This window comes from Symphalangus syndactylus, chromosome X, assembly GCF_028878055.3.
Source record: "Symphalangus syndactylus isolate Jambi chromosome X, NHGRI_mSymSyn1-v2.1_pri, whole genome shotgun sequence".
NCBI classification, from domain to species: domain Eukaryota; kingdom Metazoa; phylum Chordata; class Mammalia; order Primates; family Hylobatidae; genus Symphalangus; species Symphalangus syndactylus.
The window spans coordinates 115295403-115872118 of record NC_072447.2 but is presented as its reverse complement, the minus strand read 5'-3'; the positions used below and the strand labels follow the sequence as shown (position 1 = coordinate 115872118).

General features: G+C 39.2%; 4 protein-coding genes and 1 pseudogene across 21 annotated transcripts; 3 read left to right on the top strand and 2 right to left on the bottom strand.

Moving 5' to 3' along the window:
• The first annotated feature begins 98169 nt into the window (after positions 1-98169).
• Positions 98170-405495, top strand: TRPC5 (transient receptor potential cation channel subfamily C member 5). Its single transcript, XM_055268235.2, has 11 exons — positions 98170-99067; positions 217448-217846; positions 255185-255706; positions 315443-315779; positions 317414-317553; positions 322392-322714; positions 333551-333746; positions 391201-391404; positions 392130-392171; positions 394255-394344; positions 396338-405495. The coding sequence occupies exons 2-11, from the start codon at positions 217469-217471 to the stop codon at positions 397028-397030; spliced, it is 2925 nt and encodes a 974-aa protein (XP_055124210.1). The 5' UTR covers positions 98170-99067; positions 217448-217468; the 3' UTR covers positions 397031-405495.
• On the bottom strand, positions 264291-293168 carry TRPC5OS (TRPC5 opposite strand). Of its 2 annotated transcripts, none has more exons than XM_055268238.1 (4): positions 293028-293168; positions 272607-272752; positions 272207-272295; positions 264291-266741 (listed from the first exon to the last, which is right to left on the bottom strand). In XM_055268238.1, exon 4 carries the CDS (start codon positions 266429-266431, stop codon positions 266096-266098), a length of 336 nt encoding a protein of 111 aa, XP_055124213.1. In that variant the 5' UTR covers positions 266432-266741; positions 272207-272295; positions 272607-272752; positions 293028-293168; the 3' UTR covers positions 264291-266095. The 2 variants fall into 2 exon arrangements, with proteins under 2 accessions (XP_055124213.1, XP_055124211.1); XM_055268236.1 differs by having other exon boundaries at positions 292944-293036.
• Positions 405496-419404: 13909 nt separating the features above from the next.
• ALG13 (ALG13 UDP-N-acetylglucosaminyltransferase subunit) lies at positions 419405-498635 on the bottom strand. 17 transcript variants are annotated; one of them, XM_055267328.2, is made up of 28 exons: positions 498454-498594; positions 497454-497616; positions 494660-494798; positions 471432-471798; positions 470777-470860; positions 468115-468165; positions 467308-467354; positions 466538-466610; positions 461898-461979; positions 461550-461712; positions 459645-459720; positions 458560-458668; positions 457441-457505; positions 456423-456523; positions 455257-455384; positions 453300-453546; positions 452920-453033; positions 452595-452751; positions 452063-452183; positions 449949-449981; positions 449796-449851; positions 445914-445985; positions 445225-445296; positions 443462-443627; positions 435377-435625; positions 427485-427525; positions 422575-422749; positions 419405-420316 (listed from the first exon to the last, which is right to left on the bottom strand). In XM_055267328.2, exons 1-28 carry the CDS (start codon positions 498532-498534, stop codon positions 420054-420056), a joined length of 3495 nt encoding a protein of 1164 aa, XP_055123303.1. In that variant the 5' UTR covers positions 498535-498594; the 3' UTR covers positions 419405-420053. The 17 variants fall into 17 exon arrangements, with proteins under 17 accessions (XP_055123303.1, XP_063490339.1, XP_063490342.1 ...); XM_063634269.1 differs by having other exon boundaries at positions 445225-445257; XM_063634272.1 differs by having other exon boundaries at positions 497454-497512; positions 498454-498556.
• Positions 498636-509778: 11143 nt separating this feature from the next.
• On the top strand, positions 509779-509898 carry LOC129476650 (uncharacterized; annotated as a pseudogene).
• A 36923-nt stretch (positions 509899-546821) lies between these two features.
• LOC129475377 (uncharacterized) lies at positions 546822-553875 on the top strand. The gene is given in 6 exon segments (XM_063634588.1): positions 546822-546913; positions 547882-547960; positions 549596-549812; positions 552966-553049; positions 553225-553320; positions 553323-553875. Coding segments are annotated over 6 exon segments (1089 nt in total). The 3' UTR covers positions 553844-553875.
• Positions 553876-576716: the final 22841 nt, after the last annotated feature.

Genomic DNA, 576716 nt, shown 5'->3' with positions numbered 1-576716 from the left:
TTTACCGTGAGACATTTAAAATTTACTCAGTTATTTTGAAACACATATTATTGACTATAGTCACCCTGCTTCGGGCTGCGGGAGCGGCATGCTTTTTTATTCACTCCTATTTATCATTTCCTTTCTGTTTCCACACAGTTAACATTCTAAACCTTTATCCCTTTCCCTAAATTCCTTAACATGGCATTCGAGACCCTTTGCAATCCATTGCAATCCATTGCTAGCCTAACTCTCAGAGCTCTCCTTCAACTCTCTCACTCTCTCCCAACATACAAAACACACATAGATACACACTCCCTCAGTTCCACATTTTGAAAAATTATGCCTTCTTTCTCCCTCCACCTTCCAATTCAGTAACACACTTGTCCAGTCTAAATGCCCACCTTCTGCAAAGTCCTGCCTCCATGCCTCATACCACCCAAGCTGAAAGCATTTACTTAGTACTTGCCACCTATTAAGCCCTTATGTGTGACTTACCCTCCCATCCCCATGGCATTTTTATGTACTTTTACTACAGTACTTATATTGTATCATAAATAGCTGCACATATATATACTTCTGGAGGGCAGAGACTGATTTATCTCATACATCTCTGTATTCCCAATGCTAAGCTCATTGCTTGATGCATAAGAAGTTTAGATAAAGCTTGTGGAATGAATAAATAAGATGACTATGTGACTTTCCCAAGGTACACTATTAAGTTACTTGCAGAGACAAGTCTAAAACCTAGATCTACTTCCCCCAGTGGACTGTGAGTTCCTTGAAGGCTCAAACCTCTTAACACATATCTAGCAAAGCAGAGACACACAGTAAGTGTTTAGTACATATTTCAATGAAATCGTCAACTCCACAAATACCAATAAACAGCTACCAATTTATACGCCTCTGCTCCAGGTTAAACTCATACTGATAGGCAAGATGTATTCAGATTCTGCCCCAACACTAATCCCTGTATAACTCAAAAATATTAATACTTATCCTCTGCTTCGGGGACATAAACAACATGCAGCCCTAAGAGACAGGACAACACACAACAAAGCAACAGTTGGTAATTAGGCTTTAAGAGGTAGATGTTCCATATGAACTTTAAAGTAGTTTTTTCCAATTCTGTGAGGAAAGTCATTGGTAGCTTGATGGGGATGGCATTGAATCTATAAATTACCTTGGGCAGTATGGCCATTTTCACGATATTGATATTTCCTACGCATGAGCATGGAACGTTCTTCCATTTGTTTGTATCTTCTTTTATTTCATTGAGCAGTGGTTTGTAGTTCTCCTTGAAGAGGTCCTTCACATCCCTTGTAAGTTGGATTCCTAGGTATTTTATTCTCTTTGAAGCAATTGTGAATGGGAGTTCACTCATGATTTGGCTCTCTGTTTGTCTATTATTGGTGTATAAGAATGCTTGTGATTTTTGCACATTGATTTTGTATCCTGAGACTTTGCTGAAGTTGCCTATCAGCTTAAGGAGATTTTGGGCTGAGACAATGGGGTTTTCTAGATATACAGTCATGTCATCTGCAAACAGGGACAATTTGACTTCCTCTTTTCCTAATTGAATACCCTTTATTTCCTTCTCCTCTCTGATTGCCCTGGCCAGAACTTCCAACACTATGTTGAATAGGAGTGGTGAGAGAGGGCATCCCTGTCTTGTGCCAGTTTTCAAAGGGAATGCTTCCAGTTTTTGCCCATTCAGTATGATATTGGCTGTGGGTTTGCATTGCTCTTATTATTTTGAGGTATGTCCCATCAATATGTAATTTATTGAGAGTTTTTCGCATGAAGGGATGTTGAATTTGTTGAAGGCCTTTTCTGCATCTATTGAGATAATCATATGGTTTTTGTCATTGGTTCTGTTTATATGCTGGATTACATTTATTGATTTGCGTATGTTGAACCAGCCTTGCATCCCGGGGATGAAGCCCACTTGATCATGGTGGATAAGCTTTTTGATGTGCTGCTGGATTCAGTTTGCCAATATTTTATTGAGGATTTTTGCTTCGATGTTCATCAGGGATATTGGTCTAAAATTCTCTTTTTTTGTTGTGTCTCTGCCAGGCTTTGGTATCAGGATGATGCTGGCCTCATAAAATGAGTTAGGGAGGATTCCCTCTTTTTTCTATTGATTGGAATAGTTTCTGAAGGAATGGTACCAGCTCCTCCTTGTACCTCTGGTAGAATTCAACTGTGAATCCATCTGGTCCTGGACTTTTTTTGGTTGGTAAACTATTAATTATTGCCTCAATTTCAGAGCCTGATATTGGTCTATTCAGAGATTCAACTTCCTAGTTTAGTCTTGGGAGCGTATATGTGTTCAGGAATTTATCCATTTCTTCTAGATTTTCTAGTTTATTTGTGTAGAGGTGTTTATGGTATTCTCTGATGGCAGTTTCTATTTCTGTGAGATTGGTGGTAATATCCCCTTTATCATTTTTTATTGCATCTATTTGATTCTTCTCTCTTTTCTTTATTAGTCTTGCTAGTGGTCTATCAATTTTGTTGATCTTTTCAAAAAACCAGCTCCTGGATTCATTGATTTTTTTAACAGTTTTTTGTGTCTCTAGAGCCCGCATTGCCAAGTCAATCCTAAGCCAAAAGAACAAAGCTGGAGGCATCAAGCTACCTGACTTCAAACTATACTACAAGGCTACAGTAACCAAAACAACACAGTACTGGTACCAAAACAGAGATATAGATCAATGGAACAGAACAGAGCCCTCAGAAATAATGCCACTTATTGACAACCATCTGATCTTTGACAAATCTGACAAAAACAAGCAATGGGGAAAGGATTCCCTATTTAATAAATGGTGCTGGGAAAACTGGCTAGCCATATGTAGAAAGCTGAAACTGGATCCATTCCTTACACCTTATACAAAAATTAACTCAAGATGGATTAAAGACTTACATGTTAGACCTAAAACCAGAAAAACCCTAGAAGAAAACCTAGGCAATACCATTCAGGACATAGGCATGGGCTAGGACTTCATGTCTAAAACACCAAAAGCAATGGCAACAAAAGCCAAAATTGACAAATGGGATCTAATTAAACTAAAGAGCTTCTGCACAGCAAAAGAAACTATCATCAGAGTGAACAGGCAACCTACAGAATGGGAGAAAATTTTTGCAATCTACTCATCCGATAAAGGGCTAATATCCAGAAACTACAATGAACTCAAACAAATTTACAAGAAAAAAACAAGCAACCCCATCAACAAGTGGGCGAAGGATATGAACAGACACTTCTCAAAAGAAGACATTTACACAGCCAAAAGACACATGAAAAAATGCTCATCATCACTGGCCATCAGAGAAATGCAAATCAAAAGCACAATGAGATACCATCTCACACCAGTTAGAATGGCCATCATTAAAAAGTCAGGGAACAACAGGTGCTGGAGAGGATGTGGAGAAATAGGAACACTTTTACACTGTTGGTGGGATTGTAAACTAGTTCAACCATTGTGGAAGTCAGTGTGGCAATTCCTCAGGGATCTAGAACTAGAAATATCATTTGACCCAGCCATCCCATTACTGGATATATACCCAAAGGATTATAAATCATGCTGCTATAAAGACACATGCACACGTATGTTTATTGCGGCACTATTCACAATAGCAAAGACTTGGAACCAAGCCAAATGTCCAACAACAATAGACTGGATTAAGAAAATGTGGCACCTATACACCATGGAATACTATGCAGCCATAAAAAAATGATGAGTTCATGTCCTTTGTAGGGACATGGATGAAGCTGGAAGCCGTCATTCTCAGCAAACTATCACAAGGAGAAAAAACCAAACACTGCATGTTCTCACTCATAGGTGGGAATCGAACAATGAAAACGCATGGACACAGGAAGGGGAACATCACACACTGGGGCCTGTTGTGGGGTGGGGGAGTGGGGAGGTATAGCATTAGGAGATATACCTAATGTTAAATGACAAGTTAATGGGTGCAGCACACCAACATGGCACATGTATACATATGTAACTAACCTGCACGTTGTGCACATGTACCCTAAAACTTAAAGTATAAAAAAAAGAAGAGGTAGAGGTGAGGAAGAAAGGATCTATGAAAGCTGAAAAAGAGATACTCCATGGAAGTGGCCCTCTATGTGGACCCTGGAGGACAGGAAGTATTTATATAGGCATGAGAAAGAGGAGGGGAAAGATCGTTGCAAGTGTGGAGAAAAACAGAGGTGTAGAGACTGCTACAGAGAATGGCACACATGGGAATCCTGAGAAGACCAATCTGAATGGAATGCATTTGGAAGAGTGGGGAGAAGGGCATGGAGCTGTTTGGAAGCAGATTAAGAGTCTTCATTGCTAAGGTGGGGAATCTTGGACTTGATTGGAGACAATGAAGAACGACCAGAGGTTTGTGTAAAGAAGAATAAAGTAATAAAATAAGGTGAATAAAATGATCCAGTGTTTACCTTACCTTGGCCAGTCAATTATAAAATACCCTATGTACAATTGAGCTTCTGAGTTTACTTGAATCTAAATATGCTGGCATCAAGAAAGAGGTATTTTTGCTATTTCCCCGCTGGATGCCTTTGGTACATGAGATTGGCACTGTAAAATGACAGTATTTGGGAAGATGGATGTCACATCTCAAATCAGCCACTGAACTTCACAGCGATGCTGGGTAAGCCACCGAACCTCTCTGGGACTCATTTTCATGCTCTCAAACATGTCTATCCTGCCTCTGGGCTCCAGTCCTGACTTGCAGTGATGCTGAAATAATAAATGAGCAAAAGACTCTACTCCTGCCTATAACTGAAATTGGCTAGGACAGTTGTAGTGAAACCACTTTATACCTCTGTTTTCAAAACCTCATTAGAAGATATTGCAATCAATGTGACAGAGGCAAACACGCTAATGGAGAAATGGGCAGAAAAACACAAAAAGCCAATTCATAGAAAAAGAAATACAAGTGGCCAATAAATATATGGCAAATTTAAAAACCTCAGTGGTCATCAAAGAATTCAAATTAAAGCAAGAATGAAGTAGTAATTTTTTTTCTAACAAGTTTGTAAAATTTTAAAAGATAGATAATATTCAGGATGTCAAGAGTTCCCCCAAAATAGCCTTTCTCCAATATGCTGGTTAGAGTGTATATCTCTGCAAACCTTTTGAAAGTCAGTCTGGCTATACATTTCAATGGCCTTCAAAATATGCATATTCTTTAATCCAGTGTTTTTGCTTCTAGGAATTGATCCTCAGAAAATTATCAGAGAATGATACAAATATTTAGCCAGAGGGAGATTAATACCATAATTATTTATAATAGCAAAAAACTGCCGATAATTTACATATTCAACAATAAAAGTGTGGTTAAATTATATCTTCTTAGATTGAGAGTAGAATACTATGCAGCTATTGAAAATGTTATAGAGGCATGCATAATAACATGGAAAGATGGACATCATATATCATAATCAAGTATGATGTTTAGGAAAATATTATATACAAGCCAATCCTGTTTGGTAAAAGAATTCGTATTCTATGTGTGTATGTATGTGCACATGTGTATATATACACACAGATATATAATGACCTTCATATATACATATATCATATATATGTATTATGTATATATGTATATATGGAGAGAGAGCGAACACCAAAACATATGTACCTGGATAGCACTCGTCTTCAGTGAAATAGTATTGCAAGTACTTTTTATTATTTTCTTTTCACTACTCTGTATTCTACATTTTACACAATAAAAACTACTATTACATTTTTAAAAGACTATTTTAAAATCATATTAGGTGCCTTTTAAATATTCATTAAAGTGGCTATTGTTTGGAAAGATATTAGCTCTTTTAGAAGACTTTCTGCTTTAGGCTGAGATTATATGAATCCTTGGTTTTATCAAACGCGGGGAGCTTCCCTTCATCATTGGAGGCTGGAGCCAAATGAGAGTCAATTTTCCTTTCTACACAGCCACCTAGGAGGCAGTGGGACATGGCAGGTTGGGCCAGGCCAGTGTGGTAAAGGCAAGCTAGATCCCAAGAATGGTATGGCCTCAGGGAGCCAGGGACAGGGGCCAGAGCAGTCACAAGTAGTATCCCACAGATCCAGAGGGAACAGGCTAAAAGCAAGATCTCAGCAGGGGAGACTGGCAAAGGTGAGTTTTTGAACAGCCAGACTGGACTAAACTATAAAGGCAGGAGCAGAGTCTGCATTTAAAGGAAGGTCCAGGGTCAAGGCTTCAGATCAAGCAAGAAAGAATAGCTGAAGAACAGAGACTAGTCAGGCTGAACAGGGACAGCAGCTCAGGAAGCAGCAAAGGAGGCTTTCCATGCCAGGTTTGAGTAACACACTGCTCCCTGCTGTGCACAAACATAAAAATGTTGCCAGATGTGTTACCTATCTGAATGCAGTGCTCAGATAAGAGAGGTAGTTGTTGCGTAGACAAACGCATGGCACCTTTCTATGATTACCTACCTGTACTAGACCAGCTAAGCTATTGACTGAACTGAAGATGGTAAGCAGAGAAGAAACAAGAGTAGACGAGCTGAGAGCTTAGGGTGGGGTAGGAGAGATCACAGGTTTTTCCAAAGTTCATAGGCCTTAGGCTGCGGCTATATAGCTTCTCTTTCTTTCAGCTTCTGTCCTGTGGAAAACATCCTAGTCTCACAAAACATCGGAGCTAGAACTATACTTAGGGATCATTTAGGCCAAACATCTTAGATTTATACATGAGAAAATTCAGACCCTAAGAAATAAAGGAACATACTTAAGGCTTCACTTAAAAAAATGGGGAGAAAATAATCAAGTTTGTTCAACAGCCCCATGTCCTGCATTCAGTGGTAAAACATATTTTTAAATATTTACAGTGAAAAATTGAGGTCAATATATTAAAGCTGATATTCTGGGTATCTTTTTGGTTATTAAATTGCTAAAACACAAAAACACACACGCAAACACACACACACACACACACACACACAAACAGTATAACAGACAACCATGTACCCAACACTCACATCTAACAAATTTTAATACCCTGCCAGCTTTGGTTTTTTGAATGTCAGTTTGCAGTCTCAATTTAAATTGGAGCAATCAATTTGTTTTCTTTTATCAAACCTCTCTTCTTAGTAAATTTGTAGTTGCTTCTACTCACTAACACCCCAGTCTCTACCCTCCAGTCCATAACCCAGTGGCTTAAGCCTCTTGTCCTGATGTGATATTGGTGGTATTGCAGATATAATTATTGAGCCATCCAGGAATTTAGTCTGAGTCGCTAGGCTGTGTCTGCTTCTTCCCATTTCCTTGGTATACAGCTTTATACAAGTCATAATGACAAGCAGTGGTGAAGCTGTTTTTAACTTTTTTCTAATGCAAGAAAGACTAACCAACCCCTACCCACTCCAGCCTCTGCTTCTGAGCAGCAAGCCTAACTTTAGTCTTTCATCCTATCAAGCACTTTTAGTGTCTGCTATTCCAAAAGTCAACCACTTAATCACCTCTTCCTACATCTGGACCAAGAGTGCTATGGCCCTGTGATATCAACCTTGCTTTCAGTTTCCTGTGTTTCTGTCCAGATTTTCCACCATTTAAATATATATCTTTTTAGAGTGCAGTTATGTCTTCTAAATTTCCTCTAAATTTTATCTAGCATTGATATGTTAGCAGAAGGATTCTCCAAATATGAAATAACGATGCCATTTTGAATGCCTCCTGAAGTGTCTTTCATTTACTTTTATTTCTGTTACTTGATTTTCAAATAAGTTAGCTTTTTGACTTGAAACTCATGGGTAATATGTAAAATAACTGAAAGAAAAATTCCTTCTGGAGTTCGTGTCTGAAGTAAGGATGTTGCTTTCTCTCTCTTCAGGAATAGTGAAATGGATTGAAAAGGAAGACAAAAAAAGAAGGTGAAAATACTATGGAATTCTTTCAGAACAGACTTTGAAGGAGGATAACATCCTCAATGATCCCACAATGATTCCTTGGACTGACACACAATAGCCAACACAATGGCCAATAGCCACTAAGTGCTGTAAGTACAATTTGATGCTGAGCTGCCAGAAACTTGGCCTAAAACTACCAGAGCCATCCAGAATAAGCCAAAAGAAGCATTTCCTTGAAGTCTAAAGTTAAACCATGACATATTAATCAAATACTAATAACAAGATTAGTAATACCTAGGGGATACTTAGGGGAATGATTGTTGGCAATAACGTAAAGTAAGGATGTCCAAAAAGCCACTCCTCCATAAAAGCAATAAGAACACTGGAAAAAAATGGCAAAATCAATTTTTCCAGAACTCTAGAAATTAACCATAGACTTGCAACAATCTAAGAAGCATTTATTCAAGAAAAGTGGCTGAATCTTAGTTAAAAACTGTGAGTTTTGTGGCATTTAAACTTGCCTTTTTCACAGTCCCACCCTATTCCCAGCTCCACAGTAGCTTTGAAAACCAAAAGCCTCATGATCTTGGTGAAGATCAGCAGGCTAGTGGCCACTGGAAGGGAAAGAATGAGTTTAGAACCTCCCAAAACAACTATTCTTAGAACTGTCATTATTTGACTTGTATGGCATTTCCATTAAAACCCCAATTCACAGGGCTTATCTTTATTTTACCTAACTCAGACCTCGCTCAGTGCAAATAGCCTTTTCCTTGGAGTACTGAAAACAATCAGTGGCAATTGTTTAAATATTGCAACTGCCTAAGACAGCAATAAAACTTGGGGCAACTAAGAAGCTGATCAAAAAATTTAAAAAGAAAAGCCAGGGAATAAGATATCCACAGTAAGCTTTGAAAAGCTTCAACATTTTCCTAGTTATCTAGAAGGCCATTTTCATAGTCCCCTTGTGCTGCTATAATAAAATATCTGAGACAGGGTAATTTACAAAAACCAGAAATTTATTTCTCAGTTCTGGAGGCTAGGAAGTCTAAGATTGAGGCACCAACAGATTTGGTGTCTGGTGAGGGTCTGCTCCACTGATGACATCTTCTTGAAGAGCCATCCTTACATGGCAGGAGATGGAGGGTCAAATGAATGAATGAATGAATGTTATGTCCTCATATGGCAGAAAAACATAAAGGGCTGAATGCTGTGTGAAGCCTCTTTTATAAGGGTCTAAATCCCACTAATGATGGCCCCACATCTTAATACTATCATATTGGCAATTAAATTTCAATACATGAATTTTGGAGGCCATTCAGACCATAGCAGTCATGCAAATGGCTAGGACTGTGTGCTTGCCCAAAAAAAGACCTAATAAGGTCCTAATCTCTCATCTTTGCTGATCTTGTGGTTCTTCATTTGAAAGCAAGAGGTAAAGGCTAAGGAAGAGTTGTAAATTGCTGAATGGCTGAAGGCATGTCCCAGCAATCTTACAAAGCCCCTCTGCAAAGGCTGAGATAATTTTTGCTTCCAGTTATTTAAGGAAATCTCTGTTTCATCATTAGCTGACCACTAGAATAACTGAGCAGAGACTTTAGTGATCACACATGACACAAAATACATGCTCTATGGAATTAGTCCAGGAAAGTCATCAAATAAACAGCAGGATTAACAAAAATAAATCGAAACAACAACAAATCCTGGGTGGGGTCTGATTTCCAGACTTGCCACATGCAAGTCAGGTTTTCAACAGAAGTTTATAGCACAAGCAAAGAAATAAGAAATTATGGCTTATACATATGAAAGAAGCGATCAGTAGAAATTGTCCCTGAGGAAGCTCAAATGTTGGCTTTATTAGACAAAAAAATTTAAATCAACTACTTTAAGTATATTTAAAATCTAAAGAAAATCGGGTGTAGAAAACTAAAGGAAAGTATGAAAATGATTATCAGAGAATGTCAATAAAGAGATAAAAAAGTATAAAAGGAACCAAATAGAAATTCTGGAATTGAAAAGTACGGTAAATAAAAGGAGAAATTCACTAGAAGGGCTCAGCATCAGATTTGAAAAGGTGGAAGAAAGAATCAGCATACTTGAAGATAGGACCATTGAGATTATCCACTCTAAGGAACACAAAGAAAATAAAAATGAAAAATGAACAGAGACTAACAGGCCTGTGGACATCACCAAGTATATCAACATATACATAATGGGGGTTGCAGAAGAACAGGAGAAAGAAAACGGGACAGGAAGAATATTTGGAGAAATAACGACTGAAGCCTTCCCTAATTTGATGAAAAATCTTAACTTACACATCTAAAAAGCTCAATTAACTACAGGTAGGATAAACTCAAAGAGATCCACACCTATACACACCACAATCGAATGGTACAAAAAGAAAATCTAGAAATTATGGTACCTAGTTTCCTCTACCTATTTTTTGTGTAAAAATATATACTTTAGGATTATCTAGGTCATTCTATACTAAAACAGCCAAACACATGCTTGAAAGACGTCTCACCTTTCTAAAAATGAACACTTGTATGGGAAATTGTACTTATTTTTCTGTTATTATATTAGCTTACAGAAAGCCTAAATGTTTGGATCGTGGATGCCTAGTCAAAATTCTTGCAGACAGCAATTATCTCAGAGGGAAATAAAATAACCTTAAATAGTCAGTAAATAAAGACATAAAAAGTATGACAAAAACGTCTCAACAATCAACTTTCATTTATTCACTTTGATTGGGAAATGGAATATTTCTTAATTGATCACTCTGGGCAGCTAAAAGTTATCAGCTCTGTCTACTTTACATAAATTGACATTTGTCAAATAATCAGGATATAACGATTACATGGAAAACAGAAAATCTACTATGAATGACTATTTTTTCTTCAGTAATTGGTTTCTGTTTATGGCTTTAATGTTCCCATGGAGAACATAATTTCTCATCATCCAGTACTAGAGATATAACAAGTTTTAGAAACTTGGACAGAATATGCAGTAAGTCCCAAGTCCTGGATATTGTTTTCAAAGAAAATCAATTCTGATGTCAGATTGTTTACTCTTTCTCATCAAAATAGAGGGCAGAAAATGCCAACAAATTATTTATTATTATTTATTTGACCTTTTCCATGGTTTGGACTTCAGATACATAAACAATTGTTGTACCTGGCTGTAAATTAAGCACTCTAGAATGCTTTTAGGCAACTAGGGCAGAGTTTATAGGCTTTTGCTTAGGATCTTTAAGGACCTATGGAGACATGAGGGACATGAATAAGTTCATGTAACTTCCTAAGGCATCTTCATTAAAGCTAGTAAGACTTTGATGTAACAGAAGAACCTATTTCAAATGGTTTGAAAGAACTGAACTTTGTTGAAAAAAAATGCAATAAAGACCCAAAGCCTTATGTTTATTAAGCCTAGCTCTCTAGTGGAGAAAAGGGTAGTATAAACCTGTTGGGAAAATATGTCAGAAAGTTTATAGGACGTGAAGTAGGCAGAGGCTAATTCTTCCAAACTTCTTTAATAGGACTACTACCTAGCTGTGTTTATCTAGAGAGCAACAGTTTCCTTCCCTAAATGTGTGACTGAGCAGAAGAGGAGAAAAGGTCAAGTTGCTATCAGGGCAGTAAGTCATTCATCCAATAATTATATAGTAGAAAGCTATGATGGGCCAGGCACTATAACTAGGTCTTGTGGATACATTAGTGAGCATAAACAGACACAGGTCTACCATTATAGAGGTTACAGTCTAGTGAGGAATAATTATTATTCTCCAAGCTCCCAATTATAAAAACTTCCATTGAGTTTCCGAAATGCCTTTCAAAGTCCACTTTAAATCTATGTTAGCCATTAACCACTGAAATCTGGAGTCAAGAATGAAATGATTTCGTGGCACATTTCAAGTCTTAGAATACTGTGCAAAAATTAGAAACTTACACTCCTACCTCAGCCCCATTTACAGCCCTGAAGATCGTAGTACTATATCCTGCAAAGCTGTTAGGGGTAACTATGGCTGTTTTGCTTGTTCGTCCTAGGCCTAGTCTGAAGGTAGCCCTCTCATTTCAACTACAGAAGAAAGTGCCCCGGTCCAGTTATCATAACGTTATCCTGTTGTTATTTCTGACTTGTCCTTGGAAGCCTAGAAATCTGACAGATAGAACTGCCCCGCTCCCAAATGGTATTTTGTTTTTTGAATTTAATCAGACTCTCAATGAGCACATGAACAACTGTGTTGTCCCACAGGGGCTACTTCCCCTTCGTTTCCTTGTAGCATTCCATTTGTAAAGATGCATGGCTGTCAACATGAAAACTTTGTGATCAAAGGAGCTCTGGGGTCAGGGCTTGAAACAGAATTGCTGAAAAATAGTTAGATTAGTCATTGCTTTGAATGGATTAAAGCAGCATGAACACCTGCCATGCTGAGGGGACAAAAGGTGAGACTGTAGGAATAAATTAAACTCATCTTACTTCCAGGGGAACGTATAGGGCAAACTGAACATCATCAAATCTCTTTCTTCCTCTTCTTAGAGACTAATGAATGGAAACAGTGAAAAGACATTCAGCACTGACATGAAATCATTAGACTTCTAGCTAACTTCATTGCTAGAGGAGTAGCACAAATGTTTTTGTTACTGCTATTTCTCTACAAAACATTGACATGATAAAGGCAGATTTTGGTAATCAGCCAATATAAACTGAATGGTTAGTGCACACCAGGTTGTGGGATGGAGTTGGGGAAAGGAGTGGAAAGACAAGGAAAATAAGCATCTCCAAATAATTACCACTTGTCAGTCTCCAACTCTATTAAGTGCTTCATAATTGCCTTTGGCTCAGCCTTGAGCTTTTTCCATTGAATATTTGCTGAGAGGCTTAAATATCATGCACAAAAAAGGAAGCTTCTAGACAAAAAATAAAATGTATCCCCAATGTGAGACCATGCTCTGTGAGACCATGCACTGATATCAGCATTCACAGCCAGTCTGAAACTGTCTTGTGTGCCTGAACCTGGTTGAGAATGATATCCTTCCATTTGGAAAAGTTATAAAAGAAGGAGATTTAAATTCTTTGATGTACTGTGACCACTCCTCTGTTTCTTTACTTTATTTCAGACAGCGTGGCCAGATCTCTTTTCTGTGGGAAGGAGAGAAAGCAGAGGGATCCTCAGAAGCTCCTGCCTGATCTCCCTCTACAAGTCTCTTGTGTAAACCAGATGGTCAGTGCCGAGAAGAGCAGAAACAAACAGTGCTTTTCTGAGTCCAGAGAAAATGGATAGGTGGGAAAATAACCTCAATTAATGCAAAGAGAGTAGTGGTTCTCTACTGTTTCCTCTCATAGTTCTCCATGTCCTACATTTGCCTCTATTAAAGCAAAAACCCTGGCTGATCTCTTTGCACAGTTATTTAACCTGAATTCCATCCATGGATGGACTGTGGGTACTGAGGGGGTCTATGAATCTATGCAAATACTATGCAAAAATTCACGTGCATATGCCCATAGGTGCTTTTCTAAATACAGAGATTTCATAGCTTGTATCAGATTTTCAATGGGATTTTTTACTCTGAAAATTTTAAAAATCATAATCTTAGATGTCACCATTACTGAACATTTGTATGTTTTTCCTCTTGAATTTCAGCAGATTTAAAGGGAAGGGGTAAAAAAGAAAAGAAGAAAAGAAAAGGGAAAATAAAAGAAAAGAAAGTGGGACCTCACAATGGTGTGTCTGGACAGGTGAGAGGGCAATTCATCTCAGTCGGAACAAATTGGTTGGGATAATTAAAAAGAGATCGATCCACTGCCTAGGTCTCTGCCGTGTTTTTTTAATCTCTTTAAGATTCCTGTCTTCTCCATTCCCTCTGTTCCTTCCAGAGGGAAAGAAATCTCCAACTCCAATACAGACAAGCATTTTCTTAGAGGATCACCATTATTTATTTCAGCAGATAAATTAAAAGCCAAACTCATTACAATGACTACAAGGTTTACATGCTAGCATTCCCCTTCCATCCACTATTTTTCTGACCTCACCTTCTGCCATCCTCCACCTGGCTCATGCTGCTCCCACCACACTGGCCTCCTCACTGTTCTTAAAACACACAAGCATGCTCCAGCCTAATATCCTTTATATTGGTCATTGGTTGCTCCCTCTATCTAGAAATAATCTACCAGAAATCCCCAAAGCTGGCTCTCTTGCTTTCTTCAGTTCTCTACTTAAATATCACCTTCTTAGAAAGGCCTTTTCTGTCTACCTTACTTAAAATAGTGACTAACCCCCACCCCAGATTTCTCTTTCCCCCTTCCTTGTTTCATTTTTCTTTTTAGCATGTCTCACCACCTAAAATGTAACTATTCTTTTCTCTTCCCACTAGACTGACTGTAAACTCCATATGAAGGCAGAAACACCATCTGCCTTATTCACTGCACCTTATACCAGTACCTAGCACAATGCCTAGCACATAGTAGGTACTCAATAAATAGTTGCTGAATGAACAAGAGCAGGAAATGATGAGCAAAAGGTTCAATATCAAAGGTGTTCCTACTATTGCTTCTGTTGTTTACTCAACTTCTGCCACGTTGGCCCCTTTGTTACCCTGTACATGCACCAGTCATTCTCCTGCTTGAGAGCCTTTGTGCTTGTCCTATACCCTCTGCCTAGAATGTTCTTTCCCAGACATTTGTGTGTCCTTCAGCCTTTTACTCAAATCTCATCTTCTCAGTGATCCCTTCTCTGGTCTATCTAAAACTGTAACTTTGTCACTTAAGATACTTCTGATGTAATATTTCCTATCACCTCTTCCTGCTTTATTTCTTTTCCTAGCACTTATCATCATCTCACGTATAATAATATATTTCACTTATCATTTTTATTGTCTATTTCCCTCAAAAAGACTGTCAGCTGTATGAAAGTGAGAATTGTTGTCTCTCTTCTATCCCTAGTGCCTCAAAAAAGGTCTCACTCATAGCAGGAACCTATTAAATATCTGTTAAAGGAAGTAACAAGAAAACAAGTAAATGATTCATCTTATACACTAAGCTAAAGTAATAATCATCTGGGTTATTTTTTCTTTCCAGGAGAAAAAATGACTAAATTGTTTAACCAGTGGAAATACATATACTTCCATACACAGACAGATACAGGAGATTCTAAGATACTTGAGGGATAGGAGCCTACCATCCCTCCTTGTCCTTAGAGGCACCACTAACACCCACTCCCTCTACCTGAGGTCCTTAGTGGAAATGACACATCAATGGGATGAGATGAAAGTACTGCTTCTGACTGCCTCCTCAAGTGGGTCCCTAACCCCTGACCCCTGAGCAGCCTAACTGGGAGGCACCCCTGAGTAGGGGCAGACTGACACCTCACACGGCCAGGTACTCCTCGGAGACAAAACTTCCAGAGGAACGATCAGGCAGCAGGATTCGTGGTTCATGAAAATCTGCTGTTCTGCAGCCACCACTGCTGATACCCAGCCAAACAGGGTCTGGAGTGGACCTCTAGCAAACTCCAGCAGACCTGCAGCTGACGGTCATGTCTGTTAGAAGGAAAACTAACAAACAGAAAGGATATCCACACCAAAAACCCATCTGTATATCACCAAGATCAAACACCAAAAGTAGATAAAACCACAAAGATGGGGAAAAAACAGAGTAGAAAAACTGGAAACCCTAAAAAGCAGAGCGCCTCTTCTCCTCCAAAGGAATGCGGTACCTCACCAGCAATGGAACAAAGCTGGATGGAGAATGACTTTGACGAGTTGATAGAAGAAGGCTTCAGACAATCAAACTACTCTGAGCTACAGGAGGAAATTCAAACCAATGGCAAAGAAGTTAAAAACTTTGAAAAAAAATTAGACGAATGTATAACTAGAATAACCAGTACAGAGAAGTGCTTAAAGGAGCTGATGGAGCTGAAAGCCAAGGCTTGAGAACTACGTGAAGAATGCAGAAGCCTCAGGAGCCGATGCAATCAACTGGAATAAAGGGTATCAGTGATGGAAGATGAAATGAATGAAATGAAGCAAGAAGGGAAATTTAGAGAAAAAAGAACAAAAAGAAATGAACAAAGCATCCAAGAAATATGGGACTATGTGAAAAGACCAAATCTACGTCTGATTGGTGTACCTGAAAATGACGGGGAGAATGGAACTAAGTTGGAAAACACTCTGCAGGATATTATCCAGCAGAACTTCCCCAATCTAGCAAGGCAGGCCAACATTCAGATTCAGGAAATACAGAGAATGCCACAAAGATACTCCTCGAGAAGAGCAACTCCAAGACACATAATTGTCAGATTCACCAAAGTTGAAATGAAGGAAAAAATGTTAAGAGCAACCAGAGAGAAAGGTCGGGTTACCCACAAAGGGAAGCCCATCAGACTAACAGCAGATCTCTCTGCAGAAACTCTACGAGCCAGAAGAGAGAGGGGGCCAATATTCAACATTCTTAAAGAAAAGAATTTTCAACCCAGAATTTCATATCCAGCCAAACTAAGCTTCATAAGTGAAGGAGAAATAAAATACTTTACAGACAAGCAAATGCTGAGAGATTTTGTCACCACCAGGCCTGCCCTAAAAGAGCTCCTGAAGGAAGCACTAAACATGGAAAGGAACAACCAGTACCAGCCACTGCAAAATCATGCCAAATTGTAAAGACCATCGAGGCTAGGAAGAAACTGCATCAACTAACGAGCAAAATAACCAGCTAACATCATAACGACAGGATCAAATTCACACATAACAATATTAACTTTAAATGTAAACGGACTAAATGCTCCATTTAAAAGACACAGACTGGCAAATTGGATAAAGAGTCAAGACCCATCAGTGTGCTGTATTCAGGAAACCCATCTCATATGCAGAGACACACATAGGCTCAAAATAAAAGGATGGAGGAAGATCTACCAAGCAAATGGAAAACAAAAAAAGGCAGGGGTTGCAATCCTAGTCTCTGATAAAACAGACTTTAAACCAACAAAGATCAAAAGAGACAAAGAAGGCCATTACATAATGGTAAAGGGATCAATTCAACAAGAAGAGCTAACAATCCTAAATATATATGCACCCAATACAGGAGCACCCAGATTCCTAAAGCAAGTCCTGAGTGACCTACAAAGAGACTTAGACTCCCACACAATAATAATGGGAGACTTTAACACCCCACTGTCAACATTAGACAGATCAACGAGACAGAAAGTTAACATGGATACCCAGGAATTGAACTCAGCTCTGCACCAAGCAGACCTAATAGACATCTACAGAACTCTCCACCCAAAATCAACAGAATATACATTCTTTTCAGCACCACACCACACCTATTCCAAAACTGACCACATAGTTGGAAGTAAAGCTCTCCTCAGCAAATGTAAAAGAACAGAAATTATAACAAACTGTCTCTCAGACCACAGTGCAATCAAACTAGAACTCAGGATTAAGAAACTCACTCAAAACTGCTCAACTACATGGAAACTGAACAACCTGCTCCTGAATGACCACTGGGTACATAAAGAAATGAAGGCAGAAATAAAGATGTTCTTTGAAACCAACGAGAACAAATAAACAACATACCAGAATCTCTGGGACACATTCAAAGTAGTGTGTAGAGGGAAATTCATAGCACTAAATGCCCACGAGAGAAAGCAGGAAAGATCCAAATTTGACACCCTAACATTACAATTAAAAGAACTAGAAAAGTAAGAGCAAACACATTCAAAAGCTAGCAGAAGGCTAGAAATAACTAAAATCAGAGCAGAACTGAAGGAAATAGAGACATAAAAAACTCTTCAAATAATTAATGAATCCAGGAGCTGGTTTTTTGAAAAGATCAACAAAATTGATAGGCTGCTAGCAAGACTAATAAAGAAGAAAAGAGAGAAGAATCAAATAGAAGCAAAAAAAAGATAAAGGGGATATTACCACCGATCCCACAGAAATACAAACTACCATCAGAGAATACTACAAACACCTCTATGCAAATAAACTAGAAAATCTAGAAGAAATGGATAAATTCCTCAACACATACACCCTCCGAAGAAACCAGGAAGAAGTTTAATCTCTGAATAGACCAATAACAGGCTCTGAAATTGTGGCAATAATCAATAGCTTACCAACCAAAAAGAGTCCAGGATCAGATGGATTCACAGCCGAGTTCTACCAGAGGTACAAGGAGGAACTGGTACCATTCCTTCTGAAACTATTCCAATCAATAGAAAAAGACGGAATCCTCCCTAACTCATTTTATGAGGCCAGCATCATCCTGATACCAAAGCCTGGCAGAGACACAACCAAAAAGGAGAATTTTAGACCACTATCCTTGATAAACATTGATGCAAAAATCCTCAATAAAATACTGGCAAACCAAAACCAGCAGCACTTCAAAAAGCTTATCCACCATGATCAAGTGGGCTTCATCCCTGGGATGGAAGGCTGGTTCAACATATGCAAATTAATAAATGTAATCCAGCATATAAACAGAACCAAAGACAAAAACCACATGGTTATTTCAATAGATGCAGAAAAGGCCTTTGACAAAATTCAACAACACTTCATGCTAAAAACTCTCAATAAATTAGACATTGATGGGATGTATCTCAAACTAATAAGAGCTATCTATGACAAACGCACAGCCAATATCATACTGAATGGGCAAAAATTGGAAGCATTCCCTTTGAAAACTGGCACAAGACAGGGATGACCTCTCTCACCACTCCTATTCAACATAGTGTTGGAAGTTCTGGCCAGGGCAATTAGGCAGGAGAACGAAATAAAGGGTATTCAATTAGGAAAAGAGGAAGTCAAATTGTCCCTGTTTGCAGATGACATGATTGTATATCTAGAAAACCCCATTGTCTCAGCCCAAAATCTCCTTAAGCTGATAAGCAACTTCAGCAAAGTCTCAGGATACAAAATCAATGTACAAAAATCACAAGCATTCTTAAACACCAATCACAGACAAACAGAGAGCCAAATCATGAGTGAACTCTCATTCACAATTGCTTCAAAGAGAATAAAATACCTAGGAATCCAACTTACAAGGGACGTGAAGGACCTCTTCAAGGAGAACTACAAACCACTGCTCAATGAAATAAAAGAGGATACAAACAAATGGAAGAACATTCCATGCTCATGGGTTGGAAGAATCAATATCGTGAAAATGGCCATACTGCCCAAGGTAATTTATAGATTCAATGCCATCCCCATCAAGCTACCAATGACTTTCTTCACTTAATTGGAAAAAACTACTTTAAAGTTCATATGGAACCAAAAAAGAGCCCACATTGCCAAGTCAATCCTAAGCCAAAAGAACAAAGCTGGAGGCATCACGCTACCTGACTTCAAACTATACTGCAAGGCTACAGTAACCAAAACAGCATGGTCCTGGTACCAAAACAGAGATATAGATCAATGGAACAGAACAGAGTCCTCAGAAATAACGCCGCATATCTACAACTATCTGATCTTTGACAAACCTGACAAAAACAAGAAATGGGGAAAGGATTCCCTATTTAATAAATGGTGCTGGGAAAACTGGCTAGCCATATGTAGAAAGCTGAAACTGGATCCATTCCTTACACCTTATACAAAAATTCATTCAAGATGGATTAAAGACTTACATGTTAGACCTAAAACCAGAAAAACCCTAGAAGAAAACCTAGGCATTACCATTCAAGACATAGGCATGGGCAAGGACTTCATGTCTAAAACACCAAAAGCAATGGCAACAAAAGCCAAAATTGACAAATGGGATCTAATTAAACTAAAGACCTTCTGCACAGCAAAAGAAACTACCATCAGAGTGAACAGGCAACCTACAAAATGGGAGAAAATTTTCGCAACCTACTCATCTGACAAAGGGCTAATTTCCAGAATCTACAATGAACTCAAACAAATTTACAAGAAAAAAACAAACAACCCCATCAAAAAGTGGGTGAAGGACATGAACAGACACTTCTCAAAAGAAGACATTTATGCAGCCAAAAAACACATGAAAAAATGCTCATCATCACTGGCCATCAGAGAAATGCAAATCAAAACCACAGTGACATACCATCTCACACCAGTTAGAATAGCCATCATTAAAAAGTCAGGAAACAACAGGTGCTGGAGAGGATGTGGAGAAATAGGAACATTTTTACACTGTTGGTGGAAATGTAAACTAGTTCAACCATTGTGGAAGTCAGTGTGGCGATTCCTCAGTGGTGTAGAACTAGAAATACCATTTGACCCAGCCATCCCATTACTGGATATATACCCAAAGGATTATAAATCATGCTGATATAAAGACACATGCACACATATGTTTATTGCGGCACTATTCACAATAGCAAAGACTTGGAACCAACCCAAATGTCCAACAACGATAGACTGGATTAAGAAAATGTGGCACATACACACCATGGAATACTATGCAGCCATAAAAAATGATGAGCTCATGTCCTTTGTAGGGACATGGATGAAACTGGAAATCATCATTCTCAGTAAACTATCGCAAGGACAAAAAACCAAACACCGCATGTTCTCACTCATAGGTGGGAATTGAACAATGAGAATACATGGACACAGGAAGGGGAACATCACACTCTGGGGACTGTTGTGGGGTGGGGGGAGCAAGGAGGGATGGCATTAGGAGATATACCTAATGCTAAATGACGAGGTAATGGGTGCAGCACACCAACATGGCACATGGATACATATGTAACAAACCTGCACATTGTGCACATGTACCCTAAAACTTAAAGTATAATAACAATAAAAAAATAGAAAAAATGCTCATCATCACTGGCCATCAGAGAAATGCAAATCAAAACCACAATGAGATACCATCTCACACCAGTTAGAATGGCAATCATTAAAACATCAGGAAACAACAGGTGCTGGAGAGGATGTGGAGAAATAGGAACACTTTTACACTGTTGGTGGGACTGCAAACTAGTTATACCATTGTGGAGGTCAGTGTGGCGATTCCTCAGGGATCCAGAACTAGAAATACCATTTGACCCAGCCATCCCATTACTGGGTATATACCCAAAGGATTATAAATCATGCTGCTATAAAGACACATGCACACGTGTATTTACTGCAGCACTATTCACAACAGCAAAGACTTGGAACCAACCCAAATGTCCACAACGATAGACTGGATTAAGAAAATGTGGCACATATACACCATGGAATACTATGCAGTATTAAAAAAATGTTGAGCTCATGTCCTTTGTAGGGACATGGATGAAACTGGAAATCATCATTCTTAGTAAACTATCGCAAAGACAAAAAACCAAACACCGCATGTTCTCACTCATAGGTGGGAACTGAACAGTGAGAACACCTGGACACAGGATGGGGAACATCACACTCTGGGGACTGTTGTGGGGTTGGGGGAGGGGGGAGGGATAGCATTAGGAGATATACCTAATGCTAAATGACGAGTTAATGGGTGCAGCACACCAACATGGCACATGGATACATATGTAACAAACCTCCACATTGTGCACATGTACCCTAAAACTTAAAGTATAATAATAATAAAGATAAAAAAATTCAAGAAAAAAAAAAGAAACTACTGCTTCTGGCGCAGGTAAAAGAAGTTTAATTATTTTATGCTATTAGAAATTGAGAAGTTACTATGTGCCAGGCCCTTCATACAACCACGCAAAATTCTCACACTAACTTATCAAGATACATATTATTATTCTCATTTTATAGAAGACGAAAGTAACACTTAGAGAAATCGAGTAACTATCGAAAAGTCTCATGCCTACAACTATTCAGAACTGAGTTTCAAACCCACGTCAAAAGTATATAGAGACTCTGTTCTCTCTGCTTTATTGTGCTGCTGCAGGCGAAAGGAGGATATGTATCTTTATCCGAGGTTTCCATTCTGACCAGTAGGTCAGACTCCTCAGACTTGACATTACTTCGCATTTTCAGTGAGTATTTTCAGTTTCCAACTACATAAGGCCTCTGAACTGTCAGGAATTAAATTGTGGCCCTGCTCCACCCCCTGAAGTATATCAGAACAAATATCAGTGTTCTCCCTTGCAGGCTATTGCCTGTATTTCATTCCAGTAGCACAGCTGGAGCTCCAAGATCAAACCCAGATTTTTTTTTTTTTTTTGCACTCAGTCACATGGCAGTTAGATCACATTGGGAGAAGAGGAACACGTATTTCTTCTTGGTTGTGGCATGTTAATAGGCTTGAAGGAATCCCAAGTTCACATCACTGTACAGAGCAAGTTTCCAGAGACAAAATATTCCACTGAACAGCAAATGAGCAGGAAGCACAAAGATCCTGTGATATCTGTCAAATAATGCTCTTCCCATTCTTACAAGTACCTTCTCCCCAAAAGGAGAGTCTGTTATTCATTCAATGTATGTTGGCTGACCAGGTCCTGTGCTAGGTGAATGTGACAGAAAGGTGAATGTGATTCCATCTAGTGGAGAACATAGACATGTAATCAGATGATTAATTACCACCCAATGTGGCAAAGACTATGGTGGGGTTAGGAAGAGAGTTCAGGGAACACATAGAGAGGGGGAGGTCTGACTTTTACAGGCTACATAAAGAAAGGTTTTCCTAAAGACATGATGAAGAGCCTGCCTCAGCCTCCCAAGTAACTGAGATTACAGGTGCACCCCACCACACCTGGCTAATTTTTTGTATTTTTTAGTAAAGATGGGTTTTCACCATGTTGGCCAGGCTGGTCTTGAACTCGTGACGTCAAGTGATCCACCCATCTCGGCCTCCCAAAGTGTTGGGATTACAGGTGTGAGCCACAACACCCAGGCCAGAGCCATTTGATTCTTTTTTAATCAGTCAAATAAACCCAATTTGTTTTAAGGTATGGTATTGGGCTGTATTCATCCAGAGGTTTACTTCAAAATGAGGACAGTGAGGAGCTTACACTGTGACCAGTTCACTGAAGTGCAGTGGCCACAACTCTGTCCCATATGGACTAGTGGCTCTGTGATGTGTGGTCCAGAGCCACAGAATTTCCTAGCACTGACCAACCACCCTGTAATTTCAGCACTTGGTCACAAGGGGGAGGGGGTAGCTGAAAATCTGAATTCTAGGATTCTAAAAGCTGAAAGTCACATAGAATCCACCCAGTTGAGTGCTTTGCAAGCCACAGGGCAGAGAAGGGGAAGAGGGGAGAGAAGTCCCGTTCGGTAGATAGGACTACAGATCCTACACTCAAGTTTGAAACAGTGCAACTCTGCTGTTTTATGTACTGAGTTTCTGTACCTACTTTTGAGATGAGAGGGTATCGTTGCTGAAAAAAAAAGTAAAGTAATTCACTTGCTCATTTTAGAGACGAGAGAAATTCCCTCAAAGAAGGGAAATAATTTGCCCCAGATCACACTGTGTGACTTTGGAGCAAGGGACTGTACATCTGCGAGCCTCACTCAGCTCCCCCTTCTCTGAAACGAGAATAATAGAGTGTACCTCATCTGGTTGTCGGGACGATTCATTGAAATAATGCAGGCAAACACTTAGCACAATGCCTGAAACATACTAGATATGGACAAATATTGCTTACTATTACCATTTTGATGATGATGATGATAGTGATAATAATGATGATGATTATACAGTAGTTCCAGTTAGTCCTTAAAACTGAAGTTCTCTGTGTTGCAAGCCAGCATTCTGTTCCAGCACTGGTCTTTCAGCAGAACTTGTCTGTATGACTTGACACAATTGACCATCCCCTCCTCCTGGATTCACCTGATTCATTAATATTTCAGGGAAACACACTCACTGATTTGTCCTCCTACCTCACTGACCCTGCTGCTTCCTCTTCATTTCCCTGACCATTAGCCTTTGGATTGCCTCAGAGCTCAGGCTTCAGATCTCCCTTCCCTCTTCTATGCTGTCTAACTCACTCAGATTTTAAATTATCTCTATATGTTCAAAAATCATAAATGTGTATCTCCAGCCCGAAAGCTCTTTCCTGGGCTCCAGAATTGTGATGCCAACTCAGCATCTTTGCTATGTTATAGGCCTATCTCAAAGTAAATGTGATCATAATAGAATTTCTGATATCCCTCCCAAATTTGCTCCTTTCCCTATTGTTCCTCATTTCAGTAAATGCCCCCAACTTCCCCCAAGTTGTTCAAACCCAAAACAGGCACCTTTCTCTCTTCCTTCTATCCCATCTCCAATTGATCAGCATGTCTTGTTATGCCTCTAAAATTCGCAATCTTCACAAATTTGCCTAATTATCACCCCCTGCATTGCTAAAATCTTAGGCTAAGCCACCATTATCTTTGGCCTAAATTACCACAACAGCCTCCAATCTGATCTCCCTGAATTCACTCTTGCCACCATTTCTATAGACCATTCTTCATGCGGCAGCCAGAGTGATCGTTTTAAAATCAATAATCAAGCAATTTGATTCTTCTGCTTAAAACATCCCACAGTGCCTTCTCATTGAACTTGTAATAAAATTCAAACTCTTTAGCACAACCTACAAGTGCATATATGATTTGGCTTGAGACTCTCTCCTTTGCTTGTTGGCTTTTTTTGAGGGTATGTCCCTTGAATTTACACTTGTTTCTTCTGCTGGGATTCCTTCTTTCTCATCATTCAGGTCTCAGTTCAGATGTCACTTTCACAGAGTTTCTTTTTCCCTAGGTAAAGTAACATGTGCCTGTCCCCATTCCCAGTGTATTCTCTATCCCATTGCCCCACTTCTTTTCGTCACAGCACTTATCACAACTAAAAATTATATAGACACTTTTTTACTCGTTTACATTTTTAATGTCTCCTCCTCACACACTAACCAATAGAATGCCATTGCCATAAAGGCAGAAACTTTACCTAGTCCACTACTGTATCCCCAGCACCTAACAGTGCCTGCACAGTAGACCCTCAGCAAATATTTGTTGAATACAAGAAAGAAAAAACAAACTTAGAGATTCAGCTTGACTCCTTCTCAACATCCCCCTTGACTGTGTCTGTGAAGTCCCCTTTCCAAATGAACTTTCATTCTAGATTAGTCCAGAGGAAGTCAGGGAAGAACTTGTTCTCCATCCCACTCACACCCTGACATTAATTCACTCTGGTGAATTAAGCATCAGTTGAGCTCTCTGAATATATTCTTTTCATGGCAAAATGATTTTTCCAGTCTACAAAATAGAGTAATTAAGAAGGATCCATCATGATCAAAAAGTGTTGTTCCTAACTGTGGTCATAATGAATGTACATAAGGTATTCCAACTAGCGTCATTTGCTTGACACACTCCAGTTAAGTAGGATGCTATAAATAAAGAGGTTCAAAACATCACCTGTTGCAAACATTCTAAAGGAAAAGAGCTCCTGAACAGAACCCTTCAGGATAATAGGTCTGATGATGAATGGTTTATTGCTACAGGGAAAAAAAAGGACTTGTAGAACCATAGATACAGAGAAGGAGGGGAAAAGCATGCTGATGCACAATGTCACCCTGATCAAGCATCAGGAGCCTTGAAAATAGGCCATATTTGGGATTAGAAATCAAGATTGGCCCTAAGCAATATAGTTAAGTGAAGGAACTTGTCCAACGGAGGAAGTAATGACTGCAGGGGTTTTTCACCTTTTCCATTTGTTATTCAGCTACATGGGAGATATGTGGAGGAACAGAAGAGCGTGTGGCCTGGAACTTCTAGCAAAGTGGGATGTAACATTGAATTCACATTAGAATCACCTGGGGATATTAAAAGACACTCATACCTAGGCTTCACTTCCGGTTATTCTGATTTAATTAATCCGGAGCAAGTCCCAGGCACTAGTATGTTGTTTAAGCTTCCCAGGTGATTCCAATGTGCAGTCAGGTTTGAGAGCCATTTTTAGCTGGTCCAAATCTCAGGCAGGCAGCCTACGTTTGTTCCTTTGAGAACTCAGTGGTTCTCAAAGTATGATCCCCATACATGCAGTATCATTACTCAGGAACCTATCAGAAATGCATATTATGTGGTCCCTCCTCAGATCTACTGAATCAGAAACTCTGGGGACAGGGCTCAGCAATTTGTGTTTTAACAAGCCTTCCAGGTGAAAATGATGCACCCTCAAGTGGAAGAACCACTGCTTTAACCAGCAGTAACAGATTAAATAAATATACCCACTCTGACTATAATGGAGTTAAGTAGCTGGAGCTAAAAGGAGCAACTAGAGGCAATTTGACTCCAAACTGAACTGAAGTACTGCAGCCAGAGCTGTTTTTTTTAGGGAACCCACCCCAAGAGAAGATGTTAGCAAATTAAATGAGCACTGAACCAAAATGCAACTCTAAGGTTAAATCCAATGTTAGAAGATGATATACCTGGAAATATTTAAGATAAACAAAAAACATACTGATTTGTACACAGAAGATTCTTTTCTTTATAAAAAATAAGTAGTTCTATGTGAGGTGATGAATGTTAATTATCTTGATTTAATTATTTCACATTGTATGCATTATCAAAACATGTTTTACGTTGCAGATAAGTACAATTTTTATTTGTCAGTTATGCCTTAATAAAGCTGGGGAAAAATCTTAAAAAATAGTTCTAAAGATGTGCTTTAAAAAATTGTTAGCTTGCAACAGAGATCTATGGTCAGTTTGTTAAAAATGTAGATTCCTGGGATCCATACCCAGAAATTCTGATTTTGCAGGTCTGGAGTGGAGCCTAGAAATTTACATTAATAAGGTCTATAGGTGATTCTATAGTAGGTGGACCTCTTACCAAACTTTAAGAAATGCTGTTCTATATGAACTTCATCTGCTTTATTAATGGCTGATAAAAAAAATTCTGATTGAAAACTAATGTCAGTGATCTAGATGAAACATGATACCTCATAGATTTAATCATGTGACCTTGCAAATAAAGACACCTCCTGGAATCATTCTAATGACTGTATCCTAATTGGGAACAAAGGAACTGACAGGAAGCATCGAATCTTGAGTGCTGAATCTACATCCCCAGGAATACAGAGTAACAATAGTAATGGCAAAAGCAAAACCCACAAGGTGATCATGTGGAAAGTGACTGCAGCTTGCTTTATATTTTCTATTCTTACTTGAGACCTACTTATTTAAAATCTATGAAAAAAAATGCCTAAGTTCATCTGAGAGTAATTTTGAGGTATTTTTTTAATACCTCAAAACATGTAAAGGCATAAAGAGGTCACAGCTACTGACTGACTTATCCTACGGCAGCTTAATACCATACATCTTCAGCTATAACTATTGCTATATAAATATTCAGTAATACCAATATAACATCTAAAACTTTCTTCAGGCTGGGTGCGGTGGCTCACGTCTGTAATCTCAGCACTTTGGGAGGCCAAGGCGGGCGGATCACTTGAGGTCAGGAGTTTGAAACCAGCCTGGCCAATATGGCGAAACCCCCTCTCTACTAAAACTACAAAAATTTGCCAAGTGTAGTGGTGCATGCCTGTAATCCCAGCTACTCGGGAGGCTTAGGTAGAAGAATCTCTTGAAGCCAGGAGGTGGAGGTTGCAGTGACCCAAGGTCACATCAGTGCACTCTAGCCTGGGTGACAGAGGGAGATTCTGTCTCAAAAAAAAAAAAAAAAAAATTTTCACCTTTGTCTTCAGGATATGCCTAGCTGTATGCTAACATAAGCCATAAATGGAAGATGAAATAGTCTACCATTCAGCTTAAACAAGATATACTGCCACATCCTAGTTACACACACACACACACACACACACCCCTATTACAGGACTTTGTAAACTCCATGCAGCTTTGTAGTCTCCCATTCCATGGTTTGGATACTGATTAGAACATAGACAACTCATTTATTGTTTTAGACCATGGCCATTGTTTAGTGTCCTCAGAACCCTGCTTTGGGCATGGCCAACCTAGGCAGTTGTTCAGGCTCTGATCTTTGACTACACGTGGTATCAGGGAAAAAAAATTATTGGGGAAGAAGGAGATGGTTCCAGATACCTATATTAATAAGTGCTCATAGGTAGAATTAAACAATCAACCCATTAAATCTTTCCACCATCAGGATAGGAAGATTATAGTCCCTGTGGATTATATTTTGTGGATTATATTTTGTGGCTTCCATGAAGCTGAGCCTGAAAGAGATTTTGAGTTCACTAAGACAGACACACTGAGGACAGGAACCTGTCATGCAATGTAGTCTGCCCTATCCTTCTCTGCTCTCCTCACCCTCATGGGGACAACCCAAAGTCAGTCGATGAGGCAGCCCAATGATAGTGCTGGTCTTCTTGTCTTCAAAGGTTTTATTTGATTTGTTCTCTGGTAGTTCTACTGATTTGTATGAAAGACCAAGTTGCCATCTTCTCTGATTTGGCTATATGACCCTCTGCTTCGTTCAGCATCCTTATTTACTGTTGGCAAATACAGATGGCAATATTGTAGTACCAAAAGAGAATGCAAGAGATTATCTTCCCGGTTCCTTGTCTCCTAAAAGGTGTATGTCTAATATGTCTAGAGAACCATAGAAATAAATACTATCTCTTCTCTTTCAAAAAATCACCAGTGATAAAGATTCCAAAACCCTTAGTTATTAAACTTTAAAGATATTAGACACCAACTACCAATTTCCAAAGTAATGGAATTTATTAAGTCTAAACAAAATAAAAATTAAACATATGTGTCACTGAAGCTACCCATGTCTCCACCAATATTTATTTCCTTTTTTCCCAGCACATTCCCCCTATTCCCTCAAAGCAGCCTGATAGTGTCCTAGCTTAGGTATTACTTGATATACTAGATATCTCTAGACCACGTAATATATGAACCCTCCAAGACACCGTGGCATTTAAGAAAAGAATTCTTGAGGCCACAAATAACCTTCAATACCAATAGAATTGGATCTCCAAAAGCAGAATTAGAGGGGACAGGGTTGATATTTGGAGGCAGTGGACTGGAAGCTTACACTGTAGACATCTAACATCACACTTAACAGTGAAAGACTGGGTTTTTTCCCCCTGAGATCAGGAAACATTGTGCCAGAGGATTTAGCAACTATATTTAGGCAAGAAAAGTTATTGAGATTGAAAAGAAAGATGTTAAACTATCTTTTATTTGTGGATGACATGTAGAAAATATTTATGTAGAAAATTCAATTCAATCTACAAAAAAAAAAAAAAAGAACGAATGAATGGGCTTAGTAAGGTTGAAGATAAAATATCAATATAAAATTGTATTTATGGCCGGGCGCAGTGGCTCACGCTTGTAATCCCAGCACTTTGGGAGGCCGAGGCGGGCGGATCACGAGGTCAGGAGATAGAGACCACGGTGAAGCCCTGTCTCTACTAAAAATACAAAAAATTAGCCGGGCGTGGTGGCGGGCGCCTGTAGTCCCAGCTACTCGGAGAGGCTGAGGCAGGAGAATGGCGTGAACCTGGGAGGCGGAGCTTGCAGCGAGCCGAGATCGCGCCACTGCACTCCCGCCTGGGTGAGAGCGCGAGACTCCGTCTCAAAAAAAAACAACATTGTATTTATATAGATTAGCAATGAACAATCATAAATTGAAACAAAAATAGAAATACCATTTACCATAGCATTAACATATATTTAAGTACTTAGGAATAAATTTGACAAAAGATGTACAAGAGCTATGCACTAAAAACAACAAAATATTGATGAGAGAAATTAGAGACCTAAATAAACGGAAACACATACTGCATTTCTGAGATAGAATCAATATTGTCAAAATGTCAGTTCTCCCCAAACTGATTTATAAAATCAATGCAATCACAAGCAAAATTCCAGCATGAGACTGTAGTTGTAGAGAAAGAATTTACTACAAAGGGACAGAACTGGGCTACAGCTATTCTGTATTATATTCTGTATTCTGTGGTTGTGGATGCATGTCTGTGCATTATCAAACCTCATGGAACTGTATAACACACAGAGTGAATTTTGCTGTATGAAAATTTTGAAAAATGGGTTAGTATACAGACATATTGCTATGGTATCAATATTGGTGTCTCTCCAAAAATCAAATGTTGGAACCAAATCCCCAGTGTGATAGTATTAAGAGGTGAAGCCTTTAGGACTTGGTTAAGTCATGAGGACAGAGCCCTCATGAATGGGATTAGTGCATTTTTAAAAAAGGCTTGAGGAAGCCTGTTTGCCCTTTTCACCACCGTGAGGACTCAACAAGAAGGTGCTATCTGTAAGGCAGAGCAAGCCCTCACCAGACACTGAATCCGTAGATCCTTAATCATGGACTTCCCAATCTCTAGAACCTGTGAGCAATACATTTCTGTTGCTTTTAATTACCCACTCTAAGGTATTTTGTTATAGCAGCAGCCACAAATGGACTAAGACATATACATTTCTAGCTCTGTCCACTAAGAGATAGAAGCAGTGACAACCTAGCAGCAATGAGTACACTTAGAGCCCAGATATTCATTTTTCATACCATTTTCCAATCAAAGGAACCAGGGATACTTGGAGAAGTGTCTGATTTTGGGACTGGGACAGGGAACTCACTAGGTGGGCCTGGAGCATCTTGTAGTGCCAGAAAGTAAAGAAGTTCTTAAAAAAACAAAAGATGGGGCATGTCAAAAGAAAACATTAGTCAACCTGAAAAAGCTTTCAATGGCCAAAATTTGAACAATTTGAGCAACAAACTATATAATAATATTATTGGATTATAACTGTATTAGTCCGTTTTAATGCTGCTGATAAAGACATACCCTAGACTGGGAAGAAAAAGAGGTTTAACTGGACTTACAGTTCCACATGGCTGGGGAGGCCTCAAAATCATGGCTGGAGGTGAAAGGCACTACTTACATGGCGGTCGCAAGAGAAAAAGGAGGATGCAAAAGCAGAAACGCCTCATAAAACCATCAGATCTCGTGAGACTTACTGACTACCAAGAGAACAATATGGGGGAAACTGCACTCATGATTCAAATTATCTCCCACTGGGTTCCTCCCACAACATGTGGGAATTATGGGAGTACAATTCAAGATGAGATTTGGGTGGGGGCACAGAGCCAAACCATTATCAATAACCCAAAGAATAAGGCTGGGCGCGGTGGCTCACGCTTGTAATCCCAGCACTTTGGGAGGCCGAGGCGGGCGGATCATGAGGTCAGGAGATTGAGACCACGGTGAAACCCCGTCTCTACTAAAAATACAAAAAATTAGCCGGGCGTGGTGGCGGGCGCCTGTAGTCCCAGCTACTCAGAGAGGCTGAGGCAGGAGAATGGCGTGAACCCGGGAGGCGGAGCTTGCAGTGAGCCGAGATTGCGCCACTGCACTCCAGCCTGGGCGACAGCAAGACTCCGTCTCAAAAAAAAAAAAAAAAAAAAAAAAATAACCCAAAGAATAAATATCTGTAATTCTATGCTGAGACAAATGATTCAATAAATAAAGAAATGAGAGAGAAGTAACAACTCTTCCTTACTGAATAATTCAAATTAATAAATGTAGAAGGAATGGGGAAAATAGAAAATAACATTTAGAACACCACAGTACCAGCTGCTGCAGGCAAAATACACTGATAAGTGCTAAAATGAGTAGATAAAACTTTAAAGTGAAATTGAAATTGGGCATTAACATAACCTCAAAGTGTATCTTCCAAAATATTTATTAATTACTGTGGTAGTTTTAACATGTGCCCACAATTTTTTAAATATTCCTACCTTCTGGAGATGGAGGGAATTTAATTTATCTCCCCTTGTGTGTTGGCTGAATTCTGTGACTTTCTTTTTAGAGAATGGAGTATGGAGGCTGGGCGCGGTGGCTCACGCCTGTAATCCCAGCACTTTGGAAGGCCGAAGCGGGCGGATCACGAGGTCAGGAAATCGAGACCATCCTGGTTAACACGGTGAAACTCCGTCTCTACTAAAAATACAAAAAATTAGCCAGGCGCGGCAGCGGGCGCCTGTAGTCTCAGCTACTCGAGAAGCTGAGGCAGGAGAATGGCGTGAACCCGGGAGGCGGAGCTTGCAGTGAGCCTGGATAGCGCCACTGCAGTCCGGCCTGGGCGAAACAGCGAGACTCGGTCTCAAAAAAATAAATAAAATAAAATAAAATAATAAAATGAAATGAAATGAAATGAAATAATAAAATAAAATAAAATAATAAAATAAAATAAAATAAAATAAAAAAATAAAGAATGGAGTATGGAAACAGAAAAATACAAGTTTATAGTGGAGAAATCCATCAGACACACCTTTAACCAAGTGATCAAGGTTAATATCACCCATGATAAGTCATTTTGATATCATGCAACCCCTGATATTATGTGATGTGTATGGCATTTTATGGTATTCCTCCCCAAAATCCATACGCTCAGTCTAATAATGAGAAAACATCAGAAAAACTCAAACTGAAGGATACTCTACAAAATGCTTGACAAATATGCTTCAAAAGTGTTAAGATCATGAGAAACATGAGAGATTGAGGAGCTGTCACACATTGGAACGACAACTAAATGCAATGTGATATCCTGGTTTGGATCCTGAAGCAATAAACAGACATTATTTAAAAACAGAGAGAATCTGAATAAAGCCTATAGTTAATTGTATTGTACCAATGTTAATTTCTTAATTTTGGTCATTGTACCATGGTTATGGAAGATGTTAACATTAGGAGAACTTGAGCAAAGTGTAGATAGAAATATTATGTACTATTTTTGCAACTCTTTTCTCGAAAGTTATTTGTTAATAATTTAAAAAGTATTGCAAGATTTACTGTATATAAAGCTAATTCTAAAATTTGACAAACTGATTCTAAAATTTATTTGCAAATGCAAAGACCTGAAATAGTTAAAACAACTTTGGAAAATAAGACCAAAGCTGGAGGATAAACACTATGTAATTTCAAGACTTAAAAAAACACTTTATTGAGGTATGACTGATATTTTTAAAAACTGTACAGATTGAATGTATACAACTAGATGAGTTCCTAGATAAGTACACTCTAGTGAAACCATCATTACAATCTATTGCATAAACATATCTATCACCTCTAAAACTTTTCTCTCACTGTCTTTATTATTATTATTATTATTTTATAAGAACATTAATATAAGATTTACCTTCTTACCCAATTTTGAAGTGTGTAAAACAGTATTGCTAACTATAGACACTATGCCATACAGTAGATCTCTAGGAATTACCCAGCTTTCATAACTGAAGTTTTATACCCTTGGACAAATAACTCCCTGTTTCCCTCTTCTTCAATCCCCTGGCTACCACCATTCTAATCTCTGCTTCTATAAGTTTGACTATTTAAAAAAGCAGTATCATATAAGTAGTATGATGTAGTATTTCTCCTTCTGTATATGGCTTATTTCACTTAGCATAATGTCCTACAGGTTCATCCATATTGTTGCAAAAGGCAGGATTTTCTTCTTTTTTAAGGCTGAATAGTATTCCATTGTATGTATATACTGCATTTTTTAAATCCATATGTCAGTGGACATTTAGATTGCTTCCATGTCTTGGCTATTGTGAACAATGCTACAATGAACATGGCTACGCAGATATCTCTTTGGGATTCTGATATTAATTACTTTGGGTATATACCCCGAAGTAAGATTGCTAGATCAAATGGTGGTTCTATTTTTAATGTTTTCAGAAACCTCCATACTGTTTTCAATATTGGCTGGAACAATTTACATTCCCACCAACGATGTACAAGATTACCCCTTTCTCCACATTCTTGCTAACACTTGTTATCTTTTTAATATATAATAGCCATCTCTTATGGTTTGGCTCTGTGTCCCCACCCAAATCTCATCTCAAATTATAATCCCCACGTATGGAGGGAGGGACCTGTAATCCTCACATGTTGAGGGAGGGACCTGTAATCCCCATGTGTGGAGAAAGAGAGGCGATTGGATCATGGGGGCGGTTTCTTCTATGCTGTTTTCATGATAGTGAGTGAGTTCTCACAAGCTGTGTGGTGTCTGACAATTCCTCCTTCACACACTCACTCTCCTGCCACCTTGTGAAGGATTTGCCTGCTTCCCCTTCCTCCATAATTGCAAGTTTCCTGAGGCGCCCTGAGCCATGTGGAACTGTGAGTCAGTTAACCTCTTTCCTTCATAAATTACCTTGTCTTTGACAAACAGTGTGAAACGGACTAATACACTATCCTCACTGGTACAAGATGATTATCTCATTGTGGTTTTGATTTGAATTTCCTTGATGATCAGTGATGCTGAGTACCTTTTCATTTACCTGTTGGCCATTCGTATGTCTTCCTTGGAGAAATGCATCTGCAGTTTTTTGCCCACTTTAATACAATTATTTGTGGGTTTCTTTTTTTTTAATATTGAGTTCAGATTTATATTTATATTTATCAGATGTATGGGTTGAAAATACTTTTCCCCATTCTGGAGTTTGCCTTTACATTTTGTTAATTGTTTCCTTTGTTGTGCAGAGCGTTTTAGTTTGATATAATTTCACTTGTCTATTTTTGCTTTTACTGTCTATGCTTTTAGTGTCCTATTGAAGAAATCATTGCTAAGGCCAATGTCAAGAAGATTTTCCTTATGTTTTCTTCTAGAACTTTTACAGTTTCAGGTCTCCATTTTGTTCCATTGGTCTATATGTCTGTTTTTATGTCAATGCCATACTGGTAGAAAACTGGCATAAAAACAGTTTTAATTACTACAGCTTTGCAATATCTTTTGAAATCAGGAAGTATGGTGCCTCTAGCTTTGTTATTCTTCCTCCAATCTGCTTTGAGTAGCTGGGATCTTTGTTGATTCCATTTGAATTTTTGGACCGTTTTTTCCAGTTCTGTAAAAATGCTACTGGGCTTTTGATAGGAATTGCATTTAATCTGTAGATCACTTTGGGTAGTGTGGACATTTTAACAATATTACTTTTCCAGTCCACGAATATGGGATGTTTTTCCATTTATTTGTGTCTGCTTTAGTTTTTTCATAAATGTTTTTACAGTTTTCAGTGTACAAGTATTTCACTTCCTTGGTTAAGTTTATGAAAACACTGCAGCTAACATCATACTTAATGGTGAAAAACTGAAAGCGTTTACTGTATGATCTGGAAAAAGGCATGGATATCCACTCTCACCATTGCCATTCCACATAGTACTGGAAGTCCTAGTCAAAGCAATTAGGTAAGAAAAAGAAATAAAATACATTCAAATTAGAAAGTAAGAAGTACAATTATCTCTGTTCGTAGATGAAATAATCTTATATGTAGAAAACCCTAATGATAGCACAAAATTGTTCTAACAAACAAATTCAGTAAAGTTGCAAGATACAAAATCAACACACAAAATAAATTGTGTTTCTATAGACTAACAACAAACTATCCAAAATGGAAATGAAGAAAATAATCCCATTTACAATAGTATCAAAAAGAATAAAACACTTAGGAATAAACTTAACCAAAGTGATAAAATACTTGTACAGTAAGAACTATGAAACACTCAAGACCCTTTATAAAGCTAAAATAATCAAGCCAGTATGATATTCATGTAAGAATGAATAAATGGGTCAATGGAGCCCAGCAGAGAGCCAAGGTATACATATATATGTATGTATTATATGTATGTGTATATATATTTATATATAAATACATGTATATAAATACATTTGCCAAAAATTAATTATATAGTCAATTAATTTTTGGCAAAGAGTCAAAAGAAATTCAGTGGGAAAATGTATTTTCAGTAAGTGGTGCTCTAAAACTTGGATATGCATATGCAAAAAAATGACTTCAATCCATATATCACATCATATACAAAAATTAACTCAAAATTAATCACAGATGTGAATGTAAACCTAAAACTTTAAAACTTCTAGAAGAAAATGTAGGAGAATATTTTTAGGCAGAGATTTCTTAGGTACATTATAAACCATAAAACCCATACAAAACAATTGATAAATCAGACTTTATCAAAATTACAACTCCTTATCTTTGAAAGAGGCTGATAAGAGAGCGAAAAGACAAGCTATAGACTGGGAGAAAATCATTGCAAAGTTTATCTAATAAATGAACCACAAAACTCAATAATAAGGAAAACAATTGCCCATATTTTTAAATTGACAAAAAACTTTGAATAGTCACTTCAACAACGAAAGCATACAGATGACTGATAACCACATGAAAAGATGCTTAACATCATTAGTCATTAGGGAAATGCAAACTCAAACCATAATGAGATATTACTACACAGCTCTGAGAATGCCTAAAATTAAAAAGGTTGACCTTACTAAGTGTTGGTAAGGATGCAAAGCAATTAACAATCTCATACAATGTTGTTGGAAATGTAATGTGGTGCAGTAACTTTGGTAAATAATTTGGCAATTTCTTAAAATGTTAAAAGTTAAACATACACAGATGATATGATTTAGTCATTCTATTCCTACATGTTTAAGAGAAAGGAGGGCATGTCTTTACAAATATTTGCATATGAATGTTCATAACAACTTTATTTGTAATACTTAGACATTGGAAACAACTCAACTGTCCATCCATATGCTAATAGACAATGTGGTATATCCATACAATAAAATGCTGCTCATCTATGAAAAGGAATAAGTTGTTGATACACATTACAACATAGATGTACTTCAAAATAATTACATTGAGTTAAGAAACCAGACCAAAAAAAAGTACATGTAATAAGATTCCACTTATATAAAAATCTAGGAAATATAAACTAGTTTATAATGACCAAAAGCCATTCAGCAGTTTCTGAGGGCTAGGAGGAAAATCCAAAGGAGCTTGCTGAAATTCTGGGGGGTGATGGATGTGTTTCATTATCCTTATGGTAATAACAGTTTCAGTGGGTGTACACATATGTAATAATGTGTCTAATTGTACAGTTTAGATTTTACGGTTAATATTATATCAATTATGCCTCTATAAAGCTATTTTTTAAAAGTACTATGGGAGTTCAGTGGAAGTAGACTCTAGATGGATCACAGTCGTAGGACATGAAGGCCTACCTTTTCTTTCCAGTGAGTGTAAGAATGATCTATAGGAGTGCGATGTCCGTTTCTACAATTTGCATTTTTCTTAAAATCATGAGAGTAAGGATACGAAACTGTATGTCCAAGTCCGAAATAATTTAGTCCCACAGAATCTAATATTTGTAAGAGTGTTAGCGGTCCAGTGGTTTTCCAGTGCTTTGCTCCACTCCACAAAGCACTGGAGTTTCTCTCAAGAGTATATGGTTGGAGGGATGGGAATCTGGTGTTGTAGAGGATTTAAAAGACATAGAAGGTAATCCTGCTCAATCAGAGAGGCTCCACTATTATCTGCTTTATATACTGAGTTTCAGAGTGATAATTTACTTAAAAATTAAAAGCACTCCACAACTAAAAAGAAGAATTTGAAAATCACAGGTATAGCTCAATCAGTCTGCTATGCGACTAATTTTTCACTACATTTGTTTATTGCAGTGTGGCTAAAACATTAGAGAGATTGGGAGGTCCTGCTTAATAGTCTAGTTATATTAGCTCTAGCATGGATTAGGAAAGAAGAAATTACTGAGCAAGAGAGCCGAATGGGAAAGCTAGGTGAACTAATTCTTCATGAGCAAAGCCTTTGTTTAAAACTATACAGATCAATAATGAGAATACAGCCAATATTTATTGAACAATTATCATGTAGCAGGCACTGGGATAATCACTTTACATATATTAATTCACTAAATTTTCACAACTTTATGTGATAAGAACTATGTTAAATACCCATATTTTTCAAACATAGAAAATGAGGCACAGAGGGATTAAGCAGTTTGCCAAAGGCCCTGAGCTATTAAGTGTGAGAAGCCAGAGCTAGAACCCATAAATGCTTAACTCCAAAGCACGTGCTTTTGACTGTTATTAGTGTATTGCTCTCTTGATCAACTGTTTTCAAACTGCATGGATGTGCTTCATGGGTGTGTCAGTGGTGTGAGAGAAGGATAAGAAGGGAGGGAGTCGGTCCCTTGCCATCGCTTCATCACATTTTGATCCCAGCAGTTCTATTTTTATCTTTATTTTCCTATGAAAAGTTTGTTCATTTTAATACATTTGAGCATCTCATTTCCCCCCGAGAGTAGTCAAAGAAAACATTTTATCATTATTTTTATCATTATTATTCTTGGTATATCAAACTACATATTGGCATTCTGCTCAAGATTTCCACTGAAACGAAGATTTACACTACTAAAGAATTTTTAAAGAGATTTGAAAAGCACTTATAGCAGTAGCAATCACTTCATGTTACAGAAGAAAATACTGAGGGTACAAAGGAAATGTCTTTTACCTGCAGTAAGAATAACACAGCAAATTAGTGGAAGTTTTGGCTCTTCTTTGTCCAGCATTCTTTCCTATATGCCACTATTTCACCATGAACCCCAACAAGGCCTCATCAAAATTTTAGTGGAATACGTGAGTTTTAAGAAATTAAAATTGAATGTAAGAAATGTCTAGAAAGAAGACTCCATTTTGAATTTAAGAGTGAGCTAGCCTCCTCCAGGAGGTAATAGCCATCTATAACATTCAAATACTCAAGGCAAAAGATTTGTCTTTGACCGCCAGTGGGCACTGGAGTGTATGAAGAATTTAATGCCATGTCGGAACTATGGAACTTACCTTATTGTAGTGCAAATCAATCAATAAATTTGAGTATAGGAAAAAATTTAACCTTCTTACATAAAACTTTTCATAGAGACATGACTTAAAATGGGAGAGAAGACAACCATATCCAACTTTGTATTTGAAAAGGATTCAAGAAAGTCCTGGCAGAGCCAGGGTGCTAGGGTTGGTGCTCATCTTCTGTCTCAGATTTCACTGTAATTCTCTTTCTAGTTCCAGACTCTAAGACTCATCTCAGATGCAAACCTCAGGACTTTGAGGGGGTCAATGAAACTCTAGACTTGTCATGCAAAATGTGTATGTACGTGTGTATGTGTATTTTTCTGGAGAGAGGGTCCTAGCCTTCTTCAGAATCTCAAAGCGTTCCAGAAAATTAGGAAATACTGGTTTGGACCTAGTTTTTATGAGTGGAATGGGCTTTATGCCCTTTGTGAGATCAGAGGGAGGTAAGCTGTCTGATTGACCTGAAAACTCCAGGAAAAGGGAAAACTGAGGATATGGCAATATTTTTTCTGTCTGCCTGCCTGCTTATCTTCCTCTCAAAGCACACTAATCAAATTGAATCTTTGTAAGTGGTGGGGACCCTGAGGAGAGGTAATTAAGGAAAATAAAAGTTAGGGATGATGATAGGTTATTTTGTGTTGTGTGGTATATTTATATGATGCCAAATAACCTGTTTAACTTATGTTTTTGCCTATTAACCTGTTGTTTCAGTATCATATAGAGGTAACCTGATACAGTGGGAAAAATATGGGCTCTAAAGACAAGCAGACCTGGATTCAGATCCAGACTCTGTCTCCTTGGAGCTAGTTTCTTAATTTCTTTGAGCCTCTTTCTTCATTTATAAAATAATAGGTACTACTTCATAGGTACTACTTCAGATTAGACGTTATATAGCAAAATAGCTGGTAAACAGGAACATAATAAATAGTAGGGATTTGTATTATAATTTACTGTTATCGCCATAGATACAATCTTCTTTCTCCTGTTTTGTATTCCCTCTATTTATTTCTCTCCGTCTCATTATCTCTATTTATTTTCCTATTTAGACTGTTCCTTCTCTCTTTACTTCCCCCTCTTTCTTTTCCAATTTCTCCCTTTCTCTATTTAATATGCGTCTTTTCCTCACACCCACTCTCTCTCCCCTGCTATCCACCTGCCAAAAAGAGGAAGACATGAAACAACTTGAGAGATTTAATAGTACGAATACTGAAGGGGGAAAAAAGGCATTTGTTAAGTCAGATTTCAAGAAATACCAGGTCTCATTATTGAAGTCCTGCATCTTCATCTGAAATCTCATATACAATATGCAATAACTGCTAAACTTATGCTGTCCCCTTGTATGGGTAAATCTCAGCCTGTCAATATCAGTCTTCCAGTTGTACTCAGAGCTAAAAATGAGGCCATGGGTGCCATGGAGATTTGAAGTTCTCCCAGAGCTCTTGAGCTTTTACTTAAATGAAAAGCCAAGTATCCAAGCAATATTTACTTAGGGATTTGTTTGCTAAATTAATTAAAATACAGTACAAGTTCCCTTATCAATGGAATTGCTTGACTAACTTAAAAGTCTCCTTTAAAGCAGAAACTGGTAGAAAAAAAGGTACTTATATACTTTAGATGTTTTATTCTAATTTAAAACATAAATGTACATTCAATTCTCAATATTTTTATGTAAGGCCAAGACCTATACTACAATTTTTCTTTTATAAAACTCACCCAGGCAGGACGCAGTGGCTCACACCTGTAATCCCAGCAGTTTGGGAGGCCGAGGCAGGCGGATCACGAGGTCAGGAGATCGAGACCATCCTGGCTAACACGGTGAAACTCCGTCTCTGCTAAAAAAAAAATACAAAAAAAAATTAGCCGGGCATGGTGGCGGGCGCCTGTAGTCCCAGCTACTCGGGAGACTGAAGCAGGAGAATGGTGTGAACCCGGGAGGAGGAGGTTGCAGTGAGCCGAGATCACGCCACTGCACTCCAGCCTGGGCGACAGAGCTAGACTCAGTCTCACACACACACACAAAAAAAAACCTCACCCATAAGTGTCATCAATGATATCTAGTTTCAGTTCCTTTCACATGGAGTAAAGACATACAGTACTTGTAGAGTATATTGAGTAAAAAAGCCTTCTAAATTTTACAATCTTGTTCCGAATTTATAGTTGTCATACTCCCATTTAGTTTGACAGAAATATTTTTAGTAAAATTAATTTACTGAGTATTTCTAAATCATTTTACTTAGTATTTTTTGTATTATTATGTCATACATAAAAATAAATGTATCTAAAGAGTAAATATTAAATGAGCATGCATGCATTCACAACCTACTTTAAGAAATACATCATTACAAATAACTTTGAAGGCTCTTGTGTCAGGAAAAGTAAAGGGTCTGAGATTTTTCACCCACCTCGCAAGCTGGCAAGTTGGCCTAACACAGTTGCATGGATGCTGGCAAAAACTGATCTAATTGTCTATCTACACTAATGGCATACTGTCTTGATTACTGTAGCATTATAAGAAGATTAGAAAAATCGACTCCGTCTCAAAAAAAAAAAAAAAGAAAAATCAACTAGTGCAGATTTTTCCTCCAACTCTGTTATTTTTTGAAGTTGTTTTGGCTAATCTAGGCCCTTTACATTTCCATGTAAATTTGAGAATCAGCTTGTCAATTTCAAAAGACCCTAGCATTTTTGTTTGGATTGTGTTAAATCTATAGATAAATGTGGAAATAATTGGCATCTTAGTAATATTGAGTCTTCCTTCTGATTCATAAAAACAATATATCTCTCTACTTATTTAATTTTTCCCAACAACAGCTTTTCATTTTCATTGAATGGGTCTTATATATCTGGTGTCAGAATAATCCCCAAGAATTTAACATTTTTATGCTACTGTTAATGATTTTTTTATTTTAATTTTGGATCGTTGTTAGTAAATATAAATATAACTGATTTTGTATGTTGATCTATCCTGTATCCTTGCTAAATTCACTTATTACTTTTAGTAGCTTTTCTGGTATATTCCATCAAATTTTCTACACAGAAGATCATATAGTCTGAATAATAAAGACAGTTTCTGTTTTAGTTGTTTCCCATCTGGATGCCTCTTTCTTGCTATACAATAATGGATACAACTGCAAGTCTACTGGTGAAATAAGTGGTGAAAAATTATATCCTTGCATTGTTCATGATTTCAAAGCAAACACATTGAGTCTTTCACCTTTAACTAAAATGTTAGCTGTAGTTGGTGTGTTTTTTTTTGTTTGTTTTTTGCTAATACATTTTATCAGGTTATGAGAATGTCCTTTGTTCCCATTATGATGAGAATTCTTATCAGAAATAGATGATGGATGTTGAAGTTTTTTAAATGCTTTATCTTGTCTATTGTGATAACAATATGATTTTTCCTTTTCAGCTAATAACATGGTGAATTACATTGATAGACATAATGTTAAACCAATCTTATATTTGTCATTATGTATTATTTTTATATATTGTTGGAAACAATTCACTAATATTTTGTTCAGAATTTTTTGCATCTGTGTTCATGAAGGATATTCATTTGAGTTCTCTTTTCTTGTGAAATCTTTGCCTAGTTTTGAGATCAGAGTAATGCTGGCCTAATAGAGTGAATTAGGAAGAACTTTTTCCTCTTTAATTTTCTGGAAAGGTTTGTTTAGAATTGATTTCATTTCTTCTTTAAATGTTGGTAGAATTTAGACTTTAAAAATCTGTGGAGAAATTTTATGGCTCAGAATTTGGTCTATCTTGGTAAATGTTCAGTGTCTATTTTTAAATAATATGTATTCTGCTGTTGTTTGGTGGAATAGTTTATAAATAGCAATTAGTTCAAGTTTTTTATGGTGCTCAAGTCTTCTACATTCCTTCAATTGTTCTTTCTACATGTCTTATGAAATATTGAGAGCCAAGTGTTTAATCTGTGACTATAATTGTGGGTTCATTTATTTATCCTTGCAGTTTTATCAATCTTTGCATAATATGTTTTGAAGCTCAGTTATTGGTTGTATAAATATTTAGGCTTAGTATCCCTTGATAAGTTGACACAATTATCATCATGAAATGACATTCTTTATATCATTTGCTCTGAAATTTATATGTATTACTTAAAATAGCAACTCTCATTTTCTTTTGATTAGTGTTAGCACAGTATGTCTTTTTGCTATTCTTTTACTTTAAAATATGTTTGCCGACTCCGTCTCAAAAAAAAAAAAAAAAAAGTTTGCCTTTATACTTAAAGAAGGTTTTTTACAGGCAGTATATAGGTGAGTTTTGCTTTTTTATTCAAACTAATAATCTATACCTTTTAATTTGTGGTGTTTAGACCATTTACATGTAAGTAATATTTTCACATTACAATATTTCAAGTTCACAGTTCTTTTCTCCTTTTAGCACTTTAAGGATGTTGCTCTACTGTTATCCAGTTTGCATTGTTTCTGATAAGAAATCTACTACCATCCTTTCTTTATTCCATAAGTAATGTGTGTTTTTTCCTTGGCTACTTTTAAGATTTTCTCTTTATCACTGACTTAAACAATTAATTATAATATGCCTTTGTGTATTAGTTCTCTATCACTGCATAAAAATTGCTTCCAGAACTCAGTGGCTTCATTAAACATTTATTATGCAAAAGTTGTCAGAATAAAAATGGAGTCACTTTTGTCAAACCCTGACAAAATGGAGCTGAAGAAGGTCATGAAGGGAGGGTTCTCACGTACATATGCCTGATAACAAGTACTATCACAAAAGATTGTAAAACCCACAACCTTGCACAATGACCACTGCAACCTTACACAGAAATACAGCAACTGCCTGTCCAGCCTTGAACTGACATCACCCTTGTTATTGATCCTTGTAGTCAAGGATAATTGATTCAAAGCAACTTATGCAATCCTCATTGTTTTGCCTTTAAAAACTTCCCCTTTTCTCAACCTCCTTGAATTGAATACACACATAGTATACTATGGTGCATACATTCCCATTGCAGTGCTACTCGTCAATAAACATAATTTTGTTTTAGAGAGTCTCCATCTCTATTTATTATTTTGTTTGACAATTATCTCACTCCATTCTGTGCATTGAGAATCTGGGTGTGGCTTACCTGCATCTCTGGCTTAGTGTCTCTCACCAAGCTGCAGTCAAGTTGATGACTAAGGCTGCAGTCATCTCAAAATTCAACTGGGCTAGAATCTGATTCCAAGCTCACTCATTAATTCTTGTCAGGACTCGTATCTTTATGGATTGTTGGACTGAGGGCCTCAGTTACTCACTAGATGCTGGCCAGAGGACAAGATCCTTATGTATGTTGCCATGTGGGCCTCTCCATCCTGCAGTTCACAACATTGCTGGTTTTATCAATGTGAACAAGAGAGGGCTAGTGAGATAGAAGTCACAATCTTTTGTAATCAAATCTCGTAAGTTTCATTCCAATATTTTTTCTATATTCTATTCATTAGGTTCAGCTCACATTCAAGAGGCTGAGATTACACAAGGGCATGAATACCAGAAAGTGGGGGTCATTAGGGTATATCTCAGAAAGCTGGCTAACCACACTTGGTGTAGTTTCTTCATATTTCATGTGCTTGGGTTTTGTTTAACTTTTTGTGTAATTTTCTTTAAATTTGGGAACTGTCACCCATTATTTCTTCAAATATTTTTCTGTACTCTCCTCCTGTCTTTTGAGGATTCCAGCTACAGATACACTAGGCTGTTTTAGGTGGTTTCCAGAGCTCACTATTCCATTCTCCTCTTGGTCTTTTATGTCTGTATGTTTCATTATGAATAATTTCTACTGGAATGTCTTCAACTTCACTACTTTTTTCTTTCACAGTATCTAACCTAGTGTTAATCTCATCCAGTCTATTCATCATTTTAAACATTTTACCTATTTTCTGTAGAAGTCTGATTTGATTATTTCATATATATAAAATATAACATATTATATAAAATATGTTTCATATATTATATATAAAAGATATATATGTATTATAGATATTAAAAAGACATATACATGTATTATATAATATATATTATTTATTACATAATTATTTTATATTATATATTAATTATATAATCATTTTATATATTATAATACATAAATGTATTATATGTTACATAATTATTATGTATTATTATATTTTATATAATTAATATATCATTACATATTACATATATGTAATACATATATAATATATATCTTCTATATATAATATACAATACATATATAATATATATCTTCTATATATAATATACAATACATATATAATATATATCTTCTATATATATTACATATATGCATATATAATACATGTATATATACATATATGTATTATATATAATATACCTATTATATATTATATATAGATGTATATCTTCTATATATAAGAAAATATATATATCTTCTATATATAATATATAATCCATAAATATATGCATATATATACACATATATATATCTTCTATGTCTCTACTAAACAGCTTCCATCTTTCTTCTAGCTTCCAAAAATATGAAATATAGTTATAAAAACTGTTTTAATATACCTTTCTACTAACTTTATCATCTGCATGACTTCTGGGTAGTTTCAATTGCTCTTTTTTTCCCTTTAATGGGTTTTATTTTTCTCCTTCATTTGAATATATGACTTATAATTTTTTATTGGATGCTAGATATAGTGAATTTTACCTTCTTGTGTGCTGAATATTTTGGTATTCCTATAAATATTTTTGAGCTTTGTTCCAGGAAATGTTCAAATTGATTGAAAAGAGTTTGATCCTTTTGAGTCTTGCATTTGTGCATTCTTGGGCATGACCAAATCTGTGTTTTTAGGGCAATTTTTTTCCCCTATTGAAGCAAGACCTTCTGAGTACTCTACCCAAAGACCCATTAATAGTGAGTTTTTCCACTCTGACTGGTAAGAATAACGATTATTGGCCAATGTGAATTTAAGGAATTACTGTGTGTAACCCTATCAAATGATATTTTCCCATCTTGGGTAGATTCTTCACATGCATGTTTTATCAGTACTCTCCTAAATGCTGACAGGTGAACCTCCGCAAATATCTTGAGTTCATTCCCTGTACAGCATTCTCCTCTCTGGTATTCTGCCTTGTGAACTCTAAGTACACTGGCCTCCCCAGATTCTTTCAGCAACATCTCCTCAACTTACAGGGTCTACTGGGCTTCACCTGTGTTTCCCTCCCTGTGCCATGGGTTAAACACTCTCTCCAGTCAGAAAACTAGGGCTCACCTAATTGTTTCCCTCTATCTCTCAGGTATTATCATGCTTCCTTGACTGACACCCAATGTCTTGAAAATTAATGTTTTATATGTTTTGTCCAGGTTTTTTATTTAACTAGAAGGGTAAATCCAGCCTCTACTATTCCAGCTTGACCAGAAGCAGAAGTCCCTGGGTATTGAATTTGTCACATGCTTTCTCAGTATCTATTTATAGGAATTTATTTTTTTCTTATTAAGTCTATTGATGTTGGGAATGTTGTTTGTTTTCTGAATGGGAAATCAACCTTGCATTACAGGGATGAAACTAAACCACACTGTAGTATATTTTTCTGTATACTGCTAGATTCTATTTGTCAATATCTTGTTATAAATTTTTGTGTCTTTGTTCAGGAGGGTATTTGCCTGTAGTTTCCTTATCTTGTAATGTATCTTTTTTGGTCTTCATATCAAGGAAATGCTGGCCTCATTAAATGTGTGGTGCAATGTTCCCTTCTCCTCTATTTTCTGAATGATTTTAAGATTGATATGATTTCTGTCTCAAAGTTTTGGCAGAATTCACCAGTCAAGCCACTTGAGACTTGTTTTCTTTGTGTAAAAATCTTTACTTATAAATTCAGTTTATTTAATAGATATAGAAGTATTTGGATTTTCTTGTGTAGTCAGTTATCATCCACTGACTTTTAAATTTTAGTTACAGCATTTTATATTTCTAGAAATTATATTTAATTACAATTCCAATCTGATGATTTTCTAAGTCACTGTTCCCTACAGATATTTTAACATTAACTCATATTTATTTAAACATAGTAAACATATTTTTATAAACATAATTTTTTTGAGACAGGGTCTTGCTCCATCACCCAGGCTGAAGTGCAGTGGCATGAATCTGGTTCACTGCAGCCTCGACCTCCCAGGCTCAAGTGATCCTCTCCCCTCAGCCTCCCAAGTAGCTTAACTACAGGCATGCACCAACACATCTAGCTAATTTTTTTTTTTATTTTCATAGAGACAGTCTCACCATGTTCTTCAGGCTGGTCTCAAACTCCTGGGCTCAAGGGCTGGGATTACAGGCATGAGCCACTGCACATGGTCCTATAAATGTAATTTCAAAAACTAATCCATGTCTCATAAATTCAACCTCTAAAGTCTTCTGAAGCATTTTTCTACTGCCGTTTGTTTCTGCTGATTCTCTTTTATGGTAGTTTGTTACATTTTGTGCATAATCATTTTGGCAGTGGGTGCTCATTTTTTTGGAAAATTACTTCCAGAATTTTCTAAAATCAGTTTTTGTTGAGGTGAAATTAACATAACATAAAATTAGTCATATTAAATAATATCAGTGATATTTAGTAAATCACATGTAATCCAATTATCACATCTATCTAGCTCCTAAATATTTTCATCAACCCCAAAATAAATCCTGTATCTATTAAGCAATCAATTCCCTGGCAAGCACCAATCTGCTTTTAGCATTTATATATTTACCTATCCTGGATATTTTTTATAAATGAAATTATATCATATAATTTCACAGATTTTTGTGTCTGGCATCTTTCACTTACAAAATGTTTTAAAGTTTCATCCCTCTTGCAGCATGTATCAATATTTCATTCCTGCTGATGGCTGAATAATATTCCATCGTGTAGATGTGCCATAACTTATTTACCCCAGTCATACATTAATGATAATTTGGGTTGTTTCTACCTTTTGACTGTTATGCATAATGTTGCTATGAACATTCATTTCGTTTAAAAGTTTTTGTGTTGATAAATGTTTTCAATTCTGTTAGGTATATACCTATGAGTAAAATTGCTGGATCATCAGGTAATTATACATTTTACTTTTTGAGGAGCTGCCAACTGTATTCAAAAATGTATGAAACACATTACATTCCCATCAGCAATGCAAAAGGGTTCTAATTTCTTCATCATCCTTGCCAACCCTTATTTTCCATTAAAAAAATTATAGTCATCCTTATGGGTGTAAAGTGTAAAGTGGTATCTCATTGTGGTATTGATGTGTAGTTCCCTAATAGCTAATGATGTTGAATATCTTTTTATTTCCTTCTTGGCCCTTTTTATATCTTGTTTGGATAAATGTCTGTTCAATTCTTTTGCCTACATTTAAGTGGATTGTTTGCCCTTTTGTTGTTGAGTTCTAAGAGTTCTTTATACATTGTTGACATTAGATCCTTAGCAGACATATGATTTATAAATTTCTCCTGTTGAGTAGGCTATCTTTTACATTTGTTGATAACGTCCTTTGATGCACAGAAGACAGAAGACTAATGTTGATGAAGTCTAGTTTATTTGTTTATTGCCTAAGCTTTTGGTGTCATAGCCAAAGTTTTATTCTAAGAGTTTTATAGTTTATCTCTTATATTAGGGTTAGACTTAATTTGGGTTAATTTTTGTATATAATAGAAGGTAGGGACCCAACTTCCAAGTTCTTTTTCTCTTTTTTTTTTTGTGAGACAGAGTCTCACTCTGTCTCCCAGGCTGGAGGGCAGTGACAAAATCTCTGCTCACTGCAACCTCCACTTCCGGGTTCAAGCGATTCTCCTGCCTCAGTCTCCCAAGTAGCTGGGACTACAGGCGTGTGCCACTGCGCCTGGCTACTTTTTGTATTTTTAGTAGTGACAGGGTTTCACCATGTTGGCCAGGCTGGTCTCGAACTCCTGACCAGATAATCCACCCGCCTTGGCCTCCCAAAGTGCCACGATTAGAGGCGTGAGCCACTGTGCCAGGCCCCAAGTTCATTCTTTTAAACGTGAATATCCAGTCATGCCAGCATTGCTTGTTGAGAGAATATTCTCTCCTTATTGATGGCCTTGGCACCCTTGTCAAATCAATTGGCTCTAAATGTACAGGTTTATTTCTGGAGTCTCAATTCTATTACACTAGTCTACAGATATGTCTTTATGCCAGTACCACACTGTTTTGATTCCTCTAGCTTTTTAATAAGATTTTAAATTTGGAAATATGAGTCTTCCCACCTCTTTTCTTCTTTTTAAGGGATATTTAGGATAATTAAGTCCCTTTGTAAATCCTTAAGAATTTGTAGGTCAGCTTTTCCATTTCTACAAAAAAGGGCAATGGAATTTTGATATATATTACATTGAATTTGTAGACTACTTCAGTTTATATTGTCACTTTAATGATATTAAATCTTCGAATCCATGGAATATCTTTCCATTTATTTAGGTATTCTTTAATTTACTAAGCAATGTTTTGCAGTTTTCATTGTACAAGTCTTTTCCTTCCTTGGTTAAACATTTATTCCTTTGTATTTTATTGTTTTTGATGATGTTATAAATTGAATTATTTTCTTAAATTACTCTTCATATTGCTCAGTGTGGGTATACAGAAACACGAATTTTTGTGTATTGGTTTTGGGCTCTGAAACTTTGTAGAATTAGTTTATTAGCTCTAGCAATTTTTATGGGGCGATTCCTTTGAGATTTTCTATATATACAATCATGTCATATGTAAACAAATAGAGTTTTACTTCATCCTTTCCAATCTGGATGCCTTTTATTTCTTCATCTTACCTAATGGCTCTGGTTAGAACTTCCACTACAATGTTAAATAGCAGTGGTGAAAGCAAACACCCCGTTCCTGACCATAGGAAGAAAGCTTTCAGTCCTTCTCCGTTAAACATGTGATGAACTGTGGGTTTTCATGAATACCCTTTATGATGTTGAGAAAATTCCCCTCTATTGCCAGCTTTCTTGGTATTTTTTTTTTTGTAATCATGAATGGTTGTTGAATTTTGACAAGTGCTTCTCCTGCATCAGTTCAGATGATCATGTGATTTTTATACCCTTCATTCTATTAATTTGGTGTATTACATTGACTGATTTTCTTAGAATGAACCACTCACTCTTGCATTTCTGGAATAAACCCCAATTCGCCATGGTGTATAACCCTTTTAATATGCTGTTAGATTTTGTTTGATATTATTTTGCTGAGGATTTTTGCACCTATGTTCATAAAGGATATTGGTCTGCAGTTTTATTTTCTTATGATATATTTGGCTTTGGTATAAGGGTAATGCTGGTATCACAAAATGAATTAAAAGTGTTCGCTCCTCCTCTATTTTTTGGAAGTTTAACAAGGATTGGTGTTAATTTTTCTTTAAATGTTTTGTAGAATTCACCAGTGAAGCCATCTGTTCCTGGACTTTTCTTTTTTGGGATGTTTTTGATTACTGCTTCAGTCTCTTTATGGGTTTTTAAAAAACTTTTTATAGGTCTATTCAGAATTTCTATTTCTTTTTGAGTGAGAATTGGTAGTTTGTGTGTTTCTAGGAATTTGTCCATTTCATCTAGGTTATCTAATTTGTTGGGGTATAATTGTTCACAGTATTGTCTTATAATTCATTTATTCCTTTAAGGTTAGTAGTATTGTCTTCACTTTTATTTCTAGTTTTAGTTCTTTTCATCTGTCTTTTTATTTTAGTCAGCCTACTGAAATGTTTGTCAATTTTGTTGATCTTTTCCATTAACCAACTTTTGGCTTCATTGATTCCATTGTTTTTCTAGTCTCTCTTTGTTTTATCTTTAACTTTTATTATTTCTTTCCTTCTGCTAGCTTTGGGTTTAATTTGCTTTTCTTTCTCTATATCCTTGCTGTGCAAAGTTAGGTTATTGATTTGAGATCTGTCTTTTATAATGCAGGTTTTTACAGCTACAAATATTCCTCTGAGCACTGCTTTTCTTCATGCCATAAATTCAGTATGTTGTGTTTTCATTTGTGGATATTCTTTGGGAGTTAGGATGAAGGTACTTTCCTCCAAAGAGTATTTGTGTTTGCCTTGCAAAGCACTTAGGTACTTTTAAGGTACTACTTTAAATTACATTCTTTTCTTCAATTTTTTTTCTACATTCATTTCTTGACGAGTTTTGTCCAACCAGGTGATAATTTCAATTGCAAATATGTGTGAGGACCAGCTTGTGTTAACGACTTCTTAGGGACCAGTCATCTTATCCCCATATTTTGTTCAAGGTTAAGGCAACTATTCATGCAGTCTTCTGAGGGGGTGGAATTGCTGGGATGGGATGATCACCCTTACTCAAAGGCCTAGCTTCTTGCGATTCACTTTAATAGAGATAGTCTCCTACTAAACTCCCCACCTTAGGCCGCAGGCCCCATGTAACTTCTCTCCCACCTGCCACCATGAGGCCATCAAAAACAAAAGCTCCAGATCCCTAGTTTGACAAATCTCTTAAGGACAAAAGTGGCTTTGGGGCTCAGCTTATAGCTCACTGTTCCAGTGTTATCGTAGATGTTGGCCTTGTAGAGTATTGATATCTAGTCACCTCTTGGTTGCCTTTATGATTTTAAGCAGTATTTTATACACAGTTTTTAATTCTTTAAATGGGGGGTTGGTTTAAATAAATTCACCCTACCGGTAGCTCTGTTTTTCCCTATCTCCTTTATCCCAAAGACCTAAATGTTCAATTACTGAGGAATTTAAATGAAGTTGTGACCACCTCCATTGGCGGGCAGGGCTCTAAGTTAATCGTGCAATTGATAATTGACTTTCTCAATGGCTCTGTAGTCATTATTAACGTGTCTTCTCTCTTCCCCATAAGGACATAGGACATTTCTGTCCTTAAAGTTTGAACAACAGATCAGATAATCCAAGGGGCATGTTCTATTTTCCAAGAATGATTGACACTTTGGTGCTGGGGTTTTGTGGGGGAAGTGGTGGTTTTTGTTTAACTTGTGTGGAATTGTGCGTGTGAGGTAAGGTTTTGATTGGTGCTTTTTTCTTTTTCCTTTGTGAACTGATAACGGAAGCAGAACAGTACATCTTCAAGTAAAGAAAGATTTCTTAATCTACTTTCTGTGATGTCAGACTATAAGAGAAAACCTTGCAATTGTTTTCTAGATTTAACTAAATTCAGTCAGCTATTTTGGATTAAGAAATCTGAAGTCTCACGCCTGTAATCCCAGTACTTTGGGAGGCCAAGGTGGGCAGATCACGTGAGGTCAGGAGTTCGAGACCAGCCTGGCCAATATGGTGAAACCCCGTCTCTATTTAAAAAAAAAAAAAAAAATTAGCCAGGCGTGGTGACATGCACCTGTAGTCCCAGCTACTTGAGAGGTTGAAGCAGGAGAATCGCTTGAACCTGGAAGTTAGAGGTTTCAGTGAGCTGAGATCACACCACTGCACTCCAGCCTGGGTAAGACAGCGAGACTGTCTCAAAACAAAACAAAACAAAACAAAACAAAACAAAACAAAACAAAACTGAAGTCTTAATAGATTACATACTCCAAGAAAATACATCAAGGGCAGATAATTGACAGAAAATACTGACGCTTCAATGTGAGACATATTTTTTTTCTTTAAGTTCCAGGATACGTGTGTAGAATGTGCAGGTTTGTCACATAGGTATAGATGTGCCATGGTGGTTTGCTGCACCTATTGACCCGTTCTCTAAGTTCCCTCCCCTCAAATCCCGCCCCCCCAACCAGCCTTGGTGTGAGTTGTTCCCCTCCCTGTGTCCATGTGTTCTCATTGTTCAACTCCCACTTATGAGTGAGAACATGAGATGATTGGTTTTCTGTTCCTGTCTCATTTTGCTGAGAATGATGGCTTCCAGCTTTATCCAAAATGTCCCTGCAGAGGACATGATCTCATTCCATTTTATGGTTGCATAATATTCCATTTTCATATGTACCACATTTTTTTTATCCAGTCTATCATTGATGGGCTTTTGGGTTGGTTCCATGACTGTGCTATTGTAAATAGTGCTGCAATAAACATACGTGTGCATGCATCTTTATAGTAAAATGATTTATATTACTTTGGGTATATACCCAGTAATGAGATTGCTGGGTTAAATGGTATTTCTGGTTCTAGATCCTTGAGGAATTGCCACACTGTCTTCCACAATGGTTGGACTAATTTATATTCCCACCAACCATGTAAAAGTGTTCCTATTTCTCCACAGCCTCACCAGCATTTATTGTTTCTTGACTTTTAATAATCACCATTCTTTCTGACTGGCATGAGATGGTATCTGATTGTGGTTTTGATTTCCATATTTCTAATGGTCAGTGATTTTGAGCTTTTTTCATACGTATGTCTTCTTTTGAGAAGTGTCTGTTCATATCCTTTGCCCACTTTTTTATGAGGTTTTTTTTTTCTTGTAAATTTGTTTAAGTTCCTTGTTAATTCTGGATATTAGACCTTCATCAGACGGGTAGACTGCAAAATTTTTCTCCCATTGTGTACATTGCCTGTTCACTCTGATGATAGTTTCTTTTGCTGTGAGAAGCTCTTTAGTTTAATTAGATTCCATTTGTCAATTTTGGCTTTTGTTACACTTGCTTTTGGTGCTTTTGTCATAAAGTCTTTGCCCATGCCTATGTCCTGAAGCTGGAGCATCATGCTACCTGACTTCAAGCTATACTACAAGGCTACAGTAACCAAAACAGCATGGTACTGGTACCAAAACAGACATATAGACCAATGGAAAAGAACATAGACCTCAGAAATAACACCACACATCTACAACCTCTGATCTTTGACAAACCTGACAAAAACAAGCAATGGGGAAAGGATCTCCTATTCAATAAATGGTGCTGGGAAAACTGGCTAGCCATATGCAGAAAACTGAAACTGGACCCCTTCTTTACACCGTATACAAAAATTAACTCGAGATGGATTAAAGACTTAAATGTGAAACCCCAAACCATAAAAGCTCTAGAAGAAAGCCTAGGCAATGCGACACATTTTTATAGAACATTTCTACCTGACTTGACTTCTCCTATTAGGATCACACTGTGTTTGTGTTTAATTTAATGCAATTCGTGTAACTTGTAGTTGCATATCTTCAAAGTTTCTCATTTTTATAAACAAATTTGAAATCATGCCAGTAAGTTAGATGCTGAATGTATGTAAGTAGCATTTGGTAACTGCTAAGAGGCTACAAAAACATTATTGGCAAAGAAGAGTTTAGTTCTGATTTGGTTGGATAATATTTTATTATGACCCTTTCTTGGTCTCAGGCTCTAATGTTTGAAAAAGAAGGGAATATATTGGGTTTTTAAAAATCAGTGTATTGCAACTTGAACTGCTGTAAGTTATTCTTCCACAGAGCTATTAGTGCTTTGTATATTTATATATTTTTACTTTATTATTGTGAAAGAAAAATATACTGACTTTATGAAAGCAAGTTTCTCCTAATTAACAAAGGTTAAAATTTTACCTCTACCAATTAAAATTACAATAGATATTGAAAAATTTAAAAATAAATAATAAATTGACAGTCATTATTTCTAGAAAATAAGGTGTCATACAATATACAGGCATATAAACACATAAAATTGATAGAGATACTAATTTTCTCAGATATAATCTAATATAATCTCTAATGGATACAATCTTAGAAAAAATAGTTTTGTTTCTTTTGAACTTTGTTATAACTTCTGTTTCTTTACCTTGTCTTACTCTTCTGGCTTACATATCCTATCAACTATATTTTTAGGGTATTTATTCACCTCAACCATTTTTTCTTTGTGTTTCAAATAATCCAATTATAGTCAATTATTTTAAAATGTACAGGTATTTTTTACTATAGTCACCTACAGTAAAAAATTGTTGGTGCTATCAAATACTAGGTCTTATTTATTCTTTCTAACTATTTTTTGTACCCCTTAACCATCCCTCGCCTTCCCTCACCTCCCCACTACCCTTCCCAGGCTCTGGTAACCGTCTTTCTACTTTCAACCTCCATGAGTTCAATTGTTTTAATTTTTAACTCCCACAGACAAGTGAAAACATGTGATAGTTGTCTTTCTGTGCCTGGCTTTTTTCACTTAACATAATGACCTCCAGTTCAATCCATGTTGTTGCAAATAACAGGATCTCATTATTTTTATGGCTGAATACTACTCCATTATGTATATGTACTCCATTTTCTTTATCCATTCATCTGTTGATGGACACTTAGGTTGATTCCATACTTTGGCTATTATGCACAGTGCTGCAAAAAACATGGGAGTGCAGATATCTCTTTGATATACTGATTTCCCTTCTTCCTATAAACTATTGGATAGAAGTGGAGTTAGTGGCATCCCTGTCTCAAAGGGATGCATTTGGAATTCAAACATTAAGTATAATGTTTGTATTAGGTTTTTAAAATCTCCTTAATCAAATTTAAAATATTTCCTTCTATGCCAAGCTTGCTAAGGGCTGATTTTTATTGTGAACATATGTTAAATTTTATTAAATGCTTTTACTGTATCTACTGTGATAATATGTGGTGAATTATATTAATAGATTTTCTAATATATTAATTGCATAGATAAAGAATTCTCACAAAGGAACCAAAAGTTTCTTTTCCTAGCATTTCTGAAATAAGACCATGCATGTCTGAAATAAGACCATCTGGATCTTAATGAACTATCTTTTAAGATGTTGCTGAAATCAATTTGTTAATAATTTAAAAAATATTTTACCTATATTAATGGGTGAGTTTAACCTATAATTCCTCTAACATATATTGTACTTCTCTGATTTGTTATCATGATTACATACTAACCTCATAAAATAATTTGAGAAGGGTTGCCTCTTTTTCTGTCCTCTAAAATACTTTATGTACAATTATTAAACCTTCTGGATCTCCTCTTTTACCTATGGAGAGATTTTCAACCAGTGAATAAGTTCCTTAAATGTTATCATAGTTAATAAATTTATTTAGTTCTCTTTCATAATTTATACTTTTCTAGAAATTTGTTCTTTTCGTTGTTAGTGTATCAGCATAAGGTACTTCATGAAATTATCTTATTAATTTCTGCTGTATCACTAATTAAGTCCCTTATTTTATTCATTCCTAAATTTTTCATTCAACTTAGTTTTTATAGAAAAAATAATTTCATTTTCATAGTCATGGTTTCATTGGTTTTCATAATACTAAAATTGAAGTATAGAATTACAAAATTAGGTTCAATTGACTTAACTGTGGGAATAAATACAACTATCTTTTTTAACTTTTATGTTAAGTTCAGGGGTACATGTGCAGGTTTGTTATACAGGTAAACCTGTGTCATGGGCGTTTGTTTTACAGCTTATTTCATCACCCAGGTATTAAGCCCAGTACCCATTAGTTATTTTTTTCTGATCCCATCCCTCCTCCCAACCTCCACCCTCTGGTAGGCCCCAGTTTATATAACTGTATGTTGACTCATATCTCTCAACTAGCGGCAGCAAGAGCATTCTGGCTTAATAAAGAGGCACTTACTAACTGTAAGCATTCAGAGTGTGCTGGGCATCAGCCAGTAAGTTTTACAGAGGGACTGAAATGCACATACATAATTTTTACTGTATGTCAAATTCCATGTCCTTATGCAGCAGGAAAAGAGTTATGTTTCAATTTGCTGAAAAGAACTTTTAACATACTTTTCAGCCACTGCACTTAGGTATTTAGTGTCTTTTGTGTTCTTCAGTAACATAAGGTTTTGGTGTTTTTTTTTTTTTTTTTTTCTAGAAAAATGGAAACTACTAGGCTTGAGGACTTGTTTTAAATGCCTATGATCTTCCAAGTGCTAAAAAAATACCCAGGCCAGGCGCAGTGGCTGATGCCTGTAATCCCAGCACTTTGGGAGGCCAAGGCGGGCAGATCACGAGGTCAGGAGATCGAGACCATCCTGGCTAACACAGTGAAACCCCGTCTCTACTAAAAATACAAAAACTTAGCTAGGTGTGGTGGCGGGCACCCATAGTCCCAGCTACTTGGGAGGCTGAGGCAGGAGATTGGCATGAACCTGGGAGGCGGAGCTTGCAGTGAGCCGAGATTGCGCCACTGCACTCCAGCCTGGGCAACAGAGCCAGACTCCATCTCAAAAACAAAACAAACAAACAAACAAAACCCTAAGTTTTATGTACTTATGTGCAAACTCTTGATCTGTGTAATGCAGTCATTTCCACCTAAAACTATTTCATGTTGCCTACATAAAGTATCCTCGAAAAGATCCTGTATTGGTGGCCACTTGGAAAAGAAGACCACAACTTTGCTTTTGGTTTGGCTCCAAATAGACTAATAACTCTCATCGTAAAATTAAAGGTAGATACATCATGGGCTTTCTATAAATATAATTCAAGAAAGCCAACCTAGCAAGTAGTAAGGAGAAATGCTATGAAAACATGTTACATTAACTCATTATAATTTTCAAAAAGATGTAAAGCCACCCCAGAGGCTTGCCAATAACATGAAAGGTAGCAAGCATTTTAATGATTAACAGATGAACATTATTACACATTAGAGTTAGTAATGTTCTTTGAATTTAAAGATGACATGAGAAAGACACAAATATTATCATCTGGGCTCTGAAGTTCTTTCTACAATCCTTTCCCTGGTTGGTGCTCTTGCCCATTACAAACAACAGATGTTTTAAATTTGCAAAACCCTCTCTAGGTCTTTTACCCATCACAATTAGACTCCACAGAATGCTTTGCTTCCTTTATCAGTGAGGAAAAGGGAACCATTAAGTGTAAACTTCATCAACTTTCCTACCTTAATACTCTAACATTTCTAATAATGGCACTCAATTTTTCTTCCTCTCATATTTGAGAGGCATGTGTGTTTCCACTCCAATTCAAGCCTAACTATTATTGACCAACGCTAATATGTCCTGTACAAGGTGTACACATTCTCATGTGTAAGGCCAATGGGTTTACATATCTACCCTTTCATTATTGCTCACTGCAATCATGACAACTGTCTCCACCTCTACGTTGAAGCATACTCCCTCACACATCCATCAATGGCCCCTTTTCTCTCCTGTTTCTGACCTTGACCTCACATGCAGATCCTTCCCCTCAGCCTACAAACACATTTTTCGTTTAAAAAAACACAGTAATCAACCATGACTATTTCCGAAACTAAAGAGTTTACCTCTCTGTCTTCCCTTGACTACCAGACCTTTTGAAAGAATAGTCTATACACACTGTATTTCCATGCCCGGCTCCTTCTTTTTCTTTAGAAAAAAGTACAAAATGGGTCTATAATCCCACCACTTTGGGAGGCTGAGGTAGGCGGATCACTTGAGCCTGGGAGTTCAAGACCAGTCTGGCCAACATGGCGAAACCCCGTCTCTACTAAAAATACAAAAAAAAAAAAAATTAGCTGGGTGTGGTGGCACACGCCTGTAGTCCAGGAGGTGGAGGTTGTAGTGAGCTGAGATTGCACAACTGTACTCCAGTCTGGGTGACAGAGCAAGACTCCATCTCGGAAAATAAAATAAAATAGTACAAAATAAATGGTTGCTGGTTTTATCAAACATCAGTAATCCATTTTCATCATAAAAATTGGAAAACTGATAAAAAAGAAACTGTTTTAAAATATCTATAATCTCATCATAAACATTCTTGACACTTTGATGTCTCTTTTTCCGCTACATCTTCATACTCACAAATACGTGCATATTTTTCTACAAAATTATATCATAGCACACACAGTTGTAGCATCCAGCCTTCAAGGTGACTCCCCATGATCCCATCTCCTGGTATTAACACCCTGTATAATTCCCTCCCACACTGTAACAGGGTTGATCTGTGTGACAAATATCATATAAATGAAGTAATGTCATGATCCTTAGGAGATTAAATGATAGAAGACCGTAGCTTCCTTCTTTGACTGTGTCCCTACTCTCTTTTGGATTCCTAACTCTAGGGGTTGTCAGCTGCCACGTCATGAGGACAATCAGGTAGCCTATCACTTGGCTCACGTGGCAAGGAAAAGACTCTGGCCAATAGCTGGAGAGAAACTGAAACCTGCCAACAACCATGTGAATGAGTTTGGAAGTGGTTTCTTCAACACAAGTCAAGCCTTGAAATCAACATCAACCCAACATATTGCTTACAGAACAGATCAACATCTCGTCTGTGAACTGATGAAGGACTCTGAGACAGAACTACCCAGCTAAGCAACTCCCAGATTACTGACCCTCAAAAACAGTGTAATAAATGTTTGTTGTTTTAAACTGCTAAGTTTTGGTGTGATTTCTTATGAAAGCAAAAGATAATTAATATATTAGTGCTCTGGAACTTGTTCTCTCAATTAATAATCTGTCAAGTACATATTTCCATTTCCATAAATATAAGCCCTACATTATTATTTTTAATGACTGTATTATATCTTATTTTAAAGTTATACCATAATTTGCCCAGACAGTCCTCTACTGCTGCACACTTAGATTGTTTCCAAACGTTTACTATTAGAAACAATATTATAATTATGATTAATATACCTGTACATTACACATTGCATATTTATAGAATTATTTCCTTGGAATAAATTAGTGAAAGTGGAATTGCTCCTTTAAAGACTACAAATATGTTTTTAAACTTTTTAAAGACATAGTCAAAATGTCTTACACAAAGCTTGCATGACTTTATTACCCACTAATTGTACACATGCCCATTTCCCCATTCCCATGCCAATACTACATACTGCTGTTCTCTTTAGCCTGTTGTCTTTTTTAAAAAAAATACATTTCTCTGATTTCAAGTAAGGTTGAACATTTTTCTCGTATGAGTTCTAGTAATTTGCATTTCTTTTCTTTTTTGTGAATTGCTTATTAAGATTGTTTACCCATTTCCATATAAGATAATTAGCTTTTTATTGATTTATAAGAGCTTAGTATATGTTAAGGGTATTAACACCATTTTTGACATATATGTTGAAAATATTTTCGCCAACTTTTGAAATTTTGTATTTACCATATAACGATTATATGGTAAATAGTGTATTTACCATATAACGATTTTTAAGATTATGTAGTCAAATCTATTAGTTTTTTCTTTTTAAGATATGCTTTTTGTAACACACTTAGAAGTATGACACAGTTATCCATCCTGAGATTACAAAAATATTTACTTATGTTTCTTTTAGTCAATCTATGTTTTCATTTTATGTTTAAATGTATAACCAGAGCTCCTTGTATGGCCTTTAGTGACATATGGTCTTTGTGACATTTATCTTCATGTAGGCCCTCTATAATTTTATTTCCAGGTATTTTAATTTTATATTAGTATGCATTGAACAGGTCCATCATATACCCTCAGGGATTTCTGCTGTTCTACAGGCAATGTGCTCATTTTTGCCACTTTGTTGGACTCTTAGTGAGGTGAAGCCAGCTGGACTTCTGGGTAGGGTGGCAACTTGGAGAACTTTTCTGTCTTACAAGAGAATTGTGAAATGGGCCAATCAGCACTCTGTAGCTAGGATTGTAAAACGCACCAATCAGTGCTCTGTAGCTAGCTAGAGGTTTGTAAAATGCACCAATCTGTGCTCTGTAAAAACGCACCAATCAGCACTCTGTGGCTAGCTAGAGGTTTGTAAAATGGACCAATCAGCACTCTGTAAAATGGACCAATCAGTAGGATGTGGGTGGGGACAAATAAGGGAATAAAAGCTGGTCACCCCAGCCAGCAGCGGCAACCCACTTGAGTCCCCTTCCATGCTGTGGAAGCTTTGTTCTTTCTCTCTTCACAATAAATCTTGCTGCTGCTCACTCTTTGGGTCCGTGCCACCTTTAAGAGCTGTAACACTCACTGCGAAGGTCCGCGGCTTCACTATTGAAGTCGGTGAGACCAAGAACCCACCGGAAGGAACCAACTCTGGACACATCTTGGCGACCACAAAGGAACTATCACCAAGTGGTGAGTACCACTGGAACACCTTTGCTTGCTATTCTGTCCTATTTTTCCTTAGAATTTGGAGGCTAAAGATCGGGCACCTGTCGGCCAGTTAGAAGCAACTAGTGCAGCTGCCAGACTAAAGACATGGATGTCAGGCTTTCTGGGAAAGGGCTCTCTAACAACCCCCGACTCTTCGGAATTGGGAGCCTGGTTTTCCTCTAACCAGCTTCCGCTTTTCCTGTACTTCTGGGCTGAGCCGAAGGTTGATGGAGAGGAAAGCCATTCAGCTCCGGGGTCCGGACAAAAAGATGGTTGACCCTGCAGCCATGAGCAGAACTCTCAAAGTCACTCGCCCAAGGGAGACTCGCCCAAGGGAGACTCGCCCAAGGGAGACTCGCCCATCTATCCTATCTATCCTGACCCTTGGCTCCTGGGTCCTAATACCTGTCAGACAAACTTCCTCCCGCCTCTATTCTCCGAGGCTAGTCCTGCTTCTAAAAAACACTCCCTGTTTCTGGTGCTTTTCTAGTTTCTCCTATAAGAATGATTTCTACTGTAAATTTCAGAACTCTGTTCCCTTCCTTAGGCACCCGGTCTCACCAATCAGAAAGGCATAATTTTTGCCCAAAGCCCTGTCGGCGGCGGGGGGTGGGGGGGGGGGGCGGCAGGGTTACTATCTGGAATTTTAGGATCCCTCCTCAAACTAGCAGGCTTAACAAAGGCTATTCCCAAAGCTAGGATATGGGGAGCCTCAGAAATGATATCCTTCCTATTCATATGATGAGAAGTGAGGACAAAAGGTGTCACTCTTCCAACCCTGGAGATCCCTTCCCTCCCTCAGGGTATGGCCCTCCACTCCATTTTGAGGCATACCATCTTTATAGGACAAGGGTAAGGTCCCAATACTAACAGGAAAAAATGCTTAGGACTCTAACAGGTTTTTGAGAATGTGTTGTTAAGGGCCACTAAATCCGATTTTTCTTGGTCCTCTTTGTGGTCTAAGAGGAGAGGGGTTTCTGCTGCTGCGTCGGTGAGCGCAACTATTCCTATGAGCAGGGTCCAAAGACTGTTGTGGGTTCTTGGGTGGTGGGGAAAAAAAACCAAAACTGCAGGCGGTTTTTTCTTTCAGATGGGAAACACTGAGGCATCAACAGGCTCATCCTCGAAATGCATCCTAAGCCATTGGGACCAATTTGACCCAAAAACCCTGAAAAAGAAGCAGCTTATTTTTTTCTGCACTATGGCCTGACCCCAATATTCGCTCTCTGATGGGGAAAAATGGCCACCTGAGGGAAGTATAAATTACAGTACTATCCTGCAGCTTGACCTCTTCTGTAAGAGGGAAGGCAAATAGAGTGAAATACCTTCTGTCCAAGCTTTCTTTTCATTGAAGGATAATCCACAACTATGCAAAGCTTGCAATTTACATCCCACAAGAGGACCTCTCAGCTTACTCCTATATCCTAGCCTCCCTATAGCTCCACTTCCTATTAATGATAAGCCTCCTCTAATCTCCCCTGCCCAAAGGAAACAAGCAAAGAAATCTCCAAAGGACCACAAAACCCCCTATCAGTTACCTCCTCTTCAAGCTGTAGGGGGAGGGGAATTTGGCCCAACCCGGGTACATGTCCCCTTGTCTCTCTCTGATTTAAAGCAGATCAGGGTAGACCTGGGGAAGTTTTCAGACAATCCTGATAGGTATATAGATGTCCTACATGCTCTAGGGCAAAGCTTCGATCTCACATGGAGAGATGTCATGCTATTGTTAGATCAAACCCTGGCCTCTAATGAAAAGAATGCGGATTTAGCTGCAGCCCGAGAGTTTGGAGATACCTGGTATCTTAGTCAAGTAAATGATAGAATGATAACCAAAGAAAGGGACAAATTCCCTACTGGTCAGCAAGCCGTTCCCAGTATGGATCCCCACTGGGACCTCGACTCAGATCATGGGGACTGGAGTCATAAACGTCTGCTGACCTGTGTTCTAGAAGGACTAAGGAGAATTAAGAAAAAGCCCATAAATTATTCAATGATGTCCACCATAACTCAGGGAAAGGAAGAAAATCCTTCTGCCTTCCTCGAGTGGCTATGGAATGCCTTAGTAAAATACACTCCCCTATCATCTGACTCCCTTGAGGGTCAATTGAGCCTAAAAGATAAGTTTATTACCCAATCAGCCACAGATATCAGGAAAAAGCTCCAAAAGCAAGCACTGGGCCCTGAAAAAAATCTGGAGGAATTATTAAACCTGGCAACCTCAGTGTTCTATAACAGGGACCAAGAGGAACAGGCCAAAAAGGAAAAGCGAGATCAGAGAAAGGCTGCAGCCTAAGTCATGGCCCTCAGACAAACAAACCTTAGTGGTTCAGAGAGAATAGAAAATGGAGCAGGCCAATTAACCGGTGTGGCTTGTTATCAGTGTGGTTTGCAAGGATACTTTAAAAAAGATTGTCCAATGAGAAGCAAGCTGCCCCCTCGCCCTTGCCCACTATGCTGAGGTAATCACTGGAAGGTGCAATGCCCCAGAGGACAAAGGTTCTCTGGGCTAGGAGCCCACAACCAGATGATTCAACAACAGGATTGAGGGTGCCCGGAGCAAGTGCCAGCTCATGTCACCACCCTCACTGGGCCCTGGGTACATTTAACCATTGAGGGCCAGGAAATTGACTTCCCCCTGGACACTGGCGTGGCTTTCTCAGTGTCACTCTCCTGTTCAGGACAGCTGTCCTCAAGGTCCGTTACCATCCAAGGAATCCTGGGACAGCTGTAACCAGGTATTTCTCCAACCTCCTCAGCTGTAATTGGGAGACTTTGCTCTTTTCACATGCCTTTCTCATTATGCCTGAAAGTCTCACACCCTTATTAGGGAGGGACATATTAGCCAAAGCTGGAGCTATTATCTACATGAATGTGGGTAACAAGTTACCCATTTGTTGTCCCCTGCTTGAGGAGGGAATCAACCCTGAAGTTTGGGCATTGGAAGGACAATTTGGAAGGGCAAAAAATGCCCATCTAGTCCAAATCAGGCTAAAAGACCCCACTATTTTTCCTTATCAAAGGCAATAATCCTTAAGGCATGAAGCTCATAAAGGATTACAGGATGTTGTTAGACATTTAGAAGTTCAAGCCTTTGTAAGAAAATGCAGCAGTCCCTGCAACACCCCGATTCTAGGAGTACAAAAACTGAAAGGTCAGTGGAGATTAGTGCAAGACCTTAGACTCATCAATGAGGCAGTAATTCCTCTATATCCAGTTGTACCCAACCCCTATACACTGCTCTCTCAAATACCAGAGAAAGCAGAATGGTTCACTGTTCTGGACCTCAAGGATGCCTTCCTCTGTATTCCCCTGCACTCTGACTCCCAGTTTCTCTTTGCCTTCAAGGATCTCAGAGACCACACGTCCCAACTTACGTGGACGGTCTTGCCCCAAGGGTTTAGGGATAGCCCTCATCTGTTTGGTCAGGCACTGGCCCAAGATCTAGGCCACTTCTCAAGTCCAGGCACTCTAGTCCTTCAGTAGGTGAATGATTTACTTTTGGCTACCAGTTTGGAAGCCTTATGCTAGCAGGGTACTCTAGATCTCCTGAACTTTCTAGCTAATCAAGGATACAAGGCATCTAAGTCAAAGGCCCAGGTCTGCTTACAGCAATTCAAATATCTAGGCTTAATCTTAGCCAGAGGAACCAGGGCCCTCAACAAGGAAGGAATATAGCCTATACTGGCTTATCCTCACCCTAAGACATTAAAACGGTTGCGGGGGTTCCTTGGAATCACCGGCTTTTGCCGACTATGAATCCCTGGATACAGCAAGATAGCCAGGCCCCTCTGTATTCGAATCAAGGAGACCCAGAGGGCAAATACTCATCTAGTAGAATGGCAACCAGAGGCAGAAACAGCCTTCAAAACCTTAAAGCAAGCACTAGTACAAACTCCAGCCTTAAGCCTTCCCACAGGACAAAACTTCTCTTTATACATCACAGAGAGAGCAGGAATAGCTCTTGGAGTCATTACTCAGACTTGTGGGACAACCCTACAACCAGTGGCATACCTAGTAAGGAAATTGATATAGTAGCAAAAGGTTGGCTTCCCTGTTTATGGGTAGTTGCAGCAGTAGCCATCTTAGTGTCAGAGGCTATCAAAATAATACAAGGAAAGGATCTCACTGTCTGGAATACTCATGATGTAAATGGCACACTAGGTGCCAAAGGAAGTTTATGGCTATTAGACAACTGCCTGCTCAGCTACCAGGCACTACTCCTTGAGGGACCAGTGCTTCAAATACACGTGTGCAGCCCTCAACCCTGCTACTTTTCTCCCAGAGGATGGAGAACCAATTGAGCATGACTGCCAACAAATTATAGTTCAGACTTAAGCCTCCTGAGAGGATCTCTTAGAAGTCCCCTTAGCTAATCCTGACCTTAACCTATATACCGATGGAAGTTTATTTGTGGAGAATGGGATACGAAAGGCAGGTTATGCCATAGTTAGTGATGTAACAGTACCTAAAAGTAAGCCTCTTCCCCCAGGGACCAGCACCCAGTTGGCAGAACTAGTGGCACTTACCCAAGCCTTAGAACTGGGAAAGCGAAAAAGTATAAATGTTTATACAGATAGCAAGTATGCTTATCTAATCCTACAGGTCCATGCTGCAATATGGAAAGAAAGGGAGTTCCTAACCTCTGGGGGAACCCCCTTTAAATACCACAAGGAAATCATGGAGTTATTGCACACAGTGCAAAAATCTAAGGAGGTCGAAGGCTTACACTGCCAAAGCCATCAAAAGGGGAAGGAGAGAGGAGAACAGCAGCATAAGTGACTAGCAGAGACAGGGAAAGACCAGCAGAGAGGAAAGAGAGAGAGAAAGAGAAAGACAGGAAGTCAATGAGAGAAGGAGACACAGAGGAAGACACAGAGACAAAGAGGGAGTCAAAGAGAGAGACAGAGAGAGGAAGAGAAAGACACAGAGAGAGAAAGAAAGTCAAAGAGAAAGAAAGAGAAAGAGAGAGAAGTAGTAAAGAAAAAACAGTGTATCCTATTCCTTTAAAAGCCAGGGTAAATTTAAAATTTAAAACTTATAATTGATAATTGAAGGTCTTCTCCCTGACCCTATAACACTCCAATACCACCTTGTTGTCAGCACTGAGGCCACTGACAACCCATAACCTTCCTATCAAAAATCCTTAACCCAGCAGGTTTCCTAACAAGGGATCTAAATCTTAATTAATTACCATACAAAGGTCCAACCAGATCTAGGAGGAACTCCCTTCAGGACAGGACGATAGATGGTTCCTCCTGGGCGATTAAGGGAAAAAGACACAATGGGTATTCAATAAGCGATAAGGAAACTCTTGTAAAAGCAGAGTTAGGAAAGTTGCCTAATAATTGGTCTGCTCAAACGTGAGAGCTGTTAGCACTCAGCTAAACCTTAAAGTACTTACAGAATCAGGAAGGAGTCATCTATATCAATTCTAAGTTAATATGGACTGACCGAGGTCTTATTAATAGCAAAGAATAATTGAAATCCCAAACTTACAAGGTAAGTTTTTACAAAAGTAAAGTTTGCTAAAAGTTAACAGTGTAATATGTATTATCCTAAGTTCTAATCTTGTGGTAATCAGACCCTATCAGTGCCCCTCAGAGCTCAAGTCTATCAGCACAGGGCCATACAACTAATACCCCTACTTATAGGGTTAGGAATGGCCACTGCTACAGGAACCAGAAGAGCCAGTTTATCTACTTCACTAACCTACTACCACACACTATCAAAGGATTTCTTGGACAGTTTACAAGAAATAACAAAATCTATCCTTATTCTATAATCCCAAATAGACTCTTTGGCAGCAGTGAGGCTCCAAAACCACCAAGGCCTAGACCTCCTCACTGCTGAGAAAGGAGGACTTTGCACCTTCTTAAAGGAAGAGTGTTGCTTTTACACTAACCAGTCAGGGATAGTACAAGACACTGCCCAGCATTTACAGGAAAAGGCTTCTGAAATCAGACAATGCCTTTCAAACTCTTATACCAACCTCTGGAGTTGGGTGACATGGCTTCTCCCCTTTCTAGGTCCCGTGACAGCCATCTTGCTATTATTCGCCTTTGGGCCCTATTTTTAACCTCCTTGTCAAATTTGTTTCCTCCAGGATCAAGGCCATTAAGCTACAGATGGTCTTGCAAATGAAACCCCAAATGAACTCAACTAACAACTTCTACCAAGGACCTCTGGACCAACCCACTGGCCCTTTGACTGGCCTAGAGAGTTCCCCTCTGGAGGACACTACAACTGTAGGGCCCCTTCTTCGCCCCTATACAGCAGAAAGTAGCTAGCGCGGTCATCGCCCAATTCCCAACAGCAGTTGGGGTGTCCTGTTTAGAAGGGGGATTCAGAGGTGAAGCCAGCTGGACTTCTGGGTTGGGTGGGGACTTGGAGAACTTTTCTGTCATACAAGAGGATTGTAAAATGTGCCAATCAGCACTCTATAGCTAGGATTGTAAAATGCACCAACCAGCACTCTGTAGCTAGCTAGAGGTTTGTCAGTGCTCTGTAAAAACGCACCAATCAGCACTCTGTGGCTAGCTAGAGGTTTGCAAAATGAACCAATCAGCACTCTGTAAAATGGACCAATCAGCGCTCTATAAAATGGACCAATCAGTACTCTGTAAAATAGACCAATCAGCACTCTCTTAAAATGGACCAATCAGCAGGACGTCAGTGGGGACAAATAAGGGAATAAAAGCTGGCCACCCCAGCCAGCAGCAGCAACCTGCTTGGGTCCCCTTTCACACTGTGGAAGCTTTGTTCTTTCCCTCTTCACAATAAGTCTTGCTTCTGCTCACTCTTTGTGTCCAGGCCACTTTTAAGGGCTGTAACACTCACCACAAAAGTCCGCAGCTTCATTCTTGAAGTCAGCGAGACCAAGAATCCACTGGAAGGAACCAACTACGGCCACAATAGCACTCTCCAGAGATTGTCTCCTCACAGAAGCATCGATTTGGACAGCCTTCTATGCACAAAAATACCTTTACCAGTGCTAAGGAAACCAGGTAAGAGAGCAAAACACCTGGATGTAGCACAACAATAAGAAAAGACACATTAAAGAGAGTAATAAGAACAGTTATACATTTCCTACATCACCCCTCCCTCAACCCCAGGCAGTACAGCCTGAAAAGAGATACCATCTGCTTGAGGGAAAGAGAAAAAAATGATCACACACCTCAATACTGGGCCCGCCACAGTAAAACCCAGCACTGGGTAAGCCCACATAGCCCCACAGCTTAGGCTGGTACCCACAGACTGAGCCTTCAGACCTGTCTCAGGGCCAGGCCAGACCCCACAGCCCCAGGTTTTAGGCCTGCACAGTGGACTTTATCTCCAGTCTGCACTACTACCAGGATGAATTCAGATGCCCCAGATTTCAAACAGCACTCAGCAGCATGTCAGCCCAAGTGGCCGAAGACTTGAGGTCCATCCCAGAGCTATGCTGGCCTCAGCAGCTCTGGGTTTCAGTACTGCCCCAGTGGACATGGGCTTCAGGCCTATACCAGAAGAGTCAATCGATAGGTCTACCCAAGTAGGTCCAGTTCCAGGCCTGCCCACCTGTTGACCCATGCCAGACAGCCCAAAGACTCCAGCAGCAAGCCTTTCCATGGACCACACCAGATAGCCTGCTGAGAATCTCTGTAGAGGCGGACTGTTAAAGGGCTCTCCCAGACAAAGGCAGTCTGAAAAGACTGGAGTAGGTATCTACCTCTTAAAATTTGCAGATCCCAATCAAAGAGCAAGAATAATCATGGAAACATGACGCCACCAAAGAGAAAATATAAAACATCAGTGACTGACCCTAAAAATAGAGATGCATAAACTGCCACACAAAGAATTCAAAATAACTGTTTTAAGAAAGCTCAGTGAAATTCAAGAAAATACAAAGAAACAATTCCATGAAATGAGGAAAACAGTAGGTGACAAAAATGATAAATTTAATGGAGAGATTAAAATAATTAACAAATAAAAATTCTGAAGCTGCAAAGTACAATGAATGAAATAAGAAATGCAGCAGAGAGCATCCACAGAAGAATTGATTAAGCAGAAACAATCTGTGAACTTGAAGACAGGTTATTTGAAAATATACATTAAGATAAGAAAAAAAGAAAAAAAATGGAAGGAAGAAAGCTTATAAGATTTACAGGACAGCATCAAAATAGAGCAAATTTTTGAAGTAAAAAAGATAAAAAAAGTGAAAGAAAAGGAAGTAGAAATGTTATTTAAAGAAACAATAGGAGAAAACCTTCCAATCTGGAGAAAGATGTAAAAATTCAAGTATAGGACAACCAAAGATTTTTAATCAGTTTCAGTCAAAACAAGACGACCCCAGGACATATTATACTAAAACCATCAAAAATCAAAGACAAAGAGAACACTCTGAAAGCAGCAAGAGAAAAGAAGTAAACAACATAAGGGAGTTCCAACATGGCTAAAGGCAGATTTATCAGCTGAAATTTCACAGGCCAGGAGAGAGTGGGATGATATATTCAAAGTGCTGAAAGAAGAAAACCTTCAACCAAAAATACTGTTCCCAGCAAAGCTGGCATTCAGAAATGCAGGAGAGATACACTTTCCCAGACAAACAAAAATTGAATGAGTTCATCAACAACATATTTGTTTTATAAGAAATGCTAAAGGGAGATCTTGAAGATAAAAGAAAATGATACTAATGAGCAACCAGAAAATAACAAAAAGTTTAAAACATGCTGAAAAAAGTACGTATAATACAGTAAAATTCAGAATACTCTAATAGTGCTGTGAAAATCACCTATATCTTTAGTACAAAGGTTAAAAGACAAAACCATTAAAATAATAACAGTTACAAAAATTTGTTAAAATATAAGCATTATAAAAAGATGTAAATTCTGACATCAAAAATTCCAAATTGAGGGGAAGTAGAGTAAAAGTGTAGAGTTTCTTCTTGTGTGATCAAAGTTAATTTGTCATCAGCTTAAAATAACCTGTCATATCTGTAAGAGGTTTCTTGTAAGACTCATGGTAACCACAAAGCAAAAACCTATAGTAGTTTTTTGGATAAGAACTCAAAACCACAGGCAACAAAAGCAAAAATAGAGAAATAGAATTACATCAAACTAAAAAACTTCTGCACAGCAAAGAAAGCAATCAACAAAGTGTGGAGACAGCCTGCAGAGTGGGAAAAACATTTGCAAACTATCTATCCAACAAGGCATTAATAACCAGAATATAAATGGAACTCAAACAACTAAATAGCAAAACAAAGAAAAAGTAATCTGATTTAAAAAGGGCAAAAGACCAGAAAAGACATTTCTCAAAAGAAGACATACAATTAATCATCATGGAAATGCAAATAAAAATCACGAGACATCATTTCACTGCAGTCAGAAGGGCTATTATCAAAAAAACAAAAAATAACAAATGGATGCAGAGAAAGGAGAGTGCTCATAGACTGCTGGTGGAAGTATAAAGTAGTACATCCATTGTGGAAAACAGTATGGAGGTTACTCAAAAAACTAAAAATAGAACCACCATGTGATCCAGTAATCCCACTGCTGGATATATTTACAGAAGAAATGAAATTGGTATATTGAAGAGATATCTGCACTTGCACATTTATTCCACTCCCATGTTTATGGTAGCATCACTGCTAAATTCTAACAAACATTTAAAGAACTAATACCTATCCCTCTCAAGCTACTCCAGAAAATGGAAGTCTAGGGTATACTTTCAAACTCACTTTACGAAGCTAGCATTACCCTGATACCAAAGCCAAACAAAGACCTGATGAATATAGATGCCAAACTTCTCAACAAAGTACTAGTAATCTGAATTCAACAGCACATTAAAAAGATTATTCACCATTATCAAGTGAGATTCATCCCAGGAATTCAAGGATGATGCAACATACACAAATCCACAAACGTGATACACCACATGAACTGAATGACCAAACCATATTAACCATTTCAATAGGTACACAAAAAGCATTTGGCAAAATTCAAAATCCTTTCATGATAAAAACTCCGAAGAAGGAGTAGAAGGCATGTGCCTCAACACACTAAAGTTAACCTATGACAAACCCATGGATAATATCATATTTAACAAGGAAAAGTTGAAAACTTTTTCTGTAAGATCAGGAACAAAATGAGGATGCCCACTCTCACTGCTTCCGTTCAACATAAAACTGGAAGTCCCAGTCTGAATAGTTAGGCAAGATTAAAAAATAAAAAGATGTACAAGTTGGAAAGGAAGAAGTTCAATTTTTTTTATTTGCAGATGACATTAACTTACATACAGAAAACTCTAAAGACTCCACCAAAAACCTATTGGAACTAATAAACAAATTCAGTAAAGTTGTAGGATACAAAATCAACATACAAAATCAGTAGCATTTCTATAACTAACAAAATTTTCAGAGAGAAAATCAAGAAAATAATCTCATTTACAATAGCTCCAAAAAAATAAACATAGGAATCAATGTAACCAAGGAGGTGAAAAATCTATATTCTAAAAACTATAGGATAATGATGAAAAAAACTGAAGAAGGCACAAATAAATGGAAAGATAGCCCACAATCATGCATTGGAAGAATTAGTCTTGTTAAAATTTCCATACTACACAAAGAAATCCATAAATTCAATGCAATTCCTATCAAAATACCAATGATATCCCTCACAGAAATATAACAAATAATACTAAAAATTTGTACAGAACAATAAAAAAACCCAGAATAATCAAAGCAATCTTGAGCAAAAGAACAAAGCTACAGGCATCACACTGTACTTAATTTCAAAATATGCTATAAAGCTATAGTAATCAAAACTATATGGTACTGGCATAAAAACAGACAGACTGATGGAACAGAATAGAAAGCCCATAAATAAATACAAGTATTTACAGCCAATTGATTTTAGACAAAACTACCAAGCATACACAGAAAGAAAGCATGGTCTCTTCAATAAATTATGATGAGAAAACTGGATAACTAACATGCAAAAGAGTAACATTAGACCACTGGCTCACACAATATACAAAAGTAAACTCAAAATGGATACAGAATTAAATGTACGATCTGAACCTGGAAACCTATTAAAGAAAACATAGGAGGAAAGCTTGATGAAATTAGTCTGGGCAATTATTTGTTGGATATAAATCCAAAAGTACAGGCAACAAAATCTAACATACACTGTGGAATTATTTCAAACTGAAAGGTTCTGCAGAGCCAAAGAAACAGCAATGTGAAGAGACAGTCTACAGAATGGGAGAAAGTATTTTTAAACCATGGATCTGATAAGGGATTAATATTCAAGATATATAAGAAACTCAAACAACTCAATAGTAAGAAAACATATAACCCAATTAAAAATGGGAAAAGAATGAAAATAGGCATTTATCAAAAGAAGACATATAAATGGCCAACAAGTACATGAAAAAATGCTCAAAGTCACTAATCATTAGAGAAATGCAAATTAAAACCACAATGAAGTATTACCTCACACATGCTACAATGGCTACTATCAAAAAGACAAAAGATGAAAAGTGTGGGCAAGGCTGCGGAGAACAGAGAATGCTTGCACACCATTGGTAGGAAGGTAAATTAGTATAGCCATTATGAAAAACAGTGTGGTGGTTCCTCAAAAAATTAAAAATAAAATTACCATATGAGCCAGTGATCCCATTACTGAGTGTATTTCCAAAGGGAATGAAATCAGTATGTTGAAGAGCTATCTCCACTCCAATGTTTACTGCAGCGTTATTCACAATAGCTAAAATATGGAATCAAACTATGCGTCCATCAAGAGATGAATGGATACAGAAAATGTGGTATATATACACAATGGAATACTATTCAGCAATAAAATAAGGAAATTCTGTCATTTGTGATAACATGGATAAAACCTGGAGGACAATATGTTAGATAACATAAGCTAGTCATAAAAAGACAAATACTGAATGATTTCACTACTTTGTGGAATCTAAAAATTTGTTCTTCGAGAAGTGCAGAATAGAATGGTGGTTACTAGGATCTAGGGCAATGGAGAGAGGTAGAGGCTTGGAGATATGTTGTTCAAAGGATACAAAATTTCAGTTATACAGGAGGAATAGGTTCAAGCGATCTGTTGTACAACATGGTGACTGTGGTTAATGATAATATATTGTGTTGTTGAAAATGCTAAAATATAAATTTTAAATGTTATCATTACAAAATTGATACATATAGGAGGAAATGCATGTGTTAATTTAATTAGCTAGATTTAGCCATTTCACAATGTATATATATTTCAAAACATCGTGTTGTAAACAATAAATACATATAATTGTACCTGCATATTTAAAAATAAATATTAATAAAATATTTCCTAATAAACTGTCTGCATTATTGAAATTAATCCTTCTAGATCATTAGTTATTATTCTTTTCATCCCTGTTATATTCACTTGAGTATCATATTACCTAGAATTTTAAATACATATTCATAAGTGAAGTCTGTCTGCTTTTTTTTTTTTTTCTTTCAGTTTCAGGGTACATGTGTAGGATGTGTAGGTTTGTTAAATAGGTAAACGTGTGCCTTGGTGGTTTGCTGCACAAATCAACCCGACATCTACGTATTAAGCCCAGCATCCCTTAGCTATTCTTCTTGAGGCTCTCCCTCCCTCCACCCCCACACCCAACAGGCCCTAGTGTGTATTGTTTCCCTCCTCATGTGTTCATGTGTTCCCATCATTCAACTTCCACTCACAAGAAAGAACATGCAATGTTTGGTTTTCTGTTCCTGTGTCAGTTTGCTGAGGATAATGGCTCCCAGCTGAATCCATGTCCCTGCAAAGGACAGGGTCTCATTATTTTTATGGCTGCATAGTATATGTAACACATTTTTTTTATCTCGTCTATCACTGATGGGCATTTGGGTCAATTCCATATCTTTGCTATTGTGAATAGTGCTGCAATGAACACACTCGTGCATATATCTTTGTAACAGAATAATTTGTATTCCTTTGGGTATATACCAAGTAATGGGATTGCTGATTCGAATGGTATTTCTGCCTCTAGATCCTTGAGGAATTGCCACAGTCTTCCACAATGGTTGAACTAATTTACACTCCTACCAACAGTGTAAAAGCGTTCTTTTTTCTCCGCAGCCTTGCCACCATTTGTTGTTTCTGGACTTCTTAATAATAGCCATTCTGACTGCTGTGAGATGGTATCTCATTGTGGTTTTGATTTGCATCTCTCTAATGATCAGTGATGTTGACCTTTTATTCATATGTTTGTTGTCCACACATATGTCTTCTTTTGAGAAGTGTCTGTTCATGTTCTTTGCCCACTTTCTAATGGGGTTGTTTGTTTTTTTCTTGTAAATTTGTTTAAGTTCCTTGTAGACTGTGGATATTAGTCTTTGGTAAGTGGATAGATTGCAAAACTTTTCTCCCATTCTGCAGGTTGTGCTTTTCTTTTTCTTTTTGTTCTGTCTTTGTTGGATATGATTTTCCCAGATAGGCTAATTTTATAAAAGATTTGAGAGACATTCCTTATTTCTAGAAAAACTAAAATTTCTTTCTTTGAAATAACTCACCTATGGAAGTTTATGAGGTGTTATTGCTGTTTGTTTTGTTCTGTTGTTTGCTTTGTGATGGAAGAATTGACAGTTGTTGAACAACTTTTTATGGTTATTAATTTTCTACTTTTCTTGAGTCACTTTTTATAATTTCCCCAGGATTTTAAACTTATAACATTCTCTCTCTCCGTGTGTATCTCTCTCTTTTAAAAATCTACTATGTTTTGCTATATAAGATAGGAAGTTACATGTGGTGACTTAGACCACAGGCTTTGAAGTCAATCTAAGTTTGAATTATTTGCTTGGACAAATTACTTAAACTCTCATACGTTTATCTATAAAATAGCACCCACTTCATTAGATTCTTGTATGGATGAAATTAGTTAATATATATAAAAGTGTCAAACACATAGAGTCCCTCTACTGTATTTTGCCATCAATTATTAAGCTTTTATGTATATTTGTTTCCTAGGGCTGTCATACAAAGTATGACACACTGAAGGGCTTAAAACAAAAGAAATGTATTCTTTTACAGTTTTGGAGGCCAGAAGTCTAAAATCAAAATCTATAAGCCCACAGTCCCTTGAAAGGCTGTAGGGGAAGGGTTCTTTCTTTCCTCTTCCATCTTTTGGGGGCTCCAGGCAGTTCTTGGTGTGTGTCAGCATAACTCTAATCTTTAGCTCCATTTTCACATGGCCTTCTTCCTTACGTCTCTGTGATTTTCTATATGTCCCCTCTATTTATAAGGACATCGGTCATTGTATTTAGAGTCCACCCTAATCCAGTATGACCTCCTCTTATCTTAATTACATTTGCAAATATCCTATTATTAATAAAGTCACATTCTGAGCTTCAAGATGGACATAAATTTGAGGGGGACACTATTCGCTTCACTGTATTACATTTCTAATATGCTTTTCAAAATTCTTTTTTTCTTATATTCTTGATTACTCTTGCCAGGAATTTTTCACCTATGGGTCATTTCAAAAACTGGTTCTAATATTTATTTGTCAGTTTTTCTGGGTTTCTGTTCTCTGTTTCATTTCTTCTTTCATCTATAATAATTTATGCTTTCCAAATTTTCCTTTATTTTGCCTCTTCTTTACAACACGATGTTTTGAAATATATATACATTGTAAAATGGCTAAATCTAGCTAATTAAATTAACACATGCATTACCTCCTATATGTATCAATTTTGTAATGATAACATTTAAAATTTATATTTTAGCATTTTCAACAACACAATATATTATCATTAACTACAGTCACCATGTTGTACAATAGATCGCTTGAACCTATTCCTCCTATAAAACTGAAATTTTTCTCCTTTTTTGTTTGACAAAAAGTCATGTAGCTTTTCCTTTGAATAAAGCACTGGAGATGTTCCCTAAATTGTTAACATGCTTCATTCACCATTATTGTTTAAATAGAATATGCTTGAAGTTTTTATTTCTATCTTTGACTCAAAAATTATTCAGCAGAGTGGTATTTTTATGTTCTGCATGGTTTGATTTTGTTTATTTCTCTTTGGATTTTAATGTCTAGTCTGAATTGTGATCACAAACTATGAAATTATGGCCTAAACTATTTCTGCTTTCTGTAATATATTGTTTCCTTTGTGGTCTTAAATATGAAAATTTTTTTAGTGTTTCATGAAAATTTAGTAAAAATATGTGTTCTGTGTAGGGCACAAAGATTTAGTTATAGATATATGTATAGAGTCAAACTTACTAATTGGATTATTCAATTGACCTGTTCTTTTTTTGTCTATTTGGTCTGTCAAAGACTAAGACAGTTGTAAGGCAGAAGCTGCTAGTTATCAACCCAACATCTGATCTTACCTTTCTTCTTGATAACAGAGGGCCTGCCTGATTTTTACATGGGCATATTGACACCCAAAATAAAAGACTACATTTTCCAGCCTCCCTCACAGCTCCCATCTGACTAGGTTCTGGCTACTATGATTTAAGTGTGCGTGGTGGGGGTAGCTCCTCTTCCTCCTTCCTCCCACATGGAATGTAGATATGATAGCTAGACTTCAAGAAGTAATACATTAATGATGGCAGAATAGCAAGATACACAGCTCTAGAATGAATACATCCAGACTCTTTTTTCCATGGAAAAAAAGCCACTATCTAGTTTATGCCCCTGCTATTTTAGGTTTTTCCTTGCATGAAGCTAAAATAAATCCTAACTAATACAGGTATGATGATGTCTCCAATTAGGATTATAATGTTGCCAATGTTTTCTTGTAACAGTCTTTGTTTTATAAACTGTCATGCTGCATCATTCCATGTATATACATTCATGACTCATGTTTATCGTAGACTTTAGCTTTTGTCAGTAAAAAATAACCCTCCTTTTTCTAACAGTCTGTGTCTTGCTTTTTCATTTAATTCATCCAATATTAACTTTAGTATCTCTCATTTTTATTCTTTGAAAATCTCTTTGATTCTAAGTTTTCTCTTCTAAATTTCAAACAGATGCAATCTTATGTCTGCTCCCACCACTGCACTGCAAGTGCTCTTGTTAAGGTCCCTTCATTGCTAAACTCCAGTGGCCTGTTTTCAGTCTTCATTATACTTTATCTTTCTGGAACATTTCACACTTTTGTGTTTCAAGATGCTATTATTTTCTTCTGGTTTTCTTCTTGAAGCCCAGAGCCATATTTTAACTGCCTAGCTGAATGTCTCATAGCCATCTCAAAATTGAGTTGATTTTATCACCTCTGAAACCTACTTTCTTCAGCATGCTTCATTTTGGTTAATGTCTACACAGCCACGCTTGATGTCATCCTTCATTTTTCTTTTTGCCTTACTCTATATTTCCAACTAGTTATCAAATCTTGTCAATCCTACCTCAAAAATGTATCACAAATTTTCTTAAATATCTATTTTAGGTCAGACCTTTATTGTCTTTTGCTTGGACTACTCCAAAATCTTATCTCCATGCCTCTAGTCTGTCTTTCATTCTCCACAAAGCTATGCCAATCCCATTCTCTGAAAAATAAAACCAAACATATTTGATCACATATTCATTTTCCTTTAAAAAGAATCTCTGTTGATTCCCCACTGCCAAGCTCTGTAGTAGGGTGTACAAATTCTTTGACAATCGGACACACTCTCTCTCCTACTTTATCTCCTGCCACACCTTCCCCACCCACTTCCTAGGCTCCAGCACAGTAGATTTCTCACACCACTAAAAATTTGCTTTCTGTAACTCCTTTTATGGCTCCATAGTTTTGCACGTGCTGTTCCCTCTACATAGAGTACTTTCTCTATAGCCTTTCTTTGGCACACTTTGATTCATCCTTCAAGTCCCAGTTAAAATTTCACCTATTCCATGAAGCCTACCCTGGCTGACAGACTGAGTTAGAAATTAGTCATTCTCTCTCTCTGCTCTAGACTCTCACTATGCTGCCCACACCACTGCTATAGCACTAATGCATGTAGTGACTATCTTTCATAGCATCTATTTCCCTCCTATAGGCCACCAGCTTCTCAAAACCAAGAACTGTTCATATCCTTCACCCATTTTTTGATGGGGTTGTTTGTTTTTTTTCTGCTAAATTTGTTTGGGTTCATTGTAGATTCTGGATATTAGCCCTTTGTCAGATGAGTAGGTTGCAAAAATTTTCTCCCATTCTGTAGGTTGCCTATTCACTCTGATGGTAGTTTTTTTTTTTTGCTGTGCAGAAGCTCTTTAGTTTAATTAGATCCCATTTGTCAATTTTGGCTTTTGTTGCCATTGCTTTTGGTGTTTTAGACATGAAGTCCTTGCCCATGCCTATGTCCTGAATGGTATTGCCCAGGTTTTCTTCTAGGGTTTTTCTGGTTTTAGGTCTAACATTTAAGTCTTTAATCCATCTTGAATTAATTTTTGTATAAGGTGTAAGGACCAGTTTCAGCTTTCTACATATGGCTAGCCAGTTTTCCCAGCACCATTTATTAAACAGGGAATCCTTTCCCCATTTCTTGTTTTTCTCAAAAGAAGACATTTATTCAGCCAAAAGACACATGAAAACATGCTCGTCATCACTGGCCATCAGAGAAATGCAAATCAAAATCACAATGAGATACCACCTCACACCAGTTAGAATGGCGATCATTAAAAAGTCAGGAAACAGGTGCTGAAGAGGATGTGGAGAAATAGGAACACTTTTACACTGTTGGTGGGACTGTAAACTAGTTCAACCATTGTGGAAGTCGGTGTGGCGATTCTTCAGGGATCTAGAACTAGAAATACCATTTGACCCAGCAGTTCCATTACTGAGTATATACCCAAAGGATTATAAATCATGCTGCTATAAAGACACATGCACATGTATGTTTATTGTGGCACTATTCACAATAGCAAAGACTTGGAACCAACCCAAATGTCCAACAATGGTAGACTGGATTAAGAAAATGTGGCACATATACACCATGGAATACTATGCAGCCATAAAAAATGATGAGTTCATGTCCTTTGTAGGGACATGGATGAAGCTGGAAACCATCATTCTCAGCTAACTATCTCAAGGACAAAAAACCAAACACCGCATGTTCTCAATCATAGGTGGGAATTGAACAACGAGAACACATGGACACAGGAAGGGGAACATCACACACCAGGGCCTGTTGTGGGGTGTGGGGATGGGGGAGGGATAGCATTAGGAGATATACCTAATGTTAAATGGCGAGTTAATGGGTGCAGCACACCAACATGGCACATGTATACATATGTAACTAACCTGCACGTTGTGAACATGTACCCTAAAACTTAAAGTATAATTAAAAAAAACAAACAAGAACTAACTTATTTAAATCTAGAATCTTAGCACAGTGTCTAGCTCAAAAAAGAGGACCAATAGTCAGGGCCAAATTGAAAAAAAGATTCCTGGTCCTCAAAACATCCAGCCCCTTCCAGCTCACTAATGTTAAAATTCTACCTTTCCACCTTTGGCTTAAGGCATTCACCATTGTTAATAGATGTCTCCGGAATGGGCCAGAAGTGCTCCTTGTCATTTTATCAGACATTTTCCAAAGGGATATTTAAAAAGTGCATTTTCAGCACTGGGCATTTATTAGGGAAATGGGGGGAAACAGACATTATACTTTGTTGGCAGAGTCTTTGTTTCTCTTTCTCGGTCTGTCACCCAGGCTAGAGTGCGATGGTGTAATCTCAGCTTATTGCAACCTCTACCTGACAGGCTCAAGCAATCCTCCTGCCTCAGCCTTCCAAGTAACTGGGACTACAGATGTGCACCACCACACCTGGCTAATTTTTGTATTTTTGTAGAGGTGAGGCTTTACAATGTTGCCCAGGATGGTCTCGAACTCCTGGGCTAAAGTGATCCTCTTGTCTCGTGCTTCCAAAGTGCTGAGGTTACAGGCTTGAGTCACCATGCCTGGCCTGTTTCTCTTTCAATATAGTCTTGTGTCATCTTGGCAGGTAATAATGAAGTAACTCATTATTTTTAAATAAATTACCATGATTCTTTTGGTTGAATACACTGCTATGTAGTCCCTCCTCCTTTCTTCACACTAACTAGACTGTAAATTCCACAGTGACGGGGATTTTTGTTTGGTTTGTTCACTAATATGTCCCAGTAAATAATTATTTGTCAAATGGATATGTGAATGAATAAATGAATGTATGTGAGGGTGGGGGTAAGGTTGGTTACATTATTTGATTTCAGAGTTCCCATACACCTCAATAGTCAAAGATGTTGCATTCTGTTATATAACCTTCCCAATTTCCCAATAAAGGCACACTTTAATCTCTAAGGCTTCTTCTACATCTCAGAGTCTATCATTTTATTATTAGAATCACCTCATGGTGGCATCTGTTAGGGGACACTAAAGAATAAACGCTTACTTTGGGACATGCCTTAAAATGTTAAGTCATGATGGCATCTTCCAATTGTACCCTCCAGGACAATTACTGATTTATAGTGATGTGTAACTCTCCCTCACAGAGTATCTACCTGGGTGTGGCTTCATCCTCTTATCTTCCTTTCCAACATCCTTGCTTTGCTATGTAGTGCAGGGCTCTCATAGTGTGGGGATGGCTAGTTGGTTTGTGATTTGTGATTTCCCAATAGGAATGACTATACCATATTGTTTAGTGTAGATGTAAAGCTGCTGATGAAGCTCTTGTTGGGTCATTCTGTATATAATAAGTCTAATGTCACTACCAATATAGCCTTTGGCAAGATAGCTGATACATTTCCCATCAGTCCCTTGTTCAATAAAAGTGGGCTTCAGAAAGCATGGCATCCATGCTGTTGATGTGCCTGGATCTGAGGACCCACTACTGGAATGGGCCATTACTGATGTAGTTAACATATCTATGATAAAACTAGGTCACATATAACTGGAATAAAACCCCTCATTGACAAATGGGATGCCTATAGTTGGTCGCAACCTTCTATGTGAATATAATCAGAGCTGGGCACACAGCCTTCTGTAAAGTAGAACCCTACATGAAAATTGGCAATTGTGTGGCAATTACTATAACCCAGCTACTGTTCTAAGTGTTCTTCAGCTATTAATTCATTTAATCTTCTTAACAACTCTATAAGGCAGACTCTATTATCATACCAATTTTACAGGTAAAAAATGTGAAGCACAGAGGCTACATAACTTGGCAATCGTCACTCAGGGTGGATGGAGCCAAAATTCAAGCTTGGGCAGTTTGACTCCAGATCCCATATAAGCTCTGATACTTTAGGGCACCTATCATTTGGCTAAATAGCCTCCTAACTTTCTTGTTGTTGTCATACACCAATATCTCTGTCACTTTCTCGCTACCACTCCACCATCTCTATCTTCTGCTGTTCATTAGAAACTTAAAGTGCTCAACTTCCTCTACACACCAAATCCTTCCATCACCTTGGGTGACATCTATGGCAGTATAGATGATCCAGCCAACGCCCTGACCCTTCAGTTATATTTCCAATTATCTCTTCCTTCACCACTGTACCTCAGCCACCCACTCTTACAGCCACACCCTTGACTTGGTCAGTATCAGAATCTGCTCCTTCTCTAAAATGATAAATTCTGGCCCTATTCTCTTACCACAAGTTCCTATGCTTCCATTGCATGCACTCTATCATTCTCAAGACAATGAGTCTCTTCCATCTCATTGGGACCACCTGTATATTGAACTCTCTCTTTTTACCCTATCCATAGATTTCCCCTGCCTTCATTTCTCTATATATTGGGATTGGATTCAATGATCCATCACATTCCCAGCTCCCTGGATCCATTGAACTCCTATGATACCCACTTGGTAAAACCCTGGATAAATTAACCATTTTCCTTCTCTGTATCTGCACTCAGTCTGTAGAGTAGTGTCAGAAGAACCACTAACCTGCTCTCAACACTGCCTGGTGATTCCAATTTTTACTTAGCTGGCTCTCTCATTCTCAAAATTATTTTATCCACTCTCATCAAACCTCCTAGCTCTCACACCTTGAACCCTCCCTCAGTAAATGATCTCATCTCCTACTACTATACAGAAAATATAAAAGGGTCAGAAGGAAATGGCCCCAGCTTTGTGCCATGAAACCTACAAACTTATCTGAATCCATGTGGATACTTTTTGCTCCTTTCTTCATGTTACAATGGAAGAGGTGTCCTCCCTCCTCTCTAAGGTTAATCCTGCCTTTTTCTTGATGCCATCATATTATCTTCTGTTTCCTTCTCCTCTCTTTTTCTACTAGTTCTTTTATGTCAGCATATAAACATATCAAATGTTTTCTCATCTTAAAAACAAGAAATCCCAACCTCTCTTGACCCTACATCCGCACTAGCTAGTCTCTCCAGTTCCTCTTTTCTGCAGAATCTCTTCAACTAGTTATTTACACTGTTTCTATTTCCTCACCTCCCTCTCACTCCTCAGTCCAGCGCATTTTAACTAAAATCAAGGAATCAATCACCATTGTGTTATTAACCCTAGTAGTCACTTTGTATCCTTATTTTGCCAGACTTCTTAGCAGCATCAAATACTGTCGATTACTCTCTCTTGAAACATTCTTCCCTTGGTCACCATATTCAAATGTTGTTTGAATATCAAACTATTCTGAGTTTTCTCCTTTCTCCCTAGTATTTTCAGTCTCCTTTGATGGCCTTTATTTCACTACCTGATCTTCAAACACTGAACAACTCCACAGCTCAGTCCTCCTCTCTCTTCTATTTATTCTCTCTCCCTAGGTGATATAATTCAATCACATGGCTTTACTATCTACATGGTGACAACTTCCAAATCTTGTTACTGACCTTGACCCCTCTTCTGCATTCCAGACTTATACGACCAACTCTCTAACATCTCCCCTTGGATGTCTAACATCTTATACTCTCCACATCCTAAACTGAACTCATATTCTCCCCCTAAGATACACATATCCTTCAGTTTCCCCATTTCAGTGAAATGGTATCACTATTTACCTACTTGTTCAAGCCACAAACTTGGAAGCCATGTTTGACACATCTGCCTGCCTTACCCACCATATTCGATCCATCACTAAGTTTTGTTGATTGTATTTCTTAATTATCTCATGAGCCTGTCATCTTTTCTACATCCCAGTGGTGACTGGCTTATTCTAAGCCACCATTACTTATTTCTGATATTATTTCAATACACTCCTAACTAGTCTCTCTGCTTCTATGCTTCTTCCCTACCAATCCATTCTTCATAGCTAGAGTGATCCTTCTAACATGAATTTCTAGTCATATAAGCCTCCTTTTTCAATGGCTTCTCATTGTTCTTATGATGAACTTAGCATGGCAAGAAGCCCTCACATTACCACACATAATTGCAAAACAGTCCCTGACTATTACTGCTGTTAATCTTTCTCTGTAGAATCTATGTGGCAGTTGCATTTCTTTTATTTCACTTCCTAGAACAGATTGTGCTTTTGCCTAGGTGTTCTCACATACGCTATTACCTTTGTCTGGAATATCATCCCAAATCCTCTCTACCTGGCTAACTTTTACTCATTATTTATGTTTCACTTTATAATAACTTTGGTAGAAAAGTTTTTCCAGGACTCTGAACTAAATCCTGCTATCAAATCCTTCCTCTATTTTAACAACTATCACACAGTATTTAAATTACTAATTTACTGTTTATCTTCTGCAACAGATTATAAGGTCTATGATAGTAGGTACCAATAACAGCTATATCCACAGTATCTAGCATACGCCTTGGCATACAAGAGGTATCCAACAAATATTTGGGGAAGGAAGAAAACTCTCTTGAAAGATGATTAAAGAGGCAAAGGAAGAGGGATACGCTAATTAGCATGAACAATGAATGTTGGCTGGTCAGTGATGGACTCTTACATGACATGAGAAGTTCAACATACCTTAACAGTGGTTGGGGAGAAGGTTACATAAACTTGAACCTGATTAGAGAGGGCTGGGAGGTTCCATGACTTGAACTGATAGGCCGTGTATTAATAGTTGTTATGAATACTTAAGTAAGGAAGTGTCTTGATTTAAAAGGATACTTTCAGAAGATTACTCAAGCATGATATACTGGAGGTGCCAAAACCCAAGGCAAAGAAATGATTCAGAAGTCTTCTGCAATTATCCAGGTGTGGAGCAATGAATATAGGAGTAGTAGTGGAAATGAATAGAATAAATTTAATCCAAGTGACAGAGAGGAAATGGCAATTGCACTTAGCGGTTGTATGGGAGTGGTGGACTAAGGGAGAAGGAGGAGGCCAAGATAGCCTTAAGCCTTGAGGACTGGGATAATAGAACTCCTAGTTATATTTCACTTACTAAAGTGAAATGAATTTTCTGGTGTATTAGTCCATTTTCACACTGCTGATAAAGACATACACGAGACTGGGCAATTTAGAGGTTTAATTGGACTTACAGTTCCACATGGCTGGGGAGGCCTCACAATCATGGCAGAATGTAAGGAGGAGCAAGTCACATCTTATGTGGATGGCAGTAGGTAAAGAGAGAGCTTGTGCAGAGAAACTCCTGTTTTTAAAACCATCAGATCTCATGAGACCCATTCACTATCACGAGAACAATACAGGAAAAACCTGCCCCCATGACTGAATCATCTCCCATCAGGTCCCTCCCACAATACGTGGCAGTTATGGGAGCTACAAGATGAGATCTGGGTGGGGACACAAAACCAAATCATATCATCTGATGAGACACAATCAATTTCAGAACCACTGATGAGATGCAATCAATTTCAAGAACCAGTGAGTTTGAACTGATGGTTTAACATTTAAGTGAACAGATATGGGAGTGAGAGGCAGACTTGCACGTCTCTGAGAGAAAATGAGGAAGTACATATAGAAGTGGGGGTTTTCTATTTCATAGTTATTGCATGAATATATGAGCAAGAATAGATTTACAGCTTTCCCATACTGGTCCTTTACAAAGCAGAATCCCAAAGCAGAAGAGAAAAATCAATCAAACCCAAAAGCAGGCAAATGAGAAACTGAGGAACAAAAAATATTTTACATATAGACAAAGACAGCAACATGGCAGAAGTAAGTTCTTTCTTACAGTAATTACTCTAAACATAAATTGATTAAACTGTCCAATTAAAAGGCAGAGATAGGCAGAACAGACTTTAAAGCCAAGATTCAACTATATACTATCTAAAAGAAGTAGACTTTAGATCCAAAGAAACGAAAGTGAAAGGACAAATAAGATATTGCATGCGGATAGCTAACAAGAAAGGCTTAGGATACCTATAATAATCTCTTACAAAATAAACTGTAAGTCAAAAATTATTACCAGAGACAAAGAAAGATATTATATGTATAACTAGAATAACCAATACAGAGAAGTGCTTAAAGGAGCTGATGGAGCTGAAAGCCAAGGCTCAAGAATTATGTAAAGAATGCAGAAGCCTCGGGAGCCGATGTGATCAACTGGAAGAAAGGGTATCAGTGATGGAAGATGAAATGAATGAAATGAAGTGAGAAGGGAAGTTTAGAGAAAAAAGAATAAAAAGAAACAAACAAAGCCTCCAAGAAATATGGGACTATGGCAAAAGACCAAATTTACGTCTGACTGGTGTACCTGAAAGTGACGGGGAGAATGGAACCAAGTTGGAAAACACTCTGCAGTATATTATCCAGCAGAACTTCCCCAATTTAGTAAGGCAGGCCAACATTCAGATTCAGGAAATACAGAGAACGCCACAAAGATACTCCTCGAGAAGAGCAACTCCAAGACACATAACTGTCAGATTCGCCAAAGTTGAAATGAAGGAAAAAATGTTAAGAGCAGCCAGAGAGAAAGGTTGGGTTACCCACAAAGGGAAGCCCATCAGACTAACGGCGGATCTCTTGGCAGAAACTCTACAAGCCAGAAGAGAGTGGAGGCCAATATTCAACATTCTTAAAGAAAAGAATTTTCAACCCAGAATTTCATATCCAGCCAAACTAAGCTTCATAAGTGAAGGAGAAATAAAATACTTTATAGACAAGCAAATGCTGAGAGATTTTGTCACCGCCAGGCCTGCCCTAAAAGAGCTCCTGAAGGAAGCCTAAACATGGAAAGGAACAACCAGTAAAAGCCACTGCAAGATCATGCCAAATTGTAAAGACCATCAAGGCTAGGAAGAAACTGCATCAACTAACAAGCAAAATAACCAGCTAACATCATAATGACAGGATCAAATTCACACATAACAATATTAACTTTAAACGTAAACGGACTAAATGCTCCAATTAAAAGACACAGACTGGCAAATTGGATAAAGAGTCAAGACCCATCAGTGTGCTGTATTCAGGAAACCCATCTCACATGCAGAGACACACATAGGCTCAAAATAAAAGGATGGAGGAAGATCTACCAAGCAAATGGAAAACAAAAAAAGGCAGGGGTTGCAATCATAGTCTCTGATAAAACAGACTTTAAACCAACAAAGATCAAAACAGACAAAGAAGGCCATTACATAATGGTAAAGGGATCAATTCAACAAGAAGAGCTAACTAGCCTAAATATATATGCACCCAATACAGGAGCACCCAGATTCATAAAGCAAGTCCTGAGTGACCTACAAAGAGACTTAGACTCCCACACAATAATAATGGGAGACTTTAACACCCCACTGTCAACATTAGACAGATCAACGAGACAGAAAGTTAACATGGATACCCAGGAACTGAACTCAGCTCCGCACCAAGCAGACCTAATAGACATCTACAGAACTCTCCACCCCAAATCAACAGAATATACATTCTTTTCAGCACCACACTACACCTATTCCAAAATTGACCACATAGTTGGAAGTAAAGCTCTCCTCAGCAAATGTAAAAGAATAGAAATTATAACAAACTGTCTCTCAGACCACAGTGCAATCAAACTAGAACTCAGGATTAAGAAACTCACTCAAAACTGCTCAACTACATGGAAACTGAACAACCTGCTCCTGAATGACCACTGGGTACATAACGAAATGAAGGCAGAAATAAAGATGTTCTTTGAAACCAACGAGAACAAAGACACAATATACCAGAATCACTGGGACACATTCAAAGCAGTGTGTAGAGGGAAATTTATAGCACTAAATGCCCACAAGAGAAAGCAGGAAAGATCCAAAATTGACACCCTAACATCACAATTAAAAGAACTAGAAAAGCAAGAGCAAACACATTCAAAAGCTAGCAGAAGGCTAGAAATAACTAAAATCAGAGCAGAACTGAAGGAAATAGAGACATAAAAAACCCTTCAAAAAATTAATGAATCCAGGAGCTGGTTTTTTGAAAAGATCAACAAAATTGATAGACTGCTAGCAAGACTAATAAAGAAGAAAAGAGAGAAGAATCAAATAAATGCAATAAAAAATGATAAAGGGGATATCAGCACTGATCCCACAGAAATACAAACTACCATCAGAGAATACTACAACACCTCTATGCAAGTAAACTAGAAAATCTAGAAGAAATGGATAAATTCGTCCACACATACAACCTCCCAAGACTAAACCAGGAAGAAGTTGAATCTCTGAATAGACCAATAACAGGCTCTGAAATTGTGGCAATAATCAATAGCTTACCAACCAAAATGAGTCCAGGACCAGATGGATTCACAGCCGAATTCTACCAGAGGTACAAGGAGGAACTGGTACCATTCCTTCTGAAACTATTCCATTCAATAGAAAAAGAGGGAGTCCTCCCTAACTCATTTTATGAAGCCAGCATCATCCTGATACCAAAGCCTGGCAGAGACACAACAAAAAAGAGAATTTTAGACCACTATGCTTGATAAACACTGATGCAAAAATCCTCAATAAAATATTGTCAAACCAAATCCAGCAGCACATCAAAAAGCTTATCCACCATGAGCAGGTGGGCTTCATCCCTGGGATGCAAGGCTGGTTCAACATATGCAAATCAATAAATGTAATCCAGCATATAAACAGAACCAAAGACAAAAACCACATGATTATCTCAATAGATGCAGAAAAGGCCTTTGACAAAATTCAACAACGCTTCATGCTAAAAACTCTCAATAAATTAGGTATTGATGGGACGTATCTCAAAATAATAAGAGCTATCTATGACAAATCCACAGCCAATATCATACTGAATGGGCAAAAACTGGAAGCATTCCCTTTGAAAACTGGCACAAGACAGGGATGCCCTCTCTCACCACTCCTATTCAACATACTGTTGGAAATTCTGACCAGGGCAATTAGGCAGGAGAAGGAAATAAAGGGTATTCAGTTAGGAAAAGAGGAAGTCTAATTGTCCCTGTTTGCAAATGACATGATCGTATATCTAGAAAACTCCATTGTCTCAGCCCAAAATCTCCTTAAGCTGATAAGCAACTTCAGCAAAGTCTCAGGATACAAAATCAATGTACAAAAATCACAAGCATTCTTAAACACCAATAACAGACAAACAGAGAGCCAAATCATGAGTGAACTCTCATTCACAATTGCTTCAAAGAGAATAGAATACCTAGGAATCCAACTTACAAGGGATGTGAAGGACCTCTTCAAGGAGAACTACAAACCACTGCTCAATGAAATAAAAGAGGATACAAACAAATGGAAGAACATTCCATGCTCATGGGTTGGAAGAATCAATATCGTGAAAATGGCCAAACTGCCCAAGGTAATTTATAGATTCAATGCCATCCCTATCAAGCTACCAATGACTTTCTTCACAGAATTGGAAAAAACTACTTTAAAGTTCATGTGGAATCAAAAAAGAGCCCGCATCGCCAAGTCAATCCTAAGCCAAAAGAACAAAGCTGGAGGCATCACGCTACCTGACTTTAAACTATACTACAAGGCTACAGTAACCAAAACAGCACGGTACTGGCACCAAAACAGAGATATAGACCAATGGAACAGAACAGAGCCCTCACAAATAACGCCGCATGTCTACAACTATCTGATCTTTGACAAACCTGACAAAAACAAGCAATGGGGAAAGGATTCCCTATTTAATAAATGGTGCTGGGAAAACTGGCTAGCCATATGTAGAAAGCTGTAACTGGATCCCTTCCTTACACCTTATACAAAAATTAACTCAAGATGGATTAAAGACTTACATGTTAGACCTAAAATCAGAAAAACCCTAGAAGAAAACCTAGGCATTACCATTCAGGACATAGGCATGGGCAAGGACTTCATGTCTAAAACACCAAAAGCAATGGCAACAAAAGCCAAAATTGACAAATGAGATCTAATTAAACTAAAGAGCTTCTGCACAGCAAAAGAAACTACCATCAGAGTGAACAGGCAACCTACAAAATGGGAGAAAATTTTTGCAACCTACTCATCTGACAAAGGGCTAATATCCAGAATCTACAATGAACTCAAACAAATTTACAAGATAAAAACAAACAACCCCATCAAAAAGAGGTCAAAGGACATGAGCAGACACTTCTCAAAAGAAGACATTTATGCAGCCAAAAAACACATGCAAATATGCTCATCATCACTGGCCATCAGAGAAATGCAAATCAAAACCACAATGAGATACCATCTCACACCAGTTAGAATGGCCATCATTAAAAAGTCAGGAAACAACAGGTGCTGAATAGGATGTGGGGAAATAGGAACACTTTTACACTGTTGGTGGGACTGTAAACTAGTTCAACCATTGTGGAAGTCAGTGTGGCGATTCTTCAGGGATCTAGAACTAGAAATACCATTTGACCCAGCTATCCTATTACTGGGTATATACCCAAAGGACTATAAATCATGCTGCTATAAAGACACATGCACACGTGTGTTTATTGCGGCACTATTCACAATAGCAAAGACTTGGAACCAACCCAAATGTCCAACAACGATAGACTGGATTAAGAAAATGTGGCACATATCCACCATGGAATACTATGCAGCCATAAAAATGATGAGTTCATGTCCTTTGTAGGGACATGGATGAAACTGTAAATCATCATTCTCAGTAAAGTATCCCAAGGACAGAAAACCAAACACCGCATGTTCTCACTCATAGGTGGGAATTGAACAATGAGAACACATGGACACAGAAAGGGGAACATCACACTCTCGGGACTGTTGTGGGGTGGGGGGTGGGGGGAGGGATAGCATTAGGAGATATACCTAATGCTAAATGAGGAGTTAATGTGTGCAGCACATCAACATGGCACATGTATGCATATGTAACAAACCTACACATTGTGCACAGGTACCCTAAAACTTAAAGTATAATAATAATAAAATTAAATAAAAAAGAAAAAAAAAACACACACACAAAGAACAAAAAAACCTGCAGCTAGCTGTAGGTAGAAAGTAGTAATTATGAGACAACAGATAAATAAAACAGATATTAGAAAAACATTACAGAATATTAACAAAAGTAAAAGTTAATTCTTTGAAAAGATTAACAATATTAAGAACGTTTAGCTAGACTGACAGAAAAAGAAGGAAAGATTCAAATTATAAAATCAGAAATGAAAGTGGGGACATTACTGCCAATATTAAACAAATAAAAATAATCATAAGAGAAAACAATGAACAATTATACACCAAGATATTAAATAACCTTGATGAAATGGAAGAATTACTAAAAATACACAAACTATTAAAATTGACACAAGAAGAAATAGAAGTTCTGAAAATATCTATAACATGTAAGGTGATTGAATCACTGATCAGTCCACCCCTTGCCCCCTTAAGAAGCCCAGGACCAAATAACTTCATTGGTGAATTCTATCAGATATTTAAAGAATAATTAACAGCAATTCTTGTCTAAATCTTCTAAAAAAAATTTTAATAAGAGAGGATACTTCCTAACTCCTCCTATAAGGCCACCATTACTCTGATACCAAATCCAGACCAAGATAGCACAAGAAACAAAACTACAGACCAATATTACTTATTTATACAGATACAAAAATCTCCAACAAAATGCTAGTAAACCAAATCTAGTTGCACATTAAAAAGATAATACACCATGACTAAGTGGGATTAATCCCAGGAATGTATGGTTGATTAAACATTTTTTAAAATCTATTAATATCAATGTGATATACAAATTAACAGACTGAAGGAAAAAACCATATGAACATCTCAATTAATGAGGAAAAAAAAGATTTGACAAAACTCAACACCCTTTCTTGATTAAACCACTCAACAAAGTATGAACTGAAAGCAACTCCTTCAAACTGATAAAGGATGTTTATTAAAAACCCACAGTTAACATCATAGTCAGTGGTGAAAAATTTAAATCTTTTCCCCTAAGATCAGGAACAAGACAAGGTTATTCACATTTTTACTTCTATTTAACATGGTACTGGAAGTTCTATCAAGAGCAATTAGATAAGAAATAATAAATGACATCTAAATTAGGAAGAAGTAAAACTACCTCTATTCACAGATTTTATATATATAAGATTCTTATATATATGATCTTATATATAAGAATCTTATATATATGATCTTATATATAAGAATCTTATATATATGATCTTATATATAAGAATCTTATATATATAAGATCTTACATGTAAGATCTTATATATATATGATCTTATATATATGTGATCTTATATATATGTGATCTTATATATAAGAATCATATATATATGTTCTTATATATAAGAATCTTATATATATGATTCTTATATATAAGATCACATATATATATGATCTTATATATAAGAAATCCTAAAGAATCCATAAAACAACTATTAGAACTAATGAAAAAATTTGGCAAAGTTACAGAGTACACAATCAACATGCAAAAGTCATTTGTTTCTGTAAACCAGTAATGGAAAATCAAAAAATGAATTTCAGAAAACAATTTAGTAATCAATAGTATCAAAAAGAATAAGATATTTGGGAATAAATTTAACCAAGAAGGTACAAGACTTCCACACTGAAATCTACAAAACACTGCTGAAAGTAATTAAGGAAGAACTAAATAAATGGAAAGACATCATTGTGTCATGGATTAGAATACAACATTGTTGAGATGGAAATATTTCCCAAGACTATCAACAGATTCAATGTACTCACTATTGAAAGCCTGAAGGATTTTTTTGAAGAAATGGAAATGCTGATCTGCATTTGGATTTAAGGAACCCTGAACAGCCAAAACAATCTTAACAGTCTTGAAAAAGAAGACCAATGTTGGAGGACTCACACTTCCCATTTTCAAAACTTAATTCAAAGATAATAGTAATAAAAACGGTGTGGTATGGCATAAAGGTGGATCTATAGACCAGTAGAATAGAATTGAAGATTCAAAAATAAGCCCATATGTCTATGGCCAATTGATTTTTTACAAGGTGCCAATATCATTCAATCAGGAAAGAATGGTCTCTTCAACAAGTGATACTGGGAGAACTAGATATTCACATGCCAAAGAATGAAGTTAGACCCCATCTCACACCATAAACAAAAATTAACTTGAAGTGGTTTAAAGACCTAAACATAAGAGCTAAAACATAAAACTTAGGAGAAAACACAAATCTTTATGACCTTGGATTGTGCTATGGTTTCTTAAATATGACACTGAAAGCATAAGTAACAAAAGAAAAACAGATAAATTGGGCTTCAATAAGCTTTAATACTTTTGTACATCAGAGGACACTATCACAAAAATAAAAAGACAACCTAGAGAATGAGATAAAATATTTGCAATATTTAGATATATTGGATACGGGATGAGTTTATGGAACATTTAAAGAACATCTGTAACTCAACAACAAAAAGACAGTCAACCCAGTTTCAAAAGTGGGCAAAGGACTTGAACAGAAGTTTCTCCAAAGAAGATATACAATGGGTGCATAAGCATGTGAAAAGATGTTCAGCATCACTTGTCACTAAGGAAATGCAAAGCAAATTCGCAATGAGATACCACTTCACACATGCTAGGATGGCTGTAATCAACAAAATGGAAAATAACCAGCGGTGGTGAGGATGTGGAGAAACTGGAACCCTTGTACACTATTGATAGAAATGTAAAATGGTACAACCACTGTGGAAAACAATTTGGTGGTTCCTCAAACAGTTAAATATAGAATTACCACATAATCCAGCAATTCCTCTCTTAGGTATGTCTCCAAAAGATTTGAGAACATGTATTAAAATGAATACTTGTACACTAATGTTTGTAGCAGCATTATTCATAATAAAAAAGGTGGAAACAAGCGAAATGTCCAACATCTGATGAATGAATTAAGTGAACTATATTATATCTATACAATGGAACATCAGTAGGTTGTAAAAAGAAATTAAGTACTGATTATATGCTATAACACGGATGGACCTTTGAAACATTATATTAAGTAAAAAAGAAGCCAGACCCAAAAGGTCAGACATTGTATGACTCCATTTTTTTATGAGATATCCAGAATAGCTGAATCCATAGAAACACAAAGCAAATTAGTTGTCAACAGCTGGAGGGGGGCGGAAATGGGGGAGTAATTGATTCAGGGATACAGCATCTTATTTTGGTATGATGAAAATGTTTGGAGCCAGGCGTGGTGTCTCACGCCTATAATCCCAGTTCTTAGGGAGGCAGAGGTGGGAGGATAGCTTGAGCCCAGGAGTTTGAGACCTGCCTAGGCAATATAGCAAGGCTCTGTTCTCCACAAAAAGGGAAAAAAAAAAAAGACAAAAAAAAAAAAGAAAATGTTTTGGAACTAGATAGAGGTGAAGGTTGCACAACATTGTGAATATACCGAATGTCACTAAATTGTATAGTTTAAGATGATTAATTTTATGTTATGAGTCACTTCAATACAAAAAGGCAGAAAGGGAGAAGAAAGGAAATTAGCAGCTAGTGAGCTCCACTAAACAACACTGTGAGTCATCGTCCCCAGCTTACAGATAAGCAAACCAAGATCCATGTAACCTAATTTCCATAGCTAATAAACATGAATCTGGAATTCAAACCCAGGTCTGACTCCAAAGCCTACATCCTTTACCACCACCTACTCTCTAGGAATCTCCCACAGCTTGCCTCTCATTACTCTGTCCATAAGGACTTATGTCTTTGATCAAGAATAAAGCATGGCTCACCAACTACTCCTTCACAGTGACAAACTTTCCAGAGAGAAATGCTGAAATTAAAATTTCATTTTTGCACCAAGCCCTCCCTGATATCAAAAATTGCCCATTCTTGAAAAGGTGGGAAAAACAAACTTTCATGGCCCTACTCCCAGCCTCCATAGATTTTACGAAACATGATCTGCAGTTGGGGTGATTTTTAGGAGCTTCAGGAAGTCCTCATGCCAAGGACATACGTGTTCCCTCATGCTTGAACTCTTTTCATTAAAGAGATAGAGCCCTTTTCCCCATAATTGGAAAAAAAAAATGCTGAAGACCAATCTACTCCTGGGAGAGGGAACATAGTATAGTGATTAGGACAGATTATATCATTCCATGAGGGTAGTTTTTAATAAGCTGGGGAGGGGGCAGGCAAAGTAAAGACTAAACCTACTCTTCCTGAGGTCCCACAGAGTCAGTCACAGACCAGCAAGTCACAATTGGAGCCTTCTCTGTCACTATCCTCTAACCTCAGGCAAGGTGCTTCTCAATGGTCCAATATTCTGCAATGTCCTGTGATTCTTTAATTACACTTTACAAATTTGCTCAGAGCTGGCCCCATTTGCATTGCTATTAATGGTGAGGACAGAAAAGTCCTTAGCTAATCCATGAAGTGAAGCTCTGTTTACACATCTTTTATTAAGATTAATCATTAATTAATGTAAGGCTTTATCCCTTGATTACAGGGATCCCATTCTGATATAACAGTTTAAATGTTCTCTTGAAAAATGAAACATATTTTTCGATTACAGTCATTCATCGTCCCAATTCAGGCAAAACTTTTATTTAAATAAATAATTAGACTTGACAATAGCATCATAATTTATGAATGTGTAAAGTTTGAATGTGCTAATTGTTGGTTCCTGCATTAGTCTTTATGAGTGACATGTTGCTATGTATATACGTGGTATTGGGCTAAGAATTATCCAAAGCAAGTAACACTGATGCAGTCCTGCCTGGCTCACCGGAAACTTATTTTCTAAGGCAGAAGCTTACTCAGCTGATTTGAAGAGATATTCCACGCTTTCTCCTGCATTTTCCTTTGCTGAATTCCTGATAAGATCCTACAACTTGCATTAGTGTTGTTTGACTTCCTGAGGTAGAGCTAGTGCTGAGTGTTGAAACCCGTAATCACACTGAGATATTTTTTCAACACTCCACAGTATTTTAAGAATCACCTCTTTTTACATTCCATTTCTTTTGCTTTTGCCATTGTGGAGTATTTCTCTAGCATGCAAGTAGTTAGAAACTTTCATTGAAAACAAAAACCTGCCTTCAAATTGCCAATTTGTGATGTTGTAGTCATTTTTATGCTGGATACAGTGTTATGACACAAATGCCGCATGCTGAGAAGTCACAAAAAATTGTAGTAGGACTATGCTAATTAGCAAAACAAAATGCAATCTCTACAAGGCAGAACCTCAAAGAATAAGTCACTGTTTGGGGACAAATAGGAAATAGAAGAGGGAAAAAGCCAGGTTGGATTCAATCCAGAAATTGGTTATCTATGAAAATCAGTAACCCTTTCCCTTTGGGGAAAGAAAGGTCAATAGTTTCTTAGCATACTGAAGGCTGGGATTATGTCTTATAGATCTTTGCTATAATCAATACCCTACTCATACTGTGTGCTTGACAAGAATTTGATGGTAACCAGAAGATGGCATTGTTGATAACAATGAATTCCACCATTTGTCAAAACTTAACTAATTTGTGAGGGTTCCTTTTTATGTTGTTTCCTCACAAAATATTCATTATTTTCTGAGACTTTGTTCAACGCAAAGTCTGGACATGCCATGTGGGTAGAATTAAAGTTAAAATATGGTCTTTGAAATGTGACATTACCTTAAATGGCACTCATTCGACATGGTGAGGGGATAATCTTGCTCCCCAGTGGACATTTGGCCATGCCTGGACACATTTTTGGTTGTCACAAATGGGGTGTGGGTTGCTACCGGAATCTAATAGATAGAGGCCAAGGATGCTGCTAAACATTCTACAACGCACAGGACAGCCCCCCACCAAAAGGAATCATCTGGCCTAAAATATCAATAGCATCAAGGTTGCGAAACCCTGCTTAATGACTGGGAAAACCCCACTCTCTGGGTTCCTCATAACAGTTTCTCTTCACCTACGATATTACATTAAACTCTGGTCTACATATACCATTTACCACTATGGTCAAGGCTGTAAGAAGAGAGGAGAAAAGAGTATGTCTCAATTACATTTTCACAGTCATACCTGTCATGGTATTTGAATAGGCCAGGCCATGTAAGTAAACCTAGTCTAGAAGCTAAGTAGTTCTGGGCTTAAATTATTCAGATAGTTGCTTCCATTTTTGGCTTTGAGCCACTTTTGCAGATGTAGCCTCTAGGTGCAAACTACCCTGGGAGACATACACTCTCAGCCACCAAGCGGAAAACCAGAATATTTCCCTATTGACAGAGAAGATGAGCCACCCAGCCCCAAGGCTGACAAGCAACCTAGACAAAGCTTGGGTCCCTGCCTAAGTCAGCTTTCTAATTGAACTAGGAGATACTCCGCTAAGTTTGTTTTGGAATTTGTATAGTAATGCCTGGCATTTGCATGGTGCTTTTAACTTTTGAAAGGATTTTTCTTTATATATCCTTGATCTGAAGAGGTTAGAAGGATAGGGCAGAAACAGGATAGGGCAGGAGCAGAGAAAGAAATTTTAACCTTATTCACAGTCCACTGGGAAAGCTCCAAATTTCAGAAGCACACAAAATCCTCGTATGTTAAAGACAAGTGCATTGTATATAGGGCCTTTGAAGGAAACAGCTCACAAGAATAAGGCTTTTGCTCTCCCTGAGCACTGCTTCTGGTTGCATCTGGGCTTGGAGTGGAAGTCTCAGCTGGACTGCAGTTTGGCTAAAAAAAGGGAAATGCCTCCAGAGTTTTATCCACAGTCACATATTCTACTCACCCTCATGCCAAAGACGGCTGAATCACAACATAGACCTCCCTTGTTTGGGAGACTGTATATTAGTTTGCTGGTTCGCAGTAAAACTGCCTTTGAATGAAAGGCAAAGAAACAAGTGATTTTTTTTTTCAGCGACCCTCTTGGCCAATCTTTAGAAACATTTCCTGAAGTATTTAAGTTGTTAGGAGGTGGAAGCTCCACCCTCACTTCTTCCTCCCCAACACCCTTCCCCCAAGACACAAACTCTTCATCCCCCAGGGTAATAATTTTCTTTTCTCCAATACCTTGCTCCCATAAAAAAGCTAAATACTCTCCAGAATATTGGACTGCCTCGGGACTAGAAGGACTAAGGACAAGGGGAAAATTTGTCTTGCTTGGTGCACCGAGCGACTTTTCCAAGGTAGGCTAGGAGGAGAGTGCTTAGGGCTTCCACTAAACATAACTAACACCAGCTTCACAGGCTCCGCAATGAAAACACTCGGCCATTTAAGCAAGGGAGATGATTCTGGCATTTTCGGGAGCTTACACTTAGGCTCCCAGGGCGTGCAGAGGGGGTTAAAGAGCAGCAGGAAGTAAAGTGGAGTTTTCTCAGAGCTAGGGATTGTTCTGAGAATGGGTAGGGAAAGGTTTTCAGGTACCAGCCCGGCGTCCAGAAAGGCAGAGACTCACATGCCCGTTTCCTGAGAGCTAGGAAGGGAGATAAAAGACAAAGCCGAGATGTGGGGCTGTGCGGCCGGGCCATGAGATGCTGCCAGCTAGTGGACCTATGCGCCTGCAGGTTGCAGGTAGAAGTCTCAGGCTTGTGGTGGGGGTGGGGCTATTTGGCCCCTTCCAGTTGGGCTCAAGAGGGTGGACATTCTGGGCGCCAGGCTATAAGGTGAAAGAAGTGGAGAGGTGCTTCATGTGAAAGGGAGGCGTAAAGATCAAAGAGTCGCCCAAGTGTCCGGTGACACTGCCCCTCTCCCTCCACCACAGATACCACTAAGCAACTTAGCCCCCCCGCCCCCATCCTACAATGTCACTTTCCCTCCCTGCATCAATCTAGGCTGGATCTTGGGAGACCGACCCTATGGGTGAGAGGGGCACGGATGGAGAATTAGGTAGCTCCAACTAGATTAATCTAGATCTATCAGGGATCCAAGCCCGCCCCATAGGACCCCAGGTCAGTCCCTGGCGACTCAGCGCTCCGCTGTCTCCCTGTCCTACCAGCCGCCCCACCGCCCTTACTCCCCCAGGTTCAACTCCCCTTCCTCCTGAATGACCCATGGTCGCCGGAGCAGCCTGGCCACCACCGGCCCAGAGCCCAGGCTGAGGGGGGTGGGCAAAGGTCACTGCCCAAAGCAGGGGATATTCAGGCCAAGGGGCAGAGACTCTGCTAAGCCATATGCTCCGAGGGACTCCTGTCCCCTCTACCGGCACCCGCGCTTAGCCTCCCACCTCCCCTCCCGTCTCTGCCACCACCCAGGGGAGGGAGAGGTCTGGGGAAGCAAACAAACGAGACAGAAAATTCCGTACCGAGGGGGGAGAGATGAGACGGTGGGACGGGGCAGCGGGGGTTGACTTGGGACTGCGGCTGCGGCTTCCTTCCACCCCTGGCCGCGGAGCTGCAGAGAAGGCAGGAGCTGCTGCCCCTGCCGCCTGCCCCGTCCTCCCTCTTTCCCTCCCCCCTCCCCGCCTCCCCCGCCCCGCCCCGCCGCCGGGAGATTGAGAGAGGCTTCGGCCCGGGGGCTGGGGGAGGTGAGGAGTGCTTTTGCTTACCGCGGTTGTCTCAATCTGTCTCTCTCTCTCTCTCTCTCTCTCTCTCACACACACACACACACACACACACACACACCCCACATCACAACCACGACGGGCTGTCCGCAGCTCGCAGCCACCCCAAAGGGAAGAATAAAGAACAGGAGCAGAGGGAAGCCGGGCGCAGAAAGAAGGGAAAAGGAAGAGCTCAGGGTTGGACATTTTTGGAGACAGGGTGGGGAGGATAAAGGGAGCGTGCCTCCTTGATTTTCCCCTCCCCACCCCTCTTTGCTTTTCTCTCCCCTTCCCTGTATAGCATATTCCAGAAACGGCAGCAGAAGGGGACAGAAACCTCTAGTGTAGAAAAGGGTTTTGGAGGGGTAGCCAGCGCTCCCGCCAGCCGCTACCTAACAGCTGGAGCTTGAGTGTGCGTGTAAGAGTGTGAATGCGGCTCTCTCTCTTTTTCTCTCTCTCTCTCCCCTCTCTCTCCATCCCTTCCTTCCTCCCTCCTTCTCCCTCTCCTTCACACTACAGTGTCAGCTACCCCTGTCAGTTTCCCCGTGTCAGTTTCTTCCCTAGCTCTTATTGTGTGTGGCTGGCTGCGTGAAGGGAGTGGGTGCGCCTGAAGGGGCTCAGGTTGGGTTGGAGAGCTGGGAGAACAGGGTAGGGACATTGGTAGAGCAAAGAGTTTCGGGGCACTGGCGAAGGTGAAAGGTGAGGAGGGCCGATCTGTTACAGGCAAGTTTGGGAATAACTGAGCATCCAAAGGGGAAGCCAAGGTAGGAGCCAGTACTTGCGCTCATCTTTACACCCCGCCCCTTTCCCTGTGCTCATCCGCCCACCCACCCATCAGCCTAGAGGCCCCGGGCTGTCCCAGTCGGCTGCTGTTTGCGCGCCGCAAAAGAGGAGTCCGGCAAGGCGCCGCACCACGCATCCTGGCCCGTGGACACCCAGACGACACAGATCTGATCCGAAGAAACCTCTTGGCTCAGGGTAAGTCTACAGGCGGCCAGTGCGGTCCATTACGCTGCCTGAGTGCTGCTGAGGGGCAAGGAGCAGGGAAGTGCAGGTTGAATGAAGATGCTGGGCTGCTGTAGGCTGAGAAGCATTGACTGGCTGGCTGTGGGCTCAGGGTGGTAGGGAGCAGAGGGAGGCCAGCAACAGATTGTTTTGGAAGAGGAAATGCAATGGGGAGGAGCTCCAGGGGTGATAGGACAAGGTGCTGCCTGCGATGACCAAAAACATCCTTTCACTGGGAATATTTTCCTGAACCACAGCTTTGTCCTATCCCTGGACAATGATTTGCTCCATTCTTGTGTAGATTTTAAGATCCCTGGGGAACCTGCTCCCAGGCCTCCTTAAAATCGATTAGTGTGGCCCTCGGACCAAGAATACCTGCCCTTCGTCAAAAGCCACCTTCAGAAATAGAGAGCCAGGAGCCAGATCATGAAGGTTCAGGAACCAGGGTCCCCATGTACCTTCTTTGTCTTATATCCTTCAAACTTAAGAAATGGCCAGATTTGTTTGCCTGTCTTCCTTAAAGGAACCAAGAAATGCAAATGGAGGGGCATCAGACAGATCTCTGCTTCAAAGTGGACACCTCCCTCCCTCCCTAGACACACATCGACTCGGACAAATGGTCATGATCATGTCCCACATATGCAGGTACTGAGCTGAATTCACAGATGCTGATCTTTCTCCATAGTCTCTTAGAATGAGACTAGAAGGGCTTTTTCCCTATTACAACTTGGGCTCTTTGGATCACAGTCATGTATCTGGTGATGGTTAAGTGTTTAGCAAGGTTATTACTCCCTCAGGAAAAGCCTGAAGCGGGGAAACCAGCCTGAAAGATACAATCTCTGAACTTTACCCAAGTTTATCATAAGAGTAGGAGAGACATAGACTAATTGATAATGCTCTTTTTAGAGACTGTGTATGTTAACCCTTGGCTTCAAATGTGAAATGATTACTACATTGACATGGCACACCCAGACCCACTTTGCTATTGCCATATATTTATCTTCATGGCGTTTAACAAGAATGACAGATTTATATATCAGCATTCATAATTGTCTATTGTTGGTCTCCTACGTTTTTTGATGTTTTATTGATGATTTCTATTATGTCTTCTTTCCCACAAACTCTTTAAAAACTGAGATATAAATGATGTCACATGGTACCTTTCATCATGTCTTTAAAATCTGCTTATTTTAAATCAAAAGGCATGTTAATACATTTACATGGTACGAAGTTCGTTTCAAAGCAAATATATAGTCTGGGATAAAAGAAACCCACAGGGTCAAGGAGTCTCTGAAGCTCTCTCTGTGAGGTCAAAGGAAGAATTGAATGTCACCTAAAATCCACATTTTGGTCCCTGGAAGATGCTGTTTTCATAAACTTTCACCATATACATAGGGAGAGAGAGAGAGAGAGAGAATCTGTGTGTGTGTGTGTGTGTGTGTGTGTGTGTGTGTGTGTGTGTGTGTATGTAGTTTTTCAAGGACCTCAATCAACCCCATACAATCCTGGCTCTGCTTTTGTAACAGAGGGGAGCAGGAGGTGAATTTGTGCTTCCAAAGCACCCAGGTTCATCTGTTAAACTTTCTATATATTTCTACATTACCAAAATGCAATGAATTGCCTCCTTCCAACTCAGCAAATAAGAGAAACGGATTCTGCATTAAGTGAAACTGTTTGTGTTGCATCAGGCAATTTGTTCTAATGTTCACTGCTGAGAGAGAGCAGAATAAGGATTACTCAAGTAGGATCTGAAAAGGTGCCCATTCTGTTACTTTTTAAAGCAACCATAGTAAGTATTTTCTTAGGTTCAAATTACACTTTCAAATAGATATACTAAAGACCGGGTTGCAGACAGGTAGGAAAGAACTGGCAGCACCATAATTGGGGAAAAACTCAAAATATCAGCACGAATGAAGCCTACAGTGTAGGTTTTGCTCTGTTCTTGGTGATGTGAGTATCTGGCTGTTGAGGTAAGTCCTGATGGTTACCCAGGGGATAAGCATGTGAGCAGGTTCAGGGATTCAGAACCCATGTAGCCCCCAGCTTCACTGATACTAATTCACCTGGCTTCAGTGTACGTCTCAACATGGAGACCTGAACCAGATATCTGCCATCCTTCCCAGCCATAAGAGCTATAATCCTAAGATTCTGTTCTTTCTATAGCTAACAACTAAAACCGGAATGGCACGCGGAACCACAGTACTTAGAGAAGCCTAGGCCAGGAAATTAGAGATGCAGAAGGGAGGAAGATGAGAGGAATATGAGAGAACCGAAGATGTTTTGAAACAAACAGAAAGAAAACTATCCAGGTGCTTGCTTTGACTGGGAACGGAATTAATCCAGAAATCAACTCATATGTGAAGCATCTTAAAATTGCCTGTATTTGACTTGCAAACACTGTGTAAACAATGATAGAATTCCATAGTACCAGGGAATTGGGAACCTTGGAGTACATTTTCAGTGTTGCCGTCTCATTTCTCTCCTTACAATATTAAATTCCAATCTGCAAGCCATTCAGGTGCTTAATTATTGAATGGATATTTCAAATGTGTCATGATGCTTTCCTGTAGCCTGTTTTCAAATATTCTAATTTATCTTTTGCCATGGCTCCATCACTGAAGGTGGTAGATTGAAGCATTTCTGCCTGCTTTACTTCTGCTAAAGGTTCCTGTTTTCACCTTAGTATACTAAGCTGTTCAGATGCCTCCTGCTAACTGATGAAGAATATAAGGTGCAGACTCTCTCTCCCCAAGGCACTCTGTGCCACAAGATGCCACTGGCCTAATCTGGCCCAATCATTTTCCAGGTTTTCAGGGAAAGGTATGACAAAGTTTGCAGCCTATAGACAGAAATAAAGCCTCATTCTAGGCAGAAGTTATTCCTCATCCCACAGATGAGGGATAAGCTAAGGCCAGCCATCATGTCCAGAGCCTAGTAGCTGATATATCCATAGTGTCATCCTTTCTAAAACTCACGAAGCTTTTCTTCTGTTGATGGGCCCCTCAAACTTTGTCCAGCGAGACCAGCAGAGCCATACTGCCAGCAAGGAATGATTCCTGAATGACTCAACTGTGGTCTTAGAAACAAACATGTACATCATGCTCAACTGAGTGAGAACAGACGATTTAAAGAAATTATAAAAGCTGATAGGGGCTAAGCAAAAATTGCAATTTGCTGGGTGAAGGGAACTTTGCAAGTTTCTTAGGTTTGGTTCTCTGTCACCAATTGTGGAGTTGGCCCTTGGATGGTGGTGGCCAATGCAATTGCCCCAGGTTTTTGCCTTAGCAAAAGGAAAGAAAAAATAATGATAAGAAACAAGTGGGGATCTTGGCGGGGTCAATCCTCTCATTTCACCTATAGAGAAATTGAAGTCCAGAGGGTAGAAATGACTTGCCTAAAACAGACTACTAGCTAACAACAGTGACAAAACCACAACCCAGGACCATTTGCTGATACTAAATACATTTTCTGAAGCTCTCTGGAGATCTTCCCAAGAAATCGAGAGGTAACTAAAGCCAAGTTTACCAAGATCACAACCCTCTACTTCCATTCCATATGTATGTGTACATGTTTATATTACATGCTACTGTCATATCTTTGTGACTTACCTTCTTAACCACCACCTCCCCCTAACACACACACACTCACACACACAATCCTATCTTGCTAGCTAAGAAAACATTATATGTGCCTACAGCTAGCATATTCAGATGGAAGGCAGAATTAAACATGACAAAAATTTAGCTGCTCACTTTTATGTGTCTGATCTGGCTCACACCACCATCAGCAGGGCATCTAGAAATCCCAGTCTGTGCTGCACCATGGTAGTTTTGGGGAATGGAAGCTAGCAGAATCCAGTGACTATGGCTCTGGTTTTGTATACTCAGTCTCAGAATCAGCCCCCCAAATGCATGTGCAAATACACACACAGGCACACGCACACAAACATGCACATACAGTCACACACTTTCCAAAAAATTAAAACAAAGAAAATAGAAAAGATAAGGCAGGTGCTTTTTAGAGCAGAGTACAAGAAGAAGGAAATGTTTGCAGAGGGATATTCTTACCTTCCCCCATTCTTTAGCCTTATTGCCTAATTTTCATTAATCCCACCCTAATTTATTTTAGGATCTGAGAAAATAGACCAATGCAAACATGTTTACTACAGCCCAGAAGGATGATCTGAAAAACCTCCACATTTGAGTGAGAATATCACAAGGATAGGGAAAAGGCTAGGATGTAGTGAGCTAGAGCCTTGCTACTCCAAGTATAGTCCTCACACCAGGATTGCCACCATCCCCTGGGCGCTATCTATAAATGTAGAATCTCAAATCCTTCCCCAGACCTACTGAATAAGAATCTGCATTTTATGAAGATCCCCAGTGATTCATTTTTATATTAAAATTTGTGAAGCACTGGGCTAGAGCTTATCCAAAAAGCATCTGAAAGATATTTGAAAATAAACAATTACCTACTGAGCATGTAGGGACAATTCATGTGGCTTATCAATTAAAAAACAAAATATAAACTTTTTCCAGGTCCACTTATCTTATTATTCACTGTAAAACCCTTAAGTGTGGGCAAGAGAATTCATGTAAGGGGAGTGAGATCATAGGATTTGTTTATTTACCAGGACGACTTGGGTGTGGGAACTCACACAGACCGGAGTTCAAATCCTGGCCCTGCTCACGAATTACTAGCTGTGTAAACATGCACTTTGCCTCTAAGCCTCGCAGTCCCCACCTATAAAATGGGATTAATAATAGTACCAACTGGCACTGGGCTGTCATGAAAAATTAAATATGACAGTATAATGCACTGGGATATGGTGAACAATCAATAAATAGAAGACAGAATTCATATGATTTGGCTAATAATTTTAGTTTGGTAGAAAACCAACCACTAGATGTGATATCTTGGGGCGCCTAGCATTATTTCTAATTGACATGAATCTTACTGGGTTTTCTACAGATAGAATGCTAAGATATACAACAGTAAAATATATTTAAATATAATGGAGGCCACTAGAAACAAATATTTTTTCAGAAGGAATTACAGGTGTCCCTAGTGAAATGACTCCACGGAAGAAGACTGAAGTCAGAAATGGCCCTGTTCTATGAAGCATATCTCAAAATATTACCAAGTTAGAAAGTCAAAAGTGAGGCATTTTCTGCATGTTTGCATATATATGCAGCATGAAAACACATGGATACACACACACATACACACACACACACACGGACGCATCATTTGATGGACAAACTATAAAATAATTCAAGGCCAAAATGACATTCTAGGAGCAGAACTAGGTTTCCGCCTGATAAAATCTTTAAAATGCACGAATAATAACCTCTACTTTGTGACTTGCTCATGTTGCACAGTTTAATGACTTAGGTATATACTGTAGCTATTACTATTTTGTAGGTGAAAAAAAATGAGCAACTCCTACCTCTTCCCAGCCCATGGTGCTACCTACCTGCTCAATTTTCTCACCAGTAAAATATGATACACGTAGTACTCATAAAATCCAAGAAATCGCTAGGCACTTGATTCTATAAAGACTTATCAACTGGCATGTGCAATCTGGGCAACCTGATTGTAAAGACACAGAGACAGACACTACCACCTCTGGGTCCCAGTCCTTTGGTATGTTCCGGACCTCTAGCTTCCCCTGATTTTCAATAGTATCAGATTAGTAAGGTATCAATCATCTTATAATAGACAATATACATATCTAATTGCTAAGATTTCTGTGATCACCCTAAATAAACAATAGCAAGTGTTATCAATTATTAACTATCTTTATATTAGTTTTCTATTGCTGCCATAACAAACTCTCACAACCCTATCAATTTAAAACAACACAAATTTATTATTGTTATAGTTCTGTAGTTCTGAAGTCTGACACAGAGATCACTGGGCTAAAATCAAGGTTTCAGCAGGACTGCCTTCCCTTCTGGAGGCTCTAGCGGAGAATCTACTTCCTCACTTACTCAGATTGTTGGCCTAATTCACTTCCTTGAGGTTACAAAACTGAAGTCCTAATTTCTTTGTTGGCTATCAGCTGAAGCTCATTCCTAACTTCTAGAGACAACTCGCACTCCTTAGTGGATGGCCCCATTCCTCTGACTTCCAAGCCAGCAAGGGCCTGTTAAGTATCCCCTTACACTTTGATGAGGGGGAACTCAGCTGGCCAACTCCTGTCTCTTCTCCCTTTGCATCTCTGTCTGGTTGACCGTTCTGCCTTCCTCTTCTGCTTTGTTTTGTGCTTACATTGGGCCCACCGACATAATCCAGGATTATCTCCTATTTTAAGGTCTGCTAATTAGCAACTTCAATTATATCTGAAAAATCTTTTTCACCATGTAACATATCATATTCACAGGTTCTGGGGATAAGGGTATTGACCTATTTAGGGGTTGGCCATATCTTGTCTACCATAATCTTCTATGTGTTAAGTGCTACAAATATGTGGTTTTAAATGACATTCACTACAGTTTCTCTGTAAGAGGTATTATTATTATTCCCATTTAACAGGTGAGGAAACAGGATCAGACAAGTTAACTGGTATGTTTAACATTGCGCAGCTTGTGAGTGGTGGAGGCAGGGTTGGAACACAGGTCACTCTTCCTCCAAATCTTGAATTTTCCCTATTGGCCTACATTATGCTGAACATGGCCTGAAAGTTTGCAACTCACATAAAATATTTAACCTCAAGAACCACCAGAAAACTTTATCCTTTTGATTGTTGTCATCTTTACATAGTGGTCATCTCCAGAAATGTTTTTAGTAGCTTTTAGTCTAATGATAAAGACCAAACAATGAAGAAAAATTGAGAGGAATATAAAATGTATATTTGTTCATACATCTAGGAAAAGGCTGATGAAGTAGTGATGGGTAGGTAAAGATTGTCGCAGGATGTTTGATGTTGCGAAAGAGAGGATTTTCACATTTGTTACGGGGCAATTATACCAAGGAAGAAGAAACTGAGAGGGCTAGTTGGAAGCATAGAAACAAGAGAGTGTTAAGGAGTAATTAAACAGCTCAATCCTCAAAGTGGTAATTGAGCCCCTACTATCAATCACTTGACGAATATTCGCTCAGTGTGCACTAGGTGGAAGGCACTGTTGGGAATGCAAACAGGCATGCCGTTCCTTTTCCCTCCAGGAACTTTCGACATGGTCAGAAGTGAGTGGGATGATGGGAGCAAACATGAAGTGAAATCCTGGTGTGACCAAGTAGGGCATTATGCTTTAAGCCATTCATGGAAACAGAGGCAGGTACTTCCAAGAGATAGAGTGGGGAAGTTCAGTCTGTAGAGGCCTTTAGATGTTCAGGCTGTGCTGGATTTAATTTAGTGGATGAAAGGAAGATATGAAAGGATTTTGAGATTTAAAAAAAGAAATAATGATAACAATGTTTGGGAATGATTATTCTGGAGATGGTGTGTAGGAATTCCGGATTGGTGGAGGAGCAAGCAATGGCAGGCATACCAGTTAGGAAGCAATTATAGAAATTTAGGCTTTTTGTCCTTGTGATAGTTTGCTGAGAATGATGGTTTCCAGCTTCATCCATGTCCCATAAAATATATATATATAATAAAATAAAAAATAAAGATGACAAAGAGGACTTTGCTACTCAAATAAAAATAACTGATATGACCTTCAAAAAAAAAAAAAAAGGAAATTTAGGCATGAAGAGTAGCACTGTGGTTAGGTACAGAATCTAGGTCCAGATTCGTCTCGGTGTGATTTTAACTGTGCCACTCTGAGCCTTAGTTTTCTCTTCTATGAAAAGAAAAAACTAAAAATACCTGCCTTAAAAGAATACTGTGAAGTTGAAATGAGTTACATGTACAAAGCACTTAGCCCAATACCTGGCCAGAGTAAACGTGTGCACGTTAACTGTTATAGTGTTGTTATTGCTGTTGTTACTGTAGTGGTGCACTTGGAAAGGATGGGGTATAAAATGCACTGTAAAGAAACAATAATGTTGAATGGCTGTGTGATGTGTGATGAAGGTAGTCAGAGATGACTGCAAGTTTTACCTCCTTGCTAGGTAACAGAGAAATGATGCCATAAGAAAATGCGAAGGCAAGGTGAGATAATAAGGTGAGGAAGATAATAAGTTGGTAATAAGCTTTGATATAAAATTAAGCTCAGAGTCAGTGTGAGACATTCCAGTGAAAATGAAGTTTGGAGTCAGTGTGAGGCTTGGAGTCATTTGAAAATGACTACCAAAAAATTTTAGATGTGACACTGGAGCTCAAGAGAAAGTTTAGGGATGAAATGAAAATTTGGAAAGTCACAGATATAACAATTTTTATCTCTGGGCTGGGCGTGGTGGCTCACATCTGTAATCCCACCACTTTGGGAGGCCAAGGCAGATGGATCACCTGAGGTCAGGAGTTCGAGATCAGCCTGACCAACATGGTGAAACCCTGTCTCTACTAAAATTACAAAAATTAGCCGGGCATGGTGGCACGTGCCTGTAGTCTCAGCTACTCAGGAGGCTGAGGCAGGAGAATTGCTTGAACTCAGGAGGTGGAGGTTACAGTGAGCTGAGATCATGCCACTGTACTCCAGCCTGGGCAACAGAGTGAGACTCTGTCTCTAAAAAACAAATGAACAAACAAACAAACAAAAATTTATCTCTAAGAAATACATGTAAAATCTCCAAGAAAGAAAGAAGAGAGACAAAAGCAGACAGTTAAGGTTTAATCGGTGGCCCATGATTAGTGGGGGCAGAAGAGCCACAGGAAGAATGATTGAGGGCAAAAAAGAGATCTGTGCAAGGCACTGTAGGGAATTCACAAGAAGAACATGCCCTGCTCAATACAACTTATAGACCCAGGACAGAAAGCATTATAAAGTATGAAATATGTAATAATGACATTCAATTTAAAAATATAAATTATCAGTTTCAAATATACCTTATTTTGTTGACTAGAAAAGACAGGAAGTCTTCATAAGTATTTTAGCCCTTGAATGATGAGTGACATTTGGAAATATATCAAGGAGCACATTTCAAATGAGAAGAATTATATGATCAAAGGTGAAGAGTTAGAAATGGGCACACCAAGTTTAAGAGAGAGAGAGAGAGATCGATCTGACAAGAGTGAAGGAAGATAAGGAAAGGTAAGAGAGGAAAAATGTTCAAATCACCCACATAGCTAATCTCAAGTCCCAACTCAGTCTCATCTTAGCTTTAAAGCTGGAAGTTTCATGTCATTTTTTTCTGACGTGAAACTCAACTCCCAGCTTTCTCAGTTAAGTGATTGAGTGGACAGTGATGCTTTTAACAAGAATAAAGTGATAGAAGAAAAATAGCAGGTTAGGGTGAGGTGATAGGAGGGTAGAAAAGGGATGATGAGTTATGTTTGGGATATGTTGAAATAAAGGTGCCAGTGTGACATCCAAGCACAGATGTTAAACAAGCAGTTAGTTAAATGGGTTTAGAACTCAAAATAGAAGTCTGAGCTGTAGATATAGATTAGGGAGTCATTATCCCATAATAACAGGACAATAATAGCAGTGATGATGACAAATACTTATGAAGTATATACTCTATCAAAGGCATGGTTCTAAGAGTTTTCCAAATAGTAAATCATTTAACCTTCACAACAACCTTATGAAGGAAATGCTGTTTTTATCCTCATCCAACAAAAGGACTAAAACCAAGGCTCAGAGAGATCTCATGCCCAAGGTCACTCAAGTGGTATCTATTGGAGACAAGATCCAAACCCAGGCAAGTACATATCCAAAGTTCGTGCTCCTCGTTACCATACTAAGAGTGAGTGTTAGTAGTCATAGAAGTAGAGTCACTTACTCTAGCAGAGCAGAGTAAAATAGGTCAGCTACTGATCCTTGAAAATACCAATATTTCAGAGGTAAGTCCGGGAAAAGAATCTTTCAGAAGAGACTAAGAGCAATCATAGAGATAGAAGGAAAACTAGGAGGGAGTGATGGCCTTAAAGTCACTGAGGAGAGAATGCCCCAAAAGGGGAGTGGATATTAGCAGCATTAAGAGCTGCAGCCATTGGATTTGACAATTCAAGGGGCTTCGAATAATGCAGTAGTTAGGACAGGGGACAGCAAACCACAAGCCATGGGCAAAATTGGGCCTACCACCTGTTTTGGTGTGGCCTCAAGCTAAAAGTGGTCTTCACATTTTTAATGCCTGGAAAAAATCAAAAGAAAATACATTTCATGATGTAAAAGTTATGTGAAACTCAAATTTCAATGTCTATAAATAAAGTTTTATTGGAACACAGTCATTCTGATACATTTATGTATTGTCTATGACAGCTTTCCTACTACAATGGCAGAGCTGGGCAACAGAGAGCATATGGCACAAAAACCCTAAACTCTTCTCTATTTAGCCCTTTACAGAATTAAGTTAGCCAGCCCTTAGGTTAAAGGATTAGCTGAGAGTCAGACTATCTCAGTTCAAATCCCAACTCTACCACTGACTACACAATGTGACTTTGAAAAAGTCACCAAACGCTCTAGTGACCATTGTCAGTAAAATGGAGATTAAAATGGTATTTATCTCATAGGATCCTATTTATTTATTTATTTATTTATTTATTTATTTATTTATTTTTGAGACAGGGTCTCAATCCGTCACCCAGGCTGGAGTGCAGTGGTGTGATCATGGCTCACTGCAGCCTTGACCACCCCAGGTTCAGGTGAATCTCCCACTTCCTCGAGTAGCTGGGGGTACAGGTATGCGACACCATGCCCGGCTAATATTGTGGGTTTTTTGTTTTGTTTGTTTGTCTGTTTTTGTTTTTTTGTAGAGAGGGGAGTTACACCATGTTGTCCAGGCTGGTCTTGAACTCCTGGGCTCAAGTGATCCACCCACCCTGGCCTCCCAAAGAGTGGAGATTACAGGAATGAGTCACTTATCAAGCCCAACTTCACAGGATTTTTTTGAGAATCAAATAAGACAATTTGTGTAAAGGGCCTAACAAAGTGCCTGGTGCATAGTTAGAACTTAATGTCAGCTGCTGTTGACTTTTGATATGGTAGAAATGAAGCCAAATTGCAATAGGTGGCAAAAGGAATTGGAGATGAGGTCTATACAAATAGAAACTATACTTTTGAAAATTTTCACAGTGGATTTGAGGATGGAGGAGGAAGTAACTTTGGGGGGGCAGTTTTCAGTTTTAGTGGAGAGACTTGAACTCAGGGAAGGGGAGAAGTGAATGAAGATTGAGCATCTAGGAGGAAAGAAAATGAAACAACAACCTGATGAGGTAGGAAGATCAAGAGTAGAGATCAGAGATTAACCTTAGAAAGGAGCAGGAATAATTCTTCCTCAAGAAACAAAATCGAGTTGGATGCAAATATAAGATTTTACGTGGGGTGGGGGAAATTCATATCTCAAAGACTCTTTCCTCTGTAAGGTTAGAGACAAGCTTTTCTGTTATGGCGCATGGGTAGGGGAACTTGATGGAACACTGGCTATGGAACTTTCAGAAAGAAATTGGCCCAGGAGATGCCAAAGAGGAATATGTATGAAATGGCCCTGTGGGCTTGATGGAGCTTGGAAAATCGAACTTGGTGGTGTCAATCTGCACAACCATGTGAATTACTCTAGAAGTGCTGAAAAACCTGAAAGAAGAAATCCAGAAACTAGAGGGGTGAGTTAAGTCATGACTTTTAGTTGTGTTGAAATACTTGGAAAAGTTAACGCCACCATTGGCAAACATTTGAATCCCATACCAGCCTGTCATTGGAACCACTGCCTCTGGGACCCTGGTCTTGTCAAAAGGCTCTGCAGCTTGCTCATCTTTATCCTGCCTGGTGTGGTATCATGTTTGCACAATGGCACAGCCTCCCCAGACATTTCTGGATTTCTTTCCCTGAAATCTCATTGCAACATAACAGAGACAGACGGTACATTGGAAAGCTCTGAGGAGGAACATAAACTGTGACTTTTGTGGAGAGAGAATGATACTGCTGAAGGATGGGGGCTAGTGCTACAGAGCCTGAGTACCTTTCAGGACTCCATGAGCCTAGCAATAAAATCCCTATTAATTTGAGAGATGCAGGACACAGGTTTTATGGTGTCCAGGATAAATCCAAATAAAATGCTACAATGGCTGGTGTGCTAGGTTTGGCTCCCTTGAGACTCCAAGGGTAAAGTTACAGGGCTAACAGGCCAACTCCTGTCTGGGCAAAATAAAGGCAGAGCAGAAGTCAGGGAAGGAGACATTGTCTGAGGAGGCTACAGATTCAGAGAACAAATGCTTTGGCTAGAAATTGAGATGGCAAGGAAGAAATGGAAGAAGTTTTCCTAAAAAGGTGCCCACTGAGCCCCCTGGAGGCTCGCAGCTCAGCTAAAACTTAGCCAGGGCAGCTCTGAAGATTCCATTCAGACTTCCTCTAGAGAGCATGCACCTTCTGCTGGGGAAAACAGGTCTCCCGTAGGCATCTCCCCATCTTACCCTGACCTTTTGGCCTGGGACTCAGACAAGAATGCATTCCCCTTAGAGGCTTCCAGGCTCATTTGGAGGTCTGCTAAAAGGATATAGAGTGCCAGTTTACATTCAGATAGCACACACACGCCCAAAGCACTTTCCCATCCAGCATTTTAAGCAGACTAGTATGGTGTCAAAAGCACTATACTGGGAGTCAAGAGTCCTAGCCCTGCTACTTACTAGGAGTGTGACCTTAAGCAAAACACTAAGCCACTCTGAACCTCAACTTTTAGCATTCATAAACTAAGAATAATAGTAGTGCTGTCCTAATAGAATTGTTGGGAAGATTAAATAATAGTGCTTAGCATAGAGTCTGGCTCATAATAAGCACTCATTAGCTGCCATCCTCATCCTCATCATCCTCATTTAACATATAAAGAACTTGAAGCATATATTAGGCTTGAAGCCTGGCTCTGACACTTACGAGTCATAAGACCTTGGGCAAGTCACATCACCTCTCTGAGCCCATTTCCTTCTTCTCAGTTTAAGGTAGACTTGGCTGATCCTACAAGATACTATGTGTGAAAAGTATACAGTACTTTTCAAATGCTATAGTATTCGTTTTCCTTTTCAGAGAGCATCATCTCTTTTTAAAGACAGGGAAAAGGACCTGAGAGGTAAAGGCATTTACCCAGCGAAGCAACAGAAAGCCTGGAATGAGAACCCAAGGCCCTCTACTTGCAACCCAGAGCTCTTCCTAATTATATTCTCTGAGAGCAGTTTGGTCTGGTACTCAGAATAGAGTGTTCCACATGGTCCCAGCAGTGCGGGCTGTGCTGATGATGTGTGTGTTTCCCTGATGCTCACCAGCCAGAAGGCAGCAGTGCTGACTGTGCCCCTTGCAGGCAGATGTCAGAAGCCAGAACCTTAAGCTCTTTGTTTGCCCCTGTAGCAAGTGACTGGCATTCAAAAATAGAGAGTTGTGGCCATCTTCATACCCAAAATACTTTCTTCTCCCCACAACCACCCAACCTTGGTGTATGAATCCCCATCATTCAAGCTTTGTCCTTCTAAGCTTCAGCCCTTGTTCAAAAGGTGAACTCCCTAGGACATGCATACAATGCCTGCTACCAAGAATCAGCAATCAGAGCAACAGTATGAATTAAATTATTCAGTGCTTTTTCTCTCTGGAAATGGGAAAGAGGGAGATTTCAAGTGCAGGACACTGTTCAGTCTTCCTGGATAGCTATAACAAACTAGAGACAGCAGGAAAGATATTATAAATGGAGAGAGGGGCACATAAAGAGTGGGTTGTAAAAGCAGCCCATCTCTACCCATTTTGAAAGTGCAGGAGCAGGACAGACAGAAGAGACATCCCTGGAATGGTGAAAAGAGCATCCATTTAGAATGACAAGGTCAGACTTCCAAAATTATGGCAAATTTCCTAACCTGCCTATGCCTCAGTTTCTTCACCTGTAAAATGGAGTGATCATATCATCTACCTTGCCAGGGAGTTCTAAGTGTAAGAAGAAAAAAAATGTGTGTGAACATGCTTATAAATCGATGCCCAGATCTAAGTGATCATTAAGGATTCAGTTAACTTCTCAGAGGAGGCTCGAGGATGCAGTGACCTTGCAGCTAAATGGCCAGGTGAGATGCACCTGGCGTTCCTCCCCTCCCCTTCACTGTTAAGTGGAGCATTTCATGCACCTGCCATGCTTCCTCTCTGAGTCTGCCTCTCTTCTCATCTCTGGCAAAGTGGAAGCATTTAGTAGCTCTCCCTGGGGCCAGCAGTAGGTCTCAAGAGCTCTGATCTGAGAGCAGTGGAGGTGGGCAGTTGGCAGAGGGCAAGGCTCTTCTGAGACTGAATGCGTTCCCTCTTGCAAGCTGTGGCCTCCAGACAGATACGGAAGTCCTGCCACCAACCTAGGGTAGCGGAGACAATTAGGATGACTTCTCAGTGACAAGACTCTGGAGTCATTAAAGCAGTGACATAATTGGCCTGACAAAGCTGAGACGGCAGACACACAGTCCAGCAATATGGCAAAATAGTTGTCTCAAGGAATAAATAAAGCAATCTATAAATAATTACTGAGGCTATTAGCTATATTTTGTCTTCTCCCCTATCCTGCTTCCTGACGCTACTGGATTCAGAGGCCCCAGAGGGGTGGTAGTCAGAGTAAGAGAGGCGACAAGGGAAGGAATGGCTGGGGCCAAGGACTCCAGTTGGCTAGAGGCTATTGGGGACCCTGCAAAATATCTACCTACCAGTTCCAGGGACCCCCCAAAGTCTTCTGTGATGAAAGCAGGCAGGAATGGGTGAAGAGTCACCTCTAGTGAGGAATGGAAGAGAGAAGGGACTGCTAATAGGACAGAGAAATACCTAAGGCCCACTTATCAGGTCGTGACTTAGCCCTAGCCACTACAGAGGTGACTGACTCTGGGCAAGGCTGAAGCTCCGGGTATGTGTGGGAAGTAAGTTGAGAGGGTGGTAAGATGCCAGGCTGTATAATTACCCTGAAAGGCCATTCTCACAATTTCCTTCTCTTTGCTTTTATTAAATAAGCCCGGAACTGAAAGTGACAGAAATGGGGAAAATCATGTATGAACAAGTAAAATCAGAACTGGTAAGGAGAAAACAAGGCCAGCCACATTATCCCTCAAACTGAGAAATTTAAGTTTCTTTGTACTCTGCCCTAAATTTTATTTAATTCATTTTATTAAACACTTGGCATATTCCAGACACTAAGTGCTTTACAAATATTGACTCTCACAACCCTCATCACAGCCCTCTGAGATAAAGACTATCATAATTCCCATTTTACAGATGAGGAAAACAAGAGACAGGGACATTAGGTAAATTGCCTGAAATAGCACAGCTAATAAATGTTGAAACCAGGATTCAAACCCAGGCTAGCCCAATTCTGGAGAAGAGACCATGCTCTTCACCTCTATGATATGCTTCCTGACAACTTACATTCAAACTGTACACCTACCACGTTCTGTTGATATTTGATATTTATGGGCGGGTATCCCCTACCAGTCTAAGCATTGATGGTAGGCACCATGAAGGCCAGGGCCAGACCTCTCTGGTTCACCACCATATTCTCAGGGCCTAACACAGGGGGTGAATGATTAAATGAATTCATTAATGAAATATAGATTTCATGAGTATTCAATGAAAACAACTAAATGCCAAAAAAATTAATTGCAATAGTTTGAGAGAGGAGCTATTTTCAATGTATGTGCAGAACTGTAGATGATTCTGAGCTATAGGAACACAGAAGCAGAAGGGTTTGGTTCTGCCTGGAGAAGTCAGGGAACGCTGTACAGAAGGTATGTAACATAAGAGCTGGGACTTGAAGGAGAAGTAGGCATTCACAAGCAGAGAACAGCCATCAGGTGGAGGTATTCTAGGCCAAGAGAAAGGCATGAGGAAAGTCAGAGCTGGCTGGGGACAGGTAGTTGGTGTGGTTGGAGTCTAGGATATGCACATGGGGGTAGCCAGAGGTACCTTTGGAGAGCTAGGCAGGAGCCTACTGGTCAATTCAAACTTGATCCTATAGCCAGAGCAGAACCATCAGCCAACTTTTTTTTTCTTTTTCTTTTTGGAAATAGAGTCTTGCTCTGTCATCCAGGCTGGAATTCAGTGGTGCCATCTCAGCTCACTGAAAGCTTTGCCTCCCAGGCTGAAGCAATTCTTGTGCCTCAGCCTTAGTACACGACAACTCCCAGCTAATTTTTCATATTTTTTGTAGAGACAGGGTTTCGCCATGTTGGCCTAGCTGCTCTTGAATTCCTGACCTCCAACAGTCCACCCGCCTCTGCCTCCCAAAGTGCTAGGATTACAGGCATGAGCCACTGTGCCCGGCCCCATCAGCAAACTTTTAAGTAGGACAAAGATAGGATAATCAAATTTGTGTTATGGAAATATCATAATACTCAAGGGAAAGATGGAAGAGACCGTGAAGCCAAGGAGACCAGAAAACGGAGGTTTGACAGCAATATCCTGAATCGAGGATAGAGATTGTTAGAGGCTGTATTGATAGCTCTTGGTGATAGGATGTGGAAGAATAAGGGAAAAGGAGGACTCAAGAATGACTCCCAGTTTTTTGGCCTGGGAAGCTGGATAGATGGTGTTACCAAAAATGAATATGAAATGTGTGAGGTAGGTTAAGATGAGCATGATGTTAAATTTGGTATTGAGTATGTTGAGTTTAAGGTATGTGTGGAGGGAGTATATACCAGTGGTGATGCTTAGTAGGCAGTTTGACACATAGATGTTAAACTCAGGAGAGAGATATAAAAAATTAGATTTGATTCATTGCTGTGCAAGATCAGTCATTGAAACCATGTGTGTGAATGTGTGAATGAAACTAACCTTTTTTTTTTTTTTTGAGACGTAGTCTCGCTCGTCTCCCAGGCTGGAGTACAGTGCAGTGGTGTGATCACTGCTCGCTGCAAGCTCCACCTCCCAGGTTCACGCCATTCTCCTGCCTCAGCCTCCTGAGTAGCTGGGACTACAGGCGCCCGCCACCATGCCCGGCTAATTTTTTGTATTTTTAGTAGAGACAGGGTTTCACCGTGTTAGCCAGGATGGTCTCCATCTCCTGACCTCGTGATCCGCCCACCTCAGCCTCCCAAAGTGCTGGGATTACAGGCGTGAGCCACTGCACCCGGCCTAATCTTTTCTTTTAAACTCACACAGATCATGATTTGATCCAACCTATGATGAAAGGAAACTCTCTAGGTCTTAGGATAAAAGAGAGATGGCTTCCCTTTCAAATACTCATTCCTAAACTTTTCAGTAGAGAGATTATTCCTGATACATTTCTAGATGCTTAGGGAAAGTCAGTCAATGATTATGGACAAACCAGAGGCTTGGCTCCCATTCTGAGAGGTTGAGCCAAAGACTCCGGGTACTTCCTTTGCATTTTGGAAGCCAGCTGTCAGAGGTGTATGAAGCTGGCACAATTGGTAGCAGCTCTATGGTCTCCACATTGCAGGAGGGAATATATCTTTCTTCCAGTTGCCCCCTACACTTGTTGACTGACTGGCTATTGTGGCCCAAAGCAAAGGTTGGCAAATAGCCTTTCCTTTTCAGAGAAAATGAAAAGAATTTTTAAAAAGGGCATCTTTGCTAAAATGCTCAGTGAACTTGGGTGAGTAATTTATCCTCTCCATGGCTTGAGATATAATGCTATCTACCTGACCTACCTCACAAGAAAGTTGTGAGGATCAAATTAATCATGGAGTGTGAAAATGCTTTTAAAAATACACTACAAGCAAAATATATTATAATTTCAAGCACCAAGATCTCTGGGCTCTAGTTTCCAATCCTTCATTGTTCCAATTAAAAATGGTATTTTACTTTGCCTTCGTTTACTTTCCTATATATGACAGAAATGACCATAGACCTTTCATATTTTGGAGTGTGCATGTGTTTGGGGGGCAGGATGTGTGCTGGCTTGTAGACAAATGCAATGATCATAAATGGCTTTAGAATAAGTAAGCACTTGGCCGGACACGGTGGCTCACGCCTGCAATTCCAGCACTTTGGGAGGCCGAGGTGGGTGGATCACGAGGTCAGGAGATCGAGACCATCCTGGCTAACACGGTGAAACCCCGTCTCTACTAAAAATACAAAAATTTAGCCAGGCATGGTGGCGGGCACCTGTAGTCCCAGCTAGTTGGGAGGCTGAGGCAGGAAAATGGCGTCAACCCGGGAGGCGGAGGTTGCAGTGAGCCGAGATCGCGCCACTGCACTCCAGCCTGGGTGGCAGAGCAAGACTCCATCTCAAAAAAAACACAAAAACAAACAAACAACAACAAAAAAGAATAAGCACTTAAAAATGCTAAGTAGATTTTTATATACTACCTGACATTATTCTTTTAATCTTTCACATCTCTTCCTCTGATATCTCTTTTTCTTCAAAGAATTCATACAAACATACACTACTGAACCCAGTCCCCTGTGAGGAAAGGGAGGAAAAATGTCGTCCTGTGCCCTGATCTAGAGACACAAAGTGCTCCTTTATTTAAATTAACAAAACAAAAATAAAATTTTTATTAGTTGTCTATGGTTGTATAAAAAAGCAGCAAATCACAGTTCCTGAAATGTCTGCAGTTCTCAAAGGCCAAAACAAGCATGAAGACATGAGCTAATATCAAGCAGAGAGGCTGTGCCGCACAGAAAAATAAGGAAGAAAACATACCAGTGGAGAAAAGTTATTCAGCCCCTGAATGGATTGCCTAGAAAGGTAATTTGGGGCAGGATCAACGGACTTGAAATCTGAATGAAATAGCAAGAGAGATGAATCAGGAAACAATGGAATTGATCTGTCATAGTTTGGTTTGACCCCTACAGGCCAGAGTTCAAACAAACCAGTCTAGAATCTCTAGGTCCCTTCAAGCCTCAGAGTCTCAGGTTATAATTATATGAAATGCACTGAGACTAATGTTTTTGCAAACCAGCCTAAGACATCATTAAACAACTTCTAAGCAGAAATAAAAGACACCTGTAGTTAATGCCACCACTATTCCTCAGTCTCATGGGCTAGAAGTTGAAGTCATCCTACCTTCCACTGCTCCTTTGCCCCATATATATAATTAAGCCGCTAAGCACTCTTCATTTGAATTCTGCATTTTGTTACTGCCTATCTTACTGCATTTTCCACTGCTATTACCCTACTTACTGCCCTTATCCGCAAGCTAAGCCTCCAAGCTGGTCCAACTGCCTACAATCTCTCCCTGTCAATCCATTCTGCACATAGTCACTAGATTCATCCTCCCTTGACATTACCCTTCTACCTTCAGTAGTTCCCCACTACCTATAGGATAAAGTTCAAACCCTTTTCCCATGGACCTTAGGCCTTCCATTATCTGGCACCAACAACATTTTGAGTATGATCTTTCTCTATAAATCCTCTGCTCTAGAAAAACTATTTGCAGTGTCTCCCAGCACAACCTCTGCTTCCTCTGCATTTACCTATACCAGTATTGTAGCAAGAATATAGCTCCCATTCTAAACTGCCTCTGGAAATACTATCTATCCTTTGAGATCCAGCTCAAATTCTACCTTACCCAATAAATATATATTGCATGTCTAGGATGCACCAGGCATTTTAAAGTCTTGCTAGCTTTCCCAGTCTTTTATTGCTCCCTCCTCTGGGTCTATTGAGCAGTGTCTAAGTATCACAACTGGCCCTTTGTAGTGATTCTCTTATATAATTATTAGCCATTGTTTTCTGTCTTAATGTTTTTTGTACCCAAGTACACTGTAAGCTTCTTGAGAGCAGGAACTTGGTTCTGTATTTCTTTCTTCCCTCACCCCTTACTCTACACCCTGAAAGTAACATACTGCTTTGCATTTTGTAGGAAGGAAATGTATATTATTTTAATTATTTTTATAACAGCATATTTCCAGCCAGAAATGCTGTTGACTTGAGAGAGAGTTACTACATCAGCATCAAAACAGCCTAAATGAAGCAGAGTAAAAGTAAAACCAATTGGCTCTCTTGGAGCCAATACAATTAAATTCTAAGTCTAGAAGGAAAACACATCTGTTCTAGTAAAATGGAATGGCCTGGAGATATAAAGAATGCCTATAACATATAGGAGGAAGAGAAAGATGACTATAGCGCATAAAAGAAAATCAAACCATTGTATCATTGAAATAAACTGTTCCTGGTTTTAGACAGGAGAACTAATTCAAAACTCTCAATGACTTCCAGTTATAAGTTCACTTTGCGGTTCCTTGCAGATTGAAAATTAGTGTGAAGAAGGAGCAAAGAGGTAGCTAGCACCAGAAGAACCTGCTTCTGGACTTTTTCTTTTATTCCCTTTCCCTCCTTCTCCCACTATTTTCTCCCTGCTACATCTCCAACTACCACTAGACCCCCTACACACACACATACACACATGTTTTTAATAGTCATGCGTGTGTGTAAACAAGTGTATTAGCTGCCTTTGTAAAGACTGCTCTTCTCTGTTTCCTTGGAGGATTCCAGTTAAGGAGGGACCACAGCCCTAACCCCAAATCAAATGCCAGAGAGTCTCAGAGACTTCCTGACCTGCTCTGCCTTCACAGCTCCTCCTCTTCTTTTGCTTCAACTCTGTTTCAGGCCCCACCCTCATCTCAGATCTGAAGACTAATATGGTCCTCAGTTTTCCCCCTCAGTATTCCTCCTCAGACATGGCTTTGCATTCTCCCTTAGTTTCAACTCACGCTTGGCCTCCCAATGAAAGAAGCCTGTTTTTATATCCAAGGACCATCTCCAAGGATACCCCCAGGACTTGTACACCACAGGGAATCTGACAGGGCTGAATGCTGATGGTCAGTAGGAGATGAAGATACCCTCTCTCAACTCTTGTCTCTTTTTTGCCACCCTTTCTGTAGCCTTCAACACAGATTTGATCAAAATGGATCTTGGCCATACAGTAAACACAGCTTGATATAGTCCAAGAAACTCTGTGGATGTTTAATTAATAAACGGTTGTTGAACAGCTTCAATAGCCTACAAGCTGAATCAGACATAAATCAGGACACAGTCAACCCAGGAAGTGTTTTCCCCAATATCGGAAGGAAGTTTCTAAGGAGGAAACAGAAAATTAAGGTCCAGGAAATGGCCAGTTGTTGGAGGGTCCAGACGAAAGCCAAGGCTGAGCCAGGAGGCATTTTCATCTAAGAGTCCACAAAATTAGAAAACCAAGAAAGAGAGGTTTTATTTTCCCCATTTCACAGAGGAACTATAGAGGCGTGAGTTCAAAGAGAAAGCATATTGCAGCTAACAAAGCACCCCTTTTGGGGGAAGACTTTCCAAATAGGCTCTGTTGATGGTTCTCAGTCATATATTATTTTGGTGGGGGGAGGATATTCATGCAAACAACAAACTGCAGTTAGCAACATATCATATTGCACAAAGTGATTTACAGTAAGAACTTCGCTTGGGAAGTGCCGATAGATTCATGTGCACCCCCAGTGGAGAAACACTGAGTTAAATCATAGGGATCAATCCAACCAAACACAGGAACCAGAAAACACCAATGTTTTTGACAAAGAACCTCAGATAACCTCAGATAAGATTCTTTATTTCAAATCTGGTCATATCTAAGTAATTTATTATGCTAAATATATTACATGAATAGGAGCAGCCTCATGTTCATCAATATTGGAAAACATTACATCTTAGATCCTTCAAAAGAATATTACTATGACTCACAACCTCACTTTATTTTGTGAGGGAAATATCTTTTATTTCCCCTTGTTTTAAGTTCTGAATAGGTGCAGGTTGCCCTGGGTGGTCACCTCTCCCTGCATTGGTATATAATTTTGTCATTCTCAGGTAGTTTGGCAGGAGTTGCAAATGTAAATATCCTCAGGGGTCAGGCAGTAACATAAAACTGTGAAACTATTGGGTAGGAGATAATTGGGAGTAGTAAGAACTCTGGTGATCAGCAGAGGGCATGCCCAACCAAGAATTTAAATTCAAAACTTTTTAAGGCCACATGCTGGTCAAACATGTTTCTAAGTTTTGGACTCAACCTCTGGCACCTAGTTTTCTATCTCTGGTTAAAACTCGAAGGAAAGAGGGATGGGCTTGATAAGTCCTCAGTGTCTTTCAGCTTGAATATTTGTTTATTTTGTATTAAATGTTGCAAATCAGTCAGAATCCCCTTTACTGGACAGATTCTAAGTGGGATTCAGTACAAATCCATTTTATCATACCTTAATATCACTTCCCTTATTCTATTCCTCAGAATAAAAAAAATTGCATGGTTTTCCTTTGACTGAAACATCTTCATAAAATTTCCTTTATTTACCATCAACATTGGTCCCTACCTGCTTTCTGTGAGAGCTACTCTGGCATTTTGGAGACTATAGAGCTGATGCCCTAACTTGGTCCTATTCTGAGATACACATAGGTGAAAATTTGGAAACAAACACTTTAGCCTGAGTTTATGATGGTAGGGATAGATGTGGAGATTTTGGGTTATCAGAAAACCCCTGACTTGGTGTTGGCCTCTCCTTTCTATACCTTCCTAACCTTCCGTCCCTTAAACTCCAGGGTGATATAACTCAGAAGCTCCAGAAAACAACCTTGTCCACTGAGTGCATACCCTTAACCAGGCTCTTTGAATGGGTTTTACGTCAAGAATCTGAACAGTTCTAGAAATGGAACTGCGTCATGTGGCAGAGACTGTAGCAACCAAAATAACAGTAGGCAAGGAGAAGCTCTGCTGCCCATGCAGCTGCAGAGATGCTTCAGATGTACAGTTTCTTGTAGAGCAGAGATCATTCCATGTGTTGTGCATAGAATAGCACCAAACACATTTCATTAATGCTGAATAACCACCCAGAAAAGGCAGAATGGGCTTCATTGGATGGTAAAATCCAGGAGTGGCAATGTAAGATGTGGGTGGTGAATTGGGGTTCTCATTTCACCATATTTGGGGCTCCTCAGAAACTAGTGAAGCTAGTTAAGATTTAACATTGTTGAATCAGAATTCAATGTCAGTTTTTGAGAATGGAATTAACATGATGGAGAGAGTTTGATAAAGATTATCTTGGTAATCCTACCTGTTGTGTTTGAGAGACAGGAAGCCTAGTGGTTAAACCCATAGGCTCTCGAGCCAGTCTGTCTGGGTTCTTCTAATTCCAACTCTAAGGTCATCTGTGAGGCCTTGGGCAATTTGCTTAACTTTTCTGTACTTAGTTCCTTCATCTGTAAGATGAAGAGCATAAGATCCACCCTATAGTATTGTTGTGGGGCTTAAATATGAAGCACATAGAACAGTGCCTATTATGTAATGACTACTCAAAAAGATTATTAAAATGCTTTCCTCTTAAAAGCTTTTAAGAATAAGAATAAAATTGATGCTCACTGTTCAAAGATTTGAAGAGATCTTAAGCAAGTCACATCGCTTTTCTGAGTCTTAGTTTCCTCTGTAAAATGGGATGATGAGAGTATATAACAAGATTTTTCAAGCATTTTCCGGTAGTACAACCTTTTATTCAAGATTAATGATGCTTCTTTTTATTTAAATCTTGGTATAAGGGAATAACATCCTACATATGCCTTAGATACTTTTAGTCCACAAGACTGAGAGTTACGCTTTCCTCTCTGCCATTTCTTGGTTTCTTAACCCTATGACATCAGAGGCATGGAATCAAAGGCTCCTGCCCCCAGCTCATCTGCTCACACCAGCTGTTAGGGGACAGTAGAGATTTTCCTTTAGAGTGAAAGCTGCAACAAGCATCTGAGAATAATGTGTTATTTATCAAGTGTTTCCTTTTGTTCACCATCAAACCTGACACTGGTTATTGGAATCACACAAACCAGCTGGTGAGTAAACAGACTGAGTTTAGTTTTGGCTTGCGTCTCATCCTGGCCTGTTATACCGAATGTCAGGGTAAGTCTGCTCTGAAGCCTAGGTGACCAGCTCCAAGTTAGGAGAGAAAACTCAATATTGTTCTTTCTTCACTGGGTAGGGGCTCTGGAGAAATCACTTTACCTTTGTAAGTCTGAAGAAAACAGAGTTTGCAATCACTGTCCCTCCTTCTCTCACAAAGACACTACACAGAGAACAGAAACAAGAATAGACCCAGGGCTAGAGAAAGGGCAAGCAAGAACAGGCATAGGTGGTGGTCTCTCTCCATTACCATCTTTTGAATAAAATGTTTCTCCAACAGTGGACCACTAGCCACCTGAAATGAAACCGTCTTGGGTGCTTGCTAAAATAATATTAGATTCCTAGGCCTCACCCAAACCCATTGGATCTGAATCTGTGGTAGTGGGGACCAGAAATTTGAATTTTAATAAGCTCCTTTAAGGATTCATTTATCCACTAAGAAACTTGCTGAAGCACCACTGGTCTAGTCAATCACCAGCTCTTTGAATCCAACTGGAAACGATGATCATCTATTTGAGATCTCAGTTATGGACAAGTTAGTTATGCACAGAAAATAAGTGTTAATTGTAGCTGGAGATGATTGAATGGGGTAAAAGGGAAGATTTTCTGGCAATGTGATTAGACACATAGGAACGTGGAATCGATAAAAGCTGTAGAAACTCAGCACACATTTCTGTTTTGAAAATAAGATGACTAAGTTTGGTAGTTCAGGGAAAAGCCTGCACTATATGAAGCTTGAACTACCTGAAGGGAGGTTCATATTTCTGTCTCCAGGAATAATAATAAAAAAAGTGTAAGCAAAAACATCCCTTTAATTGTGCTGTATACATTTCGTGAGCCCCTTGAAGCCAAACAAACTTATTTTACAACTAAGAAAACTGAAGGTTAAAGAGAGAACGTCCTTTTTCCCAGGTCACATAGCTAGTTGATTGGTTACAAATCTTTATTAAATCAGTCATTGATGGGAAGACAAAACTTACTTGATTTATTTGCCTATCTGCCCACATTTCCCTTTCCTCCCCCAGTTTTGAGAAGAAAACAGTTTCTCTCACTATATTTTTGCCTTGCAATTAGGCTTTAATGCTTGTCAGCTGAAGCAGAAACTCTTCCGAGCATTTAGGCAGAGCGTCTAAAGGAGATCTAATGACCCTCGTGACTGAAAGTGAAAAGATTCAAAAACCAGTGTTCACAGATCTTCAGCTGCTCTGATCAAGCCTTAAAATTGCTGAAGCTAGACCTTTGGTTGCACAGCTATCTACAGGAGCAGCCAAGGAAGAAAATGTTTTCTGAATAATTTACAAGATATATGAGTAAATGTGATATTCAATTAAGCATGTAGTCATATGAAGGAAAATCAAACAATTGAAATTGCCACTCAATGGTTGGCTGTAAATGCTGCCTATGCCACTACCCCACTTTAGAGATGGCTGCTAGACACTGGCAAGAAGAAGACAGTGCAGTTAATGGTAAAAATGGCCCCTCTCTAAAAACAGAGTTAGAGTGAACATATGCCTTCAACCCTCTTAGGAAAATGAGCCAAAACCAGCCAGTAAAATGTAGCTGCACAGGCTGCCTGGCAGAGAATTTTCATACATTGCTAAGCAGCAAAATGCATAGAACATACGGTGCTATGGCTGGAAAGGACCTTCCAGATCATCTAATTCTACTCCTTTCATTTTATAACTGAAGAAACTGAGGCTTCAGAGAGGGAAAGTGATTATCTCAGTATCACACAGCTGGATAATTGGTTCTAAATATTCCCTAAATCAAACTCCTTCGTATGGAAGCATGTTTGATTTAGTGAGATGTCAGAATTACAGACCACTTTTTAAAATGCATTTCTTTTAAGAATTCTACAAAGTTTATAGAGTAAATAAGTAAACATTATGTATCCCAGTAATTCACAACCTTGGCTTGTTATCAGAATCACACGGGGAGTCTTTTAAGGTAGCTCTGCTATCAAGCATTCTCATGCAGGGCCACTGTATACAATTGTGCAGGCTATGCACTGCATGAGAGTGTCCACTGATGGAGCTGAATGGGGGCCCAACTTGAGCCCCTGCACAGACTTACCAAGCTATGCACCCTGATGTAGGGCTGCACCTGCTCAGAGGAAGATGTACCTTTCTCTACTTTGTGAAAAGGGTCAATATGGATTAGTAGCAGCACTATATTCTTGGCTCCCCACCTCACAGGTATCACTGCAACTTCCTACTTCACCCTATCTTGATGCCCCAATATACTTTGAATCCTCTCCCACTCCTGAAATAGGCTCAATTGGTGATTGCCTCTTGTGTGTCTCTGGACAGAAAAAGTCCTTTCAATGTGTGGTACAATTTCTCCCTTCCCCTTACTACAACTATGCAGTTGTTTAATGCAATGACTTTCATGTTTTCTTGATTTCTAACTCAACTACTAAAAAAGCCCTCCCAATATATGTATAAATATATATATAAATTATATGAACATAATAATGTATATCGTATATAAACATATATTTATAACTAAACATATACTACTGTACTATAAAGACACAAAATTTCTTTAACACATGCAAAAAGGAAAATTTAAAGTATGTAATAAGGATGAAATTAACCATATTTAAAAATAATATATAATATGTTACAGTCTGAAAATCTTTTTGGCTTTCACTAAAAAATTAACATTAAACTAATGTCTTTAGAGAGAAAAATGTTCTTTAATAAGCTTCATTTGTTATAAAAAAACTTCAATCTTTCATAATGCAGTAATCTGAAGTTCTGATTCTAAATTCAGCAATTTCAATTCTTGGAATTAATGGCTGTCAACTACCCCCCCCCACCCCAAAAAAAAAGATACGTCACAAAGACTTACAGCAAATCTGTTTCGCCTACTTCTTATCAGTTTATTAATTGGAATTGTGCTGTTTTGACTTGGTAATGTGGCTGACAAAGAGCTCATCCTACAAGTAGAACCTTCTAGAAGCAGAATGGCGTTAGCTCTGCCATTTCCTTATTATTTTCTTGTGCTTACACTAAGTTTCTCCTCAATCCCTGATTTACTTGCATGAAAAATTGCAAACTACTTGCTCATTTGTGAGGATTAGGTTAATTAAAACTAGACAGTATGATATGTAATTTCACATAAGCAGGCACACACAAACTGCAATATATTTTAATATGAGGAGAGTAAATGAAGGCATGAGGATAACTTCATCAACCTCTCCTTATTCTGGAATTTCCATGCTTCCCTTAGGATCCTTCCTGTATTGTTCATGACTTGTGACTGGCTTAGTTCCTTCAGTTCCCCTCTGAACTTGAGTCCTCAAGTTTCCTCATATCCTGTCCTATAGTAACTACAGGAGACATTACAGCAGTTAGGAGGAAAACATGAACCAGGGAGGACTTCTCAGTGGAGGCTATATCTAAGCTGAACGCTGAATAATGGGGAAGATTTTCAAGGAGATGGAGAGAGAGGGCTTCTCAAGAGGAGGTGACAGTATGAGAAATGTCATAAATAGCAGAGTGGTTATGTTCTATAGGCTTTAAAGACAGGTAGACTTTGGGGTTCAGATCCCTAGTTTTGGCTGTGGTCTTCACCTCTCTCACATGTCGTTATTCAATCTTTATGCCCACCTCCCTCACGCCCACCGCATGAATCAGGATTTTTGAACATGGCACCAGAGTATCTGTATTTTTTAGGGCAGGTTTGAGAACTGCCATGTATACCATGTTCATAACTATAGTTATGTATTATGTTTACCCACATCTTGACCCTCTCTCTTGCAGTATTGTAGAGTGGCTCCCTATTACCTATTGAATTACATCCTCAGTCCAGCCTCTAACACCCTAACTGCAACCACCTCATCTTGGTGTCCTACAGTGTTTCCTTGAGCCCTTCAACCACAACACATTCCCTCCCTTTAGTATTCTTTAACATATGATAATCCCCTACCTTGACAGTTCATCCCCTTCCACTACCAATCCACGTCACTCCCTTCAAGGCTCTGCTCAGAACACACTGCCCCCAAGAGGTACTCTCTGTATTCCTCTGCTCCACCCTGCCTACTTTCTAATCCCACATCACCTCAAAGTGTTGTAACATCTTTGTACCACAATCAAGCCTCACCTATTTTAGATGAATTGAGCATTCCAATGAATGAAGAAAAAGATCACATTTGAAGAATATGGAATGTATCTTTTAAGTACATATATCCACCCATACCACTGACTCACAAAGTATTACCAAATAGTAGCCTAGTCATGTCTGCTTTATTCGGATTTGGTAAAGCTATAATTTGTACAACTTTAGATACATGTAAATCAGGTACATGTGAGCTAATTCAATATATGTGACCTAATAGGTTACTTAAAAACTGTTTTATGATGTTAAGCACACTCCTATATGGGAAGGCTGGAACCTGGTTCCATATCTATCTCCCTGCTGTCTCCTTTCTTCAACCTCAGGGAAAGCATGCACTTGCAGTGCTCATCATTTTTTTTCCCACTTAGTTAATAACACCAAGAAATTATTTTATACACACACACAAACACACATATTTTCTTCCTCCCTCTTCCTATATCTCCATTCAAGCCATCCCTTACACCACCAGGCCATCTATTACACCACCAGCAAAATCTCTTCACCACTCACCTGTACAGCCCCAACTAGTCATTCCTCTTAGCTCTCAATAATGGGGTAAAAAATGTGCTTTTGAGACACTAATATTAGTACTGGTGCCATTAACCTATTAAGCCCTTTCAATGTAAGGGAACAGCATTTATTAACACTAACTACAGACCAAGTTCTGTGATAGATGCTAAGTATACAGAATTTCAGTTAGTCCTCACTACAACACCGAAACATAGGCACCACTGTCACCATTTTATAAATGAAACTGAAACTCGAAATATCGAAGTCACATAGCTAGACAGTAGCAAACTCTTCATTTCTACAAGAAAATGCATGCCAGGTTCTCCAAACCAATTTAAATATCACATTCTGGAATTTGAACCATTTAAGGATTTGTATACCCATGAGTAAACTCCTTTGTAAAACGTGTCCATTTAATACCTCCAGTTAGACTGCTTTTTCCTTGAGTACACTCATGGTGTCATTAACCAATAGGTTTTCTTCATAATGCCAAATATTTCCATCTGATTTATCCCCTGACTCTTATTGCTACCCCACCCCTCAGCTCCATACTTCAGTGGGTGAGGGGAGTCACTTCTATACTACAAAAATTATTTAGAACTTTTCATAAAAGTTTTCTTGGCACACAAAGGCAGACGTATATGCCAACGGAATAGAATAGAGTACCCAGAATCACATATATGGCCAAATGATTTTCGACAAGAGTGCCAAGACCATTCAATGGGGAAATAACAGTCTTTTCAACAAATGGAGTTGGGAAAAGTGGATATCCATATGCAAAAGAATGAAGTTGGACCCTTACCTTACACCATATACAAAAATTAACTCTAAATAGATCAAAGACCTAAATGTAAGAGTTAAAAGCACAGACCTCAGGGAGGAAGCTTCGTGATATCAATTTGACAATGATTTCTTGGATATGACACCAAAAGCACAGGCAATCAAAAGTAAAGATAGAGAAATTTTACTAAATCAAAATTTAAAACATCTGTGCATCAAAGGACTCAACAGAGTGAAAAGGCAACCTATAGAGTGAGTGAAAAATATTTGTAAATATCATATCTGATAAGATGTTAATATCCAAAATATATAAAGAACTCCTACAACTCAACAACAAAATATTCCCCCAAAAAAATCAATTTTAAAAAATGGACAAAAGACTCGAATGGATATTTCTCTAAAGATATACAAATGGCCAGTAAGCACATGAAAAGATGCACAACATCCCTAATCATTAGGAAAATACAAATAAAACCCATAATGAGATACCACATCACACTCATTAAGAAGGGTAATTTAAAAAAACAGTATTGGTGGGAACTGGAAATATTGGATCCCTTATGTACTGTTGATGGGAATGTAAAGTGGTGCCGCCACTATGGGAAACAGTATGGTGGTTCCTCAAAAGATTAAAAATAGAATTACCAGAGAGTCCAGCAGTTTTACTTCTGAGTATGTACCCAAAATAATTCAAAGCAGGGTCTCAAAGAGATATTTGTTCATCCATGTTTATAGCAGCATTATTCACAATAGTCAAAAGGTAGAAGCAGCTCAAGCACTTGTTGACAGATGAGTGGAAAACAAAAATGTGACATATACATACAATGGAATATTATTCAGCCTAAAAAAGGAAAGAAATTCTGACACACACTGCAATGAGGATGAACCTTGATGACACATTCTAAGTGAAATAAGCTGCTCAGAAAAAGCCAACTTCTGTATGAATCAATTTATAAAAAGTACCCAGAGTTGCCAAATTCATAGAGACAGAAAGGAGAGTGGTGGTTGTCAAAAACTAGGGGTAGGGAAATGGGAGGTTGTTTAATGGGTGTAGTTTCAGTTTTGCAAGATGAAAACAGTTCTAGAGATTGATTGCACAACCATGTGAAATGTACTTAACACTACTGAACTGCGTACTTAAAACTGGTTAAGATGGTAAATTTTATGTGATGTGTACTTTATCACAATTTAAAAAACAGTTTTCTGGCAAAGCTGGCTTCAAGATCAGTTGGAGCAACGCAGAAGACATTTTTTTTTTTTCTCATGAGCATTAGGCTTTTGCGTTCACTTTCATCAACTTTTGAACAGATGAACATTGCCCTGGAAAACACCTCTAATTTTGCTCTCACTTATTGACGCAGACAGTGGATGGGGAAAGCAGTGGATCTTGAGAAGATACACCGTATTAGGCAGGGTTTCAGCAGAAAACAGAATTCACCCCAGACAGTCAAATAAATTGTAATAAAGGGAATGGACCAAGGGATGTGGTAATGCATCTGTGGTAAGGCACCCACACACTAGCAGCAGTAGGACTCCATTGTCAGCCCCAGAGGTGGAGAAACAAGAGAAGGAAATAGTAGGAAATGAAACCTTGAAGGAGCTACCTGGCAGAAGCAGAAGTCCTGGCACCAAGGAAACAGCATCAACGCAGACAAGAAATATCCTGACCTCTATCTCTTCCCACCCTTCAGTCTTCTGGAGAAAACTTCCATTGGCTGAACCAGCCAGCAAAGAACCCAGGTTATACATTCTGCTGCAGTTAGTCTCTCAAAGCGCAGAGCAGGGCAGAGAAGGACAAAGAGTAGATATGGGGTATACATGTTGGGGGTGACAAACAGAGTAAGTGGCACACTTGGATTATAGTCTTAGGCCTGTTACTAACCATGGGAACTTAGACAAGTCAGTTAACTTATTTTGATTTTTGGTCCACTTAGAAATTTGCTCATAGTAACCCTTGTCTTGCCCAGCTGACGGGCTCTGTGAGTCTCAAATAAAATAATGGACGACAGACTCCTTTCTACCCAACAAAGTGCTATTAAACATAGAGGAATAATGTTTCTTCCACTCTTTCCTTGGACCTTCTCTCCTCTATCTGAGAAGGTCAGGAAACAACATAGCAGAGCAGGAAAAACTAAACTGGCAGGTGGAAGACCTGTGATGTCAAGCAAGTAAGTGACTTTTGCACTCTGAGCCTCAGTTTTCATATCCATAAATATCTGAACTACATGTTCGTATTAATGCCCTTTCTGACTCCAATGATTTTCTTACTGAAGAGTAGGTTAGCAAGATGTACACATACACACACACACACACACACACGTGTGTGTGCACAAGACCATGCACATATGCACGCAAATAGTCCTTTTCCTTCTGCCTCAAGTCAGACACATTTACACAAACCTATATGTTTGGCTTTCATCAAACCAATACTGCTATCCATGAAAGCAGGAACCAGGCCATTAATTACTGCTTTGTCTTTCATGTCATACCATGTGAGAGACCTTTCCTGGGATAATCGCCTAAGGCGGTGTTGCCCAGCATGGGTTCCTTCAGAATGTTAACAAGTGTTACAAGAGGAAAAAGTCAATTCAGTCTGGAAAATGCTGGGATAACAAAGCAGCACTTCTCACAGCCTTTTTTTGTTTGTTTGTTTGTTTGTTGCTGTTGTTTTTGAGATGGAGTTTTGCTCTGGTCACCAAGGCAATGGTGCAATCTCCACTCACTGAAACCTCCGCCTCCCGGGTTCAAACAATTCTTCTGCCTCAGCCTCCTGAGTAGCTGGGATTACAAGCACACGCCACCACGCCCAGCTAATTTTTTTATTTTTAGTAGAGATGGTGTTTCGCCATGCTGGCCAGGCTGGTCTCAAACTCCTGACCTCAGGTGATCCGCCCACCTCAGCCTCCCGAAGTGCTGGCATTACAGGCGTGAGCCACCGCGCCCAGCCTAGCCTTTAATATTCTAATGTACATTGTGCATCTCTGAGAGGGTAGTAAACGGTGGGATTTTTTATTTGCCAAACTTATTTGACTGTAGAATCCTCCCACCACCCTACCCACAGCACCTCAAATTCTTTGGAATGATATGAATTGTTGGACCAAATCCTGTGTTCACACAGCCTTTCTGTACATTCATGCTTAGGCCCAAAATACATTTTGTTCTATTTATACATTAAGAATATATTTTTATTTTAAGTCTCAGCTACTCAGAAGGCTGAGGTGGGAGGATCACTTGAGCCCAGGAGTTTGAGCCCAGCCTGGGCAACATAGCGAGATCCTGTCTCTTAAAAATATATATATATTAAATATATATTTATGTATTATCGATTAATTACTATATAATTAATTATATATTTTGTATAGTAGATATGTGTGTGTGTGTGTGTATATATATATATGTATATAGTAGCCTATAATACATGCTTTATCTCTCAGTTCCTGCCTTGGTGCCCCATGCAGTTGGTGGTGCTTCCAGATGAATATGGAGGGCAGGGCAGCATAAGAAGGCATCGTTCCTTACCCAAATCAGGAATAGGCATTCCAGAATGCCTTTAAGATAAGGCAGTCTCTTGGTATTTGGCATTGTTTAGGCAAGATGAAAAGTTGCTGTCATAATAACAATTCACATAGGAAGAGCAGTTTACAGTTGCAGAGAGCTTTCACATAAACCATCTCATTTCTAAACAACTGAGGTCAATAGGATCATCATCATTTTACATATGAAAAACAGCAAGATTATTTATCTCTTGCAAGGTTACTCAGCAGAGCCAGGACTCAATAGCAGGTCTAGAACTTCCATTTCCAGTGCTTCTTTTAATGAACCAAGATTGAAGGCGGAAAGACTCCCTTAGCTTTCTAATGACCCAAACTCATTGGACACATAGTGCTGAGCATTCTGCTGTTGGAGAGGCAGGATGAGGTTGCCCTCTTGCTTCCAGGGAGGGAGGGACAAAGAGTATTTTTTTTTTGAAGGTTTCCTTTATTGTTTGTTTTTCTAATCCCGTGAGTTAACCACGCTCATTACAGAAAGGTCAGAAACTACAAATAAGCAAACAGGAGAAAAAATTAAAATACCAATAAACACCTACCAATTCAGACACAACTACTGTTGACACGTTGGTGTTCCAGATACTTTTCTATGCACGTTAGAGTCTATGATACATTTTCTTTCATATTCTAGTGTTTCTGGAATTGGGCTGTATCTTCTAATTGATGTTCATAGCTGATGTACTAATCCTTCCTTCACAAATATGGTTAGGGTTATCATACTGATGATGTGTCTTAAAATCGTGGCATCTTAGAGTCTATGAGGGATCTTATATTTTTCCCCCAAATTATGTCAGATTGCTGTTTTGAAACCTGCTTTTATCACTCATCACTCTCCCCTCCTTTTTTTTTTTTTTTTTTTTTTGATACGGAGTCTTGCTCTGTTGCCAGGCTGAAGTGCACTGGCGCGATCGCGGCTCACTGCAACCTCTGCCTCCCAGGTTCAAGCGATTCTCCTGCCTCAGCCTCCCAAGTAGCTAGTACTACAGGCACATGCCACCACGCCCAGCTAATTTTTGTATTCCCCTCCCTTTTATTTCTTGGCATGATGCCATGTCAGTAGATATTTTTCTACCAAAAGTATATTTAATGAATGCAAAATCACTCCACTGATTGGTTGCACTGTATTTTTTTTAACCAAACACCTATGGCTGAGCATTTAAATCATTTACAACTTTTCCCAACTACAAACAGCATTGGCGACAGATATCCACTGAAGAATTGAGGTTATACTAGGTGCCAGACATAATACTGGGTGCTAGAGATAGAGAAATGAACAAAATAGATGTGGACTCAACGCTCCAGAAGTTGATAGTCTAGTAGAAACAGCGGGCATCAAACAAGTAAACACTTTCATGTATATTTGTAGAGATTTATTAAATATTGAACACTGTGAAAGATAAGAACAGTCTTTCTTTAGATTAGACAATCAGGAAGGGGCTTTCTAAGGAAGGAGTAATTAAGCTGAGATCTGAAGGATGAGAAAGAAATAGCCAGTGAAGGGACGGCTGCACCAAACTAGACTCCCACAAGTACAGCAGGAAATGCCCACTCTCTTGCTGATATGGAATAAATAGTCTCCTTTTTCTTTACCAATCTGGTGGAGGATGAAAGGGTTCTCATTATTTTTTTTAATTAGTATTTTACAAATTATTTCTAAGGTTGAACATGTGCTCTTACTTCATGTTGTTTTGTCTCCCTAGAAGAGCTCATCAATAACACTGTATTCACTGCTGTGACGAGGTCATTATCTACTATACACCACAGCATAAAGCTAGGGCAATGGCTGTTGAAATGTGCTCCCTCTGGAACCTCCAGAGTATATCAGCATCACCTGGGAACTTGTTAGAAATGCATATTCTCAGGCCCTACCTCAGACCAACTGAGTCAGAAATTCTGGGGGTGAGGCCTAACAATCTGTCTTAGCAAACCCTCCACATGATTCTGATATATTATAAAGCCTGAAAACCACTTTCAAGAAAATATTCAATGGATATTTGTGGATGGATGCAGTTCCGACATCCTAGGATCCTAGGATGCTCTTCCAGATACATAAATCACAGAATATAGACCTCAATTGAAGCACAAAAGGGCCTGAAAAGAGAGTTCATTCATTTATCCAGCAAATATTTCTGAGCACCTACTATGCATCAGAACTTTGCTACATACTGAAGATTTAATAAGGAAATAAGACAAGAGTCCCCGCCCTCACAAAGCTAATCGTCTAGTGGAGCGATTCCTTGTCAAAGGGGGATGGACGGCCAAGGAAAGTTCTAGCATGCACTGTTTTTGAACTCTTGAAAAGCAAGAAAAATGGAACAATGGTAATATAAGCACATTGTGGTCAGGATAAGTGACACAAAAATGGAAAGAGAGAAGCAGACAGAGATGGTCTGTCCATCTTGGTCCTGCTGAGTCTCCTCTACAAACTGCTCCAGAACAGAGGTAGATTCCAGATGGGAGAAATGCCAAGGTCCAACACAGCTATTATTATTCACATATTTCTCTAAATTGTATGCATCATTTCCCTTTTCTAGGCAGCATAGTCTCAGCTTCCTTAGATTCCTGAAGTGTGCCCCAAGGATTTGTAGCTCTATGTTAATGTGATACATAAAATAGAGTCACCTTGACTTCACATTTATCTGGCTTATATAAGCTCTAACCTTTTACTGCAGTGCAACAGAAATGCCAGACCCATTTTGTATAGGCACACAAACAAATACTCTGATTCTAAATAATATATTGGGGACCCTGGTGACTATGAGAGCATGACAACCTACAGGGAGTTAGGAATTAAGCTACTGATCCAAGCTCTGGTGTGGAGGGAAGCACCAGGCTCGCTCCACTTCTTTTCCCAAGAAAGATGCTCATTGCAGTAAAGTCTCTGGAAAGAGCTTCAGAATTTTTCCTTCCATTGGCTATAAATCAAGGAAGCTATCTAGAGAAGGGGTCTGATGAGATCACCCTCCCACCAAGTCCAATAGCCTTGAACAAACTCTTTATAATCCTTTCTTCTAATCTAAAAGTAATAAAGCAAAAAAAAAAAAAAAAGGTGGTGGCGGTAGAGGGGGCTAGTTATGATGCATCTAGTTTTCTTTCTTCCCTAGAGCAGGGTTTCTCAATCTCTACACTCTTGACATTCTAGGCAACATAATTATTTGTTATAGGGCTGTGCATTGTAATAGGTTTGGCAGCACCCCTGGCATCCACCGACTAGGTGCCAGTAACTCCTCCTCAAGTTGTGACAACCAAAAATGTATCCAGACATCACCAATGTCCCCTGGAGTGTTGGGAGGAATCTCCTCAAGTTGAGAACCACAGCTCTGGAAATTAAGGCAGTTAGAAATCCCAGATATTAACCCCTGGAAAGCCATGTGGACTTTATTTTCCCAATTTGGTAAATCGAATTAGTCTAAATACAGAAGACACCACTCAAGGGTTCACAAAAATAATTTGGATAGTTATCTCACTCCCACTTATGATAAACCCTTAACTGCCTCTATTGACTTTAAATAACTCAACATTACCGAGCAGTGAGCTGAATTACTGAGGGCCAACAACTGGGGGACTCAAAATCAAGTTATAATGATTACTCCTTGCAAATGTATGATAGTTCACGTTTTATACATCTGTCACTTTGAATTCATTTTAACATTCATTGGTTATTTCTGTGCACCAGGAGCCTTTAATTTTCATATCACCTGTATTAGTTTTCTGTGACTGCTGTAACAAATTCTGCTTAAAACAACATAAATTTATTGTCTCACAGTTCTGAAGGCTAGACGTTCAAAGTCAGTACCACTGGGCCAAAATCAGTGTCAGCAAGGCCACACTACCTCCAGAGGCTCTAGGGGAAAATCATTTCCTTGCCTTTTCCAGCTTCTGGTGGCTGTCAGTATTCCTTTGACTTGTGAACACATCACTTCCATTTCTGTCTCCAAAGGAACCTTACCTATTCCTCTTCTATGGGTCATCAAATCTCCCTCTGTCCCCCTTTTATAAGGTACATGTGATTGCCTCTATGGCACATCAGATAATCCAGGATAATCTCCCTGTTTCTAAATTCATTATTTGATTACACCTGTAAAGATCTTCCCCCACACCCCATCTCTTTGCCATGTGAGGTAACATTTACAGGCTCCAGGGATATGGATATGGGGGAACGGAAGGACTATCTGTTATCAGCCAATTATACCACCCTTGTGACGCAGGCAAAGATTACTATTTTCAGTTTATAGATGAGAAAATAGTGGCATAAACAAGTTAAATGGTTTATAAGGAGTTACATACTGTGAGAGATTGGCACAGATGGGACAAGAATCCAGGGCTTCTGATTCCTCTTTTGAATTACCCATGGCCCAGAAGGATAGAGACCTATTCTCCCCTTCCTCCAGGAAACAGTTAAAAGGCACTGTGAAGTTAGTATAATCATGAAGGATTAGAGGACGGAGTTTACAGGCTAGCGAGGATTCTGGAAAGCCTCATATCATTCTGAGGGGCTTAGGGGTGAGAAATCACACAGAATTTTCCAAGATATTAGAATAGCACAAAGAAAATGAAAGGAGACAATATGGTATGAGAAGAAAGCAAACTGTAGCCTTTTAATATTCATTGAGTCCATGACAGCATAATGTTTCACCTGCTATTTAGCATTTCACATTGGCAACACTGAGTAGGCATATGCTGTGTAAAATTTTACGAAGCTCTTTAACAAAATAATCTATAGTTAAATTTTCACAATATCTCTGTATGGAAGGGCAGTCATTATCATCATTCCATTTCATAGGTGAGGAAACTGAGGTTCGGGGAGTTAAGAGATTTTCCTAAGCTAGAATAAAATCCAAGCCTTTTTCCTTTTATGATAATTGTCTTTTCTAATTATTATCTCTCATGTAAGAATGATATATACAGGTGTCTCATAAAGTTATAACCCATCTATACTGAGTTATCAGTATAGATGACGAATGCTACTTTGTATTCAACCCTCAGGAGACCCAGTACCCTTCAGGCACTTTTCATGTAATTCAGATACACAAACAACAGGTGGCAGTAAGTGCCTTAGGTAAGTGGTTTGAATGGACAAATTTAAACTTCAATATACTTATTTTAAACTATGACAAAAATGGTAGATTTTCAGGATTTCAGTTTTATTGTTTACAGTTTGCTAGTCTATCTTATTCTATGCAATATGTTCAGATGTGTTTAAAGGTCAAATGTATAAAATAATTTCAAGAAAATAAAAATCTGTTATTTGCTGTCTTTCAAAATAATTCCTGCTAACTGCAATTAAACTAAAGTTTTGTCTTATCCTGAGACTAAAATTAGAATATTCATTTCCACTTTACTCTAAATATTTTTAAAATCTAATTTCTTCCTGATTAGTACATGGCTTCAAGATTTCTATTTGACTTACTGACAAAAGAGCCATGGGATGTTTTACTCAAGTGGAAAAAGCTTTTACCATTTCCCATTTTCTCTCTAAGTTTTCAGGGAAAGGACTTAAAGAATGAGGAAATAGTAGGCAAGGACATTTCTCCTCTTGAGTTCCCTATCTCTAGCTTTTTTTTTTTTTTTTAACCTCTTCTCAACAGAGAAACTATCAAACAGCAATGTGTTACCACTGAAAGTACAGAGTCTTTTAACTTTTTTTTTCTATAAGAATGAAGCAAGTTTTCATGCTAGGTCCTAAAATGATAGCAACTAGCAGCATTCCCCTTCCAAACACGTATTTCCAAAAGTAGCTACTGGCTTAGTGTAACTTGAAATTTGCATGTGATAAATTTCCCTAGCAAATCTTTAACTACCTGTAACATCCACAGAGTGGCTTCTGCCACAGATAGGCTCCTTTCTTCAGGGCTATGAGATACAATCATAGAGCTCACACCAACACAGCAAATCAAAGAACCCACACATTTAAGTACTTTTTATACTAAGATGTTCATTTGTTACATTAAAGATACACTGGCATTTGTAGTAAACAATATCCACATTGTCAGTCAACTTTAAAAGTAACACTAATCTAGGGTTGGCTCTGCACTAGGGACTTTGAGATCTCAGGAGAAATGTAAACCACAGTTTGTACCTCAAAAGATTTACAGCCTAATTGAGGAGATGGCATTTCTAAATGATGCATTTGTATTATATGTCAGTATAATATGTACATAAGTTCATATTCAAAAGAGTGGTTACAGATACCATGAAGTACAGTGCATCATAGTAGAAAGGAAGGTTTCATGGAGAGGAACTTCAAGGGTGAATATATTTTGTATAAGCATATAAAAAAGGCAAGAATAGTTCAGGAATAGAATAAGTCTCACAAAGGCCAGGGGGTTGAGAATGAACCTGGTAGGATTGAAGGTCAGATGGCACTTGCCTGGAAGGAGGGGAAATTTGGTAAAAAAAATATAGCTAAGATATATTACAGTCTTAAAGGTAGAGAGTTTGAAAAATATGATCAGTTTATAATACTTTTCATCTGCCCCTATATAGAGACTGGATCTAATAGTTAAAAATGAAAGTTTAAGCCAGAGTAGTAGTTAGGAGTAGTGGACAGAAGAAAAGCCAGACGGTGGGAACTGAAGAGGGCTAATCCATGAGATGAGAAGAAAAGACAGGGGCCATGACCTTGAGGAGGTAAACTACAAAGGATCAGAAAGCCATTAGCATGAATAGAAGCCTAACAAAAATTGAAAAAGGGTGATGAGTTCTATTTGGCATGGTGAGTCTTTAAGAGTGATAGTACCTTTACAAAAGAAACCACAGAAGACGGGATCCCACATAGAGGAAGACAGTTAAAGGAAAAAGCATCCTTGCCTCTTGAGCAACTAAACACAACCCATCATTAACATCAGAGTCCCCAGGTCCAATGTGGCACCTTTTATTTTTCCTCCAAATGTTCAGCATCATTTATCTTCCTTTCTCACGGATCCTGCATTTAATGGCTGTCACATCACTTGGGAAACTTGATTGCAACACGGTCATTTCATGGGCACCAGTCAGAAGACTTGTACCAAGGTCCTTGCAAAAGACAATTTTCAGATAAGACATGTACTTGTCATATCTGCAGTGAGCATCTGTCAGTCTCGTCATAGGCTGCACATAGAGAATTAGTTTATAATCCTTAACACTCCAGCTTCCCATGCTGCTCCTCCTGAGTGGATTGAGATATGCAAATAAGCTTGTTTTATTTGATTTGCATTTGAGTAATCGCCTACTGTCCATAAAGTAATGATAAAACAAAAACCCTTTCCAAATTGACCAGCTTACCTAAGACCATTGAGAATAAGAGAGAGTTGAGCTATAAAATGCCTTTCAGAAATAAGAGGAGCCACGTTCATAAAACATGTTGATTTCTTTCCTACTACAGAGCTATAAGCAATATAACCTGTGAAAAAAAGTAGATCAGAGATTTCTGTCATTTTCAAGGCACTGGTCTGGAAATCAGCAAACAAAACCTCAGCAAGATATCCTAAATCCTCTTTACCAGCTGAAGCAGTTGGTTGCAAATGAAAAATTAAAAAGATAGGATCTTCAAGGTCACCACTGAGACTATGTCAACCGCTTACCCCCAGAGTTGTCAGTAGGTTATAGCAGTTTTAAGGATGTGGACTGGATAATTTGACTGCTGGTGTTCAAATTTCAAATTCAGGTCTGCTCACCGTTAACTGTGTGAGCTTGGGCAAGTTATTTCACCTCTCTGAGCCTCAGTGCTCTTCTCTGTAAAATGGAGATAACAATATTTAGTTCACAAAGAGGATTAAATGAGTCAATGTATTTAAAACTCATAACATGGTGTCTGGCACACGGTAAGTATTCAATGAATGTTGTGATTATAATTTCAGTTTCTTTCCAGCCGTATGGCCCTTTGTCATTGGTTTCATAGGACTTAGCAGGTAACTATAATTCTAATGCTTATAATTATTAACTTTTCTTTATACAAAAGACATTCACTTATGGTCTTGTGCCAAATGTAGCAGATGCTGTCATACCAATACTTCTTTACCCTTACCACTTCAGTGCATGCCACCCCCAAATTCCTACTGCCAGCGCCTGCATTTCTTTCCCTGGGGACTTTTTCTGGATACCAAACTTGTTTTGCCAACTTGTGTGGTAGGCTGGACATGCTGAGAAATTAATGGCCCCAACCAAAGACTGATAGGAGTCAGGGTACCCTCACCTCTCACTCAAGTGGGATAACTCTGAAGGAGATGTCTTAAACTGCCTCCAAGACTTTCCCCTGAAGACTTAAGACCCAGACACTCTGTCTGTGGCAGCAAATTTGATAATGTTGTCTTTAACACGTGCTTACTTCTCTTGTTTCACTGCTCCATTCTTCTATCACTATTTCCTTCAACTCTGAAACAAACTACTTATACTTGAATCCCTGTCTCAGAGTGTATTCTTGTGGGAGCCCAAACTAAGACCTTCTCGCAAACCTGTGAGATAATTAAGAGTAGACATCATAATTTTGCAGTTTCAGTAAGAAAACCGAGTTGCAGTTCATGTGGGTAGTTGGTAGAAGAGATTGGCCTAGAACCCATGTCTCTTGATAAACTGTGTTCTTTTTCTGTTACCAAGTATATATCACAGCTTTTTCCAGCTGCACACAGACTAATAATGTCAGTAATTCCCTATTATCTTCCTCCTCATTGTGTATCAGTTGGCCTCTGAAAACTCTGTCTGGACCAAGCAGGAAATGGTCATATTCCAGCTGACTCTTACCACTGAACTTCCCTAAGTGTGACATGCGTATTTATCAGTTTATTCTTTAAGTGTATGATCTTAACAAGCCCTCTACCTAATGAACACTACATTATCTGCCAGAGTCTGGAAATGGATTGTTCTAGATCATCAAGACTCTAGCTAATAAGGAAGTTCTGAATTAGCTGGAACTGATTTGTTTTTAAAGTAGCACTTAGCATAGCGGCTGCACTAAAAACACATTAAGGTCCCTTTGATGATTTGGTCTCAGGGTCATGTACGAACACATCAATTCTTATTAGATTGAAAGACCTACAAAAGAGTTGTTTTATCTTTTTAAGACCTTCCCCCACAACCCAAAAGGAAGGTACCCAATAACCTTGGGTACCATAACTGAAAGGCTACTTAAATAGAGCATCTGTTAGATGTAAGAGTACAAGAAGATTCTGCCCATTGAGGGCTCTTATTTGGAGAGCCTCCTTAATTAATGGCCATCTGGTCCCCCATGAAGGACTATAATTAAGAAAGCAATGTAGGAGCAGATACATCAGTTAAAAACTCGCCTGTGCTTGCCTTTCCTCCAAGATATTCAGTAGTCAGGTAAATGCCAAGGTCACATTGAGCTATTTGTCTTTTTCATAAAAAAATGGTTTGGGTGCAGAGGTTGGGATAAAATAAATCACTGATTGAATTAAGTGGCAGACACAGGACTTGCTAACATCTGAATGCCCCTCACTGACTCTGATTCAGCACAGATCTGCTGTTTTCATTGTCTCTGTGTTTTTCCAGTTGATTTTAGGCTCTGTATGACAGTAATAGAGGCACCCTGGATAGATTAAAGAACTGACCAACCTTGATCCTTAGCTTTGTCAAAAGGATCTGCACAGGTCCATTTTTACTGCACACATGAGGGAAAACTCCTGTCGTGGTTATTCCTTAAGATAATAAAGATATGTTCTTCACCCAAGCTCGCAGAGAGCATCTGCTGAGTTAAAAATCATCTCTGTTGCAATGTTCAAACCTAGGGATATGACCAAACCATACGCTTCTCTAAGTATTTGCAAAACAACAAAAACAAAAGGAGTGGCAACCTACCCCTTGCTGTCTAATGTCCTCCATCTGCAAGACTTCCAGGTGAAAGCCTTAAGAGCCCCAGGCATTAGGTACAGAGCGTTCCTATTATCAGAAAATGGGGTTGCAGGAAATGGCTACAAGCTACTAGTATGCTTAAATTATAGCCCTCCCTCAGCTATACCTTTTATATATTTCTCTGAAAAAGGTGAAATAATAAAAGTATCATTTTAGAATAGTGGAGAGCAACATGAAGCACATTGTCAATTACCTCCTGGCTTTACAGTAAGTTTAATGTTACTGTACAAAGTGACCCTTCACCTTTCTGAACCTTACCTTACAACAATAGCAACATTACATACCTGTAACATAACTAAGAACCAGGAGGTAAGCAAAGAGGACATCCGAGCACTAAGTCTGTGCACTTTAACTCATGTGCTTCCTTAAAAGTGAGGCCCTATAGGCTGGGTGTGGTGGCTCACGCCTGTAATCCCAGCACTTTGGGAAGCCAAAGTGGGCAGATCACGAGGTCAGGAGATCGAGACCATCCTGGCTAACACGGTGAAACCCCATCTCTACTAAAAATACAAAAAAAAAAAAAATAGCCAAGCATGGTGGTGGGTGCCTGTAGTCCCAGCTACTGGGGAGGCCGAGGCAGAAGAATGGTATGAACCCAGGAGGCGGAGCTTGCAGTGAGCCGAGATCGCGCCATTGCACTCCAGCCTGGGCAACAGAGCGAGACTCTGTCTCAAAAATAAAAATAAAAATAAAAATAAAGTGAGGCCCTATAGGACTTCATTCAGAATCTATATACATTTGTATTGTATGCATAATTTTAACCAAGTTTGAATGTTTTATTTCCAATCTCACCAAAGATTAGAGACATCCTGTTAAAAGCTAGTCAGTGGATGTTAAAACAAAGATAACAGAACACCTACAGCACAGGGAGAGAAAAACTACGGAAAAGCTGGCAAAATAACTCTGCAGTCAGAGAACATTTAGTGTTTGTGCAAACGTTCATTCTTACAGCCTGTAATAGGCTCTGAGGGCATTGCTGGATACAGCACACTGAAAAGCTGAAAATCACAGTGTGGACCTTGAGTCACCAAGAAAAGATGAGACTATATTCCATACAGTCTGCCTAAGGAGGCAAGGAAGTGTACAATACGTGTTAGAAAACGTTATAACAAAAGCAGTTAAATTAAAACTTGTTGAAATGTAAAGACGTAAATTTCTACACCAGAAAACTCTCCTATCCAGAAAGACTCCTTTTTCAAATCTCTATCTCTTGCTGAAGTTTCAACTGTTCTGACTTCATCATTTACAGCCTTGGTCATCTCTTCGTGGAAGACGATGATTTTGCATCTCATACTCCCTTTTGCAGTGGAAAAATACATGTGCATGGTTTTGCCAAGTTTTTAAACTCTTGGAAGAAGGGGGAATCTTTATTTTTAATTGCATATTTTGTATGCTTCTTGGGGTCACAAACTGTCCCCATTCTTATATTATCAGTGAATTTCCAATAAAAAACTAGTGCAAATTTAGACACCTCCCAAAATGAAGGAAAATTACCCACAATGCATCTTTGCAGTAGAAAGTTGCTCCAATTAGATTATGCAGCAATTTGTGTGATTTCTCATCTGGACACTCAGCACTTAGTTCCCATTTCACCTCTACCAACTGCAGCTTTGACAATTTGTCTGACAAGTCCATAACCTAACTTTTTTAAAAAAAAAATGCCAAAGAAATAGAAGCTACCTATGTTTGTAAGGTACAGTTTAGAGATTGTGGAAAAGGGTAAGAGTAATAGACCCAGAGCAGAGGGAAACAGAATTAAGACAAAGAAGAAATTGTATAACTTAGTTCTAAAAGCTACTGTGAGGGCTAAAAAGGGACCTATAGGGGATGGCAATGCTGGAAGAAAGATTTAGGGGGAAAAAGATAAGGTCAAGATGGCAAAAGAAAATTGGTATGAATGTCCCAATAAATAAAATAGTCATATTCTAGAGGAAGTAGACAGCACAAACTGGATAGAGCAAATATGATTAACTATTTTTGACAATCTTTGGTGATAGTGGTGCATAGGGGCATTAGAGAAGCAGCAGGTGTAATCTTTGAATGGATCTGGGCCTTTAGTGTTAAGGAGTCCAGACTAGAAAAGCTAGGTGAACTGTGAAAAAAGGATAAGTAAGGTCTAAGAGAAGACCCACCAGGTAAACCTAGAATACCAGAGGAATTACCTAGGATGATAGGAATGTAATATTTCAGAGCTGTGCTTAGGAAAGAAGTATATTTTTCACTGAACAAACTGTTTACAATTGATAGAGAAAGAAGGAAGAAAAAAGAAAAAACGACCCAAGGAGATAATAAGTGCATCATTGAAAGCAATTCTGGGGGGACACATTTTGAAAGAAGACAATTTAGTCACCAGACTTTGCTTGAAGCCTTGCTCAATTTCCTTTCCCATTGCCTTGATCATTAGTAGAGTCTTTCTCACTACTCAGCAACATTCAAATACCCATGAGTATCCTCTAAGTCTAAGCAAGGATTTCTGTGTAGGGAAGACATATGGAGACCAGGGTTGCTTGTAAGGGTCTCTGTGGAGAGAAGGGTCTGTAGTTGGCAGAAGTGATAGTCTTCTCAAGCCAAGCCTTACAAAACAAGCCCTGGATTCAGTGGCCCAGATAACTGTTTGTTGGTAAGAGTGACATCAGCAAAATAGCAGAATAGGCAGCTCCAAACTCCCATTGCTCCACAGAAACATTGAAAAGCAAGCAGAAACTGTCGCAACCTTGTCAAAACTCTGGAAAATAGTCAAAGATGTACAGAAACCAGGTATATGCTGAATCAAGAAAAAGGCAACTTCCTACACATTAGGAAACTTTTGTGGCATTTATTCCAGCTCTCGTCCCACCTCCTCCCTAGTTTGGCAGTGGTCTTGAAGGTGGCAAATCACATTTCTTGTGTGGGACCCTGGTCCCCGATTCCAGAGGGAGTGGAACTGACCTTATCAAAGGATTATTGTGTTTGTCTGTTCTAATCTATGTATGGGCTCCCCAAAGGGCTGATGCAAGGCACTCATCTTCATTTCACCTAACTCAGAAGTCACTCAGTGTGAAAGTGGTGGACATTTCTCAAAGGTGTTGTAAGGCAAATGAAAATCCTGTACCCAACTGGGGTGAAAGATTATGGTTGAGGCAAATAGTAGACCACCTAAAGCCTAGAAGAAAAATCGGGGCATAAAATTTCTTTGGGAAATTAGGAGATTCAAAATCACCCATGTATACTGGGGAATTAAAAAGTCATGCATATCCCCAGAGTAGGACACGTGTTCAGAAAAGACTTAAGAAGACTCTAAGCTTTCACGTCTAGCTGCTTTCTGGGCTCAGTATAAGCAGGAAGTGAAGGCTAAGGCAGTTTTAGACAGCTGGCTAAGTGTTGAAGGAATGCCCCAACACAGAGCTAATCTTATATATATATATATACATATGTGTGTGTGTGTGTGTGTGTGTATGTGTATAACATATAACATAATATAGGCTGGGCGCAATGGCTCACGCCTGTAGTCCCAGCACTTTGGGAGGCCGAGGTGGGTGGATCACGAGACCAGGAGATCGAGACCATCCTGACTAACATGGTGAAACCCCGTCTCTCCTAAAAAAAAAAAAAAAAAAAAAAATTAGCGGGCGTCGTGGCGGGCGCCTGTAGTCCCAGCTACTCGGGAGGCTGGGGCAGGAGAATGGCGTGAACCTGGGAGGCGGAGCTTGCAGTGAGCCAAGATTGCACCACTGCACTCCAGCCTGGGTGACAGAGCAAGACTCCATCTCAAAAAATAAATAAATAAAGTAAAATAAAATAAATGACATATACACATAAGATAATAATCAAAGATATGTTCTTCACCCAAGCTCCCAAAGAGCATCTGCTGAGTTAGAAATCATCTCTGCTGCAATGTTCAAACCTAGGGATATGACCAAACCATACGCTTCTCTAAGTATGTGCAAAACATATATATATGAGTTCAAGGAAATCTCTGTCAAAGCACTAGCTAAACACAAGATAAAGAAACAGAAGACTTAACTGACCACACATGACAAATAATACAGTCTTTACAAAAATAGTTTGGAAAAGTAATTAAACAAATGGATGACTCTAGCTTTCCACAATCAAAAATAGCAAACCCTAGAGAAAGGGGAGGATCTGATATCCAGAGTAGCCACCTTATAATATTCAAATATCCAGTTTTCAACAAAAATTCATGAAGCATACAGAGAAACAGGTAAGTATGGCCCATTCATGGGGTTGTGGGGAATAGAAACTGTCCCTGAGGAAGTCCATTGTTAGGGAGATTTATAGCTCTAAGCTCTTACATTAAAAAAAAAAAAAAAAAGGAAAACTTCAAATCAACAGCATCACTTTACATCTTAAGGAAATAGAAAAAGAAGAATAAAGCAAACCCAAAGCTAGCAGAAGGAAGGAAATAATAATGATTAATCAGAAGTAAAATTAAGGACATAAAAATAATAAAGAGAAACAATGAAACCAGAAGTTAGTTGTTTGATAAGATCAACAATATTGACAAATCTTTGGTTAGACTGAAAAAAAAATGAGAGAAGATATTAATGAAAAAATCAGAAGTGAAAGCAACTTCATTACTACCAACTTTACAGAAAATAACAAGGATTATAAGAAACTACTATGAATAATTATGTCACAACAAATTAGATGACCTAGATAAATGGAAAAATTACTGGAAACACACAAATTACCAAAAAGATCATATTAAATATCATATATTAAAAACATTATACACTATGACTAAATGAGATTTATCCCAGGAATGAAAGTGTGGTTCAACATAAAAAAAAATCCGTCAATGTAAAACATTACATTAAGAGAGGGACAGAGAAAAACCACATCTTCATCTCAAATGATGCAGAAAAAGCTAACAAACAAATTCATCGAAGCTTCAGAACAAAAATCAACATACAAAATCAGTTGTGTTTCTGTACATTGGCAATGAAGAATCCAAAAAGAAAATATAAAAATAATTTAATTCACCATAGTATCCAAAAAAATCAAATGTCTAGGAAGAAATTTAACAAAAGAGGCGCAAGTGTTATACCAAAAACTAAAAAAACAAAAACAAAAACAAAAAAATGATAAATTAAAGAAAATCTCAATTCTGTGTCATGGATTGCAAGACTTAATATTGTTAGGATTTCAATACAGCTTAAAGGGATCTACAGATTCAATGCAATTTATATCAAAATCAATGGCATTTTTTGGCAGAAATGGAAAACCTTATCCTCAAATTCATATCAAATTGCAAGGGTTCTGAAAAAAGTCAAAACAATCTTAAAAAATAAGAATAAGTTTTGTGTGCTCACATTTTCTGTTTTTAAAAACTTACTACAAAGCATACTCGTAAAAAATAATGTGGTACTGGCATAAGGAGAGACATACACATTAATGAAATAGAATTGAGAGTCCAGAAATAAACTCATAGATCAATGGCCTATTGCTTTTTAACAAGGGTGCCAAGACCATTCAGTGGGGGGGAAACAATAGCCTTCTCTTTTTTATTGAGATGGGGGTCTTGCTCAAACTTGCTTGTGGGCTCAAGCAATTTTCCTGCCTCAGCCTCCTTATTAGTTGGAATCACAGGCACATGCCATTGTGCCTGGCAAGAATAGTCTTTTCAACAAATGGTGCTGAGATAACTAAATATCCACATGCAAAAAGATGAAATTGCACACATTTCACACCATATACAAAATGGGTCAGCAACCTAAATATAAGAGCTAAAACTATAAAACTCTTACAAGAAAACATAGGGGTAAAATCTTCATGAAGTTGAATTTCACAAAGGATTCTTAGATATGAATACCTAAAGCATAAGCAACAAAAGATAAACATAAATAATTAGGACTTCATCAAAATTAAAACCTTTGGTGCATCAAAGGATATTATCAAGAGAGTAAAAAGACAACCTATAGAATGAGAGAAAATATTTTCAAATCATATCTCTAATAAGGATCTGGTATGCAGAATAAAGAACGCTACTCAATAACAAAAAGATAAAACCCCTGTTTTTTTTATTATACTTTAAGTTCTAGGGTACATGTGCACAACGTGCAGGTCTGTTACATATGTACACATGCACCATGTTGGTGTGCTGCACCCGTTAACTCGTCATTTACATTAGGTATATCTCCTAATGCTATCCCTCCCCCCTCCCCCCACCCCACTACAGTCCCTGGTGTGTGATGTTCCCCACCTTGTGTCCAAGTGTTCTCTTTGTTCAATTCCCACCTATGAGTGAGAACATGTGGTGTTTGGTTTTCCGTCCTTGCGATAGTTTGCTCAGAATGGTGGTTTCCAGCTTCATCTATGTCCCTACAAAGGACATGAACTCATCCTTTTTTATGGCTGCATAGTATTCCATGCTGTGTATGTGCCATATTTTCTTAATCCAGTCTATCACTGATGGACATTTGAAAACCCCTGTTTTAAATTGGGCAAAAAACTTGAATATGCATTTCTCCAAAGAAGATATATGTATGGCCAAAAAGCATATGAAAAGATGTTTATCATCATTAGTCATTAGAGAAATGAAAATTAAAACCACAGTGGGAGAGCTCACACCCATCAGGATGTCTTATAATTTTAAAAAAGACAAAAACAAGCATTGATGAAGATGTACAAATATTGGAACCCTTGCACCTTGCTGGTGGAAATGTAAAATGGTTCAGCCACTATGAAAAGCAATTTGGTAGTTCTTCAGGAAGTTAAACATAGAAATGCCATATGAATCCATATTTCTACTCCTAGGCATATATGCTATGTAATTGAAAACAGGTACTCAAGCAAGCATATGTACATACATTCCTAGCAGCCCTATTTATAATAGCCAAAAGATGGAAACAACCCAAATGCCCATCAATGGATTTATGTATGGATAAACAAAGTCTGGTTGATTCCATATGTTGTCTATTGTGAACAGTTCTTCAATAAACATAGGAATGCAGGTATCTCTTTGACATACTGATTTCCCTTCTTATGGATACATATCCAATAGTGGAATTACTGGATCATATGGGAGTTCTATTTTTTTTTTTTTTTTTGAGGAACCTTCATACTGTTGTCCATAATGGTTGTACTAATTCACCTTCTCACCAGCAGTGTTTAACAGTTCCCTTTTCTCCACACCCTTGCCAACATTTGTTGTCTTTTGATTTTTTTGATAGTAGCCACTTTGACTGGAGTGAGGTAATATCTCATTGTAGTTTTTATTTGCATTTCCCTGATGATTAGTGATGCTGGGCATTTTTTCATATGCCTATTGGCCACCTGTATGTCTTTATTGGAGAAATCTTTATTCAGCTCTTTTGCCTATTTTTAAATCAGGTTATTGGTTTATTTGTTGGTTAGTTGCTTGAGTTCCTTACCTATTTTGGATATTAACCTTTCATCAGATGTATAGTTTGCAAATACATTCTCTTCTGCAGGTTGTCTCTTTGCTCTGTTTATTGTTTTTTGAGATTATATATATATATGTAATATCAAAGTCTATATGAAATATATATATACAGTGGAATATTACCTAGATTTAAAATGAAATGAATTACTGATACATGCTACCAGATGGATGAACTTTGAAAACATTATGCTAAGTAAAAGAAGTCAGATACAAAAGGTCACATATTGTATGATTTCATTCATGTGAAATATCCATAATAGATATATATCTATGGATATGTATATACATCTATGTATATAGATATATATCTATGGATATGTATATACATCTATGTATATAGATATATATCTATGGATATGTATATACATCTATGTATATAGATACATATCTATGGATATATATACATCTATGTATATAGATACATATCTATGGATATATATACATCTATGTATATAGATACATATCTATGGATATATATACATCTATGTATATAGATACATATCTATGGATATATATACATCTATGTATATAGATACATATCTATGGATATATATACATCTATGTATATAGATACATATCTATGGATATATATACATCTATGTATATATCCATGGATATATAGATACATATCCATGGATATATATACATCTATGTATATATCCATGGATATATAGATACATATCTATGGATATATACACATCTATGTATATATCCATGGATATATAGCTATATATCCATGGATATATATATACATCTGTGTATATATATATCCATGGATATATATATACATCTATGTATATATCCATGGATATAGATATACATCTATGTATATAGATATATATCTATGGATATATCTATAGATATATATACATCTATGTATATAGATATATATCTATGGATATATCTATAGATATATATCTATGGATATATCTATAGATATATATACATCTACGTATATAGATACATATCTATGGATATATATACATCTACGTATATAGATACATATCTATGGATATATATACATCTACGTATATAGATACATATCTATGGATATATATACATCTACGTATATAGATACATATCTATGGATATATATACATCTACGTATATAGATACATATCTATGGATATATATACATCTATGTATATAGATACATATCTATGGATATATATATATACATCGATGTATATAGAGATATATGGATATATCTCTATATACATCGATGTATATAGATATATATTGATGTATATAGATATATATCTGTGGATATATATATACATCAATGTATATAGATATATATCGATGGATATGTATATACATCTATGTATATAGATATATATCTATGGATATGTATATACATCTATGTATATAGATATATATGTATGGATATGTATATACATCTATGTATATAGATATATATCTATTTATGTCTATCTATGATAATATTATCTATATCCATAATAGGTGAATTTCACCTCAATAAATTATTTTTTTAAACTTTGCTGGTGCTCAATATGTATTTCAAATGTGAATTTTTTAGTTAACTCCTGTTAACATAATTAAGAATACACAGCTTCAGCAAACTGAAAACAAAATTAGCCAATAAGCAGGTGCAGAAATTGGAAACAGTAAGATTGGAGGGAATGCTCACAGTTAAAATGACAATAAAAGCACTGTCTGAGTTTCATAGCCAAGAAGCCATTCCCAGATGCTTGTCCTTGGTTTGAGTAGAGCAGGGAAGCTATTACTCAGACCTTTCATTCAAGGCAGGGACTGGAGGGAGCAGGAAATAATCCTTTAATTCCATGTCTCAAGGAGCTGTGGGTTTTGTCCCCTTTTCTTTTCTGCAGAAGATAGTTCATTGTGTTCTTCTGCCCTAGGGGAACCTCCAGAGAGTTGGAGCCAGGATTTAGAAAAAACTAAGAAAGATCAAGATTTCCCTGCTTATCAGGACTCTTATGGAAAGCAATAACTGTGCTTTTAATGGAGGCTGAGTAGTATAATGGAATAGACGTCAGGTTGTAGAGCCAAAAAGACATGATTTCAAATCCCAGCTCTGCCCCTTAATAGCCGTGTGATGTCAAGCTATTTACTTACCTGACTCAAACTTCAGTTTCCCCTTCTGTTACATGTAGATGTATAACCCTGCAGGATCCTTGTAAGGATTAAGTGAGATAGATATAAAATACCTAGCACAAAGCCGGCACACAGTGGGTACTCAACATTAGTTATTTTTCTTCAGTCAAATAGCAGATGTCCTCTCCATCCCACTCCACCTCCCTTGCAAAAATAGTAATTAGAATCGATTGATGATGAAGTATAGTAGGCCAAGATTTCAATTACAAAAGATACTTAAACAATTATATAGGTGATGGATGCAATGCTTTTTCACCTGGTAAAACATTCTGTGTGAAAGGATAGAAGCAGATTCCTCCAGGAGAGATCAGCAAAATGAAAGACAAGGCTGATGGACAAATCCATCCCAGAAGTCCTGTTTTTTTCTATTGGCCCCACAAGAAACAAAAGCTATCCACATCCCATAAGCAATGAGAAGCTCAACAAACAGATTCATCACAATTAAATTATTTGAGCAAGAAGAGTAATGGTTTTCTTATCCTCCTTATGAGGCTCCAGGATTCGGAATGCTATAGCGATTAACAAGAATGTGTGTGTGGGTTGAGAAAGATGTTGGTTCAAATTCCAGATCTCTCACTTACTAGCTATGGACTTCGGGCAAGTCACATATCTTCGAGGCTTAGAGTTCTCATTTATAAATAATAATACTTAGGTTCTAGGGTTATTGTATGTATTACACAAGATGATATATGTAAAGTGCTTAGCACAATGCCTAGTACATAGTTAATGACCAAAACATATTCATTTCTGCTCTCTTTTTAATCACATAAAATTCTACTCTGTTTTACAGAAAGGAGCTCTTTTTAAAGATGAGGCTATCAGCTGGGTGCGGTGGCTCACACCTGTAATCCCAGCACTTTGGGAGGCCGAGGTGGGTGGATCACCTGGGGTTGGGAGTTCCAGGCCAGCCTGACCAACATGGAGAAACCCCGTCTCTACTAAAAATACAAATAGCCAGGCATGGTGGCACATGCCTGTGATCCCAGCTACTTGGGAGGCTGAGGCAGGAGACTCGCTTGAACCCGGGAGGCAGAGGTTGCAGTGAGCCGAGATCGCGCCATTGCACTCCAGTCTGGGTAACAAGAGCGAAACTCTGTCTCAAAAAAAAAAAAAAAAGATGAGGTTATCATGAAAACGACTCATTAGTTTACCTTTTTTCTAATTTTGAGTATCATTTAAGGGTTCTCTACTTTAGGTTATATAGCTACCTATTATTCTGCCTCAATTTAAAAGTTGAGAGACAGTTCACTCCAGTTAAAATGGCTTAATACCAAAAAGACAGTCAATAACAAATGATGGTGAGGATGTGGAGAAAAGGGAACTCTCTTACACTGCTGGTGGAAATGTAAATTAGTACAACCGCTATGGAGATCAGCTTGGAGGTTCCTCAAAAAAACTAAAAATAAAGCTACTGTACAACCCAGCCATCCCACTGCTGGGTATAGACCCCAAAGAAAAGAAATCAGTACATCAAACAGATGCCTGCACTCCCATGATTGTTGCAGCACTATTCGCGATAGCCAAGATTTGGAAGCAACCTAAGTGTCCATCAACAGATGAATGGACAAAGAAAATGTGGTACATATACACAATAAAGTACTTTTCAGCCAGAAAAAAAGAATGAGATCCTGCCATTTGCAACAACATGGATAGAATTGGAGATCATTATGTTAATTGAAATAATCCAGGCACAGAAGACATTATATTACATATTCTCTCTTATTTGTGGGATCTAAAAATCAAAACAATTGAACTCACAGACATAGAGAGTAGAAGGATGATTACCAGAGGCTGGGAAGGGTAATGAGGGGCTGGGGGAAGGGTGGGGATGGTTAATTGGCACAAAAAAAATAGAAAAAATAAGTAAGACCTACTATGTGGTAGCACAAGAGGGTGACAAGAGTCAATAATACATTGCATATTTTAAAAGAACTGAAAGTTGAAAGGCAAGAAGCTTTTGTCAGCAGAAAATTCAACAAATTAAAAGTTAAAAGCAACAGATAAACAACAGATGCTGGAGAGGATGTGGAGAAATAGGAACACTTTTACAGTGTTGGTGGGAGTGTAAATTAGTTCAACCATTGTGGAAGACAGTGTGGCGATTCCTCAAGGATCTAGAACTAGAAATAGTTTGACCCAGCGATCCCATTACTGGGTATATACCCAAAGGATTATAAATCATGGTACTATAAAGACACATGCACATGTATGTTTATTGTGGCACTATTCACAATAGCAAAGACTTGGAACCAGCCCAAATGTCCATCAGTGTTAGACTGGATTAAGAAAATGTGGCACATACACACCATGGAGTATATGCTGCCATAAAAAAGGATGAGTTCATGTCCTTTGCAGGGACATGGATGAAGCTGGAAACCATCATTCTAAGCAAACTACCACAAGGACAGAAAACCAAACACCACGTGTTCTCACTCATAAGTGGGAGTCGAACAATGAGAACACATGGACACAGGGCAGGGAACATCACACACCAGGGCCTGTCATAGGGTGGGGGCCTGGGGGAGCGATTGCATTAGGAGAAATACCTAATGTAAATGACGAGTTGGTGCATGCAGCAAACCAACATGGCACATGTATACCTATGTAACAAACCTGCACGTTATGCACATACACCCTAGAACTTAAAGCATAATTTACAAAAAAAAAGAAAAAAAAGTTAAAAGCACCAAGTTTCGTCCCAGCTTTTCTAATAACTAGCACAGCATCTTTCTGGGCCTGTGTCTGTATACAGTGAATAAGGATCTTTGACTTGAGTATTCCTTCCAGTTTTAAACTAGCATGAAACTAATTATTCAGGCCAACAATAAAAGACAAGTCACCACTTTGCTAGCAATAAGAAAAGAAATACGTACATAGGGATATTTGAGGGACCTTGAGAAGTCAACCAGTTTGCTTAATGCTAGGATGATTTAAGTCTGACACCTGGGATACAGATCCCATACATTCTTTGTTGATGTTCTCTAAGGTTTTTCTCCCTGAAAGTAAGCCTCTGTGATTTATATGTACGGAATAAGTAAAGTATGCAAATATCATGAGTATATAATAGTCACTGCACTGATGCAGTGAATCAACCTATATTCTGAGACATGGTGGGCTCTGCAGTATGAAATAACTTTGAGGTACTCAGCCGGGCACGGTGGTTCACACTAGTAATCCCAGCACTTTGGGAGGCCAAGGTGGGGGGATCACGAGGTCAGGAGATCAAGACCATCCTGGCTAACACGGTGAAACCCCGTCTCTACTAAAAATACAAAAAATTAGCCGGGCGTGGTGGCGGGCGCCTGTGGTCCCAGCCACTCAGGAGGCTGAGGCAGGAGAATGGCGTGAACCCGGGAGGCGGAGCTTGCAGTGAGCAGAGATCGCGCCACTGTACTCCAGCCACGGCGACACAGCGAGACTCCATGTCAAAAAAAATAAAAAATAAAATAAAATAAATAACTTTGAGGTACTCATAAGAGGATCTAAAAAGATAATTTGTTATTTAGTCTGAAACTTAATTTGCTCTCAGGGCTGAGGGTGTTTTCTCCTATTATCAAGCCTATGTAGTTAAACTTTGGCCCATGTATTTCGAAAGATGAAGCATAACTAAACTTACAAAACTTCCCAATCATGCACACACATGCGCATACACACACAACACACACACACACATTTTCCTTTCCTCCTAAAGGAGACAGGATCTGTTTTTCAAATTACATCAGTAAGATTTGATTCAAAGAACAGATGAATTATCTTCACCTTATAGGTGGAGCAATTTACCAATACTACCAAGAATAGAGCTTCTAGAAAGCCAAAACTTAGAGAAGGTCACTAAAGGGCAAGTTCAGAGTCTCAGGATCAAGGACAGAAATGTGGTAACTGTTGCTTCTATCTCCCTAGTCCAGGAAAAAGGCAAGAAATTTCTTCAGACAAACAGAAAACTAAATGCCTCCATGGAAGCTTGTCCTCCTTGACCCAAATTTATTTATTTATTTATTTATTCTTTCTTTCTTTCTTTTTCTTTCTTTTTCTTCTTTTTTTTTTTTCATGGTCTCACTGTCACCCAGGCTGGAGTGCAGTGCCAAATATCTTAATGTAGCAATTTCACTCCACAAGGCAATATATAATCTAGAAATTCAACGTCATACACAATCACTGCCATTAAGAAGCTTTCAATCCAGCCAGGACTCTACACATGCACATAGAAGCATTGACTATAGGGTTCCATGATGGTCAGGAATGAGAAAATCAAAATTAAAAAACAACAAGCATAGACCATAAGAACTGAAAGAGGTTCTTAGAGATAGTCTAGTCCAGTGGTTTTCGTACTTTTTGGTAGAATTTTTTAGGGTTCCATAGAAGGGCCTCAAACTATTGAAAAAGAGTCTAGAGCATTTCTTTGCACGTAGGAGGCTCTAGCTTCATGGCCTTTTATTTAACTTTATTTATTGTTTTATTTAACTTTTACTTTATCTTATTTAGTTCTACTTATATTGATAGCAGAAAGGGTTCCATGACCAAAACAAAATGCTTGAAAACCATAGCTCTTATTCAAATTCTTCAATTAAAATATAAAGAAATGAAGGCCCCGAAAGGGTCTAGCAATCCGTCCAAAGTTTTTCTGTAATTAGCCAAGCCATGAAGTGTTGAAGAGAAGATACATTACCTTGTGACAGCTCTGCTTCTTTCAAGTGCCAAATAAGTGCTGGAGACAAATCATGTAGGTGGATACAATCACAGGGGGACTTCAGTGGACAGAGAGTGCTTCATAAGGGAGATTGGGCTTGAACTGGGCTATGACCTGTGAGGAGAGTTTCAAGAGTTGGAAGGAGGGTATCATGGCAGAAGTGCAGTCTAAATGTAGGTGCAGGGGCACTGATGCATCCAGGAGTGCTCTTATAACTGTTTCTTGTGGAGATGGTATGATTATGAAAGCTGTTAAATAATATTGAGAAGAACAGTATGGTGTGTTTGTGTCAGGTAAGACACAATGAGGAAGTAAAACCAAAATGCATGAAATGAAAGAAGTTTATTACTCACAAGTTCGAGAGGTTGAGGGTGCCAACAGGAGGCTAATAGGAAGCCTGGAGATAGCAGAGTGCTCAACCAGTGGATGGGGAGTGAGAAAGGGGGTATATCTGTGGGACTATGGCTTTATTTTTATCTATTTATTTATTTATTTATTTATTTACAGACTGCATGATTTTATTTATAGTCAATATTCAGAAAAACAAAAACTAACGTATAGTGAAAGAAATCAGATCACTGGTTGGAATTGGGGGTAGAGGAAGGAAGGGATGGGTTACAAAAAGGCAAAAGGAAACTTCTGTAGGTGATGAAATTGTTAGGTAGCTTGATTGTTGTGGTGATGCTGTGAGCATCTGTCAAAACTCATAGAATTGCACACTGTAATTGGACAAAGTTTATTGAATACAAATCATGTCATGATAAAGTGGATTAAAATATCACTACATTAGTCATCTCTAGGGTTTCTTATGCGTTTAGATATAGTAAGTCAGATCTAGAATCAACTAGAGCTAGATTTAAGTACTGGCTCTGTGGCCGTGGGCAAATCACTCAGTTTTCCCACTTCTAAATATGGAAGGAAAATAGTGCCATGGCATTGATCCACTGTGTGAATTCTATGTGATAATAGAAATAGAGAGCTTCGCTCAACCCCTAGCATATCATAAGCTCTCAATAAATGGCAGCTGCATTTATAATTCTATGATTCCAAATAATTTTACAGACTTAGTTTTACAAATTCGGAGGTGGCATATATATGATCTAAATTCTAATTTGGGACTATGGCTTTATTAAAGTCCATGGGCATTATCTCTTAGGTTTTCCTGTGAGAATTGTGGATTGGCTAGTTTAAAGAAAACACACATGAAGAGGGATCTTATTCACATGACTCTGGTGTTCATTAGGTTTTATCATGATTACCAGCTGTGGAGTGTGCTGGATTTTGGGTTAACAAGATGTGGAATTTGTGAACTATATTACAAACAAACACATAGGGAGTGGAAGTTTTAACTATGTCAAAGGTGATGGGGGCATGACTAGGTTACCAATAACTTATGTCAGGCCAAAAAAAATGAATGCCAAGGCAGTGATTATATTAAACAAATTTATGGCATGGTGTTAGTGACCTATGTTTCCTGCTCACCAAACATTTTGATTCTCATTCTGACAAAATCTATTGCTACTGATCTTTTCAGAATGGTGTCTGTACTGGAGGATTCTGTCAAATCAGCTTTGGTATGAACCTTAATAAGCTATAATTTCTATAATTGGCTAATTTTTGTTTTCATATCCATCAGCAAGCTTAGAGATAAAATACCAAATTTTATCCCATATACTGAAATACCATTATTTACAGTGCGTTTTGATTATCTGCAGCTAGACTTTTTTCATAATATCTGGGTACCCACTTCCAACACATAATTCTGTTTAATTGTCATGACCACAAAGACCATTCTTCCTGAAAGGCATTGTATCCCCATTTCTATTTAAAAGATACCAAAGAAAGCAAGGGGTTTGTGTTGTATTTGGTATGAATAGTTTCAGGGATGATTAACAAATGATTCTTGGCTAAAAGAAAGAAATGTTGGGAGTTAATATTATTGCATATTAGTGATGATGTAATTGCTTTACTTTTTTAGCTTTACTATGGCATAGGCATAGAGTGAGAGAGTTCATTAGGATAATTTCTCTCTTTACTAAATGGAAGTAATCCCAGGGAGGTGACTTACCCAAAGTCATGTCACACATAAATTGAGTCAGGATTACAGGTCTCTTAATCATTCACAAAAATTCCTGTCTCTAAAATCACCCTAATTTGAAATATTTTCTGAAGTCTAGTAAGACTGCTTGAGCAGCTAGACTTTACTGTGGAAGGGCAGGTGTATTAGTCAGGGGCCTCTGCAGATACTTATTAAAAAATTGACTTGCATGATTATGGAGGCTGAGAGTCCCAAGACCTGCAAGCTGGAGACCTAGGAAAGCTGATGGTATAGTTCTAGTCTAAGTCTGAAGTCCTGAAAACCAGGAGAGCTGATGGTACAAGTTCTGGCCCAAAAGCCACAGGCTTGAGATCCAAGAAGAGCTGATATTTCAGTTCAAGTCTGCAGGTAGGAAAAGATTGATGTCCTAGTTCAAGTAGTCAGGCAGGAAGTATCCCCTCTTACTCTCAGAAGGGTCAGCCTTTTGTTCTATTCAGGCCTTCAATTCATTGCATGAGGGCCACCCTCATTAGGTAGGGCAATCTGCTTCACTCAGTCTACCAATTCAAGTGTTAATCTCACTTCAAAACACCCTCACAGACACACCCAGAATAATGTTTGACCAAATATCTGGACACTCTATGACCCAGTCAAGTTGACAGTAAAATTAACCATTACAGTCAAGATGAGGCAAACTCTTCTTTTTGTAAAGGGAGATAGAACTTGGGAAATCATTAGTCTTCTGTCCTTCCACTCATAGAATGACCAGCATCTCCAAGCAGGCAGGTTCATTTTTAAGATGATTTAAAGCTGGATGAAGCTTCCAAGACCAGAGTTCCTATAAAAGAGATTTCTAGAGATTGAAGACACCATTTCCCTAACTCTATAAATGAGGCAGGGGTGTAATATTGCTAGTTGGAACTGCTGTCACCCCCTTTTCAATTTTTATGTATTTGGGCTGATCTCACCATGCATTTTTCCCTCTGCTGGGGCTTGGGCAGAGTTTGGAGTAGCAAATATATGACGATATTCAGCAAGGGAACCATAAGCCACGGAAAAACATGGAAATATAGCTGTAAATGGAAGCAGATTATAGAAGCAGAATATAGGAACACGTCAGGAAAATAGTCCAGATATAGGAAGTTCATGGCAATTGCAGATAATAATGAGATAATAGGTCAGAGCCTGACAAGTAATCAGTAGGAGACTCTAGAAGCTAAATGGCAAGCCAAGTCCAAGGAAAGAGTCAGAATAGTATAAATTGACACAAGGCTCCAAAGACAAGAAGATTTATAAACCAGACAACTTCTGTCTCTGACAGGAAGCCTCTTATACTTATTTTTATAGTAGTCTGGGGCCTGCTTGCCAGGATCTAGCCAGTTCAGGACCAACATTGCTGCAAGTCACAAAATCACGATCTTTGTCAGAAGTACCTGCCAAGGACTGTGAGAAACCCACAAGAGGCTAGAGGTCGGAAACAGATTTCAGTGGAAAGAGGTAAATTTGTAAAAAGGAGGCCAAAAAGAAAGGAGACAGAAAAGATTTTTAAAGTAACTAAGTCCTGTTTGTAAAAAAAAAAAAAAAAAAAAAAAAATCGGCCGGGTGTGGTGGCTCACGCCTGCAATCCCAGCACTTTGGGAGGCCGACGCTTGCAGATCACGAGGTCAGGAGATCGACACCATCCTGGCTAACACGGTGAAACCCCGTCTCTACTAAAAATATAAAAAATTAGCCGGGCATGGTAGTGGGTGCCTGTAGTTCCAGCTACTCGGGAGGCTGAGGCAGGAGAATGGCGTGAACCCGGGAGGCGGAGCTTGCAGTGAGCCGAGATTGCGCCACTACACTCCAGCCTGGGTGACAGAGCAAGACTCCATCTCGAAAATAAAAAATAAAAACAAAAAATCTTCCTCAATCCCCACAGACAAGTTTAATAGATGGCTTCACATTGTTGGAATCAGACTACATAAATGCTAAACAATAAAAAGATAGAAAATGTTAGTATTGTTGTCAGTAAAATTCATAGCAGTTAATCTTGTCCCAGTAAAATGTTACTTACAGTATATCCCTTTTACTTGAGCTTAAGCAAAAGTAAAAGGCATTACCAGTCGAATTTTCTTTTTGTGGTTGTAATTTTGAAACTACTGTAAACTTTTCTTCCTCTCATAACCATGCCTTTTCTAGAGTCCGCATTCCCACTCCATGACAATTACACTACAAAGCAATGTACAGGTGTTAGTTATGATGTTCTGTCTGGAATGGTGAATGTGAACACTCATTCATCCATGCAACAAAGGTATTGAGCTTCTACTCTGTGTCAGGCATTGTTCTATGCTCTGGAGATACAGCAGTGGAAAAATCTACACAAAACTCTCCTCTCTCATAAAGCTCATGTTCTGGTGAACTTTCTAATGTGCTGTTTAGAGGACCTGATAACTAGGACTTCTGGCCTATCGTGGTACACACATGAAAAATCAGCTTTTCGTTTCAACCAAAAGCTCTTTCCTCTCTGCCTGTACTTTAATGGTTTAGTGGAATATCTCAGGTTTAGAAAAGCATTCCTATCTCCATCAAAAATGATATAAATATTGGGAAAAACAGAAATCTGAGTGTGACTCAGATCATACTTCTTATTATATAAATACAGTATATCCTACCTCCATAGATTTCTTGTACTCTTATATACTCCAGAATGTATACCTGGGCTTGACTTCAAGCTCCTGGGCCTGCTGAAACCAGACCCTTTAGGGGCCATCATTCAGAATCTACAGATATTTACTGAACACCCATTAAGTGCTGGTCACATGGCTAGACACAATCAAATCATCATCCCATTTATTCCTCACACCAATTCTGTAAAAGGTAAAGAACAGGTATTCTTAATCTTCATAGACTTTGGGTTTCTCAGCAAGATGTGCAATGACTTACCCAAGATCTATAAACCAGTAAGTATTCCATTGGAATATAAAAATCATTCTTTAACTCTATGATCTTTGCCTCCTAGTGTTCTTATGGGGGGACTCTTTTTCCCTATTGATCACCTTCATTGGAAACATGCATGCCAACATAACACACACAGTAGCCTTGGTCTTTATTTAGAACAGGTATATTCAATTATCCTGACTGTTCAATGCCTGTTATTTCCTTTAGATTCCACATTTGCATGGGAACATCAAGTGCGGACAGCAAGGTATTGGTGATAATGAAAAGACCATTCACTAGTATATGACTGAGAGTTTGAACATCTATCCCTATTCCATTTGGTATCGGTAAATCTGAGGCCTGAGCAGTTTCTCAATAGAGATTCATGCAAAAACAGAGGAAAAGTCCCAGACATCTGTATGAGTAGCGAAATTTATGAATATTCTATTGTACCACTGGTTAGTAGGGAAAAGCCTTCAGTTATGACTCAACCTCAGAAGTTAATTAGATGGAAGCACCTATACTAATCTTCCGCAGGCCTCCCTGTGTTCTGTTTTTGTTTCATTTATTCTACATGCCTACTATACTTACTGTATGGGTTGACATAGTGGACATCATTTGATATTGTGAATCCAGAGGGTTTTGTGGACCACCAAGTCTGTTCTCAATTATATGTAAGGATGGGGAAGACAGAAAAAAAAAAAGAGAAAAAGCTATAGGTGATAAATAATTCCTCATGGCTCAGTAGAATCAACTGTTTGTTTCTACCCCAGCTCCCACCGGACCTTTCCACAAAGCTTCTAACAACCAGAAAGCAAACTGATTTTCTGCCAGTTTCTTCCATTCTCCTGTGGCCCTGTCATGGAGGTGGTAATGAGGAAGATAAAGACCCTAAAGGCCAGTAGCAAATGGAAGTCATTAAGTGGCCCGAAGCATCAGGCAACTAGATAAACATCCCCAGAAGAGTTGAAAATTGACTGCTGTCATGAGTGGGAAAAGTCAGCTGCAGTCAGATTATTGATTATTTTGTAGTGGAAAAATTATTCCCAGTGTCTGAATCCTTGGAAACATGAACAATGAAAAGAAAAGATTTTCAATAAATAACCTAAGCTGATTTGACAGGGATCTGAATCAGGCCCCTGCAAAGGTAAGAAATATAGGAGGCAACCATACCTTTAAATTCAGTCTTTGACAGAGTCAAATATGATCATTGACAGTCACACTCCAGAAATTTCATTATTTTTTCTGCCTCTGCAAAAATAATACTTGCTCATCTCATCACATTGTTAACGTACTGTCAACACTGGAGGAACAAACTGTGTGTGTTTTTTACATTCAGGCCTAAGAATGTCACTCAGGTAATGTTCCTTCAAGACCCTAGGATATTACATTTCCTTCTGTGTTCCTCATCAGATCCTTTTTAATGGTCTAATCAGAGAACTTTGAAGCTCAAAGGTTATTTCCATCCTAAGCTGTTATGATTACTCGCCTTCAAAGACCCAGAACCTCTGAGTCCCTGTCCTTAAAAGACTGTTCTCAAATAATTCCATCACTACTTGGTCCTGAAAGAGAAATAGAGCCATGTCTTTGCCCAAGATACTCGCCTCTTAAACAATTGGTTTAAATAAAAATATACATCTGAAAAATGGAAGATTCAGCACAATTCATGATTTAACAACCAGCATTGCTGGGCATGGTGGCTCACACTTGTAATCCTGGCAGTTTAGGAGGCCAAGGCAGGAGGATTGCTTGAGCTCAGGAGTTCAAGACCAGCTTGGGCAACATAGTGAGACCCTGTCTCAAAAGAGAAAAACCCAGTATATTCAATGTTAGATACAAATGAGAGGATGAATCCAATGTTATATACAAAGTAGTTTTCTTTTTATAAAACTCGAAGAATAAAAGTGTTGTTAGGCTTTAAGTTATTTCAGAATGCAGGTAGTCATGGAGAAGATGAGAAAGTTAGTTTGATCAGAGATTTTAAGCTCATCAGATCTCAAATGCTCCATTTGCCAGCCCTTCCAACAGTCAGTAGATTCTAGAAAGAAAAAAAAAACATGAGATGGCTGCCAATGACCGCTACCAGAAGGCTTCCACTTGCTAGGCCTCCATTTCCTCATCTGAAAAATGGCGGAGTTATTGGCCAGGTACGGTGGCTCACGCCTGTAATCCCAGCACTTTGGGAGGCCAAGGCGGGCGGATCACGGGGTCAGGAGATGGAGACCATCCTGGCTAACACGGTGAAACCCCATCTCTACTAAATATACAAAAAATTAGCCGGGCGTGGTGGCGGGCGCCTGTAGTCCCAGCTAGTCCGGAGGCTGAGGCAGGAGAATGGCGTGAACCCGTGAGGCGGAGCTTGCAGTGAGCCGAGATCGTGCCACTGCACTCCAGCCTGGGCAACAGAGCGATACTCCATCTCAAAAAAAAAAAAAAAAAAAAGGAAAACTGGGGGAGTTATTTTATATTACATTTAACATGCGTTCCAGTGCTGGCATTGCCTTAATTCAAATGCCCCTTCACAGTTCCTGTGGCTACTTCCTCAATAGGCTTTCTCTAGCTTCGAAAGAATTGGCTCCTTCTGTAGACTCAAAGTTTCTTCTCATAATTTATTTCTCACTGAAATGATGGAGGCCCTTGTCAGAATTTCTGTGACAGGTGGAATTCTAAGATGGCCTGCCAATATTCTCAATCGCTGGTGTATACACACCTTCTCCCAGTTATTCAATCCGACGCCAATCTAGATACTGCTATGAAGGTATTTGCAGATGTAATTAAGGTCCCAAATCAGGACCTTAAGATGGTATGATTATCTAGATGGGACTAAACAGTTGCATAAGCGCTTTAAAAGCAGAGTTTTATCTGGCTGGTGAGAGAGGAAGTCAGAGAGACAGGATCCAGCTGACTTGGAAGAAAGCAAACATTTATCTTGTGAACTGCCTTTGGGGGCCACATGGCAAGATACTGTGGGAAGCTTCTAGGAGCTGAGAGGTCGCCAGCCAACAGCTAGAAGAAAACCAAATTCTGCCAATAAATCGAATGAAATGAAAAGAGGCCTTGAACCCAGATGAGAAATTCAGCCCCGGCCAGACACCTTGATTTCAGTTCAGTGAGACCATGAGCAGAAAATCAAAGCATGCTGTACCCAGACTTCTCACGCACAGAAACTGTGAATTAATATGTTTATGCTATTTTTAACCTTTAAGTTTGTACTAATTTTTATGCTGCAATAAAAAACTAATATAGGTCCTTTTAACCATCAAGGCCTGGCTTCTCTTGGCCTCCCCACTTTTCTTACTTTAAATTTCCCTTAGCTTGGGAATTATTTATTCTTCTTCACATCTCTTCTCTGAAAAGACATGAGAAAGATTTACACATAATATATTTGTAAATGGAACAACATTACATCACGTAGCCACAGCCACAACTTCCTGTCATTAGTGAAACTAAAGACATGAAATATAGTAATATGAGTTAAATACTCAGTCACCTAGAGGAATGGAAAAATAAATCCAAAATGATTCCATGAACCTTTTAGCCAAAGTTTCAGGGTTCAATACAAACCTAGATATAACATCAATTCCTTTATTCAATTATTTAGAAATATTTAGCTAGCACTTTGTCAGATAGCAGGGACACCATGACGGGCAAGACAGAAAAGGTTTCTGCCCTCATGGAGCTGACAGTCTAGTGCAGTGTGGTCCAGTAGAAATATAATACAAGCCACATTTGTATTAGGTTGGTGCAAAAGTAATTGTGGTTTTGCCATTTGCATTTATTACCTTCAAAGATGTCAATAAAAACCAAGTGAAATTATGTCAATGTACTTTATTTAACCCACTGTATCCAAAATATCATTCAACATGTAATCAATATACAAAATTATCAATGAGATATTTAGCATTCTTTTTTATTGTACTAAGTCTTCAAAATCTGGTCTGTATTTTATACTTACTGTGTATCTCACTTCACACTAGCCACACTTCAAGTGCTCAATAGCCACATGTGGCTCATAGCTACTGTACTAGTTTAATAAGTGTTAACCAGATGAATGGCGGGTAAAACAGTGTTCTAGAAGAAGGAAACAGCATAAGCAAAGGACCAGCAGTACAAGAAGATGAATGTGCCCAAAGGCTAGAGGAAAGAAAGCAGAACATTTGCAGAAAATCACAAGTATTTCAGACACTGCTGGTGTGTGGATGGGGAAGGAAGAAGAAAGGCCCAACGCCCCAAGGTCTAAGGCCCAACACCTCACTGCCTGCTGAGATACTCTGTCAGCTCTGCTTCTTTCTATATTAGGTCCCTCATAAGTATATTCCTTTCTCTGCTTGGAAATTTTATTCTCTAAACCTCTCCTCCCAAGAGTATCTAACCTCTCATATCCCGTAGAATAGTAGGCTTAATTCTGCCACATTGTTAGTGGCAATCACCCAAGGAAAAGGCTATCACTGGGGCCCAAAATAGTTTTGCAGTGCCTCAGACATTTAGTTTATATCGCCACCACTCTGGGCTTCTCTACCTGCCCCAGAAGTTTCTCTCTTCCTCTGTAAAAGTAGTAATAATCGTGGCCGGGCGCGGTGGCTCACACCTGTAATCCCAGCACTTTGGAAGGCCGAGGTGGGTGGATCACGAGGTCAAGAGATCGAGACCATCCTGGCCAACATGGTGAAACCCTGTCTCTACTAAAAATACAAAAAATTATCTGGGTGTGGTGGCACGCACCTGTAGTCCCAGCTACTCGGGAGCCTGAGGCAGGACAATTGCTTGAATCCGGGAGGCAGAGGTTGCAGTGAGCAGAGATTGCGCCACTGCACTCCAGTCTGGAGACGGGGCAAGACTCTGTCTCAAAAAAATAAAGAAAATTTAAAAAAAAGGAGTAATAATGATAAACAACAACTGCCACGTATTAAGTACTTAAAATGTGCCAAGCTAAATGCTTTACACGGATTATCTCTTTTAACCCTCACAAGAACCCTCTATATCAGGCTGCTTCATTATCCTTTGTTTGAAGGCAAAAACAGAGGCTTAGAGTAGTGAAGTGATTTGATCAAAGTAATGCAGCAAATAGGAGGTACAGTTGGGCTTCAAACCCAAGGAGGCTAAATTTGGATAGTTTACATTAGGTTATACTGTTTCACCTCCCTCTAAAGTACACACAGAGCAAAAGCTAAGGCTCTGAGAAATACATGGTCAAGTTTGACCGAGCCCTCCAGGAAGGTGAGCTGGTGGTCATTCTGAGGAAAGAGAGATGAGAAGATGGTCTTAAAGTACTAGGATGTGGGACCAGGAAGAGAAAGGGTATCAGGACTGACCTGCCAACCATGCTTTCTGAGTACCCCTGTCTGGGCCAGGATTTATGCCACCTCATCCTTACCTTGGACTATACAAGAGAAACATGGGTAAGAACGACTGAATTGCTATTAAAGTTGATATTGTTGGGCCAGTCTCTCCTTGAGATACACACACACACACACACACACACACGCACACTCCAACCTTCCAGAGGTGCTTCTCTGTACATTGTAATGTAATTGGTGTCTCAGGGCTACTGGGCCCATTTATTGCCTCTGTTCTTGCCTTTGACCCTCTAGAGAAGAGGTGATGGATGGCAAATGCAGGAGCCACCTTACCAGTCATTCTAAGCAAACAATCACTAACCAATTTCCTCCCAACCTCATCATCTCTATCTAGTTGTTCCCCACCCCCGTCTTTGTGGAGAATAATTAAACTTGCAAGCACTGGGCATCGTTACTTAAAGCTAACTGCAATATTCAAAAACAACCCCAAAGCTTTTTTTTCCTGGTCTGCCGCCCTGGATTAAGGGTGGCTTTGATTTGTTTTGTTCTGATTTCTTGCTGCCTGTGATATCTAATTTGCCATTGTGCTTTAACAAAAACTCTCTTTAAATTCTAGAAAACATTTCTAACCATGGCAGGGGCAGATGGAGGCAGACGCCCAAGCTCTACAGAGACTGAATCAGGATAAACATCCTAATTATTTAACTCTTTCTTCAGCTACTGGCCTCCTTCTATTACCCAGGAGAACATTTGCTTAGTTCCTCTAATGCACACCATTTGTATTTCATCTGTCTTTGCAAGTGGATACTTGGTAACTTTAATACAGCTCTACCCAACACAGCTGTGTGGGTGTGCACACCCTTATAATGCTTGAAAATTGTCATGGAGATTGAGGTCTAAAAAAATCAGCCATCAAAATTGTCTTTTAAGGGGCACCGGATGACGAGAATTGTGCCCCCTCCAACAGTGGTTTACAAAGTGTAATCCCTGAACCAGCAACATTCACACCACCTAGAAACCTAGAAGTCTAAATTCTGGCCAAACATGGTGGCCCACACCTGTAATCCCAGCGTTTTGAGAGGCCAAGGAAGATAACTTGAGGCCAGGAGTTTGAAACTAGCCCAGGTAACAAAGCAAGGCCTCGTCTCTACCAAAGAAAAGAAAATCCAGATTCTTTGATCCCACACCAGCCCCACTGAATCAGAAACTCTGAGAGCGAGAAAATCTGCATGATTCAGGTGGTTCTGAAGCATGCTAAAATTTCAGGACCACCGAATCTAGAGTTAGAGAACCTGTGTTTAAAAGGCATCTCTACTAAAAATACAAAAAATTAGCCGGGTGTGGTGGCAGGCACCTGTAATCCCAGCTATTCAGGAGGCTGAGGCAGGAGAATCAGTTGAACCTGGGAGGGGGAGGCTGCAGTTAGCCAAGATCATGCCATTGCATTCCTGCCTGGGCAACAGAGCCAGATTCTGAGACTATGTCAAAAAAAAAAAAAAATGGCAAGAAGGCAGAGTAGAGGGAAAAGTGGCTTTATTTTTAACAGTGGTTGTCAACATTGGATGCATACTAGAATCATCTGGAGAGCTCTAAAAATACTGATGCCCAGGTCTTACTCCCAGAAACCCTGACTTTGTTGGTCTGATATGGGGCCTAGGCATTAGTATTTTTTCAAAGCTACCCAGGTAATTCTAATGTGCAACCAGGACTGAGAGCCACTATTTTTAGAAATATAGGAGAGGATGTCATCTGGAGACCTTTACCTTTTCAGTTATCACCTGGTCCATGCCCTGTTTTAGTTCAGGGGAGTGCTAGGATGGCTCATGAGAAATCAGGAGGTATTACCAGTTTGAGAAGGGGAAGGAAAGGCAGCTAACATGCACTGAATGTCTGCTACGCACCAAGCACTATGCTAGGCACTATGTCCACACATCCTTGAACATATAGATTTGCTGGCAGCAATCGCTGTTGAGCATCCAAGGGAAGGAATTAGAATAAGGAGATGATTAGTTCACAGGAGCACACGCAGAGAAGCTTCTCATTATAACCACTCAAGGAATAAACGAACAAAAACCTGTAAAGAGCCAAGCATATATTTGGGATGAGTTAGGTAGATCCCAGTTTAGATGCAGAAGGCTGGACTAAATGACCTAATATCTTTTCAAAATTTATTCTAGAATACTATGAAAAGGCATAATGTCAGATACAATCTGGAAGCTATTTCTGCACATTCACAATGATGGAGAAAACTGAGGTACTATCTCCCAAACCATTCTCACTGAAAACTTTGAGATGGCTCAGGCAACCTTAAAGAGGAACGAGGTTAAGTATTACACCCATTTTATAGACAAGAACAGTGGTTCTCAATGTATGGTCCCTGGACCAGCAGCACCAGCAGCACCTGGGAACTTGATAGAAATGCAAATTCTCCATCCCCATCCCACTTCTACTGAATGAGATACTCCAAGCATGGGGCCTTGCAATATGTGTTTTAACATTCTCCCAGGCAACCCTGATGCATGCTTGAGAACCGGTTTCAGAACCACAGTTTAGTGAGTTCCTTCAACTGATCCTCAAGGGAGGAGTCATTTTTAAAACTTTTTTCACATCAGCAAGTATTCACTGAGGAGCCTGCCTATCTATACCCCAACCATGCCCTTCTCTGAATTGTACTGGAAAACTAAGAGAAGCAAGGCTGCAGTGAGGACTGGCAATGTGGCTGGCAGGAAATACTAGAGACTGAGGCTCCAAATCATATAATGTGTTTGTAGTGTGACCCTGCAAAGATTACCTAACAACTCTGAGTCAAAATCTAGCACATGGCAGGTGTTCAATAAAGATTTGGTAGCTAAATACCTGTAAGGATGATGGTGCTGAAGGAGACAGGATATAATGAAGGAAGCAGGAGTCAGACATATCTCAGTTTGGGTCCTGGCTCTGCCTTTGAACTAGCTCTCTGATCTTGAGTAAGGCACTTCCCATTTTAGCCTCAGTTTTCTCAGCTATAAGATGGGGGAGAGAGATTCTGATTACATGATCTCTATAGGTTCTGTTGACATCGAAACTGTTCTGTTTCAAAATGAGCCAGGCACTGTGGCTCATGCCTGTAATCCCAGCCACTATGAGAGGCTGAGGCAGGCGGATCACCTGAGGTCGGGAGTTCAAGACCAGCCTGGCCAACACGGTGAAACCCCGTCTCTACTAAAAATACAAAAATTAGCTGGGCATGGTGGCGCATGCCTATAGTCCCAGCTGCTTGGGATGCTGAGGCAGGAGAATTGCTTGAACCTGGGAAGCGGAGGTTGCAGTGAGCTGAGATCACACCACTGCACTCCAGCCTGTGTGATAGAGCGAGACTCTGTCTCCAAAATACATAAATAAATAACAACAACAACAACAAAATCTACGCTATGATCTTGAGACAGTTTAGTGATCCAATTTCTATAAAGATAGGGCTATATAAATACAAAATGTACTGAAGCCTCAAGATACATTTTATATACAGGATCAATTTTCAGCACCCGGCAAAATACTGCTATTTAACACCAAAGGAAGTGGCTTACAATAACTAGAGCTTTCAGTTGTCTGAGTAGTACACAGGAGTATTTCCTCATGGTAGGAAGTTGTTTGGAGTAGCTGGGAAACGTTACGCACAAATAACTGGGGCAAGCTGCTTGTGTTCGTTAGGATCGTAGAACTGGAGGAACCCCTCAATAACCTTTAAACTTTCGAAGGTGAAAAGTATTAGCAAAGGGTCAAGAAAAACCCTACATACAGATTAACAGGAAGAAATGCAAATAGTGAAAAGAGATAGGGCAATGGAAGGAGGCCAGACCGAGATTCAAATCCCTGCTCACAGTAACTGTGTGAACTCAGACATGCCATTTAGCATCTCTAAGCCACAGACTCATCTGTGAAGAGGGGATAATAACACCTGCCTCATAAGGCTGTTCTGAGCATTAAGTAGAACAATGGACTACGTAAGAGCCCAGTAAAGACACACCCCCATCCCACCAATGTTAAATGCTCCATCAATTAGAGATGATGTTATTATTCTGAATTGCCTTTGCATGTGAAAGCAAAGAGAATTGTGAGATCCTGGCTGCCTGCAACTTCATCAAAAAAAGAAAAGAAAAGAAAAGAAAAGAGACTTGACAAGAACCTGCTGCCTACTCTGTACAGGATATTGTGAGGCATAGCCAAGAAATGATAGGTGGAATCATACCGAATTGCAGTATTTGACCATTTTACCGACAAACCCACCAATGTTATGTGGTTCAACCTAAGATAGGAGGCTGTCCCTTATTTTATATAAAGTCTGATCCTGTCAGGAAATGATTGATGCCCAGGAAAACAATATCCATCCCCAAATGTTTAACCAAGTCCTAAGTTGAATATACAGTAGACCCCGTTATCCACGGTTTCTCTTTCCGTGGTTACAGTTAGCTGTAGTTAATGGAGGTCTGAAAATATGTGAGTACAGTAAGATATTTTGAGAGAACATTTACATAACTTTCATGACAGTATGTGTAATAATTGTTCTATTTTATTTTTGATTACTGTTGTTAACCTCTTACTGTCCCTAATTTATAAGCTTTGTCATACGTACGTATGTATAGGAAAAAACATAATGCTGTATACATGAAGTTTGATACTAGCTGCAGTGTCAGGCATCCACTGGGGTCTTGGAACATATCCCTCCAGGGTACTGTAAAGCAAAATGTGCAGTGCAGGGAGGCAGTTGGTGACCCTAGAGGTAGCAAATGCTCTATTTTGGCTGAGTGAATGACCGGACTCACCACTATTTTGATATCAAAATAGCCACCTTTTAGCCACCCACCTGGCCCTACTCTTTTCTTTCTCAGTCATGGATATGAGGGCAGTGGAACACTGAGCCCCTGCTGCAGAAGCCCTAGCATGCCAAAGCCCCCACTGGGGAGCCCCCCAGTTCCAGGCAAAGGAATTCAGCACAGCCAAAGCAAGGTTGAGATGAATAACTGGATTTACTCCTTGAGATTCCAGGAGCCTCCAACGGGAACAGGCTGTTTCATAGAGCCAGTCTCAGCTGATAAGAGGCAGCAGATGACTCTTTCCAAGTCACAGTCATTATGATGCCTGTAACCTTTTTATTATAAAAATATGTGCATATCCCGCAGAGCCCTACTTACTTGTGCTTTCTTGGATGGCTGCTGGGTTGCACACACGCCAGATTAGATACATTCTGACTTGTTCAGGCACTGCCAGTTTAGGTCCCTTCCTCCCGGAAGCAGTAAAACCAGGCAAAGAGATTAATAAGGTCCACTACATATAAGGAGAAATTGGGGGGCACTTTCTTAGCCAGAGGTTGCTCAAAGACAGCCCCATCCAGGTTGATGAACCAGTCTACCATGCACATGGTGTCTAGCTCATCCTTTTTGCCCCCTGCACAGCCTGCTCAGACACAGCCTATTTTACCCTCGTCAAACGGGGGAGGGTAGCATGTTCCTTCTGCAGAGGATTAAGACCACACAGTTTCCAGCCTGGACACTGCTCATGCTCTCCCCTGAGGGAAGTGGGTAGTTTTCTGGCTGGCCCTCTCACAGGCAGGAAGTTTGGCTGCCATACATCCCCGGTTTCACGTTTACTTAACAAACAATTATGTAACAGTTTCCATGTGCCAGGCACTAGTCTAGCCACTATACACATATCAACTCATTTATTATCCTCATAAGAACCCTGAGAAGTACAGTCACATGCTGCATAATGACATTTCAGTCAAGGATAGACCACATATATGGTGTTGGTCACATAAGACTACAATGGAGCTGCCTTATACAGACATACCATTTTTTATCATTTATATCATCACTTTTATTATACATAAATTATATTGTGTATAAATGATATTGTGTGTTAGATACACAAATACTTCCCATTGTGTTACAATCGCTTACAATATTCAGTACAGTAACATACTGTACAGGTTTGTAGCCTAGGAGCGATAGACCATAACACATAGCATAGGTTCCTAGTAGGCTATACCCTCTAGGTTTCTGTGAGCACACACTATGATGTTCACACAATGAAAAAATTTCTTAAGGAGACATTTCTCAGAACATGTCCCTGGCATTAAGTAATGCATGGCTGTACGTACAGTTATTAAGCCCATTTTACAGATGAGAAACCTGAGGCAGAGAAAGATGAAGTAACTTGCCCAAGGTCACAGAGCTGCTAAGTGGGAGAGCTAGGATTTGACCAGGCTAGGATTTGAGCTGGTAAGTGGGAGAGCTGTAATTCTCTCCCCTTCACAGATGAGTCTGTGGCTTAGAGATGCTAAATGGCATGTCTAAGTTCACACAGCTACTGTGGAGCAGGGCTTTAAATCCAGGTCTTGCCTCTTTCCATTGCCCTAGCTCTTTTCACTATTTGCATTTCTTCCTGATAATCTGTATGCAGGGTTTTTCTTGGCCTTAGCTCCAGAGTTTGTTCTCTAAACTACTAGAATATCCTACCTCTTGAAGTAAGATTTTTTTTTTATTATACTTTAAGTTCTAGGGTACATGTGCACAACGTGCAGGTTTGTTACATATGCATACATGTGCCATGTTGGTGTGCTGCACCCATTAACTCGTCATTTACTTTAGGTATATCTCCTAATGCTATCCCTCCCCACTCCACCCACCCCACAACAGGCCCCGGTGTGTGATGTTCCCCTTCCTGTGTCCAAGTGTTCTCATTGTTCAATTCCCACCTATGAGTGAAAACATGCGGTGTTTTTAAGGGATAGGTAGAGGCAGAGGGAAGGGCAGAGGCTCTACCCACAGATGCAGCCACTTTCACCAGGGCTTGAATTGAGAGGCACTAAAGACTTCTGCTCTAAAATGTTTTTCCCTTGCCTTTCGGCGTCAGAGTTCATGCTGTGCTCCCTCTTCTGAGGCATCCAAGGTCCTCACTTAATTATGAATAAAACTTGGCAGGAACAGTACAGTTATCATTGGTCATTAACACCCAGGCCCAAAGCATGTTATCACATTCAAAGTCAGGCAGACTTCTGAGAATCTGGGTCCCTGAAGAGGCAAGTTGTGAAGATGAGGAAGAGAGTTTAAGAAAGGTCTATGGCTGTCCAAAGCTGCCTAGGAGAGAAAGGCCCGAGGATGATCATGATGAAGATACCCGAAGCATCCTAAGGGATTTTATGAAAATATTGGGTGCCTCAGCAGCAAGACCCTACAAGAAGAAATAAGACTACACTGAAAACAGACTTTACTCCTTCCTGGTTTGGCCCACACAATCTCGATTCATAAACTACGCCCAACTCAAACCTGACACATGGCAGCTAGGTTCTCTTCTGCAGTGGCAGAGGATCCCAGGTTAATAAAGAAGGCCCGTGGTTAGGCAAGTGTCCAAACTCACACTTGTCCTCTTCTTGGCTGTGTCAAAGATACAGTCCTCAGTGAAGCCTGCCCCTAGCTCCCCAATGCAAGGGCAGCATTTGAGAAAACAAAGCAACATTAAAGCATCCAGGTCAGAAAGCACAAGAAAACCCTCACATGGTCTGGATAAGCCAGGGTTATTGACTGTGGCAGTGAAAGGCAGATCCTCTCAGACGGTTACAATCCAGATTCCCAGCTGGTTGTGGTTGCACAGCCCACACACTCTAATGACTCAGCTTCTCTCATTATGATTAAGATTATGATTAATCTTTCATTTATCAAACATTTGATATGTGCCAGGCACTGTTATTAGTGTTTTACATGTATTAACTCATTTAATCTTCACAATTATGTTATTACGTAGTTATTATTATGCCTAGAAAAACTGATGCTCTGAAAAATGGCAGGCCAGAGGTCACACAGCTACAAAGTGGAAAATTGGGGTCTTTCTCTCTGTCTCAAAAGTCACCTTCTCTATTTTTTTTTTTTTTTTTTGAGACGGAGTCTTGCTTTGTCACCCAGGCTTGAGTGCAGTGGCGAAATCTCTGCTCACTGCAAGCTCCACCTCCTGGGTTCACACCATTCTCCTGCCTCAGCCTCCCAAGTAGCTGGGACTACAGGTGCCCACCACCACACCTGGCTAATTTTTTTGTATTTTTAGTAGAGATGGGGTTTCACTGTGTTAGCCAGGATGGTCTTGATCTCCTGACCTCGTGATCCACCTGCCTTGGCCTCCCAAAGTGCTGGGATTACAGGCATGAGCCACCGCACCCGGCCATCACCTTCTCTATTTCTAAAATAGAATAAGGTTCATACAAAAGGAGGTGATTTCTGTATGAGGCTCTATTGATCTTTTATCTCTCATCAAGGACCCAGCAGCTTGGGGATCAAGGAGGAAGTTGGCCAAGGCCACTCACATCATCCACCAAGGCACTAATCTCCTCACTTATGTCCAACCCAGGCTCTTCTCACCAGAGGAACTAATCTATGAGCATGTGTTTGGTGGGTTTCACCTTGGATGGAGTGGAGGGCTACTTTCTTTGTAGGGTGCTGTTTAGAGTATAGCTGGACACTTTACAAGACAGGAGACAAACAGGGAATGGCTAGCAGGATGTACGGTGGCTATTTGATGAAATTCCTCTCCCCTTAACTCCCTCTACCACCCATATGGTTAGCCCATAATTGGTAAACTCCGCCATTCTGGTCCTTTAATATGCAACTACCCTACCACTGGTCAACAAGCAGACTTGCCAGGCTGCACTGGGACTGAAACCTCTCCTATTCTTCTGGGTCCAGTCAGTGCCTTTATCAGAGTGACCTGGATGGAGAGCAAGGGCATCTGCTTTGGAGCCATTTAAAGGCTCCTAGAGTACCTCTGTGTCCTAAGGGGCAGATTAGAAAGAACAGGGCCAAGGAAGTGCTGAGAATATAGGGGAGACTAGAAGTCAAGGTAATGAATGACTCTGTCATGCCGGCCTACCACAGTGTACCTGGAATGATCTTCAGGATCTGCACAAACCCTCAGGTGTGGAGGGAGGGAGAATTGATTGCTGTGTGCTCTCTAACCGAAGCCCATGTAGGAACTCCCTTTATAGTCCAAAGAAAGCATATCGAAGGAAAGCTTACTTGGCCTGGCTCTGGCTCCCTGAAACAAACTAAATAAATCTCTTAAATCTGTCTTCTCACAGGGAGGAAAAAAAAAAACATAGTTTCATGGCACAGCAAGAGACCATGTCACTTAAGGGACAGTATCCCATCTGAAATAATAACATCCACACTCATCTAAACACCAGGTATGCAGATGGAACTGAGTAGGTTTCCAAAGCAAATTTATCAATTTCTCCTTCAGATTAGCTCCCCTTCCAGTCCTTCCATTCAGTCATCTAGACTCAATCTCAGAGATTTCACTGAATTTGGGAGGTGAAAGCGAGAGGAACGTTCATCAAAACCTATTGATTCTACTTTTCCATCCTATTATTCCTAGCCTCACCATCACCACCCCAGTCCTAGACCTTATCTATGCCACTCCACCCCCACTCCACCCCACCTCCCTATACTGGATACCTTCTTGACTGCCTTCCTATCTTCAGGACTAGCTTCATAGTCATGCTATCTGAGCAGGCTCATAGGTACTCACACTTGGTTTAATGCTCTGCTGTTACCATCTTGAAAGTCCTAATATATATATATATATATATATATATATATTTTTTTTTTTTTAACAAGGAGCCCTGCAATTTCATTTTGCACTGGGCCCTGCAAATTATGTAGCCACTCCTGCCTGTTTCTCCCCATCTGGACCCAACTTACACATAGTGTTTATTGCCAGAGTTTGTCCGCTAATGCCAATAATAATGCATCTAGCCGGGCGCGGTGGCTCACGCTTGTTATCCCAGCACTTTGGGAGGCCAAGGCGGGCGGATCACGAGGTCAGGAGATCGAGACTATGGTGAAACCCCGTCTCTACTAAAAATACAAAAAAATTAGCCGGGTGTGGTGGCAGGCGCCTGTACTCCCAGCTACTCGGAGAGGCTGAGGCAGGAGAATGGCGTGAACCCGGGAGGCGGAGCTTGCAGTGAGCCGAGATTGCACCACTGCACTCTAGCCTGGGCGACAGAGCGAGACTCCGTCTCAAAAAAAAAAAAACTAATAATAATAATGCATCTAATGGCTCTCTGATGCCTCCAGAATCAAACCCAAACCTCGCAACCTGGTCTTCAAGGCCCTCTGTTACCTGGCCTCCATCTAATTTTCCATACATCCCATATAAATGCTACTCATTGCAGAATGGAGGATGGTTTTACTATTAACAACTTCGGCAGAATGATTAACAGCTCACACTGTGGAGTCAGACCCAGTTGAGGGGCCTGGTTCTACACTTGTTAGCTGTATGACTTTGGGCAAATTCCTTAGCCTCTCTGAACCTCAGTTTCCTCATCTGTAAAAAGGAGATACCAACAGTGCCTGTCTCATAAGGTCAATATAAGAATTAAATGATATAATCAATAGAAATAAGTCTCTAAGCATAGTATCTGGCTGGCCCTTAGTAAACACTAAATAAGTATTAGCTACTAATATTGTTATTTGTTGTAATTGTTACAAAGCTGAGTAGTTCTAAAAGTCACTATGCCTAATGCCTATCTAATTGGCCATATTGCTGGCTGGATTTCATGTAACTCACAGTGACCTGCCATGTCCCTCTACTTCCCTTTCATGTACCTCTCAACCACCATCCTCTGGATGGAGATGATTATAATTTGCATGTTGTTGAGCTGTGTTCACCACCTCCCTCTTTTTGCTCTCTGCTAGTGTGGGAACAACTTGATAGGCCAGCAGAAGCTGCAGAGGCAGACATGGAGAGGATGCAGCACATTTGCCAACTAGGGTTTCAGAGGGAAGCAGCTCTGGGAACTGACATTCAGGCTTTGACCTACCCCCTGCCACCCCCCCGCCGCCACCACCTTCCCCCTGCCAAGATCTGTCCATTCTCCTGGGAACCCATGGTCGGCCTTGGGAGATACATAGAGATTTTGGATGAGCTTTGTCCAGGCATCTGCATGAAACAGCTCCAGGATAGTTCCCTCTATCATATCAGGTCAATTTCAACTTTGCAGCAAAGGTTCATCCTGAGCTGCTGAAGTAATTCACAAAGTAGTCACAGAAGTGGCTCACCCTACAGAAAGACTAAGGACCCCAGCTTAAGCTTTTTGCATGGGTCCTTTGCCACACCCCAGCTGTGGTGAGGAGAACAGCTCCCAGCAGGGTCGCTCCCAGTTCCTTCCCATCCATTTACAGATGTGCTTTATACTTCTCTTAGAACAGGGATCCTCAACTCTGGCTGCACTTTAGATTCACCTGCAGAACTTCTGAAACATACCAATGTTGGGCCACCAGTAAGACTAATTAAATCTGAATATCTGGGAGAGGGACCCTGGAGTTGGTAAGATTTTTTTTGTTTGTTTTGTTTTTTTACTTTTAGGTTCAGTTTCAGGGGTACCTGTGCAAGTTTGTGACATAGGTAAACTTGTGTCACAGGGGTTTGTTATATAGATTATTTCGTCACCCAGGTATTAAGCCTAGTACCCATTATTGTTCCTGATCTTCTCCCTCCCCACCTCCACCCTCCAAAAGGCCCCAGTATGTGTTGTTCCCCTCTATGTGTCCATGTGTTCTCATCGTTTAGCTCCCACTTATAAGTGAAAACATGTGGTAGTTGGTTTTCTGCTCCTGTGTTAGTCTGCTAAGGATAATGGCTTCCAGCTCCATCCATGTCCCTGCAAAGGACATGATCTCATTCTTTTTTTATGACTGCTGGGTATACACCCAAAGAAATGGAAATCATTCTATCATAAAGACACACGCACGTGGATGTTCATTGTAGTAAAATTCACGATAGCAATGACATGAAGCTGGTAACACTGACAAACTCCTAAAGTGATTCTAATGTGTGGCCAGGACAGAGAACAAGACTAGATTAGAAATGTAGCTTCTTAACCAATTTCCTGGTGTCCATGTTGTTCTCCTTGAACCTATCTATGTCACTTATTACTTGAAATATAAAGTTCAAGAAACCCCTAGTATGACCCTGTCTATTTTTTGCCACCCCTACCCATGCACTCTACCCTCCAGGCACACCTGGTTCTTTCCCAGTCCACAGACACAACACCTATATTAATCTCATTGAAATGTTGCTCACACTGTTTCCCTGACTTGAAATATCCCCACTACTTTTCCAAAAGCAGTGGTTTTCAAATGTGAGTGTGCCTCAGAATTTCCTGGAGGGCTTGCTGAAATACAGCTTGCTGGGGTCCACCTCAGAGTGTCTGATTTAGAAGGTCTAATATGGACCTGAGATTTGACCTGCTAACAAATTCCCAAGTAACACTGATGCTGCTGGGCAAAAGATCACATTGTGCTGCTCTCTCCTCGAGTTTCCAAATGGCCTCTTTCAAATTGATAGTGTGGTTCCAGGAAGAAATGACTCTAGTGGGATCTGCCCTTGGCAAACTTTAGGGGAGAACAGGATTGCCTTCAGCATCCTTCTATCTCACTTCATTACCTCCTAATTGCCACCCTCCTACTTCCAAGTACTCAAGGTTTTCATACTGGTTACTACTTGTTCAAAATGCTCCACAGCAAGGTTCTTGTGTTCCAGCCAGACTCTTATGCCCTCCGGTCTCCATACTCTGCTAAGATGTTCTGTTGATAATATAACAACAGAACATACAGATAACTCTATGGTTAATTAAGCGCAACATGGACTCTGGGGTCAAACAGGTCTGGTGGACTTGTGGATCCACCACTTCTCTGCCATATAGCACTGCAAAATCACTAAGCTTCTCTGAGGCTACATTTCTTCATCTGTAATATGAAGATATCATGCGTACTTTGCAGGGTAATTATGAGGAATAAAATAAAATAACGTATGTAAAGAACAAACCTGACATGTTAAGCAATCAATAAATAGTTGCTATTACAAATGCATTAAAACTTTACTATTAGTAACTGGTGAGAGATTGCCTAGGTAACCCTTGCATTTTAACAACAACCTTGTTAGTGAGGATCTCTGGGGAAACCCTCTATTTTTGCACTGTTGCCAGAATGATCTTTTCAGAATATAAATTGAATCACTTTGTCCCTCTGCTTAAACTTTTTCTCATTGCTTCCCTCTTGCTTGTAGAATAAAACCCCAAATCCTTAAATGACTTATATGCCCCCATATTCAGTGGTTCTTAACTGGGGAGTATTTGGAAGTTTGGGGACATTTTGGTTGTCATAAATACCAAGGAGGGCAGTATTAGCATTTAGTGTGCAGGGACCAGGACACTAAACCACCTGCAACCTTGCATTTGCAAACCAGCACTCCCCACCCCCATGAAAAACTGTCCTACCCCAAAGCCAATGGCACTCGCATTGGGAAACACCGGAGTCAAACTCTCTAGCCTCACCTCCTATCATTTCCTTGCTCTGGGTACTCCAGCCACCCTGGCCTTGTTTTTAGTCCTCCACAGCACCTTGGACATTCTGTTCTTTCTACTTGGAAAGCAGTTCTTTTCTGGTGGATCATTTAACTCCTACTGACCCTTCAAATCTCAGCTTAAGTGATATTGCTTCATGGAGGCCATAATTCACTCCCCATTATAGTATATACCTCCTTAGAACTGTATTCCTTTCCTTCAGAATATTTATCTTAGTTTATAATTGTGTACTCTGTAATTTTTTTTGAATTATTTGATTAATGTTTGCCTCACACATAAGACAACAAATTCCAAGAAAGCAAGTATCACATCTGTTTTTGCTCACCATTATATACCCAGTACCTAGCCCAATGCTTGGCTAGCAGTAGGTACTCACTCTCTCTCTGAGAAATGAATACCCACATAAGTAGCCCCTAGTCTTAATCAAGTCTCTAGGGAGCGGGGGCAGTTATTAACATGCTCTGCTCTTAGAGGTCTTAGAACAACTGGCTCCCACTGAACTCTTTGAGGTAGGAGGGGGACCTAGATAGAGTAGAAAGGTACTTCCCTGTAATTATTCTGTTTGCATTCAAGCTTATTAGAATGCAATGGTTGGTCACAATGTTTATGTTTCCGATTTCTACACGTAGACATTCTGATTGATTGCTTGCTCCCAATCCTAAATATATTAAAACAAATGAAGGATTGTTTAAAGCATGTTGTCCATTTACTTTTTGATGCTTCTAAGACATGCGGGGTACCTGTCCAATTTTTGTCAAATTTGAAAAACACCCTGTCAAGTGTCTAACAGTCTTGGAACATGGTAGTACATGTGATAGAGCTACTTATACCTCAACTCTCTAGTGAATTCTGCATTAAAAATCAAGACAGTAGGCTGCTTCAGCTCTAAGTAGCTTGGAGTTGGTTTGTTTGTATGTTTAATGCCATAGTCCAGGCAATAAGAAAGAATGAGAAAAAGAAAGAGCAGGAGTATGTGTTTGGTGCATAAAAGAAATGCTGATTCTAGCTGGGTGTGGTGGATCAGATCTGTAGTCCCAGCCACTCAGTAGGAGACTGAGTCTGGAGGATCACTTGAGCTCAGGAGTTTGAGACCAGCCTGGGCAACAGAGTGAGGCCCTGTCTGCCCCACCCCCCGAAAAAATGCTGATTCTGTTCCAGTGTGACTAGAACTCAGTAAGCAAATGGGAAGGTAATCGAAGATGAAGTCATAGAGGTAGCTAAGACCAGGTCAGTTAAAATTTTTGCCCATTCCTGTGAGTAGACTAGGAGCCATGGGATGGTTCTGAGCAGAGGAGCAGTGTGATCTAACTTGTTTTTAAAACAGATCACTTTCAGTACTGTTTGAAGAAAAAATGTGTGGAGGAGGGGTGATGTGTGAGCAGGTTGCAGGGTATAAAGGACAGAAGCAGCCAGGCCAGTTAGGAGACTATTGTGATAATTCAGGTGAAAGGAGATGGAAATTATTGACCAGATGGTAGCAGAGAAGGCAGTAAAACCTGACTGGATCTTAGATATATTTTGAAAGTAGAACGTGACGTGTGAGAGAAAAGAAATCAAGGATTCATTTTTTATTCAACAAATATTTACTGAACACCTACTATGTGCCAGGTACTGTTTTATGTGCTCAGGATATAGCAGTGAATAAAACAAACAAAAATCTCCATCTTATTTGAGTTCACGTTTTGTTTTGTTTTGTTTTCAGTCAGAGTCTTGGTCTGTTGCCCAGGCTGGAGTGCAGTGGCAGGATCTTGGCTCACTGCAACCTCCGACTCCCAGGTTCAAGTGATTCTCATGTCTCACCCTCCCGAATAGCTGGGATTACAAGCGTGCACCAACATGCCTGGCTAATTTTTTGTATTTTTAGTAGAGACAAGGTTTTGCTATGTTGGCCAGGCTGGTCTCGGACTCCTAGCCTCAAGTGAGCTGCCCAGCTCGGCCTCCCAAAGTGCTGGGAATACAGGTGTGAGTCCCTGCACCTTGTCTGAGCTTACTTTTTAATCAATAATAGATAACATGTTTTGAGCCCTTCCTGTGTTCCAAGCACTTTGCATTCTTAACTCATTTAATTCTCACTACAACCCAATAATGTATGTGTGTATGGTATTACCTCCGTTTCTCAGATGAGGAAACTAAGGCACAGAGAGGTAAGTTTCTTGAGGTCTCACAGCTGATAAGTAGCAAAGCTGTGTTTCCAACCCAGGAAATCATGCTTGAGAGTCTGAGTTCAAAGCACTTCATTCTACTGCCTCCTTACCAGGCCAGTATTCCCACAACAGGAGCAAAGCTGGACCACCTGGGTGAAAACTAGGGATATAAGTGCTAGATGACTCAAAGTTTTTTGGCCTGAAAAACTGCAAGAATGTACTTGACATTTACCAGAGCTTGATTCTGAATATAAATTGGTAGCCTGGGCACAGAAAGATTTGGGCCAGTGAGTACTCTCTAAAATGTCCAATATTATTTGACACAAAAATGTTGTGTCACAGCACCATGTAAGTGTTAGCTCTAATTATCCACTAGAATGGTTAAGTGGCATTCAAAAGGGCAGAAGTTATCAGGCTTGCTGAGACCCTGATACACTGCCAGGCAAATCAGGAGGCTTTTGTCAGTGAAATCGCCCTAGGATTCTTTCACAGAAATCTGCCATCAAATATGGTAGAAATATATGAGAACAAAAGTGATAAGGAAACCTGAGATTAGGAGATATACTGATAGAAATTGCTTGCATTTTTGTTAGATGCTTACCATGTTGTAGGTATCTACATGTTGTCAGATAGGATGTACCTATCCTAAGTGTTGGCAATGTATTACATCATCTAATCATCACAACAACCCCAGGAAGAAGATATTAGTATTTCCATGTATAAAACTGGGGGTCTGAAAGGTTCGGTGATATGCCAGGCTCTCCTAGCTCAAATGTGGTAGCAGTGGGACGCAAACACACATCTGTTTGACTCCAAAGCCCACGCTGCTCCCCAGGAGTTTAAATTCTCCTGCTGTGCTCCCCAGTGAACCCTGTCCAGATCATCTACTCACCTATATTTGAATTGTTTCTAATACTTAAATTCGTACTCCTTTGTATATTTCTGTACGTGCTTTGGTACCATCTCATTCAAACATATGTTGCATCTCTCTCATTTATTTTATAAGCTCACTGAGCTTGGGGCCCTGATTTTCTTATCTTGTTACTTTCCAGCAGTGTTACTTATGGGGATCTCCCCACAAGTGAGTGTCTAATAATGGTTGCTGACTGACTGCAATAAACTGTTTTAGAAATCTGCTGGTGATTCTAAATCTGGTATGCTTTCATCCAAGACAAGATTAATATCACAGTGGCAGGTAAAGTAATAGCTGCCATTTCTTTAAGATTTAATTTGTCCTAAACAACTATACCGTGCAAAGTGCTTCCTATGCATTATCTCATTTAACCCTGAAAATATGAATCAGATACTCTAATTGCTTTTTTAATTTTTATTATTATTACTATTATTTTGAGACGGAGTGTTGCTCTGTCACCCAGGCTGGAGTGCAGTGGTGCGATCTCGGGTCACGGCAACCTCTGTCTCCCAGGTTGAAGCAATTCTCCTGCCTCAGCCACCCGAGTAGCTGGGATCACAGGTGTGTGCCACCATGCCCAGCTAATTTTTGTATTTTTAGTAGAGACGGGGTTTTGCCATGTTGGCCAGGCTGGTCTCAAACTCCTGACCTCAGGTGATCCGCCCACCTCGGCCTCCCAAAGTACTGGGATTACAGGCATGAGCCACCGTGCCTGGCCAGATACTCTAATTATAATTCCCATATTTCATGATCTAGCAGTCCCACTGCTGGGTATATACCAAAAAGAAAGGAAAGCAGTATATCAAATAGATACTGCACTCCCATGTTTACTGCAGCCCCATTCACAATAGTCAAGGTATGGAATCAACCTAAGTGCTCATCAACAGATCAGTGGACAAAGAAAATATGGTACATATACACAAAGGAATACTCTTCAGCCATAAAAAAGAATGAAATCCTGTCATTTGCAGCAAGATGGATAGAACTGGAGGATATTATGTTAAGCGAAATAAGCCAGGCACAGAAAGACAGATATCCCATGTTCTCACTCATATGTGGGAGCAAAAAAAAATTCATCTCATGGAGGTAGTGAGTAGAATAGTGTTTCCAAGAGGCTGGAAAGGGCAGGGGGGACTAGGGTGTGTGGAGAAGTTGGTGAACACATATAAAACTACAGTTAGATAGAAGGAATAATAACTTATAGTGTTCCTGCATGTTCTCACTCATAAGTGGGAGTTGAACAATGAGAACACATGGACACAGAGAGGGGAACATCACACACTGGGAACTGTCAGGCATTGGGGTGCAAGGGGAGGGAGAACATTAGCACAAATACCTAATGTATGTGGGGCATAAAACCTAGATGGTGGGTTGATAAGTGCGGCAGACCACCATGGCACATGTATACCTATGTAACAAACCTGCATGTTCTGCATATGTATTCCAGAACTTAAAGTAAAATAAAATAAAATAAATAACTTATAGTGTTCAATAGCACTGTCAGGAGACTATATATAATTAACAATTCATTGTACAATTAACCCTTGATTTTTTTCCAACCAAACTCAGACTGAACATACGTTCATCCATTGGTATGCATGGGGAGTTGGTTCCAGTAAGTTCACATGTACCAAAATCCACACACGCTGAAGTTCTGAAGCTGGCCCTGTGGAACCCCATATTTTAAAAGTGCAGGTTTTGTATCCCATGAATACTGTATTTCTGACCAATGATTGGTTGGAAAAAAAATATGTGTATAAGTGGACCCATGCAGTTCAAACCCATATTATTAATGAGTCAATTGTACAGTATTTGAGAATCCTTGGCTATAGAGGGCTGACTTTTTGTATCTGTGGGTTTGGCAGGGCTGACTGCAGACTAAAGGATGTTTGGATTTTGGAATACAAGGGTCCTGGAACCAACCCCTCGCATATACTGAAGTATGTCTATATATTTTTAAATAGCTGGAAGAGAACATATACAGCATTCCCAACATAAAGAAATGATAAGTTTGAGGTGGTAGATATCCCAATTGCCCTGATTTTATTATTAGACATTGTATACATATATCAAAATATCACATGTACCCCATAAATATACATATAAATAAATATGTCCAACTATTATGTATCAATTAAAAATTAAAAATAATTTTAGATGGCTAATTAGGAACAGCTCTGGTCTGCAGCTCCCAGCGTGATTGACACAGAAGATGGGTGATTTCTGCATTTCAAACTGAGGTCATCAGCATCAAAGACCAAAGGTAGAAAAAACCACAAAGATGGGGAGAGACCAGAGCAGCAAAGCTGACAATTCTAAAAATCAGAGTGCCTCTTCTCCTCCAAAGGATTGCAGCTCCTAGCCAGCAACAGAACAGGGCTGGACAGAGAATGACTTTGATGAGTTGACAGAAGTAGGCTTCAGAAGGTCGGTAATAACAAACTTTTCCGAACTAAAGGAGGATGTTTGAACCCATTGCAAGGAAGCTAAAAACCTTGAAAAAAGATTAGATGAATGGCTAACTAGAATAAACAGTGTAGAGAAGACCTTAAATGACCTGATGGAGCTGAAAACCATGGCATGAGAATTTCGTGACGCATGCACAAGCTTCAATATCCGATTTGATCAAGTGGAAGAAGGGGTATCAGTGATTGAAGACCAAATTAATGAAATAAAGCAAGCAGACAAGTAGAGACAAAAGAGTAAAAAGAAACGAACAAAGCCTCCAAGAAATATGGGACTATGTGAAAAGACCAAATCTATGTTTGATTGGTGTACCTGAAAGTGATGGAGAGAATGGAACCAAGTTGGCAAACACTCTTCAGGATATTATCCAGGAGAACTTCCCCAACCTAGCAAGGCAGGCCAACATTCAAATTCAGGAAATGCAGAGAATACCACAAAGATACTCCTTGAGAAGAGCAACCCCAAGACATATAATTGTCAGATTCATCAATGTTGAAAAGTGTTAAGGGCAGCCAGAGAGAAAGGTCAAGTTACCCACAAGGGAAAGCCCATCAGACTAACAGCAGATCTCTTGGCAGAAACTCTACAAGCCAGAAGAGAGTGGGAGCCAATATTCAACATTCTTAAAGAAAAGAATTTTCAACCCAGAATTTCATATCCAGCCAAACTAAGCTTTGACAGTGAAGGAGAAATAAAGTCCTTTACAGACAAGCAAATGCTGAGAGATTTTGTCACTACCAGGCCTGCCTTACAAGAGCTCTGGAAGGAAGCACTAAACACAGAAAGAAACAACTGGTACCAGCCACTGCAAAAACATGCCAAATTGTAAAGACCATCGATGCTATGAAGAAACTGCATCAATTAATGGGCAAAATAACCAGCTAACGTCATAATGACAGGATCAAATTCACACATAACAATATTAATCTTAAATGTAAATGGGCTAAATGTCCCAATTAAAAGACACAGACTGGCAAATTGGATAGAGCCAAGACCCATCAGTGTGCTGTATTCAGGAGACGCATCTCACATGCAAAGATTCACATAAGCTCAAAATAAAGGGATGGCAGAAGATCTACCAAGCCAATGGAAAGCAAAAAAAAAGCAGGGGTTGCAATCCTAGTCTCTGATAAAACAGACTTTCAACCAACAAAGATTAAAAGAGACAAAGAAGGCCATTACATAATGCTAAAGGGATCAATTCAACAAGAAGAGCTAACCAGCCTAAATATATATGCACCCAATACAGGAGCACTGAGATTCATAACACAAGTCCTTAGAGACCTACAAAGAGACTTAGACTCCCACACAATAATAATGGGAGACTTTAACACCCCACTGTCTAGACACCAAAGAGACAGAAGGTTAACAAGGATATCTAGTGCCTGAACTCAGCTCTGCAACAAGCAGACCTAATAGACATCTACAGAACTCTCGACCCCAAATCAACAGAATACACATTCTTCTCAGCACCACATCACACTTATTCTAAAATTGACCACATAATTGGAAGTAAAGCACTCCTCAGCAAATGTAAAAGAACAGAAATCACAACAAACTGTCTCTCAGACCACAGTGCAATCAAATTAGAATTCAGGATTAAGAAACTCACTCAAAACCGCACAACTACATGGAAACTGAACAACTTGCTCCTGAATGACTACTGGATAAATAAGGAAATGAACGCAGAAATAAAGATGTTCTTTGAAACCAACGAGAACAAAGACACAATGTACCAGAATCACTGGGACACATTTAAAGCAGTGTGTAGAAGGAAATTTATAGCACTAAATGCCCACAAGAGAAAGCAGGAAAGATCTAAAATGGACACCCTAACATCACAATTAAAAGAACTAGAGAAGCAAGAGCAAACAAATTCAAAAGCTAGCAGAAGGAAAGAAATAACTAAGATCAGAGCAGAAATGAAAGAGATAGAGACACACAAAAAAAAAACCTTCAAAAAATCAATGAATCCAGGAGCTGGATTTTTCAACAAAATTGATAGACTGCTAGCAAGACTAATAAAGAAGAAAAAAGAGAAGAATCAAATAGATGCAATAAAAAATGATAAAGGGGATATCACCACCGATCCCGCAGAAATACAAACTACCATCAGAGAATACTGTAAACACCTCTATGCAAATAAACTAGAAAATCTAGAAGAAATGGATAAATTCCTGGACACATACAGGTTCCCAAGACTAAACCAGGAAGAAGTTGAATCTCTGAATAGACCAATAACAGGCTCTGAAATTGAGGCAATAATTCATAGCCTACCAACCAAAAAAAGTCCAGGACCAGACAGATTCACAGCCGAATTCTACCAGAGGTACAAAGAGGAGCTGGTACCATTCCTTCTGAAACTATTCCAATCAATAGAAAAAGAGGGAATCCTCCCTAACTCATTTTATGAGGCCAGCATTATCCTGATACAAAAGCCTGGCAGAGACACAACAAAAAAAGAGAATTTTAGACCAATATACCTGATGAACATCGATGTGAAAATCCTCAATAAAATATGGGCAAACCGAATCCTGCAGCATATCAAAAAGCTTATCCACGAAGATCAAGTTGGCTTCATCCCTAGGATGCAACGGTGGTTCAACATACGCAAATCAATAAACGTAATCCATCACATAATCAGAACCAATGACAAAAACCACATGATTATCTCAGTAGATGCAGAAAAGGCCTTCGACAAAATTCAGCAGCCATTCATGCTAAAAACTCTCAATAAACTGGGTATTGATGGAACGTATCTCAAAATAATAAAGGCTATCTATGACAAACCCACAGCCAATATCATACTGGATGGGCAAAAACTGGAAGTACTCCCTTTCAAAACTGGCACAAGACAAGGATGCCCTCTCTCACCACTCTTATTCAACATAGTGTTGGAAGTTCTGGCCAGGGCAATCAGGCAAGAGAAAGAAATAAAGGATATTCAATTAGGAAATAAAGGGTATTCAATTAGCAATGAGGCAAGAGAAAGAAATAAAGGGTATTCAATTAGGAAATGAGAAAGTCAAATCACCCCTGTTTGGAGATGACATGATTGTATATTTAGAAAACCCCATTGCCTCAGCCCAAAATCTCCTTAAGCTGATAAGCAACTTCAGCAAAGTCTCAGCATACAAAATCAGTGTGCAAAATTTACAAGCATTCCTATACACCATTAACAGACAAACAGATAGCCAAATCATGAGTGAACTCCCATTTACAGTTGCTACAAAGAGAATAAAATACCTAGGAATCCAACGTACAAGGGATGTGAAGGACCTCTTCAAGGAGAACTACAAACCACTGCTCAATGAAATAACAGAGGACACAAAGAAACGGAACAATAGTCCATGCTCATGGATAGGAAGAATCAATATGAAAATGGCCATACTGCCCAACGTAATTTATAGATTCAATGCCATCCCCATCAAACTACCAATGACTTTCTTCACAGAATTGGAAAAAACTACTTTAAACTTCACATGGAACCAAAAAACAGCCCGCATTGCCAAGACAATCCTAAGCCAAAAGAACAAAGCTGGAGGCATCACACTACCTGACTTCAAACTATACTACAAGGCTATGGTATCTAAAACAGCATGGTAGTGGTACCAAAACAGATATATAGATAAACGGAACAGAACAGAGGCCTCAGAAATAATACTACACATCTACAACCATCTGATCTTTGACAAACCTGACAAAAACAAGCAATGGGGAAAGGATTCCCTATTTAATAAATGGTGCTGGGAAAACTGACTAGCCATTTGTAGAAAGCTGAAACTGGATCCCTTCCTTACACCTTATACAAAAAGTAATTCAACATAGATTAAAGGTTTAAATGTTAGTCCTAAAACCATAAAAACCCTAGAAGAAAACCTTGGCAGTACCATTCAGGACATAGGCATAGGCAAATACTTCATGACTAAAACACCAAAAGCAGTGGCAACAAAAACCAAAATAGACAAATGAGATCTAATTAAACTAAAGAGCTTCTGCACGGCAAAAGAAACTACCATCAGAGTGAACAGGCACGCCACAGAATGGGAGAAAAATTTTGCCATCTACCCATCTGACAAAGGGCTAATATCCAGAATCTACAAAGAACTCAAACAAATTTACAATAAAAAAACAAACAACCCCATCAAAAAGTGGGCAAAGGATATGAACAGACACTTTTCAAAAGAAGACATCTATGCAGCCAACACACACATGAAAAAATGCTCATCATCACTGGTCACCAGAGAAATGCAAATCAAAACCACAATGAGATACAATTTCACACCAGTTAGAATGGCAATCATTAAAAAATCAGGAAACTGCAGATGCTGGAGAGGATGTGGAGAAATAAGAACGCTTTTACACTGTTGGTGGGAGTGTAAATTGGTTCAACCATTGTGGAAGACAGTGTGGCGATTCCTTAAGGATCTAGAACTAGAAATACCATTTGATCCAGCGATCCAATTATTGGGTATATGTCCAAAGGATTATAAATCATGCTACTATAAAGACATATGCACACGTATGTTTATTGTGGCACTATTCACAACAGCAAAGACTGAGAACCAACCCAAATGTCCATCAGTGATAGACTGGATTAAGAAAATGTGGCACATATACACCATGGAATACTATGCAGCCATAAAGAAGGATGAGCCGGGCGCGGTGGCTCACGCTTGTAATCCCAGCACTTTGGGAGGCCGAGGCAGGCGGATCACGAGGTCAGGAGATCGAGACCACAGTGAAACCCCGTCTCTACTAAAAATACAAAAAATTAGCCGGGCGTGGTGGTGGGCGCCTGTAGTCCCAGCTACTCGGAGAGGCTGAGGCAGGAGAATGGCGTGAACCCGGGAGGAGGAGGTTGCAGTGAGCCGAGATTGCGCCACTGCACTCCAGCCTGGGCGACAGAGCGAGACTCTGTCTCAAAAAAAAAAAAAAAAAAAAAAAAAACAAAAGAAGGATGAGTTCATGTCCTTTGCAGGGACATGGACGAAGCTGGAAACCATCATTCTCAGCAAACTATCACAAGGACAGAAAACCAAACACTGCATTTTCTCACTCATAGGCAGGAATTGAACAATGAGATCACTTGGACACAGGGCGGGGAACATCACACACCGGGGCCTGTCGGGGGATGGGGCCTAAGGGAGGGATAGCGTTAGGAGAAATACCTAATGTAAATGATGAGTTGATGGGTGCAGCAAACCAACATGGCACATGTATACCTATGTATCAAACCTGCACGTTGTGCACATGTACCCTAGAACTTAAAGTATAATAAATAATACTAATAATAATTTTAAAGGCTGGGCACACACCTGCAATCCCAGCACTCTGGCCAAGGCGGTGGATCACTTGAGGTCAGGAGTTTGAGACAAGCCTGGCCAACATGGTGAAACCTTGTCTCTACTAAAAATACAAAAATTAGCTTAGTATGGTGGCAGGTGCCTGTAATCCCAGCTACTCAGGAGGCTGAGGCAGGAGAATTGCCTGAGCCCAGGAGTCAGAGGTTACAGTGAGCCGAGCTCGTGTCACCACACTCCAGCCTGGGCAACAGAGCCAGACTCAGTCTCAATAATAATAATAATTTTTTAAAAAACAATTCCCATATTTCAGATGGGAGAATAAGATTTAAAGAGGATAAAAACCTCAAAGTAATTCAGCTAGTAAATGACAGCCGTAGGTCTGTCTAACTCCACAGTCAGTTTTCTTAGCCACTGGGGTTAAGGTAGAAATTATGCCATATGATAATTTGTCTCAATGAATAAATGCAATTTTAAAAAATGTATATCTTCAAATGCTTAAAGCAGTTTTCTTGAGATATAATTGAAATGCAGTAAAAATATTTAAAGTGTACAACTTGATATGTTTTGACATATATATACACCTGTGAAACCATCATCACAATCAAGATAAATAGAAATATCCATCACCTTCAAAAGTTTCCATGCTTTTGTAAGCCCTCCTTCCCACCATTTTCTGGTCTTACCCTGTGCCCAAGCACAAATTATTTTTTTGAATGTGCAAGGTAGTAACTTGGGAAAGTCTCTACTTGCCAAATGATCATACCGGCTCTATCCCTCATATACTGGATTCATTTGATTAATGTCAGTTAGCTGATCTGTGACTTGTGATTCTCAGTGCTGAACCCTAAATTGAATCTGACATCCAAGCTAAGTACAGTAATAAGAGTGATGATAAATTCTCTCTGAGTTAGAAAGCTAATCTAAGAAGCCAGCTGGGCTGATTGATTTCTTCTTTTCAGAAACAAAAGATGTAGATTATTTATTAGATAGCCTGAAACCCTAGGGATCTTTTTGGACTCCTGTGTATTAGGAAAAATGGGCTTGGTATTTATAAGCTTTTGAAAAATCTCTATATTACCCAGTAGAGAGATTCCCAGGCTATGACAAAGGTAGCATATCCAGTCAACAGCTAAATTCATTTTTTAAAAAACCCTATCAAATTATTTATTTGATGAATAGACCTAGATGTGATAGATTGCTGCCAGGTTTTTAGAAAATGATGTGCAGGAGCCCTAAAGGGCTTTTCTTTATCAAATTGATTCATCTATCCACTTTGCTCATTTGCTCATGGTGTCCTCCACCCAAACATTAACCTAACATTTTCACTCTAAGTGGGAGAAAAAAAATGGTGGTGAAGAAGGATTGTATGAACATCTGAGCCTTGATGGGCCATTGCCTTTGGCCACTGTCCCCCATTCGTCTAAATCTCAGCCCTGTTTATGAAATAGGATGATAGAGAAAGAATGTTAACATTATCTAAATGATGAGAGATTAATCTGTATGGTTCAGCTAATAAGTCATAAGAGTACAGGGAAAAGAGCAGTCACTGTGTACTGAGGTGGTCAGGGAAGGCTTCTTGAAGGAGGGGCTAGATGTAGGCCCAGAGGAAAACGGGAAAGAATTCCAAATGCATCTAGCCACTGGCATGACCACTGTGGTAGAGGCAGGAATGAGTATAACAAATGCAATTGGTATAGAGGGGAAAGGGAGCATCTCCAGGACTGAAGGTCTCTAACAGCCCTGCATTGCTGACCTAGAAGAGATAGAGACATAAGGAAGGAAAGAGGAAAGAGACAGACAACTGGTGGGAGTAAAAGAGTAGTTTCTGATCAATTTTTCTGTCTCTTTTACTTCATTCAGTGGCAATCAGATGTCTGGGTCTTTTAATTTCAGACAAGCCCTTGTCTAACCATCAAAGATAAAGCAATTCTGCTTAGAGCAGTTTCTACTAGCAGCAGCAGTTAGCATAAAAGAAAAGTAAGTCGCAGGAGGAATTTCTGCAGAGAAAACATTTTTCCTTGATTTTTCTGTCAAAGAATGGAAGTATGCCATGGTGGGAAATATCTGAGACAATTCGATCTCTCTGTAGTAGGCCATCTGGTAACCAAGCACTTCTGATCCTCCACTGATGCCCAGACAGCTCATGCAGGAGCCCAGAAAGCAATCATTCGTTTAAGAGAGCTGAAGAGAACATCTTTGCTTGTTTTCATAGACACACAGGGTTGAAATAAAGGTGGTCTGCCCTGATCTCCCAAGAAAAAATTTACCCAAAGTGGGCTCCTGGAGATTATCTTCTTTATCTCCCTGTCTTGGGGCCATTTTAACGTGATCTATTTATCCCAGAGAAGTGTGCAGCTCCATCTCAAGAGAATTTTGAGATAGTGTTGCAACCTTTCACTAATGAATTTCTCCTTGTATCTTAAAGCCATAGAATTATTATTATTATTTTTGAGATGGAGTCTCACTCTGTCACCCAGGCTGGAGTGCAGTGGTGTGATCTCGGCTCACTGCAACCTCTGCCTCCTGGGTTCAAGCGATTAACCTTCCTCAGCCTCCCAAGTATCCGGGATTACAGGTGCCCGCCACCATGCCTGGCTAATTTTTGTATTTTTAGTAGAGACAGTGTTTCACCTTGTTGGTCAGGCTGGTCTTGAACTCCTGACCTCAAGCAATCTACCCACCGTGGCATCCCAAAGTGCTGGGATTACAGGCATGAGCCACCACACCCGGCCGCAAAGCCATAGAATTTTAGAGTTCAAAGGAACCTTGGAGACTACTTAGTCTAACTGTCCCCATTAAAAAAAAAAATAGAATGTTCTTGATTTTAGAAAAGTAGATAAAAATATTTTAATTCGGAATAGAACACTACAGATAAAGCTGACAACTTTCTCCCAATCCAAGAAACTTTCTTGTGCCTTCATTTTCCCCCCAAAGGTAAAAAAGTGTTATTGGTTTCTGAATTTTCTTACAGAACATTTTGATACTTCTACATATGTAAAAATATGTAGAATTATTTTTGTGTGTTTTAATTTGTTTCAAAGATATCATACAGTATGCATCTTGCTTTCTTCATTCATCGTTTTGAGATCTAGATCATTCCTTTTAACTGCAGCTCAGTATTCCACTGTGTGAAAGCATCACATTTTCTTTATCCAATTCTCACTTGATTCATATTTACAAATCTGCTTTATGGAGAGAGAACTGAGGCTCAGAGAAGTTGCAGGATTGCCTCAAGATAAGCTTTGGTACAACTAAAACTAGAATCTACATCTAAGATGAGAGGCAGATGAATAGATGAATTTCTCAAAAGTTATCTTGAATGAGTTAGGCTCATTCATGAAAGTCTTAATTGGTCCAATATGAAGTTGAAACCTTGGCTTTAAGAGTGTGAAAATTCTGAACATTCATACTTCCTAGAGTGGGCGAGCCAAAAAACTCGTAATGCATGGTCTTATGTGCTAAAGATCTTCAGGGGTCACTCCTGAGAAAGAAAATAGCTGTGACAGAGTTACATTTGTGAATAAGGGAAAGCATGCTGGAACACTGTACGCTCTAAGAAGCATCATGCCTCAGCCCAAAATATTTCCTCTAACTTTGCTCATGGGGTCTGAAAAGCCTTTCTTTCCAACTTACAGCTTTGAATCTTGAAGGTTTTTCATCTGTAAATTCCCTGAGAATTAAATTAATATTGGCCATTAACAGACACTTGATAGCTTGGTTTACTAGGTTGCTTGCTAGAACAAAGTCATTATGGAAAATGGGTATAGGATATGCATCCAGGTACATCGTCAGGATGAGGCAAAGGGAAAAAGAAAGGAAGAAAATGAACATTTATTGATTACCTGCTATGTGCTAAGCAACGTTCTAGGAACTTTATACATATATTTGCACAATGGGATTAGTAATGCTACTTTCCATATTAGGAAACGAGTTCAGGGGGATTAAATAACTTGCCCAAAGTTTATTTGTTCATTCATTTCCTCAATAAAATTTTTTCAAGCTACTTTTGCTCTATGCCAGAAACAGTGAGGAAATATTTTGGTGAATATGAGACAATAAGTTTTGTCTTCATGGAATTAAAATCAGAGAAAATATGTACCATGAGCAAGCCAAGATAAGCATGGTAAAGGACATTGGACAGTAGGCAAATCATATGCACCTTGAGGTCTCATTTATTTAGCGAATATATATTGAATACTTACTACATTCAGGCAATGAGCCTGATCCTTTAGGGGAATATAAAAATGAATAAGAGGCCGGGCGTGGTGGCTCACGCTTGTAATCCCAGCACTTTGGGAGGCCGAGGCAGGCGGATCACGAGGTCAGGAGATCGAGACCACGGTGAAACCCCGTCTCTACTAAAAATACAAAAAAATTACCCGGGCGTGGTGGCGGGCGCCTGTAGTCCCAGCTACTCGGAGAGGCTGAGGCAGGAGAATGGCGTGAACCTGGGAGGCGGAGCTTGCAGTGAGCTGAGATCGCACCACTGCACTCTAGCCTGGGCGACAGAGCGAGACTCCGTCTCAAAAAAAAAAAAAAAGGAATAAGATACTCCATACTCCTAAGAGTGCTTAGAGTATAACATGTTCACTTAATATTTGAATACCATCCTAAAACCTTTACGCTCAAGTTCAAGTGACAACTCTTGTTTCCAAGCTATTTGTCTTGTCAGGTACAAGGGTAAATTTGTGTCAAGCAGAGGAAGAAGAAAGGGAGGGTGAAATAGGTACAAAATGACTAAATATCAGCTACCATCTCCACTAAACTGGAGTGCTCTATAAAAGATTGCAATCAATAGAGCTAGGGACAAGACAGTTTTTTTCACCAACTGACAGGCATATGGCACCTTATTTATATAAGGTATCAGCAGGTTCTTGTTCTCTGACTGTAAGTAAAATGACAAAGGGGTTGCCAGTGTGTCTAGATATGAGGTGTTTTATTTTTCCTAAGATCCAGAGCAAAGAGAAGCATCTGCTTTAGAGGTAGAAACCCTGCCTACCACCAGGATAAACTTATCAGAAGCCAAATACTTGTTCTGCATCCAGTGGTGTTCTGGTAAATGTTTAACAACCAGATCTCCAGAAAAAATATCTATTTGCTGCTTTATATTGCTATACATAAATCGTGGTGGTTAATTTTATATGTCAACTTGACTGGGCCGTGGGATGCCCAGATATTTGGTCAAATATTATTTTACGTGTTTCCATAAGGATGTTTCTGGATGACATTAACAATTGAATTGGCAGAATGAGTAAAGCAGATTTCCCTCTCTAGTATGGGTGGCCCTCATTCAATCATTTGAAGACCTGTATAGATCAAAATGGCTTACCCTCCCATAAGCCTCCCATGAGTAAGAGGGGGCTCCTCTTGCCTGACTATTTGAACTGCAACATCAGTCTTTTCTGGACTTCAGACTATTGTTGACAAATGAATGGATAAGGAAATTGTGGTGTACCTATACAATCAAATATTATTCAGCATTAAAAAGGGAGATCCTGTCAATTGCAACAACATGGAGAACCTAGAGGACATTATGCTAAGTGAAATAAACCAGACAAAGAAAGAAAAACACTGCATGATCTGACTTATATGTGGAATCTAAAAAAAAATTGCATAAATAGAAACAGTTGTTGGGGTGTGCGGAGATGAAGGTCAAAAGATACAAAGGCGTGGTTACGTAAGATGAATAAGTCTAGAGATCTAATGTGCAGCATGGGGTCTATAGTTACCATAGTTAATAATATTGTATTGTGTACTGGAAATTTGTTAAGAGAGTAGGTTTTAGGTACTCTTACTACAAAAAAAAATAAAGAAGAAAGAAAAAGAAAGGTAATTATATGAGACAACTGTTATGTTAATTTGCTTAAAAGTAACAATTGCCTCACTATGTATATGTATATCAAAATATCATGTTGCACAGCTTACATTATACAGTAAAAAATCTTAATCTAAAAAGACACTAATGACTTTATTTTCAGTAGTAAAGAGAGCACTGATGGTCCATGGTACGATCTGGCAATAGATAAAAGCAAAATATCATATTGAATACTCCTAATCAACCACTTATAAGAAACAAAGATCTGGATGATTTGTATATGATACGCCCAAACATTTTTTTGCAAACCAACAAATGTAATGAGATTGTCTGGTTGCTCATGATGTTGCTAGATACAATGGAGAAAGAAAAGAATGAGCTCAGGGATTCAAATTCCCAGGTCAAGTGCCACATAAATGATCTGAAAGCTTCTATATGTGCCCTGAAGGAGACCTTTATCTCCTGTATCCATAGGACTGAGATTGCTGAAAATCAAATCCAGAGTTTCAACCTGAAACTGGCTGAATTACAATGAAAGTTAAACTTCCAGCTTTGTAGATTGTCTACTGATAAAGTGAAGGCATTTATTGGGAAGAGATGAGATCCTGAATTTTGGAGCGGGGATATGTGGGAAGCCCATAACGAAGCTAGGGACATAGAGCTCCTAAATTATGACTCTTCTTTGCCAGTTAAGTAGGCCTCTGTACCCCCAGTGGTAGTGACTTATCTACCCTTGTCTGAGAGGATTAACCCTGCATTGCCTGGGAAAAGTGTAACGGCCTCCCCTGAGGCAGTTGCTGTGCAGGACAATGCTGAGTCTTCTCAGAACTTACCCCCACCACTCCTCTTTTCTTCTACACTAATAACTAGATTCAAGTCCCAGCAGGCCCCTAAAAGTGAGGTACAAACCATGAGGAGGTATACTATACTCCAGAAGAACTACTTGAGTTTTCTGTCAACAGACAGAAATCCAGGGAATATATGTGGGAATGGATATTAAGAATTTGGGATAATGGTATCTGGAACATAAAGTTGAATCAGGCCAAATTTGTCGATATGGGCTCACTAACTAGAGACTCTGCATTTAATGTTACCGCTTATGGAGTTAGAAAATACTGTACTTGTTTGGGTGAATAGCTGAAAGAAGGACCAAAAGGCCTCCAGTGGGCAAATTGAAAATGCCAGACCTACCTTAGTTTGATGTAGAGTTTAATGTAGAGGAAAGATTCAAAAGTTTAGAGATTGGGATGTTTGAGTGGATTTGTCATTTAAGGTCTTCTCATTTATCCTTGAAAAGTCCAGAAGACATATCATTCACATAAATTTGTGAGGGGAGTCTCAGCATTCTTGGAGAATTCTGTGCTCTTCTCTGTAGGCCAGACCTTACAGTGAAAACGGCAGTGACTGAATTGGGAAACCTAAATGCTATGGGAGTACCTAGATTCTGGTGTGGCAGGGGCCAAGTGCAGCACTCAACTGCCAAAGACAAGGTGGGCATGGTTACCATAAGGGACAACAGAGTCAAAGCAGCATCAGAATGATTTGACTTGTGCAGACCTATGGTATTAACTACTTAATCATGGAGTCCCTAAAAGTGAAGTAGTTAGGAAGCCTACTAAATTCTTACTTAATCTGGATGAGCAGAAAATTTCTAGGTAAAGTGAACCAAAGTTTAACATGAATCATAAAAACAGATAGTCAATCAATTTTCTGACTTTAGCCAGTTTACCTACCCAGAACCCCTTGAATGAAGGGGAAACCAGGTCTCCTAGAGGAAGGACCCTGATACACTGAAAAAAATTTATTCTGTTAATCTTTATCCCAGCCTTCTCCAATGGGGCCTATGACCAAGGTAATTGTGCATTTGGGGGAAAGAAAATAATCAGACATTTGAGGGACTACAAGACAGTGGCTCTGAAGTGAAAATAATTCCAAAATATCAGTGTGGTCTACCAGTCAGAGTAGGGGGTTATGGAGGTCAGGTGATCAAAGAAGTTTTAGCTCAGATCTGTCTCACACTTGGTCCAATGTGTCTTCAAACCCGTCTCGTGTTTATTTTTCCAGCTCCAGAATGCATAATTGGAATAGATATACTCAACAGTTGGCAGAATTATCACAGTGGCTTCCAGACCTATAGAGTGTGGGCCATTATGGTGGAAAAGGCCAAGTGAATGCTACTAGAATTGCCTCTACTTCAGAAAATAGTAAACCAAAAGTAATAGCACATTCCTGGCAAGATTGCAGAGATTAGTGCACCATTAAGCACCTGAAAAATGGTGATGGTGATTAGGGATGGTGATTCCCACCATATCCTCTTTCAGCTTGCCCATTTGGCCTATGCAGAAGACAGGTGGATCTTGGATATGACAGTGTATTACTGTAAACCTCTTGCAGCTGCTGTACTAGATATAGTGTCATTGTTTAAGCAAATTAACACATCCCTTGATATATACATAGTATAACTATATTAGTCTGGCATATGTCTTTTTATCCATCCCTGCACATAAGGCCCACCAGAAGCAGTTCGCTTTCATCTGGCAAGGCCAGCAATACAACTTCTTGGTCCAACTTCAGAGTATATCAACTGTTCACCCCTATGTCATAATATAGTTCAGAGGGATTTTGATCACTTTTCCCTTCCACAAGATATCACACTAATTCGTTACATTGATGATATTCTGCTGCTTGGACCCAGTGAACAAAAAGTAGCAACTATTCTAGGCTTATTGGTAAGACATTTGTGTGCCAGAGAGTGGGAAATAAATCTGACAGAAGTTTAAGGACCTTCCACCTCAGTAAAATTTCTTGGAGTCCAGTGGTGTGAAGCCTTTCAAGATATCCTTTCCAAGGTGAAAGATAAGTTGCTACATTTGGCCTTTCCTACAATGAAAGAAGCACAATGCTGAGTGGACCGCTTTAGATTTTGAAGACAACATAGTTCTCATCTGAGTGTGTTACTCCATCTTATTTACCAAGTGACCTATAATCCTGCTAGTTTTGAGTGGGGCCCAGAATAAGATCCAGGCTGCTGTGCAAGCTTCTCTGTCGCTTGAGCTATATCACCCAGCCGAACCAATGATGCTTCAAGTGTCAGTGGCAGATAAGGAGGTTGTTTGGTGCCTTTGGCAGTCCCCTGGAAGTGAATCACAGCACAGGCCCTTAGGATTTTGCCATCCTCTGTGGTTAACTAATCCCCTTTTGAGAAACAGCTCTTAGCCTGCTACTGGGCCCTAGTAGAGACTGAATGCTTGAACGTGGGACAGAAAGTTATCATGCAACCTGAGCTGCACATCATGAACTTGGTGTTTTCTGACACACCAAGCTATAAAGTTGGGGGTCACTCATCATCAAATAAAAGTGGTATATACATGATAAGGCCTGAGTAGGTTCTGAGGACAAATGTAAGTTAAATGAAGAAGTGGCCCAAATATCCATGGTTCCCTCTCCTGCTACACCAACTTCTGTCTCCCAGCCTGTACCTATGGCCTTATGAGGAGTTCTATTATCAGTTGACACAGGAAGGGAAGACTCAGGCCTGGTTTACAGACAGTTTGACACAATATACAGGCACCACCCAAGAGTAAACAGCTGCCACATTACAGTTCATTTTAGGATGTCCCTTAAGGAGAGTGGTGAAGGAAAATCCTCTCAGTGGGCAGAATGTTGAGTAGTGTACCTAGTTGTTCACTAGCTTGAAAGGAGAAATGGCTGGACATGAGATTATATACTAATTCATGAGCTATAGCCAATGGTTTGGCTGGATGGTTAGGGACTTGAAAGGAACATGATTAGAAAATTTATGACAGGGAAATTTGGGAAAGAAATATATGGACAGACCTCTCTGAAAAAACAATGATGTATGTTGAAATTTTATTCATCCATCAATGACATGAATGAATTCATTGATTAATCTGAATTCAAATACTAAAAGAATATTTCCTCAATGTTTGTGCAATTTACAATTTTAATAAGGTATAGAACATATAAGAAACTGCACATAAAGTGTAAAATTTGGTAGGTTTTGACATATATCCCATTAAACCCCTGAAATCACCACAAATGAACATATCTATCACACTCAAAAGTTTCCTCCTGTCCCTTTTGTAATGCCTCTCCATTCCCATCATCCACAGGCAACCATTGATCTTTTTCTCACTACAGATTCGTTTTAATTTTCAAGAATATTATATAAATGGAATAATAATGTGTATACTCTTTTTCTCTTGCTTCATTCACTCACCATACTTATTTTGAAATTTATCAATATTGTAGCATGTATTGACAATTTATTCTATTTTACTGCTGAATAGAATTCCATTGTATGAGTACATCTCAATTTACTTACCCATTTACCTGTTGAAGAACAACTGGATTGTTTCCAGTTTGGGGCTATTAAAAATAAAGCCACTATGAAAATTCACGTACAATTTTTTTGTGTGGACATATACATAAACTTTTCTGGGATAACTACTTAGGTATTTTTAGACTGGATGATATGGTACATGTATGCTTACTTTTAAAAGAAATCGCTAAGCTGGTTTACAAAGATGTACCATTTTTCATTCCCTCTAGCAGTATATGAGAGTTCTAGCTCCTTCACATTCTCACCCATGCTTGGTATGGTCAGTCATTTTAATTTTAGGTTTAACTTAATAGATGCATAATGGTGTCACATTGTGGATTTAATTTGTATTTACCTAAAAACTAGTGATATTGAGCAATTTCTCATATGCCTATTTTCCATTTATATATCCTTTTTGGTGAAGTATCTTTTCAAATATTTTGCCCAACTTAAAAACCAGATTATGTGTTTCAATTTTGGGGTGTTTTAAGAGTCTTTATATGTTCTGAATGAGTCTTTTATCAGATTATGATTTGCATATATTTTCTCAGTCTGTAACTCATGTTTTCATTTTCTCAATAGTGTCTTTAGAACAACAGATAATTTTAATTTTGATGGAGTCTGATTAATCTTTCCTTTCCTCTATTATAGATTATACTTTTGATGTTATATCAAAGAAATCATTGCTTAGCTCGTGGTCACAAAGATTTTTCATTATACCTTATTCTAGTCATTTTATGATTTTAGGTCTTACACATAGGTCTGTGATCCATTTTGAATTACGTTTTGCATATGGTGTAAAGTATTGCTCAAAGGTCCTTATTTTCACATGGAAATCCAATTGTTCCAGCACCTTTTGTTTAAAAAGACGCTTCTTTATCCACTGAATTGCCTTTACCTTTTTCAGACATCGGCTGTGTATACATGTGTAGGCATACTACCGGACTCTTTTTTTCCATTAATCTATTTGTCTCTCTTGATGCTACTACCACATTTCTTGATTGCTATACCTTTATCAAAAGTCCAATGTGTACATCTTTCATTTCTTATTATTTCCTTCTAGCACTAGCCAAAACATCCAGTATAATACTAAATAGAAGTTGCAAGAGTGGATATCTTTGCCTTGTTTCTGATCTTAGGTGGAAAGTATGCATTCTTCCATAATGAAGTATGATGTTAGCTGTGGGTCTTTTTAAAACAACTTTATTAAGATATAATTGACATATACAAATTATATATACTTAAAACATATGACTTGATGTTTTGTTATAAATATACATTGTGGCCGGGCGTGGTGGCTCACGCCTGTAATCTCAGCACTTGGGGAGGCCGAGGCAGGTGGATCACGAGGTCAGGAGATCGAGACCATCCTGGCTAACACGGTGAAACCCCATCTCTACTAAAAAAAAAATACAAAAAATTAGCCAGGCGCGGTGGCGGGCGCCTGTAGTCCCAGCTACTCGGGAGGCTGAGGCAGGAAAATGGCGTGAACTCGGGAGGCGGAGCTTGCAGTGAGCCGAGATAGCGCCACTGCACTCCGGCCTGGGCAAAACAGCGAGATTCTGTCTCAAAATAAAAAAATAAATAAATAAATAAATAAATATACATTGTGAAATTACTACCAGCTAATTAACTAATTAATGGTAACCTTTACATAGTTACCATTTGTGTATGTCTGTTGAGATATAATTTAAAATCCAGCCTCATAGCAAACTTCAAGTATATAATAGAGTATTTTTTACTATTGTCACCATGTTGTATATTATAACTCCAGAACTTATTCATCTTGTAAGACTGAAATTGGGGTTACTAAAAATAAAGCCAGTATGAAAATTCACGTACAATTTTTTTGTATGGACATATACATTAACTTTTCTGGGATAACTACTTAGGTAGTTTTAGACTGGATCATACAGTACATGTATGCTTACTTTTAAAAGAAATTGCTAAACTGGTTTACAAAGATGAAATGTTGTACCCTTTGACCAACATTACCCAATTTTTCCCTCCTCCAACTATCCAACTCTCTTCTTCCTTGAATTTGACTATCTCAGATTCCACATGTTAAATGAGATCATGCAGTATTTCAATTTCTCTGTCTTGCTTATTTCACCTAGAATAATGTCCATCAGTTCCATCCATGTTGTCACAAGTGGCAAGATTTTCTTCTTCTTTAAAACTAAATAATATTTAATTATACACACACACATTAAAGTTATTTCCATATTTTGGCTATTGTGAATAATGCTGCAATGAACATAGAGTGAATATTAACTCTTTGTGATGCTATTTCCAATTCCTTTGGCTACATACACAAAAGTGGGATTGGTGGATCTTATGGTAGTTCTATTTTTAATTTTCTGAGGAACTTTCATAATGTTTTCCATAATGGGTGTATTAATTTACATTCCCACAGAGTGTACAAAAATTTCCCTTTCTCTACATCCTCACCAACATTTATCTTTTGTCTTTTTTGTAATAGCCATCTTAACAAGTATGAGGTGGTATCTTATTGGGGTTTTCATTTGCATTTCTCTGATGATTAGAGATGTTTAACACCTTTGCATATGCCTGTTGGCCATCTGCGTTTCTTCTTTTGAGAAGCGTCCATTTAGGTTCTTTGCCCACTTTTTAATTGGGTTATTTGTATTTTTGGTATTGAGTTGTATGAGTTTCTTATGTATGTTGGATACTAACCACTTATTTGATAGATAGTTTGCCAATACTTTTTCCCATTCTGTGGGTTGCCTTTTTGTTTTCTTGATTTTTTCCTTTGCCATGCAGAAGCTTTTTAGTTGATGTAATAACTCTCGTCTATTTTTGCTTTTGTTGTCTGTGCTTTTGGAGTTACATCCTAAAAATTATTGACAAGATCAATGTTAAGAAGGTTTTTCCCTATGTTTTCTTCTAGCAGTTTTGTAGTTTCAAGTCTTATGTTTAAATCTTTATTTAAGTTTTGTGTACAGTGTAAGATATGAATTTAATTTCAATTTTTGCATTTGGATATCCAGTTTTCCCAATACCATTTGTTGAAGAGTCTATCCTTTTTCCATTTTGCGTTTTTGACACTCCAAAGATCAGTTGACCATAAATGTGTGCATTTATTTTTTGGTTATCTATTCTGTTCCATTGATCGGTATGTCTACTTTTATGCTGGTATTGTAACGTTTTAATTACTATAATATAATTTAAAGTCAGGAAATATGATGCCTCCAGCTTATCCTTTTGCACAAGACTGCTTTGGCTGTTTCAGGTCTTTTGTAGTTCCATACAAATATTAGGATTTTTTTTTCTATTTTTTAAAGGCCATTTGGGATTTTGATAGGAATTGCATTGAATCTGTAGATCACTTTGGGTATTATGGACATTTTGAAAATATTAATTATTCTAGTCCATAAACTTGAGATCTCATCTCATTTATTTGTGTCTTTTCTAGTTTTCTTCATCAATATTTTATGATTTTCAGTGCATAGGTCTTACAACTCTTTGGTTAAGTTAATTCCTAAGTATTTTCTTTTTGCTTGTTCTTGTCTCTAATGTAAATGGGATTTTTTTTTTAATTTTTCTTCTGGATAGGTCATTGTTGGTGTATAGAAACGCCACTGATTTTTGTATGATGATATATTTTTCTACAACTTTACTAATTTATTTATTAGTGCTAACAGTTTTTTTTGTGAATTCTGTAGGGTTTTCTACAACTTTACTGATTTATTTATTAGTGCTAACAGTTTTTTTTGTGAATTCTGTGGGGTTTTCTCCACATATGATCATATTATTTGCAAACAAATAATTTTACTTCTTCCTTTCCAATTTTCATGCCTTTTATTTCTTTTTCTTGCCTAATTGCTCTGGGTAGAACTTCCAGTACTATGTTAAACAGCAGTGGTGAGCATGAGTATCCTTACCTTCTTCTGGATCGTATAGAAAAAGTTTTCAGTTTTTCCCCATTGATTATGACGTTAGCCTCGAGTTTTTCATATACGGTCTTTATTGTGTTAAGATAAGTTTTTTCTATATTTATTTACTTATTATTTATTTATTTAGAGACAAGGTCTCACTCTGTCACCCGGGCTGGAGTTCAGTGGCACAAACATGGCTCACTGCGGCCTCGATCTCTTGGCTTTAGTGATTCTTCCATGTTAGCCTTCCAAGTAGCTGAAACTACAAGTGCACACCACCACACCTGGGTAATTTTTCTATTTTTTACAGAGACAAGGTTTTGCCATGTTGCCCAAGCTGGGCTGGAACTCCTGGGCTCAAGCAATCCTCCCACCTCAGCCTCCCAAAGTGCAGGGGCTGTAGGTGTGAGCCATCAAGCCCAGCCTCCATATTCATTTTGTTGAGTTTTATCATGAATAGATGGTGAATTTCATAAAAAAATTTTTCTGTATCTATTGAAATGATCATGCAGATTTTTATTCTGCTAATATAGTATATGACATTGATTAATTTTCGTATGTATATGTTGTATTCTCCTTTCTTCTCAGGGATAAATTCTACTTCATCATGTAACATGATTTCTTTTTTTGGTTTCTTTTTTTGGAGATGGAGTCTTGCTCTGTTGCCCAGGCTGGAGTGCAGTGGTACAATCTCGGCTCACTGCAAGCTCCGCCTCCCCGCTTTGCTCCATTCTCCTGCCTCAGCCTCCCGAGTGGCTGGGACTACAGGCACACGCTGCCACGCCTGGCTAATTTTTTTTTTTTTTTTTGTATTTTTAGTGGAGATGGGGTTTCACAGTGTTAGCCAGGATGGTCCCGATCTCCTGACCTTGTGATCTGCCCGCCTCGGCCTCCCAAAATGCTGGGATTACAGGCGTGAGCCACCGCGCCCAGCTGTAACATGATCTTTTTAGTCTGTCGGGGGTCGGGGGCTGGGGGAGGGAGAGCATTAGGAGAAATACCTAATGTAAATGACGAGTTGATGGGTGCAGCAACCAACATGGCACATGTATACCTGTGTAACAAACCTGCACTTTGTGCACATGCACCCTAGAACTTAAAGTATAATAAATAATAATAATTATATAATATGGCACCTATGGAAATCATATTAGTCCTCTTTCCAGGGTTTATTGCTATTGCTGTTTGTTATTTTGTTGTTGCTGCTGCTGTTTTTTTTTTTTTCTATTTAGTGAATTTCCTGGACTAATTTTGAAAAGTTTGTGTTCTTTATTGTATACAGTCACTCAAGTCTCTGCTCAATTATCTTAGTCGCTAGTGATTGGACAGAGATTTATTTAAGTGCCTTGAACTAATAATTCTCCCACCTTTTGCTGATGTGGAACAACCCTCAATTCCCTGGCAAGCAGTTAACAATTCTGCCTTAATCTTCATCTCTTGTTTGTGCAGAGCATCAGGGTCACTCTTACATGAGTGATTAGGGCCTTCTCAGGTATTTTCTGGGCATAGACACAGCCATACCTTTGTCCCTCACCCTTCAGAATCCCAGGAAAATTTCAGAGCTCTTTAAAGCTCCCTGTAAACATCTCATTCCCGATATTTTCCTTTTAAGTTTTTTGTCATCCTCTATTTTGCTCTAACTAGTATTATTTCCTCAGGGAACTATAGTGTTAAACAATTGCCATGGATTTTGTAAATTATTTTAAAAACAATTTTTGTGGGTACAGACAGTCTAGGGATAGGGTTTTCCTCACTGACAAAGCCCTGGAGTAAGGTCAAAATAAAGACAAGCTTTTCCCGGGATTTTCCAGACAGCTCATATAGTCACAGCTCTCTGGTGATGGGTCTTTGGGGAGCTCCAAACCCATTCTGTCTTCTCCAGTGGTTACTAGCTTGCTGAATTTTGCATTTGCTGTGTTTCTGAAGTTGCACGTTTTCAAAGCTACCATCAAGCAGGAGACTGGATTATCAGACTACAGCAAGTAACAGTGCCACAGTGCTATCTGTTCCTATAAAAATTTAACTGTTTTTCTTGAATAAATGCTTCTTAGATTGTTGCAAGTGTTTGGTTAATTTCCAGAGTTCTGAAAAGTCATTTTTTTTTCCTAGTGTTCTCATTGCTTTCATGGGGGAACAGATTAGTGTTCTCCTTAATACCTATGGAAGACCCTGTGCAGATATTTGGGGTACTTTTTCTGTACAACTATCTCTTATCCATTACCCTCTCCTGTGATCTCTAGCTACCTTCACCAGAAGTCCACCAGGCTCTGCTTCAGTTCCCTCTCCCTGAACCATGACCTGGAAACTCTCTCAAGGTAGCAAGCTTAGAAAATTATAGAACCCTTCTACCTCGTTTCCCATCTCTCAGAGACCACTGCTTTTCATTGACTAGTGCCCCGTGTCCTGAAAATCACCATATAATATGTTTTATTTTATTTTTTGGTTGTTTCAAGTAGGAGATTAAATTTAGTCCCTGCTAGCTACTCTATGTTAGCCAGAAGTATAAATCCCCTCCATGACACACTTTTAAGTTTAATATGCATTATTAATATTTTCCCCATCACTTCTTTAATTCTAAACTGTCAACAAAACAGTAAATCTAGCACTGATTTGTAGCATTTGCCAATTTATATTGTATATATACTCCCACTCCGGCCAATTTCAAGTTAACAACATATGTAATATTTCTACAACATATGTAATGCAATAGATATAAATAACTTCAGGAGCATAGATTCTCCTGTAAATGAAGTAAAATAAATAGGAAATTACTTTGTTTTCAGTATTACTTTGTTTCTAATGTAATTTGTTTAATTGTAAGTTGAAATAATTTAATTTTTAATAACTGTATTTAAAAACAGCTTATAAAATTTCTGAAAATTTAACAATCTGTTCTTGTGAGATAGTATGAGCCATCTGCAGTACACTACTGCTTCTATCTCTGGAGATTAGAATCACTGTGGAAACATCACTATAAGCAGGTATGCAAGGAGAAGAATTCATCCACCTAGGGACATGTGTGCATGCTCCCTGCTCACCAAGGGCATTAAGCTACCCTAACAAATATAAAAAGCAAGCGTTTCACCACTTTTTTCTCTCCAGAGGAAAAATATTATTCTCAGAATTCCACCATTAAAAATTCATTACTGCGGATCTTGAAGTCTTTTCAATTTCTAAGAATCTTCTATTAAAATGGTAAGGTATTTCCTGTGAGCAGTAATACTTTAAGCCTTTTAATTGGCTAATACCTTTATGGATGGTACATAGCTAAGTAAGAACAAGGCCTTGTGTCATTGGCTTCTAGGCTCTGTGCTTGGCAGAGGCAGTGGAAATAGATGTAGGAGGGAAATTAAAAAGGGAAAGTAGCAATACTCCAATTTAAAAGTGCCTTTTTAATTGACTTTCAGAAAGTCAGTCCCAATATATCCATATATAGGACCGAGTTTTTACATACTAAGAAAATAGCTGGTGCCACCTCCTATCTTGGCCTGACTACCCACTAGCAGTGAAGGTCACATGAGCTGCTAACCATTTTGTCTTGCTCATCTCCAGGAGAACATTCTAATGTTGGTGGAAAAATTGAAAGAAGAAAAAGATAAGAAGTCCATCTATAAACCTCAAAAGTTTAAAATACCTTTACAACAGTAGCCATGCCAAAATATTAAAAAGCTAGAAATGTTCAGCAATTTATGTAAGAAAAGGAAGCCCATAATGAGAAACAAGAGAAAAATGAGGAAGAATAATTTTCTAAAGACAATGGGGTTTGTGAGGAAATTGTCGCTTTTGACAAGTTCAAAATAATATTTTTTCTCAAGATTTAAAAATTAAATGATAAATGGGTGATATTTGTCAGCCCATTCATAAATATGTAGAATGTATACAACCTTTGAGGAAGGAGAGTGCCACAAGCCAGACCAAGCCCCTCTAACCATAATCAGCAATTCCTGTACAAAGCTGTTAGACCCACGCACCAAGCACGCAGTGCAAATTCCCAGTCAGCTACACTGAGTTCCCAGGTGCAGAACAATGCTGACCCCTTGCGCCTATAAAAACTTTGTATCACTCTCTCTTGTGCCTCATACTCACGTAGTAAAGTTTTCTTCCTACTTCCTAACCCCAAACCCTAGGCAACCTCTCAATGCCTACTATGTGTGGAGTCTATTAACAGTAATTTAGACTGCAAAACTCTAGAAGGAAATGAGCAGAATTGACTTGTCCTCATCTACACAGCTGTTGGAATATGAATACCTTCTTCAGATTTCTGAATTTTTCTAAGGCAAGAAGAAATCTAAAGCGGGGAAGGTCTCTGTCACTAAAAAGGATTGTAAGCACGGTCCGACTTGGTAAAGGGCCCAAGGAAATAATCATCTCTGGAGCTTAAAAGGAACATGGTGGCAGAAGGGCAAGAGACGCAAGACAGGGTAATTGTAACCTGAGGCAGTGGGAGAGGCAGAACACTGAAAGGAAGCCAAAGTTTGCAGCCAAGAAGGACACATTTCATATCAGTATTTAATCCATAGAGCAAGGTAGATGCGATGGGTATCTGGGAGAATAGATAACATGAGAGAAGGAGGATTGAATTGAGTCATGAGATGAAACACTTGTTGAGCAGAGCTATTATATGTGTCAGTATGCTCTTTTATTTACATGGGGGCTCAGCACATATCAAAGAACTAGATTAAATGCTTAAAGAAATTAAATTAAACTTACAGCAATATTTTATAGGGCCCACAGAGAGCATCCTGACTTCCAAGTGATCTTTCATCCAGACATCTGAAGTACTGAGGTTAAGTTATGAATGATAGAATCATAAGCAATCATTAACAGGCAATAGAGAGACCCTGGGAATAGTCTTAATTTTTGGAAGGGACACAGGGGAAGAAAACCTCTTATAACAACATACTCCTCAGAGTTTCTATTAGAGGAAAGATCTTGGGCTGGTTTCCCTTAAGATGGAAATCACAGTGATCACGATTCATTAAGATGGCTTTGAGCTATGACTGTTATTTCTGGGAAACAGCACTCAAGAGGCTACAGTCACAGACCTCAAAAAATCAGAGCAACTCCATCTCTGAGTTGAGATGTACTACCTTCTGAGTACAGGTTTACAATCCAAACTTGGATCGCCCCCGCCCCAGTGTCAAAAGGAATTGAGATTCTATCTGGATTATCTAGTTTATTTTGTCTATAAAACAGCCTAAACTGATAACTGAATCTCAAACTTCATTTCTTTTAGTCTGAATCATCCTGTTTGCCTGTCTTCATAGTATAAACAAATAGCTAACTAATAAATGTGCCCTCACTTGGTGCTGTATCTAACCCAATAGTCTCTAAGTACCATAATTGTTGGTAATACTTTGCAAACTTTTATCATGTTAATAAATAGTTGATGTTAGGGCTGACATCGATAACAATCACCTTGTCTATCTCCCTCATTTTTCAGAAAAGGAAATGAAGTCATAAAGAAGCGGTAATGTGGCTGGGCGTGGTGACTCACGCCTGTAATCCCAGAACTTTGGGAGGCCGAGGCGGGCGGATCACGAGGTCAGGAGATCGAGAACATCCTGGCTAACACGGTGAAACCCCGTCTCTACTAAAAATACAAAAAAATTAGCCAGGCCTGGTGGTGGGCGCCTGTAGTCCCAGCTACTCGGGAGCTGGGGAGGCTGAGGCAGGAGAATGGTGTGAACCCAGGAGGCGGAACTTGCAGTGAGCCCAGATCGCACCACTGCACTGCAGCCTTGGCGACAGAGCGAGACTCTGTCAAAAAAACAAAACAAAAAAAAAAAAAACGGTAATGTGACTTGCCTGAGTTCACGCTTCAAGTTAGTGGCAGAGCTGGGACTACAATCCACGTCTCCTAATTCCCAGGACACTATTTTTAAACTGCACCAATTTACAAATAGAGGTACATACCATTACTTTCAGAAATGTTCCCTGATAAGTTTTTCTCTTTCATTTTGAAGCTGTTCTACTGTAACATTTTACGTCTTAATGTTGTATGTGAGGGCAGGCAGGAATGTGCAGAATTAACCACTTTGCAGGAAACATGACCTTGTACAAAAGTAAAACTCTCTGAGTAACAATAAGGTTGACCTGGTTTTAGAGCACCCGATATGCAAAATGAGAAATTTATAAGATAATCACACTGAAGGTGATTGCAGTATAAGGGAGTACTCAGCAGAACTTCTTGAGTGCATTTAAGCATTTAAGATCATTATTTGGCAGAACTCTCCGGGGCCGAGAAACAAAGTTAAAACGTTAAAAGTTACTACCAAATGAAAACCAAAAAAGCAAATTAAGCATCTTTGAAGAATAATAGAAGTCACGAAGAAATAGAATCTATTTGACAGGAACTCAGATTCTCCTGGAAATATCAGGGCCCTAGTAATCAGCCTTAGTGAATGGCCTTTCTCAGTCACACAGATAGCAGCACTATAACTCTTCCAGTCACCAAGGCTTAAACTTGGATATTATTTTAAGGTTCCTCCTATGCCTCATTCTCTAGAGTTTATTCATTAACAAGGCTTGTTTTATCTTCCTTTGAAATAACTCTAAAATTCTCTTCTTCTCCATTCAGACTGCCACCATTCTAGATAGAATCTATAAACGTATGACACAGTCCCATTCTCCCCTACTCTGGTTCACCATTGACACAGCCATACGAGTCACCTTATAACGTACAGCTTTCTTGATCACTTCTTTAAGAACCTAGAGTGTCTCTTCAATGCCTATAAGATCAAGTCATAGCTTCTCAACCAGATGTTCATCATCCTCCAACAAGTAGGCCCAGCTTACTTACTCCTACATTCTTCCCTCTCTAAGTATTGCCCTATCCAAAACAGTACCAATTCTCACCCCTGACTTCCACCTCTACCCCACATATAATAAAAGTTTTCTCCCAGCTCCTACATCTGTCTATCTATATCCTACCCAGCCTTTAAAAATCAGCTCAAGTTCTACCTCTTCCATATACCTTTCCTAACCACCACCCAATAACTTCAGCTAACATTGATCTTTACAATTTCATTTAGTGCTAGCAATGCTATAGACACTGATATCCTCCATGTATTTTTATAATTGGAAAAAAATAGCCCGAGCCCATGACTGCGTGGGGATGTGGTTAATCTCACAAACAAAAGCAGGGCTCTGCCAACAGAGCATTCTCCCATCTCTATCCCCACCATTCTTTCATGTAATAATTCAATACATATTTATTGGGAGCTTACTATGTGCCAGGTACAGGGAATAAAATAGTGAACATGACTGATGAGGTTCTGGCTATTATGGAGTTTACATTTGGGTTGGGAGAGCCAAATGTTAAAATAGTGAACAAATAAAAATGTAGTCAATTCAAATAATTATAAGTTCTTGAAGAACTTACCTTGAAAAAAATGTAGATGGAAATCAAGCTAGGGTAGTGAGATGTAGAATGACATGTGTGGGGCTTGAAAGCGTGGTCTTGAAAGGCTTCACTGAAGAGAGGACATTTGTTCTGAAACTATACAATAGGAAGGAAACCGTGCAGCTTTATGGAAGAGGACTAAAGTGTAAGGACCCCTAAGTGATCACATGCTTGACAGGTTTAAAGAAAAGATAGAAGGCCAGTGTGTTCTTAAATACCATTGTGTTTTATATACCCACATCTGAGCACATGCTGTATCTACAATCTAGAATGACCATCCCTAGATCATTGCTGTCTAGGAAACTCTTACCAACCCTTCAAGACACAGCTCAAATATTACTTCCTCTGTGATGCCTTCCCTTATCTCTAACACTTAAAGTTGAACACTTCCTTCTTTGTATCCATACTATCAATTAGAATCTCTATCACCCTGCACTATGTTTAACTTATTTACATTTTTGTCTCCCCCTCTGGACTTGGAGTTGCTTGATGGCAAGGGCAATGTCATTTATATATGCATATTTGTGTTCCCTACTACCAAGTGCTCTGGGCGTGACAAATAGATGTATAGCAAGTACTTATTTAACTGAAACACTGGATATCTACTATTGCTGGCACTCTCATAGATTTTGTGGAGCATACAAAAGAATCTGCCTTCATTGAAGTAGTTAGGATTGTAGACTCTGGTGCCAGAAGCTTGACTCCAATCCCATTCCCACCACTTACTAGCTGCGTGACCTTAAAAAATTACTTAACCTCTCTGTGCTTCAGGTTCCTTATCTGTAAGGTGGGAGATAACAGTGGTAACTGTCTAAAAGTGAGTATTAATTTAAATAATGTATACAAAACATTTAGCACACACAGTATCTGGCATAGAATAAGTACTGAGTCTTACCTTATTTATAAATTAAGGAAATAATTAGATTGACAAGATTTATACACATGAAAAACAAAATACTGCAAATATATTACTATACAGAACTGTTTAAAGTGCCTCCTGAACCAAGATGCTGCCGCACTATGACCTCAACAAAGCATTGCTGAATGAATGAATGAATGGACTAAAAAAAAAAGCCACAGTATAATCTGTGCTGGTCTGACCATTTCTAGAGCACTGTGTTCACTTCTGAACATTACACTTTAAGAGAAAGAAAGTACTTTATAACTAGAAGCAGACCAGTAGGATGCTCCAAAATCTGGAAAGTATCTAATAAGAATGATTGAGGAAACTGAGAATGGTTAGGTAGAGGAATACATTACTGCTGACATTAAACATTTGAAAGTTGTCATGTGTAATAAAGGGGAGCTTTGCTTGATGCTGCTCTAGAGAGCAGAACTTGGGCCAGGAGATAAAACTGATAGGCAGGTGATTTCAGCTGAACATAGGAGAGTATTTGCTGAAAGTCAGTGTTCCCCATGCAGGTGAGGAAGTGGTGAGATTTCCATCTGTGGAGGTGCTGATTAACCGAACAATCACTTAACAAGGATACTGCCAAGGGGACTTTTTCATTGGGCTGGTGGTTATTCTAGATGGACTTTGGAATTATTTACAGGAGGTTCAAGATCTGGACGTTTCAGGGAAAGAATAGTGTCACTACATTAAATTTAGTTCTCAAAGTGATAATCTCAAAGAAGCCAAAATGCTCTCAAAATCGACATCCTCATAACTTTCCCATGACCAGCCCACCCCTGTGCTTTTATACATGAAATTTCCACTATAGGCACTTTTTGGACTGCTCATTCAAGGTCCCTGTTCAAAAATGATTTTTTTTCCTGGGAGAAGTATGGCTTTAAGCCACTCAGCCATTATCATCAGCTTCTATTATAGTGCCTGGTATATATTAAAAATTATTTGTTCAATGTGTTACCAGTCATTCACACCTTAGATCGTACAAATTTATCAGATTAAATTTACTTGCCTTAGAAAGGCCCTGAAGAGATAGAAAATTGGACAGATAAGTTTGGAAAATTGTGAGAGGTCACAAGGGTTTTACCATTTAAGCTGCAGTCTTCATGACACACGGTGCAAGCCATGCACATATACCATGACACTCTGAAGGTACTGATGTTTTCTTAGTTAGGTAGAAAGCCAGCCTTTCCTTCTCACAGATGAAGTCTTGTGCTGGGCAGAAATCTGGGCTGGGATTTGCCAAAGTCATTTTGTGCCCTGGCCTTCTGCCAAGTCCATCGATTTAGCTCTTTGAATTGCATCATTTAAGCCCACAAATGTCACAGATTCTATTAGACAAACTCCTCTGGCCAGCAGCAAAAAAAGAGAGAACATGATAAGCCCTCTGAGGCAGCCTGTTAGACCATTCTTAATCTTTCATGGTTGGAGAACTACATTGCGAGTGGGGTTCACTGGCAGAATGGCATGAAATACTGGCAGGTTTTGTTTCTTTAGTTAAGAATATACTTCGAGGCTTAGCTTTGGTTAATGGCAGATGAGTGCATCTGCCAAGTATAAAGGTAAAGGGTAATGGGGAAAAACCTTCCAAATAATACATTCTTAAAAGATACCAGAGACTCCATCACTAGTTACTTATTCTCAGAATAATGGCAGAGTAGGCCTAACAGCAAGCATGCAGAGAAAGGATTGGCCTCTGAGCCTGGATTGAGGCTGTGGCTAAAGCTACCAGTGAGGGTCAAGTGGCTGCAGCTGTGGGGATTGGCAAAGGGTAAAGAATTAGGCAAGTCATTAGACAGCTATATGAGTCTGCATGTCAACAGACAATGCAGGAAACCCATTTTTGCATTATTCTTTATTCGTGGTATAGAGCTGGGCATCACTATTTAACAGAGATTTCCAAGGCTGGATACCAGACCTCTCCTTTAGCCTCCATCACTTCACTCCCATTCTTTTAGCCAGACATTGCTTTAATTCCAAAGTCACAGCAACGTTCCTAATGAAGGAATTCATGTTAATATATTACTAGTTTTTAGCCATGTGATTTATTATTTCATCCAGGGGTAGTTTTGGCAATGTAGTCCCTTAAAGCAAGAGTGACTCTAATGGTACACTCTCAGGCAAACCTTTGTAGATTTATTTTTTCTAAAGAGGAATACTATTGAGGCCTCTTAGAGTCCACTGGAAAATTACATAGACCAGACTAATTCCAAATGCAAGAGATGAAAATTAAAACTGGACTTTGAACTGACTATATATCATCCAATTATACTTGCCTCAAGTTACAAATTACCATGATTTTACTGTTGTCTCTCTTCACTACTTTAACCCATGCATCTGGCACATAGTGAGAATTCAAAGAATGGTACTGCTTGTTGCCTTCATTATGATTACCATTAGAGGCAGTGGTAGTAATAGTGCCACTCCAGTACCTGGCACCATGCCTGAGCCATGTTAAGTATTCAAAACTAATGATTATTTTTATAACTTTATTGCCCCGGCTTCTGGCATAGAGCAAATGTTCAAGACCATTTTTCAGATGGGGATACCAAGATTATGAGCTATTGCCTTGGAATGTTAGCTCACCTCTAATCCCTATATCCTATTCAGCTGAAAAATAAGACCCCTCACGTTCCCCCCAACCCATCACCCAACTAGGCCATAACTGATCTCATCATCTTTCTTGTTGCACTCGGCAGTGCCTGGACTGCCCCCACGCTTTCATGTTTAATTCATCCTCCAAGGATTAGCCTAAGAGCTACCATCTTTATGAAACTTTCTGTGAGAGCTCCAGCCTTCAGTGAGCAAGGTTGTATGGTTTCCTATCCCCTAGCGGGGGCTAGCAGAGTGCTAGACCCAATAGAGGCTCTCAGTGTGTTTGTATTGATTAAATAAATAGAAGCCAATTGGGTTGTTGGTCCACACTTTAGGAGGTCACACTATCCCTTCTCTCCCCCACTCATTTTTGTTTACAAGGTAAAAGCAGGGAGGCAGTCTACAATTAGTATCATTAAAGTTTTGTGCTGTGTATTGGCAGATGCTTACTCTAAGTGCTGTTCGTTTAGCCACTTTCACTACTTTCACTTTGCTTGAAAGTAATGAAAGAATGTATCAGTGCTTCTTCAGGCAGTGAAACAGCACCCTGTTCTCTTGGGATTTAGATGTGGAGAGAAATTTGTCATTTGGGCCTGCTCAGGGCAAGAGGCAACACTCATCCTCAAATACTAACTTCCCAGAAGGTCACAAGCACATGAATTGCAAATACCACTTGATATAAGATATGCCTCTCCCTCTGCCAAAGCAGGGATGTCATTACCTGGAAGACTGAGGTAAATGTTGGTGGAAGCTTCATGTCTCTATCTTTTCTTACATCCAGAAGGTGAGAAAAGAGGCTCTTTATCACATTTCCGTGTCCTTTAGCTGGCAAAACAGTTAAGTAATGAAAGACACTGGAATAGGTCCATCCTAACTCAGCCTCTAGAGTGGCCTGGAGGCCTCAGGGATGAGGGAAAAAGTGGAGCCAACACCTAATAGATCTGAGCCTCATTTTCTCCCTTGGAGAAGATAATCATTCCCATCTCACAGGGACGCTACAGGGAGTTAATGAGGAATGTGTATAAATTTTATCTGTAAACTATGAGGCAAGAGTTCTATACTGCGATTCATTCTATGTGATTGAAGACAAAGGCTGTCTTTTTACCTTTGTCTCCCAGAGACAGTTTAAACACATTGTAGGAGCTCAATAACTAGGTTTTTACTTTAAAACTAATTCTATTAAATATAACCTGGATTTAGGTATGATACAAATAAAACAGACCATTCACTTATCAGAACTTAATCAAACAGATTCTCAGATCTGTTAGCTTTTCATTTGAAATGGCAGAGGAAAAAATCATGAGCAGGCACAGAGGGCACATGCTTATCTTTTGCAGTTGGCTTTGGCCTATTGGAGTCAATACCCCTTCCCCCAGCGAGCAGCAGCAAGAAGCAGGGTTGCAGTTAGAACTGAAATAGGATTTCAATCCAGGATGTGCATCTGGGACAGTTACAAATGTAATCCTGAAAATTAGCATAGGACCAGAGACCTAGAGCCTGAAGGAAATTGGCCAAAGAAGATTTCCAACTTTGCATCACTAATCAGAAGTGCTACCATGAGTATTTTCAGGCACCAGAAGAGAAGGAAGGTAGGAACTAGCTTATGCCATGTCTTAGGAGGTTTACCCTATGCCAGTTGCTTTGATAATGTATATCTTATTTAACTCTCACAATAGCTTTATGAGGTAGGAATTATTCTGTAGCACAGGACCTGGCACACAGTAAGCAGTCACTAAATGATAACTGCGAATAATATTATTAAGATTGATAACCTTAGTATTAATAAATAAAGCACAGAGGGCTTGAGTAACTTATTCAAGACCACAGAACTGGTAAGTCATAAAACCAGGATTTAAGCCCAGGTCTTCCTGACCCCAAAGCCTGGGCTTTTTCTGTTATACTTCTTTGTAAGAGGAAAAAAGATTGTGTCATTGAACCAGTTTAGGATTTTCTAACCCCTTAGCAGGGCTGCCTCCATAACTGGCCACTTGAGACCTCCACGTATCTAAGGATATTTTTGGTCTTTCTCTGTTTCCTCACTCAGATTTCTAAATTGCTATGAACCATGGCCCAACTGTACTACAAAAAGGTCAACTACTCACCATACAGAGACCGCATCCCCCTGCAAATTGTGAGGGCTGAGACAGAGCTCTCTGCAGAGGAGAAGGCCTTCCTCAATGCTGTGGAGAAGGGGGACTATGCCACTGTGAAGCAGGCCCTTCAGGAGGCTGAGATCTACTATAATGTTAACATCAACTGCATGGACCCCCTGGGCCGGAGTGCCCTGCTCATTGCCATTGAGAACGAGAACCTGGAGATCATGGAGCTACTGCTGAACCACAGTGTGTATGTGGGTGATGCATTGCTCTATGCCATACGCAAGGAAGTGGTGGGCGCTGTGGAGCTTCTGCTCAGCTACAGGCGGCCCAGCGGAGAGAAGCAGGTAAGAGAAATTCCTACAGGCTGGGAAATAGCCAGGCACAACAGGGCGCCAGGTCAGAAGCCCTGAAACTAGGGAAGGTTAGATGGTCTGGAATCGAGACGCCCTATCTCAGAAATTGCACCAGTGATCTCAGGTAGCATCCTGGAGCTACCCTACGTGGCCCATGCTGAGTTTTACTGATTTACCTTTTCCTTATTAGTGTTTGCCCATATACATTCAGCACTCACTGAACATACTTAGCAACCAATGATGTGTTCTTTGTTTCCAGACTACTCAAGCCCCTTCTAACCTTCGTACACCCTGCTTTCCATCTTCCGTTTCCTCCTCTTCTCAAAGGTTATATTCTAGAAAAGGAGAGACAAAATACAGAGTTTGGCTTTCTACTTCTCATTAGCCTCTCTCTGAAGACAATACAGGAGGCCTTTAAACTTGAGCACCATGGTGCAGATGCTTATGGAATAAGGCCTCATATATTTTCCCAGTACCTGTCAAGTGACTTCATTCCACCTCCAAATGTTTGGGGTTTTGCCTCTGTGATTCTCATATCCTCCAAGGCACCTAGGTTTGATACTCCGAAGTCATCTTTTATTTGTCTGGCTCCCTTGCTCCCATGTCCAATCCCCGACTCCTGTGGTTCCTTCCTTCCAAATATCTTTTATATACTTTCCCTCCTCTCTAGTTCATCTTTCACCAGTCTGACTCTGGTTCTCAACATCTCTCTCTTAGATGAGTGGTTCCTAAAGTGTGGTCCCTTGACTAGCAGCATCAGCATTACCTGGGAACTTGTTAGAAATGCAAATTCTCAGGCTTCTGCCACAGCCCTATTGAATCAGAAACTCCGGGGTGGGGGCCCAACATGCCCTCCAGAGGATTCTCATGTACAATCAGTCAAGTTTGAGAACTGCTGTCCTGGATTAATATAAAGCTCTTCTAACTGGTCTCCTTGTCTCTAGCATGTTCCCCTCTCTCAAACCCCAAGCAATAATGCTGCCTTATTCTCCCTAAAATAGCATTATGAACCTGTTATTCCTATGCATCCTTTTGCAGCTTCCCTTCTGCTGTCTAAAGGTTCACTGAAAATGAACTTACAATAGACAGATTAATAGGAGAAAATGGCATACAAAATTTATTAACATGCATATGGACATGGAAACCATACACAAAGTTTGAGGCTCAAAGAAAAGTCAGATGTTTGAGACATAAATACTCTCTTCATAGGGGAGAAATGTATGGACCTGGGAGGCAAAAATTATTTTATAAATTATTATCTTTGGACGTTGGACGGTGCCAACAAGTTAAGGGAAAGTGAGGGGTGGAACTGCACAAGAACTAATGCTGTCTTTTTTTTTTTTCTTAAATTTCCACAGGTTATTGCAGAGCAGGTAGTGTTTGGTTACATCAGTAAGTTCTTTAGTGGTGATCTGTGAGATTTTGGTGCACCCATCACCTGAGCAGTATATACTGCAGCCTATTTGTAGTCTTTTATTCCTCTCCCCCTTCCCATGCTTGTCCCCTGAGTCCCCAAAGTCCATTGTGTCATTCTGATGCCTTTGCATCCTTATAGCTTAGCTCCCACTTACGAGTGAGAACATACGATGTTTGTTTTTCCATTCCTGAATTACTTCACTTAGGAAAATGGTCTCCAGTCTCATCCAGGTTGCTGCATATGCCATTAATTAATTCTTTTTTTTTTTTTTTGAGACAGAGTCTCACTCTGTCGCCCAGGCTGGAGTGCAGTGGTACGATCTCGGCTCACTGCAAGCTCCACCTCCTGGGTTGATGCCATTCTCCTGCCTCAGCCTCCTGAGTACCTGGGACTACAGGCACCTGCCAACATGCCTGGCTAATTTTTTTGTATTTTTAGTAGAGACAGGGTTTTCACTGTGTTAGCTAGGATGGTCTTGATCTCCTGACCTCGTGATCCACCCACCTTGGCCTCCCAAAGTGCTGGGATTACAGGCGTGAGCCACCGTGCCCAGCCAATTCATTCCTTTTTATGGCTGAGTAGTATTCCATTGTGTATATATATATATATGCCACAGTTTCTTTATCCACTTGTTGATTGATGGGCATTTAGGTTGGTTCCACGTTTTTGCAATTGTGAATTGTTCTGCTATAAATATGCGTGTGCAAGTATCTTTTTCGTATAATGACTTCTTTTCCCCTGGGTAGATACCCAGTAGTGGGATTGCTGGATAAAATGATAGTTCTACTTGTAGCTCTTTAAAGAATCTCCACACTGTTTTCCATAGTGGTTGTACTAGTTTACATTCCCACCAGCAGCATAGAAGTGTTCCCTGTTCACTGCATCCATGCCAACATCTACTCTTTTTTTTTATTTTTTGATTATGGCCATTCTAGCAGGAGTGAGGTGGTATCGCTCTGTGGTTTTGATTTGCATTTCCCTGATCATCAGCGATGTTGGCATTTTTTCATATGTTTGTTGGCCATTTGTATATCTTCTTTTGAGAATTGTCTATTCATGTCCTTAGCCCACTTTTTGATGGGATTGTTTTTGTTGTTGTTGTTGTTGATTTGCTTGAGATTTTCATTGTGGATTCTGGATATTAGTCCTTTGTCAGATGTATAGATTGCAAAGATTTTTTTCCCACTCTGTGGGTTGTTTGTTAACTCTGCTGCCTGTTCCTTTTGCTGTGCAAAAGCTCTTTAGTTTAATTAAGTTCCAGCAATTTATCTTTGTTTCTATTGCATTTGCTTTTGGGTTCTTGGTCATGAAATCCTTGCCTAAGCCAACATCTAGAAGGGTTTTTCCAATGGTATCTTCTAGAATTTTTATAGTTTCAGGTCTTAGGTTTAAGTCCTTAATCCATCTTGAGTTGATTTTTGTATAAGGTGGGAGATGAGGATCCAGTTTCATTCTCCTACATGTGGCTCGCCAATTATCCCAGCACCATTTGTTGAAAAGGGTGTCCTTCCCCCACTTTATGTTTTGTTATTATGCAGATAAAGTCCCCTAGGTAATCTCTTGGAGCTGCCCTCAGACAAATACATGAAAAGTCCATCGGGGCATGGTGATGACTGCCCATCTCTTCTCCATGGTTGATCTTTCTTGGTTATTTGATTAGATTTCTAGGGAGGGAGTCTTAAGACAATTGCATTTCTTTTGAAAAGAAGCTTCTTTACTTAGATAAGGAAGTTACAGAGAGTCCCTCAGGGTGTATCCTTAAAAAGGATCAGAGAGACAGGGAGGTGGACAAAGGTCAGAAAGAGAGAGCTCAGTTCTGAGGCTTATTTTTGAGGCCTTTCCACTTTTCTTTCTTTTTTTTTTTTTTGGAGATGGAGTCTCACTCTGTCACCCAGGCTGGAGTGCAGTGGCGCAATCTCGGCTCACTGCAACCTCCGCCTCCCGGGTTCAAGCAACTCTCCTGCCTCAGCCTCCCGAGTAGCTGGGACTAGAGGTGCACACCGCCACGCCTGGCTAATTTTTTGTATTTTAGTAGAGACGGGATTTCAACGTGTTGTCCAGGCTGGTCTCGAACTCCTGAGCTCAGGCAATCCACCCACCTCAGCCTCCCAAAGTGCTAGGATTACAGGTGTGAGCCACTGCGCCCAGCGGCCTTTCCATTTTTCAAAGCACTCAGCATGCTTAAGTGCCATATTTTGGGGAATTATTTTCTGTACCCCAACACTTCCAATAACTGTAGTTATTAGAAAAGAAACCAATCCATGAAGCTTGCACCTCAGTGCCCTCATGCAATGGTCTTTCCAGTCCTGTATTCCCCTAGCCCCTTCTAAACACCCCTCAAGTCAGACAGGTCTCTCTTCACTGTCTCTCTTCTTTAGGAACACAGAATTATGCACATAGTAGGGACAAAAAATACTGAATCATCAAAATTGGAATACTTCAACACTTTCCAAAAAGTAGAAATAGTACATAACAAAAACAAAATTGCAAATTTCTTAGAAATAGTAATAGTAGAAACACTCAGCATCAAATCTAATGGTATATGGCCAAAGCTGAGTTTAAAGGAAATTCATAGCTTTCATATTTGCCTAATCAAACAAAAAAGAATGAAAATAAACTTAATTATAACTCATGGACTAAGAATTATAATAAATGGAGCAGAAAGCAAAGACACTATGTGATAATAAAAGTTCCTTGAGTAAAGGGCCTGAATCCCCCTCCGCCATCAGCATTGAACACAGTACCAAGAGAGTAGGACTTTCTCTCTCTTGTTCACTGATGTATTACATCACTAGAAAAATTATTTACATCACCAACACTTCATAAGTGTATATTTAATGAATGAGTAACATACAACCCACACCGTGCTAAGTATCTGACATGGCTTATCCCATTCAATCCTCTTAGCAACTCTATTAGATAGACAGTATTATTATCATCCCTATTTTACCATAAGAAAAATTGAGACCAGCTGCAGTGGCTCACGCCTGTAATCCCAGCATTTTGGGATTTGCCCGAGGTGGGCAGTTCACTTGAGTTCAGGAGTTCAAGACCAGCCTAGGAGAAACCCGGTCTCTACTAAAAACACAAAAATTAGCTGGGTGTGGTAGTGCAGGCCTGTAATTCAAGCTACTCAGAAGGCTGAGACAGGAGAATCGCTTGAATCCAGGAAGCGGAGGTTGCAGTGAGCCAAGATCACACCACTGTACTCCAGCCTGGGTGGCAGAGAGACACTCTGTCTCAAAATAAATAAATAAATAAAAAAGAAAAATTGACTCACATGATGATTAGGTCAATTGTCCAAGATCACAACTAGTAAATGTGAGAGCCAGCATTCAAACCCCGGCAGCTTAGCTCTTGAACACACTCTCTTAACCAGTAAGCCACACTGCTTCCCTAGCAGTCTGAGTAAGTCAGGATTCCCAGCACAGAAGTTCTGAGACAAAGTAGATCAATGGAGGATATATCAGCCCTCTGGAAAGGAGGGGCCTGAAGGATTTGGATGACTAGCAAAGCAGAGAGGTGTGAATATGTTCCTGACTTGACTCGGCCCACCTCACTATCTCCATTAAAACCGATATGTTTTATTCCCCATTTCCCCAGAGCCCTGCCAAGTGCCTGGGTGATTTAATGTGCTATTCTATACTAAGGCTTACCCAGCTACACTGCTGCAGAATGACTTTGCCAACCTCAGAATCTGCAGCCCATTGGCTTTTCCCTTCACTTGACACCAATCACATATCATTTTGTACTATTGGCTAGCCTTACTTGTGTAAATGTCTGAGCTCTGTAATTAAATTGTTTCTCAAATGTGAGGCAAAAATCTAATGTTCAGTGGTTTCCATGTTTCCCTCATCAGTACTTAACCCAGTGCCTAGTACATGATGGGTGATATATAAATGTTTGCTGAGGAACATGAAAGAGTTAAGTGAATTTTCCAGAAAAGCACATGGCTTGCTGATTGAACAAGACCCTCTGGACTTCCATATTCAACTTGATTTAGCTTCATTATAGTTTTGGGAATGAGGAGATCACAGAGAAGGTTCCAAGAAGGAGGCTAGTAATGCCAGCTCTGTCTGAGTTTTGAAAGTGGGCCAAGTTCTCATTTGATGGCCCTCATTTCCTCCATCTTTCCTCTATGCTCTACTGAATGCTGAGGCTCTGCCAGTCAGGAAGAAAGACACTAGGCAAACTTATACTAAAGTGCAATCAAAGGCATGACCTCCCTGGGGAAAGGTACTACTTAACTTACAGGAATGAACCCACTGACAGTGGAAAGTCAATCCTATGGAACCTGGGTAAAGCTACTTGGCTCAGGCAGGTTTTTATCAGGACCCTTTCATACACATTCCCAATATAAGACCTACTTTGTCCATACTTAGCTATCACACTGTAGGTACAAACCCACAGAGTTATCAGCTCCATTCCCAAGTCTCTTCAGCAGCCTTCTCCTCCCTTTCTTCTCTCTCCCTCTAACCCCCACCATGAGCCTCTGCTAAATTTCATTTTCTTCCATTGCTCGGACAATCTCTGTGATAAGTCACACGGCAGTAACTATAACTGTCACAGTACTGGAGCTCTGTCTTTCTGGGAGATAGAAACAAAATTTGTTTACTTGGGAGCCATCAGGGATGTGAGCAAACACAGACCTTCTGAAGGACCTTTGGTTTAGACGAGCAAGCCATTTTCAGGGAGGCCTTTCTCCCACACATGGAATTCAAACAACCACTCTTTTTCACTGAGTCCCTCCCTTATCTTTCCAGGAGACTGGGCACAGTTGACCTCCATCACTCTTGGAAAGATAAACCACTGCCTTCCTTGGCTTTACTGGGCAAGGGCTTTAGCTCCAGGCTAGAAGTAAGAAGCTGTCTGCTCTATCTTTATCCCAGACTCTTGTGCTCTTCCCCGTCTTTTAGTCTATCATCTCAGACAAAGGTCAGGGGCTGGGCATAAGGGGCTGACAGTAACTTCAAGGATCAACTTTGATACGGAGACTTTCATTTTTAATAAGAACGAAATCTTTAAAAATATGATGATACTCTATCAGGTAGAATTTTCCTCACCAAACAGGGGTGTGTGTGTCTATGTATGTTTGTGTGTGTATGTTATATGTTACTCTGTGGACTTGTTGCTCCAGAAATCTGACCCTCTTGGCCCACTCCGTAATCACTGTGGCCTATTTACTTAGGGGTAGATTTTGACAACCAGGGAAATTTGTGATTTTTGTTGGGTAAATCATCTGAAATTGGTCTCAGAATTCAAAATTCTTGAGACAACATAAGGTCTAATGCCCACCTATTTCTGGTCTAGTATGCTTGCTACCTTTGAGCCACTGACTGTAGAAACCACGAGAGGAGTACTGTTATCAGGGAGAGCAAATCCAACCGCAATTCAGAGAGGAGACTCATGTCTGTGTATGCTCAAAACCAGCTCTAAATCAATTGTTGTGCACATGAGAAACTTGTCAAAATGCAGATTTCTGAGCCCCACTACATACCTACAGATTCAGAATCTTGGAGTTTAGGCCTGAAATCAGAATTTTAACCAATGCACCCCGCCTGTTTCTAGGTAAGAGGTCCACGTACCTCTCTGTATTTGTTTCCTAGGGCTGCCATAACAAATTACCATAAATTGGGTCGCTTAAAACAACAAAAATGTCTTCTCTCACAGGTCAAGAGGTCAGAAGTCTGATAAAAATATATCAGCATGGCTGGTTTCTTCTGGAGGGAGAATCTGTTCCATGCCTCCCTGCTAGTCTCTGGTGGTTGCTGATAATCCTCTGCATACCTTGGCTTACAGCTGCATCACTACAATCTCTGCCTCTGTTGTCAGAGTTCTCCTCTGTATCTTTCTTCTGTGTCTCTGTAGTTTTCTTCTCTGTCTCTTTACCTAAATCTTCCTCTCCTTTTTATTATGAAGATACCAGTCATTTGATTTAGTGCCCACCCTAATCCAGGATGACCTCATCTTAACTTGATTAAATCTGCAAAGACCCTTCTTCCAAATAAGGTCACATTCACAAGTACCAAGAGTTAAGACTTGAATATATCTTTTGGGGGACACAGTTCAACCCACTATACTCTCTATGAGAAATATTTGTCTGAACAAGTGGTTGTTAAACATTTTCAGCAGTAGAGTCTTTCATTAAATGAAAACCTACTCAGATGCAAAACAAACCCAAGCAGAGTTTCCCTAGTTTAAGCGCAGGTTGGGTTTCAAACCCACTTGTTCGTTCTCTCTCTCTCTCTCTCTCTCACACACACACACACACACACACTCTTCTACTCCCACACCTCCTTGGCCCCTGAGGAGTGAACACAGCTTAAAAGCCACTGGCCTACAAGACAGAGTGGCAGACTCTAATTCACCGTTCACGGTGCAAGCCAGCTTGTAGCTAACAGTGTGACCTTGGGCACAGAATCTCTCTGTAGCTCAACTTCACTATCTGCAAAATGAAGCTAACAATACCCAGCCCTACCTAATCCAGAAACCTATTGTGAGAAAGAAATAAGGTTAAGATATGCCCAAGTCTTTTGAAAAAAAGGTTTGATAAATGCTACACAGAGGTCAATAACTATTATTTTCAGCTTTACTCCACCCATTTGACTTAGCATGTCGTATGGTATGGAGAGACCAGCTGGCAAACGGTACTTCTCACAAGGCACCACCAGTGGAGTGAGAGGAAGAGGCTGGTGAACAAGCCAACTTAGTTCTAAGATTACCTCCTTCTGCCTGGCCCTGATGGCAATGCTCTCCCGTCTGTTGCCAGGCAATCTGCATGACCTCAAAGTCATCCTTCCTTTTTCACTAGAGTCTAAGGATTTGAGCAACAGGGAGGTAGAGCTGCTGGCCTCTGTATCAACAACCCACCCAAGTAATTTTCTTTCTTGGTCACTTGCGTCAATGCAAGCAGGTGAAAAGAGGCTAAGCCAACCTTCTCCCCATGGCCCGCCCCTCTGGGCTCTTCCATAATTACTCATTTGTCTGTGGCAGATGGCTCAAAATTAAAATTGGTCTCACAGATGAGCTAGAGAGATTAAATCTCAACAACACTGATAAGTGTTTATGTTGAGATTATAGAAAATCAGCAATGGGACACTTCATTTACTCCTCCTCCTATCTGTTTTTTTGTCTCAGACTGAGATTACACAGTGTGGAGGGGGACAGCAAGGGCCTGGAGAAAGGTGACTGGATCATGGAGAAGGAAAATAAAATGTCTAGCCTATAAATCTCAAACACTTAATATAAAAGCAGAAATTCAAGGAGAAAATTATAAAAGTCATCCTGCTATTTATAGATAGCCTGCAGTGGTAGAAAGACCATAGGCTTTGAAGTCAGCCACTTATTAGATGTGTTTCCTTGCACAAATAATTTAATCTCTCCAAACCCCAATTTCTTCATCTGTAACTAGGAATGATAATGAAGTCTATTTCATAGTGTTACAGTGAGAATCAAATGAAATAATACATGCATATTACTCAGAAGAGTCCATGATATCTAGTAAGTACTCAATAAATGGTAGCTAGTACTACTCCTACTCCCACTAGTTGAAGCCATGCTGCTCAAATCACCTGCTGGCTAATGTCATTTATTCATTAAAAAAATGTATTAAGCACCCACTAGCACATAGTGGTTAATAATTCAGACTGAACGACCTTGGGAAGGTCATTTACCTTGTTTAAGCATCAGTTTCCTTACATGACAAATAGGTTTAATGATATGATATCATGATAATTCTATTATTTGCTTTGATTCCCATTCCAAAGTCAGACTTCTAGGTGAAAACAATGGATTTTGTCAATCAAATCAAGAAAATAAATCATTTAGTTTAAATTGAGAGAAAAGGACAGAATGACTGCATGGCATCATACGGGCCAAAGTGATAAACTGAGTTACCTACTCTCATGTATCTGTGCTAACTTTCAGTAAACATAGCGTACTTCATTCACAGAATGGAATTGTAGGGAGTTTCAAGATCCTGTGGTCTGAAGTGACCACACTTCAAGGTCACTCAGCTGAGCCTGAACTGACACAGATACTTCCTGTCCCCCAGGCTACTCTTTGTACCACTCCACTTTGCCTTTGAGGAATCATCAGAAATGCTACCATTTACAATGGAGTTGCAAATCAATAAAGCAGCTACAAGTAGTGTCTATCTAGAACAATTCATTGATGACAGAGTTTCAGCAAATGATTAACTCTATTTAGTTCTGTTCAACTTTCTAAGTATTTTTGACTACTAATCATATGCCTCACAATCAAATTGAAATATCCAGTTAGTGCTTTCAAGAAATGTGTGCTCAGAGTGACATCACCAAGAGAGATGGCTGATTAGAGGTACCTAACATTCATCCCCTCCGCAAAAAGTACAAAAACAACAATTAAACAACTACACTTCAACTAGAGTGTCTAAGGGAGAACACTAGAATATAGCAAGGGACTGGTGAATTCCCTGTGGAGCGGGGAAACTCAGAATGGCAGCATAGAGAGGGAAGTGAAGCATCCTGCCTCCATGACCCTGTCTCTCTTGCTGAGACTGGCTCAGAGACAGCGTGGGCTTCTCATCATGGGGAAAATATAAACAGAAGATCCCCAGCAGCCCTCATTACTGCCACTGACACCTGCAGTCCTTGCTACAGCAGAGTCCCACAGTCCTCACAGACACTGAGCCCAGTTTAGGGAGCTGCCTGGAGTCCATGTGGCTGCATTGTTCCAGAGGAGGAGCCCACATGGTGTACCCTCCCTCACAGCACTATCTTGAGACTAGAGCCACTGCTAGAATGCATCTTGCTCTGGAGGCCAATAGCCACTGTATCTCCCCGTCTCTGATGCCCCACTGGCATTCTATCATACTCACACAAGTGGCTGCAATGCCACACCCCAGTTGCTTGGAGCCTAGACCGAGTAGAACAGCTGTGACTTTGACACCCAAGCCTATGCAGTGCCCTGCATTTCAAGGAACAAGCGACCCTGCACAGTGGGGAAGCCACTTCCACGACTGGTGGAACTGCCACACTTTGCTCATCCCTGACCTACCCAGCAGCATCATTACCAGCAAAGCCACACCACCACAATACCCACAGCCTAGGGCACTGAAGCGCTTGCAGACACTGTTGACATTGATTATAGCTGAAGAAATTAAACAGAGACTACCTTACTGTGCTTATACAGAAGCAAAGCCAAAGCACCCTACCAAATCAACACCCTAAGACACATCTTCAGGAAAAAGTCTTTCCCTACTGTTAAAAATCACACAAGATCTATAAATTTAGGAAACAAGACTATTTATTTTACAGGTTAGAGCCTGCAAGGTGGTCATATCACAGGTTGGGAAGAATAACCTCCAGCAAAGACCAGAGACAGGCACGTTGAAGGAAGGGTTGGAGTAGGAACTTCATGCTGAATGGATTAGCTAAACATATATAGTTAACAGGTTATAGGAGGTGATATGAATATATATGAAGGTGGTCCTGACATGTGCATATTGACAAAACATGCAAGCAACATACAACCCATGTTCATTTTAGGGTGGAGACTTAACATTTAAATGTATTACAATTAGGTCCTATATGTCAAAAGGTGAAGCGGGGACATCAAGGCACTCAAGTGTGCAGCCTCTGTAAACCCACCAGGACCAGTCCATGGATGGTGCCCTTTTGATCAGGAAAAGTTACTGAAATCAGTCTTTTGTCCAATCAAAGGAAGAGTGGCCGGGGGCCAGTTAGCATACATTGACACTGAATTTGCTTTAACGTTGCTTATCTCAAGACCAGTGCTTGTTTAGCTGCTAGAGAAAAAGAATAACCTCATGACAGTCAGAACATACTGTATTCTTTTTTTTTTTTTTAGACGTAGTCCTGCTCTGTCGCCCAGGCTGGAGTGCAGTGGCGTGATCTCTGCTCACTGCAAGCTCCACCTCCTGGGTTCACGCCATTCTCCTGCCTCAGCCTCCCTAGTGGCTGTGACAACAGTCGCCTGCCACCACACCCGGCTAATTTTTTTGTAGTTTTAGTAGAGACAGGATTTCACCATGTTAGCCAGGATGGTCTCTATCTCCTGACCTGGTGATCCGCCCACCTCAGCCTCCCAAAGTGTTGGGATTACAGGCGTGAGCCACCGCACCTGGCCAGAACATATTTTTTGCTTTACATGTCAGGGTGCGTGACTTCGTGCTTGCCTGACATGGCCTTAAGTTTTGTTTATAATTTGGTACAAAGAGTCCAGATCGTCCCACTGCACTCCAGCCTGGGCAACAGAGACTCCGTATCTTCTCGAACCACAATGGAATAAACCAGAAATAAATAACAAGAGGTATTTTGGAAACTAAACAAACACATGGAAAGTAAATAATATGCTCCTGAAAGAATAGTGGGACAATATCTCCTATCTTGAGATACATGAACCTATAGAAATTAAGAAGAAAATTTTAAAATTTTTTGAAACAAATGAAAATGGAAACAAAACATATCAAAATTTATAGGATACAAGGAAGGCACTACTAAGAGGAAAGTTTATAGCTATAAGTGCTTACATCAAGAAAGTAGAAAAACTTCAAATAAATGACCTAATGTTGCATCTTAATGAACTACAAAAGCAAGAGCAAACCAAACACAAAATTAGTAGAAGAAATAATAAAGATCAGAGCAGAAATAAATGAAATTGAAACGAAAAATAGAAAAGGTCAATGAAATGAAAAGTTGGTTTTTAGAAAAGATCAAAATCAACAAACTTTTAGCCAGACTAAGAAAAAAAGAGAGAAGGCGCAAATAAATAAAATCAGAGATTAAAAATGGGAAACTACAACTGATGCCTCAAAAATTAAAAGGATCATTAGCGTCTACTATGAGCAACTATATTCAAATAAATGGAAAGATCTAGAAGAAATGAATAAATTTCTAGATGCATTCAACTTACCAAGAATGAACCATGAAAAAATCCAAAACCTAAATAGACCAATAAAAAGTAATGAGATCAAAGCTATAATAAAAAGTTTCCCAGCAAAGAAAGACAAGCCCAGGACCTGATGGTTTCACTGCTGAATTTTACCAAACATTTGAAGAAGAACTAATCCCAAGCCTACTCAAACTATTCTGAAAAATGGAGGAGGAGAGAATATTTCTAATTCATTCTAAGTCCTGTACTACCCTGATACCGAAGCCAGATAAAGACCCATCAAAAAAAGAAAACTACAAATCAATATTCCTGAGGAATATTGAAGCAGAAATCCTCAACAAAATAGTAGCAAACCGCATTCAACAACACATTTAAAAGGTCACTCATCATGGCCAAGTGAGACTTATCCCAGAGATGCAAGGATGGTTTAACATATATAAATCAATCAATGTGATACACAATATCAACAGAATGAAAGACAGAAACCATATGATTATTTCAATTGATGCTGAAGAAACATTTGATAACATTCAGCATCCACTCATGATAAAATCCCCAAAACTCTGGTTGTACAAGGAACGCATTTCAACACAATAAAAGCCACATACAACAGACCACAGCTAGTATCGTACTGAATGATCCTTTCCTTTCCTCTAAGATCTGGAATAAGACAGGGATGCCCACTTTCATGACTGCTATTCAACATAGTACTAGAAGTTCTAGCTAGAGCTACCAGACAAGAGAAAAAAATAAAGGGCATCCAGACTGGAAAGGAAGAAGTCAAATTATCCTTATTTGCAGATGACACATTATATTTGGAAAAACCTAGAGACTATAAAAAAACTATTAGAACTGATAAACAAATTCAGTAAAGTTGCGGGATACAAAATCAACATCCCAAAATCATTAACCTTTCTGTACGTCAACAGTAAACAATCTGAAAAATAAATCAAGAAAGTAATCTCATTTACCATAGGTACAAATCAAATAGCTAGCAATAAACTAACCAAAGAAGTGAAAGACTTCTACAATTTATACTATAAAACACTGAGGCAAGATATTGAAGAGGACACAAAAAATGGAAATATACTCCATGTTCATGGATTAGAAGAATCAATATTGCTAAAATGTACATACTACCCAATGCAATCTATAGATTAAGTGCAAATACCAATGGCATTCTTCACAGAAATAGGAAAAAAATCCTAAAATATGTGTAGAACAACAAAAGACCCAAAATAGCCAAAGCCATACTGAGCAAAAGGAGCAAAACTGGAGGAATCACATTACCTAACTTCAAATCATACTACAGAGGTATAGCAACCAAAACAGCATGGTACTGGCATAAAAACAGACATAGACCAGTGGAACAGAATAGAGAACCCAGAAATAAACCCATATATCTACAATGAACTTATTTTCAACAAAGGTGCCAAAAACATACATTGGGGAAAGGACAGTCTCTTCAATAAATGGCACTGAGATAACTGGAGATCCACATGCAGAAGAGTGAAAGTAGACCCATATCTCTTGCCATATACAAAAATCAAATCAAAATGAAATAAAGGCTTACAATCTCAGACCTCAAACTATGAAACTACCATGAAAAAACATTGGGAAAACTCTTCAAGACATTGGTCTGGGCAAAGATTTCTCGAGTAATAACCCTCAAGCACAGGGAACTAAAACAACAATAGACAAATTGGATCACATGACATTAAAAAGCTTCTGCATAGCAAAGGAAACAATCTACAAAGTGAAGAGGCAACCTACAGAATGAGAGAAAATATTTGCACACTATTCATCTGACAATGGATTAATAACCAGAACATATAAGGAGTTTAAACAACTCTATAGGAAAAAAACTATTACTCTGCCTATCAAATAGGTAAAAGATCTACAAAGACATTTCTCAAAAGAACACATACAAATGGCAAACAGGTATATGAAAAGGTGCTCAACATCATTGATCTTCGGAGATATGAAAATCAAAACCACAATGAGTTATCATCTCATCTTAGTTAAAATGGCTTTTATCCAAAAGGCAATAACAAATGCTGGTAAGGATGTGGAGAAAAGGGAGCCCTTGTACATTGTTGGTGGGAACGTAAATTAGTACAACCACTATAGAGAACAGGTTGGAGTGTCCTCAAAAAACTAAAGATAGAACTACCATACGATCCAGGATTCTCACTGCTAGGTATATGCCCAAAAGAAAGGAAATCAGTACATTGAAGAAATATCTTCACTCCCATATTTATTGCAGCATTATTCACAATAGCCAGGATTTGGAAGCAACCTACTTGTCAATCAACAGATGGATGGATAAAGAAAATGTGCTGCATATACACAATATAGTACTATTCAGCCATAAAAAAGAATGAGGTCCTGTCACTTGCAACTACTTGGATAGAGCTGGAGGACATTATGTTAAGTGAATTAAGCCAGGTACAGAAAGACAAACTTCTCATGTTCTCACTCATTTGGGGGAGCTAAAAGTTGAAATGATTGAATTCATGGAGACAAAGACGAGAATGATGGTTACCAGAGGCTGGGAAGGATAGTAGTTGGGGTGGGGGAAGTGGATATGCTTAATGGGTGCAAAGACATAGTTAGATAGAATGAAAAAGAGCTAGTATTAGCACAGCAGGATGATTACAAACAACAATATTTTACCGAACATTTTTAAAATAACTAAAACGGTATATTGGAATGTCTGTAACACAAAGAAATAAAAATGCTTTAGATGGTGTATACCCCATTTATCCTGATATGATTATTATGCATGGTATGCTTGTATCAATATATCTCATGTACCCCAAAATATACAGACTTACTACGTACCAATAAAATTAAAAATTAAGAAAATCAGCTCAAAATTGTTTAAGACATAAATATGAAACCTGAAACCGTAAAATTACTCAAAAAAAAAAAAAGGAGAAACACTTCATGGCACTGGTCAGGAAAGTTTTTTTTGATAAAAGCTTAAAAGTACAGGCAACAAGAGCAAAAATAGACAAATGGGATTGCATTAAACTAAAAAGCTTTTGCACAGAGAAGGAAATAATCAACAGAGTGAAGAGACAACATACAGTGTAGGAAAAAAATATTTGTAAACGATACATCTGACATGGGGTTAATTCTCAGAATATATAAGAAACTCAACTCAATAGCAAGAAGGCAAATATCTGATTATACGGTGTATACATGTATTGAAACATCACACTGTACCCCATAAATATGTACAATAATGAATCAATTAAAAACAAAATTTAAAATAATAAATAAAAATAAAATATTTTGGGGGATGTTATAAAAAAAGAAATTTATAGTCTCATGAGAAGAATAGTTATACATATGCTGACCAGTCAGATCACTCCTCTTAGGCATGGCTTTCTGTGTTTCAAGGGACACAACAGACTTAAAACAGTGATGCTTGGCTCTCAGAAAGAAAAATACAATTATTTAAACTTGATCTAACGCGGACCAAGGGAGTTGGCTGCACACTTCACAAGGAATAAACTATGAAATAACCTCGAAAGCAATTCACTTAATGAAAACGCATGAGTATTTTTGTTTGTTTTTTGTTTTTTGCCACAGCCCCTCTTTCTTCGTGGTTACCATCAACTCAGGGCTTCCCTCCCTTAACCTCATGCATCAGGGTTATATATAGCCCTTATGCACATACACATGTCCCATTAGAAAGTTTCCTATTGTCTGTCCCTGGGCAGATATGTCTCATCTGCATATGATATCATGTCTTCTCCCTTCACTTCACCTGTACAGTTGTCTAGTGGGCAGCCGTTTTGTCTCATTTTCACCCCAGCCCGCTCAATGTTTACTCTGTTATTGTTTTTTCCAACTTATGACTCTTATTGCAAGCTCAATTCAAGTGTGAAACATCAGTGCAAAATTCACAGCCACCTTTCCATCTCTCCTCAGAGCTATTGTATCCCAGCACACCAAACACTATTCTGTACTGATTTATTTCCATATGCTAAAAACAAACATGAGACAATAACAGTACAAGGAAATGTATGGTACATCATCCAAAATGTGTGAAGTAGACAATATAAGAGGCCACACGGGATGCCAGTAGATAGGGCAGTTTCAAGTGAGGAACATTTCAGAAAATAAATAGTCTTTGAGCTGGAACAGCAGAAAGAAGATGGCACGCTGGTCAGAAGGAAGTGAATGCACAATGATGTAGGGAGTGGAAATGATGGTAGCTTGTTCACAATGGGTACTGGAGTGAAAAGTTGGTGATGAAATCAGTGCTTGTGACTCATGTTACCCTCATGAGATTAGCCTCATGGAGGAAGGCCCTGGATATTTCACTCAGATCCAGGACACTGGGCTAGGTCGGTACTAAATCTGATCACAAATAGCTGGGTTGCTGTGCTCATCTGCCCACCCTCTTTTTTCTCTGATCTTAGTTGGGATGTGTCTATGGCCATTGATTGAATGGCTGTTTAGATGGGACCTTGGTGAACAGTCAGCATCATCCCAGAAGGTTGTTAGTAGTTTTCTGACTAGCAGTCAGGACAGAGAGGACTAGAGTATGGTGAAAGGAAAGGGCCAGGTCCACTGATTACCCAGGGGTCTAGTTGGGCAGGGCTTCTCCTTAGCAAATATTGGTGAGAAGCTGGCCATATTGGTCTTTGACACTCTCTTCTTTCATCTATCTTCTTCCTCAGATGACATTCTTTCCCTCCACTCCTATAACCCTATACACATAGGTCCAATGTCAGTGTCCCATTTTTAACAGCTTTATTGAGGTAAAAATCATGTGTTAAAAAACTGCATGCATTTAATGTATCCAGTTTGATGTGTTTGGACATAGGCATATACCTATGCACCAAAATCAAGGTGATAAACCTATTCATCACCTCCAATAGCTTCCTGACACCCCTTTGTTTTATCTGTGTCCCATTTTTATTGGTTGATATTCATTGATTGACAACAATTTTGACATCCATGATACCATGCCTAAGTAGTCATCTTCTTCTGTCTCCGTCCATTGCCTTCATCTCTTTTTCAGAATCCTTATCTTTTTCTCCTTTAAATATTGGTGCTGCCCAGGATTATTTCACTCCTCCCTTTGCAGCCAAATATCTATCAAAGGCCCATGATTTATTTTATACCTTTCAGCTAGATATACCTACCTGGATGGACTCCAAACATTAAAAATTCTCTGTGTCTAGTAATAATATTAGCAAACACACTTTGAGCATTTACTTTGTGCCAGTATCCATCCTAAGTATATAACATGCATTATCTTATTCGATACCCACAACCATCCTGTGATGCAGAATAATGCTATTATCCATATTTACAAGTAGGGACATCAAGGCACAAAGAGGTTAAATAACTTGTCCAAGCTCATACATCTAGTAAGCAGATGCACTGGGATTTAGTATGATTTAATGTTTGTAGCCACCATCAACTCTATTATTCATATAAGAATTGTGGACAGAACTTTGGAGCTAAAAATGATCAACAGAGCTCCTCTGAGCCTACCCTTGTCAGCAAATTAGCCTTGTACTCAAACCACCAAGTAGATAGTATCTCTCTTCTTCGCAATGTGCCTGCACAGGGAAGGAAAGGTTTCAATGTCCACTGAGAGATCCAGAGTTTAGAATAGTCTGAGCTTTGTCTACCCAAGCAAAATGAAGATATGCCATATTTACTTAAGCAATTTTCTCCCTCTACCCCCTAATTTCTTAACTCCAAATATAAGATGTGAAATTATTCAATTACGAGGGTCCTAGGTCACCACCGCCCTTCTCCACATTCATTTGTTTATCTTGAAGTTGTAAAAATAATGCATGTTAGCTATAAGAATTATAACAACATAAAAGCATATAAAGGAAATCATCCCCTATTTCCCACTCTCAAAATAACGCCCTAGAAGTCATTACTGTGAACAAATTATGTGTATCCTAGCTATTTTCTCTACATAGACAGAAACACACACAAATACACAAAGACTTTTTTTAAAAAAAATGTTCTACAAACCTGTTCTTTTTCTTTAACAATGCATTGTGGATATCTTGCCAAAGCTGGGCACAACACTGATGAAGTGACATGTGCACTGCATCTGCTGCTTGGCCTGGCTGTCATCTCCCCCTGCCTTCCTCCCTGTCCTTCTCCTCCTTTTTGGTAACCTTGAGAGTCTGATGACTTTCCAAGCACAGGCCAGTGAACCATGGACTTTACCTCTAAGCATGTGATTGGCCTCTTCCAGGGTGATCGGGGCCTCATCCCTCATCCTCCATTGGCATGCATGCCTGCCAAGAGCACCAGGTGATTTTCCAGGGCAGTGGCTTCCAGTGGGGCTACATGAGTCTTGATCTGGGCTACCATCTCCAAACCTTCTTGAGGGTGTGCAGATCCTGGGCATGAATAAATAGCTGCAGGCTAGCTACCAAATTGCAGCTACCACTGCCACTGCCCTGAAGATGGAGACAAGAGCAGCCAAGGAATATGTCCTCATCACCTGCTGTATGTCACATTGCTGCTCAGAAAAGCATTCTTTATTTTTTTATTTATTTTTTTTTTATTTTTTATTTTTGAGACAGAGTCTCGCTGTCGCCCAGGCTGGAGTGCAGTGGCGCGATCTCGGCTCGCTGCAGGCTCCGCCCCTCCGGGGGTTCACGCCATTCTCTTGCCTCAGCCTCCCAAGTAGCTGGGACTACAGGCGCCCGCCACCTCGCCCAGCTAATTTTTTGTATTTTTAGTAGAGACGGGGTTTCACTGTGTTAGCCAGGATGGTCTCGATCTCCTGACCTCGTGATCCGCCCGCCTCGGCCTCCCAAAGTGCTGGGATTACAGGCGTGAGCCACCGTGCCCAGCCTATTTTATTATTATTTTTTTAAAGACATATTCTCCCTATGTTGCCCAGGCTGGAGTTCAGTGGTGCAATCTCGGCTCACTGCAACCACAGCCTCCCAGGTTCAAGCTATTCTCATGCCTCAGCCTCCCAAGTCGCTGGGATTACAGGCCTGCACTACCACGCCCAGCTAATTTTTCTAATTTTTTTTTTTTTTTTTTTGAGACGGAGTCTCGCTCTGTCGCCCAGGCTGGAGTGCAGTGGTGCAATCTCAGCTCACTGCAAGCTCCGCCTCCCAGGTTCACGCCATTCTCCTGCCTCAGCCTCTCCGAGTAGCTGGGACTACAGGCGCCCGCCACCATGCCCGGCTAATTTTTTTTTGTATTTTTAGTAGAGACGGGGTTTCACCGTGGTCTCGATCTCCTGACCTCGTGATCCGCCTGCCTCGACCTCCCAAAGTGCTGGGATTACAAGCGTGAGCCACCGCGCCCGGCCTATTATTATTATACTTCAAGTTCTGGGATACTTGTGCAGAATGTGCAGGTTTGTTACATAGGTATACACGTACCATGGTGGTTTGCTGCACTCATCAACCGTCCCTACTTAAAATACAAAAATCAGCTTTTCTCGAGAAGAGCTAATTTTTGTATCTTAAGTAGAGATGGGGTTTCTTCATGTTGGCCAGGCTGGTCTCGAGCTCCTGGCCTCAAGTGATCCACCCGCCTCAGCCTTCCAAAGTGCTGGGATTACAGTCATGAGCTACCGCACCTGGCCAGGAAAGCACACTTAATAAAGAATTACGTACTACAGAAATCAGCCTGAGAGTGTTGAGTAGTGTTTGATGAGATAGAAGGAAATGTGGCCACCCAATTTCAAAACCGCAATCTCAACACTGGAGATAAATGGGGTGGCATATCACCACATGTTTGAGCAGAGGCAGAATAGCTACTGGGCAGGAGTGTTACCAAAAGGGTTAAACATGTATCTGTTATGAGGCTGGACTATGTCATCTCCAAGGTCTCTTCTAACTCTGTGATTTTGCAGTGTATATATCAACTATGATTTATGATATGATGAACAAAGTCTGAGAGTGGAATTCTTATATTGACTTCATCCCTCAACTGTTAGGTAGCTGGAGACAAATACTCAACCTCTCTATAGCTTAACCTCTTATCACTGAATAACAAAGGAATAATGCTAAATAATCCCACAGCGATGCTGTGAGAAAATGAGCGATATTTTGAAATTGTTCTAAAAGTACTTGATAAACGCACATTAAATACGTGCTGTGCCTGACATATAATTGGCTTGGTAGAGAGGCAAGAATACAAAGCCCTAGTAAATATAAAAACCACAGGGGAGTTATAATTCCACAGGCAGGAATGTCACTGACACATTTCTAGCATAAAACATCTGGAGTTGTGAGGGATAACTATTTAACTGTGGTCCACTTGATCATGGAATCATCAGGATTAAATGAAATATAGTGGCAATCTAGTCCATTCTTCTGTCACTGCAATCAATCCAAGCTGTATTAATCTCTAGCCTCTGAAAGAGTTAAACATGCCAATGCTAATTTGATGGAACACAACCTTGGCAGGGTATGAAAGAAGTCCCAAAGCAATTCTGTGGAAGAGTCAGTTGCCAGAATTCTTAAATGTATGTCTGGGGCCTTTAGGGAGTCTCAAGTATATGAATGAGGCCACAGATGAGGAAGAGTTGGCTGGGAGCTAGGGCTCGTCCTTGCATACCTATTCACCGTTGTTGCCCTTTTCTAACAAAAGACAAGCAATCCCTGCATCAGTGGAGACTTCCAAGAACTGTGTGTACTATTTCCTTCTCCACTTGCAACTTTTCATCCATCTTTGAGATTCTTATTCCCTATTAACTAAATATGGAGGAGAAAACTAAGCAGTAGTAAGTTTAATTTAGAACCCCAGTCCTTTCTAAGGCCTCTTTTGGGTTATCCCTGGCCTGTGTTCCTGAAAAGGTGCTGCAGAGTGAAAGACTGCTTTGAAGCTCTGAGGCGTCTGGCTATATGTGTTTCAGATAGATGGACATATTTTGCAAGTGATTGAAAATTCATCATTATGTGTAAACTGTCTTTGCTTTCTCAAGTTTCAGATGTGGGGCATGCCTAACTTCAGGGAAATAAGGACAAGACAGCCGATGTTTCCCTAATTCATTCTTGATCAGCACCTAGCTTATTTTTCTCTAGGGAGACAGCAGCCCGCACTCCCAGCCTAAGAGCATACAGTGAGAAAGCTAGGCAAGAGACGGCAGCCGTAGAGCTAGAAGCCCAAAGCAGCCCTCCCTTCTCCCAGCTACAACAAAGCTCCTGCTCCTTTCTTTTAACACTTGGTCTGCTGTGACAAGAGTGAAAGGTATACTGCTTGAGACTGCACTATTGACAATGCAGCTGCCAGTTCAAAGCAATAAAATTGGAAGTAATATCAGAGTGAGAGAAATTATGGGATAGGGACATTGTTCTTGAGTGTTTTTTTCCTCTCAAAATGTAATAGAGGGAAAATATGTGAGTAAAGGCAGTACATTATAAAAATATTAGAAAACATTTGCTTGTCACAGATTATGTTTGGAAAGAACTTGCTCACAACTGAATGATGTTAACATGACGAGCATAAGTTCAATCACAAAATGACTTAAGCTACTTTTCCTGGTAACCACAAGTTATATATTTTTTAAATGACTTCTGTTTTATTAGTGGCCCAGTAATTTAATCCTGGCCATTGTCTACTGAATAATCAATTGCTTATCATGATGGGGCACAGTCATGGCCATGAAACAGAGACTTTTGAATCCTGTTTTTCTGCTAAAGAAGGAATAAATATTCTTGAAACGTGTCGCATTAAGACGTCTGTGCTACACGAACTTAGGCATTTTGATGTTATTCAGGCCCAGGCGTCTTTTCTCAATGGCTTCCCAACCCTAATCAATTCTTGCTACAGAGTGAGGGGCTCCTGGGTGCATGGTTGTTTCTGAGAGAAGCCATTCAGAAATCCCAAATGGGGAGTTAAAGCAGAAAGATCCTGAATACAAAATTGCCCCAGGGTGCTTCCAGTAGTACCAGCTAACAAAACTGTTTCCCACCTTGGGGATAATAGTTAAAAAAAAAAAAAAAAAAAAAGTTTCCCACCATTAATAGTAGTCATTGTAGGTTTGCCTCATGTTTGCCTAGAATAACCATAACTTACGGAATTTTTATTCTGTGATAATCAAAGGCCTGTGGTGTTGCCATGAGATACATGTCCACTGACTTCTTTTTAGCGTAGCTAAGAGTAATAGCACCATGCCATGGAGAGGCAATCTCCATAATGACCTGCCCAGTTCCCTGTCACAGTAGCCCTTCAGTCCTCCCCGTCCTCCACGGCCCCAGATGAAGACACTTCATTCCCATGGATTGACTCTTCTATCCATTGCTATGAGATGACTCTTCTAGTCCATAATCTGAGATTAATCCTGTTTCTAGCCATAGAGACTCTTAGAACTAACGGGCAGTAGCTCAGCAGTGCAGCATCCAATCAGGCAAGCTGCTGGTCCCTTCTGAATCTTGTATTTTGGTAGCTATGCCTGAGCCCTTGCCTTATTGTCATGTGACCAAGACTGTGTTTTATGATCTACTTCAATGGTTCCAAAATGCAAGTGATTTTGCCCCCCAGGGGGACATTTTGGCATTGCCCCCAAGGGGGACATTTTGGCAATGTCTAGAGATGTCCTTGGCTTTTACACTTGGTGACAAGGTGCTACTGATACCAAGGGGATAAGGCCAGGGATGCTGCCAAACACCCTACAATGAACAGGATGGCACCCCACAATGAAAAATCATCTGGGCCAACATGTCGAGAGTGCTGAGGTTGAGAAACCCTGGACTAATTCCAGTAATGGAGTCCCTGTCGCATATCCTTCCCAGTATCCCCATTCATGTTTCTAGACCTCACAATACTAATCGCCTAATCACCTTCCTCCTAGACCACTGCCTACATTTACATTATACTGACGCAGTGTTCTGCCCACATACTGAGAACCCTCTCTTTTATCTACTGTCAGCATAACTAGGCTGCTTCTGATGCCACCAGGCATCCATCATCCCACCTGACCACCTTGAGTCTGTATAGCATGCTTGTTTAACAACCCAAGCTTTGGATCCAACCTGCTTGAATTAAAGTCTTGGCTCCTCCATTTAGTAGCTGTGTAACCTTAGACAAATTACCTTAACTTTTTGAGCCTCAGCTTCCTTATCCATGAAATATAAATAGTGGCAACTCCTACCTCATAAAGGAGATAATACATGTCAAGAGCTCAGCAAACTTCCTAGCATATTGTAAGTGTTTGGTAAATGTTAACTACTGCTCATTGCTAAGACATTTGTGGATTGATTCAGCCGGTCTCTTGTACAGTGATTATCAAGCTTCTAGAGCAGCATTATCCAGCAGAACTTTCTGCCATGAGGGAAATGTTTTCTATCTATGCTGCCCCATAAGGTAGTCATATGGCTATGGAGTAGTTGAAATGTAGACAGTGTGACTGAGGAACTTTAGTTTTTAAATATTTTTAAAATTTTAATTGTCAGACATGGCTAGGGATGTTATCATAATGCACAATGCACTTTTAGAGTTTTTCAAACTCAACATCCCACCAAAAATAAAATTCCAACAAACTCTCCTGGGAAAGGGAGGGGCATTCTTACTCTCTCTTTCCAGACATTGAGAACCACTGTCCTAGTGAGGCACTGTACTGATGGGAGCATGTTATAATCCTCAGGTGGGTTGGGAAATAAGAAGGAGCTAAGACTGGCATGACTAATTCTAGCTAGCCCTGCCTCCCCCTGCTCCACTGAGCCACTGTCAAAAAAGCCTCATACCCAGAACCCAACCAGGGTCATATTGCTCCCAGGAGACATTTGGCAATGTCCAGAGATATTTTTGGCTATCAATTCTGGGGTAGAAGGGAGAGCTGTTACTGTCATATAGTGGATACAGACAAAGGATGCTGCTAAACATCCTCCCATGCACGGAACAGTCCCCCACAACAAATTATTATCTGGCCCAAAATATCAGTCATGCCAAGAATAAGAAAATGCCCTAGAGAGATCCCTAAACAATCCCACACAAGAGAACACCACTATGTGCTTAAAAGTCTCCAAAGGTAAGGTCTCTAACCTCCTTGGGAATTCAGTTCAATGTTTCCACTACCTTCAGTTTACTCCCTTCAAATTACCTGGAAGGAAATTGTTCCCCTCCATATTAGGAGCAGATATTAAAAACCAACAATTCTTCAATCTGGGAAAATGCAGACAAAGGAGAGAAACTTCTAAAATGATGGTAGCTGCAGAGAGAGAGAACTGGGTTTAGCTCAGCAATTGTTAGGATATCAGAAAGAAAAGAGTTTTTGAAACCTGCCAGAATTTTACCATAAGTAATAGACCATGATTCCCACAGTATGCAATAAAACAACTTGTCCTTATTACCCCGCAAAAGACAATACAGTGTAAAAGGGTAAAGATGTTCTCAAAAGGGGTTGGATTTAGAAATGTTTGCGGCTTCGAAAACTATAACAGACTACTTATAGGAGCCAGAAATATTAGGACCACACTTCTTTGAAATCGATAGCATACAACGAATTCCTGATCTCTTCCAACACCACCTTCTGTGCCTCAGACACAGAAATCTGGGCTGAAAGGCCCATGGAGCTGAGCCAGTCATTGGACTAGATCTTATATTTCTGGGTCACCTGAACTTCTCCATGCTGCAGTTTAGGTACATCTTTTCCTGTGTCATCGTCAAGGAAAAAAATTGAAAGCTTCTGTGTTCACTCCAGAAAACTAAACTAGATAGGTAATTCAAATCATAAACCCATATTTCTTCTCCTATCTCTGAGCTTGGAGAAACTCAACTGTCCTACGTAATTGTCCCTTACTTTCTCCTGCACTTTGTCTAACTACACGACAAATGCCTCTATGTGACAGCAATCAGCAAGGCTGAAAATGCAAAATTTAACCCTGCAGATGCTTTTCCACTATCAGAGGTTTGAAAGATAGTAAAGGACCCTTTAATGTTTATTTCCTGAAAAGATCAAAGATAGCCACAGGAAGAGGAATTAACCCCTGCTGCTCTGGAGGACTATGCTTACATTTAGAGCAACTGCCAACAGGTCAGCAACAGTATTCTTCCTCTGGAGACCAGCGTCAGCTGCCTGGCCTGCCTCAGGTGTGGATAATTGAGAGAAAGAACGTGAGACTCAATAATTGTTTAATGAATGTGACAAAATCTCCTTTCAACCCTTATCCTCCAATCGTATCATGTAACCTTACAGTCAGATGGCTACATATAAACCAAGCAGCCAAACAAACATCATTTGACAGGTATATGGAGCATGGAATGGAAATCATGGTGGGGAAAGGGAATGCTTTTGATGTTATTTAACATGAATTTGGCTTCTAGATTTCTGATATGGTTTCCTTTTCACCTCTTTTTTTTTTTAAAAAAGGCCTCTTCTTACCGTGAGGCTACTTTCAGGCCTTTTTCTTTATTCAGGCGCAGCCCACACTGCTTTTGTGAGTTAAGGTCAGAACTGCCCTTTTGTAACTTTCCTTTTGCACTCTGAGACCCAACTGAGTTCATTTTTGTCACCCAAGGTCTCAACTCCTCTTCTTTATTCATTCCGATTTTGTTTTGCTGGCAAATGTGCTCTTATCAATATCAGTACCCATTAGAAGAAATATAAAATAATAAGTGTTTATTTATATTGAGTCCTATAATATACTTACTAGTAATCTGGTTACCCTAGCCCTCCAATGATACTGTCTCTGCATCTGGGTTCTCAGCCCTGTCCAGAAACCTTTATCATGATATTCAAACTCACACTAGTCATGTGATAAGCAGTGATGTGGAAAACTCTAAATCAGCTTGTCACCATCCTCTTTCCAGGACAGCAGTCTACAAGAGAAATTTAATTTAAAAATCACACATTGATTTATACAAAATGAACCAAGAACTATTATGGCTTTCCTAAAAAGCTATTTGTATCAAGCTCCACAGTAGGGCCACCTACAAAGCTAACTGCATACCGTGGTAGATTAGGGCTTCATTCCTCTGTGCAATGCTAGAGACACGTTGATTAGACCTTTGCTTCTGACATTTTTCCCATCTCAATAATAACCCACATCTGCTGATTGACTCATTTTTTGATTCATCACATTATTTTCACAATTTCCTGGAAAAACGGCAGATCTCAACTGTATACAAAATGCCTTCAGGGAGGGCTGACTCTCCTACACTCTGTATTCCCTTCCTACCGTGGAGCCTTTTACCTTTTTTGGTTTTTTGTTTGTTTGTTTCTAATATCCATCCCAGGGTGGACCTTACTTCTGGAGTCAGTGGTTCCCATCACTCATTATAACCCATATTTTATGAAGAAAATATATGGAATGCTTCATTTAACTGTGACAAAAATGCCTTTCCAGGTTTTATCAAACTAAAACTCTGAAATTACAAACTTCCATAACCTATGGAATTAGTCAGGAATTTTTTTTCTCATAGATTTAGCTCCTATCTTTTGAAAACTTAAGGGCCTCTATGTGATGAGAACTCAAGAATAGTTTTGTGGGCTGCCAAACGTTAAACAATGCTATATAATGTTTGTCTGGTTTAAGGTAGAACATTAGGTCAATTAACATCCAGCAAAACCTGCAATATGTACTTAAGATATGTCTGTATATTCAGTGTTGTGATGTGATTTTAACATTTGTTGATTGATATAATAAATCAAATTGTTGGCCTTTTGCTGGTTAGGGGTGGAGCTGTATAGTGGTTAACAGTACGGGAGGCTTTGGTACCAAACTGCCTGGGGTCAAGCTCTGGGCTCTCTACATCCTAGCTATGTGACCTTGAGCAAGACACTTAGCTTCTCTACGACTGAGTTCCTCAGATATAAAATGGGAGTAATTATTATGCCTATAGCATAGAGCTATAGTGAGGACTAAATAAAATACTCCAGCACTGTGCTTGTGCCTGGCATATGGAAAGTGCACAACCTCCAGTAGCCATTAGTATTACTTTTACCCCTGCTGCTTAGGCTAATCCTGGCTATTGTTTTATATATATAATCGATCTGTGTGTATCAATATTGACATTTTTAAAGGCCAGTGGGTTCTGTGACATTATCCCCAAGTAAATTTTGTCCATTTCAGTCTACCAGTCTAAATTATATACACCTTGGCCTTGAAAGCTGAGATCATCCAGCAAATCCTAATTCTGATGCTTCTGTTTTTACCAGATTCTGAGAAACAAATAACTTTTCCATTTCATGCCAATGGTTGCTCCAAAGTAACACATACCTCACCACTACTAGCTAACTAACCTGATAGATAGGCAGAGTTGGAAGCTGGTAATGTGAACTGATTAGATGCTGGTGTTTTTCCACTTCTGAGTAATACAGAGAAATGAAATTTCATTTCCACACGTTCCTTGGACTGCTGAATACTGATTTTATCTGGCATGTTAGGATGGAGGGAGGAGAACACAGCAGGTAAAAAAAGAGGGATTGCAATTTCACTAAATCCAGGCATAAGACAGGAGGTTCGGTTCCAACATGATGCTATCAGACCAGCTGTGTGAGGAAGTGCCAATTGGAGCGGTTGGGTCTGTGAGCAGACAACATTGTGTGTATGAATGAGGTGGTTCCTGATAAGGGTCTGGCCATTAATTACAAATGGGGGATTTAATTTCAGAAGCCTGTGATAAACTCCACCAAGGGTAACGACAGGGTTCAGAAAAACTCCAATTAGCAGATTGTGTCCAGTGATGAGGTTAATGGAAATGAATGTATCATTTGAGCCCTTGGTGAACAATAACCTTGTAAAAGCTTTAGCCATTTCTGACAGTGGGGAGAAAGGAGTATCATCTATCCTCTAGGCTGTCCTCTGGCAATAGAATTTAACTGCAAATACAGAGAAGCTGACTGTAGCTCAATCTAGTCGCTGCTTTGCAAGGGTTTTATGTGATGAGCTCTGAGCTAAGTGGCTCTGTCCTGTGCTCATTCATCTAGAAGTATCCTTGAATAGGATCCTAGCTTTTCTACAAGGAATCCTTGCACAGATCCAGTAGCAAACTCATTATGGCCTGAATGAAAAGTCCCAGGGAAAGGCAAGACAATGTAACTTCTTTAGTGGCCATGTCCTTAGCCCACATCATTGCAAATTTTAAAATTCAATCGAGTTGGTTGATGTACGAGGTTTCTTTAGAAGCACAGTTATAGATAATATAAGCCAAATCTAAATTCTTGGCCTATTGATTTCCTTCCCTCTTCCTCACCTCCCCCTACCTTTATTTTTCCTTTTAAAAAACGTGATTTTAGACAGAAAGTCCAAGATCTTTCAGTAAGATTTTGGAGTTTAAAGAGAAGGCGAAACTTGATAAGAAATAATCAAATCGAATTTTTCACCTGACCTCAATCTGAACACAAAATGGCTGTTAAAAGATAATTTTTTTAAAAAAAGGTTAAATCTTAATCTTCATACAAATTTAAAGTAAACATATCAAAGATTTTATTCAACTCATTAATTAATGAGGGAACCAGTAGGTAGGTCAAGAGTCTGCAAACTATGGCCTTCAGTCCAAATCTGGCCTGTCAACTGTTTTTATAAATAAAATTTATTGGAGCACAGCCATACCCATTCACTTAACACTTATGGCTGCTTTCATTTTACAATGAAAATGAAAGTTTCATTTCATTGTAATGAAATGACATTGTAATGTAATTTGTTGTATGGTCCACAGAGTATCAATTACTGTCTGGCTTTTTACAGAAGAAGTTTGCTCTCCCATGATACAGGCCATCAGAACTATAGAAATAAACTCACAAATGGATACAAAGTAGTCTATATCCACAAGGCAATAATCAATTATATTCCAGCCGATAAGAAATAGTTGCATTACAATTTACAGAGTTTTAAATTAAGTCAAAGAGAATCAAAGGCATGGATAATCCAGAAAATACACTAGACAGGACCTCCAGTTTATGTTTTTTCATGATCCAAAGTCTTTCACAATTTTTCTTAATAGCTACTAGGAGAAACCTTATGTACAGAGCCACCACTAGTAGCAGAATCCACTCTATCTGAAAATGGAGTAGGAATCAAGCTGTACAGTGGATTGTGAGGCCTGAGAAAGACCTTCACCAAACTTAAGTCCCTACCAGCCTAGTCCTCCTTGAAATTCTTTTTTTTTGGCTAATGCCAAGGTGTTCTTTCTAGGTGCCACCAGTTAAAATGTAAATACCCCGTGCTCAGGACAGCTCCAGACATTGTTATCAATATTAGTAACTTGTATGGATTTTTTTTTTCAAAGAATAGCAGACCAGTCACCTAAAGGGACCCAAAAGTCCAGGGACCTGGATGAGAAACTGATACAATTTAGTAAACCTAATCTAAAATATAAGAACAACTCATAAAAGGCAGTACTGGTTAAGCCTGCACAGGAGGCTTGCAAGACAGCACTGGGTTAACTTGTATTAAGTTAGGTAGAACATTAAAAAGTACACAAAATAGAATTGAAGGGGGGTGCTCTTACGGTTTCCATATGTCACAGTTTTGCCCAGGTGAAGAATAAACCATTACTGTGCTGGGGAGTTTGCTTTTGAATGAGATACATTTTTGTTGTTGTTGTTTTGTTTTGTTTTGTTGAGACAGAGTCTTGCTCTGTCACCCAGGCTGGAGTGTAGTGGTGCGATCTTCACTCACTGCAACCTCCATCTCCTGGGTTCAAGTGATTCTCCTGCCTCAGCCTCCCGAGTAGATGGGATTACAGGTGCGCACCACCATGTCCAGCTAACTTTTGTATTTTTAGTAGAGATGGGGTTTCACCATGTTGGCCAGGCTGGTCCCGAACTCCTGACCTCAAGTGATCTGCCCACCTGGGCCTCCCAAAGTGCTGGGACTACAGGCCTGAGCCACAGCACCTGGCCACTTTTGTAATACATTTGTTGTTATAATGATAGGAACCATGTTTGTTGAGAACCTAGTATGTTCTAAAACAAACTTATCTAACCTGCGGCCTGCAGGCCACATGTGGCCCAAGACAGCTTTGTATGTGGCCCAACACAAATTCATAAACTTTCTTAAAACCTTATGAGATCTTTTTGGGTGATTTTTTTTTTTAGCTCATCAGTTATCATTAGTGTTAGTGTATTTTATGTGTGGCCCAAGGCAATTCTTCTTTCAGTGTGGGCCAGGGAAGCCAAAAGATTGGACAACTCTGTTCTAAACCCTATGTAGAAAATACACACACAATCTCATTTAATCCTTATAATTTTGCCCAGCTGCTGTCATTTTCCCATTGTATAGGCAAGGGAATTGAGATACAAAAAAGCTAGTAAATGACAAAGCCAAGCAAGATATTCTTAAATTGCACTGTGAAAGTGTGTCCAGAATTCATTGCTTCTGGTGGGTTCATGGTCTTGCTGACTTCAATAATGGAGCCGTGGACCTTTGCAGTGAGTGTTACAGCTCTAAAAGATGGCACGGACCTAAAGAGTGAGCAGCAGCATAATTTATTGTGAAGAAGTGAAAGAACAAAGCTTCCACAGCATGGAAGGGGGCCCAAGCAGGTTGCCGCTGCTGGCTGGGGTGGCCAGCTTTTATTCCCTTATTTGTCCCCACCCATGTCCTGCTGATTGGTCCATTTTACAGAGTGCTGATTGGTCCATTTTACAAACCTCTAGCTAGCTACAGAGTGCCGATTGGTGTGTTTTTACAGAGCACTGATTGGTGGATTTTACAAACCTCTTATAAGATAGAAAAGTTCTCTAAGTCCCCACTCGACCCAGGAAGTACAGCTGGCTTCACCTCTCAGAAGCCCTCCTCAAAATAGTGTGGACACAGTCACTCCTCTTTCCATCTCCTGATCATCTGCTGATTTAGTCACTATCCAAAGTGCTCTGATTATCTTGGCCCCTAGATCACAGTTGTCCCCTTCAGCCCAATACGTGTCATCACTCTGGACAACTTCAGCACCCACCCATGTGGACAATGCAGCCAGCATCCTGACCCATCAGCTGCTTGACCTCCCCACTCCACGGACCTCCACATTCATTCTACTTCAGCCCACTGTGCCCATGACCAACCCACAGCTGGTCATCATTCAGCACTGCTCCACTGTGGACATCATATCCACTAGCACCCTACTCTCTGTCCACAGTCTCCCATCCTCCCAGTTTGCCTACTCTATCTGTCTTTTCACTTCAAAGAGACCTCAAGTCCCTCAATGCCTCCATTTCCTCTCAGACTTTTAGCCCTTACCTATCTGATCTGGTCTTCAAGTGCAATCACCTGACCTACTTCATACTCAACTTCTTCCCACATCTGGCAAAACCACAATCCTGAATCTATCCAAAACCTGAATTTTCCATCCCCACATCCGGACTGTCAAAGCTGCTAGAGAGAAAAAAAAAAAAAGCCACATTCTTCTGTGCATCACTGCCATTACAAATTTACAGCTGCTAATTTACCCAAGACTTCAGGACTGCTAGGCCATCCTTTTACTTTCCTTTGTCTTCCTCTTTCTTTCCCCTCAGCAAATCTTCCATACATTGAACTCTCCCCACACACCCTGCCAACTTCTCCTCCCTCACTCAAAGCATCTGATCTCACCTTCCATTTCAATGAGTAAACTGCATTTTTAGATGGGAAGTACTTCAGCTTCCAGCCCTCTTCAATAACAAACTTACCAACAGCTCCATTCAACTCACCTTTTTTCCTCCAGTCTCTGAGGATAAGGCATCCTTATTCCAGACCAAGATCAACCTCCACCTCACCCCAGCCTTTGCTCTGGACCTCTTCCCTCCTCATCTCTTCAGGCACCCTGATGTACCCACAAGCCCCCTCTTTCCGTTGTCTACAACCTCTTCCCTCCTCCCTGGGTCCTCCCCCTGATCTAATCAAGGTGCTCAAGATGCAGCCTCATCTCTTCACAGCCGCATTTCATTAAAGAGGCCTGGGATATTAGGCCAGAAACTCAGACAAGGGTGAAGCCTTGTTTTAAAATCTAGGGCACAGGTGCAGAAGAAGCTGCAATTCAGCAACTAACAGAACAAGAATGTCCCACTGCAAAAGCCTCAACAGTAGGAATTTGGAATGATGGAACCTGAGGCAGGCCTCCTGAGTGCTTCTTATTTCAAGCCTTGGTTGCCCTGGAAACTGGGGCTGGACAGAGTCCTTGGAGTAGACAGGTGGAGCCACTTGTGAGGAAACAAGGGCAGGCAGAGGCTGATCCTGTCCACTCTTGGTTTCAACTACCATTGCTGGCTGAAGGCTCTCACATCTATATTTTCAGCCCTGACTTCTCCTTCAACATTCATGCTGGAGTTATACAATTTCCTGCTGCTTTCCCAGTAGGGACTTCAAAGTTAACAAGCACAAAACTGAACTTTTAAAAACCTTAAACCTGCTCCTGTATGCACTATCTCAATTAGTGACACTACTGTTCAACCAGGCATTGGAATCTAGAGACTCAATACCCTTGATTTCTTCTCCCTCCCTTCCCTGACACATCCAATGAATGCCTTAAATTTGTTATTTTTTATCTATCTCTAGAATCACTATCTAATTTAAGATCCTTGCCATCTCTTCACCTGAACTAATGATATCTTTTAACTAGTCTTATTCTGAAACACATGGTGGTGTGCTTGGAGCTGGCTTGCACCAGCTGGCGAGAGCGGGTTATCTGCTCCTCTTCCCAACTCCATGTTCCATGATGTCATATTGGTAGCATGAAACTGGCCACAGTGGGAGTATTTATACCACAAAAACTGGCAAACACCACAAAACAGGATATTTTTTCCTCCCCTGTGGAGAGCTGGTTGTTAAACATTTATGAGCATGATTACCACTGCCCATTTCCCACACTGTGGCCAAACTAATCAACTATGCCACTCTCCTGATTAAAACCCTCAGTGGTTCCCCGTGGTCAACGAATAACATATAAATTCCTTAGCGTGGCATATGAGGCCTTTTATCATTTGGCCCTTGCCTAAATGTCCAATTTCTTCTCCCATCTCTTTTTAGTCTCACAACTTATGTGCTAGCATGAAGGTCACAAACTGGTTCACTCGAGCCAAATTGGTTTCACACATGTATTTTGCTTGGCCTGCACACTGTCTTTAAAATTTTTGAGCCAACGTTTATAACTTTAAGAGCTTCTACCCCCAAATCCATGTTTCTGGCTTCTTTTTAAAAATTTACAACACTGCTCCTCACTTGTGCTTATGACAATTTACAGGAGCTGAGTAGTAGCTGCCCCCTTTGAGAGGGTCTCTGCAGTTTACCAGTTTCTATCATTCACTCTCCCAAATTATGCATATACACCTACACCTGGTCCTCATTTCTGTTCCATATCTAAAACGTTACATATCTAAAACATATCTAAAATGTTTGGCCTGCATTTTAGATAATGTCATAAAATCTAGATTATTATCAGAATCTTCTGACCCTCATTATAGAACTTTCTCTTCCTTTACTTTGGCTATCCTGATGATAGTCCATGGTCTCTGCACAGCCTGGGAAGGAATAAAAACAGCAAGATGATGAAGGAGGACAAAGCAGAAGGGGTAGAAGGAATAAAAAGAAACCCATAGTGTATGGATCAGTCCCCACTTTGAAGCAATAGAATTGTGAAAAATACAGGCAGAAATGTCCCAAGTTTGTGAGACCTCATAGTAGTTCCCTGCAGAGCTAATCATCTAACCCTTCTTGCAGTCTTGGGATGTCCGCCTTCTCAACTGGACATGGGAAGGAGAGGTCCAAGGAAATTAGCCCATATTGACCCAAATTGTGGGAGTCAGGTTTGTAAACAATAGAGTCAGTTTCTCTTTTCTTTTCTTTTTTGTTGGAGACAGGGTCTCACTGTTGCCCAGGCTGGATGGAGTGCAGTGGCACGATCACAGCTCACTGCAGCCTCGACCTCCCAGGCTCAAGCAGTCCTCCCACCTCAACCTCCCTACCAGCTGGGACTACAGGTGCTTGCCATCACACCTAGTTAATATAATTGTTTTGTTTTGTTTTGTTTTGTTTTTTAGAGACAGAGTCTCACGGTGTTGCCCAGGCTGGTCTTGAACTCCTGGGCTCAAATGATCCTCTCACCTCGGCCTCCCAAAGTGCTGGAATTACCAGCGTGAGCCACCACGCCTGGCCCAAGAGAGTCAATTCCTTAATGTGAAAATAGGAAATTTAACTTATTTTTGCTGAGTGCCTGCTGTGTGTCTAGCTAGATGCCATAGGGGAAACAAGAGCAGACCAGGACAACTCTGCCTTCAAAGAGCTCACAACCTTATCAAGGAGGCAAAAAGTACATGTGTGAAGTAATTTGAGAATAATGTAAGACAGCATCAGAAAAGTGATTTTCTTGCATGTAACCTTGTGCCCGCAATATTTGAGCGGGCAGCAAGAGATATAAGCTCAAAGTTAAGAGGAGGAGCTATTGAAGAAGCCAGAACTTGCAATGGCCCTTGAGTGGCAGAGAAATGGGGCGAGAGACCATTCCACACAGGGGATCCACAAGGATGTACACACAGAAAGCAACCTGTGAGTGGCAACACTGATAGGAGAAAAAGCAGTCTGGGTGGGAGGGCAAGGTTGGTCACTGTAGACCAGTTTCCTTTTTAAAAGGTTTCCTCTCTGGTGTTAGGTACTCAGGAAGCCGGATGGAGAATCATTAAAGTTCCTTGTTAGACAATATAATCAGTTAGTTTCAGAAAGCATTTCATATTCTAGGAATAGAAAACAACAACCTTTTGGCTCTATCATACAAGTGGGGCTAAACACTATTCACGGGTACTGCTGTGTGTCTTGGACAGGACTGGCAGCACTGCCTTGGAAGAAAAGAAAGGAAAAGAGGAAGACAAGTAGAAAGAATAAGGAAGTGGGGGAGAGAGAGAGAGGGTGAGGAAGGAGGAATAGCATGGTAGGAAGCAGACCCATACACCCAATCTAACCCAGGGAATCCTGTGCCACAGGTTAGCCTCTCTTCCCTTCTGCTCAACACTTTTAGACCCTGACAGAGATTGAGGAATGCCTCTGCCTAGAGAAAGGGCAGATTTCTCAGATCTGAGCTCGCTTCTTCCTGGGCAGACTGTGACAAATTTCTCACTTCCCCATCTCTCCCAACTCTAGGCTTTATGCTGACAGTGTTTATGTTCATTTCCAGGCCCACTCAGACCTACTTCTTCCTTAGCCTGTAGGCTTATGTTAATTTCTGAGATTACTCTTTCCTATGTCCAATTTATGAGCCAGTTGCTCACTTCCTGCTGTCTTGTTTGTAGCTGCTCCCTCTAAATGTTTAACAATGTTTACTCGCTGCTCCATCCTGGCCATTAATGACCATTATGCAGTCAGCTTTCAACTGTTCAGAGGCTGATGCACGCATTCAGTGAAGGAAACAGGTTTCTTGCAAACTCCTTCTCCTCCACCTTTCTCCTACTCTATGTTTTCTGGCCATTTCCCTGTTTGAGAATCCTGCGTGCAAGGTGGGAGGGAGGCAATGATGTTGAAAAACAGTTAACTCATCCCTTTGTCAGTTCGCCAGTAACTGTGGGTTGTTGTTTTATTTTTTGAAGAAGCTTTGAGAGTAAAAAGAACCTATTGATTAAAATACGATTTGTCTCTCTGCTTACATTTAGAGATAAAAAAAATTAAAAACAAAACAAAAATCCCACGATTTGTCTATTCGATGAGACTCCCAATTATCCATGGTCTGTCCTACCCAGTTAAAATGAACATTTGGAACTTTTTTTTCCTAAAGTGTAATAAAAATCAATATTTCCCGATTTTCTGGAATCCTATCCATGTTTTGAATACTCGGCTCCACCTCTTAATAAAGCCTCTGTTGCCTCTGTTGACTATCCCAGCCCTCCCCTTCTCTATCTCTAGGTCCTACCGCACTTAAACTCTTCTGTGAGTCTAGCAAGCTGCCTCAGTTCCCCTACTGAACTGAGAAAAGACTGGGTCCCAAAAGAGACTTGTTTTTTTTTTTTGAGATTGAGTCTTGCTCTGTTGCCCAGGCTGGAGCGCAGTGGCGCGATCTCGGCTCACTGCCAGCTCTGCCTCCTGGGTTCACACCATTCTCCTGCCTCAGCCTCCCAAGTAGCTGGGACTATAGGCGCCCGCCACCACGCCCAGCTAATTTTTTGTATTTTTAGTAGAGATGGGGTTTCACCGTGTTAGCCAGGATGGTCTCTATCTCTTGACCTCATGATCCACCCGCCTCAGCCTCCCAAAGTGCTGGGATTACAGGCGTGAGCCACTGTGCCGGGCAAGAGACATTTTAAAGTTGAAAGATTTTTTAATTCATCGATCAGGTTCTGCACACTCACCCGGAAGTGCTCCTGAATACCCAAAGAAGCCCCCATCTTTCACCTATAGCTGCTATTTACACTAAACATTACATCATGGACATAGCAGTTTTATCAATGGTACTTTTGCTATCAGTATCCCCTCCCCAAGCCGAGAAGTCTTCATTTTCAGAGTACTTCTTCCTGACCCTAACGAATTATCTTTACCTTCCTGGGACTTACAGGAAGTTGGACGAACCCTGTCTGGCCTTGGTCTTTGGTCCCCTGAAGTTATATATATAGCCTCTACTGCTCATTTGGAACTGAGCAGATAATACTTTGTACTGTTACCAGTTTTATGAAAGTTTGCTCTACCCAAGTAATTCTCCAGGAGGTCAGGAAAAATGTCCTTTACTTCTCTGTATTCTCCAGTATGTCTCAGACAGAAATGGGCATGTTGTCATTGCATAATTGACAATTTGACTCTAGAGCTAGGCTCTAGAGTCTTGCTTGGGTTTAAATCTTGGCTCTGCTGACTAAAAGCTTTGTAACCTTAGGTGTGTTCTTTAATCTCCCTCTGTCTCAGCTTCTTCATATGGGAAGAATATTTACCTCACACGGTTGTTGTGGAGATTAAATGAGTAAAGACATGTAATGTGCTTAGAATAGTGCCTGGCACACAATAAGCATCCCACAAACATTAGCTATAAGGAAGGAGGTTTAGGAGGTCAAAAGAATTGAAACAAGAATGGAGACTCTAATTCCTGAATCGCCAGCATTTTATAGGCCCTATGCTTCTCTCTCCAAACTTTAATCCTGCCCTTCTATGCTTCTCATTTCTTGTACCTAGGTCCCCACTCTGATGATGGACACGCAGTTCTCTGAATTCACACCAGACATCACTCCCATCATGCTGGCTGCCCACACCAACAACTACGAAATCATCAAATTACTTGTCCAAAAACGGGTCACTATCCCACGGCCCCACCAGATCCGCTGCAACTGTGTGGAGTGTGTGTCTAGTTCAGAGGTAGACAGCCTGCGCCACTCTCGCTCCCGACTGAACATCTATAAGGCTCTGGCAAGCCCCTCACTCATTGCCTTATCAAGTGAGGACCCCATCCTAACTGCCTTCCGTCTGGGCTGGGAGCTCAAGGAGCTCAGCAAGGTGGAGAATGAGTTCAAGGCCGAGTATGAGGAGCTCTCTCAGCAGTGCAAGCTCTTTGCCAAAGACCTGCTGGACCAAGCTCGGAGCTCCAGGGAACTGGAGATCATCCTCAACCATCGAGATGACCACAGTGAAGAGCTTGACCCTCAGAAGTACCATGACCTGGCCAAGTTGAAGGTGGCAATCAAATACCACCAGAAAGAGGTAAGCCAAGTTCATGTCTGCTTTCAGGGAAGCTTAAGGCCTCCAAAGTCTGGAGCAGCAGAGCAAGAATCAGCATTTTTCTACGATTTAGCCCTCTAACAAACAAATGGTTGGGCAGGCCTCACAGCTAGGCCCATTTATGCAAGGCACAGACAACCTTTTTGTATTTTCTTTATGGCCAGATAAGTAACCATCTGATTCTTTGGTGGAAAAGCATTCACGAATTTAACAAATGTTACTGAGCGCTGTTCGGCGTGTTTGCGATACAGAAGACAGACACCGACCCTGCTTTCATGGAGCTTACAAGCTGGTAGCGGATATAGAGTAAATGATCACTTTAATGACTATATAATTACCTACTAAGATATATACTCTGAAAGAACAGTGTTCTGTGAGAGCACGTAACAAACGATCCTATCCTATATACTGGGGACATAGTGGGCAGTGATTACAGAGGGGTCACTGTCTGGATGCTGGTAATTGTTGGCACAACTGAATCCCTGGCAGCCCCTTAGCGAGAAGGCTAAAAAACACATTTGAAAGATGAAGTCATACTCAGGGTTTGTAGTTCAATGGAAGGCTGGAGCAGGATCTGCTATGGCATGACCTCCAAAATGTTAGGTTCCACCTCTTTGAGGGAGCGCAGTTCAAGCAGGTCACAGGTGAGGCTTTGCTTTCCAGTTAGGCAAGATTTACAATCAAGCAGGTGTAGTTCTATGCCATCTTATCAAACCGTTTGGGAGAGCCTCCTAACAAGGCTAACTTAGCCCTTCAAGGAAGCAGCATGATACCACGGAAACAGCAGGGACTATGGAGCCAGAGCAACTGAGGATAGAATTTTAACCCACTAGCTGTATGACCTAAAGAAACTCACTCCTATTTTCAGGGCGTTAGTTTTCTCATTTATAAAATAGAGATGAAAATAGTTTCTTCACTTCATAGGGGATTGTGGGAAATAAGAAAAGCTAGCATTCAGTGCATGGCACCAGAAGTGCTTTAATGTCCATTTCCATCTCTTTTCCATGCTACCTGAAGTCAAAGCAGCTGAGGGGTGCCTGCCAGCTGAAGGGCAACTGGCAGTGCCATTCCTTCATGGATCCAGGCTCCGAGGCAAACCTCATTGTGTGTTTATCTGGTCCCCTTTTCTCAGACAAAAATAAAAATACTATGCCTTCGAAATGAGGCATAAAACAAATACCAGGGCAACCTGGAATGGGATAAAAAATGAAAAAGAGCAACATGGAGATTGAAAGGGCTATGCTGGAGGAAGTGGTAAATGGTTAGGCCCATCCATGAGTTCCCTTATTTTATTTTTGCCATTTATCTGCTTTAAGTTATTTCAATAAGCCTGGTGTTGTGCTTACCTCCCTGGAGAAATGTAAAGATAAAATAAAATAGGTAATGTACTTAGGCATAGCGAAATACTGAGCATACAGTAGCAGTCAATAATTATTAGCTGGGCGGGGTGTGGTGGCTCATGCCTGTAATCCCAGCACTTTGGGAGGCCAAGGCTGGCAGATCATCTGAGGTCAGGAGTTCGAGACCAGCCTGGCCAACATGGTGAAACCCAGTCTCTACTAAAAATACAAAAATTAGCTGGGCGTGGTGGCAGGTGCATGTAATCCCAGCTACTCTGGAGGCTAAGACACAAGAATTGCTTGAACCTGGGAGGCAGAGGTTGCAATAAGTCAAGATTGTGCCATGGCACTCCAGCCTGGGCGATGGAGTGAGACTGTGTATCAAAAAAGAATTTACTATTAGCTGCTATAATTACTCATTTTTATTGTTACACATGCAGGACTCATGGCATATGGTCTAATTCTGTGCAGTAAAATGGCAGGTAATAGATATAGTAAAGGCCCATCCTTCTCTTACCCCTCCCTCTCTCCCACAGCCCTGCTGTTGATGTGAAGTATCAGTTACTGTGTTAAGCAGTCTGCTGTATCTACACTTTGATATATGTATATATTTCCATTAAAGATGTATATTGTTGTTTCAGTGTTTTTTTCACTTTACATAAATTGTTATAATACTGTGAGAAAAAAAATCACAGATATTTTTAGAACATGAATTGCTTCCAAGTGACGGAATGGTTAATGGGAATAAAATAGTTTTTAAAAAATAGATAATTGCAGAATACAACTAAAGTTTACAGTCCTCACCCCACTGAATATGAGATAAACTTTATCATTTTAGGCCCCCCATTCTCTTTAAAATTGAGAATGCATTTATTTTCAAACAATTTCACTGCAATATTTCATTAATTTTTGTGTTGGTAGGTCACCTTCTGTTGTATGGCTTGACTCCACTTGCTCATATGATCTTCCTTTCCCAGTTTTAGTTACTGTTGCATTTGAAAACCAGTGCGATGGCTTTCTCACTCTCATGGGGATCTGCTTATCATATGACCACGGAATCACTTTTGGATTCTACCTTAACTGCCCTCCAACCCTCATTAACCTTCTCATTATTTTTTCCTCTTCGTTTTAGTCCTTTTACTGTCCAGAAACTTTGTCCCTTGTGTTCTTTATTCCATAATTTCTTATCACTGTTTTTACATAATAGCTTTATGCTACTATATTTTCATATATTTCTCAACTATCATCCCACTAACCTGAATGTGCCACGGGGTTTTATTTCTTCTTGTTCTCTTGATTAAGCATCAGAGATTCCAACATTGTTTCCAGGGTCCATTCCTGTGTACATTGAAGTGGAATTTTTATTGTGGTAAGATATACCTAATATAAAATTTCACATTTTAACCACTTGTAAGTTTACAGTTCAGTGGAATTAAGTACATTCACATTGTGCAACCATCATCACTAGGATTCATTTTTGAAGATGCACAAGTTTTGGAGTGTCTGTTTTACTTTCAGTAGTGAACCTATCTAAGTATAGTTTCATATTTCACAAGGCCACATTTTAAAATTTTATTTATTTATTTATTTATTTATTTATTTATTTATTTATTTATTTTTGAGACGGAGGCTCGCTCTGTCACCCAGGCTGGAGTGCAGTGGCATAATCTCAGCTTACTGCAACCTCCAACTCCTGGGTTCAATCGATTCTCCTGCCTCAGCCTCCATAGTAGTTGGGACTACAGGCGTGCACCACCACACCCAGAAAATTTCTGTATTTTTTTTTTTTTTTTTTTTTTAGTAGAGAAGGGGTTTTGCCATGCTGGCCAGGCCAGTCTTGAACTCCTGACCTCAAGTGATCTGCCCACCTCGGCCCCTCAAAGTGCTGGGATTACAGGCGTAAGCCACTGCACCCAGCCCATTTTTATTATTTTTAGAGACAAGGTCTCACTATGTTGCCTAGGCTGATTTCAAACTCCTGGCCTCAAACTCCTGGCCTCAAGTGATCTTCCCATCTCAGCCTCCCAAAGCGCTGGGATTACAGATGTGAGCCACCATGCCCAGCCAGCTAAATTATGTTTAATCCATAACACTGGCAAAGTAGCACCTCTTAACTATTCAATATTATGGATATTCAGCAGTAATCAAAGTAATTTCAAAAGTAAGTAATCAAAGTAATTTCAAAAGTAAATTACTTTTTGAAAAGTAATTCAAAAAGCACTCTATTTATGCAAAGATCAACAATTTTAGGCCTGGTGCTATTCACTGATATTTGTGAATCAAATAAATGAAAACCATGGTATTTAGTAGACTGAATTATTTCAATCAGATCACATCAAACTCTAGCTCCAGGTATAAAGCCGGGATAGTGAGTGACTGTCAACTTCAATGTCAATAGTGATAAAGAATATAATTCCTTAGAGCCACCAAAACTCAAATATGGCCTAAAGTTTAGTCACATAGCCAGAGACTTCAGAATCATTTGGAGATTTATATTTATATAGTTTGCTCCAAATTTTCCAAGATAAATTATCTTAGCAATGGCTATACATCAATTTTAACATAATTAGTTTCTCTTCAAACTAAGCCCCACTGATTAGAAAGGCAGGCTTGAGAAATCATATATATATTAAAGTTTATACTCCAAAGGCATTGCTTCAGGAATGTAAAACATAATTTATACTCATCAAACTCTATAATCCCTTCTGAATTGTGACTTCATTTCTAGAAAAAAACTGTAATCCTTCCCAATCTGTGAATTAGAGTTTTTTAAAAATATGTGGTTTCATTGAGTCTCAAATGCATACAGCCTCTAATTTCTCTCTATTCAATTCACATGTCTAGTTTAAGGCTGAATAATCCCACCTTCTTAAACAAATCAGCAATGTCCTTTTTGGGGTTGTGTTTTTGTAATTTTAACTTTAGTGTATAAATTTAGCTCAATGATGTGAGCTGCTGAGGTTCCAACAATTCAAGTGTCTGTGAGAACTTCATCCTCAAAAGTCCTTGATTTGAGGAATCAGACTGATAAGTCTCTTCAATAAATATCCAAAATCTAGTCTTAAAAAAAAATGAAACACTCACACAGTGCTTAGGGCCACAAGCATAAAAAAGTCATGATTTTGATTTTTTTAATCACATTATATGATACACTTGATTTTTGCAGTATAAACTCTTCTCATGTAGGATTGGATGAAACTAGGCAAACCAATCTTTCCTTTCGATGCAAATAAATGAATGAAACCTAACTTTATGCTTCCATTATTATTATTATTATTTATTTTTATTTTTATTTTTATTTTTGAGACAGAGTTTCACAATGTCACCCAGGCTGGAATGCAGTGGTGCCATCTCGGCTCACTGCAACCTCCGTCTCCCAGGTTCAAGCAATCCTCCCACCTCAGCCTCCTTAGTAGCTGGAACTACAGGCATGCAACACCACGCCTGGCTAATTTTTGTATTTTTAGTAGAGACAGGTTTTACCATGTTGGCCAGCTGGTCTCAAGCTCCTGACCTCAGGTGATCCACCTGCCTGGGCCTCCCAAAGTTCTTGGGTTATAGGGATAAGCCACCATGCCAGTCCTATGCTCCCATTACGTTTATGGCAAATTAACTCAGCTTTTCCATGTTAGGCAAAATTTCTCAAATTCTTTGTAAGCATACAGTTCATGTGTGCTAACTCATCAAGAAAAAAACATATTAACATCTTAAGCGGGTCACACCCCAGGATCTAGTGGAACACATTTACCCTGAGGGTTACATGTTGGGAGCCCCAAACCAAGAAGGAAAGGACACTTTCTTTTTTTTTTCAAATGACCTTCATACCTGAAAGAAGGCTGTAGGAGAATGGACAAGAATTATTTCCCAGGAACAGAATTATTCAAAGAGAAACAGCCTCTAGATGATAATGAAATAACTGAGCTAAAAGAGAAAATTTGTCTTTTCCACTTGATTCCATGCTTAATAACAGTCGGACCATGAGGTTCTGTCTTCAAGGATTGGTAGGATTACTTCCTCAATGTCTGTAATCAAGAATAGGACAGAGCAGATGCACTTCTTCTCCACTCTCTAGTGCCATCCCTGATGACACCTTGCTAAATCTTTTAAAGTGTGCTGTGATTCCAACTGGTGAAAAAATGAAGAAATGCCCAGTACAAATAGAAATTTTCTCAATGAGTCGAGGTTTGTAGGGGTGAAGCATCAAGAACTCCGGCACCTGGGATAAGGACCCAAAGATAAGCCCATTCACATCTTAAGTTTCAAATAGACAACATGTCTTTTTAAAACTTGAGATTAAAAGCTGTATTTCACACAGAACATTTTTTTTCTCCATAAAATGAGCTGCAACAGAGTTGATTTCCAAAGCTGGAAGTTAGAGGTTTGCCTACCTTAAAAATTTAGAAGTTACAGTTTCAAGAAAGGCGTGTTCCCCCAAGTTTAAGAATAAAATTATTGGCCGGGCGCGGTGGCTCACACTTGTAATCCCAGCACTTTGGGAGGCCGAGGCGGGCGGATCATGAGGTCAGGAGATCGAGACCACGGTGAAACCCCGTCTCTACTAAAAAATACAAAAAATTAGCCGGGCATGGTGGCGGGCGCCTGTAGTCCCAGCTACTCGGAGAGGCTGAGGCAGGAGAATGGCGTAAACCCGAGGGGCGGAGCTTGCAGTGAGCCGAGATTGCGCCACTGCACTCCAGCCTGGGCGACAGAGTGAGACTCCGTCTCAAAAAAAAAAAAAGAATAAAATTATTGGAATGACCAGTATTTCCAGAATTTGTCATAATATAGAGGCATGTGTATTTATGTGCCTTCAACAACAGATTTTGTTAATGACACCTTTTTTTTTGTTTTTTGTTTTAGACAGAGTTTCGCTTTGTTGCCCAGGATGGAGTGCAGTGGCATGATCTTGGCTCACTGCAACCTCCACCTCCCAGGTTCAAGCTATTCTCATGCCTCAGCCTCCTGAGTAGCTGGGATTACAGGTGCCTACCACCGTGCCGGCTGATTTTTTTGTATTTTAGTAGAGATGGGGTTTCACCATGTTGCCCAGGCTGGTCTCGAACTCCTGAGCTCGGGCAATTCGCCTGTCTTGGCCTCTCAAAGTGCTAGGATTACAGGTGTGAGCCACCGCGCCTGGCCTGTTAATGACATCTTTGATTAGAGGAATCTGAAACACTAAAGTTGTGTTTCATAACTGTGGCCCCCTTGTCCACCTTATATGAATATTTGTGGTAAACTTAAAATTATCTTTTGAGATGCCTTCAGCATTTTTCTTTCTTTCTTTCTTTTTTTTTTTTTTTTTTTTTTTGAGACAGAGTCTCACTCTGTCGCCCACGCTGGAGTGCAGTGGCACAATCTCGGCTCATCACAACCTATGCCTCCCAGGTTCACACCATTCTCCTGCCTTAGCCTCCCTAGTAGCTGGGACTACAGGCGCCCGCCACCACGCCCAGTTAATTTTTTGTATTTTTAGTAGAGTCGGGGTTTCACCGTGTTAGCCAGGATGGTCTCGATCTCCTGACCTCGTGATCCACTCGCCTTGGCCTCCCAAAGTGCTGGGACCACGTCTGGCCGCCTTTGGCATTTTTCTAGGGTCTTTAAGATGAAATTGTGACCAGGTATAAAGACTTCAGTGATTTTTCTTACCTTGTAAAATGCAGTTCCAACCTTCATAATGGCAGTCACCTCCAAGGATTATTTATTGCCCTGAAGAGATGTGATATTGGAAACTGACAGTTTTATTTATCAATAGAAGTAATTCGCAAATAACTAACTTCAGGAACTAGAAGTTATTTTTTCTTTCTTTAGGGATTTTCTGTTGGTTGGTTGGTTGGTTGGTTGGTTGGTTGGTTGGTTGGTTTGTGAGCTTTCTGAGGGTTAAATAGACAGAAGAAAACCAGTTTTAAATATGGGCTGGAGGGAGTAGGATCTCTGAAAAAATATAAGAAGTATTCCCAAGAGGTATCACTAAGTATATCTAGTCTATTAAGATAAGACTGTCAGTACAAAAACACAATAGTCAACTTTGATGTAAAAGAAAAATCATAAAAATCAAGTTGGATCACAGTGGGTTAATAACGTTCAGAGTTACATAACCCCCTCAGGAACAAAATCTTACCCTTAAATGGAATATAATTCATTATTTCCTGAAGGGCTTTTTCATATTGTTTCTTCTTCATTATTATTCCTACCAGAACTCAAGTAGACTCCCCAAAAGAATTCAATTTGGTAAAAAAAAAAAAATCAGCTCCAAAGAATGAAACAATAGCTGATTCCGAATTCTAACTTTGGCATGAAGTAGAATAAGAAAGCTCTTATCTCTTAGAAAACAGGTGTAAAACTATTGGATAATTATTTCATGTCAAATAGACTTTCAGGTATTGTCATACAAACTTTTTGCACATGGGTGAATTTTCTTTTTAATTTTTAAGTTCTGGGGTACATTTGCAGGATGTGCAGGTTTGTTACATAGGTAAACATGTGCCTTGGTGGTTTGCTGCACTGATCAACCCATCACCTAGGTATTAAGTCCAGCATCCATTAGCTGGGAATCCGTTCCTGATGCTCTCTCTCCCCACCCCAGCCCCCAACAGGCCCCAGTGTGTGTTGCTCCCCTCCCTGTGTCCATGTGTTCTCATTGTTCAGCTCCCACTTATACTTGAGAACATGTGGCTTCTGGTTTTCTGTTCCTGCGTTAGTTTGCTGAGGGTAATAGCTTCCAACTCCATCCATGTCCCTGTAAAGGACATGATCTCGTTCCTTTTTATGGTTGCATAGTATTCTATGGTGTATATGTACCACATTTCCTTTATCCAGTCTATCACTGATGGGCATTTGGGTTGATTCCATGTCTTTGCTATTGTGAATAGTGCTGCAATGAACATACGCATGCACATTTTTCAGATATTCCTGAAAAGTGATTTCATATATTCTGTCTCAATGTCAGATATGTCATGCCAAAGGCTTTGAAAACTATTATTTCATTTGTTCCTTATTATCACTGAAGGTAAGCAGAAAATTTATTAATAACCCTCATTTTGCAAATGAGAAAGGACTATGTTTAGAGATTTGTTTAAGATCATCTGACAAAGCCAGAAGTATAACTTCAGACTCCTGGTACAACATTCTCTCTTGTTATGCTCTGCTACCTTACATTGAGTGAAGTTCTTGTGGGCCCATTTGGTAGCCTCCAAATTCACCACCAGGTAATTTAAGATGACCACATGTTTTTTTGATTTGTGAATGAAAGTTTATTAGTTAAAATCTCTTGAAAGAAAACAGTAAAATGGTTTAGATCAATAGCTAATACAGATTGTAAACAGTCATAAGATAATAACTAGCAGTAATCATCACACATAGGAATTTATATAGGCACAACTCCCCACATATTTTAGCCCAAACAAATAGGGATGAAAACTTGTACTACCTAATCTAATGCCATCTACCAGCCTATCTTCCTTGATTTTCACACCTTTAAGCTTGTCTCAGAATGGTGAGCCCCTCTCTTTTTTGCCATGCTATATAATAATTGGCTTTAACACTGGTCTTAAGAAGATACAGAAAAGAGCTAATTTGCATAAAGGATCAGCCACTCACTCCATTCTCCTGGAGGAGATGCAGGATTTCAATCAGAGATATCCAATCAGTGGACTAAACTAGTTAATAATTCTCCATCTAATTGAGCTTTCAGATACATGACTTACGTCAATCGCCTACTAGCTATTTATAGCAACACCTTAGGGTTGGCTAATTTGCAGAAGACAAAAACAGGGCTTTGTTCATAAACCTGTTTAGAAACTAACTCCGTATCATGACTTTCCATCGTAAACCGTCGCATAACTGTTGACAATTTATTGATTTGCTTCTCTCTCCTGAAAACACCATCCCCACTACTTCTTGTTCCTAAGTATTTTCTTATTTCCTAAACATTTCTTTTCACTATTAACTCTAATTCTGTTCCATAGAGCAAACATACTTAATACAACAATCCATTCCTCAGAGCGGGGGTTATATCTTAACAATCCTTAAGCACATACAATTACAGAATCAAAGCAAACACGGGAATATACCTTATCTGGTTCCTGAGGTACCATTACAGTACAATCTGTCCAGGTGACCCAGGAAAACTAGGGTCCAACCAGCTCCACATATTATGGGGTTGTAGCATCTTCCTGCTTTGATGCCTAAGGACTATATCTAGTCCATAGATATTTAGTCCAATACGGTGAGTGTTTGTCTTTCCATTGGTGAATATTCTTTGCAGGGCTTTTCTTGGCCCTTCTATTGCTTCTCTCTTTGATTGTTTGGTATAGTGTGTCTTTTCCATTTGGGGAATAATAGTGCAAAGTAGCTGCAATGTGGTCAGAATTTGCAGGAACAGTCCTGCATTGGAACTCTTGGTCCCAGCTTTTTCAGTTTTCTCCTTGGCAACAGTCATTTGAAAACCTTTCTGCACTTTTATTATCTGGTAGATAGTACTCTTTGAAAATGATCTCCGTTAGTCTGCTATAGCATTTTTTGTCGGACACATGCTCTCTTAAAGGATAAGTAAGGAGTTATATCCTTTCAAATAAAAGTATCCCAACATTGTCTTGTTAATGTGAATGTATTCATTTACTGTAATGCTACCCTGGGGGATATTCCCCTTTTCATTTCCACTCATTGGAGGGCAGTGAAATTAGTCCCAAGATGTGATAGAGTTCGTCAGTTCTCCATTCCATAATTAGGTAAGGAATGTATTTTCTTTACTATTGTTTGCTCCCGTCATGAGAAATTCTAGCATGAGAGTAAATACAGGTAAAGGGAGACCTACAAGGCAAAAACCAGAACTTTCTGAATAACAACAAAGAGGAAAAAAGACCAGCTTTTGCTAGAAGTAAATCAAATCTCACTTGTTATATAGGTTATTAGTAATGAAAATGTGCAGAACTGTGAGAAAACACATATTGCTAATATACAGAAAATAAGAATATATTAAAACAGAGAAATGATCAGTTTTCACATCCCTGGGGGCGGGTGCAGAAATTGGGTCTTAGTCACTTGTTAAGTCATCATTTATACCAGAGACTGTATCTTCATATAAGTTATCCATGTCTAACATAGCCTGATCTATATCAAACATTAGGTCTTCATCCTCTCTTGGTGTAAGTATTGAGTCTAAGTCTGAGAGATCAGGGAGATCTGGTAGCGAAGGCTCCTCGGGAAGAGGTGCATCTGCTTCAGTCTCTTCTGCTCTACCATTTTCTTCTACATAAGGAGCTTCTTGTACTTGTATAATGAATTGTAAAAGCTCATCAGCTATTCTTATTAACTGGGCTACACAAGCAATAAGTCCATCAATGAGTACAGGAAATGACACAGAATCCATGCCGCAGTGCTCTTCTAAATAGATAAAATATCACTAAAAGCTCTAGCAAATGGACTCTTGGTGACAATGGATAGTATAAGGGGCTAACAATGGTTCTGTGGTTGGTTTAGGCCAGAAATTAGGATGTTGATATGATTATGATGGTGATCAAGTACAGAATGAGAACAGTGGAACAATATAACTTTTTGATGACGTTGGTAAACTGCGCACAGAATTTATGTATGGTACTCTTGTTTGTACTAGTGGTGAACTGCTATTATAATGACCATCAGGCGGACTGTCACAGCCAAGAGAAAACAGCAAAGCAGACCTAATAATAAAAAAGAGAGATATAAAAATTAGTGTCTTTGAGCCTTTATCCATCCTACAGGCTATGGCTACTGGTTACCCCTATCAAGAATTGCTGTTAAGGTTGAAACAGTATGTCTAACTATAGCCCCTCCTTTGTTGCTGGCCTTGTGAGGCTCTACTACTTTTCTTTCCTTTGAAAACCTCATGGTCTTTATCTCTTGTTAAGAGATTTGGGAGAAAAGTGAGTTTAGGTAGTTTGTCTGTCTTTCTTGAACATCTCTTTGGAGGAAGGATATACTCACGCAGGCTCTGTCAATTATTAGTACCTTTGCCTCATTGCCATTTATATCTGGTGCTGCTGAATTCTTTCTGTGTTTCTAGGAATCCATTCATTAAAGTTTCCAGATGCCCTGCAGCCTGGGGAGTTTATGGTAAATAAAAGTCCTATATTCTCTGTATTTTGCCAAACTTTGGAGAATTTCAGTTATAAAACTAGTTCCTTGATAATTTCCTATTACTGCCCCTCTTCCATATCTAGCAGCTAGTTCTTCCAACTTTATCTAAAGCCATGGTTGTACTATTTTCATCTGCATGTCTGGTGGGCTCTGCAAACCCACTTTCTGAGTAAGTATATACTTGTGTAAGGCAATATGATTTATTTGAAAATCTAGATATTGGCTCAATATAATCTACCTGCTACATTTGTCTGGTTTACCACTCCCCACCACACTTAAAATGAATCTGCTGAGGATGCAAGAAGTTTTTAGTATTTTGATATATCTCATATTTCTTACTCACTTGTTTATTTGATTCACAGTTTTTCCAACTCTTTCTTCTCTGCTAACCTGGTACATACATGCCCATATGCCCTGAGGTTTCACAAGCCCATCCTACAACCTTAAATTGAACTGAAAAGGGAGCTGAGTTGAAACTTAGAGTCCCTGAAGCTTCAGGATCTACATTAGTTTTGGGGGCCTAGATTATCTCCCTTCTCACTCCAAATAGATTATTCTGCTTTTCTGTTCTGATGAGCTGACACATCTTTATAAGAATTTCTAAATTCTTTCACAAATTTATTTTCATATCTCCCCTCACCAGATTGTTTTTCCTGCAATAGTCCAGGTCTATATGGCTGATCAGTGTAGCTATATACCTTTGGCCAGTTTTTTTCTTGGGTATACCTACATGTTAAATTTCTGATTAATTCTGTAAATTGGGCTAACTTTCTTTCTCCAGCCCCAGTCAGGCTTTTCCTAGTTGAAAGTCTTAGGAAGTAGTCATCTATATAACTCCTTTAGGATTCTACCAAGTCTATTATTGCCCGGTTTTCAGCAGCTCTGACCAGAGTGGGGCCCAGCAAGCCACAGGCTTCACTTTCAGCTGACTATAATCCTTGGATATTTATTGGAGTACATAAAATCATCAGCCAGATGGTCTGTGATTTGCACATACAGCCTGCTGGTCTTCACAGGGCCTTTTTTGACCCTCTCAGTTATATACTATCTCTACTTAGCCTAAGTCCTATCAGATCACTACATTTTTTTTTTGTCCAAAATCTTACCAGTAGACATGGGGTTTGCCCTGATGATGAGGGTCACAACGATAATGACCAGAAGGCACGATTTTGTTGGAGGCAATTTTCCATATGGAATATAGGAGAATGGGTACTAGAGGCAGGGCAGTTTTTTTTTTTAATTTTATTATTATTATACTTTAGGTTTTAAGGTACACGTGCACAATGTGCAGGTTTGTTACATATGTATACATGTGCCATGTTGGTGTGCCGCACCCATTAAGTCGTCATTTAGCTTTAGGTATATTTTGTTTTATTAATTCAAAGGATCTGTTTGTTTGATTTAAGAGAAAAACGTCTCATGAAAGGAAATATGGAGAGAAATCAAGGAAAGGAATGTGGCATTTATTTAGAAGATGCACCAGCTCATCAGAAGGAAAACATGGAAGAAAGATGTGTGTTAAATATTGTAAGAGAGCACTACCACATTTTTCAAAGGAAGCAATAACTACTATATGGTATATACAGCCCAAAGGCACAAGAAGATGACAGGAACACACTCACACAAAACGTACTTAACGGCCGGGCGCGGTGGCTCACGCTTGTAATCCCAGCACTTTGGGAGGCTGAGGCGGGCGGATCACGAGGTCAGGAGATCGAGACTACAGTGAAACCTTGTCTCTACTAAGAATACAAAAAAAAATTAGCCGGGCGTAGTGGCGGGCGCCTGTAGTCCCAGCTACTCGGAGAGGCTGAGGCAGGAGAATGGCGTGAACCCGGGAGGCAGAGCTTGCAGTGAGCCGAGATTGCGCCACTGCACTCCAGCCTGGGTGACAGAGCGAGACTCCGTCTCAAAAAAAAAAAAAAAAAAAAACCTACTTAACTTCTGACTTCCCATTCACCCAGTTTTTTTTTCTCAGCTTCTCTATCTTCCTCTGGGACTCTTTTATTCCTCCTCTTGGTCAATATGCTTCCATTTATTCACTTATGTGTTTCATTCTATTTCACACCCTCTCTATCTCCATCTACTCTTACCCTTTTCCATCATCTTTTCTTGTATCTCTCTCCTGAAACTGGGAAAAAATTGGAATAAATTATATTTCATTCATCAAATTTTTATTGTATTTATTGAGGTGTACATTACACAACCTAAACATAAAAAGCAGAGAGGTAGAACATTCCATATTTTGCTCTCTTATAAGAGAAATGTAGTTACTTATTACTTTATGTGGCCCTTGATTTTTTTTTGCAGGGCGGGGGACTCAGTCACTTTTGATGGGAAAAAAAATTAGTGACCTTGCCTTAACTTTCTTGACCCTTGTATTAGCTTTTTTAAATTTTTTATTCTCAAACCATCTCAGAACTTAGCAACTAGTGGGTGAGGAGAGGGCAAGGAGAAACTTGAAGAAACTGCTAGGTATTCCAATAATAAGAAAGATAAGAGTGTAGCATCAGCTTATGCCAGTTATGGTAATTTCCAAAGCAACCAACTCTGGACACCTTAACTAGCCTAAAGGGGTCTTTTGGATAGTTTATGCCTAGCCTTAACTCACTTTAAGGGATTTTTTATTAGCTATATCCTCTGCCTGGGATCCCTTTCTCCTTGGTGAGGGAGGAGTGGGGATTGACTTCGTGCCATTCTGATATCTACTTTAATATCATCTCCTCAGATTCTTACCCCTCAACCTGGGTAAAGCCCCTAATCATCCCTTTCCCATTACACACAAATTTCATTTTTGCATGATGGTATCTATAACTAGCTCATATTTTCTTGTTTAATTATTTGTTTTTCTGTCTCTCACCTTACCCCCACATACATATAGACTAAAATGTAATTGTCATGAGACTAAAAAATCTGTCTGTTTTGTTTTCTGCTATATCCCCAAAGAACAGAAGAGTGCTTGCCAGCATAGTATATAATCAGTAAGTGTCTTTGAAAAAAAGAAATAATGGAAGGAGGGAGGGAGGAACAACTTTCAGCTCATTCATTCAGTAAATATTATCAAGCTTCAACCATGCATGTGGGAAACAGGGGATAGAAAAGTGGACCAACTCATCAAATCATAGTTAATAAAATGAACAGGCAACCCAGACACTGAGAGAAAATATTCACAAAATATATATCTGACAATGAACTTTCAACCAGAATATATAAAGTTCATTGTCAGATATACGTGTGTGTGTGTGTGTGCATGTGTGTGTCTATATATATATAAAAAGAACCCCCACAACTCCATAATAAAAAGACAAACAACCCAACTTAAAAATGGTCAAAAGATCTGAACAGACAATTCAAATGAAGAGCTAATAAGCACATGAAAACATCCTCAACATTATTAGTAATCAAAGAAATGCAAATTGACATCACACTAAGATACCACAATATACTCAGTAGATTGGCTAAAATTAAAGACTGACAACATCAAATATTGACAAAGATGTAGAGGAACCAGAATTCTCACACACATTCATACTACTGGTAGGAGTATAAAACCATATTATGTTTTTGGAAAAACATCTATCAGTTTCCTATAAAACTAAGCATGCACCTATCTATATGCCAGCAATTCCACTCCTAGGTATTTACCCAAATTAAGTGAAAGTTCACAAAGTGACTTTTACAAGAATAGCTATAGAAGTTGTATGCATAATCACCAAAAAGTAGAAAGAGCTCAGGTATCTATCAAGAAGATTATGAATAAGCAAACTGTGGCATATTCACACAATGTGATACTAATAAGCAATAAAAAGAAAGGCACTACTGACGGATAACAACATGGAGGAATAATCAACGTTATACTTAATGAAAGAAGCCAAACACAAAAGATTACATGCTGTATGATTCCATCCATCACAATTTTAGAAAATGCAAAATAATCTATGTAGAAAAAAATCAGAATAGTGGTTGCATTTATGGGAGTAGGAACTGATTGGGAAGGGGCATAAAGGAACTTTCTAGAGTGATGGTAATGATCATGTTTAGATATGGTTATGGGTTACACAGGAGTATGCATGTGTCAAAACTCATTGAATGGTACTCTAAAGATTTGTACATTTCACTATATGTAAATTTTACTCCCCTCAAAAAAGTAACCAAGCACAATCCCCAGCCTCTGAAAGCATATGTCAGATGCAATGATGTGCCCATAAGAATTTTTCTAATAAATTGTCACATTAATGGGAGACCTATTGTGTATCAAGGACTGTAAAACCCACTTTTCTTATATTACAGGTTGAGTATCCCTTATCCAAAATGCTTGGTATCAGAAGTGTTTTGGATTTCAGATTTTGAAGTATTTGAATATACATAATGAGATATCTTAGGAATGGGACCCAAGACTAAACATGAAATTCATTTATGTTTCATAAACACCTTATACACATAGCTTGAATGTAATTTTATAGAATATGTTTAACAATCTTGTGCACTAAACAAACTTTGTGTATGCCAAACCATCAGAAAGCAAAGGTATCATGTTGGTGCTCAAAACATTTTGGATTTTGAAGCATTTAGTATTTCAAATGTTGAGATTAGAGACACTCAACCTGTAGTACATTTAATCCTCACAATAAAATCATCCTATGAAGTTATAAGTGGAAAAACTGAAGATCAGAGAGATTCGGTAATTTGCCCATGATCACATAAGTAAAGATGCAGAGCTGGATGTCAGCCCAGGTCGGACTTCTAAAGTCCTATGCTAGAGGGCACAAATTTAGGTGACTACAGGAGCAAATTTGCCTTATTCAGGGCCAGAGCTGACATCTCATTCTCCTAAGCAGGAATAGAACTGAGAATGTTAATGTCATTTGCTATCCCTAGAAACTGGCTGAATTCCAAGTTGAATGTGACTTAGGCAGATCAGTCCCCTAGGAAATCCCCACTATCTGTGACTGAGAGGTTCAGGGATATGTCCATTATCTATCCTTCCACTGACCTACTGAATTGGCCCAAATGTTCATAAACAACTTACCTGTGATAGAGCTGAGAGGGATGGGGGTATCAAGGCTCGGCCTATTAAACAATTTGCAGACTTTGCTTCCAAACAGGATGTGAACGCTCCTGCAACAACGAAAAAAACACCCCCCCCCCAAAAAAAAGATAAATTGCAAAATCGATAGGTTTAAGGAAAAGCAAGGACGAGATTAACCAACATTTCAGAGAGCAAAGAGCCCTTTCTAAGTGAACTGACTATCAGGGGCTTTTTTCCTTTCCTGTGGCATTTGCTAATTCTGGGCACTGTTGAAGCTTGGCTGTAAGGCAGAAGGACTCTCCTGAGGAAAGGAGAAATGAGCATAACTTTTGGCAGTTGGGAGACACTAAAATGGGCTGGAAACTTGAGAAGCCCAAAATGCAGGGCTACTTTTTCTTACCTGAAGTCACCTGAGCTCTGGGCTGGTGTCTGGGTAGGAAAGGCACAGGAAAATCTCCTGCAGTCTCCTGGTACTTCAGAGACAAATTCTCCCTCTAGAGGGGAACTGCCCCAAACAGGCCACCGGTCTCCACCTTAAAAGGTTACCTAGATTTTGAAGTTAGAGGGACAAAGGGAAAACTAATGAGTCAAAAAGATCAAAACCACTCCCAAAGGGCAATTTGGACAAACTAATTCTAAAATGCATAAGGATACATAAAGGGCTAGTAATAGTGAAACATCTTCAGGAAGAACAAATTGAAGGACATATGCTACCAGATATCAAGGCTAGTTATACAGCTACAGAAATTAAGACAGCATAGTACTGGCTCAAGGACAGACAAATAAATCAATGGAACCATGACCCTTACCTCATACCAGATACCAAAATAATACTAATAATGATTTGAAATGAATCATAGGCCTAAATATGAAAGTCAAAACAACAAAGCTTCTAGATCACACCACCAGAGAAACTCTTCATGACCTTAGGTAGGCAAATATTTCCCAGAGGACAAAAAACATTAACCATGAAAGAAAAGATTAATTAATTATACCTTAAGAGGATGAAAAGCCAACCACAGACTGGGATAAAATATTCACAATATATATCTAACAAAGGACTTATATCTACTACATTCATATATTTTTTAAACTCCTACAAATCAATAAGAAAAATATAATCAATCTAATTTTTAAAAAATATAAAAGAATTGAACTGGCACTTCATGGAAGAGAATATCCAAATGGCTCACAAGCATATAAATAGGTGTTCATCACTATTACTCATCAGGGAAGTGCAAATTAAAACCACAATGAGATATGCAAAACCCACCAGAAGAGCTAAAATGAAAAAGACTGACAATACCAAGCACTGAAAACATGAAACAACTGGAACTCTCATACATTGCTGGTGAAATTGTTAACTGGTACAACTACCTTGGAAAACTATTTGGCAGTATCTACTAAAACCAATCATACCTCTATCACATGACCCTGGAATGCTACTCCTAAGTATATAACCAAAGAGTGTACAAATATCCACCAAGATACAGGTACAAGAATGTTGAAATAAACCAGATGCATAAAATTAGCTACCATATCACTACATTTACATGAAATCCAAGAACAAGCACACAAATCTATGGGAACAAAGTGGTTACCTCTGGGTAGGGGGTTATTGACTGGGAAGAGATATGAGGAAGCCTTCTGGGGTGCTTGGAATGTTCTATATCTTGATATAATCACATATGTTAAATAAAAGCATTCTTAAAATTTGCGTAATTTACTATATGCATGCCATACCTCAAAAAAATAGTTTTATTTTTTAAATTTTAGGCCTCCATCCTATAAAAACTAATGAGGACAGCAAAATAGTGATAAGAGTCTTACCAGGATTCAGCAAGCCAGTCATCAAAGTTAATGAAAATGGAATGAAGTATGAATGTGCAGGGCAGAGTCCCTTTGGCCTGTGTGGCTCTCTACTTCATGGCAGTGCTAAGGCAAGAGACCCTGATGGCTAGGCCAAGTTTTTAATTGATACAAGATGAGATAACCTATATCTTATAAGTAGCTCATAAAGACCCCTGAGGCAGAGGCCATACTATCCATCTGGTAACTGAGATTTTTGACCCCATTAAATTTTATTAACCTCTCTTAGGACTTTTTTTGTCTGCACAACTAATCAAAAGTCACCATTTTTCTTTTAGCTGAAAGTCCTACCCGGCAATTTTGCAATGCTCCTAACTGGAAAACTGGCAATAAGTGTCTAACAGTAGGATGGAAAAGGAGCAAAGAAATCCAAATCCTCTGGGTCTATCTTTATAGTCGATAAGCTTCTTTGTATTAGGTAAGGTAAATTAGTTCATATCCAAGGAGAACAGAGGCAGTTATGTGGGAAAGATTAAAATGCACCTTTGGTGAGGGCGGGTGCCAGATTCCTATTTACAAACAGGAAAATTGTTTTCCATAGTGCTCCCTTCTCCGGTGCTGCAGTACCATTTGGATACATGCATTCAATATCCAAATGGTTTTAAAAAAACACCTACAGACATATAACTTCTTGTTGCCCTCTTCACCCCTTGAGGAAACATCAGGAGAAGTTTATCCAGAAAGGGCAATGTTCACAATGTTGACATAACAGAAGCATCTCTATGAGAATACAATGAACAAAAAACAGTATTTACACTTTAAACTCTTTTTGAAAAAGCTACAAACTTTTGCCTTTAAAAAAATAACTGTGTGCAATACAGCATTTGCCTGTTATAGGATCTGACATTTAAAAATCCCCATGAAGCATCTTTAATTTATCAAGAAAGAAAGGAAAGAATTGTGCAGCTGAGGAGCTAAACATGGCCCCTTCTTGAAAATATATGAAAAATTCAAAACTAAAACTAAAAAAAGGGGGAGTAGGAAATGTCCTTATGGTCAATTTAAACCAAATTCCACTGAATTTCTTTCCTCCTCCAAATTTGTTCATTGCTGCAGAGAAAAATCACAGACTGGCTTACCCTTCAGAAAAACAACTTAGTAGAAAAAAACAACTACTTTTGAAAATACATCTTGGTTATTTTCCTAGATAGATACAGTGTTTCCTCAAAACACTGTTCAAACATGAGGATAGACACTCAATCTTAACCTGGTAGGACCCTACACAGGCTTGTCCCTGAGGCTTGGCTGCTATGAGAGGCTCCCAGGCCCTTAGAGAGTCTGGAAAGAGATGTAATACTTCTAGAAAGATTTTTTTGGTTTTCAAATATTACAGTGCAGATGACAGGGTCTAAAATAAGGGAAATAAAAACAGAACTTGGAGGTAACAGGAAAAGGGGTTCTATTTCCAAGTCTTTCTTCAGCTTTCTGAGAGGGAAAAAGAAAAGTTGTGGTTGTTTGTTTGTATATGCTTTTTGGGAGAGATATAAAATTATACTAGTGGTTATAAGGATAGGATCTGGTATCAAAAAAAAAAACCCTATATTTGAATTTCAACTTCACCACTTACTAACTAGAAGGTTTCTAAGCTACTCTTTGTGTCAGTTTCCTCATCTGTAAAATGAAGATAATGACCATTGTGAGAATTACATTAGTTAGTTAGCACAACGAATTTAAAATGGTGTCTGGTATATAATAAGCACCTAATAAATGCTAGCTGATACAATTGCACTGGAGAAATTCCAGGATCTAGGAAATAGTATGTGGTACATCATGACTAGTGAATAGCTACCTGTGGAAGGCAGAAGAGATGGCTGCAGGCATTACAAAAACTGGAAGGACATGCCAGAGATACAATTCATCTCATAGTTAGAACCAATATTAGATGATGACTTTGAGCTTGGGTAAAAATGCGAGGGAACAGGACTGTCTTGAAGCTGTAGTTCACAAATGACCCTTTCAGGAGACCTAAGAATGATCAAAGACTGTAGGGAATCCTTGAGGATTAGCAAATCCTCCTAGTCTAACTTCCTCTGAAGCACTTCCTTATTCTGGCTGTGAGCTCTGGTGGGGCTGTAGCTCACATGCACCACTCCTGGCCTGGCGAAAGCTAACTATATTGTGGGCTACACATTGGCTATGCCTCCAACACACTGCCAGTTGCACAGAGAATGCCCTCCACCTCGTATTGTGACAATGATTCTTTCAAAGCATTAAATCCTTAGAAACATCCACTTGGAAAGTAATTGGCAAGGTCATTGAGACAAGATAATAAAGGCCCATTATCCTATGTTTAGCATGACTTCACCCAAACCAACCCAAAGTTTCAAGTATTCCTTTGTGAATCATTTGGATAAGAAGGAGAGCATTATGCAAACATCTTTGTATACTTTTTACTTCATACCATCCTAGCCTGGATTTAGTCCCTAACTTCAGGAATATATCTCAGAAATTTGATAAGAGAAAGACTAAGCACCAGTAGTGGCCTCCTCTGTGTTTCTGTGGCAAATGCCAGAAAGAACAGGTTATTTTATTTTACCACATGGAAAGATGATCACAGATTACAGATTGCTTCCCTCTGCCTGCAAATGTGCTTAATGCCTGTCCACCAAAGGAAAGGCCCTTCTGTTTTTTTTTTTTTTTTTTTTTGGAGACGGAGTCTCACTCTGTCACCCAGGCTGGAGTGCAGTGGCGCAGTCTCGGCTCACTGCAAGCTCCGCCTCCCGGGTTCACGCCATTCTCCTGTCTCAGCCTCTCCGAGTAGCTGGGACTACAGGCGCCCGCCACCACGCCCGGCTAATTTTTTTTTTGTATTTTTAGTAGAGACGAGGTTTCACCGTGGTCTCGATCTCCTGACCTTGTGATCCGCCCGCCTCGGCCTCCCAAAGTGCTGGGATTACAAGCGTGAGCCACCGCGCCCGGCCGGCCCTTCTGTTTTTAATGATTTCAAAATAACATTCCACAGCATCCCTTGGTAACTCATTCCAATATTTTATAGTTTCCTTCTTCTGGTGATTATATCCTCAAATATGTTCACATACATTAACTTATAATAATCCTGTGTAGTGGCCAAGAGCGGTGGCTCACGCCTGTAATCCCAGTACTTTGGGAGGCCAAGGCAGGCGGATCACGAGATCAGGAGTTCAAGACCAGCCTGGCCAACATAGTGAAACCCTGTCTCTACTAAAAATACAAAAAATTAGCTGGGCGTTGTGGTGGGCACCTGTAATCTCAGCTACTCTGGAGGCTGAGGCAGGAGAATCGCTTGAACCTGGGAGGCAGAAGTTGCAGTGCGCTGAGATCGCTCCATTGCACTCCAGCCTGGGCGACAGTGTGAGACTCCGTCTCAAAAATTAAAATAAAATAAAATAAAATAATCCTGTGTAGCAAGGATTATACCTATTTTACAATTGAGGAAATGAAGAACCAAAGAGGGTAACTGACTTGCCAAGACTGCACAGCTAGTTAGTAGCAGAGCAAGAATAAGAACCTGATTTCTTGGCTATTATTAAAAAGTCAAAAAATAACAGATGCTAGTGAGGTTGCAGAGAAAAAGAAATGCTTATACATTGTTAGTGTGAGTGTAAATCAGTTCAGCCATTGTGGAAGACAGTGTGGCAATTCCTCAAAGACCTAAAGACAGAAATACCATTTGACCCAGGAATCCCATTACTAGGTATATACCCAAAGGAATATAAATCCTTCTATCATAAAGATACATGCACACATTATGTTCATTGCAGCACTATTCACAATAGCAAAGACATGGAATCAACCTAAGTGCCCATCAATGGTAGACTGGATAAAGAAAATGTGGTACATATACACCATGGAGTACTATGCAGCCATAAAAAACAAGATCATGTCCTTTGCAGGGACATGGATTGAGCTGGAAGTCATTATCCTTAGCAAACTAACAGGAACAGAAAACCAAATACCACATGTTCTCACTTATAAGTGGGAGCTAAATGATGAAAACACATGGACACATAAAGGAGAACAACACACACTGGAGCCTATCAGAGGGTCGAGGGTGGGAGGAGGGAGAGGATCAGGAGAAACAACTAATGGATACTAGGCTAAGTGATAAAATAATCTGTAAAACAAACCCACCATGACATGGGTTTACCTATGTAACAAACCTGCACTTGTACCCTTGAACTTAAAATAAAAGTTAAAATTTTTTATTTAATTTTTAAAAGAACCTGATTCTTCAGATTCTTGGCCTTCTTCAGACTCCTGGTCTGACTAATGATGCTCTGGGAACCTCCACATCACTAGCAGAATAAGAACCAGTGTTAAGGTATCAGCAAGAACACAATACGTTTGTCTCTTGGTGTACAGGAGGATTGGTTCCAGGACCTTCCACAGATACTAAAACCCATGGATGCTTAAGTCCCTGATATGAAATGGTGTCGTATTTGCATATAACCTATGCACATCCTCCCTCATATACCTTAAACCAGGGGTATCCAATTTTTCGGCTTCCCAGGGCCACACTGGAAGAATTGTCTTGGGCCACAAATAAAATACACTAACACTAATGATAGCTGATGAGCTAAAGAAACCTGTGAAAAAAAATCTCATAACATTTTAAGAAAGTTTATGAATTTGTGTTGGGCCGTATTCAAAGCTGTCCTGGGCCACAGGTTGGACAAGCTTGCTTTAAACCATCCCTGGATAACTTATGATATCTTATACAATGTAAATACTATGTAAATAGTTTGTTTTACAATATTGGTTTAGGGAATAATGACAAGAATAAAAAGTCTGTACATGTTCAGTACAGATGCAATATTTTAAAAATATTTTTGATCCACAGTTGGTTGACTCCATGGATGCAGAACCCACAATACAGAGGGCTGACTGTATAGCCATGATAGTTTGCTTACCAAGTGGATCAAAGGCCAAAAGTCCCCTTGAGGACAACCATTTCATTATTGTTATCCCTACATACTATCGTTCCCAGAGTGTTCCCACAGTAGAAAGCCCTACTAAAAAGAAAAGATACAAAAAGCCTAGCTGAACATCAAAATCACCTCAAGATCATATGCTGATCCATGAAAATAAAAAATAAGACAAGAGTATGTGGTTTCCTGCTTTCTAACTTCTCTATTTTTACCTCTGAGATAGATACACTCAGAATAAATTGAAGAAAATGAGGCAGAAAAAAATTTCCTAATATCCTAAAAAAAATGCTTTACCCTTGGCCATGAACTTCCTTTCCCTTTGAGGATTTCATACCTCTACCTCCCAAAGTTTCTAAGGGAGCCAAAGGTTAGCATTTTAAACATGGGGAAAGAGTGAATCCCGTTGCTTTATATGCTTGACACTCGGAAAAGCACATCAGGGTTACAACACAGTCCTCTGGCAAGAGCCCTCCCAATACTAAACCAGCATGCTGTTCAAGTGAAAAGATAAATGGAGTTTTCCTTATAGTATTTCTTACAAGATTTCTTTTTTAATATTAGCTAGAGCCAGGGGAATCTGAAGGCAGGCTCACTCAATAGGAACAAAATTTCTCTCTCATTTCTTATGACTGATATTACCAAGGTTAAATACTTATGTCCTGAAACACACTTTTAATTATGGCCACTCCACCTTACTACCCTTGTTAAAGTCACCAATGACTTCTGCACTGCTAAATCCAATTATCAGCTCTCCGTCTCATCTTACTTGTCCTATAAGCAGCCTTTAACATGGCCGATCACTCCCCAAGTCCTCTTCTTCTTCATCTATAGTCGCTCTCTTGGTGATCTCATATGGGCTGCAAATAACACCTATAGGCAGATGACTCCCAAATTTATTTAGCCAGCTTAGGCCTTTCTCCAAAATCTCATACTTGTTTATCTACTTTCATTGCATTGATTCCTGTAAAATTCAACACAGTACATTCAAAACTAAATCATTGGTATTCTCTCCAAAACCTACTCCCTTACAGCCTTCCATCTCAGTAGATGGTAATTCTATCCTTCTAACTACTCAGGCCAAAAAATCCACAGTCAATCCACCAGGATATCCTGTTGGCTCTGCCACTAAAACATATCCACAATCTGATCATTTGTCATTGTGAGACACCATTACACTATTATCTACATCTCACCTTGATTACTTCGACAGCCTCTTGACAGGAGTCTCTTTGCCTTGCCTCACTACAGTCTCTTTTCTTTTCTTTTTTTTTTTTTTTTTTTTTTTGAGATAGAGTCTCGCTCTGTCACCCAGGCTAGAGTACAGTGGCGTGATCTCAGCTCACCGCAACCTCCACCTCCCAGGTTCAAGCCATTCTCCTGCCTCAGCCTCCCAAGTAGCTGGGATTACAGGCACCCGCCACTGTGCCCGGCTAATTTTGTTTTTGTTTTTGTTTTTTAGTAGAGACGGGGTTTCACCATGTTGGCCAGGCTGGTCTCGAACTGCTGACCTCGTGATCTGCCCACTTCCGCCTCCCAAAGTTCTGGGATTACAGGCGTGAGCCACGGCACGCAGCTATAGTCTCTTTTTCAACAGGACCGACAGTGATCCCTTTAAAATGGAAGTCAGATCATGCCACTCCTCCATTTAAAACCCTCTGATAACTGCATTCCCTTTAGCATAAAACCCAAATCCTTATAGTGGCTTCTATGGCCCTGCATAATATAATCTGCAACTTCATCTTCTATTTTTCTCTCTCCTGCTCTGTTTTAGCTGCTCTGGCCTGTCATTCCTCAAATTCACCAAGCACACTTCCTCTTTAGGTTCTTTATACTGGCTATTCTGCCTGGAATGGTCTTGACTCAAATATCGAAAGAGCTAAATCCCTCACCTTCCTCAATCTCTTTGCTTCTATCTTGCCTTCTCAATGAGTATTTCACTTACCACTTTTGTAAATTTTAACCTCCCCCTCCCAACTTGGCAGTCCTGAGTCTTCCTTATTCTGCTCTAACTTTTTAATTTTTCTTAGAAACGTATCACTTTCTACACATATTGTATAGTTTACTTATGTATTATGATGATCATTTATTTTCTGGCCTTCCTCTCTAGAATGTAAGCTCCATGAAGGCAGGGATCTCTGGTTTGTGTAAGTGCAAGAGCAGTGTCTAGCACATAGAAGATATTCAGTAAATATTTGTTGACTTATAATTTGTAAGGACTAATAATTCCTTACATTTTTATAGCGTTTTATGCTTCTAGTGCTTTCACATGGTATCCCATTTAATCATCTTAATTACTATATGAGGTGGGTAGGGTAACACAGAATTTATCTCCATTTCACATTTAGGAAAATTAAAATCCAGAGTAGTAAAATGATCTACCCAAGAGCTATTCTACATAGCTGGAATGTGGTAAAACCGGAAACCTAGTTTTGCACCCTTTTTCTGTAGCCTCCAATATTATACTGCAAAGCCCGCAGTCCTTGAGGAAAGACCTTCCAGATTCTTTGTTAGGAAGGCGACATGCCCTGCTTGTGCCACTAACCCAGTGCCTTGAAGCTTAATGTGTTTCACCAGCAAATGCGAAGTCAATTAAGGACCTGAGCTTATGTGGTTATTCGCCTTGTGAATATGAGAGAAAATGATTCCCAAATGGCACTCTCTCCAAGAAAGAAAGAAAGCAACATTTGAATATCCCAGCTACTTAGTGGAATAAATTATTTGTTTCTTCCTAACTAGCTCTGCCTTCCTCTGGCATTACCCACTAACCCAAACAGTTCTCCAAAGCAATGTAATAAAATAAAGGGATAAGTGAGAGTCCAAAAAGGCATCTGCAACCTAACATATATCCCAGTGGCCTTTTCCACTGTGCCACCATCTAAGCCACTAACTGCCCATGTTGAAAGCTTTCCCCCATTGCCACTGGCACACGCAAAGAGTGGAGACTGTTCCTTTAAATGTACCACCAAACAGGAAGCTGGTGTTTACTTGGCAGGGGAAGAACAAGATACTTTCATGCTTGGCATACTGCTACCATTGGCATCTAACCCAGAAGCTGCTGCATTCTGCAGGGGTGGCAACTATTTTGTCCTCAGGATAACATAGTGGAAGATGCAGCTATATTTACATACAGGCTTTTTAATAGAGATGCCTGTCACCCCTGGTAAGCTCACAGGAGGCGACAGAAATGGCACAGTCAGAAAAAGGCAAGCCAAGTCCTCAGTACCTTCTGGCAATTGAATCCACAGTACCAGAGAGGGAGGCCTTGATCTCTTTCTCTGGCCCCCAGAATGTCATTATACCAGGGGTATATCCAGAAACCCTCTGAAATATTACTGAGTAGACTGGGTTTGTCTTCAGTGTCCTTGTCAGAACTATCTTTTCCAAGATCACACCAAATCGAGTGGTTGAGGCTTGACTCTACTAAGTCAACTCTGCTGCAAGGCTCAACAAATATCCCATAATGAAACAGCATGCAACAATTCAATAAATAAACCTCAGGCTGAAAAAAAGAAGTGTCAATGCAAGCATAATCTACCAAACACTTAACAGATTTTAGATAATACATGGATGCAGACATCACTGAAACATGAAGAAACATACAACAACCTTGGCTACATGGGTATGTACTGAAGTATCTGACACTGAGGAAGTAGGAAGGATGGAAGAAAAAACATTATTTTATTTTATTGACAGAGTTTCACTCTTGTCACCCAGGCTGGAGTGCAATGGCATGATCTTGGCTCACTGCAACCTCCGTCTCCCGGGTTCAAGCGATTCTCCTGCCTCAGCCTCCTGAGTAGCTGGGATTACAGGTGCCCGCCACCATGCCCAACTATTTTTTGTATTTTTAGTAGAGACAGGGTGTCACCGTGTTGGCCAGGCTTGTCTCCAACCCCTGACCTCAGGTGATCCACCTGTCTCGGCCTCCCAAAGTGCTGGGATTACAGGTGTGAGCTACCACGCCCGGCAGAAAAAAAACATTATTTTTAAGGGGAATATTGGCTTTGGAGGCAGAGAAACCAAGGTTCAAGTCTAAAAGTTTTCTTGCCTTAGATCACTTAAGCTCAATATGACTCACTTTCCTGATCAGAAATAAGGATGATGACAATAAGCAAGTATTAATTTTGTGATGTAGACAATGTTTAATTATGGGGAGATGCCCTATTGATTTAGTTTTTAAAAAAGTGTGTGGCTTTTGAGTTTAAACATAGATTTAAACTGCATTTCTGATACTAATTGTATGGCATTGCAGAAGGTACTTATTCTGTCTAAACCTGAGTTTATTCATTTATATTTTGAGGATGATGTTGACACCTATCTCAAGTGGATGCTATAATAATCAAACAAGATAATGTTATGAATGTGTTTTATAAGCCATGAACTCCAAGACAAAGAAAAGTTTTGTTTTTTTTTAAAAAAAAACCCTTTGATTAGAGTGGCCAACCAATCTGATTTTCCAGGAATAAGGGGTTTTCCAAGACCCAGAGTTTTCAATGCTAAATATAGAAAATCTTAGGAAAACCAGGATGAGTTGGGCACTCTAGTCCTGACTAACCTTTAATTAGGCCAATGTCCTCACTAGACCTTAACTGAGATGACTAGGCCTTAACTAGATTTAGGCCTTGGCTCTGCCTTAACTAGACTCTTACTAGGACTTAACTAAGCTTAGCCCTTTCCAGACCTAACTGGGTTAAATAGGCCTTAAATAGGCCCAGGCCCTTGCTACACATTAAATTAGAAATGAATAGGCCTCCTCTAGACTTAGGTCCTGGCAATGCCTTATCTAGACTGATTAGATATTAACTAGGCATAGTCCCTGGCTAACTTAACTGGGCTGTGGCTAGGACTTAACTAGGCATAAGCCCTGGCTCCACCTTCACTGAGTTGACTAGGCTTTAACAAGGCTTAAGGCCTGCATTTGCCTTAACTAGACTCTGGCTAAGCTTTAACTAGGCTTTGGCCCTGGATAGGCCTTAACTGGGCTGGCTAGATCTTACCTAGGATGACTAGGCCCTAAGTAGGCTCAAACTCTGGCTAGAACTTAACTAAAGTCTGACTGCAGCTTTTCTAGGCTTAGACCTTGACTAGGCCTTAACTGCATCCAGGTTATACCTTAACTAAACTCTATGTCTCCTCTAGACTTATGCCCTAGATAGGCCTTAACCATGCTTTGACTAGGGCTTAAGTAGGCTTATCCCCTGGATAGGCTATAACTGAGCTGATTAAGTCTTAACTAATATTGGCCCTCACTAGGCTTTAACTGGGCTGACGAGGCCTTAATTGTGTTAACTAGCTCTTAACTAGTCTCAGGCCTTTGCTATACTTTAACTAGACTCTGACTAGGCCTTATCTAAACTTAGGTTATGACTAGACCTTACCCAGGCTTAGTCCTTGGCTAGGCTTCAACTGGCTTCTGACGAAACGTTAACTGGGCTTTGGCCCTGGTTAGGCCTTAATTAGGATGGCTAGGTTTAAACTGGGCTCAGGCCATTGCTACACTTTAACTATATTTTGATGAGGCCTTAACCAAGATGGCTAGCCTTTAATTAGGCTGGGCCCTGGGTATACCTTTAAAAGACTCTGTTTACGCCTTAATAAGCTAGGGCCTGGCACTACCTTAACTAGTTTCTGATTAAATACTTAAGTAGATTTAGGCCTTAACTGGGCTCTGACTAGGCCCCTAACTAGCTCTGACTAAATATAAACTAGGCTTAGGACATGAATAGTCCTTAAAAATACTCTGATAATACCTTAACCAAGTCAGTTTGCTTTTAATTAGGCTTACGCTGTGGCTATACCTTAATAAAACTCTAGCCAGGCCTTAAATAAATGTAAGCCCTGGCTGTACCTTAACTACTTTCTGCCTAATACTTAACTAGACTTAGGCCTTACCTAGGCTTTGACTTCACCTTAATTAGGCTTAAGCCCTGAGTAGGCCTTAACTGGGCTCTAACAAAGTCTAATCTAGTGTTAGGTAATGGCTAGGTCATAACTGGGCTTTGACTCACACTTAACTAGGCTGAAGCCCTGCCTATACCTTGATTAGGCTTCATTACATCTTAACTAGGCTTAGGTCCTGGCCAAGTCTTAACTAAGTTCTGATTAGGACTAAACTATATTTATGACCTTGCTAGGACTTGAGTAGACTAGGACTACAACATAATTAGGCACAGGCCCTGGCTAGGGCTTAACCTGGCTCTGACTAGACCTAAATTAGGCTTAGGCCCTGGCTAGCGCTGAACTGGCTTCTGACTAGGCCTAACCTAAGTTTAGGCATTGGTTATGCTTTAACAATGCACCGATGAGGTCTTAAGCAAGCTAGCTAGCTTTTAACTAGGCTTAGTCCTTGGCTATACTTTATCAAAATTCTGACAGGCTCTTAACTGTGTTTAGGCCCTGGCTAGGCTTTAACTGGCTTAACTAGACCTGAATTAGGCTTAAGCTCTAGCTAGGTCTTAACTGGGCTAACTAGGCCTTAACTAGGCTAAGGCTTTGACTCAGTCTTAACTAAGTTCTGACTAGGACTAAACTATACTTATGATCTTGCTAGGACTTAAGTAGACTAGGACTGGAACTTAACTAGGTTTAGACTCTGGCTAGGGCTTAACTGGGCTGACTAGGCATTAACTAGGCATTGGCCCTGAATAGGTCCCAGTTGGGCTGACTAGAACTTAACTAGGCTCTGACTAGACCTAAATTAGGCTTAGGCCTTGCCTAGGGCTGAATTGGGTTCTAACTGGAGCAAAACTAGACTTGGGCACCAACTATGCTTTAACAATATCCTAATGAGGTATGAACCAAGCTACAGATTTAACTATGCAATCTAGACCAGAAGTAGGCTTAGGCTGTGACTAGGTCTTTTTTTTTTTTTTTTTTTTTTTGAGACGGAGTCTTGCTCTGTTTCCCAGGCTGGAGTGCAATGGCACGATCTCGGCTCACTGCAGCCTCCACCTCCCAGGTTCAAGTGATTCTCCTGCCTCAGCCTCCTGAGTAGCTGGGATTACAGGAGCATGCCACCACGCCTGGCTAATTTTTGTATTTTTGGTAGAGACGGGGTTTCACCATGCTAGTCAGGCTGATCTTGAACTCCTGACCTCAGGTGACTCTCCTGCCTTGGCCTCCCAAAGTGTTGGGATTACAGGCATGAGCCACCGCGCCCAGCTGGCTCTGACTAGGTCTTAATTGGGCTGACTAGGACTTAACTAGACTTAGGCTCTGTCTCCACCTAACTGATTTCTGAGTAGGCTTTAAGTGGGCTTAGCCCCTGGTGAAATTGTAACCAAGCTGCCTTGGCATTAATTGGGCTGAGCAAGCCTTAACTAGGCTTTGGTCTTGGCCAAGTCCATGGCTAGAGCTTAACTATGCTTAAGCCTCAGGTAAGCCTTATCTAAGCTGAGTTGCTGGCTAGGCCTTAACCAGACCTTGGCCTCGGCCTTGTCTTGATTAAGCTGTCGTCAGGCCTTGGCTAAATTGCAGCTACTCTTTCGTAAGGATCACCTCAATAATATACTACCTCTAGCCCTCAGCTCCTCCAGTTTGTATCTGCCATTGCCTCAGTTATCCTGCAGTTTCAGGCCGTACTCTGGGTCATAAAGAAGTCAGAGACAGGACCCCTACCTTACCATACTGCAACAGGAAACAGACTGCTTGTAGGCTCTTTGCAGCCAGATGTACTTACAGTATAAAACAGGAAGCAACCCCTGAATTGACACTCCCAAGAAACCAGGGGGATACTCTTTTATATAACACTCCACCCAGAATTATATTTTTATTTCAGCCAATGAGAATGGTCTGTAAAACTTCTTCTAGGACACCGACATTTTGTAACAAGTTTGTAACAAACTTAAAACATAACATAGCATTCCTAAGTACAGTACAGCAGGTGACTCTACGGCTTTTGCCCATAATGTGCAATTGGCAGTTTAGAAGAGAGATCTTCTTACCTGCCTTACCACACTACAACAGGAAACAGACTGCTTGTAGGCTCTTTGCAACCAGATGTACTTATAGGACAAAACAGGAAGCAACCCCTGAATTGACACTCTCAAGAAACCAGGGCAGCCGGGCGCGGTGGCTCACGCTTGTAATCCCAGCAGTTTGGGAGGCCGAGGCGGGCGGATCACGAGGTCAGGAGATCGAGACTATGATGAAACCCCGTCTCTACTAAAAATACAAAAAATTAGCTGGGCGTGGTGGCGGACGCCTGTAGTCCCAGCTACTCGGAGAGGCTGAGGCAGGAGAATGGCATGAACCCGGGAGGCAGAGCTTGCAGTGAGCCAAGATTGCGCCACTGCACTCTAGCCTGGGCGACAGAGCGAGACTCCGTCCCAAAAAAAAAAAAAAAAAAGAAACCAGGGAACACTCTTGTATGTAACACCCTACCCAGAAGTATATTTCTATCTCAGCCAATAAAAATGGGTCTGTACCACTGTTTCCAGGACACCAGCGTTTTGTAACAAGTCTGTAACAAACTTAGAACATAGCATTCCTCAGTACGGGAGGAGACTCTACTGCTTTTGCTCTTGATGTGCAATTGGCAGTTTACTTACCTTACCACACTGCGACAGGAAACAGACTGCTTATAGGCCCTTTGCAACCAGATGTATTTATAGTATAAAACAGCAAGCAAATCCTGAATTGACACCCCCAAGAAAACAGGGGATACTCATGTATGTAACACTCCACCTGGGAGTATATTTTTATTTCTGCCAATCAAAATGGTCTGTGCAACTTCTTCTAGGACACTGACATTTGGTAACAAATTTGTAACAAACTTAAAACATAGTGGGCCAGGCCCAGTGGCTCACGCCTGTAATCTCAACACTTTGGGAGGCCAAGGCGGGTGGATCATGAGATCAAGGGATTGAAACCATCCTGGCCAACGTGGTGAAACCCCGTCTCTACTAAAAATACAAAAAGTTAGCTGGGCGTGGTGGCGCGTGCCTGTAGTCCCAGCTACTCAGGAAGCTGAGGCAGGAGAATCGCTTGAACCCAGTGGAGGTTATAGTGAGCAGAGATTGTGCCACTGCACTCCAGCCTGGCGACAGAGTGAGATTCTGTCTCAAAAATAAAATAAAATAAAATAAAATAAAATAAGAAAACCACAAAACAACAGCAACAACAAAAAACCATAGCATTCCTAAGTACAGTACAGGAGGCGAATCTACAGGTTTTGCCCACAATGTGCAATTGGCATTTTAGAAGAGAGATCACCAATGCACTAGAATTGCAGTAACGGGAGTGTAAGCTTCACCAAGCTGAACTTTGAGCATTTGTAGAACCTATGAACTCTCCACAGTTAGTTATCAGTTCCATTGTGAGGAAGTAGCCAGTCTGATCTATACTGGCTTGGCCTGCTGTAGGATACTGAAATACTTGGTTAATGACCCAACAACAGGATGATAAATCCAGACCAGAGCATAGGTAGTCATTCCTGTCTATTAGCTTCATGGATTCCTAGTGATGAAAGACTGGTAATTGGTTCTAACCTTGGCTATATTATTTAGTTGGGGAGCATGTATTTGTATATACATACACCTCGTAGTAAAATGCATTTGATTCATTGCACATTGGGAGTTCACTTTGGCACAACTAATCATTTTTGTCATCTGTACCAAGTTCTAAGTTAAACTTATATAGGCCTGTACAGTCCTATTAACTTTTTCAAGTACACAGTGACTTAGGTATCAGTCCTGCATGGACTAACTGAAGTTTGTAGGTACTATGCAGAGCAAAGCAGGTAGGCAGCTCTGTTCACAGGACAGTGCCCGGACAGGGTCTGTGGCTGCGGGATGTAACCAGTCTTTACATTAAGCTATGTATAGCAGTATGTCAAAAGAACTGATCGGGGCACCAGAACTGGAAAGTTAATACATTCATTCATTCATCCCACAAATATTTATTAATCACCTACTGTGTGCCAGATATTATCCTGAGACTGGGAATATGATGGCAAGCACATATAGCCACAACACTTAACCTAATGGAGTTTTCATTGTACAAACAAAATCAGGAGACGATCTGCACAGCCATGAGTTGAAGCCTAGGTTAAAACAATCTGTATGCTACAGGGCAAGGTCTGATGTGATAGGCAAAGCCTACAATGACAGAATAGCTGTAGGAAAATAGCCATGTGGTTAAAAAAAAAAAAAAGCAGCAACAAATGAATATAATCTTCATTTTAAAAATATGAAAACAGAGATGTTTCCTAACATCACCACCACCACTACCACGTCATTCTGAGAAAGTCATTTATATTTTTTGGTCTTCAGTTCTTCCTTCTATAAAGTGGAATCACTTACCCATTTGAAAAAAAAAATGAAGAGAAACTTGACTAGATAAGTAAATCCTAAACCACACTAACACCATGGATAAGAGCCACAGGCTTTAGAGTTGAACAGATGGGGGCTTGAATCTCAGCTCTTGTCACCTTGTAGCTATATGCCCCTGGCATGATTTAACCTGAATGAGCCTCATATTTCTTTCTCTGTAAAAAAAGGATAGATACTAATCATGCCTATCTCGGGCTGTCATGGGGACAACACCTGAGAAAACATGGAAAATGCTTACTGCAATAAATTGCCATGCTCTGTTAAGAAACAGGAAGAATGAGCTATGCCTTGCACAACCTCGATTCTTTTTATTTGGATGCATCACTCTTTAGTGTCTTAAGAGTATTTAGGAGGTACTTGATAAAGATGTGCTGACTGGTTTATTGGACTTCACCATAGGGCAGTAAGAAGATTCAAGGGCAATAGCAAGGATCAAAGCCTGGAAAAGGTGAGAGATCAGGGATTTTCCTTATTCTCACTCCTAGTCCAGCTTAACCCACATCCATTCATTCCCTGTGACCATAACAAATAAACATCTTCCTGAGACCACAGGCCCCATTGGGATGATACATAAAGTCTCAGGAAGACATTTCAAGTTCAATCTGAGGAACGAGAGTCAACATCTCCTGAGTTCTCTGCTCTGAATGAGCACTGAAACCTTCTCTACCTTTCTTTTACAACTCTCTCTCTTTTTCTGATGTCTCTATTCTCTGGCCAGTCTCTGAGGAGGCTACCAGCAGAGTCACAATCTAATATTTGAAAGATGCTTTGAAAAGAATAAGTATTATTAACTATTAGTTGCACTGTATGAACAAATTCATAAATACTTCCCTTATTGTTGCAGAAACGTTACACACCGCTGCTGTAACTAGACCTCTTTCTAGCTTAACTTTGATATTCCGGATCATAAGGGAAGTATGTTGGCATTGTTTCAGTACTTGCTGTTTAAGTGCAAGTACGGAGCCATTCACTCACTCCGGGGAGAAGCAAAGAAAAGAATGACTTTAAGGGTCTCAGAACTGAAAACAAATAACCAAGAAGGTTATACATGTCTTTCTGTAGGCTGTGAACTGGGTAATAGTGTTTCTCACTCAAGGAAGACTTTGGATTGCCCCTGCTGAAGGACAAAGGGATAAACAGACTAGGCCCAGATCACCGAAAGCAGTTGTTCTCAGGGCTGATTTCCCTCCCCACCACCCCTCCACCCACCCGTCTGCCCATCGGGAGCATTTGGCAATGTCTGGAGAGGCTTTTGGTTATCACAATTGAGGGTAGGTGCCATTGTCAATTAGTGGGTAGAGGCTGGGGAAATACTAAACACCCTACAGTACACAGAACAGTCTCCAAGAATAAAGAATTATACAGCCCCCAAAGCCAATAGTGTTCAAGTTAAGAAAATCTGACCTGAAGAATCTTTCCATCCTAACAACCAGCAAATATTTCTGAAGGTCTTTCTTGTGGGCACTGTGGTTTACCAAATAAGCCATAGTCTCTGCCCTAAAGAAGCTTAGAGTCTAACAGGGAGATCAGCCAATCACACTGAAGCAATCAGGAAATAATGAAGTATATTACTTAGTTTTTTTTTTTTTTCTTTTTTTTTCTACACAGTGTGGTCTAGCCTCTGGATATTATAGGATCATTTTTAAATTTTATTTTATTTTTAATTGACATAATTGTATTTATTTATGGAATACAATGTGATATTTTGATATATGTTTACATTATAGAAGGGGAAGAACAGCAGGCATATGAAGTTCCGGAAAACTTCCAAGAAGAGTTGGATCTTGAGCTGATGTTTGAAGGAGGCTACTACTTTTTCCCTTCTCTTCACTGCTGGCAGAAAGATGAATCTAAGCTTGCTGCCCATACTTCTTTACTTCCCATTCTCTATCAGTATCTTGTAATCTGATTTCAGGACTCCATAGAAAATTATTTTTCTTAATCACCAGAACCTATCACCTATCCTCAAATATTAATCTACATCAACCCTCATCTTTTAAAAATTTCCTTCTTTATTGACTTCTATGACATCATCATTGTGTTCTGGTCCACTTTTGACCTCTCGTGGCTCAGCCTCAGGTTTCTTTTTACAGCCAACCTACATAGGTAGGTGTGCCACCACCTCCAGCCTGCTGCCTTTTTCTCTCTCACCATTTCCTCTTAATTATTTTATTCATTCATTTATGTCCCTTCTCATTCCACAAAGGATTTGCGGTAGTTACAATCTCATGCTATGCATTTTTCCTTAATTATTATACCAACTCCTGTGGTTTCACCCATCATCTCTATATAGGCAACTCCCCAAGCTGTGCCTCTGACTCTGACTCTGATGTCCTTCCTACACACCACACTACCTGCCTGATCACCTGCTGAACACCATCCATATATACCTCAAATCCAACATATCCTAAACTTGAGGTTTACCCAGGACCTAGTTTTAGCACTGAAAGTTCCGTGTCCTCGGAATTCCCTCAACCCCAAGCAAACCAGGACAGTAAGTCACCACAACTAAAATGAACTCAACAGTGTCTGTTCCAAACCCAGGCTTCCTCATGAGCTCCTAATTCCTCTCCATCATTTTGTAGCAGACATGTCCTCCTTCTGCATAAACCTCAACTCCTCTTTGCCTTCCACCTACTCATGCAACTGATTGCTAGACATTGTCAATTTTATCTCCAAAATATCTTCTTTAACGTCACTTCCTTTCAACTTCCACTGCTCTAATTCAGGTCTTTATTACCTCTAACCTATACAATTACAGTAGACTCCTAATCAGTCCCCCTGCCTCCAGCCATGCTATCACCCTACTCCCATCCCTTTTGCCAATTCATCTTCCAAACTGCAAAGACTGATCATTCTGAAACACAAATGTGATCATATATAGATAGTACTCTTCTAATCAATATTGAAGTTTTACAGAATGAACTCCGAGAACAGCATTAAACTCAGGCTCCCAGGCATTTGAACATGATGACTACACAATATGACACCTAAGAAATGTTATGAATGACTAAAATACACGGAGTATTAATATGAGCTCTAAGTGAAAGGGAAAATCAAAACAAAACAAAAACCACCACCATACCCTTGAGAAGCCAGCAACTGAGTTTGTCGGTTCCAGTTTTGCATCTTTTCATTTCTTCAGAGAAGTATATGATAACCACAGTTAAGGAAAGTAAATATCGCCACAGAATTCTGGGTGGTAGACACTCATTAAAGCCTTGATATTCACATGAAACAGAATCATCTGGAAGTCATATTATGCAGAAACTAAACTTGAGAGAGAATTCACTTGTTCCCTCAGGGCGTTAGGTCTTAACTGATCTGTGGTCCTACTCCCTAATTACCTCTGCTGCAAGAGCCATAGGCTTTCCATCTCAGACTGGCAAGGAAAAAGAGAATTTACATGAATGATGTTTATATCAGTGACAGGAAATATGTATCCCACTTGAATAAGGGGTACGGCGTGCCCAATATAGATTATGAAAAATGAAAAACTGCCAGGAGAAGAAGGCAATTGCTTTCCCTAGAGGAGACAGAGCTCATCCTTTCCTCTCTCAGGAAAACTTATCTATCCTCTGTCTCCTCTCACAGACTTGCAAGTGGTAAATTGTTTATGAAGCAACTCACCTTAGGAGTCAGGGGCTGACCTTCACAGAGATATTAGAAAAAGATGGCTACCAGAAACATCAGAGCCGTAATCCAAAGGCTTACCTCTCTAATGGTAGGAATTTTCATCACATGGTAGGTAACCTCCTCTTCCGTCTACATAATTAAGAGATATAGCTCCCACCTCTTCAGGAACCTCTTCCAACTATGGTCCTGCAGTTTTTGTTTGCCACATTTGTTTTTTCTAGTTTTTTTTTGCCTCCCTAGCTTAATAGGACATTGAAACATTGTTGTGTTTCATTTATCTCCCAAAGACCTTGCCTCTGAAATTTATTATCCTTTCATTTTAGGTACTTCCCAGTCAGAAACACACATGCACACACACACACACACACACACACACAAACACACACACACACCACAAACAAAAACACATCCCTTCTTTGTTTAATAGCACCAACACCCTCCCTCTCCCTTAACCTGGGAGATGTGAACAGCCATGGTTGCTATCCTAAAGGAGTTGAGGATCTAATCAGAGGCATCAACCAAGCCCGACTAAGAACAAAGAAGTATATCTGACAGTCATTATTTTTTTCTACAGTTGCTGCAGGAACTAGGAGAATGGGGAGGTCAGCATAAACTGCAATCTTTAAGAAAACATCACATTAATCAAAGAAGGGAATCAGAGTCCATTGAATTGCAACACAAGGGAAGGATTTTGAAGACACCAAAAAAAAAAAAAGAAGAAAGAAAGAAAAAAGAAAAACATCACAGAACTGGGGACTTTCTTCCCAGGCCCTACACATACACACTTCACTGTGGTCATATATGGTTCTGGCTTAAAGCTTTTAATGGCTTATGCTGGAGTGAATCCCCTGCTGTCAGTCCCCCTCCAGGCCAAAACCACCCTGTTCACTGCCCTGTCCTGCTAATCCTCATACTTCTACCTCCTGCCCTAAACTTCAGTCTTTTCTTCAACAACTCAAGGCACCAGAAATGTCATCAAGAATAAGAAACAAATACAGGTATTTGGTATTTAAGTGAACATTCACTATGTGCCAGGCACACAGCCATATTCTATCTGTTCTCATTACTGCTCCAAGGAATTTAACTACCACTTTTAAGAGTTTACTATGTGCCAGGCAACCAGACCTGTGCTAAGAACCTTTCATGCATAGTAGCTCATCTAATCCTCATAGCTACCCTATAAGCAGTATTATTATTCTCATTTTACAGAGGAGGATATGGAAGCACAAAGAAGTAAAAGAACTTGTCCAAAGGCATACTATTAATAAATGGCAAAGCCAGAGTCGGACCTCACGTCTGTCTTGCTCCAATGCCTACATACCAGAGACTGTGTAGTATTATGGTTACAGCAGGGCCCAGAACTCTTTCTATAGAGGTCCCATAGCAAATATTTTAGACACTGTTGACCTTATGGTCTCTGTTGTAATTACTCAACTCTGCATAAAAGCAACCACAGGTAATACATAAACAAATGAATGTGGCTGTATTCCCATAAAACTTCATTTATAAAAGCAGGCAATGGGCTAGATTTAGCCCAGAGGCTACAGTCTGATGACCCCAAGTTAGAGCACTAGTGGTGTACTCAGATAGACCTGGGTTCAAAACCTGGCTCTCACCACTTACTAGACAAAACATTTAGTCTCTCTGTGTCTCAGTTTCTTCATCGGTAGAACAGCAACAATACCACCCTCATAGAGTCATCATGAGGATTAAGGATTAAAGGAATGCCTGGCACATAGTCAACTTCTCAGAAAGTCATTATTATTAAAAGCCCACCACATGCTAGAAGGAAGGAGAAAGGAAGGAAGGAAGGTCCCTAGAAGGAAGGAGAAAGGACATGGATTAGAATAATTACAACTCTCTTTAAAATCAAGCTACCAGGGCCCCTACGGTCTTGATACTCCACAGAAATAATTACTCTCTCGGGATTCCAGCTAATTTGATTCTCCCTTCAGCTACATGAACCATGTTCTCTTGTGAGTTTAGTTTCCTGTTTCAGTCATTAGCAAGAAAGTCTCTTGACTTCATTATAGCTTTTGTCAGGCACTGGGAACCCTATCATGGTAGAACAGGAATCTGATTTTGTTATTATCTGTTAGGTGTTCCCTTCAGGAATGAGATTCTGACCACTGAAGTCATGCCTGTGTCCCAAGTACTTGGCATGGGGCCTGGCACAGAGTAGATGCTCAGTGAATGTTGCTGGCTTAATTGAGCTGGCTATATTTGGGGTGGTCTTCCCTGGAAACAGATGGAAAATGACTTCTTAAAAGCCCTCCAAGCATTAAGGATCCTTCCTTTCTCTACCAGAGAAAGACAGAATGTGTGGCGAGGGCAAGAAAGGTGTAGGAGTGTGGTGGATGGTTGGAGGGGCAGGGAAGAACAGGACACACTGTTCCTGGTTACATTAAGCACACAGGAGCCAAGATGCATTCGTGTCTTTAGGCCATGTTCCTGAATAATCACCTGGTAAAAGCCATTTTGAGCAAGTTTTTTTGCTATTTTATTTCAAATTTTATTTATTTATTTATTTAAAGACGAAATTTTGCTCTTGTTGCCCAGGCTGGAGTGCAATGGTGCAATCTCGGCTCACTGCAACCTCCACCTCCCGGGTTCAAGCAATTCTCCTGTCTCAGCCTCCCTAGTAGCTGGGATTACAGGCGCTCACCACCACGCCCAGCTAATGTTTTGTATTTTTAGTAGAGATGGGGTTTCACTATGTTGGCCAGGCTGCTCTCGAACTCCTGACCTCAGGTAATCCACCCGCCTTAGCCTCCCAAAGTGCTGGGATTAAAGACATGAGCCACCACACCCAGCTTCGAATTTTATTAAAGGGCACACGTGTAGGTTTGTTACATGGGTAAATTGCTCGGTGCTGAGGCTAGGGGTCTCAATGATCCCATCACCCAGGCAGTAAACATAATACCTAACAGGTGGTCCTTCAGCCTAAGCCCCCATTTCTCCCCTATCTAGTGATTCCCAGTGTCTGTTGTTCCCATCCTTACATTAATGTGTATTCAATGTTTAGCTCCCACTCATAAATGAGAACATGTGGTATTTGGTTTTCTGTTCCTGCATTAGTTTGCTTAGGAATCACCTCCAGCTCCATCCATGTTGCTGCAAAGGACATGTCATTCATCTTTATGGCAAAGTATTTTATGGTGTCTATGTATCACATTTTCTTTATCCAATCCACTGCTGATGGGCACTTGGGTTGATTCCATGTCTTTGCTATTGTGAACAGCACTGCAATTAATATGCAGGTATAGGTATCTTTTTGATAGAATGAATTATTTTCCTTTGGGTATACAACCAGTAGTGGGATTGCTTGGTCAAATGGTAGCTCTATTTTATGTTCTTTAAGAAATCTCCAAACTGCTTTCCACAGTGGCTGAACTAATTTGCATTCCCACCAACAGTGTATGTCTTCCCTTCTCTCCACAGCCTCACCAACATCTGTTGCTTTTTGACTTTTTAATAATCGCCATTCTGACTGGTATGAGATGGTATTTCATTGTGGCTTTGATTTGCATTTCTCTGATGCTTAGTAATGTTGAGCATTTTTTTCATATGTTTATTGGCCACTTGTATGTCTTCTTTTGAGAAGTGTCTGTTCATGTCCTCTGAACGTTCAGTTTTTTGCTTTGAATCAAAACCATGCTTAGGCAATCTTCCATCTCAGCTTTGAAAAATACCCTGAGATACCTCAACTTTCAGTCAGCCCCGAAAAAGCCATACTTCCTGCAATCCTGACTTGCCAATCTTTCTCAATGAAAAATTCTCTCTTTTATCTACCAAGTTGTCTCCAACCCTCTAAAATGTGTCTTGTATAACAATTCAGTTTGTTCACTCTGGAATTTGTTAGACTTATTTATAGGATCTGACTATACAATGAGGACCATACTGACTGCAATTGGATGTATTTCTCCAACACGTTATTCCTCCCCTACCTCACCATCCCTACCGCCTACTACCACCACTATCAGTCTCCTTTCCAGAATTCTAAGCCAGTAATTGGCATGACAGAACATATCCTCAAAACATTCAGAGGAACAAATAATGGAAACAGTGCCGATGCATGCAAACTCTGTCTAGGCATGAACTAGGTATTCTAGTTCATTCTGTGTTGCTAATAAAAAATATTTGAGACTGGGTTATTTATAAAGAATAGAGGTTTACTTAGCTCACAGTTCTGCAGGCTGAGAAGTTCAAGGGCATTGCCCTGGTTTCTGGAGAGGGCATTTGTGCTGTGTCACAACATGGCAGAGAAGGTCAAAGTGAAAGCAGACAGGTGTGAAGAAAGGAGAGCCTGAGGGGCATCCTGGCCTTATTACAACTCACTCTCAAAGAAACAAATCCATCCCTGCAAGAACTAATACGGTCTTACAGGAATGAGAACTCACTCCTGCAAGAACAGCCATTCATGAGGGATACACCCTCATGACCCAAACACCTTTCACTAGGCCCTACCTCCCAACACCACCACACTGGGGATCAAATTCAAAATTAGTTTTAGTGGGGACAAACAAACCATGTCCAAACCATAGCACATAGAGTGTGTCAAATCACATATACAGTCACTTCAAGACTATATATCCAGAAGTGACAATTGTACATCTCGTAAGTCATAATGATGAAAAGAACTAACATTTATTGAGTGCTTTCTTGTTTAATTCCTATAGTAATTCATGATGAAAAATAATAACACTGGCTTCCTAGTTGCCAGGCATTTAATTAACTCTCTTAATCCTCATAATGACCTCATGACATGAGTTACTATTGTAATCCTCATTTTGCCGATGAGGAAACTGAGGGCTGGAGAGGTTAAGTAACTTGCCCAAGGTAATCCAGCCAGGGAGTGGTGGGGCTGGAATGTGAACTCCAGGTCAGTCTGTCTGACTGCAGAGACCAATCTCCTAACCCTACCACACTACCTTATTAGAAACATCTTTGAGCATGCAGCCCACATTATCCTGTTATGATAAAAAAAAATACATGAAAATGCCTGCTTCCATCTATTTGGTGTTGAGAATGTTTCAAAGCTTTCCCATCCCTGATGCATTTGATCTTCACAACAGTCCTGTGAGGAAGTCAGGCGTAGGCAACACCACCATTACACAGATAAAGACCAAACACAAAAGCTTGCCCCAAGTCCCACTCCACAAATGAGAGACCAAGCCAGAGTCAGAGTTCAATGTACAGTATACATTTTCAAAATGTGTTCTTTGAGCCGGGCGCGGTGGCTCACGCTTGTAATCCCAGCACTTTGGGAGGCCGAGGCGGGCGGATCACGAGGTCAGGAGATCGAGACCACGGTGAAACCCCGTCTCTACTAAAAAAATACAAAAAAATTAGCCGGGCGTGGTGGCGGGCGCCTGTAGTCCCAGCTACTCGGAGAGGCTGAGGCAGGAGAATGGCGTGAACCCGGGAGGCGAAGCTTGCAGTGAGCCGAGATTGCGCCACTGCACTCCAGCTTGGGCAACAGAGCGAGCCTCCGTCTCAAAAAAAAAAAAAAATGTGTTCTTTGGTATAGCTAGGGATTAAGTCTCCTCCACCTCCTTCATTCTGATTTCATCCTGAAGATTTGAAAGGAAGTGGGCAGCCCACAGCAGGTCATTAAACCCTCCAGCCAAGCTTTCCTATAAATGTAAAAACTACTTGAGTATACCTCACTTTGTCTTCCACATACCCCAACCCTTCAGGATCTGCAGTACCTGACCACATCCTGTGTCTTGAAAGAAAAAAAAAAGGAGGGACCTTGACCCTTAAAAACTGGATACACCTAAGGTATGAACACATCTCATTGTGGATTTCTCAGTTTAAAAACATTTATTGGACAATTACAGGTCCAAAATTCCAAAACCCACCTGGCAGGTGAGTAATACTCACCTGGCAGGGGAGATACCATGATCACCAAGCCCACCAAGTTCTGAAAACCCAAAGTTTTTAAAAATAAATTCCCTATCAAACCTCTCATATGGCGGCAAAACCTGATATGCACTGATGGGAGAAAATTTATGGTGTTTATTTATCCCATTGCGTCTAAGCATTCCCAGGTTTCACTGCTGAAAATTTATTGTGTTTGATTATAGTAGAGTTGCCAGGTAAAACATAGGACACAGTTAAATTTAAATTTCAGATACATAATGAATAAAGTTTTTGTATAAGCATGTCCCAAAATTATAAGGGGCATTTAGTTATACTAAAACATTTTTTGCTATTTAGCTGAAATTCAAATTTAATTGGGCATCCTGTATTTTTATTTGCTAAATTTTGGAACTCTAATTATGGGTACTGCCTGAAACCTCACTGGGAGTGTTATCTAATATATGGCATAGACAGCATATTACTGTTCTAAAATCTGACAAATTTAGAATTCCAAAACAAATCTGGCCCCAAGAGTTCTGAAAAAGGGATTGTGGACCACTGGACCTATAGCATCCTCCCAGCACTGGGCTTGGTACTTCATGGGGACTCAGCTCCCAAAACGCAACAACCTCTCAAAGAATTATCCCATCACAATGCCTTGCCTCTTGAGCTTTCATTAGATTTCCCCTCTGCTGTCTTTCATAGGTCATTAGCATGCTTTCTGCTTTGATGTATTTATTCTTCAAGGTATGTCCCCTCTAGTGTCCTGATTTAAACTAGTAGGACTGCAACCCACAGCTGACCTAACCACACTTTCTGTGATTTCTTACTTGGCTTTAGTGAGTTTCCAGCCTCTCCTGTTCAATTGCTCTGACACTTTCTTCCTTCCTGGTAAGAAGCTTTCCAACACAGACTCCCCTTTACTTCCAGAACTCTCCTCTGTAGTAGGCAGTGAGCTCCTACCACCCTCTGCTGCCATCTCATGGCTAGAATAAGCCATTGCATTAGTCTTAATTCTGTTGCACTAGTTCTTTTTAGAGTCCATCACCGCCAACACAAAATTATAACATCTGCCAGGAAACCCCATTGGGCTAATTCTGACTGCTGTATGCACTTGCAAATGGAAAATTATACTTTAAAAAAAATGCGTTCTAAAACAGTTTTCAACCTCCTCCTTCAACCTAGCCTCACCTTCCTCCATTTAGTTCTAAGTAGTGAGGCTTAGCCCTAGTTTGAAATTAAAGATAGGGCTTTCAGTTGACTGATTTTGTGAGTCTGCACCTGTGTTGCCATTGATATTGGCAGCCCAGCTTGGGAACTAAGTCTGCTAGCTAACTGCAACAACAGAGCCAGCTTAGAACAAAATGTCTCAGTAATCCTTGGGTAAGAACATATCTCCTTTTTAAAAATGAAACTCGCCATGGATTAGTGATCTGAGTGGTTAAATATCAAATTGTGCTAGACAGAGAGTACATGTAAAAGGTAGGGGCTATTTCCAATCAGTATCTGGACCTAAACTTTTGTCAAAACCTATTTCTTGTTCTCAAATGTCTGCTGCAGTGGTTTACAAAAAAAAAAAAAAAAAAAAATGCTGCACTGCTTAATGAAAGTATGACTCAGCAAGCTCACTACAATGCTGAGGGAAGAAAGGTGCTTGAACATTTCTTCCTCTTCGGGAACTTTTGCATTGCCACTGATTTCCCTTTTGGGCGTTTTTCTCCTCTTCAGAGCCCAGCTTGATTGGCAACTAAAAACAAAACTCATTCTCTTGAGGGTCATTTCTGTAGAGGCAGCTTTTTAAACACATCCTTTCACACAACCAGGCTATCTTCTAAAGAACTGAAATCTAACACAGTACACATTGGGCCCATTTCTATGTGCAGCCATTCACTGAAGGGAGTAGGATGCAGTTCTTAAAAGATCAGTAGACTTTTTCAAACCTCCCAGAAAGGCCCTTACCTCAGATCTTACTATAGCCAGTAACTGCTGTTTCTTCCTGATCCTCACCTTCTCTGGGATAGGGGACAACTCATTCTCACTCTTCAAATTTTCTTTTCCTCTAAATGGACTAAAGGAAGAAGCGTTCACAGCTGTAAGTCTCCCAGCTCAAAGTCAGCTGATTTGTTTTAGGAAACAGGAACATAACTCACTGCCAGTTACTTTAGAGAACCACAGACCTATACTGCTTTATAAACCTCTGAATATTAAACATGTGTCAAGGTGACCTTTCTTTCAGTCTCACCTATTGCACTTTTTTGTACATACCTAAAAACTTAAAATAATCTGAAAATAACCAGTTAGGTGACTTAATGTGAATCTGACTTGTTTTTATCCTAATGCTTTTCTTGCTGATAGCTTTCCCAGCAGGGAACAGGGTGGACTGAACAGGGTAACAAAGATATTTCTCCTCTGACCATTGTCCATTCCTAACGGAGCCACTGGAAGCTTACTGTTGTGGCTTTTCTCTACCTCACAGCCTGGCTTACTTCTCAAAAGCCCATCCCCACGACCAGATCCTCTGCTTCTATGAGGGGACTTTCCCTTTTTTTTCATTGCCTCCTCAAGGAGTGGTGACTCAATTAATTATCAGGGAGGTCTATCTGTACCTCATTATTCTTAAATGAGCACTTAAATACAATGTTTGACATCCAGTAGTCACTCAAATGTTAGATGTTGTTATTATTACTATTTAACCTCTCTGAGCCTCAGTTTTCTCATCTGTAAAATGTATGTAATAATAGTGCCAACCTCCTAGGTTTGTTAATACATATAAACTGCTTTTAAAAGTATCCAAAACTTAGAAAGTTCTGTGTACATTTTATCTGTGACTATTAAGACTTCTACTAGAGAAATGATTTAAGGACATATAGACTGCAAGGTGAAAAAAGAAACGTGTGTGTGTGTTTGGGGATGCTGTGGCGGGGAAGAGTTCTGTGTGGATTATGTGTTTGAAATATGTTTTAGCAGCCGAGAAGAAATGCCCACTAGGCAGTTAAACATTCAGGTGTAAATTTTAGCAGGGACGGAATGAAGATTTTTTTCACTTTAACAAAAACAGTAAATGCCTGCAAAGACCTTTTGGGGTAAGAAATGACATACATAGAAGTGTTCCTCCACTTCCTAAGCTTACCATCTACTAAGAAGGCTGAGTCACTGATTCTACATAGAAGTACATGTAACACAAGGTAGGCGCTGAGAGGTACCACAAGGAAAAAGCAAAGTGGTATGGGCTCAAGGAGAGAGAGGTCACACCTCTGGCTAAAGCATTCAGGGAGGGCTTCCAGAAGGAAGTGATTTTCTGATTTCATTATTCACCACAGCCTTTTCTTAGGACTCTAGTGCCTGCTGATTTTTTCCATCTCTGAATGCTCTAAGATCCCAAAGTGTGGTGTCTCACGACAAAGCAGTGAGCTTTTCCTAAAGCTAAATAGATCCAGATTGAATGACTGTCCTTTATTCCGTCCTTTCTTTTATAAAATGGTGGTAACAGGAGATCAAAGGGGTGTGGGCTTTTCTCATGTCCTTACTTGGCAAAACAATCTCCTGATTTGGAGAGGAGTGGCCTTAATCAGTCTGTGACAGCCAACCATCTGGGAACCTGACATGTTTACCATCTGTACCATTTATGTGGGCGTCTGAACACAAACATTATTGTCCTGTTACTTGTTTCGCATGAGTTAGGCTAGTATCCCTTCAAAAGAGCTCCTGCAGGCCAGAATCATGGCTGGTCTCTCTTGTGATGACCCTCTCCCACAGGCCACACGGAGCTGGGCACAGAGCAGGTACTCCAAAATACTTGTTGAAAGGCCTAAACTGAATCACATCAATCTTGCACTTCCCTTGCAGTAAGCAAGTCAAATTCTATTCTGCCTTGAGTTAAGCATGTGAATCAGGCATTAAATCCTATTGATCCTTTAGACAGCTGTAGAAACAAAAGTCACATACAATAGACTGGTGAGGGGCTGGGAAGATAATTCTCTTCACTGAATGAAAAAATTGGCCGGGCGTGGTGGCTCACGCTTGTAATCCCAGCACTTTGGGAGGCCGAGGCGGGCAGATCACGAGGTCAGGAGATCGAGACCACGGTGAAACCCCGTCTCTACTAAAAATACAAAAAAAAATTAGCCGGGCATGGTGGCGGGCGCCTGTAGTTCCAGCTACTCGGAGAGGCTGAGGCAGGAGAATGGCGTGAACCCGGGAGGCAGAGCTTGCAGTGAGCCGAGATTGCGTCACTGCACTCCAGCCTGGGCGACGGAGCGAGACTCCGTCTCAAAAAAAAAAAAAAGAAAAAATTCAGAACTCTGCTGCAGTGAAATCAAAGCCATTTTGCCAGTTTTCTGGCAGAGGGGTGATCTCTTTCCAGTAGAACCTGACATTATTCCTATCAAGAAATATTCCTAGGAGGGGCCAAGAGCCATTGGGCCCCTCCATTGACAACACAGCTTTATGTCAAAGAAAGCCAGGGCTTTTCCAAAAGTTGTATGCAGTAAGGAAAAAATACAATAATGTTCAGCCCTTGTCTGGGAGTATTGCAGAATTGGAGCACTGAAGAGGGAAAACGCCCAACAACTGCAGTGAGGATCCTAGCTCATTTGTGAAGAAAAGATTTAAACAGATTAAACAGGGGGATTCCATACAGATCTGCCCTGGGGTGGGCCCCATCACTTCTGGGCTTTGCTAGCCTTCAGGCCCCTTAACTGGCTAATATGATATACCCACTTTAAGCTGTTAAGGTAGTTGATAGTTTTGTATATTACCACTTCCTACAAACATGAATATAGTTTCAATGCTTTAATCCAAAGCAATAAATTATGTGGGCATTTCAATCACTGGCGGCAAGGCCAATGGGGAAGATACTGGGAAATTTAGCTTTCTGCATGCCTCTGATCATACCATCCATGGATTGTCAGAGAGTGCAGTGTTTAAAAGCTTGGTCTATGGAATCAACCAAGCTAGTTCCGCAGTCCTGGCTCCACCATTGACCAAGAAATGTGACCTTGGGCTCTGTCCTATCAGCTGTAAAATGATGTAATTCTATATCTGCCATTAGCGTTGCTGTGAGATGATGCATATAAAAAATCCAGTACAGTTGCTGGCACATTATAAGAGCTCAATCTTTGATATGTAATCTTCCAATGTTAAGAATAGTTCCTAGTTGTCTTAGCTACTAGTCGTAGCTACTAGACTCCCTTCACACACTAAGGAAGGAAGAATTTGGAAAGAGAGTATACCACCAAGATTTATCCAGCACAGAGCTATGTATTCAACCACTCATTCAACAAATATCTATTTGGCATCCATCTTGTACCAGGCATTTTGCAAAATGTTGGGAATATGATGAAGAATAAGACAAGCTCCCAGTCCTTGACCAACACTCAGTCTTATAGCTTTTAAGAAGCTGACTGGGCGCAGTGGCTCACGCCTGTAATCCCAGCACTTTGAGAGGCCAAGGTGGGCAGATCACGAGGTCAAGAGATCAAGACCATCCTGGCCAACATGGTGAAATCCTGTCTCCACTAAAAATACAAAAAATTAACCAGGCATGGTGGTGTGCGCCTGTAGTCCCAGCTACTCAGGAGGCTGAGGCATGAGAATTGCTTGAGCCAGGGAGGCGGAGATTGCAGTGAGCTGAGATCGTGCCACTACACTCCAGTCTGGGCAACAGAGCGAGACTCTGTCTCAAAAAGAGAAAAAAAGAAGAAGCTGCTATATTCCTTAAACTTTTTAAGAACCTGAGGAAGGGAATTCATTGGGCAAGGACTATCATTTGCACTAACCCACACACAAATAGAACAACATAACTTCCCATGAAAAGTTAAAAAGTTACAAGGGAAAGCACTTCCAGAATGGCAGAGTTCTGAAGATCTACTCTTCCACAAAAGCTACAAGACATTGGAAATTTTTTTAAATTAATTTTTTCACAATTCCGGAAATTAAGCAAAAGTTTACAATGATCAGAGGAGCATTTACTCAAGTAAAACGCTAAGTTTTCGAAGAAAAGCAAGTTTTGTAGTGTTTTAATTTGCCCAATTCCCATCTTCCTTTACCCAGCTCAACAGCAGCTTTGAAAACCAATAGCCTTGGAACCATAGTAGCTGTAAAAAGCAGCAGCCTGGCACCCACTGGAGGGGAGCAAACTGGGTTTGGAGCACCCCAAATAGACCCATCCCCAGAGAACTGTCATTATATGATCTGTCAGGCAACTTCGTTAAAAAGCCCAATTCCCAGGACTAGTCTTCATATGATCTGACTCAGTACCAATAGTTCTTTTCCTGGGGGCATTTGTTTAAAAAAATCAGCAACAGTTGTTTAATATGAAGGCTGCCTGAGGCAGTAGATAACAATTGGGTCAAACAATAGGCTAAAGAAAAAGCAATCTAAATCCAGCAACATATAAAAAGAATTAGACACTATGGGGCAGGTGTGGTGGCTCACGCCTGTAATCCCAGCACTTTGGGAGGCAGAGGCCTACGGATCACAAGGTCAGGAGATCGAGACCATGGCTAACATGGTGAAACCCCATCTCTACTAAAAATACAAAAAAAATAGCCAGGTGTGGTGGCAGGCATCTGTACTCTCAGCTACTCGGGAGGCTGAGGCAGGAGAATGGTGAGAACCCAGGAGGCAGAGCTTGCAGTGAGCCGAGATCGTGCCATGGCACTCCAGCCTGGGCGACAGAGCAAGACTCCATCTCAAAAAAAATAATAAAATAAAAAAGAATTAAACACTATGACTGAGTAGAATTTATCCCAGGAATATGAGGGTGATTCAACATAACAAAAGTCAATCAATGTAATACATTACATTAATGAAAGGAAAGACAAAACCACACATGATCATTTCATTTGACAAAGAAGCATTTATCAAAATTCAACAAACTTACATGATAAAAACACATGGAAAACTGTGAATAGAAGAGAATTTCTTCAGCCTGATAAAGGCCATCTATTAAAAACCCATAGCTAACATCACACTTAATAGGAAACTTGAAAGCTTTTCTTCTAACATCAGGAAAAAGACAGGGATGTCCACTGACAGCACTTCAATTCATCATCATACTGAAGATTCTAGCCAGGTCAATTAGGTAAGAAAAAGAAATAATAGGCTTCCAGTTTGGAAAGGAAGAATTAAAATTGTCTCTATTCACTGATGACATGACCTTGTACAGAGAAAATCCTAAGGTATCAACAACAAAAATTATTAGAGCTGATAAATGAGTTGGGCAAGGTTGCAAGATAACATACAAAATCAATTGTGTTTTATTCAACAAAAATTATGGAAGGCCATTGTTTTGGACTGAGCTCCCATACTAGGCCCCAACAGACCAGACCAAACCAAAATGGAATCACCTGCTAAATGCCATATAATCAAACTAAAACTTTAAGAAAGCAAATACATCCCCAAACAGACCAGCTTTTCCTGAAAATAGGGGATTCTACTCCACCTGAGTCCATGTAATGTGGAAGATGCCTCTGTTTTAACCCTTGCCAAAAAAAGTAACCTGATGTTAACCAATATTTTTTTCCTATTGTTCTGTTTCCTTTTTCCCACCTTACAAAACCCACTGTTCTGCTATTGCCTAGTAGAATGGAATGTCTCATTCTATTTTGTAGAATGGAGGCTTCCCTGATTCATACATCATGAAAAAAGCCAGTTAGATCTATAACTAAATTTGTTGAGATTTTGTCTTTTGACAGTTTCTATACACTAGCAATGAACAATCCAAAAATGAAATTAAGAAAACAATTCCATTTACAATAGCATTAAAAACAATAAAATACTTAGGAATAAATTTAACAAAAGAAGTGTAAGACTTGTACACTGAAAAAAACCATAAAACACTGTTCAAAGAAACTAAAGAAGATCTACATAAGTGGAAAGATATTCCATGTTCGTGGACTAGAAGACTTCATATTGTTAAAATGGTAATATTCTCCAAATTGTTCTTACCTTTATGGTTAATTGATTTTCAACAAGGGTGTCAAAACAATATAATGGGGAAATAGTAGTGTTTTCCAAAAATAGTGCTGGGACAAATGGATATCCACATGCAAACGAATGCAACTGGGCCTCTACCTCACAAAATATGCAAACGGATTAAATACCTAAATATAAAAGCTAAAGCTATCAAACTCTGAGAAGAAAACAATGGTGTGAGTCTTTGTGACCTTGGATTGGGTAATGATTTCTTAGATATGACAACAGTAAGTCTGTCAGATTAGTATCTATGTAGGTTCAGTCAAATCCAACCATAGATTTGAGTTATTATACTATATAACCCTATAAAATATATAGAAGTATTATAACTTTGCCTTTATAACAAAACCCAAGAGTCTGTTTCAATTTATAATTTCAGCATTTAAGCAAAGAGATTTTAGTTCCCAAAGTTGAGGAAAATGACAAAACAATAAGGGAAGAAAGAACCAGGCCTTACTGCTGTATATTTTTCTCTTGAGGTTGTAAGGCAGAGTATCCTTCTTTCCAGAACATTTTATTATATTTCACTTACAGACCTAATTTTCTGTGTCAAAGTATAATTCCCATACTGAAGCTCTAACCTAAAAATGCAAAAAAAGTTGTCTTCATTGTACAAACATATCCATCACTTTAATGAGATAATAAGGGAACAAAATTTAGGATTCAAGCTAAGTAAGAATACTGTTTCAATGAACGTGTCCCTAAAATAAACCAGCATTAGCAGTTAATTTATGTGTCTAGAAAATCTCAGTTCCCACCAGTAAAAATATCCTCAGTGGCTAGTGCACCTTGAAAAAAAATCTGGCATATTAAATAAATAATGTTCATGTGGGAGCCAGGAGCTGGGTAAGCCTTGCCTTTAGACTACTCTGTGACTACAAAAATAAAGCCAGCACTTTTGGAACTAATAAGCCTTCACTTGTCAGTATCATAAAGAGTATTGCCCAACTAAACTTTGCTCCCAGCGGTTCAGTAGTTACTTATTTCTACCTAAGCACTCACCTTCCGATTTTACCCAAGTATTTAAAATCGAAAGAAAAAAGGATTATATTTCCTCGCTACTTTGCCCAAATTACAAAATGAGTCATTATTTTTAGTTTCAAGTCACAAAAAAAAAATTAACAGGTTTTACATTAAAGTTAAAAATTGCTAAAAGTTACTATTATAACATGTAATTAAAACTGCAAAACATGAATTTGCATTCAAGGTGTATAAAAACACTAAAAATTGTTTTTCTTAAAAATTATAAGAAGGCATAAAAATGTACATTTTGCTTAAAAATAAAAAATTGTCTTAAAATTAAATAAAATAAAGTCAATGGTTTAAGCAAATTATAAAGACACTATAAAAACTAATCCTGAAAATAAAACTCTGTGTAAACACGTTAACTAAACTCAAAAGAATATTATATTTCTTTTCTGTAAATTAGACACTCAAATAAAAGCACCACAAAGTTTTCTTAAGATGCTAATCTACTCTTTAGCAAAACTTGTCAAGGGTTATAACAGGTATGTAAAAATCTTACTTCATGGTCAAACTGGTTAAAATTAAACAGAATTATCTATAAGGTTTCATTAAAATTAAGGTTAACATTAATAGCAAATTAATGCAAGGGTAAAATTTAACTTTCTCTCTTAAACACAATTTTCATGTAATTGAAAAGGCTAATAAACGGTTTTTGGTTTTCCAGATTGTTATCATTTTGGCAAAACAAAACAAAACAAACAAACAGAAAAACAACTTATAATAATCTAAAGTTCTGTTTCATAATATCAAGGGTTTTAAATTTTAAACATATTTAACAGCCTTCTCAAAATCAAACTTTACTTTCAAGGTTGGCTTTTGAGTGCTTCACAGGACCCCTGAACCATCCAAAAAAGAGGTAAACAGGATTATTTGGCAACATAAAATTGAGAAAATAATGTCTAATACATTATATTTTAGGGAATATTATAAAATAAAATGTCTAATACGTTATATTTTAGGGAATATTATTAACATATGTTCCAAAACTGTATGGAATTTCTAAGGTTCTTATGTCTGAATATGTGCTATTAATCACAATTAAAGTTGTTATGTTGGGTTATTGTAAGCCACAAAAATAACCAAATTTCTTTGTCAATTGTGTTTCTAACTGTATCCAAACTGGACATTTTGTTATTTACAGACAATTGTTATTTTGTTTTAATTCTCTTCAAAACATTGTTTATATTCAAGCTTTGGAACTTTAACAAGTGCTCTCAAACGCCGGTTACTCATAACAACAACAAAACGTACAGAACTCATAAAAAGCTAAAATGTTTATAAACATAAAGCAAAACAAAGGTTAATAAAATGGAATAAACTAATAAAAAACAAAAACAAATTTTTACCTTTTACTTAGAACACTGCTAATCTTTATCTCATTTTTCAGAGTCAAGAAAACTTATCTTAAGCTAGCTACAGCCTTTAACAACTAAGTAAAGTATACTCCTGTGAATAGAATTTAAAGCGTGTTTGCTTCTCTGTGCCTAGTTCCTCTAGAATTTAAAAACTAGTTATAAGTAGGCCAGGCACAGTGGCTCACGCCTGTAATCCCAGCACTTTGGGAGGCCGAGGTGGGCGGATCACGAGGTCAGGAGATTGAGACCATCCTGGCTAACACGGTGAAACCCCGTCTCTACTAAAAATACCAAAAAAAAAAAAAAAAAAAAAAAAAATTAGCTGGGCATGGTGGCAGGCGCCTGTGGTCCCAGCTACTCGGGAGGCTGAGGCAGGAGAATGGCGTAAACCTGGGAGGCGGAGCTTGCAGTGAGCTGAGATCTCGCCACTGCACTCCAGCGTGGGCGACAGAGCAAGACTCCGTCTCAAAAAACAAACAAACAAACAAACAAACAAACTAGTTGTAAGTATTCTTAAATTACAACAATATAGTTGTTTGCATCAATGCAATAAGAATCTATTTTCTAACAGAACACAATTAAAAAAAAAAAAAAAGACTGGTTATTTTACCAAGGCTTTTACTGCAATGGTGCGCTCTCCTTTAAGGAATCAAACTTGACTTACGGAACCAATAAAACCCTTGGAAACTGGCCTCATATTTTGTGTACGCATTCCCTGTACAGGATTTCTGATCTGTAGTAAGTAAAGAATGTCACTTTCTGACAGGCCAGGAACCCCAAGTTATCTTAAAACTTTAATAAGAAATGAATTCACCCAACTCATAGGTATTTAATGGTACAAATCCATGGCTGGGCTTGGCTTTAACAAGTCTTATCTCAAATTCCTTCTATATAACAGAGTTCCATCAAAGCCGATTTAAAAGGCCTGTGTGGCAAATAATTATTCTTGGTGCATTGTATACAAATAATTAAGCCAAATATAATAAAGCAAACCAGTCCTACCATAATTTGTCTTTTAATAAAAATAGGAAACTGAAAAGTGAAAATTATGTTTCAAAAACTATAGCACATCTGTTGTTAAATTCTAGTCTTGCCTAATGTTTTTCAACTTTTATTATCTTCTACAGTTTAAATTATATCCGTTACCGAAATCGACTCCTGGATACATCACACTCAAGTCAAAGCCTAAAGAGCTGAGAAAGCAACCTCTAACAGCCCAGAAAAACGTCCTAACAATGAAAAAAAAAATTGTAAGCTGGAAATCATAAAAGCCGACAGAATCATGCCCATTTTGCAGACAACTATCCACAAACATCTACAAACGGTGTTGCTCCTGCAGTCAATCCAAGACCAAAAAACTTTCTGCTCCCCCCATCAGCAGGAAGTAGCCAGAAAGAACACGTCGCCCCTTGTCCTTTTATAACTGTGGGGTCTGGAATGACAGAGCAGGACCACCATCATCTCAGACAAACACCGCCACTTTAAGTTCCAGCTGCCTTTCCAGCTTCATGCATTTCAAGGAAATCACTTCTTTTCTAACTACAAGCAGCCAAAAAAGAGTAGACAGTAAAACACAGATAAGAAGGCTGGGGCACGGAGGAAGGCAGGGGAAAGTCTCTTGGGTAACTGCCAAACTTCACCCTCATACAATGGGCTCCAGTAAAACAGTGGGCCTTAATAAGCACATTCTTTTCCCTTCAGGTACACTAAGATAGGGAAGCTAAAAGCAGACTCCAGGGATATGCCTGCAGCTACAGAAAGATGTAGGGGAACAGACACACAACTCTCCCTCCCAAATAAGCACAACAAAGAGACACAGAAGCAGTCCAAGCCTCTGATAAACTCTCCCACCCTGAATCCTTAAAAACTCTTAGTCTGTAAGAGATTGCTACTTCTCACCTAACTCAGTCAGACATCCCTCCCTGGTTGGAAATAAACCTGTTGACTGTCGAGCCGACCTTCTTGTTTCTCTCCTCTTTCCTTAATTCTTACAACAACAACAAAAACTACAAATTGGACTTCATTAAAATAAAATCCTACTGCTCCAGGCTCTGGACAGTTTGGGTTTTTGTGCAATAAGGCATCTAGTGGGTACACACTCTGCAGTTTTTCCTGTAATTCTTCTTTCTGAGGCGTTCTTAGAATCGACTAGAGATTGATTAAATAACCTGTCAAATGTGGACTTCAGTATGCAAGCAGAATCAGGATTGTGCTTTCAAAGCTCAAAAATGTGTTTAGATTAGATACTACATGGTGGCTTAATAAAAATTTCCTTTATCATATTCTAATTGCAGTTTGTTCTGCCAGAATCCACACCACCCTACACTACTTCTGTCAGATATAAAAATAGAAGATAAAAACCTGTCCAACTTTAAAATTGCCCAGCTTGAGCCAAATTGAAAATCAGAGCAGAGGCATTGAAGATAAAGGTTGGGTGATATATCCACTATTAAAAGAAGCTTCACTTCTGCATTTGTGCCTTAGCAGAAAGTGATTTCTGGGGTTGGAGTTCCTGGGAATACATAAGGGGAAGTCACATGAGGTCATCAAGGCCATTGCGGAAGAGCTCCAGATGTGTGTCTGGTTCAGGCTGATGCAGTAGCATAGGACAGAGATTGGCAAACTACAATTTGCTGCCTGTTGGTGCGAATAAAGTTTTATTGGCACACAGCTAAGCCCATTCATGTACATATTGTCTATGGCTGAGTTTGCACTGCAACAGCTGAGTTGGGTAGCTACAACAGTGACAGTGTGGCCTGCAAAGCCACACTATGTGGCCCTTTACAGAAAAATCTGCTAATCCCTGCCAAATAACATCAGTATTTCATGTCAATCCGGATATCTCCATTTAGATGTCTCACAGACAAATCTAATTTGACAGGCTTAAAAGGGCATGCACTTCCATAAACCTGTTTCATCTTCAGTGTTCCCTCTCTCAGTTAATGGCACTACCATCACTAATTCACCTGAATGAGAAGGCTCCCTCCCCTTTACTTCCCACACCCCATCCATTACTCCATTCCCCATCCATCAGCACATCCTGCCAATTCTACCTCCTCACTGCATTTCAAATCTGACCACATCTCTCCATTTCCACTGCCATTTCCTTAGTCTAAGTCACGATCATTTTGTTCAAGATTGACAACAGTTTTCTAACTAATCTTTCTGCCTCTAGTTTTGACTGCCCTCTGCTTCTAATCCATCCTCCACCCAGCAACCAGAAGGATCTTTTCAACATCTAAATCTAATTTTCTTACATGCATAATAATATATGTAGCTGATTTAATGAGCCCTTACTATGTGCCAGGCATAGTTCTAAGCACTTCGTATGTAGTAACTGATCTTAATCCTCACACCAACCCTACAAGGTAGATATTATTATCTCCATTCTTTAGAGGAACACATTAAAAAACAGAGTAGAACTTGTTCAGTTACACAGTTAGTAAACAACAGAGCCAGTTGCAGCTGCTTTATTATACTACTCTACACACACACACACACACACACACACACACACACACACACACACACACTACTTATGGCTTCTCATTGCTCTTAAAATGGTTCATACTGTGTTTTTTTTTTTTTGGAGATGGAGTCTCGCTCCGTTGCCCAGCCTGGAGTGCAGTGGCGCGATCTCGGCTCACTGCAACCTCCACCTTCTGGGCTCAAGCGATTCTCCTGCCTCACTCTCCTGAGTAGCTGAGATTACAGGTGCACACCACCATGCCCAGCTAATTTTTGTATTCTTAGTAGAAACGGGATTTCATCATGTTGGCCCGGCTGACCTCAAACTCCTGACCTCAAGTGATCTGCCTGCCTTGGCCTTTATTATTATTATTATTATTATTGACAGGATCTCACTCTGTTGCCCAGGCTGGAGTGCAGTGGCAATATCTCTGCTCACTGCAGCCTCTGCCTCCTGGGTTCAAGCGATTCTCTTGCTTCAGCCACCCGAGTAGCTGGGATTACAGGTACACACCAACACGCCCTACAATTTTTGTATTTTTAGTAGAGACGGGGTTTCACCATGTTGGCAAGATTGGTCTTGAATTCCTGGCATCAAGCGATCTCCCCGCCTCGGCCTCTCAAAGCTCCAGGCCTACAGGCATGAGCCACCGTGCCCAGCTGAGCCCATGCTATCTTTAATGGCCAAAGACCATCGTCTTGATCTTCTCTAACCCGTTTACCTCTCCAACCTGGTCTTTTGCCATTCACAGCCTTGCAATTTAAGCTGCAGCCACCCTGACTGCAGTAGCCCCCCATATACAAGGCAGGCTCTTTTTCACCTCTATGCCTTGGTCATGTGATCCTCTCTGCTCTGGCGGTTTACTCTCTTTTCTTTTCCTCTCCCACACCTAGCCAACTGTTGCACATCTTTTAATGCTTCAGTCAGGTATCACCTACTCCAGGAAGCCTTCGCTAAGCAATCCAGAATTGTCTCTCCCTTGTGTTCCCATTATGCCATGGTCATATCATTTTTGGTGCCCTTACTATACAACTGTATAACTCTCCTGTTGTGCTTCTGTTTCCCTCAGTAGACTGTGAGCTCCCAGCAGTTCTTCTACTGCAAAGGTCTTGCTTTACTCTTTGACTTTTCTGTATTTTCTTGGACTTCATCATCCTAGCCTTTGGCATAGGCTACTGTGGCAAAAAAAAAAAAAAAAAAGAGTAGAAAGGGACTATAGGATTTTGTCTTTTTGTGTATGAATGCATGGAAAGGAAGTGTGAGGGCATAATGGAGATCATGAACATGTTTGGAGGAAATGACATCACAGGATGAAAACATTTTAGAGCTTATTTTTGGTAGTTTCATACCAGTAATCTTCTTTAGGACAGGCTAGACCCCAAAATATATAATGGCTCAAACACAACAGAACTTTCTCCGTGATATAACAGTCCAAAACAGGTATTCTTATTCAGCAGGCTAGTTCTGCTAACATGGTTATTGAGGGACGGGGGCTGACAGAAGCCCCTAGATCACACCAGGTTATCACATCCCAGTCAGTCAGAAAAGGAAAAGAACATGGAGGAGCACACATGGGAAACTTCTATAGGCCCGACCTGGTTGTGCCACACAGCATTTCCCACAGTGAGAAATAAGTCATGTGGCCACACCTCACTGCAAGGGAGCCTGGGTAATGTAGTCCAGCTGTGTGCTCAAGGAGAAGAAGAATGGTTGTGGTGGGAAACTAGTGACCTTCACAGATAAACTAACAGTAAAGTTAGGCAAGTTTACCTTTGGTGTTGGGTAAATGATGAAAGAGGTTTATTTCCTTTGTACTAGTAAGCTAAATGGTGCAGCTCTGTTTAACCTGTCCCATGGGAAGCTGGGGTAGTCAAATGTAGGCAGTATTTAAAATCATAGTTGACAGTTGAGCTCCCTGTTGAGTCACTTACCAGGAAGCAGCAGCTGGATAGTGATTTGCAATGCTGATGATTCCTTAATTATTAATCACCGACACTTTGTAGATTGCCTTTGAGTAAAATCCCAGCTGGGTTAGTATACAATATCATAATGCCAGCCCCCCAATATTTTTTCCTTTTGCATGTCTAGACTAGAGACGATATTAAATAGATGGCACAGTAGCAACCTGATTCATTACAAGCTAACCAAGAGGTGCTCAAAACAAAATCAAGAAAAATAAAAACAAAATATAAAAGAGAACTCATTTTCATTTCAAACCCTAGCTACAGGCGTGGGCTTATTCCCTGCCAGTTTGTGTTTGCCCAAACAGAGTGCACACTGATGATGATCTCATGTAGACTAAGGGAATGAGCAGATGTGAATCAATTTGAAATGAAATATCTCCATGATTCTCTGCTAAAAGGCATGTAAGTTCCCAGGAGAGTTTGTAAAACAGCTACCCAGGCTCTACTCTCTCCTCCATCCACACCCCAGAGTTTCATTTAGTCAGTCTGTAGAAGGACCTGGGGATTTAGATTTTTTAATGTTCCCTGGATGATTCTGATGTAAAACCAGGGTGGGAGGGACAATAGGAAGGTATGCCAAAGCATGAACCAGACAGAGTGATTTTGTTTTAATATATTAAAAAATAATGAACAGTAAGGAAAATCTAGTTTCACAGTTTGACGTGAAGAGCCATCTCTGGGGTTATATGCATTCACAGGCACCTAGAAAACAGGCCTCTTCTGGGGATTGGCCATACAATCCCTTGCCAGAGCTGACTGTAAACTAGGAAAGGTATTATGACGGTAGATTTTCTCCTGGACATTCCAGATGCCTAACTTGTTTTCTTCTTTTCCCAGTTTGTTGCTCAGCCCAACTGCCAACAGTTGCTTGCCACCCTGTGGTATGACGGCTTCCCTGGATGGCGGCGGAAACACTGGGTAGTCAAGCTTCTAACCTGCATGACCATTGGGTTCCTGTTTCCCATGCTGTCTATAGCCTACCTGATCTCACCCAGGAGCAACCTTGGGCTGTTCATCAAGAAACCCTTTATCAAGTTTATCTGCCACACAGCATCCTATTTGACCTTCCTCTTTATGCTTCTCCTGGCTTCTCAGCACATTGTCAGGACAGACCTTCATGTACAGGGGCCTCCCCCAACTGTCGTGGAATGGATGATATTGCCTTGGGTTCTAGGTAAGTCAAAGGGACCAGGAGCTATGGCCAGACTGCCTGATGGTCCTGTTTAAATAAACTACTAGAACAGGCAGTCAGACTAGCTGTGAACTAGGGCACCCCCACCCCACCCCCATGCAGTGTGGTAGTTCTTTGTTGGGAGTCTCAGAAATGTAGTTCCTTCTGTCCCAGGCGCTGGTCACTCAATATTGTCTGGTCCATGGTGAGATTGGCAGTACACCTAGGGCTTGCTTTTGCTAACCTAATATCTTCAAGGACAGAGAAGCTGTCTGTCAGTTAGTCTGGAGACAAAGCCAAGTATCAGTCAGGACAGGCCTCAAGTAAGGTAAGCAGAGCAAGTGCTGATCAGTCTATTCAAAGCACCTTTTCCCATAACCAAGGAGCACATGAATCTGCTCATTTCTCATGGCTACTCCACACGACCCAGTTATTGTTCAGGGTCTACATTCTATTTGGACACTGACTTCACAACCAAGGGGGAAACCTGGGAAATTCACACACATCATGGTAAAAGCAGCCCTACCAGTAGTCTCCAGGCATAATTAGATTGCACTGGACTCTCCAACACGTACTGTGCTGTGACTCTGTGCTCCAGGGTGGTAGTCCTCATCCTTGAGGAGGTAAAACTAAGTTATGATTTGAGATGGGCTAGGAGACAAGGATGGCACCAACTGAGTGACTCATATGAGGGAGAGAAGCATTCTCAAGAGGCCATAGACCATTTAGGGCTATAATACTTGTGTAAAAATTTTATTCCCTTACAATGGGAAGGCAGATGAGGAATTAGAAGTGATAACAAGTAACAGAGAACAAAAGTGCTAAGACGCTAGAGAAGAAAAAAAACAATGGAATGAATGATCTTCTAAGTCCTTGCTACTCAAACTGTGGTCCCCAAACCAGCAATATCAGTACCACCTGGGAGATTATTTGACACAAAGAACCTCAGGTGCCACCCGGGATCTGAATTTTAACATGATCCTCAGGTAATTCACATGTACTTTAAAGTCTGAAAAAGTGTGGCCCTAGACCACAGCCACACCTTTTACTATTTACTTTATTCCAAGGCTGAAGAAACATCCATGTCATCAGGTAAAATTTTACAAAACTTCTACATGATGAGAGAAAAAAGGAAAAAAAATGAGGTATAAATTATTTTGGGCCCCATTGCCTAGCTTTAGCCCCAACATCTGGTAATTTGATCCATGATCAGCTTGCTCACCTCAAAACACATTGAGAAGTTTTCTTTCCTGAACCCAGTGGAAACTAAGGACTATGGGATAATACTGATCTAATTAATTTATTGATGAAATGATTCCGATTCCAAAATGGAAAGGAAGCAGAATCAGGCACCCAAAATTGCAACAGCATTCCAGTAACTATAGTAAAAATGCTAAGAGTAGTACCCAGAAAAGTATAACATATGGGCATTTTCAGGAAAAGCCTACCAGGTTTGGCAAGTTCAAAACTGGGAGGTGGAGTAGGAAAGCAAGTGATTATTGTCTCTCAAGGCTTCACTCCACTGAGACCCCAGTTCATTCCTTAATTTCATCCTTATTCACTTGGAGGGAGGGATCCTTATATGATGACCAGGGCTGACCCTATGTAGAAATAAACTGTTTTCCTCCATTATTCAGGTTTCATTTGGGGTGAGATTAAGGAAATGTGGGATGGTGGATTTACTGAATACATCCATGACTGGTGGAACTTGATGGATTTCGCAATGAACTCCCTCTACCTGGCAACTATTTCCTTGAAGATTGTGGCCTATGTCAAGGTAAATTGGAATGTCTGCCATTTTTCCTACACAGCGATTTTGGCTACATTAAACTTTTGCACCGAGAGCATAAAGAGTTTTGAGAAAAAGTGATGATGATGATGGCTCAATCCATGTGGGAAATTACCATATAAACAGACATTCTTTCAGTGGTTTGTAAGCAGTGTCCACCTAAGCAAAGAAAGTAGAAAATGGAACAATTTGCAAATGAATCATTAGCTTCTGAGACTTTCAGGGTAAAAGAGTCTTCAGCTTTCGGTGTTTAAATGCTCTCTACGATATCCTTGCCAACATAATGGCCCAATGATGCTTGCATGGGGCCAGGGCAGAAAATTCACTGAATTCACTATCTCCAAAAGCTTCTCTTAATCCTTGTCACTTCATTAAAAATGGCTACTTTATATATGTCTAATATTATTCTCTCTGTGACACAATCATTAGTAATTCTTCCTCCCTGTGGGGTCATACAAAACAAGACTGTTTCTTCCTAACAGTGCTTCTGATATGATGTCATCTCTCCATAACCCTCTGAGTTGTCTCTTCTCAAAGCTAAACATTCCCATTTATCTCAACTGTTCTTCATATAATGACAAGTAGCGGAATCCCAGAAACTTGACTACAGGTGGCACAGACTTTTAATAGCCCCTTCCTTTCTCATCACTTCCACCACCAGAATAATCACTCGAGCAGTTATACATCCAGCATTTTTAGTATCACCCAACCTGTGCTTCTCTACCAATTCAGATAATGCACACACACACACACACCACCTTAATGCTTTTCCCACACAACATTCAGCTCGAATTATCCTGAAAATAGCTTCATGTTTGACATCTTACTTTGGGTAATCAGAGGCTCTGAGTTCAGGTCTGGTGCTTATTAAATAATGGGATTGCTGTCCTCCTTGTAGCCTGAGTTAAACTTCTCCATGAGAAAAGGCTGACAATTCAGTCTCCAAGATTGTATAGTCAGTCATGCTTTTTGGCACTAAATTCTACATTAAGGACTTTTAGAATGGAAATATGGCTGTCCCCCAAATCTCCAACAACTTAGTTTATTTTTGTATCCCTAATATGCATATTGCATAAATTTTAAGACCTTGGGAGTTATGTAGAGCATGCATATTGAATGCAGTCATGAAACATTTTTGAAAGGAGCCCAAGAGTAGGCCCTATACATGTGGTGATCGTTTAACACATACTTACAACTTCCTTAAGAGAAAAAGCTGGTGAGGAAAATGTTTGAATCCCTAGTTAATGTGCCTGGGTGAAATCCATGTCATTCTGGCACTCTGCTGACTAAGTAACACTGTAAAGTAAAGGGAAAAGTTCTTCCTTTGGAAATGGTATTTATACACTGGAGGGACCTTAAATTATCAATCTAGAAATTGGTGGGTTTTGTTTAAACAGGAAAGCTTAGAATAAATGATGAAGAAAAGGATTAACATTTCGGGATATGAAAAATGTATCTGTAGATTCTCACCATTAGCTAATCACATAACCTGTCCGACTTTACTGGAGAGGCTTCCAAAGAGTTAGATACTTCTCCATCACAAAGTATAAGGATAAATCTGCTCTATTAAGCTGGGTAAATGCCCCTTAACTGGCAAACACTTTATTCAAAGGAGATCTTTGCCAAGAAGTTGGAGTCCTTCCCAAAAAAGAATTTATAAAGCAAGACAGGCCACATGCAAAATTTGGATTTGTAATGAGAATTTATAAATGGGGATAATCAGATCTACCCATCCACAGAAGTCCTGGCTGGATGACCTTCCCCAAGCAGGCTGAGCCAACTTCTATGAGGCAAAGCCATAAGAACTGCTCCATAGGCTCCTTGAAATGTTTTCAATCACCATTGTACTGAAGCAGTACAGAAGCACCAAGGAATGAGCTGTTTTTAAAGATCCTTTATTTTATTAGAGTGCAAAAATTAGTCAACAATATCTATTCCACTTCACATGATCTAAAGCAAGTACCAAAAGGCACACACCAAAGTACTCAAAAGGAACAAATATATATAAGACTGACCCTCATTGCCCCCAGATGATTCTACAAATGGAGTATAACCATTCTTTGCTTCTCTAGGATAGTACCACCTAGATCTATTCCATGACTGCCTCGCTTCCATGTGTGCCGAGTAAATCTGGACTATGCTACCCACTGAGTTATGGCCTTTCCTTCAGTCAGTGCTTAGCTAAAGACATAATAACACCCCCCTCAAATTCTTATTACTATTGAGTCCCCACATTAGGCTGTTCCTCTTCATATTTTGCTTTAGGGTTTATAAAATGCAATTTACATCTTTTGAAAGGCAAGGAGGCCAATTTTCTAACTGCATTCCATTTCAAAGGATGTAAGAAAAATCACTTGCCTCCAACAACAACTAACTCAAGAGTCAGGAGATCTGAATTTAATTCCCAATCTGATACTCATGAGCAGGGTTATCATAGGCAATCCCTCTACCTTTCTGAGCTGTAGATTCTGCCTCTGATAAATAAGCAGTAGATTAAACCAGATCAGTGGTGCTCAACCTTTTAAAATTTTTTTTCCCATGGTAGCACATCTTTAAGCAAAAACTCACACAGTAATCCAATATATAAAAAGCCCAAAGGACTGAGTTTGGCTTGAAGAGTGACTCTTCTAAGACTCCACTTTGGCTCCCACAGTAGCTATGAGATGCCTCCATTGAACCCCCAGGCTCTAAGGAACACAGTTTAAAACCACTGTGTTAAATCAGGGGTCAGCAAACTATGGTCTGTGGTCCAAACCTGGCCTTCTGCCGTGTCCTTGTGGTTGTATATTGTCTAGGGCTCCTTTAGGATCACAAAGGAAGCATTGGGTAGTTGTGATGGGAACCACAGAGCCCACAAAGCCAAAAATATGTACTATCTGGTTCTTGACAGAAAGTTTGCCAACCTCTATGCTAGATGAGCTCCATGTTTATCCCCTGCACATACATGCTATATCTTTCTCCAAAGGTGCAAAGTATCTATGTTCAAAGTATAGATTTGCCATGTGAATCACGTTTTACACTTCTCAGTGTTCCACAAATTCAGATTCACCATCCTATGGGCAACAGACATCCCTGAGGTTACAGTTCTGGGTGAGGAGAGAGGAAACCTCAAATTATGAGCTATACATGTTCCAGTTGATGATTTCTAGTTTTAAAACATAGGTCTGTTTTGTTATCAGCAAAGAGACTTTCACATATACCTCAAACCTTTAAAGGCTGATCTATCATCTGTGCTGTGATATCAACTATCATGTAAGTAACATTTAATAGAAATAGTGCTAGACTGAGTGTCTGGAGACCCGTGGATAACTTCCTGATGGCTCTGCCACCGACTTGCTGTGTGATCTTTAGCAAGTCACTCTGCCTATCTGGAATTCCTCCATTTGTAACACAGGCATAACCATTCCTACCCCTCACAGTAATGCAGTGCATGTTTGTTGGGGGAGTAAAAATGTAGAAATATAAGATTTGGCCAAGAGTACATAAAACTGATTGGCCGCCTAAAAGTCTATCCAAAGCAGAAGCACAAATATGGCACAGTTTCTCCAAGCTCCTCTGACAGAGAAGAATATTGGATATACACAAGTGATTTTAACCGCACCAGTTTCCTCAGTTGTTGGAACTGAAGCACATTTTAGAAATGCTAACAATATAATTTGGCCCCCAGTGCAACATTTTCTCAGGAAAGTTGTTTACATTTAGTCCTGAGAAATTGTGATATTTAAATGTGAGCTCAAGGCAATATGCTTCAAATTAAATTCCAGGCAAAATCTACTTCTGTCCTGGGAAGGTAATAAGTAATTCCTTGTATTTCCATAACATCTCCACTTATGGAGTACACAGACTTTTGCATATGGATACAGAATCACAAACATGTGCAGTGGGTAGGAGGCATTATCCTCATTTTGTGGTGAAATTAAAAGACACAGGCAGTTTTAAGTGACAATGCCCAAATTGGAGCTCAGATCTCACAATGAAGTCATCTTTCTACAAGGCTACTCCTAATATGCTGGGGGCTGGAAACCTGGGATGGGTCACCAACCCAATTAATACTGGTTCTTCCCCTCCTTCAAGCCCCTGGTTCTTCATGTGTGCTAAAGGAACATTCTAACTTACAGGGTTGTCAAATGAACTGTAAAATACATCCATACACCACTGTGTGGGGCAGTACTAAATTCATTACCTGAAAGGTTGACATGCCATTTGCAGTAGTGTAGAATACATTACAGCCTGCTAAAAATTCAGCAGAAAGCTCCAGTGAATGGCTCCCTAAGGATCCTCCATCAGCCCCAAACTGCAGTCAGCAAGGGAGTGAGAATGAACACTGAATACCGAGAAGGCTGCGTCTACCCCTTGTCTTTCAGTAACAGCACGTTGTCCATGGTGCTCAGAGCCCAGTGAGGGATTGAGGAAGTACATTTGATTTGAAATCTTTAGGAAGCAGGGTGATTTTTCCCCACTATCTTGGGCATACTAGTGCCTCTGTTTCAGTGACACTCCCCAACAATCTGGTAAACCCACAGTTAGAAAATGTCTGTTGATAAGCCACATGTGGTTGCTGCAGATGAATGATCTAAAATTTATTCTTCTATGTGTACATCCCAGGTATATACGTGGATGGGAGTGGGAGGAAGAGAGTTGTTAGCAGCACATGTTAATTGGGTGGGGCAAGAAAGACAAATAGTGTCATGCATGGGGCCTGTTGCATAATGAATGCTTGATGCATATTTTGGTGGCTTTGTTTGGGTATGGAAGCAAGGAAAAAAGGGAAAGTTTTATAAATGCTCACTGTATCCCTCATCTTGTGCACTTGTTGTTTCTTTCAGTATAATGGTTCTCGTCCAAGGGAGGAATGGGAAATGTGGCACCCGACTCTGATTGCAGAAGCACTCTTCGCAATATCCAACATTTTAAGTTCGCTGCGTCTCATATCCCTGTTCACAGCCAACTCCCACTTAGGACCTCTGCAGATCTCTTTGGGACGCATGCTGCTTGATATCCTCAAATTCCTCTTTATCTACTGCCTGGTACTACTAGCTTTTGCCAATGGACTGAACCAGCTTTACTTCTATTATGAAACCAGAGCTATCGATGAGCCCAACAACTGCAAGGGGATCCGATGTGAGAAACAGAACAATGCCTTCTCCACGTAAGACAATCCCCTTTCCTTTTTTTTTTTTTTTTTTTTTTTTTTTGCCATTTTTTCCGCCTTCTCCATTTTTGTCCTGTTTTCAGCCTACGGCTTCATCACTGCCACTTGACTGTGAAGGCAGTGCTCACTGTGGATCCACTCAAAGGGTCAGAGGTGGAGGAATGTTCTTCTCTTACTACAGGGTACTAGGAGATGAAGTGAAGTTAGGTGAGGTAGGAAAGAAACAAGCACATACATGGGATTCCAGGAAGTCATCTAAAGAGTTGGTTCTGAACTATGTTGGTAGCATTACATATTTTTAAAAGAATTAATTGGAGTGAGGTAGATAATTCCTCACTCAAAATGTGGCACCAAGGTAATGAAACAGCAAAGCTATTCCTCTGAACGAGTGGCTACCAAAGCTAACTTTACTATTGTGAATCAAGGAAGGATGCAAACATATCTTAATGCACCCCCATTCGTGGGTGTAATCTCGAGAGGGGACAGGCTGAAAGTAGGACTAGCATCCACTCTCCTGTTACATTAATTTAAGGTTTCAGGTGGGCCAAGGGTCACTCAGCACTAATTGGAAATGTCTCAGGACACAAGAGATAACTCATGATTCTGTCCATGAGTCCACTGCCTCTGAACACATGGAACTTCTGTGCCTTTGCTTAGTACTGTCAAGACCTACTTTTCGGGGGACCTTCAAGCCTTCAGAACGGCTTTTACTTTCTGATAAATCAATGCTAGGGGAACTAGACAAGAGAAAACAAATAAGTACATGTCAGGCTGTTAGGAGCTGTCCTGGGCTGACCCTGAATTCAGTGTCCTGCATCTTTTCCATCTCCATCCCTACTTCGGGAGAGTGCGACTCATCACTGGTATTCATAGCAATGACCCCAAGGTCATACAAGATTCTTAGTCATTAAACTAAGATACAATTTTTTCCTTATGACGCCATAAACCAACACAGTTCAGTGGACTTGGACATTCTAGAAATGTGCTCCATAACAAAGGCCAGAGAAAAAAAGGACTGTTGCAGTGATAGAGAAAAATAAACAAAACAAAACAGTGCTATCTAGCTGATTATTGTTATTTGTCTCTAGCAGCATTTCCTAAAATGGACTCACACAAACCACAGCTCAGTGGCATGTTAATAGACAAGAGAATGGAATCTATGATTAAACCTCCTGCACTAGGCCATGCTTCTTGTCTCTCTTCCCGAAACTCAGGGCTAAATCTTGGGTGTGGAAACCAGATTAATGTGCAAGGAGAAGGAGTTGACAAAGAGATAGTGCTATTTTGGTTAAGCCAACCAGGAGTGTATAACAGCAGCTTATCAGCTCGCTAGTACCTCTTGACTAAGAATGGCTTCCTCTCCTGCATTACTCTAGAGACAGAACTCACAGCAACCTTTTCAACATAAAAAGCAATTGTGTAGTGGCCTGAGCACCAGGAGACTGCATTTGTTCCCATCAAAGTGTTCAACAGAATTAAATACATGAATGAGAGGTGACTTTCAGGAGGCCAGGTCCCTGCCAATTATGCTTTCATGTGTACTCTGCTGAGGAAATTTATGAAATACCTCCTTGCAAGTTTGTAATGATTATTAACACCCCTGTTGCCAACTGACATTTTGCTCCTATCACTTGCCTAGCAGGGACAATTGAAAAGAATGGGCACCTGTCATACACAAAATTAGATCTCGGGGTATCAGATGTGAAGAAGCATTGTCATGGTGGGGCCAAATCAGCAGTAATGTTACTTCAACTTTCCCTCTATCAGTTGATTTTTTTCCTCCATAGAAGGCTGACTCATATTTATGTTTTCTTTTAAATGCCTCAACTCAGGGATTCATTCATTCATTCATTCATTTGTTGAGATGGAGTCTTGCTCTGTCACCCAGACTGGAGTACAGTGGCGTGATCCCAGCTCACTGCAACCTCTCTCTCCCAGGTTCAACGGATTCTTGTGCCTCAGCCTCCTGAGTAGCTGGGATTACAGGTGCCCACCACCATGCCTGGCTAATTTTTATATTTTTAGTAGAGATGGAGTTTTGCCATGTTGCCCAGGCTGGTCTCGAACTCCTGACCTCAGGTGATCCACCCGTCTCAGCCTCCCAAAGTGCTGGGATGACAGGTCTGAGCCACCGCACCCGGCCTCAGGCATTTATCATACCTGTTAAAATACACGTTACTCAGCCAGGGAGTTAGATTCTGCTTTTAGAGAAGGGGATAGTTTATGTATCTGGTGGAAAGTTTGGTACCTGCTTATTGTTATCCTTTTCCTTCTGATTCTCCAGAGATGCCATTGCTTTTCTTCCACATAAAGAAAAAAACAGGCCAGTCGCGGTGACTCACACCTATAATCCCAGCACTTTGGGAGGCCAAGGCGGGCAGATCACCTGAGGTCGGGAGTTCAAGACCAGCCTGGCCAACAATGGAGAAACCTTGTTTCTACTAAAAATACAAAATTAGCCGGGTTTGGTGGCACATGCCTGTAATCCCAGCTACTCGGGAGGCTGAGGCAGGAGAATCGCTTGAACCTGGGAGGCAGAGGTTGCAGTGAGCCAAGATCACACCATTGCACTCCACTCCAATCTGGGTAACAAGAGCAAAACTCCATCTCAAAAAAGAAAGAAAGAAAGAAAGAAAAAAGAACAAACAATCTTTTCTCCTTAGGCATACAATTTAAGGGAAACTCATTGTCCTTGCTGACAACCACATGACAGTACTGCTGGGGGTTTGAGTTTGGTATTGCATACTGGGAGTACGTGGCCTTCATCTGCTGTCAAAAGAAACAATTAGAAAGACATTATCATTCTGAAGACAAAGGACTTGTGAGAGAAAAAGAAGCTAACTTGATCCAGCCCTCATCTCCTGATGCCGCCTGAATACACCTGGCTGTTTCACAGACCCCTCAAATACAGGATGTCCACAACTAAATTCCTTATTCCTTATCTCCGTATCTTCACTTCCAACCTATATCCCCTTTAATTCCTCATCTCATTAAATGCCACTAACCGGAATCCTAGGAGTCATCTGGGACTCTTACACCTTCCCTCATGAAACACATCATCAAGTGTGTCACTCAGCCTTATCAGTTCTACTTCTGAAGTATCCCTTGAATACCTCTCTCTCTCTCTCTCTCTCTCTCACACACACACACACACACACACACACACACACACACACACTCATCCCACTGTCTTGGTTCAGGCCTAAATCATTTCTCCCAAGGACTGTGGCAACAGACTCTTGACTGGTCTGTCTGCCTCCAATCTGGTCTTCTCTCCAAACAATCTCCCACTTGCTATGCGGAAGTTTCTTTCTAAATACCTGTTGCATCCTGGCCCCCACTGGCTTCATGCCTGCCAGAATACCTGAATCTTCTCCATAACATCTTGCCTGTTTACCATAACACACAGGGCCTTGGCAATCTGACTCTTGCCTCTCCAGTCTTTTACTGCTCCCCTCCTTTGTCAACATTTTGCTGTTCTCCAACTATAGGAAAGTGTCTCAGCCCTTCAGACCTTTGTACATCACATGCCATTACCTCTGAATGGAATACCCATCCTCACCTAGCCAGCCTGGCAAACTCATACCCATCTTTCCAACTGCTGCCAAAGGGCTACCTGCTCTAAAGCCTTTCTTATCCATTCTAACCCCACTCTCAGCTGCAGGCTTCTTCTAGAATGCATGTTTCCCATGGCATTCTAAACACATCTCCATTATGTTACATAAACTGTTGCATTTCAGACATCTGTGCCTCTCTCTCCCACCAGACTGAGACTCCCATCTTAGTAAGCTTTGCATCTGCCATAGAGGGGCCTAAGATATAAAGGTGCTCAACATGGCTACTGAACAATTGAGTGAAAAGACAAAGATGACGTCCAAAAGCAATCCTATCTTTTTAAGCTTTTTATTTGGAGATAATTGTAGTTACATTGTAATTGGAAGAAATAATAGAGAGAGAAATCTGTAAATCCTCCACCCATTTTTCACAGGCATAACATCTTGCATAGCTGTAGTACATTATCACAACCAGGAAATCAACACTGATAAAATCCAGTGGCCTCATTCAGATTTCACCAGTTTTATGTGCAAGCCATTTGCAACAACATACATGGGCCTAAGAGTAATCTTGTCTTTAATTATAGATAATCTACTTCTGCTTCTGCCCACTCTACCCCCCAGGATGACTAAAGTATCTGACCAACTCTGTCACTCTACTGATCCACTTTGAGCTTGCTTTCAGCAAAAACCCTTGGCCTTTCTCCTACCTCTCTCATCCTGTACTTGGGCACTTGGCGCGAGAGAAAAGCTCTACATTGATCCCTATATATTTCATCTTATTAGTTCCAGCCCCTTGCTCCAAGGTGTTGAAGTCTTTCTGAATCTTTATCCTGTCATCCAGTTTATTAGCTTTCCCTCTAGTCTTGTGTCATCTGAAGATCTAAGAAGCATGCCATCGATTTCCATCCAAAGCGTTGAAAAAACTGTCAGGCAGGCTTGGTATTCTCTGGGTGGAATATTGGGCAGCTATTAAAATGATACACATGAAGACCCTGTATATACATAAAAAAGTTTCTAAACCCAAAATGTGTAATTTTTTAAAAATCACAGAAATTGGGTTGGGCGCTGTGGCTCACGCCTGTAATCTCAGCACTTTGGGAGGCTGAACCAGGCAGATCACTTGAGGTCAGGAGTTCGAGGCCAGCCTGGCCAACATGAGGAAACCCCGTCTCTACTAAAAATACAAAAATCAGCCAGGTGTGGTGGTGGGCACCTGTAATCCCAGCTACTTGGGAGGCTGGGGCAGGAGAATCACTTGAACCGGGGAGGCGGAGATTGCAGTGAGCCGAGATTGTGCCATTGCACTCCAGCCTGGGCATCGCATGGAGACTGTGTCTCAAGAACAAACAAACACCAGAGATTGTATAAACTATGATTGCAACTGTGTACAATTAGATATTCAAATGGATAATAATCTATAAAGACAAAGGAATGTAAAATAACAAGGTGGAAGGTTTAATAATAATAATGAAATAATCAATATTTACTGAGTGCTAGGAACAGGCACTATTACAAATCAGCTTTTCATGAATTAACTCATGTAATCCTCACTACCATGCTATCAGGTAGACAGTGTTGTTATTACCCATTTTACAGATAGGGAAACTAGAGTACAATGCAGTTGTGTGAGACGAGGTGATACAGTTATGTGTGTGGGCTTCAGAGTCAAAAGAGCTGGGTACAAACTCTACCTCTGATACTTCCTGCCTGTGTGATCACTGTGCCTCAGTATCTCATCTGAAAAATAGAAGAACAATAGTCGCTACTTTATAGATGTATAGCCAAATATAATATAGTCAGCCCTTCATATCTATGTCTTTTGCATCCATGGATTCAACCGTCCGTGGATCAAAAATATTTTTTAAAAAATGAATGGTTGCATCTGTACTGAATAGGTACAGACTTTTTTTCTTGTCATTATTCTCTAAATAATACAATATAGCAACCACTTACATGGCATTCACATTGTATTAGCTATCATAAGTAATCTAGAGATGATATAAAGCATATGGAATGGGCCAGGCATGGTGGTTCATGCCTGTAATTCCAACACTTTGGGAGGCTGAAGCAGGAAGATCACTTGAGGCTAGGAGTTCAAGACCAGTGTGGGCAGTATAGCAAGATGCCTGTCTCTCCAAAAATTGTTCTTTTGTTTTTGCTTTTGTTTTTGTTTTTGTTTGAGATGGAGTCTCGCTCTGTCACTCAGGCTGCAGTGCAGTGGCACAATCTCCGCTCACTGCAAGCTCCACCTCCTGGGTTCACACCATTCTCCTGCCTCAACCTCCCGAGTAGCTGGGACTACAGGCGCCCGCCACCACGCCTGGCTAATTTTTTGTATTTTTAGTAGAGATGGGGTTTCACCGTATTAGCCAGGATGGTCTCGATCTCCTGACCTCGTGATCCGCCCAACTCGGCCTCCCAAAGTTCTGGGATTGCAGGCATGAGCCACCACATTTTGAATAATTAGCTGGGTGTGGCGGTGCATGCCTGTAGTCCTACCTACTCAGGAGACTGAGGCAGGAGGGTCACTTGAGCCCAGGAGTTCAAAACTGCAGCAAGCAATAATTGTGCCACCACACTCCAGCCTGGACGACAGAGTGAGATCTTTTCTCTAAAAATAAATAAATAAATAAATAAAAATAAACAATCAAAGTGAAAAAGTATATGGGAGGATATGTGCTTACGTTATACATAAACACTATGCCATTTTATATAAGGAACTTGAGCATCCATGGATTTGGGTATCTGTAGGAGGTCCTGGAACCAATCCTTTGCAGATATCGAGGGACAACTGTATATGCAAAGCACGTAGCACAATGCTTGGCATATAGTAAGAGCACAATAAATGTTAGCAATTACTATTTATCTTACCAAGAATCATTTTTGAGATGAGGAAAACTTGAAGTTGAAAGAGGCTATGTAACTTTCCCAACGTTATTTAATAAATGGCGGGGTCTAAAGTTCTCTCTTAGGCACTCTCCTCTATTGCCTCTACAGTGTGATTTGTGCATTTATGGAACAAGGCTTGGGTGCTATGGGAGCAAAAAAGAGGAGCATCTAACCCAGCCTTGTAGGAAAGGAGTTGGGGCAGGCTTCTAGAGGAGGTGGGGCTTCAACTGAGCCTCAAAGGTCAAACAAGAATTAGACAGAAAAGGAGAAAGGAAAGAAGCTAGAAGCTAGAAGCTAGAGGTTGGGGCAGGGTGAGGGTATTCTGTCCAGAGACAGGAGCTTGTCAAAGGCATAGTGGAATGAGAAATAGCAGGTCTAGGGAACTGTGGAATGGGTAAGGGTGATACCAAAGGGTCAGCTGTGTTAGGATTACAGCTTTTGCTCCATTTAGGCTATCAACATACAACTTGGGAAATATAGGATGATGTCCCTTCTTTCTCCCAACAAGCCTTTAACTTCTAGTTCATCCTCTAGTTCTTCTTTGTTGGTCTGAATTAGGTCTAGAGGAGTAAATCCTCTCCATACTCCTTCTACTTTTTGAAAGGGTAATTCCTCATCTCAAAGATGAGACTTTCGGCAAATGTTCAGAGGACTGAGTTCTCATCTCTATTCTACTTTACCCCTCCTAGCTTTGTGATCTATTTGTGGATGGCTCCCAACATGTGCAAGTTCTCCCTTAACCACCTGTTGTGGATTTGTCTTCTGTGCATTTAATATCATTTTCTTGAATCTTTGTATCTTCAGTCTATGCCTCTTCTTGAGCTAGCAAGTTCCATATGTTTGTTTACTCTCTGCTAAATAAAAATGGACTAGTTGCTTTTTTCTAAAATACTCCCTCTTTAAAATTGAAAAGATAGTCCTTTGTTATTAAGATTCCATGGTTTGTCAACAAGTCTTTCCATCCCTATGATGACTTTATTACAGACCCAGCACCAAGTAGTACACCCCCACCACCACCAGTGGTGGCCCTTTCCCTGTGTATTAAACTGAGTCTAGAAGCCACAGAACCTCCAGCAGATGTCTCACCAGAATATTCTTTTCCACCTCACATGCTAGTCCCTCATTTTACCTGGGCATGCTTTTCAGCAGGCCAGCTTCTCCTGATGACCAGACCACACTGTAATATTTTGAGAAACATGTTGAGGACATTCTCACTACCAACCACCAAAACGGAGGAAATGATCTTTCCTATCCCTCCCCATTTTCCCCTCTTGTGCAATTTTATCTATAAGGTTTCCCTGACTAGAATATCAGCACAGTTGAAGGCAGATTTATTTATTTATGCATGCATGCATTCATTGTTTGCTTATTATTTATTTATTTACTCATATGTAGAGAGAAACAGGGTCTAGCCCTGTCACCCAGGTTGGAGTGCAGTGGCTTGATCATAGCTCACCGCAGCCTCAAATTCCTGGGCTCAAGCAATCCTCCCACCTCAGCCTCCCACGTAGCTGAGACTACAGGCACATGCCACCATACCTGGCTTTTTTTTTTTTTTTTGATAACGGGGCTTTGTTATGTTGCTCAGGCTGGTCTCAAACTCGTGGGTTCAAGTAATCCTTCCAATATTGCCTCCCAAAGCTCTGGGATTATAGGCATGAGCCACCATGCCTGGCTGAGGGAAGATATTAAATGCTCAGACTTTTACTTTTAGGGAACGTTTGTATCTGTCAGTGGAACAACTAGCAATAAACCCTATCCTCAAGCATAAGCCATTGCAATTTTAATTGTTGTAGGGGTAGAGGTGAAGGTAACATCTATTTAGGAGAAGCAACTAATTAAGTAAGGCTCTACCAACATATTGATTACACATTTGCCCTAGTTTGTGGCCTTATTGTCTGTCAGGAAATCAACAAACACTTACTGAATGCATTCTGTGTTCAAGGTCATTCAGCTTCCAGGGACTCTGGTTCCTCAGAATGACATTCCTACTCACTGCAGCTGCTCTTTAAAATTCTGAACTACAATCTGCCCTGGCTTCTGTTACCTAGCAGCTGTGCTAGCTGCTTGTGCTATTTACTGCTGGCCTCCTGCCTGCCTGATTTCTGGTATCTAATAGACATCATCAGGTTTTGACTGTGCCCTCCTAGCAGGGGCCAGATTACTTAGCCCCATGTCTTCCTCATTTTTCAACCCTCTGCCTGGTTCTGTGATGCATTGTATTGCCTGGCCCTGACTGGTAAAGTCTCCTGAAAATTTAGATCCTGTGATAGGTCTGACTTGCCATATTGTCTGGTTCTTGTGCCCTGGCCCCTGAACTCCAGACTCTCATCTTACCATTGATTCTCAAATGCTTCACCAGCTGGCATTTACTTTCATCAAACAAAAAGCAAATTTATTCCTTTTAGGCTAGCTCTCCAGCAGCGTGATGCTGAAAAGATCATGGAATTTATCTATGATAATCAGAGAAGAGCCACTTAGCAAGTTGAGAAGGGCCTTGTGCACATTGCCCAGGCAGCCCTGAAAAGGGCCTTGAGAGTCAGGCCAGTGCAGAGCACAGCCTTAAACAAAATAAACTAGCCCTTGTTGTGCAGCCTACTGACTGCAAAATTGTCAATGGGATTGGAATCTTCTCTACTTTAATCTAATGATAACAGTAATAGTAATAGTTTACATGTATTCATTCATTTCTTCAATAAATGTCATTTAGTGCCTATTATGTGCCAGCTACCTAGTAGCTATGTCTCTGCCTCCATAGAGCTTACATTCTAGTAGAGAGTGATGGAAAATAACCAATTAAACCAAAAATTACCTAATATAATTTTATGAAGCTTCAAGTGTACAAAGAAAATTAAACAAGACAATAGGATAGAGAATAACTGATGGAGCTACATTAGGTAGAGCAACCAAGAAAAGCCTCTCTGAAGAAGTGACATTTGAGCTGAGACCTTGATGATAAGAAGGCAGCTGTGTAAAGATTGGGGGGCAGAGCACTTTCAAACAGAGGGACTCCTTAAAGCACCTCTCACCCACCTCTAAAATGAACCGAAGAACAAATCCGTAAGACTCTCAAAATACATTGTGCTCATTAAGAACAACACATTTCGAGCACACTGAAAAATGCATCCATTCTTAAAGTAGCATTTCTTATGTTCTGCATGGCTTCCATAGGCTTGGGCAATGGCTAATCTCTGCCACCCACGAACTGGCTGCATTTTATTGCTGTATTCAGATTTCTGAATATAAAGCAAAAGAAACCCTAGACACCAAAAGCATATCATTGCAGTTACATGTTTGGATGTGAAGACTAAGAGAGGAAATAATAATTTGAGAAGCCATCAATATAGTGGTTTTGGAAGGGCAGACAGACCTAGATTTGAGATCTGTCTCAAAACTTACTAGTAAGGTATCCTTGGGCAAGTCATTCAATCTCTGAATCTCTGTTTCGTCATCAGTAACGATAAAATTTTACAAGGATTATAATGATAATGTATGTATGTAAAAGTACCTAACATGCTTATAAGTTCTCGATAATAGTTGAGTTCTCAATAATAAAAGCCTCAATAATAGTTGGTTAATGTATCATTAACAATTATCTGTATAAAGTGTTAATTTGAGAATCCTCAAGCTCCTCCATGCAGTTTAGAGTTATCTGGGTCCTGTGAGAGCCACAAAAGAAGTATCAGAAATGGTAATTTGTTCTCATGTTCACTGAGCCAGCAAATGCCAGAAGTGAGATCCTAACCCAGTGCAATCTAAATCAAGCACCATTCTCCTGCCTCAGCCTCCCGAGTAGCTGGGACTACAGGTGCCCGCCACCATGCCCGGCTAATTTTTTGTATTTTTAGTAGAGACAGGGTTTCACCATATTAGCCAGGATGGTCTCGATCTCTTGACCTTGTGATCCGCCCGCCTCGGCCTCCCAAATTGCTGGGATTACAAGTGTGAGCCACCACACCTGGCCTCAAGCACCATAGTCTTAACCACTGCATGTATTGCCTCTGCATAATTAGAATGGTAAAAAAAAAAAAAAAAAAAAAAAAAAAACAACAACAACAACAACATGGTCTGAAGACAAAAGAGAAAATTTGGTAGAGGAAGTAGCTCTTGAAATAAGCCTTGAAAATTTTTAGGCTATGCGTAGACTGAGAAGAGGGAATGGTATTTCAGGTAGAAAAGCAAAGCATAAGACATAGAAGTGGAAACAAACAAACAAATGGACATGGATGGTCAGTCTGTGTTAGGGAAGAGCCCAAAATGTGTGAGATCACCAGTTTATCTGTCACAAATCTGGCAGCCCCTTCGTTAAGCAGATCACCTTAGATTTTCTCTCTCTTTTCTTGCTCTTCTTAAAGAATTAACTAACCTGCTCTTTGATCTCTTTTAGGCTCTTTGAGACTCTTCAGTCACTCTTCTGGTCTGTATTTGGCCTTTTAAATCTATATGTCACCAATGTGAAAGCCAGACACGAATTCACCGAGTTTGTAGGAGCTACCATGTTTGGAACATACAACGTCATCTCCCTGGTAGTGCTGCTGAACATGCTGATTGCTATGATGAACAACTCCTATCAGCTTATTGCCGTGAGTAGCTTTGCTTTACAAGGGTGCTTACTTTGGTTTCAGGTTGGGGCAACATTGGCATGGAGTTCATTAGAAGCTCAATGAAAGAGTTCGTCTGCCTCAATTAGTTTACATTAGCTTTCCTAGTTGTTAGACTGAATTATTTCTTTCCAATGCAATTCAGGTTGGACTCTTAGTCTATAGAATCTTCATCATCTAAGTTATTCTAGTGAATAAGATTTTCTAACTACTTATTGAAAATATTTCTAAATTTCAGAATCAATTTTCTTGCCTCAGTGGAAAACTCAGGGTTTGAGCACAGTTTGGCTACAACGTGTCACCTCACTCATCTCCAGGGTTAATTCAGCTGATCTGGTTCTCTAGGCAAGAGAGCCCTATCTCCCTCTTCACTACAAACATCTCCCTCTGAAAACTAAGAATCACATTGACAAGGATGATCTTCTGAGAGAGAGACAGAGAGGGGAGGGGGCTACGTTTCTTCCCATTTTAAAAAATAGAGATGGGGTCCTGATATGTTGCCCAGGCTGGTCTGAAACTCCTGGCCTCAAGTGATCCTCCCACCTCAGCCTCCCTAAGTGCTGGGATTACAGGCATCAGCCACTGCACCCAGCCAGTGGCTATTTTTTAATCAAGTATATATAAGTAACTGCATTCCATTGGGAGGCACTCCTAAGTAGAGTCCATTGCTGAATTATTTTGCACCATCATATTACCATTTAGATCAGCAGTGTTTATTACCCTAGACTAGAAATAGTGAAAGTGTAGGATACAGGATCAATTTAGTCCCTGCCCTGGCTTTTATGTCAAAGTAGATATCTAACCTTAGCTTATTTTATTTTAATCTGCATATAATTCCTAGAAATTGAGTTTTGGCAAAGGAGTCCTCGTTACCTGAGGTCTGATTTAGTTGGGCATTAGTAAATTTGGATGTGTAGTTCCTACTGTAATGCTAGATTACCCCGTCTGGATCAGTCTGTTGCTCAAAGTTTTTGCTGTAGCAGAGAAAGTACAAAATAAATAAACCCAAGTCTTGTTTTCCTTTCTAGATGCTATTTCTCAGATTTGGTTTGCCACTGAGGAGTTATTTAGCTTATGGAAAAGAAGCTCAAATTATTTGTTACACATACATATATATATATATATATATGTATGTATGTACAGGTGTGTATGTGCATATATATATATGCACACACACACACACACACACACACATATACCCATACATACACATTGTCCACGTCTTAAATATTATTGTTAATAGTGAATGTCTGTGATCCATTTCCACTAAGGACAGAACCAAAAAGGAATGGAGTAGGAGGCTTTTGAGTTACCTATTTGGGAGAAATTCCTAACTGTAAATGGCAATGAAATAAATATATTCTCACAGGTGGGTCTATAGAATTTCTGTTATTGGAGAGTTTAAAAAACTAGGATATAAAATTGTCTGCTGGGATAGTTTAGATATTAGGTATTTAGGTGGTAGAGAAGGGAGAGGAGTGTAGTGGAAAAAAGATTTGAAGTTAATAAACCAGGGACTCTAATCCTGGTTCTGTGGTTTATAACTGCATGTCTTTAGTAACTTACTTTCCCCTCTTGAGCCTCAGTGTCGTCATCCAAAAGTGAGGGTATTGAAATCAATTATTTTTAATATCCTTGCTAGCTCTGACATCCTGTGAGTCTGGGTGCCTACAGATTAACAAGATAGGCTCACAAGGTCCTTTCTAGCTCTGAAATTCTGTTTTTCTATTGCATTTGAAATGCAATACAGTTCAGTTCCATTCATTCATTCCCCCTCATTCAAACAACTAGGCCAAGAACTCTAAAATGGTTTATGTTCACTCCTAGTCTATCTCTATAAGGGGGCAGGGGCAGGCATGGAATCTTAGGAGTTGACTTTTCCATCCCCTCTGCTTGGCATTCTATCCGTCACCCCTGCCAAAGATGGCAATATTCATGCAAATTTGTAGTTTTCTCACTGGGTGTCTGACAGCTGATTTTTCCTTGTGACAGTAGAAAAGGGAGAGATTTTCTTGTCACCTAATGCAGGGCTGTGGTCCTTCTCACTGAGCTCAGTGACATTTTCTAGGAAGGGCGAAAATAATCAACTCCAGCTCCCATCACCACCTGCTGGTAGTAAGTTTTGTTTTAATGCCACCTACTGCTGCACCCAAAGAAAACACACTGGCTTGGGAGGGAGCCAATGGTAGATGGCCTAAATGGAGTCTATACCATTTCATAAATCTGAAGTCACGGCCAACCATTCTGAATAATATCTTTACTGCTTTTGGATCCCATGGGAGTGTGTTTTTACCATTTGGAAATGGATCCAGTGGGATCCTGATATTGGACAACCTGATTCCAAAAATACCTGGATCTGCTTAAGTGGTAAGGGCCAGTAAGTAGATTTAATTTCATTTGCAACATCTCTGCTTCAGTACTGAATGTAATTTTTACAAGGTCCTTGATATAGGGGGAAAGGTTACAGAAAGGGAAACCACTGAAGACAAATTTCTCCTATTTTAAAAGGTATCACAGCTGATTCAGTCTAGGTAGGGACTGAGTTGTCAACATGCCTCACTGTGAATCTATTTTGTTTACATTCTAGGACAGTCCTCAAGAACACCAGGTAATACCAATCCCTTGAAGGGTTAAGCTCTTTATCAATGTTCCATGCAGGATTGAAAGCTGCTGGTGATGTGAATATATGGCTCTGTAGCAATTTGTATTTCCATCCACCTCAGTAGTGTATAGAGTTATCCTTAAGATACAGTGAAGCAGGAATCACTCCAGGCCTGTGCTCTGTGATCCCAGCATCAGCAGGTGAAGCTGGCCATATTGTAGATTATTGTTATTGACAATTAGCAGTGATTTACTTCTCCTTTTATTCTTATATCTCCCTCAATCTCCTTATTACTCTCAATGACACTTTTTAAAATACATCTACCTTGTCACTGCTGTCCCTGATGTATAGGCACAAGCTCCATCAACCAAAGCTGCCCTCGGTGCCATTTTAATCAGATTCACCCATTAAAAAATATTAGGTGGAAGAGATAAGATCAATCCCACAAAGTTCATTACCTTAGGCCCTATTCCTACCGCCTACCCCACCCACAATGGCCATCTCTGTTGCCTGAGATTAGTCCTCCCAAAACATAGTGCTCATAATGGTCTGTGATAAAGCCTCATTCAGCAAGTTAATAAGAACCCTTGGTTTCTTTGGCTGCTATGGAGTATTTGCTTTAATGCTGAAAATAAGTAAACAGCACTTGCTTCACTGAGCCACAGCTGCTGGATGGCTTGGGGAGAGTCCAGATATATATAATTGGTTGTCTCCCTTAGGGTGGCAGCATTTGGAGGCCCAGATGATCAATGGACTCTTCCACTGCAGAAGACATTCATGCAAATGACAACATTCTTCCAAACAAACCTGGCAACACAAGATAGCAGGCAAGACTAGAGAGGGCTGTTGTATACCATCTAAGTGCCAAGAAGGGCAGGTGGTCTCCCCACCCACCCCCAGTCATCTAGGACCAACCTCAGATTCTCAAAGCAGAGACTTTCAAAGCAGAGACTCTCAAAGCGGCACTTCACACACAATACCATGATTTTAACTCTCTATCAGCAGGACTGATAACCAACTGCTATGCACCGATATGGCTACTCAATTGTTAAAATATTGAAACATTTCCATACCAGTTGGTAAATAGCTGCCACTCCAGCTGTTCCTTCTATGACATACCCAGACCTCCCTACAATCCAGCAAGTAAAGAGTAACATTTGGAACAGCTGCTAGAATCTAGGACCCTGCTCAAGCACCAAAACTGGCCTACATTTGGATTGATTGGTTTTTTAAACAGTCTGAATATCACTATAGTAGGCAAAATCCTAAAATGCTCCCCCTAGATTCCCCACTCTAATACTCAAGACTATTAATATGAAGAGATACCACACTTGTGATTACATTGTATTATGTGGCAAAAGGGATTCTGCAGATGTAATGAAGGTTAGTATTCAGAGAGATTATCCAGGTAGGCCTAATCTAATCACATGGAGCACAGTTTTCTCCAACCGGTAGCAGAAGGGAATGTCAGTGTATTAGTCTGTTCTTACGCTGCTATGAAGAAATACCTGAAACTCGGTCATTTATAAAGAAAAGAGTTTTAATTGACTCACAGTTCCACATGGCTGGGGATGCTTCATTAATCTTACAATTATGGCAGAAGGAAAAGCACGCAGGTCTTACATGGTAGCAGGTGACAGAGAGTGAGAGGGAAGAGGGAAGAGCCCCTTATAAAACCATCAGATCTCATGAGAACTCACTATCATGAAAGCAGCATGGGGGAACTGCCCCCATGATCTAATCACCCCCAGGAGGTCCCTCCCCTAATATGTGAGGATTGTAATTTGGATTGTAACTCAAGATGAGATTTTGGGTGGGGACACAGTCAAACCATATCATTCCATCGCTGGCCCCTCCCAAATCTCATGACCTTACATTTTAAAACATAATCATGCCTTTCCAACAGTCCCCCAAAGTCTTAACTAATTCCAGCATTAACCCAAAAGTCTAAGTCCAAAGTTTCATCTGAGACAAGGCAAGTCCCTTGTGCCTAAGAGCTTGTAAAATAAAAAACAAATTAGTTACTTCCTAGATACAATGGGGGTACAGGCATTGGGTAAATACACCCATTCCAAATTGGAGAAATTGGCCAAAACAAAGGGGCTACAGGCCCCATGCAAGTCCCAAATCCACTAGGGCAGTCATTAAACCTTAAAGTTTCAAAATGATCTCCTTTGACTCCATGTCTCACATCCAGGTTACAGTGATGCAAGTGGTGGGCTCCCATGGCCTTGGGCAGCTCCACTTCTGTGGCTTTGCAGGGTACAGCCCCCCATCCTGGCTGCTTTCACAGGCTGGTGTCGAGTGTCTGTGACTTCTCCAAGTACATGGTGCAAGCTGTCAGTGGATTTACCATTCTGGGGTCTGAAGGACAGTGGCCTATTCTCATGGCTCTATTAGGCAGTGCCCCAGTGGGGACTCTGTGTGGGGGCTCCCACCCCACATTTCCCTTCTGCACTGCCCTAGCAGAGGATCTCCATGAGGGCTCTGCCCTTGCAGCACACCTCTGCCTGGACATTCAGGCATTATTGTGCATCATCTGAAATCTAGGTGGAGGTTCCCAAACCTCAGTTCTTGTCTTCTGCTCACCCACAGGACCAACACCACATGGAAGCTGCCAAGGGTTGGGGCTTGTACTCTCTAAAGCCATAGCCCAAGCTCTACCTTGGCACCTGTTAGCCATGGCTAGATCAGCTGGAAAACAGGGCACCAAGTCCCTAGGCTGCACACAGCAAGGGGGTCCCTGGGCCCAGCCCAGGAAACCATTTTTCCCTCCTAGGCCTCTGGGCCTGTGATGGGAGGGGCTTCTGTGAAGGTCTCTGACATGCCCTGGAGACATTTTCCCCATTATCTTAGTGATTAACATTCGCCTCCTCATTACTTATGCAAATTTCTCCAGCTGGCTTGAATTTCTCCCCAGAAAATAGGTTTTTATTTTCTATCACATTTTCAGGCTGCAAATTTTCCAAACTTTTTTTTTTTTTTTTTTTTTTTGGGACACAGTCTCATACTGTCGCCTGGGTTGGAGTGCAGTGGCGTGATCTCAGCTCACTGCAACCTCTTCCTCCCAGGTTCAACCAACTCTCCTACCTCAGCCTCCTGATTAGCTGGGATTACAGGCACCTGCCACCATGCCTGGCTAATTTTTGTATTTTTAGTAGAGATGGGGTTTCACTATGTTGGCCAGGCTGGTCTCGAATGCCTGACCTCGTGATCCACCCACCTTGGCCTCCCAAAGTGCTGGGATTACAGGCATGAGCCACCACGCCCAGCTCAAACTTTTATGCTCTGCTTCCTACTGAATGCTTTGCTGCTTAGAAATTTCTTCTGCTGGATACCCTAAATCATCTCTCTCAAGTTCAAAGTTCCACAGATCTCTAGGGCAGGGGCAAAATGCCACCAGTCTCTTTGCTAAAGCAAAGCAAGAGTCATTTTTGTTCCAGTTCCCAATAAGTTCCTCATCAGCCTGGACTTCATTGTCCGTATCACTATCAGCATTTTGGTCAAAGCCATTCAACACGTCTCTAGGACGTTCCAAACTTTCCCATATTCTCCTGTCTTCTGAGCCCTCCAAGTCTTTAGGAAGTTCCAAATTTTTCCACATTTTCCTTCTTCTTCTGAGCCCTCCAAACTGTTCCAACCTCTGCCCATTACCCAGTTCCAAAGCTGCTTCCACATTCTCAGGTATCTTTACAACAGTGCCCCACTCTTGGTATGAATTTACTATATTAGTTCATTCTCATGCTGCTATGAAGAAATACCCAAGACTGGGTAATTTATAAGGAAAAGAGGTTTAATTGACTCACAGTTCTGCATGGCTGGGAGGCCTCAGGAAACTTACAATCATGGTGGAAGCCACCTCTTCACAGGGCAGCAGGAGAGAGAATGAGTGCCAACAGGGGAAATACCAGATGCTTATAAAACCATCAGATCTCATGAGAACTCATTCACTATCATGAGAACAGCATGGGGGAAACTGCCCCCATGATTCAATTACCTCCCACTGGATCCCTCCCATGACACATGGAGATTATGGGGATTATAATTCACTATGAGATTTGGGTGGGGACACAGCCAAACTATATCAGTCAGTGATCTGAAGCACAAGGAAGATTTGATGTGCATTGCTGGCTTGAAGTTGGAGCAGGACAAGTAGTAAGAAATTCAGGCAGTGTGCAGGAGATGAAAGGGGGCCCAAGCTCTCACTATAGAAATGAATTCTATAAACAACACAAATGAACTTGGAAGCAGATTCTTCTCCAGAGCCTCCAGATAAGAGCTCAGCCACATTGACACCTTAACTTCAGCCTTGTGAAGGCCAGTATGACTGGAATGGAGTAACCAAGACAGGAGAGGGAAGTAGGAGATGGAGTCAGAGAGGCAATGGGAGTGAGTGACAGATCACATAGGGCCTCATGGACCATTGGAAGGATTTGGGCTTCTATTCTAAGCATGATAGGGAGCCATGGGAGGGTTTTGAGGAGAAGAGGTACATGATGTAACTTGTATTTTAGTAAGAGTGCTGTGTCTGATTGGGAATAGACTAGAGTGGGATAGGGGCAAAGACAGAGAGACCAGTTATGAGACCATCGCACTAACCCAGACAAAAGCTGATGGTGGTTTTGGCCAGGTTGGTCGTGATGGCAGTGATGAGAAGTGGTCAGATTCTGGATATATTTTGAACCAGATCAGATGTGAAGTGTGAGCAAAACAAAGTAGTGAAAAATGTCATCCAGGTTTTTTGGTCTGCGTAACTGGCAGGGTGGAGTTGTCCATTACTGAGATGGGGAAGAGTGGGAAAGGAGCAGGCCTGGTCGGGGAGGGAGGTGAAACAGAGATCCAGACTTGACTTTTAGACATGTGGAATTGGAGATGTCTATTAGATATCCAGGTAGAGGCATTGGGTGGTCTACAGGTCTAGAGGAGAGGTCCAGGTTGGCAATAGAGATTTGAGAGTTACCAGCATGTGCATAATATCTAAAGCTATGGAACTAGATGAGATCACTAAGGAGTGAGTGTGGAGAGAAAAGAAAAGAGATCTGAAAATGAAGTCTGGGGAACTCCGATATTTAGAGGTTGGAAATGTGAGGATGGATTATCCAAAGAGACTGAGAAAGAACAGCCAGTGGGATGGGAGAAAAATCAAGATAATGTCCTATATTATAATACTATATTATTCCCAATATGCTAATAAGTCATATGCTAGTAAGTGGTACTGTCTGGATTTAAATTGAGGTAGTCTAACCCCAAGACCCACACACAGAGCCTCTACACTATCATGTTGACACTTACCTTGAAGGCAAGAAGCACCTGAAATGCACTTTCACTACAAGGGCCCTAACAGACCTTCTTTCCTTTCCTCATTTTATCACAACTCTGAACTGTTCAGTCTCCTTGTCCTATCAGTTCCAGTGATAAAAGGGCTCATTATAATCCTGAGGGGTCGAAGAGCCCAGTATCTGCCCTAATTTTTTCCAGGATAAGAACCACTGATGCTTCATCAACATACCCATTGTCTGTGTCTCAGCTCCCAAGAGCCATCTCTTAAGAAAACAGAACAAAACATAAACCCTGCCACCTTTCACTTCCACTAAACAGTCTAAACCATGGAAGCTATAGTAAGTCTAAGGAATAGTATAATCTCTATTCAGGTGAAGGAGTTGCTCAATTCAAGCTGTAGGCATATCATGACATTGGAGCAAAGCCATTTCAAATTTTAATAACTGTCTCTTCTCTTTGGGATGCCCTCAAGCAATCTAGGTATTTTTCTCATCTCAGCTTGTGCTTTTCCCTGTTGCCAAACCATTGTCTGGAATCTGATCAAGGGTTGCTACATTTCACTGAGGAGAAAGAAAACATTCAAAACTATGGAGGACATTTTAATAGTGCCCTCCTCCCTTGGGTAATGTGGAATCTATGAACACCTGCTGATAATCTCATTTCAGTCAACAATTTACATTTTCTGGTAGATTCTGTAAGAGACACAAGAGCTAGGTGCTGTAAGTGGTATAAAGGGAAAGACACAGTTGATACCATTAGGGAGCTTGTAGTCTAGTTTAGAGGGAAAAGTCTGACATAAGTAAAATAACAATAGCACTATTATCACAAGAATATTAGCAGTGATTTCAGACAGCATGGGCTCAAGAGTAGTCAGACTGCCTGGATTTGAAACCTGGACAGCCACTTACTGTGGTTTTGGGCAACTTGACCTCTTTCTGCCTCATTTGACTTCTCTGTAAAATAGGGAACATAACTAGGCTTTTCATTTGCTGCTTACTCTCAGGTCTATTCCCTGCCTGTTTCTTGTATCAAGAAAACTACATTCCTCACAATCCTTTGCCCTTTGTTGTCTGAGCAGATTCAGCTAATCAGATGGTAGGAGGAAGGGAGAAGCTAGACTATTTCTTCCCCATCCCATCCTCACTTATTTTGGTCCCTCCAGCAGCAGCTGTAGCTCCTCTGGGGCTCACCTCCAAATTCCGCCAGCCATCTCCTCCCTACTTGGCCCCAGCTTTTGCAGCGACTCCCCATCTTGGCTGAAGCTCTAGCCAGAGTGCACTAGTCTTAGATCTAAGAACACTACCTCTTCCTGTTGACCCTCGAACTCCAAGAATAAGAGGGGCTTCCTGTTGTTGCTAATCTCTAAGTTGCCTCACTATTCCCTTTTTAACTTGTCAGCTCTTACATCATCTGTGTAACCAATCCCTGCATTAAATCTAGATTTGAAAGTCCTAGAGTGGGCCGGGTGCAGTGGCTCATGCCTGTAATCTCAGCACTTTATGAGGCTGAGGCAGGTGGATCACTCGAGACCAGGAATTCGAGTTCAAGACGAGCCTGGCCAACATGGTGAAACCCCGTCTCTACAAAAAATACAAAAATGAGCTGGGTATGGTGGTGCATACCTGTAGTCCCAGCTCCTCGGGAGACTGAGGCACAAGAATCGCTGAACCCAGGAGGTGGAGGTTGCATTGAGCTGAGATCGTGCCACTGCATTCCAGCCTGAGTGACAGAGCAAGACTCTGTCGAAGAAGAAAGAAAGAAAGAAGAAAGAAAGAAAGAAAGAAAGAAAGAAAGAGAAAGAAAGAAAGAGAAAGATGGAAGGGAGGGAGGGAGGGAGGGAGGAAGGAAGGAAGGAAGGAAGGGAAGGAAGGAAGGGAAGGAAAGAAAGAAAAGAAAGAAAGAAAAAGAAACAGAAAGAAAGAAAGAAACAAAATGAAAGAAAGTCCTAGAGTGATTTCTGTTTTCCTGGCTGCACCCCAACCAACACGTATCTGATTAAATCGTTGTGAGGTACATTTAGGAAGTACAAATTGAACTGAGCCTTGAAGAATTGGTCAAATTTGGAAAGACAGAAAATTGAGGATGTGGTATCAGATTTCATTTTTGGCAAGGAAATAGCTTGCACACCAGCGGGGATTGGCCTAGTGTTTATTAAAGGCAGTAACACTGTAAGGATTGGCTTCAGTCTTCTCTGCCTCCCATACTTTATTCCCCAGGAAACTATCTTCTCAATAGGCAGTGAAGTCCCCTCTGCCCCAACAATGAGGAGAAGCAAAAACAGTAGTTCCATCTTTAGGAACTGCATGACAAAGTGCAGAGCCTACCTTTAGAAAAATCATACAAGGAGATGAGGCGTGTTTGTGTGTCTTCCCACATCCCAACTCTGGGTACTCACATTGCTGTCTACCTGGCTTAGCACAGAACCCTAGACCACCTGACCTGGAAAAGCCCTGGGCCCCTCCTCTAGGCCCAAACTGAGCTCTTTCTCATTCACTAAGGCTTAAAGAAGTCAGTAAATATGAATGTAAGAAATAATAATATCTAGCATATAGACAAGCCTTTATTAAATGCCAGGCACTAAGTGCTTTCTATTACTATTATAACTACTATTAATAACTACCATTTCTTAAGCATTTATGTCCCAAACACTATACACAACACTTTGTACATATTATCTCATTAAATTCTCACATCAACTTTATAAGGTAGGTACTGTTATTGACTACATTCTATGGGTAAGGAAACAGACACAGAGATAAAAGTGACTTGCCCAAGGGTACACTTTTTTTTTTTTTTTTTTTTTTTTTTTTGAGAGACAGGGTCTTGCTCTGTTACCCAGGCTGGAATGCAGTGGCACGATCTCAGCTTTTCTGAAACCTCCACTTCCCATCTCAAGTAATCCTCCAGCCTCAGCTCTCCGAGTAGCTGGGACCACAGGTGCAAGCCACCATGCCCAGCTCATTTTTGTATTTTTTGTAGAGATGGGGTTTCATCATGTTGTGCAGGCTGGTCTCGAACTCCTGAGCTCAAGCGATCTGACCGCCTCATCCTCCCAAAGTGCTAGGATTACAGGCATGAGCCACCACTCCCTGCCAAGGGCACACTCTTAATAAAGTCTGTCTGAGGCCGGGCGTGGTGGCTCACGCCTGTAATCCCAGCACTTTGGGAGGCCGAGGCAGGTGGATCACGAGGTCAGGAGATTGAGACCATCCTGGCCAACACAGTGAAACCCCGTCTCTACTAAAACTATTTTTAAAAAGTTAGCTGGGCATGGTGGCAGGCGCCTGTAGTCCCAGCTACTCGGAAGGCTGAGGCAGGAGAATGGCATGGACCCGGGAGGCAGAGCTTGCAGTGAGCCGAGATCGTGCCACTGCACTCCAGCCTGGGCAACAGAGCGAGACTGTCTCAAAAAAACAAAAAAAAGTAAGGTCTGTCTGACCTGAAGTAACAAAGATATCTCACTTCCTCCTTTCCTGCCAGCATCACAAGCCCCCAGGCCCTGATACATAAACCACACCGGACCCCTGCCCAACCTCAGACTTCCCTGGCTTCACGCTTCCCCTTGGTTGACTAACTTGCTGACTGTTCCCTAGGTTCTAATTAGAAGGATACTTTAAGGAGCCTTTCCCTTGGTTCTGGACACAAAGCGACTTATTTCCTAAGCTGAGATCCCCTATCACCACCCCCAACACGCGGCGACTAGCTCTCTTTTTCTCCTTTAGTGTGTCCAGCAGACTTCACACATCCAGTTTCTTCTCAACTCTGCCCCTAATACTTTTAGCCTCCCCAAATGAGCAAGCAGACAACCACAGCCACAGGGAGTAAACGGGTCAGCACTACCAAGCTCATTTGCGTGACAAGAATTCCTCACTGAATGAATACACCCTGCCTTGAGACATCTCAGCCCTGTTCTTTGCCAGACAGCTCTTTGCATGCCTAAAGCCTCTCTTGACATGATACTCACACCAGTAAATGGACTGTACAATATCCAGCTTCAGGAAAGGAGGGAGGAGCATTGTCTCTGCAAACGCTGCAGGGGGCACCAAAGGCTGACTTTTCAGACAGACCTCCCCGCATCCTGCCTGGGCCTGGCCTGGCCCTCCCCCTGGTGGTTTGAGACAGAAACAGATTTCTTGGTCATTCTGCATCAATGCCTGCTCCCGGTTTTGTCAGCAAGCTGTCTGAGAGGCTGAGAGTTCTTTGCCACAAAATTCTCAGGGTGTACTTTGGCAGGTCTGTGCCTAGCAGCAGTCTCTGCTTCCAACAGCAGCAACATCCTTTGATACTTGCTTCTACCTGCTAATGATTTTGGTGACTGACAAAGATGCAAGTGGAAATGGGATGAGGACAAATGAAAGGATGTAGATTTTCTTTTCCTGTCCTAAACGGCAACAAAACAGGGCAGATGTGTGAGCTACTCCTCTGGATCCCAGACTCAGCTGGGATATTCATCAGGAACATCAGTAATTGTCATGAAGACTATCTTGGGTAACTCAGAGACAAGACCAACAATGCCAGTGACAGAAAGGTTCCAGTGCCCAAAAAATTACCTCTCCCCATCTACTGGCTGATGTCCTTTACTCTTTCATTCATTCACTTAACAATAAATTAACAATTGAATAAATATCTATTGTATGGATAAATGAATAAACTTAATAACTTAATAAACATGTATTGAGGCACTACTATGTGCCGCACTACATTCTTGGCAGTGGAGATACAGTAGGGTGGTAGGTGAACAAGACAGACTGTGTCCTTGTTCTCATGGAGTCTACATGGACTGTCCAATCATGGAACTACAGTTTCAAATTTCACTATTTGCATTTTGTTTCTTTACCTTAAGGCTGCTCTTAACCTTTCACGGGTCACAGATTCCTTTGACAATCTGATGAACATGAACAAGAAAAAAGCATATATTAGCAAACATACATAAAGTTTAGCATCTCAAAGGGTTTACAGGCATCCTCTCACTATCATCCAGAAATTCCTTACCTTAAGATTTGTCCTCAATTATAATGCAAATATGCTTTGAGCTATGAGTAGGTCGCTTAGGACTCAGTGTAAATGAGTATGTCCAATCCCTTATTGAGATCAGGTTTTCCTATGTGACCAAGCAAGTGAGAGGTACCATAAGGGAAATGTGCCTGAGGAATACTGAGGAGGGGACAACAAGAAGAAAAAGAGATTGGAGGCACTGAAGGAAAATATCACCATCATCACAGTTTTGCAAAGAATCAGGTAAGTGTAATAGTCCCCAAGTCAAAGGTGCCTTTGGCCTCTACATAAAATAACAATTACCCATGGACATTCCTGAGATAAAAATGACTGTGTTTTTATTTCAAAAAATATCAGAGTTGAGGTTCAGAAAGTATTGCTCTTTGTGGTGTTCCTGGACCACCGTTCACAACACTCTGAAGGGTCATGCCAACCAAAGGGTACCCCTGAACCTAAAACAAAAGTTAAAAAAAAAAAGAATTGATCCTTGTGTAATACTTAGCCTTTCTGCTTAAATTGGTCTCTGAATGTTCTCTCCATAGGATACAAACATTTGTAGACAAGTCAAATATCCATGGCCCAAAGGTCATTGTCTGAGGATGTGGTTCTTCTTGGCTTCTGCCTTATTCCCATAATCCTTGTTCTGGGCACCAGGAATCATTTGACTAGAAAGCTAAGAGATACAAACTTTATTTATTTCTGAGAAACCTGAGGTTTAAAAACTAAATGTGAGTTCTGAGTTATTAATATTAATAAGGCCCTCTCTCTTCCTGTGGTCACTGGAGCCTTGTGCCATAGCCTGGCTCAATGTGAGAGGCAGAAGGGCAAGGAGGTGTCCTTTAGCTGTAACACAGAGGTCAAAATACCCAGTGGAGCATCAAAGGTTACAACCCACTGCATTACTCTCCCTTTTACTTGAGATCTGACAGCAGAATTACGTTATCTCAGCTGTCAAGGTAAATCTGCTTTTCTTTAAAAGAGGAAATAGAAAAAAATCTAAGAGTGAAAATGTGGGAGGGGAAAGTAATTGTATTTCTCTCTTTTCTCCCAGGATTTTGCTTTTTCCTCTGTTTTGTTCTGTATCCCAATTTCTCCCTGGGTATTTGAACTTACAGAACTCCTGGGCCTATAAAATTGTGAGTTAATCACAAAGACTTGTCAAGGAATGTATTTACCTCAAAGCCCTTCCTAATAAATGTAATGTATCAGGAGTTTCCCAGAACATAAGGAAAGAAAGTACCATAGGCCTCCTCATTCATTAGGAAATCAACACCAATTATTAAAGAAGGTTTGGACTAGTGTGATTAGAACCATCTCAACTGACTCCATCAGAGCTCCCACTGCCCTGGCTCTAAAGATTCTTGGGGGTATAGAGAAGTTTCCATTGTCCAGTGGATGTTCTAGGAGGTTATACTACAGGGTTTTTCTCTTAATACCTTATTTCATGTATTTCATACAGGAACACTAATCAACTCAGAGATATTTTATGCTGAAATCCTTAACCAGGATATCCATCCTTAACCGGGATACACTTTCTGGCACATAGTAGGCTTTCATTTAATATTTATTGAATAAATGGACAAATTAATTAATTGCCAATGTATAAGACTTCCCAGAATATTTTAAAATGAAGACAGAGCAACTAACAAAGCTGACTAAACCTAAGTTTATTGTCCCCTTGTTCAGGGGTTAGCAAATGTTGTCTGTAAAGGGCCAGATGGTGAGTGTCTTAGGTTTTGTGGACTCTGTCTCAACTACCCATTGTAACACAAAATCGGTCATAGGCAGTACATAAATGAATGAGCATGGCTATGTGCCAATAAAAATTTACTTATTGACACTGAAATTTGAAATTCATATAATTTCAAGTGTCAAAAATATTATTTTAATTTTTTCAATCACTTAATAATGTAAAAAATCATTGTTAGCTCATGGGCAATACAAAACCAGGTGGCAGTCCAAATTTGGCCTGCAGGCCATAGTTTACCCCCTCCTACTGTAGTTGCTTCAAAATGTGTCTATTTTCAAACTTTGAGGACTAAAGCTCTGTGAAGACAAGGGCTCTGCCTTAGATTTTCTCTATATTCCTCTGGTGCCTGGTAAAATATGGCACATATAGAAGATACTCAATAAATACCTTTTCACTGATTGATAGGGAAAAGGTTGGGGAAATCTCTGATCTATAGTTTGTCTACTATGTTAAAAAACACATGATGTCAATTTATATCCATTGCAAGTGTTTAGAGATCAATAAATTTCTATGGCAGTGGGTAGGGGTATTATCTAATGGAAAGAAAATCTACCTAGATGATGGATTTTATAGTCAATACAGTGCTTTATACTTTCCAAAGCACAATAGCATATCGTATTGTCTTATTTGATCCTCACAAGAGCTCTATGAAAGTAGGTACTATTATCTGAATGTTATAGATGAGGAAACAGGCTTCCCGAGATTGAGACTTGCCTGGGGTTTCATGCCAGGTGTGTTTGTTCATTCATTCATTCTTTCCATAAGAACTTGTGAGTCTGCTATGTGCAAGGAAGTAGGTGAGAGGGAACTCAGGTCTAGTGACCCCTGAGGTGATTTTTAGAAGCTAGCTACAAGATGGAAGTATGGCTTGGGAAGTTAAAAGTTAGCTCCTGATAAGTGAGGTAGGAAGTTAGAAAACATACATTATGACTATCTGAGTACATGATACCAGTAAGAATTCCAGTTGGGGACAGACCTGCAGCTTTTCCCATGTCCCAAGTGATAAGGCATATCTCTATCTTCATCCAGGCTCACAAACAGAAGTTCTGATTGGCTTAGTTCCAGTTATTTCTGAAAACTGCAGGTTAAGCTCAGCAAAAACCACCATTCTCACCATATTACGGTTCCCTCACTCCCCAGTGGAAAGACACAGGCCAAAAGAATGATCTGTGCCTCTTTGACTCAAGGATTTACATCTCTGGAGATGCCCAGTAAAGGTGACAAGCAGTTCAGTGGGATTCAGGAGTACCACATCTGCTAGACTGGTGCTCCCAAAATTGTGCAGTATATGAACTGCACAGCTGAATGCAGAATCTCTAAAGGGTCACTTGTGAAGCAGAAAAAGCTGCTTTTTTCTGCAGGAAACATAAGCAAAAGGGAAATCTGGGCAGTCAAAGGCCTGGCTGAGTATATACAGGGATCTGTTCTTCAAAATCCAAGGCCCTGATCAGGCTCTGCTTCTGTTTCCACACATTTTGCAGGAATCTTCCTGATGCCGGTGCACTTCCCAAAAAGACAGTATAGCTCAGTGGTTAAGAACTTGGCATCTAGAGTCTGCCCCATCCAGATCTGGGTTGTAGTCCACCAGTTTCCAGCTGTACATCCTTAGACAAATTTCTTCACTTTGGTGAGCCTGTTTCCCAATCTATAAAATGGAAACAGTAATGGAACCCATCTCATCAAGCAGTTATTAAGATTTACTGATATGCTTGAAAAGTAGCCGGGCACGGTGGCTCACGCCTGTAATCCCAGCACTTTAGTAGGCTGAGGTGGGTGGATCACCTGAGGTCGGGAGTTCAAGACCAGCCTGACCAACATGGAGAAACCCCATCTCTACTAAAAATACAAAAATTAGCTGGGCATGGTGGTGTGCGCCTGTAATCCCAGCTACTCAGGAGGCTGAGGGAGGAGAATCGCTAGAACCTGGGAGGCGGAGGTTGCAGTGAGTGGAGATTGTGCTCCTGTACTCCAGCCTGGTGACAGAGCAAGACTCTGTCTAAAAGAAAAGAAAAGAAAAGAAAAGTGGTAGGTAATATTGCTGATGCTACCCTCAGTTTCATATCTGCCTTTGGGTCTTCAATTAATTTCTTCTACAAATTGATTGTACACCTACTTCGTGCCAGGCTCTAGGACTGATCTCTAGGACTACAATAGTGAACAAGACAAAGTCTCTAACCTCAGTGGGCTTTGATTCTACTGGGGTAGCCTAAGAATAGGCAAATAGAGAGGAATCCATTAATAATTATTTATTTGCAATGATTGGTATGAGAAAAAATAGAATAATAAAGAAGTACACTTTAAGTTGGTTGCTCTGGGAAGGTCTCTTTGAGAAGGTGATACTTGAGCTGAGAACTGATGGATGAAAATGAGCCAGCTCTATGTTCCTGTTTAGGAAAAAAATAATTGAAATATATGAGGCAAAATTTTCCCCCCAATTGCTGTCCTTTTATCCAGGCCTTTAGGCCTCTGGTCATTTTAAGGAGGTTCTGGGGGAGTCGAGCCTTGAGTTGCAATTTTACTGGGGAAATGATAGAGGGCAGAAGGAGCATTTGTTCGGTGTGCATTGGTGTGCCCATACCAAAGCTCAGAAAGGTTGGCAGGGGAGTGAAGATCAGACACAGGTGTTTGGGAGCGAAGACAAAAGAAGTTCAAGCTAGCTGGCACTTCTGATGTGAAGTGGGGTGTGGCAGGATGCTAAAGAGAGGCTAATCTCTCCAGTTATTATCCCACTGAATTCTGTGAGGATACTCCTGTCCACGCAGTAACACCATAGATAGGAAATGAAGTAAGTGGTAGATGTGCATGAAAGGAGGAGTCAGAAGACTTCGATTCTAGACCTGCTTTATCATTGACTAGATCTGTGACCCTAGAGAAGTAACTTCTCTCTCCAGCACCTCAGTTGCCACATCTGTGCAAGGTAACAACTTCACAGGGTTTCCTGCCGACTTCACAGTTCACAGGGTGGGTGTAAAAATCAGATAAGAGGCCGGGCATGGTGGCTCATGCTTGTAATACCAGCACGTTGGGAGGCCGAGGCAGGCAGACCACAAGGTCAGGAGTTCGAGACCAGCCTGGCCAACACAGTGAAACCCCATCTCTACTAAAAATACAAAAATTAGCTGGGTGTGGTGATGGGTGCCTGTAATCCCAGCTACTTGGGAGGCTGAGGCAGGAGAATTGCTTGAACCTTGGAGGCGGAGGTTGCAGTGAGCCAAGATGGCGCCACTGCACTCCAGCCTGGGTGACAGAGCTAGACTCCATCTCAAAAAAAAAAAAAAAAAAAAAATCAGATAAGAGAAAGTATGTGAATGTCCTAGGAAAAAACATAAAGCTCTAGACAAATGTGAGGTACTGGCTGTCTAATGTCCCTTTCCCACTGATAGGCTGGCATTTCATTTTCTGGTCCATCTGTTTGAGATTGGCCAGAAAGCCCTTATATAGAGAAGACAGTAGCCCCAGAAAGTCCAAAAACAGTCCCATCCCATGGTGGCAAGCACCACTTCTAAGGATGTAAGGAGGATTCTTCCACTATGTGAGCTCAGAGGGCCCTGCGAGGCCATTATTTCCTTTGAGTACCACTTGAGATATCACAAGAATTGTTTCTGCAGTAATAAACTGGAGACTTCAAGGAAGTAACATGTTTATTTCCAAGTCTCAACTATAATATACATATTTTATATTACCCAGAGGCCTCTATGGTGCTGTTCTTTCTGACCGTACATAAGGCATCCTGCTCCCATCTTCTGCCTCCATCCTACTCCATTAAGGCCCCACCTTCCTTCCATAACAATGGAGAGGGGTGGCATCTACCAGGAAAGAGCTACATTTTGACAGTTCCAGCTTCCAACTACCTTGAACTTTTTTTTTCCCCTTCTCCCTTCACCATTACCCCACTTTGCGGTAGGACAGGGAGGACAGGAACAGGAGAAAAACTGAAACTGACAAGATGACTACAGAGAAGGTATGGGGAACTGAAGAAGCCCTGCAACTCTACTGGTTGATTTCATGAGAAATCGTGAATTTTAAAACTGCCCAAATTTCATTCTGACTCTCAGAAAGTAAATGACTGTTGAAGGCAACAGAGGGGGTCAGAGGTTAGATCACAGATGAAGGAACCCTGGGGATCTCGTGCTGTCACCAATTTGCTTGCAACTTTTCCTGCCACATCCCTTGGAATCAGAGAGGGAAAGATAATTAAGGCACATTGTTTATGGCCTGTATTGCTTTTATGAGTACACATGTGTTCTATATACTAAATGCTCTTGGTTGGTGACAGTCTCTCTAAATAAAATCCAGTGATGACTGTGAAGACCTTGCAGGACCATTTTAGAAGATGAAAAGGAGATTCCTGTGCAGCCTCAGGGACCCAATACACTGGATCAATTGCAATTGTCTTTTGTTCTGCCACTTTTATTGTTATCCATGCAAGGCAGCCTGCTGGCTTTCCATTAGAAAGACCAGAGAGTGCCAAGCCTAAATAACCGCTGAATATCATTTCTATCTCTGCTCCCTCCCTCTCTCATTCATTAGTTAGAAGGCCATATCTTTGGGTTGTATTGTGCACACATTAGGAAAGGCTGGGAAGACTACTGGTTGTTTATTCTGTCTTTGTTCCTCCTTCTCCTATCTTCTTTCCATGGTAGCCTGATAATCTAACTTGGTTCATTTTGCTACATGGCCTGATAACATTATCACCAGGGATGCACAAATTATACCTACTCTCCACCGTCCTGTGTCTTGTCAACAGAGAGACGGAAGGTGACATGGACAGGCGAAAAGAGGGACAGATGGAAAGGAGGAAGAGTTGCTGGTTAGCTGCTTTGGCCTGCTGAATATATATATATATATATATATATATATATATATATATATATACACACACACACACACACACATATATACACACATATATATATACACACATATATACATACATATGTGTGTGTGTGTGTGTGTGTGTGTGTGTGAGATTCTCACTCTGTCTCTCTCTGTCTCCCAGGCTGGAGTGCAGTGGTGCAATCTTGACTCACTGCAACCTCTGCCTTCTGAGTTAAAGCAATTTGCCTGCCTCAACCTCCCGAGTAGCTGGGATTACAGGCGCGTGCCACCATGCCTGGCTAATTTTTGTATTTTTAGTAGAGACGGGGTTTCACCATGTTAGTCAGGTGAAACTCTGACTCAAGTGATCCACCTACCTCGGCTTCCCAAAGTGCTGGGATTACAGGTATGAGCCACTGCGCCGGGCCTGAATATATCGAGATTAGCAGGTAGAAACCCTGAATTCATGTTTCTGAAAATGGTCAGCAACCACCTGCATCAAAATCACCGAAAGAAGCTTGTTAAACAATGAAGATTCTTGGGCCTTCCACCCCCAGAGCATCATTTTTTTGTGTAACTGCAGTGGGACCCAGGAATCTGCATTTTGGCAAGCACCCTAGGTCAGTCTGATATCCATTGACGTTTGAGAACCACTGATGTAAACAAATTCTAATACATTCACCCGGTTTCAAAGGCGTGCTCAACCTCTATATTCTTCTTGAGTTTTCATATTGTAGCCACTTTCTGAGGAGTTTCTTCCCTCCATCTCTGCCCAGAGATATCCTGCTGATGTCTCAAGGCCCAGCTCAAATATAACCTATTTCGTAATGTCTTCTCTGCTTTCTGTTTCTCACCTGCAAATAGCTGGGCTCTCTCTTGAAGCAATGAGACAGAATACTGGCTTGATGTCAGTAGTGGAGTGTGAGGGGAATTGGGAACACGAGGATGGGAGAGCTGGAATGGAGCTGGAGCTTGAGTTCTGAGGTTTGCCCTGAAGTGTAGCACCTGAGTTTGCACACTGAAGCCGAGGTGGTTAAAAAGGCTGGAAGCTGAGTACTAGTAAAAAAAAGTAACACACACTAAGTCCTCAAATGGTCCGAGCAGTAACTCCAACCATCTAGAAACCAGAATTTGGGAGGGGGATTAGCAGCCCTTTCATGCCTGAGGATGGGGGTGGGAGACAAAGAGAATGGCTGCCCACTAGACTACTGCACATGCTCAGTAGGGAAAAGGACCTGTTTGCAACACTCACCAAGGGGGCTCTTGCAGTTTGGGAAAGGTTAAAGGGGCTATTGGGAAGCATCAGTACTAGGGTGCAAGGGAGTCTTGGGGGCAGTGGATGGGCAGTGAATAAAAACTGGAGGGACAGCTCTCTTTTTGGCCCTGACACTTTGCAGCTGAGTTTGTATACTTAAATTGAAGTTGCTGTGAGGGCTCTAGACTAGCCAAACCAATCTCAAAGTGATTCCCAGCAGGCCCCAGAATGATTATAACAGTAAATTCGAACCATCTAGAAACCTTAGAGAGTAGATGAGGATTGTGGACTATTTTGTGGCAGGGAATTGGCTCCCCATAGACCACACTGCATGGATGCAGTAAGTTAGAGGGGAGGGCATTGAGGGATATGGGAATACTTGCTGAGGAATGTTTCTCTGCTTCAGGGTCTCCACAAGGTTGAGGGAGGCTTTGACTACCTCCATATTTTGAAGATTCCTGTATATTTTTTAAACGAGTTGAAAAAATAAAGTTAAAAATTATAATCTCTTCAAAATGCTAACATATTTTTAAATTACATTTTTAGCCCCAAAGCAAAACTGCAATACAATGTATAATTTCTGGTGAGGTCCAGAAATCTGCATTTTTAACAAATGCCCCATATGATTTTGATACACACCAACATTTGAGAAGCATGCCCTGAATTCTACCAAGAGAAGAAAGCAATCCAAGTGAGGTAGACTTCCCTTGTCAGGGAAAATGAACCCTCTCGCTTCTCTTTGGCATGTGTATGTCACAGCAATTTGTGTTGCTTTCCCATCAAAGTGAAGTAGAGCTGGTCTTATACTCAAGTGAAGTAGGTAACTACCAGTTAAAGTGAAGCCTCCCAATATGTCCCCCTGCCCAAAATCTCTCTCCAACCAGCCTGCCCATAGGGCCTAAGATTCCTAGGAGCAGCCTTTCTCCTTAAGAGTTATTATTAGCTCTGCTTTTGCTGTCTTTTTGCCTGCCACTCTCCCTTTGTATTAGGTTATAAAGTTTTCCAATTTGCTAAACAAGCTTGCAGGAAATCTGAAAGAATATGTAAGACTGTCAAAAACTGGTAAGAAATTGGCCTTGTAGTTTGATTGCAAGGAAAATAACTGTGAGCTTGGATTTGTTGAGAAATGTAAAATTGAACAGGCATGTTCATTTAACCTCTAGCTATGGCCATGTGCTCAGAATCTGGACAAGTCAACAACATTTGAGGGTGTGCTCTACAATCAGAGTATATATACTCACACTGTGAAAGGAGCTAAAACAAATAGAAGCCTTTGCCTGCTCTACAGGAGCTGACAATCTGAAAGGCAATGCAGGGCACACACATGAATTAGAACACATCTGTAAGGCTATGTGTCATTAGGTGCACATTATAGCCGCACAAAAGTCCTAATCACTGTGGAAAGTTGAGAAAAGGCAGGACCACTGTCTATGGTTGTGTAGTTTGTCTCTTACACAAAACCACCCAGCCAGGATCTGATCTGGGAAAATGTTCCAAAGTCATAGTTGGGTAGAGAGGGTGGGACAGAGAGTAGAAAAGGGCATCACTACCAAACACTGAAAGTAAACAAGGGAACAGCCAATATCCAATTTCTCTATCAGATAAAGTGAAAGGCTAGTCCCACGAAAATAAATGAAAATTTATTGGGGATGATATCTCTTGGAAAGTTTTAGATAAGTATGATTACAAAAGCACATCCATAATGTTATAATTCAGTTTAAATCAAGGGTTATAAATAAGACAGATTTCTATATACCAAATGATTTTGTCATCCATATTATTCACTGCTATAATCCCACCACCTAGCATCTGGCAGACAATCAACACATATTTTTGAATGAATTAATGTATGAATGAATACTTACCTTACTCAACAATTAACAGCTTACCGTGTTTATCCAATCCTTCCAGGTGGGCTATAGTTGCTGATCTTTAGGATTCAGGTAATACCGCTATACTCCAATTGTATTCTGTGTGGCATTCCCATCACCGCCACTGGACAATCATCTCTTTATACCCAAAACTATACAGAACACTTGCAATGTGGGAGTTGCTCAACACAGGAATCAGAAAAATAAACAGATAGTTAGATAATGAATTGATACATGATAAATGAATGGAAAAAGACTGTTGAGAAGAGTATTTACAATAATTTCTCTGCTAAATTATTGCATAGTAATTCCCAACGTGAGGTCACGTGAGCACCAGAGGAATGGAATGGGAGCAATTGGGGTCCTCAAACTCTTTTCAAAATGCTTAGCTAAAATCATATCCTCATATCAGTGGAGTGGGTGCAATGAGGGGCACCAGAAAGCATTCTATGCACACACACAAAAAGTTGCCTATGGTTTATAACTTGGCCCACTGTATCTTTCCATTCTCTGTCAAAAATCAAGTATTCTTCCCTCAAAACCTTTAGAAAATTTTTAAAGGACATAACTGCTTATTGTTTAAAATACATACAAACAAAAAGCTAAACTCACGTAGGGATTAAAAAAAAACCACCAGCATTTCCAGATACCAAGACATCTAGCCAAGTTTATTAAAAAAATGGTTGAATACCCACAGGAGTTGAATCATCATTCTCCCTTTTTGAACATGTCCACAGATGGAAATCTGTGCTTGAAAATGTGACTCAGTTCATTTTAAGAAATACTGATTGAATATCTACTTCATTTCAAGAGCTGTGGTAGCAAAACATAAGTGTATTTCCAAGGATGAGAGATTGCTGTTCTGGGCCATCAAAGGGTAAAATGAGAACTCAAGGTTTGTTCCTGGTATTATAGGTTCAGAAGTACAGGGGAAGGAATCAACAATTATATAGCTCTTACTACATATCAGAGAGTAGCCTAGGAATTTTATATTGACTTCTACAATCATTCTTCTTGGTAGGTATTTCCCCCCATTTTTACTGTTGAGAAAACTGTGACTCAAAGACTTGAATTTACTGGTCTGAGATCACATAGCTAGTAAGTAGAAGAGGAGTATTCCAAACCATTCTGTGTTGTTTGACCCCCCCCAAAACCTCTGCCCTTTTGACAGTGGCATGCTGCTTCTCAATATTTCATAGTGCTCTTACCTCCTATCCTCCTCTGCATCCTAATTTGCCTGCAGAAACACTGTATCCCATGGCAAATTTCAGGGCAGCGAGAGTTTATTATAGCCATAACTCTGTGTGCGTGTGCGTGTGTGTGTGTGTGTGCGCGTGAGCGCGTGCACGTACATAAAATTTATATATTGAAATTGTTTTAGTTCAGGGTCTCATCAAGAGCATTCAAACATTTTGCTGGCATACCCTCTAATGATTTTGGAAAAACAAAATCTATATATCTCCTTACATATTTTTGGATTGATGTCCAAATATTTCATCATAAGTTTCAACAGTTGCAAAGGATGTAATTTCTGGAATACGGTAGACATTGACATTTAAAATAAAACTATGTAATTACTCATTTAAATGCATCCAATGGAATCTGAATACTATAGCAACTTCTTACTCATACCCATATGTTAAGAAAATAAATGGCTTAATTCTTCTTCAGGGGAAGAAAGTTTACATCATTCCTTTGTCTTCTTGAATTCTCATTTCCGTTCCACATTCCCACAAAATTTTATTGTAATGTTATATAATTTTTGCATTTAAGTATTTTATTTTTTATTACTTTGTCATATTTCTTCATAAGAAAGCACAAATTGAAATTTAACTTTTTTATTCCCTATTGCCATAAGGTAATAATGTTAAAACCATTCTTCTGAATTTAGTTGTCCTTGAATTATTAGTAGTATCAAACTACTCAAAAGAACACAAATATAAATATAAATTTTGATAAACAATTAGAGATAAAATTACACTTTTATTAAAAATGCCTTTCTTCTTAAAAATGTGATTGGAGCTTTTCTCCCAATTAGGTATTATATTCACAGATGAATATTGAATAACATTCAGGAACAAGATTCAGCATCAATTATATTTTGTTTCCATTTTTATAAAAGTAAATGTTATGAAATCTTTTTCATATCAATAATTATATGTGAATTGATAGAGTTTAATTATGCTACTGTCACTCAATTTTTTAACTCAGAGTTGTGTACCAGAAAGTCATATAATTATTTTTCATAAAATAATATTTTTAACAATTTATTATCTGAATACTTGATTAAGTTCTCCTTAAATGTTATTGAAGTCAATAAATTAGAAACCACCTGAGATAGAAGACAATTTGTTACCTAAGATTAGAGTCATTCAGTTTCTCAATTTCTGGGAAGTACTACTCTGGTAGGCAGCTTCTGAGATGGACCCCTGTGATTTCCACTTTCTGGCATTTGAGTCCTTATGCAGTCCTCTCCCCATGAGTGTGGGCTAGACCCAAGAACCCACTTTTAACAAATAGAATATGGCAAAAGGGCCAGGCACGGTGGCTCATGCCTGTAATCCCCACACTTTGGGAGGTCGAGGCGGGCGGATCACGAGGTCAGGAGTTCAAGTCCAGCCTGGCCAATATGGTGAATCCCCATCTCTACTAAAAATACAAAAATTAGCCTGGTGTGGTGGCGGGTGCCTGTAATCCCAGCTACTCAGGATGCTGAGGGAGGAGAATTGCTTGAACCCAGGAGGCAGAGGTTGCTGTGAGCCGAAATCACGCCAGTGCTCTCCAGCCTGGGCGACAGGGCAAGACTCCATGTCAAAAACAAACAAACAAAAAAACAAAGAAACAAAATGAAGACTATGGCATGGTGACCATAGTTAATAATAATGTATTGTATACTTGAGGTTGCTGAGAGAGTAGATCTTAAATGTTCTTACCACACACACAAACAAAATGGTAACTGAGGAGGCAGAGCAAGATGACTGAATAGAAGCCTCCAACAATCGTCCTCTGTGCAGGAACACCAAATTAAACAACTACACACACAGTAAAGCACCTTCATAAAAAACAAAAAACAAAAAATCAGGTGAGTGATCATAGTACCTGTTTTTAACCTCGTATTGCTGAAAGAGACACTGAAGAGGGTAGAAAAGACAGTCTCGCATTCCCGACACCATCCTTCCTGCACCTCTGGCAGTGGCTGCATGGCATGGAGACAGAATCTGTACACTTGGAAGAGGGAGAGCATAGTGGCTGAGACATTGCATTGAATTCAGTGCTGCCCTGTCACAGCAAAAGCAACACTCGGCAGAACTCAGCCCAGTGAGCTGGGCTAACCCCTGGAGTGAGCATTTAGACCAGCCCTAGCCAGAGGGGAACTGTTCATCCCAACCATCAGAACCTGAGTTCCAGCAAGCCTCACCACCTCAGGCCAAAGTGCCCTGGGGTTCTAAATGCACTTGAAAGGTAATCTGGGCCACAAGGACTGCAATTCCTTGGCAAGTCCTGGTGCTGTGCTGCACATGATGCAAGCAGACTTGGAGCACATGTGACCTAGTGAGACACCAGCAGGGGCGGCCAAGGGAGTGCTTGTACCACCCCTCTCACAACCCAGGCAGTGCAACTCATAGCTCCAGGTGAGACCCCTTCCTTCTGCTTGAGGAGCGGAGAGGGAAGGAACAAGAAGACTTTCTCTTGCAACTTGGATACCGGCTCAGCCGCAGTAGGATAGGGCACTGGGTGGAGTCCTGAGGCCCCCATTCCAGGCCCTGGCTCCTGAATGACAATTCTAGACACATCCTGGGCCAGAAGAGAACCTGCTGCTTTGAAGGGAAGGACTCAGTTCTGGAAGGATTCATCACACACTGACTAAAGAGCCCTTGGACCCTGAATAATCAGGAGTGTTACTCCGGTAGTACTCACTGTGAGCCTTGGGTGAGACTGAGAAATATATTGGCTTCAGGTGTGGCCCAGCATTATTCTCAGCTATGGTGGCTACAGAGAGAGACCCCTTCTGCTAGAGAAAAGGAGAGGGAAGAGTAAAGGGGACTTTGTCTTGCAGCTTAGGTGTCAGCTCAGCCACAGTGGAGTAGAGCACCAAGCAGTCTCTTTCGGTCCTCGATCCCAGGCCTTGGCTCTTGGACAGCATTTCTGGACCTTCCCTGCACCAAAGGGGGTACTACTGCCCTGAAGGGATAGTCCCAGGCCTGGCAGCATTCACTGCAAGCTGACTGAAGAGTCATTGGCCCTTGAGTGAACATTAGCAGTAGGCAGGCAATACTTACTATGTGCCTGGTGTGGTGGTGGCCATGGGGAAACTCTTCAGCTTATGAAAAGGGGAGGAAAGAGTGGGGAGGAAAGAGTGGCGAGGAAAGATTGGGAAAGGTTTTGTGTTGTGGCTTGGGTGCCAGCTCAGCCCCAGTAAAATAGAGCACCAGGTAGATTCCTAAGGTTTCTGACTCTAGGCCCTGGCTCCTATATGGTATCTCCGGACCCACCTGGGGACTGGGGGAGCTCATCACCCAAAAGGGAAAGACACAAGCTTGGCTGGCTTTGCCACCTGCCGATTGTAGAGCCCTAGGGCCTTGAGCAAACACAGATGGTAGCCAGGCAGTGGTCACCACAGGCCTTGGGTGAGAGCCAGTGCTGTGCTTGTTTCAGGTCTGACCCAGGGAAGTCCTAGGGGTGGTGGCCACAGTGGTGCTTGTGTTACCTCCCCGCAACTCCATGCAGCTCAGTGCGTGCACACACACACATACACACACACACACACACACACACACACACACACACAGAGAGCGAGAGAGAGCGAGAGAGAGAGACTCCATTTGTTTGGGAGAAAATAATGGAAGACAATAAGAGCCTCTGTCTTATAATCCAGAGAATTCTTCCAGAGCTTATCAAAGACCAAGAAGGCAGTACCTCTATGAGTCTACAAGAGCCACAGTATTACTGGGCTTGAGGTGTCCCCTAATGCAGATACAGCTGCAGTGACAAAAACCTTATATCACAACACCTAAATCCCTTCAAATATCTTGGGAAAGCCTTCCCAAGAAGACATGCACAAACAACCCCAGACTGTGAAGACTACAATAAATATCTAACTCTTCAATGCCCAGACACAGATAAATATGCACCAGCATCAAGACCATCCAGGAAAACAAGACTTCACCAAATGAACTAAATAAGGTACCAGGGACCAATCCCAGGGTTACAGAGATATGTGGCCCTTCAGACAGAGAATTCAAAATAGCTGTTTTGAGGGAACTCAACAAAATTCAAGATAACACAGAAAAGGAATTCAGAATCCTATCAGATACATTAAAAAAAAGATAGAAATAATTTAAAAGAATCGGGAAGAAATTCTGTAGTGGAAAATTGCAATTGGCATACTGAAGAATGCATGAGTCTCTCAATAGCAGAATTGATCAAAGAGAAGAAAGAATTAGTAAGCTTGAAGACAGGCTATTTGAAAATACCCAGGCAGAGGAAACAAAAGAAAAAAGAATGAAGCATCCCTACAAGATCTAGAAAATAGCCTCAAAAGGGCAAAGCTAAAAGTTTTGGCCTTAAAGAGGATGTAGAGAAAGAGATGGGGGTTGAAAGTTTAGTCAAAGAAATAATAACAGATAACTTCCCAAACCTATAGGAATATATTAATATTCAAGTACAAGAAGGTAATAGAACACCAAGCAGATTTAACCAAAAGACTACCTCAAGATATTTAATAATCAAACTCTTCCCAAAGGTCAAGGGTAAAGAAAGGATCCTGAAAGCAGCAAGAAAAAAGAAGCAAATAACATGTAACGAAGTTCTAATACACCTGGCAGCAGACTTGTCAGTGGAAACCTTACAGGCCAGGAGAGAGTAGCATGAATTATTTAAAGTGCTGAAGGAAAAAAACTTTTATCCTAGAATAGTATACCCAGTGAAAAAATATCCTTTAAACATAAAGGGTAAGTAAAGATTGTCCCAGATAAACAAACAAAAAAAAATCGTAACTGTTTGAGGTGATGGATATGTTAATTAGCTTGATTTAATCATTTTATAATTATATATAAATCAAAACATCATGTTGTACACCATGAAAAATATACAGTTTTTGTCAAGTTTACATTTAAAATGCCAGGAGAAGAAAAAGAATATGGCAAAAGTGATGTCATTTCCAAGATTAGGTTACAAAAAGACCATGGCTTTTCTCTCTCTCTCTTACTCTGAGAAAAGCCTGCTACCATGCTGTGAGTTGCCCTGCAGAGAGGCCCACATGGCAAGGAACTGAGGGAGGCCTCTGTCCAATAGCTAACAAGGCTCTAAGACCTTCAGTCACATAGCCCATGAAGAACTAAACCTGCCAACAATCATGTAAGTGAATTTGGAAGAAAATCCTTCCTTGGTTGAGTCTTCAGATGAGACGTTAGCTCTAGCCAACACCTTGTCCATACCCTTGTAAGAGACCTTGAGCCAGAGGCACATAACTTTGCCACACCCAGATTCCTGACCCACAGAAACTGGGATAATAAATGTTTGTGGTTTTAAGCTTTAAGTTTTTAGATAAAACCAAAAAGGCTTTACTAAGACTTATCAAATACTTATTAAATATACAAATTACTCTTTTACTTAGAGGTACCTTGTTTAACCCAACATATTAAGCAAAATTCATGATATAGAAAATAGATATTTTAATAATTTTAATACACCTTTACCAATAAAACATTTTCATTAAATGTTTTTGTATTATCAACTGCTTTGAATATAATTTTACCAAAACTACAGAGCTGCAGATTTAGCAATTTATAAAAAATATTCGCCAAGTGCTGTAATCCCAGCAGTTTGGGAAGCTGAGGTGGGCAGATCGCTTGAACTCAGGAATTCAAGTCCAGCCTGGGCAACACAGCAAAACCCTGTCTCTACAAAAATTATAAAAATTAGCCAGGTGTAGTGGTATGCACCTGTAGTCCCAGTTACTCAGGAGGTTGAGGTGGGAATATCACTTGAGCCTGGGAGGTGGAGGTTGCAGTAAGCTGAGATAGCAGCACTGCACTCCAGCCTGGGTGACAGAGTGATACCCTATCTCAAAAAATATATCTATATCTATAGATAGATAGATAGATAGATAGATAGATAGATAGATATCTGTCATTTAGCCTAACTGGCATAATAATTTTCATTTCCAAAACAATTGGCTAAATCACACTTACTTATTTTCTGTCTCAAAAAATATGGCTTGATTTTTCAGCTCAATAAATATGTCAATACTGTTCATGTACTTTGCCCACTTTGGAAAACAGTATGAAGATTCCTTAAAGAGCTAAAAGTAGAACTACCATTTGATCCAGCAATCCCCCTACTGGGTATCTACCAAGAGAAAAAGAAGTTAGTATAAAAGAAAGACACTTGCACACACATGTTTATAGCAGCACAATTTGCAATTGCAAAAATACGGAATCAGCCTAAATGCCAATCAACCAATGAGTGGATAAAGTAGTATTCCATGGATACACCACGGAATACTACTTACCCATAAAAAAGAATGAAATAATGGCATTTACAGCAACCTGAATAGAATTGGAGACCATTCTTCTAAGTGAAGTAAGTCAGGAATGGAAAACCAAATATCATATGTTCTAATGTATAAGTGGGAACTAAGCTATGAAGACACAAAGGCATAAAAATGATACAATGGACTTTGGGGACTTGGGGGGAATGGTGGGAGGGGGGTGAGGGATAAAAGACTACCCATTGGGTACAGTATACACTGCTTGGGTTATGGGTGCACCAAAATCTCAGAAATCACCACTAAAAAACTTATCCATGTAACCAAAAACCATCTGTTTCCCAAAAACTATTGAAATTTTAAAATGCATGGATAATACAAAAAAAGTCAATACTTGTCCATGTCATGAACATCTCATGAGTAAATTCTAATTGTAGGATGGATAGACAGCTAGAAAGATATAGATAGGCCTTTAGGAAGATGGCTGACTAGGAAGAGCTCCGGTCTGCAGCTCCCAGCGTGATCGACGCAGAAGATGGGTGATTTCTGCATTTCCAAATGAGGTACCTGGTTCATCTCCTAAGGACTAGTTGGACAGCGGGTACAGCCGGCAGAGGACAAGCTGAAGCAGGGTGGCACGTCGCTTCACCCGGGAAGCACAAGGGGTCGGGGGATTTCCCTTTCCTAGCCAAGGGAAGCCATGACAGACTACCTGGAAAAACGTGGCACTCCCACCCAAATACTGTGCTTTTCCCAAGGTCTTAGCAAACTGCAGACAAGGTGATTCAATCCCATGCTTGGCTCGGTGGGTCCCACGCCCATGGAGCCTTGGTCACTGCTAGCTCAGCAGTCTGAAATTAATCTGTGAGGCTGCAGCATGGCTGGCGGAGGGGCGTGTGCCATTGCTGAGGCTTGAGTAGGTAAGAAAAGTGGCCAGGAAGCTAGAACTGGGTGGAGCCTATCACAGCTCAACAAGGCCTACTGCCTCTAGAGTCCACCTCTGTGAGCAGGGCATAGCTGAACAAAAGGCAGCAGACAACTTCTGCAGACTTAAACATCCCTGTTTGACAGCTCTGAAGAGAGCAGTGATTCTCCCAGCACAGCGTTTGAGCTCTAAGAATGGACAGACTGCCTCCTCAAGTGGGTACCTGACCCTCGTGTAGCCTAACTGGGAGATACTTCCCAGTGTGGGCCGACAGACACCTCATATAGGCGGCTGCCCCTCTGGAGGAAGCTTCCAGAGGAAGGATCAGGGCAGCAATATTTGCTGTTCTGCAATATTTGTTGTTCTGCAGCCTCTGCTGGTGATACCCAGGCAAACAGGGTCTGGAGTACACCTCCAGCAAACTCCAACAGACCTGCAGCTCAGGGACCTGACTGCTAGAAGGAAAACTAACAAATAGATAGGAATAGCATCAACATTAACAAAAAGGTCATCTACACCAAAACCCCATCTCTAGGTCACCAACATCAAAGACCAAAGGTAGATAAAACCACAAAGATGGGGAGAAACCAGAGCAGAAAAGCTGAAGATTCTAAAAACCAGAGCGCCTCTTCTCCTCCAAAGAATTGCATCTCCTCACCAACAATGGAAGAAAGCTGGATGGAGAATGACTTTGACGAGTTCACAAAAGTAGGCTTCAGAAGATCGGTAATAACAAACTACTCTGAGCTAAAGGAGGATGTTCGAACCCATCATAAGGAAGCTAAAAACCTTGAAAAAAGATTAGACAAATGGCTAACTAGAATAAACGGTGTAGAGAAGACCATAAATGACATGATGGAGTTGAAAACCATGGCACAGGAACTTCGTGACACATGCACAAGCTTCAATAGCCAATTTGATCAAGTGGAAGAAAGGGTATCAGTGATTGAAGATCAAATTAAGGAAATAAAGAGAGAAGACAAGGTTAGAGAAAAAAGAGTAAAAGGAAATGAACAAAGCCTCCAAGAAATATGGGACTGTGGGAAAAGACCAAATCTATGTTTGATTGGTGTACCTGAAAGTGATGGGGAGAATGGAACCAAGTTGGAAAACACTCTTCAGGATATTATCCAGGAGAACTTCCCCAACCTAGCAAGGCAGGCCAACATTCAAATTCAGGAAATACAGAGAACATCACAAAGATACTCCTGGAGAAGAGCAACCCCAAGACACATAATTCTCAGATTCACCAAAGTTGAAATGAAGGAAAAAGTGTTAAGGGCAGCCACAGAGGAAGGTTGAGTAACCCACAAAGGGAAGCCCATCAGACTAACAGCGGACCTCTCGGCAGAAACCCTACAAGCCAGAAGAGAGTGGGGGCCAATATTCAACATTCTGAACGAAAAGAATTTTCAACACAGAATTTCATATCCACCCAAAGTAAGCTTCATAAGTGAAGGAGAAATAAAATCCTTTGCAGACAAGCAAATGCTGAGAGATTTTGTCGCCACCAGGCCTGCCTTACAAGAGCTACTGAAAGAAGCACTAAACGTGGATATAAACAACCGGTACCAGCCACTGCAAAAATATGCCAAATTGTGGAGACCATCAATGCTAGGAAGAAACTGCATCAACTAACAAGCAAAATAGCCAGCTAACATCATAATGACAGGATCAAATTCACACATAACAATATTAACCTTAAATGTAAGTGGGCCAAATGCCCCAATTAAAAGACACAGACTGGCAAATTGGATAAAGAGCCAAGACCCATGAGTGTGCTATATACGGCAGACCCATCTCACGTGCAAAGATGCACGTAGGCTCAAAATAAAGGGATGGAGGAACATCTACCAAGCAAATGGAAAGCAAAAAAAGCAGGGGCTGCAATCCTAGTCTCTGATAAAAGAGACTTTAACCCAACAAAGATCTAAAGAGACAAAGAAGGCCATTACATAATGGTAAAGGGATCCATTCAACAAGAAGAGCTAGCTATCCTAAATATATATGCACCCAATACAGGAGCACCCAGATTCATAAAGCAAGTCCTTAGAGACCTACAAAGAGGCTTAGACTCCCACACAATAATAACGGGAGACTTTACACCCCACTGTCAATATTAGACACATCAATGAGACAGAAGGTTAACAAGGACATCCAGGACCTGAACTCAGCTCTGCACCAAGCAGACCTAATAGACATCTACAGAACTCTCCACCCCAAATCAACAGAATATACTTTCTTCTCAGCATTGCATCACACTTATTCTGAAATTGACCACGTAATCGGAAATAACACACTCCTCAGCAAATGTAAAAGAACAGAAATCACAACAAACTGTCTCTCAGAACACAGTGCAATCAAATTAGAACTCAGGATTAAGAAACTCACTCAAAATTGCACAACTACATGGAAACTGAACAACTTCCTCCTTAATGACTACTGGGTACATAATGAAATGAAGGCAGAAACAAAGATATTCTTTGAAATCAATGAGAACAAAGACACAACATACCAGAATCTCTGGGACACATTTAAGGCAGTGTGTAGAGGGAAATTTATAGCACTAAATGCCCACAAGAGAAAGCAGGAAAGATCCAAAATCGACACCCTAACATCACAATTAAAAGAACTAGAGAAGCAAGAGCAAACAAATGCAAAAGCTAGCAGAAGGCAAGAAATAACTAAGATCAGAGCAGAACTGAAAGAGATAGAGACACAAAAAACCCTTCAAAAAATCAAAGAATCCAGGAGCTGATTTTTTGAAAAGATCAACGAATTGATAGACCACTAGCAAGACTAATAAAGAAGAAAAGAGGGAAGAATTAAATAGGTGCAACAAAAAATGATAAAGGGGATATCACCACTGATCCCACAGAAATACAAACTACAATCAGAGAATACTATAAACACCTCTACACAAATAAACTAGAAAATCTAGAAGAAATGGATAAATTCCTTGACACATACACCCTCCCAAGACTAAACCAGGAAGAAGTTGAATCTCTGAATAGGCCAATAACAGGCTCTGAAATTGAGGCAATAATTAATAGCCTACCAACCAAAAAAAGTCAAGGTCCAGACGGATTCACAGCCGAATTCTACCAGAGATACAAAGAGGAGCTGGTACCATTCCTTCTGAAATTAATCCAATCAATAGATAAAGACAGAAATCTCCCTAACTCATTTTATGAGGCCAACATCATATTGATACCAAAGCCTGGCAAAGACACAACAAAAAAAGAGAATTTTAGACCAATATCCCTGATGAACATCAATGCGAAAATCCTCAATAAAATACTGGCAAACCGAATCCAGCAGCACATCAAAAAGCTTATCCACCATGATCAAGCTGGTTTCATCCCTGGGATGCAAAGCTGGTTCAACATACGCAAATCAATAAATGTAATCCATCACGTAATCAGAACCAATGACAAAAACCACATGATTATCTCAATAGATGCAGAAAAGGCCTTCAACAAAATTCAACACCCTTTCATGCTAAAAACTCTCAATAAACTAGGTATTGATGGAACATATCTCAAAATACTAAGAGCTATTTATGACAAACCCACAGCCAATATCATACGGAAAGTGCAAAAACTGGAAGCATTCCCTTTGAAAACTGGCACAAGACAAGGATGCCCTCTTTCACCACTCGTATTCAACACAGTGTTGGAAGTTCTGGCCAGGGCAATCAGACAAGAGAAAGAAATAAAGGGTATTCAATTGGGAAATGAGGAAGTCAAATTGTGCGTCTTTGCAGATGACATGATTGTATATTTAGAATGCCCCATCGTCTCAGCCCAAAATCTCCTTAGGCTGATAAGCAACTTCAGCAAAGTCTCAGGATACAAAATCAATGTGCAAAAATCACAAGCATTCCTATACACCAATAACAGACAAACAGACAGCCAAATCATGAGTGAACTCCCATTCACAATTGCTACAAAAAGAATAAAATACCTAGGAATCCTACATACAAGGAATGTGAAGGACCTCTTCAAGGAGAACTACAAACCACTGCTCAACAAAATAAAAGAAGACACAAAGAAATGGAAGAATATTCCATGCTCATAGATAGGAAGAATCAATATCATGAAAATGGCCATACTGCCCAAGGTAATTTATAGATTCAATGCCATCCCCATCAAGCTACCAATGACTTCCTTCACAGAATTGGAAAAAACTACTTTAAAGTTCATATGGAACCAAAAAAGAGCCAGCATTGCCAAGTCAATCCTAAGCAAAAAGAACAAAGCTGGAGGCATCAGGCTACCTGACTTCAAACTATACTACAAGTCTACTGTAACCAAAACAGCATGGTACTGGTCCCAAAACAGAGATATAGACCAATGGAATAGAACAGAGGCCTCAGAAATAACACCACGCATCTACAACCATGTGATCTTTGACAAACCTGACAAAAACAAGCAATGGGGAAAGGATTCGCTATTTAATAAATGGTGCTGGGAAAACTGGCTAGCCATATGTAGAAAGCTGAAACTGGATCCCTTCCTTACACCTTATACAAAAATTAATTCAAGATGGATTAAAGACTTAAATGTTTGGCCTAAAACCATAAAAACTCTAGAAGAAAACCTAGGCAATACCATTCAGGACATAGGTATGGGCAAGGACTTCATGACTAAAACACCAAAACCAATGGCAACAAAAGCCAAAATTGACAAATGGGATCTAATTAAACTAAAGACCTTCTGCACAGCAAAAGAAACTACATCAGAGTGAACAGGCAACCTACAGAATGGGAGAAATTTTTTGCAATCTGCCCATCTGACAAAGGGCTAATATCCAGAATCTACAAAGAACTCAAGCAAATTTACAAGAAAAAAACAAACAACCCCATCAAAAAGTGGGCAAGGGATAGGAACAGATACTTCTCAAAAGAAGACATCTATGCAGCCAACAGACACATGAAAAAATGCTCATCATCACTGGCCATCAGAGAAATGCAAATCAAAACCACAATGAGATACCATCTCACACCAGTTAGAATGGCAATCATTAAAGAGTCAGGAAACCACAGATGCTGGAGAGGATGTGGAGAAATAGGAACGCTTTTACACTGTTGATTGGAGTGTAAATTAGTTCAACCATTGTGGAAGACACTGTGGCAATTCCTCAAGGATCTAGAATGAGAAATACAATTTGATCCAGCAATCCCATTACTGGGTATATACCCAAAGGATTATAAATCATGCTACCATAAAGACACATGCACACATATGTTTATTATGTTTATTACAGCACTATTCACAATAGCAAATGCCCATCAATAATAGACTGGATAAAGAAAATGTGGCACATATACACCATGGAATACTATGCAGCCATAAAGAAGGATGAGTTCATGTCCTTTGCAGGGACATGGATGAAGCTGGAAACCATCATTCTCAGCAAACTATCACAAAGACAGAAAACCAAACACTGCATGTTCTCACACATAGGTGGGAACTGAACAATGAGATCACTTGGACACAGGGTGGGGAACATCACACACTGGGGCTTGTCAAGGGTGGAGGGCTGGGGGAGGGATAGCATTAGGAAAAACACCTAATGTAAATGATGAGTTGATGGGTGCAGCAAACCAACATGGCGCATGTATACCTATGTGTCAAACCTGCAGGTTGTGCACATGTACCCTAGAACTTAAAGTATAATAATAAAAAAATAATAAATAAATAAATAAATAAAGATATAGATATAACATGCAGGCTTGCTATGAGTTTGTCACCATTATGAAATGAGGTGATATAGATAGTTCTTCTAATGTTGTCTTTTTTGCTTTGCCTTTACAGAATTCTCCCTCAGGAATGATATATTCCTTGAGCAATAGTTGAGAAATGTAGAGGAGGTCATTAAAAGAAGATTATCATCACTCTTGTAATACCACTACAAATTATCCCAGTATCCCCCAAACCAGCAACACTGTGTTTCTAAGCTTCACCCTTAATAAAAATATGTATAATGTGCAGAGTGATTTTTAAAAAGCCAATGATGGATACACAGTACAGTAATTGAAGGTGTCATCTTAATATTTTAATGGCATGGAATTTTTTTTACTGCTTTGTGAAGCCTTTGGATTCATTATCTAGAATTATACTTTTAAATATATAAAAACATAATTTGCTTTTGCAGAAATTGACAAGCTGCTCCTAAAATTCATATACAAATATAAGGGACCCCAAAGAGCCAATACAATCTTGAAAAATCAATGAAGTTTGAGGATTTATACTTCCAAGTTTCAAAACTTACTACAAAGCTGTAGTAATCAAAACAGTGTGGTAGTGGCATAAGAATTGACATAAAGACCAACAGAATAGAATTAAAGGTCCAGAAGAAATAAATCTTTTATGAGTTTCTGTCAAGGGTACCAAGACAATTCAATGGAGAAAGACTAGTCTTTTCTAACAAACGGTGCTGAGACAACTGGATTTCCACATGCAAAAGAGTAAAGTAGGGCTCCTTTTTCATACCATACACAAAAACTAACTCTATATTGAGCACAGACCTAAATGTAAGTGATAAAACTCTTAGAAGAAAACCTAGGAGTAAATCTTTGTGACCATGGGTTAGATAATGATTTCATAGATATGACACTGGAAGCACAAGTGATAAAAGATATGATTCATAGTTGAGTTTCATTAAAGTTAAAAACTTTTTGCCTCAACATATACTATCAAGAAATCAGAAGACAGCACACAGAATAGAAGAGAATATTTGCAAATCATAGATCTAATAAGTGACTGGTATCTAGAACACACAATGTTTATGACTCAATAATACAAAGACAACCTGATTTTTTAAGTGGGCAAAGGATATGAAATGATATTTCTCCAAATAAGATATACAAATGGTCAATGAGCACATTGTAACATCCTCAACATCATTCAGCTTTAGGAAAATGCAAATTAAAACCAGAATGAGATACCACCAGTTCACACTAGGATGGCTATAACAAAAAACATGGACAGTAACAAATGTTGGTGAGGATGTGGAGAAATTGGAACCCTCATATATTGCTGATGGGAAAGTAAAACTGTATAGCCACTTTGGGAAACAATAGGGATATCCCTCAGATAGTTAAACCTAAAGTTATCGTATGACCCAGCAATTCCATTCGTAGGTATATTCTCAAGAGAATTAAAAGCACATACTTCCATAAAAACTTGTACACAAATACTCATAGGAGAATTATTCAAAATACTCACAATAGCAAAGAGTGGAAACAACCCGAATGACCATCAATTGATTAATGGATAAACAAGATGTCTATACAAGGAAATATTATTCAGCCATGGAAAGGAATGAAGTACTGACACGTTACCAAATGGGTGAACCTTGAAATCATTATGCTAGGTGTAAGAATACACACACAAGGGACCAATATTTTATGATTCCATTTATATGAAATGTTCAAAACAGATAAATCAGTAGAGATGAAAGTAGAATGATTAGTGGTTGACAGAGACAAGAAAGGGCGGCAAGAAGGGAGTGCTGGAAAGTAACTGCCAATAAGTTTATTTTTGGAGTGATGAGAATGTTTTAAATCTAGGTAGTGGTGATGGATGCTGAACTCTGTGAATATATAGATGACCCTTGAACAATGCACAGGTTAGGGGTGCTGATCCTTCGTGTAGTCAATAATCTGCTTATAACTTTTGGTTTCCCCAAAACTTAACTACTAGTATACTAATAGCCTACTCTTGATGGGAAGCCTTACTGATAACAGTCAATTAACACATATTTTGTATGTTATACATATTATATACTGTATTCTTTTCTTTTTTGAGATGGAGTCTCACTCTGTCACCCAGGCTGGAGTGCAGTGGCATGATCTCGGCTCACTGCAACCTCCACCTCCTGTGTACAAGCGAGTCTCCTGCTTCAGCCTCCCTAGTAGCTGGGATTACAGGCATGCACCACCACAAAAGCAAATTTAGTAGAGAGGGGGTTTCACCATGTTGGCCAGGCTGGTCTCGAACTCCTGCCCTCAAGTGATCCCCCTACCTCGGCCTCCCAAAGTGCTGGGATTACAGCCACCATGGCTGGCCAATTTTTGGATTTTTAGTAGAGACAGGGTGTCACCATATTGGCTAGGCTGCCCTCAAACTCCTGACCTTGTGATCCACCCACCTCGGCCTTCCAAAGTGCTGGGATTACAAGCAGGATATATACTGTATTCTTATGATGAAGTAAGGTAGACAAAAGAAAATGTTATTAAGAAAATCATAAGGAAGAAAAATATATTTACTATTCATTAAGTGGAAGTGAATCATCATGAAGGTCTTCATCCTTATTATCTTCACATTGAGTAGGCTGAAGAGGAAGGGAAAGAGGAGTGGCTGATCTTGCTGTCTTAGGGGTAGCAGAGACAGAAGAGGTGGAAGAGGTGAAATGGGAGGCAGAAGAGGCAGGTACACTCAGTGTAAGATTTTGCTTTTTCATTTCTGTAAAAATTTTTCTATATGGTACCAATCATTCCACCCTTTGCTTCAGTTTTCATGCCCATATCATAGAAGGGTCCCTGTCATAAAGAAGTCAAAAGTAGTCTTGAATAATCAGAACTCTTCTGCCAGATTGCCTAATGTTAATTTGTTTTCTGGCACTGCTTCTTCACATTCCTCCTCATTGTCTGTCACTGGTTCAGAAGCACTCATCTCCATCAAGTGATCTTCAGTTAATTCCTCTGCTGTGGTATCTGTTAGCCCTTGAATTTCTCCAAGACCCATATCTTGAAACCCTTCATTTGTCACCCTTTTTGTTTTTATCCACATCCACAATTTCATTCATGATTTCCCTGATTGGCTCTGTCATAAATCCTGTGAATTCATGCACAATATCTAGGCACAGTTTTCTCTAGCAGGAATTTACTGTTTTGGGCTTTGAAGGTTTTTACGGCTTTTTCTATAACAAAGGTGGATCCTCAATGGTGTAAACCTTCCAGACTTTCAGTGTTCTCTTTATCGAGGTTTTCTTCCATAGCATTGACAGTACTTTCCATAGAGTACCATGTGAAAAGAGCCTTAAAAGTCCTTATGGCCCCCTGATCTAGAAGCTGGATTCAAGGTGTTGTATTTTGGGTCAAGTAGACCACTTTGATGTCTTTGGTGTTGAACTCACAGCATTCTGAGTGGCCAGGGCATTTTCCAATATCAAAAGATCTTTAAAAGGCAATCCCTTACTAGCAAGGTACTTCTTGACTTCAGGGACAAAGCATTGAGGGAAGCAATCCAGAAAAAGTGTTCTCATTGTCCAGGACTTCTAGTACAAACAAAAGACTAGTAACTGGGCTTTATTTTTTTCCTTCAGGACTGAGGGGTTAAAAGGTTTATAGATAAGGGCAGTCTTGATCATAAGCCCAACTGCATTTGCACAAAAGAGTAGAGTTAGCCCATCTCTTCTTGCCTTTAATCCTGGGGCCCACTTCTCTTCCTAATAATTGTCCTTTGTGGCATTTCCCCTCCAAGAATAGAACACTTTCATCTGCATCAAAAAACCTATTCAGGCAGATATGCTTTCTCTTCAAGAAGAGTCTGGGAACTCGTCAGCTGCCACTTCATCGGCAGAAGCTGCTTCTCCTGTTATCTTGACATTTTTAAAGCCAAACCTCTTTCTAAAATTATCAAACCATCTTTTGCTGGCATTAAATACCCCAGCTTTAGATCCTTCACCTTCCTTTTGCTTTAAGTTGTCATATAATGAATTCACTTTTTCTTGAATCATATTAGAATCTATAGGTATGCCTTCCTTATAGCAATCCTGCACCCATATAAAAGGTGCATTTTCAAGACGAGATAATAAAGGTATTTTGCAAAAAGTGCAAAGTTTTTGCACATGCTGGAATGGCTGCAGTGACAGCTTCACAAATTTCCTTTTTTTTATTTTTATAATGGTCCTTATGCTGAATTCATTTATCTTGAAATAGTGGGCAACCACAGCTACAGACCTCAATCTATGATACATATCAAGAAATTTGACATTTTCTTGTAATGTCATGACATTTCTGTTTCTTGGGAGTACTTCCAGCATTGCTAGTGGCACTTCATATGGCCCCCCCGGTGTTATCCAACGTTTGCAGTATTGCACTAAATACAATAAAAATATGCAAGAACCACAAGAGATCACTTTTTACTGCAATATGCAATTTATTGGAGTAATTGTTTATATGGAGATAAGTGGCACTCAGCGTTTTAAATGGACACTCACAATACCTGAGCTCACCACAATGGCAACAGGAGGTGGCTACAAAATTATTATAGTAGTATAGTATGTATTACAGTTAATTTCATGCAGTTGTGATTTAATACTTCATCTTTACGCTTGTTTACATTTCTCTCGACTGCAAATGGTGCCATGTATGCTCTATGTGTGCATACATTTTGATAAATTTTAACTTTTTATAATAGTTGTGTATATTTTATGGTAGTAAACAATATAATAGACTAGTATCAACACATATTTTATGCATTCAGGATATATCCATTTTTTCTTAATTTTTCAATATTTCTAGGCTCTGTGGTTCCTCTATGAGTTATTCCAAATTGTTGAAAATATCCAAATAATTTTCCAATAAATTTATTTTTTAGAAATCCACATGAGTGGGCTCACACACAGTTCACATGTTGTTCAAGAGTCACCTGTATTAAAAACTCTTGAAATGTAAATTTTAAAGAATTAATTTTATGATGTATATAATATATCTCAATAAGCTGTTGCTAAAAAATAAACTCATAAAACACAGTAGTAAATCTTCATGACCTAATGTTAGGCAACAGTTTATTAGATTAATACAGCAAAAACATATGCAATGAAAGAGAAAATAGATAAATTGAGCTACATCAAAATAAAATATATAAATTACAAAAGAAAGAAATGTTGAAGTAAACAATTATCAAAATATTTTTAAACACAAATTTGTGATATGGTAATATATGTGCTTCTTTATTAATTCATTAAATAACAAAATCTAGCAGTGGGTCTAATAAGTACCTAATTTTATCTAAAGGCTTCATTTTTATTTTGAACTTACTGCACACTTGACCCAAAACCATTTAGTCCCTCCTAGAAGAGATAGAGGTATATCCACTTTATCCATTAATAGCTGATTAGGATCTCTTATTCAGAAATACACAATGAGGATCTCAGAAATCAACAGAATCCTCTAATTTAGTAGTTCTTAATCATTTGGGGATGTGCAGTTTCCTTTGAAAATATAATGAAAATCCAGAAAAATGCAAAACTTTCAATATTTCACATACAAGTTTAGTGGATCCATTGACTCCATTAACTTTATTCATAGAATCAAGCTTAACAATCCCTGTTTCATTAAATGACATTATTGGACTCAATCTGCTAATCCTTTAATAATGACAGCTAAGCACTGCTACTTTAGAGAGCAAAATGAAAGCCTTCGTGGAATATCTGAAAGGCTAAAGAGAAAATTCTAGGATTTACTGACAGACTGAATGTTCACTCAAAAACCACTGTAAGCCAACATTGTAAGGCATAGCTCTCTTTTTAAAAATCTCATGTGCAAGTAAAGAAAGAGATTTTTATTTTTTTAAAGTGGCAATTGTTTAACAGCACAGCAGCCTAAGGCAACAAGGCCAGTTAGGGCTAAAAAGAGGCTGATAAAAAAATGTAAAGGAAATCATTGGTTACAAGATGCCCATAGGGGGCTTTGAAAACCTCCAACAGAGTTCTAGGGATCTAGAAGGCCATGGACATGTACAGGGCTGTGTGCATGCCCAGAAACATTGGAGAAGGCCCTAATCTCTCCCTTCTGGCTAATCTTGAGCTTTACACAAGCAGTAAGGAAATGCCAAGGCAGAGTTTTAAACTGAAGGAGTGTTGAAGCTGTGTCACAATACATGAGCACCTTAGCAAGGAATGGGAGAACTATTGATTCAAGGCATTTGATAAAATCACTGTGCAATCATTAACTGAGCACTAGACTGAGAATAGACTTCAATGGCTTTATAAGACAAAGAATACAGGCTTATAATAATCAATCAAAGGAAGTCACTAAACAAACACCAACAAAAACAAAACCTGGTGGGAGGGGCTCAAATTTCCAGAGTAGCCACATTATATGTTTTTAAAATGTCTAGTCTTATAAAATACAAAACATGCAAAAAAGCAAGAAAGTATGGCCCATATATAGGGAAGAAATTTACCAATAGAAACTGTACTTGAGGAAGCCAAGATGTTGGATTTACTAGACAGAGACTAAACCAGCTATTTTAAATGTGTTTTAAATATGACATATCCTATGTCAAAGAACTATAGGAAACCATGTCTAAAGAATGAAAGGAAACTATGAGAATTTTTCAACAAATAGAGAATATTAATAAAGTGATAGAGGTGATAAAAAAGGAATCAAATTGAAATTCTGGATTTGAAAAGCACAATAACGAATGAATAAGTCACTACAGAGGCTCAATAGCAGATTTGAACTGACACAAAGAATCAACGAACTGGAAGATGGATCAATTAAGACTTCTAGTCTGGGGAACAGAAAGAAAAAAGGGTGAAGAAAATTGAACAGAACCTCAAAGACTTGTGGGACATCAGAGGTACCAACATATACATAATGGATGTCCCAGGAGGAAAGGATAAATGAGAAGAAAGAATATTTGAAGAAATAATGGACAAAATCTTACCAAATTTGATGAAAAAAATTAATCTATACATCTAAGAGTTCAAATAACCCCTAGCAGGATAAATACAAAAATATTTACATCATAGTCAAACTGACAAAATGAAAGACAAAGAATCTTGAAAGCAGCAAGAGAAAAATTATTATGTCATGTACAGGGGATCTTCAATATGACAACAACTAATTTTTTTTTAATCAGAAACCATGGGCACTAGAAGTCATTGTGATGACATATACAAAATATTTAAAGCAAAAACTACCAAACAAATAAAACTATTTATAAATAACCAAATGGGATTTATCTGTGGAATGCAAAGTAACCAATCATATTAACAGTTAAAACAAGAAAAAGCCCATGATCATATCAATTGATGTAGAAAAAGCATTTGACAAACTTCAACATACATTGATGATTTTTTTTTTAAAGTGTCAACAAATTAGGAATAGAATGTAACTTCCACAACCTGATATAAAGAATCCACAAAAACCTACAGCTAACATTAAACTTAGCGGTGAAAGATTGAAGGCTTTTTGTCTAAAATCAGTAATAAACATAGTATATCTACTCTCACTACTTCTAGTCTATGTTGTGCTGCCAATTCTAGACAGTGAAATAAGAAAAAAAATCATTAAACATATACAAATTGTAAAGGAAGAAGGAAAACTCTGTTTATTTAGAAACAGTATGATCTTATATGAAGAGACCCCTATGGAATCTACAAAAAAACTTCCTAGAACTAAAAATTAGTTTAACAAGGCCACAGAATGCAAGGTCAACACACAAATCTCAATATATACTAGCAATAAACCATTGGTAACTGAAATTTTAAAATACAGTTCTGGCTATTATCTGAATGTTTTGTGTCTCCCTCCCCCAAGTCCATACATTGAAAACCTAATCACCAATGTGATGGTATTAGATGGGGCTTTTGGGAGATGGTAAGATTATAAGGGCACAGTCTTCTTGAATGGAATTGTGCTCTTATAAAAGAGGCCCCAGAGGACACTGCCTTTCCCCCTTTTTCTTCACCATATGAGGTTACAGCAAGAAGGCCCTCACCAGATGACAGCAAATCTGCTGGCACCCTGATCTTGAACTTCCCAAGCTCCAGAATTGTGAGAAATAAATTTCTGTTGTTTACAAGCCACTCAGTTAACAGTATTTTGTTATAGCAGCCCAAATAAACTAAGTCTCAATGACAATCACTGCAAAGAAAATGAAATACTTAGTTATAAGCTTAACGAAACATGCAGAAGAGCTGGTGGACTAGAAGACTTAACAGAATAAATATATTAACAATCTTGACAAAGAAAATTAAAGTGGAAGGAATGGAATTGTGCTACCTAATTTCAACAGTTACTATATAGCTACAGCCATCAAGACAGTGTGGTATGATGCAGAGATGGACATTTAGATTAATGTAACAGAACAGACAATTCAGACATAGACTCACACAAATATCCCCAACTGATTTTTTCTTTTGCATTTAAAAAAAAAGTCTTACTAAGATATAATTCACATACAATAAAATTTACCCTTTTAAGTTGTATAATTCAGTGGTTTCTAGTATATTTGAATATATGTGCAGCCTTTACTACTGTCTAATGCCAGAGCATTTCTCATTTAAAAATGAAGCCCCGTACCCCCATTCCCTTCTCCTGCTAGCCCCTAACAGCCACTAATCTACTTTCTGTTTCTATGGATTTGTCTATTCTGACAATTTCATAGAAACTGAATCATAGAATACAGCCTCTTGTGACTGACTGGCTACTTTCACTTAGCATAACATTTTCAAGGTTCATCCATGTTGTAGCATGTATCAGTGCTTCATTCCTCTTTAATGCCAGATTATATTTCATTGTATGAATGTGCCACATTTTGTTCATCCATTTATTGGTTGATGGACATTTGGGTTATTTTCATTCTTCAGTCATTATAAAAATGCTGCTATTGAACATTTGTATACAAGTTTTTGAGTGGAGATACGTTTTCATTTCTCTTGGGTATATACCTAGGAGTGGATTTGCTGGGTCATCTGGTAGCTCTATGTTTAACAATTTGAGTAGCAACCATACTGCTTTCCAAAGTGGCTATACGATTTTACACACACACAAGCAGTGTATGAGGGGACCAATTTATGTATATCCTCACAAACAGTTGTTATTATCTGTCTTTTCTTATAATAGTCATCCTATTGGGTATGAGGTGGTATCTCATTGTGGTTTTGATTTGAATTTTCCTAATGATTAATGATGTTGAGAACATTTTCAGGAGCTTGTTGTCCATTTATATATCTTCTTTGAAGAAATGTCTATTCAAATGATTTTCCCATTTTTACATTGTTTTGTCTTTTCATTGTTGAGTTGTAATTTTTTTTTATAAATTACCCAGTCTCAGATATTTATTTATAGCAATGCGAGAACAGCCTAATACAGCAAGTGTCACTCAGATCTACTTTCTTTACAAGAGTTCTGGGAGCGGCTCCTTCAGGACGCTGATGGGACTATCTTCCTGGGGATGACTTGTAAAAGGAGGGTTGGTAGGATGAACTACAGCCCCCTGCAGCTGCAGCTGGTCTTGAGGCTATAGCTGATACTCATTCCCCTGCTCCTCTGCTGTGCATTCTAGATTCTCCTTACCATCGATGACTCCCTGTGAAGGTTTAGGTGACTTTGCTAGTGGTGTGACTCAGTCTCTCAAAACGGAGGCATTCTAGTTCCTGTTTGCCATACCTTCTTGGGCTGTAGCTGCTGAACTTGTCCATTTGCCAGTGAATTGTGCAAGGTGGTACTAACAGATGTCCAAGTTGATGATCTGAGTATCAAACATATACCTCCTGCCTCCATTGTGTAACAATAGCTGGACTGCCTCTTGATGATAAGAGTCAATCACGCCAACCAGGATCCTTTCCTTGCCTGCTGGTCCTTGGCATGAAGGGCCCAAAGTACCTGGATGATGATGTAGCTTAAAGTTCAATGAAGACTCTTGCTCTGTTCCCTGGTGGAAATGTTTCCCCTTTGGGAACCAAGACCTTTGACCCTGTGGGCTACATTTGTGAGGATGAAAACACAAATTATTTAAGTGGGTCACTGGGAATGATAGCAAGTGGGGACACTGCTGCTCCCACACCATGGATTCCTCTCCCAGGTATTCTCTTGGGGATACAGCATTATATAATGGTGATTGGCTTCAGGCATTACTGCATCCTGGAGGGTAGTGCTTTTTTTAAATTTTTTAAAATTTTAAGTTCTGGTATACATGCACAGAATGTGCAGGTTTGTTACGTAGGTAAACATGTGCCATGGTGGTTTGCTGCACCCATCAACCCGTCATCTAGGTTTTAAGCCCCACATGCATTAGGTATTTGTCCTAATGCTCTCCCTCCCCTTGCCCCCCACCCCCTGACAGGCCCTGGTATGTGATGTTCTCCTCTCTGTGTCCACGTGTTCTCATTGTTCAACTCCCACTTATGAATGAGAACATGTGATATTTGGTTTTCTGTTCCTGTGTTAGTTTGCCGAGAATGATGGCTTCCGGTTTCATCCATGTCCCTGCAAAGGACATGATCTCATTCTTTTATATGGCTGCATAGTATTCCATGGTGTATATGTGCCACATTTTCTTTATCAAGTCTATCATTGATGGGCATTTGTGTTGGTTCCAAGTCTTTGCTATTGTAAATACTGCTTCAGTAAACATACATGTGCATGTGTCTTTACAGTAGAATGATTTATAATCCTTTGGGTATGTACCCAGTAATGGGATTGCTGGGTCAAATGGTATTTCTGGTTCTAGATCCTTGAGGAATCACCACACTGTCTTCCACAGGGTTGAACTAATTTACACTCCCACCAACAGTGTGAAAGCATTCCAAGGATAGTGCTTTATCCTCACAGGGTATCACTTCCAAGCTGGCACTTTAGCCAAGCTTTCAATACGCTGTTCTATGGCTTATGAGGCCAGTAGCTTGGGTGTTGTGCCATATGATGGGTTCAGTGGGTTCTATGGTCACGTGACCACTGCTGTGTGTCCTTTGCTGTAAAGTAGGTTCCTTAGTTTGCTGCAGTGATATGTGGAATGTCACATTGGTGGATTAAATATATCATAAGCCCTTGGATGGTCATGTTGGATGAGACTCTGCAGGCAGGAAAGGCAAACCCATACACAGAATACCTGCCTATTCCTGTGGAAATGAATGGCTGCCCCTTTCATTATGGAAAGAGTTCAATACGGTCAACTTGCCACCAAGTGGCTGGTTGGTATCTTCAAGGGATATTGTTGTACTGAGTTTCAGCAGTGGTTTCTGTTGGTGTCAGGGTGATTATCTGGCTGTGACAGTAGCTTGGGCCCATGGATAGCCTCCTTCTTTGCTCCCATGTCTCCTCTGTTTATGAATCCATTGTGCCAGGACTAGGGTGGCTGATGAAAAACCTGGCTGACATTAACGGGCTGAGTCATTCCATTTAGTTATTAAATACCTCTTCAATGGTAGATGCTCTTGGGACCTGTGGAGGAAAAGGATGGAAGCAAAATTGGCAGAAAGAAAAAGTGGGCTGCAGTGGTCACAACCAGTCCTCAGCCAACCCTGTGGGGAGTTCTAAAGGTGGGATGATGCTTCAGAGATGTTCCCTGAGGAGGTGAGGAGGTCAGGTCTTTTTTTTTTTTTTTTTCTTTTTGAGATGGAGTCTTGCTCTGTGGCCCAGGTTGGAGTGCAGTGGTGCAATCTTGGCTCACTGCAACCTCTGCCTCCTGCGTTCAAGCAATTCTGCGCCTCCGCCTCCCGAGCAGCTGGGATTACAGGTGCAAGCCACCACACCCAGATAATTTTTCATATTTTTAGTACAGATGGGGTTTCACCATGTTGGCAAGGCTGGTCTTGAACTCTTGGCCTCAACTGATCCCCAGCTTTGGCCTCCCAAAGTGCCGGGATTCCAGGCATGAGCCACCATAGATCAGGTCTTAACAGTCCCACATTGACTAGTCATTTGTTGCAGGCTGTCCCTAGAAGATGGAAGGACCTTGAATAAGGCAGGTTTCTTTAGCAAGACAGTCACTGAAGAAGGCTGTCAGCATATAAGCTTCCCAAAAGCTAGGGGAATAAATCCTTTGGTCATCTTTTCTCTTATTTATTTATTTATTTATTTATTTATGATACTTAAAGTTATAGGGTACATGTGCACAACGTGCAGCTTTGATATATAGGTATACATGTGCCATGTTGGTTTGCTGCACTCATCAACTCATCATTTACATTAGGTATTTCTCCTAATGCTATCCCTCCCCCAGCCCCTCACCCTCCGACAGGCCCTGATGTGTGATGTTCCCCACCCTGTGTCCAAGTGATCTCATTGTTCAATTCCCAACTATGAGTGAGAACATGCAGTGTGTGGTTTTATGTCCTTGTGATAGTTTGCTGAGAACGATGGTTTCCAGCTTCATCCATGTCCCTACAAAGGACATGAACTCATCCTTTTTTACGACTGCATAGTATTCCATGGTGTATATGTGCCACATTTTCTTTATTCAGTCTATCATTGATGGACATTTGGGCTGGTTCCAAGTCTTTGCTATTGTGAATAGTGCCACAATAAACATACCTGTGCATGTGTCTTTATAGGAGCATGATTTATAATCCTTCGGGTATATACCCAGTAATGGGATTGCTGGATCAGATTGTATTCCTCATTCCAGATCCTTGAGGAATTGCCACACTGTCTTCCACAATGGTTGAACCAATTTACACTCCCACCAACAGTGTAAAAGTGTTCCTATTTCTCCACATCCTCTCCAGCATCTACTGTTTCCTGACTTTTTAATGATTGCCATTCTAACTGGCGTGAGATGGTATCTTATTGTGGTTTTGATTTGCATTTCTCTGATGACCAGTGATGGTGAGCATTTTCTCATGTGTCTGTTGGCTGCATAGATGTCTTAAGAAGTCTCTGTTGATATCTTTTGCCCATTTTTGATGGGGTTGTTTTTTTCTTGTAAATTTGCTTGAGTTCTTTGTAGATTCTGGATATTAGCCCTTTGTCAGATGGGCAGATTGCACAAATTTTCTCCCATTCTGTAGGTTGCCTGTTCTCTCTGATGGTAGTTTCTTTTGCTCTGCAGAAGCTTTTTAGTTTCATTAGATCCTATTTGTCTATTTTGGCTTTTGTTGCCATTGCTTTTGGTGTTTTAGTCATGAAGTCCTTGCCCACGCCTATGTCCTGAATGGTATTGCCGAGGTTTTCTTCTAGGATTTTTGTGGCTTTAGGTCTAACATTTAAGTCTTCAATCCATCTTGAATTAATGTTTGTATAAGGTGTAAGGAAGGGATCCAGTTTCAACTTTCTACATATGGCTAGCCAGTTTTCCCAGCACCATTTATTAAATAGGGAATCCTTTCCCCATTGCTTGTTTTTGTCAGGTTTGTCAAAGATTAGATGGTTGTAGATGTGTGGTATTATTTCTGAGGTCTCTGCTCTGTTCCATTGGTCTATATCTCTGTTTTGGTACAAGTACCATGCTGCTTTGGTTACTGTGGCCTTGTAGTATAGTTTGAAGTCAGGTAGCCTGATGCCTCCAGCTTTGTTTTTTTTTTTTTTTTTTTTTTTTTGAGACGGAGTCTCGCTCTTTCACCCAGGCTGGAGTGCAGTGGCATGATCTCGGCTCACTGCAGGCTCTGCCCCCTGGGGTTCACGCCATTCTCCTGCCTCAACCTCCCGTGTAGCTGGGACTACAGGTGCCTGCCACCACGACCAGCTAATTTTTTGTATTTTTTAGTAGACATGGGGTTTCACCGTGTTAGCCAGGATGGTCTCGATCTCCTGACCTCGTGATCCGCCCACCTCGGCCTCCCAAAGTGCTGGGATTACAGGCGTGAGCCACCGCGCCCGGCCAAGCTTTGTTCTTTTCGCTTAGGATTGTTTTGGCAATCTGGGCTCTTTTTTGGTTCCATATGAACTTTAAAGTAGTTTTTTCCAATTCTGTGAAGCAAGTAATTGGTAGCTTGATGGGAATGGCATTGAATCTATAAATTACTTTGGGCAGTATGGCCATTTTCATGATAATGATTCTTCCTATCCTTGAGCATGGAATATTCTTCCATTTGTTTGTGCCCTATTTTATTTCGTTGAGCAATGGTTTGTAGTTCTCCTTGAAGAGGTCCTTCACATCCCTTGTAAGTTGGATTCCTAGGTATTTTATTCTCTTTGAAGCAATTGTGAATGGGAGTTCACTCATGATTTGGCTGTCTGTTTGCCTGTTATTGGTGTATAGGAATGCTTGTGATTTTTGCACATTGATTTTGTATCCTGAGACTTTGCTGAAGTTGCTTATCAGCTTAAGGAGATTTGGGGCTGAGATGATGGGGTTTTCTAAATATACAATCATGTCATCTGCAAACAGGGACAATTTGACTTTCTCTTTTCCTAATTGAATACCCTTTATTTCTTTCTCTTGCCTGATTTCCCTGGCCAGAACTTCCAACACTATGTTGAATAACAGTGGTGAGAGAGGGCATCCGTGTCTTGTGCTGGTTTTCAAAGAGAATGCTTCCAGTTTTTGCACTTTCAGTGTGATATTGGCTGTGGGTTTGTCAGAAATAGCTCTTATTATTTTGAGATACATTCCATCAATACCTAGTTTATTGAGAGTTTTTAGCATGAAAGGGTGTTAAATTTTGTTGAAGGCCTTTTCTGCATCTGTTGAGATCATCATGTGGTTTTTGTCATTGGTTCTGTTTATGTGATGCATTGTATTTATTGATTTGTGTATGTTGAACCAGCCTTGCATCCCAGGGATGAAGCCAACTTGATCATGGTGGATAAGCTTTTTGATGTGCTGCTGGATTCGGTTTGCCAGTATTTTATTGAGGATTTTCGCATTGATGTTCATCAGGGATATTGGTCTGAAATTCTTTTTTTGTTGTGTCTGTGCCTGGCTTTGGTATCAGCATGATGTTGGCCTCATAAAATGAGTTAGGGAGGATTCCGTCTTTATCTATTGATTGGATTAATTTCAGAAGGAATGGTACCAGCTCCTCTTTGTATCTCTGGTAGAATTCGGGTGTAAATCCATCTGGTACTGGACTTTTTTTGGTTGGTAGGCTATTAATTATTGCCTCAATTTCAGAGCCTGTTATTGGCCTATACAGAGAATCAGCTTCTTCCTGGTTTAGTCTTGGGAGGGTGTATGTGTCGAGGAATTTATCCATTTCTTCTAGATTTTCTAGTTTATTTGTGTAGAAGTGTTTATTCTCTGATTGTAGTTTGTATTTCTGTGGGATCAGTGGTGATATCCCCTTTATCATTTTTTGTTGCACCTATTTAATTCTTCCCTCCTTTCTTCTTTATTAGTCTTGCTAGTGGTCTATCAATTTTGTTGATCTTTTCAAAAAACCAGCTTCTGGATTCATTGGGTTTTTGAAGGGTTTTTTTTGTCTGTCTCTTTCAGTTCTGCTCTGATCTTAGTTATTTCTTGCCTTCTGCTAGCTTTTGAATTTGTTTGCTCTTGCTTCTCTAGTTCTTTTAATTGTGATGTTAGGGTGTCTATTTTAGATCTTTCCTGCTTTCTCTTGTGGGCATTTAGTGCTATAAATTTCCCTCTACACACTGCTTTAAATGTGACCCAGAGATTCTGGTATGTTGTGTCTTTGTTCTCATTGATTTCAAAGAACATCTTTATTTCTGCCTTCATTTTGTTATTTACCCAGTAGTCATTCAGGAGCAAGTTGTTCAGTTTCCATGTAGTTGTGCAATTTTGAGTGAGTTTCTTAATCCTGAGTTCTAATTTGATTGCACTGTGTTCTGAGAGAGTTTGTTGTGATTTCTCTTCTTTTACATTTGCTGAGGAGTGCTTTACTTCCAATTATGTGGTCAATTTTAGAATAAGTGTGATATGGTGCTGAGAAGAATGCATATTCTGTTGATTTGGGGTGAAGAGTTCTGTAGATGTCTATTAGGTCTCCTTGTTTCACAGCTGAGTTCCGGTCCTGGATGTCCTTGTTAATTTTCTGTCTCGTTGATCTGTCTAATATCAACAGTGGGGTGTAAAGCCTCCCATTATTATTGTGTGGGAGTCTAAGTCTCTTTGTAGGTCTCTAAGCACTTGCTTTATGAATCTGGGTGCTCCTGTATTGGGTGCTTTTATCAGAGACTAGGATTGCAGCCTCTGCTTTTTTTTGCTTTCCATTTGCTTGGTAGATGTTCCTCCGTCCCTTTATTTTGAGCCTATGTGCATCTTTGCATGTGAGATGGGTCTCCTAAATACAGCACATTCATGGGTCTTGACTCTATCCAATTTGCCAGTCTGTGTCTTTCAATTGCGGCATTTAGCCCATTTACATTTAAGGTTAATATTGTTATGTGTGAATTTGATCCTGTCATTATCATGTTCACTGGTTATTTTGCCCATTAATTGATGCAGTTTCTTCATAGCATCGAGGGTCTCCACAATTTGGCATATTTTTGCAGTGGCTGGTACCGGTTGTTTCTATCCATGTTTAGTGCTTCCTTCAGTAGCTCTTGTAAGGCAGGCCTACTGGTGACAAAATCTCTCAGCATTTGCTTGTCTGTAAAGGATTTTATTTCTCCTTCACTTATGAAGCTTAGTTTGGGTGGATATGAAATTCTGGGTTGAAAATTCTTTTCGTTCAGAATGTTGAATATTGGCCCCCACTCTCTTCTGGCTTGTAGGGTTTCTGCCGAGAGGTCCACTGTTAGTCTGATGGGCTTCCCTTTGTGGGTTACTCAACCTTCCTCTGTGGCTGCCCTTAACACTTTTTCCTTCATTTCGACTTTGGTGAATCTGAGAATTACGTGTCTTGGGGTTGCTCTTCTCCAGGAGTATCTTTGTGATGTTCTCTGTATTTCCTGAATTTGAATGTTGGCCTGCCTTGCTAGGTTGGCGAAGTTCTCCTGGATAATATCCTGAAGAGTGTTTTCCAACTTGGTTCCATTCTCCCCATCACTTTCAGGTACACCAATCAAACATAGATTTGGTCTTTTCCCACAGTCCCATATTTCTTGGAGGCTTTGTTCATTTCCTTTTACTCTTTTTTCTCTAACCTTGTCTTCTCGCTTTATTTAATTTGACCTTCAATCACTGATACCCGTTCTTCCACTTGATCAAATTGGCTATTGAAGCTTGTGCATGTGTCCCAAAGTTTTCGTGCCATGGTTTTCAGCTCCATCATGTCATTTATGGTCTTCTCTACACTGTTTATTCTAGTTAGCCATTTGTCTAATCTTTTTTTCAAGGTTTTTAGCTTCCTTATGATGGGTTCGAACATCCTCCTTTAGCTCAGAGTAGTTTGTTATTACCGATCTTCTGAAGCCTACTTCTGTGAACTCGTCAAAGTCATTCTCCATCCAGCTTTCTTCCATTGTTGGTGAGGAGATGCAATTCTTTGGAGGAGAAGAGGCGCTCTGGTTTTTAGAATCTTCAGCTTTTCTGCTCTGGTTTCTCCCCATCTTTGTGGTTTTATCTACCTTTGGTATTTGAAGTTGGTGATCTACAGATGGGGTTTTGGTATAGATGACCTTTTTGTTGATGTTGATGCTATTCCTATCTGTTAGTTTTCCTTCTAACAGTCAGGTCCCTCAGCTACAGGTCTGTTGGAGTTTGCTGGAGTTCCACTCCAGACCCTGTTTACCTGCGTGTCCCCAGCAGAGGCTGCAGAACAGCAAATATTGCAGAATAGCAAATATTACTGCCTAATCCTTCCTCTGGAAGCTTCATCCCAGAGGGGCAGCCGCCTATATGAGGTGTCTGTTGGCTCCTACTGGGAGGTGTCTCTCAGTTAGGCTACACAAGGGTCAGGGTCCCACTTGAGGAGGCAGTCTGTCCATTCTGAGAGCTCAAACGCCATGCTGGGAGAACCACTGCTCTCTTCAGAGCTGTCAGGCAGGTACATTAAAGTCTGCAGAAGTTGTCTGCTGCCTTTTGTTCAGTTATGCCCTGCCCACAAAGGTGGAGTCTACAGGCAGTGGGCCTCATTGAGCTACAGTGGGCTCCCCCCAGTTCGAGCCTCCTGGCCGCTTTGTTTAGCTACTCAAGCCTCGATGGTGGACGCCCCTCCCCCAGCCAGGCTGCTGCCTTGCAGATCGATCTCAGACTGCCGCACTAGCAGCAAGCAAGGTTCCGTGGGCATGGGACCCGCGGAGCCAAGCACAGGAGAGAACCTTCTTGTCTGCCATTTGCTAAGACTGTGGGAAAAGTGCAGTATTTGGGTGGGAGTGTCCTGTTTTTCCAAGTAGTCTTTCATGGCTTCCCTTGGCTAAGAAAGGGAAATCCCCCAACCCCTTGTGCTTCCCAGGTGAGGCGACACCCTGCTCTGCTTCAGCTCGCCCTCTGTGGGCTGCACCCACTGTCCAACCAGTCCCAATGTGATGAACCAGGTACCTCAGTTGGAAATGCTGAAATCACCTGTCTTCTGTGTCCAACACGCTGGGAGCTGCAGACCGGAGCTCTTCCTAGTCAGCCATCTTGTAATGCCCCCGCTCCCCCATAATTATTCTTTATATATTGTGATACAAGTCCCTTATCACATATATGAAATTATTTTCTTACGTTCTATGAGTTATCTTTTCATTTTCTTTACGCTGTCCTTTGATGTAAAAATGTTTTTAATTTTGATTAAGTCAAATTTACCTATTTTCTTTTGTCACTTGGTTTTTGGTGTCATATCTAAGAAATCGTTGTTTTATCCAAGGCCACAAAGATTTACTCCTATGCTTTCCTATTAGAGTTTTATAGTTTTTATCTGTTAAGTATAGGTCTATGATCCATTTTGAGTTGAGTTTTGTACGTGGTATAACATAGGTGTTTAACTCTACTCTTTTGAATGTGGATGTCTAGTAGTCCAGCATGCCCAACTGATGTTTGGCAAAGGGGAAAAGCAGTTCAATGGAGAAATGAGAGTTGTTCCAACAAATGGTGTCAGAGCAATTGTTCACTCATATTTTTAAAAAGAACCTCAACATAAACGTCTTCCCTTATAGAAAAATTAACTCAAAATGGATCATAGAACTAAAGGCATATCTTACAGCTATAAAAGTTGTGGAGGAAAACATAGGAGAACATCTTCATGACCTTAGGTTAGCTGAAGAGTTCCTGGACATGACACAAAAAGCACAATCTATAAAAAATTGATAGTTTTATAAACATGATAATTTTGACTTTCTCAAAAGTAAAAGTTTGCTCCAGTAAAGACATCATTAAGAGAATGAAAAGATACAGACTGAAAGAAAATATTTGCAAGTCAGGTATCTAACAAAGGGATTGTATCTAGAATATATATGTATATTCTATATTATATTAATATATATAATAAAAATGGGCAAAGGATCTGAAAAACACTTCATCACAGAAGATATATAGATGGTAAATAAGCATGTGAAAAGATACTCAACATCATTAGCCATTTGGGAAATGCAAATTATAACCATAATGAGATCCCACTACATACCTGTTAGAATGACTAAACTTTAAAAACCTGACAAGCACTAAAGAAGATATAGAGCAATTAGTGAAAATGGAAAACAGTATAGCCACTCTGGAAACAGTTTGGCATTTTATTATAAACACACCCTTAACACACGATCCAGCAATACCACTCTTAGATATTTAAGTTAGAAAAATTAAACGTATGTTTAGACAAAAACCTGTACATGGTCATAGCAGCTTTACTTATAATTGCTAAAAACTGGAAATAACCCAAATGTTCTTCAATGGGTAAGCAAACAAACCATCGTGCATGCATATAATAGAAAACTACTCAGCAATGTGATTGAATGGGCTATTGATACATACAAAAACACAGATGAATCTCAAAGATGTTATGCTGAGTAAAATGAGCCAATCTTAAAAGGTTACCTACTGTATGATTCCATTTATATGACATTTTGGAAAAGGTAAACTATAGGAACAGAAAACAGAGCAGCAGTTGTCAGAGGTTAGAGGTTGGGAAAGTTTGATTACAAAGAGGTAACAATAGGGAACTTTGGAGGGTGACAGAACTGTTGTGTATCCTGATTGTAGTAACGGTTACATCAGTCGATGCAGCTCTTAAAACTCCTAGAAATGTACAGTGATGTGTGTGTGTGTGTGTGTGTGTGTGTTGATTATAATGATTGTTACATGGGTATATATACCTGTCAAAACTCATCAAACACTTTAAATGGTTGAATTTTATTCTGTGTAAATTGTGCCTCAATAAAGTTGAATTTAAAAAAAAAAGCCTCCCACCACAATCCCACATCTTAAAAATAACTACTATTGACAGTTTAGTGTGTACTTGTCTAGAACATGTAAGCATGTAATATAAAAGATTTTCCAGTTGCATAAATGGGATCACTGTACATAATATGTTGTGCTCTATATTGCTTTATTCACTGAGAGGGCTTGGACAGATGCATATATATACATACCTATAATGTTTATGGATCTACCATATTTTAGTAGTTATATTTTATACCATTTTGTAGATGTAACACCATTTATTTAACCAGTTCTACTGTTGAATATTTAGGTTGCTGCCAGTTGTTTTGCTACTATTATCTGTGCTACAGTGAACAGCCATGTACATACATGTTTTTGTAAGTATACTGATAAGATATATTTCTAAGAGTAGGGTTACTGGGTGACAGAGTATGTATAATTTGAATTTATATAGCTCTTGACATATTGCCCTCTATAGAAGCAACTAGAAAGTTTAGAATGAGAAGTGAGTACATCATGCAGTTTCCCATCCCAAATCCTTGAACTTCATTATCTTTCATAGGATCATGCTGATATCGAGTGGAAGTTTGCAAGGACGAAGCTCTGGATGAGTTACTTCGATGAAGGTGGCACCTTGCCACCTCCGTTCAACATCATCCCCAGCCCCAAGTCATTTCTATACCTTGGTAACTGGTTCAACAACACCTTCTGCCCCAAAAGAGATCCTGACGGTAGACGGAGAAGACGCAACTTGAGAAGCTTCACAGTAAGACTTTTAATTTTGAAAAATTAATTTTTAAAAATTGAGATGGAGTCTCACTCTGTCACCCAGGCTGGAGTGTGGTGGCACGGTCTCGGGTCACTGCCAACTTCTGCTGCCTGGGTTCAAGCAATTCTCGTGCCTCAGCCTCCCCAGTAGCTGAGATTACAGGCATTCGCCACCACATCTGGCTAATTTTTTGTACTTATTACTTTTTTCGAGATGGTGTCTCGCTCTGTCATCCAGGCTGGAGTGCAGTGGCACCATGTCAGCTCACTGCAACCTCCGCCTCCCAGGTTCAAGCGATTCTTCTGCCTCAGCCTCCCAAGTAGCTGGGATTACAGACGAGCACCACCATGCCAGGCACATTTTTGTATTTTTAGTAGAGACAGGGTTTCACTATGTTGGCCAGGCTGGTCTCGAACTCCTGACCTCGTGATCCTCCCGCCTTGGCCTCCCAAAAGGGCTGGGATTACAGGCGTGAGCCACTGCACCTGGCCAAAATTATGAATCTTTTTAAACAAAACTGTTTCCTCCCGCCGCTCCTTTGTGACACTCACTGTTTTGAACATCATAAAATCATTCCAACATGCATTTGCTTTGGGGGTTTGTCAGGTAGGAGCTCCTGTAGCATTCTCCAGTCCTAATATATAGAATTATATTCAGATGTTTGGGTGGGTAGGGTGCTGGGAGACTGCTGATGTAACATCTCTGTCTATTTTCAATTATAGGAACGCAATGCTGACAGCCTGATACAAAATCAACATTATCAGGTAAAGCTTCCTCACAGGGATGAAGCACAATAGTTGTTGGCTGGTTCTGTGGAGGAGAAGCAAACTTCACTCCGGCTGTGTCTGGACACGATCCTATTTGACTGGGATAGGAGGCTTGGAAAGGCTGTAATTTATCAAGGGCTGAAGTACCTTCTCCAAGTGGAATCACCTGCTTTATAATCCTGTTCATGGCCCTTATGCACTGCCTTGGCTTGAGCAGCAACAACTATGACTTAGAAAGCTGTCTTCCTTGAAATTACATAGAATAGAATATGTGGTTGGTCAGTCAGTCAAATATATGAGTACCTACTGTACATAAAATACTACACTAGATACTAGAAAAATCACTATGAACCAAAAAGATGCAATCTTTCTGCCCTTATGAAATTTATTATCTAGCAGGGATAAAATAACACGTCATTAAAATTACAGTTGACTCTTGAACAACGGAGGATTGAACTGTGTAGATCGACTCATAGGCAGATTTTTTTCAACCAAACGCAAATATAAAATATAGTATTTATGGAATGTAAAACCACATATACAAGAGGGCTGACTTTTTGTATCTGCAGGTTCTGCAGCATGACTGCAAGACTTGAGTATGCATGGATTTTGGTACATGGGGCGGGGGGTCCTGGAACCAATCCCCAGAGTATACTAAGGGATGATTGTATTAAAATTAAGTGATTACAAGGATAAAAACTGCCATGAAGAAAAAATACACAGGGTAATGGTAATACATAACAGGAGGAAACTAACCTCAATGAAGTAAAAGCTTATCTGAATGTCAGGAGTTCAGATCTTGATAAATTACAACATGACTTTAATCAAAGAAATAGAGAAGCACTTCTGCATTTTGTTAAAAAAAAATAAACCTAATAAACATTTGGGCACTCTTCCCACCAGCTAGAAAACAGCCAAGTATACAAATACCACCGACACCTCTTGAGAATAATCCTTGCAAATCACAAATAAGAGACAACCATCTCTCACCATCCTGATCAAAAGAAAACCAAAGTAGAAAAATGTTCTACAGCGTTTGAAGGAAATGCATCCTTATTCTATAGGTCACTTCTAACTTTGTTCCCCTTAGACCATAACTAACAAAGAGGAGCAGAAAATATGGTATTTTGTATGTAAACCTCCTCTCCCTACTCCCACCTTCAAATGTTATTACTTTTATAATAATAAATCTTAAATAAGATACATTGTCTTCATTTTCTGCTTCATAGCCCTCAACAATAACAAAAAAAAAATGATTCCTGCATGTCTCAGTGAGTTCCTCAAGTACACATAGTAGCAGAAGCAATACCATTGGCCTTGAAATCAGACTGAAGTAGAATGAAAGTCTAATGTTGACACTTACTAGTTGTGTAACATTGGATGAGTCAGCCTCATTGAGCCTTGACTTCCTCATCTGTAACATGGGAAGAGTAATAAAACTTAACTTACAGAGTTGTGAAAATTGAGTGATAAGTATGCATAATATGTATTATGTGCATATGTTGCCTGATACATTGCAATAAGTGGTAGCTATCATCATCACCATCACTAATACAAACTGTAGTGACCATGTGTAGACTATTCCCCTGGGGGCTAAGTGAAAAGAGGACATTCCTGTGAAGGAGAAGTGTAGGTTGACTATGAGAAAAATATCTTCACTATGTAATTAGTGGACATTAAAATCAGCAGACTTAGTGACTCTGAAGAAAACTCTCTCAATTTTATAAAAGGAGAATAAAACTCTCATTTTACTAGGAGTGTTAATGTGTAATCCATCCTAAAGGAAAAGAATATTAACTATATGACCATGCAAGAATTATTCCACTGGAAATACATGTTTACCTTATGCTTGGGTAAAAAAATTTTCCTTTAGGGTGAATTTGATTCTGCCACTAAATTCAGAGATACAATAGTTGTTTAGCCAATGGACTTAACTCATTTTTACAGTAAAAGGCTGGACCCTATGAGGATTTTCTACTGCAAAGAAGGTCTAAGCATGTTTTATTTCCTATGTAAGTTTCTTATTGTACTGAGAGCCTGAGAAGGAGACTGAATGCCTCTTCATGTTTTGTAATTCCAGGAAGTTATCAGGAATTTAGTCAAAAGATATGTGGCTGCTATGATAAGAAATTCCAAAACAAATGAGGGGCTAACAGAAGAAAATTTTAAGGTAATTTAATCATGAAGTGGTTTCTCATTTTACATATCATAAGCATCATTTAATCTTCACAGTGTGTGAGGTTTCTGGTGATGGAATTTCATCTGCTTACAATATAGCAAAGCCAGTCATAATGCTTATTCTCTTAGAATTGTCTCTCATCCAGTAGACGGAGAGATTTTACCAATGTATGTCACACCACAATCAGTGTCATGAATGAAGGAAATCTGCTGTATGCATTCTTTTAATATTCTGAGTGTTTCTCAGTGTGGAAATTGAATGCTTTAAATGATGTGGCAAGGATGCATGGTGGTGAGGGACAAGATAACAAAGGCAAGATGCCTGGAGACTTAATTATCTTCTTTACTTAAAAGATACAAGATCAAAAAGTCTGCTATTAAATCTAAGGTCTTAAGAAACTCTACCATTAAACATTAAAATTCTACTAGTGGCATTAGCCTAAAACAACCGTTTTCAACCAGGGGCAATTTTGCCCCCAAGACCACATTTGGCAATGTCTGGAGATATTTTTGGTTGTCACACTGGTATCTAGACAGTAAAGACAAGGTTGCTACTAAGCATCCTACAATGAATAGTACAGCCTCCCACAACAAGAATTATCCAGCCCAACATGTCAATAGTGCCAAGATTGAGAAACCCTATCCTAGAACACAACTATATATTTTTTTCTTTAAAAAATTTTTTTTATTATACTTTAAGTTCTGGGATACATGTGCAGAACGTGCAAGTTTGTTACATAGGTATACATGTGCCATGGTGGTTTGCTGCACCCATCAACCCATCATCTACATTAGGTATTTCTCCTAACGCTATCCCTCCCCTAACCCCCACCTCCTGACAGGCCCCAGTGTGTGATGTTCCCCTCCCTGTGTCCATGAACACATCTATATTTTCTAAGGCACACAGGAAGTCCATTATCCTAATTCATAGACATAATTCATCTACTGAGGGTCTGCTATGTTCCAAGCACTCTGTTAAATGCTCTGGTACAGTGGTGAGCAAGATCTAACCAGCTCCTACTCTCAAGGAGTGACAAACAATAATAAAGGGTGATGAACAATTTTATATTCTGACATGTTAAACACAGGACACTGTGGAAACACAGAGAGGAGGGACACTCAACTGGGACTTGGGGAGTCAAGACAGACTTTCCAATGGAAGTGATGCTTAAGCTGAGGCTTGAAAGCGAAGCCAGCCAGATAAAGGGGAGTTGGGGAGAAGAGTGTTCTGGACAGAGAGAACAGCACAGGCAAAGGCCCAGAGGCAAGGGAGAATATGTCCATACAGGTGGATAGCAGAGAGCCTAGGAAAAGAGTAGAAAGATGAAACTGGAGAAAGCAACATGTACTAGGCCTTGAAAAACCGTGTAGTCCATGGTATGGCATTTCTACTTTTTCCTAAAGTCAGTGACAAGTTAGTAACAAGTTTTGAGAAGGGGAAGTACATGAACAGATTTCAGCTTGGCTTTTAAAGGAACAATCTAGTATGTAAGCAGCCAGTTGGAGATAGAAGACATTTCATAGAGGTTTGAACAGCGCCCCCTGTCTCAAAACAGCAGTCTCATCACCTGACATTCAACTTCTCTAGTTTCACTCGTTACAGTCCTAAAAGCTTTTTCCTCTTCAGTAGTCCTTTTATATGCAGACACCTGTGAGAGCCAATGTCCTAATCTAATACCTTGTTAGTTAATACTTAGCAGCAGGAGTTAGTCCTTATGAAAGCACCTCAACAGACTAATCCCTGCTAACGTGTTAGCTAATCCTGAATCAACTTTACCCATTGTACAATTTTGCCAATGGCCAGCCCAGCCCTGCCCATGGAATTATTAATATGTTTTTCTTGTGTTTGAATAATGGCAGATTTTTCTGGTGTTTTGTGATTTGCTACTAGGCAAAAACCTGGAACATACCAACGGTATCTAATGTGCCTACTTTGAAATAAAGTCCAAGCTTCTTGACATAATGTGTCTCCTCTCTTTTCCCAGGAATTAAAGCAAGACATCTCCAGCTTTCGATATGAAGTGCTTGACCTCTTGGGAAATAGAAAACATCCAAGGAGAAGCTTTTCCACTAGCAGCACTGAATTCTCTCAGAGAGACGATAATAATGATGGCAGTGGTGGGGCTCGGGCCAAATCCAAGAGTGTCTCTTTTAATTTAGGCTGCAAGAAAAAGGCTTGCCATGGGCCACCTCTCATCAGAACCATGCCAAGGTCCAGTGGTGCCCAAGGAAAGTCAAAAGCTGAATCATCAAGCAAACGCTCCTTCATGGGTCCTTCTCTCAAGAAACTGGGTCTCGTATTCTCCAAATTTAATGGTCATATGTCTGAACCCAGTTCAGAGCCAATGTACACAATTTCTGATGGAATTGTTCAGCAGCACTGTATGTGGCAGGACATCAGATATTCTCAGATGGAGAAAGGGAAAGCAGAGGCCTGTTCTCAAAGTGAAATTAACCTCAGTGAGGTAGAATTAGGTGAAGTCCAGGGCGCTGCTCAGAGCAGTGAATGCCCTCTAGCCTGTTCCAGCTCTCTTCACTGTGCATCCAGCATCTGCTCCTCAAATTCTAAACTTTTAGACTCCTCAGAGGATGTATTTGAAACTTGGGGAGAGGCTTGTGACTTGCTCATGCACAAATGGGGTGATGGACAGGAGGAACAAGTTACAACTCGCCTCTAAGTCAAGCCCTAATCATCTGTTCTGGAACTCAACAGAAATTTGTAATTTCCTTGCTCTCAGAGGTGACACAGAGTATGATTCCCTCACTGCCCCTGCCCCCCAGAAAGGAGAGTGAAACTCTTATTTGCACCATCTTTTATAGCTACATTCTCCATTTTTGTTCTTGTTTTATTATTACTTTCATTATTATTTGCCTTTTTAATACCTGTACACACTAAGTCCGTCTTACAACCGACTGAAGGGGTGTTGCACCTAATCATCAGAGGTGCAGTTGGGTGCTTAACCTTTTTGCTTTGCTTTTCTCACCCATGCTTCCTTGAAGCCCCAGGTGCCACTTTGCTAGTCTTGTTGCCGCACAGGTTCCTGACCATCCTCAGAATCTCATGCCATTTTCCCGCAGAGCTGAGGGATGTGGTCAGCAGTCCCCACCAGCTATCAGATAAGGCAAACTACCCTGCCCATCTTTGTTGCCATTCAGTGCTACGCGCTGCCCATGCTGGGTCAATGAACAGCATCAAAGGGAGGCTGAAGAGATTTCAAAGAATTGTCAGCTTGTGGTTTCTAGGTATAAGTGGCTTGTTTCATTCTTAAATACTACAACTTCTTATTGTGGGGGCTATTGAGTTTTCTTGTTTCTTAAAGATGTGTTAGTTTCCTAATGTGTGCCAATGAAATATTTACCCCATAGTATATGTCATATCTAATAAGTTAGGCGAACTATTTTTTCTGTGTTTGTTTCAGTTAACTTACTACATTTGAAAATTTGATAGTATCAAAATTAGTATTTAGAATTTGTGCTATTTTTTAAAAACATCTACTACACTCTAACCAATAGTCACTACATCTCATACATTGGTAAGATAAATAGTTGTCATATTTGTTGGGTCCTATTCTACTGTTGATAGTTTTAATTATCATTGCTATCAAAGAATTCCTAAGATAAAAGCCTGAATTCGAAATATTTTTATCAGAAAAATGGCATATTGCTGAAGTGTCAAAATATGAGAAAAGAGCATCTTCATTTTAATTAATTGCTTTATAAAAATGGCAACTTTAGGTATAGATAACCTAATTCAGGTTGCAGTTTTAATATTCACTGGGGGCAGTGGAATTGCATGTGTAAATTATGTTAGATATATAACATAACAACCCTAGTGGATTCATGGAATTATAAACGTGATCCAAATTCTACTGTCTTCCAAGAAAGCTACATTTATACATCCAAACAAATTCTTTTCCACAACTTAAGAGTACCTCATCAGAATACAGTGGTTCAAGTTAAAAAATAAAGTCCATAATGCATATGGTCATCATTCTAGACCTGATAACCACTGAGAACCTGCTGAGCAAGGATGGTTTTTACCAACATCAGCACAAAGGTTTCCTCAATTTAGACTCTAACATATGACCTGAAACAACTCTAGGTCTGAGTCCTAGAGATTACATTAATAGTGTGTAGCCCAGAAAAGTAAAATAGTTAGGTGTCACCGTTTTTTTTTTAATGTCAACACCAACAGGAATCCATTTAATGTATGTAATTTCTGATAAAAGTAAGAGAAATGGGGAATTTTCAAACTCTGCAAATATGCCTCCAAACTAGCTTTTGATAGTGTGGTTTCTGTTATTTGAATGGATTCCCATCTCTGTCTCTAGCCTGGAGAAGAGCAAAATGGAGGGGGAGGGGCCAGAAATAGGAGGAGGTTTTGAAGAATAAAGCCTCAGATCCAGGGAAAAGTGATCAAGTGAAAAAGCTGCATCAAGACCCATTTGGCAAGAGGTTGTCTGAAAATAATTCCTTGATCATATCTGAAGTGGTTATTTACTCAAATCAATTTCTCCCCTGCTTCACTAAGACTGTCATAAATGGCCTTGACATTTAATCACAGGTTACTTTCCAGAAAGGTTTCTAAAGTTACAGATTCAGCTTTCCAAATTGTCAAATTCACTTTGAATAATAATAGAACCTGGGCTACATTCCTAACTCATATTAACAGCACCAAAGGAAATAGCATATAACCCCATTTTATAAAAAGAAAAACATGTTTTTCTCAGAAATGTATATCACTTCTGAAAACTTATGTATAAGTGTTCTAGCAGTGACCTTATCAACTTGTCAGAAAACAGGCTAGCCAGACATGGAACCGTATTCCAAAAGTCTTCTGTCACTTATGTTCTAAAGAGATAATACGTGTAAATCAATCTCTACTATTGAAAGAACCAGTGTCATATGTCACGGGAGTACATTCCTTTTCAGATCTTCTCAGGGTTATCGTTGTGACTTGGGCTTAAGACTTCACTAGCTATAGTGAAGCCTCATTTAGGATGGGGTTTAAAGCTAAACAGCTATTGCCCTAACTTCCATGTTGGCGACACCAACATTTTTATTAACTCTAATTCAGTACAAAGTAGGAAAGGAAAAAGATTTTGTTCACTTCCTTACTCTCTTGATCAATTATCATAAAAGGTATTTCAAGTGAAAATGCTTAGGTATATCCTCTGACCCCAGAGGAGTTATAAGCCAACTTGAGAGTAAATTTATAAACATAAAAAGTTAAGAACTAAAAGAGAACTTTATAAAGGATCTACTCTATTCCAACCTCATATTTTACAAATAGAAAATAAAGAGGCCCAGAGAAGGACAATGACTTGCTCAAGGTCACAGAGCTGGTCAATAAACTCAAGTCTTCTAGATTATAGAAGATACTTATTAGTAAGCATATATGTTATATATAGATGTGAAGTGGCCACTACAGACACCCTTTTGTTCATTTGCCAAAAATGCTGTGAACTCCAAAAACTTCAGACTTACATATTTAAATGTGAAGTTAAAAATGTACTGCAAAGTCAAACAAATAATACAAAAATCATTTACTACTTATCTAAAATATCTAAAATATCCATATCATGGTCCACCTACATTACAGTTGGCTTATCACTTCCGGACACCTTGGATTCATTTATTTGATCTCATAAAGTCTCCCTAATAATAAAAGTAAAAATTACAAAGAAAATATTTGAATTATATTAGAAAGTGACCATTGTTGAAGTATCTCCACTTCCAGCTTTATGTCCAGTGAAATACAAACACAGAGGAAAGACTCTAAATTTAACATCATTTTTGGAAAATGCCAAACTTTACAGGGATATAAATGCTTCAAGTTATGCTTCTGTCTACTGACATGGAGATATTAAAAAATTCCCTGTTCTGCCTCCATCATTTTTCATTCCACTGTGACCTAACTTAGGCTATTTCAGCTAAGTCGTAAATACCTGTCTGCAATTTGATTAAATAATTTTTAAAAAACGAACGCCTCCACTTTTCAAATGACTTAATACCTTTTCCAAAAAGAACTTTATAGTTCTTATGGCAGTGCAAACCTCATCTGAAAACTTCAGTGGGAACTTTAGAGATAAATATGAGGCCATACCTTAGCCTGAAAATACAAATAACCATTGGCATTCATGTTGCATGGTGGGTGAAACTTGTGTGGTGTTTTGACTAATAGTTTTAGTGCCCCAGACCTTGGTTTGTTAAATCATCAGGTAAAAAGTACTTGAAGATAGGCAGCAAATCCTTTGTTTAAAAGTACCTTAGAAAAATTGAGGCTGGGCATGGTGGCCCACTCCTGTAATCCCAGCACTTTGGGAGGCTAAAGTGGGTGGTTCACTTGAGTCCAGGAGTTCGAGATCAGCCTGGCCAATATGGTGAAACCCATCTCTACCAAAAATACAAAAATTAGCTGGGCATGGTGGTACAAGCCTGTAGTCCCAGCTACTTGAGAGGCTGAGGCATGAGAATCACTTGAACCTGGGAGGCAGAGGTTGCAGTGCGCTGAGATCACACCACTGCACTCAAGCCTGGGCGGCAGAGCGAGACTGTCTCAAAAATAAATAAATAAAGGTACCTAAGAAAAATTGAGTATATTTTCTTGGTAATCAAGTTTTCAAAAGATTGCTCATATAGACACAGTCAATGCAAATTGATCCAAGTGTTCAGATCATTTAAATAATCTCTTCATACCTACTTTACAGCTCTCCCCACCTTCAACCCCTGCAGCTTTGCCTCAAAACTATGGATATTTTAGATTGTTTCTTTGGCTTACTTTATCTAGATAATTACTCCAAATATCCACCTTGCTGGTGTAGAACTCGGCAGTGGGATCTGAGTATCCCAAATGAATGTGAGCTTTACTTTAGCAGAGAGAAACATTGTTACCATTATATTTCTAATGAACCTTCCAGTAACTTTTCTTCCAACAGATGTGGGTTTTGGCTTGCTTTGCCTTTTGAGGGATGTCTGTAAAAGTGAGAATGTGTCTGTGTATATACATAGACACACATAACAAAACTTAATAGCATTTGATTGTTCTGCCCTTGGCCCTTTATCCCTTTAGGTAATTACTAGATCATTTTGAAGAGACGGAAGCAAGAATAATTTTTCATTGGAGACATTTCCTGAGCTGTGAGGAACTGCCAAAATGAACTGCCATGATAGCATCTTCTGTAGTACTTTCATATTGAGAGCTATCAAGATTTGAGGTTCCTGGTTTTGTTAAAAAAAAAAAAAAAAAAGCATTTAGGTCAGAATAAGGTATCAGTCTTACCTGGAAGACTTAAATATACACATTTTTGGCAAAATAAAGTAAGCCTGCATACTTCAGATTTACTGTATACCTGAGATTTGGTGCATACTTGAGGTGTTAATATTCATTCATATGCTGGTATGTGGCCTAGGATTTTCATCTATTGTGTGGTGATCCAGAGGAGGTGTTAGTGGGTGCCTTGTGAGAGCTTTACTTTTAGAAAATGTAATGTTTACTTTTAGAAAATGTAACTGCTGGAATGATAGAGACAGCAAGCCAGTGTGCTCTAGCATCTTTAGGCTCAGTATTTGTGTTATCCCCAACTTGAGTGGATTTGTATCTTGTACTTGATTATTGGATCTGAGCTGTGTTCATTCTTTTTCTAAAAATACCCCATCAACGTTTGTGGTACCTGAGAGACATATATATATTAAGAATTATAATATTTAAATAGAAAACTAAGTGGAATGCCCTTATGCCAAAAAGCTAGTTTTCTTATATGATGTGAAAAGATGAGAAAGCTCTAGAGGCTTCCTGTTACTACACAAATAAATGGCAAACAATTTCTGTAGGAACATAAAACAGCCCACAACTTTTGATCATTGAAATCAACTGTCATACATCCATGAAAGTAGCATGTATCTGTCCTACCCTCCTCCCCCTCAAAGAACTTTCTTTATAACTCCAGTGACTTGATAGAACCAAAAAAGACTAACTGAAATAGGTTAGAATGGCTTGCAATGTGAAGGTCATTTTCACCATTTTTCAGCATATTTGCCCTTTGACTTTAGCAGGTTTGGGGGCAACCTAACATCCCAGGAGCTTACATACATACACACAAAAGGCACTGTCCTCAGTGGCACTTGAACGAATATGTGGCAGTGTGCCTTTCATTTAAGCCTAAGGTAGCCAGCCATTCGAAACTACAATTAAGCTGGGATTGGCCATTTTATATATTTTCCCAGAAGTTCAATATCCCCAAAATACTCATTGCCACCAATTGCCTTCCAACCTAGGAACCCTCTTGACAGTTCTCCTGTCTTGTGACACAACTCTTAAAGCTGACCCTTGGAAGGAAGAAAGGAGGCTTTGGATTTTTGCTGGGATTGGGAAACTTAGATGCTGATAGTGTAGTAAAGAGACAGCTGGAAAAGCTTTTGAAGTAAGGATGAGTGAGGATATATACTTTAAAACATGGGGCTAAACCACCAAATTGTCAATTTTTTGGATGACCAAATTGAGATGAATCACTTGAATTAAAAATGTAATTTAAAATGGTTAATTAAAACATTAAAATCATCATTTCTCCTTTAATGAAATTCAAAAAATGCAACAATATATGAAAGCAGAACTACTGGTAAATCATTTTTCAGATTTTGGGTCATATTTGGGTTAAATTTCAGATGTTAACAAGTTCTCAACCTTGGGATCACTGTAAATATAAGTTCAACACACCACACCCATAATGCAATATCACAGATGGGCTTTCATAAATATGTACACTTTAGCCAATTGGAAAGATCACTTCCTTCAAATTTTATCTAAGAAATAAAGTGGGTTTGTCAAAACAACATGAAAGAGAAATGAACGGTAAGGAAGGGTACTATGGCAAAAAGCCAGATTATGTATCTGCTGTCATCTTTTAGCCTCATAAATTTGGAATAAACATAAAATAGGATAATGACTGACATTTTCATAAACATACCAGAACTTATGCACCCAAATGAATGTTGTCCTTTAAAGTAGTCACCTTAAAAAGCCATACCCATATTCTAATGATGCTGCCATTACTCAACCCACTTTGGACTTCTGCTTTTGAAATGACTTTCAAAGTTCACAGTACAATCTCTGAATATCCTCAATGGTAGAAAATCATGATCCTATAAGATTAAATTTTTAGGAATTTAGAAATTGCCAAAAGTAATTTTAGATCCACACTTGGTAAAACATGTGGTAGTCAAGATGAGTACCACTTTCTCTGGTTAAAAACAAACAAAAAAACAAAAAAACATTTTCGAGTGCTATTACACAATAGGCACTTTGATAGGCGCAATTATAAAATAATGAGACTGTCTCTTGTGGGATTTGTAAGGGACCTGGAACTGTTCTTGGGAATCTAGTTTTTTCCCCTAATTAACTTTATTTAGGAATTGATTTATGTACAATTACCTGCATCCATTTAAAGTGTACAAATTGGTGAGTTTTCAGAGTTGTATATATCCCTGGAAGCAGCAGCCAAAATCAAGTTATAGAATATCTCCGTCACCCCCTCAACAATCCTTGTTCCCCATTGTATCCTGGAATCTAGTTTCAATTATGCTTGGAGCAGTGGTAGCCTTACATGAATAAGCACATAGCCTCCTAAAGAGAACACTTTAAAGAGCAATATATTTAGATAGAGAAGCTTCACTGATTTGGGAACAACCATAATTAACCCTTTGTGTTTAAATAGTAAAATACATTGAGTTCCAATGGCTTATGCTGTAAATAAACTCAGAATTGACTCCTCAAACTTATTTGATCCTTAAGAAATGACATTGTATAGCACAGAGGCTCTGGTGACTAGGCTGTTATCAGGGAGAGGGACAGTAAAGAAAAACCACTAACCTCCATAGAGAACAGAGGGGAGGATTTTGGACTCATAAGAACCCATGGTGGCAGAAGCAATGGAAAGAGACTCTAGTGGGAAGATGGCAGCTAGCTAGCTGAATGTGTTCAGGTCATTTGAAAGTCACATATTCAGATTAGGTATTTCCTGTATAAGATCTAGTCATAGTATTTAAAGTATAGCCTCATCATGTTGTGGCCACACCTTGTAGGACCTCCTTGTAAAACATATTAAGCAATCAGTTTAAACATCCAAGGCAAAGTAACCTGTAGTCCAATAATGAGTGATAACTGTGCTTAGCGTACTTGGGCAGGAGAAGCAGCCAGAATTCTCAAGTGTCTTAACAGGATAATTGGGACCAATGACACCAAAATGAATATTATGTGAGCACATGAAGAGTCCTCTAAACCCAAAGGATTAACACATTAGTCTGTGGTTTAATGTAAAAGGAAATTCAATTCGATAAATTAACTTTAAAATTAACTGTTCAAATTAGTACCTTAACAAAGTAAAAGTAAAGCTGTATCTTATCTCAACAGTAAAGACACAGACCTTCCCCAGGACACTTTAGATAAGGATAAACACATCCTTCTCAAGCAAATACATTTTAGTTTGCTTCTTATAACATAGGAATGCACACCAGAGGTACTATTCAACAGAACAACAGTTAAACTCTTCACAGGATTCTATTTATTCCATATTTCTCAAAAATGGGGTTGAAATTAGGGATGGGAGTTTCTTTCTACTCAAAACAATGAATGCAGTCTGCAGTTACAAACTAACATTTGGTAGCAGGAAGGAGAATACTAGAGAATACAGGCTATGTGTAATTCACCTTTTAAGTCTTGTTGGCAGCCCCAACCACGTATCACCATATAGAAAGTGTGTCAAATTTCAGTTTAAAATGATACATCTTGAGCATAATCATGAAAAGGGAAAATTCAAATGTGTCTGTGTAAATGACACTGGCTTTGAAGACTATTTTAAAAGTGGAAATCTCTTTGAATAACTATCACTTTTATTCAGACACTTTCTGTAAGTGCATAGTGTCAATCTTAATGTATTAAAAAGAATCTTGTACAATAAAATTTTGTGTATTTTTAGCTTCAGTATGAACAAAATAAAGTATTTACTTTTTTCCCCTGAAATGTGTGACAATTCAGATTTAAGGTGTTATGTTCCTCCCTTTTTCAGTGTAATCATTTGTAGCCACCTATTATTAACATTTATGAACAACAGATTTCACAATGTAATTTGCCTAGCAGAAACACTAATGGGAGACCTCCACAGTCCAATATATTTTGAAAAGTATATGTGAATAAATATTCTGATTTTTATATCTTCCATTAAACAAAGCTGACTAGTATTTAAGAATTTAATAATAATTTATAAGAACTATGAGATGAAGTAAAGAGACCAATACAGTTTTAAAGCTATAGCTTACAACATCGAAAAACCTTAGAGGCCCGATTCTAGAAATTAATTATTCTTCATTGAGTACTTAAAGTATGATACATATCGCATAGAACAGTTGGAATCTGTGAGACAGTGAGAAGACATATAAATGGAGGTTAAGCTGGTCATGATTAAACCAGTGTCATCTGAGGACATCTGAACAATAATTCCAGAATCAGCTGACATTTCTCCTTCAGATTTTTTTGTAGTAACAGACTTTTCAGCAACTAGCTTTCCACTAATTCAGATTCCTGAAGTTTGATTGTCTTATTTTACTGTTTAACTTTTACACCAGCAGGGCACTGGTTAGCATATCAGAAAAGCTTAACTTTCAGCTAAATAACTCACCTGCAAGTCCTGGCCTAATTATTTTAAGCATAAATGAGTGTACAACATTTACACACTGGTTAGAAAAGGATAATTAAAATAAGCAGAAGTCACAAATGAGATAACATCTCACACCAGTTAGAATGGCGATCATTAAAAAGTCAAGAAACAACAGGTGCTGGAGAGGATGTGGAGAAATAGGAACACTTACACTGTTGGTGGGACTGTAAACTAGTTCAACCATTGTGGAAGTCAGTGTGGCGATTCCTCAAGGATCTAGAACTAGAAATACCATTTGACCCAGCCATCCCATTACTGGGTATATACCCAAAGGATTATAAATCATGCTGCTATAAAGACACATGCACACGTATGTCTATTGTGGCACTATTCATAATAGCAAAGACTTGGAACCAACCCAAATGTCCAACAACGATAGACTGGATTAAGAAAATGTGGCACATATACACCATGGAATACTATGCAGCCATAAAAAATGATGAGTTCATGTCCTTTGTAGGGACATGGATGAAGCTGGAAACCATCATTCTCAGCAAACTATCGCTAGGACAAAAAACCAAATACCACATGTTCTCACTCATAGGTGGGAATTGAACAATGAGAACACATGGACACAGGAAGGGGAACATCACACACTGGTGCCTGTCATGGGGTGGGGGGAGGGGGGAGGGATAGCATTAGGAGATATACCTGATGTAAATGACGAGTTAATGGGTGCAGCACACCAACATGGCACATGTATACATATGTAATAAACCTGCACGTTGTGCACATGTACCCTAGAACTTAAAGTATAATAATTAAAAAAAAGCAGAAGTATATCTGACAAAGATTTGCAACCAGCATATACAAAGAACTCCTATAATGCAATAACACACACTATTTGAACACACTTCACAAAGGTATACAGATGAACAAGCACATAAAAATACTTGATATGAAAAACAATCAGGAAAATGTAAATTAGATACCACTTACTACAATGAGATACCTGTTAGGTAACATGGGGTACCTTAAAATGGTGCCATACCTTAAGATGGGGCGGGTTCCGGGTTCTTCTCCCCTCCTTGACCGGGCACTGTCTGAACCCGCCAAAGGAGGGCCAATCAGAAAGAAGCGTCTCCCGCCTTCCCTTGGGCCCGCCCCTAGCCCAATCCACGTAGGCCCAAGGGATATAAAACCCAGCACACCAGCAGCCCTCTCTCTCTTCTCTTCCTTCTCCTCTCTCTCTTCTCTTCCTTCTCCGCTCAATACCTCCAATAAAGATCTCTTGACTGCGACCGGTGTAGTTTGGTCTCCGCCCAGCCCCTTTCATTGGTGCCGTGACTCGGATCGGGACTCCCCACTTCCTCTCAGTGGGACCCCGATCCTTTTTGGGCTCAGTCCAGACCCTGGCCGGTCCTCGCCCATTTTCCTGTTCGCCGAGCTCTTCACCCACCACCGGCCTCATCTCGGTAAGTTTTCCCCTCCCGGGCCTACCTCTCGGGCAAATCGCCAGACCCTAGCCGCTCCCGTGACGGACACATTTTGCCCGACGCCCCCACGGCAGTGGTAGGCCCCTATTATTCACTTCCGCCTTGGCCTGCAGGGAACGGAGTTTTCTCCCTCTCCTCCTCGCGTCTCCGGCCTGGGTCCCTTCCCCTTCTCGCTCCGAAAATCCTGGTACCAGGTGGCCCATGGTCCTCGGCCATAGTCAGCCCCTCAGTCCTTCCGCTTTGGTGACGACCGAACCGGAATCTCTGAGTCACATCGCAGTGTTCGGCTATTAGGGGACGCCCTACTTAGCCCTCACTGCATATCCTCTCGTAGCCCCACAATAGGAGGCTCCGCATCCCTGCTGGCCGACTCTCCCCTACAGTGCCTCTTAAATAATCTGTCAGCCCTAGGCCTAGCAATCGACCTCAAACCAAAACGCCTACATACCCCTTAAATAACCAAAATAAATGGCCCACTTATAGGCCTCTGGATACTGTGAGCGAACAGGAAAATGGGAAGAGATCCCCTATGTCCACGGCCCCCCATGTAAACCTCAACATCCTATCGCTGCCCTCAAACTGCCAACCTCTCCCTCCGATCCTGACTTTGACCCCGCTGACGAACCTCTGCCATATCACCACCCTCAGCCCCACCCTCCGGCCGCTGCCCGGCCAGCGGCGGCCCCGCCCCTTACTACTTCCCCCGACCTCTCTCTTCCTTCCCCTTCCTCCGCAACCTCTCCAGCTCCCTCCCCTCCGCCGCTCAGCCCTCGCACCACTCATCCCAGATCACACCTTTCTGTCCTCGCCCCTCTTAGAGAAGTTGCAGGGGCAGAAGTCATTGTTCGTGTCCATGTTCCCTTCTCCATGGCTAACTTATCCCAAATTAAGAAACGCTTAGGCTCTTACACTTCTAACTCCACCTCTTATATCAAAAAATTTCAACATCTCCTCCAAGCCTATAGCCTCACTTTCCATAATATCTATATAATTCTCTCTAACACCCTCCTTCCCGAGGAGCGCAGGCGAGTCTGAGCGCAAGCCCGCACTTATGCAGATGAAGTCCATCAAACAACCCCAGCCTTACCCTTAGGCACACAGGCAGTGCCAGAACAGGAGCCTCACTGGGATTATAATACAGACAATGGAATCACCTCTCGAGACCATTTTGCCACCTGCCTTGTAGCTGGATTACGTAAGGTGGCCCAAAAGGCTTTTAATTTTAAAAAACTACCCGTCTGCCTTTCTGGACCGCCTTACAAAGGCTCTCCAACAATATACCAACATAGACCCCAAGGCCCCCGATGGCAGACAACTTCTCATGTCCCACTTTTTGCACAAAGTTTTCCCGACATTAGAGCTAAACTAAAAAACCGGACAGGGGCCCTTTCACCCCACAGACCGAGATCCTAGCAACGGCATTCAAAGTTTACCACAATCGGGAGGAGAAGGCCAGGAGACAAAAGTGCCAAATGCTGGCACAAGCGCTCCAAGCCTCTCCCCCCGTCCACCCCAGGCCGCAAATCACATCTGTCAATCCACAATGGCAGCCCCCTGGGCCCTGTTTTAAATGTGGTAAAGGAGGACATTGGGTTCGAGAATGTCCAAAAACCAGGCCCCCAGTCGGCCTTGCCCAAAGTGCCACCAGCCTGGTCACTGGGCTGTGGACTGTCCCGGTCCCCGAAGGGGGGCCGAGCCAGCCCTCAGCCCAACTCCAGACCTTCTAGGAATAGCCATTGAGGACTGATGGGGCCTTGGGACTCCTCTCCCGACACATGTCATCACTTCACAGGAGGCCAGGGTCTCTGTAACAGTGGATGGGCATCCCGTTACCTTTCTCCTTAATACCAGAGCCACATTCTCGGTTTTGCGGGAGTTTTGGGGTCCCACCTCCTTCTTTGGACCTCCTATCGTCTGGGTTGGAGGCCAAACCATACGCCCCAAGGCCACTCCTCCTTTGTCCTGCTCCTTCTCAGGCCACATTTTTCCCACTGGTTTCATACCTCAATGTCTCCTTCCCCTACTGGGAAGAGACATTCTCTCTAAATTTAAAGCTTCTATCACTTTCCACCCAACTGCCATCCCTAACTCCACATCCCTCGTGGCCCTATTAGCAAGCTCCACAGACCTCACCTCCGCTCCTACTCTGCCTCCACTCCTACCACACGTCAATACTTCCGTCTGGGATATCACTACCCCTTCTCTAGCACAGTGTACCCCCGTACAAGTATTTCTCAAAAACCCACATCACTTTCACTTTCCCTGTCAGCCACAATACCCCCTTCCCGCCTCCAGCCTAAAAGGACTACAACCAATAATCTCAGACCTTTTGAGGAAGAAGTTCCTTAGGCCAACCCATTCCCCGTTTAACACTCCCATTCTAGCCGTCAAAAAACCCAATGGCAAGTTCCGTCTTGTCCAAGACCTTAGACTCATTAATGAGGCCATTAGGCCCATCCATCCTCTAGTTCCCAACCCCTATACTCTTATCCTCCATCCCACCTAAAGCCACCCGAGCTTTCGAGTTGGCAGTGGACACCTCACTCACACTTTCCAAATATGTTTTCCATATCATCCTCTCTCATTCGGCTATCTGGAAGGAAAGAGGACTACTTACCACAAGAGGAACCTCCATCACTAACGCAACTCTCATCACCCGCCTCCTTCAGGCTTCCTTACTTCCCACTAAAATCGGGATTGCCCATTGCAAGTCCCACCAAATTAACTCCTCTCCAATAACACAAGGTAACAACAAAGCAGACCCAGAGGCCAAACAAGCAGCACTCTCAACTCTACCTCCCACCATAATGCTCATCACTAATGAGCCACCAGACTCCCCACAGCCCACACAATTAACACCTACACAACCATCTGACCCATCAAACACGCCCTCTCTACATACCTTCACTCCATTTTCCATACCGGCCCTCAGGCCCTAAAGGCATTCCTCAGTTCTTTCTTCACTTTAAGCTCCTCCGACTTACAATTTCTAAAACAGCTCACGTCCACCTGCACCATCTGCCAACGAACCAACCCACAAACCCCCTTAAGACCAGGACCCTTCCCGACTCACCAGGCTAGGAGAAACACTCCAGGGAGCGATTAGCAACTCGACTTTACTCACATGCCCTCTGTAAAAAGGTTTAAATACCTTCTAGCCATAGTCGACACCTTTTCTGGGTGGGTTGAGGCCTTCCCAACGACTAACAAGAGAGCAGGTACAGTTGCTTCAATCCTCCTATCCAAAATCATGCCACGGTTCGGAATTCCCTCCTCTCTCCAAACTGACAATAGCTCCGAGTTCACATCCCAAATCTCACAAAACATTGCAACTGCTCTCAACATTCCCTGGCACTTCCACATCCCCTACCATCCCCAATCCTCTAGCAAAGTTGAGCGAATAAACCGCACCCTTAAGGAAACTCTAACCAAACTTACCCTAGAACTACACCAAGATTGGGTAAAACTATTACCCACTGCCCTGTTTAAACTTCGGGTCCTCCCAAAACACCTACCCTGTTGTCTCCCTTTAAAATCACGTACGGCAACATTTTTTTCCCCTTAAACCTGGGAAGTGGGTGTTCTACTCCTTACCAAACTCTACACAATCTATACCCCTAACCCCAAAGTGGAAAGGCCTCCTCCAAATTATACTCTGCACTCCCACAGCCACCAAATACACCTGCACACCAATATCTGACAATCCCCTCAAACTCCGCATCTCAAAAAAGCCTTCACTTCCTCCCATCTCAGAAGACTAACTATCCACCCACATGCATCTTCCACGTTCTCTTCTCTGGCTTCCCATCTTCTGCATCACCTCACTGTCATCCAACAATAAACCCTCCTCCCAGCCATACTATCTCTTCACCGTCAAAGAATCATATAACCTAAACAGACGGACACGCACCAACTTTATCAGCCACACTCGGTGCTCCATTAATGCTTCCACAGTTAATCTTCCCCTCCCCAAAATTTCCATGATAGAAAATGGGTGAGACCCCCTCTTCCACATGTTTCATTTTGCCATCTGCTTTCCACACCAACAAACCAACACAGCCTGCAAAACCGAATGGCCCCAAAATTATAGTTGTCCGTGGTCAAGCTGTGTCATGCAGTGGATTTCCCGGAAAACTAGCACACACACCCCCTTTTATATTACACCACCAAACAAAATGCTATTCACATCACCAACCCCACAGACCCCATCTGGGGCCAATCTGTTACAGGAGGCATATATCCCAGTAACGCTTGGTCATACCCCACACAAACCATAACCATCTCTCGATCCCTCAAGACTGACTCACAACAAGGCTTCTCCCAAATTATTAAACACATTGCCCAAGGAGAGACCGAGCTACAATCACAACTAGACTCACAAACAAATCAAACCCCTCTATGTTCCTCTTGGTTATTCTTCTTAAACCAAGGATTACACCTATTAAATGCCTCCAAAGTCCCCACTTCCGATTGTTTCCTATGCGCCAACCTCAACAAGCCCCCTCTTGCCGCCGTTCCCTTAGCTGAGCCCATACCCACCAATAAGTCATCTACCCCCTCAAATAGTTTTACAATTTCTGATGTTCTTCTCCTTACAAACTCCAGTTTCCCCATTTGCTACAACACCAGCAGCTACCACGAGGCTTTTAACACCACCTTTTGCAAACTCCTCCTTACCCGGCCCCTGTATATCGACTACATTAGTCAACTCACCTTACTCTCTTTCGCCGAAAGCTTACAAGCCTACCAATTCAATCACCCAAGATCTAACTCTCTCCAAACTAGCCGCAATCTTCCTTCCCATCATGCTCGGAATTTCCCTAACAACCTCCCTCCTAGGAACAGGACTCGGCGCCACCTCTCTAGGATATAGTGTTTCCCAACTCTCAGATTTCCAGACGCAAATGCAAGATGCCATCGAGGAAACAGCACAATCCTTAGCTGCCCTCCAACGCCAAATCACATCTCTAGCTGGTGTAACCCTACAAAATCGGCGCGCTACTGACTTACTCACGGCCAAAAAAGGAGGTACTTGTATCTTCTTACAAGAAAATTGCTGTTACTACATTAATGAGTCTCAAGTAGTTAAAACCAACATAAAAAACCTCAACCAAATCAAATGAAAACTAATGGATGTAAGGTCCCAGGCCTCCTTATGGGAAGCCCTAAAGACCCCCCTCATAGCCTGGCTTCTCCCCTTTTAGGCCCAGTAATGGGCATCCTTGCCTTTGGTGCACTCCTGCCTTGCCTCAAAAAATTCATGAAAAAACAAATTAATTCTATATCTAACCAAACATTTAACCAGCTTCTCCTCAGAAATTATCAACTCCTGGCGACCTGCGAAGACACAGTGGAATCCAGGGACAGTCTCATGCTGTTAACTGTCAGCGCACCAAACAACCGGTACCAGTCCTCCAGACGCTGTCCAGCCTGCGTTGTACAGCCCATTGCTCACCAAAAGTAGGTCTACCAGGTGCTAAACATAGCTGTCCTTTTCTTAGACATAACTAATGTTTTCCCTCTTTATTTTCTTCTTAAAGCAGATTGCCCTACAAAATGACTACAACTCCACTACCTACAGCCTACTGCTTTTGCCAGTTCTTAAACTGCCTTCGCACAGATAGCTGGCTCATCACCAACCTCTCCTTACCTCTCAACTGGCTTACGTCATTAGAAGACCTATACCTACAAGGAACATTCATGGACTTATACTGTACCCCATGCACAACCCTGACAGTTTTCCCTGTGCCCCCTCCCCACAGTGCCCCCACTCAGCACGAAGCAGCCAGATGAACCACGACGCCCATTTTCCCCCATTTAAGAAAACAAAAAGGGAGGAATATTAGGTAACATGGGGTACCTTAAAATGGCACCGTACTTTAAGATGGGGCCGGTTCCGGGTTCTTCTCCCCTCCTTGACCGGGCACTGTCTGAACCCGCCAAAGGAGGGCCAATCAGAAAGAAGCGTCTCCCGCCTTCCCTTGGGCCCGCCCCTAGCCCAATCCACGTAGGCCCAAGGGATATAAAACCCAGCACACCAGCAGTCCTCTCTCTCTTCTCTTCCTTCTCCTCTCTCTCTCCTCTTCCTTCTCCGCTCAATACCTCCAATAAAGATCTCTTGACCACGACCAGTGTAGTTTGGTCTCCGCCCGGCCCCTTTCAATACCACTTACTACACATCCACCAAAATGACTAAAATAAAAGCCACTGACACCATCATATGCTGATGGTAATGAGAAACTGGAACTGTCATACATTGCTGAAGGGAGTTTAAAATGGTACAACCACTTGAGAAAAATGTCCTGCAGTTTCTTATAAAAAAAAAATGAAACATGCACCTCACCTATGACCCAACAATTCTATTCCAAGATAAATGAAAACATGTGCTCATAAAAAGACTAACAGAAAAATATCCATAGAAGCTTTATTTATAACATGTAAAAAAAACTGGAAACGGCCCAGGTGTCCATCAAAAGGATAAACTATGGCATATCCATACAACAAAATAACATTCAGCAATAAATTTTTGATACAACACAGATAAATCTCAAATACATTATGCTGAAAGAAGCCTTACACAAGAGAGCATATACTTTCATTTATGTAGTTAGAAAAACAGAAAACTAATCAATTGGGGAAAAATCAGAACCAAGAGTGGTTACCCAGGGGAATGGGATAGAAAGATTTGACTGGGAAGAAGCATGAAGAGACTTCCTGGGGATAATGTTATCTTGATCAGGGCTTGGGTTTCACAAGTATGTGATTTATCAAACCTCACTGCATCCAACACTTAAGATTTGTGCATTTCACTGCATGTAAACTTTACCTCAAAAGAAAAAAATCTTTAACAACTATTGAACTCTGGTTAACAATATGCATGAAATGTTTACAGGTAATCTGTACTTAAGTTTGCAATTTTCTTTGAAATGCATCAAAAATAAGGACTTATAGATGGATATGTGAAAAAGCAAGTATAGGAAAATGTTAAGTATAGAACTTAGGTAGTAAATATACAGATGTTAACTGAACAATTCCTTCAACTTCTCTGTGTTTAAAAGATTTTTATAAGGAAATGTTGGAAAAAAATAAGCAGTGAGTAAAGAAAAAGAACTAAATTAACAAAATCCTATGCCATGTTTCAAAACAACCAGGAAAGGAAAAACTTCTTGGGTAGTTGAAGCTATTTTAGCAGAGCTAAAAGGAATTAAAGAAAATCAAAACAAACTTCAACTGCTAAAACAAACAAAACAACTGAATATAAAATAGCTTTTTATGAAGGTAAAAATTTTCACTTTGAGGCAGCCAATATACCAGAGCAAGGAAATAAAACATTATTTTAAATCTAGTATTAGGGTAGAATTTTTTCAACAATTCTGCAAACAATTTGGAAAAACCTGTATTATATAGTCTGGAAAGAGCCAAAAGTTTTGCAAGGAAGATTTGCTAATTATGTGAGGGGACTGACCATCCATATAACACTAATAAATCAATACTATGAACCAATAATGTTTGGCTAGAATAGATTTTAACGTTTTTATTCACTGACTGGTCTGAATTCATAAGAACTGATTCAGTTTAACCTCAATATTGTTTGTAATGACTCCACCCCCTTCACAAAAGGTCTATTCAGTGGCAAGAGACACCTATCAGGAAAAAACTAAACAACAGTCAGATTTTCCTGTTTCCAAGATCCCCCCTCCTCACCAGCGGCTATAAGAAAAAAAGTAAACTCAAAAGTGGTGGTGATCGGCCGGGCGCAGTGGCTCATGCCTGTAATCCCAGCACTTTGGGAGGCTGAGGCGGGCGGATCATCTGAGGTTGGGAGTTTGAGACCAGCCTGACCAACATGGAGAAACCCCGTCTCTACTAAAAATACAACATTAGACGGGTGTGGTGGCACATGCCTGTAATCCCAGCTATTCCAGAGGCTGAGGCAGGAGAATCACTTGAACCCTGGAGGAGGAGGTTGCGGTGAGCCGAGATCGCACCATTGCACTCCAGCCTGGGTGACAAGAGGGAAACTCCATCTCAAAAAAAAAAAAAAAAAAAAAAAAAAAAAAAAAAAAAAAAAAGTGGTGATTATTGGGAAAACAATTACTGAAACTGTAAAACCAGAATTGGTTCACTTACCTCAATTAGTTTCCACTACAAATGAATGTCATGTGTAAACTAGTTTTATGTGTAGCTAGCAAATGTTAATTACAGAATTTCAAGAATCCATTTTCCATCCTATAGCTTTCCCCAAAACTCCAGATGTTTTAAGGGGCAGACCTTATGTGACAGCCTCTCTACAACCTTATAAGTTTAATTCTTTTCAGGATTCAAGACAACATTTCAAAAAACCCAAACTCACACTAACTTCATAAGCAAACATCTCCTCTCCAGATGGCAGGTTATCAAGGTAGTTTTTATTATCAAAAATTTCAAACAAAATAGCACAATGAACCTAAGTTTCAATGATAATTATTCAATGACACACAGCTAACGTTCTTTCATCTATAATACTCATCCTGAAATTACTTTGAAGCACCTCCCATAATCACTCTAAAGCAGTTTTAGTCACACAGTAGGTCATTACCTAAACTCAGGTCAATCCTTTCCTGAAGCTACATCTCCCACACACAGGCACCCCCCATGTCCCTGAAAAGCATTTTAAGGAAAACTGCCTTTGGTCATTGACGTAGGAGAGAAGACAAGTGTTCTAAATCAAGTTGCTCCTACTGAAACTTAATATTCTAGGTAGGATGGAGGGAAACAAGAGGTTGTCTCTTGCTACATAGGTTGAGTATCCCTTATCTGAAATGTTTGGGACGAGAAGTGTTTGGAATTTCAAAATTTTTCAGGTTTGAGAATATTTGCTTTATATTTACTGGTTGAGCATTCCTAATTCGAAATTCCAAGTTGCCACCAACAACATTTTCTTTGAGCAGCAAGTCAGTGCTCAAGAAGTTTCAGATTTTGCAGCACTTCAGATTTTCAGATTAGGGATGCTCAACCTTTATTAGTTCTCTTGAATTCTTATATAAATTCTTTATTATAAACGTAAATATAAAAGGCCTTAAGGAGGTTTCATATGAAATGAACTAAATTTGGCCCAGATTTAGAAAAGTCTAGATTAAGTTTATGCTCTACCCTTCCCAATAGACTATATCATTCATTATCCATGGAGATTTGTCTAAGTTCTGAATGTCTGGTGTTCACATAAAAAATCCCATGATTTGTTTATCCTTTTAAATCCAAAGCTAATTGAAAGGTTATGCCTTGATTATAAGCTTTAAGGAAAAGAAAGCTGTTTTAAATTCATAAGTCTTAAATTTCAACAGTAAAACCAACTCAATGTTTTCATCTGCTCTTAATCAAGGCAGAAAGCCACAATCAGTTTTGAGAATATATACAGCATAAAAATGAATTTAATTATTTTTCCTGGCTATGAGAAATTATCCAGCTTTTTACCTTTAGCGTAACCAGATTTATGTCAAGAAGGGGCTGTAAGTAAAGGGTTCCAAACAAATTACAGTGCCTTTATATTCCCTTCCCCAAACAATTCTAAATGGATGAAATTTGGTTAAAAGCAGAGAAAAGACAGGATACCTTTTGTAATAAGAGCAACTTAAGAGGTAATCTGTAAAAAGGAGAAGTCTACTACTATGTTTATCCTAGATGGTGATTAAGTGTTAGGGTTTTCTTTTGGTTTTCATCACAAAAACCACTTCCTTTTTACCTGGCAGCTGCCTCCAAGAACGACTGCAGACTTCTGAAGCAGTACAGGTTACCCTCACCTCTCCCCCAATAGGAGGGCCAGGACTCACTCCTTGATTATTTCTTAGAGAAGACTGACTGTAATACATAAACAAAGATAACTTGTATGATTTAAGCAGGCCACAAATACTGACCTCAATTGATAGTTCACAATCTAGTACACACATTGTTTTCAGGTTACGTTAATGCCAATCATGATTAAATTTCATTAATTGGTAATAGAGCACAAGTCAAGGCAGCATTATGTAAGTTTGAAATAAAAACAAATCTACTGGAAATCTAAGGCAGATGTGCTTGTCTCAAAACCTGCCAAATTCCAAACCCATATTTCTCAAGACTACAACCTTCTAAAACACCCCTTAGAAGCTAGTGAACCACTGACAACTGAAAACAGAGGACAATCACTTTCTGTGAATTATGTATACTTCAGAAATGTTTGCACATTCAAAAAATGTTGGGAAGGGGCTGTTCCATGTTATAAGCTTGACTAAAACAAACCTTTATGCAAAACACAATTTGCAGGCTGCACAAATTGAGAACCCAGGTTAGCAGAGAAGTTAAAACACTAGTACACACAGTTGGTTGTTATTAAAACATTAGTGCACTGCCATCCACCTTAAGTTGTCAGATGCTAACTTGTAGTGCAAGGCCTTCTTAAAATCAAGGATACAAAAACAAATCCAATGGGTACTGTCTATTATGAAGCAGAACCCTTTAGTACACTGGCTTATTTAGAACTCATCAATATCAATCATCTTGAGGACAGTACATTGAAGATGTATCTTCTTTGCAATGTTCCACTCCAGTACCTTCAACTGTTCAAGTACTTCAAGCTCTGATGTCTCAAATTGTTCTTTTTGGCCAGGGTGTAGCCACAGGGGGAAAGGAGAGACTGATTCACAAAAATAACCTTTTAAGAAAGTGATATAAATAGGTTTTGTGGCAAACAAAGAACACTTTTTAAATAGCTGTTTGTCAGGTGAGACAGAGCAAAGCATTCAGGACGATTTGCCCCTCAGAGAAGAACTAATCAATACAGAACATCTTGTGGTCTTTAGATGAAAGGGAGAAGGCAAAAAAGGATGATGAAATGTGTCTCACAGCAAGCCAAAGACAAGCCAGGCCTTCAGAGATACAAGATTAAGTCTAAAAACAAAAATGGTAAGATGTGACAATGTCTGGACTCAGAAAACAATACCCCCGAATGAAGGCCTCAGCAGCAAGTTTTTCTCTGACCTTCTCCTGCCCTCCTGTCTCTCAGTCTCCTTTTTCCCCAAAGCTAGCCACAGAAACTAGAATCCCTCTTCCCCAAGGTGGGTCATAGAAACCAGAACCTCTTTTTCCTGAAAGCCAGCCATAAAACCTAAAAATATTACTCTAACTTTTCTAAAACCTAAAAATATTACTCCACCTTTCTGTGTAAAAACTGGTCATAAAAAATTATCTGATCTACCTGGTTTGACTGTCATAAGACCCCCTATTTCAGAAAGGATCCTGTCCCACACCTGGAAGGAAGGAATGTGTGCTCAGAGAGGCCAAGAATACAAACAAGCCTTGTTGGGTTTCCCCTACTCAAGTCCATTAGCAGATCATACCCTTTTTGTCCAATCATATTTCTACATGGCTGTCCATACTTCGTTGAAGCTAAGCATAAAAATGGACGATTTCCCCTGTATTTTTGGGTCTTCATTCTGAAGGTTCCCATGTACACATTAATAAAATTTGTATGCCCTTTCTCTTTATCTGCCTTTTGTGAGCTGAGTTTTTGGTGAACCTTTAGAGGGTGAAGGAGTTTTCCCCTGGCTCCTACAACTATTGAAAGTATAGGATAATGAGAAGTCTGAAGTTCTATAAGAGGGTTATAAATGCTTTAAAACACACACACACACACACACACACACACACACACACACACACAACATAAAAGGAACATTTTCTGGAGAAAAGGCATAGATATGGTAGTATGTGCTGCAATGACTCTAGATTAAATAACATCTCAAGTGGCCCTGCAACTACTCCCCACCAGTTCATGCTAAAAATTCACATTCTTTTGCAACCAAAATGCCAGAGAAAAAACATGTTGAAACAATCAAATGTCTGGTACTCTTTGCTGACATGAAAACGCAAAAAGAAAAAATCCCACTCGTTTTGGCAATTTTAAATGCTAATTTTTATTTACTGCTAACTGTGCAAAAGACACCAATCAATACAGTGCAGTAAAACACTTACATACATCCAGTATTAAACAATAGCGTATGGGATAAATCTAAAGCAGAGAACCATGTGCCTTCAAAACTGATATCACAGAATGCAACTGGCTTCAGACAATTCTCAAGAAACCTGAAGAGCTCTTTAATTTAATATTAAGTGAGTTACCCAGAAGCAAAGACCCTTGGTTTTACTTTCTAGAAAAAAGTGGAAGTTATTCCAATTCTGCATGGTTTAATATGATGTGTGATTTCTGAACCAACGAAATACTTTATATTCATTTTATCAATTGTTACCATCAGCTAATATAAAGCTGACAAATGGCTGATAGGAAAACAGCTGAATACAATGAAGTATGCTCAATATGGGGCTAGTTGTACATCCATCTCAATTTCCTTAGTCACAGCCCAAAATAATACCCCTTAATTTTAAAGTACTATTTTAAATCAAAAGATAAAATAATTTTAAAGACAAATACAATAGTAAACACTAATCACCTAAATCATTTAACGACTAACATAAAATACTTTTTAAAAACAAAAACAGCAAGAAAATGGCAGTGCAAGAATACTTCATACTGCTGGATCTCACATACCCTGAGGTACATGAGAAGCTGGGGGAGATGGAGCAATATAGCCAATTGGCCCAGGATTTATAGCACCATGAATTTGAGAACCACCACCATATGCTGTACCAACTGGATGCCAGGGGGGAACACAGGAATAATCTGGCACAACCGGAAGGCAGGAGTCAAAACCTGGCAAAGGTGGCTGCCCATAGGGATCTGACATTACTGGATAATAGACTGCTCCATGAGGGACAGATGAAGAATCAGCATTCGGAAAAGTATCTGAAAGAAGGAATGTACACAGTCTACTTTATATACAAATATTCACCAAAACAGAACCCCATGCAACAAAAAGTGGATGTTCTTATGTGTGAAAATAAAATTTATTAACTATAAGAAAGATCACAGCAATTGCAGCAGGAGTACTTTAAATACAAATAATGACTAAAGATAATATGAAAATTTCCAAATTAAAAAACTGTGAAATATATGTGTCAAATCTGTTCAATGTACAGACAGCTATCTTTCTGGGATGATTTAGGTATCAACAAGCTAAATACATAAATATTCTCCAAAGTCCTTCTAGTTAATTAAATTATTGTAAGAGGTGGTCACAATCGAGTTATCCAATAGTTTTACAGTATACATCATCAGAATAACCATTTAGCAATGAAAGACTCAGGTGTCTAGACATTCTGGTCTATACCCAAAAGTATAGTTCTGAAGAACACCCTAAAAGTGTCATCTCCTGAATGTCATTAAGATCAAATTTGAATTTCATAGCATTTTTGCCATGAGTCAGTTCCACTAGAAATAAATGCTGTTTTAATCTTGCTATAATGAGTGTACACATTAGACCAAAAAAAAATTCATTACTTGGGCTTAGATTAACTCTGTGAAATTAAGACTGCCACTGCCTCATAGTTAACTACAATTAAAAATAGCTCTATAAAAGGTATATTGCACAAAATTAAAAAAAAAGATTGACACTGTAATATGCTTTAAAAATGGATAGGAAGAGAGAAATTAGTATTCCTAATATGCACCAGGTAATAGTATACTTATACATAAGGTCCCAATTAGTTCTTGTTACAACGCCGGCAAGTCAGGTATGAACTCCTGACCTCAGGTGATCCACCTGCCGCAGCCTCCCAAAGTGCTGGGATTATAGGCGTGAACCACTGCACCCGGCTCAGTGAAGTATTTTAATACCTAGCCTTTCAGATAATTGTAGATATTCTTTGATGCTACACCCAAACTACATAAGTGGTAGTTCCTCAAAGGTCACTAGCAATGTGGATTTTTCATGCTCTGTTACATTAAAATCCACTGTTTTATCTTGCACTTGGAAAGATCTGTTACAAAATCACACCTTGGTCATATCATGCATTGGTAATTGGGAAACTCTTCCTTCACTGAGTTATGCAGATCTTCCAAATGTTGACACATTTCCTCATACAATTTAAGAAACTACATTCAGCTCTACTTATCTTATTATAGGAGTTTTAATTGGTGGGAAGGTGTCAAGCTCATGGTGGAAGACACATGTTTTCCAAAATTCTAATTTTTATTTGAAAGCTAAAATTGTATCTTTGACAACAAATATTACTAGTTATTTATCCTAAAGTGACAGGCTCACTTTGTTCATTTAAGAAAATGCCGGCCAGATCAACTAAGTGTGAATAATGATAGTTTATCCCTCTTTCAAGTCAGCAAGTACAACTCATAACAGCACAAGTCTTTTTCCTTAAGTTAATCATTATACTTCATTTAGTATGCAGAAGTGTTTTATAAGTAGTTTCATTTTTGTCACAAAGAAAAATACAACTATTCAAGGATAAAAATTTAGTAAAGATGTCTTTGATTAAACAAAAAAAATAAGATTGGCCATTTTGGTACCATGGGTGTGTGGCAGTGAGAAAAACACTGATTACTAGCAGAGTCTGGGGTCAGTACCAACTTGTGCTTAGGTGCCAGCAGTTTTACCCACCACTGGTTTCTATGCCCTCAATGAAAATGCAAGCCAGTGAAAGGGGCAAATAAAATCTTAGTATTATTGTGAACACTTCTGACCTCATGAATCCCTTGAAAGAGTCTTAGGGACCACAAGAGGTCCACATATCATGCTTTGAGAATCACTGGTGTAGTATATGGACCTGATGAAATATATGAAAGCTATTTTTTTTTTTTTTTTTTGAGACGGAGTCTCGCTCTGTCGCCCAGGCTAGAGTGCAGTGGCGCAATCTCGGCTCACTGCAAGCTCCGCCTCCCAGGTTCACACCATTCTCCTGCCTCAGCCTCTCCGAGTAGCTGGGACTACAGGCGCCCGCCACCACGCCCGGCTAATTTTTTTGTATTTTTAGTAGAGACGGGGTTTCACCGTGGTCTCGATCTCCTGACCTTGTGATCCGCCCGCCTTGGCCTCCCAAAGTGCTGGGATTACAAGTGTGAGCCACCGTGCCCGGCCTGAAAGCTATTATTGAATTACACACAATAAAATCCAACTGTGTTTCTTGCTGGCAATCTCATTACATACTCACCATTTGCTGATGCTTCCGCCTGTATGCCATCTTCTCTCCTCATCTCACTGTAGAATTGAGGAACGGTTTGATCCACCAGAGGTGGCTCAGTATAGACTGGATAATTCTCTACATGAAGCTGCTGCTGCATCTGTGGCACATAGACCATGGAGTGCCAGTAGCTGTGGTAATAGCACTTGAGCAAGAAAGGGCAACAAAAAAACCAGAAACTTTACTTTTCTCTATTCTTAATGTAATACAGTTCCCCACAGACAAAAAAAAAAAAAAAAAAAAAGTAAGAATTGGGCCATGATTTTCAGGTGAGGTAGCAATGACTTTTTTGACCTAAAAACTTGACAGTCTGTTCTCTATTAGAACTTTGGGATCTTTTGCAGCATTTGTATCTCATATTTAAACCTAAGAATTCTTTTAGGAAATCATCTAAAAGACCTGTATACAAAGGTGTCTTTTATAGTATTTTTAAAAGCAAAAAACATTGCACATAGTATTTAACAACAGGGAACTGGATAAATTATATACCCGTAATGAAATATTATACAGGCAACGAAAATCATGCTGTCAAATATTTAAAGAAAAAATGCTTGTATTGTTAAAAGATTAAAAAATTATACAGCATAATCTGTAGTTTGTAAAATACAAAATTGTAAGAAAATATATAAAAGTATACAGTGATCATAGAGGTGATTTTAGTTTTCTTTATACCATAGTATTTTCAAAATGTACTACAATGGATACTATGATTTCTAATAAGAAAAATATTGAAATATCTATTCAGCATCTCCTGGTATTCCATGATGTAAAAGGCAGGAGAATATTTTTAAATGCTTAAGTGAAATAGATTACAAAGTTTCCACATGTGACTATAATAAACTAACAGAAGGGGCAAGCGGTTTATCAATTCTTGAAACTAAATTTAGGAAAAATAGTCTCAAAGAACAAAAACCCACCCCATTACTCTCAACTTATAGATGTATACTATTTGGGAAGACAGTTTTCTTGGCACTGACATGTCTAAAGCTTCAGGGAAATCAGTGTCACAGAATATGAACTAATCTGAGCATTATCCAGGAGAGCATAGAGTTTATCATCATCTGACAGATCTTAAGATGCATTATTCCTTTCAGTAAATATGCCATCTTGTTACATTTTAAGTCAAGTGTATTTCAGAGGGAAAGTGATCCCTGAAAGACTAAAATAAAAGAGCTCTCACCTCAACTCAGAGACATCTTTCACTGATAAAGACATTTGTCAGTACCCACCTGCCTCTACAACTCAGGGGAGTGGTGAAAAAAGTGTTGAGCAAGCATCTATGAACACGAGTGCTTTAAAAATACAGCTATTTTGATTTTCATATTTATTATACAAGTTTTGGGATACACATGCAGAACACGCAGGTTTGTTACATGGGTACACATGTGCCATGGTGGTTTGCTACACCCATCAATCCGTCACCTACATTAGGTATTTGTCCTAATGCTCTCCCTCCCCTTGCCCCCAACCCCCCCGACAGGCCCCAATGTGTGATGTTCACCTCCCTGTGCCCGTATGTTCTCACTGTTCTCAACTCCCACTTATGAGAACATGCGGTGTTTGGTTTTCTGTCCTTGTGACAGTTTGCTGAGAATGGTTGCCAGCTTCATCCATGTCCCTACAAAGGACATGAACTCATTCTTTTTTATGGCTGCATAGTATTCCATGGTGTATATGTGCCACATTTTCTTTATGCAGTCTATCATTGATGGGCATGTGAGTTGGTTCCAAGTCTTTGGCATTGTGAATAGTGCTGCAGTAAACAAACATGTGCATGTGTCTTTATAAAATGATTTATAATCCTTTGGGTATATACCCAGTAATGGGATTGCTGAATCAAATTGTATTCCTCATTTTAGATCCTTGAGGAATTGCCACACTGTCTTCCACAATGGTTGAACTAATTTACACTCCAACCAGCAGTGTAAAAGTGTTCCTATTTTTCCACATCCTCTCCAGCATCTGTTGTTTCCTGACTTTTCAATGACTGCCATTCTAACTGGCATGAGATGGTATCTCACTGTGGTTTTGATTTGCATTTCTCTAATGACCAGTGATGAGTTCTTCATGTTTGTTGGCCACATAAATGTCTTCTTTGAAAAGTGTCTGTTCATATTCTTCACCCACTTTTTGATGGGGTTGTTTATTTCTTGTAAATTTGTTTAAGTTCCTTGTAGATTCTGGATATTAGCCCTTTGTCAGATGGATAGATTGCAAAAATTTTCACCCATTCTGTAGGTTGCCTGTTCACACTGATAGTTTCTTTTGCTGTGCAGAAGCTCTTTAGTTAAATTAGATCCCACTTGTCAATTTTAGTTTTGCTTTTGTTGCCATTGCTTTTGGTGTTTTAGTCATGAAGTTTTTGCCCATGCCTATGTCCTGAATGGTATTGCCTAGGTTTTCTTCTAGGATTTTTATGGTTTTAGGTCTTACATTTAAGTCTTTAATCCATCTTGAGTTAATTTTTGTATAAGGTGTAAGGAATGGGTCCAGTTTCAGTTTTCTGCATATGGTTAGCCAGTTTTCCCAGCACCATTTATTAAATAGGGAATCCTTTCCCCATTGCTTGTTTTTGTCAGGTTTGCCAAAGATCAGATGGTTGTAGATGTGTGGTGTTATTTCTGAGTCCTCTGTTCTGTTCTATTGGTCTATATACCTGTTTTGGTACCAGTACCATGCTGTTTTGGTTACTGTGGCCTTGTAAAATAGTTTGAAGTCAGATAGCATGATGCCTCCAGCTTTATTCTTTTCGCTTGGGATTGTCTTGGCTATATGGACTCTTTTTGGTTCCATATGAAATTAAAAGTAGTTTTTTCTAATTCTGTGAAGGAAGTCATTGGTAGCTTGCTGGGAATAGCATTGAATCTATAAATTACTTTGGGCAGTATGGCCATTTTCATGATACTGATTTTTCCTATCCATAATCATGAAATGTTTTTCCCTTTGTTTGTGTCCTCTCTTATATCATTGAGCAGTGATTTGTAGTTCTCCTTGAAGAGGTCCTTCACATCCCTTGTAAGTTGGATTCCTAGGTATTTTATTCTCTTTGTAGCAATTTTGAATGGGAATTCACTCATGATTTGGCTATTACTGGTGTATAGAAATGCTTGTGATTTTTGCACACAGATTTTGTGTTGTACACAACTTCAGACTTTGCTGAAGTTGCTTATCAGCTTAAGGAGTTTTTAGGCTGAGACAATGGGGTTTTTAAAATATAGTTATGTCATCTGCAAACAAAGACAATGTGACTTCCTGTCTTTCTATTCGTATACCCTTTCTTTCTCTTGCCTGACTGCCCTGGCCAGAACTTCCTATACTGTGCTGAATAGGAGTGGTGAGAGAGGACATCCTTGTCTTGTACCGGTTTTCAAAGGGAATGCTTCCAGCTTTTGCCCATTCAGTATGATATTGGCTGTGGGTTTGTCATAAATAGCTCTTATTAATTTGAGATACATTCCATCAATACCTAGTTTATAGAGTTTGTAGCATGAAGGGGTGTTGAATTTTATAGAAGGCCTTTTCTGCATCTATTGAGATAATCATGTGGTTTTTGTCATTGGTTCTGTTTATGTGATGGATTACATTTATTGATTTGCATATGTTGAACCACCCTTGCATCCCAGGGATGAAGCCGACTTGATTGTGGTGGATAAGCTTTTCAATGTGCTGCTGGATTTGGTTTGCCAGTATTTTATTGAGGATTTTCACATCGATGTTCATCAGGGATATTGGCCTGAAATTTTCTTCTTTTGTTGTGTCTCTGCCAGGTTTTGGTATCAGGATGATGTTGGCTTCATAAAATGAGTTAGAAAGGAGTCCCTCTCTTTCTATTGATTGGAATCGGTCAGAAGGAATGGTACTAGGTCCTCTTTGTACTTCTGGTAGAATTGGGCTGTGAATCCATCTGGTCCTGGACTTTTTTTGGTTGGTAGGCTATTAATTACTGCCTCAATTTCAGAACTTGTTATTGGTCTACTCAGGGATTTGACTTCTTCCTGGTTTAGTCTTGGGAGGGTGTGTGTGTCCAGGAATTTATCCGTTTCTTCTAGATTTTCTAGTTTATTTGCATAGAGGTGTTTATAGTATTCTCTGATGGCAGTTTGTATTTCTGTGGTATCATTTTTCATTGTGTCTATTTGATTCTTCTCTCTTTTCTTCTTTATTCACCTGGCTAATGGTCTATCTATTTTGTTAATCTTTTCAAAACAAACCAGCTCCTGGATTCAGATTTTTTGAAGGGTTTTTTGTGTCTCTATCAGCTCTGCTCTGATCTTAGTTATTTCTTGTCTTTTGCTAGCTTTTGAATTTGTTTGCTTTTGCTTCTCTAGTTCTTTTAATTGTGATGTTAGGGTGTTGATTTTAGATATTTCCCGGTTTCTCATGTGGGTATTTAGTGCTATAAATTTCCCTCTAAACACGGCTTTAGCTGTGTCTCGAAGATTCTGGTACGTTGTGTCTTTGTTCTCATTGGTTTCAAAGAACAAAATACAGTGCCTTAAATTTCTTCGAATTTGTCTAATTTTCACATAAAATGGAAAGATAGTCATAAAAGTATTTTAGGATAATTCATTTATTTTGAGACAGAACACCACAGTGAAAGTTAGCATGTAATGTTAAATATGATGGCTCATCTAATATATGCTGATTATGCTGCTTACAGCCCAGTACCCCTCCTCTCTTCAGTTTTAACAACTATTTTATAAGAGAAACTAAAGCACTGGAGGCTAAAGCATACAACTGAACTATATCATCTTCAGAGATCTCTTAGACAGAAATAAAATTTTTAGTCCCCTTAGTGCTTTTGGCTTTTGAGGTGATTATCAAAACGGTCTATACTTTGAAAATAGGGCTTATCAAATAAATTTTAACATGGCACTTACCTGCAATCCTAGATTGAAATAGTACTGCAAAACTTTTGTATCTAAAATTAAAAATAAAAAAAAAATTAGTGACTTGACTGACATAAGCAATTAGAATTATCTTTTAAAAGCTTTTCTGGCTGGGCACGGTGGCTCATGCCTGTATACTCCCAACACTTTCGGAGGCCTAGGTGGGCAGATAACTTGAGGTCAGGAGTTCAAGACCATCCTGGCCAACATGGTGAAACCCTGTCTCTACTAAAACTATAAAAATTAGCCAGACGTGGTGGCGGGTGCCTGTAATTTCAGCTACTAAGGAGGCTGAGGCAGGAGAATCACTTGAATCTGGGAGGTGGAGGTTGCACTGAGCCAAGATCATGTCACTGCACTCCAGCCTGGGTGACAGAGTGAGACTCCATCTCAAAAAAGAAAAAAAAAAAGCTTTTCTGTTTGAGCATTATTAAGATATCAATGTAATCTTGCCACATTAATACCACTCTCAATTTTACCTTATAGTAAATGACTACTTACCTGCCAATATAGGTAAAATTATTTTCTCATCTAAGGTTTAGTTACCAAATAAAATTTTTATTTCTAATCTTAATTTTAGGCAGATGTTACAGTAATGTCACTTCAGTAATATTTAGGAAGAATCCAATAAAGGCATTTTCTTGTTTGTTTCAAGATGGAATTTTTACTTTAATACACTTCTAGAACATAAACAATCATTTTGGTCCTCAGTTACTAGCACTTATATACAGTACAGACTAATACTCTACTGACAGAGATTAGTGATGCCTGCTGAGACAATTAGAACAATATGAAACAATTCATCCTGTTTTTATTTACCATGACTGACATACCACCACCAGAACTCCAAAGAGAAGGGCAATGAGCCAGGTAATTTCTCTTGACGTGAAACTAAACTATTTCATAAATGAATAAAAACTGTTCTTAGCATTCCAATTGTACCTAAATGTATTTTTATTGTTTGACCTGAGATCCACACCTATTTTTATTTATAAAGTAATATAACCTGAGTTCCACTAACAGATGAACTTTTAGAAAACCCCTCTTTAAGTTGGAGACTCCCTACACATACAAATACATTTATTGCCATTTTTTAAAAAATCAGCTTGTATTTTGACTATTATATAGGAGCACAGCATAAAGCCTAATGCTCAAGCTACAGAATATTTTTAAAAAATAGCAGGAAATAAATTCATGAGTGGCATAGGATTCTACTCGATTCATATATGTATCAAATAACTTGTATACACAAACGCACATAGCAGTATTAATAGAAAGTGAAAGCAACCCAAATGTTCTTCAACTAATAGATAAAATATGATACGGACATACTTTGGAGATATCATGGCTTTGGTTCCAGAAAAAAATAAAGCCAATATTGCAAAGAAGTGAGTCACACCAATTTTTCGGTTTCCCAGTAAATATGCTTATGTACTGGGCATTATGCTTATGGCCGGGCGTAGTGGCCCAGGCCTGTAATGTGAGCACTTTGGGAGGCCAAGATGGGTGGATCATGAGGTCAGGAGATCGAGACCATTCTGGCCAGCATGGTGAAACCCCGTCTCTACTAAAAATACAAAAATTAGCCAGGTGTGGTTGCACGTGCCTATAATCCCAGCTACTCGGGAGGCTGAGGCAGGAGAATCGCTTGGGCCTGGGAGGTAGAGGTTTCTGTGAGCTGAGATCGCACCACTGCACTTCAGCCTGGCAACAGAGCAAGAATCCGTTGCAAAAAAAAAAAAAAAAGTTATGCTTATATACTATACTGTAGTCTTTTAAGAGTATAATAGTGTTAGGTCTAAGAAAACAACGTACATACCTTAATTTTAAAATATGTTATTGCTGGCCGGGCACAGTGGCTCATGCCTGTAATCCCAGCACTCTGGGAGGCCAAGGCAGGAGAACCACTTGAGGTCAGGAGTTCGAGACTAGCCTGGCCAACATGGAGAAACTCCATCTCTACTAAAAATACAAAAAATTAGCCGGGCATGGTGGCAGGTGCCTGTAATGCCAGTTACTCGGGAGGCTGAGGCAGGAGAATTGCTTGAGCTCGGGAGGCAGAGGTTGTAGTGAGCCAAGATTGCACCACTGCACTCCAGCCTGGGTGACAGAGACTCTCCATCTCAAAATAAATAAATAAATAAACAAATAAACAATACAATACAATACTGCTAAAAAAAAAATGCTGACAGAAATGAAGGGAGAAAAGGGAGAACATACTGTTGGAAAAATGGTGCCAATAGATTTGCTTGACACAGTGTTCTCACAAATCTTCAATTTGTAAAAAAAATAAAAATCACAATATCTGTAAAACACAATAAGACAAAGTGCAACAAAATGGAGTATGCCAATACATACATACAATGCAATTTTTTTGGCCATAAAAAAGAATAAAGTACTGATACACGCAACAACATGAACCTTGAAAATAGTATGCTTAGAGAAAAAAGTTAGTTGCAAAAGCCCACATATTATATGATTCTATTTACATGAAATGTCCAGAATAGGCAAATCCATGGCCAAACTAGAGGAGCGATTGCTAAGGCCAGGGAGAATGGGGAGCACCTACTAATGAATACACGATATATTCTCAGGGTTAGGAGAACTTAGATGGGCGAGTGAATGGGGAAAGAATTTGAGTTGAAGCACCACGCCAGCAAAGGCTTAGGAGAAGAAAACCTGCTACATAGAGTTCACACAGGAGTAGAAAGAGATAAGGTTGGAATAGAGACTAGATTGCGGAAAGTCATAAATGCCATACTTAGTCTGTTGAACTTTAATCTACAGAAACCAAAGAATCACTGAAGAGTTCTGAGCTAGGAACAGACACGAAGTGGTATAGTACCAGAGCAGTGAGACCAATGGAGAAGCTATTCTAACTGTTCAGGGACAAGGTGATAAAGGCATGACCTAGGAAAGAGGCAGTGGATATTTTTTAAAAACACTCTGTGAAACACAGATTTTTAATAAATCAGCCAAGGGTAACATGCAAAAATCAATTTTATTTTTATGTACAGGACAAAATTGGAAAATAAAAGTTTTAAAATTCTGTTTACTACAGCTCCAAAAACCCAAATACATGGGAACACATTTAACAGAAGATTTGGAAGACTGCTACACCAAAAAAAAAAAAAAAAAAAGTTGAGAAACCAAACGCAACCTAAATAAATTGACGGGTATACTATGATACCCTGTTTATGAATTCAAAGAGACCATACTGTTCAGAATTGGCATTCTCCCCAAATTGAGCTATAGGTTATAAACACAATCCCTAATTTCCAGAGGGTTTTTTTGTTTTGCTTTGTTTTGTAAAATTTGATAGCGTAAGAGACATGCAAATGACTCTACCTTACTTCAAACCTTACTAAAAAGACAGTATAGTACTGATGTAAGGATTAAAAAATTGATCAGTGCAACAAAAGAGGGAACAGAAATAGACCTGCACTTAAAACAGTCATTTGATTTTTGACTAAAACACCAAAGTGATCCAACGAGGAAAGGAAAATCTTTTTCACAAATGGTACTGCTGGAATACTGGAGATCCATAAAGAAAAAAAAAATCACCTCCGCCATCCACAAAAATGAATTTGAGATGGATAGTGGACTTAAACATAAAACTAAATGAATTAAGCTTTTAAAGGAAAACATAGGAAACAATCATAATGACTTTAGAATAAGACAAATAAGGCAAAGGTTTTTTGTTGTTTTTTTGTTTTTTTAAATTAAGTCAGAGTTTCGCTCTGTCACCCAGGCTGGAGTGCAGCGACATGATCTCGGCTCAGTACAACCTCCACCTCCTGGGTTCAAGTGATTCTCCGGCCTCAGCCTCCTGAGTAACTAGCATTACAGGCGCGCACCACCTCTCCCGGCTAATTTTTGTATTTTTAATAGAGACATTGTTTCTCCATGTTGGCCAGGCTGGACTCGAACTCCTGACCTCAATTGATCTGCCTGCCTTGGCCTCTGAAAGTGTTAGGATTACAGGTGCCAGCCACCATGCCCGGCCAGTTTCTTAGATTACAGAAAGCAATACACACCAAAAAATGATCAATTATATTTCATCAGAATTAAAATCCTCTACCCATCAAAAGGCACCATGAAGAAAACAGATAAGCCACAGAATAGGAGCAGATATTCACAAAACATACCTGACAAAAGACTAGCATAGAGAATATGTAGAGAACGTCGGCAACTCAGTAACAAGCACCCAATAAAAAAGAAAGTAGTCAAAATATGTGAACACTTTACAAAAAATATGCAAATGGCCAATAAGCACATGAAAAAAGTAATCAAACAACTGGACATCCACATGCAAAAAATATGAATCTATACACACTTTACATACTTCACAAAAAAGTCACTCAAAATGGATCACAGACCTAAAAGTAAAATGCGAAACATAAAACTCCTAGACGATAACATAGGAGAAAATCTAGATGACCCCGAGTCTGGCAATTACTTTTTAGATAAAATACCATAGGCATGATCCATAAAAGAAATAATTTATATGTTAGAGTTCTTTAAAATTAAAAACATCTGCTCTGCGAAAGACACTTAAGAGAATGAAAAGACAAGCCACAGACTTGGAAAAAATATTTGCAAAAGACATACCTGATATAATGGACTGTTACCCAAAATATACAAAGAACTCTTAGAACTCAATAAGTAAACAACCTGAATTAAAAACGGGCCAAACACCTTAACAGATGTTTCACCAAAGACATATAGATGGCAAATAAGCACATGAAAAGATGCTCCACGTCAGATTTCATAAGGGAAATGCAAATTAAAACAATGAGATATCATTACACACCTATTAGAATGGCCAAAATCCAGAACACTGACAATACCAAATACTGGCATGAATGTGGAACTACAGGAACACTCATTCATTGCTGGTGGGAATGCAAAACGGTATAGCCACTCTGGAAGACAGTTTGACAGTTTCTTACAAAATAAAACACATTCTTATTCAACAGAGCAATTGTAATCCTTGGTGTTTCCCCAAAGGAGTTAAAAAAAATATTTCCACAGGGCACGGTGGCTGACGCCTGCAGTCCCAGCACTTCGGGAGGCTGAGGTGGGTGGATCGCGAGGTCAGGAGTTCAAGACCAGCCTGGCCAACATGGTGAAAACCCATCTCTACTAAAAATACAAAAATTAGCCAGGTGTGGTGGTGGGTGCCTATGATCCCAGCTGCTCAGGAGGCTGAGGCAGGAGAATCGCTTGAGCCCGGGAGGCAGAGGTTGCAATGAGCTGAAATCGTACCATTGCATTCCAGCCTGGGTGACAGAGCAAGACTCCATCTCTCTCTATATATTTCCACAAAAAAACTTGCACATGGATGTTTAGGGCAACTGTAACCAAAAGTGGAAGCAACCAAGATGTTATTCAGTAGGTGAATGGATCTATAAACTGTGGTACATTCAGATAATGATTTGGTGAGGAAACTTAAATATGTATTGCTAAGAGCCACTCTGAAAAGGCTATAAATTGCATGACTGCAACTATATGCCATTTTGGAAAAGTCAAAACTATGGAGACAGTAAAAAATCAGTGATTGCCAGGAGTTGGGGGCTGAATAATAATAGGCAGAGCACAGATTTCTGGGGTAGAAATGCTCCATTATCGCATACATGTGATGCTATAATTAAGGATACATGTCGTCATTCATTTGTCCAAACTCATGAAAGTGCAAGAGCAAGAATGAACACTAATATAAACTATGGCCTCTGGATGATAATGATGTGCCAAGGTAGGTTCATCATTGTATCAAATATACCACACTCTGGTATGGTGGGGGACACTGATAATATGGGAGGCTATGGACATGTGGGGGCTGGTGGAAAATGGGAAATCCCTATGCCTTCCTCTCAATTTGGCAAGGAACAGAAAACTGCTCTATAAAACAGATTTTTTTAAAAACATGATCAGTCACCAGAATGGATAAAGTTAAAGAGAGTGGCGACAATAAATGTTGGTGGGCAAGGGAAACTACTGGAATTCTCATATGCTGCTGGTGAAGTGCAAAATGGTACAACTTTGGAAAAATGTTTGGCAGTTACTTATAAAAGTAAACACATATCTCTCTATGACCCAGCAATTCCACTGCTGGGTACTTGCCCAAGGGAAATAAAAACATATGTTTACAAAGACTTTTACAAGAATGTTCATAGCAGCTTTTTTCATAACAGCCCCAAACTGGAAATAGTCCAGCTATCTATCACCAACAGGAGAATAGACAAACTGTGGAACAGTCATACAATGAAATGCTACTCCACAACGAAAACAAATGGACTACTGACACATACGACAACAGACAAATCCCAAAATTATGCCAAGTTTAAGAAGCTCTCCATAAAGATTACATACTATATGATTACATTTCTATAAAATTCTAAAACAGGTAAAACTAATCTGCGGTAGAAAAAAGCTCAAACAGTGGTTGCCTCTAGGGGGAGCATGGGAAAAACTGGGAAGGAGCATGAGGGAAATTTGCGGGACAATGTTAATACTTTATACCTTGATAGGGATTTGAGTTACACAAGTGCATGCATGCATATGTTAAAACGAAACTAATGTGCATTTAAGTTTTGTACATTTCATTATATGTAAACTGTACATCAAAAGGAAAAAACTACTTAATGGTATGTATCCTGAAGTTTTTATGGGGAAGTGTACAAATGTCTACAATTTACTTAATGTATCAAAAAGAAGATGGATTAATAGAGGTGGATGGAGGGAAAGATGGATAGATATGTGATAAAGTATAAATGTTAATGATAGAATCTAAGTGATAAATATGACTTCATTTTAAAATTCAACTTGGATGAATGTCTGAATATTGTCATAGTAAAATACTGGAAAAATACAAAATCAGCATTATGTGGTGACTAAGTACATCTCGGGTACAGATAGGTAAGGGAAGGGAGAGTAGTAAAGAAATCAGGGTTTAGATATTGGGCAAATTAGGTGGAAATGATACCACTATTAACCAAATAAAAAACCAAGGAGAAAAGTCAATGTTTTGTGTGGCCTGGGGAAAAGATAAATATGAGGAATTTCATTACTGAAATGAAAACTAAAAAGCTAAGTGAAAATGTCTAGCAAGTATCTGGAGACAAGTAACTAAAACTTCTGACGCCAAGGCTAGCTAGATTTAGGAATAAACTACATAGAAGTAACAGTGAAGTTTAAAGGTAGGGAAAAAACAGATGGGAGTTAAAGAAAATCTTGGTGATTAGGGGTTGGAAAAAAGAAGCAAAAATAGAGAAGCAGCTAGAAAAACCAAGAAAATATTATAGCAAGAAAGTATAAGCTACAAACAATTCTCAACTATAATTCTCTTGAGAAATATGCCAAACTGAGGAGTAATAAAGAACTTCCAATGAAAAACTACTCCTTAGATGTTTAAGAAAACACAGCTCAAATTCAAGGCAGATAAGACTCCTAATCCCCATTCCCCCAAATTTTTAAAATTCAGTTGAAATTCTAAATATGAAAGACTGCAATAACTCATGCACTTGTGGAAAGAATTTAAGAAATAAAGAAAAATTTGATACCAAGTCCTGTTTTGCAAGGAAAACAGTTAAGAAAAGCAAAGATATCCATTTGAGAATCTTCTTCAGGGTAGGCATGTAGCTACCAAAGAAACAAAACAAAACAGCAGCACACATAAACTCAACCATCCACTTGTTGATTATGTAGAAGATATTCTCAGTTTTCAGCTTTTAATTGCTCCTTTCCTTAGTCACTTCCAGTATTGTGTTCTCAAGTCAATTTTCATTTGGTTCCCCATTCCCCAACAGGTCAACCAGAGAGATATGCTCTAACAATATTTTTTAAGTCGCAGACCCCTCACCTAAGTCTCAAAATCTACTTACCTTGAGGCAAATCACTGCCGCTTGGATCACAGGAATAAGGTGGAGGTGGTAGTGGTGGTGGTGGTTGTAAGTTTGAAGCCTCTCCCACATCAAGAGCAGGAGGAGGAGGAGGAGGAGGAGGAGGAGGTGGTGGTGGTGGTGGTGGTGGTGGTGGTGGTGGTGGTGGTGGTGGTGGTGGTGGTGGTGGTGGTAGAGAGGCACCAGCATGAGGAATAGCAGAATGGCATGGATAGGATGGTGAGGCAATCACTAACAAAGAAACAAAACATAAAGTAGCAATACACAACTATACTATAACACCTTATGAACAGTAGGCTCATCTACTTTTCTTGTCTCGAGTATGGTCAAAGAACTCTTAATTCTTAAGGTTTGGCTTTAAAAAAAAAACTTGGAGAGTGAATTGTCTACATTCTCTTAGACATACCAATGGAGAACTAGTTCACAACAGGTCATTTTGATTTAAGAAAAATATTGGAAATTAAAAGGGAAAAAACTGGAAGAGGCAGAGCTTTGACTATCAGACTTTTGAACATTTAGCTAACAGGTACATAAATAAAACATAATTAAAGCAAAATTTTTACTTAGTTTAATACCCAATGCAAATTTAAGAATGTTTTCAGCAATCTGTCACTCTCAGTCAAATCACAAAATGCAGAAGCTAATAAGAGATGGACTAAAGTGCACAGACTGCAGATTTTAGCAATCCTTGAAGGTTTCTACTGGTAGCATCTCAGGAATATAGGGAACTTTAAATCATGAACGTTCCATTTCTAAGGAGGTACAGAATCTAAAAACAGGTTAGATACAGTACCTTATCCCTTTAGCTTTCTATACCTGTTACTACAGCTTAGAAATAATCAATATTTAAAAGTTTTTGACATAAGAAATTCAGATGTAATTATATTTAAATATTAATCCTCTATGACAATAAAGGAAACAATGTGGTTACAACCTAGTAAAAACACGTACCTGCATGTATGTATGACATAACACGCAAATTTGTTAATTTTTATAAAAGATGAGTAATACAAACCTTCAAGTTTAACTGAATAATTTTAGCCAGCTTAAATCCAAGTACAAAATTTCATCATTTTGTTATCTGCATTATCATTTTAACCCTGAGAAACATAGAAAGTTTAGTCTTACCATTCCATAAATGTTTAAAGTCAGAGTTCTAGCACACTGAGTTTAGCATAGGAGCACAGGAACAATTCACACAAGCTGAATTTGTTATTCTGATATTTTAGCAAGACATAATCCACATTGTCTCCATTTAGTGACCAGTACTAACAATATACTTATCTATATCTTTTGTACATTTACAGGCTAACAGTAATAGATCTGTGTCTTCAGGTGATGTAAAACTTGATAAACAACTGTTTAGGAGTGATGCAATTATCTCTTGATTGTGGTGGTGGTTACACAACTCTATGCATTTGTCAAAGCTCACAGAACTGGGCACCAAAAAAATGAATTATACTGTATCTAAATTAAACAGTAAGTTTTTAAAGCTTGCTCAACTAGCTGTTTTGGAGTTTTGTCATATATTTCGAAATCTCTACTTTTACAGTTTTGGGAAAGGAATTTAATTTTCAGAATATCCCCAAATGTTCTAGATACAAATTTTTTTTAATAAAATGGCTCCTCCAACAAAGCTCTGCTCTTATTCCTTTTAAACTAGCACTGAAAACGTATCATGCCATTTAAAAAAAAAAAAAAAAAAAAAAGCAAATGGAGAAAGGCAATTAGCTGAAGACAGTAGAATGTGATTAGGATCACCAGGTAAAAATCAACTACTAGACATAGAAGTGGCTAAATACATTCTCACGGGCCTGAAAGAATCAAGAGTAGACACAATTTGGAGATTATTTTGTCTGAATTCACCTTCCTTATAAATGCACAGTATTACAATAAACCCTCTAAGTAAAAGCTTTTACAATTTCAAGTTTCTATAGAGATGCATGAGCTTCTCATCCGCAGACTTAAGAAGAGCTCCACAGGCTTAACAGATACACTTCAAGGGATGGCTCAAGAATTATAGAAACGTCTTCTAAAATACTAGTAGAAATCAATGTAATGCATTCAGAATGCTGATTCCCCCCATCCATGTAGCTGTAGTCTGCTTCAGGACACTTCAGAAGAGAACATAAATATATATAATAAGATATTGCTGCTTCTCTAGAAATCAGAGAGCAGGGCCAAGGCCAAGGTGTGGTGAGATGCTCCAGTGCAAAATTTAAGGGGCTACCAAAACTAATACAAAGAAAACTATTACGAATACAACATCAAAATTTTCAATAAAGACAGGATCCAACCCTGTACTTGCATGACCCCAAGAGTATATGCCTTACTCAATGCACCTTAAACCTGACCCACAGATCCTGTCTTTATTTAAAATTGATACTTTGTTCTCAAATTTTTTATATTAATCTTTATTTTTAAAAATGATGAATTAAAGTGTTATTTATCTTGATTACCGTGTTTTTTTTTTGGCATTCCATTGAATTTTGCACTCAGGGACAGTCACTGATCCCAGCCCTGGGAAAAGACTTGGGAACATTTACTGAAACCCAGAGTTTGAAGTTGACAGGATTTAATGCCTAAAAGGAGACTCATATTTGAAGGCAATCATCGTATCTTGTTACCTGGCAGATTAGCAGTCACTTAAGGATGGAAGGGGCCTGCCAGAGAGACATATGAAGAACAAAGTGGGAAAAATCAGTCGTTTCATCTATAGGATTGACAAGAATGACAAAGAGCAACTAAAAATCAGCCAGATCTAGTAAAGATCTATAGTTGAGGTTCATTAAGTGACCGAGAGAACAAAAAGTAAATAAATGAAGGCAGTATGCATTTTTAGAAAAATCTGGCATTTAAATCGTAATCTTTCAATGATTCCACATAAATAAAACATTACAATGCTTGCTTCATCTGTCACTTGAATTTAAGCTCAGACAGCTGCTAGAAGCAGACAGCAAACATTTTCCCTTACAACTAGCACAAAGTAGTAAAAGTAGTGTCTACATTAACATTTCCAGTGAAAAAATTGTATCATCATTAACATTTATTGTATGTTTTTGTTCCAGGCACTGTGCTAAGCACTCTTTTTTTTGAGACAAAATCTCTTGCCCAGGCTGGAGTGCAATGACGTGATCTCAGCTCAATACAACCTCTGACTCCTGAGTTCAAGTGATTCTCTTGCCTCAGCCTCCAGAGTAGCTGGGATTACAGGCATGTGCCACCATGCCCGGCTAATTTTTGTATTTTTAGTAGAGATGGGGTTTCCCCATGTTGGCCAGGCAGGTCTCGAACTCCTGACCTCAGGTGATCCGCCCACCTCAGCCTCCCAGAGTGCTGGGATTACAGGCGTGAGCCACCACGCCCTGCCCACTTTATCTTTTTATAAATAAAACAGATACAGCAAACAAATCAAATATACTGCTTAATGAGTTATTTTAATGTGGATACTACCCATGTCTATAAATACTTTTCCCTCCTACCATAACCAACCGTTGTTTTGACTTTAATAGTAATCACTTCCTTGGGGTCTTTTCAGAGTTTTGTCACTCAAATGTGCATCCTTGAACAGTAGTTTTTTGTCTTGTCCATTAAAAAATTGGGTATTTCTTGAATGTCTTAATCTATTGGTCCTTCCTCCATCCATTTCCTGACAAGTTCTGCTTTAAAGAACCTGGGCCCTTTGACCTGACAAGCTTCCCATAGTCTGGATTTTGCAGATTACATACTTATGCTGCAATCCAACATGTTATTCTGTATTTCCTGTCAATAGGCAGCTAGATCCAGGAGATTGAATCAGATTCAGGACTGATTCCTTTGGGACATCTATAACATCTATAGCTAATGTTTGACTGACTTTGCAATCTTAGTAGCTACTGATGTTTAATGTCCATCCATTTAATAGGAACTGAAAAATTATTTTCACTTTTTAATTGATTAGTTAGAATACTATTACAAAAAGATACCTCCCCTCATCTATTTGGCTATTCAGTAGTATAGTTCATATAAGGAAGGCAGAATAAATGTTTGATCATTTCATGTTCCAGTTTTCAAGAAAATTAATTGATTTCCTATCATCCTCTTAAAGTAAGCAATTTTTAAAATATCACTAAGAACTTTTATATTCAACATACTTGGTATATTCCAATCTATTGCAATGATCATTGTTGAGGCTCAAATTGTTCCATCTTTGGCCAATGGGAATCTCTTCTTTGTGATGGTTTCTGAGTCCTTTTGACATAATGCCTATACTCTTTGATATGTTCCTTGCTATCTGGTATGACAAGATGTTCCAGGCTCATCTTGAACATTTCCTGCCCAGACCTGGAATCAGCCATTTCTCCACAGAGCCCAGTTTATTTTTAAAAGTAATAAATGGTATTTTAAGACCACAAACTAGGTGCTAGGGATACTTATTGTTTTCAGGCCTTTCAATGGACAGAGTGAGGAAACATATACACATACTTAAAGATAAAATATCTCAAGTTCATACTGATACTTCTAATTCAAATTCAAGACTATAAAAGCTTTTAATTAACCTCTATAACATCTGCATTACCTTTTTTCCACACTAAGAATCCTGGTTCACAAGACACAGGGGATAAAATTAGAATATCCCAGAATTACTCATTTGCTTTAGCCCACATTACACAGTCTCGGAATAACTTTCTGAGTATCTAAATTAAAGAATCTGATATGACTGAGAGCATGAAAAAATGCTTTGCCCATATTCTCTCAATTCTATCATTTAAAAAAATGACTACAACTACACCCTCCAAACATAAGGCTATTACATAGTATAGTCTCAACTTCTCAGCCCTCATTTGTCTTACTTCTACAGGTAACTATGTATTTAATACTTACCATCACGTCTTATGTCTCTAATGTCTCTAATTGTTCTGCCTCTAATTGTTCTGGTACACAATACCAGAACAATGTCTCTAATTGTTCTGGTAACCTAAAACTCAAAGTTCATTCTCTAGTACACTGTTGTCCAATACAATTTTTTTGTGATGATAGAAATATTCTAGATCTCTGCTGTCCAATACAGTAGCTACTAGCCACATGTGGCTTTTAGCACTTGGTATGTGGCTAATGCAACTGAGGAACTACAGATTTACTTTATTTAACTAATTAATTTAGTTTCTACACGTGGCTAGTGATTACCCTGCTTGACAGCACAGTTCTCACAGATTCATCAGGAAGGGCTCATGGGAAGAATATTCTTGGTTTCTCACATGTTGCCCTTTCTGCTTGGAAATCAGTTTGACTGGATACAAAATTGCTGGTTCACATATTCTTTCCTTGGGTATCTTAAATGTTATTCCACTGTCTTCTAGCATAAAGCAATGCTGTCAAAGTTTGATGATTATCACTGTATTTCTCTTATACGCCACAGACTCTTAGATACTCAGGACTTTTTAACTAGCAATTTTATTAGAATATTCTGCTGTTTATTGCTCTGGGTCAATGTTCTCAGGTATTCAGGGTGCTGTTTCAAGTATGTACTTTTAAAACTTTTAAACTTATGGTTTGACTCTGTGTCCCCACCCAAATCTCATCTTGAATTGTAAACTGAGTTGTAATCCCCAGATGTCAAGGGACAGACCTGGTGGGAGGTGGCTGGATCATGGGAGCGGTTTCCCCTATGCTGTTCTTGTGATAGTGAGTAAATTCTCATGAGATCTGATAGTTTTATAAATGGCAGTTTCTCCTGCTCTTTCTCTCTCTCCTGGTGCCTTGTAAAGAAGGTGTCTGCTTTCCCTTCGCTTTCCGCCATGATTGCAAGTTTCCTGAGGCCTCCTCAGCCATGCAGAACTGTGAGTCAATTAAACCTCTTTCCTTTATATATTACCCAGTCTCAGGCATTTCTTTATAGCAGTGTGAAAACAACCTAATACAAAACTTCAGCAAAGTTTTCTAAATTATAGCTTTTAGTATTATTTTGTTCCTTTACTTTGGTTTTTTCAGAGACTTCTATCCGTGTTTGATCTCATTTGCCTAACTTCAAATATGTCGCTTTTAAATCTTTATCTTCGTTTTTTTTTTCAATTTTAGATTTCCCTCTTCCTACATCTTTGTTTTTTTTTTTAAAGTTTATGGCCGGGCGTGGTGGCTCATGCCTGTAATCCCAGCACTTTGGGAGGCTGAGGTGGGTGGATCACTTAAGCCTAGGAGTTCAAGACCAGCTTGAGCAACATGGCAAGACTCTGTCTCTATAAAAACACAGTAATTAGCCGAGCGTGGTGGCGTGTGCCTATAGTTCCAGGTACTAGGGGGCTGAGGCAGCAGGACTGCTTGAATCCTGGAGATCCAGGCTGCAGTGAGCCATGATCATGCCACTGCACTCCAGCCTTGGTGACAGAGCAATACCCCGTCTCAAAAAAAAAAAAAAAAAAAAAATTAAAGCCTAAAGCACTCATTTCTCTTAAAAGCATTATCTGCTGTACATACAGAGTGGGTATCCCTAATTTGAAAATCTGAAATTCAAACTGCTCCAAATTCCAAAACTTTTTGAGTGCCTACATAGTGCTCAAAGGAAATGCTCATTGGAGAATTTTGGATTTTCAGATTAGGAATGCTCAACAAGCATAATGCAAATATTCCAAAATCTAAAAAAATCCTAAGTCCAAAACACTTCTGGTCCCAAGCACTTTGAATAAAGAATACTCAACCTGTATTTGCTCAAGCTCATTACAGTTTAGTCTCCATTACTAAAATGACCTTCTCCCCTTCATAATTCTTTGCTGAGTTCTATCACCTCAGGTGAGTTTTTCTAATTCTGATTTATGTTATTCTTTAATGTTTTGTATTATTAATATCTTTAGCTCATTTTGAAATAGTTTGTCACAGTTTTTAGTTTGTTTAGATCTGTTTAGTGTTTCATTTCTAATGTTTTCATTGTCTGTAGGGATATTCTGCTTTTTATTCCTTAAGATATATTTGTGTAGCATTTGACCTTAATCCTTTTCTTTTGTTCTTTTCCCTGATCTGCTCTTTTCTCTATCCTGATCAATTCAGATTCCACTCTTAGCAGTTTCTTCCCAGTTAGGAATACTATCCTAAAAGGGAACTCTGGCAGGTCAATTTTGAAGAGTTAGAGGTTAAACTGTTCTAAGCCCTTTAAGTCCTTCTACTATGTGCCTCATGCACTCACCTAGTATTAGAGAGACCAAATCCCTTCCCAGTTTTGGCTGCTGCTTCCAAATTGTGTGCCATACTTTTCAGTGAATTCTTATTCACTGGAATTCTCAGGTACATAAGACAACATCCTCCATGCTTCTATGTTCTTGCTCCCTCACAGACCCTGATAGCATGCAGGTCTTGTGACTGGTGGTTTGTCCCTACCTGCTTAAATCCTGGGGCTCATGGGGATACCTTGTCACCTAGTTTTTTGTAGGTGTCATGGGTTTTGACTTCACTATTTCCATTTTTATTTTGAGACTCAGAAAAGCTAATGCTGTTGTTGCCACCACCTTCCTAAAAATCTGCTGATAATTTAAAATTTTATTAACTCACTGAAAAGTCCACAACCACTTCATGAATTGGTACTATCAGTACCCCCAAACCACAGATAAAAAGCTTCAATAATTTGTACAAAATTACACAATAAGTTGTAAAACCAGGATTCTAACCCAGATCTTTTAAATTCCAGAGCCTGTATCTTTTATTATGATGTTTACAGGACAATTATTCATTACGAAGGAACGTGTTTTATAGAATAAATTCCTGAAAAGTTTGCTATAAGGTGAGAAGCATCACTATCTTAACTCTTACATGATAAAACTTAACTCAAGGTTTGAGAAACTAGTACAAGTCCCCTAATTCAGCAGGTAGCAAAATGAAAGGTATAAAATCTTACCAGCACGAAATTTTCAAGAATAAACTTGAATCCCTGACTCTCAAATCTCATGGATTCCTCAATGGCAGAACATAATTTATTAAGTAGGTTAAATAAATTTAATTCTGGAAATTAAAGTAATGGTATCTAATTACCAGAATAGCTGGATGTGCATGTTCATGAATAGGAAAAGAGGCTTCCAAAGTAAGCATCTGCTAATAACCTACCTGGCCTGCCATGTGTAGGTGGAGATACAAATAGAGGCTGTATAGCATTCTGTGAGGAAACTGAAGTGGTACTAATAGCTTGATTAGCTGCTGCACCGTTAGATAAGACTGGAGCTGGAACATTACTGGCACAGGAATCTGCAACTGCTGCAATATTTCCCATCACCTGTAAGTGTGGAAGAAAGTTCAAAACTCTAAGTTTGGTTTTTCAAACAGTAGATTATCTGATCCTAAACTTCAGAAAATAGTAATTAGTTTAGATAACTAAAACACTGAAAGTCAATCTTTATGTAAACCTTATATAGGAAGGTTATTTCTTTCAGAAGATCTTAGGTCACTTGAGAGCTTTAATTTTTTAATTCATTTATTTCTAAAAAGGTAATACATTACTGCGATTTGAAAATCAAGTATTAAATCGTATACAATAGAAAGTTTCCTCCAAGCCCTGTCCTCCGTCTGCCTAGTTGCCCGCTTCCTAAACAGTTAACCTCTGGGCTTCCTGCATATTATTCCAAAGATTTGTAATTCATTTTTATATGCATATATATTGCCCCACACAAGCAAACCACCTTTTTTTTTTTTTTTTTTTTTGAGACAGGGTCTCACTCCCATTGCCCAGGCTGGAGTGAAGTGGCATGATTTCATTCACTGTAGCCTCAACTTTCCAGGCTCAGGTGATTCTCCCACCTCAGCCTCCTGAGTAGCTTAGGACTACCGTCACGCACCACCACGCCCAGCTAATTTTTTATATTTTTAGTAGAGACGGTTTTGTCATGTTGCCAAGGCTGGTGTTGAACCCCTGGGCTCAAGCAATCTGCCCGCCTTAGCATCCCAAAGTGTTGGGATTACAGGCATGAGCCACCACATCTGGCCTACACTTTTTTCAAGAGAAAAGGTGCCTTGCATTTTTTATAACATTGTAAGACTGTAATTTTTTTTCTGCTTAGGCCACAGCTCCTTAAGAGAATAAACTATTTTTCCACAGCACCCAGTACAGGGCTGTGCACAGAAAGATATTCAATGAATGGCAACAGACTCTTCTTGAAATACTGTCCTCACTGGGAGTCTCCATTTTCTTCCCACCCAACTGCAGTGTGGCTGCTACCCACACTGGTTCTCTGAAACTGTATTCAAAGTCACCAGTGGTCTCTATGTCAACAAATCTTAGTAGACTTCTGTTAAGTCTTATGTTGCTTGACCTCTTGGCAGCAACTGACACCTGGCTGCTCCTTGAAACATTCTCTTCCTAGGGCTTCCATAATATTCCTCTCTCATGCTCTTCCTCCCTCCTTGGATGGTCCTTCTCTGCTCATTTTCTAAAATTTGATAATCCACGGGCTCTGTTCTAGATGCCCTTCTCAATCTCTTCCTTTGCCCAGGACGATCTTGTTTACTCCTATGGTTTCAGCTACCTTTTTATAATGCTGACTCTCCATTCTACAGGAAAGCTTTAAAATTAAGTTTCAGTTAATGAGACAGAATTGATGGGTAATTTAGATTAACTCACTCTTTATATAAAAGAGGCTCACAGTAGACTATGAGTAATCTAAAGCCAGCACATAGAACAGTGTCTGGAACACAGTAGATACTCAATAATTTGTTGAATTAATTTACTAATCACTGTGTCAGACACCAGAAGGTACAATAATACCTAAAGGAACGAAAGCAGTTGCTTTGAAGTATGATGAAGGTAAATGAAAAGAGAAAATTCATTTTTCTGTGTTCAGGCCATTGTAACTGCTTAATAACACTATGAAGATTACCTTCTGGGGGTAGTTGTATGAGGTAACTGTGTCCTGAGGAGACATAGAACATGATTTTCTGTCCTGAAGAGACTTTAATGAATACAAAAATATAGTTAAATAAAAAAACAAACAACACATCAATAACTTTGTTTCAACATATTTTAAAACTATATGAAAGCGATCAGTCCTGAAAAAATTCAAATTTGGAAGTGACCCCTAAGACAAAGCTCTAAAAGTTATGACTCTAAAATGTGATGCAGGTGACTGTTTTGTTACATATCTACAGAAATCCTCAACACATCTAACTCAAGTCCTGATGTAGATACTAAAATGTAACTGATAACTGAAATCTAAACACTCTTTCAGTGATCTTTGCCTTAAAAGCTTGAAGCACCATAGGACCAACAATAGTTTTGCTTAAAAAAAAAAAAGGCATTCTATCTGAATATGTAGCTTGGTACAAGGGTAAACTGGTTATTCAGCTGCATTTTATCTAAGCGGGATTTAATAGATATTGTGAGATTCAAATATCATTCTCCTCTGGCTTAAGACCCTGTCTTTCTAAAAGTAAAAATGATTTTGAATGGCTTGGACTCATGCATGACAGACTGTCATGGCAGCAAAAACTCTACCAGCAGAGATTGGTTACATTAGTAACAGCACAGAGAGAACAGGGAAAGGTAATCACAGCAAACAACAAAAGGTACCTTACTGTGAAAAGGTGAGCCCCACTTAACATGGACAATTCCAAAGTCTGTGTTCAAGTATAGCCAAAGCCCCTGTCAAAAAGCAAACATTTGCCCTGGCTCAGAAGTTCCCAAGTGAATACCAAATGCTTCTAGAGAAACATTTATTTGAGTGTTAGACATGGAAATAAGAAGTAGAAATAAATGTCCATGATTTCTTAGAAGGCTTTGCCTGGAAATCTTTATTCAAGGAGTCCTGCGTTGGACAAAAACAAAGGTAAATAGATGGGACTTAATTAAGCAAAAAAGCTTCTGCACAGCAAAAAGAAATAACCAGCAGAGTAAACAGACAGACAACCCACAGAGTGGGAGAAAATCTTCACAATCTAGCAATCTATACATTGGACAAAGGACTAATATCCAGAATCTACAAGAAACTCAAATCAGCAAGAAAAACACAATCCCATCAAAAAGTGAGCTAAGGACATGAATAGACAATTCTCAAAAGAAGATATACAAATGGTCGACAAACATAGGAAAAACTGCTCAACATCACTAATTATCAGGGAAATGCAAATAAGAACCATTATGCGATACCGCCTCGCTCCTGCAAGAATGGCCATAATCAAAAATATCAAAAAATAGATGTTGGTATGGATGTGGTGAAAAGGGAACGGTTTTATACTGTTGGTGGCAGTGTAAACTAGTACAACTGTGTACACTGTTTTCCACTATGGAAAACAGTGTGGAGATTCCTTAAAGAACTAAAAGTAGAACTACCATATGATCCAGCAATCCCACTCCTGGGTATGTACCCAGAGGAAAAGAAGTCATTACACAAAAAAGATACTAGCACATATATGTTTATAGCAGCACAATTTGCAATCGCAAGAATATGGAACCAGCCCAAATGCCCATCAATCAATAATGAAGTGGATAAAGAAAATGTGGTGCATATATACCACGGAATACTACTCAGCCATACAAAGAAACAAAATAATGGCATCTGAAGCAACTCAGATGGAATTAAAGATCATTATTCTAAGTGAAGTAACTCAGGAATGGAAAACCAAACACTATATGTTCTCACTCATAAGTGGAAGCTAAGCTAAGGAAGCAAAGGCATAAGAATGACACAATGGACTTTGGGGACTCGGGAGAAATGGTGGGAAGGGGGTGAGGGATAAGACTCTACATTGGGTACAGTGGTACACTGCTCAAGTGATGGGTGCACTGAAATCTCAGAAGTCACCACTAAAGAACTTATTCATTGTAACCAACCACCACCTGTTCTCCAAAAAACCTATTGAAATTAAACATTAAAGACAAAGAGTTTTTTTTAAATGTACGCTGATAATTCTGAAGACATTTATCCTTTATTTTAGCAACAATAGAAATTTGCTATGGATTTGGTGATGGGGGCAGGGGGCTTGGAACATATGAAGAGATTGAAAGCTATTGAGGTTGTTTAAATTCAGAACAAAAAGAAACATGTGACAAGTGAAATTGAAGGAACAGAAAAAAAGTATTCTTGTCATCCCTTGTGGTAAGATTCTTACTTGCCTTTTCACTTGGATGGCTACTTCAAGAGGTGATATCAAAAGTACATGATATGAGAATAGTAATAGTGGCAGGAAATGGGGGAAAAAACTTTCTCTGGAAGGAGGAAAGTAAGGGAAGGAGAAAGAACAGAAAGAGAATTACATATCAGAGTTTTCTTCTCCTTCCTAAGATATATTGTCTAAACAGTAAAAACAAAAATTTAGTACATGAAGTTGCCACAGTTTAGTCATAATTAGAGAATATAAGGTAGTTATTCAAGTTCTTCATAAATATTCCAGATCTCCTGAATAGATGGTAGGATTGCCCTTCCCAGCTCCATCCAAAGTGAAAAATGACCATGTTACTTGGTCAATAAAATATGACCAGAAATGTCAGTGCTCAATTTCTGTATCCTTTGCCCCACTGCCATAATCATGATGGCATGTGTCCATCAGCCTGGGTCCCTGAGTGACTATGAAGGACAGTCATAGTCTGGCAGCCTGCTGCCAACTCGCATTGAACTATATGACATTAGCAAGAACAACTTTTCCTGACTTAAGCCACTGAGATTTTGGGGGGTTGTTAACTGCAGCATAACCTAGCTTGACTAAAACAGAAATTGGTAACTAGAAATAGGGTACGGCTGTAATAAAATCCTAATTGAGAAGGAGTATGAACATGTAGCTCTTAGGGTAAGCAATTTAGAAGACATGATGTTAGTATTGTGCTTTGATAACTGTTGGCATTGTTTAAAGCAAGTTATTTTAAGACAGGTGTGTGTAGGAAAGAATTAGTAGTTTGCAGGCAGGAATGAAAGGGAATAGATTCCTTGCATACAGGGACTCACAGGGTTGAAAGAACAACTGTTTCAACCCTAAACTATAAAAGGTAATATTGATGAATGGTTTGAACAACGACAAACAGTGAAAACTCGACCTCGCAGCAAGAATCAACTCTTTGGTTAAAACCCGAGTGCATTAAAGATGTCTCAAAGCTAGAGTTCAACTAAGGATGTAACACCTAGTAAATCCTTGCACTTCAACAAAATGGCTTGTAGAAAAATGTCCAAAATGCATGGCTCTTCCATCAATGCCTGATAAACTCAAGCCACTTGCAATCAAATAGACAGAAATATAAGGATAAAACCACAAAGAATTATAGCAAATCTTAGTAGTATATCTATAGAAAAGAATTGTAGTATGGCTATTGGTACATGAAACCAAAAGAAATCAAACAGAAGCAGAATAAATTAATCTTACAGCCAAAGAAATCACAAGCCAGAACTAACACCACTCAACTGAGATAAAACCACCCTTGGGCCTCCAATCTTCTCTAAGTAGCAAGCTTAGAAAGCTGCTTGGTTGCCAAGGAAGGATTATTCTCCAATGCCTACTCCAAACACTGCCAAGGAAAGATGGGCCTTGGGAGTAACCAAGAGCCCCAGAAAATGAACGAGAGTTCCTCCAGGGAAGAGTCCCATGAGTATGTTGGGGGCCCTTACAACGTCTGCCCATGAAGGTCTCAGAATAGCTACAGGCCAACAACTGTTTTTTTATCCCCCATTTTCTCCCTTTCTGAATAGAAATTTCAGTCCCTGCTTCAGCATTGTAAACTGGGGAGGGAGGGGGGAAAAAAAAACCTCTGTATTTTTGGTTTTAGGTCTCAAGATCACAAGAAGCTACCTCTGGACCCAATATAACAAGTACTACACATAGCCCAGAAATCCTAGGCTTTGAGTTTGATTACACTGAATGGGACCTTTTAGGATGCTTCCTTTGAGGTAGAAACAAGTATTCTGCCTATGAGAGGGAGGGCAAGTTGAATGATACAGTTCTTAGTGCTGTTAACATGTTTCTTTTTGCCTTCCAGCACAGAGAAGTTAGACTCTTCAGTGGGACCTGCTCTGGCCAGTGAAATGGAAAAGAAAGCGACATGTATCACCTCTGGTGGAAGCTGTAAGAGCCAGTGCACCATTTACCGAATTTTATTTCCTGCCTTGACAATTGTGGATGAATTTCCATCAGCCTGAGTACCTGAGCAAGCCCTTCTATAGACTTCTACTAGACATGTAGCACAAAGGAGAAGCAAACTTTTGTTATATTGAGTGAAATGTATCATCCATTCTAATAAAAAAATCATAATAAAACCTTCTAAAAGATCATTACTGCCTATGTTAGAATATCTCTAAATATATTAGTTCCAGAACACGAGTTAATTCCTGTCTCAATTTCATCTTCAAAATGAGAATGATACTAAGCCTCACAGGGTTGTTCTGATTTAAATACATTTATATGTATAGCTCTTAACAGTGCCCTAGTACACAGGAGGAGCTATAACTCTTTGCTATTATTAAATACCTACCAAGTTTGCTGTAGATGCAGTTGTGCTATAAACACCTGAAGTTTCATAGTCTGGCTCTAGAGAATATAGCCAAAGTAAAAAATGAGCATTATTTTATAGCTTGAAATTCTATAAACAATGATGAATGCCAGATCACTTCTAGATCTTACTGACCTGCATGATAAAGATATTCTTCATGATATCCTCCTGGGGAAAAAAGACAAGACAGAAGAAATGTGTTTATATAGGTCTTTATAGCTCAGCAGAGCCAAATGGCCAGCACTTGCTTTTTCCACCAGTTTTATGGTTATATGTTCAAAACTAAAATGCGTACATCCTGAAAAGTGGTATGAGCTTTCACACTAGTCAACAGATATTGAAGCCAGAGACTAGCTGTAAGCTGTACAAATTTCTCCTCTGAAAATCCACTTAGCTCTTAGAGGTCAGGCAGAGGTGAAAACTCAGTTGTGTCCAATTTTTCCAGTGAGGCTAGTGTGGTGATTAAGCACATAGGCTCTGGAGTGAGGATTGCCTAGATTTGAATTCTGATTAACTACATGACTTTAGGCAAGTTATTTAATCTCTGTGCCTCAATTCTTCACTGTAAAATGGAATAACAGTACCTTGCTCATAGGCCTTTTGAGGATGGTTAATGGAAGTGAAAGTAACTTAGCATAGTGCTTTACACATACTAAATACTCAATGGTGACTATAAAGTATGAGTATAATCCACTGTTTCCTTAGGTGGACATTAAGGGAATATGTATGCCTCATCTGTTTTTCAATCTGTTTCATGTAAGTAATACATGTAAAATGAGTGTGTCCTCAAAGGATGGCTCAGTAGACTGAAGTACTTTTAAGATTTCTGTACCATCGAAATGCAGAGAAAGTCAATACTCAATCGGACAGTTTTCCACCAAATATAACCCCGCAGTTCTAAACTAAATTTGATTCTTAAACACACCACTTATCAAACACACATGCATGAAACTCCTCCAGATTTAAGGTGGGAGCAAAGATTTGGTTATTTCAAATATGCCACACTACCCATAGAGCTAAAAGACAAAAGGATCATCTAAATAAGAGAGCAGACAGTAAATGTCCTTAAGCACACGCATGTACACATGTACAAAGTTTTCACAGATCATTCTTGCACTAGATTTTTTTACCCATTAAATTCCTAAAAATATCTATTTTTTTCTACACTAGTAGAAAAAAAGAGTACCACAAGAAAATAAGGAACTTATTCATAAGTCAAGTCATTAGGAATGCCTGACACCTCCTTAAGCCACTCAATGCTCCACAATTGTTTCAATAGGCATATACAGTATCTTTTAAAAGTAACAAGGTAAAAAAAAACACATTCCATGGTAGAAGTCAATATAAAAACTGTTAAGGCTATGTGTGTGTATATGATTCCAATTATAAAAAATGTCCAGCAGAGGCAAATCCATAGAGACAGAAAACAGACTGATGGTTGCCAAGGGCTGAGGGTTGGGGCAAATGGGGAATGGCTCCTAATGGGCACAGGATTTCTCTATTGTGGTGATAAAAATGTCCTAGTATTAATTGTGTTGATGGTATGCAACTCTGAATAAAAAACCATTGAATTGTATTCTTTAAATAGCTGAATTGTATGATATGTAAATTATATCTCAATAAAACAGTTACAAAAAATTATATCTCTGCCATTTACCAAGGATATGGCCTTGGCCATGTCATTTACCCTCTGAATCTCAATTTCCTCATATGTAAAATAGGGACAGCACATTCCTCAGAAGAACACACGAAGGACTATATTATGAATATAATGACTTAGTAGAGTGAGTATCACATAGGGTTCAATAAAGAGTAATGTTTATAGATCAAATAGACTTATTTGGGCAAATAAGTTACTTCATAGTAGTCTTAAAAAATAATAGCCAGTCACACGAAAAGCCTAACATATACAAATGGTGAGGACAACTATCAATAGTGCCTTACTAATAACGAATAGATGTTTTCCATGCTGATATCTGACACCAAGTCAAAACTCACTAAAGACCTATGCAGAGAGCTGAAAACAAGTTATAACAATGTAGCAGCCTACTGAAACAGAAGTCTATTCTTCTGAGAAATACCAGGACATATTCAAAAACCCAGCAAGCATTAAGAACTTATATAAATCTTTCAAAACTAAGCTACTGGAACAGAGAGAGACCCCAAAACCAAATTGGTCTACCTCACCGGCCTGATGTGCTAAATGCCCCAAGAATCTTTTAAAAAATATTTAACTGTAATTGACTCACCATTTTCACTCTGGCCATTGCCCTCCTCTAAATTCAAAGTCTGTTTGCCTGAGCTATGTCCCCGCCTTCCAGCACAGTATCCTGAAGTAGCAGGAACCATTGTAGAGGGACCTCCATGATTCTGTATCAAAGAGACACGCATACACTGCAGTTCTCACTATATAGTCAGAAAAAAAAAGCTAGAGGGATGTTTTAAAAGGCAGTTTAAAAACTAGCCTAACAATGTGAACTGCTATTGTAAGAGAACTCTGTAATCAAATGTTTTCCATGCAGTTTAGAATACAAAAAATATGAAGTAACAAGAAAACAGAAAATATTAACCCATACTCTATAGGCAAGATTATTAAGTCTACCTCTATCCCCTTCTCTAGGAACAGCTGGGAGAAAGTGTCTCTTTTCTCATTTTCATTTGCCAGAAAAGGCTTTGTTTGGTTATTTGTACAAAATCTAAAATTTATCCACATTGCCTTTACTTCAAAAAAATAAATGAAAAAAGTAAACAGCTTTTTGAGTAAAGCACTGATCCACTCACAGGTAAAGTTGGATAAGCAGTCTCATCCCCTTCTTCAACTTCATAAAAAGTAATAGTTTCTTCCAAGCCCCTGGGCATCTGTCCATTCCCTGGGGTAAATCCATACTGGGACTCCTTATTCATACAACTCATCTGGCGGTGACTACGTCTAAATGAACTTAAGTGGTTCAAATAATAAAAAAGTAAAAATGATGAAATATAGTAACTTGTTCCTAATTTCAAAATAACAGTTCAAATATCTCAAAGTTGACACTTTTTAAAACATTAATGTTCAGCAATGAAATCAGACTTACCCATTTTCTCTGACTTTCAACACAATACTTACCGAGATCTGTAAGAGAAGTTATCATAGCTCTGGCAGCACCTTTTACCTGGGCCTGGGTAAAAATCAACTTTAGGGCCCGGCATGTTGTGCCTGTTTATAAACCGAGATGAATTCCTAAGAATAAAGAGAAAGGAAACTAGAACTCTCTATTCACTAATACCTAAGTAGTCAGTCTCTGTAGCTAAATAGAACTAATCTGTCTTTCTAAAAACATTCAACTAGAAAGAGCTCTGCTCTCTGCAATACTGGCATTAGGCCTAACTATTATTAATGAAATACAGTCTGTATGTCACAGAGACTCTCATCTTGATGGCATTCTATCTTCTTGGATCTCTTCAATTGCTTCATATTTCCCTAGACCATGAAAATACAAATCTTACCTGGGCATCCCATATCCCCGACCTTGTCTCGGAGATGGATGTTGAGGATGAAAATGTTCATTAGACATAACATTGCCAGCTGTCTGTGAGTAGTGCATTGGAGGATCGTGCCCATAATGCATACTGTGCTGCAGCCTGGGTGGGAGGAGGGGGTCTCCCTTGCCATAAGCCATAGTCATGTAAACTTCTTTCCCTCGAATTTTCTTGAACATCTTCTTCTGTTGCTTTATGTCCATCTCTGATACAACTTTCAGGCAAACAAAGAAGTAGCAATTAAGCTTCCTAATCAAAGCAAAAGGCCCAGTGTACTGTCACCACCACACTGCCTTAAACTTTCCAATGCTCCCCCTAGGAACAAACCAAATAAACATATGGAGGGAATTTTTGTATTTTTGAAGGATATACTAGATCTTTTATTTGGAAGGACAAAACCAGCAGGTAATTTCTGTATCAATGGGTATATCTCGGCACTATCCCCAGTATGGGCAGGTTAGTATAGGTCATCAAAACACTGAGTCATCCATGGCCAGGCACAGTGGCTCACGCCTGTAATCCCAGCACTTTGGAAGGCCGAGGTGGGTGGATCACTTGAGGTCAGGAGTTCAAGGACAGCCTAGTCAACATGGTGAAACCCCGTCTGTACCGAAAATGCAAGAATTAGCCAGGCGTGGTAACATGCGCCTGTAATCCCAGCTACTCAGAAGGCTGAGGCAGGAGAATTGCTTGAGCCCGGAAGGTGGAGGTTGCAATGAGCCAAGATTGCGCAACTGCACTCCAGCCTGGGCGACAGAGTGAGACTGTCTCAAAAAAAAAACAAGACATGCCTGTAATCCCAGCACTTTGGGAGGCCGAGGCGGGCAGATCACGAGGTCAGGAGATTGAGACCATCTTGGCTAACACAGTGAAACCCCATCTCTACTAAAAATACAAAAAATTAGCCGGGCACAGTGGCAGGCGCCTGTAGTCCCAGCTACTCGGGAGGCTGAGGCAGGCGAATGGCGTGAACCCGGGAGGCGGAGCTTGCAGTGAGCCAAGATAGCGCCACTGCAGTCCGGCCTGGGCCAAAGAGCGAGACTCCATCTCAAACAAACAAACAAACAAACAAAAAACCCCAAAAACACTGAGTCATCCAATCACATACATTACTATTATCTAATAAATTATGCCTATTAATATCCCTGGCTGCTTCTATGAGGTGTTTTCCTAGTTCTCTAAGAAATATTTTTCCCCCTCAGGTTAAGATCCATGTCAGCTTAAGTTTTTAAAATTAATTTTTATAGGTGTAGAACAGTATATATTTTTGGGGTACATGCACTATTTTGATACACGCATACAATGTATAATGATCAAATCAAGGTAACCCGGATATCTATCACCTCAAACATTTACCAATTCTTTATGTTGGGAACATTCCAAATCCAGTCCTCTAGTTTTTTTGAAATATGCAATTGTTAACTATAGTCACCCTATTATGCTACCAAATACTAGATCTTAATCCTACTACCTATTTTTGTACCCATTAACTAATCCTTCTTTATCCCCCACCTCCACTACCCTTCTGAGCCTCTGGTAACCATCATTCTACTCCTCATCTCAAGATCATTTATTTTTTAGCTCTCAAATATGAGTGCTTAAGTTTACACAAAGTCCCTTAAGAACCATGGTTCTCAACCAGGGGCAACTGTGCCTCTCCCTCCTCTAGGGAATATTTGGCAATGTCTGGAAACATTTTTGTTTCTAGTGGATAGAAGCCAGGGATGCTATGAAGCACCCTACAATGCACAGGACAGCCCCCCGACAATGAAGTAGTATCCATTCCATTATCAGTAGTGCTAAAGTTGAGAAACCCTACCCTACAACAAGACATATGACATACCTTTAAAAAATAGTACAATGTAGATAAGTAAAAGCAGGTACATGAAGGGAAAAATAAAATAACAACCTTTAGCATACAAACCTATTTCCGGGACATATCCCCCAGGCATTTTCTGGTAACCTCTTCCTTTCCGACTGGGCATAGCATTCCAGGCAGGAACAGGCATCACTTGGGTAACTGGTTTTAAGTTGGCCAGTGGAACAACATGCCTTAAAAGTTAAAGGTATCACCATGAAGATACTGCAACACAGATTTAACTTTCATTGAATACACGTATCCCACCCCTTATACTTCAAGTGTATTCTATTAAAATCTGGTTGACACCGGTTTCCTTGTTTAATTTTTTATTAGTTTAGAAAACCTAAGAATAGTTTGTACAATTTCACTGCTGTTTCTAGCACCGATGACATTTCAGAAGAAAGACTGTGGTAGACTGTATTAGTTCACAAATATTTGCTGCACCTCCTTGGAGGATTAAATTTCCCCACCCCACTGACATGAGGCTTGGGAATGTAAACCACTCTGGTTAATAAAGTATGAGATAGTTTAAGATTCAGCAAGTGGTTTGTTCTCATTTTATTCCCTATCATCATGGATGCACACGTTAAAATAGAATCTCTGTTGAACCAGATCCCATTTGCTGACCCACTACGGACATGCTAAATGAAGGAGGAAGGACCTTACTGTTTTAAGTTGCTGAAATGTTTTGGTTGTTAGAACAGCACAGCCTCATTTAATGGTTCTCAAAGTGGACCAGCAGCATTATTATCACCTGGAAACTTGTCCAAAATTAAAATTCATGGGCCCCACCTCAGACTTACTGAATCAGAAACTTTAGAGTCTGGGTTCACTAATCTTGTGTTTTCACAAGCCCTCCAGGTAATTCCGATGCATGGTAAAGTTTGAGAAAGACTAGATTAGCTTATCTTCATACTGGCAGAGACTCAGTTATTAATCCAACTTTGCAATTACTATGAACAGTTTTGTATCAGAATTCTGTTGTACTTAATATTTCTAATAAGTAGGCTAGTGTCTTAAGATTTGAAAACTTTTATACATATCTAATATCTATATTGATATTTCATACTTCAGCACATGCTTTTATAATTCAAGATAAGTCATCCTAGGCCAACAGCAGATACAACTCTGGTTCTCTTACTAGCATCCTGGTAATTCTCAATTTAATATTACAAAATGGAACCAGGAACCAAAGATTTCAGTAATTCAACAAATTATCATATTCCTACTTTTCTGCCAATTCTTCAATGAAGACTGTTACTGAATTGTTCTCATTTCCAACTTCCTGGATATGAGCATTGTAATATCTTCCATCTGATTCCAAGCAAACCTGAAAAGATAATACATCTAGTCTCAAGACTAGTGACAGATACGGCTAATGCCAAACAAAATACCACTTTTCCCCAAATGGAGTTCAGTGTCTACTTTTTAAAGTAATTGATATCAACACTGCCAGTCTGGATCAATGGAGGCAGCACATACTGAAAGAACCTTACATCTAATCACTAAATTTGTAATTAAAATTTAACACAGACATTAAAGAAACTTTTTTTTCAGCTGGTTGTGGTGGCTCATGCCTGTAATCCCAACATTGGGAGGCCAAGGTGGGAGGATCACTTGAGGCCAGGAATGAGACCAGCCTGGGCAACATAGTAAGACCCTGTTTCTATAAAAGAAAATAAAAATAGGCCAGGTGCACTGACTCAAGCCTGTAATCCCAGCACTTTGGGAGGCTGAGATGGGTGGATCACGAGGTCGGGAGATCAAGACCATCCTGGCTAACACAGTGGAACCCCGCCTCTCCTAAAAATACAAAAAATTAGGTGTGGTGGCAGGCACCTGTAGTCCCAGCTACTTGGAAGGCTGAGGCATGAACCCGGGAGGCAGAGCTTGCAGTGAGCAGAGATCGTGCCACTGCACTCCAGAGCCTGGGAAACAGAGCAAGACTCCATCTCAAAAAAAAAAAAAAAAAAAAATTAACAAAATTAGCCAGGCATGGTGGTATGTGCCAGTAGTCCCAGCCACTAGAGAGGCTGAGGAAGGAGGATCACTTGAGCCCAGGAGTTCGAGGCTGCAGTGAGCCATGATCATGCTACTACACTCCAGCCTAGGCAACAGAGCTAGACTCTATCTCTTTAAAAATAAAAATAAAAAAGTTTCTAGTACTTTGTAAATAAGTCTTGCTCAACTCATATTATGACGAAAAGCACATTCTTAAGCAAATTACTGATTCTTGAAGGAACTAACCTGACACTTGTCTCCCAAATAGTACTGTCTCCCAGCATACTCCATGTAATCAGATTTTTGAAGTTCTATTAAAAGAAAATGAAGATTCAAGCTCAACTAAACTGGTTCCTTTCCTATATCAATTAATTTCCTCATTTACTTTTGCCGTAGTGCCTTTGACAATGCTACCACTATAAGTGAAAATAGGGGTAAAGTCCCAAAGGGCCATTCTATCATTCTGGATGAGTTATTTCTGCAGTCAATTTAAAGAGACCTGCCAGAATAATTTTGTGCTTTAAAAAATAAATAGGTGGAAATTGGGAGTTTATAATCAGAGAGAGTCAAACACTAATGAGGTACAATTTGAAAGTATTATCCAGCTTCTCAAATCAACCTATTTTTTTTTTTTTAACAACTTACTGTGTTTCCCAAGGTCTTAACCTCATTCTAGATTGTTAACTACAGCTAGGTTTACCAGGGTTCAAGGAGTTGAATGTGAAATACTAAAGGCTTATCTTGAAGGCAAAACTTTAAGGCCTAGGTTGATCACTTTACTTATCTTTTAAGGAGAGAAACAATGACCTATTTTCAAGGGTTGGTAAACTTTTTCTGTAAAGAGCCAGATAGTATTTTCAGTTTCTTGGGCCATAAGACTCTCAGACCTACTCAAACTCTGCTGTAAAATGTTATGAACACTGAAATTTGAATTATATAATTTTCATGTGTCACAATATATTATTCTTTTAATTTTTTTCTGCCATTTAAGAATTAAAGACCATTCTTAGCTCATAAACCACATAAAAACAGTTGGTGTGTCAGATTTGACCCACAGGCCTAACCTACTCATTTATCAAGGAAGGTGGTCTTAACACCTGGAATTTAGGATGAGCTTGTTTTCAGTCACTAAGTTTCTTAAAGCTATCTAAAAATTATCTCCAGTCTTTGCAAAGTTGAAGTCCCAGGCAAACATCAAACTTTAAAAGATCCCTCCCACTTCTAAAGCTATGTTCCCTCCTTTGGATTTAAATCATATATAAAGTAAGATAAAAAGCATCAGGCTGTTTTTTATAACAGTATTTCTTATAAGAGATGTTCACCATAATTTGCAAAATTATACTCCTGGATTTGTCAGTTCATTACCTTTTCTGCTGTCCAACCAAACATCAAATTCTACATTACGATAGATTTCTGGATCCAGGGCTTTGAGCACCTTATAGGGGAAGGGCATCTTTGATGGATTTTCTGGAGACTAAAACAAAAATAATCATGCTACAAACTCACAATCCTTAGTCTTCCTTCTATGAAGAAGGAAGAATTAAGTTTCTTCCTTCTCAAAAAAAAAGTCGTTCTTTATTAAAACAAGAAATAAATCATACAATAAATTTTGCCATATATTTTAAAAATCAGGAGACTAAAGTAGCAAAATGCAAGTAATCTAAAAGGTTTTAGATGGCAGAAGGGGAATAATGTCTAAACCAGGCAATGACTCAGGACACATCCCATATAAACCAATGCAACACAAACCAGGATTAAAAATTCAGAGCTATTCAGAAGTGTTATCATGATATAGACACGGAGGTGCAAGTATTTCTGTACTCTACAATCACCTGGAAATATCTGAAGGTTACTTCATTATGGTCAAATCCTGTTAAAAATTTCCAAAGGAACTACCATTTTTCTTCTGCTTTCCTAGAATTTCACCATATTCAATACTATTCCAAAATTACAAGCACCTCAGGTATACACAGAGATTGCTATAATAGTATTTGACTTATTTAGCTAGCCTCAAACTGAAGGCCTATTTGATTTTAGTCCTATATGGATGGTGAAATTTCTGTTTCTCTAACTTTAAACCATGATTATCATCTAGTTTGAATAAAATAAAGATAGGCATTGTATTCCTTAATGAAAAAAACCTTAGTGTCAGAAGACTGATTACAAACTAAATATTGGGTTTGTAATATTTAACTTAAAAACATAATGCTCCTGAAATTTCTGAAGTGTTCAGTTTGTTCTGAAAAATCTAAAATTCTGTAAAAATAAGAATTCAAAGAACATTAAGCATGCATTTAAAGTTTAAAGATAGGTAAGGCTTTCACAAAGGAAAATGACCAACTCCTCCCTCAACCCATATAACTAGAATATAATATCTGACTTTAATTAGTTTAAGTCATGATGCTGCAAGCCAAGAGTATAAAAATTCTTTGCCTTAGAAAATATCAAACCTTTGTTTCTTCTGTTCCTTTATTGTAGCCCTCTGGTATATTTTCAGCATTGTAGCAGGCACCCCACTCTTCCATCCTAATTCAAAAGATTTAGAGCAAAGAGCTTTTTATAAATGAAGAATTTACTTATCTTAAGCCTAACGACTACACCACCACCTAGTGGTAAATTAGCTCAGTTCTAAAATAAGGCAAATGCTTTTTCATTCCAACATTTGCATTTATGCTTCCTTTTTATAAGTATGTGCTACAATATACTTAGCAGATTACCTCCTATATTTTACAACTCCTGTGAGAACACACTCTTAGGGTGATCCCTATGATCCCTGCCTCATTCATTTTACTGGTCTCTCTCTCTCCTCTGCTGCCTATAAGGAAGCAAGCAGCCATGTTCATCACTGCAATGTAGCAGAGCTGAGGGTTACTTCTGGCCAACTGACAGCAAAAACTTGAAGCTCTCAGTCCTATAGCTCTAAGGAACTGAATGCTGCCAAGAACCATGAATGGGGAAGTAGATCTTTCTCCAGTCAAAGCTCCAGATAAGAACTCAGTCCTGACCAACATCCTCATTACAGTCTTATGAGACACTCAGCAGAAGATCCAGCTAAGCCATGTCCAGATTCCTAATCCACATAAATTGTGAGAAAAGTGTGCTGTTTTAAGCTGGCAAGTTTGTAGTAACAGTGTTACACAGCAAAACATAACTAATACATCTTGCCTTCTGACTACTGTAGTTTCCGTAAGCCTAAAGTCTTTAAGACAAGTGATCAGTGAAGAATGAAGCAACCTTTACCCTAATACATGGTTGCCACTCCTGGCAGTCCCAAATAAGCTTTAAAAACCCTCTTCTGGGCCAGGTGTGGTGGCTCACGTCTGTAATCCCCGCACTTTGGGAGGCCGAGATGGATGGATCACGAGGTCAGGAGACCGAGATCATCCTGGCTAAACCAGTGAAACCCTATCTCTACTAAAAATACAAAAAATTAGCCGGGCTTGGTGACACCCGCCTGTAGTCCCAGCTACTCGGGAGGCTGAGGCAGGAGAATTGCTTGAACCTGGGAGGCGGAGGTTGCAGTGAGCTGAGATCGCGCTACTGCACTCCAGCCTGGCTGACAGAGCGAGACTCCGTCTCAAAAAAAAAAAAGAAAAAGAAAAAAAATTGTAAGCTTTAAACATCCAAGAAATAGAACTGCAAGACAAAAAACACAAGGTGACACTTACCTAGCACCAAACCTATCTGAATTTGCAGGCAGAGCTAGGAATTAGGAAGAAATATAAGACATGTACTTTATTATCTCAAACTCAAAGTGTTCAACTAGAGCTGTTCAACAGTTGTTTCCTCAGAGGCACACTCATAGTGCATACCAAAGGCAGACACTAAAACACTCCTAAAACTTACACTGAGAGATTTTCTACTGGCTGGATGTGTCAAGTAACCACTAACCTCAGTTATTATCTAGAAAACGATGGTGCTACTTTAGAATCAGTATTTTCTCAAAGTATGATCCACAGCCTACCTACATCAGAATGCTTAGGCACACTTGTTTAAAAAACAGATTCCTGGTCCCATCCTGACCTCAAATTTTGTGATAGTAGGCCCAAGAACCTGCCTTTCTAACAAGCACTATAATTCTTATACAACTACAGTTTGAGAATCATGTAATTAGATAGTTCTGAAGTTTCTTCTAGCAATACAAAACGGACCTGAACAAAACCCCCAAGTCTGGGCATCTCACGACACATCTCCTTGGTAAAACTCTCCCCTCATTAAAAATATATATCCTAACATATGTGTACATGTGAATATGTAACCTAACTCATAAGCTTGCCAGGCCCCTTCCACTTTCAAATGATTATGCAAAGAAGTATGGAACATAATTATCATGATATCCCCTTTCCCTTTATTACCTATTCTGATTTGAACTCTTGTAATCAGTATGGGCATCCTCACTTCCAGTCACAGCATTATTTCTGTTCTTCTTAGAACCACTTCGAAACAATTTAATCGCAGTCTTCAACTCTTCTTCATCCACAACAAACACATCTTTATAGAGAATTTCGTACAATACAGCTGAAAAAAAAAATAGCCAAAATTCCAATTGTCAAAATAAGATTTATATTAACTATGTGAAAACAGCCATAATCCTGTGTGCAAATAGGTACCAACAAGGTTTTAAAGGGGCTATTCATGGTGGGTCCCAGAGTGAAAACAAGTCATCTGAAATCACACCCAAAATTTATAAAGCCTTCACATACCCTGACAAACAGCTGCACTTGACTGAAATTGTTTTGAGTACACAGAATCATAGTGACCACTACTTGAATAGCAGAGTAGAATCTAAAGAAAAACACAGAACAATTAAGTGAATGTTACACATCTTAAAACCATGAAATTAAGATGATAATTAACTTGAAATTGAGTCAGTAGTCAGTAACTGATAACTAATTGAATTTTTTTAAAAGTGATTTTTAAAATCTAAATATAAGGAAATGCAACCTGTACCTCATAGAGATTTTCTTGGCAGTGACTTTTAAATGCCAAGATTAAAATCACTACTAAGGTTACACTGTGAGCCTCAATCACATTAATATACCAAACAAGTCCTGATTTACAAATTTGCTAAAAAAAAAAAAAGGAACACTTAGAAATTGAGTTATTGAACATAACAGAAAGCCTAACAGATGCCAAAAGACCCAGCTAACTTCCAAGAATGACTGGAAAAATTAGGTCAAATACCCAAATACTCCAAACTCAGACTAAGGGAGGAAAGGGATTTTATTCAATTATTTCAAAAGTTATCCATTTAACTGAATAGCAATGTATCAATACACTATATAGCACCAATACTGCTAGAGAGACTTCCTCAATGAATTAAGGCACATCTCAGGCTACAAAAATGACAGTTTAACATCTGAGCTGATTCCCTGAATCCCTAGAATTTTTTTTTCCCAAAACAATTCAAAGGCCATGCTTGTTAAGCAAAATTTTTTCAGTCAAAATGTTGCATGTAATGAAATTTGTTTATATAACTGTTCCAAAACCTTTCTGAATTTTTGTTGAAAAAATCTGTCTTCGCCAGATGCAGTGGTGTGTGCCTACAGTCTCAGCTACTACAGTAGGAGGGTCACTTGAGCCCAGGGGTTTGAAGCTATAGTGTACTATGATCTCACCTGTGAATAGCCACCACACTCCAGCCTAGGCAACATACTGAGATCCCCATCTCTTAAAAAAAAAAAAAACAAAAAAAACACTGTCTTATATAAGGGATATAATCCCTAGTGACTAAGGTTCTTCCATTTTGAAGGTATTAGCAACCTGAGTTACTCAAAATGATTCTGCAATCTGTGGAAAGATGTTGCCACCAAGCCTCCTTGGCAGAAAAAAAAAAATTATCCTAAGCATTCTTTTTTTCTGTCTTCCTACTCTTCCCTGGGCTAACTTCTCCCAATAATCCAGTTATTTGATCCCAGGTCTATTATTCTTCACTTGTCTTTTTGGAAACCACAATTCTATTTCAATAATAATCCATTTCAAAGTACTGAAGTCAAGTGTCAAGCTGAAGTAACTTACAGTAAAGTTTAAGTTATAAGTTTCTCCCACCACAAGGGGTATTTGCATTTAAGAGTTTATTAACTCATAAGAACAGTGAGCAGATTTTGAGCAGAGAAATCCTTTGTACTTTGGGCTACAAGAACTGGGAACTCTAAGAAATATTAATAACTAGAGGCAGTTAAGGAATAAAGGAATCCAGTTAACCAGAGTGATGAATAAGCAGTTCTTATAGAAAGAAGACAGACAACTATATAATTTCTCTATTCAAGTGGCAAGAATTTCGATTTTGACTGGAAGAGGCAAAACAAGGCATGATGGCTTTTATGTTTCTGGTGGTATCCCAACATGAAATAGTAATTCATACATACTTGTGGGTGGTTTGTTTGGGAGTGGCCAGATGGGATGTAATTAATGGCAGTAAACTAGTGAAAAAATGGGGTAGATCTATATTACTAAGAAGGATATTTAAAAAGAACAAGTAACAATGTTAAATATGAGCCCATTTACATTTAAAAGACAAACACGAAGAAAATGATACAGAAAGATACTCACCAATACTTAATAGTTTGTTACTTTGCAGTGCATGAGAACCAATACTTGTTACTTTGAAGGGCATAAGATTGAAGAGGATGAGTGGGGACTTTCTTACTCTACATTTCCAGACTTAATTTTATTTTGTTTTTAATGTAAGTATGTACTTCTATCTAGATAGAGCAAATGAGCTGAGTGAAGATGGCTCGATTTCAGCTGAATACACTTAAGAAACTGAAGATAACTATGTAGAATGAAGAATTAAGTCAACACACAAGATAAAAGATGCCAAAGTGAATATTAGACATTTCTATAAAAGTTTGTTCTAAAATATTTTTAGAAGGCTCATTAATAATGTTCACTGCCTATAATACAATCACTTTTATTTATTTATTTCTGAGATGGAGTCTTGCTCTGTCGCCCAGGCTGGAGTGCAGCGGCGCAATCTTGGCTCACTGCAACCTCCGCCTCCTGGGCTCAAGCGATTCTTCTGCCTCAGCCTCCTGAGTAGCTGGGATTACAGGCATGCGCCACCACGCCCAGCTAATTTGGGTATTTTTAGTAGACACCGGGTTTCACCATATTGGCCGGGCTGGTCTCAAACTCCTGACCTCAAGTGATCCATCCACCTCGACCTCCCAAAGTGCTGGGATTACAGGCGTTAGCCACCACACCCGGCCTCATTTTTAAAAACTCAATCCTGATGCCAATCTTAGGAGTGTGAACTGAGATAAAGCAACAAAGTTTTAGGCAAAGCAAAGCATCACAAAATAAAAGCACCTGGCTTTTCAAAATAAACACATACCCCCACTTTATAAATTCCCAAATCAGACATATATATGCACTATCCTGTACATGCAAACACCCAAGTGCTGGTAAGTATTAGCTCTGTATACATGTATGGATATTTGTAGGTTGTACACACTCAAAAGGTCTGACATTTTTATATTCTCATGGTTCCCAATGGGTAATGTTCCCCCTAAATTAGCTAAATAATCTCTCTGTAAGATACACAAGACATTTATAAATGGAACTGCATAATTGTAGGAACTAAGTGGTGGGTACATGAATGTTTACTTCATTAGTCTTCATACTTCTCTCTGTATGAAAAATTTCAGAATACAATGTTCGGGAAAAACTGAACTGGGAGTTTAAAGATACCTGGTAAAGATCCAAATTTCATCTCAAGCAATGCTATGTACAACTGCTTAGATACAAAACCTAACACTCCTCTTCCTCAAACAATTCAGATTATGTCACACCCTTACCTAAAAACTTCCCATTAGCATTTAGGGTCAAGTTTTCTGGTGTCTGAAATTTACTTTAAAATACGTTGAAAAAGAAAGATGGACAGATGAATGGATCAAGGAATAGGTATGTGATAAGAATACTAAGATGTTAACAGCAGACTCTAGGTGGTGGGTAGGTATATGGATGCTCACTGTAAAATTCTTTTAACTTTTCTTTATGTTCGAACATCATAATAAAATGTTGGGAAAAAGTTTCAAATGACTATTCTGTACAATGAAAAGACAAATAATTTGGCATGGCCTGCTCTACCTCTTACTATGTAACTCCAAACTATCTTTCCAGCATCACCCTCCTCACATCCAACTACTTAACTCCCAAAGGGTCTCTTGCTTCTATGCCTCTGTATATAGTGTTTCCTCTGAATAGACTGCTCTTCATATTTGATGGACTCTTTTATATTCCACTTAAATGTCACTACCACCATGAAGCTTTCTAAACTCCCTCAAGCAGAAAGAAGGGCTTTTTCCCTTATGCTTTTAGCACAATTTTTTTTTATTATAAAACTTACCACTTGGCTGTAATTAACCCTTTGCAGGTCTGTCTTCATTGCCCCTTAAGCTCTTGGAGGGCAAGGATTTCACTGTATTCATTTTGGTGTCCCCAAAGCTCAGAAAAGAGATAATTAATGTACCCCATTCACAATTCTCTTCTAAGTTATCTCCTACTCAGTCTTCTCTATTCCTAATGCTACTTCTCCTTAGTTCAGGTATTCCCCCTCAATTACAGTAACAGCATCCTAACAGTTCTCCTGGTCTCTAGTCGTGTCTTGCCATCATTAAAATTGTGTCTAAATTGTGTTCCATGTTGTGAAATAAGACATATAAAACTCAAACATTGTGTAGTCTATATTTCACTAATAAAATAATCAGGATAAAGGGCTTTTCTTTTATAAACTTTTTGGAGGAGAAGCTGTATGCTGAAAAACAATTTATCTGCTGAGTATTCTCAACTAACAATCAAGTACTTTACCAGGCAGTAGTAGACACTGTCACTTCCCTCAAGAAACATTCAGATAATGAAAGAAATACATATGAAAACAAACACAATATAATAAATACTACAATTACTTAGGAGCTGCTAGGGGAGCACAAAGTGAGAAAATGACTCCAGGACATTGAGAAAGTTTCAAATACAAAGACACAAAGTATGAAAGGCAGAATACCTGGAAGCATGGCATAATAAGGATGGAAGAAAATGAAGCTGGTTTGGGACCTTTCAGGATGCTGAATGCCTAGCTTCAAAGTTTGAACCTTATCCTTTTCAGTCATTGAGAAGCCAATTAGGGTTTGGGGTGGCTTTTTTCCTATCACAGAGAAATGACGATCAGGTCTGTTTAGAGGGCTAACAACACTGAGATTGACTGACTAGAGAGGAAAATGCTAGTAACAGAGAAACCTGTCAGACTATGCTTTTCATTAATTAGGTTAAAAGTGATTTAATATCCAGGCAAGCCAGAAGCATCATTCAACTTCTTTAAGTCAACATTCACTCATCTTCTTACCTTGTCTTCATAGCCATTATCTGTGACATAAGTTGGAGGTTTTCCAGGAAAGCGATAAAGAATGAAATCCCGACTACATGGGGAAAACAAAGGTAAGTGGGAAGACATAATTTGGTATATGTAAGAGATAGTTATAGGAACAACTATTTGTGCTTTTAAGTTGCCTACCTTATTCATATAAAGTAATATAAATATCTGGTTTAATGTTTGGCTTTAAAATAATCCAAAAGGGCTAAATGATGTTAATTCAAGGTAGACGGCTAATTGCCCCCAAAGTCTTATGGATTTTTTTTTTAATGTATCTTAATTTGGGAGGAGAAGGGGTAAAGACAACCAATTATCAATTGTATGTATGTCTGTGAGTTGGGGGGTGGTGCTCTCCTTTATTTAAAGCAGAGGTTGGCAATTTTGGGGGCAAAAGGCTAGAAAATAGGCATTTCAGCTTTTGCAGACTATATGGTTTATTCAACTTTGCTTTGGTAGCGTGAAAGCAGCCACAGACAATGCATAAGTGAATGAGCATAACTGTGTTCCAACAAAGCTTTATAGACACTGAAATTTGAATTTTATATAATTTTTCCATCCCATGAAACATTCTTCTTTTGGCTTTTCAACCATTTAAAATATTTTAACACTTTTTCTTAGCTTTCTTCATTCTACGTATCAATACATCAAATCTCAAATTTCCGCAATCCTGAAGAGACCGTTGAGATCTTATACACACATGCATGCACATACCCACTTCTCAAAGAAAAGAGGATATAACTTACTTATAAATTAGAGAAAGAGCTCTTATTTCCAGCTGGCCAGCACTTTCCTAAACATAAATAGTGTATTGAGTTTTAAAAAACATTCTGTAGCTAGGAGGTAGTTTTTTCAAGTATAACAAATTTTTAGCTGCTTAGCACTGTTTTAGATGAAGAATTTGTAGAACACACTATAACCCGTTTCAAGGCTTGGAATACTGTGATAGCTACTTACTAACATAAACTTATCCTGAAAAAAGGATCTAAAGCCCTACTTAGCCATTAAGTAATAAGGATAGTTAATAGGAGAGATTTTAAAAACACAATAAAAATGGAACTAGTATAATAAAAAGGCAGTAGGGATTTAGTAAATGTGTTTTTTAAGTCTAGAACTATGGAATTAACTTTATCACATAAAAATTATTTCTAAATAAAGTATGAATTTATGAATTTTACTCCCACATAAAAGGAAGATAACTACAAACCAGGGGAATTGTTTAATAACAAAATAATGACCTCTTGGTAAAATTCATTACCACTCTCCTTCCCCGTTAAAGTGAAAAGGCTTAAGCTTGTCCTGTTTCCAAGTAGTGTATACTCTTTTGCTAGTCTATGGTTGATGGGATTGTTAACACACAATTATCAATATTCAACACAAAACAATAGGTCAATTGCCAGCCTCTAAACTTATGCAAGAATTATTGGATTCAACACAGCTGGCTACTAAATAAAATATCTGGGGTCTGGCTAAAATAATACAGCTGAATGAATAAATTTACATTACTATTCCAAATAACTCTGAAAAGATTAAACCCCCATATTTGATCTTACCTTAGGATCTCCCAACCGTTCCAGGTATTTCTCAAAAGATCCCTCCACATACTTCAAAAATAAAACAAACTCGACTTAACCAAATACACAGCATTACTGAAATCTGATTCTATTCTACAATATTATCCTGCAACGGGTTTTTTGCTCAGCTCAACAATTATGGTAGTAAGTTTCTACTTTGCACAGCACCTCAGGAAGATTTGCACATACACAAAAGTCATGAGTGGAGAAAAGCTGGAGTATAAAAGTATCTTAGGAATTGGTCCTGGCATATCCACATACCAGTGCATTTCATCAAATGGTATGCTTTCGAGTTTCATTTGAAATGCCAATTTAAGTAATGACAATTTTCATAAATCAAGCAAGACCAGTATTTCTAAGGATTTCAGATTTGACAAGACATGCATTTACAAAATTAAACTGAGGAACTTTAAAGAGAATTTCATTAGTTTCTAAAAAGACCATGGGACAAGCGAACTTTTTAGGGGTGATGGAAACATTCTGTATCTTGACTGCAGTGGTAGTTCCATGATTGCATATCATCTCCAAAACTAAAAATGGTAAACTTAAAATGATAAGTTTTATTGAATGTAAAATATGCCTCAATAAAAATGAAATTAAACTCGGGGACTGTAATAGATTTATTTCTAGTTCCATGGATACATATCACTAGACTTTTAAAATATCATTTAAATTTTTCTTTTAAAAAGTTTTGAGATATAAATGACATACAGGCTGGGTGTGGTGGCTCACGCCTGTAATCCCAGCACTTTGGGAGGCTGAGGTGGGCAGATCATGAGGTCAGGAGATCAAGATCATCCTGGCGAACATGGTGAAACCCCATCTCTACTAAAAATACAAAAAAATTAGCCAGGCATGGTGGCCGGCACCTGTAGTCCCAGCTACTTGGGAGGCTGAGGCAGGAGAATGGCATGAACCCAGGAGGCGGGGCTTACAGTGAGCTGAGATCGTGCCACTGCACTCCAGCCTGGGCGAAAGAGCAAGACTCCGTCTCAAAAAATAAATAAATGACATACAATAAACTGTGCAATTTAAATAGTACAAATTTTGACTTATGTATACACCCATGAAATCATCACAACTGAGATAGTGAATATATCACTTCCATGAGTACCCTTGTGCCCTTCTATAACTGACATATAACCACTGATCTGCTTTCTGTCACTATAGATTGGCTTGTATTTTTTCTAGAGTTTTATACAAGGGAAATCAAACAGTATAAACTTTGCAGGGGGTCTGGTTTCTATCACTCAGTATTGAATTGAGATTCATTTATGTAGTTTTAAAATTTTACACACATCTTTGTTCTTCAAAATGTTGTCCACAAACCAATAGCAAACATTACTTCAGTTTGTTAAAAATGCAGAAATCTCCACTGAGCGCAGTGGCTCACACTTGTAGTCCCAGCACTTTGGGAGGCCAAGGCGGGCAGATCACTTGAGCCCAGGAGTCTAAGACCAGTCTGGGCAACATGGCGAAACCCCATCTCTACTAAAAACACAAAAAACTTAGCCCAGTGAGGTGGCGTGTGCTTGTAGTCCCAAGTTACTTTAGAGGCTGAGGTGGGAGGATTGCTTCAGCCTGGTAGGCAGAGGCTGCAGTGAGCCGTGATCCTGCCACTGCACTCCAGCCTGGGCAACAGAGTAAGACCCTGTCTCAAGGTAAGAAAAAAAAAGAAATCTCGGGCCCCAACTCAGACCTACTGAATCAAAACCTGTAGTTTAACAAGATCTCCAGGTGATTTGTATGCACAGAAATACTTGAGACGCACTGCTTTACACTATGGTCTTGCATTTGAAGTAACGTTACTAATAATCCTTTCCCCAGGTGTAGAGAAGACTACAATGAACTTCAAGGTAACAAGCTTTTAAGTCAAGAAGTCTTCACATAGTTTTAAAATTCACTGAAACCAGTTGAGAAAATTAAGAGTAAAACTCGAACAGCAGGCAAATACCCACAATAAACAGAAGAAACAAACAGCACCGCAAGGGCCAGAAGCGTTTAGAAAAAAAAAAAGGAAGCCTCCAATTTCATTAACAAGAATTCAAATACATGAAAGTGTACAAATATGTCTTCTGTAAGTTGTTTTACCTAAAGTTAATCATTAGTGGCAGAGCTCTAATTATACAATTTGTCACATGGAAAGACTAGATACTTAAGATTCATTTGTTCCCTTACAATCAAGTTTTGTAGGATTTCTCAAACTGGCTGAAGATTATTGTACACAGGATTAAGCAAGAAAATAGAGGGGGTTCCCATTTTTACGTATTTTAAAATATGCATTGCAAAATATTAACAGAGCCAAACCTTTCATGAACTATTATTAATTGTTCAATAAAACTGTATGGATAATATAAAACAGCAATCAAAATGTAACTTTTTAGGGTCTGGAGTTCTTGGTGTAGGACGAGGTAAGTAGTGGGAAAATGTAGATTATTCTTGATTTTTAGAGTCCTAAACAACCTAATTCTAGCAGAGGGTCAAGAAGCATGTTAGCTACTGGGAAGGGAGCTAGTTGGGAATTAAATATTTGCTATTGAGGAGACTGCATGATACAGTTTAATTTTGGTAGGTGCTCACAATTATTTTCCCACCTGCTACATACTCTACCAGCTCTCCCCTGGGTATGTATTCTACTTACAGACTCAAAAGTTTGTTGATTTTCCCTCATATATGAGACACAAGCCTTCCTGATTTCCAAATGATGGACCTGGCTGCAAAACAACTAAAAAGAAGAGAAAGACCAGCCCACTGTCAGTAGTCATTTAAAATAGGCACTTCTAAATCAAGACTATGAACTGGATACTTAAGCCTTCCTTATTCAGAACATATGTAGGAAATTGGGAAATTAAATCATCTTACTAGAAGTTTTTTTTTAATATCATCTTCAACGAAATGGGGGAAGGATGACTGTCATGCCCCATCCCCTTTTCTACTCCTTATGTGCACAGCCTATAATTTTTTTCTTAGGCATTAAAATTAGAGGAAGCAGGGGATGCTTACAAAGGATCAAGATATATTTCAAAGTTGTCTTTAGCCTCCTTATCTTACCCCTCCTACATTACAAACTGGCATTTAAAAAAACAGAAGAGATAGCAAAGGTACAGCAATATAGACTATTCAGCAAAGGCATGCACCAAGCTAGTAAGAGCAGGCAGCTTCTCTCTAGGACCTGATAGGCCTGATGTTTTCACTAGAAAGCAGAATTTTTTTGTTTCTTCTGGCAAACTACAGGACCATCCCATGTCTCAAACTCCGAAAACTCAGTATAGGGAAGATATATGTTTTCCTTTTACCTGCTCCGAAATAGCCCGAAAGAGGCAAGAGGCATCCTTGGCAGTCAGCTTTCGAAACAGCCCTAAGCTGCCTAAATATTCATCCATTGATGCCTCATTCAAAGACTTCTGGCTGCAGTAGTTTTTCCATCCTTTATGCATTTTGTACAGGGTAGGGGTGAGAGGGAGAGGAAAAAAAGTGTGGCAAGAGGGAAAAAGCAGGGTGCAGGTAGGATGGGTAGCAGTAACAAGGGCTTGCTTATGCAGGTATCCGGAAAGCAGCCCAAAGTCTAGGCCTGAGAAGGCAGTTGAAGTCAGCGCTGCAGAATCTTGGCACTTCCCAGGAGCAGAAGCAATGGACTTGGCTTGCCCAGGACAAGTCAGGACCCTGTGAAAAGAAGAGGAAGAGCCAATCCTCCTAGGAATAGGGAACTCAGACTGAGCAGGAGACATGGGAGGGAGGGAGAAAGTGCTTAGAGTTACCTCCTTGGGAAAGAGTGGGATTAACCCAATCTAACCCAATCAGACCAAGGTTGAGAAAAGTATGCATAAGCAGCTGAGCTTTGGGTCTAGAAGGAAACTGACTTTGCAGCTTAACTCAGGGCAACTGCTGCACGAGGCTGAAAAGGGACTACAATAAAGCTCAGGTGTGTAGGATGCAGCCTGGTCCACATTACATTGCTTTAAGAATTGCTTTAAGATCTCTAGCTGAATTTTCAACTACAGTCTCTCCCCAAATTCCCTGCTCCTTTCATAGTTGCAGGGAAACATGGAGGGAGAGAATCTTCATGAACCTAGTTATCCAGTGAGCATCTGCATTAATACCTTTTTAATACACACAAAAAAGGAGAAGGAACTTCCCTTAATCTATAGTGGCAGAGGGCACAGTTCAAGCTAAGTGCCAAAGCTATTACCTGGATATTTCAGATATACGGTTGAAGTAATCTCTAGATAATAATCTCTGCCAGGATCACAGAAACTAAATCTTATTAGCCATGATAGGGAAACCTTATACAATTCTTGACTAATGCCTCCAAACTATTATATGGCACCAATAAAAAAGAAAAATGCAAAAAAGTGTTTCTTTAAAAATGGAAATAAAAATTTAAATGGAAGCAGCATGAAAATATCCACAAACTAATAGACTACATTTGAAATGGTATGGTAGAGTATGAGATGAGTTGGACAATGAGAGTTGTGTTTCAATGTTTTACTAGTGTACTTTTCCAGATACATTACTCTGGATTCTGAGAAAACCAAAGAAAATATTAAGTGCCAAAGGCAGGCCCAATTGCTTGTTTTATTTGTTCCTATTATCTATACTATCTAGTGTCTTTTATTTTTATTTAAATGCAAAAACCCAATTCCTTTCTTACATTTTTTAAGTATTAAAAAAAAAATAGGTCAAAAGCTGGCTTTAGAGAAGGCACAACATTAAGCTGCTTTCAAAATTGTTTTTTCCTTTTTTTTCTTTTTTTTTTTTTTGTATCTGTGGATCCAGTAGTAATCATGACTGCTCCCTCTAGGAAAAGCAGCAATATTTTATAATTTAGGAATGAAATAATGTTTGACATGGTAAAAAGGGAACAAATCTTGACTTTCTTAGCATGCCAATTTGAAATTACCTTAATTTCTTTTTTTTTTTTTTTAAAGGATCTCACTCTGTCACCCAGGCTGAAGTGCAAGTGCAGTGGTGTGAACACAGCTGACTGCAGCCTCAACCTCCTGGGCTCAAACAATCCTCCTGCCTCAGCCTCCCAAGTAGCTAAGACCACAGGTGCATGCCACCACACCCAGCTAATTTTTTTATTTTCTGTAGAGACAGGGTCTTGCCACATTGCCCAGCTGGTCTCAAACTCCTGGGTTAAAGCTATCCTCCCACCTCAGCTTCACAATGTGCTGGAATTACAGGCATGAGCCACCATGTCCAGCCACTAAATTTCTTTTTTAAAGAAACTGCAACACTGGAGAAGTGATGCCTTTTGCAAAAGTTCTGAAACACACTGGGAAGAGAGATTGCCATCTTTCGTTAAGGTCACTAATTCACTGAGAAAAATTAATTAAGGGTCATAATTTGGCCAGGCACGATGGCTCACGCCTGTGATCCCAGCCCTTTGGGAGGCTGAGGTGGGCAGATCACGATGTCAGGAGATCGAGACTATCCTGCCTAACATGGTAAAACCCCATCTGTACTAAAAATACAAAAAATTAGCTGGGTGTGGTGGTGGGTGCCTGTAGTCCCAGCTACTCGGGAGGCTGAGGCAGGAGAATGGCTTGAGCCAAGATCATACCACTGCACTCCAGCCTGGGCAACAGAGTGAGACTCTGTCTCAAAAAACAAACAAAAAAAAGGGATCATAATTTAAAAGTTAATTTATTTCCAGCATATTGTACTTGTAAAGAAAAACACAAATGCTTCACATCTACTTTTTAAACTAAAAATGATATATAAAACAATGCAATCTAAATGCTTCATTTTGAGGAAGCGAATGGGGGAAGGGAAAATCAGGAGAAAGAGGGAGAGAATCAGAAAAGTAATAGAAAACTAAAAAAGAAAAAAACATAAGTAGGGACAGGAAGACAAAAGGAGACAGAGCAAAAGAAAAGTAACACACAGGGAAGCACACAGAAGTAGATCCACACAAATATGGTCCATTGATTTTTGACAAAGGTGCAAAATCAGCTGAATAGAAAAAAGATAGCATTTTCATCAAGTGGTGCCAGAACAATTGACCATCCACATGCAAAAAAAAAAGGATCCTCAACCTATACTTCACACCTTGTACTATAATTAACTCAAAGTGGTATAAATGTAAAATAAAACTTCAAAATTTAAAAAAATAAAACATAGGAGAAAATCTTTAAGATCCTGAGTTAGGCAGTGAGTTCTCAGATACATAACAGAAAAAAAAATTAACTCAATTTTATCAAAATTAAAAACTTTTGCTCTGCAAATGACATTGTTAGGAGAATGAAAATACAAGCCATAGACTGGAAGAAAATATTTTTACATCACATATCTAACCAGAAAAACTTTGTACCAAAATATATAAAGAACTCTGAAAAGTCAACAATAAAAAAAATCCAATTTCTTAAATAGACAAAAGATTTGAATACACATTTCACTAAAGATATAAGAATGGCTAATGAGCACATAAAAAGATACTCAAAAATCACTGATCTTTAGGAAAATGAAAATTAGAACCACAATAAGACATCATTACATACCCACCAGGATAGCTGTAATAAACGATACAGACAATAACAAGCATTAACAAGGATTGGCGAAACTGGTCCTAAGAAGATGGAAGCAAAAACTGTATGATTCCAAAAGGAATATGATTCCATTTATATGAAATATGCCAAAAGGGTAAATCTAGAGACAGAAAGCAGATGAAGTGGTTGCCCGGGGCTGGAGTGGAAATAGGCATTGACTACAAATAAGCACAAAGAATCTTTCTGGAATAATAAAAATCTTCTAAAACTATTTTGTGGTGATATGTGCACAATTCTGTATATTCACTAAAAATTAAATTGTACTCTTAAAACTGGTAAATTTAACAGCTTTCAGGTATGTCACATACCATATAATTCACCCACTTAAAGTATACAATTCGATGGTTTGTTGTATAGAGTTGTGTATCCATCACCATAATCAACTTCAGAACATTCTCTTTATCCCAAAATGAAACTCTGCATCCTATAGCTGTCAACCTCTAATCCCTCTATCCCCACCAACCCCAGACAACCACTAATCTACTTCCTCAATCTATAGATTTCCCTATTCTGAACATTTCAAACAAATGGGATCATAAAGTATGTGGTCTTGTGTGACTCGCTTCTTTTACTTAGCATAAGGTTTTCAAAGTCCACCCATGTTGTAGCATGGTGCATCACTATATAGTTCAATCCCCTGTATAAACCAAAATTTGTTTATCCATTCACTAGTTGATAGAAATTTGGGTTGTTTCCACTTTTGGGCTATTATGAATAATATTTCCATAAATATTCACGTGCAAGTTTTTGTTTGGACTTATGTTTTCAATTATCTTAGGTATATACCTAGGAGTGGAGTTACTGGATCATATGGTAACTCTATTTAACCTAATGTTAGGAACTGTTTTTCAGAGCAACTGCACCATTTTACATTCTTACCAATAGTGTATGAGGGTTCCATTTTCTCTAGATCCTTATCAACACTTGTTATTTTCCATCTTTTGATTATAGTCAACCTGGTGGGTGTGAAGTGGTATCTCACTGTGGTTTTGATTTGCATTTCCCCAGTGGCTAATGATATTGAGCATCTTTTCATCTGCTTATTGGCCATTTGTATATCTTTAATGAGATACCACTACATACTAACTAAAATAATTTTTTTAACTGACAATACCAAGTGTTGAAAAGGATGTAGAACTGGAACTCTCATATGTTGCTAGTGGGAATGTAAAATAGTACAACCACTGTGGAAAATAGTTTAGCAGTTTCTTATAAAATTGAACAGAATTACCATATGATCATGCAATCCCACTTCTAGGTAACTACATAAGAGAAATGGTAACACCAAAACCTCTATGTGAATGTTTATAGTAGCTTTATCCATAATCATGAGCTCTCAAAACTGGAAACAATCTAAACATTTTTCAGCTGGTGAATAGACAAAAACTATGGTACATTCAAACAATAGAATACTCCTAGGAATAGAAAATAACGAAATATTGATACATAAAAGAACATGTCTCTCAAATGTAACATGCAAAGTGAAAAAAGACATGATTCAAAAGGCTACACACTGTATGCCTGCATTTATATGACATTGAAAAAGGCCAAACTATAGGAAGGGAAAACAGATTATTTTTGCCAGTAGTTAGGGTTGAAGGGCTGACTACAAAGAGAAAGGATAAATGGGGGCACTGGAACTGTTCTGCATCTCGACTGTGGTAATGGTTACCTGATTATGCGTTTGTCAAAATTATAGAACTATATAAGAAAACAGGCTAATTTTACTGTATTTAAATTTATCAGTTACGTAAATCAAAAAAGCAGAAGAAATATAACAGAGTTGAGGAGCTCACAGAATAGTCAACGATATTGGGAAGAAAAAATAAGAAAATTAGATCATCAATCTAGGAAAGCCAACATCTAACCAACAGGAAGCCCAAAGTGAAATGAAGAAAGCAGAGGGAAAGAAATGATGATGATGATTATGACAATATAAAAAAATTATAGCACTGTAGAACATGAGTATCCATATTGAGACTGAAAGGGCCCATGAAGTAGCCACAACAATGAAAGCAAAAAAGATCATCCCTGGACATAACAATAAAGTTTCTGAAGTCAGGGCATAAAGAGAAGATCCTAAAGTTTTCACAGAAGAAAAACAGTTTATACACAAAAGAACACAAATAAGAACACAATATACTTCTCAAAAGAAAAACTAGGATTTGGAAAACAATGAAGCTCTAGATTAGAGGGGAAGTTATTTCCAACCTTTATTTCTATTGCAAGCTATCAAATGAAAGAGTAAAACAAGGTGTTTTTAGAAAAAAAAAAAAAGATTCAAAAATGTTGCCACTCGTTCTCAGAAAAGCTACTGAAGATATGTGAAACCAAAATAAAGAATTTTTTTTTTAAAGTCTGGGGGTGGAAGGGAGCAATCATGGAAATAGGAGATTCAACACAAGAGAAAAGCAAAGAGAAATTACAGGATAAGGATGAAGGGGAAATCGCAAGAAGACAGACACTCAGAAGGACTAGAAAATAAGCATTTCCAAAAATAGGACAGGGAACTCCAGTGTGGATATCTCAAATAAGATAATAAAAGTTTAGATAACTCAATGTGTTTGAATATAATGAGAGATGTACACTTCTGTTGGAAAGTTTGGAGCTGTTACTATCAAAAACTGGGAAAATGATAAAATAACAAAATGAGATAAAGTTTTACAGGAAAGGAAATAAAATCATTGAACACTACATGGCTCAGATGTGAATAATATTGTAGTTAAGCAGTCATAATCAACATTGAAAATGAATCTCACAGAACTGATAAAACTAAATTAGGAGGATGGGAAGGAAAATGGGGAAGAGAAAAAAGAAAAAAGTCTCCTCTTTGGGATCTCATTTACCCCTCTTTCAACAATGGACAGATAACCTAGACAGAAAATCAGTTAGGAAACATTAGACTTGAATTATACTTTACACCAAATGGACCTAACAGACATATACAGAATATTCAATCCAACAGCAACAGAATACACATTCTTGCTATGCACACATGGACCATTCTCCAGGATAGATCATATTGTTAGGCTAAAAAACAAGTTTTAACAAATTTAAGGAAATTGAAATCATATCAAGTATCTTTTCAGATCACAATGGCATGAAACTATAAATCAGTAACAGAAAGAATCTTGAAAAATACACAAATATGTGGGAATTAGACAAAATGCTTCTGAGCAAGTCAATGTGTCACAGAATAAATCAAAAAAGAAATTAAAAAAAAACCCTTGAGACAAATGAAAATGGAAACACAACATACGAAAACTTACAGGATGCAGCAAAAACAGTTCTAAGAGGGAAATTTATACTGGTAAATGCCTACACTAAAAAGGAAGAAAGATCTCAAATAATCTAACATACTTCAAGGAACTAGAAAAAGAACAACCTAAAGTTAGCAGAAGGAAGGAAACAAAGATCACAGCATAAATAAATGAAAGACACTAGAAAAACAATAGAAAAATAATAAACGAAACTAAGAGTTTCTTGAAAAGATAAACAAAATTGACCTACCCTTAGCTAGACTAGGAGAAAAAGACTCAAATCAGAAATGAAATAGGAGACATTACAACTGTTATCAGAGAAATACAAAGGATCACAAGAAACCACTATAAACAATTATACGCCAACAAATTGGATAGTCTAGAAGAAATGGATGAGTTCCTACACACATACAACCTACCAAGACTAAATCATGAATAGAAAATCTGAACAGACCAATAATAAGGAAGGAGATTGAATCAGTAATAAAAGTCTCCCACCAAAGTCCAAGACCCCATGGCTTCACTGCTGAATTCTACCAAACATTTAAAGAACCAGTACCAATCCTTCTTAAGCTCTTTCAAAAAACTGAAAAAGAAGGAATATTTCTGAACTCATTTTACAAGACCAGCATTACCCTGATACCAAAGCCAGACAAGGACACTATAAAAATAGAAATTTACAGACCAATATCCCTGATGAACATAAATGAAAAAGTCCTCAACAAAACCCTAGCAAGTTAAATTCAACAACACATTAAAAGACTCATTCCCCATGATCAAGTGGGATTTATCCCAGGGCTGCAAGGAGGGTTCAATATACACAAATCAATAAATGTGATACACCACATTAACAGAATGAATAAAAATCATGATTGTTTAAATAGATGCAGAGAAAGCATCTGACAAGATTCAACACCCCTTCATACTGAAAAAACAAACAAACAAACAAAAAAACTCTTGGCCGGGCACGGTGGCTCACGCCTGTAATCCCAGCACTTTGGGAGGCCAAGGCGGGCAGATCACGAGGTCAGGAGTTCAAGACCAGCCTGGCCAACATGGTGAAACCACATCTCTACTAAAAAAAAAAAAAAATACAAAAACTAGCTGGGCATGGTGGCGGGCGCCTGTAATCCCAGCTACTCAGGAGGCTGAGGCAGGCGAATCATTTGAACCTGGGAGGCGGAGATTGCAGTGAGCTGAGATCACGCCATTGCACTCCAGCCTGGATGACAGTGCGAGACTCCATCTCAAAAAAAAAAAAAAAAAAAACCTCTCAACAGATTAGGTATACAGGAAATGTATCTCAGTACAATAAACACCACATATGATAAACCCATAGCTATGAACATTTTCAAGGGTGAAAAATCGAAAGCTTTTCCTCTGAGATCAAGGACAAGGATGCTCCCTCTCACCACTTCTATTCGACATACAAATCATAGCCAGAGCAATTAGGCAAGAGAAAGAAAACACATCCTACTAGAAAAGGAAGAATTGAAATTATCTTTATTTGCTGATAACATGCTCTTACATATAGAAAAACCTAAAGACTACACAAAAAAATGGTTAGAACTGGTAAAAAAAAAAAAAAAAATGAGTAAAGTTGAAGGATACAAAATCAACATATAAAAAATCAGTAGTGTTTCCATATTATCCAAAGAGAAAATTAAGACAACAATCCCATTTACAATAGCAATAGCAATAAATAGTTAGGTATAAATGTAACCAATGAGGTAAAAGACTGATATAACACTGAAAACTATAAAACACTCATGAAAAAAACGGAAAAAAACCCCACAAATAAATGGAACAATATCCCATGTTTATGGATTAGAAGAATATTGTGAAAATGTCCACACTACCAAAGTGATCCACAGATTCAATGCAATCTCTATCAAAATTCCAATGACATTTTTGCAGAAATAGAAAAAATAATCCTTAAATTTATATAGAACCATGGAAGATCCCAAATAGACAAAATAATCTTCAGTAAAAAGAACAAAGCTGGCAGCATCTCACTCCCTGGCTTCAAATCATATATAAAGTGAGTATAATCAAAACAGCATCATGCTGGTATAAAAACAGACACATCAAACAAAGGAACAGGATAGAAAGCCCAGAAAGAAACCTACACATTTATGGTCAATTTTCAACAAAGGTATTAAGAATGCACAATGGGGAAAAGACAGTCTTGTCAATAAATGGGGTTCGGAAAACTGACTATCCACGGGCAAAAGAATGAAGTTGGATCCTTACCTTACATCATATTAAAAAATCAACTCAAAATGGATTGAAAACTTAAATATAAAACCTGAAACTGCAAAACTACTAGAAGAAAACATAGGGGAAAAGCTCCACACTTCTTTGGGCAATGATTCTTTGAATATGACCATGTAAGCACAGGTAACAAAAGCAAAAATAGACAAATGGTATGGCACCAAACTAAAAAGCTGCTGCACAGCAAAGGAAACTATTAACAAAGTGAAGAGACAACCCACAGAAATTGAGAAAATATCTGCAAACTATACATCTGATAAGGGGTTAATATCCAAATATGTAAGGAAATCAAGTAACTCAAAAAAAAAAACCTGTAAGGAAATCAAACAACTCAACAAGCAAGAAAACAAGTAACCCAATTTAAAAATGGGCAAAGGAACTAAACGAACATTTCTCAAAAGACGACATAAAAATGGCAAACAAGTACATGAAAAAATGCTCAGCATCACTAATCATTAGAGAAATGCAAATCAAAACATGAGACTATCACCTCACAACTGTTAGAATGGCTTTTATTTAAAATGATGAAAGATAACAAGTGTTGACAAGGATGCAGAGAAAAGGAAACTGTTGTATGTTGTTGGTGGGAATGTAAATTAGTACAGCCATTATGGAAAACAGTATGGAAGTTCCTCAAAAAATTAAATAGAACTACCATATGATCTATTAATTCTACTTCTGGGTATATATCCAAAGGAAATAAAATCAGTATGTCAGGGGATACCTGCACTCCCATATTCATTACCTGTGAATTATTCACAGTACCCAAGATAAGGAAACAACCTAAGTGTCCATCAGTGGACGAATAGATAAAGAAAATGTGGTACATATACAAAATGGAATGCTATTCAGTGTTTAGAAAAAGGAAATTCTGTCATTTGTGACAACACAGATGAACCTAGAGGATGTTATATGCTAAGTGAAATAAGCCAGGCACAGAAAGACAAAGAGGGCATGATTTACATACGGAATCTAAATAAGTTGAACTCATAGAAGTAGAGAGTTAGAATGATGGTTACCAGAAGCTGGGGGGTGAGTGGGAAAAGAGAAAATGGGAGTTGTTGATCAAAGGGTACAAAGCTTCAGACAGACAGAAGACATAAGTTCTGGGATCTTTTGTACAGCAGAGTCACCACAGTCAATAATAATATATTGTGTACTTCAAAATAAGAATTTCAAATGTCTCACCATAAAAAATGATAGGTAAGTGAGGTAAATATGTTAATTAGCTTGACATAATCATTCCACATTGTACACAAATAGCAAAACATTACATTGTACCCTATAAATGTATATACAATTGTGACTTGTAAATTAAAAACATTAATTTTTGAAAAGTCTCCTCTTCCATATAGGAAGGTTAAAATGATATTCAAATTTAAAAAACAAAACAAAACCAGTTTAAGCATATTATTTATAAAACATAAAGTAATACGGTCACCTATAAGAAGCAGGAACAGAGATGGGGAGGAGTAGGACATACAACTGCTGTTTCTTGTTGTAAGCCTTGTATAATCAATTAACACTTTTAGCTATTCACATGTATTACCTTAATTTCAGAAAGTAAATTTAAACATTTTATCATTAGTGAGCAAGAAACAATAGCATCATCAACTGGGAAAACAAGTAATTGGAATTTTACAGCTCCAAGGGACCTCTTACTTTACAGATGAAGAAACAGGTCTGAAATAGTTTTAAGACCTACCTAAGTTTTCACATCCAATCAGTAACAGTACTGAAACTAAAACTATATAAAATCTCCTGATGTTTGCACAATTACCATAAAGAGGAATTACATACCAAGGCAGAAAAGACATGAACAAAGGCCCAGAAGTGGTAAAGCAGAGGTTCCATTCTGCAGATTAGTACAATAGGATATTTTAAAGAGACCTGTGGGTCAATTCTAGACTTTGTCTTGCATATAATAAAAAGCCACTTCAAGGTATTTAATACTGTCCTTTGAAATATCGCACTTGAAATCCCAATTGGCTTTCTCCACAGCAAACTACTTTAGTCCTGTAAACCTCCAGAACAGTGGTTCTCAAGCGGAGGGCTTGTTAAAAGATTGCCTCCTGCCCAAGGGATTCTGAGGCAGGTCTGGGATGATCCCAAGAATTTGCATTTCTAACAAGTTCCCAGGTGATGATGATGCTGGCCCAGGGAATACACTTTGAAAACCACTGCTCTAGAACAATGTATTTCTAAAAAGAGAATTTCAAGGCCAAAATTTCAGCAAACTTTGCGTATTATAATCCTATCCTTGAGATTCACAGTGCCCATTAGCAACATTAAAGGTCCTAAGGAATGCCTGCAGTAAATGCTTCACATTTTTGACCTAGCCTTTACCAAACACCTTCTTCCCTCCATAGATCACCTATTAATGTTTCAAAGTTTGAGAAACACTGCTCTAGAAATTTTTGTGACTTAAACCTAAGGTTGTTAGAATAATACAAAAGACACTGTATATTCAGTGTTTAGCACATTCGTGCTTAATTATGGATGGCTGTTAGGTGCTACCTGACAAAACATTCAGCAAGTAATCATTCTTTGGTCCAAAAAAAAGGTAAGAACCAGAGGAATTTCACTGAAATTCTACTGGAAATCAAAGTTCTAATATGGGTCCATATCCCGCTTCCCCATCCCTAATGGAATTATTCCCTTTGACATCTAAGTATAATGGAAAGAAAATGTCTTTAAAAAGACGTTTTAAGCACTGTACCTCTGGGTACAGATTAAAATAAGTTGAAAAAATATTAAAGTAACTTTAAATAACATAGTTTACCTGTCATGAAATTGATGGACTTTAATTTTATAATGACTACTTTTTATACTGAAATTTAGCTAGAATAAGTGATTTGTCCTTTTAATTGCTATACTTATTTCTTCACTGATAAACGAGGAAACTGTAGTGTGACATATAAATACTAATGATTTTAATTCTAAAATAACACTTCACGTTTCAACCAATTAAATGAGGTATATCTGGAATTATTTTTTTAAAGCATACATTACCTGTGACATACAAGGTATAGTTGTAAATGTGTATGATAAAATGCTATGAGTTATTAGTTTCTGAGAGGCAATATGGTATCATGAAAAGAATGTTATGAACTTGGCTGTACCACTTTAAGTCTGTTTCCTCATCTGTAAAATAAGTAGATGGGCTGCATAATATCTAAGCACTCTTCCAACTGTAGGGAATTACTCTGTGATTCAATAGTGGATAACAGACTTTAGGTGGTAAAATTTGTAATCAATATTAAAATATTGATAACACCTTTCTTTAAGTGGTCAAATTTGTGATCAATATTAAAAATAGCTTTTGGGTGTTAGCCTATTATCTTGGCAAAAAGTGGGGATGACTGGCCCACATACAAATGAATAAATCTGACATTGCCACATAAACAGACCTAGATTTTTAAAGATAACAAACCCATGTATTAACATATAACAACTTGTAACAGAACATACTGAAAAGCCAGTATTTTAAAAATTAGCCCTAAATAACTTACTTCAATTATTTTTAGTACCAAATAACATGAAGCAAATTAAGGGAAATAACTCTACAGAACCTCTTTTTAGGGTCTTTCATTACTGAAAATATAATGGTAATGTTTTTTAAAAATGTATTTTAACAGCACCCTGGAACTAGAGCCTATCAACTTTTCAGTGTGAACATTCAAGCAGAATTAGCAAAGCAAGATTTATGAAGGAAGGGAACACAATGGTTCTAAAACAAAGCATGGCCTGGCAGCCCTGTTCAACCTCCTCCTCAAGTTTTAGGAAGGAGAAATAAAGGCAAGATAAAGAATGGATTTCCCAAAGAAGTGATCCTTGTTCGGAATTGCAAAATAAAATATTATCAAGAACCACTTGCTTTCATTTTCTTCTCTTCCCCATTCTCACCTGATAGCATAACAATACAGATTTTTTTAAAAAAAAGGAAAATACTACTTTGCTTTAAAATATATCACACTGGCACAGAAATACTGAGGGTTTTGTTTTTTGGTTTTTTTTTTTTTGAGACGGAGTTTCGCTCTTGTTGCCCAGGCTGGAATGCAATGGCGCAATCTCGGCTCACTGCAACCTCTGCCTCCCAGGTTCAAGCAATTCTCTTGCCTCAGCCTCCCGAGTGTCTGGGATTACAGGCATGTGCCACCACGCCTGGCTAATTTTGTATTTTTAGTAGAGACGGGGTTTCTCCATGTTGGTCAGGCTGGTCTCGAGCTCCCGACCTCAGCTGAACCACCTGCCTTGGCCTCCCAAAGTGCTGGGATTATAGGCATGAGCCCCCGCGCCCAGCAGAGGGTTGTTTTTTGACTTAAGACACCTGCAGTGTCTGATCAGTCCAGAGACAGGATTAGTGGGAGGGAAAAAACCCAGAACATTTGAAGCACTGGAAAGACCCATCCACTTAAACTTCTAAATAAACTTAAATTATGACTATAACCTCAATTAGAAACTAAGTATGAGTTTAAATATGAAATTCAATGAAAAATCTGCTTTCCGTATCATTTAGGACTATATTCTGTGAATTCTAAAAATAGATCTTAGTCCTACTTCTCAAAACAAAAACTAACCAAGAGAAAAATGTGTTATTTCAACAGCATTTTTCGTTTTTAAAACATGCCACACAACTAGGTTTATGTCTTAAAAATCACCTGAGAAGTTAGTTTTATTAATTCACAAACAGGAAAACTGAGATCCAGAAAACTACTAATTTAGGCTAAGGACTTAGGAATGTTTTTCACTACTAAATATGGGGAGTGTATTATCCACTCACTTCACACTGGCAGTGGAGAATTGACCAGTATGTAATGCTGCACAAAAGGAGAAATGATCATTCAAAAAATGTACTATAGGCATCTCATAGACATCATTCCAACAGTGACTATCAGGGTCCTGCAACCAAGTACTTTAGAAGCACACTTAACCGTGAGTAAACACAATATTGTATTGCCTTATTGGATTTCTTCACCAGTCTATTGTAGGATATTCTAAAATAATTACTACAAATAAAAAATTCCATTTAGTCCTTATTATCTATTAGAAAAGACACTATATAAGACATTATGGGTTACAGATACTGAGTTAATAGCATAAGAATATTAAGGTTAGTTTCAAAAATGTATTGGCTGGTATGCTTTAAACTTAACAAAAAAAGTATTGAATTTGTGTTACATTATAAAAACTGGGAATTACTGGCCGGGAGTGGTGGCTCACGCCTGTAATCCCAGCACTTTGGGAGGCCGAGGCAGTTGGATCACCAGGTCAGGAGATCCAGACCGTCCTGGCTAACATGGTGAAACCCTGTCTCTACTAAAAATTACAAAAAAATTAGCCGGGCATGGTGGCAGGCGCCTGTAGTCCCAGCTACTTGGGAGGCTGAGGCAGAAGAATAGCATGAACACAGGAGGCGGAGCTTGCAGTGAGCAGAGACCACACCACTACACTCCAGCCTGGGTGACAAAGCGAGACTTTGTCTCAAAAAATAAGTAAATAAAAATAAAAACTGGGAATTATTAAATTTAAATGTAATTAATCAAAAGGGTTTAATTACAAATGAGTCTAGGAATTAACACCAAACTAGTAATAAACAATGACCAAGAAATGAAGTTACTGAAGTTCACCTCAGCCTAGGGATTCTTAACCCGGGGCCACAAGATCCTGCAAACTTCCTGAAAGTCACTGCAAAATCATGTATATAGAGAAGAAAGGCCATAGTTTTAAATTAAAGAGTTCCATGGCTGAAAGAAGCTTAAGAACCACTGCCTCAGAGAACAGGACTGCAGCCACCAAAATAAAATCATGTTCAAAGCTATGATACAAGTGTCAATCAAAATAAGTAATTTTGGCCAGGATATGGTAAAAAATTTATAAGACAATGAAGACATAGAAATACCAACATAGATGGTATATAATGGTATTAAAAGCCTGTCAAAATATTTTTCAAGAATCAGTATCAACATTAAGAAGCATGCATTCTGGCCGGGCACGGTGCCTCATGCCTGTAATCCCAGCACTTTGAGAGGCTGAGGCAGGTGAATCGCTTTAGGCCAGGAGTTTAAGACCAGCCTGGCCAACATGGCAAAACCCCGTCTCTACTAAAAATACAAAAATTAGCCAGATGTGGTGGTGGGTACCTGTAATCCCAGCTACTCATGAGGGTGAATCGCTTGAATCTGGGAAGCGGAGGTTGCAGTGAGCGGAGATAACGCCACTGCACTCCAGCCTGGGCAACAGAGCGAGACTCTGTTAAAAAAAAAAAATAAAATAAATAGCAGCATGTATCCTACATTCCTGTTTGAGCCTAGCCAGATTTGTCTACCTTTTGTTTAGCCACCTACCAAAAAAAAAAAAAAAAGAATTAAAAACTATATAATAGAGCATTCATGTAGGGAATTAGCCATTAGCCACTTAATAAGTAATTAAATATCATCTGATGACTGGGCACAGTGGCTCACGCCTGTAATCCCGGCACTTTGGGAGGCTGAGGCAGGCAGATCACTTGAGCCCAGGAGTTCAAGACCAGCCTGGGCAACATGGCAAAACCCCGTCTCTACAAAAAATTAACCAGGTGTAGTGGCCCATGCCTGTGGTTCCAGCTACTCCAGAGGCTGAGGTGGGAGGATCACTTGACCAGGGGAGGCAGAGGAGCCAAGATCTTGCCACTGCACTCCAGCCTCGGTGACAGAGACCCTGTCTCAAAGGAAAAAAAAATTGTTTGGTAATATCCTAAACCTTTCTCTATGTAAGCTTTTACTAGAAAACACTATAGTTAGTGCTTTTTATATACCTGATTTTTAACATCACGTTTTGCCACAAATCCCCGACAGGTACCATTATTTGACAGACCCTTAAATACCATTAAGATATTGCATAGAATCAGCACTGTTATATTTGGGATGCTATTCTTATATGTGCTTGATCCTACAAACTTACCATACAATATGATGGTCACATCTTCTGAACAAGAGACTTACTAGATACTTCGCTGTCAAATCAAAGTCAGTATGAAATCTGTGCAAGATGACAGTGTTTCCTAGAACAATACCTAATCCTAACAAGATAATCAAAAAAGAGTACTAAGTTACAGAAGTGCATTCATCATTTACGGAAAGCCTACTGTGTTTCAGGCAAAGGACTCAAAAATGAGTAAGACATAGGTCCTCCAGAGCAGGAATGTCTTGGATCCTGCTGATACAAAAGGTAGATTCTCATTATACATTTATATTAAAAGCCTGAATGATGAATACATGAGCTTGAGGTACTTAGGAAATAAAGCTGTGAGTACCTGGAAGCCAATTAGATATAAGGGGTTGGAGACAGAGTTAAAGGCTAGAAGAATGACTAAATGATGATACCATTAATAAAGATAAGCACCTCAGAAGAATGAAAATAAATATGATTTCAGTTTGGGGCACACCTTGAGTCTGAGGTGCTTACAGAATTAACAGACAGACAGGGCCAAAGGCAATTGGAAATACCATTCAGGAGCCCAAATCAGAGTTGGGAGATACAGATAAAGGAGTTAACAGCAGAAGCTGTGGGAATGATGAAAATTCCAAGAAAAGAAATAAAGCAAGGACCAAAATGAAACTTTAAAATACAAATAAGAAAAAAGAAAAAGATTTGTAAATAACTTGCGATCACGTAAACCAACTGGAAGAGTTTCTCCACATGGATTCTACTCATGGATTCTATGAGTAGCCATCACTGTGGTTTTTTAAGTAGCAATGTAAGAATTCAAAAAGGTTATACACCTATGGCTAGCATACAATTACACCTATGGCTAACATACAATCTAAATTTCTTAGGAAAATCCTCTGCTTTCAAATATTCTCTCCTACTGTCCCCATAAAGGATGGAAGTATACTGGAATTCAGTGTTCAAATTACAATTTCCACAACATCTCTTGGACCCTAAAATGAAATACAACTTTTTTCACATTATGTCATTTGTAGAATGGACAATACCAATTATTGCACAGGAATATTTAAAGATTAAATGAGTATATCTGTGTAAAGTGCTCTGAATAGTACCTGATACATACTAAGCACTAGTGTTAACCAAAATTATTTTTCACTCCCCACTCCCCAATAGAAATATGGCATTACGGTCGGGTGCGGTGGCTCATGGCTGTAATCCCAGCACTTTTGGAGGCCAAGGCAGGAGGATCACCTGAGGTCAGGAGTTCGAGGCCAGCCTGGCCAACATGGTGAAACCCAGTCTCTACTAAAAATACAAAAATTAGCCCCGTGTGGTGACACATGCCTATAATCCCAACTACTTGGGAGGCAGAGACAGGAGAATCACTTGAACCTGGGAGGTGGAGGTTGCAGTGAGCCGAGATCACGCCATTGCACTCCAGCCTGGGTGACAGAGCGAGACTTGGTCTCAAAATAAATAAATGAATAAATAAATAAATAAATGGTATTACATGTACAGCAGAAAATTGATCACCACGTGGCTATCATGATGACCCTTTCCAAATCTTTCCCCAAAATTAATTTCAAATAATCTGTCCACATGTGTCATTTCTCAGACTATATGCAGGGTTTTGGTCATCTCCACAAATTTTACATTATGAACAAATCAGAGGAATTACGTGCTTATACCATAATAAAGGGCCAGGAAGAATATTTATATTACTGCTAGTCATTACTTAGTCTTGAAAAACTTTCTCAAACTAAATATTAAAGTGGCAAACAACCTTTTCGTACTGTCTTTTGTGCGTATATATGACTTGCCTTTAAAAGAGTACAAAGTAGAGCCGAGTGCGGTGGCTCACGCATGTAAAACCAGCACTTTGGGAGGCCGAGGCGGGTGGATTGCCTGAGCTCAGGAGTTCACGACCAGCCTGGGCAACATGGTGAAACCCTGTCTCTACTAAAATACAAAAAAATAAAAATAAAAATAAAAAAGTAGAGGTCTAAGGTGTCCAAAATCAGATACTTGACGGTACTTGCAGATAATGACTACTTTTAAATGTTCCAGAACCCTATGTCGAATTCATTGGTTATATACTATCTTACCAACAAATCCTTTGAGCTTTCTTTCCTCCCAAATTATAAGTATCTAAAATCCTTAATTCCCAAGGTCATCCCATAACATCACATCTCTTTTCATCTACTCCAACCCGTAAATGTTCTATTAACTGTCTACCTCTTAATCTATCCATGGTGCAAATTTCCCAATGCTAAACTCTTTCTTTCATTTCCTTATCCCTGAAAATTTCAATACCTCTAATAGAACACTGCTAAATAAACTGCATTCCACTTAGTCATTAATATCAAGAACCTGCAGCTCTGTCATGTAATGAAACCAAACAAATTGAGCAAACATTTCAAACAGTCTTTTGGTTACCATTCTTTAATAAGGACTAATAAGATGTAAATGTGGTGATTAATTTAGCATGTTCCCTCATCTGTAAAACTGGTAGTTTAAAATATTCTTTAAATTATCTCCCAACTCCAAAAGTCTACAATTCTGTCTTAAAGTCTTAATTTATTCAATCTACTATCAATCCTACCCAGAGCATTTTCCTAAATTCCAAAAACTCAGAAATCACAGATTTCTAAGCCCTAGGTAAGGTTGTCACACGCCAAAGGAAAATCCAGTTAAGTGTGAAATTCCTACTAAATAACTTCCATAAATAAACAAACAAAACCTACTTTGCAAGGAGTTCGAGTAACTAAAATGAATACTAGGCAAACAACTATAAAGAAACAAAAAGCTTACAACATATATTATGTATGGTAGAAAGAGCAGGGGACTGGGAATCAAGGAGCTGCTCCTAGGGGCAGTTCTGCCAAAAAGCTATACTTTAAGCAAATGGTAAAATCTGAATATGATGGAATTGGACTAGATAATCTCAAGAATCCCTGCCAAATCAAAATGATTTTAAAGTCTCCTTTGACTTAAAAATCCAAAATTGATACAGAATTCCACAAAAGTGTAGTCAGAGATGTTACTGCCCACAATTGACAACAACGGCTTAAGCCTCTGCTAAATGAAATAATGGAATTTAGGTTATGCATTATTCTGGGAAAGTAGATAGCAAAGGATTTAGGGGCTGTATAGCCTTTTAGTTGTCTGATACTTGAGTAGACCTTGCCTCTCATTTGTTTCTCTTTAATTCTTCATCATAAACTATAAAAACTAAGTGACCAACATAAACTTTAAGTCACAATTTTCTCAAATGAGAAAAACGTATTTACGAGGGCCCAGAAAACACTAAAGATTCTCTCCCTGGATTTGAATAGGACCTTTCCTAAAACATAACATTGATATACAATTATGATTATGGTGCTGTGAATTCTGAACCAGATTACTCACTTTTTAGATTATTCTCAGCAAAATTTTAATCCAAGTTGGCTTCCTCCTGCTACCCAGAGTATTTCTTTGTCACCACCTTCTACCACTAGTAAGCATTTTTTTAATATTAGCCTAAATAAAACACAATCAGAAAAATAAACCTATAAAAACATGATAAAATGCATTCCAAATAAAATGTTTGGAACATTTAGCATTTTGGGATAATATGATTGGAATAGAAGGGAGGTCTTTATAGTGAACGTTCTATTTTGACAGATAAACTATATCTAAACATTGTACCAGAGAGCTATGGACACTTATGGATAATCTATTGTAAAGGTCTTGAGACCACACACTCTGATCAGAAAGAACTTCATAATGTATCTTGCTCAAGTTAAGTCAATTTTAAAACCATATATTTAAGCCATTATATGCATGTTTATTGTTCATTCATAAAACTAATTTTATAAGCACATAAATTGTAAATTTCTATTACAGTTAATGTTTCATTACCACTGTGAGAGGAGATCCTTAAAAAACAATAGTAAGTCCTATTGGTATAAGTCCTTTTTGATTATTCTTCTCAAACCAGTAAAGTTTTGACACTAGGCACGATTATTTTATCACTTTGTATGTATGCTTTAGAAAAAAAAAGTGAACATATCCACTCCACTCTGTTCTTTAGGAAAAAAGTAGCTTTTCCAAGTACAAGAGATCAACTAACTTGATCGTCCTTTTTAGGCAATGATTGAACTTTTCATTTCACAGAGCATAATCCATCATTTTTTAAATTTGGTTCCTTAGATTATAAAGCTAAAGATGCTGACTCTTTATGTAAAAATTTTTAAAAGTTGTTACTGTTTCATTTTTTATTCTAAGGAATATCAAACTAACTACATTTATAATCTTTGTGAAAGTTTTCAAATCTCATTCATTTTTATGATTCCAATTCCACTTGAGATTCTAGGAGAAAACCTGTGAATGCTCACTACATACTGAAGATTAGAAAAAAATCTAGTAAGTTTACTAAACTGCAATTAGGATTTGGACCCAATGCAAATGTGCACAACATAAAATTTCCTATACATTCTATAGATGTAGGAAGTTTATTAATTATGTTATTTTGTAAATATATATTATGTATTTAATTTGATTTAATCACATTACATAGGTTGAATTTGGGGGTTGCTTTTAAAGTGTTGAGAGTTTAGTGTTTATTTTTGTAATCCAACAACTTTATCCAAAAATGCAGAAAATTTTTCTGGCTGGCCAGGAGGATAACATTTCAGTGTTGATAAGTCCATTGACTGTAACAGCCCAGGAAGCGTGCTAAAACAAAAGAAGAAAAATATTAGGTAACATGGGAGAAAATTCCATACTTCATCTGCTGCCCACTGATGACTGAATCTAACTTCCAAGAATATAGTGGTACTTCTAAAAACTGCACATGTGAATTTTTATATATTTTAATATAAGTATACATACTAGGATTATTAAAGCAATACAAAGAGTACTATAAAATGTCAATATAAATTCAGCAGATACCTTATCTCCTATGTCAACTGATATATTTTAGAAATTATATTTCATGAAAAATGTCTTCACATGGCTTTGTAATACTTCTCAGGACTGGGCATATTTAAAGTGAAGCACAATTCATTCATGAAAACAGAATTTAAAAATTGAAACCAAAAGTAATAGCTGCCAGACAAGACAATAAGCTGGGGAAACTACTAGACCATGCATGAAGATTGTGAAATAATCTTTGCCAGTAATTTACTATCATAACTTCATATATAATTAAACAATATACCACACCACGATGTATGCTGGAAATAAGGTTTTAAACATAGAACTATTACATCAGAAATTTATTTAAACCAATCGCTTAAATTAGAACAAACATACTACTCCCCAGCCTAGGTTTGGGGAAAATAAATGATTTACCTAAAATGAAAAGATAACCAATTATTGGCTAGGCATGGTGGCTCATGCCTGTAATCCCAGCATTTTGGGAGGCCGAGGCAGGTGGATCACCCAAGGTCAGGAGTTTGAGATCAGCCTGACCAACACGGAGAAACCCCGTCTCTACTAAAAATACAAAATTAGGCCGAGCATGGTGGTGCATGCCTGTAATCTCAGCTACTTGGGAAAATTGCTTGAACCTGGGAGGTGGAAGGTTGAGGTGAGCTGAGATCGCACCATTGCACTCCAGCCTGGGCAACAAGGGCGAAACACCGTCTCAAAAAAAAAAAAAGAAGAAAGAAAAGAAAATACAACTATTGATTCTTACTGCTTACTGCTTTTATGTGACTTTCTTGAAATTAATATAGTAAAAAGATATTTAAAACTGTAAAAAAAAATAAAATAAATTGGAGACTTGTACAGTTTCCTTCCTTTTCAGCATGAGTAAAAAGTCAGGATATGTTTATGAAATCAATGTTTTCCTTTTAATGTACTACTACAAAATCAAAGATGCTTTAACATTTAGAATGAAAATACTAATTAAAAGTATCTGGAAAAAATTGACTTGCATAAAAGCAGTTAGGAAGATAAGTTTATTCTTCTTTAATCTAGCTTCTTTCCTGACTCACTAAATAGTTCAAGACTGGCTTCTATATTACACAGTCACCCTGACATTCCCTCTTCTCCAACATTATAGTGATAAGGACACCAACAATTTTACTCCTGAAATAATCAATGAATCTGCCCCCTCTCAATAAGAACAGGAGTCTTGGTCTGTTTTGTTCACTGATGTATACCAAGCGCCTAGAACAATGCCTGGCACATAGAAGGTACTCAATAAATATTTAATGAATGAATAAGTATTTACTGAGTGCCTAAGAGACAGAAACAGTAAAACTAAAAGAAAAAAATTATTATGCTCCAGCCAGTTTCTTCTCAGGTTTTTTATTTTAAAATTAATTTCATTTTACTATAACGTAAATAAATATATATTTATATTACATATGTAGTAATTCTATGAGGCATTTACTTCTTGAAACATCAAACTAGGATAGGTTTTAAAGTCAAACAATTGGGAATTACTGACCTGGCCCTTTGGCAAGCTTCTAGTGTCTCAAGGAAGAACTAATAGAAAACAAGCAATTTTCTTCATCCTTCTATTACGATGATCCGTTCCTGTTGAATTCTAATATACTTGTAGAAAATAATACTCCTTACCATAATTTCTCTGCTTAAAATACTTCAATGGCTTCTCAATAAACATGAATAAAATCAGAACTCTTACATAAGCTTCCCCCACCCAGCTTCATCTTCTATTATATTCCCTTGCTCACTATGCTCCTGCAACACTAATCTTCCCTCTGTTCCTCAAGCACACCAAGCTCCAAGTTCACTCCTTACTTAGGCTTTTGCACTTGCTGTTCCTTCTGCCTCTAAATCTTCACATGACTGGCTCTTCCTTGTATTTCGGGTCTCAGATCAAAATGTTAGGTACTCTGCCAAGCCTTCTCTGACAATTCTAATCAGTCTTCACCCCAGCTACCACATCACCCTGTCTTACTTTCTTCATAGTACATTTCACCACATGAAACACCTTGATCATTTATTTGTGAACTTGTTTATTATCAATTTTCCACCACTAGAATGTAAGCACCATAAGAACAGGGACTTTCTCTCATGTTTACTACTGTATCCACAGCACCTAAAACAGTGCCTTTTATATATTGGGTGTAACTGAGTAAATGAAAGAGTAAATATAATTTAGGGATTTTAGTGGATTTACTATAGGCGAAACTTTTCACTAAAATGAGCAAATGTCTTCCTTGAATGATGAAAATCTAAATAATGAACTCAAAATTTAGAACTCCAAAATTGGTGTCTTGGAGACATGCGTGCCTAGATAAACACACATATACACTCTCTCTCTGATATTCACATATGCAAAGAAACAGCCATAGATACACACAGATATACAACACAGAGATTACAAAGTGGGAGACAAACAAATGGGAGGATTTTACAGCTGAGAAAATCAAAACGTTTGGCAACTGGGAGAAGGTAAGAGGCAGAAGAGACAGATGGGTTAGGTAGGTGGATAAGAGGAAGAGCAAGGGACGAATTAAGGCAAGAGATAAAAATAATCAGTCTCTAGTATACCTGCAGGTACAATAGAAGAGATGACCCTCTTTGTGTAGCTGCTTTGCCAGTTCCAGCTGATGATTGTTCATCAACTTTTCGTTTATAACCACTATGAGTGGCTTTCCTTTTTCCAGAGTCTCCAAACAGCTTCCTGCACCTACAAATATAAATCAAATTTGTTTAACACAATTTAAAATAAGTTAAGGTCCCCACGAAGCTTTACAGCTAGAACTCAAAAGTTAAAAAACTTAAAAGTTGACAGAACTACAAACTAGGTCTTTCAATTATACATTCAAAATGACAAGAGTATAGTTATCAGTTGCTCTCTAATAAAAAGTGCTAGAAACTTTATTTGAAAAATACATTACTTTATCACTGATGATGACATTATGGCCTATGATTCAGTGCTATGCTACGTGCTCTCTAGTACCAATGACCCTCAACTTACGACGGGGTATAGCCTTATGACGGGGTATAACCCCATCATAAGTTGAAAACAGGCTGGGTGCAGTGGCTTATGCCTACAATCCCAACGCTTTGGGAGGTCGAGGTGGGAGGATCACTTGAGCCTAGGAGTTCAAGACCACTCTCTGCAACATAGAGAGACCTTGTCTCTACTAAAAAATCAAAATAAAAACAAAAACAATTAATAAGGCATGGTGGTTGTGGTCCCAGCTACTGGGAAGCCTGAGGCAGGAGGACTGCTTGAGCCCAAGAGTTGGAGCTTGAAGTGGGCTGTGACTGCACCACTGCACCCCGTCCTGGGTGACAGAGTGAGAACCCACCTCAAAAAAAGGAAAAAAAAAAAAAGGCAGTTGAAAATATTCTAAGTAGAAAACGCATTTAATACACCTAACCCACCACACATCACAGCTTAGCCTAGCCTACCTTAAACGTGCTCAGAACACACTTACATTAGCCTGTGGTTGGGCAAAATCATCTAACACAAAACCTATTTTATGATAAAGTGTTGAATATCTCATGCCATTTATTGAATACTGCAAGTGTAAAACAGAATGGTTGTATGGGTACTCGAAGAGCGGTTTCTACTGAATGCGTTTATGTATTGCTTTCACACCACCATAAAGTTGAAAAACTCTAAGTGAAACCATTGTACGTTGGGCCATCTGGAGTATGCTTTGGGCATGGCCTTGAATCCAAATAAGATCCAGGTTTGACATACTGTATGTGAAACTATACTTCATTTCTATTCAACCCCAAGTAGAAAAGCAAGCCTACAATAGAGACAGGCAGGCATCAATAATGAAAAACCTTGACCACTTCTTATGGGTTTACATGTGAGGTGCTATCCCAGAAATAGTCAAGGATAAATCTCCATGAATATGCAAATATACAATATTAGGATCAATTCAATTTTGAAATGTAAAATCATCTAGCTATTTTAATGAGAGCAAGGAGATTGATAAGTGAGTAGATAAGTCCTTTTTGGGTATCTTATGCTAGGGTGGTTAGTTAACAACATTAACTCCAGAGGGGTGCAGTGGATCATGCCTGTAATCCCAGCACTTTGAGAGGCCGAGGCAGGTGGATTGCCTGAGCTCCGGAGTTTGAGACCAGCCTGGGAAACACGGTGAAGCCCCGTCTCTACTAAAATACAAAGAAAAAAAAAATTAGCCGGGGCGTGGTAGTGTGCACCTGTAATCCCAGCTACTGGGGAGGCTGAGACAGGAGAATCGCTTGAACCCAGGAGGCGGAGGTTGCAGTGAGCCGAGATAGCGTCATTGCATTCCAGCCTGGGCGACAGAGCGAAACTCCGTCCCAAAAAAAAAAAAATAGAAAGAAAGAAAGAAAAGAAAGGAAAGGAAAAGAAAAGAAAAAAAGAACATAAAGTCCAGCACCAGATTGTTATCTGTCCACCACTTCCCGGCTGGACAAATTACTTAACCACTCTTGTGTCTCAGTTTCCTCATGTGTAAAATGGAGATACTAACAGTACTTAGTTCACAGGATTGTTTAAAAGAGTAAAGTTAATATACACAAAGCATTCAGAGCAGTGCCAAAGGCTCTGTTACCTCCTAGGAGATACATTTTTAATCACCAATCTGTTGGTAATGTCTATTTCTAAAGACTTTTCTCTCCTCAAACTAGACTTTAAAAAAAAAGAAAAAAAAGAAACACCTTCCTTCACAACAGTCAAAACTGCACTGCTCCCCAAAAGCAGTTCTTCTGAATGCACTAGAAGTCTAATTAACTAGACCATCAGGGCGGTCCTCTGAAGAAACAATCTACACAGTATGTAGCCGTTACTATTTTTGACTGGATTCATTTCACTCACATTCAACAGAAATGTAAACAATCACAATTCCAATTTCTCCATGATCGATCCAACCAATCAGCAGGCAGAACAATCCTTTAGATCTAAGCCCAAGTACTAATGTCAAGTTGACAATTTATTACACTTCACGGGTATTTTGCCCCTCTGTGTTTAGGGTTATTGTAAAGTTGAGCTACAGTGGTTAATTTCCCATTCTTCTCTCACCCCAAAATACTAAGTTCTCTCCAATAAAGTTCTCAATTGTCATATTCAAATAAGTTGTGTATTCAAAAAGGGCTACAGTGAGTTCAGCTTGCGATTTTATTTTACCTCGAAAAGGTTCAAGTGTCAGTTCCTTATTGGAGGGAGAGCATCGGGATAAAAACCTAATGGATGCTGGGCTTAACACCTAGGTGATGCATGGCACACGTTTACCTTTGTAACAAGCCCGCACATCCTGCACATGTACCCCCAGAATACCCCAGAACTTAAAAAAAAATTAAAAGACCCAACCCTGAGATTCTAAGGCACCTTTACCTGCGTGACTAATAACAAGATCTGCTTTCTGAATGTCTTCTTTCAAGGAATCCTTGTACCTGTAAACATCCAGAGTAAACGACTCAGTACTGAAGGGTTCAGGTACCACTGTTCCTCTACCAATTTGCAGGATAAGTCGGTTGTAACCAAGGCTCTCGATTTTCTGAAAGAGGAAATCAGAACATGAGGGCCTTTTAAACTGGCTATGTAAAACAGAGCAGGAGCCACCACCACTACTAAAGTTTGACGTTAAGATCGGAGCACGGCCGCCAAAGAGCCCACCTGGGGCCGATCTCACTTAGTTTTCAAAACTAACGTATTTTCCGGTCCGGGGCCCGACGAGGAACCTCCCGAGCACTCATGAATCTAAGCGACCCAGCTCGCAGAGTCCCGCGAAAGCCACAGCAGGAAAAGACTTTGGAAAAGGAGTCGCAAACTCGGGGGGACCCAGGGACTACCCGTTCTGCCTCACTTGCTCAACTGCGAGAACCGGGAGCCCTGAGGGGACGACACGCGCTGAGGAGGGGAACCGCGCGGGCTCCCGCCAAGCGCTGAGGGGAAGGAGCCGGGCTCTGAGGCGAGCTCGGCTGGCTGAGACGCCGGCGCCGAAGCGCGATCCACAAGGGGGCCTGAGGAGAAACTGCCGAGCCCCGTGGAAAATCCGAGCTCGGAGGGGCGGAGCCGTTGGAAGGAGGGGCGGAGGACGCGGAGGCGGAGAATAGAGCGCGGGGGCAGCCCGGGAAAGGAGCTGAAGAAATGAGGGAGAGGAGCGGCCGGGATAATGGGAAGAGGAAACAGGCAACCCCGAGTAGCCAGGTAGCCGGAGAAGGGCCCCGCCGGGCGTGGGCAGGAGCCAGCTAAGGGGCAGCGGCACCTGTGGTAGAGTTGCGGGGGTTTCTTTCCGAGCGCGACGGTCAGGCTAACGCTAACGCGGCTGGCAGTATGGCTGGAGATGGCGGGTGGCGAGCCAAGCCGCCGCCGGCTCGCCTCCCTCACTCACTTGCAGACTGTCGGGCGCCGACACACACGCAATGAGGTCGTCAAAGCTGGTGGTCCCTACGGTAACAAACACGCACTTCATGGCGCGGGTTCCTCAAGCCCTGATCGCATGGGCCGGATATGACGCAACTGAGGCCACGCACGTTGCAGCGGCTGCCTTCTGTGAGGGAGGCGGAAATCCGTAATGACCGCCAGGGGGCGGTGGGGCCCCGGGCTGTGTCACCGGTTGGGTGGGGCAAGAGACTATTGGTGGCCCAGGTGCCAGCCACTCTTCTAAGCCCTTTATGTGTAGGAGCCAGCTCTTGAGACCCCTCACTATAAGGGAATGGGGAATTGCCAAATGTAATTAACTTTTTCAAAACTGGTGGGTAAAAAAAAAAAAATAATACCCTAAGCATTGAGTTGGTGTCATTGTGTGGGTACCACAATCTTTTAATGACAGGCAAGTTTGAGATTTTTTTGTTTGCTGCCAGGTTTTGTCAAGATACATTTGAGAGATGGTTTTACTTTGAGCTGGCTGAGGGGATATGAAAAATAAAAGTGCCTTGCCAGGCACAGTGGCTGTAATCCCAAGCTACTGGGAAGAATCGCTTGAGCCCAGTAGTTTAAGACTAGCCTGGGCAACATAGCAAAACCCTTGTCTCTAAAAATATTATTTTTTAGGCCAGGTGCCATCACTCAAGTATGTAATCCCAGCACTTTGGGAGGCCAAGGCAGGTATATTATTGAGGTCAGGAGTTCCAGACCAGCCTGGGCAACATGGTGAAATCCTGTCTCTCCTAAAAATACAAAAATTAGCCGGGTGTGGTGGCAGGTGCCTGTAATCCCAGCTATTCAGGAGGCTGAGGCACAACAATTGCTTGAGCCCAGGAGACAGAGGTTTCAGTGAGCCCAAAATCCTGCCGTTGCACTCCAGCCTGGGTGACACAGAATGAGACCCTGTCTCAAACAAACAAAAAAAATTTAATTAGCTGGGGGTGGGAGCACCCACCTGTGGTCCTAGCTAGTCAGAAGGCTGAGGCTGCAGTGAGCCATGATCATACCACTGCACTGCAGCCTGGACGACAGTGAGACCCTGTCTCGAAAAAATAAAAAAACTAAAAATAAAAGGCATCTTATAAGGTATGGGGTCTTGCTCTGTTGCCCAGGCTTGATTCTAACTCCTGGGCTCAAGCAGTCCTCCTGTGGCAGGCCACGTCTCACCAACAGAGGCCTCCATAACAACTGTTTCAGTACTGAGTAGTGAAGTTAATATTAAAAGCTAAAAAAAAGCCAGTACCCTTATACAAAGGCTGGAATGTAACTAAAGCCCACCAAGAGTTTCGCCTGGGCCTTTCCTGGGCCCTAAAGCATGACAAAATAACAAAGGAATTCTCAACACGACCCATTTAGGATTAAACAAGTTTTATTGTGGGTCTGAAGAAACTCCCCAGGCCTCCACAAACAAGTTTGTTGGGAGTCCGAAGGAACTCCCCAAACCTCTGTGATTTAGCAGGAGACAAGATAAGGGTAATCACGCCAGCACCTGGACTCATTTAGATTTTTTTTTCTTTTTTTTGAGACGGAGTCTCCCTCTGTCACCCAGGCTGGAGTGCAATGGCACGATCTCGGGGCTCACTGCAAGCTCCGCCTCCTGGGTTCACGCCACTCTCCTGCCTCAGCCTCTAGAGTAGCTGGGAATACAGGTGCCCGCCACCACGCCCGGCTAATTTGTTGTATTTTTAGTAGCGACGGGGTTTCACCATGTTAGCCAGGATGGTCTCGAACTCCTGACCTCGTGATCCGCCCGCCTCGGCCTCCCAAAGTGCTGGGATTACAGGCGTGAGCCACCACACCTTGCCGGACCCATTTAGATTAAGTAAATTTACTGAGGCTCCAGAGGAAGATCTTCAAGATTCAGACCTTATTTATAGATTAAAAGAAGTTAATCACTTATGTCTTTAGACGAATGCACACTTACATGTAGACATATAGCTTAGAAGGTATATAAGCTCTGGAAAACATCGTGATTTTGAGTTGGTCTGGTGATAATATCCAGGCCTTCTCCCTGTAAACAGTTACAGAAATAAAATCTCTCTTCCTCCCCAGTTCATCTGCATCTTGTTATTCGGTCACGAGAAATAGCAGCCCCACCCTCAGTTTGGTCCGAGAGCACTCCCGCCTCCGCCTCCGCCTCCCAAGTAGCTGGGACTACAGGTGCATCAAAAGTGGCTTTTAGAAAATCACTCTAACTGGCTGGGCACGGTGGCTCACGCCTGTAATCACAGCACTTTGGGAGACCGAGGCGGGTGGATCACAAGGTCAGGAGTTTGAGACCAGCCTGGCCAGCATGGGGAAACCCGATCTCTACTAAAAATACAAAAATTAGCCAGGCACGGTGGCAGGCGCCTGTAATCCCAGCTACTTGGGAGGCTGAGGCAGGAGAATCGCTTGTACCTGGGAGGCGGAGGTTGCAGTGAGCTGAGATTGTGCCACTGCACTCTAGCCTGGGCAACAGAGCAAGATTCCATCTCAAAAAAAAAATCACTCTAACTTGGGCTCTTCTACCGACTATGGTTCTCAGAAAACCAGGGCCCTCTAGGGTCCCCTGGAAGCTGCAAACAGTTAACCTCCATTAGCAAGCATGACTTGTAAAATAGAGGTGATAAAGCCTGAAGCATTGATCTACAATCTATTGAATTATTCCACTGAACCATTTAACATTACACATTAGCACGATAAAGTACCACAGATAAATTACACTTAGGCAGGCACATATAGGAGAGGTTATTTCTCAAAACTCTCCTTTTTTCTGCTACCACCATCATACCATTGTTAAGATAATTGCTCACTCTATCTCCTTCTAATGTTTTGTGTATTCCCTATTTAAAATATCACCTTAGCTCATATTTGTGCTTCGCCCTGCTTGGATATATACAGAAGAGAGGCTGTGAGAAGAAATTATTTTAAGGAGAAAAAGGATTGGAGGTAAATTGGGCCTAGAACATAGCCTGAGAAGACCCTTGGGCCTATTTCTGCAGGATGTTTCCTTTAAATCTTGTAGCTTATGCAGTTGTCCTTTTGAAGAGTAGCATGCACAATGGCAGGAAAACTCACCAGCTGCCTTTCTGAAAGTGACATCCAACAGAGACTTCTGGTTGGGACTTGGAAACCACCCAATCAGGACTCAGCTGTTTTCAACTAATGGGGACTACTTTTGAGTTAGTTATTTGCATACACAGACTTCATTAAGGGCTGGGAGGAGAACTTTCCCTATTTAAGCCAGACCCACTCTTTGTTCTTTGGAGCACACTTAGTTTACATTGGAGGCTGTGTTTCCCCATCTGCAGATCTCCTGCTTTTAGGCTGAGGTCTCCGAGACTTTGTTTTCTCCAGGCAGCATGGTCACCTCCCTCTATGGGCCCTGTGGGTACACTCACACTTCGTGGAGTACTTTTGCATTTTGCAGTGTACTTGTGCTTGGTGGATTATGCTCACATTTCAAGTTTTGTGGGGACACTCATGTTTCTGTTGCACTCAAAGGGATGCCTTTGTTATAGTGCCATGGGTAACCCATGTTCTAAGGTAATGGTCTCCAACCAGCCACTTTATGGTGCACTGATGACTTTTATATTTAAAACCTACGGAGAAAATTCTTGTGCCTATTTAAGGCTCTAGATAAAACTTTTGGATTTAAAACTTTTTTGGCTACATTAGGGAGCTTTCTGTATCCGTAATCAAATTTATTTATGCATGCAATTAGAACAAAGATGAATCTAGGCCTCTCAAAGACGATACAAGGCTTTCCTTAATAGGTACTATGAAAACTCCAAATGGAATCAAGAATTTCAGATTGCCTTCTTGAGAGAAACTAATTCCGAACTCAGTGCCTGCAAAAACTTGAAAATCCTCCTAGCCCAGATTCTGTTCCCAAGGACTCAAACCCATTGTTCCTCTTCCTTTCACTCCCTCTGCACTACCTCTACTTTATTCTCCTTTGCCACTACCTTCTTCACTTTCTGAACTTCCTTTTTTCTCCTCACGGTCTATCCCAGGCACACTACCCATAACCCCTCAACTCCTCTTATTGCCCCATTTAAAATAAGTGAAAATGCAGAGGGAGGTTAGACCATTTCTTACATTCCTTAGTCTAAATCTGAACTCTTGGCGATTGTCCTAAAACTGACTTCCTTGAATTTGAATGCCACTTTCATTTAATCGTAAGCGCATACTAGCCCAGACTCACCAAAATCTATCAATTCACATGCTGGGGGTCATTTCTGTGGCTCAAACATGTATATGCCTAACCAAATGGATAAAACCTCCAGAGGACTTCCATTTCAAAAGGGACATGGCCATAACAAAAGCAAAGAAAATAACCTGTGATTTGTTAAAGGTCATTCCAGTGCTTTTCCTCTGGCAAATTAATTGGAAAGCCATTCAACGATTCACTCAAAAAAAAGATGAGTCTGCTTAGATTATTTTGACTGGTTCAAAAAGGCTTTCCAAGCTGGGCGCGGTGGCTCACGCCTGTAATCTCAGCACTTTGGGAGGCTGAGGCAGGAGGACCACTTGAGGTCAGGAGTTCGAGACCAGCCTGGCCAACATGGCAAAACCCTGTCTCTACTAAAAATACAAAAATTAGCTGGGCATGGTGGTGCATGTCTGTAGTCCCAGCTACTCAGGAGGCTGAGGCATGAGAATCACTTGAGCCCAGGAGGCAGAGGTAGCAGTGAGCTGAGATGGCACCACTGCACTCCAGCTTGGGCAACAGAGCAACACTGTCTGAAAAAATTAAAAAAAAAATCTTTCCAGCAAAATTCTGGTATCAAGGACTTAACAGAGGATACCATTAATCTTTTTGATTCCAGTTTTCTTTCGGGGCTTAACTGAACTCTTAATGCCTTAGTCAAACAACATAACCTCAATTGGACCTTTAAGAAACCCCACGAAATTGCCTCCTTGGCAAACTATCTCTCTAAAACTTTGTAAAGAGACAAAGAAAGAATAAATAAGACACTTGATTATCAGGAAAAGACCACCACATTCATGGCCCTACATATTCAGCAATTTAAAAAACAATCACAGAACCAAAATGCTCTCAAGATTCTGGGAAACAGGATCTATTTCTTTCCCAAGGGCTTTTATCACTACAAAAGAGATTATGAAATATACAAATGATGGCTTCAGAAGAACCGAGATAAAGCTAAGAAAAATGCAAGCTTTTTCTTCATTACAAGATTGGGGTGCTTCAGGGAGATAAGGGCAATCTTCGTCCTTCTGTGAACCAGCTGAAGAAGGTTGGTTTGCAAATAAATAACAAATTGGTCCAGGCGTGGATAGATACTGGTGCCACACTCTCAGTGCTAAACTCCAACTCTTTTTCAGATCGCCTTCCCTAGAATAGTCAAACCACCCAAATGGTAGGGATCCCCAGCTAGCCAATGATAGTCAGGTGAAATCCAATTCCTTATCAGATAGGGCCCATCATTGGATACCATAGCTTTCTCCTTCTCCCCTCTCTTCCCATATATTTATTAGGAAGGGCCTTCCTTGAAAAGAGTCAAGCCAACATCTTTTGCCCATAAGGGAAATGTGTTATTTTAAGAATAAGCTCACCTGAGACCTCTGCTTTTTTTTTTTTTTTAAAACAAGGTGGACTTGCTCTTTCACACAGGCTGGAGTGCAGTGGCACAGTCGTGGCTCACTGCATCCTTGACTTCCTGAGCTCAACTGATTCTCCTACCTCATCCTCCTGAGTAGCTGGGATCACAGGTGGGTGCCAACACAGCTGGCTAATTTTTTTTACGTATAGAGAAAAGGTCTCACTATGTTGCCCAGGCTGGTCTTAAACTCCTGGGCTCAAGCGATCCTCCCGCCTTAGCCTCCCAATGTGCTAGGATTATAGGCATGAACCACTGCACCCAGTCTAAGACCTCACTTATGTGTTTCCCTTGTGAGCCCCTGTCTGTCCAGCCATTTCTGAATAACCTACCTTAAGGGAATTATCTGAGACCATATGGGCAAAAACGAATACCAATATCTGTCTTTTTCACTCAGCACCACCTATTTTCATTCAGATAGATCCTAACAATTCTCTTCTAAATGTGAAACAATACCCCCTCAATTCTGAGGCATTAGCAGGCATGGAACCTATCATTGATTATTTTATTTCTAAGGGACTCTTTGTCCCCTGTACTAGCCCATGCAATACCTCAGTTTTACCCGTGCAGAAACATAATGGGAGAGGATGGAGGTTTGTTCAACAACTTAGAGCTGTAACCAATATTGTTATTCCTGACACCCCATTGTGCCTGATCCACCTACACTCTTACATAATATGCCTTCTGACACCCAATATATCTCTACTGTTGACCTCTGCATTGCCTTTTGCAGCATCCCTGTTTACCTGAAAGTTTCTTTTCACGTTCATGTGGAGAGGCCAACAATATACATGGACAGTGCTTCCTCAGGGATATACTGAGAGCCCTATCTATTTTTTCCAGATTCTTTGAGCAGACCTGAAAAAGATAACCTTTTTATAAAGTTCAACCCTTTTACAATATATTGATGATATGCTTTTATGTTCTCCCTCTCAAAACACTTACCTCGCTGACACTCTTCATTTTTTTTCTGCCAACTGACCCTCAATAAATGTCATAAGGTCTCTAAAGAAAAATTACAATTTGGTCAAGATTCAATTAAATTCCTTGGATATGTATTAACTTCCTCAAGGCTAAGTCTTGATCCCTCTCACATTCAAATCATCTTTTTCTTCCCCTTACTTGCTGCAAAAAGGCAGCTCAGAGAATTTTTAGGGCCTGTGGATTATTGCAGAATGTGGAACCTAATTTCTCTCTGATGGTACAACCCTTATATTCTTTACTTAAAGCCTCTTTTCCCCATTTCCTTGTCTGGATTACTGATGGTGAACAAGCTTTCCAAGTTTAAAAAACTCAATTGTCCACTACCCCTACCTTATGACATCCAAATTATTATGATTTTCCCTTTTTGTGCATGAAGGAGAGGGTAACACATGAGGGGGTTTGCCTTAGCCCCTTGAGGGCAACGATCAACTGATTGGCTATTATAGCTAATAGCAGTACCCTGTGGCACAAGTATTGCCCCCCTATCTGAGAACTGTTGCTATTACTTCTATGCTTATAAAGGCCACTAAAAAATAGTCATAAAGTCCCCTCTCACTATGTATGCCCCTCATTCCATTGAAAGCCTCCTCACTTTTCATCATACCCAACATCTTTCAACCAGCCGACTGACCTCCTATGAGATACTATTTTCTTTTTCTCCCAATTTAGCCATTGCCCACTGCAATCTATTAAAACCCTTTTACCATCTCCAGTGGAAGACATCCTGTGACTGTGTCAGTTTTACAGATGCCCTCCTTTTACCCAGCATACACCCAAAGGAAACACCTCTGCCCAACCTGGACTTTGTCTAGTACACTGATGGGTCTTCTCTCAAGAGCCCTGCTGGCTCTTACCTCGCAAGATATGCCATAGTTTCCCTAGCAGAGACTATTGAATAGGACCCGCTTCCCACAGTCTGGTCAGCTTAACAAGCAGAATTGCATGCCCCCACATGAGCCTGTTTGCTGACTGGAGGCAAAACAACTAACATTTTATACAGATGGTAGATTCGCCTTTGGTATTGCACATAATTTCGTATGCCCTGGAAACAATGAGGTTTTTTGACCTCCTCCAGACAACCTATTAAAAATAAAGATTTTTGTTTTGACATTTTTAAAAGCTATTCAGGCTCTATTATCTCTTGCTATTATCAAGATCCAAGGACACTCCCCTAAAAACTCTGAAGACAGTAAGGGCAATCATCTTGCTGATGCAGCTGCTGAAGCTACAGCCCTACAAGTAACTCCCTTGATCATGCTCATTCAATCCTCAGCCCCCATGCTTGCCCATTTGATTACCATTTTTCTAGACTTTTCACATCTCAGAAAGCAGTTTCATATCTTGAAAGGGGGAAATGGATGAAACAAAGTTGCACATTTAACTCCCAAACAAGATTATGAGAAGGGACAAATAGACATCCAATCCTCCCTAGCAGTCTGCAGACACAAACAGACCTTTATACATAACCTAATTCACTGCAATCTGGATACAATGAATAAATGGGTCAGACAATACTTTGGAGAAATTCCCCCAAGAGTTGCTTTTTAGGTATACAAACTTTGTAGCCTCTGTCCCCAGTATACTCCGGGTGAACCCCTAAAATGTCCTTCAGGCCAAGTTCCACTTCCCAATGGCCTTTTTGCAGAATGGCAGCTTGACTTCATCCAGTTACCCCCATCTCATGGATACAAAAATGTCCTTATAATGGTTGACATGTATTTCTATTGCGTTGAAGCTTTCTCCTGCAGGCAGTCTATGGCCATGGCAGTAGCCAAAGTACCCCTTGAAGAGATCATTCCTCTTGGGGAATTCCAACTGAGCTTTATAGTAACCAAGGAACTCATTTAACTGGCCAAGTATTAGCAAAAATTTGGAACATTTAGCCCATTCTGCAGCATTTTCATTATGCACACCACTCCAATCTTTTGGGCTGGTTAAATAGATAAATTGGGGTTATAAAAACCCAATTTGCAAAGATCCCAAGTACTTTTAACCTTCCCTGGCATAAGGCTCTCCCATTGGCATTGCTAGTTTTACAATCCACACCTAGTAGGAAACACTGGCTCTCCCCTTTCGAGATCGTTGCTGGTCTGCTCATGCACCTGGTTGAAGAAACGTTTTCCCTGCTCAGTTACAGGGAGACTTCCTAACCTACTACCAATGCCTTGTCAGAGCTTTAAAGACTAACCGCCACAAGGTTGTGGAATCCTTTTATAGGCCCAAATCAGATAGTGACCTCTGGCATCGCAGCCTCCAGCCTAGTGATTATGTATGTTGGTAGAGACATCAATTGAAAGACTACCTTCAGCCCTGTTGGAAGAAGAACTCTTTTTCGGGTACCGTTAATCAATCTCTGTGCTGCCAAGTTACAGTGTATTGACTCTTGGATACATATATTTCACCTAAAAATGGCACCAACTCCTGGAGAATCTTGGACATCAATGCCATTGTTTAATACCAAATTCAGATTACTAAAACCCCATCTCCAGGCCAAGAAGACAACATCTAAGGTTGACAGCTAACCCAGGACACCAGATCAGGACTGTATGAGTAATATGCTCAGCCCTTACATTTACTTTATTTTTGCCTTGATTGTCATAGCTTTGGGAATTCTTTGTATTTTAGACATTTTTTTTTGACATGTTAAAATTTAAAATAGTTCCCAGACAGGGCAGTTCCAGACGAACATCCTGTTTGCGCCTCTGAGCTAAGGCAGTTCCTGTAACCAGTAATTGGAGCTGAGACACAGTGGCAGGAAAACTCCCACCAGCAGCCTGAAAGGAGCATCCAACAGAGACTTCTAGTTCTGGCTTGAAAACTACCCATCTGGGACTCAGCAGTTTTCAACCAATTTGGGCTGAAAGAGTTTGAATTCTTCATTTGCACATATGGACCTGATTGAGGGCTAGGGTGGGAACTTTCCCGATAGCATGCTTTCAGTTTACAACAGAGGCTGTGATTTTTTTTTAGAAAATAAAACTCTTCGGCCAGGCGCAGTGGCTCACTCCTGCAATCCCAGCACTTTGGGAGGCCAAGGCTGGTGGATCACCCGAGGTCGGGAGTTTGAGACCAGCCTGACCAACATGGACAAACCCCGTTTCTACTAAAAACACAAAATTAGCCAGGCATGGTGGTGCATGCCTGTAATCCCAGCTACTTGGGAGGCTGAGGCAGGAGAATCGCTTGAACCCGGGAGGTGGAGGTTGCGGTGAGCCAGGATTGTACCATTGCACTCCAGCCTGGGCAACAAGAGTGAAACTCTGTCTCAAAAAAAAAAGGAAAGAAAAGTCTTCTTTGTTTTGTTTTTCCTTTGCAGACCTCATGGTCTTTTGTTAACAAAATTAATGAAAACGGTGAAACTACAGTTTTATAACAATAAATATAGAAAGATCATGGTTGAATAATGAAACAAGCACAATCATTTTCTGCCCAAATACCAAATAGAGAATAAAATATGAATATTTAGTGAAATATAAAGACAAAAATATTCAAAAGTATTACCTGTCCTAAAAAAAAATTATAGGACTTAAGATTTCTACACATGAATCAGAAACTATAATGCCTTATTTACTATGAATTTTACCACAAAGCACAATAAGCTACAGAGACCATTTCTTATATGTGGGCTAATAAAGAAATACCTTAACTATGAAAATAAAACCCTAAAAATAGTTTACAAAACAACTTCTAGCTGATACATTAGAATAGAAGCAGAATAGACCAATGTGTCCTACATATTACACCACCCTGCTACTCTAGCTATATGACCTCCAAGAAATCATTTAACCTCTCTTGAGCCTCAGTTTTCTCACATAATGAAAATAACAGATTCAGATTAGGTCTTTCAACTATACACTCTATGACTCTAAGAGCAAATATTCTGCTGTTTGATAACAAAGGAAAAAGTAAAATTCTTAATACGTAATACAAATCCATATTTAATGTTAATGTCATATCTTGTACTGATCATATTGATTCTTATATTTATAACTAACATTTGTATGGCACTTTACAGTTTTATTAAATGTCTTCATGTTCATCATCATATTTTAATCACACAGCTTCCCTATGGAGTAACAGAGTGGGAGAAATTAAGCTGTTTGCTCCAGATCACATGGCTAGGAAGCAACTTACTGAAGAAGTCCAGCTCTTGAGCTGCTTAAGCCTGGGCAGGTCTTTTCTTGCCTCCCAGAGGTAAATCAAAGCAACCAATGAACTTTAACTTTGTACACTCTGTTTCATTTATTATTCTCCTTCCTGGGTTATTTTAGGGGTTATTATTTTATTTCTAATTTATACATGACCACTAAGTTATTCCCATTTGGTAGCAGCAATAGCTGGGAATCTGATATCATCGCATGATTATTCAATCTCTGCATTAATAGGTTATATAGATTAATAGCAATGTATTATAAAGGGCTATTTCCTGTTAGGCAAGAGAAAGCAGAATTCCCTTATGAGTTTTTTTTGTCTGCCAATTTTGTCTTCAAGTCAGTTAAAAATTTATGCCATCAGGAAGAAGAATAGCTTTTTGATATCAGAATTGGCAAATATTTGTGTTTCTGTGTTTAATCTTGATCTGTGGCTGAAGTTGTAGATCTGAAGTTATAAGTTCTCTGTGAATCTGTGTGGCTATAATTCAGAAAGACCTTTACGTCTCATTGAATCTGTGAAACTTTTTCCTATAAGATATTAAATTAGTCTATGGCCATACCACCCTGAATGTGCTTGATCTCATCTGATCTCATGAAGCTAAGCAGGGTGGGGCCTAGTTAGTACTTGGATGGGAGACTGCCTGGGAATATAAGCTGCTGTTGGCTTAAAAAAATTTTTTATATATTAAACATAAAAAAAAAATTAAAGGAGCACTGTTCTGATTAGAGAACATAAGTACATATATGAATTAAATGTTAAGTTCTCAGAAAACAAATTGACTTATAATACTTTAAATGTACTAGACTTTAACAAAACATCTCTTACAGAAACTAATTCAGAAACTAAGATTACATAATTAACATTATTTTGATAATTATGGTTTTTTTCTGATTTATTAGTGTAAAGTAAAATACAAGCATATATTGTATTTTACTTGGATTTCTTTTTCCTAAACTTGCATAGGTTTACTGATCAAATAAGTTAACATTATTCCAAAAAATGTTTATGATTATAAAAGATGTAAAGTTCTATTCAAGAAAATGAAATCATTACTCCGACAAATTTTATATCAACAGCTATTATGCTTTGAAGTAGGCCAGATTGAAGATTATTTCCAAGATCTTTAAGCAACTCAAAATCATGGAGTGACATTAAATTGAGTTAATTAATGGGTAATCATTGGACAGAAGTTTTTTTTTTTGAGATGGAGTCTCGCTCTGTCGCTCAGGCTGGAGTGCAGTGGAGCGATCTCGGCTCACTGCAACCTCTGCCACCCGGGTTCAAGCAGTTTTCCTGCCTCAGCCTCCTGAGTAGCTGGGATTACAGGTGCGCACCACCACGCCTGGCTAATTTTTTGTATTTTTAGTAGAGATGGTGTTTCACCATGTTGGTCAGGCTGGTCTTGAACTCCTGACCTCATGATCCACCCGCCTCGGCCTCCCAAAGTGCTGGGATTACAGGTGTGAGCCACTGTGCTCAGCCTAGCTTCTACTTTTAATCCTTTACAATATCACATATTAAGTAACCTATGGAAAACAACACTGTATACTCATGAGAGAATGAGAGTCAAAAGGGCAGATGACATCTCATTATTATGAAAATTGTTTTGACCTCACAGATCCTCTAAAACAAATATGAAAGAGCAGAAAGAAAAACAAAACTTGGAAAGTGCATTTTATTTGCCTTGATTTATAATACCCGAGTCTGAAAAGAAGCTATTATATATAGTAAGATATTTACAATGGTCCCTCGGTTTAGATGGGTTTGCTTCCTTTATTTAGAAATTAATGCTTCCACTTGAAATGTAAAAAGTTAATCTTTATCTTCTGTGTAATCTGTGTAAATAGAAGAGATTCTGTGCCTTTCAAGAAAAATGTTCTATGATTAAATTGTCTTTATTATGTCCTTATCTATGGGGAAAAAATCCCATAGAGCATATGGTTTTTACTTATGAAATAATGAACATTTTTACAATAGTGTTACCTTCTGTGTTTTTTTCAAATGCTTTATTTTTACTTTGATTAAATAGGTAAAGAAGTATTATTTCTCAGACTCTCATGATCTCACCTAATCAACTCCACAACTCTTAATTTTGCCCTCCCAAAATCAGTTCCTAAATTTGATCAAATAGAATAAACATTTCAGGTGGTATATATATATATATATATATATACGTGTATATATATATATACACATATATATATATACGTGTATATATATATATACACATATATATATACACGTATATATATATATGTATACATGTATATATATATATATGTATATGTAATTGTTTTTGAGACGGAATCTTGCCCTGTCCCCCCCATGCTGGAGTGCAGTGGCACAATCTCAGCTCACTGCAACCTCCACCTCCCGGGTTCAAGCAATTCTCCTGCCTCAGACTCCTGAGTAGCTGGGATTACAGGCACGCACCACCACGCCCGGCTATTTTTGCATTTTTAGTGGAGACGGGGTTTCGCCATGTTGGTCAAGCTGGTCTTAAACTCCTGATCTTGTGATCTGTCCGCCTCGGCCTCCCAAAGTGCTGGGATTACAGGTGTGAGCCACCGCACCTGGCCCTTTAGGGTATATTTTATACCTGAAACTAAAACTTTTAACCTAAAACCACTGAAATTTCTCAGAGGGCCTTTGGAAAATCACAGAGATTCATTATTTGACCTTATAAAAAGAGATGTTGGAAATAGTTGTTAGATCAAAAAAGATACTCAGCCCTCTCTAAGTTGTTTTAATAAAATGTTATTAATATAAGGCTGGGCGCGGTGGCTCATGCCTGTAATCCCAGCACTTTGGGAGGCCGAGGCGGGCAGATCACCTGAGGTCAGGAGTTCAAGACCAGTCGCAACATGGAGAAACCTCATCTCTACTAAATATACGAAAATTGTGGTTGTGCATGCCTATAATCCCAGCTACTCAAGAGGCTGAGGCAGGAGAATTGCTTGAACCTGGGAGGCGGAGGTTGTGGTGAGCTGAGATCGTGCCATTGCACTCCAGCCTGGGCAACAAGAGCGAAACTCTGTCTCAAAAAATAAAATAAAATAAAATAAAAATGTTATTAATATAAATATTTCAGAAATTGTGTGCTTTATGGGAAGTCCCTGGCAATTTTCAGTGCCCTCCCTGTCCATAATGATATTTTACTTTCAGGTGTAACCCTGATGAAAACTGTTATGTGTTACTATCGTGAAAGTTGCATGGGAATAATTGTTATGCAGAAGTGACATTCAATCTTCCCCAAGTTTGTTTTGATAAAATGTTATTAATATAAATATAAAACCCAGGTTTTCTATTTCTTCTAAAGAAATATATACCCTTACCCAGATAATATAAACATGTGGCTATTTCTTAGAATCTAAAGGAAATATGGAAAATAAAGTAGCATAAGTTATTTTATGATAAAAGTGGTTTCATACCCATTTTATATAACAGGATATGTTTTATTTTAAAAATCTAGAAGGAATTTGGAATGAATGTATGACATATTCATTTATTTATAATCTTTACATTTCTTTGTTATTGCTCTTGCTATTAACCTCTGCCGCCTCATCAATGTGGCTAACTATTCCTTCAAGATTCATCAGAGGTGTAATTTACTCCAGGAAGCCTTTCTCCACCCCTTTTTAGATTGTGCCCATTTTGTGCCACCAATAACACTCTTTGCCTACCTCTGTCATAATTCTTGATTTTTAAATGACCTGTATACTTTTCTCCTCTTTTGTACTGTAAAATCTTAAAAGGCGGAGACCATATTTAAATCATCTCTAAATTCCCAGCATTTAGTGCTATTCCTGGAACTTAGATGATACTGGATAATGTTTATCGAACAAAAAATAATTAAATTACTAGGTACTTAGTGGGATACCTAGGCCTGTTGAGATTACAAAGATAAGTAAAACATAGTTCCTATTCTATCCCAACAATAGCTGATTTGTCTTATTCATGGGTTGATTAATGGTTTGTGAAATTTCAGAAGATTTAAAAAAAAAACTGTGGAATCCATTATTTTTATTTTATAGACAAGAAGCAGAAGCTCAAACCAACAGTTTTTGTTTTTTTCAAGATTATACTGGTAACAGCAGAGCTAAGGCTTGACTCTAACCCTCCTGATGCCTGTTCTGTGCTGCTCTACACTATGCTGACCTATCCTTTAATGAAGAGCCTTCAATAATGGCATATGCATTAAAATATAAAGTAATATAACTTTGAAAGGATGATAAATCATAAATGTTTCTTCTCAATCTTTAAACACAGCACATTGCAGAATCCTTGAGGTGACTTTAGATTTATTTCTTTGATTTTCCATCATTCATCAAAACTTTCTGTATACTTTTTTCTTTATTATTATAGTAAATGTCTTTGAACAAAGATGAAAAGTTTCAAGTTATAAAACCCACTTATAATCTCCATTTTGTGGATGTTTATGTTCTTAAGAAGTTGCCAAAACCTAATATATATATATATATATATATATATATATATATAAAGGGGAGTTTATTAAGTATTAACTTACACAGTCACAAGGTCCCACAATAGGCTGTCTGCAAGCTGAGGAGCAAGGAGAGCCAGTCCGAGTCCCAAAACTGAAGAACTTGGAGTCTGATGTTTGAAGGCAGAAATTATCCAGCACGGGAGAAAGATGTAGGCTGGGAGGCTAGGCCAGTCTCTCCTTTTCACATTTTTCTGCCTGCTTTATATTTGCTGGCAGCTGATTAGATTGTGCCTACCAGATTAAGGGTGGGTCTGCCTTTCCCAGCCCACTGACTCAAATATTAATCTCTTTTGGCAACACCCACAGAGACACACCCAGGATTAATAATTTGTATCCCTCAATCCAATCAAGTTAACACTCAGTATTAACCATCACATTATTATTATTGGCAACTGTCTTACTTTTAGGAACACCAAAATAATTATTTTCTCGCTATATTGGTCAAATCCAGAGTTAAAATAATACTGTAATAGAGTTGATTTCTGGACAACGTCAAAATTGTTCAATTTATTAATTGATATTTTTATTGAAATTATCTTTAAAATGTTTACAGTAGGTTGCTTTGTTTCTCAAGATTCTAGCAAGTAAAACAAAGGGCTCCATTCACCCAAGGGTGTGCAAGAGAACTGACAAAATCAAGATTCAAAAAGAATTAAATAATGGCAACTTTGTAAGAATAAATGTGTTGTGATTCTTTTGAAAGAAAGAAACTCATTTGGATACATGAAAAAAGATATGAAGGAAATTTTTAAAAATATGAAGTAGCAAAACAGTCAGCTGAAATAAATCAGATGAGTCTTAGCTTAAAAAAAGCAACTGTGCAGTACAAAATTGGAGTTTTACTGGACTATAATAAATGAGAGTTGGCTGTATCACTACTTGTGTCACCAGAGGAAGAGAAAGAAACTAATTTTTGTCAAACGCTCCTAATGTGCCAAGCATTGTGGTAAACACATTACATGCTCGATCTGATTTTACCCAACTAAAATTTAAAGATTTTTATAAAATCAATCTTTACATGAAATTGCTGCTTATAGAAAATTATACTACAAATCATATTAAAGCTATAATATTACTGAAATAATTAAACTCTTTTTTTTTTGAGACAGGGTCTTGCTCTGGGGTGGAATGGCATGATGATGGCTTAGTACGGCCTCAACCCTCTGGGCTCAAGCAATCCTCCCATCTCAGCCTCCTGAGTAGCTGGGATCACAGGCACATGCCACCACACCTGGCTAATTTATAATTTTTTTTTAGAGATGGGGGGGTCTCATTTTGTTGCCTATGCTGTTCTAGCCTCGAATACAGCTGTGAACCACCAAACCCTGCCCTCTTGTGATTTTTTTTTTTTAACCACACATCCTTCCTAGGCCACAATGACAAAGATTAAAAACCATGAAAGGGTCTCTTTAAGTAAAATCCAATTGAATATGGAGCAAATCACTTTGGTCAAACATTTAACTCTATTACGGTGACTACTAAGCTAAATATATCTCATTACCAAGTATTTTGAAAAGGAGGAAAATATATTTATGTGAACTTGATTATATAAGTATTTGCCTCCTGTATGGATCAGTGATGTTATTAATTAATCCCCTGATTTGTAAAATTATCATAATGAACTAAGCTACAAATGATAAAATGTTTGATGAAAGGAGACTGAGTATAGTCTGAGTATAGCCCCTTTAATCAATAAGCACTCAAAATCTAGACCTTGCTCTGAATCTGTTGTATAATAAAGGGCTAGTGCTTAAATGAGACAGGATGTATTATGATTTGGAAGTTTCTTAAGAAATTTTCAAAAAGGTTCAGTCATACCCAGACCTCAGCATCACACAATATAACTTTGAGACAAACCTGCACATGTACCCCCCGATTCGTAAATAAAAGTTGAAAAAGGAAAAAAAAAGTCCGAATTGTGTTAGTTTGTTTCAATCCTTAATTTTTACCATCATACAGCAAAAATAAGAGAATGTAATATACCATTGTTCGTAAATGTCAAATGCACATCCGTATCACTTAAAACAAGTTCATTCAAAGATATTCATTAAGCACTTACTATGTGAAAGGCCCTCTGCTATGCACAGATGCACTAGACCGTTTACAGTCTAGAGGATACACACAAACATGAATGCAAACATATTTTTATAAACTGTGGTAAAGAACAGAGCCATGCAAGAGAGCAGGCGATGTGTAGCTGGGGTGGGGACCAACTTTAGATTTAATGGTCAGGGAAAGCTTCTTGGCAGAAGTGACATTTAAGCTGAGGCTTGAAAAATAAGGAGCCAACCAGGAGAAGACAAAGGAAATAACCTTCCAAACAAAGTGAACAGATTGTGAGCAGGCCATCAGAGAAGGGGCTTTGCTTGTTTGAACAAAGAAATGAAAAAGGACAGTATGTGTAGAGCACAATAAGCAAAGGAGCCAGCAAAGAGCTCAATAAGCCCTACAGGTCATGGGAAGGAGTTTGATTTCTATTCCTCAAGAATTGAGCAAATGGCAAACGTGGCAACATATTTAGATGGCTTTTACTTGTCTTAAAAATTATCATTTCCAGATTAGAACATGCACACAACACAACCCAGAATAATTAAGCTAAGCCCAAGTGTATTGTTCAAGGGAATAACTCCTTTAAAAAGTTTTTTTTAAACACAGGGTCTTGCTCTGTTGCCCAGGCTAGAGCGCAGTGGTCCCATGGTAGCTCACTGCAACATCGAACTGCTGGGCTCAAGGAATACTCCTGCCTCAGCCTCCCAAAGTGCTGGGATTACAGGTGTGAGCCACTGCCCCTGGTCCTGTTCATGGGGATAATTCATTTTAAAACTAAAATGTTAATTTTATTAAATTAATGCCATATGCACAGATTTTAAAAAATAGTCTACTGAGAAAATCCCATCTCTCTCCATTTCTAATTCTCACTACTGAAGGGCAATAATTTTAAAGTTTCGCTATTCCCTATGGTGTTTACTACCATGTTTCCATAGAACATGCTTGTATTGCTATATCTTGATTGTTCAGCTTTAATCTGTTGATATTTTTATTACAATAGGTGACAGTTAGGCTCTCTTATACAGCCATAAACACATACTGTCTTTCCTCTCAGAATATTCACATCACAATTTTTGGTGAAATCAATATTTAGTGATTATATTATTATGACTTTGTAAACATTTTTCAGAGTTTAACCATGTATTGAGTATGTCATAACATTTCCTTCCCTATAAAAATTTTGTCATGTTTTATTTAGTTTTTATTTGCTCAGGATTTTCTCTATGAATCTATCACTCATTCTCAAACAGATCTTCCCAAATGATCTGTACATCTTCCCTTTGTATGTTCAAATACATCAGATTGTCAGTAACTTTCTTTTTTATTATTAGTAAAGATGTCTGTGCTAGATACTTTTGTCCTTCTCCAATGTGAACTGGTTTAGTCCTTATGAATAGCTGTCCTCTGGGATTTCCCCTCACCCTTATCCTGAAAATCTCTTTTGCCTATCTCTTATGTCAGATTCTATTTTCTGGACTCTGTCTTCCTCACTTTCGATTTAACTTCCTCATTTTGGTGGGCAAATATCCTCCAGTGACTTCATGAGAAAAAATGGTCAATTTTTTAGATTTTACACATCTGAAAACACCTTGTTCTAATATTTCATCAGATTGTTAGTTCAACAGATATATAATTCTAGATTGGTGTATTTGTTTTCTAATGCTACTATAACAAATTACCACGAATTTTGTAGTTGAAAATGATACAAGTTTATTATCTTTCCATCAAAAATGTGAAATCAGTTTCAATGATCAAGGTGTTGGCAACACTGCTTTCTTCTGGAGGCTCTACTGAAGAATCTTTTTTCTTGTTCTTTGTGGTCTCTAGAGGCTGCCTGCATACTTTGGCTCATGGACATTTCCTCCATCTTCAAAACATATTACGCCAACCTCTGGTTCAGGTTTCACATCTTACTTTGGTCCTCCTGTTACAAGGGCCCTTGTGATTACTTCAGCCCCACCCAGATGATCCAGGATCATCTGCCCATCTCACGATCCTTAATTAATTGCCATCTGCAAAATCCCTTTTACCATGTCAGGTAACATATTTATAGATTCATTGATTAGGACATCTTTGGCTGGGGGTTGGGGGAGACATTATTCAGCCTGCCACAGTTGGCAATTATTTGCCCTCAGAACTTGTCTTCCAGAGTCTAGGGATATAATTGAGAAGTTCGTACTTAATATTATTTGCAATCCTTTGTATATGACCTGTTTTTTTTTCCTCTCTGGAAGATTTTAGAATCTTTATTCCATCTTCTGAAATTTCACTGTCATGTACATTGGTGGACCTTTTCTATCTGTATTCTCATCTGTATTAGTCCATTATCGCATTGCTATGAAAAACTACCAGAGGCTAGCTAATTTATAAAGAAGAGAGATTAACTCATGGTTCCACAGGCTGTACAGGAAGCATGGCTGGGGAGGCCTAAGAAAACTTACAACCATGGCAGAAGGCAAAGAGGAATGAGGCATTTTTTGCATGGTTGGAGCAAGAGGAAGAGAGAGAGAAGGGGGAGGTGCTCCACACTTTTGAACAACCAGATCTCGTGAGAACTCACTGGCTATCACAATAGCAAGGGGGAAGTCTGCCCCCATGATCCAATTACCTCCCACCAGGCCCCTTTTCCAACATTGGAGATTACAATTGGACATGAGATTTGGGCAGGGACACAAATCCAAACTATATCATCATCCTAGAGTGCTAGGAATTTTCTTTGTATTATTTATTTAATAATTTATTTTTTTCTACTTTCCCTAACCTCAATTTCTAGAACTTCTCTTGCTGTAATTTGGCCCTGCAGTACCAAATCCTTGCATTTCCTCATCTTTTCTCTATTATTTTTCATTTCTTTTTCTGTTCATTCTACTCTCTAGAAGATCTCCTCAATTTTAAATTTGTATTCTATTTATTTTTTAGATTTCTGCTATAATATTTGGACCTTCTAAGAGCTCCTTCTCATTCTTTAAAAGTTCCATTTTTTATAGCATGCTGATCTTGTATCTGTAATGTATCTTCTTGTATCTTTCTAAAGAATATTATCAGTTATATTTTAAGTCCTCTTTTTCATTCCTTCTGTTTTCTCTTTTCCCTTTGACTTCTGTTGTCATTATTGTTGTTTTGGTCTCTTTCATTTTAGAAACTGTCCTCAATGTCTAGTGATTTAGCCACCATAAATAAAAGTGAGGTGCCAAAATGATGACTGGAAATTATGTCTAGATTTTTGAGCTTCACTGAAGAGTAACTGGACAGAAATCCAGTGTTCAATAGGAAAACCCCAAACATCAGTATATGTAAGGCTTTACTTTAGAGCTACTCTGTTTCTGGAGAATCCTCCAATCTCCTGCTGAGCTGCCAATATCTTAGAAACCAAGTGGCAGGCCAGGTGCAGTGACTCATGCTTGTAATCCCAACACTTTGGGAGGCTGAGGTAGGAAGATGGCTTGAGCTCAGGAGTTCAAGACCAGCCTGGGCAACATTGCTCTACCCCACTTATACTAAAAAAAAAAATAGCTAGGCCAGGCGTGATGGCTCATGCCTGCAATCCCAGCACTTTGGGAGGCTGAAGTGGGTGGATCACCTGAGGTTGGGAGTTCAAGACCAAGCCTGGCCAACATGGTAAAACCTCATCTCTACTGAAAATACAAAAATTAGCCAGGTATGGTGGTGCACGTCTGTAGTCACAGCTACTCTGGAGGCTGGGGGAGAAGAATCGCTTTAACCCAGGAGGCAGAGGTTGCAGTGAGCCAAGATCTCACCACTTGCACTCCAGCCTGGGCAACAGAGAGAGACTCCATCTCAAAAAATAATAATAAATAATAGCCAGACATGGTGGTGTGCACCTCTGGTCTCAGCTACTCAGGAGGCTGGGAGGATTGCTTGAGCCTGGGAGATTGAGGCTGCAGTGAGCAATGATCACATCACTGCATTCCAGCCTGGGTGATGGAGTGAGACAGTCAAAAAAGAAAGAAGGAAAGAAAGAACGAACAAAAGAAGAAAGCAGCAGAAAGGTGCTTGGGCTGGGAGTGTGGAATTAGGGTGGGGGTGTCTTACCTTTCAGTATATAGAGACTCAATCCCCATTTTCATTACAGTTCATCATCCCAGCCCTCAGCTATGCCTGTTTATATGACTAGAGCTTTTCTGGAGAGAGGATTTAATTACTCCAGAAAATAAAACTTGAATCTTTTGTTGAAAGGGACAAGGGACTCTTGAGATCTAATTTCTTCTTTTTTATTTTTTTAATCTTGTATGTATGTATGTATTTATTTTTGAGACAGAGTCTTGCTCTTGTTGCCCTGGCTGGAGTGCAATGGAGCGATCTTGGCTCACTGCAACCTCTGCCCCACAGGTTCAAGCCATCTCCTGCCTCAGCCACCCCAGTAGCTGGGGTTAAGGTGTCCACCACCACACCCAGCTAATTTCTGTATTTTTAGTAGAGACGGGATTTCATCATGTTGGCCAGGCTGGTCTCAAACTCCTGACCTCAGGTGATCCACCTGCCTCGGCCTCCCAAAGTGCTGGGATTACAGGCCTGAGCCACCACACCCGGCCTGATCTAATTTATTTCTTGAGTTGGACTTTCAATCAATTTTCCTTTTTTCAGCTTTCTATTTACCCTGTACCTCAGAAGTATACAGTACCTGTAAGAACTGAGCCCATCACCACCAGCCTCAGGTTTCAGCTTTCTCCAATTATGTTGGTCTAGCACTCATCTCATATATTGTGTTCCAGCCTCTGAATTTTTGATGAATTTACTTCTTTTCCGTTGTCTTCTCTCTTGTTCTCTTTATCCTTCTGCATTTTTGGGCGGGGGAGTGGTGGGGAGGGAGTCTCACTCTGTGGCCCAGGCTGGAGTACAGTGGCGCAATCTTGGCTCACTGCAACCTCCACCTCCCAGGTTCAAGCAATCCTACCACCTCAGCCTCCCGAGTAGCTGGGATTACAAGTGTGGGCCATCATGCCTGGCTAAATTTTTGTATTTTTAGTAGAGACGACTATGTTTTACCATGTAGGCCAGGCTGGTCTCGAACTCATGACCTCAAGTGTTCCGCCCTCCTCGGCCTTCCAAAGTGCTGGGATTACAGGCATGAGCTACTGCGCCTGGCCCCTTCTGCATTTTTTTAGAGACGAGGTCTTGCTATGTTGTCCAGGCCAAAGTGCAGTGGCTATTCACAGATGTAATCATAGCACACTACAGCCTCTTAACCCCTGGCCTTAAGTAATCCTCCTGCCTCAGCCTCTGGAGTAGGTGTGCATCACCACGCCCAGCATCCTTCTGCATTTATACTACATTTGTCCTTCTGCATCTTACAAAATTTTTTACTGTTATTTTAGTGGAACCTCATGAAACAGCAGAGATAAATGCATGTGTTCAATCTGCCTTGTCTAACTGGAAGTTTATAGCACATTCTATATTGAGAAATAATATGGCCAAAAGCTGATAACACTAAGGGTGTGAAAATAAGAAGCCTACTTTGCAACACAAACGTGAAAATCTGTTTCAGAGAAAGATGAAATTTAAAAATTCTATAAGCCATATATATGACTATTCACTGCTCTGTGAAAAAGCAAAAGGTCTGTTGCTATAGAAAACTGGATTACATGAATTTTCAAATACTTAAAATTATAGATAAGTCAATAAATCAACATAAAATATATGGGCTTGTCTAGTGATTTGTGGATACAGAATGTATTGAGTGTATTTTATGAAAATTGCCTTTAGACATTAATTGACCTCATTTAGGAACCTTAAGAAGCATGCTATTTAGTGACTCATTGGAACAGCTCCAGATTGGAAGGATGGAGCAGGGCATTTAATGTTATAGGTTTATGAAATAGGTGAATTGCAGACACAGTTTTTAAAAAATTTTCAGACAGAACTTAAGTATTTTTAAAAAAGAGTCTGCATGGTCTTCCTCTATCATAATCCTGACCACACCCTAGCCTGTATATAAATTTGAGTAAAAAGGTACAGTAAGAGCAAAGAAGTAGAGTTGCACACAACACAATGACTAACATTTATTGACCTGTATTGACTGTTTACTATGTACCAATAATTGTGCTAAACATTTTTCATAAATTATTTAATAGCAAATGGTTAGTGATTATTTGATAAATATATTTAAGCAGTAAAAAAGGAAGGACAAATGAGAAAGGAGGAGGAGAGAGGTTGCAAACACCATCAAAGATTTATGGTGTTCTCATTTTCTTTCCATCCCCATGCCTTCCAATCTCAAGGGCTGTTCTAGACTTATTTATATTCACAGCATAATCTTGAACATTATCGTGCTTTTTGGTGTTCTTTTAGTATGTTAATATTAAATATTTCATCTTAGCTACTTGAATTTGAAGATTAATGATTTGAAACTTCAAGCAGGAGCTTTGATTTTGCATATGTAGTAAATGTTCAAATCACACATAGATTACAGTTTTCTAAAATATGCCATCAGATACTTTGTAAAAGAAGAGATAGAATAAAAGGAGAGAGAGAAGAAAGAGAAACCTGCCAAGGCATTACTATGATTTTAAAATCTGTTTTTGAAAACAATGTAGTTGCTGTTTCCAAAATGACCAAACCTTTAAAAAGTCTTAAATAACATCAGCCTGAGAAGACTTAATACATATCCTGTCAAACAAATTAACAAGAATGCATAAGTCTGGAACATGTATAAAATTGGTCTAGGATTAATGGAAATAATCTAGACATAAAATGATGATATAAATAATTCTCCAAAAGACTAGTAAGATATACTTGAGCCTACAGATTATTTAAGAATCAGAATTTCCGTTATTCTTTTTTATTGTTAAAGAAGAGGCCGGGTGTGATGGCTCATGCCTGTAATCCCAGCACTTTGGCACTTTGGGAGGCCAAGGCGGGCGTATCACCTTAGGTCAGGAGTTCAAGACCAGCCTGGCCAACATGGCAAAACCCCGTCTCTACTATACAAAAAAAAATAGCCAGGCGTGGTGGTGCACGCCTGTAATTCCAGCTACTTGGGAGGCTGAGGCAGGAGAATTGCTTGAACCTGGAAGGTGGAAGTTGTAGTGAGCCGAGATCACGCCACTGCACCCACCCTGGGTGACAGTGAGACTCTGTCTCAAAAAAAAAAGAAGGTAGATTTCTTTCTTACTTAATTGTTATCTACTGAGTACCTGCTTTGTGCAAGGCATTGTGATAAGCATTATGGAGGAAAAAATATTAAAAAGTCTAAGATGCTATCTATTTTACCAAGAAGCTCAAAATCAAGTGTTGAAGGTAAGACATATGCAAAATAACTGCCAAACTCTACACAGTATTAAGTGAAAAATGCCACATGAATGACACAAATATTTTCATTTTCCATTTTGCCAACTTGCAATATATACAGAATGAATTATATAACTGACATTCCAAATATATGTGCTTCTTTGTACCCTAATCATACATGTCAGTCTTCTATAACAGCTACAAAACACCATCAAAAGCATTTTATTTAGAGCAAGTCTAGAAAAAGGGCTACCAGCTATGTCATGCAAGAGAAAAAATTTCTGATTTCAAAGATGTACATGTGTATGTGTTTATCTTAATGGAATACATAACTTTTTTAAATGCCTGACATAGAAAAGTATTTATTTTGTTGTTTGAATAAGAAAACAACATTGTGAAGATTTCTACAAATGTATTCCTTATAACCGGAAATAGTAACTAAAACAATATTATACTTGGATGTCTGTATTCTAAATGGCTAATAGTTTTGTTACTTGGGGTTACAAATGAGAAATGATGCCCTACGATGATCTAGTCCATCGAAGTGTCAAGTTTAAGTCTCCTGGTTCAGAATTAAAGGGAACTGTAGGGTGAGAAGCAATCTGAGTCCATAATTCCATCAACAGCAGTTTTCTTCAGGCTTTGATTCATAGCTCATCTGCTCCGTGCCAGTTGCCCTGAGTTCAGCGATGCCTTGCCGGTTTCCATGATACTGATAACATACCAAATCAGAACTTGTATTTTTGTGTTTGGCTCATATGGAATATGTAAGTTATTGAGTGTTAACTGCATTCCATTCAGCCAAGTGTGTTAGGTATATATCTCATTTAATTTCACAATAACCCTGTGAGGTCAGTATTATTTTTGTCACCATCTTACAGATGAAGAAAGTGAGGCTCAGAGAAACTAAGTAACTTGCTGTGATGGTTAATACTGAGTGTCCACTTGATTGGATTGAAGGATGCAAAGTATTGATCCTGGGTGTTTCTCTGGGTGTTGCCAAAGGAGATTAACATTTGAGTCAGTGGGCTGGGGAAGGCAGACCCACCCTTAATCTAGTGGGCACAATCTAATCAGCTACCAGCCAATATAAAGGAGGCAAAAAAAAATGTGAAAAGGCGAGACTGGCCTAGCCTCGCAGCCGACATCTTTCTCCCATGCTGGATGCTTTCTGCCCTCAAACATCGGACTCCAAGTTCTTCAGTTTGGACTCTGACTGGCTCTCCTTGTTCCTCAAACTTGCAGACAACCTATTGTGAGAACTTGTGATTGTGTAAGTTAATACTTAATAAACTCCCCCATATATATATATATCCCCCATATATATATATACATATATATACACATATATATATGCATATGTGATATTATGTGAATGGGTATTTGTGCCTATGCTGCCCAGAGGCCCCCAGCTACCCCCAGGGAGGGCGGCCTGGAGCCACAGTACCTTCTGTGTGCACTCTCAAGAATGCCCAGGCCCTTGTTGGCACCAGCTGCGCCCCAGAAGTGTCCTTCACCTCTGGGAGACCCTGAAGACCCCTCCATATATATATATGGATATACATATGGATATCTATATATCCCCCATATATATGCATATATATGCATATAATTTGTTCTGTCCCTCTAGGGAACCCTGACTAATACACTTGCCCAAAGTTACGGAGCTGGTAAATGATAGAGTCAGGAGTCCAACCCAGTCTGTTTAACTCCTGTGGTCTGTACTGATAACCATTTGGCTCTGCCGTCTTTTCTGTGGAACATGCTAGTAGAGATGTCTAGGAGGTATGTAGATATCAGGAGTTTAAGAGAAAGGGTTAGGCTAGAGATACAGATTTAGTAGTAATCAACATGTGTTATATATCCTCAAATATAAGGAGACTTCAAAAGAAGACACCAGAAAATCTCCCTTGTCAACTGGATTATAAAACCTTTTATGGATATCGATGAATGAATCAAATGCCTATTCTTGGCATTTAAAATTTTAATCTAGTAAAATAATTATTTAAATCTACATTATATAAATACATGAATTTTGCTGTGTTGCTTTATCCCATTTCATGAAATAATTCATTTGAATTATTTACATGCATTTTGAACATCACTAGAGTCTAGTTTTGTTATCTAAATGTTTTTCAGAGCTCTTTGTTCTCATTTCTAGGTTATATGACATATTATATAAAACTGTTATCATCTTGCTGTCAAGAAAATTTTATCCCAGGTCACAAATACCCATTCACATAATATCACATATGCAGTGATGATGTCATACCCCCGGAATAGCTACTACATTAGTATTAAATTGAGACTTTTATGTATGTATGTATGTGTATATATATGTATTTGCTTGCTCATATTTAATATTTATTTTTAGACTAGCTTTGATGTGGGTTATTTCATGCAAACATCATAGTGTCAATAAAAACCTTTGGAGTAGAAAAGTAGATAGGGCTCCAGTTTAAAAAAAAAAAGGCAATGATTCACATTACAACTGTATTTATTAAGCCAGAAAAACATACTTTTCCAAAACAAATTTCTCACATTTAACTGAGATGTGCTAAAACTTACTATTTAGTAGGTAGAACTAACTTATGAAGGAGAACTAATTTATGAAGGAGGAAAAAAAAAGAGCAGAGAAAAGATTTTAATCCAGGTCTAACTCAAGTCCATGTTCTTTTTTTTTTAACCCCTGCTGTCATTTATGATTAACAGACAATATATAGTTGTGAGATGGCTGATGACCATGGGACAGAGTTCAGGTAACTGGCCTATGTGTAAACACAGAATGAATGACCAATTTTCTAGCACACTGTTTTAATCAATTACCATGCCTTCTAAGGAACAAATGTCATATTGCAATATATGGGGGATCACTTTTAGAGAATTCCAATAGGGAAAGGATGGAGAGAAGAGCAAAACTAGAAAATGTGGGTAGTGGTGTGTGAAACAACAGTTATTCTGCATTAGAGTAGATTAGAGATTGAACCGTTTACAGTTCTTGCATGTATCTGAACCCAAATTCCCATGGCAAAGCTATCAGGTAAAGACATACGTGACATCAAAAGTCACTTTGTTATTTAAAACACAGCCATTGTGATGTCATAAGCTTTACTTCTAGATATTTTAATATTGATGTAACAAAATTTTACTTATCAAGAACTTGCTAAATTCAAAAAATGTAGTCACATTTACCATTTAAATCTAAAGCTTTATTATATTCACTTTCCTCACTTTCCTAGTATTCTCATACTTCAGTTACAAAGAATAGGCACCTATTCAGTGCAAATCAGAAAATGGACACAATAAATGTTAAAAGAAAATATATGTTTTCTAAAAATGGCAGCATTTGCCCAACTATAAAAAAAGTTGCTTTGTTTATATCTATAAATGTTATTAGGTTTTAGTTAGAGAAAATCCACCAGATAGCAACCTCATCTGCATGTGAAACGTGATGTGCAATCCTCTGCAACCCATTGCAGGTCCCTTGAGCCAGAGGCTCCCTGATTAGTGGTTGATTTCTATAGTGATCCGTAAATGGATACTAGGTAGTCATTTGGGGGTGATTATTAGAAACTGGGGGATAGGCACAATTAGGCCATAGTTAGCATCATGGGTGAAATAGTTTTAGTATCATTCTTTTTTATTAATATTGAAACAAAAAATATAGTATCTATTTCCATGTTGCCCTCTAATCATATTTTTGATTTGAAGCTAAAAGGAATTATATTCACTTATTCAGTGTACGAAGCTACAGACAGTATTATTTTTTCATGGATCACAAGTTATTCTAGTTGGTTCCCTTGTACTTAATGGCAGTCTGGTAGCTAGCTGGCTTATTGTTTCAAATGCAAATTATCTTCCTTATATCTAAACCTGATAGTATGCAGAAAGTACTGCTGGGGATATTTAATATGTCCCTTATTTTCTGTTTATAAACAAACTGCCCTGAGGTACTAATTAGGTAGAAGATACTGCACATATTTAGCAAATACTGTTGGTGTTTTTCCATACAATGTCTGTGGTCAAGGTGAAAGTTGTTGATGGGTTGGTTATATGAACTGCACATTTCTGAATGTATGCATGATAATAAATGTTCCAGAAAAGGAAAAAAAATAGACTTATTGAAATTTTTATTCCTGAATAGGTAGAGTTCTAATTGCATCTGACATTTAATTAATAAATCCAGTTCCAAAGTGACATGTATCACCTGTATTAAACTACAGCTGTGTAAGACATCTGTTTGATTTAAATATCTACAATACCTAACAGGTTGCCTGTTTTTTTTGTTTTTTTTTTATTACAATGGACTTTTTTGTTATCTGTGTATTTTCTAAAATTCATGTAATAACTCGAGAACTATAGTTTTTTCTTTCTCCTGGGTATTTCTTTATTGAGGCATATTTTTAAAAATCATATAATTTACCGTTTCAAGTATAGTATTCAATGATTTTTAGTAAGTTTATGTCTCCTGGGTATTTTTAAAATTGTATAGCTATGTCTAGATGCTGTTCCTCATTACATGAAGAGTATTATAAATTTTGGAAGCTCAACTATCCTTGGTTCCATATGTGCCTGCTTTTTGATATTGTTTACATAAATAAAGAGCAGAAAATCTGACTCTTATGTGTCTAAAATTTTGTTAGTATCAATGTCTCAGTGACCCATCTTCTAGATTTGGGCGGACAGATTTGTATTGCATAACCGAGTTGGAATTTTGGGCTCATTTTCAGATAATACTAACAAATCGGCCGGACGCGGTGGCTCACAGGTATAATCCGAGCACTTTGGGAGGCCGATCACGAGCTCAGGAGTTGGAAACCAGCCTGACCAACATAGTGAAACCCCGTCTCTAATAAAAATACAAAAAATTAGCCAGGCATGGTGGCATGTGCCTGTAGTCCCAGCTACCCGGGAGGCTGAGACAGGAGAATCGCTTGAACCCGGGAGGCAGAGGTTGCAGTGAGCCAAGATGGTGCCACTGCACTCCAGCCTGGGCAACAGAGCGAGACTCCATCTCAAAACAAAAACAAAAACAAAAACAAAGCAAACAAACAAAAAAAACCTAACAAATCTAACCTTCAAAACTACCCACACTATTGGAGCTAGTTATTATTTTAACACATGGGCAGTACTGACATTACATTAAAGCATTGCACAGCACATAAAATACTGTTCTTGCTGTTAAAGGCTTTACAAAGTAATTGGAAAAATTGATCTAGGTATAAAGATGCCTTAAGAAAAGTCATTAGACTCCATTCACATTCTCCTCTATCCCCTTCATTGCTAATTTATCATTTCCATCCTGCAGACGTATGGCCTTCTGTTCTCTTGTTCTGCCACCTAGATTTAGTCCCATGGCTCAAAGTTCAAATGATATTAGCAGAATGTATATCAAAACTGATGTCCATCTTCTATTAAATATTAGTTCCTTTCTTCGTATGTTTGAGCTAAAGGCTATATGATAAAATAGTAGAAAAATCTTCTGGTCAATGTTACTGTTGGTTCTTGCACGATGGTGGTAAAGAACTGACATCTTCCCCAGCTGAAAGAGTTTCTTTGAACTTGGTGGAGGAAGTCCTCCTCATTTGAGTAAATAAATTCTGGAGTTTAGGGAATGTGCATAAATGCTAAAAAACTGGACAAATGACCAAAAACAACCATTTCAGCACTCTGGAAATTGACCCAAGAATACCACAAACTGAGAACTTCTGGATTTTGAGTAAGAAAATAATAAGTCTGTGGTGTTCTTGCTTAGGCCTGTCTATTCACCACCTCCCCCACTTACTCCCCCCAAGCTCTGTTGGCACAGTAGTTCAACAAGGGTGAGGCAGGCAGTAAGAAGCAGAAGCTTTGCTGTTGCTGTTGCTGCTACTGAAAAGAACTCACCTGATTAAAGTACAGTTAACCCTTCAACATGGGTTTGAACTATGCAGTTCCACTTATATGCAGATTTCTCTCTGCCTCTGCCACCTCTGAGACACCAAGACCAACTCTGACTCTTCCTTTGCTTCCTCTGTCTACTCAACCTGAAGACAACGAGGATAAAGACTTTTATGATCCACTTCCACTTAATGAATAGTAAATATATTTTCTCTTCTTATAGCTTTCTTAACATTTTCTTTTCTCTAGCTTACTAGCTTACTTTACTGTAAGAATACCATATATAATATATATCACATTAAAAAATATATGTGTTAATCGACTGTTTAAGTTATTGGTAAGTCTTCTGGTGAATAGCAGGCTATCAGCCAGCCCCACAGACTCAATCTTCAGCCCCACTCTACTGCCAATTCGGCCTCCAAAGACTCAGTCTTCAGGCCCCACTGCCAGGTGGGCCCCAGCAGCTCCAGGCTCTAGACTATGGCCAGCATCAGGCTGTCATTTGCAGCCCTAGGCTTCAGGCCTGCCCCCAGCAACAAGGGAGTCTTCACAGACCTACCTAGTCTCCAGCACTGGGCCAGCACTCACATGCCCAGCCTCCAGGCCAGCCCCCACTGACTCAAGCTTCAGGCCAGCACTCATAGACCCAGCCTCTAGGCCAGTCCCAGTGCCACACTGGCTGCTGCATCCATGACTCCAAGCTGGGACTGTAGACTCAGCTTCCAGGCCAACACCCACAGACCCTGCCTTCAGGCTGGCCTCTGCAGCCCGAGGCTACTGGCACACCGCAGCACCTGGTCAGCATCCACCGACCTCAGCTCGAGACTGGCCCCTATGGTTTCAAGCGTAAAGCTGGAACCTGTGGATCTAGCCTTCAGACAGGCCCCCGTTTGTAGAGGCTCCAAACATACCTAGTATGGGGCCAGCCCCAGTGGCCCCAAGCTGTATAAGTTGGCTTCCCCACAGACTTAGGATCCAGGCCTACCTCAGGCTCCAGGCAGGCACAGTGCTATGCAGGTTCACATGGCCCCAGGCTTCAGACCTGCCTCAGCACCAGAACAGACCCCATGACCCCAGGCTTTAGGCCACTAACTGCAGACCCAGCCTCCAGCCCCACCCCAGTACCAGATCAAAACTTTTAGACCCCCACTTCCAGCCCAGTCCTTGGCAGACACAAGCTCCAGGCCCACCCAGTGCTAGGCTGCTCCCTGTGGCCTGAGGCTCCAGGCAGTCAGGCCCATATAACCCCAGGGTTCAGCCCTATTTCAGTAGATCCCAGCACCAAGCTGGCTCTCCTAACCCCAGGACCCAGGCCTGCCGCCGTAAACCCAGCTTGAAACCTCATCCCAGAGACAGGCCAGCGTCCATGGTCCCATGCTCTAGGCCATCCCTCATGAACCTAGCCTCCAGACTAGCACCCACATGACCAAACTCCGGGCCAGTCCCCATGGCCCTAGGCTACAGGTTAGCCCCTGTGGCTTCAGGCACTAGGACACCCGTGGTCACAGGCTCCAGGCTTACCCCAGCACCAGGCCAGCCCCAAGATCAGTGAAATCAAAGACAGATCATCTGAAGTTACCTAATCAGAGGAACAAAAAGGAAAAAGAATGGCAAAGAGTGAATAAAGCCTACAGGAATTATGGGATGCCATCAAGTAAAATAATTTACACATTATGGGTGTTCCGGAAGGAATAGAGAAAAAGAAGGGGACAGAAAGCTTGTTTAAAGAAATAATAACTGAAAATATTCCAAATCTGTAGAGCAAAATGAACATTCAGATTCATGCAGCCCAAAGAACCCCAAATATATGAAATATACAGTAAGTTCTCACTTAACATCGATGATAAGTTCATGGAAACTGAAACTTTAAATGAAGCTACATACAGCAGGTCCTCAAAATAATATCATTTCCTTCAACATTGGTGAGAAAAAATTGGTTTTGTTATACATCATTTTGCTTAAAGCTGCAGTTTCCAAGAACTTATTGATGATTTTAAGTGAACACTTACCATAAAGAGATCTTCGCCAACACACATTATAAAAAACTGCTTAAAAGTCATTGACAGGTGGGGTGTGGTGGCTCATGCCTGTAATCCCAGGACTTTGAGAGGCCAAGGTGGGCAGATCGACTGAGCTCAAGACTTTGAGACCAGCCTGGGCAACATGGTGAAACCCCATCTCTACTAAAAATACAAAAAATTAGTCAGGTGGTGCGGCACACATCTGTAGTCCCAGCTACTTGGGAGTCTGAGGCACGAGAATTGCTTGAACCCAGGAGGCAGAGATTACAGTGAGCCAAGATCTCACCAGTGCACTCCAGCCAGGGCAACAGGGTGGGAGCAAGACTCTGTCTCAAAAAATAATAATAATAATAAAAATTTAAAAAGTCAAAGAGAATTTTGAAAACAGCAAGAGAAAATCAACTCATCATGTGCAAGAGAACCTTAATAAGATATTAACAGAATTCTCGGCAGACAACTTGCAGGCCAGGAGAGAGTGGGATGATATATTCAAAGCACTGAAAAAAAAAAAAAAAAACTGCCAACCAAGAATACTACACAGTCATGTGCAGCATAATGATATTTTGGTCAATGACAGACTGAATATATGATGGTGGTCCCATAAGGTTATAACAGAACTGAAAAATTTCTACCCTCTAGTAATGTCATGGCTGTCCTAACATCATAGTGCAACACATTACTCAGACATTTGTGGTGATTCTGGTGTAAAAAAACCTACTGCACTACCAGTTATATTAAAAGTATAGCACATATGATTGTGTACAGTGCATATTTGATAATTATAATAAACAACTATGTTACTGGTTTATGTACTTATTATGCTATACCTTTTATAATTATTTTAGAGGGTAATCCTTTCACTAATTAAAGAATAGTTTACTGTAAGACAGCATCAGGCAGGTGCATCAGGAGATATTCCAAAAGATGGTATTATTTTCATAGGAGATGAGAGCTCCATGCGTGTTACTGCCCACAAAGAACCTCCAGTGAAACAAGATGTGGAGGTGGAAGACAGTGATACTGATGATTCTGACCCCATGTGTGCCTAGGCTAATGTGTGTGTTTGTGTCTTAGTTTTTAACACAAAGTTTAAAAAGTAAAAAATGAAATAAAATAAAATAAATTTAAAAATAGAAAAAAGCTTATAGAATAAGAATATAAAGAAAAAATTTGTACAACTGTACAATGTTTTTGTGTTTTAACCTGTGTTATTACACAAGGGTCAAAAAGTTAAAAAATTACAAGTTTATAAAATTAAAATGTTACAATAAGATAAGGCTAATTTATTATTGAAGAAATAAAATGTTTAAAATAAATTTAGCATAGCCTAAGTATACAGAGTTTATAAAGTCTATAGTTGTGTGCACTAATGTCCTAAGCCTTCACACGCAGTTGACACTCACTGACTAACTCACCCAGAGTAAATTCATTTCTTGCAAGCTCCATTTATGGTAAGTGCCCTATGCAGGTGTACCATTTTCTATCTTTTATACTGCATTTTTACTGGCCTTTTCTATGTTTAGATACACAAATATTTACCACTGTTTTACAATTGCCTACGATATTCAGTACAGTAACTTGCTGTACAGTTTTGTAGCCTGGGGACAATAGGCTATACCACAGAATCTTTGTGCGTAGTAGGCTATACCATCTAGCTATGTGTAAGTACACCTTATAATGTTTGCACAATGATGAAGTTGCCTAATGACACATTTCTCAATGCATATGTCAGTTATTAAATGTTTCATGACTAGACATGATAAGGCTGTCCTTCAAAAATGAAGAAGAGATAAGGACTTTTCCAGACAATTAAAAGCTATGGGAGTCCATCATCACTAGACCTGACTTATAAGATATGCTAAAAGGAAATCTTCAAGCTCAAAGAAAAGGATGTTAATTAGTAACATGAAAACATGAAAATATAAAACTCACTAGTAAAGTAAGTACACAGTCATATTCAGAATACTCTTAATACTGTAATGGTGGTATGTAAATCACTTTATCTTCTGTGTTAAGGTTAAAAGACAAAACTTAAAAAAAAGCTACAATAATTTGTTAAGGGATACGCAATATAAAAATATATACGATGTGACATCAAAAACATAATATGGGCCAGGCATGGTGGCTCAGATCTGTAATCCCAGCACTTTGGGATGCCGAGGCAGGTGGATCACTTGAGGTCAGGAGTTTGAGACCAGCCTGGCCAACATGGCGAAACCCCTTCTCTACTAAAAACACAAAACAAAATAGCCAGGCACCTGTAGTCCCAGCTACTCAAGAGGCTGACATGGGACAATTACTTGAACCCAGGAGGTGGTGGTTGCAGTGAGCCAAGATCACGCCATTGCACTCCAGCCTGGGTGACAGAGTTAGACCCTGTCTCAAAACAAAACAAACAAACAAAACAAAACAACAACAAAAAACCCATAATGTGTAGTAAGGAGAGGAAGTAAAAGTATAGAGGTTTTTTTTTTTTTATATGATTGAAGTTGTTACCACCTTAAAACAGCCTGTTATAATAATTATAATGTGTTTTATATAGGCCTCATGATAACCACAAAGCAAAAACCTATAGTAGATACACAAAAGATAAAAAGTAAAGAATCAAATCATACTACTACAGAAAACCATCAAATGGAAATCACCTTTGCAAAATTATGACTGAGACAGTGAAAGAGATCTAACTTAATCTTCTCCATCTTGCTTCTAACCTTCAAGCTGTTCTTGCTCATTCTTGGGGGTAGGCTGAACTAACTTTAGGAGAAACTTAGTTTATAGTTTAAAACAAAGATGATAACAGCCCTTTCCCAAAGCAGACCTCCTTCTTGCCTGGGGACTAGATTGCCTTTGTAGGACTAAAATTAGCCAGAAGATTAGAAATTATGGTTTAGGAGTCATGCAGCTGGAGGCTATGAGGTTCTGACCCTCCCTAAACTGCTCCTAAAATCAGTGCTTGAGATATTTTGCAGACCCTGCACTTGATGGATCAGCTGGCAGCACCCAGATTGATAAACTGGCTCATCTGATCTTGTGGCTGCCACCCAGGAACTGACTCAGTGCAAGAAGATAGCTTCAACTCCCTATGATTTCATCCCTGACCAATCAGCACTCCTGGCTCACTGGCTTCCCCGTACCCACCAAGTTGTCCTTAAAAACTCTGCACCCCGAATGCTTCAGGAGACTGATTTGAGTAATAATAAAACTCCGGTCACCCGCACAGCTGGCTCTGTGTGAATTACTCTTTATCTATTGCAATTCCCCTGTCTTGATAAATGTCTCTGTCTAGGCAGTGCGCAAGGTGAACCCCTTGGGCAGTTGTGAATTCACTAAAGAAGATAGCAAGAGAGGAAGAACCAAAGGATCTGCAAAACAACCAGACAACAATTAATAAAATGGCGGTAGTAAGCCCTTACCTATCAATAATTACCTTGAATATAAATGGATTCCATCTGCCAATCAAAAGACTTAAAGTCTTTTGATCCACCTACTGAAGGATGAATAACAATGAATGAATAAAAATCAAGACTCAAATACATGCTGCCTACAAAAGACTCACTTCTCCTTTAAGGACACAAGTAGATTGCAAGCCAAGGGATGGAAAAAGATATTACACGCAAATGGAAATTAAAACAGAGTGGGGATAGGTAGCTGTACTTAGATAAAATAGACTTGAAGTCAAAACCGTAAAGCAAGACAAAGATTGTCATTATCTAATGATAAGGGGATCAATTCATCAAGAGAATAAAGTGATTGTAAATATGTATGCACCCAACAAGGGAATACCTAAACCTAACATATAAAACAAATATTAATAGATCTGAAGGAAGAGAAAGACTGCAGTACAATAATAGCAGTGGATATAAACATACCATTTTCAAAAAGGACATATTATCCAGACAAGAAATCAATAAGAAAACATTGGTCTTAAACTATACTTTAGACCAAATGGACCTAACAGACATACAGAATATTCCATCCAACAGCAGAAGACTACACATTCTTCTTAACTGCACAGGGAACATTCTCCAGGATATGTCATATCTCAGGCCACAAAACAAGTCTTAAAAATCGAAGAAGACTGAAATCATATCAAGTATCTTTTTCAACCGCAATGGTGCGGCAGGCCAATTCTACCTGACAATCACACAGACAGGCCTGCATGACAGTCACACAGACAGGCCTGCATAGCATGCCAGTTACACCAACAAATGTCCATAGCACTGACTTAACATTTTGCATATAATTAAACCTAGGGAAATCGATGCCCAGACATCAAAGCTAGAGATGAAACATACGGTCAGTAGGAGCCTTGCACAGACTTCTCCCTAACCTGGAGCAAGTCAAAATAATGGAGACAATCTTGCATTCCTCATGCCAGGACCCATCTACCGTCGATGAAATCTGAGATGAGTCAAGGTAACAGAGGCAGCTGTTTGAATAGATTTATTGAAGGCAGCTCTCTGGACCAAACTGTAAATGAGATAAGCTAGAAATAATCACTTCAGTACCACAGTCTTCACTAATTAGAATTTAGGAGACAGGCCTTGATGGTACCAGTGCCCTCATAGCTTCATCAGACTTAGAAAGCATTTTTTGCCTCTGACCTTCTAGTTAAAACAAAATTAGTTACCTATAGACTTAGACAAATGTGATATCACACATAGGCATATAACCCCAACCTATATAAGCACTAAGAAAATTGTAAAACTTTGAGTTGGTCTGGTGGAATCATCTCCGACCTTCTCCCTCTATCCGGTTACAGCAATAAACTCCCTAGTTGGTCTGCTTCTTGTCATTTGGCCACAAGAAAATGCAGCCAGACCCAGCTCAGTTCCAGGAACAATGGTATGAAACTTGAAATCAATAACAGAAAAGATTTGGGAAAATTTACAAATTCATAAAAATTAAACAACATGCTCCTGTAAAACCAATGGGTCAAACAAAAAATTGAAAAGGATATTTAAAATATCTTGAGAAAAAGGAAAAAGTAAAGACAACATACTAAAACAGGGAATGCAGAAAAGTAGTTCTAAGAGGGAAGTTTATAGCAATAAATGCCTACATCGAAAAGTGAAGAGAGATATCAAATAAACAACCCAAAGTTACACCTCAAGGAACTGTAGAAAGAGAAACCAACTGAGCCTAGTTAGTAGATATAAGAAAATAAAGATCAGCGCAGAAATAAATGAAATAGAAACTAGAAAACCAATAGAAAAGATCAATGTAACTAAAAGTTGTTTGGTTTTTTGATAAGATAAACAAAATTAACAAACCTTTAGCTAGACTAAAAAGAGAGAAGACTCAAATAAATAAAATCAGAAGTGAAAGAGGAGACATTACAACTGATCAGCACCATAAGAGAGGTTAAAAAAAATTAAAAAAAAACCCCTGATACAAAAATACAAAGGCTCGTAAGAAACTACAATGAACAGTTATACACCAACAAATTAGATAACCTAGAAGAAATGGATAAATTTCTAGACACATACAACATCCTAAGACTAAATCATAAAGAAATAGAAAATATAAACAGACTGATAATATGGAAGGAGATTGAATCAGTAATAAAAACTCTCCCATCAAAGAAAAGCCCAGCGTCTAATGGCTTTACTGCTGAATTCCACCAAACCTTTAAAGAGGAACCAATACCAATACTTCTCAAACCCTAAAAAAATTAAACAGGAAGGAACACTTCCAAACTTATTTTAAGAGGCCAACATTACCTTATACCAAAGCTAGACAGGGACACTACAAGAAAAGAAAATTATAGGCCAATATCCCTGATGAACACAAATGCGAAAATCCTCAGCAAACTCTTTGCACACCGAATCAATAGCACATTATAAGGGTCATTCACCATGATCAAATGGGATTTATCTCTGGGATGCAAGGACGTTTTAACATATGCAAATCAATATACGTGATATACAACATTAACAAAGTGAAGAACAAAATCATATGATCATCTCAATAGAGGCAGAAAAAGCATGTGACAAAATTCAACATACTTTTATGATAAAAACTAAACAAATCAGGTACAGAAAAAAAGTAGCTTAACACAATAAAGGCCTTTTATCACAAGCACACAGATATCATACTCAGCAGTGAAAATTTGATAGCTTTTTCTCTAAGATCAGTAACAAAATAAGGATGCCTATTGTTATGGTTTGAATGTATGTGTTCCCCCTAAAACCCATATAATGAAACCTAATCCTCAAAGTGATGGTATTAGGAGGTGGGGCCTTTTGGAAGTGATTACATCATAAGGGCTCCACCCTCACGAATAGGATTAGTGTCCTTATAAGATAGGCCCATGGGAGCTTGTTTGCCCCTTTCACCAGGTGAGGATGTATAGAAGGTGCCATCTATGAGGAGTGCACCCTCACCAGACATCGAATTTTCTAGTGCCTTGGTCTTGGAGTTTCCAGCCTCCAGGCATGTAAGCAATAAATTTCTATTACTTATAAATTAGCCAGTCTAAGTTATTTTGCCATAGCAGCCCAAATGGACTAAGACAGAAACTGGTACTAAGAAGTGGAGTGCTGCTGTAACAAATACGTAAAAATGTCAAAGCACCTTTGGAGCTGAAGAATCAGTAGAGGCTAGAAAAATGTGGTGGTGCATGCTAGAAAAAGCCTACATTGGCATGGTGGCTTGTGTCTGTAATGCCAGCTACTCAGGAAGCTGAGGTAGGAGGATCACTGGAGCCCAGGAGTTCAAGGCTGCAGGGAGCTATGATTGTGGCACTGCACACCAGCCTGGGTGACAGAGCAAGATCCTATCTCAAAAAAAAAAAAAAAAATGCCTATATTACTGTGAATTGAGCATTAAGAGTGATTCTGATGAGGACTCAGTAGAAAAGGAGAGATATAGAAAAAGTCTCAATCTTACTAGAGATTACCTAAGAGGTTGTGAAGAGAATGTGGGTAGAAATAAGGATGGTGGGAGCCATACTGACAGGTCTCAGAAAGAAATAAGGAACACACTATTGGAAAAGGGAGGAAAAGCAATCCTTGTTATAAAGCAGAAAATATTTCGGCTAAATTGTGTTTGTGTCCTAGTGTTTTGTGGAAGGAGAAACTTGTGAGCGATGAAATAGGGTATTTGTCAAAAGAAATATCTAAGCATAGCTTTGAAGGAGCAGCATGGCTTTTCTTGAAGGCTTATAGTAAAATATGAGAAAAGAAAAACCAGTTAAAGATGGAATTTATAATAAAAAAGGATGCATAACTCAATTATTTGGAAAATTCTCAGGATGGCCATATTTCAAAGAATAAAAAAGCATGTTCAGGAGAGAATACCAAGGATGTTGGCAAGCCACTTTTTGATGAGATTATTATGTATCAGTGGAAACCAGGTGTTTTTTATCAAGAAAATGGAAAAATGACCATGAAGGCTTTTTGGAAATCATCAGGACCACCACTCCCATCATAGACCCAGAGCATTAAGGCTTGGGGTCAGAAGTATGTCAAAAGAGGGGCCTCAGGTACTGGTAGGACCTCCACACTCACTACCTGGCACTACCTAAAGTCTCTGCTCCCCACATTCTGGCACAATACTCCTCAGTCATCCCAGGTGTGATTCTAGAGATCCCAAGTGTGCTTAGGGCTCCAGTGGCCATCCCTCTGGAGAGCATACACAGTAAGTCTTGGTAGTGTTTGTGTGGTGCCATCTCCACTGGCTGGCAGAGTACATGAGCTGTGGGGGCATGTCTGTCTCCGCCTAGAATTCAAAGGGTGGAGGCCCCTGGTGCCTCAGGAACAGAACCCAGGCCGCGTGCCATCCCGAAGGCAAAGCTACCACAGAGAGCCTCCACTAGGGCAGTGACTAATGGAGCTGTGAGACTCTAAAAGTCTTGGGGCTCAGGGGTGACCCTGTACCCATAGCTCTTCTGGGCATTGCCCTAATGGGAACTCTCTGCAGTGGTGCTGCCCCCCATGGCTTACTACCTGTGCCCTCATAAGTTCATTTATGTCTGTGCAATTAATTCTTGTTTCATTTGTGTCCATTGCATTTTGGATGAAAGTCTTCCTTCATGAAATACATCTATTTCTATACTATAAAGAGTCCTGGAAACACTCACTCCATTCAGTCTGAAACTTGTGTAAGCAATGTATTAGTCCATTCTCACATCACTATAAAAACTACCTAACATTGGGTAATTTACAAGAAAAGAAGTTTAATTGACTTACAGTTCCACAGGCTTTACAGGAAGCATGGCTGGACAGGCCTCAGGAAACTTACAATCATGGCAGAAGGTGAAGGGGAAGCAGGCACATCTTACACAGCTGGAGAAGGAGGAAGAGAGTGAAGAGGGAGGTGCTACACACTTTTAAACAACCGGATCTTGTGAGAACTCACTATCATGAGACCAGAAAGGGGGAAATCCGCCCCATGATCCAATCATCTCCCACCAGGCCTCTCCTCCAACATGAGATTTGAGCAAGTGTGTATTCTTAAAGTATTAATAGTTCAGAGGGCCGGGCGCAGTGGCTCATGCCTATAATCCCAGCACTTTGGGAAGCCAAGACGGGCGGATCACGAGGTCAGGAGATCAAGACCATCCTGGCTAACACGGTGAAACCCCGTCTCTACTAAAAATACAAAAAATTAGCCACACGTTGTGGTGGGCGCCTGTAGTCCCAGCTACTTGGGAGGCTGAGGCAGGAGAATCGCTTGAACCCAGGAAGCAGAGGTTGCAGTGAGCCAAGATTGTGCCATTGCACTGCAGCCTGGGAGACAGAGTGAGACTCCAACTCAAAAAAAAAAAAAAAGTTCAGAGTATCTGATATAATCCTATCCACAAGCCTCTGGGATTGTACTTTTGTTGTAGACACAAATTCCAACCAAAACCTTACAGTAGAGACTTTATGCATGCATCAGGAATCATAAATCTGTCTAATAATGAGGCTGAGAGGGTATTGTATGGTTAATTTATTACGATCACAAATATTAGATTGGCAGACAGTAAAATTCTCCATTGGCACACAGAACAGAGCTATTTCATAAGGGTTTGATCAATATTTTCCCCTGAGTTTAAAAACATACTTACCAGTGAGGACACTGACAAGTCTCTAGTGTTTTCTCATACAATGCATAATTTCTGAAATATTTACATAATACCATGTTATCTATTCAAATTTAACCTAGTATGGCTAACCATTGGTTCAGAATTGAGAATTTACAATAGTGTTCGAGTTTATGCAATATGAAGATGGTATCCCCAAAATTGTATTTTAGTTTTTAAAAATTGGAATCCTTTCTGGGGAAGACAAAATCAAAACAACTGGCCAAAGGCGATTAAGATAGAATCATGAGGACCTTAAAAACAACATTTGGTTATCTATTTAATAAAAATGACAATAAAATATTTTAAAATAATTATAGAGGAAGGTAACATGGTTATAAGAAAACTTAGTTCTTTCATCTATGTCCTTTGTTTCCATCTTTGGGTGTATATATATTATATATAATATATAATATAGTATATATATTATATATAATATATAATATATTATATTATATATATTATATATAATATATAATATATTATATATATTATATAATATAATATATAATATATTATATAATATATTATAATATATTATATAATATATTATATATTATATTATATATAATATATAATATAATATATAATATATATAATATATTATATATTATATATATTTATATATTATATCTATTTATATTATATCTATTTATATTATATATATTATATATTATTATATATTATATATAATATATAATATATGTTATATATTATATATATATAACATATATTATATATTATATATATATAATATATATTATATATTATATATATTTATATAATATATATTATATATATATAATATATAATATATTATATATTTATATATTATATATATTTATATAATATATATTTATATATATTATATATTTATATATAATATATATTTATATATCATATATATTTATATATCATATATATTTATATATCATATATATTTATATGTCATATATTTATATTTATATATCATATATATTTATATGTCATATATATTTATATATCATATATATTTAAATGTCATATATATTTATATATCATATATATTTATATGTCATATATATTTATATATCATATATATTTATATGTCATATATATTTATATATCATATATATTTATATGTCATAGATATTTATATATCATATATATTTATATGTCATAGATATTTATATATCATATATATTTATATGTCATAGATATTTATGTATCATATATATTTATATGTTATAGATATTTATATATCATATATATTTATATGTTATAGATATTTATATATCATATATTTATATATTATAGATATTTATATATCATATATATTTATATATTATAGATATATAAATATATATTTATATATTATAGATATTTATATATTATAGATATATAAATATATATTTATATATTATATATATTTATATATTATAGATATATAAATATATATTTATATATTAAATATATTTAATATATAAATATATATTTATATATTATATATATTTAATATATAAATATATATTTATATATTATATATGTTATATATTATATATATTTATATATTATATATATTTATATATTATATATATTTATATATTATATATGTTAGATATTATATATGTTATATATTATATATGTTAGATATTATATATATTTATATATTATATATGTTATATATTATATATATTTATATAATATATATTATATATTATATAAATATATATTATATATATTTATATATTTAAATCAAGGACATGATAGAGGCAAAACAATGCAGATTAAGTTATTCTTGTGATATATGAAATCTCTGCTATCAGGCATATCATACAGAAGGTAAATATATCCTCTTATTACCCCTTGAGGAGAGCTTGAAGATCAATTTCTCATTTAAAAACTTTTTTTGTTTTGAAATAATTGTAGATTCACAGGAGGCTGCAAAGAAATGTAGAGAAAAGTTCTATGTATGCTTCCCCCAGCCTCCCCCGGTGTTAACAACTTATTCAACCACAGAACAATATCAAAACCAATAAATTGATATTCGTACAATTTATAGAGTTTATTTAGATTTCAAATGTTATACATGCATTTATGTGTGTGTGTGTGTGTCTATGTGTAGCTTTATGCAATTTTATCACATGTGTAGCCTTGTGTAACCACCACTGCAATCAGCATACTCAACTATACCATCACCACAATACTCCTTCAGGTTACTTTTTCTCCTTTCCACCCCTATTTCCTGGCAACCGCAAATCTCTTCTCCATCTCTACAATTATACTATTTAATGAGTATTACACAAATAAAATCACGTGGTATGAGGTTTTAAGATTGGCTTTCTTTTCATTCAGCATAATGCCCTTGAGATCCATCCAAGTTGTTACATGTATCAATAATTCATTCTTTCTTTAATTGCTGAGTATTTTTTAACCATCCATCTATTGAAGAGCATTTGAATACTCTCCAGTTTTTGACTATTATGAATAAAGCTGCTAGGAACATTCATGTACAAGTTCCTGCATGAAAATAACTTTTCAATTCTCTGGGATAAATGCCAAGAGTTCAATTGTTGGATCATATGGTATGTCCATTTTTAGATTTGAAAGAACTTGCCAATTTTTCAGAGTGGCTGTACCATTTTACATTCCCACTAGCAATGTATGAATAATCCAGTTTCTTCATATCCTCACCAGCATTTGGTGTTATCGCTATCTTTCATTCTGTTCATTAGCCATTCTGACAGGTATGTTGTGATATCTCATTGTACTTTTAAATTCCATTTATTTAATGGCTAATGATATTAAACATCTTTCCATATGCTTATTTGCCATCTGTATATCATCACTGATTAAATATCTATGCATATTGTTTGTCAATTTCTTAATTGAATTGCTTGTTTTGATGTTGAGTTTTGAGAGACCTTTATAGATACAAAGACTTTATTGGACATAGAACTTGTCTTTTCATTCTTCTAACAGAGTCTTTTGTAGGCAAAATTTCAAAATTTTGTTGAGGTCCAATTTATCAATTTTTCATTCAATCAATCATGTTACTTTGTGTCAATTCTAAGAAATTTGCTTAGTCTTACCTAGGTCTCAAAGATTTTTTCCTATATATATTTTTAGAAGTTTTGTAATTTTACATTTTACACTTATGTTCAGTATACATTTTGAGTTAATTTTAATATAAAGTATGAAGTTCAGGTCAAGGTTCCTTTTTTTTTTTTTGCTAATGGATATCCAATTTGTTCAGCCTCATTTATTGAATTGCTTTTGCTTCTTTGTCAGAAATTAATTGGACATATTTGTGGGGATAAATTAAATTGGTGCAAAAGTTATTGCAGTTTTTGCTATACTTTTAATGGCAAAAGCTACAATTATTTTTGCACCAACCTAATATTCCTGGGTTTTATATTCTATTCCATTGATCTATTTGTGTGTCCCTCGGTAATTTATCATTTTAATATAGAGAGAGCCAAATTCTAGTTTTGCAGTAATATTGGCAGTAAAATTTCACAAGCTTTGTTTTTGCTTATGAAGAAATCCTTTAAAATTGAGTCAAGTTTTGGCCAATTTTTACACATTTTATTGCTTCTTTTCAGAGTCAGCACTATATGGCAAATGAAAATGTTCTTTCTGGAAATCTATAACTTTCTGTAACTTAAAGCTTTGTGTTTCCCTATCTTTTAAATTCTGGAACAATCAGATGCTTTAAAGAAAAAAAGCATTAACTTTTTATCTTGACAAACAAGCACATAACCTTACATACCCAGGTTTATTTCTCTGTTACTGTTTTTACTAGAATAGTTTCGACCACTCATGCTAATAATAACTTTTAACCGGAGTAACTAACTTCCACTCACAGAAAAAACTGGGAGGTAAATAATTGAGAAATGCCACACACTAGAATTTAAGCCAACTAGCAAAGCTTGTGAATGCACAACTTTTTACAGACTCAAATTTCTTTTTACATCTTAATGTGTCAAAAAAAGCAACATGTCTGTTAACATGACCAAAGACATAGTCACCCTATAGCATATAAAAAATATGAAGTAAATGTATGGCAGTTTGAAATTATGCTCAATAATCATTATTTTTAGTATTCTACTTCACCTAGAAATTATCTAGCAATAAAAAATTATTCATTAATTTGTTTAATTTGATTCAAATCTAAATGTTTAATTTACCAAAGAATACTGAAAATCATGTTCAAGCTACAAAACATAATTATAGTAGAAGTAAAACGTTTGACAGAAGATGACTTTTAATAAAATACAAATCTACATTTTTCATAATCTTAAAGATTAAGTAGGAGTGTTAGCTTCTTTGATTGGTAAACCAAAAGATGTTTAAGAAGTTCACATTAAATAGTCTCTTCATAAAAGAAAACAATCTTATAAAAATAAAATGTAAATTTTATTATACTTAATACACATTTGAGAAAAAGACCTACAGATTTCCTCTTTCTTTCTTAAAACTATCTTTTTTCTTTTTTTTTTTTTAGGAAAGAGTCTTGCTCTGTAGCTCAGGCTGGAGTGCAGTGGTGCAATCTTGGCTCACTGCAACCTCTGCCTCCTGGGTTCAAGCGATTCTCTTGCCTTAGCCTCCCAAGTGGCTGGGATTACAGGCGTGCACCACCACACTCGGCTAATTTTTGTATTTTTAGCAGAGACGGGGTTTCACCATGTTGACCAGGCTGGTCTCGAACTCCTGGAGTCAAGTGATCCACCCACATTGTCCTCCCAAAGTGGTGGGATTACTGGCATGAGCCACTGTGCCCAACCTTAAATCTAAATTATCAAACCAATCTAAACTGTCCAAAGATTCATATTAATTAAGCAAACATTAATTCTTAAAATGTTTCTGAGCTAGACATTTCTGTAAGAATTTTGTAAATATATAGCACATTTAAAGTATTAGAAGTTCATTTAAAAATTTTCTGTTATTTATAGCACTATTAGATTCATATGTTATTATTTATCTATAAATTAATCACAACTGACCTCAGAGATACATTATGATCAGATTTAGTATTACCGTTCATAGGTAGGAAATTAGTTTATACTCTACATGAAAGAGAAAGAACTTTCAGATTTACAGAAAAACATAAGATATATGGAGAGCTTATAGCTTCAGTTCTACAGCTTCTGCCACAGGTCAAGTGTAAACATATAAATACAAAAACCTATTGGTCTAAATATGAAAGAATTGTTCTCCTTCACAACAGACACAAAATTCTTAGTTGATTTGATTTTGCAAATAGACAAACAAAAAGCCTAAACAAACCAGTTTCTCTGCTTCTCACCCAACAGAGAACAGTACTTCACCATCCACCCAATAGAGATCACCAAATGGCCAAACAATAAAAACAAATTCCCAATTGTTGCTGCCACGAAATGAAAATAACTTTTTGTCATGTGCAACACAAAAATCAACAGCAAGAAGAAAATTAAACCTACAGAAATAGAATCAGCAAAGTTAAAGTTCTCTTGCTGCCTGGGATTCTCTCTGGCAGCCAAGAAAAATATGCTTGGGCTTAAACAAACTTCAGGTGCATTTCTCCAGGAACGCAGCTTACTTGTCTCCATCAGATGAGTCAATTTGGACATCTCCACGCACCCTCCAAAACTGTTAATATATAATTTCAAACCAAGTAAAATCATAACACTCAGGCAAATATAAAGTGAACAAGTATCAAAGATTTTATTTGACTTATTAATAAATGAGGGAACTTTTAAGATGTCATGACAGGGTCAAACACCATTTTAAAACATAGAATATTGATAGGATGATAAACTTCCTGGATTAGATACAAAGTGGGTAATGTCTCATGAAGCCATAAAACTTTGAGGTTATCTCTCTACTGGACAGAAATTATTTGCATCTAGACCAGAAAAAAATCTACATGTTAATACGCAACTTCACTAAATCTGGAACCTTAAACAAATAGTAACAGTGAGTTGAACGACTTACTAACCTGGGTCCCCTAGCCCAGGGGTCAGCAATTTATAGCCTGTGGGCCAATCTGGCCATGCTTACTTGTTTGCATGTGGTGTATGGGTGCTTTCATGCTACAAGGACAAAGTTGAGTACTTGTGAAAGAGACCATATGGCCCAGAAAGCCAAAAATATTTGTTATCTTGACCATTACAGAAAAAGTTTTCTCACCATTGCCCTAGGCAATGCTTGAGTTGCCTACACCTTCTTATGAGATTGAAACTATGTGATCCATAACGGTTTTTGCATTACTTTTCAGATAATTTTTCTAATACTGCTTTGATTCTGCCTTGGTAGAAATGCTCTCCCACTTTTGGGTTCATTCATTTATTTTTATCCCTCTTATAACATTATATTATGGTATTATGATCTTTACTAGATTTCAGCTTATTGAGAAAATTTCAGTTATCTTTGTATCTGCTATAGCACTTAGCACAGGGCCTTGAAAATAGTAAATATTCAACAAAACTTTGCTGAAATTAATGGAATCAAAACTAAAATGTGAATGTGAAGGCTCAGGGAAGCCTGGAGGTTAGGATTGTTTAGGGAGGATTGCAAAGATAGTTGGCTGGGGGAGTAAATGTCCTATACAAAATTTAAAAAATGTAAAAATATTACTAATTCTTCTACTGAATTTATTTATCTTCAAGGATCCAATCACTTACCTAGAATGTGCCATAGTTCCTCCATCTTTGTGATATGAATATAGTTTGTCAGTTACCTATTTGGAATATGCCATAGTTGGTTCATGTTGCTATGAAGGAATACCAAAGACTGGGTAATTTATAAAGAAAAAGGGTTTATTTGGCTCATAGTTCTGCAGATTGGACAAGGAGCATGGCACCAGAATCTGCCTTTGGTGAGGTCCTCAGACTGCTTCCACTCATGGCAGAAGGTGAAGGGGATTCAGCCTGTGCAGAGATCACATGGTGAGAGCATAGGCAAGAGAGAAGAGGTAGGTGCCAGACTCTGTTTAACAACCAACAACAAGCTCTCACTGGAACTAGTGGAATAAAAACTCATTCATTACTGGGAAGACTGCACTAAGCCATTCATGATCTGCCCCATGGCCCCCAAACCCCCCATTAGGCCCCACCTCCAACACTGGGGATCAAATTTCAACATGAGGTTTGGAGGATCAACTACTCAAACTATAGCAGAATGTCACTAGACCCATGAAATATAACTTGCATTTTATTGTTCTTACTAGAAATTAGCACATTTGTTCAATAAAAGTTTAGCCAGTATTGACAAGGCCAAAATGTTGAAAAGTATTTTTATGTAATAATATGTTTCAATTTAAAAATGGAAACATGTTGTGACAAATACTTTTTTGTTACTTTCATATGTAACACATAATTTAGAATATATACAGTTGACCCTTGAACAATGTGAAGGTTACGAACCCTGACCCCCCACACACAGTTTAAAATCTGCAAATAACTTATGACTTCTCCAAAATTTAACTGCTAATACCCTACTGCTGACAGGAAGCCTTACTGATAACAGTCGAGTAACACAAATTTTGTAGGTTATATGTATTATATACGGTATTCTTACAATAAAGTAAGCTAGAGAAAAGAATATTAATAAAATTATCAGAGAAAATATATTTACTGTTCATTAAGTGGAAGTGGATCATCATAAAAGTCTTCATCTTTGCCATCTTCTTGTGAGTAGGCTGAAGAGGAAAAGGAAGAAGATGGGTTGGTTTTGCTATCTCAGGGGTGGCAGAGTTGTAAGAAGTGGAGGAGGTGGAAGGGGAGGCAGGAGAGGCAGGTACACTCAGTGTAACTTATATGGAAAAAAATCCACTTGTAAATGAACCTGTGTAGTTCAAAATTATGTTGTTCAAGGATCAACTGGAGTTTGAATGATGAAATTTTGGGTTTTCCAGGACATTTGGGTGTTATATGAAGACAAATGGGCTGAATGTTACCTTGACTGCCCTTAAGTTTCAAGTCATCATGCAAATTGTACTCAGTAAATATCATCTGAATTAATTTGAAATATGGTTTTCTCCTATCATGAAGGGTAAGGAAGTGGATAAACAATAAATACTTTCATTTTTAGCTTATAAATGAGTAGTTCAACCATAGTCTTATTGCCATTAGCAGGCTTTGACCCTGGCTCATCTGACATTGAATCAAATATATCTGTAAATAAACTCTCAAAATATGAAATATATTATTTCAGCTTGAGATATTTGTAAAATCTCTGGGTTTTCCTAAAATACAGTAATTTTAAGCATACTTAAAATATTTTACTGCCTTTCCAATTTTACCTGAGCCTATATTTTTGTGTAAAGGGTTTTAAAAAATTTTGGTGTGAAGGATTGTTCAGCTAATGGAAGATACTAACTATTGTTTTAAAAAGTAATTAGGTGGGCTAGTCATTTCAGATATTTAAGTGAGAAAGCAATTTAGTTGATTTCACAGTTAACAATTTAACATCAATAAAATGGAGCTCCTAGTTTTCTCCATGGGCTTGTCTGAAACAAATGAATACCAATTAAAGTATGATATTTCCACTAGGGCTTAGACCATCATTTTTCTAATTATGGTATAAATCTCTTAGTGGAAAATAATCTTCATCTATAAAGAAATAATTTCCAACAGAAATCTTATATCTTGTAGAACACCAATTATTATACATTTCTCAATACCTTTGCCAGAGGAAGTATGCATCAGTCAGTGAATTAAAATCATGGCAGTTAAGGGAAAGATAAACTATATTGGAAGCAAGTAAAAGCATTGAGTATATGAAATAGCTCATTCAACTTTATATCTTGATTTTGCTTCACTAAATTGGGAGTGTTTTTATATCTGTTTTCTGCTATTGGGTAAAATTAAATGAGCTTTATTTCATAAAGAATAATGCACTCTTATACTCTTATTCCCTCTCATTTAGTTTGCTAGCTGTATAAAATGGACTTACTGCTCATAACATAATTTGGGTGGTAATATACTATATAGCCCTTAGACTATTGGCAAGGGGTACATGTTACGATTTAACTGGACATTAACAAGGCCATTTATATATATATATATATATATATATATATATATATATATATATATATATATAACAAACGAAAACAAGGGCATTTAATTCATGCTGATGACAATAGCTTAATTATTTGTATGGTGGTTTGTAAAAATTAGTTGGCTGAAATGAATTGATCTTCATGCCATAATCCATTCATCTAATTCACTTGGACATGGAGTATGGGTTCTTCATTAAAATAAAAGTGTATTACATTTTTTATGAAATCTACTTTAAAAAATCTATAAACATCAGAAATTTATTACTCAAAATTCTGGAAGCTAGGAAGTCCAAAATCAAGGCAACAGCAGATTGTCATTGTCTGGTGAGAGGCTGTACCTCATAGATGGCTCCTTCTATGTGTCCCAGGAAAAGGGGATCCTGCAAGTCTCTTTTGTAAGGGCACTAATCCCATTCATGAGCCCTCATGATCTAATCATCTCCCAAAGATCCCATCTCTTAATACTATCACAATGACGATGAAGTTTCAACATACGAGTTTTGAGGAAACATCAACATTCAGACCACAGCAATTTGTCTATGCTCTCTGGGCATTTATGTTTTAGCTGGAAAGGTTAGAATGGCGCCAGGAAACAAGCCAGGAAGGGACCGTGGATCCAGAAGCAGGTAAGATCCTGAGGGAAGCGGGCAGGGAAAGCCCTGGGGAGGTAGTCTGTCTGTACCTAGTGTTCAAGGCATGGCAGGATGTGAAGGTGCATGGGCAGGCAGGGAGTTGGCAGAAAGCATCAGGAAAGGCATGGGTTGGGGAGAAGACAAGGTGTGGTAAGAGGCAGTGAATAAAGAGTCCCACTGGAGTGGATTCCTTGGAGAGGAGCCAGGAACCAAAGGGCTATTTCTGATACAGGAAACAGAGCATCCCACAAGTAAGTATCACTCTGGGTATGGGTAATCTATGGGCATTTAGTGGGTTTTTATCTTTTTTAAAAAACTCCTATTTTAGGTTTGGGGGTGCATGTGAAGGTTTGTTGCATAGGTAAATTTGTGTCATGGGATTTTGTTGTACAGACTATTTCATCACCCAGTTATTAAGCCCAGTACCCAATAGTTACCTTTTCTGCTCCTTTCCCTCCTTTCACCCTCCACCCTCAAGTAGACCCCAGTGTCTGTTGTTTCCTTCCTTGTATTCATAAGTTCTCACCATTTAGCTCCCACTTATAAGTGAGAACATGGGATATTTGGTTTTCTGTTCCTGTGTTAGTTTGCTAAGGGTAATAGCCTCCAGCTCCATCCATGTTCCCACAAAAGACATGATCTCATTCTTTTTCATGGCTGCCTAGTATTCCATGGTGTATATGCACCACATTTTCTTTATCCAGGTTGTCATTGATGGGAATTTAGGTTGATTACATGTCTTTGCTACTGTGAATAGTGCTGCAATGAACATTTGTGTGCATGTGTCTTTATGGTAGAATGAATGATTTATATTCCTCTGGGTATATACCCAGTAATGGGGTTGCTGGGTCAAATGGTAGTTCTGCTTTTAGCTCTTTGAGGCATCACCATACTGCTTTCCACATGGTGGAACTAATTTACACTCCCACCAACAGTGTAAGTTCCCTTTTCTTCCCAGCCTCACCAGCATCTGTTATTTTTTGACATTTTAATAGTCATTCTGACTGGTGTGAGGTGGTATCTTATTTTGGTTTTGATTTGCATTTTTCTAATCATCAGTGATATTGAGCTGTTTTTCATATGCTTTGTCCACATATATGTCTTCTTTTGAAGTGTCTGTTCATGTCCTTTGCCCAGTTTATTATTATTATTATATATATTTTTTGAGATTGAATCTCGCTCTGTTCCCCAGGCTGGAGTGCAGTGGCATGATTTCAGCTCACTGCAACCTCCGCCTCCAGGTTTCAAGTGATTCTCCTGCCTGAGCCTCCCGAGTAGCTGGGATTACAGGCACCTGCCACCATGCCCAGCTAATTTTTGTATGTTTAGTAGAGACAGGGTTTGCCATGTTAGCAAGGCTGGTCTTGAACTCCTGACCTCAGGTGATCTGCCTGCCTGGGCCTTCCAAAGTGCTGAGATTATGGGTGTGAGCCACCACTCCCGTCCGTTTGCCCACTTTTTAATGGGGTTGTTCGTTTTTCTCTTGTGAATTTGTTTAAGTTCCTTATAGATGCTGGAAATTAGACCTTTGTCAGATGCAGAGTTTGCAAATATTTTCTCCCATTCTGTAGATTGTCTGTTTACTCTGTTGATAGTTTCTTTTGCTGTGCAGAAGCTTTTAAGTTTAATTAGATCCCGCTTGTCAATTTTTGTTTTTGTTGCGATTGCTTTTGGTGTCTTTGTTATGAAATCTTTGCCCTTCCCTATGTCCAGAATGGTATTGCCTAGATTGTCTTTCAGGGTATTTAATGAAATCTACTTTGAATAAGTAGAAATACAAATTGTATTATAAATACAAATTTGCATTCCGACTATAATAAGTATAAATAAAATCTAATTGATTATTAGATAAACAATAATAAAAACTCCCAAATAATATCATATATCTCTTCATTAATCAGCTTTAAGTCAATGTTTGGCATATCACCATCACAGACAGTTATTAATTCCATTTATATGTGTCACTGGGTATTATTCAAAGGAAGTAAGACAAAATGGTTCTTGCCTCTAGATGTTTATAAGCTATGAAAATCACCACTGACACAGACCTGAATGCTTCCTTTTTTTTTTTTTTTTTGAGACAGAGTCTCGCTGTCACCCGGGCTGGAGTGCAATGGCGGGATCTCGGCTCACTGCAGGCTCCGCCCCCCAGGGTTCATGCCACTCTCCTGCCTCAGCCTCCCAAGTAGCTGGGACTACAGGCGCCTGCCACCTTGCCTGGCTAATTTTTTGTATTTTTAGTAGAGACGGGGTTTCACTGTGTTAGCCAGGATGGTCTCGATCTCCTGACCTCGTGATCCGCCTGCCTCGGCCTCCCAAAGTGCTGGGATTACAGGCATGAGCCACTGCACCTGGCCTGAATGCTTCTTTACATCAAATGTTTTCATAATGTCTTAGAATTGGAAGGGAAGTCATCTAGTCCAACTTCCCACTCACTGCAAAAATCTGACCTGTAGTTTGACTAATACGCAGTGTCCCATAGAAAAAAATGGGCTTTGCAGTCGGACCTGAATTCAGATTCCAGCTTTACAATTCATTAGTTGTGTTACTTAACATGACTCTTTATCTCCTGATCAGTAGAATAAAAATAATGATGATGTTTACCTAGGCTAATATTTATTGAAGCAGTCATTATGTGCTAGGCTTTGTTTTTTTGTTTTTGTTTTTTTTTTTTTAACATAGTAAGCACTTACATTTTAGCCACTCTTCTTGTCTGTCATATTTAGGGTTTCCTAAGCAATATGTGTTAATTGTTTAGCATAACATAAAGTACCTTTCCCTTGCCAGGCACAGATCAATAGGCCAGTAGCTAAAAGATGTAAGAGCTGAAGTCTGTCTTTAGCATACTCAGCTTCCCCTTCTTGCAAACACCAAACAGATGAGAGAGGAAAAAAATAATTTTCGTCTAAAGCAGTGGTCTCTAGACTTTTAATTGCAGGCTCCTAACCTTGAGCAAACACCCCAAATTTAGTTATAGGTAATATACATTAATTATTGTACTATTATATTCATTGTAAAACATGTTAAAAATTAGAAGTTGTAAAACAAGATGAAAAAAATCTAAATACAAGGAACTGCTAGACGGAATATATAAAGAACTCTTAATCTCAACAATAAAAGGACAGATAATACTCCAATCTAAAAATGGGCAAAGGACTGATTTTTGACCAAGGTGCAAAGAATCCATAATGGGAAAAGAATAGTCTTGCCAATAAATGGTGTTTGGAAAACTGGATATCCAAATGTATGAAAATAGACCCTATCTCACTTATTATGCAAAAACCAACTCAAATTGAATTAAAGACTTAATTGTAAGACCTCAAACTATCAAACTACTAGAAGAACACATAGCGGAAAAACTCTATGACATTGGAGCAAGATTCATTGGTCTGGGCAATGAATTTTGGATATGAACCCAAAGCACAGGCAAAAAAAAGCAAAAATAGACACATGGGATTACATCAAACTGAAAAACTTCTGCACAGTAAAGGAAACAATCAACAGAGTGAAGAGACAACCTACATAACGGGAGAAAATATTTGCAAAGTATATACCTGATAAGGAATTAATATCCAAAATATAAAGGGGCTAAAACAACTCAATAGTGGGGAAAGCCCTTTTGCGGGTGGCGGCGAGCTCAGAGAGGACGCCCTGAAGGCATAGGGCACTTAAGAGAGTACAAGGTGGTGGGTCGCTACCTGCCCACCCCCAAATGCCACACACCGCCCCTCTACCGCATGCAAATGTTTGCGCCTAATCGTGTCGTCGCCAAGTCCAGCTTCCGGTACTTCGTATCTCAGTTAAAGAAGATGAAGAAGTTTTCAGGGGAGATTGCCTACTCCGGGCGGGTGTTTGGGAAGTCCCCTCTGTGGGTGAAGAACTCCCGCATCTGGCTGCGCTGTGACTCCCTGAGCGGCACCCACAACCTGTATCAGGAATACCAGGACCTGACCACGGCGGGTGCTGTCACCCAGTGCTACCGAGTCATGGGCGCTCGGCACTGCGCCCAGGCCCACTCCACCCAGATCATGAAGGTGGAGGAGATCGCAGCCCGCAAGTGCCGCCGGCCATCCGTCAAGCAGTTCCACGACTCTAAGGTCAAGTTCCCGCTGCCCCACCCGGTCCTGCGCCATCAGCACAAGCCACGCTTCACCACCAAGAGGCCCAACACCTTCTTCTAGATGCAGGGCCCTTGCCCAGGTATGCCCCAAATAAAATCGGGAAGGCCAAAAAATATAAATAAATAAATAAATAAATAAATAAATAAATAAATAAAAATGTGGAAAGGACCTGAATACATATATGTCAAGAGAACACAGACAAATGGGTCAACAGGTATATGAAAAAATGTTCAACATCACTAATCATCAGGGATATGCAAATTAAAACCACAATGAGCTATCACCTAAGACTTGTTAGAATAGCTACTATCAGAAAGACAAAAGATAAATGTTGGTGACGATGTGGAAAAAAGAGAACCATTCCAAACTGTGGGTGGTAATGTAAATTTAGTACAGCCATGATAAAAAAAACTGTATAGAGATTCCCCGAAAAATTAAAAATAGAGCTACAATATGATCTGCCAATTCCACTTCTGCGTGTATAGCCAAAGGAATCGGAAACAAGATCGTGAAGAGAGAATACTCACTCCAATGTTTATTGCAGGATTATTCACAATAGCCAAGATATGGAATCAACTTAATTGTCTATCAACAGATGAATGGATATATGGAACATATACATAATGGAATACTATTCAGCCATTAAAAAGAAGATAATCCTATCATTTACAGTGACATGGATGAACTTGGAGGAAATTTTGTTAAGTGAAATAAACCAGACACAGAAAGACAAATACCACATGACTACTCAAATGAAGTATCTAAAAAAGTTGATCTCATAGAAGTAGAAAGTACAATGGTTGTTACCAGAGTCGGGGTGGTTGCCGGAGGGAGTTGGGATGATGTTGGTCATAGAATACAAAATTATTAGGAGAAATAAGTTCAAAAGATCTATTGTACAACATGGTGAATATAGTTAACAGTAATATATTGTATTCTTGAAAAATGCTAAGAAACTGAATGTTAAATATTCTCGCCACAAAAAGTATTACCATGTAAGGTAATGTATATGTTAATTAGCTAGATTTAGTCACTCCAGAGTGTATATAAACTTCAAAACATTATTTTGGGCCGGGCGTGGTGGCTCACGCCTGTAATCCCAGCACTTTGGGAGGCCAAGGCAGGTGGATCACATGAGGTCAGGAGTTCAAGACCAGCCTGGCCAACATGGTGAAACCCCGTCTCTACTAAAAATACAAAAATTAGCTGGGCATAGTGGCATGTGCCTTTAGTCCCAGCTACTCGGGAGGCTGAGGCAGGAGAATTGCTTGAACCCGGGAGGCAGAGGTTGCAGTGAGCTGAGATCGCACCACTGCACTCCAGCCTGGGTGACAGAGCGAGATTCCGTCTCAAAAAACAAAAACAAAAAGCATCATTTTGTTCATAATAAATACATACAATTTTATATGCCAATTAAAAAATAAAACAGTAAAAATAATGAGATAGATCCTTTTTTTTTTTTGAAAATGTTGCCTTCAGTTTTCATGAGTATCTGATACACAATGTGCTTTGCCCAATTATTTATATACATTCCTGCTCTATTTGCCTAACTCCTTTAGAGTGAAAATACCTTCTATGACATTTCCCCATAGCTTTATTGAGGTATAATTGGTAGTGCTCTGACTTTTAATGCCTGAACACATTCCATTCCAAAATGGCTTTCACTGAGAACCCCAGAGTTGTTATAAAGGTTATTTGATGCTGAAGACACTTGAGATTCAATAGATACAGAAAGAAGCCTTCTTAGAGCTTTTCTTATATGACGAAGAAATTTCTGAGAAATGAAAACTGCCATAAATTCCCTCCTTGGGGTGGTTTCCATTACCAGGAGAAAAACTAAGACTAAACCTACCACAAATCCTCTCTCTTGGGGAGTTTCATGGATATGAACGAGCTAGAAAGACCATTTGTACCTGCATAGACAAACATTATCACAAACTTTCTTATCTCCTATTTTTTCTCTGGAAGCCTATTTATCTTTCCTAAAGAAATCTATTTGTTCTTCCCATAGAAGCCCTTTCACCTCTCCCTTTCCCCTACTAAGTGAGATACGTAAGCCACAGATTCTAACCTTCCCTTTCAGATACTCATAACTGAGCACTCCCACATGTATATGAGTTGTGCATGAAAACAAACTATTTTTAATTTTGCTAATTTGAACATGATTTGATATCAATACACATAAGCATCTCTATCCACAGGACAGCAAAGCAGCTTTGTAAATATTATCCAAAATTTCATCAGGCACTTTCCCTTAACAACGATAAATGAAAGGTTCAAGCATCCTAATAATTTCTGTGGATAAGTGTTTTCAAAACACTTCTAGACTTCTTTGAAAATTAATAGTCTAAGATATAATTAAGTTCCCAGGTCCAAGTTGTAAGTTACTAATGAAGAAAGAAAACAATAGAAAAGCCCTGTGTAACAACTGCCTAAATTAAAGGGATGATTGGTTGAACCTTTTGTTTTCTTGGTCCTAATAAGTTGGTGTTCAACAATATGGCGTTCCTGTCAGCTTAAATTTTGTCAAGGCTGCTTTGTCTGATTCTGCTGGCTAATGGTAATCATAAATCTGCTAATGTTCATAAATCAGCTAATGTTATTGTTGCTAGGGAACATTCTGGTTACATTCTACTACCCCAATCAATTTTGAAAAAATAATCCAATATTACATTTCATTTCTGAGTATGTGTTCTGCACATTTCAAGCCGAAAAATATCATAATAAATACTACCTAAAACTTTATGATTGTGACTAGTATATGTCAAGGATATGTGTCTGTATTACTCAGATGCCACTACAATTTACTGCCATGCGAGGGTCAGCCAGGAAATGGTCCATGGCCTTTTAAAAATCCAGGTGCTCAGCCAATTCCATTAGTTCCAAGTGCTTTGCTCTTTTCCTCTGTGAGAATACATCAGCTTAGCATAATAGGTTCAATTTTCAAAAGGCTGTATTTGATTTATTTCTTTTGGCAATTCAGCTTTTAGCCTGCAAAAATAAATAAATGAACGAATACCATGCTTGTATTGAAATAGCTAGGTTCCCCGCACCAAACTGGGAGGTGGAATTGTGGAATAAAAAAAGACATCTCCTAGAGGTTCATTACTGAAGCACATTTTAAATAGTGAACTGTGAAAAAGAATTAACATTTTCCAGTTTATTCAGTTAGGAAAGAAGAGTGCAGAATCTTAGGGGATCAAATACTCTCCCCTTGATTATGGGTGGGGCTCGGGGATATGATGGCAAAAGAGATTTTGCAGATGCCATTAAGGTTCCTGATCAGCTGCTTTGGGTCAAACAAAAGGGAGTTTACCCTGGGTGAGTCTGACCTAATCAGGTTAGCCCTTAAAGCAGACAAACAGAAGCTGCAGACATGCTTTCTCTTGGCCTTGAAGGCAGTCACCATGAGTTCAACAGTTGCAAGAAAACAAACGCTATCTATATAACCACATCATCTTGGAAGAGAGCACAAAGCTTTAGAAGAGACTGCAGCCCTGGCCAACACCTTGCTTTCAGCCTAGTGAGATGATGATCAGAGAACCCAACTAGTCCATGCCCAAACTCCTGACCCATAGAAATAAATATTATTTTTGTTAAGTTGCTAAAGTTGTGGTATTTTGCTGTACAGCAATAGAAAACTAATATACCCCCATCCTCTAAGAATTGCTCCCCATAAATAAATATTATTACAAAAGCAACATATATTCATTGTAAAAATAGAAATGCAGATTGATAAGCATATTGATTAACATTTAAAAAACAATCCCATCATTGTATTAACTATATTGGCATGGAAACTTTCAGATATTTTACAATGCATACATGCATGTATTTTTTTAATGGGATCATATGATCAATATTGTTTTGTAAAAGTCTTCTTTTACTTAACAATGCATCAGAAAAATATTCACATGCCAAGTATTTATATAAAATATTGTTATATAATATTTTATTGTCTTAATATTTCATAATTTATTTATTAAATTTTCTTTTGTTAGATCTTGATCCAATGAGGGCCACCCTTGTGGAACCAAATTTTTACATATGTCTTAATTATTTTCCTAGGATAAATTTCTAGAAGTGAAATGGCTGGACCAAATGTTTTTCACATTTGTAGGACATTTTTTTCTATGATGCTTTCAAAGAGGATTTTCTTTCTCCCCCATCTTCCTCCATTCTCTCTCCTCATCATTTTATCCTCCAGATTTTTTTGTTTCCACTTTTCTTTTTTCCATCCTATGTCTTTTTGTCTCCAACTTTTTGTTTAATCACAAAAATTAGTGATTTCCAGTCATCAGATAATTAGATTTAGCAGCATATTTTCTGATTTCTTTTATCTTTCATCTCAAATTTCTTTCATTTCATGTTTCTTCTTCCACCTTACCTCCTAATTCTGGGTTTATTTTTGTTCTTGCTGAAGTACCTGTTTTAATTATTTTTAAAGCAAGTATTTGTGTGCAAATCTGTTCTTCTTTATTTGTATGTATGAAAAAAATTTAATCAATCATCACTTTTGAATGATAGTTTAAATGAAGATAAATTTTACGTTGGAAGTCCTTTTTCTTCACAATTTTATTTCATTGTTTCCTGACATATAGTATAGCTGATGAAAATTTGCTGTCAGTATAATCATTTATCTATAGATAGTCTAGTCTGTCTGGTAGCTTTTAAGATTAAACTCTTAAATGTCCCTCATTTTCACTGTGATGTGTGTGCATGTAGAATCATTTTTATTTATCCTTTTTGCATGTTGGTGTGTACTTTCTATGTGAAAATTCTTGTATTTCTTCAATTCTGAAAAAATAGTCATTATTTTAAAAATATTGTCACTCTGCTATTCCTTTTAGTCTCCCCTTATAGTCGGTTGAATGGTGGCCTCCAAGGAGATATATCCATGTGCTCATCCCCAGAATCTGTGAATGACTTTATTTGAAAAAAAAAAAAAAGGTCTCTTTAAAAATCATCCTGGATTATCTGGGTGGGCCCTAAATCCAATAACAAGTATCCTTATAAGAGACCCACAGAGGACAAACATAGGAAGAAAAGGAAAAGAACATGTGAAGATGGAGGCAGATATTAGAGTTATGTGGTCATAGATCAAAGACACTAGAAGCCACCAGACACTAGAAGAGGCAAGGCGAGATTCTCTCCTAGAGCCTTTGAGGGGGTATGGCATTATCAATAACTTGATTTTGGACTTCTGGGCTCCAGAACTATGAGAAAATAATTTTTTGTTTGTTTTAAGCCTCGAAGTTTGTGGTAAATTCTTACAGTAGCCAGAGGAAATTAATCCATCATTTAGGTAGGTTAGAGCTAAGGTTAGACTTAGGTTGGACATTATCTATTTTTGGTATGTGTAGCTCCTATGCTGCATTGGTAAATTTCTCATGTCTATCTTCCTTTTTACCCATTTTCATCCACTTTATTCAATTTATAGTTGATCTCATCTTTATTTATATTCTTGATTCATTTCTGACAAATTTTATTTCAAAGCATGCTGCTTTTTCATATGTTATTCCAATCTGTATCTCTTTAAAGATCTTCAAAATCTCTCCAGAGTACTCTCTTATTTCCATTTATTTGGAAGTTGAATTCTCCCACTTGTTGAGTTTGTTAGCTACCTTTCATGCCATAAATTTCTTTCTTTCTTTTTTTTTTTGTTTTGAGATGGTGTTTTCACGCTTTTTGCCCAGGCTGCAGTGCAATGGCGTGATCTCAGCTCACTGCAAACTCCGCCTCCCTGCTTCAAGCGATTCTCCTGCCTCAGCTTCCCGAGTAGCTGGGATTACAAGTGCTCGCCACCATGCCTGGCTAATTTTGTATTTTCAGTAGACATGAGGTTTCACCATGTTGGCCAGGCGGGTCTCGAACTCCTGACCTCAGGTTATCCACCTGCCTTGGCCTCCCAAAGTGCTGGGATTACAGGCATAAATTTCTTTTACATACTTGACATTTCACTTCATAAGTTTCCTTGAGTGGGGATACCTTTTTTCTATCTTTCATGCTTTCCACTCCACGTTTACAGTTTTGAGGTTGCTGCCATCAGGCCCCCAGGGTCCCCAGTTTAGACCCAACTCATCTATAGCAGCTCACTGCTCTTTTTCTATATCAATTCCACTTCAGTGCATAGCTGACTGTGTTCCCTGCTGCAGAGTTGTCACTACTCTTTCTTGCCACCCCAAGCAGGCAGCTGGTTATTGCTTATATCCCTGGGCAGTGGTGGATTTATCAGAGAAGAGAAGAAAGCCCAACTCAGTACTCCCACTCCCACCCCTCATTTCACCTAGTGAACTAGGCTCCAACACCTCTTATAAGTAGATGCTCAAAAACTCTGTTTGTCCCACTTGAGTTCACTTTCTAACACCATATCATGTTTTTGGTCCCAAAGCCCAAAAAGCCTGTGGCTTCAGCCTCTTGCTCATTGGTGTATCTTTCCATTCCCTCTTCGGTGAACAGGTTTGTATCTGTTATATCTTTTTTTATGAAAAACAACTTTAATGATATATAATTCATATAACTCATAGTTAAAGTTACAATTTAATGGCCTCTAGTATATTCACAGAGTTGTGCAACTGTCACTGTAAACTTTGTTATGGTTTTTAGCTTAAAAATTAGATTTTATTCATCATCATTAATATAACTAGGTTCCTAGTATCCTTATGATCCAGCATCTTAACTGAAAATGGCAGATTTTTTAACTGAAAAATTTAGATTTTCCTACAGCATAAGCATATCTAAGTTGGAAGTATTTTTCTTAAAATGTATGTGGTCCTTACAAAGGAATATTATTAGGCAATAAAAAGGAATGGAGTACTAATATAAGCTACAGCATGGATGAGCTTTGAAAACATTATGCTAAGTGAAAGATGCCAGTCACAAAGGACTACATATGTTATTCCATTTATATGAAATATCCAGAACAGGCAAATCCATAGAGACAGAAAGTAGATTAGTGGTTGCCAGCAACTGGAGAGGGGTTAATGGGAGTGACTGTTAATAGGTACACTTTCTTCTGGAGCTGATGAAAATATTCTAAAATTAGATTATGGTTATTATTGTTTGACTCTGTGGATATACTACAAAACACTGAAATATATATCTTAAATGGATAAATGTTATGCTATACATACTTTATGTCAATGCATCTATTAAAATTACATATGGATAAGGAGAAATTTCTTTCAGCCAAATTAAACACAGCAAAAATTAGTGATCCCAAAGGACAGATTTTAGAAAAGTTATAGCCGTATTTAAACATCTATTAAATCACTAAAATTCTTTAATTTGTTTCTTATACTTGTTCATTTTTAGTTTTTATATTAAAACATGATTAATGGTGATTTCTGCCAAACATTTAGGGAAAAATAATTTTACAAAAACGCTTCCAGAAATTAGAAGATGAGAGACCTGTTCTCAACTCATTCTATGAGGCCAGTATTGCTTTGATACCAAAACCTTACAAAAACATCAGAAAAAAAGAAAACTACTGTTTGATATCTCTCATGAATCTAGAGGCAAGAATTTTAAACAAAACTTCAGAATATTGAATCCAACAATATATATAAAGGGTAGTACATCACAACAAAGTTTGGCTTATCTCAGTAATGGAGAGCTAATTTAACACTAAAAAGCATCATACTAACAAATTAGTACACACACATGCACACACACACACACGATTTTAATAGATGCAGAAAGTCATTTGACAACTTCCGAAATCCATTTCTCATAAAAATCTAAACAAAATAGGATTAAATGAAATTTTATCCATTAGATAAAGAGCAACTGTGAAAAACATATAGGCAGCATCATATTTAATGGTGAAAGACGGAATGTTTTTATCCTGCTACGGTTTGAAGTTGCCCTTACCCCACAAAAATATATGTTAAAAACTTAATCCCCAGTGCAATGGTGTTGAGAGGTAAGGCCTAATGGGAGGTGTTTAGGTCATGAGGGCTCCACCCTCATGAATGGATTAATGCCAATTATGAAAGGGCTTGAGACTGCAAGTTTGCTCTCTTGCTCTTTCCTGCCTGTCTTTGCCCTTCTGCCATGGAATGACTTACCAAACGGGTCTTTATGAGATACTGGCCCCTCAATCTTGGACCTTCCAGCTTCTAAAACTAAGAGTGAATAAATTTCTGTTTATTACAAATTACCCAGCCTGTGGTATTCTGTTATAGTAGCACAAAACACATTAAGACATTCCTTAAGATCTGCAATAAGACAAGAGTGTCCACTCTTACCACTTCTGTTCAACATTCTATTAGAGGTTCTGTCCAGTGTAATCAGGCAAGAAAAAGAAATAAAAGGCATCTATACCTTAAAGGAAAAATTAAAACTATCTTTATTCTTAGACAACATGAATGCCTATGTAGAAAATCTGATGGAATCCACTAAGAAGCTACTAGAACTAATGCATGAGTTCATCAAGATTGTGGGTTATGAGATCAATATACAAAAAATCAATTATATTTTTCTGTATTAGTAATGAATAATTAAAAATTAAAATTTCAAAAGTAATACCTTTTATAATAGCACTTAGGAATCAAAAACACTAAATACTTAGGAATAAAGCTTACAAAATTTGTGTAAGACCTGTACACTGAAAGTTATTGCTGAGATAACTGAAAGAAGACCTAAATAAATGGAAGAGCATACTTTGGTCATATGTTGGAAGACTCAGTATTATTAAGAGCTCAGTTCTCCCAAAATAGTTCTATAGAGTCAATGCAATCTCAATTAAGATCCCAGTTTGTTACTTTTTAAAAATTGACAAGTTAATCCTAAAATGCAGATGGAAATGCAAAAAACCTAGAATAAGCAAAACTAGCCTGAAAAAGGTCAAATTTGGGGGCACAACAATGATTTCAAGTCTGCTATAATGGTACAGTAATCAAAACAATGTGTACTGCCATCAAGATAGACAAATAGGTCAGTGGAACAGAATAGAGTCCAAAATAGACTTACATATGTGGACATTTGATTTTTGACAAATATTCAAAGGCAATTCAATGAAGAAAGCATTGTCTTTTTAACAAATGCTGCTGAAATAAGTGTCTATCCATATGCAAAAAAAAACCCATAAAACTTCACACCATACATACACAAAAATTAACTCAAAGTGTATCATAGACTTAAATGTAAAGCTAATACTATAAAGATTTTCAAAGAAAAAACGACCTTTGTGACCTTTGATTAGGGAACATTCACTTAGATACAACACAATAAGCACAGTCAATAAAAGAAAAAATATAAAAGACTTTGTGAAAAATGAAAACGTTTGCTCTTCAAAAGACACGGTTAAGAGGCTGAAAAGTCAAGCTACAGACTGGGAGAAAATATTTGCAAAGCATACATATCATAAAAGACTTGTGTGCAGGATATATAAAGAACACTCAAAACCTAATAAGAAACAAACAACTTAATAAAAAAGTGGGCAAAAGGCTTCAATAGACACTTTACCAAGGAAGATACATGGATTGCAACAAAAACAAAAGCAAAAAAAATCACATGTGAAAAGATGCTCAACATCGTTAGTCACTAAGGGTATTGCAAATTAAAATGACAATGAAATGTCACTACACATCTATTAAAATGACACATATTGATAATGATGTGAAGAAACTGGAATTCTTTTTTTTTTTTTTTGAGACAGAGTTTTGCTCTGTCACCCAAGCTGCAGTGCAGTGGTGCGATCTCGGCTCATTGCAACCTCCGCCTCCCAGGTTTAAGCGATTCTCCTGCCTCAGCCTCCCGAGTAGCTGGGACTACAGGCGCCAGCCACCACACCCAGATAATTTTTTGTATTTTTAGTAAAGACGGGTTTTTACCATGTTAGCCAGGATGGTCTTGATCTCCTGACCTCGTGATCTGTCCACCTCAGCCTCCCAAAGTGCTGGGATTACAGGCGTGAACCACCACACCCAGCCAAGCTGGAATTCTTATATCCTGCTGGTAGGAATATAAAATGACACAACCACTTTGGAAATTTCTTTAAAAATTGAACGTATAGCTAACGTATTATTCAGCCATTCCATTTCTAGGTATTTATCCAAGAAAAAAGAAAGCACATATCCATACAAAAACATGTAGGTGAATGTTTATAGCAACTTTGTCTGTAGTAACCAAAAAGTTGAAACAACCCAGATGTCCATCAACAGGTGAATGGGTGAACAAATTTTGGTATGTTCATACCATGTATTACTACTCAACAATAAAAAGGAATGAACTGTTGATACACACAACAACATGGATGAATCTTAAAATAATTTTACTGAGTGAAAGAAGCCAGCCAGTAAACACTACATACCATATAGTTCTATTTACACAAAACTTAAGAAAATACAAATTAATATATTGACAGAAAGTGAACCAGGGGTTGCTTGGGGAAGGGGAGAGGGAGGAGGCATGGAAGGGAAGGATTGCCAATGGGCAAGAAGAGATTTTGGGGGTGATGGTGTGGTCACCATTCTGATTGTGGAGATGGTTTCCCATGTGTATATATATTTCAAAACTTAACAGATTGTGTACTTCAAAGATGTGCAGTTTATTTTATGCTATTTTTCTTCAATAAAGCTATTTTTTAAAACTTCATGTAGCAAAAAGGAAAAAGTAATTATCTTCATCATTCTTATAGGCATCTGCAATAATAAAAATCTTATTTTATACTGATCAAAAGCCAAAGTGATCCCACCCCACCCCCTGCAGGCCCCTGCTTCCTTGGAGTAGCTGAACATGGAGAAGAATCAGTAAATTAGGAAACTTTAAACATAGAACCACAGGCCTTAAAGAATTTTAAGCTGGGATATTCCATGTGTCACAAGGTGGTATTGATGCAGCTAAATTGAACAAAACATTTCTAATCCTGAAAGCTTTACAGTAGGGTTCTCATCAGAATACACATACACAATATTAATGTAAATGTCTTCCCTATTTATGGAGTCATTTTGACATATACCAATCTATTTTCCCATTCAGTCATATTGAGTAAGCCCTACTGGTATGCTTCTAGGAGAATTAAAACTTCTTACTCTAAGATACAAGAAAGCTATTCCATGGCTAGGTTTCCTACTAATAAAGAATTGTGACAACAAATAGATAATTCAAGAAAGTAAGTTTTACTTAATACGTGAATATCAGTTTAGTAGAGCTTAATGTGGATGCTCATCTTTGATTTTTTCCTTTTTGATTCAAATAATGTCAGTGTAAAGTTTGACATTTTAGCCATGATTCTACTTCAGGCTAATTATCTAGGTTAGGGAATTCATCATCAATTGATCAATTATTGTACTGTGCTAGTAGTGATTATGTTGCAGAAGCAGATGATCGCATAGACCTTGCAGTATTCAGTAGGTTACAAACAGGGGCTTTCTAATTTCTTAGGCAGGAAATAGATATAAAGTTTTGTCTCTGGGAGCCCTATATTAAAGAAAAAAATTATTCAATGACACTTGTTAAAACAGAGTATAGGAGACTTTATTTGTGACTGTTGCAATAGATAGGGAACCACTGCAATGGGATTTTGCAGGGGGAGAGAGACTGGGCTCAACTCCAAATATAGCATTAAAAAGTGGGAATTTATAGCCAAGAAGCAGGATGGTTTAAGTGAATGGAAAATTACTGACAGGAAATAACAGAGGAAGGAGAAATTCTGGCTAAACTGACCTAACAGGATTCTTGCTGAAGACAGGCCAGGGTGATAAGACATCACCTGGGGAATAGTGGATAATGAGTAGCCATATCAGATATTGAGAGTGATCGGATGTCAAGGGTAGGGGGGTTTTGCTAAACTGACCTAGAAGGGTTCTTTGCTAAAACTGGATTTTACAAGAAAGTACACATATGGGCCAAGGAGAAAATACAGGAGCCTGACTATAGATTGGTCAAGGAAATAATCTTTGTCATGTGAAATATGCTAGTTTGGAAGAGTGGGAATAAGTGGTCTAGAATTTGAAGTTGTTTTCCTGTATATTTCAGTATTATATAAATAAATTACCCTTGTTTAAAGGTCAGAAAATATGAGGTTAGAAGATACTTGATAAGACCACATGCTTACAAATTTATCAGTATGCTTTAATCTGTCATGGAATTTGTGTACCCAAATACGTTCACTAAAAAGTTTGTTTTTAAAGAACATGGGCCAAAGCAGAAAAAAATGATTCCTTGTATATTGCTCCAATTGTGCTTTGTAAACTTTAAGCTTAAAATTTATGAGGGACCTTACTTTGTTCTTAGATAAATATAAACATCAGGTCTATGCTATTATCATAGTGTTGGTGAATTCCCCTCGTTTTTTTTTTTTGTTGTTTTTTGTTTTTTGTTTTTTTTTTGAGATGGAGTCTTGCTCTGTTGCCCAGGCTAGAGTGCAGTGGTGCAATCTCGGCTCACTGCAACATCCGCTTCCTGGGTTCAAGCAATTCTCCTGCCTCAGCCTCCTGAGTAGCTGGGAATACAGGCACCCGCCACCGTACCTGGCTAATTTTTGTATTTTTGGTAGACATGGAGTTTCACCATCTTGGCCAGGCTGGTCTCGAATTCCTGACCTCATGATCCACCCGCATTGGCCTCCAAAAGTGTCGGGATTACAGGCGTGAGCCACCGCGCCCGGCCTAAATTCCTATTTTTGTTCTGCATTTAGACTAAGGCAAAATAAAAGCTTTTTATTCATTCAAATTTTCAAGAAAATTTTGACTACACAGGTCTGTCTAGATTGCTGTGGGCTAAATAGTTAATACAGATTATCCTTTCTATAAATTTGATGTTGAGGAAATGAAAAAGAAAGAGAATGCGAGAACCTTGATAGGAAGGTATAGGTAGGGAAAGATTTTGGATTGAGGGAAAACACATAATGAAGGAGAGATTGAAAAGAGATTCAGCAACAGTTGGTGGATTCAGGTCCTGAAAGTTCAAGAAGATGTGGCATTAAAAGGGATAGAAACATTTCTTCCTCTTAGATAGAACTGAAGGAAAAGACTAGGTATAGCAGGTACTGTAGATTGGCTCATTCAACACCTACCCCAATATACTTCCTGCTAAAATCTTTATTTCTCATCCTTAGAGCTAATGTTCTGCAGGTGTGAGACCTGCAAGGAAGTTGTGAGCAATGTGTGGTAGTAGCCACATGTAAGAAGATGGTATCTACTTGAAAATAACAAAGGCATTTCATTCTTCTAGGATCAGCCATGGAGGCAGCTGTCTTGGAATTATAGCAGAAACAGCATAGTTCTTGGGCCTGTCTCAATAACAGCTTCCTTAATATGCCAGTTCTATAGTTAGATTTAGGGTGTTCTTCCTAGAAATTTAGTCTACAGTGTGTTCCTTCAGGTCTCCCAGTGATTCTGAGAATTATCTAATAGCCCTTATTAAACTAAGCTAAGTATAATTTTTAAACTAAGTAGAATGGGTTTTTTTGCTCTATGTCTAAGAATCCTTATATAGACAGCAATTGGTATCCGAAGAATGGTGCTGCAAGTAACAGAATCTAAAATGTAGTATTGGCTGAATTGAAAAGATGGGGAAATTAATTTTAAAGACGCAAGCATATCAGTCTGGAAAGCTTGTGACCACAGTCAAGCTCTTGCCTGCTATTCCTTAGACTGTAAACCAAGTGTCAACCAAGGCTATAGCATTAAGAAAAATAGTAGGAAATTTCAGAAGTTGGCATATTCTGGCTCCTTTTTATGGCTTTTAGAAAAGTTTTATAAGAAAGTGATGAAGTCAGACAGCAAAAATGGAAGAAAATATAAATGTACTAAGATGCTTTAGCCTTTGGCCTGAAATTTAAGTTTACTGATATTCTTGTAATTTGTAGCCTTTAGGGGTTGAAAAAGCTAAAGGCTTTGTACTCCAATGGGAAGCCATAAGATTGATGCTCTGCTGGACAAATTCTCTGATCGAATTAATAGTGCTTTTTTCTCAACAGAGCTTGTTGTGTCAAATGTCCTGAAGGTGGTAACCGTCAAGCTAAAGAAGAAGAGGAGAATGGCTGGAGTACAAAGATAAGCAGCTAACAGCCCCAAATTCTCAGGCTTAGACAGTTTATCTAGACCAGTGATACTTAAAGTGTGGTCCACTGACTGGCTGTAAGTTCATGAATTTTTGGTACTGATTAGTGAGGAAATAAGGAGCTTGAACCAGAATGTAAATCAACTTTGACACTATGCATACCATTTAGTTTAGCTGACTTTTCGTATTGTATATATTTAAGTTGTACAATATAATGTTTTGATAAACTTATACATAGTGAAATGGTTACTATAGTCAAGCAAATTAACATATCCATTATCTCACATAGTTACCCTTTTGTTTGTGGGAAGTGCACCTAAAGTCCACTCTGTTAGCAGATTTCCAGTATACAATAAAATAACTATAGCCCTTATGTTGTACGTTAGATCTCTGGACTTATTCATCCTACATATCTGCAACTTTGCACCCTTTGACCTACATCTCGCCATTTCCTACCCTCATCTCCCTCCTCTCCTCCCTAGTAACCACCATTTTATTGTTTCTATGGATGTGACTTTTTAAAGATTCTAGATAAAAGTAATATTATCCAGTATTTTTCTTTCTCTTCTTGTCTTATTTCACTTAGCATAATGTCCTCCATATTTTATGGCAAATGGCAGAATTTTAGTTTTAAGGCTGAATGATATTTCACTTTGTACATATACCACAATGTCTTTATCCATTCATTCACTAATGGAAATTTAAGTTGTTTCCATATCTTGGCTATTGTCAATAATGCTGCAATGAATATGAGAGTACAGATATCTCTTCAAGATCCTGATTTCAATTAGCTTGGATATACACCCAGACGTGGGATTGTTGGACCTTATGGTAGTTTTAATTTTTTTGAGGAAGCTCCACACTGTTTTCCACAGTGGCTGTATCAACTTACATCCTCACCAACAAGGTTTCCCTTTCTCCACACCCTCACCAACACTTGTTTTTTCTTGTCTTTTTGATAATAGTCATCCTAACTGGTGTGAGGTGGTATCTCATTGTGGTTTTAATTTGCGTTTCCCTTGTGATTGGTGAAGTCAAATGACTTTTTTAAATCAAGATTTTCTCAGTGAAGGGAGCAGTGTGTTGATTTATATTCTGGTCTAAGCACCTAATCTTGTCATAATTTGTAACTTTGAGTAGCGCTAGTCTAGAAAAGATCTTTGGCTATAATGACCTACACATAAATTAACTAGAAATAAATATGCTGGAAATCTACTAAGTTTTAAGGGAATACATTCCTAAGAAAGTCCCAAGCTTTCCTGTAAGAGTCTGTGACTGTTAAACTCCATAGCAATCTCCAGGATCTTGAACCTGCACCAAAAGGAAGCAAGCTGCCCAAAGTTGTATGGCTTCCAGAAAGGACATCATTCCCAAAGCTTACCTTAGATGTATCCAGAAGGATAATGTATGAGGAATAATTACGCAAAAGCAGAATCAAGGAAAACAGAAGACAATGGACAAGGGAAATCCTCCCAGAAAATTCTGAATATTTCAAGGACTGCCAGATGGGTTAACCAAGCAAATTACTGCCAATGCAAGCAAATGTCACTCTTCTAGTTCAGAATGACTTGATGATTGTTAGGGCTCAGGCTTTTGCATCCCCCTATTTCTAAACAGGAGTTTTATTGTGGTATTCTCTGTCACATCCAAACCTGATGAAGAAATACTGATTTTTTTTCTTTTTACTGGATACAGTAATTAGATGAAATTATTACCTCTGTTGGGAGGAGGGCAAGTGTGGTGGTCAACACATGGGAAGAAAGATGTGCATAAATATTTTCATAGTCAGAAGGATAGACTAGAGCAGAGAATAGAATTTGCCTACCCAGGTCAGACACGGTGGTTCCTGACTGTAATCCCAGCACTTTGTGAGGCCGAGACAGGCAGATCACTTGAGGTCAGGCATTTGAGACCAGCCTGGCGAACATGGTAAAACCCCGTCTCTACTAAAAACACAAAAATTAGCCGGGCATGGTGGCATATGCCTGTAATCCCAGCTACGTGGGAAGCTGAGGCATGAGAATCGCTTGAACCTGGGAGGCGGAGGTTGCAGTGAGCCAGAGAGCGTGCCACTGCACTCCAGTTTGGGTGACAGGGTGAGACTCCATTTCAAAAAAAAAAAAAAGTTGCCTACCCAATATCCATATTTCCTTTCCTCCTTTCCATATTTCCTTTCTTCCTTTCTTTTTTTTTTTTCCTAACAAGTGTCTCAATTTTTTGGAAACATTTCCCAGCACCCCCAGCAGATTAGCTTGGCTATATTTTACACTTCTCGTCAAAGATATGAAGGAGAAGTTATTGGTTAGAACTTTTGATGAAGCTCCTTTAAAGGGAGTAGGAAGACCCAGTTGACATATTAGCTGGTATTTCCACAGCCTTCTTGAGAACTGACAACAAAGCCACACCCTAAGGATGGTGGTGTTGCCATACCAGTCCTGCAGTACTCACCTCTGGAATTCTACAGAAAAAAACAAACCCCCAATTTGTTGGAGCCACTTTTTTTCCCAGTTTCTACAACTACCAGCCAAATGTAAATACATAATTGATACACTAGATAAAATATAAGTAATTTTGGAGGTGTTGGGAAAAGAAAATGAAACAATTCATATATGTGTTTTCCACTTACTTAGTGAAGTGAAACTCCAGGCCTATCTGTTTGAAAATCTGAATCAATTCCATGGTGTGTATGTGCCACATTTTCTTAATCCAGTCTATCGTTGTTGGACATTTGGGTTGGTTCCAAGTCTGTGCTATTGTGAATAGTGCCACAATAAACATACGTGTGCATGTGTCTTTATAGCAGCATGATTTATAATCCTTTGGGTATATACCCAGTAATGGGATGGCTGGGTCAAATGGTATTTCTAGTTCTAGATCCCTGAGGAATCGCCACACTGAATTCCACAATGGTTGAACTAGTTTATAGTCCCACAACAGTGTAAAAGTGTTCCTATTTCTCCACATCCTCTCCAGCACCTGTTGTTTCCTGACTTTTTAATGATTGCCATTCTAACTGGTGTGAGATGGTATCTCATTGTGGTTTTCATTTGCATTTCTCTGATGGCCAGTGAGGATGAGCACTTTTTGAGTTCATGTCCTTTGTAGGGACATGGATGAAACTGGAAACCATCATTCTTAGCAAACTATCACGAGGACAAAAAACCAAACACTGCATGTTCTCACTCATAGGTGGGAATTGAACAATGAGAACACATGGACACAGGAAGGGGAACGTCACACACCGGGGCCTGTTGTGGGGTGCGGGGAGGGGGGAGGGATAGCATTAGGAGGTATACCTAATGTTAAATGACGAGTTAATGGGTGCAGCACACCAACATGGCACATGTATATATATGTAACAAACCTGCACGTTGTCATATGTACCCTAAAACTTAAAAGTATAATAAAAAAAAGAAAAAAGAAAATCTGAATCAATTCAATAAGAGTTTTATGGAATGCCTATTGCCTACGTGGCAGTAATATTCTTTGAGAGTAATCTTTACTGATTATACCACAACCTTTATGTTATATTTCCTCTTTTCATGACAATTTTGAAGGTCTACACTTGAATTCATCTCTTTTCCTATTCTGCCCACTGGGATAAAACTTGGAAGAAATTTTATAGCTGCAGATTGAAAACTTGCCAGTTTGACAACTTGTATCCTGCATTTGTATGTCTCATAATTGAGCACTGTGCACTCCCAAGACAGCACATTATATTTAACTTGCATCATTTATAGTCATATACTCACATGAAAGTATAGTCATGCATCACTTAGCAACAGGAAAAATTTCTGAGAAAGATGATGTTAGGTGATTGTGTCGTTCTGTGAACATCATACTGTGTACTTACACAAACCTGAATGGTATAGCCTACCACACACCTAGGCTATGTGATACATCCTACTGCTTTACATTATAAACCTATACATCACATTACTATACTGAATACTATAGGCAACTATAACCTAATGGTAAGAATCTAAACATACCTAAACATAGAAAAGGCAATGCATTGTGTTATGACAGTATCATAGCTACATCATCACCAGGCAATAGGAATTTTTCAGCTCCATTATAATTGTATGGGCAAACTGTCATATATGCAGTCTGTAATTGACCTAAATGTCATTATGTCGCACATGACTATATATTCGTTTTCTATTATGAATGAGATTTGTTTCATAAGTCGTCCACATTCACTCACTGCCATGGACATTCATTGGTTGCTTACACAGCATTCATTTCCACCTTCTTTCTATGAGTGCCCATATTACTGACTAGGTAGCTTCCCCTCTTCCATGCAGCTGATATATACTTACACTAATTCACACATATTGCACACATTTAAGCTTTCCATCATACATAAGCTTATGGCTGCAGAATGATTTTCCTCTTTATACAACTAGCAGACATTCATAGACAGTAAATAAAGAAACTACATATGGGAGAGAGGGGGTTTGTGTGAAAAATAGATGAATAACAGAGTGGTAAGAAACAGTGTTGATGGGTGATGGTATACTTTGCACCGGTCTTAGTCCATTTTTCGTTGCTAAAAAGGAATACCAGAGACTGGGTAATTTATAAACAACAGAAGTTTACTGTATTTGGCTCATGGTTCAGGAGGCTGAAATATCCAAGAGCATATTGCAGGCATTTGATGAGGGTCATCTCATGGCGGAAGGTCAAAGGTGGAAGTAAGACAGAGAGAGGCAAATGGTGGTTGAATTTATCCTTGTATCAGGAGCCCAAGTCTGCAATAACTAACCCAGTCCTAAGATATTGGTGTTAATCCACTCTCAAGGGTAGAGCCCTCAGGACCTAACCGCCTCTTAAAGACTCCACTTCTTAATATTGTTACAATGGCAATTAAATTTATACATGAGTTTTGGCAGGAACATTCAAACCATAGCACTGCTATGTAAGTTATCTGTTGTTGAATCCTCTGAGACCAGAGACTTGAAAAAGGGCAGGTCTCAAGAGTGCCTGGCTCAATGTACCATAACAAACTGTGGCAGGCAGTTAATGAGAGAGGATCCTGAAGCCTAGCCAGCAAGGTCAGATCCTGGGTAATCATTCTGAGCAACCTGAAGGAGAGAAGAGGCGAGCAGAGGTCCAGGAGTCAATGTGGAACAGATGCTAAAGAAGCAGAACATGATAGTATCAAAGAAACTGTAGGAGCTAGAGTTAGTAGGAGGCTTCAAAGACCAATGTGAGCATCATACAACAGACTAGCAGGGATGAAGCTTGGTTTATGTGTAGGATAGCATATCTCAGAAACAAATCCTGCAGAATTAGGAACGTAAGTTTCAGGCCCCTTTTCTGAATGTTTTAGTTGCTCCTAATAAGGGTGAGTCTTAAAGGAACTTACTGTAGCTAAATAGTATTTAAATGAAATGGGCGGGGCACGGTGGCTCACGCCTGTAATCCCAGCACTTTGGGAGGCCGAGGCAGGCAGATCACCTGAGGTCGGGAATTCGAGACCAGCCCAACCAACATGGAGAAACCCCGTCTTTACTAAAAATACAAAAAATTAGCCAGGCATGGTGGCGCATGCCTGTAATCCCAGCCACTTGGGAGGCTGAGGCAGGAGAATCGACTGAACCCGGGAGGCAGAGGTTGCAGTGAGCTGAGATAGCGCCATTGCACTCCAGCCTGGGCAACAAGAGCAAAACTCTGTCTAAAAAAAAAAAAGAAAAAGAAAATGAATATCATGGCACATTGAATTACCTACACTTTTAAAAAAAAATCAATGACCTTATCATACACGAATAAGTTAACTTCTGTCATTATTAAGCAATACCATTTGTCTTAGCCTGTTTGGGCTGCCATAAAAAATGCCATAAACCAAGTAGCTTGTAAACAACAGAAATTTGTTTCTCACAGTTCTGGAGGCTAAGAGGTCTATGACCAAGGTGCTGGCAGATTTCCTGTCTGGTCAGGGCACATGTACTGGTTCATAGAGGATGCCTTCTCACTGTGTCCTCACACGGTGGAAAGAACAAGGGTCACCATGGAGCCTCTTTTATAAGGGCATAAAGACTCATCCATAAAGGCCCTACTCCCATGATCTAACTATCTGCCAAAGCCTTCACCTTCTAATAATATCACACTGGGGGTTAGGATTTCAATATATGAATTTTTGGGAAACACAAACATTTAGACCATAGCACCATATGCCAGGCACTCCTAAAATAACTTAATGTGCATTATCCAATTTGATTTTTATAACAGTCTGTGTTGGTCCCTTTTGTGTTACTGTAAATGAATACCTGAAGCTGTGTAATTTATTTAAAAGAAGTTTATTTGGCTCACAATTCTGCAGACTATCCAAGAAGCATGAGCATGGCACCAGCATCTGCTCTTGGTGAGGGCCATAGACTGCTTCTATTCATGGTAGAAGGTGAATGGGAGCTGATACATGCAGAAGTGGCAAGAAAGGAAGCAAGGGGTGGGGGAGGTGCCTGGCTCTTTTTAACAACAGGCTCTTGAAGGAACTAATAGAGCAAGAACTCACATACCCCTATGGAAGGGCATTAATCTATTCATGAGGGATCTGCCCTCATGACCCAGACGACTCCCAGTAGGCCCCACCTCCAACATTGGGATCAAATTTCAACATGAGGGGGCAGGCATCCAGACCACAGCACAGTCCTATGAGTAGGTACTATAATTATCACATTTTGCAAATGAGAAAGCTAAGGTTCAGAGATAAGTAATTTGCCTAAGATTATCCGGCTAACAAATGGCAAAGCTTGACTTCAAAACCAAATATATCAGATTCCAGAGAGAATGTGCACATAAATGCATGTTGTGCTGCCTCCCTGATATTCCCTAGGCTGTCTTCAGGGACATAGGCCATAAGTTCTTGTTCATTAATAGTTTACATAGCATGTAAGTGAAGGTGTCATTTCTCTCTCTCTTTTTTTTTTCGAGGCAGAGTTTTGCTCTTGTTGCCCAGGCTGGAGTGCAATGGCATGATCTCAGCTCACCGCAAACTCCGCCTCCCAGGTTCAAGCGATTCTCCTCCCTCAGCCTCCCAAGTAGCTGGGATTACAGTCATGTGCCTCTGTGCCCGGCTGATTTTGTATTTTTAGTAGATAGGGGGTTTCTCCATGTTGGTCAGGCTGGTCTCGAACTCCTGACCTCAGGTGATCCAGCCTCCCAAAGTGCTGGGATTACAGGCATGAGCCACCGCGCCGGGCAAACGAAGGTGTCATTTCATCCACTGAGCAGTGAAAGATAAATGCATTGCGAATACAGAATAAAAAAGACTTTTTTCAAGAAAGCAGGAAGTAGCTGAGCTGAGGGAAGGGCAGAAGTGCCCTCTATTCCATAGATTCATCTGGAAATTCTGATCAAATAGCAACTGCAACGAATTGCTTGCCAACAAGAAGGTATGTTATAGTATACCAAAGGTAATTATTTTCTTGAATAATTGTATTCTCATTGATGTAGTTTGTTGAAATGTCTGACATTTTCAAGAGTATCCTAGGAATATGGTAGATGAACACTTGAATTTCTCTGTATGACTCATAATCTAATACAGGATATGCTAGGCAAATGCTAAAGAATCTAAACTACCTCTTACAAAGATCAAGTGGCTTTCCTTTCTATGTTTGTGTTAGCATCTCAAGATTTTAAAAAGCAAAAATTGTTTATTGCAATACCAATCGATGGAGATTATTCCACAGACAACGCCATTTCAGGTGCTTTATAGGTTAAGTCTTTCAAAAGGAGGAGTAATGTTTATACTTCACTTGCAATTTAAAGTAGTTTAATGAGAACTCGGAAATGTATACTTGTGCAACTGGGAACAAAGGGGGTGCAATTGGGAACAAAAGGGAAAATAAAATGGAATTAGAAAAAGACTTCTATCTTCCACTCTCCCGGATATCTATAAAGTTACTACCTGTCAATCTCTAAATACACATTTTTTTTACACAAATACTTTTGTATTTCTCTTAATAAATAATCTATTAGGGTTAATAATAATACTGGAAATAATAGCAGTGAATACTCTTATAACAAATATCATTTTACTTAATTCTCACAACTATTAATACCACTTAACTGATGAAGAAACTGAGTAACAGAGAGATTAAGACTCTTACCCAGAATCACATGGCTGAATGAGATTATGAATTCAGTCAGTCTGGTTCTAGCATACATACTCTTAACAAAACTTCTAAGATAACTATTTGGTCAGAAGAAATCCATGAAGAAGAAAAGCAAGAAGAACCTTTGATAAAATAAAGGCCTAAGTTCCAGAAAAGATTCAGACTGTGACAAAATGTAATTCAAATATTGCTTAGCCCAGTGAGAATGAGCGAGATTATAGAATCCTTGGGGGAGAAAAACAAACTCTAGACAAAGAGTAGACTAGAATCAGGGAAGTACTGGAGGAAATCTGTATGTGTTGTCTCTAAAACGGATCAGGACTGAACTTGCATCTATTCTATTGGTCTGTAATTGCCTAAATGTTCTATAGCTATAGCTTATTTATTGAAACTGCCTATAGAATTATACAATTTTACCTTTAATAGCTAGTATCTTTTTGGTAATGTAAGAAATACTTTTAAAGGAAAGGGATGCCTTATAGTCTCATAGCCATTTCATCTATTATTTGAATATTAATAGACTAGTTTGTATGATACCACCATCTACCTGCATCTCATTGGGAAATTATTAAACCCCTCCAGGACTTAATTTATTTCTTTGTAAAATGAGAAATCATAAAATATTAATTTTTATACACCTTTCAGCTTAAAAGCCCTGCCTGTTTATTCATCTGCTAAGTATATAATAGCAAGTAAATCAGTACAAATCAGTACACATATTGAAAAAATACTATGATGTAATGTAGAGAAAAATATAAATGCAGATGACAAAAAAACAAAAAAATGGAAGGGCACACACTTGT

Bases quoted from the DNA above. Each gene is read 5' to 3' on its own strand.
- TRPC5 (XM_055268235.2), top strand. From the start codon at position 217,469: ATGGCCCAACTGTACTACAAAAAGGTCAACTACTCACCATACAGAGAC. The intron at 255,707-315,442 runs GTAAGCCAAGTT...TTCTTTTCCCAG, and splicing joins TCAAATACCACCAGAAAGAG to TTTGTTGCTCAGCCCAACTG. The intron at 392,172-394,254 runs GTAAAGCTTCCT...TTGTAATTCCAG, and splicing joins TACAAAATCAACATTATCAG to GAAGTTATCAGGAATTTAGT.
- TRPC5OS (XM_055268238.1), bottom strand. From the start codon at position 266,431: ATGGATTCTGTGTCATTTCCTGTACTCATTGATGGACTTATTGCTTGT.
- ALG13 (XM_055267328.2), bottom strand. From the start codon at position 498,534: ATGAAGTGCGTGTTTGTTACCGTAGGGACCACCAGCTTTGACGACCTC. The intron at 455,385-456,422 runs GTAGGAATATGA...TTAACTTTTAAG, and splicing joins ATTGAAGAATTGGCAGAAAA to GCATGTTGTTCCACTGGCCA. The intron at 445,297-445,913 runs GTACCTTTTGTT...TATTCATTAAAG, and splicing joins GCTCACCTTTTCACAGTAAG to TCTCTTCAGGACAGAAAATC.